The 576,716-nt window shown below is 35.2% G+C and overlaps 1 long non-coding RNA gene across 1 annotated transcript; it reads left to right on the forward strand.

Moving 5' to 3' along the window:
* The first annotated feature begins 69,311 nt into the window (after positions 1-69,311).
* Positions 69,312-404,148, forward strand: LOC123573509 (uncharacterized). The gene is made up of 4 exons (XR_006698067.2): positions 69,312-69,425; positions 393,275-393,347; positions 403,123-403,225; positions 403,751-404,148. It is a non-coding gene; the product is annotated as an uncharacterized lncRNA (long non-coding RNA).
* The last annotated feature ends 172,568 nt before the right edge of the window (positions 404,149-576,716 follow it).

Here is a 576,716-nt window from a genome sequence, read left to right on the forward strand (position 1 = left end):
GTAGCCTTTCAATTACTCATAAATTATTATCAGGGCTGATACATAGCTGGTACACCCTGGTGCAGTTATAATATTTAAATAATTCTATACTAGTTGCTAAAACTCTGCTTCTTCTCTCTTCTAGGTTCCTTCTCTATTTCAGCTGCCACCATCTTCCCTCCCCAAAACCCCAGTAGGCATCAACATAATCCAGAAACTACAGGGTCCACTGGCACAGCAGGGCCTGCAGGGTTCTTTTCCAATGTGTACAGATTGGCGGATGCCTGGACTATGCCAGTTCACTATTTTAAACATTACTCCTGATTGTTACAATTAAAAACAAAGAACATTTAGAACCAAATTTTATGTGTTGCACATTAAATGAAACATTTTATAATATGTTCTAAAAGTCAGCAAAGGTTATTTAGCTGTGTATGATTCATTCCACAATTCCATTTTTTAATACTGTAATTCTCCCTTATGCCTTCTAATTTTTTTTTGAAATAACCACAGATATCTTATGTAGGCCAAATAGCATATTACACATCTGTCAAAACATACTTTATTGTCATATAACTCTGTTTACAAAGCCTCTCTGAACCCTTTTGGATTATTCTGGCTGCTTGTTTTGTGTTCATTTCTTTCTTTAATGTGTTTATATTTTCCAGTCACTTGTATAAATAAGAATGTACTAGAATAAATAGTCTTTCCCCTTTAAGACCCAGTCTAAATTTCAAGGTTAGTTTTAAATTTTGTTCTTCATTTCAATATGACAGTAAAGTTATTTGATACTAAGAATAATTCTTTTTGATGAAAATACTATATTTAAGAAATCAATAATACTATGAACTGACTTATATTCCCCCTAAATTTATAGACCTAACTATGCAACCAATGTGATGGTATTTGGAGATGGACCTCTGGAGGGTAATTCAGGTTAGATGAGATCATGAAGGTATAGTCGTCATGATGGGATTAGTGTCTTCATAAGGAGATTGAGAGAGAAACAAGGAGAGAGAGAGAGAGAGAAAGAGAAATTATCACAAAAAAGAGGTCATCTGAGTACACAGTGAGATAGAAGCCACCTATAATCCAAGAGAAGAGGCCTCAGAATAAAGTCTACCTTGTAGACACCTTGATTTTGGACTTCTAGTTTCCAGAACTGTGAGAAATAAATTTCTGTTGTTTAAGAAGCTCACTCTGTGGTACTTTGTTATGGCAACTGAAGCAGATGAATACAAATAATAAATAGAGCGGTGTACATTAAAATGATGGATGGCCTCACCGTTAGAGAAGCCCATAGTCTCTATGTCGAATTTTATTTGTTTTTTGGAATAATTGACTCAAATTTTAAATTCTCTTCTAATGTGTATAATTTACCTTCAGATCGCCATTGGGTAAACCAAGTATTCATTGAGTAATCATAGAATACACAGAGAGATTCTCTTGGTTCTTGCAATGGCTTCTAAATTACTGCTAAAGTGATGCTCCTCGGAATGTCAGAGCTTCACAATGCCTCAGACTCCTGGCTGCAAAGGTGGCTTAAGAAGCAAAAGTCAGGCCGGGCACGGTGGCTCACCACACCTGTAATCCCAGCACTTTGGGAGGCGAGGCGGGCGGATCAAGAGTTCAGGAGATCAAGACCATCTCTACTAAAAATACAAAAACAAAAATTATCCAGGCATGGTGGTGGGGGCCTGTAGTCCCAGCTACTAGGGAGGCTGAGGTGGGAAAATAGCATGAACCCGGGAGGCGCAGCTTGCGGTGAGCCGAGATCGCGCCACTACACACTCCAGCTTGGGTGACAGAGCAAGACTTCGTCTCAAAAATAAAAAAAGAAAAGAAAGAAACAAGAGTCAAAAAAAGAACGGACCAGCCAGCCACAGTTGTTTGGTACCAAAAAGACACTACAACCATGTGACCACCCACAACCCATTGAAGCTTTGGTAGTCACCACCTGGCAGCATTATCTCTTTCCCCAACGGAAGCAGGCTGATCACTTAGATTTGCCTTATCTGAAAGGAGAGGAATTTCCCAGACTCAAGAATGGCAAGGCTGGAAGGACAAACAGAGAAGGATGCATTTATTCAAAGATTCTCTTCACCTCTCAAACTGTGTAGGTGGTTTATGGTTTTACTTATTCATGTATTATTTATAATAAAGTTATAACTTTGGGAAAAGGTTAAGGTGAGCAGATATGGTAGAATTAAAGAAGAGTTAGTAAAACAGGCAAATCATCAACCATAGCTATTTGCATCCCAAAAGAGAGGCAGTGAAATAATAATAATGATTAGGGTGATAGTCGTAATGATAAAGCAGAATTTTTTAACTTTTTATTATACTTTAAGTTCTGGGATACATGTGCAGAACATGCAGGTTTGTTACATAGGTATACATGTGCCGTGATGGTTTGCTGCACCTCTCAACCCATCATCCACATTAGATATTTCTCCTAATGCAATCCCTCCCCCAACCCCTGACAGGCCCTGGTGTGTGATGTTTCCCTCTCTGTGCCCATATATTCTCATTGTTCAGCTGCCACTTATGAGTGAGAACATGTGGTGTTCTATTTTCTGTTCCTATGTTAGTTTGATGAGAATGATGGTTTCCAGCTTCATCCATGTCCCTGCAAAGGACATGAACTCATTCTTTTTTATGGCTGCATAGTATTGCATGGTGTATATGTGCCACATATATGGTCATTTTGGTTGGCTCCAAGTCTTTGCTTGGGAATAGTGCTGCAATAAATATATGTGTGCATGTGTCTTTATAGTAGAATGATTTCTAATTTTGGGGGTATATACCCAGTAATGGGATTGCTGGGTCAAATGGGATTTCTGGTTCTGGATCCTTAAGTAATCATCACATTGTCTTCCACGATGATTGAACTAATTTACACTCCCACCAACAGTGTAAAAGCATTCTTTAGTTTAATTAGATCCCATTTGTCAATTTTGACTTTTGTTGCAATTGCTTTTGGTGTTTTAGTAATGAAGTCTTTGCCAGTGCCTATGGCCTGAATGGTATTGTCTATGTTTTCTTCTAGGGTTTTTATGGTTTTAGGTCTTATGTTTAAATCTTTAATCCATCTTGAGTTAATTTTCATATAAGCTATAAGGAAGGGATCCAATTTCAGTTTTCTGCATATGGCTAGCCAGTTTTCCCAATACCATTTATTAAATAAGGGAATCATTTCCCCATTGCTTGTTTTTGTCAGGTTTGTCAAAGATCAGATTCTCTCTAGCGACTGTTTTGTCTCTTTGTCTTTATTTTATTTTACTTTTTAATAAGTAAGAAATAAGACAGAAAGTTCATTTTGCTATAAATTATGTAAAATAATTTCTGAAAATAAATTGTTAAGGAGTAGTTAAGAAGGGATGGGCAATAACTGAGAATTAATTACAAGAAAAGTTCTCCCATGATGAGAGTTACCATATAGTAATTATGGCTCCAGAACAACGATCTAATGACCTGAAAGAGTTTAGACAACTTAAAATAATATGTAACTTACTCCCAGCAGAGAAATGTAAATCCCTGAGTGTGAATCATGAGTTTCAAACTCAAGTTCAATATAAAAAACAAGTTCAACTAGAGTAGCATTTAAATTCCGCACAAATTAATTGCTCATCCTTGTTTCAAGTCCCTTAAGGAATGAGCTATAATGTCCAATAAAGAATTAGATTCAGAAACAAAAATAGGAAAGAAAGTAATTTATGACAGGCTGACAAGACAAATTCATGAGAAACTATTTAAAACACATTTCAAACCTCTAATGTAAAAGACCAAATGCAGGGGGGAGAAGCTGAGGACACTCAATATAACCTGAGAACAATTGGAGATAGCAAGATATATTACATTTTTCCTATAATTATCAAAACCATCTGAAAGTTAAATATAAATCCAAAATATAAACCATTGGTTCAATGCTAAGCTTTTCATCAGAGAGAACATGTTGGTTGAACTGAATCAATTTTAGAAGTAGTAAATGAAACATCTGGTAGCATTTTTACTGATTTGCTCTAATGAATGTCATTAGCTGATTAACATCAAGAGCTGCACGTCTAGCCAGGTGTGGTGGCATGCACCTGTGGTCACAGCTATTCAGGGAGGCTGAGGTGGAAGGATCGCTTGAGCCCAGGAGTTCGAGGGAGGCAGCAGGAGCCATGATTGCACCACTGCACTTCAGCCTGGGTAACAAAGTGAGACCCCAAATGTAAACAAACAAATAAATAAGTAAAGGAACCGCGCATCTAGTGCCTGATTTGTTGCACATTTATTGCCTGATTTGTTCAGATAAGGAATGTTTTCCTGTATGATTTTATGTTGCTCCCCCACCATTTTGGACAAAGAAAAAGAAAGAATTGTATTTTGATAATACCGTTAACTCTTGTATTTCTAAAATAACTGTACCTAGAGGTTTTAAGAAAAACAGAAATAATCATTTTCTAGGAATAATCATTTTCTAGAAATAATACTAAAAACCAATAAATATAGCACTTACATTCTGCCTATTACTCTTCTTTTCATATACAAACTAACTTATTCTTCACACCAACCCTAAGAGTTAAGTACTACTATTATTTTATCTTCATTTTACAGATTAGAAAACTGAAGTGCAAAGCAGTGGCTTACTCTGGTTACATAGTAAGTCTCAAAACCCAGGTAGTCTGGTCTAGCAGCAGACTCTAAGAGGTCTCTAAATAATCTTACCAATATATAGTCCATGTTAGTTTTCTGTTGATGCCTTAACAAATTACCATGAGTTCAGCAGCTTAAAAAACACAAATGAATTGTCTTATAATTTTGCGAGGACAAAAGTTTGTATATCATGTGGCTCTGCTTAGAGTCTCATAGGTTTGAAATTAAGTTGTCAGCAGGGCTATGTTCTTTTTAGAGGCTCCGAGGGAGAAAGCATGCCTATACGCCTTGCAGGTGTGGACTGGATTCAGTTTCTGTGGCTGTAGGACTGAGGTGTGAGTTTCCTTGTTGGCCGTAGGTTAGGGTCACTTTGAGTTTCCAGTGGCTGTCTACATTCCCCAGTTCGTGGCTCCCTTTCTCAGTCTGAAAAGCCAGCACTAGCAGGTGAAATGTTTTTCCCCTCCTCTTCTGCCTCACCTCTTCTTTGCTTTCTTCTTTTACCTCAGATCTTTGATAACAGCCAGAGAAAATGCTTGGATTTTAAGGGTTTATGTCATTAGATTGGACCCCTCCAGATAATCCAGGTGGATAACCTTTCTATTATTAATCATGCCAACTGATTAGTGATTTTAATTCCATCTTTGAAGTCTCTTCACAGCAGTGCCTAGATTGAATAACTGGGGAATGAGAATCTTGTGGAGATCATGTTTAGAATTCTGTCCATCACAAATTCCCTTGTGTAATCTCAGTTTCTTGAGGGTGAGCTGGCCTAGCAACTAGCATCTGACCAAATTTAGCAAATGTGGTGGAATGCCACTTCCCTGATTAAATTACATAAGATTATGACTTCTGTTTTGCTAGCAGACTCTCTCTAGCTGACTTTTTGTTCCTTTATTATCTTTATTTTACTTTTTAAACATTTAAACTTTTGTTTTAGATTTAGGGGACACATATGCAGGTTTGTTACATGGATATACTGCATGATGCTGAGGTTTGGGGTAAGATTGAACCCATCACCCAGGTAGTGAGAAGAGTACCCAATAGATACCTTTTCAATACTTGCCAACCTCTTTCCTCCTGGCTCAGTTCTAGCTGACTTTGATTAAGTCAGTTACCATGTCTGGGAGGTCCAATCAGCAAAGAACTAAAGATGGACTCTGGACTGTAATCAGCAAAGAATTGAGGCCGTTAGTCCAACACCTACATGGAACTTAATTCTGCCAACATGAATTTACAAATGGGTCCTTCCTCAGTCAAGTATTCAGCCCCTTTTCCTGGCAAACATATTAACTGCATCCTTGTGAGAGTTCCTGAAAAAGAAGACAAAGTAAGCCGTGATTACACTTGTGACATAAAGTAAGTGTATAATAACAAATGTGTATTGTTTTAACCCACTAAGACTGTGGTAATTTATTGTGCAGTAATAGATAACTAATACATTTGGCTTAAGAGGTTATTCTGTTTTTCACTAAGTTGTACTTCCGTCATGAGATGCAATTTAGTCCAGAGACAAGTTTAGATGGCTTTTTTCCCTCTATTTTCTACTTCTATACTCACTCATCAGTACTTCCAACAAATATTAAGGGCTACTATAGGCAATGCCTTTGTATTTCAGGAATAAGAAGACAATAAAACAGGGCTTACAGTCCAGTGGTAGAGACAGACAAAAATGAATTCCATTTGCTACACTAGAGACTTGTACAAAGGACTGTGGGAAGAAAAATGAGAAAATGTTTAATTCTGCTGTCTTCAAGAAAAACTTGAAAGCGACAATATTTTAACTGGGTCCTGCAGAATGTTTAGACATTGTATCGACTTACAAGCCAGTAAGGATTCCTGTTGGGAAAATAGATTAACACAGAGGGTGAAGAGGAATGTTCAAGCAACTGGATATTCATCAGGTTGTGGCTTGTGGTAGGTGAAAGTCAGATTATGAAGGTGCTCTTTGGACTTTCATCTTCAAAACTTACAGAAGGATTCGAATCAGGGGAAAAGTGAGATGGGATCTGAGTTTTAGAATCATCTCTCTGAGAACAACATAGTGAATAGTGGGGCAGGGAGGGGATGGAGACGGAGAGACCGAAGGTGGAGAGAGCAGCTGATGGTCTATGCAGAAAAACCAGAGGGCCTCACAGGGCAGCGTTGAAGAGGGGAGATAACCAAAAGAAACCTTGACTTTAAAGTAAATAGCAATAAAAAATAAAATCATTTATTAATTAGATGTCAGGGTGAGAGAGAGGCAGATGTCTCAGGGATATCTGTCTTCTGGCTTGAGCAACTGTGTATATGGCATGCAAATAAGATAGGGGAAATGAGGAGTAACAGGTTTTTTAGGTTGAGGTTGTAGCTGAATAGAGAGCAATTCCAGTTATGGAACTGTTTAGAGTCCTATGGGCCAGTGGATATTTAGTAAGCATTTGGAACCATGGTTTATGTTGGGAGTTTGGAAAAATGATAAATTGGAGTTGTAGCTATAAATTTGAAAAGTGTCAATGTTGAGGCGATGGGTATACATGAAACCTTTCAGAGTTGTGTTCAGAGAAAGAAAAGAAGATGGATAAAGACAGAATTCAGTCTTCATAAGAAGCAAACACGAAAATAAGAGCAAATAATAAGATAGAGACTACATCCTGAGACATGTAGAGGGAGCATCAAGACAGAATGACCGAGTATAGAAAGAAGACACATTTCAAGAAACTTCACTGTCTCCCACCAATTTATTACTTTTGTTTTGCATAGCTCTTTATGCTAATTCTGAAAAGATGATGTTAGAGTAGACTTATGCAGAGTAGTTTAAATTGTGGCATAAATTACTCAAAGTAAACCGTATACATTTATTTTATTGTAATATAAATAATACTATATTTTATTATATTAATAATATAAATACAATAAATAAATGTAATAAAAATAAAACAATATAAATAAAATAAAAATATTTGGATTATTATTTGGTTCATTCATTTTGAATACAAAGTAGTACACGTAAATATTTACAAGCCTAAGTGCTGAAGACATACAGCCTGGGTTAGAACACAGACTAACTGACTGGTAGTCATATGTACTGGGCATGTGTACCTGGCTTAGTCTCAGTTTCTCCATCTATAAAATGGGAACCATATGTATCACAAGTTAGAAAAAAATTCAATGTAAAACACAGTACAGTGACTATAACATAGTTATCACTCATAGTTATCTTGCTGTGGATCTCCTGGTCTAAATGGACTAATGATAGTAAGTATCTCATAGAGTTTTTTTTTTTTTACTGTTTTATGAATGAAGGATGTGGAGCAAATATTTAGCAATATTTCTGACATAGAGTAAATTCTCCATTAATTCTTGTTACTAGTGATTATCTTCTTATTATACTTATTGAAACTTTCAGTTAGAAGGAGAATGTTAATTTTGAAATTTGGGCTATAATTTGAGTCTTAATTATTCCTTTGTCCAGCATATCCACATTGTCTATGATACCCACCCATTAGTCACTCAGTAGCTGTCTTGGTTGTCAGATTGACTGTGATCATTATTCTATTCTATTATTTATCATTGTTGTTAATCTTTTATTGTACCTAACTTATAAATTAAACTTTACCATAGATATGTACATATAGGAAAAAACATTGTGTATATAGGGTTCATTACTACTTGAGGTTTCAGGCATCCACAGGGGTGGGAGGGGGGGGCCTTGGAATGTATCTACCACAGATAACAGGACTACTGCACATAAATTCACAGTTTAAGTTCCGATTTGCTGTCCTTAACCTCTTTCTCCACTGTATTTCATTAAGACTTCAACATTCATGGAAACTAACTAACATGTGAGGCGACTTGACTTTTTCTGACCTCATGATGCTTCTTGCATTAGAACAGAACCCTAACTTCCTGCTTGCTATTTGTCTCACATTTACAATGATTCCACTTCTGCACTGTGGTCACGCAACTTCAGGATGCTTCAGGCAGGACGGCATCTGCTTTATTCAGATCTGTGGGGTGGCTGTTTTCATTTATTTTTTCTCTTCCCTTCCTCTTCTCTTTTTCCTCTCTTCCCTCTCCCTCTTTCTCCTTTTCTCCTTGACTCTCTCTCTCGTTTCTCTTTTTTATTTTTTAAAACTATATAATAATACATTTTTTAAATGTAGAGAATGAGGAATAATTTTAAAGCAATCACCAGTTAAATCACAAAGGCAGGAAATAGAATATTTCTAGCACCTCAGGTACCTCTGTATATACTTTCCCCAATCACAAGTTCCTCCTTTTCCCAGAAACAATTATTGTGTGATAATTACCTTCTTGCTCTTCTTTATAGTTTTACTTTCTACATGTGTATTCACTCAATAATGTGGACTTTTCATGTATTCTCAAATTTTACTTGTGTATGTGGAATTATCCTGAAATATTCTTATATATATATAATATTAGGTTTTGAGATTCATTTATGTTGTGATAGATATATTTTATTTTATTGTGGAAATACACCAACATTTATTTACCTGTTTGCCTATTATACTACTGATGTACTGCACCTTTGCAAGAGTTTCTCCGGGGGTGTATTCTTATCAATGAAATTATTCAATTTTAAGATTTGCACATCTTTGACTTTAAAAAATAATGCCAAACCTTTACAAAATGGTTATAACAATTTACATTCTCACTAGTATGGTGTGAAGTTTCCTAATGCTCCATATACTAATGCTTCGTGTTTCAATTTTTGCCAGCCTTGTGTGCCTGTGTACTTGTATAAGCTGTTTTGTTCTTCTTTGCAAAGAATAGACTAAAGGCTACATAACAAATGTACTGTACAAATGAATAATATCCTTGATATCTTTCAAAGTTTTTAAATATAATGAGAATTAAGTCATGGAATAAATGCCACTGCTTTCTAAATTAGTAAAAATGAAAATGAGACTAAAGAAAACACCTTAACAAATGTGATCAATGAACTACAAGTGATTTCATAATTGTTTGCCCAGTCTTGAAAAAATTCAGTCTTTCTATTTTACTTATAATTCCAAAGTTATGTTTGGTTTTGTGTGTTTCCTAGGATTTTCTTTTTACTCTTTCTGGCCATCTTTTGGTAATGTTCTGCCATCATTCAGACCCACTCTGGACTCTTAGTCCCTTTCCAGGTTATACATGATCACTGCTCTGGGTCAAACACTGTGAGCATTAATTTCTCCCTGATCTCAAGTACTTTGAGCCTGATCAAGCCTTTGTCTTTATCCAAACCTAACTCCAAATGTCAGCTCATCTGTCAATTCCCTTCACTATTCTCTTTGGATGTCCACTTCTATTGTGAATCATTACCTGCATCCTTGGCCTTTTACTTGGACATTTCTTCCATCATTTCAACTTCTCTTCAAGCTTTAGAGCAAAACCTTCACCGCCTACAGGAGAAATCATGCTTTCCCCTAATTGCCTCAACTCAGACATTCAAGAAGTACACTGATAAAATTACTGAATTCTACAACTATTTTATGATTATATATTCATTCACTATCATCACAAAACAACACCTTGTCTCCTGAATAAACCTTTTCCTATTTCTCAACATAATTATCTCTAACTCTAGAATAACTTCTTTCCATCATTTAACTTCTGGTCTACAGTGTTTATTCTTAGTAATGTTTAAAGAATGAGAACTGGGAAATGGAGAAGGGACAAAGAAGGTAAAGTTAATGGAGTAGAAATTTTAAAACACAGATCTGGAACAATTAAACTGCTGGGTTTGGGGCTTTTTGTTTTTGTTTTGCAAGGAAGAATGAATTGAACAAAGATAATGTGCCCTGATGGTGCCAAGTCAGAGTATATGATTCTGTTATCATATGTGCTTGTACAAAATTTTCAAGAATTGCTAATCCATGTGCACTTTCTCCTGTTTGCTATGTTCAGACAAGTCTGTTAATAAATCTTAACAAAGCTTTTATTTTAGCCTTTCATGTTATACCCCTCAATGAGTTCTGAAACCAGAAGTCAAGTATTGCTATCCCGCTTGGATTCTCTGCTGTCATCCTTAGTGATTTCTCTATTCATGTTAAAATCTCACCAGTCTGACTTCTTCCTGTGTCCTCAACATTTTGGTCCTTGTCTTTCCTCCATATCTGCCACCTACCAACCTGGCCAATTCAATCAGATCTCACTCTTAGTTGGGATCACTCCATATCTTTAAAGCTTTTATCTTTCCTTCTTAATCACAACCTCATAGTCCTTTATCTCTTCCACTACCACTTCTACTGAAAGTGCTTCTTCCATCATGATCTATATTGTGTTGCAGCTGAGTTTCCCCTTATTGATTTTTCCTGATTCTTAACCCTGATCAACCCCAGATAGTATGTACAGCAACTGGCCTCCTTGACTTTCTAATATAGCATATTTGCTCCGAAATAAAAATCCCTGTTTGCTCTATCAAGTCCAATTCTTGGTAGACGGTGATAGTTATATACCAGCACAGTATTTAATCCCCATTGTTGCTCAACAACTCATTTCACTATACCTTATTGCCACACTGTTCTGCATTTGCTTTTCTAAGAACTTTCTATAACATAATTTCTCAGCTCAATTTGGTTTCCCATAGGGATTAGAGCTCTGCTCTAGAATCAGTTCTCCTTAGATTAGGTAGGATCTGAGACCCTGCTTAGCTCTAGTGAGCTGGGTGGAACTGGATAATATATTTTAGTCCTTCTATTTCCTCAGACTTTTTTTTTGACGCTCCTTCCTTTTTTTATATACAATCTTTTTTCCTTTCATCGAAAGCACATTATTTTTATCTTCATTCCCTAATGCAAATGTCATGTAAAGTTCTATTTTTTTGTTTTGTGTCCTCTCAACATGTGGTCTTTAGAGTTTTAGCCACTCACTCTTTTCAAGTTTATTTTCTATGAGAGTGATTCCAAGTATGTCTACTTAGCCTTAACTGCCTTTCAAACATCTAGAATTATAATTCATATTGCTAATATGCGATCTCCCCCAGGATGCAACAAATATGTTAAAAAAAATCCTCACCATTTCTCAGTAAACAGTGTATTCAAACTGAATTCGTGCTGATGTCTGATGCCTGTGATTAATGGCATCATAATATACAGAAACCAAGAGCTGACCTACCAATATTACTGTTAACTTTTAAGTGTGTGTTTGACATTCCCCAACCTATAATATCTAATAAGTCCTATTGATTCATCCTTTCTAAGGAGCTGTCATAGCTGCTGCACTCCTATCACCACTCACACAAACACACACGTACCTACCATGTTAATCTTTTACTTCTGACACCACCGTGGCTCATCACTGGCTACTTTCTACTTGGATTATTTGCAACAATAATCTGATCTTCCAGCTGATCTGCTAAGTATCAGAATACATAATATGGCATAGTTCTACAAATAAGACAGTTCCAATAATTTCACTCTCTTACAAATAAGCATTTCTTATTTTTTACTAATATATTTATCTAACTGTATCTTTCACTACTCTGCCTCACTTCCTCTGTGTTTTCATGTAGGCTCATTTCTCTGCCTTCTCTTCCAATGAAAGTCTTGACTTTTATATAAGGAAAGCCAAAATAATTTTCAGTTATATATTTTTTAACAAAAAGCATTTAAAAACCAACCTTCTATACAAACCAGAATTAATCTCTACTTCATTTAAATTTTTTTTGCATGTAGCACTATTCTTTCAGAAATTATCATATTTCATATGACCATAAACATTTATGCAGATATTTTTCTCTTACTCAGTATTAGTCTAAGGTTGAAGAGATAATTTCTAATTGATTTTTTATATCTTCCAAAAGAGCATCTTCCATACTTGGAATCAATTAGTCAGGATTTTCCAGTGATACTGACAAGTTTCACATAGACACACAAATTCCATAAAACAAAATATTCAGCCAATTTAATTTAAAATGGACAATTTAGCTTAATAGCTCGACACACTAATGCTTTGGAATCATATCAAAAAAGCAACTGGTTAATTGATGAAATGGTTTCACTCTCAACATGGATTTGACATTGCATAAACGTCGAAAAAATAAGGAAAAAAAGAATATAACCTGTTAAATGTAGGATTTTTGCTGCTGTATTGCTTTATGTGTTCCATGGAGGCTTCATAAAAACAGGCCACTTTTATTGAATTACATCTAATTCTGTTTGAAAATAAACCAAACACCACATTTTTAGTATCTTGGAAGCATGATTCTAATTTTGTTGCCAACATTCTGCTATCCCATTTGTTATTAGCATCTATTCTTGTTTGTCATTTAAATAGATATGAAATATATCAGAAACAGAGCTCTAATGTCAGGACTAAAATAATCTAATTAGAAATAATTTTCATTAAGATATATTTATTTGTCTGAGTCAATGGTGACACTATGTTGTAGGAATTTGAGGAATATACTTTTCATACTGTTAAAATTTAGACAAAGCATCATTGTATTTAAATCTTTTCTCTACCAATTATTAATCGTGTGACATTGGATCAACTAGTCCTTTTTTCATGTGCCTTTCTTTATCTATAAATTGAGAGACACAATTTTAACTACTTATGAGGATTAAATTGGTTTATACACATAAAGATTTTCAAATAGCTCTTAGCACATGGTAAACATTCAATAGGTAATATTAAATTTAATTATACGTATTCATAATTCCAGGTTTTTTTTTTACTATACTATACTACACCGATACTTATACAGTTCAGTGATTATTCTCTTCAGTTCTTGCCCATAATCATAAATCTTGCCTATAATCATAAATCGTATAGCTTTTTTACAAATAAAAAACAAAATACGTTTAAAATAGTGACTTTTTAAAATCAATATGTGCTATAAGCAGATAAGGGACTTCATTCTTTTTAATTTTAGTAATTATTTAATAACATCCGAGTACCCCTTTTTATGTATTCTAAAAAATCCTAGAGTTCTTATGTTAAACTATTGGTTACATTTCTATAAATGTAGAGGTCAATTTAATGTGTTTATATTTTTGACTTTAACTCCAGAGGAAGAAGAAAAAAATAATAATGGACCAACCAAATTAAAGTGAAAATAACAATAGAATTGTTAACTAAATCTTAAGAAACATGGTTGTTTAGAACACTGGATTGGAAGTTAGGAGGCATGTGTTCTAGTGTAGTGCCTGCCTTTAAGTAACCTGTTCTTAGGAATGCAATTTTCTCTTTTTCTCTTATTTTTCTCATGTAGAAAAGAACAGTTTGAGCTATATGGGCTCCAGAAACTTTCCTAAAAGGCTCAACTATTCACATTTTAAACTCTTTCCAGAAGGATCCTTCAGGAGAAGCTTTTAAGCAAGGGTGCCTTCTGCACCCAATTCATAAGGATATTGTCTCACGTTATCTGGAACTGGCAGCTGGTTTGCTGCAAGGATGCCCTTTGGAAGGGAATGCCAAGCACTGCAAGGCTGAAATTGTTGGTTTCTCTTTTGTATCTTTCTGGGCTCACTGATGCCACATGTTGCCTATGGTGATCACGTGAGTTCGAAAGTTTAGAAAAGTGCTCAAAGACCCCAGTGGGTGATTCTCAGTAGCATATAAGTGGGGAATATTTTAAGATTGTTGCCTCAATTTGGGAAAGGCACGATGAGTTTAAAAGAGAGAGCCTGCAGGACATGATGCCTACATAAAGGGGCCACCCCACCTATGGTTTGATGGGAATGCTCTTTGTAGCTTGTGACAGGAGATAACTTTTCCTTTTGTAAGTGAATAAAGATTGATAGACACCAAAGAAAATGCCAAGAAGAAAAACTACTCAATTCTCTTAATCTCCATGAAATGAATCTAAAATTTTGTGCAGCCTCTTCAGTATATATGGATTTTTTGGCTCACATCTTATCAAATTTTGAGATTGTTCACATGGGCTTATCCATTTCATAATATTTTCAAGGACCTAGGATTTTTCTGTCTTTCCAGCATGCCATGTTTACGTACATGCTTGACACATGGGATTTTGTTCTTATACAGGCAGCATAGCACCTTCAGATACAGGTATCTTGTTCCTGTATTCAAGAAGGAAAGAATGGTAGAACCAGTAGCATGGAGCCTTTAAAAGGAAGCACATATTACCCAGGAACTCTTCGTAGACTTTTGCTTACATCTCATTGTCCAGCATGACTAACAGTTGTCGCTTCCAATTGCAACATTGGGTGGGAAAGCGGATATTTAGCTTTTCTAGATTTTATAGAAGAAGCAGACAAAGAAAAACTGTTTGAAAGGTTTGTTATTCTGTAAAACAAAATGTAGTTGCCACAATTAGGGATCTGCAGAACATATCACCTGAGAAATAACTGCAAATTTCAGGACAACTTCATAACATGTTTAGTTAGAAGGAAGATTTAGAAAAGCCAAAAAACTATTTGTACACTTTTAAATTTAGATTTTGTGAAACAAAGGTTACTCACATTTTCTGTACACATTAGTTCTCTATCAGGGAGAAATTTGTAGCAGAAACAGCTGTTCTAGATATGATGGATTCTCCAAAGTGGAAGAAAATTCTGATGTTTGAGTTTTAGGTGGAAAATTTTGAAATAATCTACTATAGATATCGCAGAGGGGATTCTTATGTTAGTTCAAGGAGAGGATCTTTTTACTTTTAAGTTTGTTTCCAATATATTTATGACCTGCTTCTAATTTCCCTTACATGTCTTCAACAAATTTAAACATCATTTGTAAACTCTGGAAAGAGTTTATAATATAGCATCAAGTTTACATTAGGTAGAGTCTTAAAACTATCATTGACAAAGCTTTTCACTTTTCAATTCTTTTTTGAATCTAATTAATTAAGCATTTAATGAGTTTTGCTTTATATAAAATCACGTTTGTGTAAAGTGATAAATAGGCAAGGTGACATATGAGAAATATCCAGTTTTAGAATACTTCCCATTATAATCTGACCATTAGATGTACTTCAAAGTAATACTGTTGCTCTCATAACTCAGGGAATATAGTTTGTAATAACAATCATCTTCTCAAGTTGGTCATTACCAAAGTTAATGACCTGCTTATTAGAACATCAACCTTGGCTTTGCCTCAGTCTCTTAATTAACACATCTGTCATTTACTACTAGTGGCTAAAATTTCTGTGTAAAGGACAGCTCCAATAATGATGGCACCATTAAAGCAACATCTCTGTATATTTGGATGGATCATCAAATTTGGATTGGCCTATCACAAACAGAATCCTGTGAGGCTTCAAGTAGTTTTGGCAGCGCAAAATGGTGAAATATAAACAGCAAATAGAACAGCATTAGCCTCCTTTGTGAAACATTTGCATTGAAAATTATTTATCATCACTGTTGAAAAGGATAATCCCACAGCACAATTTTCAGTGTGTTTCCTTGCAGACAGCCATTCCTACCCATACTGGTAAACAAACCCACTCAAATTACAAGCCCTTCCAGATACACACATTTTCCCTTACCACATCCATTCATTCAATCATTCAAGAAATATTGTCACATTACATTATGTAGATGCTGTTAGCAAGTTAATAACATATTGACGTTTCCAAATGAACATCTGTAATATGCATGAGCATTGAAACATTGACAATTTTAAAGAAGGAAATGTAGTATCATTTTCCGAAAATGAGCTGATACTCAGTTTTTAAACCTTCATATGAAAATTAGACTCACAGATTATGATACATTGATAAAACATAACAAAACAGGAAAATAACAAAATGCAATTTCCTATAGTGTTGTTTTGTTCTTTAAATGATTCTGAAAATGACAGAAATAAATGGCTATTAAAACACTGATGTCAAAGGAAAAATGTTAACTTTGATGTAATATCTATATTCTCAACCATGTAGGAAACACAAGTAGCCTGCAAGCGATGTTTTACCATCTCATTTGGAGGATAAATTCATTTTATTATTCTTCAGGATCTATTTCAAACGATCATGGAAAGACTGAGGCAATAAAGTGGTCTTACAAGGTGTAAGCGTCCTGGGTCCATATGTACATCATGAATCCTTGATTCCTGGAGCTTTGGGAAGGAGATTGGTACATACAATAGTACTATTAGCATCAAATGAGGGTTTAAAAAGATGGAAATAAGGCAACAAAGCCACGGTAACTTTTTTTGGTGAACATTTTTATCCTTTCAGCTGTGTGTTAGAAAAATATGAAACCCCAGCACTTTGGGAGGCCGAGGTGGGCAGATCATGAGGTCAAGAGATTGAGACCATCCTTGCCAACATGGTGAAACCTCATCTCTACTAAAAATAAAAAAATTTTCTTGGCGTGGCGGCATGTGCCTATAGTCCCGGCTACTCGGGAGACCAAGGCAGGAGAATCGCTTGAACCTGGGAGGTGAAGGTTGCCGTGAACTGAGATCATGCCACTGCACTCCAACTTGGACAACAGAGCAAGACTCTGTCAAAAAAAGAGAAAGGAAGAAAGGAAGAAAGGAAGAAAGGAAGAAAGGAAGAAAGGAAGAAAGGAAGAAAGGAAGAAAGAAAGAAAGAAAGAAAGAAAGAAAGAAAGAAAGAAAGAAAGAAAGAAAGAAAGAAAGAAGAAAGAAAGAGAGAGAAAGAAAAAGAAAGAAAGAAAGAAAGAAAGAAAGAAAGAAAGAAAGAAAGAAAGAAAGAAAAAGAAAGAAAGAAAGAAAGAAAGAAAGAAAGAAAGAAAGAAAGAAAGAAAGAAAGAAAGAAAGGAAGGAAGGAAGGAAGGAAGGAAGGAAGGAAGGAAAGAAAGAAAGAAAGAAAGAAAGAAAGAAAGAAAGAAAGAAAGAAAGAAAGAAAGAAAGAAAGAAAGAAAGAAAGAAAGAAAAGCAAGGAAGGAAGGGAGGAAGGAAGGAAGGAAGGAAGGAAGGGAAAAAAAGAGAGAGAGAAAGAAAAAGAAGCAAAGAAAGAAAGAGAAAGAAAAAGGTTACTATGTTTCTATTTGCATAGATTTCTTGCGGGAAAAATTTATATTTTAATATATTTAATCATGGGATACAAATTTTGTTAATCTTTATTAGTGAAAATATAATTTACTCCTGGTTTAAACTCATTTAATTCTAGACCAATGCCCAGTCACGTGTGATTTGGCCCTTGCCCATCTCTCCAAGCTCATCTTCCTCCACTCCCTTTGTCCCAATCAATCTACTTTTTGTCCCTTGAAAATACTAAGTATATTACCTTCCAAGGACACTACACTCCTATTGTTTGCAATACTCCTCTCTATTTCTCTTCATTAAACTCTTGATTAAAATGTCAACTCTTCAGGGCTTTTCTTCCTGAGATCAATAACTACATAATATTATCTTATTTACTTATTTCTGTTGTTTCTTTTCTCTTTTATTCCACTAGAATGTAAGTTTCTTGAAGCAAGGTCTTTGGCTCTCAGGTCTTCTACTGTATCCCCAGTTACTAAAATTTGACACAGAGATTAAAACACACAACAGATCCAAAAAGTATTTGTTAAGGACTAAATGATGTAAATCTTCTCAGGGCAACAAAAGTTTTTAAATAAGGTATAATTATATTTCAGCAAGGTGCAAATCTTTTTTTTTTTTTTTTTTTTTTGAGACATAGTCTCGCTCTGCCACCCAGGCTGGAGTGCAGTGGCCGGATCTCAGTTCACTGCAAGCTCCGCCTCCCGGGTTTACGCATTCTCCTGCCTCAGCCTCCGGGGTAGCTGGGACTACAGGTGCCCGCTACCATGCCCAGCTAGTTGTTTGTATTTTTTTAGTAGAGACGAGGTTTCACCGTGTTAGCTAGGATGTTCTTGGTCTCCTGACCTCGTGATCCGCCCGCCTCGGCCTCCCAAAGTGCAAGGTGCAAATCTTAATTGTACAGTTTGAAATATTTTAGCAAGGTGTATATATATAAAACATCCATGCGATCAATACCCACATCAAGGGCAAAGTCTATTAAAACTGAAATGGAAATTATTTCTTTTTAAAAGTTCCTGTGGATGAGATATTTTGCTTTTGAAATGAAATCATGAAGAGCCCTAAGTGGTAAAAGGTGATATCTTACCCAGTCGATTTACATGAAATTTTGATAAGAAAATATTTCTAGTCTTTGAGATACTGCTTGCAAATTCAAGCAAAGAAGCTAAAAACAAAAGTTAAAATGATGGTAATGACTGGGGAAAAAACTCCGTAAGATTAAGTTAATCTTTCCAAGCAATTTACTTTGATTGTTTTTGGGTGTCGTTGATTTTAGGCTTTGAAATTTTTAAAAGCAGTATGTACCAATGTGACTATGCTTCAGGAGGTCCATTACACTCAAAGTTTTAACTGAAAGGCTGATTTGAAACTTCTGAAGATTGTCAAACTGCAAAGAAGAAAATACTGTCTTCGCTGTTCCTTTCATATACGGTAACCATATAGACCAGTTTTCCCAAGAAAATTCCTGTCTACACATAGCTGTTTCAGTGTAACTCTTAGTAGTACCCCCTTTCATTCTAAAAAAGGTGTCTATAATTACATGGTCAACCAACTTTTGCACCCTTTTTAAAGAAAGATGAATACTGATTTTTTGGCACCATGAAACTCTGTCTCTTTTTATCCTAGATGATAGATTTTGATTTAAAAAGTAGTTGCATTTTCAAGATAGAAGAGACAACACAGCAGACTTTGATTGCTGCCTTGACCTCATTATGTTGATAAGGTCATTAGTGAATATTGTCTGTAAGTTAAGGTAATAAACACCCCAGGTAGAAGGTTAATGACACATTTAGCATCTGTGGGGTGCCGGACAGTTTTTCACAGAAAAAACCAGTTCAAGCTGGTAAACCTTCTGTCTTGCCCGTGTAGAACAAAAATGCATCATGTTTCTACAAATGGGATATAATTCAAGAAGTGGCAAACAGTGTGCTGGGAATTCAGAAACTGGCTGACTACATTGTTTTGCTAAACAATAACAAACTTAAAATGTTGTCAAGTCATTTTTTTAACAGCAATTTTCTATAATCTTTTGAGCCTCCTGCTATTACTCTGCTAATCTGGATCTTACTGCTGGCTGACACTAAAGACAGCATTATGACAAATTTATGAACTGATGAGTCATTTTCCACATTCATTCAGCTAATGAGAAAAACAAGTCATTATTTTTTAAGCCTGATTATCACTCCTTTAATACAAGAAGCACATACAAATGACATTAAGCTGCTTTCCCTCAAAAATAACCCTATGCTAAGACTAACAGCATCTATAGGCTAAAGATATCTGGTATAATTGAAATTGGAAAGAACTGATTCAAAAATTCTCACCGATTCTATTAAATCTATTAAACGTTGGCATTCGAATCTACTGCCATTACTACAAATTAGAATTTCAACAGTTTAAATCATATGAATTATCAGTAGCTTACACATGCCTGGGCTTTTGATTAATTAGTCATAAAAGCATTGAACACTCACTAAGGGGGATAAACAATCAGGGATTACTGCTTGGGATGTTATAAAAGAGGAGAGATGTGTCCAGTGTAATAGAAGAGGGAAGACATCAATGTAAAGGGTAGCTAAAAGTGAGGCAGTGAAGAATCAGAACTGAATAAGTGGAAGTGGCAGGACATTTGGAGGAATTCAGGAAACACAGGGTTCCCTGTGAACTTAGAAGTGCAACTTGAAGTGCAAGCCAGATGGGGCTTAACTTTCAACTATGTTCAAATTTCTGCAACCAAGAAAAGCATGACAAGTGTAATGTTGTATTTCACTTTTGACTGACTGTGAGCTCTTTATACTGGATGTGAGTTTGATGTAAGGGTTTGTGAGGAAGTCTGTGGGGCTTCAGTGTTAAAAATAATTTCTGGTTCAAGTTCTCTGTTAAATCGCTGCTTGATTCTTGAATGCACTATTGAGACAAAGAAAGGAAACTTTTGGAATTATTGTGAATAATGTAAAAGTCAATCAAAGGAAAGAGGGATACCTTGAATGACTAATTCAAATTTCAAGTCTTGGCTATTGTAAGTCTTAAAACTGCAATGAGGAATATTATTTGAAACTATCAGATTATAAAGTTAAGGAGAGTCAATCTTTGGGAGTTTATGAGCACATAAGCAATGATACTCAAAAAATGGATGCTTTAATGAAAATAATTAACTCAGTGTATTAGTCTTTTTTTGATTGTTGATAAAGACATACCAGAGACTGAGCAATTTACAAAAGAAAGAGGTTTAATGAACTTACAGTTCCATGTGGCTGGGAAGGCCCCAAAATCATGGCAGAAGGTCAAAAGCATGTCTCACACAGCAGCAAACAAGAGAAGAGAGCTTGTGCAGGGAAACTTCCATTTTTAAAACCATCAGATCTTGTGAGACTTATTCACTATCATGAGAAGAGACAGGAAAGACTGGTCCCCATGACTCAATTACCTTGCACTGGGTTCCTCCCACAACATATGGGAATTCAAGATGAGATTTGTGTGATGACACAGCCAAACCATATCACTCAGAATGTCATTAATACTATTAAAAGTCTTTCTAAATAGGAATATTTTGTATTCATAATAACAAATTGAAAATTTTTGTCATAAACATAATATAATTCAATCTCATTTATGACTCAAGACCTTGTATTAAAGCTTATCTGCACCAACATCATTTTTGGGAGCAGAGAAATGCTCCCTTCTGTCCCCCAAAGATATCTACATTCTAATTCCCAAAATTTATGAATGTTAATTTACATACAAAATGTATTTGTGATATGTTTAAAGTAAAAACCCTGAGATAAAGAGGTTATCCTGGATTAATAGGTGGTTCTAATCTAATTACATTGATCCCTAAATCAGATAACCTTTTCCAGTTACGGAACCCTTTTCTCTTATCAGAAGAAGAGGGAGATGTAACTAAAAAAGAAGAGGGAGATGTGACTAAAAAAGAATGATCAGAGAGATACAGCAGTTTTTGGCTTTGAAGATGGAGAAAAAGAGCCAGAGCCAAGGAATGTGTGTGTGTCTTTCAGGATTTGGAAAAGGCAAAAAATAGTTTCACCCCCGAGAACCTCAAGGAGGAATCACAATTCTTCTACCACCTTGATTTTAGCCTGGTGACACCGATGCCAAACTTCTAATCTACAGAACAGTAAAATAATAACCTTACACATTTTAAGACACTAACCTTGTGGTAATTTGTTATGGCAGTGATAGAAATCTAATGTATAATTTCTCATGGTAGAGAATTTGTGGTGGTGAAATTCTAAGCTTAATCCTCCCTTCCCTCCAAAAGTTTTACCTCCCTAATCCTCCAGACTCTAAATATGCTGACTCATCATACTCTTGAATATGTTAAGGTACTTAGCAAAAGAGATTCTGCAGATCCAATTAAGATCAGTTGGCCTTAAAAATTTATGAGATTATAATGGATTATCTGGGTGGGTCTAATATAATCACTGGAGTTCTTTAAAAAGAGAGAGTTTTCCTGTTCAGTAGAAGGGAAAACAAAGAGATGGAAAATACAGGGACTCAACTCCCCATTGCTGGTTTAGAAGTAGAGTAACCTATGTGAGAAAGACTATGAATGGTCTCTAGAAGCTGAGGTCAGGCTCTGGCTGACAGCAGCAAGGAAATGAGGACTTCAGTCCTAGAGCCACAAGGGACCAAATTCTGCAAGTATGTGAGTTTGGAAGCAGATTCTTTCCCAAAGCCTATGGATAACAGTTCATCCAAGCTAACACACTGGTTTTGGTCTTGTGGTACTCTGAGTATAGAACTTGGCAGAGCCTACCCAGACTTCTGTTCTACAGCACCATGAACTAATAAATGGGTGTCTTTTTATACCACTAATTTTATGATAATTTGGTACATATCAGTAGAAAGTTAATACAGAGTTCTGAGGCTTGTTGACTACTCTTTAATATCAAGCATTATATAGGGCAATCCATATATATGAAATGCAATGCACTGTGAAACATAGAGTGTGGTTTGAAGTAAAACAAACAAGTTAAATATACTTCTCTCTTTTACTAACTCTGTTATACTGGACAATTTGTTTAAATTTGGTAAGCCTTACATTTGCTTTTTAAAAATGATGCTAAGTGTGCCTGTTTGAAATGAGTCTCTGGAAAGTATTGATGATAATAACTGGTGAGTAGTAGGTGATCAACCAGTAAGAAAAATCAACTTCCAATTTAAAGCACTCCTCTTCCATCCTTTGATTCACAAGTGGAGAAATAAAAAATAAACATGGAGAATGACATATGACCATTTTGTTGATAAAGACCAGGCTAGAGCATGTGGCTTTAAGCCTATTAGGCAATTGGATTTGCTAAAACCAAAGCCCAGATTTAGGGAAAATTTACTGTCCTGTTGTAAAAAGGCCAAGGAAGTCCTTCACATGCCTAGCATGGGGAGAGAAGCAGCAGCTATACTCCTTGAAGGCACCTTGCTCTCAAGAGAAAGAAGGGTAGAGCTGAGTTTAGAGTGCACATTATGAAGAGGAAGCTCAAGTTTATTGGTCAGACGTACTTTATTATTACTTCCGAGAACAAAGACAGGAATAGTATGAAGAGAGGGCAAAGATTTACTTAGGAAAAAATAAACATGACTTTGTTAAAATCAAGGTTCAAGTGCAGTAATGGGCACTATGAGATTTAACAACTCGCCCGTGCTCACCCAGAAAAGTAGGAAACCCAGGACTTGAATTCATGCCTGTAAGACTCTAGGGCTTTTGCAATATCTTTCACAAATGCCTCAGGAATGCAAATGTAGATTTTCAACAATAAAACAGAATCTGAATAGAAGACCTATTTAAATTAAATCTTTAAATTTAACTTTTTCTAGCATTCTTATCTGTAACCTAAGAAAAAAGGCAATAAAAGTGCTGCTTAAAAGAGAATTTTCTTAAGTCTTTCATTTAAATAAATTTCTACTATATCACTGAAGACAAACTTCCCGAAAATAGATCATTCTAAAATGAACTACAACACCACAGCATTTCATAGAAGAAATAAATAAAATGATAATGATAAGCTATTTTAGAACACTTTAATGAGCACTTAGATATTAATAAGGACTTATGGAAATATATTTTATTCTTAAGTATGACTTTAAGTGGTGTGCAGGTTGTATTATGGAAGCTATTAAATGGCCTCAGAAGCAGGTTTTGTTTTCAGGAGCCCAGAATTAATGAATGAATATATTCAACTGTAATGTAGCAGTGGATTGGGCTGGGCTGTTGGGTTTTACTTGAGTTTCTTTGCAAGTTGATTAAACAACACTACAGTGTTGTGAGAAGTCAGGGACCCTGAACGGAGGGACCAGCTGAAGCCATGGCAGAAGAACATAAATTGTGAAGATTTCACGGATCTTTATTAGTTCCCCAAATTAATACTTTTATAATTTCTTACGCCTGTCTTTGCTGCAATCTGTGAACATAAATTGTGACGATTTCATGGACACTTATCACTTCCCCAACCAATACCCTTGTGATTTCCTATACCTGTGTTTACTTTAATCTCTTAGTCCCATCATCTTCATAAGCTGAGGAGGATGTATGTCGCTTCAGGACCCTGTGATGATTGCATTAACTGCACAAATTGTTTGTAGAGCATGTGTGTTTGAACACTATGAAATCTGGGGACCTTGAAAAAAGAACAGGATAACAGCAATGTTGAGGGAACAAGTGAGATAACCTTAAACTCTGACTGCCACTAAGCTGGGTGGAACAGAGCCATATTTCTCTTCTTTCAAAAGCAAATAGGAGAAATACCGTTGATTTTTTTTTTTTCTCAGCCAGGAACAACCCTGAGAAAGAGAATGGCCTCTGAGGGTAGGCCTCTGAAATGGCTGCCTTGGGGGAGGCTGTCTTTTATGGTCAAAGACGAAGGGATGAAATAAGCCCTGGTCTCCTGTAGCCACTCCCAGGCTTATTAGGATGAGGAAATTCCCGCCTAATAAATTTTGGTGAGACCGGTTGTCTGCTCTCAAGCCCTATCTCCTGTTAAGATGTTATCAATGACAATGCATGCCCAAAACTTCATTAGCAGTTTTAATTTTGCCCCACCCTGTGATCCTGTCATCTCGTCCTGCCTCCATTTGCTTTGTGATATTTTATTACCTTGTGAAGCATGTGATCTCTGTGACCCACACCCTATTAGTACACTCCCTCCCCTTTTGAAAATTGCTAATAAAAACTTGCTGGTTTTATGGCTCAGGGAGCATCACGAAACCTGCCGACATGTGATGTCTCCCCTGGACACCCAGCTTTAAAATTTCTCTCTTTTGTACTCTTTCCTTTTATTTCTCAGACCAGCCGATGCTTAGGGAAATAGAAAAGAACCTGTGTTGAATATTGGGGGTGGGGTTTCCTCTGATACCACAGGGCCCACCAATCCTTCCTTAAGTCATCTACACAAAAGAACTTAAATCAATTTACTCCAGTTGTCATGACCAATTTAAATGTTTAGCTGACTGGTTTCTCAAACTGTCAAAAGTCTTAATTTTAAACATAAAATTAGAAAACTACAAATTCCACAGTTATAAACGATTTTCTATTTGATTCCTATCAGATACATTGAAAAGCTAAATACATACAGTGACTTAAAAATATCTCATTTTCAACTAAGAAATGAATATATCTAGATAATAAAAACCTGCAGATTGTTTTTGTAACAAAAGTGTACATGACATGGCCAGTGTGGTGGCTTACGGCTATGATCCCCAGCAGTTTGGGAGGCCGTGGCAGGCAGATCACCCGAAGTCAGGAGTTCTAGACCAGCCTGGCTAACATGGCAAAACCCTATCTCTGCTAAAAATACAAAATTAGCTGGGCGTGATGGTGCATGCCTGTAATCCCAGCTACTTGGAGACTGAGAAAGGAGAATCACTTAAATCCAGAAGGCAGTGATTGCAGTGAGCCAAGATGGTGAGAGTCTGTCCCCTCACAAAAAACAACAACAAATGACATTTTAAGACATCTTAATGATTATTATTATCATATTATATAGAATGCAAGGCAAGGGAATCTAAACTTTTTGCATGCGTGCCTCCTGTCCACATGGATCAAAGCCTTAGAAAAACTGTTTTCTAAGACACATTGCCAAGAAGCCCAGAATTTCGGAAACAGTGCTTGGAGTAGGAAGATGTCAGCTGATTTTATGTAATACACTCTGGGACAGAGGCAAAGACAGACTTCAGATGCTTGCTTCTACATCCCCTATTCCCATACAAAACATCATGTAGCTTAGAGCGCCACTGTGAAATGGTTTGCCACACTCCTAGTCCTGTGCCCAGAACACCTAGTTTAGTGTCATGTGGCATATGGCTATCCAACAGACACTAATTGATCTGAATAAAACATGTGAACTGTGAACACTGTGAAAAATGCAGAAGGAAGTTTGGAATAATTACAGAATTCCAGGAAAGCCTGTATCATGTGCTTTGATATTACTGGATGACATGCTGCCAGTGTTTTAATTTGAAATTCTTCCTTATCATGACACCACATGTATCATGATGTAGGACTCACTTTAACACATCATATGGCTGCAGTATTACATTTATTTCTGTTAATTTTTGTATAGCTATTCATAGCTCCAGTTCACAAATCTTTTCAGTAATCTGACCCTATCTTAATACTTTGGCAATGATTGTTTTATGGACAGCCTGAAGAAATTTATGTTCAATACTAAGAGAAAAACTTAAAAGAGCTAACTGATATTGCCTTTTATTTACCCTATATGATTGTAAGATTGGCTTTGTTTGTGAGTAGTCCATTTGTATGTTTACATACAATGTTTAAGTTTCATTTTACTATTTGCCCTGAATGGAACATATTCCTGTTGGCAAGATTTGTTATCATCATAGACAAATCTCTGGTGAAAAGTGGACAAACAAACCCTTGCAGAATGTAGTGGCTGGGGATATTGAAAGAAATATATGTATTCCAAATAAAATGTATAATTCGTTTTTCATAGAATAACGTGCTTTTCTTTACTTGTATTAGTGAGTTCTGAGGAAGTTTGGGAAATCATTTAGAATTCAATAATAGGTTATCATTAATCTCTGCCAAATAAATAGAATAAATTATTTTTATTATTCATTATCTGATCCATTATATATTTATTGAACTTCTACTATATGTCACACATTGTTGTAGGTGCTGGGGATATAGGCAGAAACCAAACAATCTAGAGAAAGTGTGGCTCATCTTGCTTGACAATACATTTTGACTTCTCTTAATCTGTTATTTCTCAACGTGCATCTATTGTCCTTCTGTTTCACACAATAATTATTATTATATTTATTAAATTATTGAATATATTATTACATAAAAATTATTACAAAAATGCTCATTTAATTGATGAAAGAACTAGGGTCAAAGAATCCAGGCATTTAGCACCCCAACAGCAAGCCTTCTATAGACTCACTGTCTATATTTTCCTCCAACTCCTTTCCTTTAAAACTGTCTCTACCTCCCCTCACATTCAGAAAATCCTCATATTTCTTCCATCCCTTTATTTTTAATGTAATTTTTAAATTTTTTAACATAATATTATATTTTTCCAATTGCTTTCCAATCTCCTTCTCTATCCCTTTCCTTCTTTTCTTCCTCTCTTTCTTTTTTTTTTTTTTTTTTTTTTTTTTTGAGACGGAGTCTCGCTCTGTCGCCTGGGCTGGAGTGCAGTGGCCGGATCTCAGCTCACTGCAAGCTCCGCCTCCCGAGTTCACGCCATTCTCCTGCCTCAGCCTCCCAAGTAACTGGGACTACAGGCGCCCGCCATCTCGCCCGGCTAGTTTTTGTATTTTTTAGTAGAGACGGGGTTTCACCGTGTTCGCCAGGATGGTCTCGATCTTCTGACCTCGTGATCCACCCGTCTCGGCCTCCCAAAGTGCTGGGATTACAGGCTTGAGCCACCGCGCGTGGCCTCTTCCTCTCTTTCATCATTGTTTTTCTTTTACAAATATTGTGAGTAAATTTGTGAGTTAAACGTTTAAAAAGATCTGGCAAGAGCACAGTATAAAATAATTTTTAGAGAAGTTGTCTGATTTGATTCCCTACCTCTTTACATAGATGATATTAACTTCATTTTATAAAGCACCTGAGCCTCAGAAAAAAATAATCACTTCTTAAAGAATACAGAACTAATACAAAACAAAATCCAATATCAGAATTCTACAAAAATGTCCCAGAAAAACATGCCTCTTAGTTGCTTTTCTACATGAAGCCATATGGATTTTCCAAGCATTGAGGTTCTTCAAAACATTGCAACTATGAAAATGTGTTATCTTGGAAGTTTATTAAAATGTAGTTTGATTATTAAAATTAATGAATTACTTTGCTAATTGATCAATTTTCAGAAATAACCCATGCCAATATAATTTTTATTTAATCGGCAAACAATTTATTGATCATTTCAAAGATTTTCACCTGGTTTTAACCTTTAAAGTCATCTATTTTTCCTTATACTATTTGACTTATGACATAGATAATATCTAACAAGATATAAAACTCAAAAAATAATTTTTCTCTTAAGATTAAAACAGGATGTAGAATTAGAATACCATGATTTCTTTAATGGCAACTAATGTTCCTCAAGTCTTTATTTGCTTTTTATGAGACATTGGTTCATTATTTATTTCAAAATTCCATGACTGTATTCCTCATGGAAAATTTTTAAGGCTGGGTTCAGTGGCTCATGCTTGTTATTCAAGTACTTTGAAAGTGCAAGGTGGGTTGATTGCTTGAGCCCAGGAGTTCAAAACCAGCCTGGGCAACATGGTGAAATACCATCTCTACAAAAAATAGAAAAATTAGCCAGGCATCGTGGCGTGTGCCTGTAGTCCCAGCTACTTGAGAGGCTGAGGTGAGAGGATCACATGAGCCTGAGGAGGTTGAGACTGCAGTGAGCCATGATCCATGCCACCACACTCCAGTGTGGTGGACAGAGTGAGGTTCTGTCAAAAAAGAAAAAGAAGGAAGGAAGGAAGGAAGGAAGGAAGGAAGGAAGGAAGGAAGGAAGGAAGGCAGGAAGGCAGGCAGGCAGGCAGGCAAGCAAATTCTTTTATTTCTTTTAAAATAAAAGAAAATAAAAGGAAAAGGAAGAAGGAAGGAAGGAAGGAAGGAGGAAGGAAGGAAGGAAGGAAGGAAGGACGGAAGGCAGGCAGGCAGGCAAGAAGAAAATAAAGAAAAGAAAAAGAAAGGAAAGAAGGAAGGAAGGAAGGAAGGAAAGAAATAAGAAATATGTGTATACATTGCTTAAAAACTGATTTTTTAGAGTTGAAACATATAGCCATTTAGTTCACAGAGATTCACAGAAATTCATACAATTTGTAATCTTGGCTCTCATTTTCTTGCTAAGTTTCTAGATTTTCCTTTTTCTTGATTTTTCCCTTTTTGCTTTATTTTAAGCAAGACAGAAATCACTTTTTCTTTCGGATAATCTGAAGTGCTGTCAGCTCCTGAGACAGCAACTGAATGATTCCATTCTTTTTAGGTATTGAAAAATAAATTATGATTAAATTAATTGTATGAAGCTTGAATTTCTCTGTAAATTATTATCCTGCCTATAGTATATAGTATTAAATACTGATTAATAGAAGTCTGAATAAAGTTTTTATAATATACTCTGAGTAATTGAAATTTCACTTCAAAGAGTTTAGCTCTTGTGATTATGTAAGAAAGCATGTGTTTTTTGTTGTTGGTGATATATAAAATGTATTGTATAGAAGCAAGATTCCCCAACACATTATTGCAAAGATAATCACCAAATATCTCAATTCATAAGACAGCAAGGTTCAGGTTAGGAATTGGGAGATTTTTTTCAAAATACTATTTGTGGCAGACATTAAAAGATAGAAAGGATAAAGACAGATATCTGGATTAGCCATCATGAGAAGGTCACTTCTGCTCTTGCAGAGGTGCTTTCCTTAAGGTGGTGTTTCTAAAGCTTCAAGGATTTGGGACAGTGATGATGGTAATATCAGACCCATGGGTAGCATTCTTTGTAGTAATAAAGTTTTCATAATTAGTCAGCACTTTTTTCATAACTCATTGAACATCACGTATTTATAGTCAAGGAGGTATAGATTAAGGAACCTCAAGAAGAACCACAAATACATTTTCAGATAACAAGCTAAGTGGATTACTATAACTTATGTCTCTGCTGTTCTTTTTTTTTAATACCAAGAATTTCAATATCTATGTTATACCTGGAGTACCATTGAGTGACTCACTAATTTGATCAAAAGTGGAACAAAAGATTAATAGTAGAAAGAAGGCATTAAATGAAAATTATCTCTAAAATCCCATTTACATATAACATTCTTTGCTTCACATGCATTCTGCTTCTAAAATGACTTTAACCTTGGAGATATTAGACCAATGTTGTTCTGAAAAGGCAATGCTAAAAACAGTTACTCTGTTAACTGCCAAGTAAATCCATGCTATTTATTCCAGAGGTTCCCTGAGAGTCATTACAATGCACTAAGAGATTTTTTATTCATTGACTTAATCAAGAGCAGTTGAAAGTAGAAATTGTGTTTTCCAAAAGGTGCCCTTATCCATGACTGAACAATATGAGCTTGATAAATTAATGAGTAGAATTTTTGGTTGACTGTCATAAAAGTAACACAGAGGTCAGAATATAAAATACTCTGAAGGAATTTTTGTTTCTGTTGTTTTTAAGCCCACGTGGTGGATTCCAAGATTCATTCTCTAACAACTAGCTTCTTTTCCAAAGTGTGTCACACACAAACAAGTGAGGTTGGATAACTGCATTGATTGAAAGACACTGGGGTTATCCAATGGTGAGAGATAATTACTCACTGGCCTAAACAAGTGAGAGAGAGAAGTTAAAGAGGAAAAGGCAAATAATGATAAAATAATTATGTCTGTGTTTCTTTGGGGCAAAGGGGAGAGTGTTCATGACTTTTACTCTGCAATAGTTACTTTGTAGTCTATGGCCTTCTGAAGGTAAAAAGTGAAGATACTACAGTATAACTCACCAGAAGGGAACCTAATTTCCATAAAAAGGGTGATAATCATTCAACTGAGGTAACCCTGAAACATAATGTTGAGATATTTCCTGTGTTAGTTTACTAGTATTGCTGTAACAATTACCACAAACTGGATTATTTAAAACAAGAGAAATTTTTTCTCTCACAGTTCTAGAGACCAGTCCAAAATCAACATGTCAGCAAGTTGGTTCTTTCTGGAGTCTCTCAGGAAGAATCTGTGCCACAACTGCTCTCCTAGTTACTGGTGGTTACTGAAAATTCTTGGCATTTCTTGCCTTATGGTTGCATCACTCCAATCTCCTCCTCTATCATCACATGACCTTTTTCCCTCTGTGTGTTTTACATACAGCTTTCTTCTCTGTGTCTGGATTTTCCTCTTCTTATTAAGGATACTGGTCATTGGATTTAGGGCTCACCCAAATAGAGTGTGATGGTATTTTAAATTAACTAGTTACATCTGCAAAGACCCTATTTACAAATTGGATCACATTCTGGAGGGACACTATTCAACTCATAAATTTCTCATACGCAGTACAAAGAATAAAATTATTTGAAAGCACACCACATCAGTTGCTTTCCTTGTAATCTCATATTGTCCTTTTTGAAAAGGAATAAAATGTCCATAGATGTGGAAAAGGTTTCTCAGACTCAGGTTGTTCAGCAATTCAGTTTCTTTTGCAATATGATCTCTTAATATTGGTTCTATGTGCTATGTGGTATGTTTTTGATAATTAAATGTCATCATATATCTATGTGCTTATTCTACATTCTAGAGATTCCTTGGAATAGTGAAAAGAAGGGAGAGTCCATGGTTTTAATCATCTGAAGAGAGAATTCATTAAAAATTCTCAGATAAAACATTTATATCTCCAACCTTGTCAAACAATACTTTTATAACTCCCATTATGTCAGGACACTTTCTTGATAAAATAAGGAACAAAAGCAGATTTTTTATTTCACTGTGCTGAACATACAATATATAGGAATAGAGTAAAAACTTTTCACAGTTTCTTTAAAAAAAAAGAGCCATTTTTGGTCACGATTTTATTATACAGGATTTTAACTGAGAATGGAGTTACCTATACAGGGATAACAAGAATTTCCCAGTACTCTTTGTATCAATGTGGGGCCACATTACTAATTCTTTCTAATGGAATGTGATGAAGTGGTTTGAAAATGTATATCTCCATGTACTCTTTTCTTTCTATTGGCTTCATGCAGAAGATCACAGTGATTACTCAAGCAAATGTTAAACATGGTGGACGTATCAACTAGAATGAGTTCAGGTCCCCTGATTACCACTTTGAATAGCTTCTCACCAAACAGAAGGATGCATTTTGGATTTTGCTTAATTAAGAAATAAACAATAGTGTGATTGAGGTATTATACATTATCAAAATTTTATTGAATGAAGGATATAACACAACTTTCAGAGTGATTACTTTGGTTTACAATATAATTAAATATTTTACTATAAAGTCAATGGTTTTTGGAATATATAGAAGTTTTAGATTTGCACAATTCAACGTGAAAAAGAGTTTAAAAGTTCTTTAAGAATAGATTTTTTTTTTTTTTTTTGAAGTCTCGCTCTGTTGCCAGGCTGGAGTGCAGTGGCATAATCTTAGCTCATTGTAACCTCTGCCACCTGGGTTCAAGTGGTTGTTCTGCCTCAGCCTCCCACGTAGCTGGGACTACAGGTGTGCACTAACACGCCCAGCTAATTTTTGTATTTTTAGTAGAGACAGGGTTTCACCATGTTGACCAGGATGGTCTCGATCTCTTGGATTCACGATCTGCCCGCCTCAGCCTCCCAAAGTGCTGAGATTACAGGCATGAGCCACCATGCCTGGCCAAGAATAGATTTTTAAAAATACTGTACATCAATTTATTTGCAAAAATTTGAGCTATTCTGGGGCTGCCACATCACATAATTCCATGAAATTCTAATTTCAAGGCTTGTTGTTTTATTATGAGAAGTGATTATTCATGTCAAACTATAATCTTCTGGTTCTCTCACCTTCTATATGACAGATGCAATTAACTGCTTTGGTGTTCAATCCTTATGAAGAATTAAATACTTGTTTGTTAATTTTTCCTGTTATTTCAAAACAAAGAAACAATAATTTGAGCTAATGGATTTAAGAGAAGTAGATATAATCTTGCACAATGACAGTTTTGTGAGTCCATCTTTGTGATAAGTCCATATACAGTGAATGTAATTCAGTGGTATGGTATAGCATTCTTGATCAGGTGTATATACTGCAGTTGGTAAAGTGTTGTTAAGTTAATGAGATACTCAAATATAAATGTCTGTTCATAGTATGAAACTAAAAATGATATTCATGACTATTTTTCTGACTTCTGGTGCCTTGTAGAATGTAATAGTATAGGCTAGGGGTTATAAATTGATCTGGAAAAAGAAGAAGAGATGTCTACAATTCCTTCACTCAATAACATATAATATCAGTTAATGTTTTATTTTTCTATGTTTCTGTTTCTAAAATTTATAATAATTATACACTGCCACATATAAAGATTAAGGGGATGGATTCTGTTCATTGCATTGCATTTTCTATAGAACATTTTAATACAACTTTATAAAAACACCACTTTAGTGGAAGCCAGATAAATTCCAGCCAGCTGTTTTTCATCAGTTTTAGAATGTCTGCTTCAGAGCTAGAAAACTGGAAAATGGTCTCATCTAGTTAATGTTGGTTGCTAATTACAGAGATTCCTAAAATTTGCTCTCCAGATTTTTATCAGCATGTTTAACCATTATCTACATGCATGCATCTACTTGTCACTTAATGCTGTTGGTGGGACTGTAAACTAGTTCAACCATTGTGGAAGACAGTGCGGCAATTCCTCAAGGATCTAGAACTAAAAATACCATTTGACCCAGCCATCCCATTACTGGGTATATACACAAAGGATTACAAATCATGCTGCTATAAAGACACATGCACATATATGTTTATTGCAGCACCATTCACAATAGCAAAGACTTGGGACCAACCAAAATGTCCATCAGTGATAGACTGGATTAAGAAAATGTGGCACATATACACCATGGAATACTATGCAGTCATAAAAAAGGATGAGTTCATGTCCTTTGTAGGGACATGGAGGAAGCTGAGAACAATCATTCTGAGTAAACTATCACAAGAACAGAAAACCAAACACTGCAAGTTTTCACTCATAGGTGGAAATTGAACAATGAGAACACTTGGACACAAGGTGGGGAACATCACACACCAGGGCCTGTTGTGGGATGCGGGGAGCGGGGACAGATAGCGTTAGGAGGTATACCTAATGTAAATGATGAGTTAATGGGTGCAGCACACCAACATGGCACACGTATACATATGTAACAAACCTGCACGTTGTGCACATGTACCCTAAAACTTAAAGTATAATTTAAAAAAAAAGAAAACAGACATAAGATAAATACTCCCAAATGCAAAAATAAACAAGAAAGTAAATAAATAAATAAATAATATCTGGTCGGCTTTTGAATATAGATATGCATTCCACTTGTCCTGAGGGAAGCATAGAGGCAAGCTCATTTACCAATAAAGTCAAAGTCATAGAGGTTTGCTCTTGTAATTCAAGTAATGTCCTGTATTCTGTCACACCTGAATTTCTCTCTCAGATTGACAAATGAAGAGAAAAGAAGAGGTAGGAAAATAAGCAAAAACTTTCACTGTATAAAAGCTAGACATATGTACTCCTATGAGTAAGACTGAGGGTATTTACATGTGAAGGGCAGCATGATATTAAATTTCAAAGTGCCCTTGTTTTTATTGTTGTTAACCACACCTTTGCATGATAGGCGAGTAGGAAAAATTCAGATCAAGAGACAGCCCCAATTTATATATACTTGCTGCTTTTAAAAATATAAATTCATAAAATTTTAGAGCTTGAAAGGTCCTTAGATCCTCACTCTTTCATTTAAGGGAAGAAGTATAATACTTGGAGTGACCTTTCCAAAATTCTACAACTGGTCAGTGGGAAAATTCAGACCAGAACCCAAGTACTGTGCATTTATTTTTATTTTCTTTATTGTTCCTTTGATCTCATTAGTTCATTCAAAGCAGGATTTTTAGTGCAGTAGAATTTTTTAAATAAAAAATTTAGTGTAATAATCTTTATGCTTTCTCTAGTTGCCCACCCTCAGTGGCTTTCTCTAGTTGGCCATCAGAATAAAGGGAAATGTGAGGATTGAAGAAAATGGCACATAGGAGGCAGGACTAAATTGATGGACAGAGCAATGTGTGGAGACTCACATTCTGAACTTTTGCTCCAAGAACTACTGCAGGAACATACCAGGAAAGTCAAGAGAATCCACAGACCCTTTGAAGAAGGTGGATAGCTCCTGCAGGACCTAGAGACAGCTCAAATTCTGTGAGTGCCCAAAAGGTGAAACTAAGACAGGGGGATTGTCTGCCCCTGAACACTTACCCTCACTGGGGAAACTTCAAGGTCCAGATCATGGGAGAAGGACTTGACCTTACCTGGAGCTGAGATAATTTAGAGAGGTGAGTGAAATACAGGAGTAGAGGAAGCAGCAGGAAGAGCCCTGTGGGCTCACTTGGTTCCCAGGGAAACCATTCCTGACTGTCTCACAGGGGTCCTTGGGGAGGGCTTCCAGAGGAACTGGGAAAATACCATAGGGAGTAGGAAACCTTCAGCTGAACTTTGTAACAATTCCAATAAAATAAGAAGTTTCTTGGACAGAACTCAGGGGAGGGTTGAATCTAGAGTGCAGACATGGGCAGGTGGGCAGGTGCAAAACTTGAAAGTCTTGCTTACTTTCTCAGCCAGGAGGCTGGTAGCCTGGGGCAAGTTCTCAGCCCTGCTTGCCAACTGCCTGGAAACAAACTTAGTGCTGTTGGTGGGGGCACAAAGGGAGTGACACCGGCCTTTTGGGTTTCATGGGAGCTGGGTGAGGCCTGTAACTGCAGGCTTTCCTGGCAACCTGCATGATACAGCAGAGGCAGCCGTAATTCTCCTGTGAATATAACTCTATTGACCTGGGAACCATATCCTCATCCCCCACAGAGGCCACACAAAGCCCCACCCAAGGAGAATCTGAGATCAGACACACCTCACCCTGCCCCTACCTAATTTTCTTTCTCTACTCACTCTGGTAGGTGAAGACAAAGGTTATATTCTCTTGGGAGTTCTAGGGCCCCACATACCACCTGATCCTCCCTAAAATACCATAGCTGATGCTCTCTTGAAAGTGCCACCTCCTGGCAGGAGGCCAACCTGCACAAAACTAGTACAATAAATAATAATACAACTAAAGATCCTTACAGAGTCCATTTCACTCCCCTGCCACCTGCACCAGAGCAGGTGCTGGTATCCATGGCTGAGAGACCTGAAGACAGTTCACATCACAGGACTCTGTGCAGACACCCTCCTACCACTGCCCCCTGCAGCCCCCCAGTATGAGACCAGAACCCCGTAGCCCTGCTGGGTGGCTAGATCCAGAGGAGAAATAATAATCACCGCAGTTTGGCTCTCAGTAAGCCACATCCCTAGGAAAAGAAGGAGAGTACTGCATCAAGCAAGCACCATGTGGGACAATATAATCTGAACAGCAGCTATTGAGCCCCAGAACTTCCCTCTGTCATAGCCTACCCAAATGAGAAGGAACCAGAAAAACAATTCTGGTAATATGACAAAACAAGGTTATTTAACATCCTTGAAAAATCGCACTAGCTCATAAGCAGCAGATCTAAACCAAGAAGAAATCCCTGATTTGTCAGAAAAAGAATTCAGAAGGTCGATTATGAAACTAATCAAGGAGGTACCACAGAAAGGTGAGGTCCAAGTTAATGAAGTAAAAAACTGATGTAACATATGAAGGGGGAGAAATCTTCAGTGAAATAGATAGCATAAAAAAAAAAAAACAGTCACAACTTCTGGAAATCAGGGACACACGTAGAGAAATGCGAAATGCACTGGAAAATCTCAGTAATAGAATCAAACAAGCAGAATACAGAACTTCAGAGCACGAAGACAAGGTTTTCAAATTAACCCAATCCAGCAAAGATGAAGAAAAAAAGAATTTTTAAAAAATTGAACAAAGCCTCCAAGAAGTTTGTGATTATGTTAAGTGACCAAACCTAAGAATAATTGGTGTTCCTGAGTAAGAAGAGAAATATAAAAGTTTGGAAAACATATTTGGGGGAATAATCAAGGAAAATGTCCCCTGGCCTTGCTTGAGTTCTAGACACCCAAATACAAGAAACTCAAAGAAACCTGAGAAATTCATCCCCAAAAGATCATTGCCTAGGCACATAGTCATCAGGTTATCTAAAGTCAAGATGAAAGAAAGAATATTAAGAGCTATGAGGCAAAAGCACAAGGTAACCTATAAAGGAAAACCTGTCAGATAAACAGCAAATTTCTCAGCAGAAACCCTACAAGCTAGAAGGAATTGGGCCCTATCTTCAGCCTCCTTAAACAGAACAATTATCATCCAAGAATTTTGTATTCAGCAAAACTTAGCTTCATAAACGAAGAAATAATAGTCTTTCTCAGACAAACAAATGCTGAGAGAATATACCACTACCAAGTCAGCACTACAAGAACTGTTAAAACTGCTGATTTAAGGGCTCTAAATCTTGAAACAAATCCTTGAAATACATCAAAACAGAACTTCCTTAACACATAAATCTCATAGGACCTATAAAACAACAACATAATATACAAAAAACCACAAGGTATTCAGACAACACATATCACAATGAATATAGAATAATAGAATTGTACCCCAGTCTCAATACTAACACTGAATGTAAATGGCCTGAATGCTCCACCTAAAAACTACAGAATGGCAGAATGGATAAGAATTTACCAACTAAGTATCTGCTGCCTTCAATTGAATAACATATCACATAAGGACTCACATAAACTTAAAGGGGTAGAAAAATGCATTCTATGTAAATGGACACCAAATGCAAGCAGGAGTAGCTATTCTTACATCAGATAAAACAAATTTTAAGGCAACAGCAGTTAGAAAAGACAAAGAGGGACATTATATAATAATAAAAGACCTGTCCAACAGTAAAGTATTACAATTCTAAATATATATGCACCAAATTTGTGAAACAGCTACTACTAGACATAAGAAATAAAACTGATAGCTACACAATAATAATAGGGGCCATCAACACTCCACTGACAGCACTAGACAGGTCATCGAGACATAAAGTCAATGAAGAACAATGGATTTAAACCATACCCTAGATCAAATGAACTTAACAGATACTTACAGAGCATCTATCCAACAACAACAGAATATACATTCTATTCATCAGTGCATAGAACTATCTCCAACATAAACTATATGATAGGCCATAAAACAAGTCTCAATAAATTTAAGAAAATTGAAATTATATCATGTACTCTGACCACAGTGGAATAAAATTGAAAATCAACTCCAAAAGGAACCTACAAAACCATGAAAATACATGGAAATTAAATAACTTGCTTCTGAATGATCATTGGGCCAACAATGAAATCAAGATGGAAATTTAAACATTCTTTTAATTGAACAATAGTAGGGACACAACCCATCGAAACCTCTGTGCTAAGAGGAAAGTTCATAGCCTTAGATGCCTACATCAAAAAGTCTGAAAGAGCACAAACAGACAATCTAAGGTCACATCTCAAGGAACTAGAGAAATAAGAGCAAAGCAAATCTAATTCCAGCAGAAGAAAATAAATAACCAAGATTAGAGCAGAAATAAATGAAACTGAAACCAAAAAAAATACAAAAAAAAAAAAAATCAAAAAACTAGTTATTTGAAAAAGTAAACAAAATTGATAGAATATTGGTGAGATCAATGAAGAAAAGAAGAGAGAAGATCCAAATTAGCTCAATTAGAAACAAAACAGGAGATTTTACAACTGACACCACAGAAATACAAAAGATCACTCAAAGGTCCTATGAACACTTGTATGTGCATAAACTAGAAAACGTAGAGGAGATGGATACATTTCTGGAAATATACAACTCTCCTAGATTACATTAGGAAGAATTAAAAACCCTAAACAGACCAATAACAACTAGTGAGATTGAAATGAATATTTAAGAAATTGCCAAGAAAAAAAAAAAGGCCAGGACAAGATGGATTCACAGCTAAACTCCATCAGACATTCAAGGAAGAATTGGTACCAATCCTATTGACACTATTTCACAAGATAGAGAAAGAGAGAATCATTCTATAAAGCCAACATCACCCTAATACCATAACAAAAAAAGGAACTATAAACCAATATTCCTGATTAATATAGATGCAAAAATCCTAAACAAAATACTAGCTAAACAAATCCAACAGCATATCAAACAGATAATCCACAATGATCAAGTGCGTTTCGTACCAGGAATGCAGGGATGGTTTAACAGCTGTAAGTCAATAAATGTGATACACCAGATAAACAGAATTAAAAACAAAAATCATATGACCATCTCAATAGATGCAGAAAAAGCATTTGACAAAATCAAGGATCTCTTTATGATTAAAACTCTCAGCAGAATGTTCATAGAAGGGACATAGCTTAATGTAATAAAAACATCTACAACAAACCCACAGACAACATAATACTGAGTGGGGAAAAGTTAAAAGCATTTCTTCTGAGAACTGGAACAAGAAAAGGATAGCCACTGTCACCACTTTTTTTTTTTTTCTTTTTTTGAGACGGAGTCTCACTCTGTTGCCCAGTCTGGAATGCAGTGGGGCGATCTCAGCTTACTGCAATCTGCCTCCCAGATTCACGTGATTCTCCTGCCTCAGCCTCCTGAATACCTGGGATTACAGGTGCCCATCACCACGCCCAGTTAATTTTTGTAATTTTAGTAGAGATGGGGTTTCACTATGTTGGCCAGACTGGCTTCGAACTCCTGACCTCAAGTGATCCACCACCTCAGTCTCCCAAAATGCTGCAATTACAGGCATAAGTCACTGTGCCTGGCCCCTCACCACTTTTATTCAGCATAGTACTGGAAGTCCTAGCCAGAGCAATCAGACAAAAGAAAGAAAGAAAGAACATCCAGTTTGGTAAAGAGGAATTCAAACTCTCGCTGTTCGCTGATGATATGATCGTATACCTAGAAAACCCTAAAGACTCCTTCAAAAAGCTCCTAGAACTGATAAATGAATTCAGCAAAATTTCTGCACGGCAAATGAAACAATCAGCAGAGTAAATAGGCAACCCACAGAGTGGGAGAAAATCTTCACAATCTATACATCTGACAAAAGACTAATATCCAGAATCCATAAGGAACTCAAACCACATTAGCAAGAAAGAAACAAACAACCCCATCAAAAAATGGGCTAAGGACATGAATAGACAATTCTCACAAGAAGATACACAAATGACCAACAAACATATGAAAAAATACTCAACATCACTAATAATCAGGGAAATACAAATCAAAACCACAATGTGATACCACCTTACTCCTGCAAGAGTGACTGTAATTAAAAAAAAATAGAGGTTGGTGTGGATGTGGTGAAAAGGGAACACTTCTATGCTGCTGGTGGGAATGTAAATTAATACAACCACTGTGAAAAACAGTGTGGCGATTCCTTAAGGAACTAAAAGTAGAACTACCATTTCATCCAGCAATCTCACTATTGGATATCTACTCAGAGGAAAAGAGGCCATTACACGAAAAAGATACTTGCATGCGCATGTTTATAGCAGCACAATTCACACTTGCAAAAATATGGAACCAGCCCAAATGCTCATCAAACAAGGAATGGATAAAGAAATGGTGGCATATATATATACCATGAGAATACTATTTAGCATAAAAAAGGAATGAAATAATGGCAGTTGCAACAATCCCATTGGAATCGGAGACCATTATTTTAAGTGAAGTTAACTCAGGAATGGAAAACCAAACATCACATGTTCCCACTCATAAGTGGGAGCTAAGCTATGAGGAAGCAAAGGCATAAGATTGATGCAAGGGACTTTTGGTACTTGGGGCAAAGGGTGGGAAGGGGGTGAGCCATAAAAGACAACACATTGGGTTCAGTATATACTGCTGGGGTGATGGGTGCACCAAAATCTCACAAATCACCACTAAGGAACTTACTCATGTAACAAAACACCACCTTTTCCTCAAAACTCTATGGAAGAAAAACCTGGACCCACCCAAAAAAGAAAAAATAAAAAGAATAAAGAAATGTGCAACACTTTGATTTGCTGTTGTGATTTGAATTTCTAACTTTTATAACTGTGATTTAAAATATCTAAGTTGGTCTTCTTCAAAATAAAATTACTTCTTTCAGAGTTATTAAGAAATTTTCCTATTAAGAAGCTACTAGTATAAGATTCAATGAACACATATTTTACATCTCCGCAGAAATTTGGCCTACTTTAGGCCTACTCTAAAAATGTATACCAAAAAGCCAGTTTAAAAATATCTCTAATATAACCTACATTTCTTTTTAGTTCTAAATCTGCACATAACTCAAAATGTTTTATTCTTTTACTTCTCTAATTGATTCTGAGGTAAAAATGAATAGTAGCTTTAACATTGGACACCTAGGTCTTTGTCATGTTATTACAATATTGTTATTCAAATGTAATGTTTTTGTTTGAGTTTGAATAAAACATGGATTTGATTTATTACCAGGTATGCCCAGTGGCCAGCCTCTAAATTATATTGCTACTGAATTAAATTTTTGTAAATAAGCCTCTGTCAAATGTCAATTGATTTTCATAGGATAATTAATATTTTTAAAAGGGAAATTTTTAGTTGAATAAAAGCCAATGATTATTTCATGATTGTGCCTGTAAATGATTTTTACAATATATCAATATGAAAATGTGCTATCTTCAGAATAACATAGGAGTGTGAATTGAATAAAAGTTATCTTGTTCTAATTTTGGAAAAAGTCATTAGACTAAGTATCTGAAATTATATGTAACCAGGGGAGCTAAAAATTATTTTCCTTCTGATGAACTTCTGATACATTACTGGCTATGTCACCTGTCCAAAATGAATAATCAAATATAGCCAACCATTGATCATTATATTTAGCCATGTATTTGCTATTTCGATTCATAACATTTTATGAGTGGGAGGTTAAGTCCAGAACTTAAAATAGTTGGGAAAAAAAAAAAAAAAAGAAGAAGAAACAAAAAACTTGTCATTTTTCTATAGTTTGAGAAAAGTTTGGGAATTACAAAGTTAAAAATTCTAACCCTCTGAATCTCTCTATATTTGTGTTTTGCGTTTCATCAAAGATCTCAGGGCTTACAATTATTGTTGAAATGAATTGTTTCTATTTCTGATGTGATGACTATAATAATGATGTTATACACTGCATATCAAACACGCATGTAATATATGCACATATGCGATTATCATCTATCTATCTATCTATCTATCTATCTATCTATCTATCTACCTATCATCCATCTAATCTGTCTAGCTATCTTTCTATCTACATATCTCTCCATCTCCTTAGCTATCTTGCTGTATAGTGGAGATGTTAGAAATTCTTTTCTGTTCAAACATGTTATCTTTTTGAAGCACCTGAAGAGGTTTCAAATCCAGCCATAAATTCTGCTTTAAAGATGTTGTGCAACCTCTTGGTAGTATGGGAAGATATCATAACGTAGTGCCTTTCTTAGAATCTAAAAACAAAATGAGTTTATACAAAAGGTACGTTTTGTTTCTTGTTCAAAACCAGTAGAAAATCAAGACATCATACAGTTCTTATAAGTATTACATAAAAGTACCTATTTGAAGTGAGTTGAGAAATGCATGCATATGCATAGGGAAACCTCACAAATTTACTTACTTATTACTCAGTGGTTAGTATTCTTTGGTGTTTTTTACAATGTTTTCAATTCTTTAGTATGTGAACTTGTATCCAGATGGGGAAATTTATGAGTTACATACAGTATAGCACTGATTATGATAATCTGACACTTAGCTGCAATTGTCATGCTGGTTTCTAAGAATTTGCAGAATCTTGTAAAGCTTTATCCCCTTTCTTTACTGCATTTTTAACAGTAGGTTCGTAGACCCTTTTAAAACCAGTAAATACAGAAAGGAAAACTTAAGATCAGAGAAGTGAAGTGCTCCTTTTCATGGATGAACAAATATGCACAAATTCAAATGAAATACAAATAGTCATAAACCTTATCTTTCTTCTTGCCTTCTTCTAATTACAAATTGAAAAGTACCTCAAAAATGTAAATAGAAGATAATAAAATATTTATGAACATATAAATATATTTTCTGTCTTTCACACTGCTTTTCCTAGTTTCTTTTCATTTTTAGATGTAGAAAAATTCTCAAATTTATATTTTTGTCATTTCAAAAGAAATTAGTATGAATTAATATGTACACATTCGAAAATGACTAAGAAGGAAAAAATGTGGAATTGCAAATCTGGAAGGTTTCTCTTGTTCATGTGAAAATCAGTTCACCCATGTATGCAGGGAAGACCAGTCTAATACTGGGTGTGCTAAAGTGCCGGTGGAGCATTCTGATAAACTCTGTGTATTATGTATAATATAGAATATACCACGCTGTATAAAGCACACAGTAAAGAGTATATAGTACATAACATATAGTGAAGAATGAACACTGAATATTTGCTTAGCTTATACTGAATTTTATTTAAAATTTTCCTAAGATTTCAATTTGTGATAAAACTTCAAGTTGAAAATCTTGACATGCTCCTCTGTGATGTACTGACAAAATGTTTCTTTTTTGAGGAGTCATGTTCTTCCAGCCTTCTTGAGATATAATTGACAAATAAATTGCATATATTTAAGTGGTATAACATGGCATTTATATATTTATATATACACACACACACCCCTTGTGAAATAATTATCATAATCAACCTAATTAACATAGCCCTCATTTCTTATGGTTTGTGGTGAGAACATTTAAGCTCTATTTTCCTAGAAAATTTCAGGTATATAATATGTATTATTAACTAGAGTTGCCATGCTGTACATTAGATATTCAGAATTTATTCATCCTGCACAAATGATACTTTGTAACACTGACCAGCGTCTCTCCATTTATCTCACTCCCCAATCCCTGACAACTACCATCCTACTGTTTGCTTCTATGAGTTTGACTTTTTAAAATTCTACATGTAATTGAGATCAGGCAGTATTTGTCTTTCTGGGCCTGGCTTGTTTTCCTTAGCATGTCTTTCGAGTTCATTCATGATGTCCCAAAAGACAGAATTACCTTACTTTTTAAAGGATAAATAATATTTCATCATACAAATATACACACATTTTCTTAATTCATTTATCCATCAATGGACACTTAAGTTAACTCCATATCTTGGCTATTGCAAATAATGCTGCAATGGACATGGCAGTGCAGATGTCATTTTAAGATACTGATTTTGTTCCCTGTAGATATATACCCAGAAGTAGATTTTATAGATTATATAGTAGTTCTATTTTTAATTTTTTGAGTAATATTTATACTGTTTTCTATAATGGCTGCATCAGTTTACATTCCCATCGACTGTGTACAAGGGTTCCCTTACCTCCAAATCCTAGCTAACACTTGTCATATTTTGTCTCTTTGATAATAACCATCCTAACAAGTGTAAAGTAATATTTCATTGTGATTTTTATTTTTATTTGATGACTAGCGATACTGAGCATTTTTAAAGCATTAACATTTCTTAAAAGAAGGTGTACAAATCGTCAGCAGGATACCTATTTCTTACTCATCTGCTTTCACCCCCTAATAGAAATAGTATATTAATCAAAACCTCATTCTTTTCAGTAATGTTTATTCAGGTTCTCTGCCCATTTTTAAATTGAATTTTTTGTTTTCTTGCCATTGAGATGTTTGAGTTCTTTACGTACTTTGGATGGTAAGATTTTTTTTTTAATTTTCAAATTTTTATTTTCTATTTTAAGTCCTGGAGTACAGGTGCAGGATATGCAGGTTCATAAAATACATAAACATGCCATGGTGGTTTGCTGCAACCAGTCACCTGAGTATTAAGCCCAGCATGCATTACCTATTTTTCCTGATGTTCTGGCTCCTCCCACCTCCCACTCCCGACAGGCCCTAGTGTGTGCTGTTCCTCTCCCTGTGTCCATATGTTCTCATTGTTCAGCTCCCACTTATGAGTGAGAACATGCAGTGTTTGGTTTTCTGTTCTTGTGCTAGTTTGCTGAGGATAACAGCTTCCAGATCCATCCGTGTCCCTGCAAACAACATGATCTCATTTCTTTTTATGCTGTATAGTGTTCCATGGTGCATATATGCCATATTTTCTTTATTTAGTCTATCATTGATGGGCATTTGGGTTGATTCCATGTCTTTGCTATTGTGAATAGTGCTGCAATTAACATACACATGATGTATCTTTATAATAAAATGATTTATATTCCTTTGGGTATATACCCAGTAATAAGATTGCTGGGTCAAATGGTATTTCTGTTTCTAGGTCCTTGAGAAATTGCCACACTGTCATTCACAGTGGCTGAACTAATTTACATTCCCACCAACAGTGTAAAAGCGTTCCTATCTCTCTGCAGCCTCGCCAGCATCTGTTGTTTCTTGACTTTTTAATAATCACCGTTCTGACTTGGGTAAGATGGTATCTCATTGTGGTTTTTATTTGCATTTCGGGATACAAAACCAATGTGTAAAAATCACAAGCATTCCTATAAACCAACAACAGACAAGCAGAGAGCCAAATCATAAATAAACTCTCATTCACAATCGCTACAAAGAGAATAAAATACCTAGGAATACAGCAATTTTTCTGTTAATTAGCTTTTTACTACTTTTCTAGGAGCAAAAAGCTGGTATTTTAGTTTGTTTTTTAATCTCTCAGAACTGGCTCAATATCTTAAATGGAAAAGTATTTTATTTTAAATATTATAATATTAAGTATTAATGAAGATGGAATCTGTTGGAACGTTTATACACTAGTGTTAACGATGAATATTTTTACAATCACTGTGGAAAACAATATGGTATTATATGTGAAAGGTGAAAATACATACAATGTATAACCAACAATTGTACTCCTGGAAGTATCTCTTATTAAAGCACTAACTTGAATACACTTGAGAAACTATGACACATAGACACTAAAACAGAAAGATATAAAAATGTATTTAAAACAAACCAAAACTTAAAACAGTGCAAAGGCCATCAATAGAACATGGGATATATAAATTGTTTTATATTTAATCAATGAATAATACAGTACAGCAAAAATGAATGATCATAATGAATTTAACTATATGAGAGAAAAATTAAAGAAAATTCCCGAAGACTATATACTTTACAATTTCTATCATATAAAGGTCAAAAGTAGACAAAATGAAGCAAGGTTAATAAAGAACACAAATACATGCGGCAAAAACATCAAAAGAATAGCAAGTCTAGGAGGTGGGCATGGTGGCTCATGCCTATAATCCCAGCACTTTGGGAGGCTGAGCTGGGAGGATTGCTTGAGCCCATGAGTTTCAGACCTGGGGAAAATAGCCATATGTTGTCTCTACAAAAAATTGAAAAATTAGCCAGGTGCACTGCTGTGCACCTGTAGTCCCAAATACCAGGGAGGATCCCTTGAGCCCTAGAGTTCCAGGCCACAGTGAGCTACCATCACCACTGATCTCCAGCCTGGACAACAGTGAGAACCCATCATAAGAAAAAGAAAGAAAAACAAGAAAGAAGAAAGAATAGCAAGTCTACATATGATGTCCTCTGGGACAGAGTTGGGAAATAGGATGAAATTTTGGAGGAGAACATATGGAATTTCAAATGTTTTTCTAATGATCTACTTCTTAAATTGGTGTCAAGTAACTAGGTGTTTATTTTTATTTTTTAGAATGTATACACGCTTATAATTTACATATATATTACAAATATAATTTTGCCCTTAACATTCAGTACATTTTTTAAAAACTGTATAAAATTTTAAAATATTACATGAACCTTTGTTTCACTATAAGCTGGTTTCACGACCTTGGACAAGTCTGACTCCATATAGCCTGGCAAGAGCAGACTCAGGCCAAATATATAATTATCAACTTCAAACATTTGATGATTGAGGAACTCTACATAGAATAAAGCACACTCCCATCCCTGTCATTATAAGAAAAACAACACTGATATTCACAACCATGTACATATGTGTATTTATAGATACAGTTACAGAGATACATTTCTATTACATTTTCAACAAATATGTATTGAATAACTACAATGGCAGCTACTGTTTTAGATACTTGGTATTTGTCAATGAACAAAACCAAGATCCCTCTCCACTCGAGTTTACATTCTAGTAGGGAGACAAAGACAATAAAATATAAACATGATATAAAAATATGTTTATAGTAGGTTCAAAAATGTCCTGGAAGAAAGAAAATAGAGTAGGGTAAAAAAGATTGGGTGCTGGGTGTGCTGGGAGGCAACGTTGTGATGGTTACAAAAGTGATCAGTAGGCTTTTATTTGGTTTGAAAGCAGCTCTAGACCCTGAAGAATTTCAAATTAAAGTAGAAATACACGTGGGAAGGTAAGTCCTTATCAATTATCACCATCCATGGAATTCATTAGCAATCAGCTTAAACAAAAGAAGTCTTGTTAAGAGTGAAATAGAGAAAAAACGGGACATGAGGTTGAGAACATAGATAAGGGAGAAAATCAACAAAAGCCTTCAGTGATATTTAGTGTTTTACTGGCAGTTTATTCATGCTAAATAATGTCTGATATGGTTGTAAACAATTATCTAAAATACAGGGAGTCTAATAGCATAACATTGGAATACTGCTACAAGTGAAAAGACAAATTTTTTTAAAAAAATGGGTTTTTATGGCTGCATATTATTCCATGGTGTATATGTGCCACATTTTCTTAATCCAGTCTGTCACTGATGGACATTTGGGTTGATTCCAAGTCTTTGCTATTGTGAATAGTGCTGCAATAAACATACGTGTGCATGTGTCTTTATAGCAGCATGATTTATAATCCTTTGGGTATATACCCAGTAATGGGATGGCTGGGTCATATGGTACATCGTACATCTAGTTCTAGATCCTTGAGGAATTGCCATACTGTTTTCCATAATGGTTGAACTAGTTGACAATCCCACCAACAGTGTAAAAGTGTTCCTATTTCTCCACATCCTCTCCAGCACCTGTTGTTTCCTGACTTTTAATGATTGCCATTCTAACTGGTGTGAGATGGTATCTCATTGTGGTTTTGATTTGCATTTCTCTGATGGCCAGTGATGATGAGCATTTTTTCATGTGTCTGTTGGCTGTATGAATGTCTTCTTTTGAGAAATGTCTGTTCATATCCTTTGCCCACTTTTTGATGGGGTTGTTTGTTTTTTTCTTGTAAATTTGTTTGAGTTCTTTGTAGGTTCTGGATATTAGCCCTTTGTCAGATGAGTAGACTGCAAAAGGGACATGGATGCAGCTGGAAACCATCATTCTTAGCAAACTATCACAAGGACAGAAAACCAAACACCGCATGTTCTCACTCATAGGTGGGAACTGAACAATGAGATCACTTGGACTCGGGAAGGGGAACATCACACACCGGGGCCTATCATGGGGAGGGGGGAGGGGGGATGGATTGCATTGGGAGTTATACCTGATGTAAATGACGAGTTGATGGGTGCTGACGAGTTGATGGGTGCAGCACACCAACATGGCACAAGTATACATATGTAACAAACCTGCACGTTATGCATGTGTACCCTAGAACTTAAAGTATAATAATAATAATAAATAAATAAAAAAGAAAAGAAAAAGATTCAGAACAGGTGAAAGAAACAGTCATGCCATTGAGAACCGCTTGGTGTGAAAAGATCCATCTGCAAGAAGATATGCAAGATTAAAATATTTTCAGTTAGTGATCTGCCAAAAAAAAAAAAAATGGGTTTTTAGCATCCTCTTTACTCCTGATAAACTTAGTTTCTTACTTTTATAAAGACAGCATTTTTCTCTCAGAAAAAGATCTAATTTCAGGCAGCTTCTCTTTCTTCTTTCAGAAACCTACCAACAACACCTGAAGGCATACTAGAGGTTGTATACAGACTAGAAGAGAAAATGAGTTCCACACTGACATGCGATGAAGATCAACCCTTGCTTTCCCCTTTCTCCCAATCCTTTTGAATACAAAGCAAGGAAATGTCTCAATAAAGAGAGTGGAGGGCATATCTGTATATGGAAGAACAGAGGTTAGCAGTCTAGATAATGAGAGCACTGCGTAGGGACGTTGGGGACTTGTTCTCTGCCTCAGCCCTGCCGTTATTGGTTTATGAGGCTCTAAATCTTTTGGGCCTTCTTTTTCTTACCTTTCAAATAAAAGAAATAGGTGGACCTTAAAGATCTTCCCAACCATGTAGTGCTATAATTGTAATATAAAATATCTTGTTAAATACATGCATAGTTGTCAATTATAAATATTTTATTTGTGACCAGATTGTCTCCTGCAGTTGAGGGTTTAAATTCTTTCAGGGATGAAAAGCAGGACTTAAACCTGACTGTTCACTGAGAAATAGAGGATGCATTCTGGTAATGACATTATTTAAATCTGTCTTCTAGTAATCACTTGTGGAAAATTAAGATGCCTACATAATTCTTAACGAATTCAGCAGCTATTTGTGAGCATCCACCATGTGCCAGATACTGTTGGATGCAGGGGATACAGGGGTGAACAAATCAGCCTGAGAGTTTGTCTTCTCTTTATCTACTATCTTCGGGTTTGACATAGGTAAAGAAGGCATCTTTTTTTCCCCCAAGTAACCTAAGCTTATGGATTTGAAATCTTTTAGCATGATTAATTCATTTGCATGTAACATATAGAGAGGTGTAGAAGTGAAGAATTATAAAAGTCATTCTATTTGAATTAATGTGCAATATCACCTCCAGAAATGTTCTATGGGTCATCGTATTTCAATATTTGGCTGTAGTAAACATATGGAAAAGCAAGACCTATCAATTGCTAATATTTATGATAAACTATAAAAAAGGAAAATAAGCTATCATACCAATTTAAAGAAGAAGATCACATTTCCCAGCATGTGCTGCAATTATGATTTACACCTGGTATTATCTAAAGTTAAATGGCTACTAGAACCTTTGCTGATTGAGTGTTACCACTGAAGACAACATAGAAACAAATGCCCAGATCAAACCATTAAGTGCTGTCAGAGACACGAAAGGTCTTTGACAGATCTCGTATATGAGCCAAGTACACATATATTTAATGCCACGTAAAGTACCATGGATCCCATAAACAGATCATTTTGAAATGTGAACTATTTAGAGAAGATATGGACATTTAAAAATGTGTTTCAGAAAAATTCATTTGAAAAATCCTATTGAAATGACTGAAAATTTCTTATGCAGTCCATAGATTAAGGAATCAAGTTAGAATTGGTTGGCTTAACATGCACTAGAATAATTCAGGAGAATTGGGGCTTTTAAAACTGACATAAATCAATGAGCGTACTTACTCAGGATTATCTATGTCCAGGAAACAATCAATGAGTTCGGTAGAACTGCTTTCTGAAAGCACAGCACCTTTCTTAGTTTATACTATAATATTAGTTTCTTTGAAAAAGGACATTTTTAAACAAAGCATTCTGGCCTCATTATTTTGGTCCTGCTGAGAGGAGAGAAAATAGCTTTTCCCACGATAACTAGCAAATGTTTATTCCATGTCTAGGCCCAAAATGTGTAAAGTGCGAAGAGGTTCCAATAAAACCCTTGTCAAATATTTTCCTCTTTTCCTTTAAGTTTCCTTGTTGGTTGATTTTTTAACTGAAAATTGATTTTCACTGACCTAGCTGTGGGGTAGGCCACTAAATATGGGTCACTTGGGCTATAGGATTCCCACAGAGGTGAGAAGGATTTTAAAAAATGACCCTTTGAGATAAAGCACTGCAAATATCAGGGTGAGTCCTATTTGACAGCTCAGTGCTGACTACTGGAATTTTCCTCCATCCTCATATTTCGTTTACACCTGCTGTTTCTTCCTTCTTTTACCTTGCTTTGTGTGCATGTGTGTGTGATTATACTATACTGAAGTAATTTAACATTTTATCCATCATTAGATTATCAAAATGAAGTTCAATGTTTACAGGGATCTTCAACATCATTTGATATGTTATTTTAAAAAGTCAATAATCATATTGTGAGTTTTAGTATCTCTAGTTGTTTCCATTACCTAATACTGCTTAACCATTTACTCTAAAACATAGCAGCTCAAAACAACTATTTTATTTTGGTTACAATTTGAGGAAATCAAGAATTGGAGATGTTCTCTACCAAGTCATTTGTGCCTAATCTTCATGAGACTCGTTGGGGTGGCTGGGGCTGGATGTTCTACTGGCAAACATGTGTCTTCACTTGCATATCTCGGCATTGCTCCTTATGGCCTTTCTCTTTCCTCACATGACATCTATCTGATTGGCCGCGGATTGTCACAACATGGTCATCTCAGGAGAGTCAGACTTTTACTTGGTGGCTGACATCCCCAGAGTGAGCCAAGAGACCTGGACAGATGCTGCAAGGCTCATGATCTAGCCTTGTAGAGTATCACTTCTGTCACATCCCATTTGTTAAAAGGACGCACAGGCCCAACACAGGTTCCAGGAGAGGAGAAGTAGACTCCATATCTCAATGGCAAGCATAGCTAAAATTCCTGGCAATCTTAATCTACAAAACTGATGCTCAAACTCTTGCTCTTCCATAAAGTCTTCTAATTAGCTTCCTTGAAGTAACTACTTCCAAGATTGTAACTTTTGTTACAGCAGAAATAGCATGTGCTTCAGAGTAAAACTGGGATTAAATGACATCTTCTTCTTACTCTCTGTATAACTTTTGTTACTTAATATATCTGAACCTTAAATTCCTCATTAAAAAATTTGGATGACAACATTTTGGAGGAAGGCAAGAAAATCAGAAAATGTTTGAAATGTATTTCATGCAGTGCCTGGCACAAAGAAATTCAGTAAATTTCATTTCTCTAGTCTCCTCCTTGTGCTTTCCTCCCCGGTGAACAGTTTTCCCCAATAGAAATGACATCTATGGCTTAAAAACTCTTGCCCCAATCTACTCTGCATGCAACTTGTGGTTGAGGGAATTTTCCTGAAGCATTTCTTTAAACTGTCACTCATTTTTCAAAAGGTTTTATGACATTGTGATGGTTAAAATTATGTGACTGGATTAAGGGATACACAGATAGCTGGTAAAGCATTATTTCAGGTTATATTTGTGAGAGTGTTTCTGGAAGAGATTGATTGGCATTTTAATCAGTGGACTGAGTAGGGAAGATTTGCCCTCACTGTGGGCAGGCATGATCCAACTGGCTGAGGGCCTGGATAGAACAAAAAGGGAGAGGAAAGATGAATTATGCCCCCCTGCCCCCCCCCACCCCACCTCTCTCTCTCTCTCTATCTGCTCTCTCAGCCCTGGATTGAGTTAACATCATTGGCTTCCCTGGTTCTGAGGCTTTTAGAGTTGGACTGAGCTATACAATCAGCTTCCCTGGTTCTCCAGCTTACAGATGCCCTAATGTGGGACTGCTCAACGTTCATAATCATGTGAGCCAATTCACATTGATATTATATCAATTATCAATAATTGATAATTAATCAATTATTTTTCTTTTTTGAGATGGAGTTTCACTCTTGTTGCCCAGGCTGGAGTGCAATGGCACAATCTTGGCTCACTGCAACCTCTGCCTCCAGAGTTCAAGCAATTCTTGTGCCTCAGCCTCCTGAGTAGCTGGGATTACAGGGGCCCGCCACCATGCTTGGCTACTTTTTTTTTTGTATTTTTAGTAGAGATGGGGTTTCACCATATTGATCAGGCTGGTCTTGAACTCCTGACCTCATGTGATCCACCCGCCTCGCCCTCCCGAAGTGCTGGGATTACAGGTGTGAGCCACCGCACCCGGCCCTATTTATATAATCTTTCTATCAGTTCTGTCTAAGAACTTTGACTAATACAGAGGCTATATTGAAATTTAATAAAATACAATCTGTCTGGACATTCAAGGCTCCTGTAGTCTATCTCCAACTTGTTTTTATAAACTTACACCCCTTGCTATCCAGCATGAGCTGGGGACTAAACATCGTACATTTAGTCCTCAATAGATAACCATTTCTCAAGCATATGCTAAGTTCCTGGAACTATTCTAGATTCCAGAAATATAAACAAGAATAAAACTTTTCTTTTGGTCTACTACAAATTCATGTTATATTGTCACATAGTTGAAATTCTGGCTACATCTTCAACCTAACATGGTTCCCTTCCATGTATTATATTCATAAATTGATCTGATGCTGAATACCTTCCTTGCTAGAATCTCTTTCTGTCTCCAAATTCTCACCACCAACAACTCTGTGAATTATCTTATTCTTTCACCTTTCCTTTTGCCATCTTTCTTTGTTACTTTTGCTACTGTATATTTATAATTCTATTTCCTACCCAGACAACTGAAAACTGGCTTGGACAATCCCACCTCCCAATGTTAGCCTTCCATTCAATTTGTATTCAGGTACTGTTCCAAAGATAATTTTTTTACCTGGTTCATTTCATTCAAGGGAATAATTCAGCTACTCTACTCTCTTTTGGTACCTAACAAAGACTTAAATCTATGTGTCTTCTCCCTAGATGATCAAAACCAGAAGTAATATCACCTTTCTCCAGAAATAATCAAAACTTTGGATTGCTGCCTTATATTTTACCTCTTTGTGTGAACGTCTCATGTCAGTTATATTGAAAGCTAGCTTAAACAAAGTTTTTGTAGATAAAGGGCCTCACTATATTGGCCTCCCAAAACACTGGGATTATAGGTGTGAAACTGCACCCAGCTCAAAGCTAGCTTTGATGTACATGTGAATCCCTCGTAACTAAAGGGATATTAAGATGTCCAGTTACTATTTAGAAATTGAATTAATAAGCCAATTTCACCCATATTAATTTAATAACATAAATTAATACTTTTAAAATATTTTTTCTATATTATTTATACTTTTAGTATTTCAGTTAGAAACTGCTTATAGTTGACTGAAAATTATCCTCATTAACTTATATCATATAGCAACAGCTAGTAATAAATTCCAAACACTCATGAAGAGACACATTTACCTTTGCACATTGACTTGGGCCTGCAAAAGGATTATAGCAGTGATTTTTAAAGATGACATATGAAAAAATATATTATAAAATTTAAGAAAAATTCTACCATTAATATTCTTCAGTTTTCTTCTTAGTAAAGAAGTTATATTTGCTGAGTTAGTTTTTATCAACTTATTAAATCACCTATCTCTGTACCCAATATTTCTTATTATCCTAAGTCTATGTAGTACCCAAGAATTCTTTCATGTTTAAGGTTATCTTTGGGGAAGAGAAAATATGTAAGGCCATCTTATACTCAGGAAGTTTTCTATGTTGATTAAATAAAAGATTATATTTAGGTGAATTATGTCTATGTATTTTCTGTGTGTGTGTACAAATGTGTGTTTGGACAAATTCCAAAAAAATATTAAATACATATGAGGTTAAGGTTGAGTGTCTACTTCACTTAAAAAATGTAATGTTTCTCGCAAGCATAATTCAATTTAAAAATTGGCTTAGACAAGGAAGAATGATAATTTGTATCAACTACAGCTAATATATTTCAAGTATTTTTAGAGTGAGTAATAATCATTCAGATTGAAGTTCTCTATGCCTCTCTAATCATACTGTATTGGAGACTTTGTATTTGCTTCATACCTTCTATCTTTACTGGTTTGAAATAACTTGAAAAGTTGACTGACGTGGAGGAAGTAGGGAATATTATGGTAGAATCACTACAATACTCTAAAACCACTCTCACCTGTCCATTTCAAAACAGACTATAAGGACTGGAAAATATGTAATCAGAGTTATTATTTAGTTGTTCCTTTACACAATAATTTATTCTTTCATTCATTAAATAGTCATTGAAAAGCTAATTTGTAGAAGACACTATGCTGGCTCCTGTAGGTACACAAAAATGTATCCACTTCAAAGAGGTTTACGGTTTAGTAGTAAGAAATTATATACCATAGAGTCTATATTTGTTTTGAATTTTAAGATATTTTAATTAGCATATTTATATAACCATCAATTAATACATATTAACAATGTCCCTTGTTTATGCTTGATATTCTAGAATGATTATTGTAACATACTTGTATTTTCAAAGGTGTTCCCATTTGGAGGATGAATTACATCAGTAATTCTTAAAGTGTAGTCCAGGGATCTCTGGGGGTATCTGAGATGTTTTCTTGAGCCAGCAAGATCAAAATTATTTTTATAATATATTACAAAATTGTTTTTCTTTTTCTCCTCTAATTTTCTTATGAGTGGAGTTTTCCAAAGGCTACATGAAGTGTGATGTTGCAGCTAAGTGAATGCAGAGGCAGATCTGAGAATCCAACTGTCTTCTGTTCAGCAAATATTAACGAGATTGCATGAACATAAAACAAAGCCACTTCTCTTAGTAATTTTTTTGTTCATTTTAGAAAATATATTTTTCATTAAAGTATGTTGTTTATGTTATCATAAACTGGGTCTATTTTATTTGTATTATTTTAAGTAAATTTATAAATAAATATATATTTTCATGCTCAGTTTTAATGTCTAACAGGGTAAATATTCACAAATATAGCCCATATAAGCATCAACTCTTTGAGGCCCTCAATAATAGTTAAGAATATAGGCGGAGCAAGATGGCCGAATAAGAACAGCTCCAGTCTCCAACTCCCAGTGCGAGCAACACAGAAGACCAGGATTTCTGCATTTTCAACTGAGGTACTGGGTTCATCTCACTAGGGAGTGCCAGACGGTGCTGGTCAGCTGCTGCAGCCCGACCAGAGAGAGCGGAAGCAGGGCGAGTCATCGCCTCACCTGGGAAGCACAAGGGGAGAGGGAATCCCTTTTCCTAGCCAGGGGAACTGAGACATACAACACCTGGAAAATCGGGTAACTTCCACCCCAATACTGCGCTTTAAGCAAACAGGCACACCAGGAGATTATATCCCACACCTGGCCAGGAGGGTCCCACGCCCATGGAGCCTCCCTCATTGCTAGCACAGCAGTCTGCGATATCGTGGCAAGGCAGCAGCGAGGCTGGGGGAGGGGCGCCCGCCATTGCTGAGGCTTAAGTAGGTAAACAAAGCCACTGGGAAGCTCGAACTGGGTGGAGCTCACAGCAGCTCAAGGAAACCTGCCTGTCTCTGTAGACTCCACCTCTGGGGACAGGGCACAGTAAACAACAAAAGCAGCAGAAACCTCTGCAGACACAAACGACTCTGTCTGACAGCTTTGAAGAGTGCAGTGGATCTCCCAACACGGAGGTTGAGATCTGAGAAGGGACAGACTGCCTGCTCAAGTGGGTCCCTGACCCCTGAGTAGCCTAACTGGGAGACAACCCTAGGGGCAGTCTGACACCCCACCTCACAGGGTGGAGTACACCCCTGAGAAGAAGCCTCCAAAGCAAGAATCAGACAGGTACACTCGCTGTTCAGCAATATTCTATCTTCTGCAGCCTCTGCTGCTGACACCCAGGCAAACAGGGTCTGGAGTGGACCTCAAGCAATCTCCAACAGACCTACAGCTGAGGGTCCTGACTGTTAGAAGGAAAACTATCAAACAGGAAGGACACCTACACCAAAACCCCATCAGTACGTCACCATCCTCATCAAAGACCAGCGGCAGATAAAACCACAAAGATGGGGAAAAAGCAGGGCAGAAAAGCTGGAAATTCAAAAAATAAGAGCGCATCTCCCCCGGCAAAGGAGTGCAGCTCATCGCCAGCAACGGATCAAAGCTGGACGGAGAATGATTTTGACAAGATGAGAGAAGAAGGCTTCAGTCCATCAAACTTCTCAGAGCTAAAGGAGGAATTATGTACCCAGCGCAAAGAAACTAAAAATTTTGAAAAAGAAGTGGAAGAATTGATGGCTAGAGTAATTAATGCAGAGAAGGTCATAAACGAAATGAAAGAGATGAAAACCATGACACGAGAAATACATGACAAATGCACAAGCTTCAGTAACCGACTCGATCAACTGGAAGAAAGAGTATCAGCGATTGAGGATCAAATGAACGAAATGAAGCGAGAAGAGAAACCAAAAGAAAAAAGAAGAAAAAGAAATGAACAAAGCCTGCAAGAAGTATAGGATTATGTAAAAAGACCAAATCTACGTCTGATTGGGGTGCCTGAAAGTGAGGGGGAAAATGGAACCAAGTTGGAAAAAACTCTTCAGGATATCATCCAGGAGAACTTCCCCAACCTAGTAGGGCAGGCCAAAATTCAAATCCAGGAAATACAGAGAACGCCACAAAGATACTCCTCGAGAAGAGCAACTCCAAGACACATAATTGCCAGATTCACCAAAGTTGAAATGAAGGAAAAAATCTTAAGAGCAGCCAGAGAGAAAGGTCGGGTTACCCCCAAAGGGAAGCCCATCAGACTAACAGCAGATCTCTTGGCAGAAACTCTCCAAGTCAGAAGAGAGTGGGGGCCAATATTCAACATTCTTAAAGAAAAGAATTTTAAACCCAGAATTTCATATCCAGCCAAACTAAGTTTCATAAGTGAAGGAGAAATAAAATCCTTTACAGATAAGCAAATGCTTAGAGATTTTGTCACCACTAGGCCTGCCTTACAAGAGACCCTGAAGGAAGCACTAAACATGGAAAGGAACACCGGTACCAGCCATTGCAAAAACATGCCAAAATGTAAAGACCATCGAGGCTAGGAAGAAACTGCATCAACTAACGAGCAAAATAACCAGTTAATATCATAATGGCAGGATCAAGTTCACACATAACAATATTAACCTTAAATGTAAATGGACTAAATGCTCCAATTAAAAGACACAGACTGGCAAACTGGATAAAGAGTCAAGACCCATCAGTCTGCTGTATTCAGGAGACCCATCTCACACGCAGAGACATACATAGGCTCAAAATAAAGGGATGGAGGAAGATTTACCAAGCAAATGGAGAACAAAAAAAAGCGGGGGTTGCAATACTAGTCTCTGATAAAACAGACTTTAAACCATCAAAGATCAAAAAAGACAAAGAAGGACATTACATAATGGTAAAAGGATCAATTCAACAGGAAGAGCTAACTATCCTAAATATATATGCACCCAATACAGGAGCACCCAGATTCATAAAGCAAGTCCTTAGAGACTTACAAAGAGACTTAGACTCCCATACAATAATAATGGGAGACTTCAACACTCCACTGTCAACATTAGACAGATCAACGAGACAGAAAGTTAACAAGGATATCCAGGAATTGAACTCATCTCTGCAGCAAGCAGACCTAATAGACATCTATAGAACTCTCCACCCCAAATCAACAGAATATACATTCTTCTCAGCACCACATCGCACTTATTCCAAAATTGACCACATAATTGGAAGTAAAGCACTCCTCAGGAAATGTACAAGAACAGAAATTATAACAAACTGTCTCTCAGACCACAGTGCAATCAAACTAGAACTCAGGACTAAGAAACTCAATCAAAACCGCTCAACTACATGGAAACTGAACAACCCGCTCCTGAATGACTACTGGGTACATAACGAAATGAAGGAAGAAATAAAGACGTTCTTTGAAACCAATGAGAACAAAGATACAACATACCAGAATCTCTGGGACACATTTAAAGCAGTGTGTAGAGGGAAATTTATAGCACTAAATGCCCACAAGAGAAACCAGGAAAGATCTAAAATTGACACTCTAACATCACAATTAAAAGATCTAGAGAAGCAAGAGCAAACGCATTCAAAAGCTAGCAGAAGGCAAGAAATAACTAAGATCAGAGCAGAACTGAAGGAGATAGACACACAAAAAAACCCTCCAAAAAAATCAAAGAATCCAGGAGTTGGTTTTTTGAAAAGATCAACAAAATTGACAGACCACCAGCAAGACTAATAAAGAAGAAAAGAGAGAATAATCAAATAGATGCAATAAAAAATGATAAAGGGGATATCACCACCGACCCCACAGAAATACAAACTACCATCATAGAATACTATAAACATCTCTACGCAAATAAACTAGAAAATCTAGAAGAAATGGATAATTTCCTGGACACTTACACTCTTCCAAGACTAAACCAGGAAGAAGTTGAATCCCTGAACAGACCAATAGCAGGCTCTGAAATTGAGGCAATAATTAATAGCCTACCAACCAAAAAAAGTCCAGGACCAGATGGATTCACAGCTGAATTCTACCAGAGGTACAAGGAGGAACTGGTACCATTCCTTCTTAAACTATTCCAATCAATAGAAAAAGAGGGAATCCTCCCTAACTCATTTTATGAGGCCAACATCATCCTGATACCAAAGCCTGGCAGAGACACAACAAAAAAAGAGAATTTTAGACCAGTATCCCTGATGAACATCAATGCAAAAATCCTCAATAAAATACTGGCAAACCAGATTCAGCAGCACATCAAAAAGCTTATCCACCATGATCAAGTGGGCTTCATCCCTGGGATGCAAGGCTGGTTCAACATTCAGAAATCAATAAACATAATCCAGCATATAAACAGAACCAAAGACAAGAACCACATGATTATCTCAATTGATGTAGAAAAGGCTTTTGACAAAATTCAACAGCCCTTCATGCTAAAAACGCTCAATAAATTCGGTATTGATGGAACGTACCTCAAAATAACAAGAGCTATTTATGACAAACCCACAGCCAATACCATACGGAATGGGCAAACACTGGAAAAATTCCCTTTGAAAACTGGCACCAGACAGGGATGCCCTCTCTCACCACTCCTATTCAACATAGTGTTGGAAGTTCTGGCTAGGGCAATCAGGCAAGAGAAAGAAATCAAGGGTATTCAGTTAGGAAAAGAAGAAGTCAAATTGTCCCTGTTTGCAGATGACATGATTGTATATTTAGAAAATCCCATTGTCTCAGCCCAAAATCTCCTTAAGCTGATAAGCAACTTCAGCAAAGTCTCAGGATACAAAATTAATGTGCTAAAACACAAGCATTCTTATACACCAGTAACAGACAAACAGAGAGCCAAATCAGGAATGAACTTCCATTCACAATTGCTTCAAAGAGAATAAAATACCTAGGAATCCAACTGACAAGGGATGTAAAGGACCTCTTCAAGGAGAACTACAAACCACTGCTCAGTGAAATAAAAGAGGACACAAACAAATGGAAGAACATACCATGCTCATGGATAGGAAGAATCAATATCGTGAAAATGGCCATACTGTCCAAGGTTATTTATAGATTCCATGCCATCCCCATCAAGCTACCAATGAGTTTCTTCACAGAATTGGAAAAAACTGCTTTAAAGTTCATATGGAACCAAAAAAGAGCCCGCATCTCCAAGACAATCCTAAGTCAAAAGAACAAAGCTGGAGGCATCACGCTACCTGACTTCAAACTATACTACAAGGCTACAGTAACCAAAACAGCATGGTACTGGTACCAAAACAGAGATATAGACCAATGGAACAGAACAGAGTCCTCAGGAATAATACCACACATCTACAGCCATCTGATCTTTGACAAACCTGAGAGAAACAAGAAATGGGGAAAGGATTCCCTATTTAATAAATGGTGCTGGGAAAATTGGCTAGCCATAAGTAGAAAGCTGAAACTGGATCCTTTCCTTACTCCTTATACGAAAATTAATTCAAGATGGATTAGAGACTTAAATGTTAGACCTAATACCATAAAAACCCTAGAGGACAACCTAGGTAGTACCATTCAGGACATAGGCATGGGCAAAGACTTCATGTCTAAAACACCAAAAGCAACGGCAGCAAAAGCCAAAGTTGACAAATAGGATCTCATTAAACTAAAGAGCTTCTGCACAGCAAAAGAAACTACCATTAGAGTGAACAGGCCACCTACAGAACGGGAGAAACTTTTTTGCAATCTACTCATCTGACAAAGGGCTGATATCCAGAACCTACAAAGAACTCAAAGAAATTTACAAGAAAAAAACAAACAGCCCCATCAAAAAGTGGGCAAAGGATATGAACAGACATTTCTCAAAAGAAGACATTCATACAGCCAACAGACACATGAAAACATGCTCATCATCACTGGCCATCAGAGAAATGCAAATCAAAACCACAATGAGATACCATCTCACACCAGTTAGGATGGCGATCATTAAAAAGTCAGGAAACAACAGGTGCTGGAGAGGATGTGGAGAAATAGGAACACTTTTACACTGTTGGTGGGATTGTCAACTAGTTCAACCATTATGGAAAACAGTATGGCGATTCCTCAAGGATCTAGAACTAGATGTACCATATGAGCCAGCCATCCCATTACTGGGTATATACCCAAAGGATTATAAATCATGCTGCTATAAAGACACATGCACACGTATGTTTATTGCAGCACTATTCACAATAGCAAAGACTTGGAATCAACCCAAATGTCCATCAGTGACAGACTGGATTAAGAAAATGTGGCACATATACACCATGGAATACTATGCAGCCATCAAAAAGGATGAGTTTGTGTCCTTTGTAGGGACATGGATGCAGCTGGAAATCATCATTCTTAGCAAACTATCACAAGAACAGAAAACCAAACACCGCATGTTCTCACTCATAGTTGGGAACTGAACAATGAGATCACTTGGACTCGGGAAGGGTAACATCACACACCGGGGCCTATCATGGGGAGGGAGGAGGAGGGAGGGGGGAGGCATTGCATTGGAAGTTATACCTGATGTAAATGACGAGTTGATGGGTGCTGACGAGTTGATGGGTGCAGCACAGCAACATGGCACAAGTATACATATGTAACAAACCTGCACATTATAGGCACATGTACCCTAGAACTTAAAGTATAATAATAATAAAATTAAAAAAATTAAATTAAATTAAAAAAAAAAAAGAAAAGAATATAAACGCCTCCTGAGACTGAAAAGTTACGTTACTGGAAAGTTCCATTTTTCCTCGTATCATTTCAATTACCAGTTTGGGTTTACTTCAGTTTCTCTCTTTGGGGTCATAGAGTTTTTTTTCCCCATACATGAAGAGACTTTGTCTGAATTCATACGTCCAAGAAATACTATGTGTCCAGTATTGTGCTGAGAGCTAAGAATACTGGAAGTAAATTAAATGGATTTTGTTATGTTATATAAAAAATAATTTTAACCAAGTAATCACTAAAAATGTAAAATTTAACCATGGCAAGCTAGGAAGAAAAGCTAGATGGTTTATGTCTGTCTATAATATTTTGATTTGGCCTTAGGAGTAAGGACAGGAATCATTCCCCATGGGAAATTACATTTGAAAAAAAAATAAGAGGTATATACAAGTGCTCATGTGATGATGAGTGGAAAGAGCATTATAGACAGAGGACATAGATATGGACAGCCTCTGTGGAAGGAGGGAGCATGGAGGATATGAAGGGCATGATAAGTGAATCAAGCTCAAACTGGTTTTGATATTCATTGTTTTTAGATTTCTAGATTTTCTCTTTTTTGCCCATTCACTGTGGCCAATCATACCAGAGATCAGATGTGCACTTTCTCCATCAAATCAATTTTTTTTTCTTTATTCACTATTCCACAAAAATGAACATCTAGAATGTATAGTCATGCACTGCAAAATGACGTGGTCAACAACAGGCCTTATATATGACAGAGGACCCATACAATTTTACAGCATTTTTACTGTACATTTTCTGTTTATATGTTTAGATGCAAAAATACTTACCATTGTAGTACAATTGCCTACAGTATTCAGTATAGTTACATGCTGTACAGGTTTGTAATTTTAAAGCAATAGGCTGTACCATATAGCTGAGGTGTGTAGTAGTTTATACCATCTAGGTTTCTTCAAGTACATTCTGCAATGTTTGTGGTGCCCCAAGGAGTTAAAAGAAAATTGAAAAATGAGCTTAGCTGGGAAAAACAGAAACAGGTAGAGATGAATGAACGTTCTGAGAAATGGGGTGAACTATAGGCGGCTCACTAGCATTTAAGCATTCTGTTATAGGCACTCAGCTCCCAGCATCCTGCACCCAAGCATCCTGTTTGTAGCATTCAGCTCAAGCAACACAGCCTTAAAGAACTCCTCATCCAGTCCCTGTCTCTTTGCATACAACAGCCAGCCTTCCTTCTGCTGTCTTGCCAGCTGCATCCTTGCAATATATCTCCCCTTTCTTTAATAAATTTGCCTGTCTAAACTCATTTCTGTCTTGGTGAATTCTTTACAATGTGTGCCAGCCTCAAAGAGTCAATAACATAATGTTCACATGACAAAATCACCTAAGGATGCACTTCTCATAATGTATCTCTGTTGTTAAGCAAGGCATGACTATATTATCTTATTTGAGGATCCTTTGTTTTATCTTATTGTTATTTTTTATATAGATTTATGACAGCATCAGCACATCTCTGTCAGGTGTCTTTGAAGTGTTGTGTGACAGTGACCCAGGACAGGCCAACTGATTCAAGTCTCTGGGAAGAGATTTGAATTAATCCATGGGTAATTTTTGTTTACACTAAAGTTGGAGAAAACTAAGAAAGAACTTGTGGAGAAATATTTGAATCTTGGTCTTCTGGATTAGGGAGTCCTGAATAAAGTTACTACTCACATTTAAGACTTTGAGATAAAGTTGCCTTTGGAAGCTTCCAGAATTCTATTGTTTTTAGGACTTAGTGAAATTTCAAGGGTTTAGTTGTGGTGTACAGTATGTGAAGGCGACAGTTGCCCTACTAGTGATCTAAGATTGATTGAATTTATAATTGAAAAGTTGATTATCATTGACATTCTGAGGATTCTGGGATTACAACTTGCCCTGGTTTTTGTTTTTAGAGAGATTTTAGCCCCTCCTGCTTAACGTCATCATCAGAGATTCTTTTATTTTATTTTTTTTCTTTTTGGCCAAATGTGTAATAACCTGTTTTTCCACTTTTCCATCTGAGGGGATATTTAATTCTGTTACCAGCTAGAGTAATTGCTCTGATGCAACAGTTCATCTGTGGCTGGGGATACTTGAAGCACTTCATTCATTTGTGTTAGCGAATTTTAACTGCTTGCTGACAGTTGGCAGAATATAGAAATCTTGTTTACTGGGACATACTTTGTTTAACATTTACCTTATCACCAGTCTTTTATATTTAACTTTTAATATTTGAATCAAATATTTCTATATCTATTTGCCCCACTTTGAGTCTTACTATAATTCAGCAAGAATACATTAAATTAAATGACATGGGATTGGAATGTAAGGCAATTCATATATTTATTGATTTGAAAGTATGAAATGATAGGGCTTTTAAGTTGAAATACATCATGAGTGATGTAAGTCTACTGAAAATTAGACTCCTTAAAATTAACTTATGTGTTTACTTATTAGCACTGATTTATGTCTTAGTTCTTGCTGTGATCAGTACTTGAAAGATATATCACTTGGCTTTCAATATTTCATAATTAGGACTCTAGTTATTCAGGAATTTATCACTCTGCACTCTCGTTCTGAGTAGCATTTGTGATATTTTAGATGATGTTTTCCATTTGAAATGGTATAAGTTCTAATATCATAAAAGTTAAAGAGTCAAGATAATTAGTGATCTAATTAAGAAAGTTTCTGACTTCACATTTTCTTCATTTGGTCAGAGTTACTTTCCATCTTAAAATCACACAGATATTATACCAGATGTATAAAATGGCTAATGAGAACACATATAATTTAATAATATTCATCTCATAAATATCAGTTAAAGCTAGGTAAAGAGTGATGTTTCTCTTCAATCTTCTAGCCTTTTATATAGGTGTGCTGGCTTAAAAGAAACAATTACCATATTGAAGATTGTGTCTGCCAATTTTTTTCTAGCTGTAAATTGATGGAAGTAAGAGCATTTTCAGAAAAAAAAAAAGAAAAAAGAAAAACGATTGTTAGCAGCATTTTCCTTTTCAGTAAGTGAAGCAAAGCATTATTTTAAGGGAAAGATGAAAGTAGTTGCAAAGGCCATTTAGACTTGAACTCCTATGCATGAAGGCCATCCACCCCAAGCCTATCAATCACATATGACTACCAGCCAATCTTTGCAGGCTATAATTTCTCTAGCAGAAGGTAAGGCAGTGCAGCCATCCCCAGCTTTGATGAAACTTTTATGAAGGAAAATTTATACTAGTTGTACCTGATGCTCAGTTAGGAGCTGATTAAATGATTTATATTTTGCCTGATCAGAAACCCAGGCAGATTAAAAATTGTGGCAATCCCCTTTCAGAGAGCACATCTTGTCTTCAGGTCACTGCTAAGAGAAATTGTCAGTGTGGTTCAAGGACAGCTCAGCAATTCTTACTTTCTCAAGGCAAGTCATTACTTAAGTGGTTGGATGTATATTTTTAAGAGCAATGCCTTTGAAAGCTGACTTTCCTCTGTAATTACAGGCCTGCCAAATAAGATGTTAATTTAGAGTTGTTTGGGGTTTCAAAAGGCAGGACATAAATTAAATTTACTTAAATATCCTCCAGAAGTCTTATCTTTCAATTTCAAGACACATATAACTTAAAATAAGAATTTTAAACATGCCAGTAACTGGCTCAGAAACTAGAGAGGGACTGAAACATATCAGCAGAGCAAATCTGGCCAAGTGAAGGCAGAACTGGGGAAGTCTAGCCAGGCAGTAAGAATCTGCTACATGTTATGAGCTAGGAAGGCAGTGATTGAGTTTAGGCCGATAATCCTGGACAGCTCCTTCACATATTACCCCTTTCTTATGCTGATACGTTTCTTTATTTATCAACATTGTTTCAGTAAAACATTTAAATGAGTATCAACAGCAATGAATATTTTTTGAGTATTTACCTTATACAAAAGGTAGTTAGGTTTGGAGATGTAAGGAAACAAGTATTAATAGTAATAGGCCTCAGATTTGCTACTCAGCAGTGCCAGAAGAATCCCCATTAAAAGGGGCTGAACAAAAAAGTAGTCCCCATGTATTTAATTCCTCATTCATGGTGTTGCCATTGTTCTTTGCATGTATTTTTAATTTTGCCATCAGCTGTCTGCCTTATTATTATCATTTATACACCTCTACCAGACTGCTTTTTCTTACTCATTTCTGTTTCAGTGTGTACAATAGTGTCCAGAATGAAGCAGATCCTCCATAAACATTTGTTATGTGATTGGAGGAACAAATAAATAAGTCATCAAAGGTCCTGCTAATCAGAGGTCATATAATATATTTCCTGGGGAACAGAAATCCAGGCAGATAAAATATAAGGACACTGTGTACTGGTGTCCTTCTAAGAGGCACGATCAACATATTTAGGCATAAAATTGAAATGATGTAAATGTTATGCGAGAGTCCTAGAGGATGCCATCTTGAACTGACAGATGGATGTGTTCAAGAGGCTTTAAAAAGTGACTTTTTAAAAGTATGTTTAAAAACTCTTCAGAATTTTTACATTTTTCACACCAACTTTTTATTTGTAAATTCATATTCCATTAAAAAGTGTCATGAGACATATGATCTTAATAAATATGCTTTCTCTTTTTCAGAAAAATAGTATGTCATAGAGGTATAACAAAGGAATATTTGGGAAACGGGATATGTAGTTATGTTGTTCTAACATACCAACCTTTATTTTGCACTGAAAACATATATACCAAAAGCATTATAGTGTTCAGGTGCATGGTAGAAATAAATTGACTCTGAGTTCCAACATTTTACATATTAACAAATGTATTGATAATCAATTAAGTGATAAATCCTTTCCTCTTCACCCTCCTCACTCTATCCCTAATTTATTATTAGAAGCCAATAACTAAATTTAAAGCAATGTACATAGTACATACCTTTTGTCATTTAAATAATAAATATGGTCTCAGGGTCATGTTTGGACTGTGCATTAGAGAATGATTTAAATTATAATATTCATACATCAATTTTCAAAGAGCTGTTAAAGGTAGCATTTAAACACTTTCCAAATGACTTTTAAAATTTATAAGTCATTTTTTGTTTCTGTTCTTTAGAAGTTATTTAGCCAATTCCTACCACTTATAACAGTTTATAACACGGGTACTCTAGGGACAATTTTTGCACATTAAACATTTCTCCTTCAATGTTGTAAAAATCAAAGTCTGAGTAAGTTGAGAAAGAATATGGTTAAATAAATCAGCTTTGACCGAATTTATGGAGCTTGTGTTTAACAACTTCTACGCTCTTTCACGTGATAAATGTTTATAGCCAAACTTCCAGTCAGCTCTGTCAGGACTATTACTTGGCATTATGTCTGGGTTTGTCTGTTTTGTTGCTCTTGATTCCTTAGTTTAATTTTAGTTCAATTTGTTGTGCATATACACCACTGTAATGAAAACTGACATAATGAGTTGATTCAAAATTAAATGATTCGAGAACTGAATATAACCATGTAGGAAAATAAACATCCAAATGATGCAGCAGAGAAAAGATAAATTGCTTATGACTTAATTTATTTTGAAAGCTAAAAAAATTGTGCAGTGTTTTGGGGAGAAGTGATTATCTCTTCTATATTTGCAGACAGTTTAAAAAAACTATAGCTATCGCATCTTATTAATCTTATTCTTCCCACCTCTCATCCTTTTTATGTCCTCCTAGCTCTCTTTATCTTTTATTACTTCTCCCATGAAAAACATTAAGGCTGTGTAATGTGAAATGCTAAACTGAACATGAAGTAAAGTTGCAATTAAGTATGATCACCTATATAACATTTAAGTTTGCAAATTAGCCATCACATGAGTCCATGACAAATGACAATGGCAGAGACTTCTAATTAAATAAGCTTTTGTTTAGGCATTTTATGACATAAATGGTCTAGTGACTAGAATGGTAGAAGAGGGTATCTAAGGGCATGCACGGAGTATGTATAAGAGTGTGTGGGGAATCATCTGACACTGACTCCCTGAGGTATTCCCAGGGTAATGAGTCTGCTGGCATGCTTGAGGCAGGATAATGTAGGGCCCAAGGGAAAACTTCCCCTTTGCCCTCTAAAGATTTGCTGAAAATCACTAACAAGAGACAGATTAATAAAAGAAAAGGTATACATATTCATTATTAAGTGTATATGGGGGCCTTCAGAATGAAGAACCAAAGACATAGGGGACATTGTCTATTTTTATGCTTAGGTTTGACACTGACCCAATAATCTTGTAGTTTTTTTGTTTGTTTTGTTACTTTGTTTGTTTTGTTTTGTTTCTGTTTTTTGGATGACCTTAGAAATGAAACTTTATGGTCTTAAAACTTGAAGCTTACATTTATTTCATCTGAGTTCCTTCCTTAGGAAATGGCCTTCAGGCCTCTCAAAAAAATTATTGTGTGACTGGGCCGGGAGCGGTGGCTCAAGCCTGTAATCCCAGCACTTCGGGAGGCTGAGACGGGCGGATCACGAGGTCAGCAGATCGAGACCATCCTGACTAACACGGTGAAACCCCGTCTCTACTAAAAAATACAAAAAACTAGCCGAGCGAGATGGCGGGCGCCTGTAGTCCCAGCTACTCGGGAGGCTGAGGCAGGAGAATGGCGTAAACCCAGGAGGCAGAGCTTGTAGTAAGCTGAGATCCGGCCACTGCACTGCAGCAGCCTGGGCGACAGAGCGAGACTCCATCTCAAAAAAAATAAATAAATAAAATAAAAAATAAAAATAAAAAATTATTGTGTAACTGAAACTCACCAGATCACCATATCCAATGAGATGCCAGACCTCTCATTCATCATGATTGCTTCCTTGCCCCTCCCTAGTTCCTGTTTTCTTACACATTGTTACATTTCTTCCCTGCTATGTAAACCCCTGGTTTTAGTTGTTCAGGAAGATGGATTTGAAACTGAGCTCCCTATTGCCACTTGAAGCACCTGATTAAAGCCTTCTTCCCTGGCAATACTTGTAATCCTAGTCATTGGCTTTCTGTGTGGTGAGCAGGAAGGACTAGACCAAAGTTCCTGGTGTATTGGTAACAGGTTTAACAAACTACAAACAGCTGTATAGAAATATGATTGGACAGAAAGCATATGACCTAATGCTATAGACTGAGTGGGGAAACCCAGCAAGATTTGTCTGTCTAGATTCTTCTTGGCCTCTGGGAGCATGCATTCCTTCCTTCTGGGTATTGGCAGGACCTTTTCTGGAATGGGAGTCTTAGGACTTACAGTAAAACAAGATAGGTCAGATAATGTCTTTATGGCCAGCTTTTACACAGAAAATCAGAGGGTAAGTTAAGGTAATATTTTTAAGTTTTATGGCTGGCTTTGGGGAAAAAGTGGTTCTGGTTTTTATGACTCACCCTGGGGAAGATTCTAATTTCTATGGCTAGCCTCAGGGGAGAATTGGTCTGAGAGACAGGAGGGCAGGAGAAGGTAAGAGAAAAACTTTTGCTTTCTGAGGCAGTTTCTGAGGCCTCCATTTTGGGTTACCTTTTTTAGTCCCAATAATAGACACTGCTAATATCTTTTCTCTTCCTTCAGCTAGGAAAAGGGAAAAAAGAGGCAGGCAGGTAGGAGGGAAGGAAGGAAAAAACCAGGGAAGGAGAGCAAAAAGAAAGATAGATTTAGGTCCACCTCTGATATGGTTTGGCTTTGTGTCCCCCCTCCCCCAGATCTCATCTCCAATTGTCATCTTCATGTGTTGACCGAGGGACCTCGTGGGAGGTGAGTGGATCATGGAGATGGTTTCCCCCATGCTCTTCTTGTGATAGTGAGGGAGTTCTCACGAGATCTGGTTGTTTGATAAGTGTCTGGAGAGCGCATTCTCCCTATGCTCTGTCTCCTGCTGCCTTGTGAAGAAGGTGGCTGCTTCCCCTTCTCCTTCCACCATGATTGTAAGTTTCCTGAGGCTTCCCCAGCCATGTGGAACTGTAAGTCAATTAAACCTCTTTTGTTTAATTCTGTCATACTCAGTCTCAGGTATGCCTTTACAGCAGGATGAAAATGGACTAATACAATCTCTAAGGCAGAGCTTTTTCCTGCAAATCTATAAAATGCACAAAAAAGATTTATATTCATTCGTTCATACAATGAAACTTAATGAATAACTACTATATATTATGGACTGTTTAGGAACTTTAATATGTAGCATTATATAAAGTATGACATAGTCCAGGAGTCAGCAAACTTTTCTGTTAAGGATCAAATAGTAAATATTTTTGGCTTTGCAGAACATGTAGTTTCTCTCTCAATTGTGTCTTTGTAATGCAAAAGCAGCAAAAAATAATAGTAAACTAAAGAACATGGCTGTGTTCAAATAAAACTTTATTTACCAAAGCAAGCACAACAGGATTTGTCCTGCAGCCCATAGTTTGTCCATCAGGTTTATTCTAGTTGATAGTGATTTGAAATATTGTCAGAGACCTGGGTAAAAGTCACTACATTTCTTACATTCAAATTATTATCTCAACTGCAGGTTATAGGTTTTGTTTTGTTGGGGGAGATATATTAGGTTTTAATTATGTGATGTATATTGAATTTTATTAAAAAGGAGTCCTCACAAAATAACAAAATTTTGCCTTGGCTAAGTCAATCATGTGTTATGTGAATCCTGTGGATTATTTGTCCACAAGAAACAATACCAACTAGGAGGCAAGTGTGTACTTAGTACAGAGCTCTATAAAATTGGATTTGATGCATATGTCACAGCCCACAGGGATATGGGTGACTCTGCAGTCCCTTAACTTTATATCTAAGTATTGAGATCGTTAATTTTTCACTGATGAAAGTGAAAGCGCAAAGCTCACATTTAACCACAACTAAGCAAACTCAGCTCTGTGACCTCCAGTATAGGTGGGTCACTAGTACAGGTGGATCACTAGTATAGGTGGATTAGTATTCTATAATCTTACCAATCAGAAAATTGTATTCCTTCTGGAAAAGAACAAGCAAGATTAGTAAAAGAGAGGCTTGTGTTTGGTGTGGGAGTGATAGCAGGAGTTTTCTCTTTTATAAGGCCTATAATTTGATTTTCTATTATAAAAACAAAACTTAGATTCTGCAAATTGACTTCCAGATATATTTACCAGGATTCAGTGGGAGCCCATCCAAGTTAACATGAATGTAAAATGTTGATGCCTAGGATACAAAAAGAAAAGAGCTTATGAGAAACTACCTAGTGCATAGCAGTATTGTATTGTGAATTTGAATGCCTTTTTTTTTTTTTACAGAAGACAAACAGAAATTATCAAATGATTTCATATAGAAAAAGTATGACTTCAAAAGTGATAGAATAAATTTGCCTTTGCAAAACAGCAGTTGTGTTGCTCAGATTTGATTGTGAGACACAGTCCGAGATCTCTAAGTTCATATCACTGTCTAGTTATTTTAATAATAACCAAAAGAAAAGGAGCAGCATTGATTGCTGAACTAATTGGATGTTTCTTGAAACTTGGCTGTGCCAAGCCTGGCTCCTCTCAGAGACAGAGAGACCAAACACCAGCATAAGAGCTTTACTATTCCCTTTGGGTTGTTATAAGCAGAATCAATATGTACTAATGACTGCAGCAATAAATTTGGTCATACTTCACAGGGTAACATTCTGCACTTACCCAGTTGTTGGTTTGACATAGAGTAATAGAGTTTACCCTTTTAAGTTGTAAATTACGATGAAAATGCTGAGCCTAACACAAAATGCATTTGGGGATGGTTTTAAGCATAGGAAATATTGGTAATACTTCCACTAAGCATACTATTAAAATAAATAAATAGTATTTATTGCTTGGTTCCCAGCTGCAACTGGATGGAAAGCAGTGGGAAAGGAGAAATAAGACATACATATTTATCAAATGCACAAGGCTCATGTTTACTTAATCCATTTCCAAAGAGTTGCTTACACCAGAGAACAGAAAAGAGGGTTTTGCTTTTATTCTGAGGTTCATTTCAGTGAAGCTGATACAGAAAATAGTACTGTTAGTTACAATTGCAGTAATTCAAAAATTAATTGTCATAAAATGTTCCTCATGACTTTTTGCTAATCATTAATTGGCTACCACTTTGTTATGCTTTTTTGGCTTAAGTTTCATCAAGACATCTATATAATGTTTTGATCTCTAAGGTAAAGTGGAGAATTAGTGTCTCAGAATAAACCAACATGCCCATACATATGCAAACACACACACACATTAGATTTATATATATATGTGTATGTAAACACACATATTCAAATGGTATATTTCATGTAAGTGTACACATCTTCAGGGGCACCATGAAATAAAGTGTTTTTATGTTATATTTTATTATAATGAAAATTACATCTCACACACTATTTTCAGGATTAACTTTGTGATTACAATTGGTAAAAAGATGTATTGATTTGTATGGATTTGATTATGGGATCATATGTGTGTGTTGGGGGGGAATATATAAATCACTCTGTTACCTTTTCATTGTCATAAAAAGACTTTGCATTATTTTACGTGCCTTAAATGCATACATAATATGGGTAGTAAAAAGAATTTGTTTAGAAAATAGCAAAAATAATGTAGTCAATTTAGGAGTAAAATTGAACTTCAGTGTTCTCCATCTCATCTTCCTCCTAGGTAATTTTCATTGCACTTAACTGTTTCTGTCACAAATATATAACATTTCTCCCTTTGTTATATGATAGACATATGTCTTAAAACAATATTATGAACTTCTAGAGGGCTTGGAAAGAGTTGTATTCTTTTATAAATTTCTCAAATATCTGACACAATGCTAGGCATATAAAAATATTTCATAAATACTTTTGAAATTCAAAATTACAAAACATGAGGAAATTGCTTGGGTCTGGCCTTACATGTCAGTACAAGAATTGAAGAGATGACAAAGGTCAATTAAAATGAAGAAGAAATGTACATTTTTTTCACATTTTTGAGAAATACATTTATTTTAAAGAATATAGTAATATTTATTTAGTATGTTGTGCTTTATTGATAACAAAGAGAATATCAAAAATATGTATTATGTCATGCAATGAACTACATATAAGAACCCCATGGGTGGGGGGGGGAGCTGAATAGTCTGTGCCTCTGATAAGCCTATTTTAAAACTTGTTCCAGTCAACTCTTTTTAAAATGAAGTCATTTCCCTGAAATTCTAACCAGGCTATATGTATTTATTAGGCACTAGAATGTCAATTGATATGCCAAACATCTGGTTACCTACGGTCTGGCTTAACTGGGCAGAACAAGTATTTTTTCTTCTATCTAATCCACTGATTATCTACAAAAGGATGATTTCATCATTCTGGCCACCATGCATCCTAAATGACGTTTTGCATTGAAGTGTTGATACTTACTCATTAGTATGGAGTCATTTGAGACCGAAATTGCAGATGAAGGTTTGTCTGTATGTAGCATTAAATGTTGACAGTTCATCTCACTGTAATGGGAATGTGGAGTGAAGACAATGTTCTGCCAGTTGAATTGGAAATGCAGATACTGAATCATTAATGCTTTAAACTGTAAAGTGTTGGATTTGTCTAATTCAGGAAATACATGCTTTTGTAAATATCAGACTGTCATATCCACTCTTTGAAAATATTTCAGTGAACTCTGTATCTCTTCTAACATCAAAACTGTTAAAGTTTTTACTTTTTGGTCTTAATATCAGAATAATTCCAGATTAGTAAATTCAGTGCTTGATCGCATTAGTTCAATATGTTCCCACTCCTCTTAGACCCCATATGTGTAAAAGAGATCTAAAGTACTTTCACATAGATTGTGTGGCCTGACTGTAAGCAAATATGTTTAATAACATAGGGTTGAAGACAACAATCTCTATTAGTATTCAAAATTGAGTCCAGGTTTCTAATTATTCCAAGCTATTGAGAGCAGTTTGCCCATGAGTTACTTTACGGCAACACTATCCTCTTATGTTGTGACTTCATGGGTAAATGAGACACTAGAACTGCTTCAAGAATTTAGCTATACTTAATGCCTGCAGTAATTTTTCCTATTGTAGTTACTTGTATGTGTGCTTTACTCACAACTTACATAGTTGCTTTCATGTATGCTTTACTCACAACTTAGAACATAATATACTTCATTTATACTAACCCCATTCCAGAACACATAATAGCAGCATGCCATGGAAAGAATATTGGAATTAGAGACAAGATATTTGTGTTTGAATTCTAGGTTTTCACTTCTTAGTTTTATAACCTTGGACAACTTGCGTAATTTCTCCTGTGCAATTTTATTATCCCTAAATCTAAGATAATAATATTTCAGAAACTTGTAAAAAATTAAAGAAGAGAGTCTATACAAAAGAGCATCAGCATCATAATTACAATATGCAGCACAGAGTAAAGATACCAATATTATTATTTACATATAGAAGATAATAGCTATGTGGAAATGACAAATAGCTCTCAGTGCTCGGCAGAGTTCTGCAGAGTGTAAGTATCTGCTGACTTAACCATTTTCAATATTGAGGCTTAAATATGTAATGTCATTGCAACTTGATTAGAGTGTTATATGGACCCTATTTATTTGACACACTGGTAAATAGCATCTCTATTTAATCTGGGGGAGACTGTCAAAGAACAAAGCCAGTTTCATGCCTACAGCAACCCAGCAATGAATTAATGGCATATCTATAGTACTAGCACACAGTCTATTTAAATCGGATAGATGGCTGCTTTTCCTGCAGCCCATCTGCAACAGTCTATAAAGGAATGTAATTCAACTGAATAACATAAATCTCCCTCTGCTGAGATCCTTTGTTCAAGTCAGTTGGTTTTTCTTCTTGAGGCTGGCTGTTAGACAACTCAATCTATCACTCATGTTTATTCATATCTTAATGCTATCTATATGCTTACTTTAAAATCTCAAAGTGAAAATGAGTTCTTTATGTTATACATTTCTGTAATAAGAGAAATAATTTATTTGCTTAGCTTATTTCTACCATGATACGCAATTTAGAGAGGCTTCTAATAAAAAGCTTTGCAAAGATTATAAAGTTGTCATGGCAGCATCACTCAATTAACTTAAGACACTTTTTATTTGTTTGTATATTTTTAATGCAATTTTCTACTAATGCAAAACAAAACTTTCTACTTTCACCATGCAAGGAAATCCAGTGGTATACTTCTTCCAAACTGAATGTCTTATAACTCTCTTACTATGAATAGTAAGAAATTGCGTAGAAACATAGTCACTGTATATTCAAAACCTACCTATTTCTTTCTTGGTTTATGACTTTTCATATCCTGAGTATCCATCCATGAAACAGGATAGCTTAGGATATGGCAGAATACCTCCATTTTAATTGTACATAAACTGCTCATTAGATGTGTGTCTGCTTCAAGTTACCCAAAATTTCTGTTTCTCACTGTCTTCATCAATAAGCTACTAGGTAGTAAAGCTTAAATGAACTAAAGCATGTAAAATATCTAGCACTTAGTGAGTGCTCAGTTAAACTAAGAAAAATGCATCTTCACAGACTTAGCCTGTGGATGTGACTATTCAGGAAATAAGTTTAGAGTGATTTGGGGTGTCAGAGAGAGAAGGCAATTGTTTCAGAAGAGGATAATATTAGAGGGGGTTAATATAAATGAAGGCTATACTTCTCTAAAGTAGAATTTGATCTACAGATTTATTTTATGTAAGGGATGAATCTTATTGTTGGATGAATCTTACCTTAATGTGTAAACACGTACCTTAATTTGATAGTCTAAAAAATGGCTAGATTTAATATCAGATCTGCCTAAAGGTATTGTTTCTCTAACTTAATTTCACTAGATAATTCCCAGACTTTCCTTAACAAGATACCTTATGTCATTTAACCATGATGGGCTTGTCAAGTGGGGGCTTACTCAGAATACGCACGTGTAAACTGGGTGAGTCACAAATCCAGAACATTTTTCTCACATATACGATTACTTTACAATTGTTATGTAGGTCTGAAATAGTATGTTTCTGCTATCTTTTGACTTTCTAAAAGGAAAGAACAGTGACTCAAGTGAGAAGACCACTAAAAGCCAGAAAGCAATAAAAGTATAATGAATATGCTCCAATTATCCAACAAGGAACAAAAAGAAGATATAACTGTCAACTACAAAACTAGACAGCTGTAGACGTTCTGAAAATTGGTTAGAACCATAGTGAGACCATTCCTAAAAGGCACTTCGGAATCATTCAGTGATTTTTAAAGTTAATTTAAATCTTTTGCTGAGGTGGAGGTGATGCAAATCACTTCCCAGTTAAACTTTTCTATTAATTTTTCCCAACCCACCACATCCGTTAACTTCAATCATTACTAAACAATAGAAAGTAGAATTAATTTCTTTTAATCCTGCACTCTGAAGTGTCACCCAGAGACCATTGTGCTCACCATCTTGTTAACTCCTCAAGTTTTCTGGGTTGTGCACATTTTCCTGGTTTGGCGAAAATAAGTAAGTTAGAATTATTGGGGAAGATTTATCAGAATGCGCTCCAGAGAAACAGACTTTTTGACTTGGATTTAGATGCAAGCAGCAAGAAATAACAGAAATGTCCTTTAATTGTCCAAGACAACATGATGAATTATGATGACAGAGCCCACATGGAATTGTTCTTCTCCTTCTCTAATCCATCTTCTGGAACATGCTATTTTAGACGAACTTGCAGCCCTAGGCAGGTATCATATTAATGCCTTTGTATTACCAATGATTGTGTTGGCCAGACATCAGTTTCAAAGCCAATTTTGCATTCATCATTCATCTTGATAGGAAATAATAGAAGACGTCACTTCAATTTTAGTAAGTAAAAGATTCAAGAATAACAGGAATTGACTGGCATGGTTTTTTATTCTTTTTAAATGTTGAATTATATGAGGAAAGAAAGTTAGAATAGAGAAAGAAAGCAAATCAAGAGTTGTGTTAATTCAGTGACCTGTTAGTGGTTTGTATGCTGCAAAAGTAAAGCTTTATAGTTATTCAAAGAATGAAATTGCAGGTGATAATTCTGTCAATTAAAGGCAATTTGTTTTACAATATTGGCACATCTGAAATCCTGTAACATGGTGAACGAGGTACTGTGAATGGCATTGAATGTCAACAAATAAAGGCTAGACAAATTGAAATCCTTCAACTTTTCATGGACTCACAAAGGACTGAGATCCCAGAAACCTGCCACAACAAAACCTGAAGAGACAGGCACATTGAGAGAGATACAGTACTTGAAATCTGCTTCGATGGAGTGGAAGCCACTGGAAGCCATAGCAGTAGGACAACTTCATTAATAATTTGAGTGAATTGCCGGAGGTGGAGCATCTATAAACTAAGAGTAAGAAATTCCTGGGGTCTTCAATCACAGGAGCTTCCACACTACCATGGACTTTTTCTCCAAGAACCTCATCAGACTCTTACAGTGAAGATTTGATAAAAATGCCCTCAAGCCTTTGGCAGGGGGATTGGGAGAGTAGCCAAAGTATTGATATAATCCTCCCAGATTCTTCTCTATAACAAAGGGCAACTCTGAGAGAAAGGCTTCTCACAGGGCAATGCTGAAATATTTTTCTACATGTGTTCTAGCTTTTCTGTCATACCTAAGAGGTGGAGAGGAAACATCGAAATGTAGTCACCAGGATGCAAGAAAGTAAATCTGGAACATTATCCAGGGAAAAGAGTAAAAGGTAAGAAGGGAAAGAAAAAACACTATATTTGTGTAGGAGGGGCAGAAACACTTGTGAAGTGTGAAATGCCTCCCAGACACGGTTCTACTAAAAGAGGAGACTTAATTGGGAGATTATAGATGCCTTTCCTCTACCACACACTACCACTATACCAGTGAACCTGTACTGTTTTTTAGGGATTACAACTAAAAGAGCTACAAAATGTGAATGCTCTCTGAGAAGTATAACAAGAAGCCACAAAGCCAAGAGGAAATACAAAAACAAAGAAACTAGAGAAATTTGAAGTTTCTGGTACCCATAACTACAGCAAACATTAAACACAGCCCAAATTCCAGTCAGATTAATGCAAATCTTCTCACTAAAAACTTATTTATTTCAGTATATTTTATCTTATAGGACATGTGCTACTTTCTATAAAACGATAAAACAAATAACAAAGGCATGAAAGAATACAGTCTGAAGAGACAAAGAAAAACCCCAGTGACCTTAAAGATAGCTCAACAGAAACTTCCCACATATAAATGTGAAAAGAATTTAAAAAACAAAACAAAACAGAATACCCAAGAACTGTGGAGAAATATGAAAATGTATAGCATAATCATAATTGGAATACCAGAAGAGAAAAAAGAGAGAAAGAATGAGGCAGAATAAATATTTGAAGAAATAATAGCTGAGTAATTTCCAAAATTTATTAAAGACACCAAACCGCAGTCTTCATCACATTCGAAGAAAGATAAAATGTCAATATAAATACAAAGAATACTAAGAAAGAATGCAAAGAAAGAATAAAAATGGAAAAAGAGATAAAATGCCAATAACACAAAATAAAACAAATAGATAACAAAATACGTAGACTCTATGTAAACTACATAAAACCGAAGACAGAACATCTGGAGGGAAACCAGAGGAAAAAGGCATGTTACTCATGACGATCAAGGTTAAGAATTCCGACTTTGATCAGAAAACTTGCAAGCAGAAAGAAAGGAGTGAACGGGATAGGAGTGTAGCCAAAGCCAATAAAATGTATCCTTATTTGATAAAACCCTTACACATTTAATATGTTCTTTTAACTTCTATAATATTGATATAATACTGCAAGACAATACCCACATAAAACTAATTTAATTGTTTATCAAAATGGCAAGAAAACATTCATTCACATTGTTGTGACATCAAATAAAATATATTTGCCTATTATATTTATAATTTTATTTATTTATTTATTTATTTATTTATTTATTTATTTATTTATATTTTCTTGAGATGGAGTCTCTCTCTGTCACCCTGGCTGAAGGGCAGTGGCGCGATCTTGGCTCACTGCAACCTCCGCCTCCTGGGTTCAAGCAATTCTCCTGCCTCAGCCTCCCAAGTAGCTAGGATTACAGATGCGTGCCCCCATGCTCAGCTAATTTTTAAAAATATTTTTAGTAGAGACAGGGCTTCACCATGCTGGCCAGGCTGGTCTCGGACTCCTGACCTCGTGATCCAACCGCCTCAGCCTCCCAAAGTGCTGGGATTACAAGTGTGAGCCACTGCGCCCCGCCAATTTTTTTTTATGTTTTAATTTATTTATCTGGTGATCATATATTGGGAAATACAGGAATAATCATCTTTTTTAACTATGCACCCTTTTGTTTAATGCCATGCTACCTAAACCTGCAAGGGAGGGTGTTATGAATAGAAATAACATAAAAGAATGAGCACATTTTCATGCAATACCACACTGATTATCATACTCTCAAGTACATCATCTCATTGATGCTTTACAACTCTGTGAAACAGCCACTATTATTATTATTCCTATTTTCTAAATTAAGAAACAGATAATTTATGTAACTTACTCAAGTTCATACACATATTGAAGTTACAATGCAAATTCAGAATTTTCAAGCCTAAAGATTTGCTTCACAAAGCTCAAATCTCTATAAGAAATAACTATGTGAACTAAATATTAATTGGCACAATTTTTATCAGGCTTTTCACATATGCTAAGATAAAAACTATACATTCTGAGAACCACAGTGTCAGTGGGGAAGAGTCTTTTTAGCATGAGAATGGCTTGCTTAGTGTGTGAGTCTTTGTGTGTACATAGCGGCTAGCTCCTTGTCGTCTGCTCTCCATAACCACCTCTCAGGAGGTAGAAATGAGACATCCCCTGAGAAATGCTACTTTGAAGTATACGAATTCAGTTTACTATCCGCCTAGAACTTTCAAACAGAGTATAATAACACTGTAATCACCAATGAGCTACAATTAGTTAAAAAGAGATTGAAAATTCAGGAGAAAAGAACCAGATAGATATGTTTAGGTTTGATAAGTTTTCAAAGACATATTTTTTCTGTTTAAATGAATAGTAAATATATTAAGAAGTAATAATAAAATACCCCCAAAATCAAGAAAGATTAAATTGTTTCTAAAAGCGTTTTTGCACTATTCCTAGAAAATATATTTTAAAGAAAGAGAATATAAATGAAAGTAGATTAGACAAGTACTATGCGATGGAAACCACAGCCTAACTGGATCCAGAAATAACAAGTTGTGCGATTGCAATACTGTTCTGGAGGAAACAATATATTCAAGTTTACACTTGTCTGAAAAATAAGGTATAACAATATGGTGGCTATTAAGAGAAAATGACTTCTTTGAAAATATCTAAGACTTGAAATTTGTTAAAGACAATGTCAGAAAGTAACATCCAAAGACTTGCAGCCCTTCCGACAATTATAACACCAACATTTCTGGATGGTTCAGCCACAGAGAAAGCCTGCTTATGAGGAGAGAGAGAACTGCAGTATTGTCCAAGAAACATTCATCTGCCAAATTATCTAACAAGATTTTTCATGTAGACCTAATATTTTCAAAGTAGGGGTTAGGTATTATCACGACCCACTAAAAAAAAAAAAAATGAGTAGGCCATATATATACATCAACACCTTTCATGTTCAAATGTTTTTCTTCTGAGTATGAAAATCAATAGGTGGAAATATAAAAGACTGCTTTTACTTCTAAATGAGAGTGATTTAATAAACTGGGAAAGAATATCAGTGAAGTTAAAAGGTGTAGTACAGCCACAGCTAGTTAGATAATATGGAGCTGAAATTATTAGCTAGATTTATGTGGTAGAGAATAAAGCACTTTCAGAATATGCGGTTGTTTAAAGTAACAGAAAAATACAATAATATTATGGGGAAAAGGTCAACCTAATTTATGGAAAGAGCAGAAATACACAGATGCATTATTTAATTTTAGCATACATATAACTAAAGGGAAAATGAGAACATCTCAAAAATCCTGCATTAGAATGAACAGCTATTTTAGTTCAAAAAGTTATTCTTGTGGCTTTTATGAACACAAAAACTGACATTTGTATGATGTTGAGTAGTTCACAAAATGTTTTTCTATGCTCTCACTTCGTTCTCACAATAATCCTGAGAGGCACATTTGAAGGTCTTTCAAGGATAGGAGATATTAGACAATTTCCTCAATGTAACACAGCAGAAAAAGCATGGAACTTAGATTTGAATTTGATTTTTTGTTTGTTTCTGACTCTGATTCTTTCACTCCAATAGGCCTTATGCCCAGTGGCTTTGTACTATTTACAGATTAGTGAAATGTACTCAGTCTGTGATATTAAGCCATCATCAGACTGCTCCCTCATATGTTTCAACCTAATCTCCCATATTTTTTTTGTTTATGTATGTACTCCGCACCACTTTGTTTTGTTTTTTACTGTCTTATGATCATTCCCTGTTTCCACTTTTAAAATTAATTAATTAATTCCAAATTTGACAATTAATAGGCTAATGAGATAGTTCAGTTCAGTTTTTTCAGACTTTCCTCATTGTTACTTGAAGAGCAACAGCTTGTCTGTATTTTTCTATTGATCTCCATATTGCATTTCCAGGTACCCTGCACACAAAATTCTACAAGAACCGGAAATATTCATGGGGTACATGGTGAGATAGTCTAATTCTATTTAGGAAAAAAAGCCAGTAAAACTTGCTGCATATGTCAACATAAAAAATCCTCTTCATAGTTTTAAGGTGTAATTATTAAATATAAAATTATGATTCATGCAAATATAAAATTAATGTATAAAGACCTTATTCAACTTATTAATTGATATGGAAACCAGTAGATGTTAAAACTAGTTCAAATTATAATTTTGATATGTATACTTATATGTTCTACCACATTGAATTTATTTCATCGCTAAGAACAGGAATAATTTTCATTGCAGTGAACAAAATAATATAATAGAAATTTAATCAGATATGCATATCATTTAAGAATGAGGTAAGAGCCAGAAGGTCTACTAGAAAACACCAAGCATTCCAGTGAAAGAATACCCAGTATACTCTGTTAACCATTTCCAAATCTCAAACAATAGTACAAAAACCATGACTCAAGTTTTCATGTTCAAACCACTGCATTCAGGATGTTCCCCAAGAAGGATAGGTTTCTGTCTGTATTAATGTAAGACAGTATATTGTCTGTCTGTATAATTGTAAGACATGTTGTAGTGTTTTTTCCAGAAGAGAAGGGAGTCTGTTGCAAAGGCAATTTCAAGACTGATGCATCTTAGAAGGCAGATATTGGTCACAATTTTAAATAACAGATTTTTTTAAAATTGTGTTTTATTTTTAGCAGTTTAAGAAATTTTGGTTCCATTATTAGTCAAAAATACGCATTTTACATCCTTATACTATAAAAGAAACTGAGAATACTTTCTTTTCTTGTCTTTTTCTAAAGTGGCAATAGACCATAGGTGATGTTTGCTGCCAATGGAGATAGGGCGTAAAACAGAGATTGATTTATGTCATGTCTTTGTAATGTAGTTCCGTCATTCATCATATCTATTATAAATAATGTCTATTATAAACAGTGGAATAAAAGTAACTGAAAATATAAATATAGAATAAAAGACATCACCCCTCTTATTATGTGAAAATAACATTGAAAACTATAATTTTCATTACATTAGAAACTAAATTAATTAGAGATTAATCTCTTTTTGGCCTCATAAAATTTGCTTTTGAAGAGCAAATTTAAATTTGCTGTTTAAAGCCATCATTAGTAAATTGTTGCGATAGGCAATATATTTTTTCTGGTATCCTTTTCATATTTTAAAAGGCACTTAAATTTGTTGTTTGCTTTTACGTTTGTAATTTGTTTGTTTTTACAATTTTAATTCAGCAACATGTTATTAACCATGAATCTATGATTTATTTTATCATTAGTACATGATTTTTATTCACTTTAAATACTAAATAATATGAGCGTTTGTGGCTCTGCTCATACAAGAGCGTGTCATTATTGTAGAAGAAAATGCAACTTAAGACTATTTCAGGCTATATCTTTATGTATAAGTCAGAGTTAAATTCTAGAGTTTATATATATATGTATATGTGCATGTGTTTGTGCATATATATATGCATATATATACATATATATGTAAAATCAGTCAAACCTAGTTGCACATGGTACTTATATTCTATAAAGTTTCTGTTAACACTAAATTAGTAAATATTAAATCATTGCTCCTAGGGGAAATAAATGTTGCATGTGGTATATGAACATGACTGACATAGATTATGATTGAAATCTTAAAACCCTAAAACTAACTCATCCCGGTACATTCTATTTTATTTATTTTACAGAAAGGAAATGAGGTTCAGAAATGTTGAGTGTCTTACCTCAGGCTGCTCAATGGACAGGTAGGTGCCAGAATTAAGATTCAGACTCTCCAACTGGCCCTTAGAGCCTGGACTTCTTGCACTGCTCTGCACTGCCCCCTGCCGTCTCCATTCTCCGGTCATCTCTGTATGAATGCTGAAACAAGGCAGACCATGGACTTGTGGGACCTCAGTAGGGAATATGTGCATTAGACAACTCAAATTTTTCTAGCACTGAGCATATTAGGGAATAATCTGTAAGCAAAGTGCATATTGATTTGGGGTTTATGAGTGAAGTTTTAGTGTGTCAGCAAATTGACAAAAACAGAGTACACAAAAAATGAGGACAGAAACTATGTAAATTTGATTTATTTCAATTATCATCACTGTGAAATTGAACACTTTTATGCAGACGTAACCTCTGTTGGTATAATACTATGTGGCCATTAAATAATAAAGATTCACAGTTGTTTTATGAAACATGAAGAATCTGATTGCATCACTCTTGCTTCACACAGACATTATTTCAATTGTTTTCTTAATTACACTGTTTTTTTGTTTGTTTGTTTTAGACGGAGTTTCACTCTTTCACATAGGCTGAAGTGCAGTGGTGCGATCTCGGCTCACTGCAGCCTTCGCCTTCTGGTTTCAAGCGATTCTCTTGCCTCATGCTCCGGAGTAGCTGGGATTACAGGCGCCCGCCACCATGGCTGGCTAATTTTTGTATTCCCAGTAGAGACGGAGTTTCGCCATGTTGGCCAGGCTGGTCTCGAACTCCTGACCTCGTGATCTGCCCGCCTCGTCCTCCCACAGTGCTGAGATTATAGGCGTGAGCCACCCTGCCTGGCCCTTAATTACGCTTTTAAAAAGACATTCATTTGTTAAATCTAGCATCCAGGGTAATATACAAAGCACAGTTAATGAGTCAGAATTTTAGTTATTTGCCCTCTCTCATCAACTTGCAATAGAGTATTTGATACTCTTTATTAAGTTATCTCATTATTTATGTAAATTACTAGAATAAAAATAATTGCAAAACACTTAGAAACATATTAACTTTAAGTACTTGCTTCATACGATGATAATTTTATTTCGTAGCCTAAAATATAGATCTGTTGTAAATGTTATTAAAACCAGGAAAAGGATGTTTTAAGCTTTGCTTTGGATTTCCTGACACCTACCTTTTCTCAGAAATTTCAAAATAAGTAAGTTAATTCTCACATTTAGCTTATAAACTTTATAGAAATATGGGAAAATATGTACATATATACACACATATTTTAATATATCCAAGAATGCATTATTATTTCCAGATAGAATTTTAAAATGTAAATGCCTATTCCATGTTTTAAAATTGTGCCGGCGGGGAGCGATGGCTCACGCCTGCCATCCCAGCACTTTGGGAGGCTGAGGCAGGTGGATAATGAGGTCAAGAGATGGAGACCATCCTGGCCAATATGGTGAAACCTGTCTCTACTAAAAATACAAAAATTAGCTGGGCATGGTGGCACGCACCTGTAGTCCCAGCTACTTGGGAGGCTGAGGCAGGAGAATCGCTTGAACCGGGGATGAGGAGGTTGCAGTGAGCTGAGATCGAGCCATTGCACTTAAGCCTGGGCCACAGAGTGAGATTCTGTCTCAAAAACAAACAAAAAATTGTGCCATGGCTTTTCCATATTTCAGGTAGAAATAAAAGCAAAAGATGAATATGTTTAATAGCACATTTCAACCATGTTTGCAAAAATTAATTTGAAAGATTTGATTATCCAAATACTGATGGATTATTTTGTTGAAGCTCGGAAATGAGAATAAACTAATCTGTTTTAAGTGTTCTCCCTCTCTGTTGTCATATATATCATTATTCTGTTTCCAAATCTTTTAATTCAGCTTTCAAGATTGTCAGTGCTGCAGGCCAAAAGGCAGAACTGAAAAGAAAATGAACTAAGCAGTACATAAAATGCTGGTTTGTCAGTCATGTTAGATTAGCATGATATAGCAATCTAATAATCTAATTTTTTATATTTAGCATTATGGAAAAGTAACAGTATTACACTTTTAGCAGTGTGTCAGAGAACATTCCCTTACTGACTATCTCAATAAATACGGCTAAAATAATACATAAAATATGAAATGCATACTTTAAACTACATTGATGAGTTTACAGGAAGTAAAGGCTACTTAGAAGCCAAATCTAAGTAAAAACAGAAACTCTTTAGGCACCCCACATGTGGCTACATTTTGAGTTGAGAGAGAGGCATGGGTGGCCCAGAGGTGGGTGAGTTGGGGGTGAATGGGCCATTTCATAATGTAGCTTACTTGTGTTCTCTGTGTCTTCTTGATTCTGAATGTATCTTTTCCATTTTCCAGTGGGTTGTGGCCACGCTTACTCAAATTTATGATTTGGTGGTAGATCTAACAGAACTCACTACCTGGTGGATCCCTGTGGACTCATAGTCAATCGATATCCCATGGTCAGATATTTCATCTCTACCAGGGTCAGTAACATGCCAGCAGTTATTTGAATGGTGTATTCTCCACTACCAAAAGCATGACCTTCCACCAGAAACCTAGGGTTGACATTAATATTCTCTTATTATTAGGGCTTGTCATAAAGTCCAAAAGGTGTCATTTGCAACCACAGATACTTTTTTTTTTTTTTGAGATGGAGTCTCACTCTACTGCCCAGGCTGGAGTGTAGTGGCGCAATCTTGGCTCACTGTAACCTCCACACCCCTGGTTCAAGTGGTTCTCCTGCCTCAGCTTCCTGAGTAGCTGGGATACAGGCTCACGCCACCATGCCTGGCTAATTTTTGTATATTTTAGTACAGAAGGGCTTTCACCACATTGGTCAGGCTGGCCTCAAACACCTGACCTCTAGTGATCTGCCCGCCTCCTCCTCCCAAAGTGCTGGGATTACAGGTGTGAGCCACCGTGCCAATCATAGATGCCTTTAATATCACAGAACCTATTGTGTTATTTGGCCCAAGTAGAAGAGGGGCATTTGTCATAACCTTGACTTGCTGATAGTCCTTTCCTATTCTGATCCTACTCAAACCTGCTGCCTTCCACATCAGTAGGTAAAAGGATCAAAATGGTATTTGCCTCTGTAACCCAAAGAATCTCACCAGGCGTTGTGCTTTCTGCTTGTTAGGAAGGTAAATGACACGGTGACTTTTCCTTGACTTTTTCAAGCATATCTCTGCATTCTGTTATTTCTGGACTATTGCAAACCTTCACTGATGTCGTAAGATCCTGGATCTTCTTTGGGTTTATCTCTTATCCTCTGGAGAACATATGTCTTATAATGACCCACCACATGCTTTCCATTTTTTGTTCATCCTGCGTGATCATCATAAAGGATCAACATATTGAACCAATGTGATGTTATGTGAAATAATCAATGATTTAAGCCTTTTAAAAGTATATTAAACATAGAGTGAAATAGTTAATATACCTGGGATAAAACCATACTTGCATACCATTGTCTGTGCCTTGTGAATGTGAACCACTTCTGATCCAGCTTCTTCAGAGTGACAGAAAAGAATGTGTTTACGCCGGCACTGGGCAGTGGCATTCTGGTCTGCTTGAAATGAAGACATGACCCCGTACTTTGAGACCTCTTTGACCTCCATGCCCTTGCAGTTTGGGCCTGTGTTGGGAAAGACAGCCCTGACCATCTCTGACCCCTGGCTTTTGCTGACATGGCTGGCTCTTCTTATCAAGTGGGTATTTAGCCAGAACCCTAGTGTTCTCTCCCAAACAGGCTTTCTCATTCTTTTCAATATGCATAGGCTGAGAATTTCCCACATCTTTAGGTTCTGATTTATTTTTGTTAACCAATTCCTTTTTTTTTTTTTTTGATACGAAGTCTCGCTCTGTTTCCCAGGCTGGAGTGCAGTGGCGCGATCTCTGCTCACTGCAAGCTCCACCTTCCGGGTTCCCGCCATTCTCCTGCCTCAGACTCCCGAGTTGCTGGGACTTTAGGCACCCGCCACCATGCCCAGCTAATTACTAATTCCATTTTTAAGTCATATCTGTATTCTTCAATTTTACTCCATCCTTAACAGTCGTTAGAATAATTACACCTTTTTTTTTTTTTTTTTTTTTTTTTGCACAATGTTTTTTTGTTGTTTTATGTTTCCATCCTCATCCTTGATATCTAAGAACCTAGTTCTGTAATATTGTCTCCTCTCAGAGTCCTGGCCTATAGAGGGCAGCTGCCACTGAGAGTCTTGATGATGCTCATGTTCCTTTAACTAGTGAATTTCTTATTGTTTCAGTAAATGAGTGCTCTTTTATGGAAAAATTTCCGCTTTATAATATGTTTTGATGTTTAATAAAATTAATCCTACCATGTTTATCTCTTTTTTCACAATTTTTATATTTCCGTTTTAACTTTAGATTCCTTCCTTCCTTCGTTCCTTCCTTCCTTCCTTTCGATGGAGTCTCGCTCTGTCACCCAGCCTGGAGTGAAGTGGTATGACAACCTCCGTCTCCTGGATTCAAGCAATTCTTTCACCTCAGCCTCCTGAGTACATGTGCTCATGCCTGGCTAATTTTATTTATTTATTTATTTATTTATTTATTTATTTATTTATTTAAATATTTAGTAGAGATGGGGTTTCACCATGTTAGCCAGACTGGGTCTCAATCTTCTGGCCTCAAGTGGTATGCCCCACTCTGCCTCCCAAAGTGCTGAGATTACAGGCGTGAGCCACTGTGCCTGGCCCTGTGTTTTATTCAAAAACATTTAGGATTTATATGGGGTTGTATGCTGTGGTAAGAAGATTCTTTGCTCCTGGACTCTGTGATGGCTCACAAGATTACCACTTCCTAATATACATGCCCTGTATAATTTTTTTCGCCTTGAATATGTGCAGGACTCGTGAATATTATACTACAGTTGCTTCTTGATTCAGTTATGTTCTATGAGCAATGTGATAAAATAGTCCCACATGTGTTTACATTATGTTAAATAAGACTTCATTGTAGCATAGTGCAAATTACACTGGCAAGTTACTATGCTGTGAGAATAGCATACTATTAGGAACTAAGAATCATCTTGTAGGAGCCGAGAGCAACTATGGCCAACAGCCAGCAGGGATCTTGGTCCTATAACATCAAGAAACTAAAATATATCAACAACTATGTGAGCGTTTGCTCAGAATGTAGCTGACAATTTAATTTTAGTCTCAAAAGATCCTGAACAGAGAACATAGTTGAGCCTAGCCCCAACTTCTAACCTATAGGATTGTGAGATAATAAATGGGTATTGTTTCAATCTGTTGTTTGTCATAATGTGTTACTTAGCAATAGAAAACTAAAAAAACATAGAGAATTAATGTCAGTATAATATTGAGTCTGCTTATCCTTGAACTTAGTTTATTAATCTATTAAGGTCTTCTTTTAGTTATCTCCAAATGGACTTACAGTATTCTGAGAAAACCTATTGAAAATATTTTCATAGGTTTAGCATTTTTGTCAAGAAATAGTAGCAATTTTGTATTTTATTTTTAATTAATATTTTTATTAAAAATCATGATAATGTACATTTATGGGGGACACTGTGATGTTTTGATGTATGTATACAATGCAAGATGATTACATCAAGCTAATTGACATATTTATCAGCCTAAGCTCTTACCTATCATTTTTTATGGTGAGATATTTGAAATTTATTCCGTTAGTTATTTTGAAGTATACCATACATTATTATTGACTACAGTCACCTTCCTGTACAATACATCTCAAAACCTGTTTCCCTTGTCTGTCCAAAACTTTGTACTCTTTTATCAACAGCTTCCCATGCCCTCCCGTGGTGAGCAAATCAATCTGGAGAATTTATATTCTGCCATCTTGCTAATGTCATTCACAGATTTAGCTTTAAATATATTTTGAAGTTCCCATAAATATTATTGTTTAAGTTTTATACTTTTAATGTGTTTGCATATTGACTTAATATCCAGCAGCTATGTTGTACTCAATTATTCTAATAATGTGTATTCTTCTGGGTTTTTTTACATGAACAATTACATAGCTTATAAATAATGACAGATTGCTTCATAGATTATAATCCTCACAGTTTTATTTTAATTCAATATTCTTACCTCCATAGAATGTTGACTACAAAGGGTAATTGTGTTAATCCATTTCTAATTTTTAATCTCAGAAGAAATTCTGTCAACATTTCACAACTAGGTATAATATGTGTGTGTGTGTGTTTATTTTGTAAATAGTGTTTTTAGGTTAAGAGAGTTTTCTTCAATTCCTAATTTGCTGAATTTTTATTCCATTAATTTTAAATTCTATTAATGCTTTATTTGCATCAATGGAATGATTATATAATTTTCTTACATAGTGAATTACATTGATTAATTATTGAATTGACACACCAGCTTTACATCCCTGAAATAAAGCCAACCAGGTCATAAGGTTCCTTTTATATATTGCTGGATTCAATTTTTATATGCTATTTAGGATCTCTAATTTATGTTCGTAAGACTGGCATGCAGTTTTTCCCTTCTTGAAAAGTCATAGTTAAGTTTAGATGTCAGGGTTATTCTGGTCTAATACAAGGAATTTGACAGTATTTCCACTTTGTTTTTCCTGAAAGAGTATGTGCAAGATTGGAATTAATGTCTATTTAACTGTTTAGAGTAATTCAGCAATACAAGCCATTTGACATTTTCACTGAAAAATATTTTTGTTATACATTTCTTTAAGAATAAATTTTTCCAGGCCGGGCGCGGTGGCTCAAGCCTGTAATCCCAGTACTTTGGGAGGCCAAGGCAGGTGGATCACGAAGTCAGGAGATCGAGACCATCCTGGCTAACATGGTGAAACCCCGTCTCTACTAAAAATACAAAAAACTAGCCGGGCGTGGTGGCGGCGCCTGTAACAGAGGCTGAGGCAGGAGAATGGCGTAAACCCGGGAGGCGGAGCTTGCAGTGAGCCGAGATCGGGCCACTGCACTCCAGCCTGGGTGACACAGCGAGACTCCGTCTCAAAAAAAAAAAAAAAAAAAAAAAAGAATAAATTTTTCCGGTTTTCTGTTTCTTATGTCTGTTTCGGCAGGACAGTCAGCACCACTACTTATTCAGTGGTAGACATACAGTTGTACTTGCTTTGAGTTTCACTGAATGCCAAAGAATGAAGGCCCACCAGAATTCTGTGCTTATGGGGCATTGTGGACATGAGTCAGGTAGCAAGTACAGTAGATACACACATTGAGCATATCTCTTCTGGTCTACCCCATGCTCTGTTGTCTCATCAGACTTCATTTACAAAACACAAGTTTAAACATAAAATTATTAAGAATTTCAAGATGACAACAACAGAGCATTAAACCAGGCATAAGGCTCTTCAGATTGCAGGCACCCTGCAACTGCACAGGCAGGTCACATGCCCATGAGGTCAGTCCTGGTTATATTCATAACCAACAAGATACAGAAACTACTTATATATCTAACTTCTACTGAATAGATGAACAGCCTATGGTGCATCCCGTAGTGTGGAATACAACTCAGCAATAAGAATAAATTATTGATAAATTCAGCAGCATGGAAGAATCTAAAATTCATTGTGCTAAGAAGTTAGACATGAATGTCTGCATGTTGTATGATTCCATTTGTAGCTAGCTATAGATACAGAAAACAAATGAGTGATTGTCATGGGCTCTGGTAAGGGGAAGAAACTGACCATAAAGGTGTATAAGGGAACTTGGGTGTGGGTAAGGGAATAAGGTGTTTAGTTATATAACGATGTATTTGTCAGAATTTATAGAATTTGCTTCTCGAAATGGGTGGCTTTTACTGTATGCAAATTATGCCTCAACAGACTTTACACTTAAAAACTACCTTTGGCTTTGTGGGCACAGGCAGGTTTTTGTATATTTTGTTTTTAATTTTTTTAAACTTATTAATTTTCCCATTTTAAAATGTTAGGGGTTTGATTTGCCCTTATTTTTTAATCTCACTTGGAGATTAATTCTTAACATCAATTTTTAGCCTTTCTTCTTTTCTAATATATGCATTAAGGCTATAATTTCCTCTATCACTATGGCTTTAGCTGCATCTCCTAAGATTTGATATACCCTGTTTTCATTGCCATTTAGTTCTAAATAATTTGTAAGCAACGTTTGATTTCTCCTCTAACTTACAGATTATTGGAAAGTACATTTCCTAATTTCTAAACAGGATGGTTATTGTTTAATGAATTTTTAATTTAAATCTCCCATGATCAGAGGACATGCTCTGTACTTCAAGGTATTCTGTACCTTGAAATTTGTTGAGATTTCCTTTATGACTCAGCATTTCATTAATTTTTCTAAATGTATATACTTTTAAAGAATGTGTAGTATTAGGTGGTTAGGTACTTAGTTAAATAAGTCAATTTGGCTAGACTTTTAAACTATTTGTTAAGTTGTTCTACAGCAGAGAAATTTTGGGGCCTCTTTAAACTCTTTAAAATTATTGAGAACACAAAGAACTTTTGTGTACATGAGTTATGTCTATCAATACATACCTTAGAAATTAAAACTCAAAAATGTAAAAATCTGTATTAAATTTTAAAAATAATATTAAAGGATTACATATCAAACAAATAGCATATTTTAATTAAAAAGGGTCCCCTATCTTCCAAAATAAAAGAATTTAGAAAGAAGATTGGCATTGTTTTTCAATTTTGCAAATCACTTTAGTGTGTGGTTTCATGATTAAGTAGTCTCACATCTGCTTCTGAATTAAACCTGTTGTGTTCCACTGTTTTAGATGAGGTTGGGAAAAAGAAATCTAAGTTTATATGGTTATGTAGTGTAAGAAGGGAAGGGCACTTTAGTACCTTTTTGCAGATAACTGTAGAGAATCTTTTTTAATAGGATTCTACAACTTGACAAGTGGTAGTTCCATAAAAGTTAGTTACAATGTGGAATTTAAAAACATATCAATGAAACTTTTATTCAGTTATGTTAAAATTCACTGGTCTCTTTTGCACTTCAAATGTATCTTTACCCATGCATGATTTTATAATACTATACATTGGTAATTTGATAATAATTGTGATATGTAGATCTTCTAAATATTGATATATTTCATTATACAATATTCCCCATCACATCTGTTAATATCATCACCAAACTTATAATAAAAGCCTTTCAGTACTGAGAAGCATTCAAGATCATGGTGGCAGATACAAGTTTTCCATTCACAAAAAATACTGGCAGTAGTTTTCCTTGAAATAATAGACTAATATACTTTGTTTTTGAAATAAACAATGTCTATCACCTACTCAAGTCTAAATAACAATATTGTGTCAGTCAATTTTTCAAGTAAATGGTTCTCTATGTTTTGTTCAGCTCACAATCCAAATAATAGCACAAGTGTTTATTCTTTAGAAAATTACCATACTTTTGTTTGGAGCAGAAATTTTTTATGCATAATTCATGTTTTAGAGAATAGAATATTAAAAAAATGTGTGCTCAACAAGATAAGATTTAATGAAGTTAACGGGAATTTTTGCTCAGTAAGGACTTTTTTTAATGAAAATAGCTTTTTTCCCCCTCATAAATACATGGCAGTGAAAAACATAAAACTTTTAGTGTTTTGTTTTTGTTTTTTTTTTTGCCACTAAAAGGGTTTTAGAGACCCCATGGGTCATTTGACAACACTTTGAGAACCACTGGATTGGTACCTGAGTTTTTAGTTGAGTTATCAATTGTTGAAGTAATATTTTATAACAGAAGCTATTGAGACCCTTTTTGTTTTTCATGTGTGTATGTGTGTGTGATTTTTTTACATTTTAATTTTAAGTTCAGGCATACATGTGCAGGTTTGTTATATAGGTATACTTGTGTCATGGGGGTTTGTTGTACAGATTATTTTATTACCCATACATTAAGCCTGGTAGCATTAGTTATTTTTCCTGCTTCCCCATCTGATTCTCCACCCTTTGATAGGCCCAAGGGCTCCAGTGGGGGCCAATATTCAACATTATTAAAGAAAAGCAATTTCAACACAGAATTTCTTTCTTTCTTTCTTTCTTTCTTTCTTTCTTTCTTTCTTTCTTTCTTTCTTTTTTTTTTTTTTTTTGAGATGGAGTCTTGCTCTGTCACCCAGATGGAGTGCAGTGGCACATCTCGGATTACTGCAAGCTCCACCTCCCGGGTTCACTCCACTCTCCTGCCTCAGCCTCCTGAGTAGCTGGGACTACAGACGCCCGCCACCACGCCCAGCTAATTTTTGTATTCTTAGTAGAGACGGGGTTTTACCCTGTTAGCCAAGATGGTCTTGATCTCCTGACCTCATGATCCGCCCACCTCCGCCTCCCAAAGTGCTGGGATTACAGGCATGAGCCACCGTGCCCAGCCAACACAGAATTTCATATCAAACTAAGCTTCATAAGTGAAGGAGAAATAAGATTATTTTCACACAAGTAAATGCTGAGGGAATTTGTTATCACCAGGCTTGCCTTAGAAGCTCTCCTAAATGAAGCAGTAAATATGGAAAGGAAAGATCATCACTAGCCACTACAAAAACATATTGAAATACACAGACCAATGACACTATAAAGCAACGTTATGAACAACTCTGCAAAATAAGCAGTTAGCATCATGAGGACAGGATCAAATCTAAACATATCATTACTAACTTTAAATGTAAATGGTCTAAATGCTCCAATTAAAAGACACAGAGTGGCAAGTTGGATAAAGAAACAAGACCCATTGCTATGCTGTCTTCAGAAGACCCATCTCACATGTAATGGCACACATAGGTTCAAAATAAAGGGTTGAAGAAAAATCCACCAAGCAAATGGAAAACAGAAAAAAAGTAGTGGTTGCAATCCTAATTTCTGACAAAACGGGCTTTAAATCAACAAAGATTAAGAAAAGAAAAGACAAGGAAGGGAATTACATAATGTAAATGGTTCAATCCAATGAGAAGATCTAATTGTCCTAAATATATGTGCACCCAACACAGAAGCACCCAGATTCATAAAGCAAGTTCTTAGAGACCTTCAGAGAGACTTAGACTCCCACACAGTTATACTGGGAGACTTTAATATCCCAGTGACAATATTAGACAGATAATCAAGACAGAGAATTAGCAAAAATATTCAGAACCTGAACTCAGCACTAGGTCAAATTGACCTGATATCTACAGAACTCTCCACCCAAAAACCACAGCGTATATATTCTTCTCATTGCCACATGATACTCTAAAATCGATCACATCATTGGAAGTAAAACACACAATAAAAAAGAGAAAACTTCAGGCAAATATCTTTGATGAACACTGATGAAAAATCCTTAACAAAATACTGGCAAACTGAATCCAGCAGCACATCAAAAAGCTTATCCACCACAATCAAGTAGGCTTTATGCCTCAGATGCAAGGTTAGGTCAACATATGCAAATCAATAAATGTGATTCATCACATAAACATAACTAAAGACAAAAATCACATGACTATCTCAATAGATGCAGAAAAGGCTTTCAATAAAATTCAACATCCCTTAATGTTAAAAACTCTCAATAAACTAGGTACTGAAGGAGCATACCTCAAAATAATAAGAGCCATCTATGATAAAGCCACAGACAACATCATACTGAATGGGTAAATGCTGGAAGCATTACCCTTGAAAGCTGACACAAAACACAAATGCTCTCTCTCACCACTCCTATTCAACATAGTATTGGAAGTCCTGGCTAGAACAATCAGGCAAGAGAAAGAAATAAGCATCTAGAAAACCCTGTAGTTTCAGCCCCCAGGCTTTTTACCTGATAAACAAATTTGGCAAAGTCTCAAGATATAAAATCAATGTACAAAAATTACTAGCATTCCTATACACCACCAACAGGCAAATCTAAAGCCAAATCAGGAACAAACTCCATTCACAATTGCCACAAAAGGAATAAAATACCTAGGGTTACAGCTAACCAGGAAGGTGAACTATCCCTACAAGAACTACAAACCACTGCTCAAAGAAATCAGAGATGACAAAAACAAATAGAAAAACATTCCATGATCATGGATAGGAAGAATCATCATTGTAAAAATGACCATACTGCTGAGAGAAATTTATAGATTCAATGCAATTCCTCTTAAACTACCATTCACATTCTTCATAGAACTAGAAAAAAAAAAAAAGCTATTTTAAAATTCATATATAACCAAAAAAGAGTTTGAATAGCCAAGACAATCCTAAGCAAAATGAACAAAGCTATAGGCATTATGCTACCCAACTTTAAACTACACTTCAGGGCTACAGTAACCCAAACAGCATGGTACTGGTATGAAAATAGACAAATAGACCAATGGAAGACAATAGAGAACCCAGAAATAAGGCTGCACACCTATGACTATTTAATCTTTGACAAAGTTGACAAAAACAAGCAGCAGGGAAAAGATTCTCTATTCATTAACTGGTGCTGGGATAACTGGCTAGCCATGTGCAGAAGATTGAAACTGGGTCCCTTCATTACAACATACACAAAAATTAACTCAAGATGGATTAAATACTTCAGTGTAAAACCTTAAATTTATAAAAACCCTGGAAGACAACTTTAGCAATACCATTCAAGACATAGGCACGGGCAAATATTTCATGAAGAAGATGCCACAAATGATTGCAGCCAAAACAAAAATTGACAAATGGGATCTAATTAAACAAAAGAGCTTCTGCACAGCAAAATGAACTATCAACAGAGTGAACAGACAACCTACAGATTGGGAGAAAATTTTTGCAAACTATACATCTGACAAAGGTCTAATATTCAGCATCTTTAAGAAACAAACACATTTACAAAAAAAAAAAATTAACCCTTTTAAAAAGTGGACAAAAGACATGAACAAACACTTTTCAAAGGAAGACATACATGCAACAAATGATCATAAAAAAAGCTCAACATCATTGATCATTAAAGAAATGCAAACTACAATGAAATACCATCTCACACTAGTCAGAATGGCTCTTAAGAAGTCAAAAACAGATGCTGGTGTTGTTTTGGAGAAAAAGGAATGCTTATACACTTTTGGTGAGAGTGTAAATTAGTTCAACCATGTGGAAGCCAGTGTGGCGATTCCTCAAACACCTAAAAACAGAACTATCATTCAACCCAGCAATCCCATTACTGGGTATATACCCAGAGGAATATAATTCATTCTACCTTAAAGACACCTGCACATATATATTCACTGTAGCACTATTCACATAGCAAAGACATGGAAACAACCTAAAAGTCCATCAATGACAGACTGAATTAAGAAAATAGGGTACATATACACCATGGAATACTATGTAGCCATTAAAAAAAAAAAAAAAAAAACACACACACACACACACACAAAAAAAAACGAGGTTGTCTTTTTATGGAGCTGGAGGCTATTATCCTAACACAAAAACAGAAAACCAAACACAGCATGTTCTCACATATAAGTGGGAAGTAAATGGTAAGAACATATGAACACAAAGAGGGGAAGAACACACACTGGGGGCTATCAGAGGGTGGAGGGCAGGACGTGGGAGAGGAAGAGAAAAAATAACTGATGGATACTAGGCTTAATAGCTTGGTGATGAAATAATCTGTACAATAACTCCCCATGACACAAGTTTGCCTGATATTAATACAGCTACACAAACTTTCTTTTGATGAGTGTTAGCACTCTTTTTATTCTTTTACTTTTATTTCTCCTCTATTCTTACATTGTAGATATGTCTCCTATAAACTGCATATTAGTTTTCTTTTAAGTCTAGGCATATCATTTTTTGTCACTCAATTTGAGTATTTAGAATGTATAAGTTCAAATCTAGCATAGTATAGTTTTGCTGTTTTCTGTTACCTTTTCTATGTTCTCATTTTGTGTCCTTTGTCTTCTACTTTTTAATTTATTAATTAGTATTTTTTATTTATAATAATATTTTTATTTATGTTGTTTTCTCTTCTGTTTGAGTAGTTATACATTTTTTAACAATTCTCTTAGTAGTATATAGTAAATCATTTGGCTGGCTTTTGTCTTCAGTTATTGGTACTTAATCTCTAAGTTCTTGGAATTTCCTGGGTGATAGGAGTGTCGTCGTTATTTATGTTGGACCTCTCAGACCACAACTGATAGCTTATGCTTATGAGATGACTCATGGTGAGTCCTAGATGGTTTATGTTAATGAGATGACTTAGGATAAAATCTAGCCACACCAGAAAGACAAACCATGTGATTAGAAGTTTAGGTTATGTAATATCAGCCCAATCTCCAGGCAAGTTAGCAGGCTGAAACTGAGTCACATGGACAATGATTCTATTACGTCTAGGTAAGGAAACTCTAATAAAAGTTACAGACCAAAATTCACATGACCTTCCTGGTTGACAGTACTCTTTGGTTATTGTGATACTTCAATGCTGGAAGGGCAAACGTGTCCCCAAGGACTATAGTAGTTTCACTTTTGAAATGCTTCCAGAGTTCTCCTTATGTATCTTTTTTCTGACTAGTTCTAACTTGATTCCTTTTGCTATAATAAAACTGTAATTAAAAATATTCCTGAGTTCTGTGAATTGGTCTAGTGAATTACTAAAACGGAGAGTGGTGTTGGAACCCCAATTTTGTAGCTGCTGGTTGGAAGTGAGTGTGGCCATGGGAATCTTTGAGCTTGTGGCTAGTATTTAAAGTGAAGGCAGTCTTGTGGGGAATTTTGCCCTTAACTTTGAATTTGACTAACTCTGGGTAGACGGTTACCTAAAGATGTCTTGACTTATATACTGTTATATAATTTATATTTAAATAATATGTAATTCATAATATACATGTTATAATCAGAACACCTAATTCCATATAATTCCATCTTCCCAACTTGTATGTTATTGTTTTCCTATATTTTATCACATATGTATATTTTAAAACCTGAAATAAATTGTTATTTTAGTCAATATTTATTTAGATGTTCCCATGTTAACTAATTTGTGATTCTTTATTATTTTTTACATTTTGAGCTTTAGACTATACTCATGTTAACATGTATAAGTAAATTATTAAAAACTAAAAACAGATTGCATAACATTCAATCTAGTAGACAAATATAAATGGGAGAAGAAAATAATTAATTATCATGAAAGAAAAGGGAAAAAATAATACAGAAAAGATGAAAGAAATTGAAGTGCCAAAATAAGATGGTAGAAAATAGTCATAGAATATTATTTCAGATATAAAATGAGTAAATTATTTATTTGATACACAAAGACTGTCAGAATATATTACAATGCTATTTAGTCTAAATCGCAACAGCAGAAAAATTGAAAGTAGAAAAGTAGCAAAAAAGATACCCAAAGTAAATATTACTCAAAGAAAAGCTGATCTAAACATATGTGGCAAAATAGACTTTAAAGCAAAACACAGTAAGTATTAAAAAGTGTAAAGAAGCCTCTAGATCATATTCATATTCAATTCACCCCAAAATAACAATAATAAACTTAATCACCTGATAATACAGGTTCAAAAATATTTAAAGCAAATACTGGCAGAAATTACAAAGATAAGTTTAAAAGTCCAGCATTATTTTTAATTACACTTCTATTAATAACTAATAGATTAAGCATATAATAAATTTTAAAAACATAGAATACAATTAACAAATTTGGATATATATATGCATATACACACACATGGATATATACACACACACACATATGTCTATATATCCATATATATATACACACATACACATAACATGAAGCAAGAATTATAGAATTTTTATTTCAAAAACATATACAATATTTAAAAAGGCTGACCACATACTTTAAAATAACTTTTTATAAAAAATAGATTCCACCAAAATGTATTTAAGTTAGAAATTCATAACAAAGACATATTTGGAAAAATATCATATGTCAGGAAATAGATAACTTATGGTTGAAAGACAAAAATCCTAAAATGCAAATTAAGAAAAAAATATAAAACTATAAATGACAACAAAACAGCACATAGTATCAAAATTTGTGTACAAGTAAGTAAAAATTGTTATTAGCATTGGTTATATGTATTAGGAAAACTAGAAGGTGGAAAGGAATAAAGCAGGTACCAATTTAAAAAAAAAGTTGTTGTATGAGTACATTTTCACACTGCCAATAAAGACGTGCCTGAGACTGGGCAATTTACAGAAGAAAGAAGTTTAATTGGACTTATAGTTCCATGCAGCTGGGGAAGCCTCACAATCATGACAGGAGGCAAGGAAGAGCAAATCACGTCTTACATGGATGGCAGGCAAAGAGAGAGCTTGTACAGGAAAACTCCCCCTTATAATAACCATCAGATCTTGTGAGACTTACTACTACCAGAACAGCATGGGAAAGATCTGCCCCAATGATTCAATTACCTCCCTCTGGGTCCCTCCCACAACACGTGGGGGAATTCAAGATGAGATATGGGTGGGGACAGAGCCAAACCATATCATTCCACCCCCAGCCCCTTCCAAATCTTATGTCTTCACATTTCACAACAAATCATGCCTTCCCAATAGTCTCCCAAAGTCTTAACTCATTTCAGCATTAACTCAAAAGTCTACAGTCCAAAGTCTCATCAGAGAAAAGGCAAGTCCCTTCCACTTAGGTGTCTGTAAGATCAAAAACAAGTTAGTTACTTCCTAGATACACTGGAGGATACAGGCAATGGATAAACACAGTCATTCCAAATGGAAGACATTGACCCAGATAAAGGGGCTACAGGCCCCATTTAAGTCCAAAATCCAGCAGGGCAGTCAAATTCTTAAAACTCCAAAATGATCTCCTTTGACTTCATGTCTCACATCTCACACTGATGCAAGAGGTGGGTTTCCATGGTCTTGGGCAGCTCTGCCCCTGTGTCTTTGCAGGGTATAGCCCTCTTCCTGGCTGCTTTTACTGGCTGGCATTGAGTGTCTGCAGCTTTTCCAGGTGCATGGTGCAAGCTGTCAGTGGATCTACCATTCTGGGGTCTGGAGGATGGTGACCGTCTTCTCACAGCTCCACTAGGCAGTGCCCCATTAGGGACTCTGTGTGGGGGCTGTGACCCCACATTTCCATTTCTCTTCTGCACTGCCCTAGCAGTGGTTGTCCATGAGGGCCCCGCCCCTGCAGCAAACTTTGCCTAGGCATCCAGGCATTTCCATACCTCTTCTGAAATCTAGGCAGAGGTTCCCGAACCTGAATTCTTGACTCCTGTTCATCTGCAGGCTCAACAGCACATGGAATCTGCCAAGGCTTGAGGCTTCTACCCTCTGAATCAACAGTGGCTGGGACACAGGGCACCAAGTCCCTAGACTGCACACGGTGTGGAGACCTTGGGCCCAGCCCACAAAACCATTTTCTCCTACGCCTCTGGCCCTGTAATGATAGGGGCTGCTGTGAAAACCTCTGAAATGCCCTGGAGACATAGTCCTCACTGTCTTGGGGATTAACATTTGGCTCCTCATTACTTGTGCAAATTTCTGCAGCCAGATTGAATTTCTCCTCAGAAAATGGTTTTTTGTTGCCTATCACATTGTCAGGGTGCAAATTTTCTGAATTTTTATGCTCTTCTTTTCTTATAAAACTGAATGCCTTTAACAGCACCCAAGTCACCCATTGAATGCTTTGCTGCTTAGAAATTTCTTCCTCCAGATACCCTAAATTATTTCCCTCAAGATCAAAATTCCACAAATCTCTAGGGCAGGGGCAAAATGCTGCCTATCTCTTTGCTAAAACATAACAAGAGTCACCTTTGCTCCAGTTCCCAACAATTTATCATTCCTATCTGAGACCACCTCAGCCTAGACTTTATTGTCCATATTATTATCAGGTTTTTGGTAGCTATTCAACAAGTCTCTAGGAAATTCCAAACTTTCCCACATTTTCCTGCCTTCGTCTGAGCCCTGAAAATTGTTCCAACCTCTGCCTGTTACTTAGTTCCAAAGTCACTTCCACATTATATTTATACTAAATATAAATATAGTATATTTCATTATATAAAGTTCTGAGCCCTGAAAATTGTTCCAACCTCTGCCTGTTACTTAGTTCCAAAGTCACTTCCACATTTTTGGGTATCTTTCCAGCAGTGCCTAACTATACTGGTACCAATTTACTGTATTAGTCTGTTTTCATGTTGCTGATAGAGACATACTTGAGACTGGGCAATTCACAAAAGAAAGAAGTTTAATTGGACTTACAGTTTCACGTGGCTGGGGAAGCCTCACAATCATGGCAGAAGGCAAGGAGGAGCAAGTCACATTTTACATGGATGGCAGCAAGCAGAGACATAGCTTGTGCAGGGAAACTCCCATTTTTAAAACCATCAGATCTCGTGAGACTTACTATCAGGAGAACAGCACAGGAAAGGCCTGCCCCTATGATTCAATTATCCCCCATCAAGTCCCTCCTACAACATGTAGGAATTGAAGATGAGATTTGGATGGTGACATAGCCAAACCATATTGGTTGTAAATCCAAAAGTTATAGAAGGAGGAAGAAAATTAATCAAAAATATTATAAAACATAAATACAGTAAACAGTACCAAAAAATAATTGGTACCCTTTACTGTATTGGTGATTCTCTGAAAAGTTTGATCATGGGAAAAGCAAAGAAGGCACAAAAACATTAAGAATGAAATGTTAAAGTAACTAGTGATACAATAGTTTATAAAAATATATAAGCCATTAAAAAATCAATTCCAGTAATTTTAAAACTTAATGTGTTCAAGAAACATAAAGACTATAATAATCTATAATAATAAATAGTAATTGTATAATATAATTTTATGAAAATTAATCCTATTACAATTAAATATTGTACCTGAATGGTAAAACATTCCTATGACAATTAAAATATAAATAATTCGTTTAAAATTTTAAAACTGTAATATCCTTAGGTCCATGCAGTTTAATTAAAGATATCCACAAAATATTCAAGAACAAATCATGATCATCTTAAATGCTTTTTTTAGAAAAAAAGTAGGAATTACTTTTCTGATTATTTTTGTAATATTAATGTAATATTGATATCAAAATCTAACAAGAATGTTACAGATAAATAACATACAGGTTAATTTGAGATATGAACCTAGAATAAAATTTAAAAGTGTCGGCAAATAAAGTCTAGCAATGTATAAAATAAATCAAGTATTTTTTTAGGTAAAAATCTTCTAGCAATCATCAATTATCCTATGACCCAACAATTCCACCGAGATATATATGCTAGATATATATGCTAAGAACTATTTTTTCTGGGTGCCATGGAGTATGTAAAAGATGTCAAAGCAACATTGCTTGTCACAGCAAAAAAGAAAAAAAAAGTAAAGTACTCAGATCCACCAATCGAATCCATCAATAATAGGAAAGATAATAGAAAAGACATATTACGTGTTCTGTGTTCTTAAAATGGAATAGTATCTACCCAATGAAAAGAAAAATTGCATTTATTTTATCAATATATGAAAAAGCAGTCTCTCTGGGGTGTAAAATCAAGTCAAGGGAACAATTATGGAAAGATAAATATAGTATATTTCATTATATAAAGTTCAAAACTTTCATAAATAAACAATAATTTTAGAGATATGAATCAAGAAAGAAAAGTAAGTGCATAATAAAAAATTTAGGAAAGTATTTACAGCTAAGTAGAGAAGGTTCTACCGAGATTTTAAAAGTCAGTGTAATGTTTTTTAAACTGGAGATAGGTTGGCTGATTACCATGCATCACTACTTTTTATTCCCTAAATATACTGTTTAAATATTTGCATATCCTTAATATTTTGTAAGAATAAAATGAAAAAAGAGTGCGAGAGGTTCCCAGGCTAATTGTTCATGCTTTATTAACAGACTTTCAACAATGTTATTTATGCAGGACTTATTCAAAGATTTATCTTCTCAGTAATGTGCTAAATTAGAAATGTGACATCAGAGACATAGACTAATGCATTGCCATTTCTCCTCTCACTTAGAATTGGGACCATATCAAAAGATAAATTAGTTCTTTGGTCCCCCTTTAGACTTGTGCTAGGTAAATGAGTTTCTTTAACCAACAGATTGTCAGTCATCATCCTGAGTTTAGATTCATGATTATGCTGTTTCCTCTCACTGCTGTACTAACAGCAGAGAGAAGGGCAACAGGAATGTTAATGCTTAACTGTATATAATGGAAGAAAATTTACTGCTTTAACTTCTTAGTAACTTGGCTTCACTGGTGGTTAGCCACCTTTTTTATACCAGAATGGATACAGAGATGAAAATAAAACCCAGTATTCTAAAGTATCATTTTTCTATATTTTCATTTTATCTTTAAAAATATTAAAATAAAATACACTTACTTCCAGAACATTAGAAAATAAATAACGTACAAGGAATCAGAAGAAAAAGCCTGTAATATGATAGCAACATTTTTGATGCACCTCTTTTAGCTTTCTCCCTGTAAAAACATTGTCATATTGGAAATACATTTTCTATTCTGCTTTTTTTCTACTTATATTTTTCTCATGTAATTATTCTTCAAATACATGATTTTTAATCTCTGTATAATATTCTGGTGAACAATTTATAATTTACTTAATCTCTAACCTACTGACAGACATAGACATTGTCAGGCCTCTGAGCCCAAGCTAAGCCATCATGTCCCCTGTGATCTGCACGTATATATCCAGATGGCCTGAAGCAGGTGAAGAATCACAAAACAAGTGAAAATGGCTGGTTCCTGCTGTAATTGATGATATTACCTTGTGAAATTCCTTCTCCTGGCTCAAAAGCTCCCCCACTGAGCACCTTGTGACCCCCACTCCTGCTCACTAGAGAACAACACCCTTTGACTGTAATTTTCCACTACCTACCCAAATCCTATAAAACGACCCCACCCCTATCTCCCTTTGCTGACTCTCTTTTTGGACTCAGCCTGCCTGCACCCAGGTGAAATAAACAGCTTTATTGCTCACACAAAGTCTTTTTGGTGGTCTCTTCACTTGGGCACGTGTGACATTTGGTGCTGTGACTCGGATCGGGGACCTCTCTTGGGAGAGCAATCCCCTGTCCTCTTACTCTTTGCTCCATAAGAAACATCCACCTATGACCTCTGGTCCTCAGACCAACCAGCCCAAGGAACTTCTCACCAATTTAAAATCTGGTAAGTGGACTCTTTTTTTTCTCTTCTCCAACCCAAGGCTCTCTGACTCCTTCCCAGATCTTCTCAGCTCAGTGGCTGAAGACTGATGCTGCCCGATTGCCTCAGAAGCCTCCTGGACCATCACAGATGCTTTCAGTAACTCTTACAGTGGAGGATAAGTCTGTCCCCTTCTTAATCCATATGGAGGCTACCCACTCCACATTACCTTCTCTTCAAGGGCCTGTTTCCCTTGCCTCCATAACTGTTGTGGGTATTGACGGCCAGGCTTCTAAACCTCTTAAAACTCCCCAACTCTGGTGCCAACTTGGACAACATTCTTTTATGCACTCCTTTTTAGTTATCCCCACATGCCAAGATCCCTTATTAGGTCGAGCCATTTTAACTAAATTATCTGCTTCCCTGACTATTCCTAGGCTACAGCCATACTTCATTGCTGCCCCTTTTCCCAGTTCAAAGCCTCCTTTTCATCTTCTCCTTCTATCTAACCACGTTAATCCACAAGTACAGGACACCTCTGCTCCCTCCTTGGCAACTGATCACGCACCCCTTATCATCCAATTAAAACCTTATTACCCTTACCCCGCTCAGTGCCAATATTTCATCCCATAGCACATTTTAAAAGGATTAAAGCCTACTACTACTTGCCTGTTACAACATGGCCTTTCTAAAGCCTATAAACTCTCCTTACAATTCCCCATTTTACCTGTCCAAAAACTGGACAAGTCTTACAAGTTATTTCAGGATCTGTGCCTTATCAACCAAATTGTTTTGCCTATCCACCCTGTGGTACCAAACCCAAATACTCCCTTATTCTCAATAATTCCCTCCACAACCCATTATTCTGTTCTGGATCTCAAACATGCTTTCTTTACTATTCCTTTGCACCCTTCATCCCAGCCTCTCTTCGCTTTCATTTGGACTGACCGTGACACACACCCATCAGGCTCAGCAAATTACCTGGGCTGTACTGCCACAAGTCTTCACAGACAGCCCCCAACTTCAGTCAAGCCCAAATTTCTTCTTCATCCATTACCTGTTTTGGCATAATTCTTCATGAAAACACACGTGCTATCCCTGTTGATCATGTCTGGCTAATCTCCCAAACCCATCCCCTTCTACAAAACAACTCCTTTCCTTCCTAGGCATGGTTAGGTACTTCCACCTTTAGATACCTAGTTTTACCATCCTGACTAAACCATTATATAAACGCACAAAAATAATCCTAGCTAACCCCATAAATCCTAAATCCTTTCCCCACTCTTCTTTCTGTTCCTTAAAAACAGCCCCAAAAGCTGCTCCCATACTAGCTCTCCCTAACTCATCCCAACCCTTTTTCATTACACACAGCCAAAGTGCAGGGCTTTGCAGTCAGAATTCTTACACAAGAGCCAGGACCGTGTCCTGTAACCTTTCTGTTGAAACAATTTAACCTTACTGTTTTAGCCTAGCCCTCATGTCTGCATGCGGTGGCTGCTGCTGCTCTAATACTTTTAGAGGCCATCAGGATCACAAACTATGCTCAACTCACTCTCTACAGTTCTCATAACTTCCAAAATCTATTTTCTCTCTCATACCTGAGGCATATACTTTCTGGCCGCCTCCACTACCTCTCAGCAAGCCAAACTCATTGCCTTAACTTGAGCCCTCACTCTTGCAAAGGGACTAGCATCAATATTTATACTGACTCTAAATATGACTTTCATATCCTGCACCACTATATTGTTATATGGACTGAAAAAGGTTTCCTTACTATGCAAGGGTCCTCCATCATTAATGCCTCTTTAATCAAAATCTTCTCAAGGCCACTTTACTTCCAAAGGAAGCTGGAGTCATTCACTGCAATGGCTATCAAAAGGCATCAGATTCCATCGCTCAGGGCAACACTTATGCTGACAAGGTAGCTAAAAAAGCAACTAGCCTTCCAATTTATATCCTTCATGGCAGTTTTTCTACTTCTCTTCGGTCACTCCCACCTACTGTACAAATGCTCCTTCTAACAACCCCACAATATCACCCCTTACCACAAAATCTTCCTTCAACTTAATCTCTTCCACTCCAGGTTCCCATGCTGCCCCTAATCCTGCTTGAAGCAGCCCTGAGAAACATCGTCCATTATCTCTCCATATCACCCCCCTAAATTTTCACTGCCCCAACATTTCAACAACATTTGATGTTATTTTTCTTACTAATATAAGAAGCCAGGAATGTCAGGCCTCTGAGTCCAAGCTAAGTCATCATATCCCTGTGACCTGCTTGTATACATCCAGATGGCCTGAAGCAAGTGAAGAGTCACAAAAGAAGTGAAAATGGCTGGTTCCTGCCTTAACTGATGACATTACCTTGTGAAATTCCTTCTCCTGTCTCAGAAGCTTCCCCATTGTTCACCTTGTGACCCCCACCTCTGCCCGCCAGAGAACAACCCATTTGACTGTAATTTTCCACTACCTCCCCAAATCCTATAAAATGCCCCCGCCCCCATCTCCCTTTGCTGACTCTCTTTTTGGACTCAGCCTGCCTGCACCCAGGTGAAATAAACAGCTTTATTGCTCACACAAAGCCTTTTTGGTGGTCTCTTCACATGGACGCATGTGACAGCCATTAAATGCAAGGTTTTGCTATTATTTAAATGCTGCATGTGGATCCTTCTTTGTACAAGAATCTTGGAGAGTGTATTGATTGCTTCCTTTGTGTGATAGAACAAAATATTAATTTAAGAGTGTTTCTAAGTCTTTCATCTACCCAACTAAAGAAAGAAAATTCTAGTTCTATTCCTTTAATTTTTCTGACTCACTCTCCTCTCCCTAATGTCCTGATTTGCCACATCCAATATTTTTAAAATTATTTTGTTGGTGCAGAATTGGAGGGAGGCAGGAAGAAAGTGTAGAGGGAGAGGGACATACCACTGGGCTGGTATAGTGGGAGTTCTTTCACGATGTGTTGGAGAGGGCAGCTTTCCCCTTTCAGAGTAAGGATCAGATAGTGGAAAAAATAGAATTTTAAGAAATATTAATCTACCATCCTGGCTGACACGGTGAAACCCTGACTCTACTAAAATACAAAAAATTAGTCGGGCGTGGTGGTGGGCTCCTGTAGTCCCAACTACTCCAGAGGCTGAGGCAGGAGAATGGTGTGAACCCAGGAGGCAGAGCTTGCAGTAAGCTGAGATTGTGCCACTGCACTCCAGCCTGGGTGACAGAGCGAGACTCCGTCTCAAAAAAAATAATAAAATAAAAAAATAAAAAATATATTAATCTGGTCTAAGATAATTCCATAAAAAAGTTATAGAAGAAATTGTTTTGTTTTGAAATTATTTTGTGATTGCAGACTAAGCGCATATTTAGCTATGACATTATGTCATCGTTTCATAAGCTCTACACATATACAAGGAAATATCACTGTCCTCGTATTCCCTGTTAAAAGTGCTTTCTCAAAGTGTAAGGTTAATGTAGTCTCTTCATTAGCCTGATATAAGAATGCCTGTATCATTGATTTCACACAACAATTAATTATTATCATTTTGCAAAAAAGTTTATAAACTTAGTAAGTAGAAAATCGTGTCTGGTATTTTATTTGACATTTCTTCATTAGTGATGTTGGATAATTTTTAGTTTCCCTTCATCACTTACTTCCTATTTGAGAGTGATTTGATCATGGTCATTGTAGATTAAATAGGTGTGGAAAGTTATTTTTAAAATTAATTTTATATCAATATTTATTAAGGATATGTTAACTTTCATAGTTGCTACAGTTGTCTTTATCACCTTTGTCATTTGTTTTTGATTTTATTAATTTATTTGATATGTAGATGTGTTAAAATTTTATGCAGTAAAACCAGTTGACCTTCTTCCTTTACAAATAAATCTAAAGTTACTGTCCATTCTGAGAGTTCAACAAATACTTACCTACAGGTTTTAATGTCTCTATTTGTTGCATTTGTTTAGTCCACGTGAAATCTATTTTGAGATAAAGTATGAAGAAAGTATTTAATTTTTGCTAAGCGGGTAGCCAATTGTTTCAGTATATTTAAAAGTCAAACTTGTTTTTTACTCTAGTGATGCTACTTTTATTGTATATATAATTTCTAATATATCAGGCTAACTATTCTACGCTATTATTGTATACATACTGTAACCTTTTTGGATAATTCTAAATTTAGTTTTTAATATAGAAGAAATATCTCACCACTAGCCAAGCTTGTTTTGTTTGTTTGTTTTTGTTTGTTTGTTTTTTTTTTTTGAGACAGAGTCTTACTCTACAGCCCAAGCCGGAGTGCAATGGCGTGACATTGGCTCACTGCAGTCTCTGCCTCCCAGGTTCAAGTGATTCTCGTGCCTCAGCTTCCCAAGTAGCTGGGATTACGGGTGTGCACCACCAAGCCTGGCTAATTTTTTTTTTTTTTTTTTTTTTTTTTTTTTTGAGACGGAGTCTCGCTGTGTCGCCCAGGCTGGAGTGCAGTGGCCGGATCTCAGCTCACTGCAAGCTCTGCCTCCCGGGTTTTTACGCCATTCTCCTGCCTCAGCCTCCTGAGTAGCCGGGACTACAGGCGCCCGCCACCTCGCCCGGCTAGTTTTTTGTATTTTTTTAGTAGAGACGGGGTTTCACCGTGTTAGCCAGGATGGTCTCGAACTCCTGACCTCGTGATCCGCCCGTCTCGGCCTCCCAAAGTGCTGGGATTACAGGCTTGAGCCACCAGGCCCAGCCCCAATTTTTTTGTATTTTTAGTAGAGACTGGGTTCACTATGTTGGCCAGGCTGGTCTCGAACCCCTGACCTCAGGTGATCCGCCCGCCTTGGCCTCCCAAAGTGCTGGGATTGCAGGCATGAGCCACCACACCCTGCTGCTAGTCATCCTTTTTTAAAAATGTCTTGGCAATTATTATTTTCTTTTTGTATAACTTTTAGAATCACTTTGGAAAATTCTAAAAATACCTTATGGGAAAGTAGATTACAATTAGGTGGAATCTCTAAATTAATTTGGAAAGGATTATCTTTCCATTTATCAAGTATTTTAAATACTTCAATAAAAGTTTGGAATTTACTTTGTTCATTTATTAATTCAGTGTGCCTTCTTACTATCTGGCGCTATGATAGGCACCTTGGATGTAATGACAAACTGACAAATCTCTGTACTTCAGGCGCCTTGTAATAGATTCCTTATAAGCCAGGTGATAAAAACAAAAACATTATTTCTCACTAATATCAAATAGTAAATCATTCCATATGCTGACGACATAAACTGGGTGACAGTGGAGTTCAAACAGACATGTTTAAAGCTTCAGTCAGGCAAATTCTAGAAATAGTTTTGGAATAATTATAGCTAATTATTGAATGTTGAAAATATAGATTCTAATTTTTGAAAATTTTAGTCACAAGGTATCTTAAAGTTGAAGACAAGGAAACCTTTTATTTGTGATGATGTGTCTTGCACGTGGTAGTCATTCTATGCAGATATTTGGGTGGAATCGATTGTAAATGAAGACAAGAATACTACATAGCCTATCTTCTTTTCATGCATAAAAATCAGTTTTCTGCTAGTGTGCTATACTCATTCTGTTTCATATCACTGCTTCACTCTATTCAAAATATTTTTTATTCTAGAAAGAAACTAAATCATAAAAAGAAAAAAATAATCACTGAAAGAGTAGATTCCATTTTATTTTTTGGATAGAATGATATTATCACCATATCTAGTGATAATTTTAGCCTTTCTTCACAGAATGTAATTTGTTGAAATGTAGCCTCCAATTGAAATATTTCTAATTACAATGTACATGTTTCTATGTAATTTGGTATCTTTCATTATTTTTGTGTGTATATTTGAAAAACAATTTCTTTAAAGTTTTCATTTCTTTTGAGTTGCTTGATTGATTTTTGTAGATTCAGTGTCAGAAACATAAAAAGATAAAAATCCCAAACAATTGCTTGCCTTTTCTAGATTTGCTTAAATTATTTTTATTGGCAATGACATGGTATCCAGTTGTTTTTCTGTATTATTTGTTTTCAAGTAAAGTTTCCGTCAATGGAACCTTTTAAGTACCTCATTATTGTTATTAAAAACAAACATTTAAAATATATTATTTTCTGTGAGTCACATGAAACATATTTATCTTACATTACTACCAAAGAAATTGAAGAAAAGATAAGTTTGTGTCAAAGACCTGGAAAGGCGCTTCAGCTGAGGATTTCCTGTTACTAGTCTAGTTACTAATTTAAGGTCAATGGAAAAATCTATCTCTGTTAGCTCCTGTATTTATCTTTAATTTTCTTTCACATCTTCTCCCCTATAAAAATTATCACTAAATTTTAGGAGAATTGTTATTTTCCTAGAGAATAGTGATGAGACTTAATGAGCATATACTGATTTAGAATTCACAAAATTCTTTTTGCAAACAGAATCTCAGTTCTATGAGAGTGGTGGAGCAGGCTCTTACATTTATTGCCTTCATGAGGAAAAGACTTGGAAGTTAAATGACTTTAGTAATATATGATTTTCCTTTCATGCTCAGGAAAATGACAGAAGGAGCTTGTTGAGTAAGGGTTGGAGAGACATGGGTGAAAGTAAGGAGCTAGCAAGAGCTATGCCAGGAGCAAACACTAGGAGAGCAATTTAGTAAGAATTGCTAATGTAATTTAAAATAAAAGGTACTTTTTCAATTACAGAGAAAATAACACCCTGGAACATTATTTGTTTACTTCTAGTTTATGATTTTAGCTTCAATATTTTTCACTAAATGCAATATCCAAAAGTGTATGTTGGTTTAATAAACATTTTCTTCAAATCAATTTGCATCTTCTCCAAGACTTTATAAATGATTAACTAGTGAATGAGAAAAAAAATCACAATTCTTGGCTATTCAATTTACAAGAAGGATAGTAATTGATACATATAACATTTTTAAGAAATCAAAATACAGAAAAGTGCAAAGAATAATAAGAAAATATTAGTTTTTCCACTGTTGTGAATTTAAAATTGTCAAACTGCTCATACTTACCCTATCTTTTGTTAATAAAGGTTAATAAAGGTATTTCAGATAAGGTTGAAATGACCACTGACACCATTCCCAGTCATATTTTTTTTTCTTCTTCCTCAAAAACTGTCATCAAAAGTTTGCTGTGTGTGGACTAGCATAGAGTACCATTTCCTATGTATTAATATTTTACAAAAATTGTATCACTTCATGCATAATATTCTTCAATATAGTTGGTGTTTTCTTTCTCTTTTATAAAACATATTTCTACTGAGTATGTATTATGTGACAGGCACCAATGGAGGTGAATGAACAAGTACAAATTCCTGCTCTCAATGTACTTCTAGTAGGATGAGTAAAGAGAAAAAATAAACAAACATTTTACATGTCAAAAGGTGGTATAATCTGTCATGGAAAAATAAAGCAGAGTTAGAGAATGCAGTGTGTTGCGTGGAAGTGTTAGGAAAACAGCGTTACTATAAATAAAACCACCTTTCACTTATAAGTTGAAATTTTATCAAAAATCTTGAGGAAATGAGAGATGCAGACAAGAGATGTTTAGCTTCCTGGCAGAGAAAATGGAAGATGCAAGTACAAATCTTTGAGGCAAGAACATATAGGGAATGGTGCTGATGCTGAATAGTTGGGGTGAAAAGTGGTATAAGACGAGAAAAAAAGATTTAGAAGTAATTGAATTTCACAAAATAACTATACACTTATCATCTAATAGAATGTGAAAGGGGGCATTTTTAATACATGGATTAGGAAAAAAGCATAAATCAGAAATCTTGTGGGCAAACTTGGATTTATAATTACCCTATGTTCTTTGGAATTGGCTCAAATTGAGATTAAATAAACACTTTTTTTAGATTTGTTGTAATCTAATTCCTGATTTAACGAGATTAAATGTTGTTTTAAGAGTAGACTGAAGAAGAGAAAAACAGAAGCTGGTTTATGAATTAAAAGGCCACTGTTATTATTTTGTCAAAAAAATGGTAACTTGATCTAGAGAGATGATAAAGGAGCTAGCATTATAAGAAGTTTTTGAGTTATAGATGATTTATGGCATACTTTCCCAGGTTATTTTGTTAATTGACAAATAAAAATTGCACTGATTTATTGTGTACAACATGTTTTTTTGCAATATGTATACATTATGGAATGGCTAAATTGAGCTAATTAACATACATATTATTTCATATACTTATCTTTTTTTTGTGTTGAGAACACAAAATCTACTCTCTGAGCAACTGACAAGATTACAATACATTGCTATTAACTACAGTCACTATGTTGTGCAATAGATATTGTCAATTTATTCCTATTTGACTAAAATTTTATATACTTTAGCACCTCTCTAATCCCCCATCCTCCAGACTATTAACCAATATTCTACTCTCTACTTCTATGAATCCAGCTTGTTTAGATTTCTCATACAAGTGAAATCATTTCATTTATCTTTTGGGGCCTGGCTTATTTTATTCAACACAATGTTTGCAAGGGTCATTCATGTTGTCACAGATAACAAGATTCCCTTCTTTCTGAAGTCTGAATAGTATTCTATTGTGCACATATGCCAGGGTTTTTAGAAATCCATTCATCTGTTGAAGGAGTCTAAAGTTTTTTCCATATTTTGGCTATCATGAATAATGCTGCAATGAACATGGGAGCACAGATATTTCTTTGATATACTGATTTAATTTAGTTTATATGCCCGGTAAGGAATAAATGAATTTCCTATAGTTTATATACCCAGTGGGGAATAAATGAATCATTCTGTAGTTTTATTTTTAATTTTTGAGGAAACTCCATATTGTTTTTAATAATGGCTGCACTAATGTACATTTCTATCAACAGTGTACGAAGGTTCCTTTTTCCCCATATTCCAGTCAACACTTATTATCTTCTGTCTTTTTGATAATAGCCATGCTAGCAGGCATGACATAATATCTCATGGTGGTTTAATTTACATTTCTCCTAAGATTAGTTATGTTGAGTATTTTTTAAAAAATATGTTGCCCATTTGTATGTCTTATTTGAGAAATGTCTAGTCAGATACTAGCCTATTTATTTATTTATTTATTTATTTATTTAAAAAATGTGTATACAGATGAAGTCTCACTTTGTTGTCCAGGTCAGTCCCAAACTCCTGGGCTCAAGTGATCCTCCTGCTGCAGTCTCCCAAAGTGTTGGGCTTACAGACATGAGCTATCATGCCCAGCCCACCGATGTTTAATAGAATTAATTTGTCTTCTTCCATTGGCTTGAGTTCATTGTATCTTTTGGATATTAACACCTTTTCAGATTTATGGTTTATGGCAAATATGTTCTACCATTCTGTGGGTTGTGTATTCACTTTGTTGATTGTTTCCTTGGCTGTGTAGAAGCTTCGTAGTTTGATGAATTCCTATTTGTCTGTTGTTCCTTTTGTTTGTGTTTTTGGATTTATATCCAAAAAATCATTGCCTAGCCCATATCATGAATATTTTCCACTATGTTTTCTTGCAATATTTTTACAATTTCTAGTCTTACATTTTGATTTTTTAATATAGTATAATATAAGGGTCTAATTTCCTTCTTTGGCATGTGGATATTCAGTTGTCTCAACACCATTTATCAAGGAGACTGTGCTTTCCTCAGTGTGTGTTCTTGGCACTTTCATAAAAAATTAATTCATTACCTGGGCCTAGATGTTCAAGACCAGCCTGGGCAACATATAGAGACCTACTTGCACAAAAAAATAAAAGTTATTATCGGGGTATGGAGGTACACCTGTGGTCCTAGATACTCAGGAGGCTGAGGTTGGAAGATTGCGTGAGTCTAGGAGGTAGAGAGAGCTGTGATTATGCCACCATATTCTAGCCTGGGCTAAAAAGCAAAATCCTTTCTCTAAAAACAAACAAACAAACAAACAAAAAACTCAATTGACTGTAAATATGTGAACTTATTTCTGGGATCTCTATTTTGTCCCATTGTTCTACGTGTTCATTTTTTATACCAGTACCATGCTGTTTGGTTTACTATATTTTTGTAGTATATTTTGAAATAAGGTAGTGTGATGCTTCCAGCTTTGTTCTTTTAACTGAAGATTGCTTTGGCTATTCAGGGTCTTTTGTGATTCCATATGAATTTTGGCATTTTTTTTCTATTTCTGTGAAAAATATCACTTGAATTTTGACAGCAACCGTGTTGAATTTGTAGATTGCTTTGGAAAGTGTCTTAGTTCATTTTATGCTACTATAACAGAATATTACCAACAGGGTAATTTATCAATATCAGAAGTTTATTTCTTTCACAGTTCTGGAAGCTGGGAAGTTCCAGATTGAGGAGCTGGCATCTGGTGAAGGCCTTCTTACAGTGTTATCCCATGGCAGAAGGTGAAAGGGTAAAGAGAGGAGGAGAGAGCCAAAGGGGGCTGAACTCATTATTTTGTAAAAATTCTGCTTTTACAATACTAAACCAATTCCTAAGATAATGACATTAATCCGTTCACAAGAGCCCTCATGGCTAATCTCCTCTCATTGGGTTCCACTTATCTACACTATCGCATTTGACATTATTTTTTCAATGCATGCTGGGCATGCTGAATGTGTCAATCAAACCACAGCAAGTAATATGAACATTTTCACAATATCAATTCTTCCAATCAATAAACATGGAATATCTTTTTATTTGTTCGTGTCTCCCTCAATTTCTTTCATCAATGTTTTGTAGTTTTCAGTGTACAGGTCTTTATTCTCTTTAATTAAATTTATTCCTAAGTATTTGATTATCTTTTGTAGCTATTATAAGTGGAATTGCTTTCTTGATTTTATTTTCAAATACTGTGTTTTTACTGTGTAGAAATGCTACTGATTTTTGCACGTTGAATTGGCATCCTGTGATTTTACTGATTTTGTTTATTGTTTCTAACAACTTTTTGAAACTGATTTTAGGGCTTTCTATACATAAAATCATGTCATCACACAAAAGGTTGAATTATCTTCTTTCTTTCCAATTTGAATGCTTTGTTTCTTTCTCCTGCCTAATTGCTCTGGCTACGACTTCTAGTACTGTGCCAAATAGAATGGTGAGAATGTATTCCTTTGTCTTGTTCTGGATCTTAGAAGAAAAGCTGTCAACTTTTTACTGATGAGTATAATGTTAGCTGTAGTTTTGTCATATTTGGTAGTTATGATATTGAGGTACGTTCATTCTATACATCATTTGTTGAGAGTTTTTAATCATGAAAAAATATTGAATTCTGTCAAATGCTTTTTCTGCATCTATTGAGATGATCACATGGTTTTATTTTTATTTTATTTTATTTTTTTGTCCTTCATTCTGTTAATGAGATGTACCGTATTTATGGATTTGTACATGCTGAATAATTCTTTTATCCCTGGAATAAATTTCAGTTGATCATGGTGAATGATCCTTTTAAATGTACTGTTAAATTTGTTTTCTTTTTTGCTGAGGATTTTTGCATATATGTTCGTGAGTGATATTGACTTGTAATTTTCTTTTCATTTAGTGTCCTTGTCTTGCTTTGTTATCAAGGTAATGCTGGCCTTATATGATGTGTTTGTATAAGTGCTCCGTCTTTTTAAAATTTTTTGAAGAGTTTGGGAAAAAAAAGATAATAGTTCTTCTTTAAATGTTTGGTAGAATTAATCACTGATGCCATCTGGTTCTGGGCTTTTCTTTGGTGGGACACATTTTATTTCGGATTCAGCCTCCTTACCATTCATTATTAGTCTGTTCAGATTTTTAATTTATCTGGGATTCTTTCTCAGTAGGTTGTACGTGTTTGGGAATTTGTTCATTTCTTCTAGATTGTCCATTTTATTCACGCATACTGTTTTATAATCATCTGTTATGATCCTTTGCATTTCTGTGGTATCAGTTTTAATGTCTCTTTTGTTTCTGATTATATTTGAGTCTTCTGGGTTTTGTTTTGTTTTGTTTTGTTTTTTCCTTTGGTCTAGCTATAATTGTGTTGACCTTTTGGAAAAATAAACTCTTAATTTATTGATCTTTTCTACTATTTTTCTGCTTTCTATTTTACTTATTTCTGCTCTGAAATCTTTAATATTTCTTTCCTTTTGTTAACTTTGGGCTTATTTGGATCTTGTTTTCCTCGTTCTTTGAGATATAATAATAGGTTGTTCATTTTGGACCTTTCTCCTTTTTTAATGTAGGCACATATTGCTATATCATAAATTTGGGGACCTTGTGTGCTCATTTTCATTTTTACTCAGATGTTTTTACTCTTTTTATTTTTTAAAAAGTTCTTTGTTTACCCATTGTTTGTTTCTCTGTTGTTTTTAGCTATCATTTTGTTGTTGTTGTTTGTTTGTTTCTGAGTTAACCAGTCTGTTTCTTTCAGGCAATAGTGTCTATGACATTCTGTTATTTTTGTGTGTGTGTTTTTAAAAAATTTTCTGGATAACAGTTCTTTGTTGTTTTGTAGTTATTTTCTTCTACAATTCTCTTAGATTGTTTCAATGTTATTATTGTCCTTTTATTTGTTTATTATTTTTCTCTAAATGAAACAAAATTGAGTTAGTCAAATTTAATAATAATTTATCCTAAGGTAATGCTTTTTGTATTTTGTTTAAGAAATACTACCTGAACTAAATATTATACAGATATATCTTATATTTAAATAATTTTTAAGTCTTTACTCATTCATCAATTTATTTTGTCTGTTGTATATTCAGTCATTTAATATGTTGTTTTCTATGTGGTTATCCAATTGTATCAAAAGCATTTATCAAATAATTTGAACATCCTACTGTGTTTCAGATTTCCATATTATGTGATTTATTTTTTTCTGTTGATCTATTTGTCACTTTCTGTGTCAATACAGCATTCTTCTATTTTTAATACTTTTGATTAGGTAAAAGTTTATTATGAAATATGCACATACAATGTATTACAGTAAGGCTATACACATTTTAAATAATAAATTAAAATTATTTTTATTTTATTTATTTTATTTTATTTTGAGACAGAGTTTCACTCTTGTTGCCCAGGCTGGAGTGCAATGGCACTACCTCAGCTCAGTGCAACCTCTGCCTCCCAAGTTGAAGCAATCCTCCTGTCTCAGCCTCCCGAGTAGCTGGGATTATAGGCATGCACCATCACGCCCAGCTAATTTTGCATTTTTAGTAGAGATATCATTTCTCCATGTTGGTCAGGCTGGTCTCAAATTCCCGACCTCAGGTGATCCACCCTCCTAGGCCTCCCAAAACGCTGGGATTACAGGTGTGAGCCAAATTAAAATTAATTGGTGTAAACTTTACCCAATATAAATATTATCTATAATTCTTAAGCTTTCTCTACTCGCCTCCCTCACCATTATCTTAAACATTTCTGTTACTAAGTGTAGAATATTCTTGGGGTTACTTAAAGTTCACCATCACTCTTTTAATTTCATGATTTTATAATAAGGCTTGGTGATCGGTAGGGTAATATCCTCACCTTAGTTTACTTTTTAGAATTTTTTTGGTACTCCTAATGTTACTATCTAACTATATAAATTTTAGTATCAGTCTTTTGAAGTCAGTAAGAAAAATTCTTCTAGGATTTTCATTTTCATTGACATTGAATGGAATTTATAGATTCATTTTGAGAAAAAATGGCATTTTAATACTAAATTTATTATATTTTGCTTATAAACAGTGTATCTCCACTTATTCCATTTGTCTTTTATATTTTTCATTTACATTTTTGAGAAGGATTGAATATTTGTGTATTGCCAGAATTCATATGTTAAAATCCTAATTCCAGTGTGATACTATTTGAGATAAGGCCTTTGAGAGGTAATTATGTCATGAAGGTTTGGCCCTCATGAATGGGATTCACGCCATTATAAGAAGAGGTCAGAGAGCTACCTAGCTCTCTTTCCACTGTAGGAAGACACAACAAGAACATGGCTATCTTTAAACCAGGAATAAAACCAGGAACGGGGCCCTAATCAATAACATGATCCTGCTCTCACCCTAATCTCAGATTTTCAACCTCCAGAACTGTGAAAAATAAATTTTTCTTGGTTTAAGCCACCCAGCTTATGGTATTTTGTTATTGCAGTCCAAACTGACTACAATAACTTTATAGTTTTCCATGTTTTTTACATTTTTTAAAAAATTAGGTTTCTTCTTACATCTTTCAAGTTTGTTGCTATTATGACCAATATTTTTTTTCCATTACATTTTATGGTATTTATGACTATGAGTTGTATTTATTTTTGCATATTTTAGGATGTTTAGAATTGTGCTGATTGAAATGCTTTAGTTAGTTGGAATACTAACTAAAGCCTACCATACTGTTGTAATTACCAATGTAGATGCTGAAGCTAGATCACCTATATTGAGATCTTAACTCTGCCACTTACTAGGTATTTGACTTTAGACAAGTGACTAGTTAAATAACCACTTTTTAATGCTTCAGTGTCTTCCTCTAACTATAAATGGAGCTAATAATAGTATCTACCTTATTTGGAGGAGTAAGCAAATTAATTTATGCAACGCCTATAAGGCATTGCTTTACACACAAATATCATGTAAGTAATAGCTATTGTAATAGTTATCATTTTTATTGCTGTCAAAAATTATAAATGTGAATTTTTGCTTATGACCCTAGATAATATAAATTTTCATTTTAGTATAATGATAGAGGTGTTGGAGAAGTCAGAATATGTAAATCTGTCTGAAATATTCATAAATGATGAAATATATGGATTAAAAACCACACCTGAAAATATTGGATAAACCTTCTAAGACTTTTTAAAACTATTGGAGTATTTAATTGTGTTCAGTTTATGATATCTATTACTTATATTGAAAATTAATTTATTTTCTGTTCTTTTATTTTTCCCCTTTATGTAATAATCAAATCAATGCTGTGTTGATTCTTCCCTTAAAATGTCTCTTTAACCTCTTTCCTCATTTACTATCTTCCATCATCTCTAAACCCTTATTATCTCATGTATGGATGATTATAAGAGCCTATTGTCTACCTGCCTCTAGTCTCTTTAACTGTCAAACTTGCACCTATATTGAGACTTTTAACTCATAAAATCAAGTCTATACTCACTACTTATCATAAAATATCTAAACTATAGAATTGGTTATATTACTGCCCATATGAGAAAACTTTGACGAACTTTCATTTCCTCCAGGCTAAAATCCCTACATGCATAGTATCGTCTTGTATTTTATCTCCCATACACTTTACTTCTCAACTCAATTTTTTGCTTTCCAAAGAGTACTTGAAATTTCGTATCCATGTTTTTTATCAGATATATCTGGGATGACTCTTCTCTCCCTTTCCCACCACCACTCCAGTGTACTATGCTACATAAACTGCTCAACCAGGATACTTTATTTTTTATTTATTTATTTATTTATTTTTTTTGAGACGGAGTCTCGCTCTGTCGCCCAGGCTGGAGTGCAGTGGCGCCATCTCGGCTCACTGCAAGCTCCGCCTCCCGGGTTCACGCCATTCTCCTGCCTCAGCCTCCCGAGTAGCTGGGACTACAGGCGCCCACAACCGCGCCCGGCTAATTTTTTGTATTTTTAGTAGAGACGGGGTTTCACCGTGGTCTCCATCTCCTGACCTTGTGATCCGCCCGCCTCGGCCTCCCAAAGTGCTGGGATTACAGGCGTGAGCCACCGCGCCCGGCAACCAGGATACTTTAAATTATCTTTTATAATTTAGTTTATATGTAATTTCCTATCAACTTTTTTTCCTTGTGTTAAAATTGTTTGATTCTTCTGTGTTCAATAAAACTCTTCACACTATATATCAAATAACTATATATTTAATATACATTATTTTCCAACAGTGAACCAGAATCATTGATCATTTACCATGTAGGTTATTTATTTTTGAGTCACATGAACTTAATATTTTAATCATTTACTGGTGACATATGGTGTCTGTCTTATATGTGCTTTCTATTACTGCGCCATATACATAAACAGGCTTATCCAAGGCAGTGATGGATAATTCATCGGTTTCCCAGGCAGGAGGAGAGCCTTTTCTGCTAAACATTTTCTTTAGCTTGGGGCATACCAGAGAACATTTTTTCCATGTACTGGCAGATTCTCACAAAATAAAAGGAAGAGAACAGGTTGAGCTGAACATTCTCAGGGTCTGTTTCTAAACCTACCAAAGAGAAAATGTACTTTTCTCCTAGGAAGAAGTGAATGAGTGTGTGACAAGAGAGGTACACTAATTGATGTCATCTAAGCTGAAACAGAAAACCAGAGGAAAGGAAGCATTCCAGTGGTATTTACATTATTCACTTTGCGATGTGAGTGGAAGGCAGTAAAACCTGTTGAATTACAAAGTCCCAATTGCACTGTCCACCCTGATTTAGATGGACTTTGGCTCCAGGTCCCTGCCTTCAAAACATGCACATCCTTAGGGCAGGTATTCAAAACAAAACAAAAAAAAGGTTCAATACTTTATTTCATGCAATAACAGCTTCCCCTAGCAATTTCATCTGGAATTCTACCATAATTTGTAACATATATTATTTTCTTGGTAACATTGGAGAATGCTATTATTAGCTTTGTGCATTTAAATGACTCACCAAAGTATGACATCTGGAACACTGTCCTACTGAGTTCACAATAATTTCAGTGTCTAAGAAATTAGAATTTCACATGAACTTGAAAATTAATCTGAACATGAAAATTATGCAGAAGATAGCCCAATATTTGCATTCAGCTTTTATTAAGTTGATTTTACTCAAATTCCATGCTTTTCTCAGCAGCTATGATCTCCAAGCTGTCTTTCATTATTTTTTTTCTCTTTCGATATTCTTGATTTTAGACAAGTAGAATTATAGTTCACATCCTTTGGATTTTTTATTTGGAATGGCTCAAAAGCATAACAATCGTACCAGAGAGCCTATAAATCTAATCTTCTTTCTCTCTTAAGAAAGGATAGGAAAAAAATTAAAAGCTTCTCTCCTAAGTTCTAGTGAATTTTCAGATAAATGTAGATTCAGTGGGAGGAAGAATACCACTTAATCCACATTTATTTGAAAATTAATTTAAGAATGATGTAAAATTATGCAAAATTAAGAATTATGCAGAATTAAGAAGTTTAAGTCTGCATAAAGTCTTCAGTTGCTTGTTCTTTCTATGGCCACATGTGCTGTGGCATTTTCTACCTTCTAAGCGTACCTTTCTCCCTGCATTTTTTTGTTAACTCACCGGGGAGATGCCACTGTGAGTTTTTATGTTGCACTGATGCAACATAAAACCCTTAAAAATTTGTTTAGATGAGAGACATCTCAAGTAAACCAGGGTTGTGGGGGGGAAGTTAGATGAGTTTTTTGGAAGAAAGAGACATGCTATGATTGGCTGTCTTGCTGGCTGGGCTCACCATTGAGAAATATGCTGAAAACTCCCGATCTCCTGATTTTGACAAATGGTATCTGTCTTGTTTATGTATATCGTATAGATTTCAAACTTTGTTTAGCATTGGATACTTTTCTTTCCTGCTGTTGTTTCAAGATTATACACATAATTTTAAAAGCAGTGTATAATAAGCTCTCTGTGGAGGCTGAGGTCTTAAGACTGATGGAGTTTATCACAGTCCTCTCCTTTTCCTTAAACAGTCACTGTGTCATTTGCCCACAGATTATTATTCCAAGTCCAATTTCTAAGAGTGTCACCATGTACAATGTACAGTATTCTGCAGCACATTAGATAATACTTCTTTTTTTTTTTTTTTTTTTTTTTGAGACGGAGTCTTGCTCTGTCACCCAGGCTGGAGTGCAGTGGCCGGATCTCAGCTCACTGCAAGCTGCTCCTCTCGGGTTCACGCCATTCTCCTGCCTCAGCCTCCAAAGTAGCTGGGACTACAGGCACCCGCCACTTCACCCGGCTAGTTTTTTGTATTTTTTAGTAGAGACGGGGTTTCACCGTATTAGCCAGGATGGTCTCGATCTCCTGACCTCATGATCCGCCCGTCTCGGCCTCCCAAAGTGCTGGGATTACAGGCTTGAGCCACCGCGCCCGGCCAATACTTCTTAATATCACTGATAAATTGCTTAAATATCTTTGCACATTACATGGCCTCACTATGGAACCACTCACTTATAAATAGCAGTTCAAATTTATATGTAGTTGCACAGAAAGTGAATCATGCAGCATCTCAATTTATAGTTTTAACTAGAGTCTGCTTTTCTTTTTCTAAGAGTCCATTACTCAAACTCATTGCTGGTAGTATTTTTTCCCCCCTTTTATCATCTTTTTTTCCCCTGAAACAGATCATTTATAGTGATATAGAAACACTTACCACTTGCTTTTAATCTTATGAAATGTATAGCTTTGAGTTTCTTGTGAACCTTAAAGCTTTTTATCAAATGGTGTAAAATGAATTCTTTTAAAAAAATTATGTGGTCTTAACATTTAATAATTACCTTTTAAAGAGGCTTACAGTAATTGAAAAACAGATTAAGTATGGTTTAATTCAGTTTCCTATATCTACTTGTACATCTTTTCTACCTTTTTCTACCTCTTTTATATGATAAAGTAGGGATGGAAGAGAAAATTTGTATTGTCACCACAAAAAGGATCTTTAATTTTAAAATATAAACAGGAAAAATTAAAATATTTAGGGAAAAAACTTTGATCTGCTTGAGTCCGATCCAATGAACTATTGGTATCCTGTAAAGAAAGAACTTCCTCTGGGAAATAGTTGAATCTAATTTTATTTTTAAAATGATGAAGACTCACTTATTTCCTTTTAAATAACTTCTTAGCTAAGAAATTTTAGGTGAAATTTTAAAGAACTATGGTAGCATATTTTCTTTATTCCTCCTTTGTCACTCAGTTTGTCTGTTATTAGAATTTCTGAGTGATAGTATTTGTAAGAGAAGGTTTTATATATTCTACAGTTTCAAAAATAAAAGGAGACAATAGAAAACAAACTGTAATAAACTTATACTAGGGAATACAATTTTTTCCAGATTTTTTAGTGGTACTCTTTATTCCCATAAACAAACTGCTTACATTCTGTGCAACTGAAAAGCCGAATAATTTGGTTCTGGGAAGAATTCGAATGGTTTTTCTAATATTACAAAACAGGAAATACAGATTTCACAAATTGCTCAACCCTGCTTAAATCAAGTATCTGTAAAGGCCAGGTGCAGTGGCTCATGCCTATAATCTCAGCATTTTGGGAGGTCGAGGCAGGAGATCTATGTTGCCAGGAGTTTGAGACCAGTCTGGGCAACATAGCAAGACCCTCATCTTTACAAAACATTAAAAAATTAGCTGAGTGTGGTTGCGTGTTCCTGTGGTCCCAAGTCAGTAACAATGTCCTCTTACTTGGCTATTTCCAGAAAATTAATATCAATGAATACTAACTAGTGATGTGCATTTGACTAACTGCTAGGGTCTAAATTGTAAAACAAATATAAAAATGTCAATGGATATTAGATCTATCAGTTTTTATTATGCTTCTAATATAAAAACAGATACTACAAATCAGAAAAGTAAGGCCAAATGGATTTAGTTTTATAAATTATTCAGAGGTAAAATATCTAAAATTGAATTTAAATTTATGTTTTAAACTTGCTCTTTTATTAAATGGTCCCAAAAGGCCAAATAGGAACATTGTTTTGATAAAACATGTCATTCCCCTATCAAGTAGCTATTCTGATTTACTTGGCAGAGACTAAAACCTGATTTTCACATACATGATTTAGAGCCATGCAGTCATTCAATAAATGTGGTGATGTAATTTGTATAATCAATTGAGATGTAACTGATCAGCTTCCACCTAGAGCTACCTTCTGATACTCCTCTTCTTGTTTCGTCTTCCAATACATAGACAGATGTCTCTATCACCTATAATAAATATTTTTTATTAATAATATAAAGCTCTCGCTCAGATACTTTAGGAGTTATTTGACTGAACCAACCCAGAGCTACTAAATTGTCATTTAACTTTCTATTTATTTATTTATTTATTTATTTTGAGACACAGTCTGGCTCTGTCACCTAAGCTGGAGTGCAGTGGTGCAATCTCGGCTCACTACAACCTCTGCCTCCTGGGTTCAGGTGATTCTCCTGCCTCAGCCTTCCTAGTAGCTGGGACTACAGGCTCACTCCACCACACCCGGCAAATTTTGTATTTTTAGTAGAGATGGGGTTTTGCCGTGTTAGCCAGACTGGTCTCAAACTCCTGACCTTAAGTGATCTGTCTACCTGGGCCTCCCAAACTGCTTGGATTACAGGTATGAGCCACCGCCCCCAGCCAACTTTCTCTTTATTAATGCAAAATTGATCTGAAGCTATTGGAACTCTTTTTCAATGAGGCATAATATAAATATCAGGCACTATCTACAAAATGAAGGGCTATTTCAGAAATGTTCAGTCAGTAGCAATTTAGAAATTTTGATGTAATCCATTGCATTGTGAAATCTGTATGAAGAGATATCATTAAAAACCAGTCCAGATGCCTCAGAGGCTTATGAAACTTAAGAATTCAGCTTTTAATAGCTTCCAATTGGACCTTCACAGATATTTATTTTTTATTAATTAATTATTATTATTATCTTTTAGATGGAGTCTCTCTCTGTTGTCCAGGCTGGAGTGCAGTGGTGCAATCACAACTCACTGCAACCTCTGCTCCCAGGCTCAAGGGATCCTCCCACCACAGCCTCCCAGGTAACTTGGACTATAGGCATGTGCCACCATGGCCAGCTAATTTTTTTTGTATTTTTTGTAGAGATGGGATGTCGCCATGTTGCCCTGGCTGGTCTCCAACTCCTAGGCTCAAGTGATCTGCCCACTTCAGCCTCCAAAAGCTCTAGGATTACAGGCACGATTCTCTATGCCTGGCTTTATTTTTTCTATAGAGACAGAATTTTGGTATATCGCCCAGACTGGTCTTAACCTCTTGGGTTAAGTGATCCTCCTATCTCAACTTTCCTAAGTGCTGGGATTAGAGGCATGAACCACTGCAAGCACCCATGTATGAGTAATTAATTGATTATTTAGTTGCTTGTGTATTTTATTCTCCCAAATATATTGTAGAGTCCTTGACACCAACTATGCCTTCTGCTACTTGGTATAATGTTGAGTATGTAAGTATTTGCTGACTGATAGATTAACATCTACTTACTAAATCACTATTAAAACAAAGATTAAGTAGTTATTTTGGTTGTAAGTAGACACAACACCTATTTCAATTTCCTCGTATATAATTATCTGAATGCTGTGGATACTTTTTTTTTTTTTTTTACTTTTTTTTTTTAAATTTATTTATTATTATTATACTTTAAGTTGTAGGGTACATGTGCATAACGTGCAGGTTTGTTACATATGTATACTTGTGCCATGTTGCTGTGCTGCACCCATCAACTCGTCATTTACATCAGGTATAACTCCCAGTGCAATCCCTCCCCCGTCCCCCCTCCCCATGATAGGCCCCGGTGTGTGATGTTCCCCTTCCTGAGTCCGAGTGATCTCATTGTTCAGTTCCCACCTATGAGTGAGAACATGCGGTGTTTGGTTTTCTGTTCTTGTGATAGTTTGCTAAGAATGATGGATTCCAGCTGCATCCAAGTACCTACAAAGGACTCAAACTCATCCTTTTTTATGGCTACATAGTATTCCATGGTGTATATGTGCCACATTTTCTTAATCCAGTCTGTCACTGATGGACATTTGGGTTGATTCCAAGTCTTTGCTGTTGTGAATAGTGCTGCAATAAACATACATGTGCATGTGTCTTTATAGCAGCATAATTTATAATCCTTTGGGTATATACCCAGTAATGGGATGGCTGGGTCATATGGTACATCTAGTTCTAGATCCTTGAGGAATCACCATACTGTTTTCCATAATGGTTGAACTAGTTTACAATCCCACCAACAGTGTAAAAGTGTTCCTATTTCTCCACATCCTCTCCAGCACCTGTTGTTTCCTGACTTTTTAATGATTGCCATTCTAACTGGGGTGAGATGGTATCTCATTGTGGTTTTGATTTGCATTTCTCTGATGGCCAGTGATGATGAGCATTTTTTCATGTGTCTGTTGGCTGTATGAATGTCTTCTTTTGAGAAATGTCTGTTCATATCCTTTGCCCACTTTTTGATGGGGTTGTTTGTTTTTTTCTTGTAAATTTGTTTGAGTTCTTTGTAGGTTCTGGATATTAGCCCTTTGTCAGATGAGTAGATTGCAAAAATTTTCTCGCATTCTGTAGGTTGCCTGTTCACTCTGATGGTAGTTTCTTTTGCTGTGCAGAAGCTCTTTAGTTTAATGAGATCCCATTTGTCAATTTTGGCTTTTGCTGCCGTTGCTTTTGGTGTTTTAGACATGAAGTCTTTGCCCATGCCTATGTCCTGAATGGTACTACCTAGGTTTTCCTCTAGGATTTTTATGGTATTAGGTCTAACATTTAAGTCTCTAATCTATCTTGAATTGATTTTTGTATAAGGAGTAAGGAAAGGATCCAGTTTCAGCTTTCTACTTATGGCTAGCCAATTTTCCCAGCACCATTTATTAAATAGGGAATCCTTTCCCCATTTCTTGTTTCTCTCAGGTTTGTCAAAGATCAAATGGCTGTAGATGTGTGGTATTATTTCTGAGGACTCTGTTCTGTTCCATTGGTCTATATCTCTGTTTTGGTACCAGTACCATGCTGTTTTGGTTACTGTAGCCTTGTAGTATAGTTTGAAATCAGGTAGCGTGATGCCTCCAGCTTTGTTCTTTTGACTTAGGATTGTCTTGGAGATGCGGGCTCTTTTTTGGTTCCATATGAACTTCAAAGCAGTTTTTTCCAATTCTGTGAAGAAACTCGTTGGTAGCTTGATGGGGATGGCATTGAATCTATAAATAACCTTGGGCAGTATGGCCATTTTCACGATATTGATTCTTCCTATCCATGAGCATGGTATGTTCTTCCATTTGTTTGTGTCCTCTTTTATTTCACTGAGCAGTGGTTTGTAGTTCTCCTTGAAGAGGTCCTTTACATCCCTTGTAAGTTGGATTCCTAGGTATTTTATTCTCTTTGAAGCAATTGTGAATGGAAGTTCCTTCATGATTTGGCTCTCTGTTTGTCTGTTACTGGTGTATAAGAATGCTTGTGATTTTTGCACATTAATTTTGTATCCTGAGACTTTGCTGAAGTCGCTTATCAGCTTAAGGAGATTTTGGGCTGAGACAATGGGGTTTTCTAAATATACAATCATGTCATCTGCAAACAGGGACAATTTGACTTCTTCTTTTCCTAACTGAATACCCTTGATTTCTTTCTCTTGTCTAATTGCCCTAGCCAGAACTTCCAATAGTATGTTGAATAGGAGTGGTGAGAGAGGGCATCCCTGTCTGGTGCCAGTTTTCAAAGGGAATTTTTCCAGTTTTTGCCCATTCAGTATGATATTGGCTGTGGGTTTGTCATAAATAGCTCTTATTATTTTGAGGTACATTCCATCAATACCGAGTTTATTGAGCGTTTTTAGCATGAAGGGCTGTTGAATTTTGTCAAAAGCCTTTTCTGCATCAATTGAGATAATCATGTGGTTCTTATCTTTGGTTCTGTTTATATGCTGGATTATGTTTATTGATTTGTGAATGTTGAACCAGCCTTGCATCCCAGGGATGAAGCCCACTTGATCATGGTGGATAAGCTTTTTGATGTGTTGCTGAATCCGGTTTGCCAGTGTTTTATTGAGGATTTTTGCATCGATGTTCATCAGGGATATTGGTCTAAAATTCTCTTTTTTTGTTGTGTCTCTGCCAGGCTTTGGTATCAGGATGATGTTGGCCTCATAAAATGAGTTAGGGAGGATTCCCTCTTTTTCTATTGATTGGAATAGTTTTAGAAGGAATGGTACCAGCTCCTCCTTGTACCTCTTGTAGAATTCAGCTGTGAATCCATCTGGTCCTGGACTTTTTTTGGTTGGTAGGCTATTAATTGTTGCCTCAATTTCAGAGCCTGCTATTGGTCTATTCAGGGATTCAACTTCTTCCTGGTTTAGTCTTGGAAGAGTGTAAGTGTCCGGGAAATTATCCATTTCTTCTACATTTTCCAGTTTATTTGCCTAGAGGTGTTTATAGTATTCTCTGATGGTAGTTTGTATTTCTGTGGGGTCGGTGGTGATATCCCCTTTATCATTTTTTATTGCGTCAATTTGATTCTTCTCTCTTTTCTTCTTTATTAGTCTGGCTAGTGGTCTGTCAATTTTGTTGATCTTTTCAAAAAACCAACTCCTGGATTCATTGATTTTTTGGAGGGTTTTTTGTGTCTCTATCTCCTTCAGTTCTGCTCTGATCTTAGTTATTTCTTGCCTTCTGCTAGCTTTCGAATGTGTTTGCTCTTGCTTCTCTAGTTCTTTTAATTGCAATGTTAGAGTGTCAATTTTAGATCTTTCCTGCTTTCTCTTGTGGGCATTTAGTGCTATAAATTTCCCTCTACACACTGCTTTAAATGTGTCCCAGAGATTCTGGTATGTTGTATCTTTGTTCCCATTGGTTTCAAAGAACATCTTTATTTCTGCCTTCATTTCGTTATGTAGCCAGTAGTCATTCAGGAGCAGGTTGTTCAGTTTCCATGTAGTTGAGCGGTTTTGATTGAGTTTCTTAGTCCTGAGTTCTAGTTTGATTGCACTGTGGTCTGAGAGACAGTTTGTTATAATTTCTGTTCTTGTACATTTGCTGAGGAGTGCTTTACTTCCAATTACATGGTCAATTTTGGAGTAAGTATGATGTGGTGCTGAGAAGAATGTATATTCTGTTGATTTGGGGTGGAGAGTTCTATAGATGTCTATTAGGTCTGCTTGCTGCAGAGATGAGTTCAATTCCTGGATATCCTTGTTAACTTTCTGTCTCATTGATCTGTCTAATGTTGACAGTGGAGTGTTGAAGTCTCCCATTATTATTGTATGGGAGTCTAAGTCTCTTTGTAAGTCTCTAAGGACTTGCTTTATGAATCTGGGTGCTCCTGTATTGGGTGCATATATATTTAGGATAGTTAGCTCTTCCTGTTGAATTGATCCCTTTACCATTATGTAATGGCCTTCTTTGTCTCTTTTGATCTTTGATGGTTTAAAGTCTGTTTTATCAGAAACTAGTATTGCAACCCCTGCTTTTTTTTGTTCTCCATTTGCTTGGTAAATCTTCCTCCATCCCTTTATTTTGAGCCTATGTATGTCTCTGCGTGTGAGATGGGTCTCCTGAATACAGTAGACTGATGGGTCTTGACTCTTTATCCAGTTTGCCAGTCTGTGTCTTTTAATAGGAGCATTTAGTCCATTTACATTTAAGGTTAAGATTGTTATGTGTGAACTTGATCGTGCCATTATGATATTAACTGGTTATTTTGCTCGTTAGTTGATGCAGTTTCTTCCTAGCCTCGATGGTCTTTACATTTTGGCATGTTTTTGCAATGGCTGGTACCAGTTGTTCCTTTCCATGTTTAGTGCTTCCTTCAGGGTCTCTTGTAAGGCAGGCCTAGTGGTGACAAAATCTCTAAGCATTTGCTTATCTGTAAAGGATTTTATTTCTCCTTCACTTATGAAACTTAGTTTGGCTGGATATGAAATTCTGGGTTTAAAATTCTTTTCTTTAAGAATGTTGAATATTGGCCACCACTCTCTTCTGGCTGGTAGAGTTTCTGCTGAGAGATCTGCTGTTAGTCTGATGGGCTTCCCTTTGGGGGTAACCCAACCTTTCTCTCTGGCTGCCCTTAAGATTTTTTCCTTCATTTCAACTTTGGTGAATCTGGCAATTATGTGTCTTGGAGTTGCTCTTCTCGAGGAGTATCTTTGTGGCATTCTCTGTATTTCCTGGATTTGAATGTTGGCCTGCCCTACTAGGTTGGGGAAGTTCTCCTGGATGATATCCTGAAGAGTGTTTTCCAACTTGGTTCCATTTTCCCCCTCACTTTCAGGCACCCCAATCAGACGTAGATTTGGTCTTTTTACATAATCCCATATTTCTTGCAGGCTTTGTTCATTTCTTTATCTTCTTTTTTCTTTTGGTTTCTCTTCTCGCTTCATTTCATTCATTTGATCCTCAATTGCTGATACTCTTTCTTCCAGTTGATCGAGTCAGTTACTGAAGCTTGTGCATTTGTCACGTATTTCTCGTGTCATGGTTTTCATCTCTTTCATTTCGTTTAGGACCTTCTCTGCATTAATTACTCTAGCCATCAATTCTTCCACATTTTTTTCAAGATTTTTAGTTTCTTTGTGCTGGGTACGTAATTCCTCCTTTAGCTCTGAGAAATTTGATGGACTGAAGCCTTCTTCTCTCATCTCGTCAAAGTCATTCTCCGTCCAGCTTTGATCCGTTGCTGGCGATGAGCTGCGCTCCTTTCGGGGGAGATGAGCTCTTATTTTTTGAATTTCCAGCTTTACTGCCCTGCTTTTTCCCCATCTTTGTGGTTTTATCTGCCTCTGGTCTTTGATGATGGTGATGTACTGATGGGGTTTTGGTGTAGGTGTCCTTCCTGTTTGATAGTTTTCCTTCTAACAGTCAGGACCCTCAGCTGTAGGTCTGTTGGAGATTGCTTGAGGTCCACTCCAGACCCTGTTTGCCTGGGTATCAGCAGCAGAGGCTGCAGAAGATAGAATATTTCTGAACAGCGAGTGTACCTGTCTGATTCTTGCTTTGGAAGCTTCCTCTCAGGGGTGTACTCCTCTCTGTGAGGTGTGGGGTGTCAGACTGCCCCTAGTGGGGGATGTCTCCCAGTTAGGCTACTCAGGGGTCAGGGACCCACTTGAGCAGGGAGTCTGTCCCTTCTCAGATCTCAACCTCCGTGTTTGGAGATCCACTGCTCTCTTCAAAGCTGTCAGACAGAGTCGTTTGCGTCTGCAGAAGTGTCTGCTGTGTTTGTTTAGTTTACTGTGCCCTGTCCCCAGAGGTGGAGTCTACAGAGACAGGCAGGTTTCCTTGAGCTGCTGTGAGCTCCACCCAGTTCGAGCTTCCCAGCAGCTTTGTTTACCTACTTAAGCCTCAGCAATGGCAGGCGCCCCTCCCCCAGCCTCGCTGCTGCCTTGCCGGTAGATCACAGACTGCTGTGCTAGCAATGAGGGAGGCTCCGTGGGTGTGGGACCCTCCCGGCCAGGTGTGGGATATGAAATCCTGGTGTGCCTGTTTGCTTAAAGCGCAGTATTGGGGTGGGAGTTACCCGATTTTCCAGGTGTTGTGTGTCTCAGTTCCCCTGGCTGGGAAAAGGGACTCCCTTCCCCCTTGCGCTTCCCAGGTGAGGCAATGCCTCGCCCTGCTTCAGCTCTCGCTGGTCGGGCTGCAGCAGCTGACCAGCACCGATCGTCCAGCACTCCCCAGTGAGATGAACCCAGTACCTCAGTTGAAAATGCAGAAATCACCGGTCTTCTGTGTCGCTCGCGCTGGGAGTTGGAGACTGGAGCTGCTCCTATTCGGCCATCTTGCCTCATCATCTGCCTGCTGTGGATACTTTATTAAAGATACTGGTTATTTAGACTTGCTAACATGGTCACCAATTTTTACTATAGGAATATTTGATGTGACAAACTATTCCCTTCAGCTCATCTCCATTAATTCCTAGAGTTGGTAATAATGTACACCTCATCATTCCAGTTTATCTTGATGGAGTGTCCTGGATATTTTTTATTTGTCCTTCCAGATCAAGTCTCCATTCTCCAATCTGGAATCTGACAATTAGAACAGATTAAATGACTCCTTTAACTTTTAGCTTCTGATTGGTATCTACAGAATGTACTGGCAGGAGATCTTGAAGGTGGGATTATTGTGAGGAGAGGGTTTATATTTACCTAATTCTTTTTGCTAGGTAAGTTTAGGTCATCTGCATTTCTCTATTGAGAAATCTCAGGGACCATTATTTTCTATATTCTATAAGTACTTCTTATTTTTCAACTTTCAGTTGTATAGAGACGACAGTTTCCCTGATACTACTAGTCTTGAGGTACTGAACCATTTCTTGTTGCTTTATATGAACAATATTTATACTTTACTAAATTATCTTTATCAAGTTCTCTTCAGATTATCAAATTATTTGTTTCCTGTTCATAACTTGACTTCTAAGAAGGTTTATAACAATTTTGAACCCTACTACTTAATGTTTATGTTCTTATCTCATCTGCAGGATATTTCAATGCTTATTACTAGTAGATAGATGCCTGGAATTAGAGCTCTGGAAATATGTATCTCCAGCAGTCTTTCCATTTTTATTTAAGATAGAGTAATAAGGGCTGGATTAATTTGTCTGAATTAAGTAGCTAACATTCTGAAGAAGAAAAAGAAAAGCAAGGGAGAAAGGGAAAAAATAAGAAAGTAAAACAGAGAGAGTATAAAAGAAGAAAGAAAGAAAGAAGGAAAGCAAGAAAGAAAAAGAAAGAAAGAAAGAAAAAGAAAGAAAAAGAAAGAAAGAAAGAAAAAAAAGAAAGAAAGAAAGAAAGAAAGAAAGAAAGAAAGAAAGAAAGAAAGAAAGAAAGAAAGAAAGAAAGAAAGAAAGAGAGAGAGAAAGAAAGAGTCAATGGAAAGAAAAGAAAAGATTGGTTTACAGACTTTGTGCAACAAGTACCATAGGACAATAATATCTGAGAAAAGGGACACAAACAAAGTGGTCCTTAAAATTGCTCTCCCTTAATGTTTGAGGAGATTTTCCAGGTGCCAGTACAGGTATGTAAACCCTAAAGAGAGCCTTTTAATCTTCCTGAATTGAGAAGATAGAGCTAAGAATTTGGGAAGGTCAAAGTGGCTAGAATTTGGAGGGTATAATCATGGGAGGAAAGAGTTACATGGAGTATAAATTCTGGAGAAAAGCAGAGGGTTCTCCTCAAGTTTTCAAATGAGGATTAATTAGGGCATGCATCTGATGGTGTGTGTGGGGGGGGACACCTAGAAAAAGAAACAAATAGAATAATTTTCAGTTCTCACACAGGACTGGAAATATTTTATGTTCTCAACTAGCCAAAGTAAAAAAAAATAATAATAATCCCATAATACATGGAATAGAGTGGAGTATTCCTAAGGGCATTGCAGCAATAGTGGGGAAAATTAGCTCTGCCTTAAGGGTGACCCTGATCCTGCCTAACAAAACTTCAAAGCAAGCATCAAAAGTCTCCAACTATTTTCAGGAAACTTAACTGAATCTCACAATGAGGCTCTAGAATTAAAGGAATACAAAAAATCTTTATCAAAGCCAAATCAATAATGTCGGATACCAACCAAAAATTATCAGGCATGCAAAGAAGCTGAAAAACATGATTCATAATGCAGAAAAAATTAGTCAAAATAAACAGATTATAGAATTAGTAGTCACTAATATTAAAATTATTTTAACTATATTACATGTGTTCATGGAGTTAGAAGAAAGCATGAGTATGTTAAGGAAAGACAGAAAATATACAAAAAATAAACACATCAAATTTCTAGAGATGAAAAACATCTGTGTCTGAGATAAAAATTACACTGGTGGGATGAGATTCCACAGAAGAAAAGATTAGTAAACTTGAAGATATAGCAATAGAATCAATTCAGAATAAAGCCTACAGAGAAAAACAGCTGTGGGACAATCTTAAGTTACCTGATATGCATAAAATTGGAATTTCAAAGTGAGGGAGGAGGAAAAAAAATTGAAGAAATAATGGCTGAGCGTTTTCCAAATTTAAAGAAAACTATAGACCCATAGATCCAAGAAATTCAGTAGGTCTCATGCCAAACACACCAAGACACATCATAATCAAATTGGTTAAAAACAATTATATATATATATGTATATACACACACATATATACATATATACACACATATATATATACATATACATACATATAAGATACACAGTTACATATATATATATAACCTTTTTAAAAACAGTCATTGAATAAAAGATGCACCTACGGAAGAACAGAGATAAGAGAAACTGAAGGCTTTCCATTAGAAACAATTCAAACCTAATGACAGTGAAGCAGTGTTTTTAATAAAAGGAAAGAAAAAGCAAAGTGAAAAACAAAACAACAGCCCATCAACCTAGAATTTTATACCTAGAAAAAAATATATTTCGGCCGGGCGCGGTGGCTCAAGCCTGTAATCCCAGCACTCTGGGAGGCCGAGGCGGGCGGATCACGAGGTCAGAAGATCGAGACCATCCTGGCTAACACGGTGAAACCCCGTCTCTACTAAAAAAAATACAAAAAACTAGCCGGGTGAGGTGGCGGGCGCCTGTAGTCCCAGCTATTCGGGAGGCTGAGGCAGGAGAATGGCGTAAACCCGGGAGGCGGAGCTTGCAGTGAGCTGAGATCCGGCCACTGCACTCCAGCCCGGGCGACAGAGCGAGACTCCGTCTCAAAAAAAAAAAAAAAAAAAAAAAAAAAAAAAAAAAAAAAGAAAAAATATATTTCAAAACTGCAGGTGAATTATAAGATAGTTGCACATTTTCTCCATTAGACTTATCTAATTTCTACACTTTTCAATGTATTTGGGGATCTATATAATGCCCAGAACTGGAGTTTCAGGTGCAAGGGAACTGAAAAGCCCATGAGGAAAAAACTCATGCTTGAGAAGTCATGTGCTCAAGTTTCTGAACAAGGGGAGGCAAATTTGAAATCAGTGCTGTGTCAGTCACACCAATTTGACTCCCTCTAGCCTAGTACACATAGATTCTGGTTCAGGCCCACATTAAGAGTGCTATTTTTTCAGCAAAATAAACTATCCCCAGACTAAATGGAAAACTTATAGAATGGGAGATAATATTTGCAACTTTCGCATCTGACAAAGATCTAATTTCCAGAATCTATAAGAAATTAACAAGGAAAAAACAAACAACCTCATTGAAAAGTCGGCAAAGGATATGGACAGACATTTTTCTTTTCTTTTCTTTTCTTTTTTTTGTTCTTACTGAATTTTTATTTGTATCAACCTCCTTACCCCTCCTTACTTAAATCCATGAATAGATTCCTTTTATTGTTTTGTGCAGCTTCTCGGGTTAATTTTCTTTTTAAATTTTTCTTATACTTTAACTTCTAGGGTACATGTGCACAACGCGCAGGTTTCTTACATAGGTATACATGTGCCACGTTGGTTTGCTGTACCCATCAACTTGTCATTTACATTAGATATTTCTCCTCACGCTATCCCCTCCTTGGACAGATATTTTTCAAAAGATAACATACACATGGCCAAGAAACCTATGAAAAAAGTTCAACATTATGAATCATTAGAGAAATGCAAATGAAAACCACAATGTGATACCATCTCACACCAGTCAAAATGGCTATTACTAAAAAGTTAGGAAGGCCGGGCATGGTGGCTCACGCTTGTAATACCAGCACTTTTGGGAGGCCAAGGTGGGCAGATCACCTGAGGTCAGGAGTTTGAGACCACTCTGTTCAACGTGGTGAAATCTATCTCTACTAAAAATACAAAAAATTAGCCGGGCATGGTGGTGGGTACCTGTAATCTCAGCTACTAGGGAGGCTGAAGCAAGAGAATTGCTTGAACTGGAGAGGCAGAAGTTGTAGTGAGCCGAGATCACAACACTGCACTCCAACCTGGACAACAGGAGTGAAACTAACTCTCAAAAAAAAAAAAAAAAAAAAAAAAGGTCAGGAAATAACAGATGCTGGCAAGGTTACAGAGGAAAGGGAACGCTTATACACTGCTGATGAGAATGTAAATTAGTTCGGCTCTTGTGGAAAGTAATGTAGGAATTTCTGAAAGAATGTAAAACAAAACTACCATTTGACCCAGCAATTCCATTATCAGTCATATACCCAAAGGAAGATAAATCATTCTACCATAAAGACACATGCACATGGTATGGTCATTGCAGCACTATTCACAATAGTAAAGACATGGAATCAACCTAAACGCCCCTCAATGGTAGACTGGATAAATAAAATATGGTACATACATGCCATGAAATACTATGCAGTCATTAAAAACAATGAGATCATGTCCTTTGCAGTAATACGAATGGAGCTGGAGGCCATTTTCCTAAGTGAAATAACGTAGAAACAGAAAACCAGATACTGCATGTTCTCACTTACAAGTGGGAGCTAAACACAGAGTAAACGTGGACACATAAAGGGACACATAAAGAATGGAGGATAAGAGGATGTAGAGAATAAAAAAAAAAAAAAAAACTGCCTATCAGATACTATGCTTATTACCTGAATGATAAAATAATTTGTATACCAAACCCCTATGACACATAATTTACCTATATAACAAACCTGCATATATACCCCTGAACCTAAAATAAAGTGAAAAAAAAAGTGCTATTTGTATATACATTCCTATGAGATACTAAGTTATATAAAATGTACTGCTTTGGAGCCAACACAAGAATAACATAACAAACAGGAATTTTCTTCAATTAGTCACAGAATACAGCATGATTTAAGTGCTTGGCGGCAAAAACATTACTGGGATCATTTGCTCCTGTAGTAACATGTCCTAGTAGCTGGTTTAGTACCCAGTAATGAATGTAGTGGCATCCAGAGTACAGAGTGTTTAGTGGTACATAGCAGCGTCACTCATTCCACCAGTTTGTTACAGCATGACAATATGTTCAGATAGAACAGCCTCATTTAGATTTAATCATAATGATGAAAAGCATCAGCAATCGTCATCTTAAGAGCTCTTTTGAGGCTTCATAGGTATTAGAGCCCTCAGCAGCAGCAGGAGAATCAGAATAAGAGAAGGAAAATAGTGAACATTTTATGATAGAGGTGACACATTTTGGGAATAATATATGTGATGATTGCTGAAGATTTTGTCAGATTAATCAATGATAGGACAAGGCAGACAAAATTAGTTACAGTAAAGAAAGTTAATACAATTAAAACGAAATGCAGGCATGTTTCTCAAACATCTTGGGTTCAAATCTTACTACCTTTAAAACCTTGGGAAAATTTCTTAGCCTTTTTATAGCTCATTTTTCCTCATTTGTAAAATAGAGACAATAATATTACCTAAGGTAATTATAAGGAATAAATGGGTACATAGATACAGCATATCATAAAAAATGTTCCTGGTACCTAATTTTTAAACCCTTTTAAATTTTAGCTATATTTATGGTGTCAAGTAACTCAGGTTATCAAGGAAGATTTCAGGGACATTATCAGTGTGGCATCTAGAATATAATGAATATATGACATTTAGGTGAGATAATCTTGCCTAACTTATATTTTCTAGATAGCTACCTAATGTCCCTAAAGACAAAAAAAAAAAAAATCTATTGCTTCTTATTAAAAAGGCAAAAATCAGTGATAGAGGGGACAAGGTTTCTATTATTGTCTATGTAATTTATTCACTATTTTTATCAGAAGACCACAATCTGGATTGACTTGAAAATTAAGCCTTTAACAATGCAGGTTAAAGATTACTTACAGTTGTCTTTAACAAGGACTTTTTTTTCCTCCTAAGTGTCTCTAAGAAACACTTTTCAAAATACAGGAGCATTAAATCCTTTAATTGGTGACCTACAGCCTGATGCTTGAGAAGGATTGATATAAATATTAAACAGAATGCAGAGATGCATTATATCTCTAAAATGGATCTCAAACTCATAGCTCTGTCCTTTTGATGATTGTTAAATACTTAAAAATAACATTGAGATATTGAATATTGTGTTATTAAATATCTACTATATCAATAATCATTGTGTGAGATGCTGTTCTAAGTAGTACTTTTTCAAGACCTTTATACTTAACTGTTTTTTTTTTTCCTTTTGACCTTAACCTCATGATTGTTTGACCTCATCCAAGCTTTACCAATTTTTCAGGTGCAGTTCAATCTTCATCTTTTCCACAGTCATCACTAGTGATAAGGCCCTCCTATGAACTTCTAGCACTTATTGCCTCAATCTGTCATTTCCAAATAATTATATACAGTTGTCTGATGCTTTTACTATCATTTAAATTTTGATATGCATATTTGGACTTCTGCACATGAATTAAACTCTGTAAGGGCAAGTTCATTTTATTAGCATAGTACTAAATTTTCAGAGTTTTGAATTAATATTTAGTATCTTTCCTAATGATGGTCTGTCGAGCAAATTTCACTCTGATTCTGTTTCACAAGTAACACCAAAATACATGCTGTCCATTCTTATAGGATCTCTGGAACATCTTAAAAATTTTGACAAATTCTCCTTTGAGAAATTTTATTAAATATTATTAAGTGTATATATTTTTTATTTGTTCTTTCAAGTGGCTAAAATTATATTGCATTATACTTCTCTATGACCAGTTTAACTAGCATGCAATAACATGGTAATCTTTTCCCATTTTGAATACTATTTGCAATCTTGATAATTGCCTGCCCTCTGAAAAGTACTTGATCTGATGTCAGACTAAATTTCTCATAAAAGTTAAACTTTTCCACAAAAATAGAATTTGCCTCAAACTCTTTGTGGATTTTTGCATAACAGGTTCTTTGCCAGTATGTGACTCAGAGAGAATGTATGTGAGATGAATTATTGCCTTTACCAGTGACTCTCAACACTTTTAATACATAAACTATAAAATAATTATTTTTCCATAAAAAAGACACTATAATTTGTGGTATAGGACAAATGGACTCTTGTTTGTAAGCATTTCAGAACACAAGCTCTCATTCTAACCTCGCTGTTTCACTTAATGTCAATCCAGGGAGTAAAACAAGTATTTTCAAAGAATAACCTTCATGGTTTTTTTTTTTTTTTTTTTTTTTTTTAATGTATTAAAAAGGTTGGGCTGGGCACAATGGCTCATGCTTGTAATCCCAGCACTTTGGGAGGCCGAGGTTGGTGGGTCAAGAGGTCAGGAGTTCAAGACCAGCCTGGCCAAGATGGTGAAACCCCATCTCTACTAAAAATACAAAAATTAGCCAAGCGTGGTGGTGGGTGCCTGTAATTCCAGCTACTCGGGAGGCTGAGGCAGAGAATTGCTTGAACCCAGGAGGTGAAGGTTGCAGTGAGCCGAGATCGCGCCACTACACCCCAACCTGGGTGATAGAGTGAGACTCCATTTCAAAAAAAAAAAAAAAAAAGGTTGAAACTTTAAAATTTTCGGATTTCGATGTCTAAACTCTTATCAGTCATATGTTAGTGCTGCATATCTCATGACATATGATTCTATCAAGGTAATTGAGAATTCCCTTCCCAGGCTACCACTTAGGTAAATTGAAGAGAAACTGTGCACCAGAAGTGTCAAATATTGATGGGCACATGATATTTATGAATCCAGTCTATGTCTAGGACTAAGAACTGATAACAGATATTGTGAGTTTTCAAACTATATTCCCTTGGCACTCAATGCCTTGAGAAGGCAAATACTTTCAGGTTTTACTCCAAAGGCTTTTTATGGCTACAGGGTCTTGAGGCAGGGTAGACTGGAAGTGCCAGGGAGTTAACCACCAAGACGCTTAACCACCAGCAGCCCACAAATGACAAATAGGAATTGGTGCATAAATACCCCAGTTCTCTCTCCCCTTCCATTGTAAAAACATTGCACATATTTCTCACCATCTATCAGAAGTACCTAACCTAGGTTCCACAAGAGTAGCTTGCTTATTAAGCACCCAATTTTAGCTTCCTAGGCTTCTTTCCCTTCCATGTCTCACTTCTTCGTTCTTCTGGGATTATCACCCAGATTACTTGTAGATAAATCTTAATCTCACAGTGTAGCATCTGAAAGAATCCATTATAAGCCAGAAGCTAGAACTGAACATCTTTTCCTTCCATTAACCATGCTCAAAGCTATACACATTTAAGATGTTGCATGAAAAAAATGGAGAAATAGCAAGAATTGTTAGTTGCTCAGTGAATCAGGAAGTTCTAAATTAAGACTGGTCTCTTTCGCAGCAGTCAGCCTTCCTCAAGTTTTGCTATTCAAAAATATGTTTTAAAGAAGGTAGTAGAAAAAATTAGAATGGTAAATCATTGTCTTACACGCTCAAGATGTATTGTCTTGCTGTCATCAATATTTGTTTAGGACCATAATAATAGACAATGTTGCCCATATGCATTTGTGTCTGGTAACTTGATTTTCACAGGTTTATTGCTTAGACAAACTGACATTTTTCACTGAGCCTGTCAGTATAAACAAACTTCTTTTAGATTTAATATTTTATTTTATTCCTCTGAAGACAGTTATATTGATATTTTAATCTAAGATGCTATTTTAATTTTTGAATCCTAGAGTTATATTATCTAGGGTTTGAGAAAGAAACTTAGGTTGATTTACTGTTCTTTCTGAAATGTAAGTGATGCCAGTTGATTCTTTGAATAGACAATATAAATTAAAAAATTGAATTTTATTCTGGGTTTTTTCACTGATTTATAAATCTTAGTACATTCTAATTAAGTTCTACATTTCTCAGTTTCACTATATACCAAGTGGATACATTTATCCTCCATTTTCAAATATGGGATTATAAAGTAAATTGTCAGAAAATAAAGTTTAATATGATTTGTATACTTAACCACAAATTTTAAGTAATGAAAAATTTAATTTTGCTTATAAACTTCCATCTCTAAAATTATACAAAGAGATAAGAATGAGGCACATGAAAGACATCATATCACTAGGGTGTGGTGGGGTAGAGAACATTACAAAATTTGGCCTCATGCAGCTCTCCTTGCTGTCAGCCACAAGATACCTTAAAACACTCAGCCCCAGTCGGTGTTGCTTCAATTGGCCATCTCTCTCCCGGTTCTTTTTTTTCCCCAAGCTGTTATTCTTACCTTTAATAACATTTTGGCTACTGACAGTAAAGTGGCAGCTGCTTTTGTACTGCCATAATAACCAGAGACTGCTCAACTTCAAGGGCTACCTTTCACTCTGAATACATTGTATTTTCCACAGTTGGGGATCCCTGCAGTTGAGCAACCCTATAGTGCAGAACAAGCGGTCTCTTGTTTAGGTGCTGGGGCTGAGTGGCTCATTGACAAAGTTGTAGCTATTGCCAATTAAGAATTCCAAAGAATAGCAAGAATGGAATATTTTCTTTGGCCAAAAACTGCATTTACCACTTTTCCTGCTCTACCTTACATAGTCTTCAAAACAATTCTGTGATGTGTTATTTTATTCCCATTCAATAGATGAAGAAAGCGAGGCACATACCTGGAGCTTAATATGCAGCCGACCAACCCTTAAGTCTCTTTAAATTTAGAATGAGATAAAAATGATTTAAATCCTGCTTTTGCCGCTTACCAGCTAAGTGGCTAAAAGCAAGTTTCATGATTGCTGTCACCCTCAGTTGCCAATTCTGAAGCAGGGATCCAACAGTAGCTGCCCTGCGTGGCCTAAAAAAGCTTGGTGAGGCCAAATGAGCAAATTGTAACTAGATAACACATTTTGTCAACAATGAAGCAGCATGTAAAATAAATTGCACTTTTATATTTATTATTCAAACATTCTTAGTTAAAGGTCCGTAGTCTTATTTCTTTCTCACTCAGAATTTCCAGAGATAGAAAGTTTTAATGTATTATACCCAATGGCATTTTCGGTCAGTGACTTGAATTGAAATAACCAGGAAATCTACCTGTCTCTTCTTCTCTTCCCTCTACCTCTTCCATACACATTATACCAATCATAATGACTTTTAAATAACCAGAACTAAAACATTAAGCCTCAGGCTATCCAGGTCTTTGGAAGCCCCAAAGTTTATGAAATGGCAATATTTTTTGCTTTTAAGTCAATTATGTACAACTGAGAAATGGGTTGAGAAAGATATTTTTGAATATTGAGAGAAAAAACTGATGAATTTTTTGATATTTCAGAATTTTTATTTTTAAAAATAAAACAATATTTAAATAATGTCCATAGGAAACTAGGTTAATAAAGTTTCATATTCCTAAACTGATCTTCCCTGTGGATGGACATCTCACATAAAGGAATGTGAGATGGGTCTTGAGGAGCATCTTTATGGAGATTATCCTATTTTTAGTTAATTGAGGAAGGTGAGTAACGGTTAATTTTATGTGTTAACTTTATGTTATGGTACCTAGATATTTAGTCAAATACCAGTCTAGATATTGCTGTAAAGGTTTAAAATAAGATAAACATGTACATCCGTAGACATTGAGTAAAAGCATATTACCCTCCATAATTTGAGTGGATCTTATCTAGTCAGTTGAAGATCTTAAGAGAACAATTATTGAGATCCCCAAGGAAGAGAAAATTCTGTCTTCCTCCAGGTGGTCTTCAGACTCAATCTGCAACATCAATCAACTCTTCCCTGGGTCTCCAGTCTGCCAACTTACTCTAGTCTGCAGAACACATACAATTGGTTCGTTTCTCTGGAAAACCCTAATACATGGTGTGTTTGCCATCCTTTATAGTTCCCAAACAGCATACAATGGTGCTCTATAAGTAAAAATGATGGATAGCAAGTGCTTTAAAGATTACCTGTGGAAATGAAACCTTTCCCACAGAAAATGTACAGGAAGAATATGTCTTCAGAAACTCTCAACCAGGTACAGGAACAACCTTCAATCTCTCCTACCTTTTCTTTGAATAAACTTTGATTTATTTTTCATCAAGATAGCTTTTTCCCAACACCGAGTTTGATTTTATGGTTTTCTAATAAAATTAAACATAGCCATTTCCAAACTTTTCCCTTCCCCATTCTCTTTTTTTTCCACTCTCTAGCCCCAAAGGGTATCTGATCTATTCTTGCTGCACCTTCTGAAATCTATGAACTGTGAAATTACATAATTGATAGTTGAAAAGTAAGTAGTAGAATGCCAAAAAGTTCACATGATATTATCTTCTGTGCCCCCACCCCCTGCTTTCCCCTTGGACATACACAGTTATGGCAGCAGATACAAAGGCAATTAGCTTTGAAAAACCTGGCATATAGGAAGTCCCCATACAATTGCTTGGAATAAGGAATGGTATGTATTAAAAAGCTTTTTGAGTATTCACCACCATCTGCTCCTATCAGGACTGTCAGTTCTGCACTGGTCCTTCTCTCTCTCCCACCCTATTCCTACACACTGTGGGAGTGTCCTGGAACAGCCATCATCTGGCAGCTATTTTAACATATGTGCAGGCAGTATTGCTACTTTAAACAACATAAAGCCCACTAAAGAATTTAGAAGCCCACTAATTAAGAAAAAAATATTTTTACATGGGGAGTATTTGCAATAAAATGAGCCTCTCTGTACTTTGCTAAAACAAGAATAATAATTCTGAACATTTGGCCTCAAATTCTACACCTTATTTTACCTTTGTGCTTGCAATATTGGTGCTCTGGACAACAAAAACCATTTCAACTGAATTTACTTTTCACAGTAATTCCCATTTAAAACAGTTTGATTTTTTAAAAATAAAGAATTTACACATTTGCTTCATTGATAGATCACCTGGAGCTTTAACTATTTGAGATTCATATATTTAGAGCCAAAATGTGGAAAGGTGTTATGTTTAGTAGGTTTACGAAGGATGACAGATGGGTAGGAGAAGACACTGTGAGAACTTTGTGTCCCTGTTATAATTTTGTAAACTTTTTATATCTGAAGATTGTGTAAGAGCTAATTCTGTGGTTGTCCTTGGAGTAAAAACTAAAGACCTGAACACCCACATCACTCCGTCTTTTAAAACAGCAAATAACTACCTGAGGCATATGCTTGAAGAGTGATTCTGAATGTAACAACAACAAAGATACTCACTAATTTGGATGCTACTGAATGAGATGAGAAAAAAATGTGTGTGAGGGTGCTCTACATATTGTTCCAAGAACAGAAGGCTCATGGATATACTCTCCATCCACATTTTGCTGAAGCCTAATAGGAGAGGTTTGGTTGCTTTATAACGTGTCAGAGTAAACTGTTACCACATCATGTGAAAGCTTCCTAACGTATGCTATTATTGGTCAGAAATCATCTGAACAAAGAAAGGTCTTTTTACAGAGCACATATTACTTTGTTTACATTTATTTTTAAGTTTTCTAGTGTTTCTTTTAATAGGCAATATAAGCTAGAAAAATTTTCTTAATGTGCTGAGAAAAATCATTTTTGAAATGAAAAGGCTTAATTTTATTTTAATCAAACTTTAGTTAATTTGCTCTGTTAAAAAAACATGCTAATATAAAAAAATAAGTAGAACATTATATCTTATTGATTCTATGTCTGCCATTATTGATAATGAGCCAATGTTTATTTCAATAGTTTTATTTTTCAGAAATCTTTGTAAAGACTTGCAGAATTTTATGTGTTAAATATTAGTTAAATTTAAATAAGTTTATTAAATATTTTTTAAAATATCTTACTTTTCAGTTGATCCTCCTATAAATTAGGCACTAAGAAATTAAAGAACTAGCACTTACAGGCTTGTCTTGACTTCTACACTCTGGATTTCTCTGTATCTTCTTTGTCTGGGCCTTTGAAGCTTCATTTTCCTTTTAGAGCGGCTGCATATGGTTAGACATTGTGATCAACCTATTGTTTCAGAGATTTGTCCAAATTATAGTGAGTCCTATCACATCCTTCTTTGCTACTGAATGTAAATTAAGTTCAAGGAATTAAGACGTGTAGGTTAAATTTTTTTAAAAAAATTCTGTTGCAGTAATGACATATGAAAATTACATATAGACTGATAAGTGTATGTGATTCTTCTGAGAGTACTATTTGTGAGATAGGATACAAAATGAATTTGTTCCAGGTGGAGAATAAATTGTTGTCTTCAGGAAGATAACCTTATCATGCATTTAGGGCAGGAGAGTCAATCATATTTGGAAAGAAAGAAGGAAGACCAATACAAAGGAACAACTTGAAGACATGAGAATAATGGAAAGAAGAGGGTACCAGGGAGTCATGCGGTCATGGAACTTAAGAAATAAGCAGAAGGATTTGCTTTACCAACGAGGATACTGGAAGGTTCCCAAAGACGTAGAACAGAAGTAAAAGGAGCTCATGTGAAATAGATGCAATTTTCTTAGAAAGTGTATATAGCATCTTTGACATAAGTAACTTTATCCTAGAAAGAGATTCTATCTTACGTTTCCTAAGGCACTTTGCCAACAGGGACCAGATGGTTTGCTTATAAATAAAGACTGCGGGCTGGGCACAGTGGCTCATGCCTGTAATTCCAGCACTTTGGGAGGCCAAGGCGGGCGGATCACGAGGTCAGGAGATCGAGACCATCCTTGCTAACACGGTGAAACCCCTTCTCTACTAAAAATAATACAAAAGAAATTAGCCCGGCGTGATGGCGGGCGCCTGTAGTTCAGCTACTGGGGAGGCTGAGGCAGGAGAATGGAGTGAACCCGAGAGGCGGAGCTTGCAGTGAGCCGAGATCGCGCCACTGCACTGCAGCCTGGGAGACAGAGGTAGAGCGAGACTCCGTCTCAAATAAATAAATAAATAAATAAATAAATAAATAAATAAATACTGCATCCTAGCAGATAAGGTCATAAACAAGCACACTCTTCCACTAACATTTCTCACCAGGGAACCCGGGGGCCATAAAAAGAGGAACTTCAGCTCAAAATGGTCATCTTAACTGACGCTGTCTTGCTGCGATTCGTGATAAGCCTCCTAATATCTGTCACCAAAGGCTCTGCCCATATCAAAGACTGTTCCTTGCAGGACTCTCAGAATGCCTGGCCCAGACCAAGGGATCCTTTTTGTGTATGTTGCTCTCCCTGGACTGGGTTTATTAACCCTTTTTCCTATCCCCTTTCTCTTGATGTTAAATGTTACCTTGTTGTGGAATGTTTAATCTATAATATTTATATATTGATTAACTCTACTATTATGTATGGTTTGAAGTATGGATTGACTTGTAGAGTGGCTTGAGCCTGTGTGCCTGTGGCTTTGACTACCGCGTGATCTGGAAGTAATGCGGCGAATTGCCTCCTTGAGAGCTCCATGTAGTTCGTAACTTTTGTGTTTGAAATAGCATCAATAAACGTCTGACACTGTGGAAAGACACAAACATGTGTGGACTTGGTTATCTCTGACTTGGCACCACTCATGGAAGAAAGGGGGTAAACTGTGGAGAACAACGGGAAAAGGGGAGAGTAATAGGGATAGTTTCTATGAGAAGCATGAAGAAAATCAATGTAAAGAAAATGAATTAATTCCCAATAATTCTAAGGACCTGGCTGAGAGGAAAGAAAAAAAATGCACCAGCAATTATTGTGCTGGGTACTGACTGGGAGACCTCTCTTATTCACTAATTAGTCAAGGAGGTGCGAGGACTTACTCATGATTGATGATTGGCACTAAGACAAACCTCTGAAAGATTTTAGGAATGAGCAAATAATTGGTGGGGGCTCCAGTCTACAAATGGAAGCCAATGAAACTTTTATCTGAGGGGATATGGAGAAGCCAGGGATAGAGAGTTCAGAATGAAGCGAGAGGAAGGTCAAAATGGAAGTACATGAGCAAGGAACCAAGAAGCAACAGGTGGTTGTAATCAAACAGGGAGATTTCTGAATCTGAAATCTTGGGACTGAATCCTTTCTTCATGAAAGAGATATCCCAGGAAGTGGTCCTTCTTGCTGAGAGTTAGAAAAAAATAGTAGATTTGAGAAGGACAGAGAACTCTGACTTAAATCATTTTAAAATCAGAATCCTTTTTGTCAAACAAGTTAAATAAATTCTTGAAAATCAGCTGCAAACTAAAGAAACAGCTATTTTGCTCTGATTAAGAAGTTACTGTATTTTGTTTCAGAATTTCTGGTAAAGAGAGTGTTCTAATTTGATATAATGCTCAATACATAAAATGTTCCAACTCCAAACATAGATCTGAGTGTATGCACAGCTAAAATTAATCATCAACTTGTTTAACTGGCAACTGCAGACTTTCCTCTCCAGTTTCTAAAGCTTTGATCAATAGGACAGGACATAGTATGCATTTGCTTACTTAAATCTTGGTTTGAATATTCTCCAGTATGGGAGTTTCAATAATACAGACAAATACATGATATAATACACTTACATTACCAATAAGAACATCGGAGGCACAGTGGCTCATGCCTGTAATCCCAGCACTTTGGGGAGGCCAAGGCAGGAGGATCACCTGAGCTCAGGAGTTTGAGATCAGTTGGCCAACATGGTGAAACCTTGTCTCCACTAAAAATACAAAAAAAATTAGCTGGGCATGGTGGTGGGCACCTGTAATCCTGGCTACTCAGGAGGCTGAGGCAGGAGAGTTGCTGGATTCCAGGAGGCAGAGGTTGCAGTGAGCTGAGATTGCACCACTGTACTCCAGCTTGGGCAACAAGAGCAAAACTCTCTCTCAGAAAAAAAAGAAAAAAAGAAGAAGAAAGAAAAGAAATAAAAACATGGGCAACAATTCATTAATTTCCCATTTCTTGTGAATTTTGCCAGAATTTTTTTTCTTTTAATCAGTAAACTGGTTCCATAGCAACAGCTCTCATCTTTTGGATCCCATCATCAGTATCCTCCTCTTTTTCCACCTTACTCTCATAGACATTGGTTTCACTTATATTGTTTAGAGCTCAGCCTGACTTCTTTTACCCAAATAGCCCACTGAAATTTGTATTAGTAGGACTTTGTTTATAATCAACTTTTTTTCTGGGTTATTAATTTTTGTCCCCTTTTCTCTGGCAGTTCATGAGAAAACAAAGCACATAAAGGGCTGCATAAGAATTCTTTAGTACCTTAGGTTTGGGCTTTTATTTGATATTGTTAAGATTGTAAATGCATATGGTTGTTAGTGCCAATTAGTTGAAAATAGCCTTTGAGACTTCCTACTGTTTCCAATCTTTTACTCTGACCAAGGTATATGGGGGATAGAGATAATATATTTAGCACTTTTATGGCCTTGGTAACATATTTGCTTTCAGAGGACCATATTAAGAGCCCATTTTTGAATTAGCTTCCTCTCCAGTCATTTAATTGTCCAGCATGATTACCTTAATCACACTGATGTAGTCTCATCCTGGGGGTCACCTTCACCCAGGGGAGGGCAGACCTAATAAAACACTAGGGAAGAAAGTACTAGTGGAGGAGTGAATTGAGGTATTATCAGATAAAGGGAGATTTATTAAGTGAGGCCTTATAATAAGTGACTTGGGTGAGGTATAACTCCATCAGTGGAAGCTTAATAACCACAAAGCCATTGTACCCCAGGTGAGCATCAGCTCCTCAGCCCCCATGTAAAAAAGGGCAAGTTGGGATGATGGTGCCAGAATTTAGTCTATATGCAGAGGGTAAAACTGAAAGAGAAAAAGAAATCAGGGCTAAAAAGTATATACATATTAAAAACTTAAAAATAAGCCTCTAAACCGACCGAAAAGATTTTGTGATCTCTTTCTATAATAGTTCAGATCCTATTTATCCTTAATGTACACTTGTATACTTTTATTATTATTCTTACTTCTGGCATAGCTGACCGAAGTAAAGTTTTTAGAAGGCTAACCAGTGGAAATTAGTAAGAGCACCAGATAAATTGTGTATGCCCAGGTTAGGGTGTAGGTTCTGATTCAGCAAGTTTGGGGCTGGGCTCAAGGTTGAGCTTTCTAATGCCTTTCCAGGTGATGCTGAAAGTGTTAATATTGCTAAGTAGATGTTACGCCCACTCTTTTTTTTACTGCTTTTGTATATTTCGTGGCCCTGCAAGCTACCAGACAAACTGAAAATCCTAAAGATATTTCGAGATCACTTGCATTTTTAACTGAATACCTAGAGAGTTTTGTAAAAGAATGTCTGACCTGTAAATTTCTGTTGTCCTTTAGTCTGGCGGTTGCATGACTTTTGTTCTTTGGATTGTGGTATTACGAGTATATGTTTATTGTGATAGGTAAGAAAATAATAACAGACTAAATATCGAGATGCTGTCAGCACACTTGCATTATACTTTATGCTCTGCATCTAACTGGTTATGTTAGACTAATCATCTTTCAGCACCCTTTCAACTTAATGATTCAAAGCCAGTGAGCGGATAGACTATTTGGCTTAAGATGTCATTCCCCAATGTTTATTGGGCTTTGAATAATAAATGCAGATCTTCCTGCAAGTCTCTCTGCTGAGGTTGCTTTTTCTGGCAGGAAGATACCTCTTCAAGACTGCATTAAAGCCCAAAGAAATTTAATTCCTCTTAAAACTACTTTAAAAATATCTTATAACAGGAGAGACCACACCCATAGGCCCCTGATGATCCATTATTTTCTTTGCCTGGATTTTTGTTATGCAACCAGCTAGTTTGCTCTACTACAGGGAGGCTCACAAGATAAATGGTCTTCTTTGGCTGTGTTATTTTCTTCAGTTACACAAACAGCAGCCGGAAACACTAGACGAAATGAGAACTACAAGAATTCTGGGAGATGCTAATGATTAGCACTTGCATTATCAGTCTCTGGAGGTTCTTCAAGCTCAGAGTCCCCCCATGGCATTGTCAGAATAGCAAAGTGACAGGGAAGCAGTCAGCATTCAGGCATCCTTCAGCTGCCCAGGATAATGCTCTCCCTGTGCACAGGGCTCTTTGCCTCCAGAGTTCCACATTCCGCCAAGGAATCAACAGATGCTTCCTGGCCATGATGGTTTTAAATAGATCTAATCAGTCTGAGGGGCTGATAGCTGTGAAGAACCTTATTACCCTGGGAAGGAAACCTATCTTTCTCTAATAAAACAGAATGTAGTTACTGTACCACTTGTTTCCTAAAGCACTGTCCTTTGTATTACTTATTTTTTGAAAATGCAAGTTTGGAAAAGTCTTTAGAGATACTGAGCGTATCAACTCTGTTCATCTTCTGATTGAATAAATTTCTTTATCAAAATAATTCTCTTGGAACACTATTTTGTCTGTGGTTCTCCAAGGAGAGAATGTTCTCTCTGCGTAGTCTGCTCCATTAAGAGTAAATCTCATAATGATATGATTGTCAGAAAAAGAAAAATATCTTACGGTAATGAACTGAAGCATTGGGGTAGGGTAAAAATTTGCCAGCAACAATTCTCGTACTACTGTGCAGGCAAGTTTTCTGCTTTCACTATCAGAGTGCCCTGAAGCAACATTTTGGGAGGTATAGGATTCACTCCTAGAGAAGAGGGGGTGTTTATGAATAATGTGCTGGTGCTGGTTACAAGTAGAACAATCCACATACTGGAGGGGTTTTAGCAGGAAACTGTGCCAAAAAAAAAAAAAAAAAAAAAAAAAACGATGAGAAAGTGAGAGGTAGAACTTAATGTAACATCCATGATATGTAGGATATAAAGTAGAACATCTGAGAAAGGCATGGGCTTTGGAATTGGACACATCTACCTTAAAATAGGGATCTGCTTTGTGGTTCTAGACGTGATCTTTTCTATTTTCCATTTGTAAAGTAGAAATAATAGTACTTTCTGCACAGGGCCATTATAAGAATCAAATAACTTTGGAATAAGTTAATTTTCTAGTATATAATATGTGACTAATGTTAGCTTTGCTAATATTCTTTCATAGGCAGAGCTTACCACTCCTTCCTTTGTTCTATTTCCATTAGGATTCTTACGACACTTCATTAAAATTATTTGTGTTCAAGTCTGTCTGGGTTTTGATTCTCTTGGACAAGGACCATGTGTTATTCAGAGCACTAAATTTGAGGTTGAAATATTTATGTTCAACCAATATGTTTTTTCACTAGTCAAGATGGGAATGATATTTCTCAAGGTGGCTATGAAAATTCAATGAGAAACCATATTATGTATTCTACCTTGGCACAGTGCTTGGCACAGAGTAGTGACTAAGTAGATGTTAGTCTCACTCTTTTCTTCTTTATCATGGCCAGTTCCTAGCAATTTTTTAGCACATATTTCATACATAATACCATTTGTTTAATGAGTAAGAGAATCTGTGAATAAGTAAGTGAGTGTATGTGTGAGTGAAACTGAGCATTGGCAAAAATCAGAGATTTTGGTTCTAATGTTGTCTTTGACTTCAACTGTCTAGCTGTGTGACCTTGAGAATGTATTCTGCTTCTATGGGCCCTAGTGTCTGCCACTGTAAAGAAGGAATTGCAAAGGAGTTGGATAAACTATTTCACTATATATAACGATTCTTCTAGGTTTAAAAGGCATGACAAAATTCTACAGCTTTTGATCGATATGAAAATCCTACTTTTCAGTAATACAAAGAAGACATGGTACGTGTAGTTTTCTCTAACACTGTAAGCAATGGTAAGAGGGAATGCAAAAGAGTAAGAGATCCTTGAAAGATATCCACCGCAATGGCTGCACTCATTTGTTGAATGACAAGTAATTCATTTTGGATAGTGGAAAATGAGACAGTGTATCCGTCTAACATTTCAGACTTACTAAAAGTCAGTACTTTCCTCTTGGGGATCTCTTCATGGCGAAGGGTTTATGCCTTGGATACTTCTATTAAAAAATCCATAGCTACTGTACCACATGGTGACTTTAAAGCAGCGGTTCTCAAAGTGTAGTCCCTGGACCGGTAGCACCAGCAACAGCTGGAAACTTGTGAGAAGTAAATATTCTCAGGGACCACTTCAGACCTTCTGAATCAGAAACTCTGTGGCTGGGGTCCAGCAATCTGTGATCCAGGTACATCTGATGGACACTAAAGTTTGAGAATAATTTCAGGAAAACAAAATCTTAAATACTGACTCATCTTCTGAACCTTCTGAACCTTCTGAATTCAGAGTGTAATTCTGAACTGTGGCTATATTAACCGCAGAATTACACTCTGAACTGTGGTTAATATAGCCACAGTTCAGAATTACACTCAATAAAGTTATTTATCAGGGCTATCTCAAATATATATATATATATATATATATATATATATATATATATATACACACACACACACATACACACACATATATACAGTTATGCACATATATAAACATATATAGATTGTACATGCTGTCTGTTTACACTTATTTATATATATAAAATGTATAAATGCTCACATGCTCAAAGACTGTCCTATATTCTTCCACTTTATAAATGGAAACTATTCTATACCTTTATGAGAGAAGAGCAGTGAAGTGGGTTGATTTGAAGAGCTCTAAGTCCATTTATTTTTACCAGTTATTAGCTTAGGTACGTGTGTTCTTTTCTCTTTCCCAGCTTTTTAAACATACACTCTCAAATATTCAGGGTAAACAAGACTTCTGAAGAGGTTGAGATGAAATTGTTTTGCTTCACATTCAAGACCCTGGCAGCTGAGCATCCACAAAGCTTCCTTCTCATCACACTTCTCTTTGTTGATGCAGGTGGAGAAATCAGCAGCAGAAGGCACAACTGTCTCCGTTTTGCAGGGTTTCTACATGTTTCCATTTTGCTCCCTTTGCTGTCTTTTAGTTTCAGAAATAATGAGAAAAAAATTCTTTCCCATGTACTTATTATCATAGCTAGAGGAAAGAGAAAAGCTCATTAAAATAATGAAGTGATTTCAGCACAATTAATTATGTCCAAAGCCATTGATGTTCACAGGTAATGAAAGCACTCAACTGCCCTAAGCTCTGGTTGTAAGATAAAGTCAGTTGCCCACTTTTTAGCAACCGTGGATAAGAGGGAAGGAATAACCTTTTGGCATGGCCAAACTTAGATGAATGATCTATTTCATCATTTACTGCAGCTGGATCAATTTGATCAACCAGGAGTAGACAGATTTCACCTGAGCCTTTTGACAGAAATTCATTTGGCACAGAAAAATCATTGAGTTTGCAATGCCTGTTGTCAATGAAATGAATTTAAACATGGAAAAAGGAAAACTCTTTCACTAGGAAAACATGGTGGAGGGTGAAAAAATGAAGGCTCTTGAAACATTTCAAGCTATTCTGTCAAAGAAATGTATTTTATGGCTAATTGAGCTCTATCGTTGGCTGACACATGTGATTGTCTGCTGAAAATTACCTGTCTTTCAAGAGCTGAATTTAAAGGCATCAATAGACATTATTGATATAATTGTTTTAATTATAAAAGGAAATAAGTATGAAATTTATTTGTACGTGGTGTCTGTTTATCCTGATTTATGGGATTGATCCTAATCAGCTTTTGTCACCAGGGGAACAACTGCTTGTGGTATTATTGCTCATTTTAACTAAAAGTAAATGCAGTATCTGAAACCACATGAATCATCATGATAAGGTTTTATGATGCTCTAACTAAAATCAAAAGTAAAACAGCAAATGTTTAGACTGTAGTTCATAGGAATAAATGCTTATTGTGCTACAAAAGTCATCTCCACAGTCACTGGCACAGAAGATATTCTGAAGCACATAACTTCTTCCAATGTGAAACACACAAATAAATAAGTTATTAGAGAACACCTAGAAATATGGATTGACTATAAATGGAGTTTATCATTTGATATATGTGAATTGAGTTGCAATACCAATAATACAAATGTTTAGCCATAATAGGATTCCTAAGAGAGTGCATGGTTATAGTCTTCAAAAGCCATAATAGCAATGCCCTCTCTCTTTAATGGATAATCTTCCTCCAATCATATTCTGTGGGTAATGCTGTGGATGGGATTTAGTCATTTAATTATGAAGGTAGGGGTTAAAAAAAGGCTATAAACCAAATTTCATGTTACTCAAGTAGAAATAAAAACTTTCTTAAATCCATCTAATTGTGGTAAAGACAGAGGGTTGCTGGGAGACACTGAAGTATTTTCATTCCAAGATTAAAAAGCAAAAGTTTATTCTCTACATTTTGAAATTAGATCTGTTCTCTCAGTGTTCTAGTATTTCGCTGATAGTCTTCCACTCTTACTATGTAAGCTACAAATGTCATTACCTTTTAAGATATTTGTATATTTCAGCTATTTCAGTGAATATCTGTTATTTAGCACTATGTTGTAGTGTAATCCTTTCTGGCACTTATATCAAACCCTTGCTATAAAGCCAATGGAGGAGTCAGATGATTTTTCAATCTGTTCTCTAAGGAGCCAAGTCATATTCATAAGGCAAGCATTTTTGTTTTGCACTCTCTCTCACACAGTGTAGATTTTCTAAGTTTTAGGGCTATGGGCCTGAACCTTGACCATATGTTAGAAACACCTGGGAAGTGTTTTTTGTTTCTTTGTTTGTTTGTTTGTTTGTTTTCTTCAGACAGAATTTCGCTCTGTCGCCCAGGCTGGAGTGCAGTGGCCGGATCTCAGCTCACTGCAAGCTCCACCTCCCGGGTTCATGCCATTCCCCTGCCTAAGCCTCCCGAGTAGCTGGGACTACAGGCGCCCGCCACCTCGCCCGGCTAGTTTTTTTGTATTTTTTTAGTAGAGACGGGGTTTCATCGTGTTAGCAAGGATGGTCTCGATCTCCTGACCTCCTGAGCCGCCCGTCTCGGCCTCCCAAAGTGCTGGGATTACAGGCTTGAGCCACCGCGCCCGGCCATCTGGGAAGTTTTAACAATGACCAATAACTGCTTCCTATTGCGGACGGATTAAATTAAATTCGCGTGTGGTGAGTGCCATCATATGTATTTTTAAAACTCTCTGGGTGATTTTTTGTGCATCCATGATTGGGTAAAATAGAAAACTATTTTTTAATTTTTACTGGAGAAGTGTAGGTGTATCTCATTATTGTCTTTTATCTATTTTTTTCATCAAGGCTTAAAATAATCAGTAGCCAACTTTTTGCAATCTATCTTATAGATTTAAACATTCTATTTATTATTGTTCTTACCTGTGGCCAAATACAATTTTATTGATTGCCATATACCTGATATTGCAGTCTTGGAAAACATAAAATCTACATTTTTAATTGTAGATTGAATTCTGTAATTAAGCATCCCATCCCAGGTTAGCGATTTGCAAATAAGTAAATGCCAAATAAATGAAAGCTATTGATAATAACAAAATCAAGTATGATACCACTTTATTGACCTTACTTTTCATAATTTTTCAATTTTATGTGCTTTACTTATTTCTTTACCCTTTGTCATCACCGAGGAGTTTGCAATGACTGTTGTAAATGAAATGAATTTAAACATGGAAAAAGAAAAGTTTTTCCCTTAAGCAAGCATGGAGGAGGGGAAGAAGATGAAGTCTCATGAAACATTTCAAGTTATCCTGTCAAAAAAAAATGTATGTTATGGCTAATTGAAAAATAGTTCCTTTTGTAATTAAAAATAAACATATCAATAATGTGTATTAATGGCTTTAAATTCTACTCTTGAGAAATAAAGTAATGGTTCAAGTTATGCAGGAGACCACGTGCATATTATTTTATTGTTGGCAATGGAGCTTAGTTTTATCTTTCAACTCTAGATAGTCTCCTGAAGAATGGTTCATTTTTTGCCTATTAATATGTTAGCATAATTTGAAATATCTAAGAATTTGAAAATTGCATGAAAAGAATGCAATTAATGCCCATTTACCTACCACTCAACTTAAAAATTAAAACATCACCAATACAGTTAACCCCTGCTCTGTTTTCTTCTCTTCTTCATCATTGTGTTGCCAAATTTAACAAATAAGGATATGGGCCACCAGTACAATTTGAAATTTGAATGAACAACCAATGATCTTTTATTGTCCAAAATATTTCATAAGATATACTTAAACATTTTGTTTTAATGTCAATATAAAAACTTTAATTATTTTTCTGAAATTCAAATTTCACTGGGCATCCTTTACTTTATAAGGCAACACAACTCCCTCATGCATTTCATTATACTTCAACTACATGTGTGTAATAATTTCAACACACATATAAATGATATCATGTCTCTTAATACAGTTGGCCTTCCATATCCATTGGTTCCACATCCATGAATTCAACCAACATGACATTAAAAATATTCCGGAAAAAAATTCACAAATTTCCTAAAAGAAAATTTGAATATGCTGCTTAACAATTACTATATTGAACCCATCAGAATAAAGTGATGTGTAGGCATTGTATTAGGTATTAAAAGTAATATGGAGATAATTTAAAGAATATGGGAGGATATGCATAGGGTATATGCAAATACTATACCATTTTATCAAAGGAACTTGAGCATTCTTGGATTTTGTATCATCAAGAAGTCCTGGAATTAGTTTTCCATAGATACTGAGCTATGGCTGTACATATTACCTACCTATCTTTTTTTTGGTGGGGACGGAGTCTTACTCTGTCACCCAGGCTGGAGTGCAGTGGTGTGAACTTGGCTCACTGCAATCTCTGCTACCCAGGTTCAAGCGATTCTCCTGCCTCAGCCTCCCGAGTAGCTGGGATTACAGGCACCTGCCACCATGCCTGGCTAATTTTTGTAGTTTTAGTAGAGACGGAGTTTCGCCATCTTGGCCAGTCTGGTCTTGAACTCCTGACCTCGTGATCCACCCACCTCGTCCTCCTAAAGTGCTGAGATTACAGGGGTGAGGCACCATGCCCAGCCTACCTACCTATCTTTGCAACTGTTTTAACCCAATAGCATGCTTTTAAATTATTCATGTTTGTTCACGGAGTTCTAATTCATTTATTTTCAATCCCATACAATAGTCCATTGGATGACTTCTCCACAAATTAGTTACACATTATTCAGGTGGCCTTAAAAGCCATGTTTAACTTTTTGCAATCATAAATGATGCTTCTATGAACATTCTTCTGTTTCCTTATGTGGATATTCAGCAGTTTCTCTGGGATTCATATCTAGCAGTGAAATTTCTGTATTTTGGATTGTATATATGTTGTCTGCTATTTATTTGTTGGACAATATTTGGAGTGGAAGTGGGAACTTAAGGCTTTTAGCTATGTTGGCAATGATAATGATGATATTTATTGACAGTTTTACATTGTCAGGCTGTAGTCTTCAATGATTTATATATAATATTGTATTTTATGATCCCAAAATACTATGAGGTAGGTACTATACAAATAATGATAATACTGATGATGATTCTAATTTTGACAAGCAATGTTCTTTTACTCATATTCTCATTTGACCCATATTACATCCTTTGGAGGAGATATCATTATTTACATTTTTCAGATTTGGAAACCTAGGTTTAAAGAGGTTTATGCTTATTTCAAGTATCTCAGTACACGATAGATCCAGGATTAAAACCTGAATTTTTAAAATTCAAACCCCAGATTTTTTTGCTTTTATTAAACTTCTAAATTAATATAAAGGCAAGATCTTTTAAATTAAGAGGAATTAATTCAAGCAATTTTGGTATTTCGTGTTCTAAAGCATCTTCTTAATAAAAAGGTTTTTTCATGTTCAGCAAATTGTTTAGGAAACATGTATGAGCACTCTGAATACTTTGAGAAAAGGGATAAAATGTATACTGTGCTTCTTAACTAGCAATATATTATATCTTAAAATAAGTGACAATTTGCGTTTAGGTAATGGGACCAGATGCAGGTATGCTATCTCCTCACTGCATGACTCCAAGCCTGATCAGCTGATTGATTATGTTTCCTCTTTACTGACACTAGTCCACAAATAAAAAATAAGCAATAATGCAAACATTTTTATTCCTAATATTTGCAAATACCCAACAAAACAGTATGCTTATAATCAAAGTTTCTGAGATTATTTCATACTTATGGACATCAACGTTTTGAGATTAAAAACATCTTTTGTTATGTGTTAATCGTAGATATAGAAATTCTTTTGTGTGTGTGTGTATGTGTGTGAGATGGAGTCTCACTCTGTCACTCAGGCTGGAGTGAAGTGGGATGATTGGCTCACTACAACCTCTGCCTCTGGGTTCAAGCAGTTATCCTGCCTCAGCCTCCCAAGTAGCTGGGATTACAGGCACACGCCACCATACCTGGATCATTTTTGTATTTTTAGTAGAAAAGAGGCTTCACCATGTTGGCCAGGGTGGTCTCAAACTCCTGATCTCAAGTGATCTGCCCACCTCTGCCTCCCAAAGTGCTGGTATTACAGGCTTGAGCCACGGTGCCTGGCCAAAATAGAAATTTGAAGAGGTGAGGTAATTTACTCCAAATTTTTATATACTCATTAAATAAATGAAATTGAAAGAAAATCTGTACTTTCAGTAAGAAAGCAAAACTGTCAATGATTTCTAATATAATCAGAAGCTTGGGGTCTATAGTAGGTAGAAAAATGGCCCCTCAAAATGTCCACATCCTAATCCCTGAAAGTTGTGCGTATGTTATTAATACTTTATATGGTGAAAAGAATTTTGCAGATGGAAATAAGTTAAAGACCTGGAGAGTGGGGAGAGTAGTTTGCATTATATAAGTGGGCCTCATCTAATTACGTGAATTCTTAAAAGGAGAGAACTTTTGCAAACTGTGGTCAGAAGGAACTATGAATATGAAGGAGTAGTCAGAGAGATGAAAGATTTCTGGGTTTAAAGTTGGGGAATAGAGTTATGATCGAAGAAATGTAGGCAGCCTCTAGACGCTGGAAAAGGTATGGAAACAGACTCTCAAAGCATCCAGGAAGGATGATAATAAACCTGTCAACACCTTAATTTTAGCTTAGAGAAACCTGTGTTGGGCTTCTAAGCTACAAAATTCCTGAATACAATTTTACCTTTTAAGCCAACAAGTTGGTGATGATTTGTTACAGTGCATATTAATTATTATGATAGTTATAGTTAAGACAAACAGTATCAGATTTGGAGTTAGGAGACCTGGCATCTGACACTTTTATGTGCAAAAAAGTCAGTTTGTTTTTTATCATATATATATATATACACACACACACACATATATATACACATACACATACACACACACACATATATATACTTTAAGTTCTAGGGTACATGTGCAGAACGTGCGGTTTTGTTACATAGGCATTAGGTATACATGTGCCATGGTGGTTTGCTGCACCCATCAACCCACCATCCACACTAGGTATTTCTCCTAATACTATCCCTCCCATATCCCCCCGCCCCCCAACAGGCCCCAGTGTGTAATGTTCACCTCCCTGTGTCTATGTGTTCCCATTGTTTAACTTCCACTTATAAGTGAAAGCATGTAGTGTTTAGTTTTCTATTCCTGTGTTAGTTTGCTGAGAATGATGGTTTCTAGCTTCATCCATGTCCCTGCAAAGGACATGAACTCATGCTTTTTTCATGGCTGCACAGTGTTCCATAGTGTATATGTGCCACATTTTGTTTATCCAGTCTATCATTGATGGACATTTGGGTTGATTCCAAGTCTTTACTATTGTGAATAGTGCTGCAGTAAACATACGTGTGCATGTGTCTTCATAGTAACATGATTTATAATCCTTTGGGTATATACTCAGTAATGGGATTGCTGGGTCAAATGGTATTTCTGGTTCTAGATCCTTGAGGAATCGCCACACTGTCTTCCACAATGGTTGAACTAATTTACAGTCCCACCAACAGTGTAAAAGCATTCCTATTTCTCCACATCCTCCCCAGCATCTGTTGTTTTCTGACTTTTTAAGGATTGTCACTCTAACTGGCATGAGATGGTATCTCATTGTGGTTTTGATTTGCATTTTTCTAAAGACCAGTGATGATGAGCTTTTTTACATGTTTGGTGGCTGCATAAATATCTTCGTTTGAGAAGTGTCTGTTCATATCCTTCACCCACTTTTTGATGGGGGTGTTTTTTTTCCTGTAAATTTGTTTAATTTCTTTGTAGATTCTGGATGTTAGCCCTTTGTCAGATGGATAGATTGCAAAAGTTTTCTCCCATTCTGTAGGTTGCCTGTTTACTCTGATGATAGTTTCTTTTGCTTGCAGAAGCTCTTTAGTTTAATTAGATACCATTTGTCAATTTTGGCTTTTATTGCCATTGCTTTTGGTGTTTTAGTCATGAAGTCTTTGCCCACGCCTATGTCCTGAATGCTATGGCCTAGGTTTTCTTCTAGAGTTGTTATGGTTCTCGGTCTTACACTTAAGTCTTTAATCCATCTTGAGTTAATTTTTTTATAACATGTAAGGAAGGGATCCAGTTTCAGTTTTCTGCATATGCCTAGCCAGTTTTCCCAACACCATTTATTAAATAAAGAATCCTTTCCCCATTGCTTGTTTTTGTCAGGTTTGTCAAAGATCAGATGGTTGCAGATGTGTGGTGTTATTTCTGAGGCCTTTGTTCTGTTCCATTGGTCTATATATCTATTTTGGTACTAGTACCATGCTGTTTTGGTTACTGTGCCCTTGTAGTATAGTTTGAAGTCAGGTAGCGTGATGCCTCTGGCTTTGTTCTTTTTGATTCGGATTGTCTTAGCTGTGGGGGCTCTTTATTGGTTCCATGTAAATTTTAAAGTAGTTTTTTTCCAATTCTGTTAAGAAAGTCAATGGTAGCTTGATGGGGATAGCATTGAATCTATAAATTTCTTTGGGCAGTATGGTCATTTCATAATATTGATTCTTCCTATCCATAAGCATGGAATGTTTTTCTATTTATTTGCATCCTTTCTTATTTCCTTGAGCAGTGGTTTGTAGTTCTCCCAAGAAGTCCTTCACATCCCTTGTAAGTTGCATTCCCAGGTATTTTATTCTCTTTGTCGCAATTGTGAATAGGAGTTAACTCATGATTTGGCTCTCTGTTTGTCTATTATTGATGTGTAGGAATGTTTGTGTTTTTGCACATTAATTTTGTATCCTGAGACTTTGCTGAAGTTGCTTGTCAGCTTAAGGAGACTTTGGGCTGAGACAATGGGATTCTCTAAATATACAATCATGTCCTCTGCAAACAGAGACAATTTTACTTCCTCTTTTCCTATTTGAATACACTTTATTTCTTTCTCCTGCCTGATTTCCCTGGCCAGAAATTCCAACACCATGTCGAATAGGAGTAGGGGGAGAGGGCATCCTTTTTTTGTGCTGGTTTTCAAAGGGAATGCTTCCAATTTTTGCCCATTCAGTACAATATTGGCTGTGGGTTTGTCATAAATAGCTCTTACTATTTTGAGATACATTCCATCAATACCTAGTTTATTGAAGAGTTTTTAGCATGAAGGGCTGTTGACTTTTGTCAAGGACTTTTCCACATCTATTGAAGTAATTATGTGTTTTTTTGTCATTGGTTCTATTTATGCAATGGATTACGTTTGTGGACTTGTGTATGTTGAACCAGCCTTGCATCCCAGGGATGAAGCCAAGTTGATCATGGCGGACAAGATTTTTGATGTGCTGCTGGATTCAGTTTGCCAGTATTTTATTGAGAATTTTCATATCCATGTTCATCAGGGATATTGGCCTGAAATTTTCTTTTTCTTTTTGTTGTTTCTCTGCCATGTTTTGGTATCAGGATGATGTTGGCCTCATAAAATGAGTTAGAGAGGATTCTCTCTTTTTCTATTGTTTCAAATAGTTTCAGAAGGAATGGTACCAGCTCCTTTTTGTACCTCTGGTAGAATTTGACTGTAAATCATTCTTGTCCTGGACTTTTTTGTTTGGTAGGCTATTAATTACTGCCTCAATTTCAGAACTTGTTATTGGTCTATTCAGGGATTCAATTTCTTCTTGGTTTATAATTGGGAGGGTGTATGTGTCCAGGAATTTATCCACTTTTTCTAGATTTTCTAGTTTATTTGCATGGAGGTGTTTATAGTATTCTCTGATGGTAGTTTGTATATCTGTGGGAACAGTGGTTATATGCCCTTTATCATTTTTTTATTGCATCTCTATGATTCTTCCCTCTTTTCTTCTTTATTAGTTTGGCTAGTGGTCTATCTATTTTGTTGATCTTTTCAAAAAGCCAGCTTCTGGATTCATTGATTTCTTTTTGAAGGGTTTTTTGTGTCCCTATCTCCTTCAGTTCTGCTCTGATCTTGGTTATTTCTTGTCTCCTGCTAGCTTTTGAATTTGTTTGCTCTTGCTTCTCTAGTTCTTTAAATTGTGATGACAGGGTGTCAATTTTAGATCTTTCAGGCATTTCTTGTGGGCATTTAGTGCTATAAATTTGCCTCTAAACACTGCTTTACAAGTGTCCCAGAGATTCTGGTATGATGTGTCTTTGTTTTCATTAGTTTCAGAAAACATCTTCATTTCTGCCTTACTTTTGTTATCTACCCAGTATTCATTCAGGAGCAAGTTGTTCAGTTTCCATGTAGTTGTGTGGTTTTGAGTGAGTTTCTTAATCCTGAATTCTAATTTGATTGCACTGTGGTCTGAGGGGTGGTTTGTTATGATTTCCATTCTTTTGCATTTGCTGGGACTGTTTTACTTCCAATTAGAGGCTCAATTTTAGAATAAGTGTGATGAGGTGCTGAGAAGAATGTATATTCTGTTGATTTGGGGTGGAGAGTTCTGTAGATGTCTTTTAGGCTTGCTTGGTCCAAAGCTGAGTTCAAGTCCTGAATATCCTTGTTAATTTTCTGTCTTGTTGATCTGTCCAATATTGACAGTGGGGTTTTAAAGTCCCTCAGGACCAGGACTAGGAGTCTAGGTCTCTTTTTAAGTCTCTAAGAACTTGCTTTATGAATCTGGGTGCTCCTGTATTGGGTGCATATATATTTAGGATAGTTAGCTCCTCTGGTTGCATTATCCCTTTACCATTACATGTCCTTCTTTGTCTCTTTTGATCTTTGTTGGTTTTAAGTCTGCTTTATCAAAGACTGTGATTACAACCCCTGCTTTTTTTGCTTTCCATTTCTTTGGTAAATATTCCTCCATCCCTTCATTTTGAGCCCATGTGTGTCTTTGCACATGAGATGCATCTCCTAAATTCAGCACACCGATGGGTCTTCACTCTTTATCCAGTTTGTCAGTCTGTGTCTTTTAATTGGGGCATTTTGCCTGTTTACATTTAAGGTTAATATTGTTATGTGTGAATTTGATCCTGTCATTATTATGCTAGCTGGTTATTTTGCCTGTTAGTTGATGCAGTTTCTTCATAGTGTCGATGGTCTTTACAATTTGGCATGTTTTTGCAATGGCTGGTACCAGTTGTTTCTTTCCGTGTTTAGGGCTTCCTTAAGGAGCTCTTGCAAGGTAGGCCTGGTGGTGACAAACATCTCTCAGCATTTTCTTGTCTGTAAAACATTTTATTTCTCCTTCGCTTATGAAACTTAACGTGGCTAGATATGAAATTCTGGGCTGAAAATTCTTTTCTTTAAGAGTGTTGAATATTGGCCCCCGCTCTGTTCTGGCTTGTAGGGCTTCTGCAGAGAAATCCGCGGTTAGTCTGATGGGCTTCCCGTAGTGGGTTACCCAACGTTTCTCTCTGGCTGCTTTTACATTTTTTCCTTCATTTCAACCTTGGTGAATCTGACAATTATGTGTCTTAGGGTTGCTCTTCTTGAGGAGTATCTTTGCGGTGTTCTCCATATTTCCTGAATTTGAATGTTTGCCTGTCTTGCTAAGTTGGGGAAGTTCTCCTGGATTATCAAGGGAACCCGCCCCTGATAGTCAATGTGGGTTCTTTTCTATTTCCTTAAGTGTCAGCTGGTCTGGGAAATAAAGGGAAAGAGTACAAAAGAGAGAAATTTTTAAAACTAGATGTCCAGAGGAGACATCACATGTCGGCAGGTTCCATGATGCCCCCTGAGTCGTAAAACCTGCAAGTTTTTATTAGCGATTTTCAAAAGGGGAGGGAGTTTATGAATAGGGTAAAAGTCACAGAGATCACATGCTTCATAAGGTAATAAAATATCACAAAACAAATGTAGGCAGGGCAAGATCACAGGACCACAGGATGGGGCAAAATTAAAATTGCTAATGAAGTTTTGAGCACTCATTTTCATTGATAACATCTTATAGGAGACAGAGTTTGAGAGCAGACAACTGATCTGTCCAAAATTTATTAGGCGGGAGTTTCCTTATCCTAATAAGCCTGGGAGTACTATGGGAGACTGGGGCTTATTTCATCCCTTTGTGTATGACTGTAAAAGACAGCCTCTCCCAAAGCAGCCATTTCAGAGGCCTTCCCTCAGGGACACATTCTCTTTCTCAGGGATGTTCCTTGCTGAGAAAAAGAATTCAGTGCTATTTCTCCTAATTTGCTTTTGAAAGAAGAGAAATATGACTCTGATCCACCTGGCTCACCAGCAGTCAGAGTTTATTTATCTCCCTTGTTCCCTGAACATTGCTGTTATCCTGTTCTTTTTTCCAGGTGCCCAGATTTCATATTGTTCAAATTTGTATGCTCTACAAACAATTTGTGCAGTTAACGCAATCATCACAGTGTCCTGAGGTGACATACATCCTCCTCAGCTTACGAAGATGACGGGAATAAGAGATTAAAGTAAAGACAGGCATAGGAAATCACAAGGGTATTGATTGTGGAAGTGATAAGTGTCCATGAGATCTTCACAATTTATGTTCAGAGATTGCAGTAAAGACAGGCATAAGAAATTATAAAAGTATTAATTTGGGGAACTAATAAATGTCCATGAAATCTTCGCAATTTATGTTCTTCTGCCATGACTTCAGCCAGTCCCTCCATTCAGGGTCCCTGACTTCCCACAACACTGTATAATCTCCTGAAGAGTGTTTTCCAAGTTGGTTCCATTCTCCCCATCACTTTCAGGTAAGTCAGTCAAACTTAGGTTTGGTCTTTTCACATAGTCCCATATTTCTTGGAGGCTTTGTTCCTTCCCTTTCATTCTTTTTCCTCTAATCTTGTCTTCTCACTTTATTTTGTTAAGCTAATCTTCAGTCTCTGATATCCTTTCTTCTGCTTGATAGGTTCAGCTATTGATACTTGTGTATGCTTCACAAAGTTCTTGTGCCGTGTTTTTCAGCTTCATCGGGTCATTTAAGTTATTCTCAAAACTGGTTATTCTAGTTAGCAATTCATTTAACCTTTTTTCAAGGCTTTTAGCTTCCTTGCATTGGGTTAGAACATGCTCTTTTAGCTTGGAGGGGTTTTTGTTACCCACTTTCTGAAGCCTACTTCTGTCAATTTGTCAAACTCATTCTCCATCCAGTTTTGTTCCTTTGCTGGCAAGGAGTTGTGATCCTTTGGAGGAAGAAGTGGTGTTCTGGTGTTTGGAATTCTCAACCTTTTGGAGCTGGTTTCTCCCCATCTTCATGGATTTATCTACCTTTGGTCTTTGATGTGGTGACCTTTGGATGGGGTCTCTGAGTGGACGTCCTTTTTGTTGATATTGATGCCTTTCATTTCTATTTGTTAGTTTTCCTTCTAACAGTCAGGCCCCTCTGTTGCAGGTCTGCTAGAGTTTGCTGGGGCTCCACTCTAGATTCTGTTTGCCTGGGTATCACTAGCGGAGGCTGAAGAACGGCAAAGATTGCTTCCTGTTCCTTCCTCTGGAAGCTTCATCCCAGAAGGGCACCTGCCAGATGCAAGCCAGAGTTCCCTCTCTCCTGTGGGCCCCTACTGGGAGGCATCTCCCAGTCAGGATACACAGGGGTCAAGGACCAATTTAAGGCATTCTGACCCTTAGCAGAGCTTGAATGCTGTGCTGGGAGATCTGCTGCTCTCTTCAGAGCAGTCAGACAGTGACATTTAAGTCTGCTGAAGCTGCACCCACAGCCGCCCTTCCCCCAGGTGCTCTGTCCCAGGGATATGGGGGTTTTATGTATAAGCCCCTGATGGGGGCTGCTGCCTTTTTTTTTTTCAGAGATGCCCTGCCAAGAGAGGAGGAATCTAGAGAGGCATTCTGGCCACAGCGGCCTTGCTGTGCTGCGGTGGGCTCTACCCAGTTCAACCTTCCTGGCGGCTTTGTTTACACTGTGAGGATAAAACTGGCTACTCAAGCCTCAGCAACTGCAGACACCCCTCCCCTGCAGCAAGCTTGAGCATCCCAGGTCAACCTCAGACTGCTGTGCTGGCATTGAGTATTTCAACTCAATAGATCTCAGCTTGCTGGGCTCCCTGGGGGTGGGACCCACCGAGCCAGACCACTTGGCTCCTTGGCTTCAGCTTTCCCAGGGAGTGAATGATTCTGTCTTGCTGACATTCCAGGTAACCCTGGGGTACGGAAAAAAACAAAAACAAAAACAAAACAAAACAAAAAAAACAACTCCTGCAGCTAGCTCAGTGTCTGCCCAAACAGCCACTGAATTTTGTGCTTGAAAATCAGTGCCGTGTTGGCATAGGCACTGGAGGGAATCTCCTGGTCTGCGGGTTGCAAAGACCATGGAAGAAGCACAGTATCTGGGCCAGATTGCACTGTTTCTCACGGCACAGTCCCTCACAGCTTGCCTTGGGTAGGGGAGAGAATCCCTTAACCCCTTGTGCTTCCCAGGTGAGGTGACATCCCACCCTGCTTCAGCTCACCCTCTGTGGGCTGCACCCAGTGTCCAACCAGTCCCAATGAGATGAACTGGGTACCTCAGTTGGAAATGCAGAAATCACCCTCCTTCTGCATTGATCTCACAGGGAGCTGCAGACCAGAGCTGTTTCTATTCGGCCATCTTGAACTTCATTCTGGTTTTTGTTTTTAAATGCTGATTCATAATATCTACCTCAAGAATTCTGATTCTGAAGTTCTGAAACAGGATTGTGATGGGGATAGAAAATGATATGGTTGTTTTGGTAAATGGTTTAGCCTTGAAAACAACCCAAATATCCATCATCTGCTAAGTTGATGATGGTATACCCACACAATGAACACTTCTCAAAAAGAGTTACAAAGTATTGGCAAATGCAGTGGCATGTATGAATCTCAAAATCATTAATGCAAAATTAAATAAATTAGACACAAAAAGTAACATATAGTATCTTTTCATTGACAAGATATTCTAAAAAAGACAAAAGTAAAAAACAAAAATCAGTTCAAGATTGCCAGAGGCTGGGGGTAGAGGGAAAAGATTAATTGCAAAGCAAAGTGAGGACTTTTCTACCGTTACTAAAATGATCTATACCTTGGCCAGGCATGGTGGCACAGGCCTGTAATCCCAGCAGTTTGGGAGACTTAGGTGGAGGATCACTTGAAGCAGGGAGTTTGAGACCAGCCTGGGCAACAAAGCAAGATTTGTTTAGACAAAAATTAAAAAAAAAAGTTAGCAAGGTGCAGTGGCATGCATCTTAGTCCCTACTACTTCAGAGGCTGAGGCAGGATGATCCCTTGAGCCCAGGTGTTCCAGGCTGCAGTGAGCTGTGATATCTTATTTGTGTTGGTAGCTATGAGACAGTATATATTTGTCTAAACTCATTGAACTTTGTAATTGAGGAAGGTGAACTTTGTTATATATAAATGATACCTTAGTAAGCCTAGACATCTCTTTAATTGTCTTAGTCTTTGACAAACTTAAAATTGAAATAAACTTTTTAGTCAAATAACAACAACCATCTCACAGAAGTTAGGAAACATTCACTTAAAGAATTTTAGAATAAGAAACGAAAACCAAATTCTTTCACTTGACTTTTAATGGAGTACTAATTAAACGATAAAACCCCAGTGAGAATAATATAATAAGAATTCTCATGAGGCTCTGAAAGGATTCAATGCTGATCTAGTTTTCAAACTACCTCCTAAGAGAATCATGAATTTCAGGTCATTGTGTGCTTAGAGATAAAGAGTATCCTGCCCCAACTAATCTTCTTCAAAATGAGCTGAATTCCCAGAATATTGTAAAGGAACCTTAGAAGTTATATTTTTCTTCAGTGAAACTATCTGGTTTTGTAGTATGAAACAGTTCATTTCCTTTTCCAAGAGCTCTTACAATTAAAAAAGTTCTTGTTAAAAAATGGAGAAGGTTCTTGTCTCTAGTAAAACTATGCATTGACTGAGTTTTAAATAAAATTGTCACTTACGAAGTTATTAAAATTTGTCTTATATCTCATAAAGGGCTAGTGCTTCTTCTTAGTGGCTTTTGGGCTTTACAAAAGCCTGATACTTATGTATTTTTGGATTCTCATTTCACCATTTCTCTCCTCTAGTGTCTATTTCTTTATATCAAATGTTTCTGGCACACAGTAGTCTAATGAGGTGTTGCACTAAAATCTATGAGGTTCTTCTAAGCCAAAGACTGAGAATAGGGTCAGAGATTTCAGAAGGAGTCTGAATAGTTACTGATATTTACTGTCAGCTTATGGTGTGAAGTGACTATTTATATGATATTTTCTAATTTCTTGAGTAGGATGGAATGAAGTTTCCAAAGGGTTTCACAGAAACAGTCACGTTTTTTGAGTTATAAAAATATAAGAGTTTATAGGAGCACAGTATGATTACATTTTTGAAAGTAACCTTAAGAGTTGTATAGAGGATGTGTCAACACAGGACAGGAGGTATTAAAATAGTTCTGACTGGAGTAAGCTAAAATGATTAGAATACATTGCAATCAGCCAGGTGAGCAATGATGCAGAATCAGTGCAAATAGACTTGGAAGGCAGACCTGTAGGGACTTGACGATCACTTGGATATACAGAGAGATAGAATGTAAGAAGGATTCCAAAAGTTTCTAAGTATTCTTAAGTCAATTATCTTAAACTGCCAGATGCTAGAATATGATTTTTTTAAAACAATGGTTTCAGAGCTTATTGATGTACCTCAAACTTTGCACAGGTGTGCCACCAAACTTTTATCAACACATAATTTTATTTTTATTCCACCTTAGCATTCCTATTCCAGAATACACCATTATGGAGTGGGGATTATTTCCATTAAATATAATGCTCCTTCTCACTATTTCATATAATTCAATTTTTTGCAGTGATTCATTATATCCCTACCAGTAACAAATTCTTATTGAATAAAGGTAATTAATCTTAATATCACTTTTTATCTGACAGAAAACTCTTCATTGAGTTATAGTCAATTCCTGCACTCCAAATCTCCTTACATGCTAAAATGGTCCTCCTCTAAAGATATTTCAATTAAAATATGTCAGGCAAAATGAAACAAAAATACCCTAAATATACTAAAACACCATTGTTTGATTTTAAAACTTTTCCCTTCTATCAGAGTCGAGGTCTGCAGGAAGTGTTGATGACTTGGTCTGTAATTAAAAGAAAAGGTACTTACAAGAAACTATTCATACAGTTTATAATGTCCCCCAGGATCATTTAACTGACTAGTTTGGACAATCTAGACAACAAATTGAGGGACCAATCTCCTCTCCTTTTATAACTCTGTAAACATAATCCCAAATTGACTGGTGTCCAATACATGGGAACCAAATGAAAAATTAATTAGATTGGCTACAGCCTTGAAGTGAGCACTTTACTGCTTTGTTGCTTTGTCTATTTGATCCTTTTTCTTTTGATTTATCAATAAAATAGCCCATGTGGAAAAAAATAATAGGAAAAGCAAGCATCAAATGAATGCAGACAAACCGTAACACCGAGCAGCTTCTGCATAGTGTAAGATTTAGAGTAGGTCTCTAGGAGTTAACTTCACTATAAACAACATATTTAGATGGAATAAATTGTCATCATTTGTTAAACTTATGAGATTCTTTTCTTGTGTCTTTTTTTCTTTCTGTAATGGAAACAATTTTGTTAATATCTTTATCTCTTCATTTCACCTGCAGCTAGATATTCATTAAATAAATGACTTGAAAGCAATCATAGTCATAGAAATTTAAAAGTGTTTATACAAGGTAATCTGCTGATTTTCCATGAGTAAAGGTACTAAGAACCTTGGAGGCTAATGGCTGTATGGGGGACATGAAATTATTTTTCCCTGACACCCATTCCTGTGCTCAACAATTCTGCTTAGAATTTCAGTAATTACTATTATCTCAGTATCTTGACAGTGAAAGGGCAAGTTTTAGTGGAACTGAAACACCCTCCCAAGAGACTGAGAGAATTTATTTTACAACATGATTTATTTTACCATCTGGCTTGAGACAGAGCCAGACAAAGGAATAGCTTAAGTGATAAAGGAAGTACAGGGTGCTATAAGAGTCCACAATAAGAGCCCCTTTGAAAACTAGAAAATGACCTCCATGGAAGTTGGCATGCTTTGCGGGGAGAGGGGTGGGGTGTTGAGAAAAGCAGAGGGGGAGAAAGAGGTTATATTTCAGGTGAATGATATTGTTCATCATAAGGAAGGATATATGTAAAGATGAGGAGTAATAACAGGATGTGTTCAGAGAATTCCAGTACATCTACTATCACACTTGCTTATAAATAAAAACCATATTATGCTTATTTCTTATACTCAGAAACAAGGTCTATAGAATATAAAATATATATGTGTCAAATATAAAACAAATAATAAAAGTTATGTTTTATTTATATTACTTTAAAATGTATCTATGTATTAAACCAGTGGGCATCATAATTTTCATTAAATAGTCTATAACTTTCTTCCTTAGGTAGAATTCAATAATGAATGAATTACTCAACATACATTGGGTAATGTATAACATTATATTAATTAAGCAATGTAATTATGTAATTTAATTAATAATACACATAAATTAAGGTTCAAAATTTAGGTGAAATTTAGCTGAGTTAAGTTCAGGATTTACAAGTAAAAATACAAAAACATCTCTGGTTATCTTAAAAGGCAAATTCTTTAAATTAGTTATTAAAGTCATAAATTAAAATATTAATTAAACTGACTCCGATTAATTTTCAAAATCAACTGAACAATATTATTTGATATGTAATCTGTGGTAGGCAGAACAATGGTTTCCAAAGATACCCACACACTAACCTTTGTAATCTGAGATTGTATTACCTTAATGGCAAAATAAACTTTGCAGATGGAATTAAGATCAAGGATTATACAACAGGGAGATTACCCTATATTATCCAGGTGACCTAATTTAACCACATAGACTCTTAAAAGTGGAAGAGATAGGCAGGAGAGTCAATCCAATGGGAGGATAGAAGGAGAAAGGAGAAGTTCAATACATTGTTGCTAATTTTGAAGATGGAGGAAGAAGGGACCTGGGCCAAGGAATGCAAGCAACCCCTACAATCTAGGAACAGGTCTAGCTGACAGCCAGTGAGGAAAAAGAATCCCAGTCTTACCACTGCAAATAATTAAATTGTCAGCAACCTGAATGAGTAAGCAAATGGATTCTCCCTGAGAGCCTCCAGAAAAAAAATCTAGCCCTGTTGATAACTTAATTTGAGCCCAGTAAGACCCATTTAAGACTTCTGACCTGCAGGACTGTAAGATAATAAAGTTGTGTTGTTTTAAGCTGCTAAACTTGTGGTCATTTGTTGTAGCAGCAATAGGAAAGAAATAGACTAATAGTAAATAAAAGCACCAGTGGTATCAGTTACTTGTGAGCTAATGAGTGTTAATTCTTATACCTTGTTCAATTCCAAGCTACACTCCTGGGAAGGTCCACATTATTTGCTTCCCTTCTTATAAATAATCTAAACTTTTGATCTGGTCTTGTTTCCTCATTTGTTTGTTGCTGCTTTTTTAAAAAAAGTGAGAAATGGCTCTTGTGGAGCCCATCCATTCCAGAATTATCAACAGAAAATTGTTCTTCTGTTGATTCAGAAGCTCTAAAGAAAATAGCTTAAGAAAGGTGTTGCCTACCCAGAGGCAAACTTACTCTGAGAAATTTTTCTTTGTTATTATTATTATTTTTTTTTTACCTCATCAGTAGCTACCTCTTTTCCTCATTTTGAAGAATTTTCAAGCTCGTAGCATCTTCATGCTTGTTTCTGGCTTCTGAGTCTTTAACAATAGTACGAAAAGAACTACGTTTTTTAAAAAAATGACTGTTTATAATATACTAATAAACATGCTAAATAACTTAAATTTATTTAATGTAATCTTCATATTAGCAAAATATTGTAGGCACTGTTATAATCTTTCTACCTTGGGAAAGCTAAGACCTCAAGAAGTTACCTGCCTAAGGTTACATACACTTCTGGCAAGTTGGACAATTAGACTATAAAATCCAAATAGTGTGTTTCCTGATGAGCAAGCATTCACCGTGCTAAAATTTCTTCTTTCTGGTGAACAATTTCCTGATCACTTGGCACTTTCTATTTCTTTCCATTCCTTCTATTTTTTCATAATGCTTATTGTGCAGCATTATCTTGTGTATCTACATTTTAAAAATCTGTTTCCCCTACTAGAATGTAAGATCCATGAGGACGAGGGATTTGTCTTTTGTTCAGTGATTTATTTCCAATATACAGAACAATCTCTGGCATGCAATAGAAACATAACAAAATTTTTAAAATAAATGAACATGTAGGTGAATATGGCAATCGCATGCAGTTCATATTCAATTTGACTGTAGATAAGTCCTATGTTCCAACACTATTCCAGTCTAATCACGCATGATTTCTGTATTATTAAGAGGAACAAAGTGCATAATGGCTTGAATGCAACAGAATTTTCTAATTTGCTAAACAATCCTTGGTGCATTGCCACTTTTAATATGTATATTCAGGATCTCCCTGGGACTCATCTCCATTAGTCTGAGGAAGTGGCAAACAGAATGAAGACATATTTGTGGGAGGTTTCAATGGTTCAGATCCTGAAGAGGCACTTTTGGTCACACTCTGTTGGGTTGGAACTTAAGAACAAGGCCACACTTAATTGCCAGGAAGAATAGATGAGCAAGGATTAGACATGTTTCTAAAAGTCCTTACGGAAGTTATTTTCCCTAAGATACTTAGAGTCAAATTAGGGGGAGAGAAGTTCAAACTCATAGTTTGATGGGAATAGTACTGTGCTTATTCAGACGCTTGACAGAAATTAAATAACACACTCAAATTCAGCACTTCTAGAGTTAATCAATGATTATTAGGTGTAACCGTGCTTATTCAGACGCTTGGCAGAAATCAAATAACACACTCAAATTTAGTACTTCTAGAGTTAATAAATGATTATCAAGGTGTGACAGTACTGTACCCTCATGGCTAGTAACAGCAGGAAGCTTTTATTACCATAGGGATAACATGAAAAGGACAATAATGAGACAAAATGAAATATCTATCACCAGGACCACCAGAGTGGTGGTGCTGCTGAAAAAGCCAACCAGACTATAGCATTTGGCACAGAGGGAGCTCGGGCAATATTTACTTTGACTTCAGTCTAATTCATCCTCTATATTTCCTGCCATGAGTCAGTCTCACGGCTGAACTCAACCAGAAGCCAAAGTGTCCATGAAGTCCATGTGATGAGCCTCCTGGGGCACAGAACTGATAAAGAAGAGTGAACAGTGGCTCCAGATGGGGCACATGGAAGATGTTCACAACATAAGCTCAAGTAGAAACAAGAGTGTTCTATAGGGTCACAGAGAAGTATCTAAGTGATATTGTAAAGTAAGAAAAAGTCTCTTTCCTTTAGATATTTCTTCGATGTATTGTCTTTCAACTAAGGAATAATTGACATAAATATTATAATTGATTCTAAATAAGATAAAGATATTTATTTATTCCCTGAGTCTATATGTACCAGGCATTTATTTTCTGTAAAAATCCTTTTTGACAATGAGGGGATAGTAGCAATAAAACAAATGTGTGTCTCTATAGAATCTGAACTCTAGAATACTGTTGAGTTAATATGATCATATGTAGCTTAATAATATGGATGCATTCTAGGAAAGGTATTGTTAGGTGATTTCATTGTTGTGCAAATATTGCAGAGTGTGTTTACACAGACCTAGATGTGTAGCCTACTACACATTTAGACTATATGGTATTGCCTATTACTCTTGGGCTGCAAACTTCTACAGGATGTTACTATGCTGAATTCTGTAAGCAATTGTAACACAATGGTAAGTATTTGTATATCTAAACATATCTAAACACAGAAAAAGTATAGTAAAAAATTAGTCTGACACATTTTTGAAAGGTACACCTCTAAATAGCACTTACCATGCGTGGAGGCTGCAGGACTGAAAGTTGGTCTGAGTGAGTCAACGAGTGAGTGGTGAGTCAATAGTAAGGACTAGGACATTACCATATGCTACTATAGACTTTAAAGACACTGTACACCTAGGCTACAGTAAATTAATAATTATTTTTCCCTTCAATAATGAATTAATCTTAGCCTACTGTGACTTTTACTTTATAAACTTCTTAATTTTTTTCACTTTTTTGTAATAACTTACCTTAAAACCCAAATACATAGAGCTGAACATAAATACTTTTATTATCCTATAAGCTCTTTCTACTTTTAACTTTTTACTTTTTAAAATTTTTCATTAAAAATGAAGATATGAACACGCACCATTATACTAAGCCTACACAGGCTCAGGATCATCCATATCACTGTCTTCCACCTCCACATCTGTGCTTCTGAAAGGTCTTTTGGACAATAACATGCTTAGAGTTGTCATATCCTAGGATAACAGTGCATTCTTCTGGAATATCTCCTGAAGCACCTGCCTGAGGCGGTTTTACAGTTGTTTTTTTTTTTTATTTGTTTGTTTTTTTTTTTTTAATGAGTAGAAGGAATACAGACAAATGTATGAAAAGAATATTGAGGTATTCTGGGATGTATAATCAGCTTTCTTTAGCATCTCTCCTGTGATTTGTTACAACTACAAAGAAATGCTTCACCCACAGAGAGAATTTCTTATGGCCTATGACGAAGGAGCAAGAACATGGTTTATTTTACCAGCTGACTTGAGACAGAGCCAGACAAAGGGATAACTTAAGTGATAAGGTAAGTATAGGGTGCTATAAGAGACCACAGTAAGAGCCCATTTGAAATCTAGAAAATGACCTCTGTGGAAGTTGGCATGTTTTGGGGGGAGAGGGGTGGGGTGTTGAGAAAAGCAGAGGGAGAGAGAGAGGTTATATTTCGGGTAATGATATTGTTCATCATAAGGAAGAATAAATGTAAAGATGAGGAGTACTAACAGGGTGTGTTCAGAGAATTACAGTACATCAGAATGATGAGAACATAGAATATGAGTCATATGAGTGCATTTAACAGAATTTGAAAATATGACCCTTTAAACTAAACTTTATATAGGACTTTTAATTACTGAGTTATAATGATAAAGTATTTTACGGCAGGGAGACCTGGTACATGATCAGCAGAAACAACTTCTTAAACGATGAGTTACTTATATGATGAAAGATGCAGTCTATACTTCCTTCCTGCCTTTCTTTCATGAGCATTTACAAAACACTTGTTATATGTCAGTAACTCTGTTGAGTATCAAGATTACAGACTGGAAACCATAATGCATGGCTACAGTTTGATAGGTTCTATGATAGGGGTCTATGGAACTCCAGTGGAGAGATACTCGTTCTCTTTAGGCTATGAGGAAGATGTATGGTAGGCTGCTTAGAGATGGTGATTCCTAATCTGAAAAAATAAAGATAATTAGGAGCCCACCAGGAAGAGAAGGAGAGCAGGTACATATTTTAATCCAGGCACAGAGAACAGTTTGTGAAGGCCCACAGTTATAAACAAGCACGGTGTATTTAGAGAGCTGTCAACTGTTTCCATTGCTTTAGCCCAATGTGGGAATAGAGTCTGAAGAGACTATTTTGAAATAATGAAGTACCTCATGTACCGTGGTTTTAGTCTGTAAATGGAAATGGTGGAACTATTTTAAGTGGTCTTGAGAGTAATAATATGTTCCAGACTGTATAAGAAGAACTTGACATATATTGCCTCATTTAATCAGTTTTATAAAGTAGTTGCTACTGGATTTTTAAAATATTTTGCACATCTATCTATCTATCTATCTATCTATCTATCTATCTATCTATCTACCATGTATCTATCCTCTCTCTCTCTGTCTCTCTCTCTCTCTCTATATATATATATACACACACACACACACACATGTAGATATATCTATCTACCTATCTATAAAGAGAGAGACTGAAAATGTTTACACAGTCCTAGAAGCCAGATCATCTGATTCAAGAGACAGCCTGCTTAACCATGATTCTGACCTGGCACAATTTGGTTTACCTTTTTTTGAAGGATTACTCTGTGGGAATGTGAATGATGCACTAATGCAGGAAAAGTCAAAAGACACAGACATCAGTTAGAGGCTATTGGGAGAACCAATGTGAAAAAATACTCATGTTCTTACCTAAAAGAAATTGCTGTTGAGATAATAAAGAGTGGAAACATTTTTTTAATAATTTAAGGGAGCAAAATTAATGGCACTTAACAAGTGATTAAGTGTGAGGCTAAGAGAAATGCAAACGTTAAAGAGCACTTTCATTTTTCTGACTTTGGTATATAAGTGAAAGATTATTGTCTTTCCTGAAGTATGGAGTTTAGTACACAAGAAAGAGTGGGTTTTGTGGTATGAGAAAGATGAAGACACATCTAGACATGTTGATATAGAGATGTGTGTGGGGCTTTCCAGTAAGTAAGATAGTTTCTTAGGATAGTGGATATAAGGATGCAGAGTTAAAGAGAGTTTTGAGAAGGAGACGTAGGTTAAAGGAACTGTTCTCAGGGTTGTACGCATGAAACTCATCATTTTATGGCTCCTGCATAAATGGATGCTCACTTTTCTTTGTATAAAAGCATGTCTCTTAATATATTTTACAGCATCCCATATTGATCTGACCCTACTATGCCTCCTGTCTGATTTCACGCCAATATTCACTCCAAGCAGCAAATCCAACACCAGCCCCATTCTTGATCCTTAATCGTATGAACCTCTTTAGCCTTTCTGAAATGTTTATTTTCTGTTTGTTAATCCAATACACTGTGTTCTCTCTCACCTTTGAGTAGTCACACAGAATAATTGATCTCTTCTGGATATTGTTTGTTCATTTCTTTACTGAACCCTCTTTCATGCTTCAATACTCCATGTAAATGTTATTTCAGCTGATGTGTATTGCATAACATCCCATGCCCCCAAAACACACTTGCATCTGAGTTGAGAAACCCTGTGAGCTCCCATTGCAGACCATAGTATTCCAGCTGTGTCATAGGTTAATGATGTGTGCTTACCTTTCTGTACCCCAAGATGACTCTAAGCTATAAGGCTAAGCTCTTGTTTCTCCTACCAACCACACCCATTCTGATCATCTACCATAGTTTTGGTGCTGCAGTAAAGAACAAGTATGATAATTTCAGGAATGAATAAACAAATGAGTAAGTAAGAAAGAAGAGGAATAAGGAAAAAAAGAAAGAAAGAAAGAAAGACTGAAAAGACCAAGTTTTAAGGAGAAGTAAGACAATTGTCTTAAAATGGGGCTATCAAGGAAATGGGAAGGAAATAAAATCAGAGAAATATTTCATAGGATCCAAAGAGGCAGAGGTCAACATGTTAGCATAGTGTATGCCAAATTGAAGAGAAACAGAAATTATGCATTGATGTTGCAACTTGGAAGTAAATTTTCAAACCTGTCCTGATGGAAGTGCCCTTGATTTCAGTGTCAGATTATAACAGCGTTTCTTTTGAACAAGTGAAAATGATAGGCCTTCTTGAAAAAATAAATACAAGACTTTTTTCCTCCAACACAAAGGAGAAATGGGTACTTATAAATAATTGAGTAAGTGCTAGCTTAGTATTCCAAGGTTTTTAATCATATGAAAGATGCCTTCTTGTTACATATAGCATAGCCAGACAGTAAAACATGTTTTGTGGATTAGGTAAACATAAATACTATATCAATATTATACCACAATTCTATGCATGTTGGATTATATAAGCAATAAGTATTTTTCCCCAAAATTGCAAAGGAATTTCTAATGGCCCTAACATTATGGTAAATTAGTGTAATACTGAACTGACTTTATTTTTTCACTGGAATACTTACTTATGTATTCACTGGAATACTTATTTATGTATATCAGAATATACCTAAACAAACATATTCTTATAGGGCATTTTTATTTATGAAATAGGTGTTTTTAAAATTCACATAGCATATCCAGTTTTGAAGGGTAAAAGATTATTGTTATCAATAATTTTTGGTTATATATCTATTGTCAACTTCTAAGTCATGTATCTTTATCTCACTAAATTAAATTTTTGCTTAGAGGAAACACTTAGTGCATTTTCAGTTCTTCATTCAAAATTAAATAAAAGTGCAGGAACAAATACCTGTGGATATATTTGTGCCTAAAAGAAAGGAAAAATATCTAATTTTTGTATATACATTTATCACTCTTCTCCATCAAGGCATTTTTTAGTTGGTACTACTCATTCAAAATAAAGTTACTATAAGTCTCTAAAGCATGTGCTCTTCTAACACATATGTTAGCTTATGTGAAGGCAGAAACAATATAATTAATGTAAATGTCATGAAACTTGACAATAGGGAAAAGCGTAAGATTAAAAGGTCTAGAGTTAAAATGTCACAACTTCTAAAGATGTAATGAAAGTACAAAACATTTGAAAATATACTTACTGTTAATATATTCACAATCACATTTAATAATACTAGTTAATAATAACCTGTATTTTAAATACCATACTTCTTTACAAAAAATTAGTTATTAGAATTTTTACAGGAGAATTTATAACAGGTTATCTTATATCTTCCCTCAGTGTTGTAGTTTATGAAATTTGGTTTGCATTATTGTTTTTCTTTAACCGTGTTATATTAACTACTGGATAGTACGCTTAAGAATCACACTGCTTTGGTTCTTTCTATCTGCAGGTATGTATAGAATTTCAACAAAGCCTTTGAAAATGTGTGCATGGACTACTGTCATGTGTCATTTTGTTGTGTTTTGCTTTACTGTGCAGCATGGAGTGTACTTTTTCCAATAGGTTTGTGACAACCCTGTATTGAGTAAGTCTATCAGCACCGTTTTTCCAGCAGCATATGCCCAGTTTTTGTCTCTATGTCACATTTTCCCAATTATCACAATATTTAAAATGTTTTCATTATTATATCTGTTATGGTGATCTGGGATCAGTGATCTTTGTTATTGCCATCATAGTTTTTGGGACATCACAAACCACACCCATTCAAGATGGCAAAGTCAGTCAGTAAAGATTGTGTGTGTGTTATGACTTTGCCATTGAGCAACCTCTCCACCTCTCTTCCTTTTCCAGGGTTTCCTTATTCCCTGAGACACCACAATATTGAAGTTAGGCCAGTTAATAATCTTACAATGGCCAAGTGTTTAATTGAAAGGAAGAGTCACACGTAACTCAGATTACATTAAAAGTTAGAAATGATTAAACTTAATGAGAAAGGTATGTCACAACAAGAAACAGGCCAAAATCTGGGCCTCTTGCACCAACAGTTAGCTAAGTTGTAAATGCAAAGGAAAAGTTTTTTAAGGAAATTAAAAGTGCCATTTCAGTGAACACATGAATGATAAGTAAAATGATCTCATTGCTGATATGGAGAAAGTTTGAGTGGTATAGATAGAAGATCAAACCAGCCACAACATTTTCTTAAGCCAAAGCCTAATCCACAGCAAGGTCCTAACTCTCTTCAATTCCATGAACGCCAAGATAGGTGAAAAGTTGTAAGCTAGCAGAGGTTAGTTTATGAGGTTTAAGGAAAGAAGCTGTTTGGTGAAGCAGCAAGTATGATGTAGAAACTGCAGCAACTTATCCAGATGGAGCTAAGATAATTGAAAGTGATGACACTTAACAACAGGTTGTCAATGTAGACAAAATATGCTTCTATTGGAAGAAGATGCTATCTATGATTTTCATAGCTGGAGAGGAGAAGTCAATGCTTGGCTTCAAAGCTTCAAAGGACAGGCTAACTCTCTTCATAAGGACTGGTGCAGTTGGTACTTTTAAGTTGAAGCCAGTGTTCATTTACCATTCTGAAAATCTTAAAGCTTTTAATAATTATAGTAAATACATTCTGCCTATGCCTGGAACAACAAAACCTGGATGGCAGCACATCTGTTTATAGCATAGTTTACTGTGTATTTTAAGTTCACTGTTAAGACCTACTAAGCAATTCAGGAAAAAAAGATTCATTTTAAAACATCATTGTTCATTGGCAATGCACCTGATCACCCAAGAGCTTTGATGGAGATGTGCAAGGAGATTAATGTTATTTGCAAGCCTGATAACACAATATTTATTCTTTAGCCCATGGATCAAAGAGTCATTTAAACTCTCAAGTCTTATTTAGGAAATACATTTTGGAAGACTATAGGTGTCATAGATAGTGATTCCCTAATGAATCTAGGTAAGGAAAGATCTTCTGGAAAGATTCACTATTCTAGATGTCATTAACATTCATGATTCTTGAAAGAAGTTCAAATATCAACATTGATAGCAGTTTGGAAGAAGTTCTAAACCTCATGGATGACTTGGAGGGAGTCAAGACCTAAGTGGAATAACTGCAGATGTGGAAATAGCAAGAGAATGAGAACTAAAAATGTAACCTGAAGATATGACTAAGTTGCTGCAATTTCATAATAAAACGAACAGTTGAGGACTTGCTTCTCATGGATAAGCAGAGAAAGTGATGCCTTGAGATAGAATCTATTCCTGGTGAAGATGCTGTAAACATTTTTGAAATGACAATAAAGAATTCAGAATATTACATACATTTAGTTGGTAAAGCAATAGCAGAATTTGAGAGACTTGACTCTAATTTTGAAAGAAGTACTACTGTGGACACAATGCCATAAAACAGCATTGTATGCTATTGAGAAATCTTTCATGAAAGGAAGAATCAATCGATGTGGCAAACTTCAATGTTATTTTATGCTAAGAAATTGCTGCAGTCACCTCAACCTCTGGCAACTACTACCCTGATCAGTCAGCAGCCATCAATACTAAGGCAAGACACTCCACCAGCAAAAAGATTAACTCACTGAAGGCCCAGGTGATAGTTATCATTTTTTAGCAATAAACTACTTTTTAAATTAAGCCCTGCACATTTTGTACACATAATTCTATTGCATACTGAATAGGCGATAATGTAATATAAACATAACTTTGATATGTATTAGAAAACCAAAAAGTTTGTGTGATTCTATTGTAAATTTGCTTTTTTGCTGTGGTCTGGAATCAATCCACAATGTTTCTGAGGTATGACTGAATATAAAGTAAGGGAAAAAACAATCTATCTGAGATTCTCCCTGTTTTATAATGAAAATCTAGAGAGTAAGAATGGAAATAAAACTATTGTGAAAATTGTGGATCTGGAGTTTAGTCTAAGGTTTATACTCATAAAAACTCTGTATCTTCTGAATCATCGTTTGTGAAAAGTGGAGGATTTGTGACATATTTGAAGGTCCCTCCTGACTCTATGAACTTATGGTTTGTCATTGCCACTTAGCAAGACAGTTTGCTATTGAATCCTTACTTGTGGACACTCTTTAAATCCTTACTTGTGGACATTTCTTTAAATACTGTTGACTTTTCTAGATATATTTCTCTGCAGTAACATCTGAAAGAATTCTAATGAACTTCATGAAGCAAATTATGAATGGTGTAGAATATTATGAAAATAATAGTACATGAAACCAATGTCATTATGCTTCTGATAAAAGAGGTCACAAAGCCAGCCACTCTGTGAATATCATATATTGTCTGCATTTTCATTTATCTGCAAGGTTTTATGAATCCAATTTTACCCTCAAGCAAACTGAGATAGAGAGTTTGATAACTGCTTAGAATAGCACTGCTAGTATGTATGACAGCAGGGTAACCCCTACTCTCAAGTTCCAAAGCACTGGTTTATTACACTGTGCCTGGAGTAACGTTTGATGAGAATTCTAATTGAATTAGGACTTTTTGTTTGTGTTGTGGGTTTTTGTTGTTGTTGTTTTTGTTTGTTTGGTAGAAATGAGAGAACTTTTATACTCTCAGTATAGAGTTTTATTTTTCCAATAAACTATAATAAAACATTTGTCTCGAGTTTCTCTAAGCATCTGGTAAGAAAAGAAAGTTGAATTTGCCTCCTTCTGAAACACTAGTTGGCCCGTTGTTGGATTTTGATATCAACAATTTAAAGAAAAACTAATACCAAAATGAACATAAAGCTGAAGACGATCTATAAGATGCTGCAGGTTAGAACATCTCAATTATAATTCTCATTCAATATTTTTCTTAATAACAACATTAACATTTACCCGTTTACTTTATGGGTCCAACCAAAAAGGAAGAAAAGGAAGCAGATGGAAGGAAAGATAGTAAACACTTAGGTAGTATTTGTGTTCAGGGCAAACTTCTAAAGACTACATATAAAATATATTGTAATATTTACAGCAACACTGTGAATTAGTTATTCATATAACATTAGGAGAAAATTGGAGGAAGGCATGCAGGCATACAGTGGATACTTGTCAAACACTGGCTACTCTTTTTTTTTTTTATTGCCTTTGTATATGTGGTGAATTCTCAACATTATAAAATGCTCAACCATCTTGGCTGGGTGCAGTGGCTCAGGCCAGTAAACCCTACATTTTGGAAGGCTGAGGTGGGAGGATCGCTTGAGTCCGGGAGTTCCAGACCGGCCTGGGCAACATAGGGAGACCTTAATCTGTGCAAACAATTTTTAAAAAAATTAGCCAGATATGGTGGCACGTGCCTGTGGTCCCAGATCTTCACGAGGCTGAGGCGGGGGATCACTTGAACCCAGGAAGTAGAGGATGCAGTGAGCCAAGATTGCACCATTGCACTCCTGCTTGGGTGACAGATAGAGACCCTATCTCAAAACAAGCAAAAAAATAAAATCAGCGTCTCTAATATAGAATTAAAACCTCAAGTAAACACTATGTCTTTCAGTAAAGATGCAGCTGTGTCCATGTAAGTCTCAATTTAGATTGATTTCATTCTTTTGGGCTGGCAGTGAGTGCCTGGCCAAGTTCTTGATGCAAATGTGTCCCCAATTCTGTAATATTTGTAACAGAAAAGTTGAATTCCTGACATTTGATACTTGGTGATCACAGCCGCGAGGTGACAGATTTTTTTTTTTTTTTTTTAAGACAGAATCTCGCTCTGTCACCCAGGCTGGAGTGCAATGGCGCGATCTCGGCTCACTGCAAGTTCCGCCTCCCAGGTTAACGCCATTCTCCTGCCTCAGCCTCCGGAGTAGCTGGGACTAGAGGCGCCCGCCACCACACTGGGCTAATTTTTTGTATTTTCAGTAGAGACAGAATTTCACCTTAGCCAGGATGATCTCCATCTCCTGATCTCGTGATCCGCCCGCCTTGGTCTCCCAAAGTGCTGGGATTACAGGCGTGAGCCACCGAGCCCGGCCGACAGTTTCTTTACTACCCAAATTTTAGGGTGTGATTATGTCTCTGTAAGGCTTGCCTCCAGAATCTTTTTCCAGACCTCAATGATTCTATGAGTTGGCTAAATCATTTAATAAATTATTATTCTGCTTAAATTAATCATAATGATTCTGTTGCTTGCAATCAACGTCATTAACCAATACTCTATCAAAATGCAATCACGGACACATGGACATTATATATTTACATGTGTTTATGTATATGTGTATTGCATATACACTAGCCAAATTAAAAGCACTCCCTCAGCATAGTTGAAAGTTAACATTTATTGTTTACTTATGTAATTTAAGACACTCTGCCAGGTCCACTGGGTATTATAACAATACATTCTCATAGCTTTGTGGGATAAGACCGTTGGCTGCCTTTCCATTCTGCCTTCTTTAGACTTATAAATAATTGTATAGTAAAATTATTTTAGTGCCCCTCCTAATCTGGTAAGAATCCTTAGGGAGGAACTATGCTTCACATCCTTTGCAATGAAGAAAATAGCATTTCAGAACATTCCAGCCTGCAACTAAGATAGAAGTAACGTGTTTATTCAAATTAGATTTCTTAACTCGCCATTCACTTTTGTTTATTTTGTAATCTGATTTCCAAAATACATTTTACCCATTTCACTTTTTTATTTGACTTTCTGAGAAATCTTTAATATGGATTCCATAGTATTGTCTGCTTATTTTTGTTCCTATTAAAATATATTTTTAATTGCATTTTATTTTATTTTATTTTATTTTATTTTATTTTATTTTATTTTTTTGAGACGGAGTCTCGCTCTGTCGCCCAGCCCAGGCTGGAGTGCAGTGGCGCAATCTCGGCTCACTGCAAGCTCCGCCTCCCGGGTTCACGCCATTCTCCTGCCTCAGCCTCCCGAGTAGCTGGGACTACAGGCGCCCACAACCGCGCCCGGCTAATTTTTTGTATTTTTAGTAGAGACGGGGTTTCACCGTGGTCTCGATCTCCTGACCTTGTGATCCGCCAGTCTCGGCCTCCCAAAGTGCTGGGATTACAGGCGTGAGCCACCGCGCCCGGCCTTTTTAATTGCATTTTAAACTATTTGTTTCTGGGCTTGAAACATACTGTTTCAAGCTGTGTCTTTCTGCTGCAAACAACTAATATAATTTTTCTGTGGTAATTTTCTTTACCTAGTTTTTTTCTGATTTTCTCTAGCTCACATTCTATCTGATTGTTTTTTTCTTATAGTCTTCCTGAGCTGCTTTACTTCCATTTTGAGCTTTCATGAAATTGGTTGTTTCCTTAGGTTTCATGTCATCACAATGTCTTTGAACTATTTTTTTTCTGTGTTGTCTTCATCTGCGTCTTGTTTTGCCTGCTTCTTTTATTCTTTTTTCATTGTTTTGCATAGATTCTTTGCCTTTTCCTTTTTTTATCATTGCTGATTCTTTATTTCCTCTTGAGCCTGTTGTTTGTAGGAAGTGTCATTTGTGTGGGGGAAGGAGGGTTGTGGGAGTTGGTGAGAGAAGAAGGAATCAGAACTCTACTTCCAGCTTGCAGGAATAATTCTCATGGAGCAACATTGAATGTGAGAGGACATTCCTTTAGCATTTCCTTACTCCTGGCTCCCTGTTTAGCAGCACAGCTGCTGATAATGCAGAGTCTCTCTCACTCCCTCCTCCTGAATGAACAGACTGCTTTCTGTAAACATAGCTTATTTGTGGTGTTCCACACTTCTTCATACAATCTGGCTTCAGGGGAAATTCTCACCCTTAGCCCACACACATTGTTTCTGTTCTTCTAAAGAAGGAACTTTGGGGTTTTATCCCTCAGAAGTCTTGCCTTCCTATTGAGAGCTAAAAGCTTTACCAAAATGTGGAGCCTTATCTTCTATTGCTACCCTATGAGCATTCACTCATTCATGTGGCAAATATTTCTCAGTTAAGTAGGCCAAATACTTTGCTAGTTCCTGGGGAACACTTGCTAATATGAAAGTTTATGGACTGTGCCCTCAAAATGTTTTCATTCTTGTTGAAAAGAGTTAGGCACATAAAAATGACAATGCAATCAATTAATTGCAATAATGGAATTATGCACAAAAAGCTGCAAAATAAAAATCAATACCCAAATCTGTCTACATAATGCAAAAGATGCTTCAGTTAATTCATAAAACAGGATATAGATCTGCTCTATTTATCATACTGTGCTACGTGCAGAGGCAGCAGTGACTACAAGATCAGCAAGATTCCTAGTTGGCTAAAAAAATGAAATAATTTTTAATTGGACAGATTAAGGATAAATAGAAGTTTTCCACAAGCATGATGGAGAATGGTCTGAGTAGTGGGAAGAATTGGACAAGGAAGGAAAACTTGAGAAAGCATGGCAAGTTTTTGAAACTATGGAATGGCTAACGGCAAGAAATTCAAGCAATCTTTGTAATACGAGATGTTGCTAGGCAGGTAGGATAGAGCCACATAAGAAAGTGCATTGTAAACTGTTACAGCAGTTTGTGTTTTATCTCAGAGATGAAGTTGAAAGAAGTTTTATTATAATAAGGGAATGACACCATCAGATTAGTATGTAAGTGAAAACACTCATAAATATGAAGGACGGACTGGAGAAGGTCAGGACCAGAATCAGAATCTTAGGCAGTGTATGTGTATTGACAGACAAAGAATAGGAAAAATCTGAGCTTAGGTAATTGTAATAGGATTTGAGAGAAAGAGACAGAACAGTGGCAACAAAAACTGAAGGATTTTTTTTTTTTTTTCCGGCTATTCTGCTCTGGGTTATAAGTAAAGGGCCTCAATCCCTCTCAGGTTTCTGATTGAAGCAAATGGATAGATTGTGGTGCTGTTTATCAAGCAGGGGATATGTCTTATAATGCTTTATTTGATGGGAACTGTATTGTAAGGTTTCAGGGTAATTCTAGGAAACCAATTTCTAAAAAGTAAGTCTGCATACAGGGGAGCTTTAATCAGGCTTCTATCTTACACATCACTATTTCTTAGGTTAAGTGGGTTCTCATTTATGTTTTCTCCACCAATTTATTTTATTGTTCCCTTTGTAGTCTGACTTCTTCCGCAAGGTTTATATTATTGTCTCTTCTATAAAGTTAGATGTTGTTTGATTTGGGCTTGGCAAGAAATAAAATCTGGTTCCAATATTACTTACACTCTAGAGCCAAACAGTATTTGACTAACCCAGTGTCTCTGTCTTATGTTATATCCCAAATTCCTGATTGATTGAATCAGGTGACTACTCCTGGTTGAATTAATGTCAGTCCTTGGAGTACATAGGATAGCCCCTGTGAGACTGTAGATAAAGTAGATGTTTTAAAAACAACGGTATACATGAAGATGGCACCACTGATGTGTAAGGTACACAATATTCAAAACAAAACAAATGGGTAAGAATATTTTAGGGAAATGGATAATGAGCTTAGTTTTTAGTATCTTAATTTTAATAAGCCCTTATGTTATCAAAGTAGAAAGGAATCTAGTACAACTAGACATTGCAAAAGGTCAGATTCTCTCCAAAGTGGACTCTGAGGTGAAGGTGTGCATGCAGACAAATTATCAGGGAATACCCCTGAGATCAACATCTACTAGGGGATTGGAGGAAGTAGAGTTATGCAATTGAAGTTATTGAACTGAGGTACATTTTCAAAATTTACCCCATCTCAGGAAAGTTCTGGATTTGGAATGGCTCTTCGAAATTGTCCAATATTGCCAATTAATAAGATAGACCTTTGTATTTCTATATTCAGAAATTGTTTGAGGCAGGCTTCCCCAGGGAGCAAGTATGACTTGGGACAAAGCAGATTTTTTCTAATGAACGTAATTCTTGGAAAGAATTTAGATGACAACTACAACACTCCAAGCAGCTGGGTGAATTAGTTCCTCAGTCCTCAAAGAGGGATCTCAAAGGCGCAGCCCAGCATCTACTCTGGAGAGGTTTTTGAGGTTTAAAGATTTAGATTTGGTAAACAGGATCATATAGACAGTAGGTGAAACCATAAATTGAAATTATAGATGGAGATAATACACATTGAACACATAGGATCAGAGAGCTCTGGGGAGCTCCAACATCAAAGAAGCAAAAGAAGAGTAACAAATACTGAGAGGAACCAAAGTGGGTAAATCAAGACTGTACAGGTACCAGATGTCAAGTGCTATAGTCTGAATGTGTCTCCCAAAATTCATGTGTTGCAAACTTAATACCCAATGCAACAACGTTGGGAGGTGAAACCTGTTTTAGGAGGTATTTGGTTCATGAGATCTCGGCCATGTGAAGATACAGCATAACTCCCTGAAGAGGGAGCAACTGTCTTGGAAGCAAAGCAGCTCTCACCAGACACCGAACTTGTCAGCACCTTGGTCTTTGACTTCCCAGCCTTTAGAATGATGAGAAAATAAACCTCAGTTCTTTATAAATTACCCAGTCTTTTTTTTTTTTTTTTTTGTTACAGCAGTACAAACAAACAAAATCATGAGGTAAAGACAGGGAAAAAAACCCACAACACTAAGACTTAAAGGAACCAACTAGAGTACATTTTACTTTTCCTGGACCCTGCCCTCACATTCATGACTCCACAACTCTATTGATGTTTCTCAAGAACATCCTGAAAGCCTTCTCTATATTTCAACTTGTCAATATCCAGTTATTCTGTCAATTCATTCTAACATTATCTTTTTATGGAATCATCTCTAATCATTTGAACAAAATGGTGATATGCCTCTTTTCAAACTATCAAAAATATTATTTTCTCCTTCTCAGTACTCTTTATTTTTTGGTTTTCTATTATATTTAGGTCTTTTATTTTGTCACTTCTCATCTGAGGTTGAAAACTTTTTGAGGACCTGAGGCCAATATATGTATTACCTTGATATATACTGCAGAGTTATGCGGAGTTCTCCCACACTTAGCAGGTATTCAGTATGTTGTAGTTATGATGTGAGTGAAAGAGAGTAAACTGATCTTTCAGAGAACCTGAGGGTGGGTAGTAAGAAAGTTAGGTGGTGCTAACAAAACTGTCCTACTGGAGTTTATAATCAGGACTGTTTTTGCTAGTTGTGTTGATTTTTGCATGAGCAGTGTGAGAAAACAACATTTTAGTAAGATTAGCTATGGTTTATTGGTTTACAGGCTTCTAACATAAATGATTCGGTTTTCATTGAATTAATTGCTTATAAATGTCATAAATGGCTTGTTTTAGCATCAGTAGATGGAGCCTCATTTTGAGACAAAATTGTCAAGCTTATTCAGTAACAAGATGTCTTCAGTAGTTTATAGTTTCCCATGTATGGAATGGGAATTTCAAGTTAAATTTTGGACTTGATTTTAAAATGCTTCCTCTTATTGTGTTATTTTATAATAGAAGATATTTTAAGACCATCATAGGAAAACTGGCAACAATGCCATGAGAAATATGATTCATTTTTCTTTTTTTCTTTCACCTTAACAATTTCCAAATACAGTAGTTAATTCCGACTCTGATTTTAGTAAGCTCTTAGCTAAAAGTAAGGCTTTACAGGTTTCTTACAGGGTTTTATTCCTAATTTAAATGGCAAGTAAATATTTGTTAGGCTTTGATTTTTGTAAGTCAGCAACTTTATCAATCATATTTTCAAAATAATTGATCAAAAATAAAAGTAGATACTATTGAAATAATTTTAAATGAAATTTTACCCTGAAATATTTTGCATCTTTCATTTCTCTAGTGCGAACCAAGAAATAATTATAACTTTTAAATCTTTTAAAATATTATCTTCAATAGCTTGATATGGTAGAACATTTTTCCTTGTGATATACTATAAGTTAGGAAGCCCTCCTGTTTCTTTAGAAATCTAATTACTTTGAATGAAATCTCACTAATGTAGAGCCTAAATTGTTATGTAATATTAAGATAAAATTCTAAGAGACAATGTTGCCTAAGAAAAATCATGAAAGGTGATAAAATTATATGTGCAAAGTATTTTTACTTGAAGGCCATCCATGAAAAACCATGATGCCTAAAGGTAGGAAATATTAATCTAGCAAAGGGAAATGTGAGATGATATGAAAAGGCATTGGAAAGGCTCAAAGCAGGACAGTATTTGAAATAGTCAAGAATCATTTGGGAACCAAATAAAAATGTAGCTAACTTGTCATCATTCCCAGATATCCTGAGTCAGATTTGTAGACAAAGATGCTTTTAAGCAAACATGTCTGGCAATTCTGCTAGATATAGTAACTGCATATTACCAGCATGTATTATTTTAGACATTTTCATGATGTATTCAATTTCATTTGTCACTTCTTACATTCAGTAAATACTAAGTTAAGAAAAGTTGATTAACTTTTAATAGACATACATTTAGATTAATGACTTCTTTGATTAAAAGCACTCTACAAAAATATAGTTAGAAATAACAAAAATAAAGTGAAATATTTCTTTTTCTCATTTCATTTCATATATTATTACATTTTCTTAAGGTTTCTTTTTGCTTGCTTGTTTATTTTTATAGAGAACAGAGTTTGACTTGGAGTTGTGCGATAAAACAAAATTTAAACACTGAGGCTATTAAAGAATCTAAATAATGAAATAATGGAAAACAGTATACAGATTTTGCACGATGACATAAGAAGTCCATATACAGATCTGGATAGCTGAGACAGTCTACGTGACTTTTTCTATGTTCATATGAATCACTAGAGGGCAACATATGCTATACCTTTTAACAATTACATATCACAGAACTGTTTGTAGATACAGAGGAATATCTACTACCTAGTGACATCTTAAGGTTTTTCTCTTTAATTTTTGTAAAACTCAAGTAGACATGGCCATTATTCCCTGAAAGTCATGCACACAATCATGAAAAATATAAAATATAGAAAGTAATAAAAAATGGAGTCATTTTTATTTTTTTTAGTGTCTCAAACATTTGCATCAATGACTGGAGGGTAGCACAATCACTTTTTTCCTGCACTGAGTGCCCCACCAATAGAGCCTGTTTTGTTTGTTTGTTTGTTTGTTTTTTCCTTATACGTTGTATTACATGGGCTCATCTCATCACTGCTTAGGTTTACAAAACAAGAAGAGGTGAGCATGGTGGCTCACGCCTGTAATCTCAGCACTTTGAGAGGTCAAAGCAGGAGGATTGCTTGAAGTGAGGAGTTCAAGACGAGTCTGTGCAGCAAAGTGAGACCCCCCTCATCTCTACAAAAAGAAAAAAAAGGATTAAAAATTAAAACAAAAAGGAGGGCCGGGCGCGGTGGCTCAAGCCTGTAATCCCAGCACTTTGGGAGGCCGAGACGGGTGGATCACGAGGTCAGGAGATCGAGAGACGATCCCGGCTAACATGGTGAAACCCCGTCTCTACTAAAAAATACAAAAAAAAAATAGCCGGGCGAGGTGGCGGGTGCCTGTAGTCCCAGCTACTCGGGAGGCTGAGGCAGGAGAATGGCGTAAACCCGGGAGGCGGAGCTTGCAGTGAGCTGAGATCGGGCCACTGCACTCCAGCCCGGGTGACAGAGCAAGACTCCGTCTCAAACAAAACAAAACAAAACAAAACAAAAACAAAAAGGAGAAAGAAAGTTGCAAATGAGGGTCAGTAATTGACCACCTCTTCTACTGGAATTAAGGGAAAAGAAAGCAACACTTTTTAGTAATTGCAATTCTGATTTTCATACTTAACAGTAAATTTTTAAAAATACTTTTGTACCTAGACACTGCTTTTGTTGTATGTGTGTTCTAATTATAAAATGATATAAATCTATTTAGAAATAAAGTTGGTTAGAATAATGAGTGAATGAATTTTATAAATATGTGAATTTATCAATTTTCTCTCCTCTCAAAATTAAAAAATACAGCAGCCAAAAATGTCAAACTAAAATGGGGGAAAGATAAAAGATAAGGAGGCAGGGAAACTGAACATAGTAAAAACAGAATTGCATGTTTTCAACTGCAATATTTTATTCTAAAAGAAGCAAAGTTTATCTTTTATTATATATTCTAACTTTGCTGCCTCAAATACAGTAGATGGATAGTTATAATCATCAGTTAATTTTTAAGCACTTACTATGTGCTAGGTAAAATGTTTTATCTTTATTATCTCATTTAATGCTCACAATGCATTCATGGAATGGGAACGATCATCACATACATTTTATCCATGTGTGAACTGAGACTTTATAGGTTTTAGTTTGTTGAGAAGCTAAGCACAAATCCAAGCATTGAGTCTGGAGCCTGCAATCTTAACTACTGTGCTTTACTGCCTTCCATGGATAAAGGATATCTCAGTAGGAGAATAATAAAACAATTAGGCACTTCTACCCAAATATAGGCGTATAAATTTCACATTTATTTAAAGTTGTTAATTTCCCCTCTTATTTCATTGATCTAAAAGTCTTCACGGGAACATTATGCAGGTCCACATTGCTTGTAAAACTTGTGGAAGAGTTGAAACATTTATATGTGTACAACTAATTTGGCTTATTTTAACAACAGTAAACCAGGGTCCATTTCAATCTAAGAAGCATATGAGCACAATTTAGAGTTGGATAATATATGCCGAGATAAGTCTATTCTACGGTGTTTAGGTAAACACTGGGGGCCTTTAAAGAAAGTTGTTACTTTTACACAAGGTTAGTGATAGAATTATCTATTTATCCATTCATGGACTATTTTATAAACACCTCTTTTGAAGGCATTTATGAAGGCTAGAGGAAACATAAAGCATTATTCCAGTCCTAAAACAATTGAATAACTAGTCTCTTCTTTACCTTTGTTTTGGTATTCTGGAATTACATTTCCCTTGTTTTAGAGTTAACACACTAAGCAATGAAACACTATTGAGTGAAAAATACAAACATCAAAATCTCTGAGGTGCTGGTAGATCTTCTGAGGTGTGTTTAATTAATTCTGACTCCTAGGAATTTTGTATTTATTGAACTTTATCCAAATACTTATTACATTAAATCAGCTTAAGTAGATTGGCATTGTCAATAATTTTTTGCTCTTAGATAGGAAATTTCCATTTTCCATTTTCTGGTTTTCAAAGAACTTCTTGCTCCCAAATGTGATAGCTAATAGTATCCTTTCTAATAATTTAATGGTACATGTTAGTCATTAAAAATTATTTCAGAATTGTATTATTTCATTCAGCCTATTCTTTTGCCACCATACAGGCGAGCCAGTGTAGTTCTTTTTCTTATGACAACTATTCATCTTAGTAAAATGCATGGCTCTTTCTTTTTCCTATTTTTTTTTTTTTTTTTTTTTGCTTTTTAAAATCAAGTTTGAAAATATGTTGCATATACACACAAAGATTTTTAAAATAAAAATGAAGAAGATTCGCAATAAATAATCACAGTGTAAACCCTAAGTGCCCCAGGGTGTTAGTGGCAAAGGCAAGTGAAAATTTGTCATTATGATCATTTTCATTGAGAAAATTTATTCTTTTTGGTTTTCAAATATTCTCCATGTATAATATGTGTTTAGTCATGGTTCTGTATTTAAAATCTTTTCTCATACTAAATATTTTTTTAAAAAGATTATACATATGTCTGCATTTTATAGTAATAGTTGACATTTGAGAAAAATGATAAACGGATGAGGTGAAGCAGTAAGATATAAAAACAAGAAGGAATTAAATAGAAAACTTAAAAACTGACATTTTTCACAAGATAATATTAATAATGAAAGAAAACATTTGAGAAAGGTAAAGAATATAGGAAAAATTATGAGTTAAGCAAAAGAAAATATTTGTCTTTGGGAGAAATGAAAACTAAGAAAGTATAAAATCAAGAAAAATATGACAGAAGGCATGCTGATCAGTTTTGTTTGTTTGTTTGTTTGTTTATTGGCACAGAATCACACTCTGTCACCCAGACTGGAGTGCAGTGGCGCGATCTCAGCTCACTGCAAACTCTGACTCCTGGGTTCAAGCAATTGTCCTGCCTCAGCATCATGAGTAGCTGAGACTACAGGAGTGCATCACCACGCCTGGCTAATTTTTGTATTTTTGTAAAGACTGGGTTTCATCATGTTGGCCAGGCTGGTCTCGAACTCCTGACCTCAGGAGATCCACCTGCCTTGGCCTCCCAAAGTATTGGGATTATAGGTATGAGTCACCGTACACAGCCCTGATTCGTTTTTGTTGTTATTTTTTTTTAATCATTGAAAACTTTTAAACTTACACATTTTGTCAAGCTCTGCTAGGCAGAATCCACCAATTTTTCACTTTCTCGAAATGGAATAGTCCTTGAAATATTTCTATACCACTAGGGTGCCATTCAGTAAATTGCTTCTTCATAAGCACTAAATTGCACACTAATGTCTTGAGAAAGAAAGTAATCTACTCCCTCAGATTATAAATGTTATCTCATTAGTTCTAAAAACATACCTATGAGGGTGGAAAATGGAAATGGGAAATAGTTCTATGATTTTAGAGGTTGAATGATTGAGACACTGAACATAGAACATCAGAATTATCAATATTCCAAATTACAGAGCTCCCAATATAAAATCTAATGTTGATCTACTTAATAAGAAATGTAAAATTTAGCTATCTGCATGCCTATGTTTGCAAAGCATGTACTAGGTGTTACAAAATATTTATGACCTCAATAATCTTTTTTCAATGTGTAATGGCAAGGATTTTTGTTGTTGTTGTTTAGTAATGGACAAACGAAAGAAATTGCAAATGAATGAAATGAAACACTAGCATATTACAATAAAAAGTGAGTGAAGATGTGAAACAAAGGTTCACATTTTTTTTCAGCAAGGTCATATTAATCCTGAAACAAAACGTATGACAGATGAAAAGAACAAAAGGAATTTATGATTTTGAATGTTTGTTTTGCAGAATTACCTTTCATGTTTATACCTAACATTTTCTTTTATAAATTCCCACTTTCTTTTTTTTTTTTTTTTTTTTTGAGACGGAGTCTCGCTCTGTCGCCCAGGCTGGAGTGCAGTGGCCGGATCTCAGCTCACTGCAAGCTCCGCCTCCCGGGTTTACGCCATTCTCCTGCCTCAGCCTCCCGAGTAGCTGGGACTACAGGCGCCCGCCACCTCGCCCGGCTAGTTTTTTGTATTTTTTAGTAGAGACGGGGTTTCACGGTTTCACCGTGTTAGCCAGGATGGTCTCGATCTCCTGACCTCGTGATCCACCCGTCTCGGCCTCCCAAAGTGCTGGGATTACAGGCTTGAGCCACCGCGCCCGGCCATAAATTCCCACTTTCTGGCTACGTTTATTTCCTGCATCTTTATGAATAATTTCAGGGATTTTACACTTTTTTATGATTCAGTCTTTTCTATTGCTTATTTGCTATTCTCTGCCTGGCAAGACAGAACACACATAGGTAAGTCTTTGAGGATATGAGCCTTTAGGCAGTCACAGGGTTTCACTGTGGAAGCAGTGATATTACTGAAAGCCATTGAAAGCCATGCTGAAACCTGGGCTGTCTTGGCCTCCTTACTTTGTCACCCTATTCTGCTGACCCTAATGCCCTGACTCCTGCTGGTACAGCTTCACTATGTCAAGGTCAGTATTTTAAAGCAAAATTATCTAACGCTATTTCTCCGAAGTGTTTCAGTCTTGGCATTTGCATGTCCAATCAGTTATCTCTGGTTTTCTATTTTCTTACTGCTCAGAGTCTCTGGTTATTCTTCCCAGCTATCAGGACCTTGAGTGTCACCAATCCGTTTGACATTTCTTGAACTTCAGAGACCAGAATGCAGAATTCCTATCTCATTTCAACCAGGTAATAACTAAGTCCCTGCTGAAATTCTTGTATGCAAACAGATGTCTCAGTGAGTAAAACTTAGCTCTATACTTTAACATCTAACCTTAAGTACTCATTAAATCCAAACTACTATTACTTCTTTCTACAGAATTATGTGTTGGTGCTTGACAGATAGCTAAAGAGGATATATAGGGTAATTTCTAGACTGCCAGCTTGAAAGTATATTTCAGTATGCTAGCTCCATTTCATCATTTAAAATGGTACAATTCAGTTTCTATAGGGTTCCTTGCTACAGTTATACCAGTGGTCTAGAAGTCAAGTTATGTCTTTCCTCTTTCCAGTGTACTCACTTTTCATACCACTCAATTTGTTGATCTAAATAATCACAATAATAATATAGATTTTACTGTAGGGGAAACCTCTATTTGGACAAATGTTCCACATTTTTATGGAATATAGATTTCACATTTAACAAACTATCTTAAATTTACTAATAGTAGAGAGGAATTTCAACTGGTTAAATTAGGAGACTAAAATTACATTCAGGAAACTGATTGCAAAATAAATTTGCACCCTGGTTTCCTGGTATTTTTTTCCCTTGAAACCTGAAAATGAGTGGTAATGGCTATATTAGCTGATACCCTGGTTCCCCTACCTAAACAACCTATTATGATTATAGCATTGCCAGTTAAAGACGACCTTATTCTGATGACGTATTTTCAGTGATTGATGGTGCCAGAAATGTTGAAGTGTTCTGCACTGCTTTTCCTCTCTGTGACTTGATTTGGTCTCTGTAATTCTTTTTCAATCTGGCCTTTTCTCTTTTCTATAATCAATAGAAAGAAAGGTGTTGTTATTCCCTACTTTCATTTTACTTTGTTCAAGCTACTGAATGGTTTTTTAACTTAAGAGTATGTGAAAGGAGGGTAAGAAGATGGCTAACTATTCAGAACACAAACTAAATACATTAAGATAGCCAATGTCTTAGTCCATTTCCACTGCTACAACAAAATACCTTAAGCCAGGTATGGTGGCATGTGCCTGTAGTCCCAGGTGGTTGTGAACCTGAGGTGGGAGGATCATTTGAGCCCAGGAGTTTGAGGCCAGCCTGAGCAGCGTGATGAGACCCTGTCTCTGAAAAAAGAAACAACCTTAGATTGGGTAATTTTTAAAAAATAAAAATGTATTGCTTATAGTTCTGGAGGCTGGGAAATTCAAGATTAAGCAGATTCGACGTCCAGTGAAAGCTTACTCTATTTCAGAAGTGGCACTTCTTACTGGGTCTGTCTAATGGCAGAAGGGGCAAGCAGCTCCCTGAAATCTCTTTTACAAGGTCACTGATCTTATTCATGAAGGTAGAGCCCCCATGCCTAATCACTTCCTAAATTTCTTAATACCACTATAATGGGGATAAGGTTTCAAAATGAAATTTGGAGCAAGTCAAACATTCAAACCATAGCAGTGAATTTTTATGGTTGAATGATACAGTGCTAGATTTTCAACAGTCCACATCAGAACAAGATCTCTGTTCTCTACATAACATACAAGATCTATGTTCTCTACATAATGGTCAACCAATGTCTTGCTTAGCAATTATTCATTAAGTCAGAATCATATTGACATTGACCATATTAAGCTACTGTGAAATTACCATTTTTTCTCTCTTTAATAGCCACTTCTTTTCTTCAGAAATAATTAATGGGATACCATTATGACACAACCTCCCTGCAAGAAAGGTGTAATTGTATAGGGATAGAAACAAAGCCTTTGAAGTCAGGAAAATTTCAGCTCAATTTACTGCCAATTTAGGTACTTCAAGAAGGAGAGTCAAGACAGGATTATATGTGCAAACAACTTATTAGGAGGAATGGTTGTGAAGAAGATAAATAGGCAGCGTGAGCATCCAGACCACATTTCAGGCATGATACATGTGAAAGCAGGGTGGGAGGAGGGAAGAAGAAATGAGTGAGAAGTCTTAGACTGTGGCATCATTCTAAATAAAGTGTTGTAAGCCTGCTGGAAGTCCTTTAACCAACATTTCCTGTTAGGGGATTTCCATATACTGTAGTAATGGTCCTACACTAATATCCTCAACCATGCTCAATTATCAACTGGGAGAAAGCCGGAGGGAAGTGAGGCATTATTGAAAACATGGTGGTGGATCTGGTGGGGCAGTCAATCAATGCTTTTTTTCCCAGACCAGGATATCATAGTAGTGTATCTTTATAGTTCCAAATTATTATATTTTAAAATTTGTACTATCAACAAGTTGAGTCATCTAAAAATAAGTTATGCCTTAAATATCTTTGCTTCTTTTAAGACTTTAAGTTCCCTCTGGGTATGACATATGGCCTATTACTCTTTTCCCAATGCCTTATATACAGATGCTTTAGAAATACTTGGTATTAAGTCCACTTACTCAAAATAAGCCCAGATCAAGGGATAACAGTTTATCCAAACATCTTGAGAACTTAGTGGTAGAAGAAGACTACCAGACATAATATAACAGACTCAGTTAGAAGACCATAGTCCTTGACAAACTTGGTCTTTGTAAAAATATAATTTTCAAAAGAGTAAAATTATAACTCTCATGAAAATATAAAACAAAGACGGCAAAGATTTCATTCAATTTATTAATAAATGAAGAAAGAAGTAGAAATTTATAACTGGTTCAAGTATTTGAGAAACTGGCATATTTATAAAAGGAGAAAATTGCTGAGTTAGAATCAAAACTGATTAAAAGAGCCATAAGCCTTTAGGTTTATGTGTTCCATACAGAAATTAGGTATATCTTTATCATAAAAATTAGCAAATAATTTTACCAAGTTTAGAACATTTAATAATGAGTAAAACTTAAGAACTTCATATTTTCCTTACATAACTTTTGAATGGCCATTGCCCCTACATTTCTTTTAATGGACATGCTTCCAATCTTATTTTGCCTTAGTTCTAAATTTTAAACAAATTTTATGTCAAATTGGGACTGTAGGTCTAACAGTTAAAGTTGTTGCATGAAAACAATAAAGAAGTCCAGACACCCATTTAACTTTAACCATCTCAAATATTCATTTTAGCTTTATATAGTAACTTTTATAAGAGTTGTAATACATGGCAATTTTCTTATTGTATATATCCCCAAGATAATACATATGTGGAAAATATTTCTCTCTTATTTGGGACGAATTCTATTACAGAAATTAGAAGTTTTTGTTTTGTAAGCAGATATAGCTTGTCTTTATGTCCCTACCCAAATCTCAGGTCAAATTGTAATCCCCATGTGTTGGGGGAGGGACCTGGTGGAAGGTGATTGGATTCTAGGGGCAATTTCCCCATGCCAGTCTCTTCATTATGAGTGAGTTCTCATGAGATCTGATGGCTTAAAAGTGTGTGGAAGTTCCCCTCCTTGCCCTCTCTCTTTCCTGCTCCACCATGTGAAGATGGTACCTGCTTCCCCTTCCCCTTCTGCCATGATTGTAAGTTTCCTGAGGCGTCCCAGTCACACTTGCTGTTAAACCTGAAGTACTGTGAGTCAATTAAAGCTTTTTTCTTCATAAATTACCCAGTCTCAGGTAGTTTTTTATAGCAGTGTGAGAACGGACTAATACAAATTCCAGCATACAGGGAAAATGAAATCAAATTACTTAGCATGCAGCTGTGTGATATTTATTTCTAACGTATAATCATGTTGAATGTTATCTGATTGATGACTTACAAGTTTCTTATTTTTAGTTGATATTCTGTAGTTCGTGGGTGTAGGATCAGACACATCATGGAAAGTAGGATATGTGTGCAATTATACGGATCAGTATGTAATATACACATTTGGTCCTTAGGAGATATTTACCGGCAGGGAAAATGAGGCATGATGAATAACTCATTTTATCTGTATGGTAAATGACATGTTTCTAATTCCATAAAGTTGTGAACTGAACAACAATCCCCCTCTTGCTCATTCTCCCCATGTCACCTCCCAGCTCGGTTATTCTTGGTAAGGTGACTAGTACAGTTCTTGAGAGCTAACTACTTTGGCAGGTAGGCCTTTGGTGCCCTACACTGATTGTATTCTGTCTTGAATTAAATATTAATTCCCTGGCATATATTAGGTACATACAGAGGTCTGTGTCCACATGTTTGTTTGTGTATGTATATCTATGTGTACATAAATACACAAATACATATACATATATTCTATCTGGATTTATATCACATGTATAGTTTTACTACATGTTAATTCAGACTACTGGATATGAAATATTTTTAAATGGTTTTAATATGTATTACTTTGAGCACTCGTAAGTTTGGGCACCTTTTATGTTTCTTCTGTGTAATATCTCTTCATATTCTTTTACAATTTTTCTGTTGGGTTATTTTTTATTGAGTCATAGGAATTATTTATGTAAATGTGTTGGTTTTATGTGCTGAAACCACAATTTGCCTGTTTATGGGTTGTTTTGTTTTGTTTTGTTTTTGAGACAGAGTCTCAGCCACCCTGTCTCCCAGGCTGGAGTGCAGTGGTGCGATCTTGGCTCACTGCAACCTCCACCTCCTGGGTTCAAGTGATTCTCCTGCCTCAGCCTCCCAAGTAGCTGGTACTATAGGCATCCACCACCACACCCAGTTAATTTTTGCATTTTTAGTAGAGACAGGATTTCACCATATTGGCCAGGCTGGGGTCAAACTCCTGACCTTGTGATCTGCCTGCCTTGGCCTCCCAAAGTGCTGGGATTACAGGTGTGAGCCATCGCGCTTGGCCCCTGTTTATGGTTTTACCTCTGGCTATCTTTAAGGTACCTTTATTTATTTATTTTTATTTTTATTTTTTTGCTTTTTTTAAATTTATTTTATTTTTTATAAATTTAGGGGGTACAGGCCGGGCGCGGTGGCTCAAGCCTATAATCCCAGCACTTTGGGAGGCCGAGGCGGGTGGATCACGAGGTCAGGAGATCGAGACTATCCTGGCTAACATGGTGAAACCCCGTCTCTACTAAAAATACAAAAAACTAGCCGGGCGTGGTGGCGGGCGCCTGTAGTCTCAGCTACTTGGGAGGCTGAGGTGGGAGAATGGCGTGAACCCGGGAGGCGGAGCTTGCAGTGAGCCGAGATCACGCCACTGCACTTCAGCCTGGGAGACACAGCGAGACTCCGTCTCAAAAAAAAAAAAAAAAAAAAAAAAAAAAAAAAAAATTTAGGGGGTACAAGGACAGTTTTGTTACACGAATATATTGTTTAGTGGCAAAGTCTGGGATTTCAGTGTACCCATCACTCAAATAGTGTACATTGTACCCAACAGGTAATTTTTCATCACTCATCCCCCTCAACTTCCTACCTTTTGGAGTCTTCCGGGTCAATTATTCCATTTTGCATGTCCACATGTACCCATTGTTTAGTTCCCATTTGCGAGAACATGTGGTATTTGCCTTTCTGTTTCAATTATTTCACTTAGGATAATGGCCTCTAGTTCCATCCACGTTACTGCAAAATGCATTTCATTCATTCATTTTGATGAATGAGTAGTATTCCATGGTATTTGTGTGTGTGTGTGTATATTTATGTACACATGGTATGTATATGTGTGTGTGTATACATATATATAAGTAGTATTCCTTGGTGTGTGTGTGTGTATGTATATATACACACACAGAATATATGTGTGTGTATATGTATCTATATGTATAGATACACATACATAAGTATGTATGTGGTGTGTGTGTATATATATACATATGTATATATACACATACATATGTATGTATGTGATATGTATGTGTGTATATATACACACATATATACATACACACACATACCACATACATACTGTGTATATATATACACATACATATATATAGAGAGACTATATTTTCTTTTCAGATCGTCTGTTGATGAACACTTAGATTGATTACATTACTTTGGTATTGTGAATTGCGATGCAAACATATAAGGGAAGATACCTTTTTTTATAATGTAATAATTTGTTTTCCTTTGGATATATATCCAGGAGTAGAATTGCTAGATCCAATGGTAGTTTTATTTTGATCTCTTTGAGAAGTCTCCATACTCTTTCCATAGAGGTTGTACTAATTTTACATTCCCACCAACAGTGTATAGGTGTTCCCTTTTCTCTTTAACATCTGTTGTTTTTACTTTTTAATAATAGTCATTCTGACTGGTATAAGATGGTGTCTCATTTGAATTTGATTTGCATTTTCTTTGATTGGTGATGTAGAAAACTTCTTCATATTTATTGGCTGCTTCTATATCTTCTTTTGAAAAATGTCTGTTCATGTCCTTTGCACAATTTTGATGTTTTTTTTTTTTTTTAATCTTGAGTTTTTTGAGTTCCTTGTAGATTCTGGATATTAGTTCTCTGATGAATCCATAGTTTGCAAATATTTTCTCCCATTCTGTAGGTTTTCACTTTACTCTATTGATTACTTCTGTTGCTGTGCAGATGTTTGGTTTAAGTTTCTTTTGTCTATTTTTGGTTTGATTTGCATTTGCTTGTGATGTCTTAGTCAGACATTTTTTGCCTATATCAATGCCCACAGAAGTTTTTCCTAGGTTTTCTTTCAGGATTTTTATAGTTTTAGAATTTATAAGTTATCTTTCATCCATGTTGACTTAACTTTTGTGATGGTGAGAGATAGGAGTCCAGTTTTATTCTTCTGCATGTGGCTATACAGTTTTCTCAGCATTATTTATTGAATAATATGGCCTTTCCACTATATAATTTTGTCAACTTCACCAATGATCAGTTGGCATAAGTAGGTGACTTTATTTTTCGGTTCTGTATTCTGTTTATTTATGTGTCTATTTTCATAACAATACCATGTGTTTTGGTTACTATAGCCTTGTAGTATATATTGAAGTTGGGTAATGTAATATTTTCTGCTTTCTTCTTTTTGCATAGTATTGCTTTGTCTACTCAGGCTTTTTTTCTTTCATTCTGTAGGAACTTTAGAATTGTGCTTTCTAATTCTGTGAAAAAAAATGACATTGGTAATTTGACAGAGACTGCATTGAATCTGGAGCTTGCTTTGAATAGTGTGATCATTTTAACAATATTGATTCTTCCAGTCAATGAACATGGGATGTTTTTCTATTTGTTTGTGCCATCTATGATTTCTTTCATCAGTGTTTTGTGGTTGTCCTTGTAGATATCTTTTACCTCCTTAGTTAAATTGGCTCCTAGATATTTTATTTTTTGCGGCTATTGTAAATAGGATTGAGTTATTGATTTGGTTCTCAGCTTGAACTTTATTGGTGTATAGAAATGCTACTGATTTTGTACATTGAGTTTTGTATTCTGAAACTTTGTTGAAGCTATTTAACAAGCTATTTAACAAGTCTAGGAGTCTTTTGGAGGGGTCCTTTGATTTTTCCAGGTATAAGATTATATCATCAGCAAACAGAGATCATTTGCATCCTCTTTTACAATTCAGGTGTGTTTTATTTCTTTCTCTTATCTGATCTATCTAGGACTTTCAGTACTATGTTGAATAGGAGTAGTGAAAATTGACATACTTGTCATGTTCAAGTTCTTCAGTGGATGCTTTCAATTTCTCTCTGTACAATAGAATGTTGGTTGTGAGTTTGTCATTGACTTTATTATTTTGAGGTGTGTCCCTTCTATGCTTAGTTTGAGGGTTATCTTCATAAAGGGAGACTAGATTTTATTGAGTCCTTTCTCTGAATTCATTGAGATTATCATAGAATTTTGTATTTAATTCTGTTTATGTGGTGAATCACATGTACTGATTTGCATATGTTGAACCATCCTTACATTCCTTGAATAAAACCCACTTGATTGTGGTGTATTATCTTTTTGAGGTGTTGTAGGATTTGGTTTGCTAGTATTTTGTTGAGGATTTTTGGAATCTATGTTCATCAGGAATATTGGCCTATAGAGTGTGTGTGTGTGTGTGTGTGTGTGTGTGTGTGTGTGTGTGTGTGTCTTTTCTTGGCTTTTGTATCAGGACGATACTGGCTTTGCAGGGAGTTAGGGAGGTTTCTCTCCTTTTCGATGTTTCTCTTCTTTAGAGATAAAAAAAATTATTGTATAAAACAGTGGTTTCTGAACATCTAAAATTCAATCCTGCATGGCAAAATCTTGTTCTTTGTTGTTTAATTTATCTTGATAAATGGTAGTAAATTTTATCCTTAGGACAGTGATAATGAGAAACAGATTAGTAAACACTGCTTTTGATAAATAGATTTTCTTACATCTAAAATATTCAAATTTATCAAATGTTACTTTATGGTCAATACAAACCCAATGTCATAAAATATCATATATTATCTTTTATAAATATTTAAGGTCTTTCCTGCATTAAGTTTTGAATCCACATAGAATCTCTTCATTGGTATGATTTAAAAGGTATCCTTTTAAATCATCTCTACATCAGAAGGTATGTTTCTGGTCTCTCTATTTCCTTTTGTTAGTTAGTATGTCTAACTTTTTGCACTACCATATTGTTTTAATTACCATAGCTAAAATATGAAGGGTAGATACGTTTTAGCAAAAATTGTATTCCAACTTCGTCCTTCTGTTCTAAGGTATATGTCTTGTGATGACTGCTCTTATATCTACTAGACTCTTGCGATGAATTTATTAATTGACTTCCACAGAAGACAAGAAACATACTGAAATTTTTACTGGGAATACATTGACTACGTCAATTGCTTTTGGGAGAACTTTTATCTTCATGATATTGAGACTTTCTGTTTAAGACCCTAGTGTCACTATGTGTTCTTTATAGTCAGCCAGTAAAGTTTTATGAGTTGCCCTATAAAATGCTTGCACATCATTATTTTAGATGCATCCCTTGATACTTTATATTCTATTTTGCTATTGAAAGTGATTTTTCTGTGCAGATAATCATACTATCTGCAAATAATGAGAATCTTGCTTCTTGAAATTTATATAGTTGAATTTGCATGTGCATGAGTATGTGACTGTGTGTGTACTATTTTTGTCTTACTGCAAGACTGTACTGGTCCTTCAGTACAATATTGAAAAAGAGGGATGAATGGGGAATTTTTCTATTCATATAACACACATTTTTATCATGCTTACTGTAAACCAAGAAGTGTTACTGTAAACCAAGAAGTGTATAGACGTTACAGTTTTGGCTAATTTTATTGTCACAAATTCCTTGAGTTGGGCATTACTGTTATGCCGATGTTTAATAGATGAGGCAAATGAAACATAGACACTTTACCAAGTGGTCTCAAGGTTACTTCATTAGTAAATGAAAGAATTAATATTCACATTCAGATATCTGACCTGTAAGTCCACTATGTAATAATGCTTCTACTTATGCTTTATCCAAAAGGGAAATTCTTAGTATTTTATCTGCTATAATTCTGTTTTGTTTTGTTTTGAGACAGGATCTTGCTATGTCATCCAGTCTGGAATGCAGTGGTGCAATCATAGGTCACTGTAACATTGAACTCCTGGGCTTAAGCAATCCTCTCACCTTAGCCTCCTGAGTAAGCTAGGACTACATAGATGTGTCACCACATCAGACTAATTTTTAATGTTTTTTTTTAATAGAGACAGTGTCTTGCCACATTGTCCAGGCTGGCCTTGAACTTCTGACCTCAAGTCAGAAGTTCCTCCAACGTTGGCTTCCCAAAGCACTGGGATTACAGGCATGAGTCACCATGCTCCACCATGATGGAAGTTTTTATAGATATAATTTATTAGGACAGAGTTATTCCCTATAAATTTAACAAGTTTTTTTTTTTTCCCTTGCATGTTGAAACTTATCAAATGCCTTTCCTGCATAGATAGAGATAGTGACATACTTTTTAAAATATGTGAGTTACATTAATAAATTTTATAATATTAAGCCATTCAGGTATTCCTGAAATAAATGCTATATGGTCATAATAATTTTAAAACATTGTTAGATTAAGTTTGCTAATAATTTTATATAATTTTAAAAATATCTGTTCATGCATGACAGTGGTCTTTAATTTTTTTTGTTTTTATGCTCATATGAAATTATGCTAGACTAATAAAACCTAATGGAGAGCATTTTCATTTTTACTTTTCTTTAGAAAATTATCACATTAACATTTAAAATTATTTATTTTTTTAAGTATTTGATAAGATTTTTTTCTATAGATCCACTTTGACCTACTGTTTTCTCTGCAGAAAGATTTTGAAAACTGATTCAATTACTTTAATGATTTTTATGACTATTGAAGTTTTCAATTTCTTATATCCATTTGGGAAATTATATATTTCTAGATATTATGTAATTTCTTTAAATTTTTAAATAACTTAAATTTATTAATATACTTCCTTATTTTCTATTTATTTTCCTCAATATATAGAGTTACTTTTCTTATTTCCATCTTAACTTATCTGTGTTTTCCTCAGTTTTTAAATTTTCCTAGAGCTTCGACCATTCTGTTAGTTTCCTTAGAGAACCCACTGTTTTATGATATTTTAATTTTATCTTTATTCTTTAATTTTTGATTCTATAATTAGATTGATTTATAATTGAATATTTATTATTTATTTTATTTTACTTCATTTTTATTCATTGTACTTCATCCTCCAGATTTAGATGCATTTTAAACCGTTTGTTTTTATTGTATTTATGCTTAGAAATTCCCTTCTACCATTTTAGAAACATCCACACATTTCAATATGTGGATTTCATTTTTATTTATTCCTATTTTTCAATTCTTATTATAATTGCTTTTTATACTGATGTTTAGTATAGAATTATGTTTTTGAATTAAACATGTATTTCACATTATCTTGTTTGAAGATATTTGAAAGAAACATTTTCTCAGTCTACCAAAGCCAAGAATAAGATCAATATCTCTCTTTACTTTCTCCTTTTTGTGTCCCAAGTTTATGTAGAAGTCTCTCATTAGGCTCCTCACCCTGGGAAGGTCCTGTGTTCTCTCTTGCTCTCAAATCCTGTGTAACTATCACAGAAGATATTCAGTTACTTTACATTGTGGCTTAAACCTTTAGAATGAAAGCTTGCTTTTGTGCTTTCCTATTTATCTGGAATGTTTTTTGTTTCATCCTCATTTTATTCTCTCCAGATTTTTTCTGTTGTTCTAGATCAGCAGTGTATATTATTTTAAAAGGTTCTACCATTGTGCTGGTTATGTAGTTTGCCATATTGCTAAATGACAATTCTAAACAAAATTAGATTTAGTAATATGTTGTAATGGACATAAAACATACCTTAAACCTTTGTATTAGAAATATGTTTATGGTAAGAAATTGTACATCATCTCATGGCACACAAATCCAGTAAAAACTACTAATTTTCCTTAAATTTAGTGGCTTCTTTAAATACCAAATTTAGATTGTTCAGAGAAAAGTATGCCCTCAATTTGATAACTACATTTATGCAGAATCAACTTCTATTCTGGATGAACTCCTTGGTAACAATGGGATTTTATTTGTTTTTATAGAAATATAGGGTCAACCTATACAGTTCATATTAATTTTCTTTAATAATTTTGTTTTTGTTTTAGGGTCTATGCGAGTTCTTCATTCTGCCTCAAACAACACAAAAGTTCATTTCCAAACAGGACTTTTCCTTGGTTGTCCCAAATCTTTAGAAAAATTTTGTAACTGACCTAGTTCTAATGCATACTCCTATCTGAGACTGCCGCAAAAAAATGTTTATGTTGTGTAGACTTCTTTGAGTTGAAAATGTTCTCTGACATAAAAGGTATCTATTGCCTTGTTGTTTGTTTTTTAATAAAAAACATCAAACAAAGGCTAACTATAGAGACAATTTAGTTTATGAATTTTATTTCCTTTAATAGCATTTTTAATTTCTTTTTACACATGTATATCAGAATAATTACAATTTAATGGCATTTTTAAAACTATGCTTCAATGTCCTGATCTGTGGGTTGTTAAAAGGCGTAATGTAACATAGTTCTTCATAATAAAGTAATTTTAAGAACTACTGGATTAAACAAAATTGAACAAGTCACTTTACTGAAGACTTTACTAAAGGACTTCACTTACTTACACATTCTTTTTTTGTTGTTTTTTTGAGATGGAGTCTCACTCTGTCACCAGGCTGGAGTGCAGTGGCGCAACCTTGGCTCACTGCAACCTCCACCTCCCAGGTTCAAATGATTCTCCTGCCTCAGCCTCCTGAGTAGTTGGGACTACAGGTGCATGCCACCATACCCAGCTAATTTTTGTATTTTTAGTAGAGACAGAGTTTCACCGTGTTGGTCAGGATGGTCTTGATCTCTTGGCCTCATGATCCACTCGCCTCAGCCTCCCAAAGTGCTGGGATTACAGGAATGAGCCACTGTGCCCAGCCTACACTTTAACATTTTAATACTCATTCTAAAACTTTAAGAAGGAACACATTTGACCTTATTTGATCAAAGACACATTTGCCTTAGAGTAACATACTTATATCTCAAAGTAACAAAACATTATCTGGTTTCTAGTTTATTACTAAGCTTCCCAAATTGTAGGTTGAAGGGAGGGGTGGGGAGGTTGGGTAGAAATATAGAAACAATTACAAATAGCAAAACCAATAGGTATAAACAGTTTTTAAGAACATTCAACTACAAATAAAATTAATATAAATAATTGTCATAATCAAAATAATTTTTATGGTGGGTCCTATTATGGCAAACTAGTATTAAGAATTGCAATGTCTGTATTTTTAGTAGAGACGGGGTTTCACCGTGTTAGCCAGGATGGTCTCGATCTCCTGACCTCGTGATCCACCCATCTCGGCCTCCCAAAGTGCTGGGATTACAGGCTTGAGCCACCGAGGTGGCGGGCGCCTGTAGTCCCAGCTACTCGGGAGGCTGAGCCAGGAGAATGGCGTGAACCCGGGAGGCGGAGCTTGCAGTGAGCTGAGATCCGGCCACTGCACTCCAGCCTGGGTGACAGAGCGAGACTCCGTCTCAAAAAAAAAAAAAAAAAAAAAAGAATTGCAATGTCTGGACTGACCACAGAGAAACTTGAAGTGCTGGATTCCTACTCTCTTATCAGTAAGATGAGCTTGAGACATCTGGAGCAACCACATTGTAACAATTAGCCTAAGAAAGGCACTGTGAGTGTGAATATAAAAGATGTTTTGAATACAGTAGTAGATATATATATATATATATATATTTTTTTTTTTTTGAGTTGGAATCTCCCTCTGTCGCCCAGGCTGGAGTGCAGTGGCGCGATCTCGGCTCACTGCAAGCTCCGCCTCCGCGGTTCACGCCATTCTCCTGCTTCAGACTCCGGAGGAGCTGGGACTACAGGCGCCCGCCACCATTCCCGGCTAATTTTTTCTATTTATTTATTTATTATTATTTTTTAGTAGAGACAGGGTTTCACCGTGTTAGCCCAAGATGGTCTCGATCTCCTGACCTCGTGATTCCCCTGCCTCGGCCTCCCAAAGTGCTGGGATTACAGGCGTGAGCCACCACACGTGGCCAGAGTAGTACGTATTTTTTTATAGGGGGAGTTGGCTCTAAGTGCCTAAAAATAAAGTGACTATATAATTGTCTAATTGATAGTGCCATCAAGAACATTCATGAAAATGGAAGAACTGTTAATAATTATGCCAGTTTTTTTGGTAATAGCTGTTCTAACAGGTGTGAGGTGATACCTTATTATGTTTTTCTGTTTTTGTTTTTGTTTGAGATGTAGTCTTATTCTGTCACCCAGGCTGGAGTGCAGTGGTGCTATCTGGACTCACTGCAACATCCACCTCCTGCATTAAAGCAATTCTCCTGCTTCAGCCTCCCAAGTAGCAGGGACTACAAGTGCCCGCCACCACCACGTCTGGCTAATTTTTTTGTATTTTTAGTAGAGAGAGGGTTTCACCATGTTGGCCAGGCTGTTCTTGAACAACTGACCTCAAGTGATATGCCCGCCTTGGCCTCCCAAAGTGCTGGGATTACAGACGTGAGCCACCACGCCTGGCATCATTATGGTTTTTATTTACATTTCTCTGATTCGTGATTTTTGAGCTTTTTTTAAAAAAAGTTTCTGTTGACCATTTAAATGTCTTCTCTTTAAAAATATCCATATCCTTTGTTCTCCAATTGAGTAATTTCTTTACTTACTATTAATTTGCTTGAGATCCTTAAATATTTTGGATATTAACCCCTAATCAAAAAGATGAAAGGTAATAAATGTTGGAGATGATATGGAGAAAACAGAACTTTTATAAATCATTGGTGGGAATGTAAATTCGTACAGCCATATGGAAAACAGCATAGAGGTTCCCCAAATTAAAAATGGAACCTGCCATGTGATTCAGCTGGTGAGTATGTATCCACATAAATGAAATTTGTATAGTGACAAAATATCTGTACTCCCACATTCACTGCAGTAGTATTCACAGTATCCAAACAATGGAAACAACCTACGTGTTCATCACTGAATAAATAGATCAAGAAAATGTGGTACGTATAAGCAATGGAATCCTATTCAGCCTTAAGATAGAAGGACATTCTGTTATTTGTGACAACATGGATGAATCTGGAGAATATTATGTTAAATAAAATAAGTCAGACACAGACAAATACTGCATGATCCGACTCATATATGGAATCTGAAAAAAGTTAAACTCATAAAAACAGTGTAGAATGGTAGTTACCAGAAGCCTCGGAAGAGTGAGGAATTGGGGAGATGTTGGTCAAGGACACAAAATTACAGTTTAACAGAGAAATAAGGCCGGGCGCGCTGACTGATGCCTGTAATCCCAGCACTTTGGGAGGCCGAGGCAGGCAGATCACAAGATCAGGAGATCGAGACCATCCTGGCTAACACGGTGAAACCCCGTATCTACTAAAAATACAAAAAATTAGCCAGGCGTGGTGGCGGACACCTGTAGTCCCAGCTACTCGGGAGGCCGAGGCAGGAGAATGGCATGAACCCAGGAGGCGGAGCTTGAAGTGAGCCGAGATCACACCACTGCACTCCAGCCTGGGTGAGAGAGGGAGACTCCATCTCAAGAAAAAAACAAAAAACAAACAAACAAACAACAAACAGAGAAATAAGTTCAAGAGATCTATTGTATATCATGATGTCTATATTTAATAACAATATATTATATATTTAAATTGCTAAGAGAGTAGATAAAAAGCAATTATGTCAAGGTAACAGGTAAAACAAAATTCTTCTTGCAAATATTGGAATTTCCTTGGAAAAGAGGTTTCAAAAGGAAACTTTAAGAGAAAATCCGAATATAGCAATGTTGTAAATTTTCGTTGAATTTTTTTGTTGTTGTGGGGAAATTCAGAGAAAATATAGCTTCAGTAAGAGTCGTGTTTAGTATATCAAGATTTCAGAGGTAACTGTAAGGTTTGAAAGTTTTCAGAACATGCCACCCCAAAGTATGCTGCTGTGGCCTTTTAATTATTGGAAAAAGAAAAAGTGTAAGAAGAACATTCTGATTCCCCTTTTTTTCTTAAGGACAAGAGATGAAGTTCCCATATCAGTGCTTCCCTCCCCATACGAGCAGAAAAGAAGCATTCTTATCAATGACAGTGTTAAGACCAAGATAATTCTGTATAAAGAGAGCTTGTTAAAGTCATTTTTGTCATCCTTTAGCCTCCCAATATATTTTAGTTTTCCACAATTGTCTTTCTTGGTTCAACTTAGTATAAAAGCATTTCGGTTTGGCCAGATTTTGGGGTATTTATTTTCCATTGGAGGCCCCTATGTAGATCTAAAAATCTGTGTTTCTCACCTATTAGTGTATTTTATTCCAAATTAATTCTGAGGTCCATCTGGAGATCAGAAGAGAGTAGAAGTAAAGATTTTTTTTTTCTCCTAAAACTCCTCAGAATTGTCAGATTTAGGCTTTTGATTGAAGAAAAAAAAAAAGGAGACCTTGGGAATAGCAATAACTGTTTAACTACAATACCAAAGGCACAATGCATGAGAGAAAGAATTGATAAGCTGGACTTCATTAAAATTCAAACTTCACAGACTGGAAGAAAATATTTATAAAATACACGTCTAATAAGGGACTGTTTCCCAAAACACACAAACAACTATTAAAACTTCAGAATAGAAAAGGAACAACTCAACAAACTGTCCAAAAACCTTACCAGACACATCACCAAAGAAGATGTACAGAGGGCAAAAAGGCATAGATGTCCACATCATATATCATTAGGGAAATGCAAATTAAAATGATGATATGTCACCATATACCTTTTAGAATGACCAAAATCCAGAACACTGACAACACCAAATATTGGTGAGGATGTGGAACAGCAGTACATTTCATTCATTGCTGCTGGGAATGCAAAGCAGTGTAGCCACTTTGGCAGAGACTTTGGTGGTTTTTTTACAAAACCAAACATACTCTTACTATATGACACAGCAGTCAGGCTCCTATGTTTTTACCCAAAAGAGTGAAAAACTTATGTCCACACAAATACCTGCACATAGATGTTTGTATTAGCTTTATTCATAATGACCAAAACTTGGAAGTACCAAGATGTTATTCAGTAGGTGTATAAATACACTATGCTAAGTCCAGACAATAGGATATTATTCAGCACTTTCGTGGCTCGTAAGTCATTACACGAAGGAATTGTAAATGCGTACCACTAAGTAAAATAAGTCAATCTTGAAAGGCTACATCATATATTATTCCAACTACATGACATTCTGGAAAAGGCAAAACTATGGAGACAGTGAAAAGACCTGTGGTTGCCAGGGATTAAGGGGGAGGAATGAATAGGCAGATCACATAGGATTTTTAGGGTAGTAAGAATACTATATGTGTTACTGTAATTATGGCTTATGCCTGTACACATTTGTCCAAACCCACAGAATGTACATCGAGTGAATCCTAATGCAAATCGTGGACTTCGGCGATTATGATGTGTCCATGTAGGTTCATCAATTATAAAAAATGTACCAGTCTGATAGTGGATAACGATAATGGGAGATGCTATACATGTGTGGGGGTAGGGAGGATATGGGGGCTCTCTGATCTTTATTCTCAATTTTTCTGTGGACCTCAAACTGCCCTTAAACAGCCTTTAAGCATGATAACAGCAAAAACTATTTAATGTAAGTGTAAACAAAAAAGTAAAACCAAATCAAATACATATGTACATAAGCATATTCCATCAGCCTACTATATGTGTGCCCTATTGAAAAAGGGAGAGTTGTGTAATGAGGATAGAAGCTGGACGATTTACTAATTATATTCACATTATTCCATTCCAATCTACTTTAGTATCTTATAGAAATTTGCTTATGTCATTTACACAAAAAATGCGTTTGCATATACTTTAAATTCAGAGCAGTATATTTATCTATAATTATCTTATTTTGTTTTACACTTCCATTATATGGCCTGTGGATTTATGATTTGGGACTCTTTCTGATATTTATCAAGACTCTTCCATGGACTTTGTGTGAGCTACACAATTTATTCCTCTAATTCAATCTGTGAAAAATACAATGAAGTATAAGGGGAGGGGTATGACAAAGAGAGGCAGATGGCATGAATGATGTCTCATTTTTCTGACAAAGAATATAACAAGGATGGAAAATGATACACCATGAATTCATTTCAGTGACAAAGATTGTAATGGGAATTGGTTTGAACATAACCAACTGCATTCTCATTACACTCCGTGGATTGTAATCTTCTCATCTTCCTCAGAGGTTGCACCCATCCTCCACTGACTGATGAGTCTTCTACATAGCTCTACTTCAATTTGCTCTAAAAATATTTTAGATATAAATGAGCCATTAGAAAAGGCAAGTAATAAACATTTCAAAATTGATGCTTGAATTCTAATTCCAATGACTGGTCAAGAAGAGATTTTATTTGCTGTTATAAAATTATGTTAGTTGGCACGTTAATAAAAGGCAGTGTTTCAATCAAAAACTGTCTTTTTACCGTGCCAAGTAAAGTCTGATGATTGTCGTGTTTGCAGCACAAGAAGTAGATAAGAGGCTGGATAAGATAAATAAGTTTATAAAGAACAAGAGTCCCAGGGTTTTTAAAAAAATGTATACCATGATATTCTATTCTAATAACAGTATGTTAAAATTATGTGGTGATAACCCTAAATATTATAACATTTTGACAAATGATAAAGTATTGACCTATATAATAATATATGCCTTAAGCTTATTGTAGAATAAAATGGAAATATGGTCAACTTATTTTCTACAAAAAGATGTGGCAAAGAGGGTGTTGTGTCTAACAAATATTGAAATATGCTGTTGACTTAAAAAAGAAAACAATAATGATGACAATAGCTTCCTTAACTAATAACATATTAGAAAACATCACCAAACATATTTTAGAATAAAATACTACAACCATTACCAAAGTAGGAGCAAAGCTTTTATATATTATCCGGCACTGTCCTAATGGTCCAACTCATGAGATAAGTCATGAATGCAGTCACAGAAATAGCATTACTTCAAGGCAACTTATTTTTATCCCAGAAAATCAGAATAAACTGGAATAGTACTTATGTTTCAGAAATTTGTCCACTTATAGATAAATGGTGCAAAATATTTCCTAAATTTTAGTAATAACCAATTAAAATACAATAGTTATTCACAATGTCAACAAAACTATAAGACTTCTAAAAGGAATAACAGAGTATATAAAATAATTATAAGCTGTCACTGGGTAGTACAAAACAAGTCTTGAATGAAAGTAACACATTGTGTTTTCCAGCTAAAAGTTTTGATTAATAGTTCAATAGTATACTAGAAACACTTGGGAAATCATTTCTATACCTCACACGATAGAACAAATTTTGGAAAGTAGCTAATAAAATTCTACCTACTCTACTAGATATGAAGTTCTACTTGCAAACTACAATGACTGAAATGATGTGTTATTTGGTATAGAAATAAACAGACTGATAAATTTGATCTGAATAAAGATTGTACATATATGGATGTTTGATATATCATAAAACATGATTCAGAGCTGTAGAAATATAGTTCTTCAATAAATTGCTTTAATACAGTTTGGTATCCATATAGAAAATATCATAAAATAAATATATTTTTATTGATCATAATACATTTCAGATGTATATTCAGTCAAGATTTAAAATTATGAGTGAGTGAGAATAAAATATAACAGAATATATCTTATAATAGTAAGATAGGGTATTAAAGGTGAATCTTTTGCATGGCAAAAGACACTTAATAAGAGAAGAAACGCTGGAAAAACGCAAAATTATACCACATTTATCACAAAACAATTTGGGAGAAGCTTAAAAGATTAATAAGCATGTTGTAAGGTTGTGGTAAAACTGTTATTGTTTGTAGAAATGCAAACTATTTATTGGAGTGTAAACTGGCAGTATCTACCTACATTTAACATTTTCCAATTTTAACCCACCAATTTTATTTGTAAGTATTTTTTCTTACACGTGTATTATCCCAGAGTACCCAGATGTCTATGAAGAATGGAAAAGTTCGTGGTAAGGCATACCAGGATGCAATTTTCAAATATAAGAATAAATAAGAATCCAGAAGTTTTTACATAAAGGCTCTGTAATATATATTTAAGTGGACAGGAGAGGTTAAAAAGAAATGACAAATATATAAATAACTATTCCATTTTTGTGAAATATATAGTAACATGTACAATTGATGTATACAAAGAAGATAATGTATTTTATATACTTTTATTTTTAGGAGCAAGAATTTTATATTTTTTTAAAAAACCACATGGAAGAAAACTATAAGAAATATTACCCATTCTCTTGGATCTCATCATGCCACCTAACTGCTAAAAATTTGATTTCTTGCTTTACCAACAAGATCTCAAATCTCTTGCTCTCACTTGCAAAACCTTTCATCTTGGGGTCATATTATTGCCAATTACCTTATGCCCCTTCAATATGTGTCTATTCTGTTGGATAAACTCACCATGGAAGTTAAGTCTCCATGACTCTGCTGCTGTTACTCCCTCTGCCTGGATTTATCTTACTTTCTGTCTTACACTCAAACACCTTTAGCATTCAGAATCATTTCTAATATCACCAAGACTCTCAAACAGAATTAACAGACCCTCACGCAAATTATATAGCATATCATACTTGATTTCATCTGTAAAATGTAAGTATTATATGAGATAATACCCATAAAATATATTGAATAGTTTCTAACATATAGCAACCACTCAATAAATGTAACTTATCAGTAGCTGTCCTTTTTTTTATGCTTCTGTAATACTTATTATTTCATAGTTGCAATTCTATTTAATTACTCTCTATCTTCTGTTATATCATAAACAAACTTTGGGGCTTACACAAAGCCTTCTACATTATGTACCCTAATATTAAATGTTGATTGAATAAACAAGTCATCATAGGTAATGTGAGTTTTTTTTTTTTTTTTTTTTTTTTTTTTTGAGACGGAGTCTCGCTCTGTCACCCAGGCTGGAGTGCAGTGGCCAGATCTCAGCTCACTGCAAGCTCCGCCTCCCGGGTTTACGCCATTCTCCTGCCTCAGCCTCCCGAGTAGCTGGGACTACAGGCGCCTGCCACCTCGCCCGGCTAAGTTTTTGTATTTTTAGTAGAGACGGGGTTTCACTGTGTTAGCCAGGATGGTCTCGATCTCCTGACCTCGTGATCCGCCCGTCTCGGCCTCCCAAAGTGCTGGGATTACAGGCTTGAGCCACCGCGCCCAGCAATGTGAGTTTTTATATTAACAAAAAGTTAGTAGAAAATCTATTAATAGTAAAAAATAAAATTATATTACATGTATTAATATTTTTATGAGAGTAGGACAAGTTACAGAAAAGTATTCTTCCTTGGGAAGAGAAGGTTGTTGATGATTTATCATTTAACTACCTTAGAGAACTTCGTGTTTTTAACCTGGACCAGCCTCCACGTGGTGATATTCTTTCCAGGTGTGCATAGCCATCAGGCTCCTGGTCTTTCATCAAAGGATGTCAACCCTATTCCTTGTTGACAAGACAGTAGAAGAATATGGCCCGGTATTAGACAATTAATATGAAAATGTCTACTCAGGAGGTATTTTTTTCTAAGAAAAACTCTCAACTTTATTTATGTGTACTAAATTATACTTGCTATGCTTTAGATGTGTCCCCTCTAAAATACAGGTGTTGCCAATATGATAGTATTATTAAGCAGTGGGGCCTTTATGAGTTATTAGACCATGAGGGTTCCACCCTTGTGAATGGAATGAAGATCCTTATGGTAGTGGCTTCTTGCAGTGCTAGGCTATTTTGCCCTTCTATCTTCCCACATATGAGACCACAGTGTTCCTCCCCTTCAGAAGATTCAGCCCTCACCTGACAAGTGAACCTGCTGGCCCCTTGATGTTGGACTTCCCACTCCACAGAACTGTGAGAAAATAAATCTGTTATTTATAAATTACCTGCCCTTAGGTAGTCTGTTATAACAGCACAACATGGACTAAGATGCTTGCATACCACACTTATGTACAATAAAAGCTATTAAACAATGAGTTATAGCAAACTGGCAAATAGTTCTTTAATACCCTACAATATATCTATTCTTGGATTTAATTTTAAAATCATATTGCTGCAAAACAGAATCATAATATTTTGTCCTCGGGACCTTTTACTTCTGTGCCTTCCCCCAGAATTCAATTGATTTTAATAGATTGTATTTTGGCATAATGCATCATTCTGCACTGAGGTGTGAAGGAAGAAGCTGCCCGATGTTTCTCCTTAATATAGTCGCTGGGAGGATCTTCTTGAGGATATTCATTACACTCACGTTCCTTACTTGTATGTTTTCTGAGAATAAAGGAAGTTATTCTTAGGATCCAGGGCATGGGAATCATCGTGCTTCACTTGAGTAGCTAGTATAGCTATAATTTTATGTATAGTTTAAATCGATACACTATATGACTTTTATACCAATTAAGAAAAGATGAGACAAATTTTTAATTCTTGTGAAGGATTAGGAAGAATACATTTTGTCCATAATTATGTATTATTATATAAAAATCTTATTTATTTATTTACTTATTTTGAGACTGTCTCATCCAAGTAGCTGGAGCTACAGGTGTATGCCATCATGTCTGGCTAGTTTTCCTATTTTTTTTGTAGAGACAAGGTTTTGCCATGGTGCCTAGGCTGGTCTCGAATTCCTGGCCTCAAGCAGTTCTCCTACCTCAGCCTCCCAAAGTGCTGAAATTACAGGCATGAGTCTGGTTTTTATTTTAATACGTTTGCTGTAACTGTTTTACTTTAAGATATTTTCTTGTTACAGTTGTGAACCCCGAAAACTTGAGACAGGTCTAAATTAATTTAGAGAGTTTATTTTGCCAAGGTTGAGGACACAGCCTCAGGAAGTCCTGACAACAGATGCCCAAGGTGGTTGGGGCACCGTTTAGTTTTTTACATTTTAGGGAGACATGAGACATTAATCAATATCTGTAAGAAATACATTAGTTGGGTCTGGAAAGGTGGGACAACTTGAAGCAAATGCAAGAAGACTTGAAGCTGGCTTCCTGGTTATAGATAGGTGAGAGAAATGGTTGCATTCTTTTGAGTTTCTGATTAGTCTTTTTAAAGAAGGCAATCAGATATGCATCTATCTCAGTGAGCAGTGGGGTGACTTTGAATAGAATGAGACGCAGATTGGCCCTAAGCATTTCCCAGCTTGACTTTTCCCTTTAGCTTGGTGATTTGGGGGCTCCAAGAATCTTTCACACAGCTATCTGATTAATTTGAGAATTAAATTCTTTGTGCAAGTCTAACATAATATTTCCATCTAAGCATACATATCAGCAGCATTCATTAAATTTTGTTAGGAATGGATTCTCTCGGGAAAGTAACAGACTTGGAATTTTAAGGAAATTCAGTGCCTACACCAAGTCAAAAAGCAAGGTCGACAAAAAATTTAAACTAGTATATGAGATACAATCTTATATTTCTAATAAAAGTTATTTCATTATTTACTTCCCCCCAAAGAGATGATTTTAATATCATAACCACTTATTATTATAAAGTGAAATACTGACAAAATCTTGTCATAAATACTATTGTGTATTACCATTTTATATGCAATATATATATTTTTAAACCCACCCTATAATAGTAAGATTCTTATTGGATGGGTTTGCTTTTTATACTTTATATCTCCTGTAACATATTGCACAGTACCATATGGAGTATTTAATAAATATTTGGGTTGAAATTTCTAATCAACATTACTAATATCTCAAGTCTATACCATAGTCACAGCTGATTGAATGAAAGGTGACAATTGACAGGGGTGTTTCTTTACCCTTGGAAGATCCTGAGTTTTGAGTAAGACAATTAGACACTCTTTCTAGAAATTTATAAGTAGGACATGGAACTAATTCCATGTGATAACTGAACTTTTAGCAAGAAGACTTAGGTGTTGAGAATATTTTGGGGGGAATTATGGGTAAATTTCAGCTCAATTAGAAAAAGAAAATAGGACAATAGAAAGAAACTGAAAAAAAAAATTATCCTATAGCACACAAGTGACAATAATAAAAGGCAGAGTTATCCTAATTTCCAATGATGCTTTATTCCTTCTTCTTATCCTTCCTGAGCTTTCTAGTGAATTCCCTATTTGCTCAATCTATTATGACTGGATTTTTGTTTATTGTAAGGCTACTAAAACACAAGCGAAGCGAAGCAACTCAGAAATACAGGTGAGAGTTCTTCAGGCCAAATCTCTTCAGATTTACTTATATTCTTACTCAACTAGTAAAAAGACAAAATAAGAACACATGGGTAAAGAATGGAGTAAAACAGGTTGGCTCTGGTTTTGTCTTTTGTTTAAAAAGTCAATTTCACGGCCGGGCGCGGTGGCTCAAGCCTGTAATCCCAGCACTTTGGGAGGCCGAGACGGGCGGATCACGAGGTCAGGAGATCGAGGCCATCCTGGCTAACACAGTGAAACCCCGTCTCTACTAAAAAATACAAAAAACTAGCCCGGCGAGGTGGCGGGCGCCTGTAGTCCCAGCTACTCGGGAGGCTGAGGCAGGAGAATGGCGTAAACCCGGGAGGCGGAGCTTGCAGTGAGCCGAGATCCGGCCACTGCACTCCAGCCTGGGCGACAGAGCCAGACTCCGTCTCCAAAAAAAAAAAAAAAAAAGTCAATTTCACTCGTGTCCCTGTGAAGAGACCACCAAACAGGCTTTGTGTGAGCAACAAGGCTGTTTATTTCACCTGGGTGCAGGTGGACTGAGTCCAAAAAGAGAGTCAGCGAAGGGAGATAGGGGTGCGGCCGTTTTATAGGATTTGGGTAGGTAAAGGAAAATTATAGTCAAAGGGGGTTGTTCTCTGGCTGGTAGGGGTGGGGGGAGGGGAGTCACAAGGTGCTCTGTGGGGGAGCTTTTGAGCAAGGATGAGCCAGGAGAAGGAATTTCACAAGGTCATGTCATAAGTTAAGGCAGGAACAGATCATTTTCACTTATTTTGTGATTCTTCAGTTACTTCAGGCCATCTGGATGTATAAGTGCAGGTCACAGGGGATATGATGGCTTAGCGTGGGCTCAGAGGCCTGTCAATTAGATTGAAAAAATTATTATTATATATTTTGTATGGCATGATGTCTTCAAAATATAAAAAAGCAAAAATAAAATGTATTTGCCTTTATCCCAACTGGAATAAGCATTGAGTTGATATAACAAAGCAATTATTAAAGCAGTACCAAATTAAGTGATGTATATACCATGAATTTTGAAAACAAATTCTTTGGTGAAGTTTGATTCACCCTATTGGCAGGAGAAACTGGACTTTCAAAACTTTCAGAAAGACTTAAGTATCAATAATTAAATCAATGAGAAATATTGTAATTGAAGAGTTTCCTTATCAGTTCTGCTTAGGGCTAGATTCAGAATTTTTAAACTTCAGACTTTTTAAGCAGTAGCTGTGCTTTCATTTCTTGTTTTCTTTTGAACAGAAGCATTAAGCTCAGTATTCCTGTGAGATAAGCAGTTGATGGACTAAATGGATGCAGTGACTCCATCCATACCAGTGGCAGACATGGTAGAAAATTGATTTTATTTATTGGCAAAAGCAAAGTTGCTTTCACATTAATGGCAGACAAATATTTCCCAGAAATACTCTTTGCTTCTGACCTCCTCACCACTGGCTGGCATGTTGATTGCTCACTGGTCAAGGATACAAGTAGAACTTACTGAAGTGTTGGGTTTAGTCTTAAACTAATTTGACCTTGTCAATGTTTCTATTTAAAGAACAATCATAGCTAATTTTGAAGTTGCATTTAAATAAAGAGAAATGATTATTGATTTATTTCATTCAAAAACTGAAGAACCATGTCAAAAGACTGTAGGATGTTACCTCTGTGCAGTCATATCATCACCTGGGCTTTGCACAGCTAATTAGTATCTTAATTTACTTTATGGCAGAGAGTGAAATAGCCCAGAGGAGTCTTTCATAAAAAAAACCTGACAATAAATTTCCCCAAAGACCTCTCATTTATAAAATAGACATATGTAACATGAGGAAACATCCTTGTGTTGTCATTTAGGATGTGTAGTTTTTAATGATTCGCTTGTAATTTTAAATTGTGGGCAGTAGTTCAAATTATAAAACAATATTTTAAAAGTGTCTTCCAGAAAAAGAAAGTTATGTCGATACAATATATCATGCACAAAAATATATCTTATACTTATTTAATTTATAAAGGTTTTTAAAACTGGGCTTATACTTCAATGAAGTTGTGGACATTATTGCTTTGTATTTATTTCAGATATTCATAATGTGTAAAACTACACACAGAATGTTTCACAATAAAATTAGTAGTTTTTTATTCTATTCTATAATTTTAAAATTATTAGTGTAAATGATAAATATGCACAGAGTACTACACACAAAAGAAAAAAAAATAGCTGAGCACGGTGGCTCACGCCTGTAATCGAGGTTAGGAGATCAAGACCATCTTGACTAACACGGTGAAACCCTGTCTCTACTAAAAATATAAAAAATTAGCCAGGCATGGTGGTGGACGCCTGTAGTCCCAGCTACTCCGGAGGCTGAGGCAGGAGAATGGCGTGAACCTGGGAGGGAGAGCGTGCAGTGAGCCAAGATTGTGCCACTGCACTCTAGCCTCGGCGACAGAGCGAGACTTCACCTCAAAAAAAAAAAAAAAAAAAAAAAGGAAAAATGAAAAAAAAGTGAAAACTCATAATTTGATGTCCAATATATACATATTTCAGGGAAGATATTGAATATTTTGTTAGAAATATAGATCTATTCTTGCATGTGTACTGTTAATTAGCGAAGAGGTTAATTAAACAGAAAGGTAAAAATGAAAATTCAAACTTTCTGTGAAATAAAATATAATTTCTATATATCAGTGGACATTATTAAGTTTTAAGTGATCAGCAGTTCTTCTCTACAGCAAATGATCAGATTTCACAGAACTGTCAATATGATATAAGTTATGCACTTTTTATGAAAACACTTTAAACGATTTTCTTTTCATAGTAGGTTATAAATCTTTAGCCTCATTGGTCCAAAATTATTAATGAGAAAAGTGTTCTAGATACCTGGGAGTTAACCTGTTTGCTGGGGTTCAAAGGCTCAAGAATGGAAATTCTTAATTTTACCAGTGGGTTTTATACCTTGAAAGGACATACAGTGGCTGAATGGATAAACCAGACTCAACTATACACTACCTTCAAGAAACCCACTTCACCTATAAATATACACATAGACTGAAAGTGAAGGGGTGGGAAGGGATAGTCCCTCCAACTAGAAATCAAAATCCAAAAGAGGACAGGGAGTAGATATGAGATAAAATGTACTATAAATTAAAAACTGTAAGGAAAAAAAAAAAAAAAAGACAAGGAGGGCCACTACATAATGATAAATAGGTCAATTCTATAAGAGATGAAACTGGGATGGATTGATTGTTCTAAGACGTTTCAGAAGGCAATTTGTTTGGAATATGAGTTCAAAGACTACCAAATAATAGAAGTTTAGTTTTTTTATGGAAAGCTAGAGTGACACCATGCAGGGATATATATATATATATATATATATTTTTTTTTTGTATCTTGAAAGTTTGTATTTCTTCTAGGTATATGGACAAAAATTAAAGACTTTAAGCAGGTGTGCATAATGTGATTTATTTTTATAAAATCATCCTCTTTGTTAATAAGAGTAATAGCAGGGCAAGAATGAAAAGATGGCAATGAAGTTACCCAAGTATCTAGGTATCATAATGATGGCTTAGATTAGGGGTTCGGGGGAAATGGTGAAAGTAGGTAGATTAGAGATATCATTTAAACGTAGAATAGACAGGATTTGATAAATTCATTGCAGACTATGTGAGAAATGGAGAAATCAAGAATGCCTTCTAGGAGCAAAACAAATTCCCATTTGCTGTAATTTTACCTTATAATGTTAGTAGAATTAAATGTACAAAAAGCAATTTGTTTATGTTGAAAAATTGAATAGGCATTATGAATATCCTCATAAATGCCAAATTTTGCTGATATCAGTGGAACATCTACTTTGAGATGTAGGTTGTTGGTTTAGAAATTGAAAGAGAGTACTATCCTTCTATTGAAAAGATTCATAAGAAAGTCTTCTTTTTGTCCCTAAATATATCCATAAAGTTTTGCTGGAAAACGTTTAGGCTTCACTGGCTTCAGACTCTTTTTTTCAAAGATTCTATCACATTCTAATCCTCAAGACCTTGTGGAGTTTTGTATTTTTGCTGAGGAAACTATGGTGGAAAGCATACCTGTAACAGACTTGGTGGGTGCTTCAGATTAGCAATGTTGTCAGAAGCAATTAAGGCATTTAACTTATTTCAGTGGGTTTATAAACACTGTGTGCTCCTAAACACTTGAAAACTGTAAAGGTTAAAAAAAAAAATCTGGTATCATTTTATAAAAGTGCAGGCTTTTACTCACAATCCTCTTGTCACTTGAATAGCACTCAATGTACTCAAAATTATAGCTATTACAGAAGAAATTACAAGTTAAATATAGGAAAGTGTATAAACTATGTTTATCATCAGCACAATGCTAAGCAGTACCCATGCCAATATGACACAATCAGTAAGAGTCACAGAAATTCTGACACCTGTGTCTCTTTTTTTTTCTTCACTTTTTATGTCATAACTATAAATGTAATATTTCACGCAAATGTGGATTTAGTTTTACCACAGCCTTCTGGGTGCCTGCTAAGTACCCATTAGTCGCTAGGAACATAATTTTGTTGAATGAGTATAATACACTGGGTTTTTTTTTTGTTGTTGTTTTTTGTTTTTGTTTTTGTTTTTTTTTTTTTTTAGTGGGGCTGGTGATACCAGCTTGGTCAGGTTATACCAATTGACATTCTTCTGAGCACTCCTTTTTTTCCGAATAGCTTATACAGCTAGGAATTAGATCTTAATTTTCACTTGATGACCTTTTGAGTACACAGAATTGGACAGACTGTCTTTTATCTATGGATAGGGAATGCCCCTTCTCGTTATCCAACACTTTCTTAAAGGTGGCAAGAAAAACAGGGATGTTGTGGATAAGTACAATGTATAAAAAGTTAAAAATTCTCAAACTCTTTCAAGTAATATACTTCTCTTTTCCATCAGTGTGTCATAGGAACTGTCAAAAAAGAAGAAAATTGACTTTCAATTTCATTTCTGTTGTAGGTAAACATTATCATGAAAACTGCCTAAAGGCAGGTAGTTGCAGAGTGAGGAACAAATTGGCCCTCATGATATATAAATTGAAAAACTGGCCCTTCAATCACAAGAACTTCACTCAAACTTGGGCAGTTAGTGATCAATAATAGCCATGCATACAAATGCACATGGCTCCAGGAAAGTAACACATAAAACTTGCCTTTTCTACTAATCCACAGATATTTGTTTTTAAATTCTTTTTAATTACAGTTTACACTGGACTGAGGACTTCTCTATACAGCAAATTCCATAAATGCAATAATTGTCCATATTTTGCTTAGCAGCTTAACAGTGTGTTCTAAACAAGTAAGTGTGTCTGACAGAACATAAATTTCTCCTCCTCCTCCTTCTTCCTCTTTTTTAAATTAAATTAAATTAAATTAAATTTAATTTAATTTAATTTAATTTAATTTTTGAGACAGAGTCTCGCACTGTGGCCCAGGCTGGAGTGCAGTGGCGCGATCTCGGCTCACTGCAACCTCCGCCTCCCGGGTTCAGCCATTCTCCTGCCTCAGCCTCCAGAGTAGCTGGGACTACAGGCGCCCGCCACCAGGCGCGGCTAATTTTTATGTATTTTTAGTGGGAACGGGGTTTCACCGTGTTAGCCAGGATAGTCTCGATCTCCTGACCTCGTGATCCACCCGCCTCGGCTTCCCAAAGTGCTGGGATTAGAGGCTTGAGCCACCGCGTCTGGCAACCGCCCCCACTTTTTTTTTTTTTTTTTTCCCAACATGGAGTTTTACTCTGTTGCCCAGATTGGAGTGCAGTAGCATGACCTCCACTCACTGTAATCTCCACCTCTTGGGTTCAAGCAATTCTCCTGCCTCAGCCGCAGCAGTAGCTGGGATTGCAGGCGTGTGCCACCATGTCCAGCTAATTTTGTAAATTTAGGAGAGAAGAGATTTTCCCATGTTGGGTAGGCTGGTCTTGATCTCCTGAACTTGAGTGATCCGCTCGCCTCAGCCTCCCAGTTTTGGGATTACAGGCGTGAGCTACTGCGCTCAGTCTTTTCTATTTAACTAGTACATCCCAGTTTGTAGCTGTAGCTTTGTTAATTATCTATCGAAGATTACTATAACTTGTTTTACATCATAACATAGACAGTTATGTCACTTTTGTAATATATTATCATTTCCATTCCTCATGATGATCTAGATCACTGAATTCATGCTGGCTCATTACAGACTGTGCTTGCTTAGCATGAATTCTTAAGCACTGGAATATTTTGTCAATTGTGAGAACTTACACACATAGTTTAAACTCTAAGCCTAAATTTTTTTATTATTATTATTATTAAAGTGAGCCTTAACTTTTGTTATTGTGTATGTTAGGGATTAGATAAGAAAATTTGATAAAAGCAACCAAGTCCCTGGTACATTTTAAACTCTCAGTGGGTGCCAGGCATCATCATCAGCGGCAGCAATGGCACTTTAGAATAAAATTAAAGCCTTTTTTTTTTTAAGAATTTTAAGATTCTTAAGATTATGGTCCTTTAAACTGGTCTTAAAATTTGTCATTATTGTGTTGTTATTAGCTATACAGCACATTTTTAATTAATTACTTAATTTTTGGAGACAGAGTCTCGCTCTGTTGCCCAGGCTGGAGTGCAGTGGAATGATCTTGGCTCACTGCAACCTCTGCCTCCTGAGTTCAAGTGATTCTCCTGCCTCAGCCTCCAGAGTAGCTGGGATTACAATCCTGCACCACCACGCTGGGCTAATTTTTGTATTTCTACAAAGTTAAATAGAGTTAGTAGAGACGAGGTTTCGCCATGTTGGCCAGGCTCGTCTTGAACTCCTAACCTCCCGTGAACCACCATCCTCTCTCTCCTAGAGTGCTGGGATTACAAGAGTGTGTCACCCCACCATCCCAGAACACATTTTTATATGATCATATATTGTCTCATAAATGGGCTGGAGAGTCAGAGAATAAGGCATCATGTGGCATGTTGTCACAGGGGAAAAGGAGTGAAAAGGCAATAGCCAGAATGAATATTTGCATCTATTGTTTCCAATATGCTTCAAGGGATTGGATACTTCAGGCTGAAACACTCTTGCTGAGATTCTCATGCCTTTTCTCATGTTCCAAAAAGCTCTTCAGGGAAAGTCACCTTGAGTGTTCTTACTGATAAACTGCAAATTGCTGTTTGCAGAAAACTGTACTTTTGAACCAGATTTTGCTGATGAGACACTCTTTATGACCAACATGATTAAAGTAAAACTAAGTCCTATCTTCGATGTCCTCCAAAAAGAATGTTTGAGCATATTTTCTGCAGGGATATTTCGGAGGTTAAATTTTAATGTTGACTTGGAATTAATTTTCAATTTTTGGAATATATCATTCTGCTTGTTGTAAACACACAAAATATTCAATCTACATCACATGAGAAAGAAAGAAATGTCATGTTGTTATTATCACTTTCACATTTTATGAGATGAAGATTTATAGTGGTAAAAGTTCCATTTCTAAGAAATATTTGTGGAAAACATTCAGTAAATTAAGTTTAACTGGGAGAAGATATATGGAAATGTGAAATAGTACAGATAACATTCAAGTAACAGCTTTTGCAAAGAACCCTAGTTTTCTCTTTTCTGATGTGTAATATTTGGAGCACTCTCCCCTCTACCGAAAGAAAAATATTTTTTCTAGGCTTATACTTCTTGCATTTGTAATCATCCCAAATTGATCCTGTTCATAATACTAACTAAATAATATTAAATGGTTATAAAAAGTATGTTTCTTTACTAGAATATATTAATTTAGTATTTTTGATACTTGAGCTATCATTGGGTCTTAATTTGGCAATTTCAATATGATTTGCATTGAGGCTTTAAATCTTTTTTTGTTTGTTTGTTTGTTTCCCAGGCTGGAGTGCAATGGTGTGATCTTGGCTCACTGCAACCTCCGCCTCCTGGGTTCAAGCAATTCTCCTGCCTCAGCCTCCCAAGTAGCTGGGATTTCAAGCTCCCACCACCATGCCCGGCTAATGTTTTGTATTTTTTTTTTTTTTTTTTTTGAGACGGAGTCTCACTCTGTCGCCCAGGCTGGAGTGCAGTGGCGCGATCTCGGCTCACTGCAAGCTCCGCCTCCCGGGTTCACGCCATTCTCCTGCCTCAGCCTCCCGAGTAGCTGGGACTACAGGCGCCCACAACCGCGCCCGGCTAATTTTTTGTATTTTTAGTAGAGACGGGGTTTCACCGTGGTCTCGATCTCCTGACCTTGTGATCCGCCCGCCTCGGCCTCCCAAAGTGCTGGGATTACAGGCGTGAGCCACCGCGCCCGACCTTGTATTTTTATTATAGACAGGGTTTCACCATGTTGGTCAAGGTGGTCTCAAACTCCTGACCTCAGGTGATCCACCTGCCTCAGGCTCCCAAAATGTTGGGATTACAGGCATGAGTCACCATGCCTGGCCAACACTAAATATTAATGCTTAATATTTAGTTTGTATTACATTTGATTTTAAATTATATTGATATATACCATAAAGGGCATGTTAATAATTTTTCTTGTAGAAATTGAGGAAAGAAATATAAAAATCTTTTGATAATTCAGAGAAGGTAGATTCAATTAAGATAATGTAAGAAAGACCACTGAGCTCTAAGCCAGAGACACTTTTTTTTTTTAAATTTATTTATTATTATTATACTTTAAGTTGTAGGGTACATGTGCATAACGTGCAGGTTTGTTACATATGTATACTTGTGCCATGTTGCTGTGCTGCACCCATCAACTCGTCATTTACATCAGGTATAACTCCCAATGCAATCCCTCCCCCCTCCCCTCTCCCCATGATAGGCCCCGGTGTGTGATGTTCCCCTTCCTGAGTCCGAGTGTTCTCATTGTTCAGTTCCCACCTATGAGTGAGAACATGCGGTGTTTGGTTTTCTGTTCTTGTGATAGTTTGCTAAGAATGATGGATTCCAGCTGCATCCAAGTCCCTACAAAGGACTCAAACTCATCCTTTTTTATGGCTGCATAGTATTCCATGGTGTATATGTGCCACATTTTCTTAATCCAATCTGTCACTGATGGACATTTGGGTTGATTCCAAATCTTTGCTATTGTGAATAGTGCTGCAATAAACATACGTGTGCATGTGTCTTTATAGCAGCATAATTTATAATCCTTTGGGTATATACCCAGCAATGGGATGGCTGGGTCATATGGTACATCTAGTTCTAGATCCTTGAGGAATCGCCATACTGTTTTCCATAATGGTTGAACTAGTTTACAATCCCACCAACAGTGTAAAAGCGTTCCTATTTCTCCACATCCTCTCCAGCACCTGTTGTTTCCTGAGTTTTTAATGATTGCCATTCTAACTGGTGTGAGATGGTATCTCATTGTGGTTTTGATTTGCATTTCTCTGATGGCCAGTGATGATGAGCATTTTTTCATGTGTCTGTTGGCTGTATGAATGTCAGAGACACTTTTTGTAGTTTAATAATTTGCACTTAGATCTGTGTCTCATTTGTAAGATCTGGGTCTCAGTTGTAAAATTCAACGCGGTTTCTAATATTGACTTTAATGATAGGTGATTTTAATGGCCTTTCTTTATATCAACCCTCAGATTACTAACATCAGCTTTAAACTATTTTTATTAAGTTGATTTGAGAGTGGACATGGTATTTTAAAATGGCAAGTTATCATAAAACATTCACAATAGGTTTTAAACATGTTTTTGTGTTTTACATTTTGATATGCAGTTACAATTCATTTCAAAGTACTGAAACAACTCTCTAATAAAGAAAAAAATCTAATTTCCTTTTCCTGCACATGTTCAACAATTTTGTGCTCCAAATATTTGAATATATACCAAGCAAAACACTAACTTATGAAGATTTTTTGTTGTTGTTCTGAAAACTTCCCTGGAGAAGTAAAATAGCACTGACAGCTAAACGTTCAGATTTCAGAGGAATTCCTTACATAGTTGTGAGCTATGCAGGGAATTAATAGAGTGAGAAATGAGATATCATGTTATGTTTCAGTTACCTTGAATCCTCAAAATGAGTTTTCCCATTTTTTGAACACATTTCTTTGGACACTAATATGTATATTTCCTTCAATTTAAACCATTTTAAATAAAAATATTTTCAGTACAATGGGCAATGTTTAGTAATTTTTAACATCAAAGGTATCCAGAGCGATAATAAGGATTTTTTTTTTTTTTTTTTTTTTTTTTTTTTGCTATAATAAAACTTGTTCTACAAAGTTCCTACCTACAACTAAACCTACAAGACTATAAGCCATACTTTTAAAATTCTTTGGCTGTTTCCGAAATAGGTTTTCTCTTTCTTTCCTGTTTTTAGATTTATTAGATGTCATTTCACAATTTTGTCAGTTGCCTTGTCTACTAGCTCATTTCTGAATTCTAACTTGACATTCCTGTTAATTTCATATTTTCATGAATTCCACTGTATTTGAATTGTTAGTATGTGGGAGATTTTTTTTTTTTTTTTTTTAAATCTGGAATGGATTGCAAGTTTCTGTGGCTTCTTCTATGAGTATAAGCATTACTCTAGCAACATAGATTTGTGGGGATGATAAAACAAGTCTTCTCTTGGTGGAAGAAGTGCCACTATAAGTACTTTTTACATACAAGACATGTGGCAGCATACTGCACTAATGGTTACTATATTCTTCACTGCCATGCACTTGCAGAAAATAAAAAAAAAAATTAGCTCACTAAAATATGAATGAAGTACTGAAGATGATTCATTTTATTGAATCTCAACTCTTAAATATGCAATTTTTTTTTTTTTTTTAACAGAGTCTCATTCTGTTGCCCAGGCTGCAGTGCAGTGGCACGATCTTGGCTCACTGCAACCTCCGCCTCCCAGATTCAAGCAATTCTCCTGCCTCAGCCTCCCAAGTAGCTGGGATTACAGGTGCATGCCACTATGCTGGGCTAATTTTTGTGTTTTTAGTAGAGATGGGGTTTCATCATGTTGACCAGGCTGGTCTTGAACTCCTGACCTCAAGTAATCCGCCTGCCTTGGCTTCCCAAAATGCTGGCATTACAGGCGTGAGCCACCACACCCGGCCAAATATGCTTCTTTCTAATATTCTTCATAATAAAAGAGAAAGGACACAACAAAGCAATTCAACTGAGTAGCCAAGTGTAAGACTTGTCTGGAAGAAAAGTACTTGGGTATTTGTTTAATTTGCCAGCTGAACTAGCCACTAGCATCACAATTAATCTTTAAAAAAATGCTACTTGTCACATTTTAGTGTACTATCAACAATTTCACAACTATCTGAAATAATATTTTAGAAGTATTTTCCAACGAAGTAGTTGGATGAGGCTAGATTTCCTTCACATACTTCAGTTTAAAAAATCACAGCAGAATGAATGCAGAAACAAAAATAAGAATTCCACCATCTTAAGTCATATATAAAAGAGATTTGCCAAATTAAAACAATGCCACTCTTCTCACTAACTTATTTTCATCTGGAAAATATAACCCTTTTTAAAATCGAAATGTCATTTATGTTAACATACACTTGATATATTATTTACTTTTTAAATATCGAATGACTAAATATTTTTTAAAGTTCTTAGTTTTAATTTCTAATAGAGTAAGTATGTGTAGCTATAACCTATAAAAGCAAAAGTTGTTTTAGGCTCTAAATAATTGTTAAGGCTCTTGAGGTGTCTTAGTTATAGAAAGCTATTTAATTGATTGAAATAAAATGCCTAATTCTTTCTTCTATTTGAATCGAACTATTGTCAACTTGCAAATCTTTTTTTTCTTACAATTCTGCCTGAAGTCTATCAGTGATGCAAAATCATATTCCTTTTAGATAAATTTTCAAGAATCTTTCTTGGAGTGTGAATTTTCCATTTATTCACTCACTAAATATTTGCTGCCTGTGTACAAGGGGTCAGGCCAGGTGCCAGCTTCTAAAATTTCTACTCAAGCTTATCTTAGCTGCTTTCAGATTTACCCAGGTGTTCCTTATAATGCTTGTTACATTGTAGTCTACTTACCTGTTTCTATGTCTGGCTCTCCATTGAGCACTAATTTACAAGTGAGCTTAAGTTATCAGCACTTACTATAGTTTTATATACTCTTTCATAAAGGTTTATAATAACTTCCATAGACATTTATTGAAGTAGATGTCTAGCAAAAGGTTTGTTGAGACAGAAAAGTGTAACATAGAAATATGAAATGGTTTATCATTACCACTTAGGTTTAAAAAACAACATTTGTATCTCCAGCTATAAAACAATGTATCCGAATCAGCAGATCTGTGGATAGTTAAATGTAGCCACAGAAGTAGAGATTAGAGAGATGTTGCCACAAGCCAATAAATGCTGGCAGCCACCAGATGCTGATGGAGCTAAGGAATAGATTCTTCTCTAAAGTCTCTGGAGGGAATGTGACTCTAATGGCACCTTGATTATTTATTTAATTAAATTGATTTCAACTTCTGAGCTTCAGAACTTGAAGTGAATAAATTTTTGTTTTAAGCCACCAAGTTTGTGGTAATTTGTTACAGCAGCCATAAGAAACCAACACAATTATGGATAAATAAAATTCTGTACACTATACAAACTAAGAAAATATATATTTAACATGTGAAAATTATTACAGTAATTTGGTTAGGAAATGATAACTTAAAGCTGAGTCAGACACAAGCTTTTTTTTTTTTTTTTTGAGATGGAGTTTTGCTCTTGTTGCCCAGGCTAGAGTGCAATGGTATGAGCTTGGCTCACGGCAACCTCTGCTCCCAGGTTCAAGCGATTCCCCTGCCTCAGCCTCCCAAGTAGTTGGGATTACAGGCATGCACCACCAGGCCAGGCTAATTTTGTATTTTTAGTAGAGACGGGTTTCTCCATGTTGGTCGGGCTGGTCTCAAACTCCCGACCTCAGGTGATCCACCCGCCTCGGCCTCCCAAGACACAAACATTTTTTTTTTTAAATTCAATTTTTCTAATTGTAAACATGAGAGATATTTTTGGAGACATATTTGATTTAATTGCTTTTAAAACTATTGCCATTGTAAAATTATGTCTGTTAAAAAGTTCATATTTTCAAATGTATTGAAAAATGTATTTTTGCTCAGCTAGACCTATAGTTTTTCTAGAGTTTTTAAAATAAAAATAAAATGGCACCATTTCAGAGCTTTCTTTAGTTGTCTGTAGTTTAAATATGTTTTCTTGGAACTGAATATATTCTTGAGCATGCTTCAAAAGAGCAATGTATTCATGACTTGTGATTGACAAGATGTTTATTTTGTCTTCTCATTCTATATTATAGTTGCATTATTTGATGATATTACTCTTTCTCAAAAAATTCCATTTGTATTTTCAACTCTATAAAAATGGTCTGAAAGTACAATAAAAGACCACTTCACACCATTACAATGACTAAAATATAGAAAATAGACAATTACAAGTAGAGAGAACCCAGATTGAAACCTTCAGGCATTGCCAGTGGAATTGTAAAATGGCACAGCCACATTGGAAAATAACTTGGTAGTTCCTCAAGATATTAAACATAAAGTTACCACATAACGAGCCATCTCACTACCAGGCATATACTCAAGAGATCTGAAAACATACACTCACACAAACATTTATTTTTATATATATATTATATTATATATATTTATTATATATATTATATAAATTATGTATAATATATATATTAATATAATATATATTATATATTATATATATTTATTTATTTATAGCAGAATTATTCATAGGAGCCAAAAAGTAAAAAAAACTCAAATGCTCATGGATAGATAGACTCAATATAGTATATTCATACAATGGAATATTATCTGGCAGTAAAAAGGAGTGAATTATTGGTATATACTACAACATGATTGATGCCTGAAAATGCTGTGCTAAGTAACAGCCATTCACAAAGAACACATATTTTATGATTTCATTCATATAACATTTCCAGAATAGGCAAATCTATAGAGAGGTCTGTCTCTAATAGATGAGTGGTTGCCAGGGACTGGGATAGGATGAAATAACATGTGACTGCTAATGGGTATGGGGTTTCTTTTGTAGTGATGAAAATGTCCTAGAATATACTAAAATCCTTTGATTTTTACACTTCAAAGGAGTTAGTTGTTCTGACAATTACAGCTCAATAAAGTTGTTATTTAAAAAATGGTCTAGCAGTCAAAATTGTTGACTTGGTTTAATTTTTCCTATTTAGAGAAACACAAGAAAAAAAGATTTTGAGTATCTGTCCTTCTAGCGTGGGTTCATATGATCTTGATTCTGAGACTCAGCATGAAATAAACTCATGCATCTGTCCGATTTGACAAGGCTGCCATAAATTCCTGTGAAGACTGTGTCTAACAGGAAGGATGAAAGTGTCACTTTCATTGAGAAATGTGCTTGTGTTTTAAAGGGAGGTAGTGGGGAAAGCAGAGGTAGCATTACCAACATGACGCAATCATTATCACCTTCCCCATCAGCCAATAACAGATTAGGAAACGAAGGCACAGAGAATTCAAATGACTCACTCAAAGAGATACAGCTGTCAAATAATGAAACCATGATTACAACCTCACGTATGTTTAATCAATATTTAGCTTATGAGAAGTTAAAGGTAATGTTTGACAATTTTTATTTTATATTTATAATGGTGGTTATTATATTAGCTAATACATGTATAATATTATGTGACTGGAACTACTTTAACAATTTGTTTATTCAATTATTTTGTCCTCATAACAACTTTGCGGATGTAGATTCTGTTATATTCTCATCTCCGTTACTGATGAGAAAACAAGAAGGCACAGAGTGGTTAAGAAACTTGCTAATCAGCAATTGCCTCCGAATATACACAGTCTGTCTCCACAGCTTGTGTTCTTAGCACTATGTTTTGTTGCTTCTCTAACAGAGGGCCTTATTTCTAGGGACTCAAGACACTTTTTTTTCTTTATTGAATTGAATAAATGTACAAATCAATATGTCCAATATTCATTAAAGTTTCATCTTTAGTTGAATAACCTATTTCAAGTATTGGAATCAAATAAGCGGAAATGATGATGTAAAGCCTTTTAAAAAATGGTATTTCATTTACATTTAGTTTGTGAGATATTGTTTTCTAGGTATTATGTGAGGAATTCATGTTACACTTTAATGTATGTAAGACTCTAGAGTAAATCCCTGCAATAAAGAAGCTTGGTTAACTTTGTTTTAACCCATACTTACTTGACAATATAATCTTTGTAGAAGGGCAGTAAAATCTCTTAGTATCCTACAGAAGTAAAGTTTTCCAGAAAACAAAGTGTTAAAATTACCAAGGTGACAGTATTTCTCACAGTTTTCATCACAGACATTATTTACTAATGGGAAATGTTTTAAATGCTTTGAATACCATTTCCTGCCTCTATGGGTTATTTATACACTTATTTACAAACATACAAATATTGATTACACTTTCTCATATAATTATGTTTTTATACTCTAACCAGATGCCACATGGAAGTTGTCAAAATTCTAATATTCATCTGTATTAATAAGCAAGAGATCAACTCAAGAATAAAATAGTTACAATGCTGCAATCTGAGTATGCAGGCTACTCTTTGACAGAAGATGCATATAATGTTTCCCTGTAGACCAGGGAAAATTCTCATCTCTCAAAATATTTACACTAGGAAGTGATTGAGATGTTTGGGAAACGCATACCAGTCTTGCAGTTGACATTCGTATTGTGTTTTGCTAGAAAAATCTAGCTAAATGATTTAATGCCAATGTTTGATGACTGTCTACTATCACTTATTCTATTGTGAAAGTTTAAGATGTATAGTTAAAAATGTAAAATATGTAGATTCTATTCCATATCTATACATTTAAATTATATGCATTTTTCAAGACCCCATTCAAGTGTAGAAAACTTCTATAATGTGTTTTATGATTTTTAAGCCAAATGTGAGTTCTCTCTAAAACTCTGTCTTAATGTACTTATTACATCTAACAGTTTCAATACTAAAATTAATTTATGTTCATATTTATCTTTTTCTGATAGATTGTAAGCTCCCCAAGGGAAAAATTCATGTGTAAACTAAACTTGCAGCTCCCAAAATGACTTGTACATAGTGAACATTCAATGCATATTTGAGAAATGAATCAATGAATAAATAAATGAGTGAATAACATTGATAGTCACGATGAAAAAACAAATTATTTTCTATGTCACCCTTAAAATGAATGTATTTCATTATTTCCTCTGAAGAACAAAAGGAAAATTTCCAGTGTTGGTATTCTCTAGAACTAGATTTAATCACAGCAGATTTATGCACTGAGCTGAGTAGTAAATCCCTTTTAGTATTGATCCTGTTTAGAATAGTGAGCGACTTTGGACAATTTCAATCTTGTAAAGTAGAACATTTAGCAATGACATGTCAGAAGGGCCTATGCTCTACTAGAAATAGCAGCAGATTTATTCCAGCATTTATCTGGTTTATGCAGAATTGCTAGTCTCTTTTGTCCCATATATGACAATCTAATACATCTCAACATGCTTAAATTTATATCTAGATGAAGGAAACTTCTGGAGTCAATTTTTAGATTGTTAGAGAAGTTAGTGAGTGTCTTGATGAATGGTCAGTGTACCACAGTACTGTCTCAAAATGCAACCACTTTTCTTTCTAATATCAGCAGGTTTTAAAAATGAGAAATGAACCTCTTAGAAATGGGCAGGTTCAGAAGTAAACTTCATGTAGCAGATTATGACTAGATCTATTTACAGAGATCCAATTCCCTTACAAGTAAATTAGTTCATCAAAAATCAACAATCTGAATTGATTTTAAAGTCAGCTGAAGAAAACATAATTGTTACTATTTATTTGTTGATGCTTATGTTCCAGACACTATCATGGATGGTTTATTTCATTTAATTTTTGCAACATCCTGCAGTAAAGGTAACAGAAACACTTAGAAATCAGTAAAGTGAAGCCTCAGGACTGTGAACAGTTGCCAAAGAGGTAAAGTTGGAGCGGCAGAATACCAACCTGCCATAATTAACCTCATGCTAATCATGGCCTCCTCAATTTCTCATATTGCTAGGTAATAAATATTGATTCATTTATTTTGACCATAAGCATAATTTTGAAATAAGTTGCTGTTAGGAATGGCAATGCATATTTTTGTTATTTTGTAGTCCCTGTTTACATGTTTGCTGATCATTGCAGCCTATAAATATAGTCTCAGTATTCCGGATATAACAGCACTGTGATTTTCTTTTACTTTTACCTGCTTTCTCATTTCCAACACTAGGGGTTGACCCTGAGGATTAACAACAACATTGTCTATGTAGACTTGGCAATTCAAGAAGAATAAAGTCAATCTACAGACAAATTAATTTATTCAGCAAATATTTATTGAATACCTATTATGTATCAGACACTCTTCTTATGAACTGATATAAATTTCATCTCCAAGAAGCCCACAAACCAGAGGGTGGGGGGAAGCAGATTTTGACAAAATATAAATTATACATAATGTGTTAGGAGTTTTGAGGCTATGGTTTAACTATCTTAATTGATGATTCCAAATGTATTCTAGATTTTTAAAAAATTGTAAAGAACTCTCAATAGAAAGACAACAACATTTCACATCATAGTTAGCAAAGATAGCGAGGGTCTGGGGTTCGACTTAAGTTTCAATAAAGTTTTTGATCTCGGACAATTTATTTCACATTTATAATCATCTGCTTTTTATCTGTTAAATAAAAATAATAAACTAAATTGACAAGCCTGTTAGACTTAAATGTGGTAATGGTTATGCCTGAAACATGGTAAGCAGGCAATAAACATTGGTAAACAGTCATTATTTCCTTTCCCTTTCTAGACCATCAAAATGCACATTGCGATCTGAAACTGAATCCTGTGATAAGATAACTAGATTTAAATTTGTCTAACCCAGACTCATTTGACTATTTTGTAAGATTTCTTGTAAAGTGTATTAATAACATGCCTACTTACTATTTAATGGAGCACATTTTGAAAAATTACGTTCTAAATATTCAAATGTCTAAATGAAAAAAGTGACTGTCCTTATTGCTTAAATGCATGGATATATTTATAATTACAAATATTTTCATGTAATTTAACTTTCTTGATATTTTTCCACATTTAATTTGGTGTAGTGGCCAAAAAAACAAAGCTCTAGAGGTGGCAAGTTCTTTTTAAGTGCGGGTAACAATAGTTACAAGTTGTGGAATTTTGATAAATGTACTAAGTCTCACTGAGCCTTGAGTTCCTTAGTTATATAATCGAAGAAATGTCTATTTCTGTGTAGTAGTTCTGAGAATTAAGTGAGAAAATGGAAGAAATATTACATCTTTATATGTTTACATGTATTAATTGTAATTGTGATAATCTATACAAAATGCCTGATATAAAGGTCTTCAAAAAATTTAGCTACTGCTAAATTTTATATATCCTATTATTGGATAATGTGTTGATACTTTTAATTTATAGAATTGCTTCTTGCTATTGCTCATATATTCTATTACATATATAAACATATATATATACACACACACATATGATTTCTTAGGTATGTTTATATTTAAGCTAAATAATCTACTTGGAATGATCAACATCAAACTATGGAACAAAATGCAGAATATAAATTACCGAAACTCTTCTCTCTGTATAATTCTACAGATTATTTTCTGCTTTGCCTTGTTGTAGGGAAATGAATTTTTCCCAGGATGATTTTCCACAACATGGAGGTAACATCTGGTGACTCTTATAATCTGGGACAGTATTAAGGAGACTGTTCCTTTCAGTAAAAGAGCAGGTATCTAGAACTTCTTTTCTTCTACAATTACATCAAACAAATATCATCAACACTTTTGGTCTAAATTTAAAAATCTACCTCCCCTTCTCCTAAAAGCAACCCACAGGATATTTTTGGTCTATTCATGTTAATTATGGAAAATCGTAAGTGTTAACACTACTGTCCTTCATATGCAAGGATAGTGTTACAAAATACAATTGTATGATATGCGTACATTTCAGACTACTTTTTTTTTTTTTTTCAGTTTTCAGTTGTGTGGGGGTTTTGGTGCTGATCCAGCTAAGAATCTCCCTCACTTAATTTTCTTTGTCATCAAGAGCCTGTGTAATGTATATAACTTACGAAAGTTAAGGATAATGTGTGGTCAAGGAACAGGACAAAACAGGGAGACATCAAAGTCTTGCCCATTGTACCGTTGGCAGACTTCTTAACATTGGAGATAACAAAGATAATTTGAAATAAAATAACCAGCTGCTTCCAAATGGGAAGTCGGTGACACCTGCTCTCCTACCCACTGAATTAGTTTTTTCAATTTGTCGCTGATTGGAAATGTTTATGGAATCTTTTAAGGAAATTAAGATGTTGGAAGTGACAAAATTTTCTTGCATAAGGAAACAATGAATGAGGATAAATATTTTGTGACTTTACAACTGCTGATCTGAGCTGACTCCTATAGCTTCCCAAATCTGAGGAAATGTATTTAAGTGTGTGTGGCAGGAATAGACTTTTTCATCAAGTTCTAAAGTAGTCTACATTTATGTTAGTAAGAAAACAAAACAAGCGGAAAATAGTATTGTGATCATTTGGCTCTGTTTCAAATCAAGAAATTGAGGCCCAGTATGCTGTTAATAAAGAAATTTTATCATGCAAATACTTCGCCCTGCAAAAGTAACATTTAAGTAAATATTCCTACAGAACATGTTTTTCCAAGTGGTGTTTTCTCTCCTATTGACATTTAAGGGCACTTGCCTAAAAATTATGTTGGTTTGCCTTATTTTCTTTGGAAAAAATAACTGAAATTCCATAGCTTTTTTAGCATTTTGTTCTCAATTCAAAGTCTTCCTAAGTGTCATTCTAACAGAAGGCCTGTGACTCATTTGGCATTTAATATACTTACATTTAATCAGGAATGACAATAAATGGAGAAGATTTTTATTTCTCTTTCAAAGGCCTTTTGAATACCTCTTTAATAAAAGTTAACATATTTGATGGAAAAAATGGAAGAACTAGGGAAACATGAGGCTGAATGTTCAATGCTTTTACCTATGTAACATGATTTACTGAGCCCCTTTCGTTTGCCACATAATAAATGAAGCAATACAGGGATGAATAGGAACAAGATGCAAACTTTGCCCTCATAAAGTGTATACTACGTGAGATGTTAAGTTTTATAAAGCAAATATATGTAAATAAAACCTTATCAGAGCACAGAGGACAGTGGCATTCTTTTTCCGCTGTGAAAAATAAGGCATGTATTGGGAGGAGATGGCATAACAACCAAGCCTGAGAAAAATAGGTCTCACTTTTATTAGAAGTGTGAGACATGCTCCTCAAAAAACTCAACAACAGAAAAAAATCTATCAAATATATTGTCATATCATTAAGCATCATGATTTTTTTAACTATTTAAAAGGACTGGAATTACATCACTATTACAGGATAATGTAAGAGGCGATGCTTAGGACAACCTTAGAAAGTATCATATGTGTATAAAGAAATATAGTAATAGTGGAATTTGGAACAGAGACAGTGCAATGCGATGAATATTTACTGATGGGGTCTCTGGTGAATGAAAACCTGATTTGTAATGCTTGACGAATTTATTGGTAAAATATTCCTACCATGGCAGATTTCAAGCTGGTAACATGATATCATTGCACATGGAGGACGAGATGTGCATAATGAGTTCTACCTGCCATTGTCTTCATGACTCCATAGAACACAATCCTGAGATCGGACTGTGGAGGTGCTTAAATTTCATTAGAAGTTTGAACTCTGTTCTTAATGAAAATACATTGAAAGTTATAAGGTGAATAATATGACTATGGTAATAGTGTCCAAGTCTGAATTTGAGTTGTAGTTGTGGGAATGGTATAAAAGAGTATGCAGATATAAAAGGGATTTAGGATTACACCAGTAAAAAGTGGCTGAGTATAGTGCAGTGAAAAAAAAAAAAGAGGTCAAAAATGAATGTTTTTGGGGGGCAATTATTTAAGTAGTTTTGTGTTAATTAGCCTGTATATCTAGTACTTCCTTTTTCTCTGGTTCAATCTGTTCCTGGAAACTGTATCATATATATATATTTTTCTCATTAACTGCTTTCTAAGTCTGCATGGGTCCTGGAGCTCTGGACTACATGTGTCACAAGCATGACAAATTTACTCCACATTCTTAAAAACTAGTGAGGCAGCTTCAAATGCTAACAGATAAGACAATTAAGATTCATCTAGAAAGTGGAGGAAATATGTCTTCACCATGGTGTGCTTGTGAGGGTTTTGTAGAGACCTGCATGTAAACACACTTTGTGAACTGTCAAGGAAATATTTCACAAGTAAACAATAATCAATAACTGGTAAATAATGAAAAGTAGAGGTATTTTCTTGCCCCAGTGTTAGAAGAGCAAGATGGTAAAGATAGGAATTAGTTTAATAATTTTATTCGATATGTCTGAAGACCCTTTGCAGCATGTAAGTAATTTCTATGTCTTCACTGGAAAACTGAGAAACCTGACTCAGAGAACATACAATGTTTCTTCACAAGATATACAAATTAGTGGCAAAGCTTTGATTAGAGTTAGATTGGGTAATTTACAATCAAATGTCCTGTTTTGCTTTCTACAAATGTATTAAATAACAGAGTAAGAGTAGAAATAGTAAAAAGCTCAGCAGTTTTAAAAAGCACGATAAAGTAAAACTAAATAACAGAATAAGGACTCAAACAAGAATGATAGCACTATCACTATTCTATGCCAGGCCCTTTACTACTTCACACTCAAATTACAGCAATAGCTTCATGGCAACTTGCTCTGCAAGCTTCACCCTTGAAATGTAACTGTTATAGTTGATAGAATTAAGGTTAAGAGAATTACAGTCTGACTAGACTGTCTGAATTTTCTACCTCATAATTCTTAAACTCTTTCACCTATTTTTCAAAGCCCCCTTCATGCTACCCACTTAGAAGTCAAAGTGGTTGTCATATCTTCATGTCTTAATATTTCTATATTTTTATCTGATGCTGACCACATAATAGGTGCTCAACAAATATTTCTTAACGGGTTCATTCAGAAATATTATCCCCATTTTGAATTAACGAATCATTTCAGATGAAGACCAAGATCCAAAACAACATTGAAAATTATAAATGCTGATATATTCTCATTTCTTGTTTTGTTTTGCTTGGTATTTCATTCTTGCCTTAACCAAATTCTGAAAAAGAAATAATTTTCTTTTCAGTACATGGAGCTATAAGACTGACTGTTAGGTCTTTATTGGCTCATTCCATGTAAGCAATCCATTAAGTAAAACAAATTGTGTAATTACTTTTTTATTCACTATTTCCCTCACTGTTCTAATTTGAATAAAATTCTTCAGTCCACCAGACTTGTATACATTCTGTGTCACTTTAGCATGGTGGGGAAGAACACATGCTTTAGACTCAGCTAAATCTTAGGTCATTGTGAGGCTTTAGCAATTTTTCTAATTCTTTAAGTCTTGTTTCACTCATATACAAATAGAAATAATGGTATTTCTTCTTTAGGAATGTCCATTTTAATCTTTCTCTGTATCTAAATAATTGTCAAATAAATACCAGTAAGCTATTTTATTAGTATTCAATGTATAAATACAAAATATCTGATCATACACAAATTTAGAAATAAATACTATTTTAAATTCTTCTTCAGAGTTAAAATTATTATTGATGGAGAATAACTGCAGCTATATATATTTTTATATGCACATTATAACTATTTACGTATTTCATGAAAAAGCAAATAGCTTAATCCCTAAGGAACATGGTCATTACATTGCTATAAATAAATAAATAAATAAATAAATAAATAAATAAATAAAACCATGAGCTCTGTGATATGATGGTTCAGGAAATAGATATTATATATTATTTTAGCTTTTTGTTCAAGATGCTTTTCTCTTAAGGATTTTGATAATCTTTCCACATTCTTACCCCTGGGAAACTTTTCAAGAATAAGAGGGAAAAACAAGCTATTGGAACCAAACACTGTGAAGCAGTAAGGAAATAATTCGGTGCGTCAAGCCAACCAGAGAATGTTAGCATTAACTTGCTGAGTGCCTGTTAATTCAGGAGGATGCTGGATTGCAGTATAGACCTAGGATTTATCAAACTAAACATGTGCATGCTATCAAAGATGTGACTGCAAATTTTGGACTTGCACAAGTAGGCAATCAGTGGAAGTCTCCATAACTCCCATTTTGGCATTCCTGTGAGGGCCATTTGTTTTGGTCTGCAACTTGATTGTAGTTTTTATCTGGTCAGGATGAGCTCTTGCAGCAATGAACCCAACTCACAGTGGACAGATAAAAGCCACAGAACAATATCGAAGCTGATTTACATAGTACTTCTCAGTTACATTCTCCATTCCAGCTCTGATTACCAGTGCCACTAATGTCACCATTTGTGAAGGCTTTTTAGGGACTTGCAGATATGAAATGTATTCTGGAAAATTCCAGGAATATATTTTAATGAGCTAAGAAGAAAAAGTTATTAAAATAACACAATTTTTTTCACTAACAGAAATAAAAGGCATGTTTTCTAAGGTATTGGGGGTTGGTGGCTTTTTCCAATTATTTATAACTATCTTAAAAATAAAAAACACTTTTGCATTTACCTACAAAAAAATGATCATTGCATGCATAGTTGAGGGAAGTGGAATGGTGATAGAGATAAAAGTACACGTGCATACACACTTTTTTGTTCCTGATCCATTAAATATCATCTAAACCATAACATTAAAATATCGTGTTGGGGGGGGCGGAGCAAGATGGCCGAATAGGAACAGCTCCAGTCTCCAACTCCCAGCGCGAGCGACACAGAAGACCGGTGATTTCTGCATTTTCAACTGAGGTACTGGGTTCATCTAACAGGGGAGTGCAGGACGATCGGTGCTGGTCAGCTGCTGCAGCCCGACCAGTGAGAGCTGAAGCAGGGCGAGGCATTGCCTCACCTGGGAAGCACAAGGGGGAAGGGAATCCCTTTTCCCAGCCAGGGGAACTGAGACACACAACACCTGGAAAATCGGGTAACTCCCACCCCAATACTGCGCTTTAAGCAAACAGGCACACCAGGAGATCATATCCCACACCTGGCCGGGAGGGTCCCACGCCCACGGAGCCTCCCTCATTGCTAGCACAGCAGTCTGTGATCTACCGGCAAGGCAGCAGCGAGGCTGGGGGAGGGGTGCCCGCCATTGCTGAGGCTTAAGTAGGTAAACAAAGCTGCTGGGAAGCTCCAACTGGGTGGAGCTCACAGCAGCTCAAGGAAACCTGCCTGTCTCTGTAGACTCCACCTCTGGGGACAGGGCACAGTAAACAATAACAAATGCAGCAGAAGCCTCTGCAGAAGCAAACGACTCTGTCTGACAGCTTTGAAGAGAGCAGTGGATCTCCCAACACGGAGGTTGAGATCTGAGAAGGGACAGACTGCCTGCTCAAGTGGGTCCCTGACCCCTGAATAGCCTAACTGGGAGACATCCCCCACTAGGGGCAGTCTGACACCCCACACCTCACAGGGTGGAGTACACCCCTGAGAGGAAGCTTCCAAAGCAAGAATCAGACAGGTACACTCGCTGTTCAGAAATATTCTATCTTCTGCAGCCTCTGCTGCTGATACCCAGGCAAACAGGGTCTGGAGTGGACCTCAAGCAATCTCCAACAGACCTACAGCTGAGGGTCCTGACTGTTAGAAGGAAAACTATCAAACAGGAAGGACACCTACACCAAAACCCCATCAGTACATCACCATCATCAAAGACCAGAGGCAGATAAAACCACAAAGATGGGGAAAAAGCAGGGCAGAAAAGCTGGAAATTCAAAAAATCAGAGCGCATCTCCCCCGGCAAAGGAGCGCAGCTCATCGCCAGCAACGGATCAAAGCTGGACGGAGAATGACTTTGACGAGATGAGAGAAGAAGGCTTCAGTCCATCAAATTTCTCAGAGCTAAAGGAGGAATTACGTACCCAGCGCAAAGAAACTAAAAATCTTGAAAAAAAAGTGGAAGAATTGATGGCTAGAGTAATTAATGCAGAGAAGGTCATAAACGAAATGAAAGAGATGAAAACCATGACACAAGAAATACATGACAAATGCACAAGCTTCAGTAACCGACTCGATCAACTGGAAGAAAGAGTATCAGCGATTGAGGATCAAATGAATGAAATGAAGCGAGAAGAGAAACCAAAAGAAACAAGAAGAACAAGAAATGAACAAAGCCTGCAAGAAGTATGGGATTATGTAAAAAGACCAAATCTACGTCTGATTGGGGTGCCTGAAAGTGAGGGGGAAAATGGAACCAAGTTGGAAAACACTCTTCAGGATATCATCCAGGAGAACTTCCCCAACCTAGTAGGGCAGGCCAACATTCAAATCCAGGAAATACAGAGAACGCCACAAAGATACTCCTCGAGAAGAGCAACTCCAAGACACATAATTGTCAGATTCACCAAAGTTGAAATGATGGAAAAAATCTTAAGGGCAGCCAGAGAGAAAGGTCGGGTTACCCCCAAAGGGAAGCCCATCAGACTAACAGCAGATCTCTCGGCAGAAACTCTCCAAGCCAGAAGAGAGTGGGGGCCAATATTCAACATTCTTAAAGAAAAGAATTTTAAACCCAGAATTTCATATCCAGCCAAACTAAGTTTCATAAGTGAAGGAGAAATAAAATCCTTTACAGATAAGCAAATGCTTAGAGATTTTGTCACCACTAGGCCTGCCTTACAAGAGACCCTGAAGGAAGCACTAAACATGGAAAGGAACAACCGGTACCAGCCATTGCAAAAACATGCCAAAATGTAAAGACCATCGAGGCTAGGAAGAAACTGCATCAACTAACGAGCAAAATAACCAGTTAATATCATAATGGCAGGATCAAGTTCACACATAACAATCTTAACCTTAAATGTAAATGGACTAAATGCTCCTATTAAAAGACACAGACTGGCAAACTGGATAAAGAGTCAAGACCCATCAGTCTGCTGTATTCAGGAGACCCATCTCACACGCAGAGACATACATAGGCTCAAAATAAAGGGATGGAGGAAGATTTACCAAGCAAATGGAGAACAAAAAAAAGCGGGGGTTGCAATACTAGTCTCTGATAAAACAGACTTTAAACCATCAAAGATCAAAAGAGACAAAGAAGGCCATTACATAATGGTAAAGGGATCAATTCAACAGGAAGAGCTAACTATCCTAAATATATATGCACCCAATACAGGAGCACCCAGATTCATAAAGCAAGTCCTTAGAGACTTACAAAGAGACTTAGACTCCCATACAATAATAATGGGAGACTTCAACACTCCACTGTCAACATTAGACAGATCAATGAGACAGAAAGTTAACAAGGATATCCAGGAATTGAACTCATCTCTACAGCAAGCAGACCTAATAGACATCTATAGAACTCTCCACCCCAAATCAACAGAATATACATTCTTCTCAGCACCACATCGTACTTACTCCAAAATCGACCACGTAATTGGAAGTAAAGCACTCCTCAGCAAATGTACAAGAACAGAAATTATAACAAACTGTCTCTCAGACCACAGTGCAATCAAACTAGAACTCAGGACTAAGAAACTCAATCAAAACCGCTCAACTACATGGAAACTGAACAACCTGCTCCTGAATGACTACTGGGTACATAACGAAATGAAGGCAGAAATAAAGATGTTCTTTGAAACCAATGAGAACAAAGGTACAACATACCAGAATCTCTGGGACACATTTAAAGCAGTGTGTACAGGGAAATTTATAGCACTAAATGCCCACAAGAGAAAGCAGGAAAGATCTAAAATTGACACTCTAACATCGCAATTAAAAGAACTAGAGAAGCAAGAGCAAACACATTCGAAAGCTAGCAGAAGGCTAGAAATAACTAAGATCAGAGCAGAACTGAAGGAGATAGAGACACAAAAAACTCTCCAAAAAATCAATGAATCCAGGAGTTGGTTTTTTGAAAAGATCAACAAAATTGACAGACCACTAGCAAGACTAATAAAGAAGAAAAGAGAGAAGAATCAAATCGACGCAATTAAAAATGATAAAGGGGATATCACCACCGACCCCACAGAAATACAAACTACCATCAGAGAATACTATAAACACCTCTACGCAAATAAACTGGAAAATCTAGAAGAAATGGATAATTTCCTGGACACTTACACTCTTCCAAGACTAAACCAGGAAGAAGTTGAATCCCTGAATAGACCAATAGCAGGCTCTGAAATTGAGGCAATAATTAATAGCCTACCAACCAAAAAAAGTCCAGGACCAGATGGATTCACAGCTGAATTCTACCAGAGGTACAAGGAGGAGTTGGTACCATTCCTTCTGAAACTATTCCAATCAATAGAAAAAGAGGGAATCCTCCCTAACTCATTTTATGAGGCCAACATCATCCTGATACCAAAGCCTGGCAGAGACACAACAAAAAAAGAGAATTTTAGACCAATATCCCTGATGAACATCGATGCAAAAATCCTCAATAAAATACTGGCAAACCGGATTCAGCAACACATCAAAAAGCTTATCCACTATGATCAAGTGGGCTTCATCCCTGGGATGCAAGGCTGGTTCAACATTCGCAAATCAATAAACATAATCCAGCATATAAACAGAACCAAAGACAAGAACCACATGATTATCTCAATAGATGCAGAAAAGGCTTTTGACAAAATTCAACAGCCCTTCATGCTAAAAACGCTCAATAAATTCGGTATTGATGGAACGTACCTCAAAATCATAAGAGCTATTTATGACAAACCCACAGCCAATATCATACTGAATGGGCAAAAACTGGAAAAATTCCCTTTGAAAACTGGCACAAGACAGGGATGCCCTCTCTCACCACTCCTATTCAACATAGTGTTGGAAGTTCTGGCTAGGGCAATTAGGCAAGAAAAAGAAATCAAGGGTATTCAGTTAGGAAAAGAAGAAGTCAAATTGTCCCTGTTTGTAGATGACATGATTGTATATTTAGAAAACCCCATTGTCTCAGCCCAAAATCTCCTTAAGCTGATAAGCAACTTCAGCAAAGTCTCAGGATACAAAATTAATGTGCAAAAATCACAAGCATTCTTATACACCAGTAATAGACAAACAGAGAGCCAAATCAGGAATGAACTTCCATTCACAATTGCTTCAAAGAGAATAAAATAGCTAGGAATCCAACTTACAAGGGATGGAAAGGACCTCTTCAAGGAGAACACAAACCACTGCTCAGTGAAATAAAAGAGGACACAAACAAATGGAAGAACATACCATGCTCATGGATAGGAAGAATCAATATCATGAAAATGGCCATACTGCCCAAGGTAATTTATAGATTCAATGCCATCCCCATCAAGCTACCAATGAGTTTCTTCACAGAATTGGAAAAAACTGCTTTAAAGTTCATATGGAACCAAAAAAGAGCCTGCATCTCCAAGACAATCCTAAGTCAAAAGAACAAATCTGGAGGCATCATGCTACCTGACTTCAAACTATACTACAAGGCTACAGTAACCAAAACAGCATGGTACTGGTACCAAAACAGAGATATAGACCAATGGAACAGAACAGAGTCCTCAGAAATAATACCACACATCTACAGCCATCTGATCTTTGACAAACCTGAGAGAAACAAGAAATGGGGAAAGGATTCCCTATTTAATAAATGGTGCTGGGAAAATTGGCTAGCCATAAGTAGAAAGCTGAAACTGGATCCTTTCCTTACTCCTTATACGAAAATCTATTCAAGATGGATTAGAGACTTAAATGTTAGACCTAATACCATAAAAACCCTAGAGGAAAACCTAGGTAGTACCATTCAGGACATAGGCATGGGCAAAGACTTCATGTCTAAAACACCAAAAGCAACAGCAGCAAAAGCCAAAATTGACAAATAGGATCTCATTAAACTAAAGAGCTTCTGCACAGCAAAAGAAACTACCATCAGAGTGAACAGGCAACCTACAGAATGGGAGAAAATTTTTGCAATCTACTCATCTGACAAAGGGCTAATATCCAGAAACTACAAAGAACTCAAACAAATTTACAAGAAAAAAACAAACAACCCCATCAAAAAGTGGGCAAAGGATATGAACAGACATTTCTCAAAAGAAGACATTCATACAGCCAACAGACACATGAAAAAATGCTCATCATCACTGGTCATCAGAGAAATGCAAATCAAAACCACAATGAGATACCATCTCACACCAGTTAGAATGGCGATCATTAAAAAGTCAGGAAACAACAGGTGCTGGAGAGGATGTGGAGAAATAGGAACACTTTTACACTGTTGGTGGGATTGTAAACTAGTTCAACCATTATGGAAAACAGTATGGCGATTCCTCAAGGATCTAGAACTAGATGTACCATATGACCCAGCCATCCCATTACTGGGTATATACCCAAAGGATTACAAATCATGCTGTTATAAAGACACATGCACAAGTATGTTCATTGCAGCACTATTCACAATAGCAAAGACTTGGAATCAACCCAAATGTCCATCAGTGACAGATTGGATTAAGAAAATGTGGCACATATACACCATGGAATACTATGCAGCCATAAAAAAGGATGAGTTTGTGTCCTTTGTAGGGACATGGATGCAGCTGGAAACCATCATTCTTAGGAAACTATCACAAGAACAGAAAACCAAACACTGCATGTTCTCACTCACAGGTGGGAACTCCATGGGGTGGGGGGAGGGGGTAGGGATTGCATTGGGAGTTATACCTGATGTAAATGACGAGTTGATGGGTGCAGCACAGCAACATGGCACAAGTATACATATGTAACAAACCTGCACGTTATGCACATGTACCCTGCAACTTAAAGTATAATAATAATAAATAAATTTTAAAAAATATATCGTGTTAAGGAACAATATTTGATTCATACCTGTATCTGCATGTAAGTGAGTTTCATATGAAGAGGTATTTGATATGTAGCCAATTACAGGCTGGAAAAATTTTACCATTAATTTCTGTATGATTCCAGAATGTACAGAAAAATAATTTGTCTATGTATGTATGTATTTCCTGATAATCCACTAGAAATCACTAAGTAAAAGGGATGGAAATTAGCATCAGATTAGTTTAAACATATACTAAATTAGTAAGTGTGCTAATTTTTCAGGAATCCATAAAGTAGTACTGTCAATCTCTTAGAAGCTACGTGGGTAAACATATTTGATGAAAGAATTATAATGTTAACACATGCTTTTATTTGTAGTCATTGTTCTTTTTATTTGAAGGTTTCTATTTGTTCTTTATTCCTTATGGCATCATTCCAAAAGACCAATTCTCTCTTGGTATCAAAGTAATTCCCTGGCAGAAATGCAATGCTTAGTGGAGCACATTAACATTCTCTTCCCTGCTAGTCTAGTTCAGTTGTTGGTTATGAACAAGAATTGTGGAGCCAGACTGCCTGGATTTTAATTTCAGCTCCACAACTTAATGGGTAGGTGATTTAAGGCAAGTCACTTAAACTCTCTTTAAAGTTTAGTTTTCTCTTTGGAAAAATAATGGGAAAATACTTTCCTCACAGAAGAGATGTGCTGGAGATTAAATGTGAGAAAGCTCATAGCATAATACTTGTTCCATAATAAAAAATTATGTGAGCCATTATTATTATTACTATTATTAGTACCAAAACATAATGGTCTATGACAAACATACAACATGTGGACAGCAGCCAATCATGTATTAAGTGTTTTGGTTTGGTTACATCTAAAAGGTGGTGTCTTAGGACATGTTACTGCACTCAGAGTCTATAAATTTACTAAGCATATCATGGATTTCATAATTTTAATAAATATTTTAAAGGTCCTGTAGGGGAATCATATTAAAAAATTCTACTTACCTTTTATCAAAGCCCCATTTTTAAACCTTTTCTCTGGGAAAGGTTGGCAATTTTGGCAACTTTGTCCTTCCGTTTGAATTTACTCCCAGAGACCCAGGATCTCCTCCCCATCATCATTATGCTGGGTAATTAAGACCAGACCCAGATTCAACCTTTACATTTTCTCATTCCTTACCAATCATTGCACTTCAACAAAAGAAGTTTCAATGGCAAAATCCTTTAGAAATTACAGAAATCTCTCTCCCTGCCTCCCTCCCTCCCTCCCTCACTCCCTTCTTTCTTTCCTTCCTTCCTATTTCTATTCAATTACTTTAAGCAAATATTTTCTAAGAATATCATTATTTCCTCAAACTTTAATTCATAGACCACATATATCTTACAAAAACAATTAAACATGAATCAGAGTAGGAATTCGCTTCATGAATAAATTGAAAATGGAAAACTTCAACTGAGTAAAGCAATATTTGTAATTCTGAAACAAGTACTACTGTATTTCTAAAATATATTGGAGAAAAAAAAATTACTAATAGCCATGTGTATTAATCAAGATGTCATAGGGTTAAATTTCACAAACTTGAGTAAAGGAACTAGTGTTCACATCCTCAAAAGATCAAAAGATCTACTTAACACATTCATGAACAAACACCTTATAATGAAAACATAATATAGGTTGTAGTAACATCAAAAATAGCCATTTTATTAGATCAATGATACACAGATCCAGCATGTTAAGCAAAAGAAAATCGCTACAATTAATCAACTATCTTCAACTACCAGGAACACTAATACATTTAATACATTTTCAAACACAAAAAAACTTCAGTGTTTAGACCTTTATGCATTCAGTAAAGATGACTTTTTAAGAGTTTGCAGAAATTGTTGATCAGTATTTTTCTACTGTTAGGTATTGTGATATGTTAAACCATAATATTAAACTACTTAAGTTCATTAGAAGCCATTCTCTCTGTTTCTAAGAGTTAAACAAGGTAATGTGTATTTTGAATTTTATAAACACATGTATAAAGAGATTTATTGCAATAATTAAAGGCAAGTTTTGTGAATAGATCATTTACTATGGTGTGTATGGGCAGTTTGAAATACTTATGCTAGTGGAACATTGAAAGTGGAAACACTGGAATCTCAAATTAATAATAAAACAGTCTTACTGGGAAGCATAAATGGAAATAATTGGAAGATAAATTGTAACAAATTTATATCAGGCGAAGATGGCATGTAGGGCATTTAAGATAGTCACATACATATAAGGGGAAACTTTAGTACCTGAGAAAAGAAAGTCAATGTGGATTGAATCATGCAAACCCCAGAAAATGCAGGCATAATTTAAAACTCAGCTGTGTTAAAGTCGTATTAATAAAGTCTATAAAAACTCCAGTTGTACTTCCAGTACTTTGAGCTGTGACTCATAGAGCTGGCCTTTTGGTAGGAGGGTGAGGCTGCCCTGCAAGGTCCACCTGCTACATAAACTGAGTTTCATAGTTTCTCATCAATAGAGCTGAAGCAAAGAGGATTCATATGTTCTCTTTTCCTTACTTTACTACAGTGATTAACTATTTTTGCTGTGCCTTGAATCATTTTCTCTCTGAGCTTCTGTGCTTGCTAGCTTTTCACCAAACTCATTTGCCTTCCTAACTGAGTGCAGCACATAGACAATGACACTATGGTTGCATTTAGTTCAGATGGCAGGTGGATTTTAGCACTGAATTCAAAAGATAATAAATAGTATAATGGAAAAGATCAGTAGGGGCCCAAGGAGAAGGGAAGAGGAAGAAGGGGAGACACATTTATCTTGTTTCAAAGGAAGCTTTTCGATAAAAGAGACACATGAGACAATTTTCTACATTTTTCACGTGTTGAAACACCACAATCCTACTAAAAAATAGAACAGATAATTTTCTGGGACTTGGAAGAACTTGATCTAAAAAAAGCAAGCGTTTGTATGCTTGTGGAAAAAACAAACTTCATTTCTGTTCCTGTGCAGTAATCTCACCAGTGACTAGAGGAAATTAGCATGGAAATACCGGCTGTTAGCATTAGGATTTGATTTTTGCAAAGGATAAACAAGGACTTTTTATTTTATCTTTGCTTAATGAGCAAACTGGCTCCAGAAAGATGCAAAACTATTTCGGCATTGTGCCTACAACTTATGTCACAACTCCAAGAAACAAGGTGTCAGCCCTGATGGTGTTCACACCAGGAACTTCATAGCTCATTCATTTCTGCCAGGCCTCCCCCTGGCCCAGGGTTATATGGCCTCAAGGGACAATGCACCCTTTGGACCATTTGTGGTTTATGAATTGTAAATCCAAAAAGAGGGAGAGACAGCTTGACTGAGCCCAAATTATGTTACAATAGATGGTAATGAATGTCCTGCTTCAGCAGGATAATAGAACCCCTGCTTATTGGCAGTCATTCAGGCTCTATCTTTCTCATCCATTTTCTCTCTTGGCCTTGACCCTAATCCAGCAATTGCACATCCCCAGCTGCTCTTTAAGCTGCCTCATTAGCAGCGCACCATTGGGCAGCTCCCATGACAGTTATCCAATGGGATGAAAGTGACATGGGGCCAAAGACTGTAACTGATTGGCAAGCATGGATCTGAAATATGAGACAGGGTTATACGAAGAAGGCTTTTGAGAGTATTGGAAGGGGCTGAGCAGTTAAGGAATTTTAGGCACATGTTAACCTCACTATTCATTATTTTGGTTTCTTAAGCTAAAAAACAAACAAACAAACAATAACAACAAAACAAACAAACCTGAGAGACCACACAATTCTCTACTATGTGTTGTCATAAAGAATACATTTGACATTAAATAAGACTTTTAAAAAATATTTAAAACAATGTCTTTCTCTTTATAAAATGGATACTTTAGCCACAGAAACTCTTTACACTGCCTTAATATTTTCATAAGATTTTAAAAACTATAATAGTTTAAGACTCTGTTCAAAAATATGTGATTTTTAGAACCATTTAGAAATAAGCAAAAGATATATGTATCATTTGGGAGAATCTAGTGAATTTATTATCTATTCTTTTCCTGTCATAAATCTACTTTATATTTTCATAAGTTCTAGCAGAATGTAAACTTGTGGTGATAACTAAGTTCACATTCTATTCTTCAGAACATAACTCAAAATACTTTCTTCATCACATTAACTGTATATTACTGAATTTATTCTAGTTATTTGAGCAACTCATGTTATCCCCCACCTTAACTCAATACTCATGTGATGAACTTCATACAATGAATCATTTTAATAATTTTAATTTATGTTGATTTTAATTACTCTTTGCATTATGTTGGTCAAATTCCTCTAGAACAAGGTAAGTAATCTCTCCAGCTGTGTCAAAAAATGTTTGTCATGTTTTGTAACTTCCTAGCTTTCAAATATTTAAATGCTTAAAGGCATTGCCATTTTTATTCACCCAATAATTTTTAAGTGTCTACAACGAGCCAGATACTATTCTATCAGCCCTAGGGATATAAACATGATTCTAATAGCGTGCTTGTTCTCAAAAAACTTACTTTCTACAGGAAAAAACATTTACTAGCTCATAAAATAGACGATGATAAATGTGATGGAAAGAAATGACCTAGGGTGAAATAGGAGTATGGAAGAGGGTATATTAAGCATCTTTGGAGTGGTTACAAAGGCTTCACCAGGAATGTGTATGTGAATTAAGTCCCAAATGATAAATAAGTACATATTACTAAGTTTAAGGTAAAATAAGAAAGCAGAAGGTATTTCAGGAAGAAGAAAAACCACATAGAAAGGCCGTCAAGGCCCTCTGATACATGCTTTAATAAACCATTTGACTGTAACAAAGAGATGTTATGAAGCCAGCATATGTACACACATGGAAGTAAGTGGACTATAAATTCATGGAAATCCAAGTATAAGAATCATCATAGGCAGACTTCATTGGTTGTGAAACATGCATGATTGTAGTTATGAAGAAGTGTCATCCATGACACAAGTTAGGTCCAGAGAGCAAGTGACAGAAATATACAAGGATTCAATCAGATGCTCTGCAATTTCAACTTATACAACTATGTTTTCTAGTCTTCTCTGTTTAATTCACTTCTTTATATGTACTAGTCCATTCTCTTCACAAACCTTTTAAGAGAAGAAACAATGTTGTTTCAGTAATAACCAAAACCCCAGTTGCAGCTTTTCACAGCAATGCAAGTCATAAATTTGTATTAGCTGCCCCTGGATCAGATGCCCTTCTATGCTCATGTAAATTGTAATTAGGGAGAAGGTAGGAGAAATGAAGACCATAAAGTGGATATCATTCAGAGCCTAGGGGCTTGTAGCTGCAGCAAGGACTGTGGGGAAATTTTTCTTTAGGAGGGCTGTTGGCATGACAGGCAAGGTGATGGTGCTAGAATTCTGATAATAAAGGCCATGAATGAGTGCTGTGATATGGACCATGTGAGATTTTTTTAAACTACAAAGTTAAACAAATTTTACATTGTCAAAAGTTAAAATTCTACCAGTTACTTGTATTATAAACTATCCAACCTCTCTAGAAATTATTTTTCCTTTAAATATAATCTATATATTGGATCATTAAGATATTATTTTCTGATTATATGCAAAATATACCTCACCCTTCTTGTCTTTCTACTAAAGTTATTCTTATCTTCCTAGCTCAATTTTTACATAGTTATCAAAGTCTTTCTTTCTTTACTATTCTACTTCATATTGAATATCTCTTTATACCTGTAACTTTCCTATTTAAGTGCTTAATCACTTATTTAATTTCACTTTAATTATTTTATGCATTTACATATTTTTCCCACGATTGAGAGTTCTCAAAGGTAAATATTTTCTTTTGTATTTCATCTTATTGCCTCTAGATTTCAATGGAATTATTGTTTTTATTTAAAAGGAATGTAATAAATACTACTTGTTTAAGAAATTGAGTTTGAAATAAATACTTTGAGAACTACAGAATTGTTTTAGAAGCTATCTGAGGGAGAATATTAAACTAATGTTTTATAGTCCTTCAGAAAGACACGATTTTATAAATCATGAACAGAAATTGATTATGTTTTCTAGATTCGTTTTGACTTCTAAAAGTCTTTAGGAAACATTAACATCTGAGTTGAACTTTTTAAAACAGAATGTCTCCTTCCACATAATGACGATTTCAGTAAGACATGCTCACTAATGGCCACAGTCTTTCTTTAGTAAACTAGAATTATTTGCAATCAAGAGTCTCCTACAGCTTCTCTCTTCCGCAATAAGAACGAGTGCATTTGGGAATATTTGTCTGCGGACTCAAGCTCTCTAGAGGGTAGTGAACTGCCAATATTGATACTCTGCTTTAGTCATTGTCAATCTACTTTAGGAAAAGAACTTGCCTTTCTAGGATAGAAACAACAAAAAGCAGTAGATAATTTCTTTTTCTAATAAACTTCAATGACTCATTAGAGTGAGCATGATGAACAGTCAGCATGCAATTATCTGTTTAAATAAAAAGAATAAAAATATTAGTAAAATTCAAAAGAAACTTCTATTCAAATATAACTAACTAAATTCCATTCAAGTTTTTTTGAATGTCTACTTTACACTATATTCAACTATAATTACATTTTTGAGTGATACACAGTAGCAAGCACATAATCTTGTTATACACCGTTTCAAGGAATGAAAGGATTTCAACATTCAAATTTCTCAATAAACATTTCTGACATGTTAGACAATGTGATGGGGTATGGTTTGGATATTTGTCCCCCACAAATCTCATGTTGAAATGTAACCCTCAATGTTGGAGGTCGGGCCTGGTAGGAGGTGATTGGGTTATGGGGGCAGATCCCTCATGGCTTGGTGCTGTTCTCATGATAGTGAGTGAGTTCTTGCTAGATGTGAGTGTTTAAAAGTATGTGGCAACTCCCCTTCCCCTTGTTACCACTCCCGCCATGTGAGATGCTTACTCCCCTTTTGCTTTCTGCCCTGATTGTAAACTTCCTGAGGCCTCCCCAGAAGCAGATGCTGGTGCTATGCTTCCTGTACAGCCTGCAGAACCGTGGGCCAATTATACTTTTCATCTTATAAACTACCCAGCCTCAGGTATTTATTTATAGCAATAGCAATACAAAAATGCCCTAGTACAGAAGGATAATGGGAACGCAGATATTTTACATGACCTGCATTCTAAAGAATCTAGTGATCTATAAGAGAGAAAGATTACATTAAATAAATTACTATAAAAGTAAAATAATTGTGATAAAATAAATATGTATAAAGTATTATTGAATTATGTTTTAGGAGGAATGTTTCTATTCTTGAAAATTTTCTTTTAAAAATATTATATATATACATATAGGCATATATGTATAAAACTACTATCTCAGTCAGTTTTCAATGATAGTAGAAGATACATAGGAGATAGAAGACATACATGTTTGTGACAAAACCCTGGATAGGTTAATAAGATGATACAAGGGAATTGTTTCATTGGTATTGTATTCTGAGTCTTAAAACTGGAAAAATCAACCACATTTCAAAGTAAGGTGCCAAGCCACCCTTTTAAGGATGGGACTCAGTTACTTACTCATAGTAAAAGCATACAGTGGTAAGGTTGAAAAGGTCAGTTGAGTATCAGAGAAATATATTTTTGAGAATGTTTTTGGTGTGCCAAGTGTGCCACCTCTGGATTCCTCAACCTTACCTTTGTAGGGATGAAAACTCTTTCCTGAAAAATATGTCAACTAGACAGAATGGCTGCTTTTGACTATTGATACATTTCTACAGGTGGCAAGTCAAAGACTTCATTTTCTCTGCATCATATATGAAACACAAGCATTGGAAACAGAAGTTATTTTAAAGTTGTGTCCTCGAGGACTCTGTCAGGACTTAGCATCACTCAGTGGAAAGGGATCCAGGAGTAGTCCCAAATACCCAGGTGCTAAGTGAGGAACTCAAAGTACCCAGAAGTGATACATTCTTCTTAATCAAGAGAACTATGTGTGGTAGTTATTAAAGTGAGTCTCAAAAAAAGCATATAAAAGTTAGCATGAGAACAAGAGTCAGCTTTCACAGCTCTCCAGCCCAGGGATCTCTGAAGCCAGTTCATAAAAAGTGCCTGTTAGGAAGCATACTTCACATACACATAACACTTCTGCTTCTCTCCCTTTTGCAATTCTGGAGGTGTTAGTGGTACAACTAGTGAGATGTGAGGAAAGTGCCAGGAGATTAAAGAATAAAGAAGCCAACAACTATAACATCCTTTCCTTTCTGTAGACATCCAAAGTCAAAGGAAGGAAGAAGTTAAACTTCAAATAAAATATTTTTAAAATTATTGTTTTATGGAACTGAACATTTTGATATTTACCTAGTTGAGATTTAATGTGACTCAAGGTCCTTTAATATCTGAAAATGACCCAAAGTCAGAGTCTACACTAGATTCCTCCAAGGGGAGGATGAAGCAGCAGGACAAAAAGTACCTATGAAGTTATAGTCATAAGAAAATAACAAAAATATGTATTTCATCCTGTAAGTCTTACAGATTCAAAGTAATGGTTACATTTGTTAATAAGCATTTGCTCTAGATAAACAGTAAAAAAGGCAACGTTCAATAGTAAGTTCAAGATTTAGAGTCTTGGTTAGCAGCATATCCAAGTAATGACCAACATTCACAGTCTGTGCAGGGTGCAGAAATATCTTAAATGAAATGAGGACCAAATTGCTTCAATACCACTATTTTATTTGGTAATTTGGAACAATTTCCGTAGTGGAACACAGAATATTTGTGTTGAAAAGTGAAGAAGTAATAAGAAATTTAAGACAATTAGTCAACAAACTCTCTTCTGTGCTCTTCTCTTATAAACCAGAAGTGGGTTACGGCATTAAGATATGGTGCAGGGTTTTGCTTAGCAATGGATCAAGTTGCCTAAGGCCTATCCTAAATGAAGGCATAGGTGGCAACAGTAATAATAATAGTGATAACAATTATGATAATGCTAGATTATGTTTATTATTTGCTTACTACATTCCTGACTTTGGACCAAGTAATTTATAATATTGTATCTTATAATATCCAAAATACATTATCTCTATTTTGATGATAGTGAGTTAGGCTTAGAGAGGGTAAGTAGCTCACCCACATTGACCCAACTAATAAGTAGTAAATCCAGGAATTTATCACAGCCAATCTCCTTTCACAATATTCATTCCTTAAAAAGAAGAAATATGCCTCTTATTCTGAGAAAGAATGGAAGGAGATAAGCAGATGGTGCAATTAGGCAGTTTGAGTATAGGGAGAAGAAAACTAGAGAGATTTAATTTCTAATATACAAACTCTATGAAGGCCCAGAGCATTACTAATCTTCATGTCCCATCAATGTCTAACTCATTGAGAGTTTTTAGCATGAAGGGCTGTTGAATTTTGTCAAAGGCCTTTTCTGCATCTATTGAGATAATCATGTGGTTTTTGTCTTTTGTTCTGTTTATATGCTGGATTACATTTATTGATTTGCATATGTTGAACTAGCCTTGCATCCCAGGGATGGAGCCCACTTGATCATGGTGGATAAGCTTTTTGATGTGCTGCTGGATTTTGTTTGCCAGTATTTTATTGAGGATTTTTGCATGGATATTCATCAGGGATATTGGTCTAAAATCCTCTTTTTTTGTTTTGTCTCTGCCAGGCTTTGGTATCAGGATGATGCTGGCCTCATAAAATGAATTAGGGAGGATTCTCTCATTTTTTATTGATTTGAATAGCTTCAGAAGGAATGGTACCAGCTCCTCCTTGTACCTCTGGTGGAATTCGACTGTGAATCCATCTGGTCCTGGACTTTTTTTGGTTGGTAGGCTATTAATTATTGCCTCAATTTCAGAGCCTGTTATTGGTCTGTTCAGGGATTCAACTTCTTCCTGGTTTAGTCTTGGGAAGGTGTATGTGTCCAGGAATGTATCCATTTCTTCTAGATTTTCTAGTTTCTTTGTGTAGAGGTGTTTACAGTATTCTCTGATGGTAGTTTGTGTTTCTGTGGGATCGGTGGTGATATCCCCTTCATCATTTTTTATTGCGTTTATTTGATCCTTCTCTTTTCTTCTTTATTATTCTTGCTAGCAGTCTATCAATTTTGTTGATCTTTAAAAAAAAAACAGCTCCTGGATTCACTGATTTTTTGAAAGGTTTTCTTGTGTATCTATCTCCTTCAGTTCTGCTCTGATCTTAGTTATTTCTTGCCTTCTGCTAGCTTTTGAATTTGTTTGTTCTTGCTTCTCTAGTTCTTTTAATTGTGATGTTAGGGTGTCAATTTTAGATCTTTCCAGCTTTCTCTTGTGGGCATTTAGTGCTATAAATTTCCCTCTACACACTGCTTTAAATGTGTCCCAGAGATACTGGTATGTTGTATCTTTGTTCTCATTGGTTTCAAAGAATATCTTTATTTCTGCCTTCATTTTGTTATGTACCCAGTAGTCATTCAGGAGCAGGTTGTTCAGTTTCCATATAGTTGAGTGGTTTTGATTGAGTTTCTTAGTCCTGAGTTCTAGTTTGATTGCACTGTGGTCTGAGAGACAGTTTGTTATAATTTCTGTTCTTGTACATTTGCTGAGGAGTGCTTTGCTTCCAAGTATGTGGACGGTTTTGAAATAAGTGTGATGTGGTGCTGAGAGGAACGTATATTCTGTTGATTTGGGGTGGAGAGTTCTGTAGATGTCTATTAGGTCCACTTGGTGCAGAGTTGAGTCCAATTCCTGGATATCCTTGTTAACTTTCTGTCTCGTTGATCTGTCTAATACTGACCATGTAGTGTTAAAGTCTCCATTATTATTGTGTGGGAGTCTAAGTTTCCTTGTAGGACTCTAAGGACTTGCTTTATGCATCTGGGTGCTCCTGTACTAGGTGCATATATATTTAGGATAGTTAGCTCTTCTTATTGCATTCATCCCTTTACCATTATGTAATGGCCTTCTTTGTCTCTTTGATCTTTGTTGGTTTAAAGTCTGTTTTATCAGAGACTAGGATTGCAACCCCTGCCTTTTTTCGTTTTCCATTTGCTTGGTAGACCTTCCTCCATCGGTTTATTTTGAGCCTATGTGTGTCTCTGCACATGAGATGGATCTCCTGAATACAGCAGAATGATGGGTCTTGACTCTTTATCCGATTTGCCAGTCTGTGTCCTTTAATTGGGGCATTTAGCCCATTTATATTTAAGGTTAGTATTGTGATGTGTGAATTTGATCCTGTCATTATGATGTTAGCTGGTTATTTTGCTCGTTAGTTGATGCAGTTTCTTCCTAACATTGATGGTCTTTACAATTTGGCATGTTTTTGCGGTGGCTGGTACCGGTTGTTCCTTTCCATGTTTAGTGCTTCCTTCAGGAGCTCTTGTAGGGCAGGCCTGGTGGTGACAAAATCTCTCAGCATTTGCTTGTCTGTAAAGGATTTTATTTCTCCTCCGCTTATGAAGTTTAGTTTGGCTGGATATGAAATTCTGGGTTGAAAATTATTTTCTTTAAGAATGTTGAATATTGGCCCCCACTCTCTTCTGGCTTGTAGAGTTTCTGCCGAGAGATCCGCTGTTAGTCTGATGGGCTTCCCTTTGTGGGTAACCCAACCTTTCTCTCTGGCTGCCCTTAACATTTTTTCCTTCATTTCAACTTTGGTGAATCTGACAATTATGTGTCTTGGAGTTGCTCTTCTTAAGGAGTATCTTTGTGGCATTCTCTATATTTCCTGAATTTGAATGTTGGCCTGCCTTGCTAGGTTGGGGAAGTTCTCCTGGATAATATCCTGCAGAGTGTTTTCCAACTCGGTTCCATCTCCCCGTCACTTTCAGGTACACCAATCAGACATAGATTTGGTCTTTTCACATAGTCGAGTATTTCTTGGAGGCTTTGTTCATTTCTTTTTACACTTTTTTTCTCTAAACCTCCCTTCTTCCTTCATTTCATTAATTTGATTGTCAATCACTGATACCCTTTCTTCCAGTTGATCGAATCAGCTACTGAAGCTTGTGCATTCATCACGTAGTTCTCAGGCCATGGTTTTCAACTCCTTCAGGTCATTTAAGGACTTCTGTACACTGATTATTCCAGTTAGCCATTTTTCTCATCTTTTTTCAAGATTTTTAGCTTCTCTGCAATGGGTTCCAGCTTCCTCCTTTAGATCAGAGAAATGTGATAGTCTGAAGCCTTCTTCTCTCAACTAGTCAAAGTCATTCTCCATCCATCTTTGTTCCTTTGCTGGCGAGGAGCTGCTTTCCTTTGGAGGGGGAAAGGTCCTCTGATTTTTAGAATTGTCAGTTTTTCTACTCTGTTTTTTCCCCGTCTTTGTGGTTTTATCTACCTTTGATCTTTGATGATTGTGACGTACAGAAGGGGTTTTGGTGTGGATGTCCTTTCTGTTTGTTAGTTTTCCTTCTAACAGTCAGGACCCTCAGCTGCAGGTCTGTTGGCGTTTGCTGGAGGTCCACGTATCTCAAAATAATAAGAGCTATTTATGACAAACCCACTGCCAATATCATAGTGAATGGACAAAAACTGGAAGCATTCCCTTTGAAAACTGGCACAAGACAGGGATGCCCTCTCTCACCACTCTTATTGAACATGGTGTTGGAAGTTCTGGCCAGGGCAATCAGGCAGGAGAAAGAAATAAAGGGAAAAGAGGAAGTAAAATTGTCCGTCTTTGCAGATGACATGATTGTGTATTTAGAAAATACCATCATCTCAGCCCTAAATCTCCTTAAGCTGATAAGCAAATTCAGCAAAGCCTCAGGATACAAAATCAATGTGCAAAAATCACAATCATTCCTATACACCAGTAACAGCAGAGAGCCAAATCACGAGTGAACTCCCATTCATGATTGCTTCAAAGAGAATAAAATACCTAGGAATACAACTTACAAGGGTTGTGAAGAACCTCTTCAAGGAGAACTACAAACCGCTGCTCAACGAAATAAAGGACATGAACAAGTGGAAGAACATTCCATGCTCATGGATAGGAGGAATCAATATATTGCCCAAAGTAATTTATAGATTCAATGCCATCCCCATCAAGCTACCAATGACTTTCTTCACAGAACTGGAAAAAAACTACTTTAAAGTTTGTATGGAACCAAAAAAGAGTCCGCATTGCCAAGACAATCCTAAGCCAAAAGAACAAAGCTGTAGGCATCATGCTACCTGACTTAAAACTATATTACAAGGCTACAGTAACCAGAACAGCATGATACTGGTACCAAAACACAGATATAGACAAATGGAACAGAACAGAGTCCTCAGAATTAATACCAGACATCTACAATCATCTAATCTTTGACAAACCTGACAAAAGCAAGGAATGGGGAAAGAATTCCCTATTTAATAAATGGTGCTGGGAAAACTGGCTAGCCATATGTAGAAAGCTGAAACTGGATCCCTTCCTTACACCTTATACAAAAATTAATTCAAGACAGATCAAAGACTTAAATGCTAAATGTAAAACCATAAAAATTCTAGAAGAAAACTGAGGCAATACCATTGAGGATGTAGGCATGGGTAAGGACTTCATGTTTAAAACACCAAAAGCAATGGCAACAAAAGCCAAAACTGACCAATGGGATCTAATTAAACTAAAGAGCTTCTGCACAGCAAAAGAAACTACCATGAGAGTGAACAGGCAACCTACAGAATGGGAGAACATTTTTGCAATCTACTCATCTGACAAAGGGCTAATATCCAGAATCTACAAAAAACTCAAATATATTTACAAGAAAAAAACAAACAACCCCATCAAAAAGTGGGTAAAGGATATGAGGAGATACTTCTCAAAAGAAGACATTTATGCAGCCAGCAGACACATGAAAAATGCTCGTCATCACTGGCCATCAGAAAAATGCAAATTAAAACCACAGTGAGATACCATCTCACACCAGTTAGAATGGCAATCATTAAAAAGTCAGGAAACAACAGGTGCTGGAGAGGATGTGGAGAAATAGGAACACTTTTACACTGTTGGTGGGATTGTAAACTAGTTCAACCATTATGGAAAACAGTATGGCTATTCCTCAAGGATCTAGAACTAGAAGTACCATATGACCCAGCCATCCCATTACTGGGTATATACCCAAAGGATTACAAATCATGCTGCTATAAAGACACATGCACACGTATGTTCATTGCAGCACTATTCACAATAGCAAAGACTTGGAACCAACCCAAATGTGCAAAAATGATAGACTGGATTAAGCAAATGTGGCACATATACACCATGGAATACTATGTAGCCATAAAAAAGATGAGTTCATGTCCTTTGTAGGGACACGGATGAAGCTGGAAACCACCATTCTCACCAAACTATCGCAAGGAAAAAAAACTAAGCACCACATGTTCTCACTCAGGTGGGAATTGAATAATGAGAACACTTGGACACAGGAAGGGGAACATCACACCCTGGGGCCTGTCGTGTGGTGGGGGTAGGGGGGAGGGAAACCTTTAGGAGATATACCTAGTGTAAATGATGAGTTAATGGGTGCAGCACACCAACATGGCACATGTATACATATGTAACAAACCTGCACATTCTGCACATGTACCCTAGAACTTAAAGTACAATAATAAAATAAAAATCTTCATGTCCAACACAGAATTTCTATAATAATAGGGAAGGGACACCAATAATCCTATTTTTCAGAAGGATCTGATGAACTTCATTGACAGATGGGGAGTGCATGTGAGATAAGACTGTGGAAGTACCCAGACTCTAACGTGGACACTGACTGCCTCTTATTGGAAAAAGCAAGCCAGTATCAGAGTTCTGTACGTATGACACAAAAGTGGTACTATTCAAATATAATCCAGCCCACTGCTGTCTTACGAGAAGAGACTGATCCAAAAATTGGAAGAATAAATTTACCCTTTAAGAAATGTAATCCAATCATTTTAATACTTGGTAGATTTGTGTTCATCTTGTACTCTTTTGTATACAGCATTAGTGACTGGATGAAATGAAAAGTTAGTATATATCCCTGCATCAACGCATACATCTTCAGATTGAAAATGGTAGCAGTGACAGAGACAAAGCTTATTCATTATCGATGTTAAGAGAATAGTTATTTTCTCAGTAGTGCCAAGAAAATATTTAAGGTAGGCAAAACTCTTAGTGAAAGTGAAGCATCATAATTCTTGTTAACTGACAGCTCTAATGGACAAGGAAAGACAGTTGGGTCCAGCTGTAAGACTAGCACTAGAAAGAAGGTTTGGTCATTTACTTCACAATATCCAAGGGGAAATCCAACTTCTATATCAGTCTAGAACAGTCCTGATGTTCAAAGTGTCTGATAAAAGTAGGAGATCATAGTTACCATTTCCCTCATTTTTTATTTGCTTTTGAAATATTCTCACTATTTAGTAATATTTTCTGATCAAATCATTGCAAAATTTCTATGAGGTAGCACCAATTATTATCTCTTTTAATTTAGGAATATTGTCTGATCAAATTATTGCAAAATTTATATGAGGTAGCACCTATTATCATCTCTTAATAGATAAAAAAAACTGAGAGTCAGAGAAAAATATTTGCCTATAATTAACAAAAGATAGGTTTAAAAGATTTGAAACAAGATCTATTTCTCTTCAGGTCCAGAGGTTTTAGTCAGCATACTAAAATAGAAATCTCAAGGTAGCAGTAATAGTCATTATAAAGTAGGTACAACCGCATGGATCTAGGGACAAAGGAAGGTTATTCAACTACTTGCAGATGACCTGAAGCTCAGGCTGAAGAGATTAGGTAGGACCAGGCTTATCAAAACAAGGGCTACAACAGGCTTAGTCCTGAGCATGAGGGTTCAACGCAAGATCCTAGTCATGAAAAAAAAAAAAATTGGAGGATGAATGAGAAACTAAGAATATTCACGACAGAATTAATGAGAGACAGTGTTCCTTAGAGATTTTTGGGGTCTGATGGGTGCTATAAATTGGGCTTGAAGTTACATGATTTTCTAGAAATCACCCACTGGTGAATGTAGGCTACTAACATACTGCCCATGTGGTCAGGATTGCTTTGACATCAGATTATATACAATCCCTTTGAGTGATAGGCCTAGATGATTGTCAAATGTCTACCTTTATTTAAACCTCAGTGTTGGTGTGGCCCATGGATTATATCTTCTACAATATTATTTATGACCTGCCTTTCAAATACACATGTAGATAAGTAGGACAGAACTTCACTTCAATATAGTATTTGTTACAGAGAAACATTCAATGTTTTGGACTGCTTTGAACTCCAAGCAAAACAATTATTATTTGTTGAAACAAAAAAACAATTAAAAGTTATAAAAATTTTCACTAAAAATTCAAGATAAAAATTTCTACTCCATAGCTAAAAAGAATTGATAGAAAACATCTATCTACTGGATGAAAATGCTCACATATTTATATTTTAATGCCTAAGCAGTTTATATATACATTTGGGTTCATTATTCATACATCGGGTGGGCCATCTGATATTTATCCATAAATATCAATTGCATCAATAAATAATAAATAGAGCAAAGAATTTTCTTCCTCCTAGAGGTAGGAATAAAGACAGTTATGTTTTCTTCCTGGTAAATAGTCACTGAATCTCCTAAACTCTTAAATATTTTTATCTTTACATATAAAATCACTCTGATTTTGATCTCAAGTGGATATCTAACTTAAGAATTTTGATAGATTAAAACACCAAATATCCTGAAATTGCTATGTGTTTAGTAATTTTGTATAGAGTTGAGGAACAGTTCCAGGACCAACCTTTTCTTTATTATCATTTTCTTTTTTGAATAGAATTTTCACTGAATTGAAAATAAACCCCATCCAGCAAACGATACAGGGCACAAAAAGGAGGCTTGTGCCTAACGATCTATACAGACATATAATCAAGTAGTAATTGTAAACCTAGCTGATATGTGACTGGAGTACACTGTTAATGAAATTTCACAGTGGTTCTGGTAAGATGGTGATGGTTATTAAAGCTGACCCCCTTCAGCAAAGTAAATTGCCTTAGGTTTTAATTTTATTTTGACAGGATCCTTTATTACTTTTTCTGAAATCAATATTGACACACACAGCACACTGTAGAAAAAGCTAAACAATGCAGTACTCTCAGCAGTGAAAATCTGAACAGGTGGTTTATATTTTTAGTCACTACATATATCATCCACTACACAAAAATTGTATGTGACATATTGAAAAAATGCTACGCATGCATTAATGACATTAAGTGCATTTAATATAGGCTCTGACTTTATATCCAATAAATATAAAAGGCAGTATGAACTGTCATCACTTTTGAAGGCTTCTTTCAAATGGATGATTAAAAAAGCTTGCTTTGTGGTTTAAAAAAATTCATATACATTGATTCTGTTTCTAAATACAAGGGCAATTTTAAACACATGCCATAATTTTTTGAGAATTTTTAAAACAAAAACTCTGATAATGTAATACAATTAATATATAAACTATACTTTAAAGACTATCTTATTAATTCAGTCTTAGAAAGTAGTAAATCTAGGATTTCTTTGGTTAAGTGAATTAATCAGGTTATAAAGTTAAGTTGCACCGGAACTAAATCTAATGTCTCAGGCAAATATGCTTTCTTCAAATGATCACCCCTGCAATTTAACATTAAACATTTCAACCAGTAAAATAACCAACTACTTTTAACCATGATTAAAATGAGAACGTACGTGAAGGTACACATGTGTGTATGTACATACACATAAACATGCATATATATGAAAAAGTAATTAATTTAGCCACACATATCCTATTATTTTTATTTATAGTTCAAATATGATTTATTGCTTTACTTGAGGACTGTAAGATTTATTTTTATGCTCTCAAAATAGTGCTTATAAATTGATATGATTTTACATTTGTAACATGCTTATTTAATAAATGTAATCTCTACCATTGAGTGTCTGTATCAGACTGCGTTCTCTAGAAAAAGAGAATCAGCAGAAGATGTGTGTGTGTGCATGTGCATGTGTGTGTGTCTAGATACATACATATACATACAGACAGATATCTATATCTACCTATGTATATGCATATGTATGTGTTTAGACACACACACACACGCACACACACAGATACATAGGAGGGGTGGGGAGGAGGAGAGAAGTTTATTATAAGAAATTGACTCATGTGGTTATGGAGGCTAAGAAGCTCGAGGATCTGCTGTCAGACCTAGGAAAGCTAATGACAGACTTCTAGTCCAGGTCTGAAGGCAGCAAAAAAATAGATGGGTCACCTTGAAGACAATCAGGCAGAGAAAACACATTCTCTTTTACTCTGCCTTTTAAATTCCATTCAGTCATTCAGTGGATTGGATAAGGCCCACCCACGTAGGGGAGGGCAATATGCCTTACTCAATCTATAGATTCAAATGTTAATCTCATCTAGAACACCTTCAGAGACATGCTAGAATAATGCTTCACCAAATATATGGGCACTCTGTGACCTGTCATGTGGACACGTAACATTAAACATTACATGTCCACTTGTCACCCATACACATCTTTTTAAACCATACTTAATCTGCAAATAAAGACGCAAGAGGATCATAACTTTGCCTAACATGATACATCTGTCCTGCATACAACTGGACATGCTCTAATCTCTTCTCCAGAAGAGGAGTGATGTTTATTCTTATCCTTGGTATCTCGTAACTTGAGTACTCCTGTGTTAAAATAACAGTACTCAAATACTGAGATATAAAATTAACACATGTTACATGATAAAAGAATGAAAGACAGGAGAAAACAAAGATATTTTCTACATATATACATGTATTCGTCAGTTTTCACACTGCTATAAGAATACCCCAAACTGGGTAATTTATAAAAGAAATAGGTTTAATTGACTCACAGTTCCACATGGCTGAAGAAGCCTCAGGAAACTTACAATCATGGAGGAAGAGCAGGACACATTTTACATGGTCGCGAGAGAGAGAGAGAGAGCGAAGGGGGAAGTGCCACTTTTAAACCATCAGATCTCATGAGAACTCACTATCACGAGAACAGAATGGGGGAAATTGCTCTCGTGATCCAGTCACCTCCCATCAGTTCCCTCACTCCACACATGGGAATTACAATTTGAGATGAGATTTGTTTGGGGACACAGAGCCCAACCATATCAATACATATGTATGTATATATATGTTCTAAGCTAGTATTCATAATTACCTTCTTTTTAAATTCATTCTGCATTCCCTTTGCCTTCAGCAAGCAACTCAGTGGCTTATGGATTTTTACTTGGTGGGATGACCCAAACCATTTTGGAGTGATTTTGGCCACTAGTAATCCTGCCCGGATTGGATCGTTGTAGTTTTCTATTGACCTTAGTGGTAATACTAAGAAACACCCTAAAGAATCTCCTGTTTTCCAGACGTTCTCTTCTTTACCCACATTGTAGAAGAGGATTCCAGTTTTCCCTTGGTAGCCAGGCTTAGCCAACTCAGCAAACACCATAACTCCCTGTTTTTGCCTGTTGACTCAGAAGTATGAGGAGTGCAAAGTGGCCAGGTGGCAGTCTTAATTTCCAATTCAGTGGAATCCTTGCTGTGTCTCCTAGTGAAAACATTACTCCCTCTGGAATTAAGGCCTCTAGCTCAGTAAAGCATAAGGTCATGGGAACCAAAAGCAAAAATTTTGCCAGTGAGTCACTAGGAGTAAGAGTAATTGGTTTTATTTCTAACTTCACCCCTTGATTTCTGGGTCTGTAGATTTTGACTATGGGAAAGATAGTACCACATATTGGAAACTGATTTAGAGCATATACAGGAGAACCTTGCCACAGCACTGGGAGGCATTGCCACCTAGCTAGTTGTGTAACTGGATCTTCAAAAGCCCATTTTATTATTTCTATTAAACTGGCTGCTTCAGGATTGTTTGGAACACAGTAAGACCAGTAACTTCTGTAGGCATTGGCTTATTGCTGCACTATTTTGGCTGTAAAGTAAGTTCTTTGGTCAGAAGCAATGCTGTGTGGAATATCATGATGGTGGATAAGGAACTCTGTAAGTCTATAGATGGCACTTTTGGAACAGTTTTGTGTGCAGAGAAGGCAAATCCATATCCAAAGTAAATATCTATTACAGTAATAAAAAAACACAGTTCCTTCCATGATGGAACTGGTCTAATATAATTTACCAACATAATTAACCTGCCACAAAGTAGCTGACTAATCACCTCAGGGAGTGGTGCCATATACGGATTCAATGTCGGTTCTTGCTGCTGGCAGATTGGTCACTCAGCAATGACCAAAATCTTGGCGAGCGAAAAATCCACGTTGCTGAGCCCATGGAAAATCACCATGGCCACAATACCCACTTTGTCCATGAACTCACTTGGCTGATGACAGCAGTGACTAGAGAGGCTGACTGCTATCCACAGACTGGGTCATCTTATCTGCTTGATCATTAAAATCTTCCTCTGCTGATGTCCCTCTTTGGTGAGAATTCACATAGGACACAAATATCTTCATTTTTTTTGCCCATTCATAGATTTTTATCCATATACCTCTTCTCCAAATTTCCTCATCACTAATTTTCCAATTATGTTCCTTCCACATCCCTGACCATCCAGCCAAGCCATAGGCCACAGCTCATGGATCAGTATATAATGGAAAGTCTGGCCATTTCTTCTGCCAAGCAAAGTAAATAATCAGGTGCACTGTTTAAAGGTCCTCCCATTGAGAATATTTCCTTTCACCACTGTCCTCCAGGGGTCCATCTGAAAGGGGCTGTAGTGAGGTAGCTGTCCACTTTTGGGTGGTGCCTGCATATTGTGCAGAACCGAGGCTGGGAGAGATAAGGTAGTATAGCAGAGGTGGAAGCCAATGGACATTTGGGCCACTTCCTCACGTAACTTACATGTGTGGTTCAGGGTCTCGTTTGTTACTATTACATATATACAACTTCCATTTGATAATAGAATACTGATGTGCATGCTCAACTTTCAGCTTGGAGGATCAAATAACACCAAGTTCATGATAGGAAGCTCAGGTTTTATGGTAACCTGGTGATTTATGGTTAAGCATTCAGACTCTACTGAGGCCCAGTAGCAGGATAAGGGCTGTTTTACAAAAGGAGAGTAAGCAGTTATCTGCAGAAGATGGTAGGGCTTTGCTCCAACATTTTATTAGGGCCTGTGCTGTGATTAGCCTATGGGAGTCTATTAAAAGGTCCAAATGACATCCCTACCTGCCATTGACACTTCAAGCACCATTAGATCTTCTGTGTCATATGACCAAGAAGCATGGCAGATTGCACAGAAGACTGGACCTATTACCGAGACTTCTTTTGTTCTGCGTCTCCAAACTAATAGCTTTTTGGGTCACTACATAAATGGGCAGGAGTAAAAAACCCAGATAAGAAGTAAGCTGCCTCCGAGATCCAAAGAAGGTCACTAGGTGTTGTGCCTCTTTTTTTGTTTGTTTGTAGGTGAGGACAGATGCAACTTATCCTTTACCTTAGAAAGGATACTTGGATCCCTCTCACCACTGGACTCCTCAATATTTCACCAAGTTAAACGGCCCCTGAATTATTTTGGATTTGTTTTTCACCCTCTGACACACACGTGCCTTACCAATAACTCTAGAGTACTAGAGTAGTTGCTATGTCTCTCTCATTAGGTTCTAACCAGTATAATATCGTTTGAAATAGAAAGATTCCTCCAATCTAAATTATTACATAGTTCTGGATGGTTGATATATCCCTGAGGTTCTCAGGGAGTGAAAGTGTGCTACTGGCCTTGCTAGATGAAATAAAATAGCTTCTGGTATTTATTAACAGATATCAAGAAAAAGCATTTGCTAGATTAATAGCTGCAAACCGGATACTAGGGGATGTGTTAAGTTGTTCAAGAAATAAAACTACACCTGGTATACTAGCAGCAATTTAAGCCATCACTTGGTTAAATTTGCAATAATCCACCATCATTCTCCAAGATTCATCTTATTTCTGCACAGGCCAAATAGGGGAACTGAATGGGGATATAGGGGGAAGCTACATCCTTACCTCTTTCAGGTCTTTGATGATGGCACTAACCTTGGTAATCTCTCAAGGAATGCAGATTTGCTTTTTACTATTTTACTAGGTGAAGGCAGCTTTAATGGCTTCCACTTGACTTTTCTTACCATAATATCATTTATTCAACAGATAAGGAATCCAGTACAGGTATTCTGCCAGATACTAAGTAGGTCCATTCTAATTATTCATTTTGAAACTAAGGAAATAACTGTAGGATAGGTTTGTGGACCCACTGGGTGAGATGAACCTGAGCTATCTAACCTCTATTAGTTTCTACACTGACTGGTGGACCACAGTGATATTTTGGGTATCCTGGAGTTACTGTCAGGTCACAACCAGGCTCCAATAGCCCCTAAAAGTTCTGATTGTTTCCTTTTCCACACTGCACAGGTATGCTGGTAAAAGGCCATAGGTCCCATGGGGAAGGCTGGGAGAAACATTAGCAATATAACTTTTTGGCAGTGTAGCAGTGTCCTTTCTCAAAAGAGGACAGCCTCCCCTTCAATCAAAGGGTTCTGGGTTGGTAAACTGGCTAAAATTTGGGAAATAATTGATGGTCTATGTCTCTCTGTTTTTATGACTTAGGTTAGACTTTTGTTCATATGACCTAAAATTTTTCTGCTTACAGATTATATAAGAATTTAGTAGCTGACCTATCTATTTTACATCTATGAAAGACATGATCAACTAGTCAACACCATACATCTCCATAAGTCAGGCTCTTCTGATTGTTGCTTTGATTCTGCTCTTCATTACAGACATCATCCACATCTTAGTAGTTGAGTGCTGCTACTTGTCCCCATGCCACTCTTGAATCCAATTATTCCCATTGCATTTAGGTTTCTCAACTTGGTGACCGTGTTCCACACTGTGAGGTCCGGTCTAGAGAGAGGAGCAATTATAGAGCTGTTCAAGGATGACAGAATCTCACCACATAGTTGTGAAAGGTTTATCTTCTGCACCATCACTCCCCGACCCTCGGTGGTTGTGAGTATGTCTTAAATAACAAGTCTGCTCTAACATCTCAATCTCCTTAAGCCTTAGAAGCTTTACATTAAACCAATTCAGGTCAAGCATTTATAATTTGCTCTGTGGGCCACCCTTGGGCCCATGTCTTAACCAACCAAGCAACCACACCTTTAGAGGCCTTTCTGCCTCCCCCAAATGCAACATTAAATGCAGAATCTCTGCATAGTGAATCCATATCAACAAATTCAGCCTGCTTCAACTTTGTGTTCCTTCCATCATTATGCCACATACTTAAGGATATTAATATCCATTCCCACACATATTTCCTGTATTTCTGTCTCTATAAATTAAAAAATAATACCTCCTGTTGTTCTTTGGAAGTGTAGCACACTTCCTTATGGTGAACTCTTTGTACCTCAGCTTTAGGGGCCTGCCTTGACTTCAGTCAAGTTATATAGGTCTAAAAGCACAAAGGGGTAATAGAGGCGGGTCCTAGAAAGAGTCGGAATTATCTTGCATGGCACCTGCCTCAATGGAGTTCATTACAGTTTCCTTGAAAAAATGTAGGGTTAATACTCTCCAATGCGAGTGAAAAGGCCACTTTCATCAAGAGTGAAAAGGCTGCTTCCACTGGGGGTGTGGATGCCTCTTCACTGCTATAGATGACTCATCAGAATTTATGGGCTCAGTGTCCCTAGTTCATCAGGGTTTTTCCACATGTCCCCATTCCAACTTACAGGATCCCATTGCTTTTTTTATTTTCTAATGAATGTCCTCAGTAGACAGGGCAGTAGATATCCTGTAAAGCTGGGAGTTCAACTTGTATTGTTGATCTTAGACAGTAGTTACCCTGTAAGACTGGGAGTTCAACTTGTATTATAATTCAGGCAGTTGTAGGATGGGATCCTGAATTTGACTTTCAGCAGTCTTAGCCCCACAGCTGAAAAAGATAAAGGTCTCCTTTTAAGCAGACGTGGAAACATTCAGTTCATTTATGCAGTACTGGAGATGGCAATTAAAATCCCTGAGCTCATCCTTTTCTTTCACCACTTTGTCCAGCAACATTAAGAATAATCATCCAACCTCATTATATTCATTAGTTTGCCAAAAATGTTTGAAAATATTATATAAAGAGTCATCAAGCTTTTGGCTTTTTAAATATGTGTTTGAGTGTATCCAATATAGATATTTTTCTTATCTCTATTGCCAGATCACACCATGGACTATTATCGCTTTCTTTACTACTAGAAATGGAGTCATTAGCATTTTAAAATCTAATCAGATTAGAGATCCAATTCCGGGAACCCCAGAACCAATTCACACAACTCATCTTTAAAATTATCTTCCTCTAGAGTCATTCTTAATACCAAAATCTGTATTAGTTTTGGTTCCCCAGAGAAATACATACACATACATATATGTATATAACAATTTACTGTAAGGAATTGAAAGAACTGACTCATGTGGCTATAGAGGCTAAGAAGTCCCATGATCTGCAGTTGGCAAGCTGGAGACCTAAGATAGCTGCTGGTATACTTCCAATCTGATTTCAAAGTCAGGAGAAGACAGATGTTACAGCTTGAAGTCAAGCAGAAAGAGCAAGTTTTCTCTTATGCTGCCATTTTATTCTATTCATATCTTCGGTGGATTACATGAGGCCCACCACATTGGGGATGACAATCAGCTTTACTTAATATACTGATACAAACATTAATATTATCTAGAAACATTCTCACAGACATGCCCAGAATAATGTTTAACCAAATGTATGAGCACCTCTTGGCTCAGTTAAATTCACATATGTTGTTTTTTGCTTTTTCAAGATGGAAAATTAGTGGCTTTTAGTGTACCTCAGTCACTTGAAAGTAACAAGATAGTGCATAAGGATGAACTCTATGAGCTTTAATTCAAGAAGGAAAATGAGAATCCATCAGATTAGTGAAAGATGAAAATGCAGACAAATAGCCCCGGTGATGGCATCTGGCTGATAAAAGTGAGTGAAGCTCCAATACACAAGAGATGGTCCACTGGGGATCTGAGCAACCCAGGCTGAGGGAGAGCACTTTGTTTCTCTAAAGCCCTGGATCTAACTTGGGGAGATGATTGGAGATGTTGTGCAGAAAAGACACCAGGAAAAGCTGCAGTAATTTTCCAAAGAACTGAGGCCAAGAGTAGGTAATAATTTTTAATCAAGGTGCATACAAAGCTAGCCATTCTTTGCTGATATGGCAGTGTGGCCATGTATCCATCTTAGTCTCTGGCTAGAGATTGGACCATATGATCTGAAGCAGGGTAGGGGCCTCCACAGTCAGAAATGTATAGAGTGCCTCACTGGTGGGCACTGAAATTTTGCTTTTCCTTATCACAAGCCTGGGTGGTGAGGAGAGCTGTATTTTCTACTAGATGACAAGACTTGTGATCAGGGCCAGCTTGGTGATCTGGGATTGGTCTGCAAGTGTCATTGCTGAGTGTTCTAACCTGCTCTACTGAAATTGTGATGCAATAGGGCCTTCTGAACACCACCTCCAGGCAGAAATTCAAGCATTTTGAGCAGTTGCTTGCCTGGTAGGGAAACCTGAGTTGCCCCACCCTTTATGGATATAGATTATGGTGCAGTGGGGAAGTCTCTGCTCAATTCCCAAGCAGATCTTCAGGCATCAGAAACACTTACTCTCCTGGTTCAGCAGCTTATGGTGCCCCACCCTTCCTGGGTATACATAATGGTGTAGCAGGGCCCTTTCTCCATACCCAGGCAAATATCCAGAAATTAGCAACACCCATTCACCTGAATCAGCAACCTGACCTGCCCCACCCTTCCTGTGCAGAGATCTTGGTGCAAAGAGGCCATCTCCACTTCACATCCAGGCAAATCTCCAGGCATTTGAATCACCCATTATTTTGGTTCAGCAGTCTGAGACATCCCCACCCATCCGGGACATAAATTGTGTTACAGTGAGGCCCTTTTTGCTCCATGCTCAGGCAGATTTTCAGGCATTCAAATACCTGCATGCCAAAATTGGCCATCTGTGTCACCCTACCCCTCTTGTGCAGAGATCTTGGTGCAGTGTCCCCTGCCCCCAATTTTTTTTTTTTTTTTCTTTTTGAGATGGAGTCTTGCTCTGTTGCACAGGCTGGAGTGCAGTGGTGCAATCTCAGCTCACTGCAACCTCTGCTTCCCGGGTTCAAGGGATTCTCCTGCCTACTAGCTGGAATTACAGGCATGCACCACCACGCCTGGCTAATGTTTGTATTTTCTGTAGAGACAGAGTTTCACCATGTTGACTAGGCTGGTCTTGAATTCCTGATCTCATGTGATCCACCCGCCTTGGCCTCCCAAAGTACTGGAATTATAGGCATGAGCCATCATGCCTGTCCATGCTGTGGGCCCTTTTTGGTCCACATCTAGGCAAATCGCTAGGCATTCAGAATACCCACTTTTTTGAACACCGGCCTAAACTACCTTATTCTTTCTATGTAGGGATGCTAGTATGGGGGGAGCTGTTTTATGCTTAGGAAGATCTTTGGACATCTGGAACACCCACTCTTATGGCATAGGAGCCTAGGCCACCCCCCATCCTCATGCAGAGAACTTGGGGCTAAGGAGGTTTCCCAGCTCCATGCCTAGGCACAACCCTGGGTGCTTGGTGGCCCCCCACTGGATTCTCCCTCAGCCCTGGTGCTTTTGCCCGGCATCAGAGGATCGGCAGTTGGAACTTCCCAGTCTGGATCTGCCCATTTTGCTGCCTGCCCCCACTACCTGGGGGCTGAAGAGGGACCTCAGATCACAGTGCATTCCATGAATCAGGCCATTGGCTGAGACAACAGAGAGTTTCTTTTAGTAAACAGGAATCAAGCATACACCTAGCTTCCTTGGCCACAGCTGGCTCTTATCCCTAAGTGCCATATACTGGATTATAGTTCTAACTGCACAGTCCAATACAAAACCTTCTAAGGGAAGTGCATAGTTCCATAGACGCAAAGTCAAAAGACCCTACCAGCATTATCTACAATCACACCCCCTAGGGAGTGGAGGAAAGAGAAAGAAAAAGGAGAAAAATAGTAGTATTATAGGGAAAGGAATAAATAAAAGTTATACTTATCTGCATGAAAATAATTACAATAATTAGAAGTTCAAGAAGGAATCAGTACAAGAATTCTGGAAACATGAAAAATCTAAATGTAGTGACACCACCAAAGGATCACACTAGCTCTTCAGCAATGATCCCTAACCAAAATAGAAACTCAGAAATGACAGATGAATTCAAAGCATAGATTTCAAGGAAGTTCAACAAGATCCAAGACAAAGTTGAAAATCAACACAAAGAAACTTCTAATACAATCTTGGAAATAAAGGAAGAGCTAAACATCTTAAAAAGGAGTCAATAAATCAACCAGATCTAGAAATTAAAAACTCACCTGAGGAATTTCAAAATACAATTGAAAGCTTTAAAATAGACTAGACCAAGCAGAATAAACAATTTTAGAGCTTGAAGATGAGTTTTTGAACTAATTCAGTCAGACAAAAATAAGAAAAAAGAACTTTATAAAATGAGGAAAATCTTTGATGAATATGGGATTATGCAAAGTGACAAAACCTGTGAATTACTGGCATTCCTGGGAGAGAAGGAGAAAAATAAAACACCTGTAAAAATATTTGAAAGAATTATTCATGACAGTTTCACTAATCTTGCTAGAGAACTTGTCATCCAAATACAAGACACCCAGAGAACATCTGTGAGATATTATACAAAACAAACATCACTCAGGCATTTAGTCACTAGACTTTTCAAGGTCAACCTCAATTAAAAAAATATTAAAATCACCTACAGAAAAAGGTTAGATCATGGACGAAAACAACTCCACTAGTCTAACAGTGAACTTATCAGCAGAAACCTAAAATGTAAGGAGAGATTGGGTCCCTAATTTTAGTCTTCTTAAATCAAAGAATTTCCAAAACGAATTTCATATCCTGCCAAAATAAGCTTGATAGGTGAAGGAAAAATAAAATATTTTCCAGACAGGCAAGCACTGTGGAAATTTGTTACCACTATACCAGCCTTACAAGAGATCCTTGAGGGAATTCTAAACATGGAAATGAAAGAACAATGCCTGCTAATACAAAAACACACTTAGATACATAGCTCACAGACCCTATAAAGCAATCGCGTAATAGAAATGACAAAGCAACTAGCTACACCTTCATGATAGAATTAAAACCTTACACATTAATATTAACTGTAAATGTAAATGGTTTAAATGTCATACTTAAAAGGCACAGGCTGGCACACTGGATAAAAACCAAGACCCATCTGTCTGCTCTCTTTAAGAGACCCATTTCATACATAAAGATACCCATAGGCTCAGTGGAAAGGGTTGGAGACAAATCTACAACACAAGCAGAAAAAAAAGCAGGGATCACTCTTGTTATATTAAACAAAGCATACTTTATACGAATAACAGTGAAACAGGACAAAGAAGGATATTATATAATCTTAAAAGTTTCAATTCAGCAAGAAGACTTAAGTATCCTAAATATATATGCACCTAGCATTAGGGCACCCAGCATCATAAAACAAGTACTTCTAGACCTACAAAAAGATTTATTCAATCATAGTGTAGGATTTCACCTTCCCACTGACAGTTTGATCACTGAGGCAGAAAACCTAATATATTTTGGACTTAACTTTGACAGCTGACCAGTTGGAACTAATAGAAACCTACAGAACCCCCATTAACACAGAATATATATTATTTTCATTTGCACAAGGAACATATCCTAAGACTGACCTCAGACTAGAAAGCAAGTCTCAGTACATTTTTAAAAATCAAAATTATACCATCCATACTCTTGGACTACAATAGAATAAAAATAGAAATCAATACCAAAAAGATCTCTCAAAATTGCACAATTAAATGGAAATTAAACAGCATGCTCCTGAATGACTCTTGGGTAAAAAAAATTAAGGCAGAAATCAGAAAATTCATTGAAATAAATAAAAACAGAGACACGGTCACTAACATCTCTAGGATGCCACAAAAAACAGTGTTACGAGGAGAGCTTATAGCACCGAACACCTACCTCAAAAAGTTGGAAAGATCTCAAATTAATGACTTAACATCCTACCTAGAACAAGTTAAAAAATAATAAACTGACCCCAAAGCTAAGAAAAGAAATAACTAAAATGAGAGCAGAACTGGACAAAATTGATACCCAACTCTTTATACAGAGTCAACAAAACCAAAGTTATTTTTTAAAGTAAGATAAACAAGATCAACGGATTGTCAGCTGGACTGACATAGAAAAAAGAGAAAATATCCAAATAAGCACTAACAGAAATGACAAAGGTGACATTACAACCAATCCCACAAAAATACAAAAGATCCACAGGTACCATTATGAGCACCTCTACACACAGAAACTAGAACATCTACAGGAAATGGATACATTCTTGCAAGGAAACAACCTCCCAATTGTATCAGGAAGACATTGGAACCCTGAACAGACAGATATTGAGTTACAAAATTTAATCAGTAATGAAAGGAGCTTACCAATGGTAAAAAAAAAAAAAAAAAAAAAAGGTCTCTGGATCAGATGGATTAACAGACAAATTCCATCAGACATACAAAGAAAAGCTGGTATGAATTCTACTGAAACTATTCCAAAAATTGTGGAAGAGGACCTCCTCCCTAGCTCATTCTAGGAAGAAGTCAGCATCACCCTGTCACAAAAATCTGGCAAAGATACAATGAAAAAACAAAACTATAAAGCAATAACCCTGGTAAACATAGACACAAAAATCCTCAAGGTAATACTAGCAAACTGAATTTGGCAATACATCACAAAGTTAATTCATCATAATCAAGTAGGCCTCATTCCTGAGATGCAATGTTGGTATAACATACCAAAATCAATTAATATGATTCACCACATAAACAGAATTAAAGGCAAAAACCAAATGATCATCTCAATAGATAAAGAGAAAGATTTTTATAAAAATCTAACATTCTTTCATGATAAAAAATACCCTCAAGAAACTAGGTGTCAAAGCAACATACCTCAAAATAATATGAGCCATCTAGGAAAAGCCTACAGCCAACATCACAGTGAATAGACAAAAACTGAAAACATTCCCTTTGAGAACTGCAAGACAAGGATGTCGAGTATCATCACCTATTTAACATGATATTAAAATCCCTTGCCAGAGCAATCAGGTAAGAGAAAGAAATAAAAGGTATCCAAATAGGAAAAGAAGAAGTCAAACTATTTCTCTTCACTGATGATATGATTCTATTGTGAGAACACCCAAAGGATTCTGCTAAAAGACTACTAGAACTGATAAATGACTTCAGTAAAGTTTCAGAATACAAAATCAATGTACAAAAATTGTGTAGCATTTCTATACACCATAATGCTTAAGCTACCAGACAAATCTCAAATGCAATACCTTTTACAATAATCTCAAAAAAACCCTATACAAATACATCTAAAGGAGAAGGAATAGTATCTGTACAAACATTTCAAAACACAAATGAAATGAATCATAGATGACAAAGACAAATGAAAATACATACCCTGCTCGTGAATTAGAAGAATCAAAATCATCAAAATAGCCACACTGTCTAAAGCAATCTACAGATTCAATGCTATTCCTATGAAGGTACCAACATCATTATCCACAGACCTAGAAAAAAATTATTAAAAATTTATATGGAACCAAGAAAGAGCACAAATAGCCAAAGCAATCCTAAGTAAAAAAAAAAAAAAAAAAAAAAGCTGGCAGCATCACATAACCAAGCTTGAAACTATACTATAAAGCTATAGTAATCAAAACAGCATTGTACTAGTACAAAAACAGATTAATAGATCAGTGGAGCAGAATACAGAACACAAAAATAAAGCCACACAATTACAGCCATCTGATTTTTGACGAAGTCACCAAAAATAGGCAATGGGTAAAGAAAGGACTTTCTACTTAACAGACAGTGCTGTGTAAGCTGGCTGGCCATATGCAGAAGAAGGAAAATGAACTTCTGTATTTCACCATATACAAAAAAATAGCTCAAGATGGATTGAAGATTTAAATGGATTACCTCAAACTATAAGAGTCCTAGAAGAAAACTTAAAGAATGCCATTCTGGGTATTGGCCTTGGGAAATAATTTATGACTAAGTCTTCAAAAGCAATTGCAAGAAAAAAAAAATGCAAAAATATGCAAATGTGACCAAATTAAATTAAAGTGTTTCTGCAAAGTAGAAGAAACTATCAACAGAGTAAACAGGCAACATTCGGAATGGGGAAAAAAAAAAAATATATATATATATATATATCTACCAACAGTGCACCCAACAAAGGTCAAATATGCAGAATCTATAAGGAACTTACACAAATCAACAAGCAAAAAACAAATAACCCAATTAAAAAATGATAAACATAGACAAAGGAAATAACATAGGCAAAGGAAATGAACAGGCACTTCTCATGAGAAGATATGCAAGCTTCCAACAACACATGAAAAAATGCCCCACATTACTAAGCATCAGATAAATGCAAATCAAAACTATAATGAGATATCATCTCACACCAGTCATAATGGCTAATATAATACTAAAAAGTAAAAAAAAAAAAAAAAAAAAAAAAAAAAAAAAAAAAAAAATTGGTGCTGGTGAGACTGCAGAGAAAAAGGAATGATTATACACTGCTGGTGAGAATGTAAGTTAGTTCAGCCACTGTGTAAAGCAGTTTGGAGATTTTTCAAAGAACTTAACATTGAACTACATTTCAACCTAGCAATCCCATTACTGGGTGTATATCCAAAGGAATGTGAATTGTTCTGCCTTAAAGACAGATGCATATTTACGTTCATTGCAGCACTTATTCACAATGGCAAAATCATGGAATCAATTTAGGTGCCCATCAACAGTGGATTGGATAAAGAAAAATGGTACATACACATCATGGAAGACTAAGCAGCCACAAAAAGGATGAAATTCTCTCCTTTGCAGCAACATGGATGTAGCTGGAGGCCATTATCCCAAGTGAATTAACCAGCAACAAACAGAAAGTAAAATACTTCATGTTCTCGCTTATAAGTGGGAGCTAAACAACGGGTCCTCATGGATATAAAGATGGCAACAATGGAAACTGGGGACTACTGGCTGGGGGAGGGAGGAAATAAGGCAACAGTTGAAAATGAACTTTTGGATACTATACTCAGTACTAGGTGATGGGATCATTTGTACTCCAAACTTCAGCATCATGCAGTATATCCAGGTAACAAACCTGCACGTGTACCCCACAAATCTAAAACTGAATCTAAAATAAAACTTAGCATGATAGAATTATTTTAAATTCACAAATAAATGTAACCATCACATGGTGTCAAAGGAGAAAAGCTCTATGATGAGCAGATAAACATTTCCAGTTCTTATTCATCTGGGTAAATAGTGTTTTTCAATATCTCTCTACAGTTGTCACCACCCACCATCTTCAACTTTTCTTCCAAGCCTTCATTTTCTATTATCATCTCTAGGACTCTTCCAGCAGGAAGTTAAAATATATATAGTTTTAAGCTCACTGGCCTATAGTATAATTGTCATTTACCAAAAGCACCCTCACAAAGTTCACCAACAACAGACTCAAAAACAATTCTGCATATTCTGCTCCATTCTAAATCTCTCCAAACCCCATACATAGTGACCAACTTCATTCTCTGAAGCCTTACCCCATAGAGTGATATTACTTTTAGTTTATCTGTATGTGTCTGTCTTCACTCACTTTCTTCTAGCTTACTTTCCATCCTTATCACCCATAGGCATAGATCTTTTCTAGGTATTTTTCTTTTCTGCTTCCACATTTTTACCTCATACCTTTTCATAATTTTATGTCTTTCTCCTCCTGGTTCTTAACTTTTTTTATAGATATAATTCTCAAAGATCTCCATTTTTTCTTATATTTAGATACTAGTGAATTATTTTTTTCAATAATTCCATTAAAAAGCATTTGAAATGAAAATACGCATGATGGTTAGAAATAACCATCCAATAATAAACTTCTCGTTTGGCTAGAGAATGTCAACAAAGCTAGCAAGTGTCCAGGGATCTCTTGTGATGAATCACCTTGATTTCAATTAATGTAACTCATATAGTAAAATGCATTTCAGAAGAAAAGGGAATATGCTAGAATATGGAAAACAGATTACCTTGTTAGAAGCTAAATTGATTAGCTTGATTTTATGGCAGTAGGCAACTATATAAATTAAATAGTGAATCATAATCCCAAACTTTACATAAAAGTCTCCATCATTTTGTGTAAAAGCATAGTAAAAAATCTTTAAAAGCTGTGAAGCACTACCATTATGTTTATGCTTACTAAGCTGTGTACCATAATTATTTAACTACAGTTTCAATGTTTTCATGTATGCAGCAATACTGAGACATTAGAAACTCAGTATTATTGTGTTCTTTTTCAATTACGTGAGCATCCCCTGAGTCCAGGAGGATAAATAAGTTTTCAAAGATTGCTGACTCTCTTACCCTATTCGGAAAGATTGGGTTTACTCTTTCTACTACAGAAACCTGTTTTTATTTGTGTTTGTTCAGTGACTTCAGATTTTTATGAAGTCAGTAATTAAAAACGTGTTTTAAAAAATTTAAATATAAGGAGCAGATGTATATTATCTTCCTACGAATACATTATGTAACTCTTTGTACAAAATTAAGGTCTTTAGAATATAAATATTTCTTGTGTTATCCAAATGATGCTTTTGTTTTTACTCTCTGGGCACTTGTTTATTTGTTCCAAGGAGTAGATACAACAGGAAATAAGTTCCACACATGTGGAATTTAAATAAGAAATAAATATAAATTGTTCTCATGGCAGACACTTTTAAAAATAGGCCTTACTTGTGATTATTTCATTATCTGATGAGTTATATAATTCATACATTTTAGTCTCAGTCACAGGTATTTAATTAGTTTCCATCTGGACAAAGGAATATGAACAACAAGACCCTGAATGTTAGTCTTTATTCTATTGTAAAAACATGACTTTATGGAGCAAGGGAATATCAAGAATAAAAAATGCATTTTTCATTCACGATTTTTAATAATAGTAATAGCCAAATATTTCATTTTTGGTAAAAAATTTTTAGTCAAAAAATCAAAAATAGAGAAAGATAAATGTCTTTTTCTCTCTCTTACGGTCGCAATGCTTAAAATAAAAGTGACTGTTTACTTAGCATAGTAATGTGTCAGGCATATTCTTCAGAACTTTACAGATGCTGTCACTTTAAATAATTCCAGTAACCCTTTTAGGGAGATCTTACCACTCAGATTTGTTTTTAGCGAGAAAAACAAACCTCAGAGAGATTTTTAAGCTTGTCTGTATTGTTCAGCTAATAATAAATATAAAAAGTGTTAAAACCCAGATTTAAAAGGGGTTTTTCTGACACCATCTCTGACTGTATGGGAGCAAATTTGTAACACGGAGTAAAGAAAGATCTGATAATTGGTTATAGCATCCGCAAATGTAGCTGGTTATAGCATCTTCAAATGTAGATGCCTCTGATACTATTAATTTAATAAATAAAATTATCACGTATTTTCGGTGTATTCCACTTGTCAGTTGCTGATGATGCACAAATGATTAATACACACTATTTCTTCCAAAGTGACTTTTTTTTTTTTGCATATTTTCATGCATATTAGAAAGTGCCATTTGACACAGAATGTTAAATGACCTCTCCAGAATTCACCCTCCCCTCCTTCATACTGACAAAAATCAATTTTATTTTAATGGAACAAATGCCCAGTTAAAATATAACCTTTCTTTTTCTCTTATGCGGATAACTGTGGCCACATGATAAAGATTAGGCCACTGAAGTTTAAAATATAGGAAAGGAGAACGGATACATTGGTTTGCCTCTTTGCCTTTTTTCCCTTTGTAGTCCTCTTTTTTATGCCTGAGATATGATATCTTGAACACCAACTGCTATATTGCAAGCATGCAAATAAAAACCACTGTTAGGAATGAAAGAACAGAGCTGTACAAGGAATGTGTGCCCTGAAAATAATGTTAAGCTCCTTTGGCATCATGTACTCATCTGTACCACTGCAGTATCCCTTAAAGGTTGAATTGTCACATGTAACAGAAAACCAAAACATCAGTAGCTTAAGTAAGATACAGGTTTAGTTTTTCAAACAAATGAACCCAGAAATCCCCAGACACTTTAAAGAAAGTGGATTGTTCCTGCAGGACTCCTGGGACAGCCCGAATATTGGGAGTGTTCAAACTGTGAAAGTAGGAAAGGGGGATTGTCCTCCCTGAATACACACCCTCACTGGGGAACCTGAAGGTACAGGTAATGGGAGGATTTGATCTTACCTGGATCTGACACAACTTAGAGAGCTGAGCAAAATACAGGGTTAGAGGAAGCAGCAGGAAAAGTCCTGTGAGCTCGCTGGGTCCCCAGGGAAGCTATTTCTGATTTGTCTCAGTGGTCCCTGGGGAGGGCTGCCCGAGGAACTGGAAAAAGACCACAGAGAGAAGCAAACTTCTAGCAGAACTTTGTAACAATTCCAACCAAACTTGAATTTTCCTGGCCAGAACCCAGGGAAGGGCATGAATCTGATATGCAGACTTGGCAGGCTGGGAGGAGCAAAAGCCCTGTTTGCTTTCTCAGCCAGGAGGCTGAGAGCCTGGGCCAAGATCTCAGCCCTGCTTACCCACTGCCAGGAAACAGACTCAGTCAGTGCTATTGGGTGGGGGGCACAGTGGGAGTGAAAGCACCCTTTGGGTTGTGTTGAACCTGGGTGAGGTCTGTAGCTGCCAGCTTCCCCCCCGCACCCCTTCTCTGACAACCTGCATGGTACAGCAGAGGTAGCTAAAATCCTTTGGGAACATAACTCCATTGACCTGGGAACCACACCCCCAAATCCCACAGTGGCAGCAGCAAGCCTCGCCCAAGGAGAGTCTGAACTAGACATGCGTAACCCTACCCTCACTTGATGGTCCTTCCCTACCCGCTCTGGTAGCTGAAGAATTCTTACGAATTCTAGGGCCTCACCCACAGCCTGGTCCTCCCTATACTACCACCGCTGATGCTCTTGAAAGTGTCACCTCCTGGCACAAAACTGGTACAATAAAAACTAGTACAATAAAAATAAAACCAGCACAAAACTAGTACAATAAAAAACAGAAACACATCTAAGGGCTTTCACAGAGTCCATTTACCTCCCCTGCCACCTCCATCAGAGCAAGTTTTGGTACCCATGGCTGAGAGACCTGAAGAGGGTTCACATCACAAGACCCTACGCAGAAACCCCCCAGTACCAGCACAGATCCTGCTAGCCCTACTGGGTGAATAGATCCAGAAGAGAAATAACAGTTGAACTAGAGTTCAGCTATCAGGAAGCCACATCCTTTGAAAAAGTAGGAGAGTACTATATCAAGAGAGAACCCTGTGGGATAAAAGAATGTGAACAGCAGCTTGAGCTCCAGATCTTCCCTCTGACATAGACAACACAGTGAGAAGGAAGCAGAAAAACCATGCTGGTCATATGACAACACAAGGTTCTTCAACACTCTCATACAATCATACTAGCTCACCAGCAATGGATCAAAACCAGAAAGAAATCTCTGAATTGCCAGAAAAAGAATTCAGAGGGTTGATTATTGAGTTAATGAAGAAGGCATCAGAGAAAGGTGAAGTCCAGCTTATGGGAATCCAAAAAATGATGCAAGATATGAGGAGAGAAATCTTCAGTGAAATAGATAGCGTAAATAAAAAACAATCACAACTTCAGGAAATAAGGACACACTTAGAGAAATGGAAAATGTACTGGTCTTCTTCATAAAAACCTACGAAGGAAGTCCATCCAGAGGTAAAAACATGTTTAATCTGAATAGTAAAAGTGAAGTGCCATAATACTTGTATTTAATACAAGAACAATAAAAATTTTTAGATACAAGCCGTTTTAAAGTTCTATGAATGCACAAAACTTTATTTCGAGCAATAACATGATTAAGCAAAGTTTTGTTTTGTTTTTAAGGATAAAGAGGTTCCATAAATTTACCCTCACCAAAAATGACTAAGATGTGTTTTCTACTTAACGTTGTATTATATTTATCATTTATGTTTCTCAGAACTACCTTCTCCTGACTAGGTGACAGAAAGGAAGCTCACAAAATTATTCTAGGTCTTCATTAAAAATGGATGTTTCACTAACACATCTATTGCTGCTTTAACAACAACAAAATGATGACAGCAATTTCTCACTTACAAGTATTTGACAATTGGCGTGAGCATTAAAAGACCTTAAAATTTATATTTGCTTTTACTGGAAAATAATGAAAAAGTTAACCTTATATCAGGCTATCTAACTGATCACATTAGATTGGATTTACGCAAACTCCCCTGTAGATTTTTGAAAACTATTTTCCCATCTCCAACTGCCCCAGTATATTGTAAACTTTTAATTGTTTTAATATAGGGAATAACTTTAATTATAATGTTAATCTATTAAATTTCTTTCAAACAATAATTTACTTCTTGGGATGGTGATGGTGATATAGGAAATCCACATATATGACAGATAATTGCCAGGGTTTTACTAGCAGGGGCTTAAAGAATTTAAAAAAGGAAAATATATATATATTAATAAAGTGTTTATTCCATGTACATTTCCTACTTGGAGTCCTCATGTAAACCCTTCTAGGTTCTCAGCTTTGCCTCTTTTATTTTCTACTGGGAAACTTAAGAATTTGGAATTGAGGAAAGTCCCCATAAATCACTAAACATAGAAGTGGATTCCAAGCTATTTAGAAGCTAAATAGCCTTTCTTTTTTCCCCTCAGTAAAGTCTTCTCTATCTGAAAATTCACTTCACATCTTAAAATTAAACATTTTTGCCTTATTGATTTTTATATATTCATTTTCAAATAAGTTAAAGATCATTTTCCAGACACTCATATTGGGCTGTAGTTTTTCTTTTTCAGCTGGCAAACATAGTATATTGTGTTTATCCTTTTATTTCCCCACATATGTGAACTGAATATTATCCTAACTCAGACTATTGTTGGTTGAAGCACATTTATATTTGCACTGTAAAACCAAAGTTACAGCACTTAATCTAAAAGGTCAGCCCATGAAGGATTATCTAAGGCAAAGTTTAGCATATAGAAGTCAAAGATCATGCAACTTCCCTGCTGGACCCTCTGTCAAGCCATTCTTACTGTCACCATACGATTGTACACAAAAAGAAACCATTAAGAGGCTGGGGCAGAATCAGTGGAATTGCCAGCATAGGTAAGGATCTGACACTCCTGCTGTGTGTTCACAATAAACCAACTTGCCTATTCAGTTCCACAATTTAACTGTAACACTAGGTCATACTGTGCATGGAGTTTCAAGTCTCTTTGTTTTTAGCAAAATGCCTTTTCACTAAATAGCTATGCATGCTGCCTGGATATTATTCCATTTATCCTTGTGATAGTCTCTTGAGGAAGGCAAACGACAAGGCTCATAATTTTTACCTTATGAAAGGAAGAGGTGTCAAAGGTGAAAGGAGACCTATTATTTTATTACATGCGAAATAAAAAGAGTTCATAATATAAATATATGATAAATGCTCTTTTATTACAGTTATATTTCCAGTTGTAGATATGTAAAGGTTAAAACTGATATATGATTTTTAATCTTTAATTCTATTTGTATGTATATGTTTTTTGTTTGTCTTCAAAAAAGTCTATATCTAGTGATACTATTGGTATAACTAACTAAACACTAATTTTATTTGTTTACGTAAAAGCTGTTAAAGATTGACTTGTAAAATTCTTTTTCAAAAATTTTAAGAAAAATATCTATGGAATATTTTAAATTATTTATAGAGATTGGAATACTCAAATTCTTGTTTTGTAAATCATACATTATAAAATCTAAAACCACTGGTTTTCTGGAGCCAGCTTGTGTGAACTCTGAGAGCAGATTGTTAAATTTCAGTTTTGCAAGCTGGTTGTCAATACAGCCATTATAACATAGACACATACATATGCACACTCATATGCGTATATATAACATATAATCATATTAAAGATACAAGTAATAACTACTAAATCTTATTTTCTAATTATGTCATTGCATGTTGCTATTCTCTATGTTCTTGAAGATAATAATAGCTATCGTATCTGTATGTTTAAAATACTATATGACATTCTACTATTGAGCATCTCTTCCCACCATCACTTTCAGTGAAATCACCTTGGTAGTTTGAAGTCGACCATGGTAGAAGTATTTATGCCACTACAGTCAGCAAATTCTACACATCAGAACCTGATTTATACATTTTTTAATTCGTTTTCTAAATCAGGAGTCAGTAAACTACCACCTGTGGGTCAACTGCCTATTTTAATAAAGTGTGATTGGAACTTTTCACACTCTAACGGCACAGTTGAATACTTGCAATAAAGACCATATGGCTGACAAGCCTAAAGTATATACCATATGGTCCTTTAAGAAGTTTGCAAAATCCTTGTCTGGGCTGAAGAAAATAGATACATGTTGGTAATGCAGCTGAAATTTAAAAGTATGTGGTGTCATTAGCCATTACTTTATGAATAACGTGAAGGAATTAGAAACTATTCTTTCATTATCTGATAATTCAGCAAAGAAATCTCTAACATCATTGATGAAAGAATGAAGTTCCAATATATGTCTTCTTTGTTTTACTTGCATCTTGCTCATGAAAGTAAACAAAAATATCCACCACATTTATGTCAGATCTACATTTATTTATCACCTACAACTAGAGTTGTTAATGGATATAAGAGTTCAGCAAAAATCAACAAAAGCATATTGTTGGAATCAATTGTCTATATGAAATTAATAATAAACAGGCCGGGCGCGGTGGCTCAAGCCTGTAATCCCAGCACTTTGGGAGGCCGAGACAGGCGGATCACGAGGTCAGGAGATCGAGACCATCCTGGCTAACACGGTGAAACCCCGTCTCTACTAAAAAATACAAAAAAAAAACTAGCCGGGCGAGGTGGCGGGCGCCTGTAGTCCCGGCTACTCGGGAGGCTGAGGCAGGAGAATGGCGGGAACCCGGGAGGCGGAGCTTGCAGTGAGCTGAGATCCGGCCACAGCACTCCAGCCTGGGTGACAGAGCGAGACTCCGTCTCAAAAAAAAAAAAAAAAAAAAAAAAAAAAAAGAAATTAATAATAAACAATAGTAGATATTTTAATATTTGTATAGTGTGTCACACATTTTTATCTGTAAAATTTTAGTAAACATATATGTATGTACATATATATGTAGTTCTCTTGAGAGCCATTGTTATCCATTTACCAGCACACCACTTTCTAAAGCTATGTTCCTTACTTCCCTTAAAAGTATTTCAAAGGTATCTAGCTGTATTAAATATTATACAATTGTACAATAATAGGTACTAGATGAATACGTAATGTAACGTGCAGTTTTATCATGCAGTTTTTATGTTAGTTACCGAATGATTTACGAAATTGGTTACATGAGTTTATTCTCTATATCAAATTAAAATTATTGAAATCTGGAATTAAAATATTGAAAAAATTTATGCAAAGAAAGAGCTTGATTGTTATTCTAAGAAGATATTACACCACTGCAATTTTCTAGAAAAATTGTAATACTAATTTTAACACAGCTTAATAAGTTGCTTTAGTCATGTATTGAAAGACTGCCATTTTAGTTATAATGGATATTTTTAAAAGAATTATCGAATGCCTGCTACACTTTTTATTTGATCATTAATGGGTAATATCCAACATATAAAGAGTCTGAAAGTCACTCTTTAGTGTATGGTCTTATGGATAAAAATATACATACTCTATCTTTCTGTACAATCAAGAAGCAAAGATTTATTACTTTCATTTTTCACAAAATAGCAAAAATCACCTTATTAATAGATTGCCACTGTAAAGACTGAATTACTTCCTCATCTAGTTAGGACTCCAGGTGGAGTCAATAATTTTACATTCATTGAAAGAAATGAAAAGAGACTCTATAATCCAGAGCTGTGTAATTCAGTATTTCAAAGAATTTCATATTCAGCATGAACCTACAAAGCTTACATAATGAGTATTTCATTGTTGAATGACCCCCTTGCAGTTTGATTGTGAATATGCTATTCTATAGTGCATTTCAGAAATTAGATTTTGAAGCTTTAATGAAAGTAAATTTCAGTACCCTCAACTGTAACTACACAATGTAGCCAAACAAAAAGTTGAAAACAATAGAAACTAAAAAGAACTTAGTAATATATTGCTTAAATAAACTAAACTGAAACAAAACCAGGTTGTTTCAGCTAATTGGTTAAATCTATAATCTATATCTGCATAAAGGAAACAGAATGTCATGTGTGGATACTAGGGTAAATAGAAAGATTAAAAAGTAATTTTTCTCTACAGGACAGAGGAAGCTACAGAACTGAGAGATGAGGAATTTTGTCTACAGAAGGCATGCATATATTTATCTAGTTTTGACTAACAATTAAGGAAAGACTTTTCATTTAGGAGTTTATGTCAGCTCAGGGAGTCTTGGGGAGGCGAGTTATATAAAGCTGTTATCAATATATATTGATATATATATATAGATAGATAACATATATATTGATAGCATTATATATAAAAACATATACAGTTATATGTACATACACATATGTGTATATACTTGTATATATAGCATATGTATATGTATATACACATATGTGTATATATGTGTGTATATATAACATATATACACGCATGTATATATATGGTGTTATCAAGCCTAAATTATGTCTTTGTCCTAAGCCTGCCATATTGAGGTTTTCTTACTTGTCGTGGTTTAGGAACAATCTCGGTCAATTTTTTCCCATTATATTTAGAGGGAACCTTAAGAATCTGATTGTAGTGCTTACTACCTGTGCAGCCATATGGGAGGTAAGTGTCACGTGAAAGGGGGACCCAGACTAGGTCAAAAAAACAGATTATTTATCAAAGATTTCAAAGGGAGAATGTCGATGACACCTGAGAAGTGATAAAATAAAGTTGTGAAGATAAGACAGAGAGTACAAAGTGATGCCAAGAAGAGATTGAACAGCAAGGTCTGTAGGTAGTAGCAACAGTAGGTTACAACAATTGGCATATATCTTGACCATGAACATCAAGATCATGCTAGAATTTGCTGTTGACTGATGCAGGCAACCATTTCAGCCCATGGAGTTATCTGGGGGAGCCATAAAAACCCTTATGCTCAGGCCACAGCCCAGAGCAATTAAATTGGACTATCTGGAGGTGGGACCCAGCCAACTGTATTTTTTTAAAGCTTCCCAGATAATTCCAAAGTTCATTAAGATTTAGAAGTCTGTCTTAAAGAAAATCAGAGTTTTTTTTTTTTTTTTTTTTCTCTCTCTCTCTCTCCTGGTTGCACATTATAGTCATCTGGGAGTGTTGATGATGTACCAATGCCTGATTGTGTCCCCAAGCTAATCTATTCAGAATCTCTGGGGATGAGCCCGTGGGATGGGAATTAGTTGAAATACAGAATTTTGTAATGTAGACAGCAAATTACCATGCCTCTATCTTTTCACTGAAGTGGTTCTGAGACAATAAGAAAATTAGCTTCACTAGATTCAGAACTACTACTTTTCTGAGAAGAAATGACGGTAATAATTTACATCTTAAAAGCTATCAAGTTTTTCTTCACATATAAACTTTACACTTGACTTACTGTTTAAATCTGATTACTCTGTGTGTAAAAATCTATTAAATACAAATTGACATTTTATATATTGTCATTTTATATTATCATTCTAATATTTTTATACAAAAACCTTCATTTGATTAGAAATTTCTAATGCTGAAAACATAACTTTTTTCAGTGTCATCTAGTTAAAAGAACTGAAATAGAAACTCCCTAAAACCAATTCAACCGCCAAGGTTCCATTCCTTCAGTCCCTGTTTTGTAATTATTCACTGTCACAAAAGTCAAAGCATGTGAGTAATACTGTACTTGAATACTCTGAAAGGAAATTGTTACATAAATAATTAATGCTGTGAAAGGTTAAACTTAATTTGAAATTAGGTGATTTTTCTCTTGCCAGGGTTACAGACATTGAAGGTGAATAGTTTGGTAGACTTATTTACTGAGGGGAAAATGAATGCTAATGGGTAGCTTTTTGTGTTATGCAGATTCACCATTATAATTTCTCACTAATAATCAGCTGTGAAGAGAAAAATCGAATGCTGTGGTTAAAATTTTTGTATTGTACATATTTATGGGATACAGAGTGATATTTTGATACATGTATACAATGAGTAATGACCAAACCTACATAATTAGCATATCCATCACCACGAACATTTATCATCTTTGTGTGGTGAACATTTGAACCCTATCTTCTAGTTTTTTGAAAATATACAATAAATTAGACTTAATCATATTTACCCCACAATGCTACAGAACACCAGAACTCATTTCTCCTATCAGTTACAATTTTACGTAAGTTAGCCAATCTCTCCTCATCCTCCCTTTCCCCCTACACTTTCTAGCCTTTGGTATCCACAATACTACTCTCTATTTCCATGACTTATATTTTGTTTTTCTTTCTGCTTTGTTTGTTTGTTTTTGCTTCTATATATGATTGAGAACCCAGGGTATTTATCTTTCTGTGCCTGGATTATTTTATTAGGTTAGTGCAAAATTAATTGTCGTTTTTGTCATTAAAAACAAAAGCAAAACACACAATTCCTTTCGCAAAAAAACCTAATACTTAATAAAATGTCCTCCAGGCTTATTCATAGTGCCATGAATGACAGGATTTTTTTAAATGACTGAATCGTATTCTTTTGTGCATATACACTACATTTTCTGTATCCATTCATCTATTGATAGACATTTAGGTTGGTTCCACATCATATCTATTGTGAGTAATGCTTTAATAAACTGGATTGAGGGTATCTCTTTGATATAGTTATTTTCTTTCCTTTAGATAAATACAAGTATTGGGATTATGAATCTTATGATAGTTCCGTTTTTTCGTTTTTATAGAAATCTCCACATAGTTTTCCACAGTACCTGTACTAATTTACATTCTCACCAACAGCGTTAGAGTTCGTATTTCTCCACATCCTCACCAGCAGTTTTTATTTTTATCTTTTTGATAATAGTCATTCTGAGTTGAGATAACATATCATTGCAGTTTTAATTTTCATTTTCCTGATTATTAGTGATGTGGAGTCTTTTTCATATATTTTTGGACAATTCGTATGTCTTCTTCTGAGAAATGCTTATTCAAATTATTTGCCTACTTTTAAATTGGATTATTTGTGATTTTACTGTTGAGTTGTTTGAGTTCCTTGTATATTCTGGGTATTAGTCTTTTGTTGATGAATAGTTTCTAAATATTTTTTCCTGGTTTACAGGTGGCCTCTTCACTCTCTTGTTTTCTTTGCTATGCAGAAGCTTAGCATTTTTCTATTCCAATTCCATTTGACTGTTTTTGTTGCCTGTGCTTTTGAAGTTTTAACTATAAATTCTTTGTCTCGGACGGGTGTGGTGACTCATGCCTGTAATCCCAGCACTTTGGGAGGCCAAAGTGGGGGGATCACGAGGTCAAGAGATCCAGATCATCCTGGCCAACATGGTGAAACCCCGTCCCTACTAAAAATACAAAAAATAAGCTGGGGGAGATAGAGTGAGACTCCGTCTCAAAAAAACAAGCAAATAAACAAAAACAAAACTAAACTAAACACTTTGCCTCAATCAATATTCTGAAGTGTTTCCCCTATGTTTTCATATAATAGTGTTATAGCTTTGGGTCTTACATTTTAAGTCTTCAATACACTTTGAGTTGATGTTTGTATATGGCAATAGGGGTCCAGTTTCATTTTTCTACATATGGATATCCTGCTTTCCCAACACAATTTATTGAAGAGGGTATCCTTTCTCCAGTGTATTTTCTTGGTGTCTTTTTGTTGAAACTCAGTTGATTGTAAATATCTAAATTTATTTCTGGGTTCTCTATTGTATTTCATTGTTTTTTTAATACCAGTTTTATACAAGTGTTTCTGTTTTTAAACCAGCATCATGCTGTTTTGGTTACTATAACTTCATAGTATATTTTGAAGTCAAATGGTATAATGCCTCCAGCTTTGTGTCTTTTGCCCTGTATTCCTTTGGCCATTTTGGGAGTTTTTTGCTTCCATACAAACTTTAGCATTATTATTTTACTATTTCTGTGAAAAATATCACTGGTATTTTGATAGAGATTGTATTGAATCTGTAAATTGCTTTGGGTATAGTACGGTCATTTTAACAATATTAATTTTTCTAATCCATGAGTATGAGATGTCATTCCCTTTGTTTTTATCCTTTCTAATTTCTTTCATCAGTGTTTTGTAGTTTTCCTTATAGAAGTCTTGCAACTCCTTGATTAAATTTATTCCTTTTTTTTTGTATTGTTTTATAGACATTGTAAGTGGGGTTACTTTTTTGATTTCTTTTTCAGCTAGTTCAGTATCGATGTATACATATGATAATTATTTTTATGTTGATTTCGTATCCTGCAACTTTATTGAATTAGTTTATCAGTTCTAAAAGTTTTTTTTTTGGTAGAGTCTCGAGGAATTTTTTATATATAAGATTATGTCATCAGCAAAGATGGACACTTTAGCCTCCTCTTCTCTGATTTAGATATCTTTTATTTATTTATTTTTGCCTAATTGTTCTGGCTGGGACTTCCAATACTATGTTAAATAATAGTGGTAAAAGTGTACTCCTTGTCTTGTTTTAGTTTCTAAAGAAAAGCTTTAAGGTTTTCCCCGTTCAGTATGTTGCAGGATGTGGGTTTTGGCATAAATGGCCTTTATTATGCTGAGTTATATTTCTTTTATTTTTAATTTGTGAAGAGTTTTTATTAGGAATTGATACTTAATTTTATCAAATGCTTTTTTCATCTATTGAAATGATCACATGTTTTTTGCCCTTTATTTTGTTATTGTAAAGTATCATATGTATTGATTTATGTATGTTGAAACATCCTTGCATCCCTTGGATAATTTCATTCAACGATGATGTATTATGTTTTGATATGTTGTTGGAAATGTTGTGTTAGTATGATATTGAGGAATTTTGTAACTGTGTTTATAAAGGATACTGTCTTGTAGTTTTCTTTTTGTTGTGTTTTTGTCTAGTTTTGATAGGAAGATAATGCTGACCTCATAAAATGAATTATAATAGAAACAATTCCCTCCTCTTCAATTTTTTGGGATGGCTCAGAAGAATTGATATCATTCTTTTTAAAAGTTTGGTAAAATTTTTCAATATAGTCATCTAGTCCTGGGCTTTTCTTTATTGGGAGACTTTTTATTACTGATTCGATCTTGTTACTCGTTGGTCTGTTCTGTTATTTTTCTAAATTAGTTTGTTTTAATCTTTATCATTTTAAAAATTTTAAACAATTTTTTAAAAATTTACTTTGTTTTACTCTTTACCTGTCCTGAATTTATCCATTTTCTGTAGGTTTTTAAATTTGTTGGTGTATAGTTTTTCATAGAAGTCTCAAATAATTCTTTGTATTTCTGAGGTATCACTTTTAATGTCTCCTTTTTTATTTCTAATTTTATTTATTTAAATCTCTCTTTTTGTCTTGGTTAGCTAGCAGTTTATCAATTGTATCTTTTCAAATAAACAACTTATTGTTTCATTGACAATTGTTTCATTATTTATTTTTTGTGCTCTATTCCATTTCATCATGCTCTGGACTTTCCTTCTACTAATTTTGGGTTTGGTTTATTCTTGCTTTTGTCGTTCCTTGAGATGCATTAGTTTGGTGGTTTTCTCTGTTTCTTGATAGTAGATATTGTCCTTTCACTTACAGATGTAGGACTCTGTTAAGTATAGTTTGTAGGTCTCATTCAGGGGTAATTAATTTCTTCAGTTTTTGCTTCTTTGGGAAGGATTTTATTTCTCCTTAATTTCTGGAGAGTAGGTCTTCCTGGTATAGTATTATTGGCTAACAGGATTTTTTTTCCCAGTTCTTTAATATATCATCCCATTCTCTCTTGGCTTATAAGGTTTATTCTGAGAAGTCTGATGTTAACACAATGGGGATTTCCTTTTATGTGACTTAATTCTTTTCTTTTGCGGTTTTTAGAATTTTCTCTTGTCTTCATCTTTGGTTGACTATTATATGTTTTGAATTGTATCCCTTTGGGAATCTTTGGGTTTACTAAGTGTGTAGATATCTATATCTCTATCAAGAGTTTGGAAATTTAGGGCTATTATTAAATAATAGGTTTTCTATACCTTTTTGTATCTCTTATTTTTCTGGAACTCCCAAAATTTGAATATTTGGTTGCTTTATAGTGTGCCACATGTCACATAGGCTTTCATCATTCATTTTAGGTCTTTTCTCTTTCTTCCTTTTTTCTAAGTTATTTCAAAAGATTTCAAGTTATGAAATCCCCTTTTTTGCTGTATCTAATTTATTGGTAAAGTTCTTGATTGCATTTTAAATATTTAATTCACTGAATTTTTCAGCTCCAGGATATATGTTTGGTTCTTTCTTGATAACATCTTCATCTTTGTTGAAGTTGTTACTGAGATCATACATTATTTTTCTGATTTTATTGGACCATCTATGTGTCTTTTCTTGTATCTCATTGTTTTTTAGATCATTATTTTTCATTTCTTTTCAGTTATTTCATAGATTTTCTTTTCTTTAGGATCTGTACTATAGAATTATTGTGCCTTTGGAGGTAGCTTTGGAGATGTCATGCTTCCTCACTTTTTCATATTTCTCATGTCCTTGTAATAATATCTATTCATTTGGTGTAACAATTACTTCTTTTAATTTTATGGATTGACTTTCATAAGAAAATATTTTCCTGTAGATGTATCTACAGTGTTGGTTGTGTAAAGTGCTTTGGCTTTGATTCTTGGTGTGCTCAATAGGGTAGTCTCTGTGTGACTTTGTCTGCTGTAATCAATGTCAATGGTGACAGTGGGCTGGGCATGCCTGTCCTCAGGACTACAGGCAGTGCATGTGTGCATCAGTACTTGCAGTATCGATGGGGGCCCAGTTGGACCTGTTCTTGGGCCCCCAAGTGGCACGTGTGAGTACTGGCAGTGACATCAGCAGACCAGTTCTTGAGACTCTGTGTTGAGCTCATGGCATTTAATATGACAGTAGTGGTAGTAGGCTGGCCTTTGGGCCCCTAAGTAACACACGCGCGTGCCGTGATGACAGTGGTAGGCTTGGCAGGCTGGTCCTTGTGCCCTCAGTTGGTGTATGCTTGGGTAGGTGCTGGCAATTAAGGCAGTAACAGCAGGCCTGTTCTTAGGCCCCTAGGTAGTGCACATATATACCAGTGGTGGTAGGTATGGCAGGCCTCTTCTTATATCCCTGTATGATGCATGTGGCATTTCCAGTAGCCCACAAGCTGGGCCAGTCCTCAGACTTCCTTTGTCCTGCATGTACCCTTTCTGGGGCATTGGACTGCTTACTTCCTGGGGCTCAGGAAACTGTGTGGGTTAGAATTTTGGAGAATTGACTCTACTGCTGGGTCCAGTTGGCATCACAAGGCTAAAGTCCTGTGGGTATACGTGGTGGGATGTCAGCTAGGTTCCAGGGATGTAGAGATGCAAGGGCTGTTGAGCCCCAGGGCAGGATGTAGTGTAGTGTGTTTTGGGCTCTCAAAATAGTGCCAGAATGGACCCAAATGATTCAGCACCTTAGGTGTCAGGATTGTGTGGAAATCAGCATGAATTCTTTCTTTGAAACAATGCAATCATATTGATTCCTGGAAGCTTCCATTACTAGGCCAAGGGCCTGTGAGGAGCAAGGGGCTTTCTTATGGCTATAATTGCAGGCATCCATGGTGAGAATGTGGATCACTATAGATTTCTCTCTTACCTTTCCCCTTAATAGAGAGTCCCTTCTGGATCTGAGCTGATCTTGGTCAGGCCAGCTGCTTTGCGTCCACCTCCTTTTGTGCCTCAGAGGGCCTCTGTCACTTCCATGCTTAATTCTTGTGTTTTCTCATAGACACTCTATTTGGCGTGTGGTTATCTATTTGCTGTTTTAGTTCTCATCTGTGCAGAAGCCAACTGTTGAGTGCCTCAAGTCAACCATCTTGATGATGTCTTTTCTGTTAAATGTAAATTGAAACAAAAAAATTAAAATAAATTTAAAATGGCTTCTTTGACTTGGCATATAAAAAAACAGAAGTATGATAAAAATGCTTACATCTTAAAACTTTTGATTAAAATTTTAAGAACAAATATAATAGAAATGAATATAATAAGATTTTCCTTTCTGAAATAAATGCAATTCTAATATTCACTACAAGAAATTTTATATAATTTTCTTGTTTTAATTCACCAGGTTTATTTAAACATAAATGAATTACATTGCTAGAGTCAAAGAAAAATGTCATAAAGCTGTAAATATAAACCTTTATATAAAAGAATTACTTGGAAGAAAAATAATTCAAATGAATAGGTCTATAACAATATCTGATGTACTGGTCCAATTAACAAGTAACACTTGCATGGAGGTGTACCAAAACTGCTTAGTGAAAAGCATTTGATATAAATGTTAAAAATGCATGCTGTTCCTACAAGTGCTATAACGCTGCACTTATACTATATCTTATCATATTAATATAAGTTGAATAGGGAATAGTCAATGAAGTTAGATTTTTCAGATATTAATAAATTAATATATATAACCTTAAAAATGATATGCCTTCACCTTTCTCAAATAAAAATGACTGTTCCCTTACTGTGGGTAATTTATTTTTAAGTAAAACAATGGTACAAGTTGAACACCCTAATCTGAAACATGAAATGTTCCCAAATTTAAAACTTCTTGAGGACCAACATGATGCCACAAGTAGAAAATTCCACACCTAAGTACTGAAATCAAACTTTGTTTCATGTACAAAATTATTTAAAATAGTATATAAAATTACCTTCAGCCTATGTATATAAGGTGCATATGAAACATAAATAAATTTTTGAATTTAGACTTTGGTCCCATCCCCAAGATACCTGATTATGCATATGCAAATATTATAAAACCTAAAACAATCTGAAATCCAAAACATTTCTTGTTGCAAGAATTTCAGATAAAGGATATTCAATAAGAACATACACCCAAAACTATTACCTTGAGCTCATAGCCAGGGCCTAGTTATTAATATTTTGCAATTAGTATTATAGTGTGAATGAAGAAAATGTTCCATTGCTCTTGTATTTTTTTCAAACACAAATTTATTTTCAAACAAAAATTGGCCTAAACATTATTTTTCTATTAACTTTCTTATGTCATTTTTAAACTCAGAGTCATTACTAAGTAAATAATTTACTTATCAATGAAAGACCTTTCTGATCTTGAGAAGTGACCAGTGAATATCTCTCATTTTAGTTACATATTATTGTAAAAAGAAAGTCCACAGATATAGTAGAGTGCACAGAAAGAAGCTTTTATAATTTGTTTTCCATAAACAAATGTCACATTTAAAATCTATGACATTTTACATTTATGAAGATGTATCAGAAATTATGGCTAGTAAGTTGGTATAGAAAAGTTAAAGGAACCATGTGAATGTATCACAATAATCACTTGCAGAGATGATAAAAAGAATATTTTTGGACCTTCCTATCATCATTTGTTTGCTAAACTTTATTTTTTGACACACTTCTTAGTTAAATAAACCCCTGTGTTTATATTACTCTGGGCTAGGAGAATACCATTGGGTTGTGCACGTTATTGTTTACTCAAATAAATAGTAAACAATCCTTATCATTAAGACCGTTATTTTATTTCCATATGAAAATTATGCTAAAGAAATTCCCGTTTCATTTCACTTACCTATGAACCATAGAAACCACAGAAGTTTCCATAGCTTCTAATTTTCTGAAGCTTCTCTAAGGTAATTTAGAAATGGATGAGTTAGGAAACATCCATAATAGATAGCATTAGGGGACATAACCTATGTATTTACTAGTAACAGCTTGAGAGCTATGAAAATTGAGCAATTACCAGAGGAAATGCTTTGTGAAGCCACGACCTTTGTCTCTTTTTGTCTCCATGGAGAATAGCAGAAAATGTGTAGTAGCTAAATAAATGTTGATAAATACTATGGTCAGAAAAGGACAACCATGATAAAATATATCACAAATTTATTCTAGCTTTTACCTATAGATCTGTGGTTTGTATTTATCTACTTTATAGTTGGAAAAATTGAGGCCCACATCAAGCCCTTTTGATGTGCATGGAATCAAATGGCAAACTAAAAAAAAAAAAAAAAAGGAGCTATTTTGAATGTACTGTAGTGATTTCTGCAGTTATTCATTACTTCTAACCTGATAAATAAGAATGGATGCATGAATAATTATGTTCGTAAAATATGTTCTAGCAAAATCCTTTTCCACAATATCTCTTTTTTAGCATTCTAATCTTCTTCATCCTTTATATACGTCAATATTCAGCATCTTCCTTTTTCTTCTATCTCAAAAGTTTATCCACATTGACATACGGAACCCACAATGTAGAAGGGATGCATTTCAAAAAAGAAGGAAGCCCACTTATTCAACACAGCAGGTGAATCCACCAGTCGCAATCAATAAGATGTCAGGTAGCCAGTCAGATTTCTCTCCAATTTCTATTTCTTTTTAGTATTACTAACAGACAAAGTAGGAGCACCTGCTTTCAGAAAAATGCTGAAATTCTGCTAGAAGGAAAGGGGAGGAAAGGGGGCTTATTAAATTTCTTATTAAGTCCACTATCTCATTTGATCAGTTAACTTCCAAAAGCTGGGAACCAGATTTTTAGCATGTTCTTAAAGTGTTTATCACTTTACGAATTGAGGTGGCTTAGGCAAATCATGCATTTTATGCATATGCATCGACATCAGAGATTTCTGTAGTTTTATGACCTTCTGGGCTACTTTGTTTTCTTAGACCCTGCAAAAAAACATAAGATTACCCCTGTAATTATGCAAAATATGGTATAAGTTTGTTCCCATTTTTTAAAAAAGTGGTTACGAAAGGAAGTATCAAAATTGACTGCTTATTATTTTTTGCATATCAGTCAACTCTCATCTTTCATCCTTCACTGAGTAAAACAATACAACTCTATTTTCTCCTTTTCTACCTGGACTTGTGGCTACATAAATTAAGGAAATCACTCTTGCATTATATTGACTTGTGTGGCAATCAAAATTCAGATATTCAATTCAGGTAAAAAAAAAAAAATCTTAGGAGAGAAACTGATCATAAATGTTTTCTTTAAAAATTTGCTTAGTGTAACATCATATAAATGCTAAAATTTTTAAATGCCATTATCCTAATTCTGTTCTAAATAAATTCAAGTAAAAATAACTATCTGAAATATAAATTATTAGGTAAAATTTGTGTATAGTCATGCACCACCCTCTCATTAAATAATTCACTTTGAAAAAAGTGGTTTGTTCTGAATGGGGGAAAAAGTAACACTCAAAAGATTTTTAAATTGTAAACATTTGGCGATCTAACATCAATGTTATTATTAGTGCATCAAGACACTTTAAAATGCATTTTTAGCACAGAGATTATTTACAAGAAAATCATTTATTTTCAACCATCTATGCAAGGATGCTGTACTGAAGATTTTCGAGTGTTTAAAAACCAGTAAAAAAAGGAGTAAAGTCGGGAGCCCGCTTTTCAATAATTTACTTGAAACATTTAAATTAAAAATTATACCATTAAATAATAATTATTACCTTGAACCGTTTTCAAAATGTTGGTGAAACATATTGCACATTTTTGGGGATACACTTTAAATAATATACATATGATATAGAGATTGTTGTGCTTTCAGGCTTCTCATTGTTCACTGGTAGAGTATTTTTTTAGAAGAATAGAAAATTTTCTATTTTATCATTCTTACCTATGATTGAACATCTAAATCACAGTTCCATTGTGTGGTGATACATAAAATTTTTGATTTTGGGAGAAATGCTGGTAACACACCTTTTATAATTTTTAGCGTGAATAGTACCTGGATTATGAGAGTAGATGAGATGATATCAATATAAGAAAGTCAGAGGAGAAGTGATCCATAATTGCACCCTTTAACACATCATAATTACAGGGCTTTTCTAAAAATATTGGAGATAGCAGATGGTCTTGAGTAGAAATGAAAGGAGGATTCAGGGATTCAGATAAGAATCAGAGGGGAATGCTGTCGTTGGAGATTAAAAAATGAGTGTTTTCAAGAAAGAAGAAATGGTCACAGTGTCAGCTAAAGTAGAGGTGCCAAATACATGAAGCATTGACCATTGGACTGCACAACAAAGATGATACTGTTTATTTTATCAGATGATCAGAGAAGAGGTGAGGACAAGATTGCTAGTTTGAAGGAAAGGGTATGATTAAGTGGATATTACTCTTGATGATCTTGATGTTGACTACTACTGAAAAAGAAAGTGAGAGATATTAGATATAAGGAGGGGTATTTTCAGGTATGAAAAATGAGGCAAGGTCTCACAAAAGAAAAGGGAGGAAATGGAATCAAGAGATCAAGTGATGGGGTTGTACATTGATGAACTAAGGTCACTCTCTTCCTTTGAACCTGAAAAAGTAGATGGGGGTGAAAGGAGAATCACATTTAAAGTGTCTATTGGAGACTGGAAGATTATACAATTGCCTCTGCTAAGGCAGATATAAACTTCACTTGTTGAAAGAGAGACAGTGGTTTGGTAGTTGCTTTCAGAAGACTGTTGAAAGTCTAGAATGTGTCCAATGGAGAATGGATTTTAAGATTCTAGCGGTAGAAACATTCTGGGAAATCAGGTTACTACTGTAGAGTGCTTTGCTAGAATGGAATGCATATATAACAGTGTTGGTATCAAGGAAGAAAAATAGTTTTTTAAGTTAGTGGGTTTCTTTGTTTGGGCTGCTATAACAAAATGCAATAGGCTATGTGGATTATAAGGAACAGAGATTTATTTCTCACTACTGTGGAGGCTGAGAACAACAAGGCATTGGTAGGTTTGGTGTCTGTTGAGGGCCTACTACTTATTCATATACAGTGTTCTTGCTGTGTTCTCACATGGCAGAAAGGGCAAGAGAGCTCCCCAAGGTCCCTTTTGTAAGAATGCAAATATCATTCATGAAGGCTCTATTCTCTTGAGTAAAGGCTCTGCCTAGAATTAGATTTCACTGTATGAGTCTGGGGGAGATATATAACAGTCTATAACAATGGGATTAAACTGCCTAAGGTAGTTATTGATGATGCCATATTAATAATAGGAATAGTTTATAAAGATCCCTGATGATATAATTTGTAGAAACAGTTCCTACAAGCACTAAATGTTTTGTTTTATTTTGTTTTTACTACATAATCTGATTAAAAACAAAGGTGTAAATAATTTTACTTTCAACCTGGAAAATAATTATTAGCTAACAAAATATAGTAGGGTATGTTTTCACATTTGCTTATAGCAAAATGTTTTTGTTTCTGAAACAAAATAACCTTTTAATATTGTAATAGGTACAACTGCCATTTATTTAGTAGTCACTAAGTATCAGACACTGTATTAAACACCTTCCAAACAATCCTCATAAAGAAAAATCAATCCTCACACAAAACTTAACACGTTAATAATTATTATTTCCTTGAAAAAATGAAGAATTGGAGTTTGGAAAGATTAAGAAATTTACCCAGATCATATAACTGCTGAGTGTTTGGGCCAAAACCCAAATTCTGACCGATCACTTCAGAACAGGAGAATTGCCCCATTAGATATGTTGGTTTGAAAGATGAATCACTAGAAAAGAGTTTCATGGGAAAAACAGTATGTGTTTTCATTTCAGGATATTGCCAAGATTAATTACCTTAGAAAATGTTCAGAAATTACCTACAAACTCAGTGAGCTCTTCAAAAGTATTTCAACAGATAACTTCTATTTAAAATAAGTACTTTGAAGGAATGCATGATAGAAAACTTCTGCCTGGAAAAGTTATGATAATATAAAGTAAAATTTACAATCAAAAGAAAAGGATATAGTCAGTAATGTCACATGATATTCACAGTAAAACATTGCTGTCAATCAAGTTTTTCTACTATGGATGGCACTCCAGTTTACTCATTCCTGGAGGAAAACAGTGTATCTCGAAAGCTGAAAGGGAAAGGAGGAAAGGGGAATGCGTGAGGGTGCTCTGTTGTTAGAGATAATGTAAATTAAACCAATATAATTTGGTGGCTGCCAAAAATATGAGAACAGGTTGCAGTTTTTTTAAATTATTTTCTATTAATTTTCTTTTGTCATTTGTGACAACATGGATGAACTTGGAGAACATTATGTTAAGCAAAATAAACCAGGCACAGAAAGATAAATGCAACATGTTCTCACCCATATGTGGAAGCTAAAAAAGTTTGTCTTACAAAAGTAGAGAATAAAATGTTACTAGACATGAGGACAAGGCGGGGACAGAGAAGCATAGCTTCAAACATACAGCTACGTAGGAGGAAAAAGTTGTACTGCACCATAAGGTGACTATAATTAACAGCTTATTGAATATTTTCAAATAGCTAGAATGGTGGATTTTGAATGTTGTCAACACACATGATGAATGTTTGAGGTGGTATATATGCTAATTACAGATTCTATCACTGCATCTTGTATACACAACACACTCTATGGCATAAATATGTAAAATTAGTATAAGCCAATTAAAAACAACAAACCCAAATAATAATAAGAATGTTACATTTTGATGATATTCTTGTTGCCTTAAAAGCATTATTATTTTACGGTTATTTCTGAAATTTTATAATCTTGAAATAGGCCAAATATTTTGAATTAAAATATGAGAAATTTATGGCAACTTAACTTTAAATTGTATTATTCTATTAAAATAAGAAGTACCCCAAAAGTTGATTAAACATATTTTAAATTATTTTCTCCATTTCTCCCTTCTACAAACCAGTGTGGAAAATATAGCTGAGTAATATGTATGAGACCCTACTCCATCTATTTCTAATGTTTAGCGTGACAGAATCTGCCATTCTCCAAATATACATTACAGAATCTAGAAATACTCTTGAATTCCCTTTACAAGGAATGAAATTTGTATTAAGTGAAAGTAGATTCTCTCTACAGCTAAGCTAAGCCTTTATTTTACCTCTGAGAAATAAACTGGCTAAAGTAGAAACATTAATGCTAACAAAACTGGGTTACAGTGTCAGCCCATTGACATTCAGGCTCCCCTGTAGTCATGTTGTTGCCACATAGTGGTGACCTGCTAATGAATTTTCTTGTTAGATCACAAGGGAGCACTTAGGGAAGTGCCGTAGTATTTTGCTCCTTTCTACCCAGGACAAATAAATCAGCGCTCATGGATTATTTTTAAGGCTTTTAACAAAGTCATTTGAGAAGTAATTCCGTACTGAAGCAGACTTTTCTTTTAGATTTCTTTACACTGTTAGAATTTTTTATTGACAATAAGACAAAACTCTAAATTACATTTAACCCACTCAAAACAAAAACCTGCCATACGTATGTTTTGCCTTGGTCTTATCTTTGGCCTAAAAAGAATTGTAAAAAAATGGAATTATCTTCTTGCCCAGATGAAGGCAGATGGTACTGAGTACATTTAGAACTTCCAGCAACAGTGTTCTATAGCATTAGCAGTAATGTACCATTTGCAATCTATTGTCTATTTAAATCTATTTAATTTACATTTAACAAGACATCTCTTATTCTTGTGAGTTAATTAAAGAGTTACTGACTATTACAAGGATACTAATTGAAATGCAATAAATAAGATAACTGAGTTGGTGTATAATTAACTGAATTTACATAAGTAATAAACACCGTATTGCAGTCTTCTCGAATGGAGTTGAACTAATGCTGATAGTCATCTTATACAAGAAGAAGTGTCTAGGCATTTAATTAACATAGAATAAATGGCTCTGACAGATTAATTGTATATATATACAATTTTAAATATATATATTTAAAAGTAACTGCTAAAGGAATAATTATGCCTTATGTGGTCTAACATTATGGGGATCCCTATTACATTTTTAGTACGTTTTTTCAGGAAGAGAAATAGTCCAGATTACAGGCAAAACCTAGCTCCTTATGCTTTGTAGAATTAGCTAATTTTTGTGTCCTCAGTTTACCCTGCATAAGCCCCTTAACAGTCTAACTCATAGATGTTATGGTACTCAATTTCAGAAACGTCTCCATAGGACTTTCACTGAATAATTTCAACTTTCTCAGAAAACCCAGGTTCCTCCCAATTTCCTTCCTCATAATAGGCCTATAAATTTATAATATCATTTAGAATATAATAGTTTATAATTGTTACAGAGTTTCAAAAATAATTCCTCTTTTTTAGTGTATATGAATCAGTCGGTAGAACACATTAATGTTTCATAAAATGAGTCTTAAAAGCTACGTTCTGTATGTTATTTTGGTGAAGTAGTATTCCTGGTTTAAGTAAATAGTTATCATATATTCTAAAATGAATACAGGTGGAAAAGCAATACAAAAGCTATAGTAAATTGAAGTATTTTAGTGTTTAGTGTGGTAATAAAAAATAGTTACTGCTCTGATATTTGTTATATATATGTATGTTTTTTCTCTTTGCCAAGTTGTGTATTTTCAATATGCTACATAAACAGAAGAATATTTCTGAAGACGTTGCTTTTGTTATTTTTTAGTAGCTTCTGATTCATATGTAAATTTTCTCCATTTAAGTTCTTCATGAATATTTTCTTTTGCTTTACTTAAAAGAAAAATAAGAGCTTTTCACCAAAAATAAAATAAAATGTAACATTAAGACTGAATAACATTAAATTCACAACCTCTAAGATAAATTTAGTAAAAATTTAAAAATATGTATTTTCATGTAAAAGTACCTATTGAACAGTATAGTTACTGAATATACTCATGGTTTCAACAGCAAAAGCAATTCACTAGAAGGAGATGAACCAAGATACTTATTTTTAAAGAAATTACAGTATTTTATAGGCAATATTTAAAGAATGCCAGTATTACATACAGAAAAGGCATTTTTTTTAAGTCAAGCTTAAGACTACTAAAAGTTTCTGTTATTACCATTAAAATTATAAATGGGCTGTGTGTGATGACTCGTGCCTGTAATCCTAGCACTTTAGGAGGCTGAGGAGGGAGGATCACTTGAGGTCAGGAGTTTGAGACCAGCCTGGGCAACATGGTGAAACCCCATCTCTACTCAAAATACAAAAATTAGCCAGGCATGGTGGCAGGTGCCTGTAATCCCAGCTACTTGAGAGGCTGAGGGAGGAGAATTGCTTGAGCCCAGGAGGCGGAGGTTGCAGTGAGCTGAGATGGAGCCACTGCACTATAGCCTGGGCGACAGAGTGAGACTCCATCTCAATAAATAAATAAATAAATAAATAAATCGTTACTGTGTTCACCTGACATATCAGAATGCAATTAATAGAGCATTGTCCTTATACTATGTACAGTATATTTAATTATTAATAAAATAGTGAAAGACAAAACATGTATTTAAACAAAAACACATTAATGTGATCTCTTTCTTACTAATTTTTTCTTTTTTTTTTTTTAAATCAGCATTTTCTCTGAGGACATTTCCTGCTATGGCTAATTATTTCATTAGAAAAGAAAGCCCTTGTTTGTTTATAGATTATTTATAAAGATTGATTATATAACTCTCCTATTATACAATACACAGATATGTAAATGTCTGAAAAAAATTAGTATGATTAAAAACAATCAGAGAGATTTGAAAATGCACATATATATTACATCTACGCTATCAGTAATTGGGATGGACTCCAAAAAATTGAAGATACTTCCCTCACAATACATACTTTATGCACTGTATACTTATATACATATGTATGTTTTATATATATATATATATGCATTTTACATCCAAGCTATCCTCTTATTGATTTTTCTTACTTGAAAGCTTGCACATACTAAGCCATGGGCTCTCATACTATGCTTCTACTCTCCATATATGTTCTGCTGTTAAATTTATACTCAGGAATATTTTTCTAAGTTCAATAGAGGAAAATAAAAGAAAATATAACATTTCCTAAATTTTAAGTTCTATTCTTTTCTTAACCTTTTGCCATCTGCTATGAAAGCTTGCAACTGCATAATGAATGATAGAGTAACAAACACTAACAGGAAGACTGAAAGCATGTTCAAAATTATAGAGCATTCTGTTAAACCAATTGTGATTCCCATTTGCCTTTATGCAATATTGGCACTTTCTGCTGGTAAAAAATGATTTCTACTCTGAATGATAAAATTCAATATGCCAGTATTTCCTGGTGTTCAGCAAAGAACACTTTGCTTCCAGGTGTTCAGCCACATGAACATGGAGAATTTCTGCACCAAGCTTTTAATTTGATACGTTAAAGTCTCCTCATTTACCTCACATTTTGTTCCTTTCGGAACACTGATTTACATTCTTCTTCTTATGGATTGAAACGAAGTAATTCTACCTATTGTTTCTATGGCTGTCTCTAACTTCATCGTTCTGCCTAAGGAAAAAATGCAGCATTTCTCCTCACACTCATTTCCCCAGTAAGAAATGCTCTCTCTGAGAATCAGATATCAGCCTCTACATTACTTCTATTTTTCTATGCCAACACAGAAGACAGATGTTTTAGGTTGGGCTCCCTGGGGACATACTCCGAGGCAGAGATTTGCATGCAGAAAGACTGTGAAGGCTACTCTCAAAAATAATCTCTGTGGGGAGTGAGGGAAGGAAATAGGATTATGGAGAGGAAAGAGTGCTGCAATGCAGTTCCAACAAAGACCTCAGCCTATCCCACAGCGAATTCTGGAGTTGGACCATTAGAATTGTCTGAGATTAAAGCATGAGGCTGGGCCTTTTCTTCTCACTTCTGAAGGGTCGTTGGACTTGTGCTCCCTTTCACCTTCCACTGAAGGCAATTCCCCAGAAGGGAATAAATTGTGAGGTGCCAAGAGCCAATAATCTTGGCACTGCAGTCATAAGTGCCTTGATACCAAAGTCAAGTATCTTGGTGTTCTGCCAAAGCATTCAATCTCTATTGACTAGAAGTAAGTTAGGGTGGCTTACTCATATTTCAAATAACAATTTGCATTGAGATGGCACTGTACAGACAGTGCTATTTTTAAATCATTAAACTATTTTAAGCCAAAAATATTTTTTTCGAAAGTAGTTTCAACCCATGTGTCTGCATGCATATAGATAAAGACAGATACAGATATGGATATTTCCTTCTGAATATTATGCTTGGCATTTTGAAATGAATTTCCAAATTCAGATTATCACCAGTCATCAAATAACATTATACTGGATCATGTTCAAAATAGTTGATTTTTTTCTAAATTATAGGTATTTTTGTTCTCAGATACTATCTTGATCAACCAAGGGTTATATTAAACATGTATTTTATTATGCCTTCATGGCTTGACACATAAGAAACGTAAAATCTAAGATAAAATCTCAAATACTATTTATACCTCAATAATATATTGAATTAAAAAGGGCTACATTTAAAACACAAAAAAATAATTGTTTTCTGAAAAATGTTTAATTGGAACCAAAATTGGGGAAGGCTAGGTCAATATTACAGGAGGAATCATAAACAATAGATTTAGTCTAGGGAATCTTATATACTCCTTTATTTTTCTTTTTCTTTTTCTTTTTTTTTTTTTTTTTTCTTTTCTTGAGACAGGATCTCACTCTGTGGCCCAGGTTTGAGTACAGTGGCAGAACATATCTCACCGTAGCCTTGATCTCCTGAGGTCAAGCAATGCTCCCACTTCATCTTTCCAAGCAATTTGGACCACAGACACTCACCACACCCAACTAATTTACTCTTATTTTTATTTTTGTAGAGACAGGGTATCCACATGCTGCCCAGGTAGCTCTCAAACTCCTGAGCTCAAGCAATCCTCCTGCTTCAGCCTCCTGAACTACTGAACTACGGGTAGGAGCCACCACACCCAACCCATAAACTCTATTATTTGTGTTAAAATTTTATTGTAATTTCCAGTCAAAATTGCTGTGTTGATTGCACTCTGGTTAGCCATAATTTCCTGGCATGCGTGTCTACTTTTGAGATCTATTGTTTTAAAGTGAGGAAACTTTATAATATGGCTACACATGTTTTGAGCATAGCTCTTGGATTTGCTCCATGTTATTTTCTTATTCCTGCATGCTTATAAAAAAGTGAGATCTCTACCTCTAATATTAGCAAAGTCCATCATTTATGTGAAATAAATCTAGTATGAATTAGTTGGTTCCTGGAGTAAGTGTAAATCCTGAATATGCATTCGTTGTTAGTTCTTGCATTTATTTACTTTCAAATATTTATTATTCACCCACTTGGCCTCAGCCTGTAGGACCTTGAACATCTGCTGAGAATTTATACATTTCAGAAAAGGCAGTGAAACAGATGATTCATAGACTTGCTTTATTGAGGACTCAAATTAGAGTTGTTCATTATTATCTAGAAAATACAGAAATGTTATAAAGTATATATACTTAAGTAATATTTTTTAGAACCAAGTAATTTGTATTGTAAATTCACTTACTATGTCATTCATTTTGTTTGCAAAAACACTCTGAAACACTGAAACATTATACTAATCTGTGGTGGCACCTCACTCATGCCACTGCCCTGTATAAAATATACTAAAAACAAAGGCAAAAAATTCCAGACCAATGGTGGTAAATTTACAGTTTAAAATTCTGTCAAAGAGCAAAGCTATTGTTTGTTATAGTGGTAGGTTAAAGTTAGAATGTTTCCATAATTTTCTAGTCATTTTGGAGCAGTTATCTAGCAATTTACTGCTTGAATACTAAATTATATCTTCTGAGAGCACCAGTTCTACTGAGCCGCATCTTATAAATAGAAAAGCCACGTTCCTTCTAAATCAGAAATGTATTTATGTTTTATGATTACATTATGTTTTCACCAGCATTTATGAAACTTAGGAAATTTTATGTTCTTGTGAAATGTATACAGGTAACAGATTCATCCATCCTTTTCTACCTTTTGCTTTTTATATGTAACATCAACTTAGGTGACACCGTACCTTTAAATATATTTTTACTTATATAGCAGTTATTATCCTAGCTTTAAGGAAAGGAAAAGCAAACAATATATGATTTAAAAAATCAGATTATAATGTTACCTTTTGCATTTTGAAAGACGTCATGTATGAGCTTTTTACCTGCCACAACGTCATCTACAATTGCTCTATTTAACACAAGGTATATCTGCAGTGGGAAAATTTGCACATTCATGAGTTATGCACAATCCTGTATGAAATGTTGAGACTGCCTGTCTCATCTTCCAGAAAAAGCTGCAATAAGTTGACTCTCCTTGTCACCACCAGGTCTGGAATAGCAAATGAAAACTAATTCTTTTCAAGGGACAATTATGATGAAACAATGGATGAAATTTCAACAAATAAAATGTGCCATTAGTGGGGTCAGGTGTGGTGGTTCATGCCTGTAATGCCAGCACTTTGGGAGGCTGAGGCAGGAGGACCACTTGAAGCCAGGAGTTTGAGGCCAAGCCTGGGCAACATAGTGAGACCCAGGTTTACAAGAAATACTAACATTAGCTGGGTATGGTGGCAAGTGCCTGTAGTCCCAGCTACTTGGTAGGCTGAGGTGGGAGGATTTCTTGAGCCTGGGAGGTGAAGCTGCACTGAGCAGTGAGCACCATGCCACAGCACTCCAGCCGGGGCAACCGAGTGCGATCCTGTCTCTAAAACAACAACAGAAAATACATCAGCTAAGAAAATATGCTGGCCAAGAAAATACTAACTATATCATTTTTTCTAAATATTATTCCTCATTTTTTTTTTAACATTCAGAAATAAATAGGCAAATTTAGAGATGTTAATAAAAGTTACATATAATCCCAGCACTTTGGGAGGCCGCAGCAGGTGGATCTCCTGAAGTCAGGATGGTGGGTGCCTGTAATCCCAGCTACTTGGGAAGCTGAGGCAGGAGAATCGCTTGAACTGGGAAAGTGGAGGTTGCAGTGAACCGAGATCGCACCATTACACTACAGCCTGGGTGACAAGCACGAGACTCTGTCTCAAAATAAATAAATGAATAAATAAATAAATGTTACATATACATATGCTTTGTGAATTTAATGTAGTTGAAAGTGTCACATGTGGGGTAAGCATCATGTTACTTAGAGTGGAGAATAAGTTTACTGTAGGGTCCTATACTCATAAACAACTTCTAAAATAAACTATTTATTATAACTACTAATTATACAATATACATACACATATAAATAAAGATAAAGATTTTAGTGAAAGAGAATCTTTGTACAAAACTTCAAATTATATAAACACAGTATGCTGTGTCTTCATACTGAACACAGTTGCATTTTAATTCTGGCTCTTTTAATTAAAACATTGGACGAAGTACTTAAACTTCTTCTAAGTTTTGGGCCCAATTAAAAGGAACAATTACACATGCAATGCACAGGTAAGCTAGAATCATGTCCTTTGGAGTTTTGCTTGGTTTAATCTATTCGGAATTATCGTAAGTTGGACTCATGAAAACTTTTACCATAAAAAGAACAAAGCAGATCTCAAAGCTGAAAAACGGTGTAAATTACAAAGTTATAAGGTGCCCATATTTGACTAACTTTAAATTAATCATAGGTTTGGCTTGAAAATATTTTTAGCATGTTAAACTTGAACAAGACTTAGATGCTTTACAGAGACATAATAAAAGATGACAGGTTAATTAAATATTGGAGATGTGCCAAAACACAGATACCTCCTCATCACAGGGTTCAGCAGGTGCTTCCCTCCCAAGTGTTACATCTCAGTTGTAGGTAAGTTCACAAACTAATTAGGATCATGGATCGTAACTTAGTCAAATAATTTGATATTCACTGCTTATGAAACTGAAGCATAACACCGGAATGCAATGCAAATATTTATTAATAAAGTTAGCATTCACCCACACAACCACTGTGTTTATGCCTTTCTTTAAAAATTTCACTTAAAATCAGCAAAAGTAACACAAAGGGAAAGAAAAGACACAAAAATCCATTTCGCAGAGAAGCAACCGAAAAGTAAATTAGGAGGCTATGACTTCCTAAATTTCTAATAATTTGATGAAAGAGTTAATAAGGCAATTTCGTTAACTTTGAATATTATTCATTTCTTGGTAATTTCGTTTCATAAATTGATTAATCTAAATTATAATTATGCCCATAATAGTCTCAAGAGTCTAGGAAATTCCTAGTAATTCTCTAGTAATGCATTGCTGCATTGACTGGGTCAGATTATAATTTCTATATTTTCTTTTTCATCTTCTTCTACATCCCCATCTTTCCACCAGAATAAAATTTTCTCAAGAACAGTGACCTTTTATGCTTTCATATGTCAATCAACTCTAGAATCAGAATGATTATAGAGGAAACTCATTAAATATTTTTAAAAATTAATAACAAATTATACAAATTTATTGCCAATTATATCAGTGTATAATTTTATTTATATTATTTTCATTTATAATAAATAACAAATTACATCAACTGAATTTGGAGTATGTTCATTTTTTATTGTACCTAGCTTAATTGCTGAAGGGATTTCGAACACAGAATCTCTTGAACATCTTATATTTTTGTGGATTTTTGGTGAATTACATACACAAACACACATTCTAAATACCAAGTATATTTTCCATAGAAGTTTTCTTTTTGTTCTGAAGCAAAGTTAAGTCTCACTTCTGTGGGCCCATACTATACTAATGTTTCTGTATTAATAGGATTACTTTAAAATAATCATTAAAAAGAGTAAATCACACACACAAAAAAATTATATTTGGTGTTCAGAATTTCTCCACTCAAAGGCATGCATATTTTATAAGGAAATTCTAGCAACACTAGTATTAGAGAGAGAATGATGACTCTGCTTGACCGTGTGTTACTAGACAAATGTACCAGTTCCGATTCCAAAAATGGGGAAATGCCTTCAAGCCAATCTGAGGGAAATAATAATTTGGAATAATTTGTGATTAATTTCTATTTGTCCACCTCTGAGTATACTATCAATTTTATGGTAAAAGGGCTATTACAGAAAAGAGGAGAATGAAGTAACATTCAGCAGGTGCTAGGCAATATGTGCACACAATAAGCATCAGAGAACCACCTGGGTTTGTCTAACTCCAGCCAAATCAATCTCTTATCCAACAATACAAAATGTGTCAGACACAGAGAGAGAGAGAACAGAGGATTCTGAATTAATCACTCCTAAGGCAGTGATATAAATAAACTATCTGGAATATCCATATCTATATATTGAAACCTATCTATATCTTTTCATATATGTGTAAATATATAAAAATCTATAGACATATATGTATATCTATCTATAGGAATAACTGTTTTTATATCTAGATCTATATTTCTCTGTCTGTATATTTCCAAAAGTTAGGATATTCTAAAAAGGATTAGCTAATCTGGGCATACTGGATACAACCTTTCTTTTTTCCTTTCTTTCAGTGTTTTATTAAGAAGGAAAAACATATTTGCCCCAAAGAACAACAATTAATAAGCTTTTATATCATATATGATCTTGTAACTGTTGTTGAACATTGTAAATGGTGGCTAAATCAGTGTCAAAAATTATTAATTTATCTGTTCAACAAATACACAGAGTTTAGCTGTGTCCAAGACAGTTACTACTGTGTGGTAAGTGAGCTTAGATAACTGTGTCTCAATTTTCTTTCATCAGTAAAGTGGAAACAATAATAGTCTTCCTCAAGAAGTTTATTAGGAAAATGTAATGAGCTAATACATGAACAATTCTTATACAGATGTCTACCACTTGGAAAGTACTCACTACATCTTATAGATAATTCAGCAAAACTTTTTTGAGATCAAAAACAGATCATGTCACGTTAAATCCTCTTATATTAAACACTGGGTTTCTAGCCAAGCTATCTTAGTTTATTAGACACTATTTGGGAGGGCAGGTATTCACCAGAGGTTAGAATATTTTATATGAAATAATCTTACTCTGCTAGACACTAGTTTTTTTCATCTTTGTCAAGGCATTCTCTAAAGTAGGAAAAATAAGTATGAAAATTTTGAAGACTATGGCTTTGCCATTTAAACACCTTTTATTTTTGTCTCTTCAATCAGTAAGTTTTTTTTTTTTTTCCCAGGTCCTAGAGAGATAGGTGTCACACATCTTTGATATCACTTACAGGTTACAATGCTGTTTATAAATTGGAGGATCCCTGACAAATGATTGATTTGTCTAATGTATAGAAGGCATGAGAGGAGAAAACATATTATTAAGAACATAGATGCTATTTCTAGTTTCTAAATGGGTGTTAAAGTCAAGCAGTTAAATGTTTTCATCCTTGGTAAATAATAAGAGGTAAGAAACTTGAGATATAATAAAGTTTGATGATTTTGAATAAAAGTATGAAGTTAACTGGCCATTGTATTACTCGGTTGAAAATTAAGATGCTGGTTCAGTAACGTAGCATTTAGCTCTAAGCTGTTGGTATCTGGTTTGTTGTACTTTCTCTAAGTCTGCTTTCACAATTGACTCCAAAATAATGTGGAATGACATCCATTACTATCATTTGTCAATCATTGTTTAAATAATCTTTGTAGAAAATTTAAAAAAAAACATAAAATATTCCAAATATTTTACATTTATTTAAATATTGCAAACCTTCTAATGCATTCTTGCAAATCATCTAATGGAAGTCACAGATACAAAAACTTACAGCTGAACAGTAAGTTCAACTGTAAGAAAGAAATGTTTAATTATTTGGAATATCATTCTAAATTTCTATGTTCATTACAAACAAAATAAATACTTTATCTTTCTAAAAAGGGGTCAATAAAAACCCCAAGTGTAAAATAGTTACATTATTAAAGAGTGTGAATCAGATATCAATTTTTTTCCAAATTCATTATTAGAACTATATCTCCTAAAGAAATTGCAAAATTATTATTTATAGATGTTTTCTGAATATGTGCAACTCCATTCCTCATTGTACAAATAAAATTGAAGAACAATAATTGGAAGAATTTTATTGAAAAATTAAGGAAATTTTATTAGAGGAAGAAGAAAACATTTTCCTCTGTCTAAAAACTTTATTTAGAAAATACATATCAATTTAGTGTTCAAACCGATTTTATTACAGAGTATAGAAAGCAATCACCGTGTTTTAAACCATACTCATCCTTTCTTGGGAGCAAAATACAAAAAGAGTTCCATTTATAATTTATTTCTAATCGATTTGAATTGACAAGTAAAATTGAGAATGCAAATGTAGATAGAAAACCTAAAGAGAAGAGGAAAAGTCTCTTTGGAGACAGACTGTTTTTCTTGCCACTCAGTTAATATGTAAAGAAAAGGGTCTGAGTGACTTTAGGGTTAGAATGATTTATGGTGACTCATTTATTTTAATTACCCTCTAAAGTTTTGGATAAACACTACTCAAACTCCTGTTCCTCTTGGTTAATGTACCTGTTACAAGAACACTGAATTGTAATTAAGTGATCAAATTCAGGGTGCTACAGTAGATAAAGCTGTAAACTGCTTTTGGATTTCAGGAGATACAAAACCACCCCATTTCCTTTGATGTCATAACTTTTTTATTTAATTTTTAAATTGAAAAATAATAAATGTACATATTTGGGGGTATATGTGATAATTTGATATACTTTCCTATAATTTGTAAAGATCAAAGCAGTGTAATTGAGATACCCATCACCTTAAGTATTTATCTTTTTAATGTTAGAAACACTGAAATTATTCTCTTCTAGATATTCGGAAATACACAACAGATGACTGTAAACTGTAGTCACCCTGCTTGTCTATTTGATTCATGTCCCTACCACCTATAGTTTTTACAGTAGACCTTATCTGATGCTGAAGAAATAATGTGTGGAAAGTTAAAGACAAAATAAAATTATTCTCAATTTAAGATAATGAGAATCAACTGAGATTTCAGAAGGATACTCGGCCATGGGGAATAAAACAATAAAAAGTAAACAAGAAAAAGAGAAAAAAAAAACTCATTTGTTTCAACAATGTAGAAGTTTTAAAATTTAATTTTATTGCTTAGAGTGAGCATCTGAACCACAAATAATGGTCATTTATTTTTAGAACTTGTCAAGGATTAGACATAATCACGCCTTTATGTGCTTCAAAATAGTCTTATTCCCCCAAGCAATCATGCTGAATGCAAAAGCACACCATCGTATGACATATTTACCTGTCTACTGAGCTTCCCAAGTGTGTACTCATATTCCCTAATGTAAGATTAAAAACAATTTTATAAAAACATTTCAACGTCCTACACTTTTCTAGTTTCTCTTAGGTGTATAAACATTAAATTTCCCTAGTGCCTCTCACATTTCCAGATCTTATTCCGAAAGAGTGCACAAACTAATTAAGAAAAGTGAATTTATTAATAAAGGGTATTTTTTATTAATGCACATAAGCATAACTTTGTAAAAAATAGTTTGCTTAGCCCATATAAAAAGCTCTGCTAATAGTAACAACTTATACATTGTTGGTAACAACTGCTTAAATTTGGACAGATACATTTTACTTATTTACTTTAAAAATTTGTGTCACCAGGACTTTAAATAAATAATTTTAAGTTGTCATTTAAGAATAGTGCTTTTTTATTGCTTCTCATAAGGCACTTATTACATTTCTTTAAGAATTTGAACTGTTTCTGTAGCATATGCAAGCCCAGTGATACAAGTCCTTACATTTTAATAATTACAGCTTTAGAATTTGCAATCTAGTAGAATACAACTACCCAATTTCTTTAAAAGAGTATTTATTATTCCCTATTTCTCCAGATGAATTTTACTCTGTACTTGTCAGGATCTAGGAAATAGTTCAATAGGCTTTAATAGATACTGGATTAATTTATAAGTCAAAGTCATATATATTTTCATCTCTACCACATGAACCAGCTCTACACCTTCAACTGTCCCTTCTGAACCCATGGGCTCGTCCCCATGCCCCTTGTAATTCCTAGTTCCCTTGTCTCCTCCTCTTTCTCTCAGAGGATGCTGGAAATTTATTTTTGAAGTAGGGAACATCACTCCATTTATTCAAGTAGTTATTTATTTTTAATTTCTCTTAACAGAGTTTTATAATTTTCTTTAAGTCTTTTGTGTCTCAATCAAAAATATGCAAGTATTTAATGCTTTGTATTACTATTTCAAATAGCGTTTTTTTCTGAATTTTATGATTTATTTATTTATTTATTTGCTGTCCAGCACTAGAATGAGCAGAGTTTGTTTTGAGGATTTGTTTTAGAATCTCATTTTTGAGCACGTAATTCTCTGGCTAATTTTCTTGAATATTTTAGTCATATAAACATTTCATCTGAAAATACTTATCATTCTATTTTTTCTTTACTATCTTTGCTAAACATATATATTTTAAAATCTAATTCCTACACAGTCTGGGAGTCTACAGAAAGGAAGAAGCTCCTTGTAAGACTTGAAACTTTATTTTTTGTAATTGTAAGGGTTGAATTAAAGACCCTTTAAAATGATGGACTCAGGGTCCAGGAAAGTAACATTAATTCAAATATCACCTATCCAAAAAGTGGAAGATCAGAGAAGGCCTTCAAAACACAGACCAAAATCCCTTACTGAAAAATAAACCAGTGATATTTTAACAAATCAGAAAATCTGCATAAAATAAAAACTGAACATGCTAATATCTAGTGGATGTTTCAAAACAGAAAATATTTCTTAGTTTTCTCAATAGAAAGTGGTATTGGATCAATTAAACAGAATCTAATTAGCAGAAGCAGATTAGTGGCCAAGTCATTTGCATTTCCTTACTGACGTGTGTGTGTGCGCGCGTGTGTGTGTGTGTGTAAGATTTTGGAAGATTAAAAATTAAAATGCCATTCAAACATTGATTTTATTTTCAGATATTGTTCATTGACATGTGCCACTGCAAACCTCCGGGGATGTTTATGGGTTACGTGATGACAAAGAGCTCTTATACAACTTAGTATGAATAGCAAAAAGGCAGGTGACTAAAAAGAAAAAAAAAAAAGACTGAGCATTACAAATATTGAAACAGTCTTTCATTGTCTGAGATGAAGCCCGAGTTCTTGTCCTACTTCCAAGACGATTAAGGAGCAGGGACACAAAGGTAAGGTTAGAGTGAATGTTTAATAAACAAAAGAAGAAAGCTCTCTGCCCGCAGAGAGTGGGTCCCCAATGCGAATACCCATTATGAGGCTGGGGTCCAGGGTTTTTATGGACTGGTAAGGGGAAGGAATGTGCTTAGTCTACGAGCTGTCTTGGCAAACACGTGACTCAACTTGGCAGTGGACCTTGGCCCTGGACCAATCAGGAGCTGAAATGATGCTTCATAGATTCTGCTTAGCTTGGCTCACATTGTATGAGAAGCTGAAGAGAAAGCTTGGCTCGGGACCAATCAGGGGCGGAAGTGACGATTCATAGATGCTGGGCTTATAATCCTAATAAAGGAGAGTCCCCACCGGAATCCACCAGAGCCCACCATGCCCATGCCCAGAAAAAAAGAAAGTTTTCCTGGGAGCACACTGACTATACAAAGAACAAAGGCACCCGGCGTGGTGGCTCACACCTGTAATCCCAGCACTTTGGGAGGCCGAGGTAGGCAGATCAGGAGGTCAGGAGATGGAGACCATCCTGGCTAACACGATGAAAACGGTCTTTACTAAAAATACAAAAAAATTAGCCGGTCGTGGTGGTGGGCACCTGTAGTCCCAGCTACTCGGGAGGCTGAAGCAAGAGAATGGCGTGAACCCGGGACGCAGAACTTGCAGTGAGCTGAGATCGCGGCACTGCACTCCAGCCTGGGCGACAGAGCCAGCCTCTATCTCAAACAAACAAACAAAAAACAACACAAAACAAAAACAAAAAACAAAACTAAAAATAAAAGACAAAGGCATTTCTATGCCCGACCTTGTTCCCTTATCTGAGTGAGCTGGAGGTTTGTGCAAGGTTTTTTCCAAAAGGCCCAGAGGATTTCCTGTCTATTCAGCCATGGGCATGTCTCCAGGCACAACACCCTGTGCTAGTTCCCTTATGGGTCCCTGCAGCTTGAATTTTTTCCCAGGTTGCTTTTCATGTTATGGTAGGATGAGGCACTGACCTTTGGGCGAGGTGGGGGTGGGTGGGGGGAGGGAGCAGGGGGACTCTCTGAGACCCTTCCCTTGTTATCTAAGGCAAGCTAACTAACTCCTTTCAGTATGATTAAAGACAAACTCACATGTGATTAGTTTACACACCTTCCTTTACATGAAGCTGCTTCTCCACGTTAGCTCTACCAAACTGTGCAAACTTTATGAGCTTCCCTTCAAAAGCAGATCTGTTTCCAGTATCTACTGGTGTTTGTACTTGACAGTTTAAACACCTGAACTCACCCAGAAGTTTTGACAAAGAAAGCCATCATGTCTCTTACCCTTAGCTTTCATTCACCTTTACTCTTTTACATTGTCTATTAAGTGTTCTCTTGTCAGCTGAGAGCAGCATAACCAGGCCCATGATATTCACTCTTTGAACCCAGTCATAGACCACAATATTTATCGATGTCTATTACTTAACACCATACAAATTGCTGGAAATAGAAACACAAACCAAGTCACCCTGTCCTCTCCCATCTGCAGAACAGATGTTGTCAGGATGATTCCATATGGAGGTAAGCAAAGCAGATGTGTCCTTGTTTCCTTAATATTTTTGTTGTTGTTGTTCAAAGCACAATAGCATATCTCAAATTTGCCTTCAGCATTAATGTCTTGAAACTTTTTTACTTCTTTATCTAATGGTGGAGTGGGGATAGAAAGACATTTAATGCTACTTTGTTTAAAAGGTGAAATAATTAAAAAATTTTTTTGAATTCAGGTAAACAAAAAATAATTTTTTAAAATTCCAGACAATTATCTGATGATATACATTTTGGATCTAAAGAGATAGGAGAGAGCATTTAGTGCTCTACACAAATATTTCAGATGAGTGAATATTTCAAATGAATGGGTCTTCAGACCGAGACTTGGAAACACTTTGTCATCAAAGACTCACAATGAAAGATCTCATGGATAGCTTACATTTCTCATATTTAATATACCTTTCATGTCATGTAACCTATTTGTCCTTCCACATTGCTTCAGTTGAATAGTGAGCTTGAATTTCAGTCCTGAAAAAGAAAATAAATGCATATAAAGTGTGTATGTTGTGCAGTATCTAGAGTTAGGGTCTTCAGGAATAACTTCAAATATCAATTTCATTGTGTTTATCTTTCTATTACAACTCACACATATAGCAGCAATGTTATTAGGTGCAGTACAATTTAATAAGAACTCTAGTTTAATTACTAGACTCAGATACAAGCAGCTATTTACTTAAAAAGTAAGAGTCCACCAAATGAAGAGCCTCTCATCCCCCAAATGAAAGGATAATCAATATAAAAGAGGGTAGAGGAGCTACCTTCAAATACATTCAACAGAATATGAATCTCATATACTCCCTACTTCCATTTGCATTTCTCATAAGTACTTTTTCTTGTTTAAATCTTAACAAGCACTTCAAAAACAAAGACTTATTTCTCAAGCACTTTAAATGTTCTACTCAACATGGTTTAGACTCTGACTTACGTACTCTTTATCCAGAATCCAAGCTCAAGAAGTAGTCCTAATTTAGAATATATTAGAATCATGGTAGTTGTAAAAGAACTGTGACAGAAAAAAAGAGCTCTTAAAATTAATGTTTAGATGTGTACCAAGATCTTTCCAGTTAATTACATTGGTGAGTAACATGGTCAAGTATGTCATTGGGGCTTGGAAATACTCTTTTCTTAGAGGCAAGGACAACAAACAATTGCTAATACAATCTCCCATAGTAGCAGAGGGAATATTTGTTGACATCTTGAACTTCTATATGAAGGCAACCTCAAAGATGCAAGAAATCAAACAGCACTGTTTTTTTAAGTCTTTCTAGAAGGAATCTACTGAGCAATGAAATCCAAACACCAAGAACTTGGTCAAATAAAGCACTCAGAAATGAAGAATCCTGTTAAAGAAGGAATGAAAACATTACATTTAAGTGTGGAATCAAAATGAGATAGCTGTATACATTGAGTTTATAATCCATAATTTAAAGGCTACAGCCACAACAAACTAAATTAATAATATAATATTAGCAAAAATACAGAAGGTGGAGGAAAGGATAGTAGGTAGATATGTAATTATACTAATATCATTTTCTATGGGTGAGTCAATCAATGTAGTTTTAAATTAAAACAATGTTAAAAATGACTCCAACCTCTTAATGTTTTCCATAATCTTTTTTTTTTTTTTTTTTTTTTTTTTTTTCTTTTGAGACAGAGTCTCATTCTGTCGCCCAGGCTGGAGTGCAGTGGCCTGATCTCAGCTCACTGCAACCTCTGCTTCCCAGGTTCAAGTGATTCTCCTGCCTCAGCCTCTCAGGTAGCTGGGATTATAGGAACATGCAACCACACTCGGCTAATTTTTTGTATTTTTAGTAGAGAAGGGGTTTCACCATGTTGACCAGTCTGGTCTCAAACTCCTGACCTCAGGCCATCTGCCCACCTCGGCCTCCCAAAGTGCTGGGATTACAGGCATAAGCCACCAAGCCCGGCCTTCCATAATCATTTATGAATAGCTTTAAAGATTTACTTTCAATGTAATATTTATTGTAGATTAAAAATATTTACCTTGAATTCAGCGTATCATTTAGTTTCACTTTACTTTTACTTCTTTTACTTTGAAGCAAATATATTTTCATTAAAAATATTATATATAATATATGCTTTACATTTTTAAAAATCATTTATCTATTTCCCTGTTTACTTACAAATCCATATAGTTGAGGTGGCTAATTCAGTACCAAAATGTATGTTACCCTTTCCAAGGTATACACATGTCACTGGAAGTAGCTGCCTGTCTAAGGTCTAATTGTCTCACCCCATCTCCTTTCATGTAAGTATGACCATTTGAATATTTCTCACTGAATGAAATGTGAGCTGAAGGGATGTATGACACTTTCAGGCCAATGCTCTTAATTATTTTCAAGCTTCTTTTTCTCATTTTAAACTCACTTATTTTGACATTGGGAATCCCAAGTGGATCTCTAACATTAAAATGAAAAAGGTTGCTTATGCAGTCTATGAATATTATGCCACTGGGAAAATTATTTCTTAAGTTATCTAAACAAAGTAGCTACTGATAGTAATATGATTTCCATGTAGTAGAACTATAGTATGAAGATCTGCTGCTTGATCTGACATAAGTTCTGAATTTCAGGTCTTGTGACAACTTTATTCTCACTGTAATTAATAAAATTGCAATCTGTTTTTTTCCTTCAGTCTCCACTGTTTAGTTAACATAAGATAGTCCCTGAGGGACTGATTATCCTTGAAAATGGAAAGAAGGGCATCCCTGAGCTTCCAAAGCAGAGAGCCAGATGCAGCCAGCCTTCCCTTTGATCATTTTATTTCAATTTACATCTTCATTCATTCTAATGAGTCCTAAAATGAGGATATGAATGTATGGGTTTCCAAATAATCCATTTTTATAACATCGGTTGAGCAATCTCTGCCTTTATTGTAAAATATTAGCATTTTATTAAGTTATACTGAGTGTGTATTGATCAGAATAAAATTTGTCATACTAAAATATAGAAATTTATGATATTATTAATAAATACACAGGTTGAATTAGACCAAAGTATGTTATGTATATGTGGAATTCTGCATCTGTATTTTACATTGCTTGAGATCTCACATAGTAAATTTCTATATTTGGGAGAAGATATGGTAAATGTGGAGGCCAGAATAATAAACCCCTAAAGACGTTCAAGCACAAATCTCTGGAAACTATGTATATATTACCTCACAGGGCAAAAGAGTCAAAGGGTCTTTGCAAATGTGAATAGAAATATGGATTTTGAAATGGAGATTATTAGAATGGGCACAACCAATCTATTCATATAAATGAATCTGTAAAAGTAAGAACCTGGCTGAGGTTACAGTTAGATGTGACGAAGGAAGAAGGGTCCAGGAAATGCAATGTTGCTGGCTTTGAAGACAGGAGAAGGAGATCACAAACTCAGGAATGTGGACAGCCCCTAGTACCTAGAAAAGGCAAGGAAATAGATTCTCCCATAGAACAACCAGAAAAGAATACAACCCTGTAGACACCTAAAAGTCCATGTGGTATTTCTCGCCTACTAACTGCAAGATAACTTTGTGATGCTTAAGCTGCTAAAAATTTGTGATAGTTTGTTAAGGCAGCAACAGAAAACTAATACAGTGAGTTATTTACATGAGACATCAAAATTATAGGAAAGAGATACCTGTGAAGGGATCTGATGATCACTAAGGTGAAGAAAATGAATAAGGCAGAGGAATTCTCAGGGACCAAGTGCATAAATAGAATATGTCCTTTATCTGGTCATAGGGCTTCTGCTGCCTGATATTGACTTTCAAATGAGCATTATCACTTATATACAAAAGATGCACTAACAAGACACATGAACTTACAAGCTCTATGTTGGAGAAAGGATTGAGGTGAAAGATCGTATATGGTTAAAGAAACAAAATTCACAGAACTTGAAAAAAAATTAAGTAGGGTTCTAATCTGTAGCTTCTCTCAGTAATATTCTTACAAATAGTGACAATAAACCTAATGTCCATGAATCAAGCTAAAAGGAAAGTGAATAAGGAGACCTTGGAAGCTCTTGCTGATTTTGATTCTTTCAGTTTGTATTGGGCTTTTAGCACCTGTCAGAGACTTGCTTATTTTTTTCTCACTCCTTCTTGCTGCCAACAATGAGTTCATGGCACAGTCAAGGGAAAGGCTAGAGAAATCCACAAACATTTTCTAAGGTCTGTTTCCCTGGTTATGTTTTTTTCTTTCATTAAATTTTTGCCCATTCGTATGCCAGTTCCAGTGTTTCATATAGAGTATCTTTATAATAATATGTTTAATGTTTATTAAAATAGGTTATCACAACCATTATTCAGCTATTCTGAATTTTCTAGTTTTTTTTACGTGTCAGTCTTCACAATAAGGTTTAGAATTATTTTGACATCTTTAGATGTTAATAAGAAATGAAAAATTTAATTTTTGTTGAGATTTTAGATACTCTTCAAAATACAATTATGCATCCCAGGAACCTCAGAGGCAGACCTAAATTCAGAGGCTTCTTTTAAGACTCTGCTTTAATTCTTTCACATTCCGTTGGCTGAATCAAATGTTGTGGTTCAGGGTTGTATAAATCTTCCTTAATGTAGAAAGAGGAGAAGAGTAAATACTTGCTTGACATGAATGTAATGCACTAAAATATATTGGAAGGTCAAAAATGGTATGGAAAATATGTAGAGCATAGGAAAGGGTATAGAGAATTTGGGGGGATTGTGTTGTGATATAGACAGTGTGTTCTGAGTAGTACAGAGATGACATTTAAGCACAGACCTGAAGGAGTTGAGAGAGTGCTCCACGTGGACGATTGAGAGAATAGTAATCCAGACAGAGGCAGCAGCCCATGCATAGTACCAAGGTGTGAGCATATCCACTGTTTTGAGGAATGATGAGTAGAAAGTAATTGAAGTGGATTCAGAGTAGCTTATACAAGGGAAGCAGCCATGGAAAGGAAATTATATTTTAAAAAGATGAGTATGTTTAATTTGGAAGGTAAACTCAAAAAGATTTTTTCATTGAAATGTGTAAGAAAAATGTTTTGGAAGCCACTAAAAGGTGTTTATGAAACTACTTAGAGCATAAAAGACTCTCTATGAAATACATTTGGCTTTTTGGCTTTCTCTCCAATTCGTCTCTATTAATATTTTACCCATTTCAACTACCAAGCTTCTATATTTTAGTATAAAATGATTACAACTCACGGAAAATTCTTTATGCAACGCATTTCTTAGTGCCAGTACCTGTGAAAGGTAATAGAGATGCCTGTATGAATGCAATGGAAATGCCTTCCACCGTTCTGACATTTATTCTCTAATTTGAGAAAGAAAGCACATAAGCAAAGATGAAGTTAGATAAATTCTCAGAGAAATTAAGGAGTGAAGTGCAAAATCAATAGGGAAGGAGGTAATATCTAAGTTGGAGCCTAAAACATACTAAAGGGTCAACTGTGAAAAGAAGGACGAGATCTACACAGAGTGGGTAGCATGTGCACTGTAGCCATTATGAGATGTGCTAAGATATGCCCACTTTTTAAATAAACTATGCATAAATGTATATTATGCATAATTAACAAAATCAGTAAAATTAACTATTAGCAAAATTAGCATAGTTAGCAAAATTAACTATTAAAACTCCGAATTAGTTCACATGTAATTGCCATAAACACACTCAGTATTATAAATTATGCCTTAATAAATACACAAGCCTAGAAGCTAGCAATACTGGGTGAAAATCAGGCTCTGCTACTTACTAGCACGGTGATCTTGAACAAGTTAAATAATGTTTAGCTATTTCACTTTACTCGTGAGTACAGTGAAGGTTGTTGTGAACATTTGAATTATACATGTAAAATCTTTTTACGGTATCTAGCATATTGAAGTAACTTCATCAGCGACTTTTATAGTGCAGATTATTATTATACAGTTTTATGTATAATTAATTTTGTCTTTAGCAAAATAAACTTTACAAACGTGTAAGAGGAACCAATAAAAATAATTTTAGGACATTTATCACTGTAGCCCTGTGCAGATAGCTCTCTAAGGAATACTTTTTATGATGTCATATGTAATGTTTTAGCCACACTTTTCTTTATCTATTAAAGCTACTCTTTGAATTTTAGGAAATTTTAGCTATTTAAGATGTTAGTTAATGAAGTTTGTTACTGGAACATCAGTCTTACATATAATCGATTACATATTAAATGACTTTTCTAAATAACTCTGGGTTAATTAACAAATAAGCCTCCAATTCAAATGTAAATAGAAGTAAAATTACTTATAAAAAATACAATAATTATTAAATGTTTGTCTCATCTAGGGTGAAAAGAGCCTAGAGAATGCCATTCTACTCTGATTCCACTTGCAAATTATGACATATTTGGCAAATAAAAAGCAGAGTCTTGATCAAAAGGCATAGTGGCCAAACTAGAGTAAAGGAGGTTTATGCATAACACTTTTATTTATTGTGTTTATAGAAGGAAGAGATGTGGTTATTAAGTCCAATAGTAGGCAAACCAGTTCTTCCGGATTTTATAATATTTTCGGTAATAATCTTTTAACGCACCTTTTCTTTTAAATGAAAGTAGTGTTTGTTAACCAATTTGATTTTCACACATTCGATTATTCTGAAAAAAAATGTTGAAGCTTATCTAATAGCATTATGCCTAATGTGTTTGGGATGACAAAACTGAAGGATATATGAGACTTGCCCTGATAGATTTTTGAGTCTATTAAGAGGGAAAGGCATGTACATTGTTCAATACAAAATAGACAGTTCGGTCTCCTGAGAACTGCTTTAGGAATTTACAAGAGAGAGGTTAACATTCCAACAAGGAAAAAAAAAACAAAAAACAAAAAAACAAAAACGCTGCAAGGGTTAAAATGTAAAAATGTAAATGCACACAAGGGACAGACAGGTAAGGTGAGTGAAGAGTGTCCAGGTAGAAGACATAGGCATACATTATATGTTAAACACAGGCACACTCTTCATCACCACACAAAAATACAGTCTTCGATTTTTTTAAACTATAAAGCTTGCTTATTTTATCCACATTTTCGGTTGGAAAGACACTTTCTAATGAAAAATATAATTTGAATTAGGGCAAGTGAGATGATAAATGGCAAATTTTTGTCTCAGCGAGATGGCGGTGGGCTGGAGGAGGTTGGCTACAGGACCCCATATTGGCATGACTCCAGCTGATTGGTGGCCACTGATATTAGGGGCTTGGTATTGCCAAACCTTCTAACTTTCAAGAGAAGCTAGAATGCAGGTTTTGAATGTAAAATCTCTTCATATTAAAAAATTAGACCAAGTTATTAAAAATTGAAAAAATAAAAGTGTGTCTGGGCCACATGAAATGCATATGCTGGCTGAATTCAGCCGGAAGAGGAAGAAATTTGCAACTCCTCCCCGAGGTAATGTTTTATTAGGATATGAAAGAACAGGAGACATCTTTATCTCATGACAATCATTTCTAAAAGTCTATGTTTGGCTTAGGTTCATGTTTAATACCAAGAGTTGTCAGGGTGACATACATTTATATAATTTACTTTATTCCTACCTTAAAACCTTTTTTTGCTATGAAATCTAAGAAAGAAAAGAGAATGACATGTATGATCTCACAAATATGAGACTATACGATTCTAAAATTGTGATCTAATACCTTTACCAAAAATATCAGTGTCCTATGTAATAACTTTATAAACCCGTTCATTGGTGTCATCCCCTCCAAAAAGAATTCCTATGAGTTATTAGATATAACATTTTACAGTTGTACAAAAGGTGATAAAACACTTACCTCCTAAACCATGGTGTTAGTATACTCAGGATAAACTGAAGCATATTGCAACTGAGAAGTATTAACTATTTCATAAATTGCATTTTTTCGTTTATAAACTTTTTTCCATAAGCCTTTGGTTAAAATCTCACAAATAACTGAGGTCCAGATCAACAGCAAATTCCAGGGGTCTTCAATAATCAATAGTTTTATATGCCTTTTCTTCATATTCTCATTTATACTGTCTGATTAAGAATATGAATTATTACTATTAATTAAAGAAATCAAATTTTCAGAATGTAAAAATAAATGGAAACATAATTTTAAAATCTGTGCCTAAAAATATATAATCGACAGAAGAAAAAATTCTCTTTCACAAAATGTCTTTTCTTTGGCAGCATTCCCTTATGAATTCTTATTTTTCAAAATGAGTTTCCAAGGAATGTTTTTCATCTGAATCACCATAATTCTGTTTCAATGCCTCAGCATCATTTTCAATACTGTATGACTGATAAAAAATTTAAAAATGGTTTTACTCAATGTGCTGGGTCTTGCTTTTTTCCACTTCCAAGGAAATAATTTCTTTTTTCTTATTTTTTATTCCCTCTGATTTCACCTTTCTCATGTATGTTTCTTCTGTCTCCCCCTATCCTTATGTTCCCCTAATTCCAGCAAAACCTTGAACTTAATAGATCCCCTGGAAACCTCCCCCCCCCTCCTTTTTAATTCTAGATCTCCTGGGACTGTATTTCATGGCAAAACCCTATTAGCTTATTTTGATGTTTTTATCTTTCTGTGATTGGGAACCAGTTCATGCAGCCCAAACAGACAATTTTCTGAGGGCACTAAGTGGATTTTCAGATCTCCTTTGAGGAGAAATGAGCTTCAATAAAACATTAGACCACTACCAAAGTTTACTGGCTTGAGTGATGTAACTTCGTATGTGGTTCCTGCCTTTTACTGTAAGTTTACACTCCCGTGAACATTAACTCTGCCCCACGGTAGTGCTTTAAGTGAAGGTTTGCACGCAAATATGGCTTCCATGAAAGTTACCTCGGGCTAAAGTACTTCCATCATCGACAAAACGAAGCGTCACACTAGGTCTCTGGTGGTTTAGTTGGCCTCAGATTCAGTTGTGGCTCATGTTTTATTAATGCGGTGAGATTGTCTTTTATTTTCAGCCTCCCACAGCAGGTGAGCTTGTCATATTCACTAAGAGAGAACGAGAGAAGATTGCCCACCACTTGCGTGAATTGTTTCCACAGTTCTTAATTTCTGTTGAGAGGCACGCAATATAAACAAAGTTTTACTTAACTGCCGGAACATTTGTCAAGGATTTGATACACGCAAACCTCCATTTTTATGCTACGCTATGAAAATGCTGCAGTGTTTCTCCTCTGAGTAACCATGTGCATGCCAAGCAGAGTCTCAGAATTAAGGTATTTGAACAATTTCTCTGGCTTTAGTCTAAGGAAAAGAAATCTCACCATCCAGAAAACTAGGCGGGTAACCTGGAAATGAGTTAAAAATCATAGAAAAGAGAGGTTCTTGTTTTAGTATGGTAAGCTTAACTTTGTCCCAGCCCATTTTCCTATAGTGAAATTTCTTTTTCTTTTTTTTCTTTCTTTTTAGTATAGAAAATGCCATATTCTTAAAGTTTTAACCACTGTTAAAAGCTAAGTTCTTCAGGATACTACAATGTGCTAGAAAAACTTTCACATTTTATCCTATTCTCTGTATCCAATATACCAGTAAACACAAGAATATTTTCTTATGAATTAAATTTGTCAACAATTAAGAAGAGAATTATTCTTTTTTTTTTTTTTTTTTTTTTTTTTGAGACCAAATCTCGCTCTACTGCCCAAGCTAGAGTGCGGTGGCATGATCTCAGCTCACTGCAACCTCTGCCTTCTGGGTTCAAGCGATTCTCCTGCCTTAGCCTCCCCAGTAGCTGGGATTACAGGCATGCACCATGCCTGGCTAATTTTCGTATTTTTAGTAGAGACGGGGTTTCATTATATTGGCCAGGCTGGTCTTGAACTCTTGACCTCAAGTGATTTGCCTGCCTCAGGCTCCCAAAGTGCTGGGATTACAGGCGTGAGCCACCACACCTGGCCCGAGAATTCTTATTGTGTAGTCTCTGAATTTCTCTCTTTTTTTTTTTTGTAAATTGTCCTATTTACAGATTACTTTTTAATTTGACAGGACCTACCATTCAAAATAGCATAGATACAAATTCTATGCTGCAAATAATGATGAGTAATAACATACTGATCAATGGGTTCTGTATAGTAATTTAATTAAGCGGGCTTCATGAATCTTGGGAAACAAGATTGCATTGTTTATTTCTTTTTATTTTTTGAAATTACAATATAATAAAAATTGGGTAAAAAATATGTGTATGCACACACATACTTTATAGATACACACACATATTTATTCAACTCTGAATTTTAAAAGTTAAACATTATGTTTAGTTCTTGTTTATTTTATTTACTATGAAAATTATTGTATTTTCTATTTTAAACAACTCTAAAGGTCATACATCTATAATACAAGTCAAGTAATGCTTTCTCCAATATCTAATATATTAATTGAATCATAGAAAAAGAAAATGTGGGTACTACTAATGCATTAAGGACTTTCTAATGTTGAATTTTCAAGTTTGGCTACATACCCAAATATGTTTGCAAATTTTATAGTTAGACTCTATTGTTAATTTAATGTGTATTGTCAAATTCTCCCCCTTTTTATTTGTGCTTTGGGAATTCTTCTCTATAAGATCCCTTATTCTGTGTTTTGAATTACTTACAGCTAATTAAAACCTATAGAATAAACAAATAAATGGTCTGTAGAAGCCGAAGCTCATAGTTGACACTATTATAAATATAAACTTGCCTAAAAAGCTAATTGGTCAATTTTACCTTAGGGATCTGGAATTAACATGACAAATCTTGTCACTATTTCAGTTAGCATTATCTTTTGAATACTCTATTTGAATGCTAGATTTGAATACTTGAAAGTGATTATCTTTTGAATAGTCAATCATTGAAAGAAGTTATGCCTTTTAAAAATCTTGATATTGTAATTCTAGTACAATATTGAATGTGATTTAAGTAATTTACCCAATATTCTTTACCCAGTGAGACATGGAAAAGAACCTAAACCAACATCTATATAATTCCAGAGCACATCTTCCTCCTGAAATAATCACATAAATTGCATGTAGGATGATGTTACCTCTAGATGAGCAGGAGTCAAGAGAATAGTTTTAAATTAAGCTGGATTAAGCAACTATTTTTGAGTTCAGATTATAGAGGTACTTGAACTACTCTCCTTTAGAACAGTGAAAAAAGCCTTTCCCATTTCAAACATAAAGATGATAATAGCTTTAATTTATAATAGAAAATTATGAAGATTAAATAGTTGCTCTTAAGATAGTGCAAACTGACAAAATGTGCTAGCACTTTGTGGTAGGCAGAATTCTTGAGATATTCCCTCAAAATTCCTGTCCCTTGGTTATTAAAGCAAATACTAATCTAGGAGCTGCTTTGAAAGGACTTTTGAGATGGAATCAAAGTTACCTGTCCTTAAAATAGGGAGATTATTCTGTTATCTGGGTGGGCCCAGTCAAAACACTTGAGTCCTTAGAAATGCATCTGAAAGGGAGGCACGAGGGAGATGAGGGTGAGGGGAGGTCAGAAATATTTGGAGTGTGTGGACCAGACCTGCTGCTGCTGGGGACAGGGGGTGTGTGTAAAACATAGGAAACATAGACAGCCTCTGAGAGTAAAGCCCCGCTCTGGCTTATACTTAACAACTGCAATAGGGGCTACTGTAGCTGCAAAGAACTGAATTAGGCCAACAGTCTGAATGAACTTGGAAGCAGATTCACCCCAAGAGCCTCTGGAAAAGAATGTGGCCCTGCTGACACGTTGGTTTTGGCTTTGTGAGACTTTAACCAGAGAACCAGCTAAGTCTTGCCTTGCCTGGACTTCTGACTCTAAAACAATGTGAGACAATGAATTGATGTTGTTTTATGCCACTAAGTTTGCAGAAATTTGTTGAAACAGCAATAGAAACTAATATATACTTATTTTCTAAGCAGGAGTAATGAACGGTAATGTGACCTCACTGGAATGCAAGGATGTCTTTTCCAACTGATATGAATTTTACACCAATATTGAAGATATGAATGCGTTATAGGATAATAGAAAATATTGAAGAAACTGATGCATTATTAAATGGAAAAAAGTTAACTTTTAGAGTGAGTGGGTGAATTCCTTATTTCTCTTGAATCTGCAATAGTCATATAAACAAAAACTGAGAGGGATAAGGATGTAGTTGTGCAAGCTATTTTATGTTAAACTACCAGTAGTTAAACAGAGCTATGGTTTGAATGTTTGGGTCCCCTCCAAAATTTATGTTAAAGCTTAATCCCCAATGAAATAGTATTAAGAGTTGGTACCTTTAGGAAATGATTCAGTCAGGACATTTCCTCCCTTGTGAATGGGATTAAGGACATCATAAAAGTGGCATTATACGATGGTAGGTCCCTTTTTGCATTTCTGTCCCTTCACCAGGAAAGGACACTTGAAGAAAGCACTCCAATGAGGAATGGGCCATGACCAGTGAATGCCAGCACCTTGATTTTGGACTTCTCAGCCTCCAGAACTGTGAGAAATAAAGTTTTAAAATAAATTACCTTGTCTCAGGTATCCTGTTAAAGTGGCATGAACAGCCTAAAACAGCAGGCTGCATCTAGTGTTATGAAAGCCAGGGCAAGAGATGAAACCAGCTCAGAAAAGAAATGAAGGAAATGGGAAATGAGGATAAAGAATGCTAATCTCGTGCTGTATTGTAAAACGCTTTCAAGGAATTAATGACTCAAGAAACAATGTTATTGTATGTTGCTGTTAATGTTGCTTTAGCTAATTGTGACTTGATTTAAATCTAGACTTAAAGAGTTGATCATTTTTCTCCCTGGTGAGCCATATGGTTCACTCAGATACTTCTCCCTAGTTTCTGTTCAAATATCACATTGTCACTGAGACCTTACTGACACGCTATAAAAGTGTAAAATATCGCCACATACCTCACTTCCACCCTCTTTTTGCAAGTTTTATATTTCTCAGCAAAATGTATAAAGAAGACATTTAGTTTTTTATTTGCTTATACATCTCTTTGCTTCACCCGAATGTATGCTCTGTGGACACAGGAAGAATGTTTGTTCACTGCTCTGCTTCCAACATCTAGAAAATTATATAAGATGCTTAATTGTCTCCTGTTTGAAACCTTCTCCTCCATGTTATCACAGTGTTTCCCTCCATCATTCCTCTTTAAGCTTTCCAAACCATACAAGGCAAGGGAGTCTGATTCAAACTTAATTAAAATACAAATCAATTCAAATATTCTTATTTAGAAAAAATTTGCCCAGTGACCGAAGCAGTGAGAATATTTGCATTGCTCTACTTGATATTACTACTTTTGGCCGTCTGTGTAAATTAGAGAACGTTTTTCTTCATTTTGTGCACCGTAAATTCAATTCTTTTTTTTTTTTTTTTTTTTTTTTTTTTTTTTTTTTTTTTGAGACAGAGTCTCGCTCTGTCGCCCAGGCTGGAGTGCTGTGGCGGGATCTCAGCTCACTGCAAGCTCCGCCTCCCGGGTTCCCGCCATTCTCCTGCCTCAGCGTCCCGAGTAGCTGGGACTACAGGCGCCCGCCACTTCGCCCGGCTAGTTTTTTGTACTTTTTAGTAGAGACGGGGTTTCACCGTGTTAGCCAGGATGGTCTCGATCTCCTGACCTCCTGATCCGCCCGTCTCGGCCTCCCAAAGTGCTGGGATTACAGGCTTGAGCCACCGCGCCCGGCCGAATTCTAAATAAAGATAAATTATTCTATTATAATATACTGAAGTTTCTCATACCTCACTTTATTATCAACAACATTTCCAAAGAGTGCATGTATCTTTTTCCTCAAATTCTAATCCAAATGTGCTAAATAGTAAGAGTGGACTAACACTTTCATTTAAGAAAAGAGCTTATTTAGAAACAATGGAGTTTAAATAGTAGCTCAGTGTCATGCAGTAATACCAGCACTTAGTACACCACACTAAAGAAAAAAGCAAGACACTCACATTTACTGGGAAATGAGAAAACCTGGAGTTCTTATCAACTTCCCACTAAAAGAGATGGTTCAAAGCTTTCAGTTTTGTTAAGTACCATTGTTGAACAGCACCATCTGACTTTTCTTATTGTTATGTGGCCAGTTTTAGCACACTAACCCAGAGAGAATGCAGATGCTGATGTATGTGGGTTCTTTGATGTATTTTTCTACCGTGTTTTGAACCTTAACATTTCGTCGTTCTTATTTACAGTTTTGTATTTTTGTTGAAATATAAGTCTAAATGGCAATGAGGGTTATTTGTGTAAAACGAGTTCCCACTGTGTAGTACATCCCATAAACAATGCATATGGTTTAATGTTCAAGCTGAAAAATCAGAATCACATTTTAAAATGACTGCAGAGTAACATAGGCTGAAGCCAGTTTCTACAATTTAATTAGATTTATTTTTATGAGAAGATGTTCAAGATTATTTTACTCGAGATATTATTTTAGGCTTTCTCCTACAGGGCAATGATTATTGACACTATTTTCCGCTAACCACAGCATTTTGACTGAGAAGTAATTCTACCTTCACATTTTTGTCACATGGTATAACTAATAGGCTAAATTTTTCCAGCAAAGCACATTATATGTGTAAAAACAATTCAAACTCAGTAAATGCAGTTACTTGGAAACATTATAAGGAAATGTCACACCATAACATTTACCTGCTCTGTTTTATTCTTTAACCCTCAAGCACTTTTGTTGTTTCCCGAGCCGAGATTAGTAACTTAAAAAGCTTTTATTAAACATGCACAATCTAAATGAAACACACAACCAACTGTAAATTCTCTCAATTAGACTTCCCGCAAATGACAAATGAGTGTGAATGTGCAATAAAACTTTGAATACCAGTGATTTAGTGCTAAGCAGAACTAGGGGATTTTTAGCAACAGATTGAACGCAATTGATTGTGCGGTAAAAGGTAAGAAAAGTGTGTGGTGATTTTTTGTTTGCCCTTTCATTTCCTCAAATCAAGAGAGGATACTTGCAATGCAGAATTTATATTAATGTGCTTTGAGAAACAAGTTAGGACAAAGAAAAGACACAACAATTCACAGATTAACAGTTGCATTATTTCAAGGCACCAGACCTCAACTCCTTTGGAAAACATAAGAATTACTTATAGATAAGAAAAATTTATCCAGTGTGTCATTTATTTGCTTTTGTTTGTATGAAGGAACAATTTATGGTATTTCTTTACAGACCATAATTGACTTGCTTTAGACTTTTTGATAGAAGCTTAGTGTATATAAAGAAATTGGTTTGGTCTATATTAGCAATTTTAAGGCTTGATTGTAAGAGCCAACTAAGTCTGCTGGAACTACATTTGACACTTATATTTATTTTCTGAAATATTGTATTTAACTTCATGTAGAGAAAATTTTAGGCCCTGTGAAATTTGTAAATTAATGATGCGGTTGTGAAAAGTAAACAATATTTTCCTTTTAGATAGGATGACTGCAATATTGACTTGGAAGTTACTTTATTTTGTAATATATATTCAACTTCAAAAGGTATCTTTGAAACTAAATACAGTATTGGAAACATATCTTGAGAATTTATATATACAAGATTTATATGTGGTTACATGGTGACAACAAGCAACCCCAAATTCGTGTGACACAACAAGGTAATTGTCATTTATGCTACATGTCCATTAGTAGACAGCAACAGGGGACCACAATCAAAGCCCTTTTATGATCCAAGCTGACTGAGCATCGACCATCTTAAGAGTTGGTTGTTATATCAGAGGGAATGTTAGTTCTGGAAATCCTCAATCTAATGATAATACATGTTATGTCACTTACTGTATGTTCGTAAGGTTTTTTGTATCAGTTCAAACCCCAAGAGCCTGCCAACAGACAACAGGAGGCGGTGTGGAGCAACATGCTGTTTTAATGAGCACCTGGGTGCAAGAGGGCTGAGGCCTAAAATGGCTTCAGCCCCAAGAGAGGACGGGGCAAAAGTTTTGTAGTCTCCTGTAAACAGGAAGTGTCCTAGTCTGATGTAACTGCTACGTAGTACCCAGACAGCATCCTTCTGGATTTTCAGGGGTATGTGTCTTCCGGCCAGAGTAGGTGTCTTCCCACGGCTCTCTTCCTGCTTCTGCTGTCTTGCTGGCGCATGCTGCTGGCGCACACTGCTGATGCAAGTGGCCTTGAACCTTGGGACTGGTCCTTAGAAGGCAGGAGTTATTAATCTCCTTAAGCTTTCAGCCTGGGGAGACTCTTACAATGTTACCTTATTGGCGAGAGCTGGTGTAAATCAATGAAAATGACTGAGGCAAGTCTCAATCGTTTTAGGAGGTTTATTTGCTAAAGTTAAGGACATTCGCCTGGGAGACAGGTCTATACGTTTCTTCAAAGATGATTTTGAGGGGCTTTAATATTTAAAGAGGAACAGTGGATATTGGGGAAAGAGGAAAACATGTTAAAAGATATGGGTAGGTAAGAAGACACAAAGGGCTACATTCTTTTGAGTCTTTGATCAGGCTTTTCCTGAATATATAATTTACATATGAGAGGGGAGAAAAGGAATATTTTACGTAACATAATGTAAACAACAGAGCAGAGGAAGCAATCAGATATACGTTTGTCTCAGGTGAGCAGAGGAATGACTTTGAGTTCTGTCCTTTGTCCTGAGCCTGTAAAGATTAACTATCAATTTGCATTGCCATGGTGAAATTCACGGCCTGTTTTATGGGTAAAGATTTGTGGGCCCACAAGGAATTTCCTTGTGGGCAAATTGTGAGGGAGGTATGTAACTTTTTATCTTAGTAGCTATCTTATTTAGGAACCAAATGGGAGACAGGTTTGCAAAACCCAGTTCCCAGCTTAAGTTTTCCCTTTGGCTTATTGAGTTTGGGGTCCTGAGATTTATTTTCCTTTCATACTAGTCACATGACTCCATACAATACTCATGAGACCTGGACAAAAAATGTTATTCTACCATCTGCCTAAAAAGCAGAGGACCAAATATACTTGTTTAATAGATTAATGGTTACCATATACACATAAGACCACATTAATTGTGATTCTTAGATACACACACGCCTGCAAACACAAATATATAAGTTTTATATATAGTTTTAGTATGATTGATTACTGTAAACCTGCCAGTTATTGTTTCATTTTTAATTTGCAGAGGATAGGTAAAAATTTTTAGAATGCTATTGTTATGCCCAGACCGTTTATTCCCCGAAGAAGACCACCAGAGTCCAGAGTCAAAGCTAAGCAGCAAGGATCTTTATTACAGGTTCGAACCTGGAGCTCTCACTTGCTCGTGAAACGAGACGGGCAGGAGAGCTCCCCTACTGAGCTCCGAACAATGTTATATAGTCTAAGGAAAGTAGGCATAGAATCATTATACAAATTAGAGGTATGATTGGCTGGAGTTTGAACAAAGCGATTTGGCAAACTATGATTGGTTCCCGCCATTTCTGATATTTCAGTACAACCCTTGAGGCGGAAGAGCAGTTTTACACAAAGGCAGTTAATTATATTGCATCAGGTTGCACGACCAGTTTATGGCTATCTTGCTTAAACACACCTTGTGACCTGGCTATCTTACTTAAACATTCCTTGTGACCTGGCCTCAGAAAGAAAAACATGTACTTACAGAACTTACGAAACCTCTGGTACGTGCAAAGATTAGCGAGCAGAACAAGGGTGTAGCGGGTGGGGGGCGGGTACACATCTATCTTTGTGTCCTTTCATTTCTCCCTTCTCATAAGTAACTGGATGTCCAATCTTGGATTTCCAGAGTCTTATAATATAGCCTCACTTTCTGGGTGCAGGAGAGGCTGGTGATGGCTACGGAGGACCATTAGTTGGATGGTATCAAACCTTTCTCTGACAAATTGTAAAATTTTATTTACCACACAGGGGCCTATAGTGAATAGAAGTAGTAAAGACATTAGGGGGCCTAAAAGGGGTGCCAGAAGGGAAAACATTGAAGAGCTCCACCAATTGTTAGCGGCTGTAGTGAATTGTTGCTTTTTCATTTCTAAGCTTAGTTCGTGTAGGCGTTGGACTCTTTCCTCAACTAACCCTGACTCATTTATATAGAAACAGCATTCTTCTTTGAGAAACATACAGGTACCTCCTTTCTCAGCCGTGAGTAAGTCTAAGGCTCTGCGGTTTTGAAGGGTGACCTGTGCTAGGGAGGTGAGCTGCCGCTGAAGGGAGGCTAGGGAATAGGCGGAGTCTTCCATAGCAACAGAGAATTGTTGTAACAGCTTGTCGTTTTCTATCATGGAGTGTTGTAGGGCCCCTCCTGCTAACCCCGCTGCGACGACAGAGGTGGTTAAGGATATTCCGGCAATTAGTGGTAGAAAAACTGCTCGTCTATGTCGCGCAGTTTTAGTTGGGGCGGTCCCTGCCCAGCCTATGAACTCTGCCGGGGTTAGCAGTGTCAGTCGGGGAACTAGGGTAACAGGGATACACAACTGTCCGTCAGAGATGCTTTTGGACAGAGTTTTTAACAGAGTCATATTACACCAGAAGAACACACCAGGGGGAGCATATATGGGACTATTAGGGTATGTAGCCGATTGGTTGCAGAGGCTGTTGCTAAATGCCGAATAACAATAGGGGTATTTCTCTTGGTATGGGTCACGGTACAGGGCTACATCGGGTATCGTGACTATCGATGAGTTAAAACCTGTATAGTTTGTGGGAGGGGAGGATAGAGGAACAGCCGTTAATGGTGGTCTTCCTAGGGTTGCACACATAAAGCAAGAGGACAGGTCGCCTAAACCAGTGAGGTTGGCGAATGCTAGCCCTTCCCGTAATAGAGTTAGCCAGGAGAAGGGCTGCAAGTCTTGTGATAGCTTGGTTTCTTGCCTGTGGATTTGTGTGTGGATTAAGGGTTGAATCTGGACTAGACTTCTCCACAGATATAAATGGCTACTGGGCCAGGTACTAGTTGATGAGTAATATACTCCCCCATGTTGTGGGGTTGTCCACCGAGAGTCCCATGGGTCTCTAATTATCCAAGTGTGAGTGACGGGAGACTCAGTTTTGTAAAAATACCACCCTTGTCGTTCTCTCCAGTATCGGACAGAGTGCGTCTTACAGTAGCTATATGGGCAACCTGCACTCTGGTGCCACCAATAATTTTTACAATTATATTCAGTTTGATCATATTCAAAACAGATCATGGGTATTGCTGGTTGGGCAATCTGGAACCTAGTGAAATTGAGGTAAACTATAGTATTACACTCTGAGGGGGGGCAGTCTGCACTAGCTAGCAGTTTACCCACTTGGGGGGTTTCCCCGGGGTGAGTTTTGTTCTCATAGAGCCAGAACCTCCAGACATAGGGATTAGACGGCGCAGCAGTGAGGAGAGTCAGATGCATAAGGCATAAAAGCATAGGTAAGCTAGACATGGTTACGGCTATGGGGATGACGGCGCAGGGTTAGCTTTAAGGGATTGTTCTTAGCTTTGTCTACAGTCCATGTAACCGGTGCTCCAGACGGCTCGAGAAGGTCGGATGTTGGGTCCACTGGTTTGACGTGTGTGTAGTGGATCCACGAAGCGATGCCTTCTACTTTGAGAGCGGTGGGAGTAGTCAGGAGTACTTGCAGTGGCCCTTTCCACCTGGGTTGAAGAGTTTCTTGCCGGTGGCGCTTGACTAGGGCCCAGTCTCCCGGCTGGAACGGATGAGGCGTCGGCGGAGGTCCTGCCTCGTACAGTTCTCATAGTCTGGGCCAAATTTCCTGGTGAATTTTCTGTAACGCTTGTAAGGAGAACAGGAGCTCAGAGACATTTTCAGTTTCAGGTTTGAGTAAGTCATCTTTTAGACTGGGGACCAGGGGTGGGGGTCTGCCATACATGATTTCATATGATGTGAGGCCCAGTCTGTAAGGGGTATTTCGGGCCCGGAACAGAGCGTAGCGGAGAAGTACTACCCAATTAGCGCCAGTCTCCATGGTCAATTTAGTTAAGGTCTCCTTCAGAGTCCGATTCATCCTTTCTACCTGTCCTGAGCTTTGGGGCCTATAAGCACAATGTAATTTCCAATTTGCCACCAGAATGGAAGCCAAATCCTGACTTACCTTAGCAACGAAGGCTGGTCCATTGTCTGACCCTATTTGGACGGGAAAGCCATACCTGGGGAGGATTTCTTCCAAAATTTTCTTTGCTACAACCTGAGCAGTTTCTCTCTTAGTTGGGAACGCTTCTGTCCATCCTGAAAAAGTATCTACAAAGACAAGTAAGTACTGATACCCATATTTTCCAGGCTTTATCTCAGTAAAGTCTATTTCCCAATAGATACCAGGCCTAGTTCCTCTACACCTAATTCCTGCGGTGGTCTGGGTTTGGGGGCAAGCGTTGTTTTGTTGGCAGGCTTTGCAATTTGTTGTGACATCGCTGGCCAGTTCAGCTATGCGCCTGATTCTAAACTTGGCGTGCCTGATTAAGTCCATCATTCGCCGGGCACCCAGGTGGGTTGTCTGGTGGATGTGTTCCAACACCTGCCATCCTAATTTTTCTGGTAGGATGGTTTGGTCATTTATATCAGTCCACCACCCATTTTTAACCTGTTTTAGGGGAAGCGTGTTCATCCATTCGCGATCCTGTTCGGTATAGTCGGGAAAACATGGCAAATTTCGCGGGCCAGGATCGGGGAGCTGGAGCGCGAGGAGCTGACTGGGAGCTTTTGCTATGCTCCTTGCAGTTTGGTCGGCTAAGAAGTTGCCTCGAGCAATTGGCGTAGTTGGTTTCTGATGCCCAGGGCAATGTACAATAGCCAATTTCTTTGGTTTCCACAAAGCAGTTAATAGAGCTAGGATCTCTTGCTTGTTTTTTATTTCTTTGCCTTCGGCTGTTAATAGTCCCCTTTCTCTGTAGATGGCCCCATGTATGTGCGCAGTAGCGAAAACATAGCGGCTATCCGTGTATACTGTTAGTTTTTTCTCTGCCCCTAGGGTGAGGGCCTGTGTAAGGGCTATCAGTTCGGCTCTTTGGGCCGATGTCCCTGGAGGCAAGGGTTCCGCCCAGATTACCTCAGTCTCTGACGTTACAGCCGCTCCTGCATACCGCTGGCCTTGGTGGACATAGCTGCTGCCATCAGTGAACCAGGTGAGTTCTGTGTCGGGGAGCGGACGATCTTGCAGGTCCTCCCTCACCCCATGCACCTGAGCCAGTATCTCAGTGCACTCATGGGACGGGGCGTCCAAGTCTGGATTTGGCAGCAGTGAAGCAGGGTTTAAAGAGGTTGGGGGCAGAAAAGTTATTCTGAGGGGGTTTAACAGCAGTCCTTGATAGTGGGTGAGCCGGGCGTTACTCATCCATCGGTCCGGCGGCTGCCGGAGGACGCCTTCAATGGCATGCGGGGTTATAACGCGCAACTCTTGCCCCATGATAAGTTTATCAGCGTCTCGGACCATTAGGGCGGTCACCGCGATTATCCGGAGGCAGGGTGGCCAGCCAGCAGCCACTGAATCTAATTTTTTTGACAAATAGGCAACTGGCCTCTGCCAGGGGCCTAGGTACTGTGTTAACACGGCTTTTGCAACACCCTTACTTTCATCCACGTATAAGTGGAAGGGCTTGGAGACATCAGGGAGCCCCAGCGCGGGGGCTGATAACAAGGCAGTTTTGATTTGCTGAAAGGCCAGCTCAGCCTCTTCCGTCCAATTGAAGGGCTGCCGTTCCTTTGTTGCCTGGTATAGGGGCTTGGCTAACTCAGCAAATCCGGGTATCCATAACCTACAGAACCCTGCCGACCCCAGGAATTCTCTCACTTGCCGTGTTGACTGGGGTCTAGGGATGCGTAGGACTGTTTCCTTTCGGGCTTTGGTTAGCCAGCGTTGCCCCCATTTTTAATAGGTACCCCAGATAAGTTACCTCCGACTTGCAGATCTGAGCCTTTGTTGCTGAGGCTCGGTAGCCTAGCTCCCCCAGAGTCTTCAGGAGGTCCTCAGTCCCTCGAACACAAGTTTCCGGGGACCTGGCCGCTATTAACAGATCATCAACATATTGCAAAAGAGTTATTTCAGGGTGTTGCCGCCAGTACTCACCCAGATCTTCATGAAGGGCTTCATCGAACAGGGTTGGCGAGTTCTTGAACCCTTGTGGCAGTCTGGTCCATGTTAGCTGACCGTTGATGCCCCTCTCAGGATCCGTCCATTGAAATGCAAAGAGTTCTTGACTTTTGGGAGCCAGAGGAAGGCTGAAGAAAGCGTCTTTTAGATCAAGAACGGTATACCACTGTTTTTTGGGATGTAAGGCACTCAGAAGGGTGTATGGATTGGGCACAGTGGGATGTATGTCTATGACCCTTTTATTAACTTCTCTTAAATCCTGTACTGGCCTGTAGTCCGTACTGTTGGGTTTACGAACAGGTAACAGTGGAGTATTCCAGGATGAGTGGCAAGCCCGTAGGACTCCCTGGTCTAGGAGTCGGCGGATATGGGGCGTAATTCCTTCTCTTGCCTCCAGGGGCATAGGATATTGCCGAACCCGAACCGGGTCCGTCCCTGGCTTAACTTCCACAAATATGGCAGGTCGATGTTTAGCTAGCCCTAAGCCCCCAGTTTCTGCCCACGCTTCAGGGAAACGCTGGAGCCAAGAGTCAATTCCCTGATCGGGGGGCTTTTGCTCTTGATGGAGTCGGTACTCATCTTCTAAGGTGACAGTCAGGATAGATATTGGCCTGTTTTGGGAATCAGTTATCTTGGGCCCTTCTGGCTCAAAGTGGATTTGGGCCCCCATTTTTGTCAGCAAGTCCCTCCCTAGTAGAGGGCAGGGGCTCTCTGGGATGACTAGGAAGGAATGGGAGACTTTTCCCGTTCCTAAGTCTACAGTCCTCTGGGTTGTCCAGGGGTATTTTTTGATGCCTGTGGCCCCGTGCACCCAGGATGTTTTCTTAGACATTTTTCCAATTGGTTTGGTTAGGACTGAGCGTTCCGCCCCAGTATCGACCAAGAAGTGAACTGGGGACCCCTCCACTTGCAAAGTTACCCTGGGTTCGGGGAGGGGGTCCGAACCCCGTCCTCCCTAGTCAGAGTCCTAGGTAACGAGTACGGAGGTAGGGTTAGCTGGTCTCCGTTTCTTTGGGTAGTCTTTAATCCAGTGGCCACGTTCCTTGCAATAAGCACACTGATCTTTTTCTAATCCTTGCCTAGGGCCTTGCTTTTTCTGCTTTCTGTTTTGGCCATTTCCTGCCTGGGGGAAAGCTGCTACTAAGACTTTGGTCATTTCTTTGGTTGCCTTGAACTGTTTTTCTTCTGGAGTATCCCTATTATTATAAACTCGCTGGGCCATCTGAAGGAGGTCCTGAATCTGCTTTCCCTCTAAACCTTCTAATTTCTGGAGTTTTCTTTTAATATCTGGTGTTGCCTGGTTTACAAAGGACATTACTACCGCTGCCTGATTTTCCGGTGCTTCCGGGTCCATAGGGGTAAACTGTCTGAAGGCTTCCATTAATCTCTCTAAATACACAGTGGGGCTTTCTGTCTTACCTTGTAACACAGAATATACTTTAGCCAAATTGGTGGGCTTGCGAGCTGCAGCCCGGAGACCCGCCATTAGAGTCTGGCGATAAATGAGCAGTCGTCCCCTACCTTCTGCCGTGTTGTAGTCCCATCTGGGCCGGGTCAAAGGGAAAGCCGCATTAATGAGGTCAGGATTTGCAGTTGGCTGGCCGTCATCTCCTGGAACCAGTTTTCTGGCCTCAACTTGGATTCTTTCCCGCTCCTCCATTGTGAACAGGATTCGGAGGAGCTGTTGACAGTCATCCCAGGTCGGCTGGTGAGTAAACATGACACTGTCTAACAACGAGGTTAGATCTTTGGGATTATCTGAGAACCAAGCATTTTGGGACTTCCAATTGTATAAATCACTGGTGGAAAAAGGCCAATACATGAGACGGGAGAGCCCGGTATCATCGAGCGATCCTATTTCTCTGAGAGGCAGGGCTACAGTGGAGTCAGGGAGTCGGGAAGCTTGGTCCCGCTGTACGCGGCCTCGTGTTCGGCCGGCCTGCCCCCCCAGGTTACTTTCACTCTTGGCTGCTTCCGCTTCTCGGTTTCCCTCTACGGAAGCACCACCCTGGGGGACTGGGTCCTGCGGGATAAGGCGCGGATATGGTGGGGGAAATGTGGGTTCTAACGTTAGGGGGTCCTGGCTGTCCGGCAGCACAGGGGCCGAGGGAGCAGAGGGAGTCTTTTGTCTTGTAGGTCGCGTTACTAGGACTTTGCAGGGCTCAGGGATGAATGGAGTTATCCAGGGTGGTGGGTTTTCCACAAGATCCTGCCACACTAGAATATAAGGAATTTGATCAGGATGTCCTGACTGCCCTGGCAGGAAAATCTTAGTTTTTACCTTAGTAATAATAGAGAGACAGAAAGTTCCTTCGGAGGGCCACCCTACGCCGAAAGAGGGCCACTCCGAACGGCAGAAAGTAACTAGCTTTCCCTTCTTTAGTTCTACGCTTAAGTTACGCCCCCGAGCCTTCACATCCTTAAAATTGGTAACAAGGAGTGAGAGCGGCGTGCTCTGGTTGTTGCCCATCTTTGGACTGCTCCTACAAAGAGAAGGGGGGACGAAAATGAGTGTGAAGCAGAGGGGAGTATCCGACAGGTCCAGTCCTGGAAGGGGAAGAAAAGGTTTTATGTTTCGTTTTGGGCTTACACTTAACACTTAACAATAACGGACAGACAGTAATAACGATGAGCATTCGCGAGCGCGTGTCGGACTTCCGACCTGAGTCAGACGGGGCAACCAAGGATGGAGGCCCCCAGATGGGCACTGGGGAACGTCTCCCACCAGTCCCGAGTGGCTGTCTTCTAGCGCGTCCGCCAAGACCGTGCCACTTACAGAACAGACCAATACAGATTACAGATTACGGATTTCGTGAAATTTCAGGGAGACAGACAGAGACAAAGACAGAGACAGTGACAAAGCCGGCTTACCTACAGATTAAGATCCGTTGACTTGGGGGTCTGGTGGGCTTGGGGGAAATCCCGGACGAGCCCCCATTTGTTATGCCCAGACCGTTTATTCCCCGAAGAAGACCACCAGAGTCCAGAGTCAAAGCTAAGCAGCAAGGATCTTTATTACAGGTTCGAACCTGGAGCTCTCACTTGCTCATGAAACGAGACGGGCAGGAGAGCTCCCCTACTGAGCTCCGAACAATGTTATATAGTCTAAGGAAAGTAGGCATAGAATCATTATACAAATTAGAGGTATGATTGGCTGGAGTTTGAACAAAGCGATTTGGCAAACTATGATTGGTTCCCGCCATTTCTGATATTTCAGTACAACCCTTGAGGCGGAAGAGCAGTTTTACACAAAGGCAGTTAATTATGTTGCATCAGGTTGCACGACCAGTTTATGGCTATCTTGCTTAAACACACCTTGTGACCTGGCTATCTTACTTAAACATTCCTTGTGACCTGGCCTCAGAAAGAAAAACATGTACTTACAGAACTTACGAAACCTCTAGTACGTGCAAAGATTAGAGAGCAGAACAAGGGTGTAGCGGGTGGGGGGCGGGTACACATCTATCTTTGTGTCCTTTCACTATCTAATTTTATAGTTCTTGCTTAGCATAAATTGCAAACTAATTATAACAGGTGCTATACCACTAAATGCAAATATAATAGGTTGTATGGCCCCAGAGCTGAAAGTATTTACTGTCTTTCCTTTTATGGAAAAAAAAAAAAAATCCTCTGACACTTAGCTTAAAAATTTGGCTAGTTTTGACTTAGCTTACCTGAGATTGTTCTTCTCATGTCTCTCATCCTTCCCCTGGAACATGTTCTTCTCTGACAACAATAACATGCAAGAGAGAAAGATGTAAATAATTGTATAGTGTGAAGATATTCTGGAATGCACAAATAGAGAACATTTTGGCATGGAAAAATTGAAATAGCTGATACCTAACTAAATTTAGATTAAAAATACTTCCCTGCCCTGGCAAAGAAAAATATCCTAGGATAGCTACCAAGTTTTGAATGCTTAATATTTGACATATACCTTGCATGTATTTTCTGGTTTAAATTTCGACATTGCAATTTATTCTTTATGAATAATAAAACTGAGATGCCAGTGTGTTGAACAATTTCCACCAATTGTTACAACTAATAAAGTGATAAAATTAGGATTTAAACTTCAGCTGTGTTTATGATAAGGATGACCCCATGTCCTGATATGCACAATAGAGTTCTAGTTTTTGTATATTGTCCTAGTCTAATGATTAATTAATATTTTTTATCAAATTGTCCTGTTATGAATGATATATTAGATCATCACTCTAGTCTGAAGTCAGCTCTCAACCACATCATCTTGAATCAAAGGAGAACAGGAAACTCAGTGGAAAAGCTGTGCTTAACCTACGCATCTTCCTTTTGTCTGAAGCGAAAATGTATTTACAAAAGACTGATTTCTAGAAATAAAAATTCATTTTGTTCAGAAGTTAGGTCTCTTATTTCCATTTTGAGACATAAGGAAAAATTAACAATATTGATCTCGATAGTATTGAGAACATTATGGTAATCTCATTTCTGAGTTACCTAACACATACAAAAAAATATGCTGTGTTATTTGTGTATGTTTTAATATCTTGAAAGGTTATTGCAGGGGTTTACACAATATAAACCACAATAAGAGGAAAGAAACTCTTTCAGTCTAAAACTGATTTTGAATTGTCCATATTGATATAATTTATTCTTTCATTTCTCTACATGAATCAAAGGATATATATATATATATATATATATATATATATATATATATATATATAAAATTAGACAAATTTACAGTCATAACAAAATGTTAAATGGCAGGCTGTGGAGAAAAATGGGGTTTATTAACTTGATTTTAGTAATAGAAGTTAGAGTCTGAGTTTATTTAATAATTTAAAATATTTGATCTATTAGTCCTTAACAGTTTGCAAGGAGTATTGAAATTTCACTAATTTATTTTCATCTCGCATATACTGTTAGTTTGTTAGCTTTCCTGGCTCCAAATCTAGTCATGTACAGAATCTGGTACTCAATAAACACTGATTAGCTGACTGATTGATCGATTGACTTAATACACATATTCAGTGCACTTAGAAGGGAAATTTGAGCTATTTTATTTTATTAGAACAGATTTTATTAGAATAGATTTAGTGATAAATCTATTCATATGTAACATTTTGTTGCAAATCTTTGAGAATTTGTTTTACTAATAAAGACATATATTCACTAAACACTTTGATATCTGAGAAATATATGAGAAGTGTTATCTCAGAAATATATCTCAGAATTATATCTCAGAAATATCTGAGAAATATATGAGAATATATTCAGTAATATATGATGGACAGAAAGATTTCTTTTTTAAAAAGTAATGGAATTTAAGCAAGGAAACAGTTCTTAAGAGGATACCACACAGAAGAATATCAGAATGTAATATATTTAATAAAATGCTTTGATAAAGAATAGACTCAGTATTGGACTTAGCACTCATTGCTAATAATGAATTCAAGTGTGGAAACACAGTCAAATGTGACCAAAAAAATATAAGTTTTTTTCTTTTGTATTATATATTAAAATAGCCACTCTACAATTTTGAGACATATGATCCTGAAAACTCTCATGGTTTGAAAGTCTTCAGTTAATGACAGAGCTTATGCTAAAAATAGCAGTAGGAGGAAGAGAGAAAACCTGTGTAGGTATATGCACTTTTCTTAAAACATTTATTAGAAAAGATGAGAGAAAAGGCTATTTCTGTGTATTTTCTAGATGTTGTTTCATGTGCTTTTGTTTATTTTTGAAGACAGGACAACGTGTTTTCTTTAAAAATTTTTTTATTCTTATTTTTTGTGGGTACATAGTAGATGAATATATTTATGGGGTGCATGAGATATTTTGATACAAGCCTGCAATGTCAAATAATCATATCACGGAGAATGAGGGATCCAACGCCTCAAATGTTTATCTTTTGTTGTTCAAACAATCCAATTACACATTTTTAGTTATTTTAATATGTGTAACTCATTTATTGTTGATTAAAGTCACCCTGTTGTGCTATCAAATAGCACATCTTTTTCTTTCCATCTATTTATCCATCTATTTACTCATGAGCCATCCTCACCTCCCCCTTTCAGTCCCCGACTACACTTCCCAGCCTCTGCCCTCTAGGTCCATGAGTTCAATTGTTTTGATTTTTAGATCCCAAAAGTAAATGAGAATATGTGATGTTTGTCTTTCAGTGCCTGTCTTGATTCACTTAACTTCATGATCTGCAGCTCCATCCATGTTGTTGCAAATGACAGGATCACATTCTCTTTACAGCTGAATAATATTCCATTGTGTATATGTACCACATTTTCTTTACCCATTCATCTGTTGATGGATGCTAAGGCTGCTTCAGATCTTAGCTGTTGGGCTGCAACAGACATGAGACTATAGATATCTCTTCGATATTTCTGATTTTCATTCTTTTGGGTATATACCCAGCAGTGGAATTGCTGGATCATAAGGTAGCTCAATATTTAGTTTTCTGAAGAACCTCCAAACTGTTTTCCATAGTAGTTTTATTAATTTACATTCCCAAAAACAGTGTATGAGGGTTCCCTTTTCTCCACATCCTCAACAAAATTTGATATTGCCTGACTTTTGAATATAAGCCATTTTAACTAGGGTAACATGATATTTCATTTTTGTTTTGAGTTGCATTTCTCTGAAGATCAATTATGTTGAGCACATTTGCATATGCCTATTTGCCATTTGTATATCTTCTTCTGAGAAATGCCTGTTGCCTGTTGCTCATTTTTTGATCAAGTTACTAGATTTTTCTCTATAGAGTTGTTTGAGCTCACAGCAGCTGGATATTAATACCTTGTCAGATGGGCAGATTGCAAATATTTTTTCATATTCTGTGGGTTGTTTCTTCACCTTATTGATTGTTTCCTTTGCTGTGCAGAAACTTTTTAACTTGATATAATCCCATTTGTCTATTTTTCTTTGGTTCCATGTGCTTGTGTGATATTGCTCGAGGAATTTTTGCCATGACCAATGTCATGAAGATTTTCTCCAATATTTTCTTGTAGTAGTTTCAAAGTTTGTGGTCTTAGGTTTTAATCCATTTTGATTGGATTTTCATATATGGTAAGAGAGGGGGTCTAGTTTTATCCCTCTGCATATGCATATCTGGTTTTCCCAGCACCATTTATTGAAAAGACTGTCTTTTTCCAAGTGTATGTTCTTGGTAGCTTTGTCCAAAATGAGCTCACTGTAGGAGTGTGGATTTCTTCCTAGATGCTCTATTCTGTTCCCTTGATCTATGTGCCTGTTTTTATGCCAGTACCATCCTGTTTTGGTTACTATAGTTATGTAGTACATTTTTAAATCAGGTAATGTGATTTCTCCAATTTTGTTCTTTTTTTCTTAGAATAGCTTGGGCTATTCTGGGTCTTGGATGGCTTCATAAGAATTTTAGAATAGTTTATTATTATTATTATTCTTTATGTGAAGAACATCATTGGTAATATCTTCTTTTTCATGTCTGATTTTCTTGATTTGGAACTTCTGTCTTTATTTCTTAGTCTAGCTAAAGGTTTGTCAATTTTTTTAACTTTTCAAAAATATTAATTTTTTTCACTTTTTTTGTATTTATTCATTTCAAGTTTATTTATGCTCTGATGTTTATTATTTATTTTATCTACTAATTTTGAGTTTAGTTTGCTCTTGCTTTTATAATTCCTTGATAAGCTTTGTTAGATTGTTTATTTGAAACTTTTCTTCTTTTTTGATGTAGGCACTTATAGCTATAAAATTCCCTGTTAGTACTGCTTTTACCGTATCCCATAGTTTTTGGTATGTTGTGTTTTCATTATCATTTGTTTCCAAAAATATTTTAAATTTCCTTCTTAATTTCTTCATTGACCTACTGGTAATTCAAGAGCATATTGTTTAATTTCCATGCATTTCTATAGTTTCCAAAATTCCTCTTGTTATTAATTTCAAGTTGCATTCATTCCTTTATGATCCGAGAAGATGCTTACTATTATTTAATTTTTTTTGAATTTATTTTTCATTTTACTTTTATTTTAATTTCAGCTGTTCATGTTTAGATTTGTTATGTTGGTAAACTTGTGTCATGGGAATTTTTTGTACAGATTATTTCATCACCCATATATTAGACATAGTATCCAGTAATTTTCCAGATTCTCTCCCTACTCCTGCCCTCCACCCTCCAGTAGGCCCCAGTGTGCGTTTCTCCCCTCTATATGTCCATCTATCCTCATCGTTTAGCTCCCACTTATAAGTGAGAACATACGGTATTTGGTTTTCTGTTCCTGTGTTAGTTTGCTAAAGATAATGACCTCTAGCTCCATCCATGTTCCTGCAAAGGACATGATCTCTTTTTTTTTTTTTTTTGGCTACATAATGTTTCATGGTATATATAAACCACATATTCTTCATCCAGTCTACCGTTAATGGACATTTAGGTTGATTCTATGTCTTTGTTATCATGAATAGTGCTGCAAGTAACATATGCATGCATGTGTCTTTATGATAGAATGATTTATATTCCTTTGAGTATATACTCATTAATGGGATTTCTGAGTCAAATGACATTTCTGTTTTTAGGTTTTTGAGAAATCACCACACTAGCTTCCATAATGGTTGAACGCCGCCACTAACACGGTCTAAGTGTTTCTTTTTCTCCACAATCCTGTGGCAGCCACCACTATGCTGAGTTAGACTTGAAGCTAGCACAGTGCTGAGTCTCTTCCAAGGCCTGCTGTAGCTACCTCCTTGCTACTGCCTATGTTCGCTCAATGTCCAGGGGCTGTACAATCAGCAGGTGGCAAAGCCAGGCAGTCCTGTGTCTTCCATTCAGAGTGATGATGTCCCCAAAGTCCCAGGTGTGTACAGAGGTGCTGTTCAGGAGTCAGCGACTCCTGAAAAACCTTAGAAGTCTACCTGGCACTCTATTGTACTGCAGCTAAGCTTGTGCTCAAACCATAAGACATAGTTCTTCCCACTTTTTCCTCTTCTTTTCAAAGGCAGAGGAACCTCACCCAGTGACCATATGTCACTGTCACTAGGAGTACTCCCAGACTACCACCAATGTTCCTGTAAGGCCCAAGGGCTCTTAAGTCAACTTATGGTGAATGTTTCCTGGCCTAGAACTAACCCTTTAGGATGGTGGCCTCCCCTATGGCCGAGGGCAGGTCCAGAGATGCTAAGAGTGACATCTTGGAATCAGGGACCCCAAGTGCCCACTTGGTGCTCTGCACCCCTGTGGCTGTGCTGGCATCTGAAGCCAGCAACTTTTGGAGGCTCACCTGAGCTCCTTGATGTAGTACCTGAGTATCAAGACTTGTTATTTAGGGCATAAGGGCTCTACAGTTAGCAGGTGATAAATGCTGCCAGGAACTGGCCCTTCCTTTCAAGGCAGCGGGTTCCTTTCTGGCCCAGGGTGTGTCTAGAAATGTTGTCTGGGATCTAAGGTCTGTAATGGGCACCTCATAACTCTGACCGGTTCCCTATCCTGCTAAGGCTAAGCTGGTATCCAAAATGCAAGACAAAGTTTTTCCCACTATTTTCTCTCCTCTCAAGTGGAGAAGCTGTGAAGCTATGAGCTCTGCCGCCTTGCGTTAGGGGAAGGTTGATGCCAGCACTCCCTTAGCCACCACCGATGGTATCTCAGCAGTCATATGCTTCCCCAGTCCACTGTTTCCAGGCCCAGTTCAGCACCAGGACTTGCAAGAGTTGCAGTCCTTATGACCTAGACTTCCCTTCAAGTTTACTTAGAGACCCAGAACACTCCAGCCCTTGGTTTTGAAGTTTGCCAGGAACTCAAGTTTGGACCCATGGGGTTGGCAATTTCCCTCTGGCTAGAGCTGGTTTTAATGCTCCCTCTGTGGGTAGCCGCCAGCTGAGTTTCCTCCAGTTTTCCTTTCTGCTCTAACAGGACAGCACTGGGTCCAATGCCTCACAGTTGTGTTCTTCCTCCCCCAGTGCTCCGGGACACACTCTGCACCATGTTGACGCTGCTGGGGCATGGGAGAAATGTGGCGTTTGTGCGACTCAAGGCTGGTTTTTCTATTTCTTCAGTGTGTCTTTCAGCTATACAAAGTTATCATCAGGTTTTGTGAGAGTTCATCTGATTTTTGTTTTTGTGAAGGTGTTTTTTTTCTGCGTAGGTAGTTGCTCAATTGGTGACCTTGTTGGGGGAATTAATGGAGCCTTCTGTTCCATCATCTTGCTCTGCCTCCTGACACCACAATCTGTATTTTCTAATGTTTTATATTCTACTTTTAACCATAATGTAATGATGAGGATTAATATATTAGGTTCTTTTTGATAAATGGAATCTAAGGTGAGAATAGATTCTCATTGGATAAAACCTGCACACAAGACAGGACTTGTGTAAACACACATAACATCTCTTAGATACCCACATTTTGCTTTCAGTGATTCAGTAGTTATTTCTATCAAATTTGAAACATTCAAGATCATGTGGATAATTCCAAAATGTTTGTAATGGGTCATTTAAAAAAAAGTTGAAATCATGCCCATACATACTATATTGAATAAGGCAAGCATAAAAGTAACGTGTTTCAGATACGGTTCCTTTAAATTGTCCTCAGATTATTTTGTCATACTTTTGAAAGCTGTTCCGGATAGCTCCCAAGTTAGACAGTAATTGTCAAAAAGACTACATATGTGAATACCGGTGTCCCTCCCAGATTAATTTTATCAGATTTTCTGTGTGACGGGAGGGATTGGGGGATGATATTTGCTTAACGTTCCCCAGGTGGTTATAAGTGAAACCAAAGTTGAAAACCACTGATCTAGAGCTCTGTGGAAGAACATTATTTTCCTCAGTCTCTAACTATCCTTCCCAAAGGGGATGATAGAACTAAATTTTAAATACATCCCTTGAGACATGGATGCAATAAATAAAGAGGCGAGTGATGGAAGAAGTGCCTGCACCTCTTCTCTTCCCCTTTGATTCCAGAGTCTGCTTCTTCTCCCTTAGGCCTGGTGAAGTGATGTGATTGTTGGACACCGCCTTGTTAGCCTCTGCAAGCCTTGAACTTTGGCAGATTCAGCGCTGAAGCCCAGTAGAAAAGAGTCTGAACTGGAACTAGAAAGGAGAGCAGTGTATTGAGGGAGGATATGTTTTGTTTCATTTTATTTTGTTTTCCCGGTTCGAAAACAATTGAATTTAAAACAAAGAAAGTTTCAAGATATAGAAAGAAGCTTCCTTCTTTCCTCCCTTCCTTCTATTCTTCCTTCCTGCCTTTCTTTTAACTTACCCTGCAAGAGAAACAAGGAATTCCAAATTAATTACATTATTGTTTAAGTGTACATTTAGTGCTTGCCATGAGTGCTATGGTATCTGAAGACACAAATTAGACATGTTTACTCTTTCTGAGAAGAGAAAAAAAGAATGTTCAAAAATAGTTGTAATGCTATAAAAAAGTTATGAAAGTATTACATATATTCTATATTTCTTTAAATGCTATTAATATTATAATATTTTCCTAATGATCAGTCCTTAAAAACATACAGACATTTCCCAGCCACATTCTCAAACATAATTTTTAAACAAGTAGATAAAATAGATAGTAATACTTAGTTTTCTAAAAGGAAGTAACGATATTATAAAAAATAACACTTTTTGATACCAGAATAAAAACCAGAAGCATTTTGTTTTGAGCTCTTGGTAGAGTAACCATGACAGAAGCCTGATGAGTAGGCAAATAAGTTGTGCAAATATTGTAATATTTAAATTAATGTCTAATTTTGTAATATTCACTTAGTATGGTATAGGTAGGTAATATTAACAAAATAATTGTTAAAAATTTAAAACTCTTGAGGACTTAGCAATCTTCTATTCAAACTCTAATTTTTTATCTGTGAAAATGGAGAACTTGGAAAATTGTGACTTTTGTGATATTAAAATTAATTTCTGGTAGAATACTAAAAAGTTGATGTCTTACCACTCAATTTTGTGTTTTCTTAGGTAACTCATAAAAGTTTTTTTTAACTGTAACAAAAATATCAATTTTTTTTTTTTTTTTTTTTTGAGATAGACTCTTGCTTTGTTGCTCAGGCTGGAGTGCAGTGGCAGGAACCAACCTTGACCTCTTTGGCTCAAGTGACCCTCCAGCCTGAGCCTCCCAAGTAGCTGGGACCACAGGTGCACACCAGCACACCCGACTAATTTTTTGACATTTTTAGAGAGACAGGGGTCGTCATGTTGTCCAGGCTGGTCTTGCACTCCTGGGATCAAGCGACACTCCCACCTCAGCTTCCTAAATTGCTGGGAATACAGGCATGGGCCACCACACCTAGCCCTGGATTGTGATTTATTTTCTTATATTTTATGTGACAAATATCAGACAGAATCATGTTTTTTTCAAAATATTAACATAAAAATTGATAGGTATTCTAAAAATGAACAGACTTAAGGGGAAATTTTTTATATGGAATTAGTATTTTCATAACGACATCAATTTAAAGAAAGGCAGAGATTAATTAATAATTTACTAAAGATATTAGTAATAGAAGAACACAAATTACTTAAAGAATTTTAACCATAAAGTACACTTACTACTTTAACAGATTGAAAATATAACACTATGCATTATGAAAGCCTCAAAATAATACATGTAGTAATAAAGGGATAAACATTTTTTCAAATAGTTTATTTTAAGATATCTTAAATTTTCATTAACTTTTACTAAACACTTTTTGTAAAATAAGAAAAAAGTCGGTATTATTGAAACATACTACATTGATGGAAGATGATACCGGGAAGACAAAATAGTAACCTTTAAAAATGATACACAGATCACAGAATCTGAAAAAATTTTGATAGGAGATTTCTGAAGAGAGAGAGCGTAAATGGAATCAAAATGATCATTGCTTTGCTGTTCATGTCTAGCAAATAATATGTTAAAAATAACATCTAGGCCGGGCGCAGTGGTTCACACCTGTAATCCTAGCACTTTGGGAGGCCGAGGCAGGCGGATCATGAGGTCAGGAGATCGAGACCATCCTGGTGAACACGGTGAAACCCTGTCTCTACTAAAAATACAAAAAAGTTAGCCGGGCATGGTGGCGGGCACCTGTAGTAGTCCCAGCTACTCAGGAGGCTGAGGCCAAGGAACGGCGGGAACCTGGGAGGCAGAGTTTGCAGTGAGCTGAGATCGCACCACTGCACTCCCCCCTGGGCTACAGAGCTAGACTCCTTCTCAAAAAAAAAAAAAAAAAAAAAAAAAAAAATTATGTCTACATTAACGTTTACAGATTTGTAGTAACTATAATATGCAGATTTATGTGTTTATCTGGGTAAAAGTCTAGAGGAGGGTGAGATTAACACTGACTCTAATATGCATTCTTTTTGACAGTTTGGAAAGATATATGGAGAGCGGAAACTATTTCGTAAAATAAGAAGGACCATTCTTTTTATATTTGTAAGTGTAATAAAGTAAATTTACATTGTGTCAAGTCATTTTAGACAAAGAGAATTGGGGAAAAAAGTGAAAGCAAAATGATTGCTTAGCAGATGCCTGCAGTTCTCATGAAGTACTAACACTGTGTGAGAGACATACTGAAAATCACCCTGAGTTCTGTTAAATGTTTTTGCTACTCTATTAAAAATAAATAAAAATCTGTCAGGAATCCTTAAATCGGCATGGAACTCTGATGTTCACAAGCTTCCAGTTGAGCTTAAATATTACTCTGTAGTTCTGAGGTTTTCAATTGTTACGTAAGCAGTACATTAATAAATACATCAATTCTTTAAACATTAGATTTTTGTGCCTGCAATCTAACATTTTTTATCTTAAAAATAAAACAAAATTAATAGTGCAGACCTCAGATTTCTTCTAAACAATGATAAATAAATCTATCAGTATGTCCATGGTATTATAATAACATCAACATAATACCATATAAGTAGACCTTTTTAAAAGACTGACTTCCTTATTTCTAAGAAAAGAAAAATTAACACATTTATTCTTTCAGAAAAGAACGACAAAAACAAACTCAGTATAGGGAGAATGTGCTCCCGATGTTTAACGTGGGTTCTTTTCTATTTCCTAAGTGTCTGGGCTGCGTTGAGAAATAAAGGGAAAGAGCACAAGAGAGAGAAATTTAAAGCTAGGTGTCCGGGGGAGACATCACATGGCGGCAGGATCCCTATGTTCCCCCAGCGGTGAAACCAGCAAGTTTTTATTAGCGATTTACAAAAGAGGAGGGAGTGCAGGAATAGGGTGTGGGTCACAGAAATCACATACTTCACAAGGTAATACAATATCACAAAGTAAATGGAGGCAGGGCGAGATCACAGGACCACAGATGAGGCGAAATTAAAATTAAAATTGCTAATGAAGTTTCGGGCACGCATTGTCTTTGATAACATCTTATCAGGAAACAGGGTTTGAGAACAAACAACCTGTCTGACCAAAATTTATTAGGCGGGAATTTTCTTCTGCTAAGAAGCCTGGGAGTGCCAGAGGAGACCGGGGCTTATTTCATGCCTTGGGCTTCGATCATAAAAGAGGGCACACTTCTAAAGGGGCCCTTTATAGGCGTACCCTCAGGGCGCATTCTCTTTCTTAGGGATGTACCTTGCTCAGAGTAAGAATTCAGCCATATTTCTCCTATTTGCTTATGAAAGAGGAGAAATATAGCTCTGTTCTATCCGGTTCACCGGCAGCCAGTTCAAAGTTACCTCTCTTGTTCCCTGAACATCGCTGTTATCGTGTTCCTTTTTTAAGATGCCCAGATTTCATATTGTTCAAACACACATGATCTACAATTTGTACAGTTGACACAATCACAGGGTCCTGAGGAGACATTCATCCTCATCAGTTGACGAAGAAGATGACAGGATTAAGAGATTAAAGTAATGACAGGCATAGGGAAACACAAGGGTATTGATTGGGGAAGTGATAACTGTCCATGAAATCGTCACAATTTACGTTCAGAGATTACAGTAAAGACAGGTGTAAGAAATTATAAACGTATTAATTTGGAGAACTAATAAATGTCCATGAAATCTTCACAATTTATGTTCTTCTGCCGCGGCTTCAGCCGGTTCCTCCGTTCAGGGTCCCTGACTTCCCGCAACAACCCAGAAACCCTAAAAATCCATTAAAAACAAATCTTAGATACTTAACTCCATTTTTATTTCCTTTTTATGAATTTGCTCTTGCTCACCCACATCGCCCACCTCTGCAAACATTATTCAATAAAACTTACTAGGGAATTTTAAAAGACCTGCTTTTAAGATAGGTACAGACTGCTTTATGCTTACCAAAATTTAATTTGACTTAAAAATGTATTTTCAATTAATAACTTAAGCAATATTTTGCTGATTCAATTTGTGAAAAAGATCTACTTTTTTGGTAATTGAAATTTTTAACAACTTTCTTTAACATTTAAAGTAAACTTGCCTAAGCATTTCTAAATATTGGATTTAAAATAAATACTCTAGAATTTAATGGGTACTTTGGTTACATCTTTGAATTCTCACCTTATCTGCATCAGTCCCTTACTCTTTTATGCTTTTCATGACATGAATATTTTATAAAGTTTTTTTTATATACAAATATGTAGTTTTGTAAAGAAGACTTATGAACCCATAATAGTATTTTTATTTTATTTTACTTTTTTTTTTTTTTCCGGACAGAGTCTCTCTCTGTCGCCCAGGCTGGAGTGCAGTGGCGTGATCTCGGCTCACTGCAAGCTCCGCCTCCTGGGTTCACGCCATTCTCCTGCCTCAGCCTCCCAAGTAGCTGGACTATGGGAGCCCGCCACCACGCCTGGCTTATTTTTCGTATTTTTAGAAGAGACGGGTTTTCACCGTGTTAGCTGGGATGGTCTCGATCTCCTGACCTCGTGATCCGCCGGCCTCGGCCTCCCAAAGTGCTGGGATTACAGGCATGAGCCACTGTGTCCAGCCCATAATAGTATTTTTAAATCAATTGAATGTTATGAGATTTAAAGTACACTTATTTGATCTTGGTCTTATTTCTTTGAAATGAAAATGTTGGTTCATAAGAGCATTAACATGTATACTTATTTGCATTATTCTAAATAATCAGTTAATTTAAAAGAGTAATACCAATTTTACTCCAACACTTAGACTCCCAAATAATATTTACATTTCTTTATGCTTCTATGTTATCGTAAACTCACTTAAAGTAATTTATTCCTCTTTGTGACTATGTCACTTCCTTATATATAGTTAGGTTTATTTGTTATATTTCTTTTCAATTTCGGGAGGAGTTTGCTTCTGTAAATTTAAATTTTCTTTGTGAATATGTGAAAGATTTGTATATTTTCTAAACCAAGACTATGTCACAAAATGTATTCCGACAGGATTCCATTCTACCCTTACTTATTCACCCTTGGTCTCTCCCTCTTTCTAGAAATAATTATTTTTATTAATGTATGGATTAGGTGAACAAGTTTTGTTTTCTTTCTTAGTTAACATTTACTTATGTTATATTGATTTTAGGATTTTATATGGAATGTTAACTTGGTATTAGACTGAACTGCTTTGGAAATTCTCAGGACTAGGCCACTGTGGATTGAAAAGAAAAAAGTTTTCAAAGGAAATGAACTACCAAAATGCCAGTCTTTTTCTTCTTTCTACTCTCACTGCTGCTTCATCCAGACTTTCTAAATTTGATGAGTGGCTCTTTTATTTCTCCTGTTCTTCCTGGGTTCTGGTCTTTTGTATTGGAAGGTGCTTGCTTCATTTCCATCAGAGAGAGGTCAATTAGAAGGGGCATATTTGGGTTTATTTGGGGAACCTTTTTTTTTTATGATGATGTCAGTAGCTTCCTGATCTTATATATTTTTTCTATCTGGAAAAACTGAGGATTGAATTTCAGACTATCTGTTTGTAACTTTGCATTCTCTGAATTGTAATTTTCCCAAATAAAATGTAATTGTTAATACATAGCAAGGAATGTTGTAAAGAGAGCACAACTGAACAAAATAGTTATATGATCCCACTTACCATGCAAGGGCCTCACCTTCCAGTTCTTCCCACCATAGGTTATGATTGTACTTTGACAGAAATTTCTCTTAGTCTGTTTCCCTCTAAGACTCTCAGCTTCATGAATGCAAGGACCATATCTAATTTGTTTCTAGTTCTATCCCTAGTGTTGAACACACTGCCTGAGCTATTCATTTTTAATGTAATGAGCTCTTTCCACTGACATCAAAATACTCTCTTGGGAGGGAGCAGCTGTTCCATATACAAACTTCTTCTGAAGAGGTATACAGATATGTGAGATGGCCAATATAACACAAATACAAGAGAAACTTATGTTTATTACAAATGCAGTATGTTATTTTAAGGATATATACCCGAGACACACATTTTCCTCTAAACTCTTATCAAAATCTTGTTACTATAAAACTTCACCTCATTTCTCTTCCACAAACCTGTTGCTTCCCCAGTTTCTAAATTTGTGATTCTCACTACTAGATTGCCATATCTTATGTACATCTACTTTCACTGATTTAACTTAAACATTTTCTCTTGCCTAATCACCTGCAATGGCCTTTTGTTTAATTTCTCAGTAGCTGGTCTCACTATTTTCTCTTTTTCCTGATGTAAAGAATCTTGAATTTCTTTGAATACGATATCTTTTATGTCAATCATTTTTTAACCCGCTTTTAAAATTGTATAAAATTTTGTGTAATATCTCTAATTGTTAATCAATGGTTTTTAGAAATTTTTTCTATCAGCCTATTCGATTATTTCTTATTTTGTGACTTATGTTCCAAACTTAGTAAATCTCTATTTATTTCCATTATATATGGTGTTCTTATATGGCTTCCTGACTTTAAGTACAATCTTTCTTCAATTTGGAAGTCCTATCCTGCTCTCTTCTTGAAAGATATCTACTTATCTTTCAAAGCACAGATAAGCTATCACTTTCCACTTTGAAAATGTCGGATACTACAGAGAATTAGCTACCTCATTTTCTGTAGCAATGGTATTAAAAAAAATAATCACAGAGGTTTTTTTTTGTCATCTACTTTATATATGATTTATCAAATTCACACTCTTTTTTATGTGCTAAAACTGAGGTTCAAAAATATTGTGTAATTCAGGCAAGACAATGTAACCTGAGGCTGTACTACTTAAGGCTTTGAAAAGATCTTTCAGACTGGCACAGTGGTTCATGTCTGTATTTCCAGCAATTTGGGTGACTGAAGTGGGAGGATCACATAAGCCTAGGACTTCAAGGCAAGCCTAGGCAGTGTAGTGAGATCCCTGTCTCTATAAAAAAAAAAAAAAAAAAAAAAAAAGCCAGGCGTGGTGGTGTGCAACTGTAATCCCAACTACCTAGGAGGCTGAGGTGGGAAGATCACTTGAACTTGGGAGGAGGAGTTTACAGTGAGTTGTGTTTGTGCTACTGCACTCCAGCCTGGGCAAGACAGTGAGACCCTATCTCTAAAAACAAACAAACAAACAAACCAAAATTCAAAAAAAGAAAAACTCCAAAACTTTTTTGAATAAATAAGTTTCTGAATAAATAAATTTGTGAAAAATTCCTTGTGTTTACATAGACATCAATTATTTCCACTGGACTTGGCTGATATTTAGCCAGGCTGATTCTCATCCATTTGCTTATCTTTCTGTCTATCTAAGAGAAAAGAAATTTTCTCAATTGTTATTTTCCTTATCTTCACCCTAATTTCTCTGAGCTAACTGAAAAGGAGTAGATCTCCTATGGTTCTCTAATTCCTCTTCATATCTGTAACCAAAGGTGGGCTGCTTGTGTTTACAAGCAACATGTGTCTCTGGTCTTCAGTTCTCATAGATATCTTCAGTTCATTTCCTTCCCAAATTCTTTATCTACCTTCTATTTGCCACCTACTTCTCTTGATTTACATGATTTGAATTCTGATCTCTTGCTTGAGTTAAAGTTATACCCTTCTTTCTCTCCTGGTTTCTTGCTTACTACATTAGTTAGCATATGTATCGAAATGCATGTAGTAATAATGAGCATGGGGCATTCAGTGGCTGAAATAAGATAAATGCTTACTTGTCTTTCTCATGTCTCCAAGTTATGTTGGTTGAGATCTAGAATGTTCTTCCAGAACTAAAACACTTTCCCTCCTCTTATGCATTTACCATCCCCAAGGTGTTGTCCTGGTCCTCATGGTCCAAAATAAGGCACTATTAAATCTGTATTCTAACCTTTTGTCTAATGAAAGAGTTGAACACAATGAGATAAACCAAAAGTTGCACATATTGCTTCTGTTCTTATGTCATTAGTGTAGACACAATCATATGACCATATCAAATTGCAAGAGAAATTATGAAATGTTGTAACTAAGTAAAACATCTGAAAGGTAAAGTTAGAATAAAAATTAAAACTCAGTAGTATTCATTGGACTCATTGATTATTATTCTGAAGCCATGCTAATTTAACATATATATATATATATATACATATTTCCAATTATTTAGTAGGAAATTGCACACATGCACTAGAAAGTCCTGGGATTCAATCCCAGCACAGCCATTTAAAAATGTTGGATTTTTGACATGAACGTTTCTAAGCCTCAGTTTTTACAGCTGAAACTAGAATTTGTGGAAATTCTATCAATATACTATGAATTAATTGTAAAGTATTCTCTGTTGCATATTTCAGGAGTAGCATGCATGGTGACAAGAACAATGATCTTCACCCTATACTCATTCATTTTACCAACACTTCCCCTATCACTAAAGATATCACTCTTTATCACTAAAGAAAAAAATAATTTGAAATATTAATGCATGGTATTCTATTACTAAAAGGAAGAGAGAATGGGTATTGTAATCATTAACACTTAAAGAAAAAAATAAAGTACCCATACTCACCATATAATCTTTACTCTATACCTGCTCTATAACCTGTCTACCCTATGGTTTTTAATACACTGCTATATTGCATTAATAGTTACCTTTGCACCAGGGTCTTACGGCAATGTATAATGATAACACACCCTAAATTTAGGCTGATTGTATTTACTCATCCATTCTACTTTATTCCACCTTTACCTACGCTTATTTGTAAAACAAATTATGTACCTTCTCATAGAATAGTATAAAAGAAAAAATATGAATCTAATCTTCTGCATCTTCTTACTCTGCAAGACATTCTGTAAGAGTGCAGTGACAATCCAGAGATATGCTACATTTAAACGTATCAGTAATTTCTTATTAATAAGTCTTGATACTGAATAACACTACAAATAAAATATTCTCTATTGAGTATGAATACTGTCTATAAAAATACTTTTCCTATAAAACTTTGCCTCATAGCATCATTACAGTATCTTAATTAAATGTGCCAGTAAAAGTGTCACAGCACAATAAATTTTAAATACACATGTTAAGTGAAGTTTGACATGGCTCAATATTTTAAAATATGCACTTATTATAGCTTTGTTCCAAGGCACTCTCAAACTTTAAATTACTGGCTAACTTGATAAGTGAAAATTTATTAACTACCACCTAGTCTTTTTACTACATTAACTTTTTAACCTTGAATCCCACTGAGAGTAGCCTTCATATACATTTCCAAGTTTGTTATTTAGTCTTAGTATCCATCTATATATTAGCATTCTCATAATAAAAACTAATTTTTATGGAGGTCAAACTGTGTCAGTTACCATAATAAATTCTTTGTAATCCTCATCCAACTCAATGAATTAGATTGGATTACTATGCTCTTTTTACATATGATGTAAATAAATGAAGCTTGCCCAGAAGACTCTTGACTAAGTAATTTTATCAAGACAGAAACTCAGGTACTCTATCTCTAGAACCTGAATTTTACCATGATAAATTTCTTCCTGTTAGTCAATTCTATGATACTCTCCTATATATTAATAGATGAGGCAACTGTTTATTTCAAGTTGACATTCTATCAATGTTATTTACAATTCATACTGAAATAAACATATAAAATACATTTTTTATAGAGAGCTAAACTAGCCCTAGAGTAAAGTTCTATTTCTTTTTGAAAAAAGAACTTATGAGAAACATCCTGAAAAAGTTTTAGGTGGGACTAGTTCAGTTTTGGCCTCAATAAAATATAATTCTGGGACTCTAGCAAGAAAAATAGGTTAATCTTACTGCATTTGGTTCCACATTAGATTGTACATTTCTCCAATCTCGAGCAGAATCAGAGATTAGAAAGATAATAAAGATGCTTCTATAGTATTACACAAATATAAATTCAGTATGATCTGTGGATTTCATGAGAATAAGTGTCATTTAATATTTATTTATAACAGTTTATATGTAATCATTGAAAGAATTATATTTTAAATACATTTCCTTGTATTAAATATCTACACTTTTGCTTTTTAGCTCTACTCCTAAGTATAGCAGACCACTAAAGGCCTAGACTTTTAAATGAGCCAAAGTATTGTAATATAGTAAAAGGATGAACAATGTGTTTGCTCAATCAATGTGTAAATTTTTTGAGCGCTGCTATATGGCAGGCACTGTTCTAAATGCATTTGTATTTGGCCTTGTACATTGAAGCTACTTCATACTGTGGATAATATTACTTTTAAGCCATGGATTAAAGTGATGTTTTGTTTTGTTCCATATCAATCTAATGTTAACATTTTAATAATTGAATTTGAAATAAGTGAATTTGAATTAATATGTTGAACTTGTTGTTTTTGTTTACTGAAGCAATAGTGGTTCTATCACAAGACTGTAAATCACTTAGGCAATAATAAAGATAATAAAATTACTAAAAAAAGCTTAAAACAGCTGTTATAGATATATTCACAAATTTAAAAGAAAATAATGAGCAGAATATAATTAAGAAGCAATGGAATTTCTATAATTGAGTAATAAACTATCTAAAATAAAAACTTCACTAAACAGATTATATACTGCCAAAAAAATATATAAATCCTAAATAAGCAAAAACTTGATTTTGAAAAAAAAGGGACAATATACACATTGATGCATAAAATGAAAAAGAACTGAGAATACATATAAAGAGTCTCAGTGATGTGTGGAAAGTGTCAAGTTGTCCTACTGTATGTGATACTGGAGTTTCAGAAGGGGGAACAGAAAAATATACTTGTAAAAATAATAAAAATTTTTCTGAAATTGATGAAAAATGTCAACCAAGAAATCCAAACCAGTCAAATAACCTCAAGTGGTAACAACGAAGAAAGATGTGACAATGTTCTTTATAATTAAATTGTTGAAGAACAGTCATAAATGAAAAATCATAAAGATACTCAGAGTACAAATAATTATAATGCATACAAGGAAACAAATATAATAGGGACTGCAGACTTCTTATTGTAAACAATGCAAGTCAGAAGAAAATGGAATTACATTTTAAGGAACTGAAAGAAAATAATAAAGTTGTCACTCTAAAATTCTAATCTTTAAAGAAAATCCATGAAAATTGAAGATGAAATAAAGATCTCTTCAGTGAAAGGAAAACTGAAGTTATTTACCTCCAGTGTACCTATGAAATCAAATAGAAAGACTTGAAATAAAATTGCATACTAGGAAGTAAAAATAAATTTTGCAGACTGAAGGAAAAGAGTCACAGAACCATAGATCTACATAAGAGTGCTCCAAAGGGTAAGTACATAAACAAATATGAGTAGCTTCTTGCATTTTTAGAAAGATAATGAACTGTTTAACAATAATAACATATTGTGAGGATTATTTTACATGTATAAAATACATACAAATATATTTAATGTTAACATATATTTGGGTGTGTGTTAATATATATCAATAATAGTATAAGGCACATGATGAGGTAAGTGTTGAACTGGTATATTGTTTGAAAATAGATGATGATAAGAAGATATAGGTGTCATGGGAAATCATAAAGCACATGCCATTATAAATAATACCATAATAAGAAAACTATAAATCAATATATTCACAACCACAGATGCAAAGATCCTCAAAACAGTGGTATTACGATACAGTGGTATAGGCCTTCATCACCTATCCACTGAGCTATTATAATAGCTTTTAAATTATTCTTCCTGCTTCATCATTTGCCTCTTTCTTTGATTCTATTTCTAACATAATTGCCAAAGTAATTTTTAAAAGGTAAGACTTGTTCTATGTCATTTCTTTCCTCAATAGCTTCCAAATAGCTCCACATTTTATTCTAGTAAAAATTCACTCTTTATTGTGTCAAATTTCCTGTTCCAAGGCCCTGCATCATCTGGCCTGAACTGTCTGTCTTACGTGACTTCTTAGAGATCTTCCCCCAATTATCTCTACCCTTGTGCTGCTACTGAGTATTTCTCAGATATACCAGTTTCCCTTTCCAATTCACAGCTATTGCAGATGGTTGTTCTCATTGCTAAGAAGCACGTCTCCCACATATCTATCAACTCACTCCCTGACTCTCTTCCTTCAGGTCTTGTTCGAATTCTACCTTCTCACTAACGTGGAACTTGAATAGTTTCCTTCCAAAATTCCCCTGTCTTAAATATTAAATTATCTTCTTTCTTTATTTTCTCCCCTCTTATCTGCTTTATTTTTTTTCTTAACACTTATCACTATATAACACACTATTTGCTTTTTTGTCTTATATACTGCCTGCTCCCTCACCGTTGATTATGCTCTATATTTTATTTACTGTTTATGCTCAGCACCCAGTACAATGTCTTGTACATTACCGAAGTTCATTAAGTATTAGTTGAAGAAAGAAGAAAAGAAAGGGAAGGAAGGAGGAGGAACTAACCTGGAATTCCACGTGTTAATGTTGCAACCATGTGAATGTGCAGTGCAGTTCAAATGTCCAGTTCAAAGCAGTGTTAAATTCATTTGGATTAAGCATAAAAGGCTATATACTCTATACAAATTTTGTTCTCAATTAAAATAAATCATTTGTATTGGTTTCAATAAAAAAGAAATGAAGAGTTAATGAAAATGATTTTGCAAAGATAATTGAGAACCAGTAGGTAAAGTGTCAGGAACAATATACGGTATTATGAACATTGTACATATAACTTTGTACAAAGTATTTGGAACATTGTACATAATTATACCTTAAATAGCATCTATCATAAGTGGAACTATGGATGATATATTTATAACATTTTCAAACAGCAAGATGTTTAACCATTAGCATTAGTGTATTTGTTGTCTCTTGCTGTGTAACAAATCACCCCAAAACTTATTTGTTGAAGATATCAAACATTTATCTTACACATTTACTGAGGATCAGAAACCTGGGAGTTGACCTGGTTGGTTCTGGTTCAGGATCTTTAATGAGGTTGCCATTAAACTAGCTGGGGCAACAGTCATCCAAGACTTTGCTAACCTGTCACTTGGCTTTTGCCAAAATACTTCTATATATTGATATAGGAGCCTTTCCATAGGACTGGTTCCCAAGTTGTAGATGGTTTCCTTCTATGTGAGTTATCTGAGAGAACAACCAAGACTGAAGCCACAATGCCTTTTATAGCCTAATCTTGGAAAAGACATACCATCCTTTCTGCTATCTATTATTGGTCAAACAACCAGCACTGATACAATATGGTATTGGACTATACTAGGGTGTGTATACCAAGAAGCAGGACCACTGATGTCTTGGAGGCTGGATAGCTCAGCTACTAAAAATATGTTTACATCAATTAAGTCTATCTGAATCATAAACCATTGCAATAAGCTTTTCCAAATTCCTTGTTTTAACAATCATTTTTCTTAACGCATCCATATTATTTGGATCTAATTAGAATATGCAAAAACAGGTATATGAAACATCTATTTCCTGATAAGGTCCAGAAAGTGTATATTAATTAGTTTGTCTCTCTGTAAAATATAGTTTCCTGACCATTACTTAAAAATGATAACATAATTTATTTCAAATGCTTGGCATATAGCACTCTGATATTGACTGTGACACTTGCATTAATTGCTTAAAATTTTCTTTATATAGAAAAAAATTTAATCTACATTTTTTCAGTGAAAAAATTGCTCTTTATTTTGGACAAAGTAAGTATCTAAAGGTTAATGAAGTGAGGATAATTTGAACACAGTGACTACATAAAGTTTATGAAAACAGAAAATACCTGAATGCTATAAAAGTTAGAATGAGTAGCTTTTTGTAGGCTTTCTAACTCATAATTCTTTATTCAAATATCTATGACTCAAATATTTTCCAGATCTTAAGCTCACAGGTATTTCATTTGTTGGCAAAGTACGCTGTTTCTCAAAATGATCTGTGATGTTAGTGTCTTCTGAATTATTTTCATATCTTTAAAATAACGCTATTAATAGGTTTTAGTTTTAAAACTTACAGGTACATTTTGACAAGATGTTCTTAAGACAGAGCTGGAACATGGCTATAAACTGCTAATTCATGCCACCAGTAATATCTGCACTATTTAAAATACCCTAAGTGGTATTTTTACCCTAATTGGTATTAGAATAGATACTTACGGTATAGTGTAATCTTAACAGAAGAACTGTACAAAAATCATGATCAACTGTACTTCCTCTGCATTTTTTGGGCCAAAGTAGAGTCAACTATCTATATGTGGAATTGGAATCAGCTGCCACCTTTGCCATTCCTTTCCTGTAGTCTTGTCTCATAATTGTGTTCTCATATGCACTTGTAATTATCACTGTAAAATATAATTTTGGTTTATGTTTGTATGCACCAGAGGATTATGAATCATTAGTAGGTAACTGCCATCATATAGCTTTCTTCTCTGTTCTTGGGGCCTGACATATAATACAAGCTCATAAAAAGTTCACCAAACAAAAACATACATTGTATGATTTCTGAAGTATTTTGTCTCTGTGATGGTTAATATTGAGTGTCAACTTGATTGGATTGAAGGATGCAAAGTGTTGCTTCTTGGTATGTCTGTGAGGATGCTGCCAAAGGAGACTAACATTTGAGTCAGTAGACTGGGACAGCCAGACCCACCCTTAGTCTGGGTGGGCACCATCTAATCAGCTGCTAGCATGACTAGTAGAAAAATCAGGCAGAGGAACACGGAAAGACTAGATTTTCTTAGTCTTCCTGCCTACATCTTTCTCCAGTGCTGGATGCTTCTTGCCCTCAAACAGAGAACTCCAAGTTCTTTAGCTTTGGGACTCTTCAACCTTCAAACACAGACTGAAGGCTGCCCTGGTGGCTTACCTAATTTTGAGATTTTGGGATGTGGACTGGCTTCCTTGCTCCTCGGCTTGTAGATGGCCTATTGTGGGACCTCACCTTGTGATCCTGTGAGTCAAAACTCCTTAATAAACTTCCCTTTATATATACATCTATCCTATTAGTTCTGTCCCTCTAGAGAACGCTGACTAATACGGTCTCCACATAAAAATTGCCCTCTGTGACCTACTGATTGATGATATAAGTTCCATGAGTTTATTCCCAGGTTTTCATGTTGTTATTCCCAAGTTTAGATATCTGTTGAAATACAAGCACACAGGTAAATATATTAATCTGCGTATAGCATACAACTTGAAACAAGATATTTTAATCAGTTTTTTAATCTGGAGATATTTATAGATTTACATAGAATCTAAAAAATAATATAGAGAGATCTTGAGTACCTTTCACCTAATTTCCCCAAATGGCAGCATCTTGTAAAGCTGTATGATTTTTCTGCTGGTATTTTGCTCAACCAGGGCAGGTGTTGGAGAAATACGTGTTCTTTCATCAGGCCACCCTCTTCCAGTCTTTCTGCTGGTGAGAATGTGCTTTTTTGTGGAACTTTATTTTTGGTCTGTGAGTGTTGGCAGTTCCACGTTGGAGGCTTCTGCAGTGCCCTTCCTGGGCTGTATGTGAGAAATAAAGAAACTTATGGGACTCACCACTGTGTCTCTCTCAAGCCCTGAGATTTCCAGGTATGAGCCTTCTTTCTCTTTCCACCTTTCAGAATTGTCTTCTTCTTGTTTTGTTAAGTCCAGATGTTTTTAGTGATAAGAATGAAGAACTGGGATAACCGTGGTTACTGCGTATTGGTGAACCAGACTATGTTTTTAATTTGTGTCTGTAGAATGGGTTTGTAACTTACAAAAACAAAAACAAAAAATACTGATGGATTTTACCTGGGTTGAGGAAAAAGAACATGTAGGTTGTATGCCTAAAGTGGTAGAAGAGGGATTACAGTGGGGACAGAAGAGATATGATGAATAAGTGACTATGAAAGAGCAACTTTAGTTGCCATGCCCATTTTTTTTTTCTCATGAATTACCCCAAATGCCAGTGTTTCTAAATGCTCAGGTTTTGAACCCTGGCCCATTAAGTATTTTCTGGTCATTTTGACAATACTGCATTGCTATGTATTAGAAACTTTTCTTAATCTTTTTCCTCTTTGGAAGAAGTTATAGACAAGTACCTTTAATTTCAGTTTCTGCAGGTAACCCATCTTACAGTCTTGCATACCAAAATATACCTTCCCTTAATTGAAAAATGATAAACATCTTAACTCATTTTTATTAAGAAACTTGAAAGGTGAAGTTCTTTCTGTAATAATGAGCAATACTTTTAAAATCTTTTATTATCCAATTTTCTTTTCCAAGTCCAACTAATACATAATATCATGATACTGTCTCCTATCTCTCTTCTCAACTTCTCCAGTACTCAGTCTCTGCCAGCTCTCTGTTCCTTCCTTTTTTCCCTTCATATTTTTTCTCTCTTTTTCCAGACTGACCCTTTGATCTTTCTAGTTTAAGTCAATCAAGCCAGTTTTGAGGTCCTTGCAAGTCCCACACTTTCCAATCCTAATCCATTATGCATCATTATATAACAAGACCTTCAATTTAGCTAACAAAGGAGATTTATTTCTAGTTGTCAAACCGAGGGCTAACAATGTGAAATACACTCTGTGTTATTTCTTTTCCCTTATCAAATTGGAAAAGTACGTTTTTGTTTTGTTTTAAGAATTGGAGACTATTAGCCATGGTGAGGCATGAACATGTAAATCAAATAGAAGAAGGCATATTTGTTACCTGAGGCAATTAAACTAGCATGACTGTGGAAATAATCAGATTGCCAAATTCATGTTACAAAAGATCATCCATTTAATCAATATCAGGGACTTAACCACTGTTTTCAAAAAGTGATAGAGCATCTGATGTTTTGATACTATTTGATGAAACAATGATCCCAACAAATTTTTCAAGTTTTTAGAAAAAGTTTTATGTAAGATTTAAAAAAAAAAAATCTTTCTAGTCTCATCAACTTGGAGATATATTACCTGAATTTTCTAGTGAAGACTGGAATGATTTAATGTTTATGGTAGTTTGTGTGGCTTTATATAGCAGTAGTAGAAAATTTGGCTGAATTGTAAATTGTGGCTGTCTAATATCACACTCCACATTTCAAAATGTTGTAATTGATAGAATGTTAAAATTTTGTTCATAAGGCAAGGTATCAATCTTTAATTCACAAAATCTCTTTATGCTGTTCTTTTTGAAGGAAGGACCTATAAAAATAAAAGCAGAGTCAAACTGTAGTATTCTCATTTAAAGGCATAGTGCTTTAAGGAAGGCATCATTTTTTAAAAGGGGAGAAATTTAGCAAATTGTTTTCTATAAGTCGTAGGAGTAACTACTTTCTGAGATAACTATAGATAGAAAAATCGTAGTTTATTATGGTTATCTTAGAAAAACTATCTCCTTAGAATTGTTTAAAATGTAGAAATCTTAAATGTGAAACAGCAAATGCTTATTGTGACTTTTCTGGGTAGTAAATAAATCTTGAAATTTGACATCAGTTTATTTTTATGTTATTTGTACTTATTACTTCTTTCACATTCCACTCTTCATAAGTAAAATAGAGATAATATTTAACTCATATGTGCTTGTGGAACATAAAAATGATTAAAATGCATAAAATGTAATAATTTTAATAACCTTTTATAAAAATACTTATACGTTAAGCTATTTGTCTTCATTATACCCTTCAAAGTATAACAAGAAACTGAGATTGAGAGTTGTTAAATAATATTCCTAAAATTACAAGTGACTGTCAGAGGCAAGATTTAAATATATGTCCTATAAGTTCTTGCCAAAGAGTGACTCCGTTACTCAGTCTTCTTATAGCAAATTTAATACATCTCATCACTTTAATGATGCATCTGTTAAATATGGTTGCAACATACCTTAGCAGTTGGACCTGAACTTATAGTTCTTTCTGCATCTTACATTCTCTGTGCAACTTCTTATGCCATTTGTTGTTGGTTTCAAGGGTAGTTGCCTTCTCTAGCTTAGTACTAAAGCCTCACCATGCTATGTAGCAATTGTTTTGCACAATAAAAACCTATGTTGACTATTTACTGAATTGGGTTGGATTTGATTTTCAAAGGAGTATTATACATTTTCTAAGAACCCAATCTTTGCAGTCATGTTTCCAGGGTTTATACCCCACCTAGCTTAAGGTCTTGATGCGTTAGTTTCCTATAGGACAATAACTACACAATATATATATATACCTACCTCCTAGGTTTGATGGGAAAGTTAAATGAGAGAATAGATACAAAGGGCTGAGAACAAACAATATCTGGGACATAGAAATTGCTCCTTAAGCTTTCTATTATTACAGCTGTTATTGTTGTTTGTCAACAGAAGCCAAGTGTTATTAGACATGTATGCTAGACCTATGAAGAGTAGGCATAATACTGTGTGTTTGCTTCTTTAGATGGGAATTGTAAAAGAAAAAGGATGACTTACACTTAGGAATTAATTGTACTTCTGACGAATCAATTGAAAGCAAGTGCACACTGCTTCTAGAAGGTGGAAAAGACAATCTATTCTTCTTGAGAAATTCAGCTCCAGCTCTGATACCGTCTCTGCTCTTGTATCTACTCAAGGGTTGGGTAGAAACAAAAACATTTTTATATAGCACATTTATCTTAACTAATGTAACAGAATGTGCACATATTTCGATAAGTGAGAAAGAAATCACTTGGAAAATCATAGCTAAAACTCTGGAAGATTTAGAAAAAAACAAATTGTAGCTTTAAAAATTCATAATGCCTGAAAACAGCTTTTGTTGTAGGCAAAAATGTAACACATCCTCCTCAGGAATTTGTCACCTATGTTTTTAAATTCATGAATCTTTCTTTCTTTGTAAAAAGAAAAAAAAAGCTTAATGATATTTTCCTATCTCTAAAACTTTTTAATATTATAGTTCTTAAGAAATAACTTAATGACGGGGTAAAAATCCAATTTTAAGGCCAAGTGTAGTGGCTCACACCTGTAATCTCAGTACTTTGGCAGGGAGAGATGGATAAATTGCTTGAGCTTAAGAGTTCACGACAAGCCTGGGATATGTAGCAAAACCTTGTCTCTACAAAAAATACAAGAATTAACCAGATGTGGTGGTATGCATCTGTAGTCATAGCTACTTGGGAGGCTGAGGTGGGAGGATCACTGGAGCCCAGGAGGTCAAGGCCATAGTGAGCTGAAATGGCACCACTGCATTCCAGCCTGGGTGACAGAACAAGACCCTGTATCAAAAATAAATTTAAAAACTCAGATTTATTAGAAACATCTACACTTGTTCTTAAGATTATATCATATGAGAAAAGCTAAATCTTATTTGTTGAGCCATGTAGCAAACAATGACATCACTGAAGAACACAGCAAATAAGGTTCAAAAATATAGTATAAGCTTGGTAGTTTTTGTTCTCTTACAAAAATCAACTTCAGTAGTATATATTTAGGGTTTTATTATTCTGTCTTCTGGTAATTGAGTATGTGCCATAGACCCATAATACGTTTTCAAATATATCATGACTATTTCCTTTTGGTCTGTTGACTGAGATCAAGTGTTATGTGCTGTCTCTAGGGACTTTAGCCTACAAAGCCAAGAAATAGGCTGTTATCTAATAAGCTTTTAGCATCTTTTAACTAAAATGATGGTAACCAATATTATGCTAAGTGTTGTATTATTTATGAGGAATCTATTGCTCAGAAAAGATGCTCAAAGCATCAGCTACAATGCGTCTTCATCATTTTCAGCTATGTCGGACAGTAATGACACTCCATATTTTTTTTCGTCCTTTTATCTCTTTCTCATTTTGCTCCCCAATTACTTGATTTGGTAACAGAACTCAGCTAAGTATATCTTAAAGCCATAAATTCTATTGATTAGAAAGTATTTCCCTTTTGTTTTCTTTCTAACATCAGAATATTAACGGAATACCTAATGTATTCACAGTAGCACTTTTTACAGATTCTTTATGAGAAAGGTAACTGCATGCCATATACTATTTTCAAAGCTTACTTTAAAACAGTTTCTTGGTAAATAGTCCAATGAACAATACATCAGGCATGTGTCCAGATATATATATATTAAAATAATTAGTAATATAAAATAACATTATGCTTTAAACATTGACAGTTAATCATTCTCAGATTAGTTAAATCCTCTCTCTATATATATATCTATATATATATAGAGAGAGAGAGAAAGAGAGAGAGAGAGTCTCAAAGAAGACAGTGGAGAGTTTTATTTATTATGGGTTCCCATATCTCAGCAAATTGTTTCCATAGCAAGCTGACTTTCTGGTCTCTACTCTGTCCATTTAGGTTTTGCTCTCATCCAACTATCTGTACTCAGGCATAACAAATTAAGATATATTCCTCTATGCTATTCAGAGACTATTAATTCTTTACTCACTATTCATTGTTTATGCTTTGTAAGAAAAATAGATTTTATTGGAGAGAAGAGGAGAAAATATGCCCAATTAAAAAAATAAAACGTATCTGCTATCATCCTTTGCAAGGAACATTGCCATTTTACATCATAGTAGTCTATGAATTGTAATGAGAACTTATTTTATTGGGAATTCCAAAACGTACTTAAAACACACACATACACACACAAACACACACAGAGCCAACATTGACTATTGGTCACTCACATTTCTCCTTTCTTCTACTATTAAAGTTGCCTTACTTACAGGTATCTTCACATGATTAATGTGATTTTTCCCAAAGGATGCAGAACAGAAAGACACAGAGATTGTGGTGTTATTGGAATCTTGGAGACTTTCCCAACCATAGACTGTCTCTCTCCAGATTTATCATTACATGCACAGAATTCTCATTAATTTTGTTTAATTCTCATTAATTCTCATTAATTTTGTTTTAGTTACTCTTTTTTAGGAATATGAACTCATAGTGAAATAGGATCCTTTACTTTCATCTCCCTAAGAGATTTATATTTTAAAAGGGTATTTTGGAAGAACAATGAGTTAAATATCTAAAAAAACAGATTAGTAACCTTAATCAATTACTGTAGATTCTGCAATTGGAATTTTAAGGTTTGTGATACATGAAACAAGCTACTTTGTAGTTTCAATTATTAGCCCTTATTAAAATAATTAGTAATATAAAATAACATTATGCTTTAAACATTGACAGTTAATCATTCTCAGATTAGTTAAATCCTAGATTATTAACTCTGATAGCCTGTACAATTCTATGAAAGCAGGAGTGATTTCTTTCTTGGCCAAAATATCCCCAGTCCCAGCAGGTAATTTAAAACACAGAATGCTTTAAATAAAAATTTTTAAATAGATGAGTAAAATATTGAAAAGATAAACAAACCCAGGTTGTCCCCAACCATCAACAAAACTAATTAAATGTGGGTAATTATTTTTTGATGTTAAAGGCCTTTGTGCATGAATTCTGCCCTTGGACAAAGTGGTAACCAGCAGTAGTTATTCTTAAGACAAAGGGTTTAATTTTCTGAGGTGTCTTTCTACTTACCTCCCTTCCTCCTTCTACCCTCTTCCTTCTTCCCTCCCCCTCTCTCTTCCCTTTTTTCTCTCTTCTTTTTAATTTTCTTGATACTTTTTACCAGCCCATTTGCTTAATGCACCCAGTCTCTATCTTTTCTACATCTCTTTGCAGTAAAAAATGTGACATTTTGAATAATGGAGACATTGAAAATAAACATATATATGTATTGCTTCCTCATGAGAAAAATAAATCTGCTGAATTGTTTTCCAATAATAAGTGCCTTTTTCATTGTCTATCTTAACTTTCTTTCCTATGAAAGAAGAAATAAATTTTTACTAATTATTTTTACTGATTAGTTCACATGGTCTAGCCTTCATATGAGCTTGGAGGTAGAATACAGGTATTTTTGTACTAGAATACTACCATTAAAACCCAGTTAAAAGAAACATAACAACATGCAGAGGTATACAGTGATTTAACCACAACTCCAAAGTAATAGTATTGCACATCTCACCAAAGGTATTGATTTTCAATACCTTTCTAAGTGCAGGAAAAGTGGATTAAAAATATTGTGGTCTGTTTAAAAAAAAGGCAGAAAAAATGACAAAGTTCACTGATCCTAGGTAGATTAATTTCAACTACTCCTCTTCTTATCTTTAGCTTGATCTTGAGCTTAATATCATATTGACCCCTTACTATGTCTCTGGTCAACTAGATAAAGTTCTGAACTAGAATTTCTGTAAAATTTTCTGCTGTATTTATTAGTTTCTCTTAGGTGGAATACTGCACAGACTGGGAAATAAAAGAGTTTGGATTCACTGGAAATCTTTGCTCTTATAAACATTTCTGTGATGCAGGTTAGAACCTGACCTTAGTTTATCCTTGAAATGTACTAACAACCTAACTGAAAAGTGTTTAGGGGGCTCTCCTGAATTATATATATATACATTTAAAGCATCTCCCTTTGACTTAACAGTGTCCTAGAGTCCAGCAATCCAGTCTCTTGTTATAATTTCATTTCTGTATTAATATTAAAAGCTTATATAGCATATGTGTTTAAAAGAGGTTATTTAAAATTATATCTGTCACATAATCTGAGTTACTCACAAGAAGGATATTATACTAGGTTGGATGGCATCAGCTGTGACATTATAGACTCTAATATCAAGATAACCTTCTCTGAGAGGCTGAGTCCCAGAAAAACTGCCTGATGTCAGGCTTGAGGAAGTGAATACAAACTACATTAATTCTAGAGGCAGCAATGCTATTTCCTAACTTCTGTAGGTGCTCAACATAAAATTACTACCACTCTTTTATTTTAATGTTTAAAACTCTCTTTCAGTTTTGTAAATGCCTAATTTTCTTTCCAGAACATAAAATTAAATTTAATGATAACCATATATAACATAACAAATTTACATGTTGGTAGGTTTATGCACAAAATATGTAAAATGTTTGGAGGGGTAAACAATATTACAGAAGGTAAACATCAGGAGGATAGAGGTTGAGTAGTAGTCAACGAAGTTTGAGTGTTATCTGCATTTTTGCAATTTTTATTATGTTGAGATCTATACATATATATATTCTTTTCTTTTTTTCTTTTTTATTATACTTTAAATTCAAGGGACTGTAAACTATTTCAACCATTGTGGAAGACAGTGTGGCAATTCCTCAAGGATCTAGAACTAGAAATACCATTTGACCCAGCCATCCCATTACTGGGCATATACCCAAAAGATTGTAAATCATGATGCTATAAAGACACATGCACATGTATGTTTACATATATATATATATTTTCTCTTAATTTAAACGGATTTTATAATTAGCATATATAAACATTAATATGGATTATACATATTATATAGCTTATATATTAACATATTAAAATAATAATATCTGAGAACTGGAAAGAAACTTAGAGATCATTTTTAGCATATTTGTGACAGAAAACCGCCTGTTCTGATAGGTAGTAGGAGAGTTCCCTAGAATTGACACCATTTTTACTAATATTTCTCTACTTTAAATATAAAACAAATATACATTAAGTCAACTGATTTACATTAAACTATAGTTTACCACTATGAATTTTAAAAATTGTTGAAAATGATTCTTTGGAAAAGAAAGTACAGCTTGCTAATACTGCAGTTGCTTAAATATTTTAATTTTGAGGTATGTCAATGATAAAATGGAAACAAAATATTTATATTCTAATACTGCCAAATTTGTTGTTTTTCTTCTTATGATCCCTTTATTTGGCATTAAAATATAGATTTTCACATGTATAAATGTAGCATTTTATACATTTCTTTTGCTACTAACATATGACTTTACAAATGTTTTCCATGCTGTTACATAAATCCGATTTTATAAAAATATTGATATATGACAATTATAAGTACTTAAGATCATAGTTCACATAGGTAGAAAACATGTACAACAGATTATGTCCACATATGTATAGGTATATTGTTTTATTTTTATACTTCTTTCAGCAGTCTGAAATAAACAGAAACAGAATCCAGGAAAATTTAACTGACAGGGAGAAACACTTGGGCTTAAAATTCATACGTCTTCTATCGATAATTTGATTCAACTATCCGTGGAACAACACAGGTAACTTTCAGTTTGCTGATAATTACATTTCTAGTACTAGTACCATTCAGAATAGTAAAGATTTTGGAAATAAATTAGATTAAAGAGAGGCAGAGAGTGACACATGGCTCAGCCAGTAAGTCAAATAACAGCAGGAAATAAACAGAAAAGAAAATGTCTTCATAGAAGCCTAAAAAATGCATGTGCATTTTCTGATAAAGGAGGTTTCTGGTCCCATGTATCAATGACTATACTGATTACACATTATACTTGTGTATATATATAATATGTGTATATTATATATGTATATATATTATTTACTAATTATGGTATAAAATATGAAACCCAGTAACAGAAGTAAAATTACTCAGAAGAGGATTGACTCTCCAAAGACAAGCACGTAAGTTTAAAAAATCATTTCTTCTTTTATTTATTTATTTATTTTTATTATTATTTTTTTTTTTTTTGAGACAGAGTCTTGCTCTGTCGCCCAGGCTGGGGTGCAGTGGCCGGATCTCAGCTCACTGCAAGCTCCACCTCCCGGGTTTACGCCATTCTCCTGCCTCAGCCTCCTGAGTAGCTGGGACTACAGGCGCCCGCCACCTCGCCCGGCTAGTTTTTTTTTTTTTGTATTTTTTAGTAGAGATGGGGTTTCACCGTGTTAGCCAGGATGGTCTCGATCTCCTGACCTCGTGATCCACCCGTCTCGGCCTCCCAAAGTGCTGGGATTACAGACTTGAGCCACCGAGCCCGGCCAAAAAATCATTTCTTCTTTTAAAAAAATGTTTGTGGTGGCAAATAAAAGCAAAGCCAAACAAACAAACCTGAGTTTTCTAGATTCAGTCACCTCAGAACCATATCAAGCACTTCAGAAAAAACAAAACAAAAGAAAATACAGTTCTTATTTGGAGAAAAAACCACAGCTATCTGCAGAAATGTAGCCTAGCTAGAAAGTAATAACATTTCTTTGTTTTCAGTTACCTATAGAAAATCATCTCTGTTGCAGAATAATTGTAATGCCACTAATTTCTGTACTAAGTTAAGGGAAGGCTGAAGACAGTCTGTTCTCTGGTTTTACCTGATGATCGACTCCTTCCTAGAATTTTAGAGCAATAAAACTGCCTAGCAATAATTTCCACAGTACACTAATTATTTCTTTGGTAGTGCAATAGTCAGTCGAAAGGGCTCTGTTCAAAAGCTTAGAACCAGTGAGGTGTGCAGGGACCTGAGATTTTCTATGGGATTGTGTGTATGAGTGTGGCATTCTGTGTTGGTGAGCTGAGACTGTGGTTTTTTTACCTATAAGAGTGATAGGAGTCCCCATTGTCTTTTGTTTTACTTATTTACTTTTATTTTCTTAGCATATTGCATATGCAAAGGCTTCATACAATTCTCTGGATTTTTTTTTTTTTTTTAATGTCATGGCAGCACTAGTGACAAGTAAATATTTCCTTAAATTTTCATCTAGCAACTGATGAAACACCTTGGTAATACAGATTAATTACTGACCTGGGACTAGAGGTACAAGTTTCTTACTTATTTTTCATGTTGAGTTGCTTTCAATCTGCAAATATACACAGTTTCAAAAACCTCATACATATCTGGATATTGCAATTAATTATTGGGTTATGTCTAAAATTCATTCTTGTCATAACATTAAGAAAACTCACAGTTCTTAATGGAAACACCAAAATCTGTAAAAGATTTTAAAGGGCTTGTCATGAACCAAAATGAGTGACTGCAGTCCAGAGAATACATAAACCCAAGAAGCCTTAAGAAAGTCATCCTGAGGAGATGGGGTACGGTTTTGTTTTATGCAGTTTAGGGAGACAGAAATTGTTGGTAAAATCATAAATCACTACATGGAAAGTTTCTAGTTCAGTCAGAAAATGTAGGACATTTCAAAGTGAGGAGATTATAAATTAGAGATGGGTGTAGGGGCTCTTATTAGTTAACAGTTGGTAGAAAGAGTGAAGCTTTTTCTAAAGACTTGAAGTCAGTACAAAGGAATGCTTGAGTTAAGGTAAGGGAATTTGTTATCTGTTATGTGATGATATACCAGAGCCAGGTTGGAAAGTAAGCTGCATTACACTGAGTTAATTAAAAAACCTATTTAACGCAATTTTATGGTTTGTAGGGTATGACTTAACCTTTTCCTTGCATGGCCTTAGGCCCTATTTATAATTTGGTATTACCACAAAGAGTCCTTTCTGTCAGTCTTATGATCTCTATTTTAATATTAATCCTGATCAGTTGTGCCTGTACTCCAAAAGGGAGGGGGTATGATGAGGGATGTCTGACCTCCCTTCCTGTCATGACTAGAAATTTAGTTTTTAAGGTTTTTCTTGGATTCCCCTGGCTAAGAAGTAGTCTGTTCAGTCAACTGAGGGGCTTAGGATTTTAATTTTAGTTTACATAGTCAAAATTTAATTACCTATGAAATTTTTTCCTGCCACTAATTGCATTCTCCAGAAATAATTAACAGTATGTATGATGGTTAAAACTGAGTGTCAACTTGATTGGATTGAAGGATGCAGAGTATTGATTCTGGGTGTATCTGTGAGGGTGTTGCCAAAGGAGATTAACATTTGAGTCAGTGGACTAGGAAAGGCGGACCCACCCTTAATCTGGGTGGGTACCATCTAATCAGCTACTGGTGCAGCTAGAGTATAAAGCAGTCAGAAAAATGTGAAAGCTAGACTGGTCTAGCCTCCCAGCCTATATCTTTCTCTTATGTTGGGAGAAAGATGCTTTCTGCCCTCAAGCATCAGACTCCACGTTCTTCAGTTTTGGGACTCAGACTGGCTTTCCTTGTTCCTCAGCTTGCAGACAGCCTAATGTGGGATGTTGTGATCATGTGAGTTAATACTCAGTAAACTCCCATTTTTATATATATATATATATATATATCTTATTAGTTCTGCACTGTAGGGAACCCTAATACAGTATGCATATTCTGTCATAGATTCTCCCAGAATGGATGCATGTGGAATACTATATTTATGGTATCTTAGAAATAATATGCTATATTTAAATTATATATTGTACTTATATTAATAATTTTATATAATGTTATTTTGTATTTGTTCCTATATGTATATTATTGCCTTATACTATGTGGGTAGTTTATATAATACATTTTAAGGTAAATAATGAATATTTATGAAACTATATTTACCTAACTTTTGCAAAAGAAAATTAAAAAATATCAGGACCTCTAGAACTTCTTATATAAGGAGAAAGTCATTGCAACACTATCTTTTAAATGGATAGCTGTTACTAACATTTTGCCTCAACCAGATCCCCATGGAAAGGTAAAAGGTCTCAGGCATCTATGGAGGACTGCCTCTACAGATCATTCATCAATAAATTCTTTGCTGGGCTCCTATAAAGAAGGGCATGCCAATTGTAATTTTAAGTCTACAATCTAAGTCTAATTCCTAAAACTAAAGTGTGTTCCATTCCACATGGATAATGTCATTATAAGCTTATCTTCCCAGGACAAGTCATTGGACAAAGTCAAGACTCTTTCTTCTACCTACTCAGAGATAGCTGCATAATTGACTATTCTTTTACTCCCTTTGTCTCTTCAGATACTCGCCTTATCTCATGTAAAATATAGATTTACTGGTAGCTAATTAAAGTCTCATAGGAATGTAACTATTCAACCAACCAACTACCTGCTCCTCTACTTATCTGTGTCCCTCAACCACCCCATTTTTAAGGAACCTTATAAATACTAAACCTGAAAACCTCATTGGAATAACAGTCACTCATTTGAGTTGTCACTTTATAGAAATAATTTAAAAATAAGCACATTTTAATGTTATAAACAGTTATGTTATGTTTATATGTCTTATACTTATTTTAAATTATAATTTTCTTTGGTTGATTTACTCTGAGAATTTGTTACTGTAGCTAAATAATAAAATTTTTCCTTATTGGTTATTTGCTTTTAAGAGAAATAAAATTTTTTTGTGGAATTTTTTTCCTTAAAACAGTATATTTAAGAGCATAGCTGGGAGAATAAAATCATATTTCTTGTAATTTCTAGAAAATTAACAAGGCTTAAAAATCTATGTGTAGATTTAGATCACAATTAATATATAAAAATAAGATAATATATATTGACTGTTTGTGTAAATCACATTTAAATGATTTCATATTTTTTTCTTTCACCTAAGACCTAATTCTCTATTGTATATTTGTAATAAAAGAAGTTATTATCTTTGAATTTAAATTTTTATACATGGTATAGGTATTCAAGTAAACTGTATTTTGTATAAAACATATTATCCTCTGTGTATACCAAGTAGAGGCTGCTTAATCAAAAGCCTCTATGAGGTAGAATTCATTGGCCGTAGGTAGGCAGGAGCCCTCAGCCTCAGCAAAGCCTCCAGAGGTAACACTAACCAACACCAGAGAAGTCTCACCATTGATGAGAAAGCCTTGTAATAGCTCCACATGACACACTAACTGCTGCTTTTCTACTAGGTGGAATCTTTCAAATGCTTATCATTGCTTACTTTTATTTCTAACCTTTGATGATTCTGATTTATTTCCTTTTTCACTTTTATAATACTGATCTGGGGAGCTTTGATACGTTGAATAATATATAAAATTTAGTAAATATTTCTCATTTCAAAGATGCTACTTTTGCACTATATAGTATTTGTTACACAGTAGTTTAAATGGTATTCAGTCAGTTTGTCTGCTCTCTTGGAATAACTTTGGGGGAACTTTATGATCTGGCTCCAATATACCTTTCTATAAAATCTTCACTAATAGCCTTAAAGAAACATCTTAACAAATAAGGACAATAGTCATTCTGCAGTCACCATTAGTAACTATGTTCTATCCTTTTTCCTGTTATTCCTACATACCATGACTTTAACTTGGAAGCTCAAATATCCATTCTTCATGATTCTCTACCCGATCTTCCAGTCAGAATTGATATTACTCCAATTGGTTTTCCCATAAAATTATGTTATATTATAACCTAATGTGTTTATATATATATGTGTGTGTACATATACACACACACACACACACACACACACACATATATATATCTCACCTTGAATTACATCCACTTCTGAATCTTCCATTCTAGATAAGCTACTTGGACATTTCATACTCTGCCCCACTCTCAACCCCTCAGTCTCCTACCTAAGTTTAGAAACAGTAGATCCTTCCTAAAATGATGCTGATTGAATCACTGGAATAATTCTATCACTGGAATCATTTCATAAGACGAAGGTTGATCAGGTTGCATGGTACCTTTTATTTCTGATTCAATTTGTTATTTTTAAAAAAGCACAAGTTAAATGTTATTAAAAATATATAAAGAAATCATTTCATAAATACCTTTAGTTTCATAAAGCCATCCAGGCTACTCTGAAACAAAGCTCCTAAGGCACATCAGGCTTGAGCCAAAGCAGGACAGGGTTTCAGCATAAACTATCAAGGTGGTGAAATGAGAGAACAAGCCTGGGGTTTTGAAGCTGTAGGTTGTAATTATGGACCTGACATGAGTGATCCTTGTGGACTTCACATCACTTATCCTGCTTGTGTTTTTGTAACATTTTTGGTAAAATTATGGCAATGGATGAGATCACCTGCCAAAGTCTTGCCTAGTTCCAATTTGGCAATTTTCGTAACAAAGTAAAAGTAATAAAAACACGTGAATTGTAAACCCTTAATATGTGTAAACCCTTAATAGGAGCTATAACACGAACCCTGGCAACTGAGAATTCTGGGGAGATTTATTGAATAAACTGGCCATACACTCTCGGTTTCTGCAGACAGTCGTCATTTATGATATTTACCTATATCCTGGTGTCCCACCTAGTTTAGCATTTTGCCTGAGTTTTTGCCTGAGACACATTATTAGGAGTAGTTCAATATAAGTCAGAGAGGGATTTGTAGATGTGTGTTATAGTTTCTGCCATGGTCTTATGGGGTAGAGTGTAGGATGCTTATGCTCTCAACAGAGTTTTTAACTTTTATTACATGAATAAATATAAAAGAGAAGTAGTGATAGTCTCTCTCTCCTTTCCTGAAAATCTCAAGAGGCAAAGTAATTGGACAACCCCCATCCAGATCAGTAGTGTTAAGTGCTCACTGTCAAAATAAGTGCTTTCTGATTCAAGCATCTAGTCTTGGCTTAGTGTCTGTTTCACTCACATCATTTATTGGTTTCTATTTATAAACGTTTGTGTTTCAACTGACTCTATCAAGAAGTGACCTGGTGGCATTTATATCTTGTAGACCCTAGCACATAACTCAACTGGCTTGTACTTCAAGTGGCTGACCGGAATGGCTGAACTATGTGCTAGAGTCTATAGGATACAAATACTACCAGGTCATTTCTTGATAATGTGAGTGAAATAGAGACTAAATCATCTTATTCTAGAATATATGACCGGAATGTTTTTGATATAGTTCTTTTTATCAATTTCTGCATGGTGAAAATCTCAACTCTGTTAATTTTTTTGTTTGCTGACGATATACTGTTTCTGAAATTTACTTTTTGAAATAAACGTTTATTTTAGAGTATATTTAGTTTTTGCAGAAAAGTTGCAAAAATATTGATATGTTATTTTTAACCAAAATCGATGATTCCAGATTTTCTTAATTTTTGAATAATGTCCTTCTTCTGATCCAAGATCTTATTTGGGATGTCATAAGAAATTTGGCCATCATGTCTCCTTAGTCTTCTCTTGGCTGCCACTGTTTCTTAGAATCCTTTTTTGTTGGTGACCTTGACAGTTTTGAGGAATACTGGTATTCTGTTGAATGACCCTTAGTCAGGATTTGTCTGATGCTTTTTTCTGATGATTAGATTGGGGTTATGAGTTCATGTGAGAAAGACTACAGAGTAAATTGGCATTTTTATAACATCGTATCAAGATTACATACTGTCAACATGACATTTCTGTTCATGTTAACTGTGATCATGATGTAGCTCATGTCAGCTCTTTCCACTGTATAGTTTCTCTTCTTTTACCCTTTTCATATCATCCTCTTTGAAAGGAAGCAACTGTGCAAAGCCCACACTTAAGGTGTGAAAAGTTATGTTCCATTACCTTGTGGACAGGGTATCTACATCATATTTGGGAATTCTCCTATATTAGAGATTTGTCTATCCCCCCCATTTAGTTATTTATTCAATCATTTAATTATATACTTATGGCCTCATGCATATTCTGTTTATACTTGGGTTATAATTCAACATTACATTGTTTAATTAGTTGCTCAGATTGTTGTATCTTTGCCAGTGGAAGCTCTTTTTATTCCTGTGACGTATCTCCACCATTGCATTTAATTTAGAATGTTTTTTCACCTTCTGATACCATAGGATGCTTCAGACCTATTCTATATATTTCCTAGCCCAGTAATGTAATCAGACATTCTCAAAGAAGCTCTGATTCCTTATACTGGAAAATGGTAGGAGAAACCAAAATACAGATGCCAGGCATGTTCATTGCTTTGCAAGTTCATTTTTTCTAAGTCTTCTCAGAGGACAAAACAAGGAAACACAAGCAACAACACTCATGCTAGTTGATATGGGCTGGCTCTGTGTCCCCACCCAAATCTCATCCCAAATTATAATTCCCACATGTCCAGGGAGGGACCTGTAATCCCCATGTGTTGAGGGAAGGAAGTGACTGGATTATGAGGGTGTTTTCCCCTATGTTGTTCTCATGATAGTGAGTGAATTCTGAGGATATTTGATGGTTTTATAAATGGCAGTTTTTCTTGTGCTCCCCTACACACTCTCTCTCACCTGCCACCATGTAAGATGTGCCTGCTTCGTCTTCTACCATTATTGTAAGTTTCCTGAAGCTTCCTCAGCCATGCAGAACTGTGAGTCAATTAAAACTCTTTCCTTTATAAATTACCCAGTCTCAGGTATTTTTTATAGCAGTGTGAGAACAGACCAGTACACTAGTTTATTAGCATTATTCTCCAGCAACTTATTAAAATAGTCAACCATTTAAGTGTTTCTACCAGTTTATGGCTTCAGTGGCTTCTGCTCCACATAAACAGGTTTTACTTGTGTCTCTAAGGATTAACCAGACTCCTGGATTTGGTGTGGTGATTTGTCCTGCAACTATAGTTTTCTGATGAGCACTGATTTACAGGTTGTCCTAATTTTTCTTCTAAAGATCAAAGTGATGACTTCCAAGTTCCTTACATGCTGGAGCTGAAACCAGAGGTAATCTCTTTGTAACCATTAATCATTTGCTTATGAACCTTTTCATAAGCAAAGGACTAAAAGGTGAAAGTGCTGAGTCTCTATTTCTTAAGATGGCTGATGAATGTAAAAATTACATTTTTTAAACATTGGTCTATATCATGAAGTTTGGCTATATCACTGAATATATGAAAATTAGAAGGCATAAATTCAATGAAATAATCAGTATTTTTTCTAAAGTGATATTTATTAAAACTATATCTGGGACAGCTATTTAATTGGGCCACTGCAAAACTGTATTTTTATATCATTTGGTAAATAAATACTTTTTGTTTATATCATAAGATGGTTCTTCTAAATTAATTTCATTGTAGTTTTTATTCCAAATTAAATAGTAATAGTTAATTCACTGACTCCATTAGCAAATAAAAAAAACTTCACAATGTTTTAAATGATACCAGTTTTACATTAGTTCTTCAAAGCCTTGAAATGGAAATCTACTGAATATCAATAATGGTTTGATCATTTACCTTTATCCAATTTATAAACTCAAAGTATAGCTCTAGAGGTTCAATCCATGAAAGGTAAAATATTACATGTTATTGTGATGCTTTTGCAAATTCAGTTAAACTTTCAACATTGGATACATCTGATTTTGCAGTGGTAGCAAGAATAAAAATATTGATGGAGCACAGTATTATTTTAAAGTGCTTTTACTAAATTAAAAAACTAATGGATTAGAAATATACTTGTAACTTATCATTGTGCAGACAATTGATAACTACATCAAAATAAGCTGTAACTAGCAACAAAATAAACTGTAAAACTTTGCATACTTTTTATTACATAATGTGCTTAAATTATAATATTTTTGTGAACAGCTGATTTCTAAAACTAAATAGACTTCAGCATGGCATCCTATGCTTTCTCTGTCTTCTGCTTATCACAAATTCAATTTTAGAAATGTTTACTCTCCAAAAAAATTAACTTTGATAAATTAAACTTCAGTGAGGCACTGAAACTTCTTGTAACTTTTTAATCTAAATTGTAGGTGTATTTGTTTCAAAATAAGTTTAAAATATTTAATCAAAATATTTTAGCTAATGAATATCAAATTTGTAGTTGTTAAAACTCTTAGAAAATAACAGAGACAAAATTTAAAAATAAAAAATTTCAACATATCCCTATAAAATTAAAAGAGAACTCAACAAATAAAACTAGGAATGCTCAAATTTAAACTATTAAATCATGCAGTTCTAGAAATGCTTTCTTTTTTTTTTCTTAATTTAAGAGAGATGGAGTCTTGCTATGCTGCCCAGACCGATCTGGATCTCTGTCCTCAAGTGATTCTCCTCCCTTAGCCTCTCAAAGTGTTGAGATTATAGGCATGAGCCATTGCACCTGGCCTATAAATGCTTTATGAAAAATTTCAAATTGAGATTAGAATCTTTTGATAGAGCACATATATTCAGTTATATTTATATTCTCTACCCAAAGCTAATAAATTAAAAAGGCCTGATTTGGCCTAAATCACAAAAAGTTGTCTTTATGATACATTTAATGTTATACCAAATTTAGGTATCTAATTTAACAGTATCTAATTTAGGCATAAATTTGATATAACATTAAATGTGTCATAAATACAACATTTTGGAGACTTTTATTCATAAAAATATTTGTCAAAGAAAAGTACGCTAAATTGTGATAGTATACATAGAGATTTACTTAAATATTTTAGATAAAATGTTTAAATATTTTTATTTGAAATAAGTTAGACTTTAGAAAATCCTTGATTTTACATAGTTTGATCTGAACTTCTCAGTCATGTCAGCTCCTAGATAAACAATATTGTTTCAATTAAAAATGTTATGATCTACCAAGATGTGTTAATTTAAAATGTACCTTTCCCACCCCAACTCTGATAACCACCATTTTACTTCCTACTTATTTCAGTTCAATATTTTTAGATTCCTCATATAACTGAGATCATACAGTATTTATCTTTCTGTGCCTTGCTTATTTCACTTAGCATAGTATCCTCCAGGCTTACATATGTAGTCACAAATGACAGAATGAAATTTGATTTTTAAATAGAGCGATTTCATAGCTTAGTAATTTAATAAATCAATCAAGCAATAAATATTTCAAAAATATATATAAATTTTATTGTTTTTGGTACCTTTCCAATATCTAAAGTGTTCTGGATTGTACAATAATTTATGTACTTACCCTGTGATTGAGGGTATACATAAGGAAGCCTAAGGGGCATCTGCAAAACATGTTTAAATTCATATTTAAACTTACTTTGTCATATGAAGTTATAAGAAAGTAAAGATAATATGATAACCTTTGGCAATTAAAATTGAACATTTTATTGAGCTTAATATGCTATTATTTGTAAGCATTCCAGCTTACCACATTAAAAAATCTGCTTCATTTTTCTGTCTGAATTTGCCTATGTCAAAGGGAACTGTAATAGTGAATATATATCCAGCTCTTTATAGCAAAAATAAATTAGAACACAAAGTAGTATTTTTAAAATAATTAATGCTTATTTTGCAATCTGAACTGTATTCTAGATGCAAAATATTCTCGTTGTGAGAATAACTTGGGATTCAGCTATTTGAAATTACTGTTCTACATAAATAAACACAGTAATTAATTAGACTCCAGAGTTCCTTTCACCTGAAAGATTTAAAACTTTGCACATTTGTCAAAAAGCAATATTTTCCACACTAAGAAGATTAGCATCAGTACAATGTTGGTGATTCCCTACTAAAGGACAAAGAACTTAAAGGCCATCACTGCACTCATATACCAAAAGGAGAAGAAGACAGGCAGTGAGAGGTAATTTTTCCCTACTGCACCCTGTTTACTTGTGAACCCGAATATTCAAACATTCAATGTTTTGGGTGCCTCTAAAATATTAAAGTAGAAGACGTATTAGCAGAGAGGCCAAAGGCATTGGGGATGTGAAACTGAAGTGTTCCATCCATTGAAATGCAATGAATTGTGTGCAGCCTGCTGATGGTGATGGACGATGATAGTTGATTACTCGGCACTAGCCACTTGGCTGAAAAACAAATTGGGAGTGCAAGGCAAACGCAGAGCTGGGCAGGCCATCAAAATAAATAAGTAAAAAGACAAGACATTAAAAGACAATGGATTGTTAGGATGAACACTTGTAATAAATGATGATGTCAGTAATAAACTGACTGCTTATGCCACGGATAAAATTCCAGAAAGGAAAATAGATTTAAAAACTCAGCAGTATCAATGACTAGAAACCAGTTTTCAAAGTGCTGAAGGTTAAAATGAAAGTTTCTATAAGAAATGCATAGTCAAAACTTAGGTGATACCAGAAGACATAGATTGACATCTGTTTCAGTAATTCTTCAGATGCCTGTGGAAGTTGATTGCCACAAGAAATATATATGTTGGAGAGAATTAGGGTAAAATGTCGTCAAAGTTCAATAGTTAGAGTTGAATTTCACGTCTTCTGTGAAGAAATTTACCTTTTATTTTTATTTTTCATTTTTGCTCCACTGATTTATTTATTTATAATGACTGATTTGCATAAATGTATGGCATTTGGAAATGAAAAAGATTTTTTTAATTCCACAAATATTTATCTAAATGCATATCAGTATCACTATTTTTATGAATCTGCTGGCTGGAGATATTACAGAAAGTGAAGTCATTGTGTTTGAAAAGTTAAAAACAATTTGTGACTTAACTACAATCCATTACTAAAAGAATGAAAGAAAAAACAAGAACTAATACAAGATTATATAGTATATCATCAGTTAATTGATCTGTACAAGCATTTCTCAAATTGTGTGAAGGATTAAGGGGTATATATAATAGGTTTTTAAATTTTAATTTTAAAACTATATGTATGAAACAGTGCACATTGTTATAAACTCAACTGTATCCCCCAAAACTCAGATATTTAAGCCCTAATCCCTAATGAGACTGTATTATAAAAGTTAACATGTTAGAAAAAATAAATTCTTATTAAAAGAAAAATATTTCAAAGAGCACAATGAAACAACTTGTCACTAGGACAACTTCCAGATATCCTTAGAAGAACATAGAATTTTTTTTTTTTTTTGAGATGGAGTTTCACTCTTGTTGCCCAGGCTAGAGTGCAGTGATGTGATCTCAGCTCACAGCAACCTCAGCCACCCAGGTTCAAGTGATTCTCCTGCCTCAGCCTCCCGAGTAGCTAGGATTACAGGCATGCACCAGCATGTCTGACTAATTTTGTATTTTTAGTAGAGATGGGGTTTCTCCATGTTGGTCAGGCTGATCTCAAATTCCTGACCTCAGGTGATCCACCTGCCTTGGCCTCCCAAAGTGCTGGGATTACAGGCGTGAGCCACTGTCCAGCCAGCATTTTGTTAAACACAGATTATCATGTAACAAAAATACTTTATAACTATGTGTCTTAGTTTGCTGAAGGCACCATAACAACAACATACTACGGACCAGGTGGCATAAAAAATACGTTTATTTTCTAACAGTCCTGGACACTAGACATTTAAGATCAAAGTGTCAGTGCGTTTGTTCTCTCCTGAGGTCTCTCTCTTTGGCTTGGAGATGACCTTCTTACTGTTTCCTTTACTTATCCTTTTCTCTGTGCACACATTCATGGTGTCCTTCCCTTTTCTTCTAAAGACACCAGTCATATTGCATTAGGGCCTCCCTGCTATTACTTCACTTAACCTTAACTACCTCTTTAAACGTTCTATCTCTAAACATAGTCATATTGAGAAGTTTACCTTTAATGAGGTATATATCGTTGTCTTTAAACTGTCATGCTTATCACCCACTCTGACCTCAATATTTCACACATATTGTCTAAGATACCTCAGAAGGTATTTGGTTTCATTGGTTCATAATGTCAGTCAGTAAGTCAGGAGATACCCAGTAAACTCTGCCTTATGTGTACCTATGTGCTGGGCTTTGTATCAGAGGCTGATGGACAAGCGAAATTCTTGTCTTTAGAAAGCTTTCCGCCTAGTGTAGTAACTTAGACAAATTTTGGCTTTAATTCCATTAATTGATTTTAGAGTCTTCGAAAAAAATAAAATCAACGTATATCCTCAATCATTTTAGTCTAAGTCTTCCTAAGTAGGGTGAGTTTTAGGTCTAAACTTCCCTCCTAGATAAATGAAGGCATGGATGCAAATGATCCTAGATGAGGATGGGGGATTGAAGATCCTAAGTCTGGCAATGGGGCAAGATTTCAGAAGTTCTCAGTTTGTAGATCATCAAAGCCCAAAGACACAATCAGACAAATTAAGAGTCAAGTAAATAATTCAAGTGAAGTTGCATCTAAGGAGAAAAAAATGAAAACCAAGCAGCGGGGGAAAAAAAAATGAAGATAGCAGAACAGAACAAATTGGATTCAGAGGATAGAGAAGAAGGTAGAGCCTAGAAAACAAGCAAACAACAAAACAAAAAGCAAAAACCACAAAAAACTTTTTCAGGGAGCTAGAATGTAGCATTGAGGCTTATTACTGCCTGCAAACTCACGAGTAGACGTGGAGAGATCCTGGAAGGCACTAAGTAGGCTCAGATAGCATTCTTATATGATAGTTAAGTCCTTGAGACAAGATGTAAATGTTTATTCATAACGTTCTTAAGTAAAGAAGCAAAAGCTGAATACATGTCAAACAGCATTTTAACGTTGAGAATATATTTCCTTCCTCCAGTAAAACAGAAGTAACATATAATAAATGTATCGTTTTCTGCATGTAATTTTTGCATTATAATCTTTATTTTATTTGGTGCTTTTGTTTTAATTTTTCAGATGACCCAAAATCCCACATGATGTTGATAGTAGCATTTAGTTTTTACCCAATATATTTTTTTCTACAGACTTACTCATCCTCTCATGTATGTGCTCATGTGGGCCAATATAGAAACAATCCCATTTGCATATTACAAGCCTCCACCCTCTGAATGGTTGCAACCTAGAGTGTGTGTTCACTGAAGGATCCAGTGTAGATTCAGGCAAGCCCTGGTAGTGTGTATAGGTTATGCTTTAGGCTTTGTTTTTTCCCAACTATGTTTACTATGTTTTTTGTCTAATTCAAACTATAATTCCCTGTTGAAACTGAAACTGTAATCTTAAACTTAGCCTGCTTTACTGCGGTCACAGAGATGATTCTAAGGTACAGGGAGAGAGAGCAATTTTATTTTCCACCAAAAAAAAAAAAAAAAAAAAAACTTCATAAACCTTGGCTCTCACAGAATCTTTTCAGTCTTCAAAATACAGGATATCTTGGCTAAAAAATTCCTGAACTTCACCTTCCTACCAGATGCCTACACCTTTTCTATTTTTTTCCAGCTTCCCAGTAGAAAAGGAATAATATTTCATAATCTGAAAAGATGGTAACTGTGCATTTAACTTTGAATATTACTCAGTAGCTGAATGTATGCTGCTGCTCTGCCATATAATGTCTCTGAGCCCATTTAATATTAAGATTAATTTGATTAAGTTCAAGTTGCTATTTCCCCTTGAAAACTTAGAGTGCACCGATGATTGTAACTCTGAGAGGGGACAATCTACAGGTTACTCAAAGTTAACACCCTCCCCAAATCCTTTTTTTTTTTTCATCCCCATTGGCCCACTGAAGTTCCCAGTGGGTCTCAAAATTGACCTTACCTGATTCTACCAACACAACAGAAGGTGAAGGCCTTAAAAATGTGAGAAATAATCTAAATAAAGTGATTTTTATTAGCTATCTTTTAGTTTCATGTAATGCATTCATAATTATGTCCATGCTTTTACCTTTTGAACTATGCTAATTAACACCATTATTTCTGAATTGAGGATCCTCCAAACAAAATTAATGCTTCTGTCAGATCCAAGTTAAGTACTTTGCTCTTTTGAATATTATTTTTATTATAAAGGACTTTATAAATAAAATATTTTATAGAGATGCAAAAAACAAGAACAATCAGAGCAATAAAAATACGAGAACAGAAAGCATCTTCCATCAAGGAGTTTTTTCTTGACCTAGGAATCATGTAATAAGTGTGCCCATAACAAAAGACTATGCAACAGGATCTTTCTTAGTGCAACACTGAAGCTGTGTATCTCAGGACTAATTCTTTAAAATTCAGAAAAGCTTGTAATAAGATGCTGTATGTGTGTGTGTGCGCGCGCGCACGCGGGTGGGTGTGCTCACATCTGCTGACTAATTTATTAACTCTCTAGTACTGCCTTTGCTCCGTTGTATTTCAGATTGCAGAGCTACTGAAGAAGCAATATTTACAAATCACAGAAGACTTTCTCATTTTTTGCCAATAATTATGCATCCTGATTCATTCACACTGAAGAATACCTAGAAAGGCATGGACTCTAGCTCTATTCATATGACCATTTAGCTGAAAGTTTTTGGCTAAATTCAGATTTAACAAAAGGATACTGGGATTTCATTCCAATTACAGATCCCCCTGTTTTATGGCTCTATTTCTCTCAGTTATATCATTTCACACTTAAGCTGAATATTTCAAATGTAGGTATGATTTGAGCTTGGAAAAAGAAACAAAAAAAGAAAAGAAGAGTTTAGGGAAATGAAAAAAAATTAAGCAAGTGGTATATATATGGTATATATATAATGGTATATATATAAATATATATATGTACAAAATATGCTTGTCAGTTTGTAATAAATCACACCTAATCCTCAAAATAACCCTACTAATAGTGTATTAGTATTAGGGTAAATAATGTATTATTATGGTAAATAATGTATTATTTAGTCCACAGAGAAGAAAATATAGTCACTGAAATGTTAAGTAATGTCCCTTTAATTATACATATGGGCAAGGGGCAAGACTTGAATCTAATACAGGCTTTTCTGAAAATAGCCTTTCCTTACACACTTATGCCTGAAAATGTCATGCTCAATCATGCCCTTGTTATGCACTTCATTATCTCTCATTCACTACACATGATTAATTCAATAAGTTATTTAAATACAATCCAAAATACGATTTTCAACAGACTTTACCAATTCTACTGTATTTTAGGCCACCCATGTCACCAACAACACTGTCTTCTTTCCTCTTACAGACTCCTCCAGGATTCATCATGTGCATAGTACTTGCACAATCATATAACGTCCTACATTGTTACAACTTTTTAGGTGGGTTTTTTTCCTCTTCAGTATGATTGTAAATTCCATGAGCTTTAGCTGTGTATCAATCAATCAACAGATAATCACTGCAACCTTTCTGTGATTGAGACATTGTGTAAGGCGAAATAGTGGATAAAACAATTTGAGCAGTAAATAACTGAAAGTCTCAAAAGAGAGTACGTGTCTCAGTATACTATTGCCGCAATAATTCTAAATAACGCACAGCCACAACACTCATGGCCTGTAACAGTAAGCTTTTATTCCTACATTCACTGGTGTGTGAATTAACTGTCCTTCAGGTTCAAGCTGTGGTTTGGCTCAGATTGGCTCCAGCTACAGTTGGGTCAATACTTCTGCCTTATTTTGTACTCCTGATTGAAGGAGCTCTATGCAAAGACATCTTTTCCTCACAAACTTAATTGCTGTGTTTGACATCCCCAACAGATTCTTTATTAATGCCTTCTTTCCCTTAAATTATAAAATAATTTTTAGAAATAATTACGAGATAATCCCATATTAATCAGTAATATCATTATTCTATTTATTTGCCGTTGGTTTTAAACAATATTTTTAAAACAATAATGTGCCTACAATTTAAAGATATTATTAAAATTCAATAAAATATTTCATAGTAGATCTAAAATGTTCATTTTCAAAGCAAAAATTTACTGCTCCCGAATTTGCATTTTAATTATTAAAAAATTTCTTCTTAAATACAAGCTCTGAGACATCATTTAAAATGACAGAAGTAAAGTTACTCAAGTTCTATTTCCGCATCTTTATAATCAATCACTGTGAAACTATGATTACTTATTTTAAATCTACTCATTAGTAGCAGGATATGCAGTGCCACAAAGGGTTAGAGACTCAAACTACTTCTGAAGTGATTCTAAAAATTATGAATTTACTTTAGAAATAAATGCGTATAGCTTAGTCTGCTGTGCTGATGGCTGACTGTATCCTCAGTAATTAGTTGGCCTTAAATCAAAAAAGACTTGGGAGTGTACTCCATATTTGGTAAACTCTTTTCTGCTTTGTGGGTATGTATGCTAGATTCCTGGAGTTCAGGAAGCCAAGTTACACCATCTAGTCTCTATTCAAATATCTGTTCACTTCATGTCCATTAACATCCAATTATCAAAACAGGTCATGTAGCCAAGCCCAAAGTCAAAGGGTGGGAAAATACACTTTTCCCATGATGAAGAGATGGTACAGGTATGAGGGGTGAAGAATTGAGATCAATATTCAATCTACTCCAGTAAATAATAAAGTACATAATGTATTTTATGAGGGAAGAATATTTAAAATTTAGAGGAAAAAAGAAATTGTGGTTATAGAAGTATTTCTTAGTTCAGGTCAATCTTCATAGTATTATATAAATGATATATTTGAACAACTTTTAAGCATTCATTCATTAGAAATAGCTTTGATATGCTGTATATAATGTGTATGAAATAATACATAACGTATATAAAATAAATTATATTTTTTTCTGTGGATCTCTTTTACTCAGTCATATCCCCTGGAAGAGACCTTGGTATTTAAAGGTATAAAATAATAATTATCCATAATAATTTATATAAATTTAAATAATATATAGTATTTAAATAAATAATGTATATTATTAAAGATTTACTATTCATAAAATATAAATAATATATAAAATATGTAAATAAAATAAATTATATAAAGGTATAAAAGAATAATTATCCAAGAAATTATTGACTATCTAAAGTACATAGGTAGACCTATGTATATAAGACCTTGGTATATAAAGGTATAAAGACTTTGGTGTATAAATCTATAAAAGATAATTATCCATAATAATTATTTATATACGTATAACTAACATATAAATATTATATATTATTTAAATACATTAAATAATATATTATTCAACATTTATTATTTATAAAATATAAATATATAACAATATATAAATAAAATAATGTATATAAAGTTAAAAAAGAAAAATTATCCAGGAAGCTATTGACTATCTAAAGTACATGTAGCAGTACCAATTAATTTTATTAATAAAATCATTAAAACCTTTTGATAAGGCTCTCTTTTCTAATTATTTTATAATAACTAACTTTTATGTATGTTTTGGATAGCAATGAAAGACATTGGATACAAAATGCGGGTTTTAGCTTTCTTCAACAAATAGAAAACAAAATGAAAATAAGTATTTTATTTGGAATAAAATGTCAGATCTTCTTTAGTTGTTGGAAGTCTTTTCAGGTATTATGTATAGATCATATACAAAAAATGTATTGTTAAGCGATATGTTTGTGACCTTTATGAAAATACATGTATTTATAACTGAATTATTTATTGCAATGGTTGTTATAGCAAAAGCAATCAAATTATACAAGCATTCCTTAATTTGAATCTTTCCTTAATCATGGTTCTAGCCATTTCTGTTTTTCTTCAATTTCCCCTGCCCCACTCACCCCACAAAGGCTGCATCAGAAGAGCCACCTACTTGTGTCTGGGCTTTTATACCAAGTTTTAGGAATGTTCAGACAGTTTCCAACTAATTAAAATTTACATGTTAAGTTCTCTTCATCTATAGTATTTCTAAAGAGAAGTGATATTTGTTTTTGTTTTGCTTTTTTATCTTCAGGTTAGCCTCTACAAATGTCTGCAGTCTTTACAGAACATTGACTTCTTTTTCTGTTGTTCGTTTTTTGACACTTCTTTATCTCTGTCTCTCAATTCTGCTATGGTTGCTGAATATCTTTCCACCTATGATGTTTTAGATGGGGAAAGAGTTTGGCCATCAGTGTCTGCAAAGCAGATTCCCTGTGCACCAGTTACCACTTCAGCCCACTACATCTTGGGCTGCAATTTCTACTACTTGCATGAATTCTGTGAGACAAGACACTCACACACACACACAAGTTAAATGAGGGGGATTTATTACTTACATACAAACATCAAAGGACAACAGAAGTCTAGGATTCATGATGAGCTGGTCCAATCCTCAGGAAAGCTGCCTGGGGCAGATGGGGTCTCATTTGCTCATACCCCACTTATGCCACAGCTAAGGGAACCAGGAAGGCAGCTTGCTCTTGGGTTTGCCCCCCAGTGTGGCAAGACTCTCTTGTCTAGAGCACTGAAGGACATCCTTTCCTAGGAGAGACTGAAACAGAGCCCAGGATGTCCTCGTCCGTCCTTCCTTATCTCAGGATATTGCCTTAGCAGCACATACTCTGTCCTTGAGAACTACAAGTTAGGAAAGAGGGAGAACTAGATAGGTCCAAGGCCATCCCGAGATGTTTTCTAGTTTCCATTCTGAGTCAAATCTGAAGAATATCACATCCTTTACAGAGTCATGAAGTCTAAAAAATAGCTAGCTCAGCCCCCAGATGGCTGAGTAAACTCTGAATTCTTGCATCACTTACATAGATGTCACGTGGTCGCTAACTTCAACTCCTACACCAGTAGCCCTAATTGCACTTAGCTTCATTGATTTTTTACATTCACAATTTATTTTACTTGATGTTTTTTCAAATATAAAAAAAAATTCTTTAAAATGACAGTAGGATTTTCTAAGAAAGGATATGACAGGTGCATTATAAGATTTCCGTGTAATCCTAATTACACAAGAATAAATAGTGTGGTGCTACTAAAGTATGTTCTTTAATATTTTCTTATAATACTGCAAATGTAGTAGATATTTTTGCAATAAAGATAAATTCTATGTGTGCATCACACAATGACCACTTCAGATGAGTGGTTATATTGTCCCCCACAGGCCCACTTCTAAGTTCTTTATCTCTACCAGAATGGTAAAGGGAAAAAAAAACGAACAGTTTGTTCTTCAGCATATGGGCAGTACCAAAGGAGTGTCCTGTGTACTCTGGGGCCCATAATTGCAATGAGAAAAATTGGTTTAGTTAGATTCATTGTAACACTGTGAATTAAGTTAATTACTGTTTTCAATATAGGCTTCACAATGCTAATGAGACAAGTGAAATAACCATTTATTCATTCAACACATGTATGCTGACCAGTGACAATTCTGGAATCAAAAAAAAGATCAGAGGAAAATAGTATTTTTAGTAGAGTACATCCTTGTTAAAGTGAATAATGAGAATTTCATCAAAATCTGTTTTAAATGATCATATTTAATAATTTTTTTGCATAAAATACTTAGGCAATAATGACTTTTGAAATTTGTTCTAAAAAGAGTGAAATTGAAAAAAGAAGATTCCAGACATTTGACTTCTAACTAAACTTTCACTTCTGCATCTACCTTTTAATCTATGTTATTCAAATTTCTGTCTCCAACAACTTGCAAATTACTAGCCATCGTTCTTGCTTGATGATAAGATCTGTGAGGGCAAACACTGTCTTATAAATTAGACAAAAGAGAAACTTAAAAAAAACCTTCTGAGTTAATTAATGTATTAATGTTAATGATACCTTAGCAGGATGATAAAGTTTGTCTTAGCAAAATGTGCTAAAACCCCAAATAGCAAAAAGTCCCTTGTATAAACTAAGAGAAATACAGTACATGAATATATAAAAAACGTAAGGTAAAATCAGCAAGAAAAATCATAATGATAATAATACTTTCAATTCGGTTTATTTATGTCAGGCATTTTTCTGAGCATCTGATACGTTTTCAACTCAATCCTCACAACAACCTTCTGAAGTAAATAATATCATTACTTCTTTATTTTTTAAGATGAAAAAACTGAAGAGTAAAGAGATTAAGAAAATTACCGAAGGTTACCCAGCTACCTAATGGTCAATATGGGATTTGAACCCAGTTTGGTTCATGGGTATGATGGTTAATATTAGTTGTTAATTTGACCGGATTGAGGGATGCCTAGATGGCTGATAAAGTATTGTTTCTGGCTGTGTCAGTGAGGTTGTTGCCAGAGGAGAATGACATTTGAGTCAATAAATCTAACTAAACTAATTTTTTCCCTTCTTTCTAGATTTTATGAAATTGTCTTCATATTCTATTGAGCTTAATTTCTAGGCTGGTGGCTCCTGCTTTTCAGGAAGGAGATAGTATTAGGTCGGTGCAAAAGTTATTTTGGTTTTTGCCATTACCGCAATTACTTTTGCACCAACCTAAAGTAGTACTATTTCCTTCTTTTAAAGACTCCTAATATATCAGCTCCTGCTCTTTTGGATCTTTTCTTGAGAAAATTGGTGGAGTGCTTGCCTTTTGCTGAAGAAGACTCTGAAATGCAGCTGAAAACAAAAACAAAAACAAAAACAGAACAGTAGTTAACTTCAGGACCACAGTTCACCCTAGGCCCCAAATTTCCTTTTTATATCAGATATAACTTACCAAACTTTTATAATAGGCCACACATAGGATTATAATAACAGAGGTTAAGAGTGTCCACTCTCTGCAGGCTTCCTGTGGTAAAGGCTAAGTGGTAAACCAGAATTACGGTCTCACGATCACTGCATGCATTAAGACTCCATCATGCCATGCCCCTTCTTAGTTGTGTAAATCACCACAAGATACAGGAGTCTCCCAGGTCGTTTCTCATCACACAGACTCTAATCCTCTGACACTCTTTATGTCAGAAACCGTAATGTTAAAAATCACCTCCTTCCCATTTTCTGAAACTCTTTGAATTTGCCCTCTGGAATGCAGGATTAGTCATCAGTAAATACCTGTCTATTTTCAGCCTCTTCTTTGATGTTCTTCTTTTAACTGAAATCTTTTTTTTTTTTTTTCCTACTTCTTTGTGGGTCTTTCAATAGGGTTTTGTTTTTTGTTTTTTTTCCCCCCCTCATTCTTCAGAAACCCTGGGTCTGGAGTTAGAGTACAATGCCCCCTTGCTTTCCACCGCTGTATCTGGATTAATCTCTCTTCTCCAACTATAAAAACATTGGTTCTGAATATTAGGTTGCTGCAGCCCTCTCTCAACTTTTGGGGCACTCTCCCTCATTCCATGAATATTTCAGCATGAGAATCGCTGTCACTTACCCTAACACTACTCTTGACCCAGACTGTTGATCAGCTCTATTGATTTCAATATTTATATGAAAGATCTGTCCTCTCAATTCCCTGACTAGGTCCTCATCTGCAAAAGTCTTGTCCTCTATTTTTCCTCATCTTCTCACACACATAAAGGAAGCATTTGTTTATTTCACACATTTGAATGTATGCTTTATAAAGCTTGAAATGTTTTAATCCCTAGTGCCTAGAGTTGACAAATAGCAGCCACTCAATACTCATTCATTGAGTGAATGAATAAATAAATGGTTATTAAAACTTCAGCAAATTCTGATTGAAAGAGTCAATAATTTCAAAGTCACCAGGATGCTAGTCTGTCTAAACCAGTTTTTCAGAATCCACAACCTACACATTTAAACTCAGTTGGGAGAAATCTCTGAGTAAGTTTAGGGTGACACCATTTGTGTCATATTGAAGTGGAGGTGATGGAGTGGTGATCCCGTGATCGCACTGCCTTCTCAGAAACAGTCAAGACAAATTTTCCCAAAAAAGCAAATTTAATAAATACATGACTAGATAATTGTACTGGCACTCCACCATAGTGTTTTCTGGAAGCTTTCTTCTTTTAGTATCAAACCCACTTTTAATTTACTTTTGCTCTCGAGTATTTTCTTTGTAAATGGTAATACAATTCTGATCGAATGTCAATTGTCAACCTTCAATTAAAATAGTCACTTTTCAAATGTTTTGAAGCCTCATTGAGATGTGATCAACAAATAAGCATCGTATATGTTTAAATGAAAAATGTGATGTTTGGTATACACATAGTGAAATGATTCCCCCAATGAAACTAATGAATATATCAATCACATTACACAGTTATGCTTTTTTTGGTGATGAGAACACTTAATATCTATTCTCTTGGCACATTTCAAATACACAATACAGTATTATTAACTAGAGTCACCATGGTATACATTAAGTTTCCAGAATGTTTAATCATACAACTGAAAGTTTGTACTCTCAGTTTGTACAACCAAAATCTCCCTATTTCTCCCACTTCCCAGCCTCTGACAAGCATCATTCTATACTGTTTCTATGCATTCAACTTTTTTAGATTCCACATATAAGTAAGATCATGCAGTATCTGTCTTTCTGTGTCTGGCTTATTTCAAATAGCATAATATTCTCTAGGTTTATCCATGTTTTTCAAATGGCAGGATTTCATCCTTTTTAAGGTGGAATAATTTTCTTGTGTGTGTTTGTGTGTGGGTGTGTGTGTGTGTGTTTGCCTGTGTGTGTATATGCCTCACATTTTCTTTATCCACGGACACTTGATACTATTTCTTGACTATGATGATCAATGCTGCAATGAACATGGGAGTGAAGATATCTTTTTAAGATACTAATTTAACTTGCATTAGATATATATGTATCCAGTAGTGGGACTGCCGGATCATATGGTAGTTCTATTTTTAGTTTTTGAGGAATTTCCCAAATATTTTTATGTCTATACCAATTTACAAGTCCACAAACAGTGTATAAATTAGATGTTTTCATTCACAGCCCCATCTTTTTTTCCTAGTCTCTATGAATTTTCTGGTTTTCAGCCAAATCCTTGAGTTTTTTATAGTGCTGATCACTGTAAATTTTTGTCCCAGGACTCTCATATCCAGTAGAAAGATTTATTCTAGCCCTAATTCACCTCAGGTGAAGATTCATTCCTTAAAGATTTCTGACCTAATCTGAAGCTGCTTTGAGCTTTGATGCCTACACAACCTGGTGTCTGAGGCAGAGAAATATCTCTGAAGTGTAGCTACTCCCAACTCTTACCTTTCCAGAGACTTCAATGTTTCAACCTTGAGGGATTTGTGTTACTTCAATGACAGCAGGAATTCTTTTTTTTTATTATTATTATTATATGTTTTTCTTCAGCAGGGTTTTCCATTTTTCTATGTTGTTTCCTTTCTTCTTTAAGACTGGCTGGGGCAAATTAAAAATAATAATTAGCTAATTTAGATGTTAGCCCATTTCCTGTTCCATTGTGTGCCAGACTACCAGTTTCAGAGGGTCAGATTCCTTTTCCTTTCTCTTTGCTTTTAGAACTAGACATTTTAACTTTTAATATCTACTTTTGATTCCATTTCGTATTATTTCTTTATAGGGAACCATCAAGCCAATACTTTGCCGGTCTGCAGAGAAGTATTTATCATCCCAGCTTACCTCCTGTGTTGTACAATCACCTAGAATGTAACTTTTGATTGGTCTAATACCTATATCTGCTTGAAATTCATCTGTATATGTTTTCTTGCCTAGCATCACTTAACAGGCCTCACTTATTTGTATATTCTTTTATTTAAGTAATTTCATAATATTACATGACATGTCCCTTGTCTTGTAGATAATAACTTCTAGCACCACCAATTTCACTGTCATATTGAAACCCTTTTACTATTGTTTGAATTAAACTATGCTGGTCTATTTAATCTCTTTATGGTATTATTTTCAAACCTAACGATGTACTATGAAATATACTAGGTTGGTGCAAAAGTATTTGCGGTTTTCGCCATTACTTTCAGCAAAAACTGCAATTTCTTTTGCACCAAGCTTTCCTAGTCTTTAAGGGGTGAATCCAAATTATTTCTTAATATTGATTGTTTACCTAGAATTCTAAGAGGTTTGCTTTCACTTGTTTTTCTTTTCTGGAATTTCTTTTCGTTTTGGTTTTGAGACCTGTTTATTTATTTTATTTTTTTTCTTGTTAGATTTAATTTAGCTCATTCCCCCTAACCCAGAAACAAATAATATATTTTTCATTATTTGGTCCCATTTAAAGGAGCAGTTGACCAGCTTATATCTTAATTAATTAATTTATTTACTTTTACATCTATCATCATGCCAGGCCTCAAAGTTCTCAGCCTTGGGAAATACTTCTCATTCTCTAGTACCTACAACACATAGTCATTTGTTATGTTTTTTTTCTTTCCCCTTCTTGCTTCGGACCATAATATTATTTTTATTTGTGAACTGATCTTTGATTATTTACATGAACCTAATTCCTAGAATAGAATGTTATAGGAATAATCCTCATTATTTTTTTCTTAGACTTTAGGTTCACAATAATTTTACTAAGTATCCAATCTAAACTAACGAAATATATTATCTTTCACATAATAAGGTCCTAATTCTCTTTATCACTTTATAGATAAAATCCATGACCCTTTTGGGATTAAACCTCACTTGGGGCCATTGAAATTGATAACCTTTATTAAAAGTTATGAATTCAATATATACTGAAATAGAAATCTGTTTCTTTAAATTCTAGGATTATTAAACACATGGTTTACTCAACCAAATATTCATTAATTGCAGACATTGGGTTTAATTAATCTGGTTTAGTATTTTGTTGAGATTGCTAATTTTATTCACTTCCTCTGTAGAAGAAAAAATGCTGAAAACTGCAGAATACTTTTTCTTCATATTAACATCAATGTTTCTATTTCCAAGAAGTTTAGGTTGTGAAAGGCATTTTATAAAAAGCTGTGAGGAGTTAATAAATTTTAGAATTTTGCTAAAATACTATTGCTATTTTGGCCTTTGACTGTGGATAAATATATTCTATTTTTATATGGAAATACACGGAAATAATGCTGAGTGTGTAAACTATATCATAAGGTGTCATCATTTTTTAATATATGAGCCTAATCTGATGGGCAGAAAGAATATGTTGAAATCTGTGAAGCACTATAAAGTCACAACACATAAATACCACCTACTTTTGTATAAATGGTATGCTTTGAAAAAAAATCTGTAAAGGGTATTACTCTCTAAATATTTTTCTCTTTGCAGGTAAGACAATTGAATGTCTGAGAGCTGAAATTTCACTTTTAGTGAGAAACAGGACTTAATTTGAACCCAGCTGTAACTGGTCACATGACACTTGCTTTGTGAGGTAATTTTGGATACACTGGAGAAAATAATAATAGAATCAGTGTCCTGAAGTCAACCTTATTGAACATAAAGGCAATACTTCCTTATTAATCATTACTTTCCTTTCAGAAATTTGCCTACATTTTACCTTTTATCTATATCTATATCTTAAACTTTCAAGAGATGGAACTATGTTACCCATCATTTGGAGATCCCTGAAGAAGTATACTCTTCTTCCAGGGGCACACCATCTAGAAATCTGTTTCAACTTCAATACGTATTAAAGTCATTACATCTGTTTTTAAAAATTTAAAATTTCAGCACACTGTCTTTGTAAATTCTGGTTCTAGTATTGGCTGTTTTCATACTTAACATTTTTTCTTTATGCCAATACATTTTATTTTATTATATTCTTTCACACAATATTGTTTGTATTCTTTATTATAAGATTTCTTAATTTCATAAAAAAGCTACATTAAATATTTAGATTGTATCCACACTCAATATCTTTAAGCAAAAAGTTAACTTTATTTTTATATTTTTACAGATAGAAGAAGGATATTGTACCAGTAGAGTGAGTGAAACCTAACCTTGCTTAGAGTGAATGGTTTCTCTAAGAAAGAGAACCAGTAAAAGGGAGAAAGGATTCATAGAAGAAGACAACTGTGGCCTACTTAAGAATGTTTATGTTTTTCAAATTTTAAAACAAACACTCAAATTACTAACTTTGACATTTCTAAATAACGAAGAATCATCATCAAATAGTAGTTGGATCTCCAGGTAAAAGTGATGTCATTATGGACGTGTGGTATTTCAGATACTATTAATTTTTGTTTCAGTGAAAAATTGTATTTATCCAGTAAATCATTTTCCCATTTAAGTTCTGTTCACTATAATATAAACATTGTGTAAGACCTGTTATGGGAGTGCTTAATAAACATTAAAAATTGGTTTCATTTTGATGTTCTGAGACTGCATAAGAGAAACTCTTTATTAATTTATTAACCAGCTTTCACTGGACCAGTGGCCTTAGGACAGACTTGCGGGAAACTTGGCCACATCACTCAAGTAGCATACAGTAGCTGAGACACAGTTTCACTATAAAGATAAGAGCAGAATATCATTATGGAAGCCCACAATAACATCACTGAAGACACAAATTGTCTGGTTTGTCTTCTTAGGAGCGCTGCTATGTGCTAAATTCCAGGCTCTCAAATGTCTTATTTTTAAGTAGATGCTCTCCTGAAACAAGTTTGTGCCAAGCTTTGAGTAATGTCTTATATTCTTTATTAGTACAATATGAAATATTTAACAGGAGGTTATTACTGTGGCCAATATGAAAGATTAAATGGGTGTGTCTGTCTTTTTTTTTAAAGCAAACATGATATTCAGAAAGAATAAAAAGACCAGTATCAGACATCCAGATAAGCATTCAGATCCAAATATTATATTATTGTATATCAAGAGGTTCTTTCCTGTTACTCTTAAGTAGAATAAAACTATAAGAAACTCAAGGGGCTTTTATGATAAACAATATTTTTATTCTTTTTTAAAGTTGAAAAATACATCAAGATATGCTGAACTAGAAATCTATGTCATGACAACTTTTAACAAAGGTTATTAATTTCAATGACCCAAACTGTGGTTTAACACCAAAAGTGTGGTTGATTTTATCTATGAAGTGGTAAAGAGAACTAGGGCCTTATTATGTGAAGGACAAATTATTTTGTTAGCTTAGCTTGCAAAAAACTTACCAAAAGGTAAAGCATGTTGAAAATAGGAAAAACATATTAATCATTACAACTTCATAATAAAATAATACATTTTGCAATCTTAGAATTTAAAACACCATATTTAAATGTTAAAGTACAAAGGTATGGAATTCAACGCAATAAAAGTAAATAATTTGAAATTTTGCTGAAACTATAGGTCTATAAAAATCACATTAAAAGATGTTAAACATTTCAACAGAGAAGAACAGAGATGATAAACTTCAGCCTCATTTTTTTTTTTTCCTTTAGTATAGTGTATTAGTTCTTTCTCATACTGCTATAAAGAAAACCTAAGACTGGATAAATTTTAAAGAAAACAGTTTTAGTTGGCTCACAATTCTGCAGACTGTACAGCAAGCATGGCAGCATAAGCTCAGCTTCTGGGGAGGCCTCAGGAAACTTACAATCAAATCATGGCAGAAAGTGAAGAGGGAAGCTGGCACTTCACATGGCCAGAGCAAGAGTAAGAGAGAAAGTTTGGAGACGTGCTGCATATGTTACCAGATCTCATGTAAACTCACTCACTGTGACAACCCAGTACCAAGGAGAAAACCTGTCCCATGATCCAATCACCTCCCAACAGGACCCGCTTGGAATATTGGGGATTACATTTCAACATGAGATTTGGGTGGGGACACAGATCCAAACCACATCAGCATACCATGTCTGTGCAGGGCAATGACAAACTGCATCAGAAAGCAATTGCTCATTTGGACAATGCTTCATTTTTCAAGACCTTTGGCATTCTTCGTTTTTCATGGCAGGTTAGAGAGAAGCAACCTCTTACACCATCTAGGCAAAATGTTTAATTCTTTGAGACTGTTCCTGGTCTCATTGTGAAGGTAGGTTATCCTATCCTCCTGCACTGTAGTTTAATATATAAGCCAAGATGCAGGAAATATCCTGAATTACATTAACTGAATTACTTTTTTAGTTAACTCAACTGTGTCTTACCCAACTATACTCTAGTCTCTGCCCTTTTCTTCATGTAGCACCTCAAGTCACAACTACTGCCATCACAACGTAGTCAAATTTTGGTCATTGCATCTTGTTAGTTCAGGTACTTTTCTTTCAGGCTTAACTTCACTCTATCCACCCAACTTTGCCAAGGCAAAAGGATTATTTGGCTTTAAGTTATTTTAAAACTTTTCAGTGGCTCTCATTCCCTCCTGTGAGAACTGAATAAAACTTGTGTGGGTGTCACCAAGTTTTTTTTTTTTTGTGCATGTAAATAATCATCATCCAGAACATATATCTTGGGGAAGGGAAGAAACAAGACCTTGTTGACTAATAAATCTTTCATTTTGACTCAATAAAAGTTAAGAAGCTAGAGAGATAATTGTTTGAAAATGGACAGAATGTGTATTGGATAGGTCAAGCAGTGGCTTAAAGGCTTAAAGAGAGTTAAATGAAAATAAAGCTATATGATTGTATGAAGAAATTAGAGAGCTAAACTTAGAGAACAGGTGAATGGCACATTTTTAAGGGGGTGATCATGACATTTTTGAAGAGATGTGCTATGAAGTTGCACAATGAGGAAAATGGTATAAATGATTTGTAATTGGGACTCCACAAAAGAGGAAGTGGTTGCCTCCTAGATAGAGATGATAGATAGATAGATAGATAGATAGATAGATAGATAATAGATAGAATTGAATTTATTCAAGCAAAACTTAGATGATAACATGTTGTAAAAGGAACAACTGCCTTGGGTGGGATGTTAGACCAGGTAGTCTCTAATTCTGCACTTCATTCAGCTTCTGATTCAGAAGTGCCTATTCTGTAAATGCCTTTGAGACAAGGTCACATCTGTTTTATGTTCAGAACTATTTCTGGCCTTAGATGATCAATAACTCTGTAGAGAAGTAGATAGATTATAAACTATTACTTTTTGTTTGCCCACACTGACTACGACAGTGTTCTGAATATATTAGAGACTCAATAAATATTTTATGGACTAATTGGCACCTGAATTTTTGAAACAAATGCTGTTAAAAAACGTAGCCAATAGGAATTTATAGCCCACTCTACATTGTTTCAGCAGATGTTTGGTCTTAAAGTGATGTTATCTGTCTAATCTGGCACCTTGGCACAGAAAGGTGTTTTCTACTCCAGGTGGCAATGCCTTGAAATAATCACAAATGACTGTTTCCCAGCAACGACAAAAAGAATCTCCTGCTGCACAGTCATTTCCTAAGTTTAAACAATAAATAAAAAAAATAAATAATGGAGATTATTCTACTTGTTGAGTTTATTATTTCTACTCCCTGGCCTTCCTGATAATGTATTATCAATTAAGAAACTATGGAAGGAAATTTATTTCAGTAAGAACAAGGTCAAACAAATATATGCTACACAAATAGACATGAATATATTAGAATCATTTTGATTAATAGCAGAGTCTCATCTCAAAATAGATTAAAGAAAAAGAGATTATACAATATTAGATTCAAGTAATCTAATATATGGCTTAATATGCACCTGTCTATATATCATAATATTTTGCCATATTATTCCTGGCAAATTATTTGATTTTCTATATAAAGCTATCTCGTAATAATTCATTCTATAAACGTTTAGCCTATAATTGACTATATGCATTTAAAAATCTAGTTGATTCCAATTCTAGGACTTCTTTGTTTCATAGAGCCAGGTTATAGAATTCTGATCTGCCAGTAAGTGAAACTGATCAGTTTATGGTAATTCAATACAGAGGCATTGCTAAAAATAACAGAAAAGCGTTATCTTAACCATATAGCTAAATGGCACAATAATAGGCAAATATACCTACTCAGTAGAGTGCAGTACTTAAGAGCACATGCTCTAGAGCCAGACTAACTAGGTTTGTGTCTCAAGTGCTATCACTGACATCTGCATAAATTTTAGGCAAATTATTTTAAAATTCTGTACATTCTTTATGTAAAGGATAATGGCATTGATGACAGCACCTACATTCTATGATTTCTATCAATGACTTAATATGTATAAATTGCTTAGAATTGGTCTTAGCAAGAAATGTTTAGAGTTATCCTTTATAATCCAAGTTATGCACAAATTTACTTTTACAAACTTATTGATAAACAAATAGTTACTTCAGCCAAAAGTTACAGTCAGAAAACTTTGAAGATTTGCCGTTGGAAATGTAGACCCAGCCACCACTCCTTTCCCTATGTCCCACTTAATAGTTAATAAATAATGATATCGAAAAATGTATGCCTATTATTCATGTAATGTACTATTACGCATTGTGATTGATAAATACAAAAAAATCTTAGAATATATCAAGTGCACCAGAGAAAATATAATATGATTGCACTAACTGTGGTTCCATTCTAATATGGGATATTAAGTTAAATTTTGTTCACATCCTTTAAGGGAAAGAGCTCTTTAGAGAATAACTTTGTTTAAAGGGCATAATGGAAGTAGAGGATGTATAGCTTCAAAAACATAGAGGCAGGCAGATATCCTGCTTTTGATTTGAGCAACTACTGATGAATCAATGAAAGCGAAAATACAAAGAGTTTATAACCTGAGGGAATAATTGTCCTCCGCATTTGTGTGAAAAGATACATAGTGCTAAAGTCCATTCAGCCTACTCTACCACCCTCTGTTTCTTCACATCACAGAGCTCTGAGATTAGACCCTGCCTATAGAAAAAGAAAGGACTTCTTTTCTTTTAGTTACTGTGGTAAATATGAAAACCTTCTGAAATTAACACCCCCTACTAGACAACGCACAGTCTTTTCCACCTGCTGAGAAAGAGCATACTGTGCAAAGAGCAAAACACTGTGATGGCTGTGCCGGGTTCAATAAAGCTTTTCTTCCTAGAGGAAATTTGAATATAAGAAGAAATTTTACAAAGAATGTAACTAAAACTTCTGCATTGTTGAACAATCTTTACCACTTATTCTATGAGGTTTTGTATGCCCTCGTAGAAAGCAATGTAGCTGCAACCGGCAAAGAGTTTCAAAAGGTGTGTGAGCGTGGGTCATTGATATGCCAATTAGAAATTCACCTGGTTGAACTTTACTCCTTTCAGTTTTACTATTCTTGGGAGTTTTGCATGTCAGAGACAGTAATTAATCCTATATAATTGGCCATACATTTCTATAAACTAGTCATCAAGTTATATATACTTAGGGTGGAGAATGTTGCTCAGTCTCCTCATGATGTTAAACCAAACATTTTGTGATTGGTCAAAAAATAAAGGATGAATATGCTGTTTCTTAATTATTTTGTAACGGAGAAAAAAGGAGGAAGAGCAAACTAAAAATATTTATATATACATATTCTAATATTTGGGAAGAATTATGCTTTATGGAAAACATTGATTTCTAAATACTGAGAGCACATACTTAGTATGTATTCACTACCATATTTCTAATGCTTTGGACAGTACTTGACACATATACATATTTATGGAAGACATAAATAAAGGTTACATAGAAATTAAAATTTTGTAGCACTTACAAGACAAAATTATAGCTGGAAAATAACTTATTCTCATCTCCTGTTTCAATCTATATATACATACTTCATATGTACACCATTTTTCGTAAAGTAAAAGATTTTTAAATTATACACTTAATTTAAAACTATTAATTGATCCTGTCTTACACACTTGGACTTCCGCTAGATGCCATATGTCATGGAAAAATATGAATCACATATTCTCTGATCTTGAAACACATCAAAGTCTTAAACGTAAACAAAAGTAATGAAATAAGGTAAGAAGTTATCTATGCTATTGAACAGGTTTTTAAAAATATATAGTTCTGGCTGTGTGAAAGAAAGAAGAATTTCACCTTGCGTATGGAGGAACTGCAGAGAATTTCAGTGAGGAGGTGGACTTTGAGATAGATATTGCAAGATGGGTAGGATTTATTTAGTAGATGGCTATGGTGAAGAATAGTATTGTATAGCGAGACATGTATGACTTAAAATATAAAGACAAGAAAATGTGGCCAGTGCTTGCAGATTTTTGTGAAGTCTGCAAATAAAATATTTATTTAAAAAACAGTGGTGGTGGGTAGGAGAGAAAACAAAATTTTTAAAAGAAGTTTAATTAAAAATTATAAAAGATCCTTGATTCTGATGAGAAATGGGGGTTTCCTTTATCTATTTCTGAAAACTGAATCAGAGTGCTATGAAAAGAAATATGATTTGGGAGGTTGTATCTTTGGTTACTGCGATGCTTATAACAACAGATGAAAACTGCTTCAACGGGACATGGAAGTGAACCGGACAAGGAAGAAACATTTCAGATAAACACGGAGGAAATAAAATCTGCCGTTTGCTAGGTTTTTGTTTGTTGTTTGCTTGTTTTGTAATGCTCCCTTTGATACAGTACTGAATCTCTTCTGCTCTCTGCTCTACATTGTGTGTGTGTGTGTATGTGTGTGTGTGTCTTCTTTGAAGGTTATTTCATATCTTTCTACCATAAGAGAAGGATGATGGAGGACATAGAATATTGCTTATTTGTTATTTTTCTCATGTTTTAAATGAGTATTGCAGAGGTTTTCCAAACCTCTGGATGGGGCAAGTCTGCATACAGGTCCCCTGATAGCAGGCAAAAGCACCAGCTCCAAGGGATAAACCAGTGGGCAACCACTAAGTGCCCAGGGTGTGCCTGGGCATGGAGCTGAGAAGCCTTTTTTGGCTCCAAATTCTCTGCACAGGTGTGCGAGCAGTGTAACTCCTAATCTAGGAGAGTAGGTGCTCCAGATGCCTGGAGATCTGCCTGGGAGTGAAGCAGAGAGGGCCTTCCTGCACCAGGATCTCTGCATAGGAAGGGTGGAGTGGGTCAGCCTGCTGATCCAGGTGAGGGGGTGATTTGAATGCTTGGAGATCTGCCTGAGTGTGGAGCACATGGGACCCCATTTCACGTTAATCTATGTTCATGAAAAGTGGGGCGGCTTAGGGTGCTGATTCAGGCAAGTGGGTGCTTGAAATAAGTGAATTTCTGCCTGGAGTTTGAATGGAGGGGGCCCTACTGCACCATGATCTCAGGGGAGTGGGCAGGAAGACCCAGCAATGGCACACGGAGACACGTTCCAGGTTGCCAAGCTGGCCCTGGCTTCATGTCTCACTGCTCAAGAGAAACTGCAGCTGTACAGCCCTTCTCCCACCTCAGGCTTGTGATGGGGAGAGCACAATTCCAGTGTCTACAGCTGAGGCACTTTCTGCAGTTCCGGCAGTGGAGGACCCATTCTTTTCCAGAGTAGATGCTTTAATCTCTGGCCTGAGACTAAAATGCTGTGCTTCTCTCACATGCTGTGGCTTCACTAACTTGTATCAGCCTGATGTTGTCAAAATTATTTCTGTGAACACTTTATCATAAAAGTATTTAAATATTTAAAATTCCTGTAATTTACATGCTTTTCCAGTATTCTACAAGTCTAATATGGAATGTTTTATTGTCTTTCAATTCTACAAATATCCTTCTATTCAAAGTATTACCTTTTTAATCCATAAAAGTGTATTTGGAATTATTTTACTCATTAAAATAGAAGCAGACAAATTACATTTATCAGAGTTTATTTGAACGAATAATGTTTCATGAATTAGCACTCAGATTCAGGAGAGGTTCACAGAGCTCCATTCAGCAATATGGGCAGGCTGTACTTAGAAATAGGAAGTGAGGTACAGAAACAGCTTGACTGGTTACAGCTATGTGGTTGCCGGATTTGGGAATGAGGCATTGCTTTATGTGGATATGGTCTGATCAACTGGCAGTGTGTGACTAGCAATAACTTGGTTGCTGTGATTGGCTGAAGTCAGCTAGTTATTACAAGAGTATATTTCAAGTTGGGTTGCATTCATTTATATGCCAAGTTAGATTTTAGCTCACTACCTACGGTTTAAAGTGCAGAGGCAGCTTTGGACTTCTGCCCCTCTGTGCCCTGCTCCTCCCCATTCTGTGTGCTCTCTCTCTTTCTCTCTCTTCATTTGTGAATAACTTGTTTTTAACACATTGACGTTGTTTTGGGGAAGCTCTGACCACATGGAGATTACATGTATAGGTGCTGTCATTTACAGCTGCAGCCAGTCTCCTACATAGTATCAACTGTAAGATTTATGAGTGAATGAGCATTCAGACCATTTTAGTCCCTAAACTTTAGAGTTTCCATGTGAGGCCCTAGATAGTTTGGAGCAGAAAAAAGCCATTTGCATTGTACCCATCTGAAATCTTTGCCCAGAGCAATCAATAGCCAGTAGCGTGCTCTTTATGTCTAAGAGGTCAGGTTGATTCATTGGCTTGTTCAAATCTTCTATATCCTTATTGAAATGTTTACCTGCTTACTCTATCCTATTTTGAGAGGAATATATTTTAAAATCTCCTAATATTATGTGGAGTTTACTGTTTCTCCTCATACTTGGGGTGTATGTACGTGTGTCGAAAATTCATTACTAAGGGTATGCATAACCAGGGTTATTGCATGTTCTGAAAAAGTGAGCTATTATCATTAGAGAACAGCCCTCTTTATCTCTGATGATGTTTTCTAACATCGTATTTTGTCTGGAATTTATGTAACTGTACAAACATTCTTTCTTTCATAATTTACTTGGTATTTTCATCATTCTTTTATTCCTATTCATTTAATATTTTCAGTCTATCTTCTAAATGATATCAAGGTGAATTTCATATTTCATCCACCATGACACTTTCTTTGAAAGAAGTATAAACATCATTCTTATTTTTCATTACTGCTGATATGAGTTAATTTCTAAGACTTTATCTGGTTATTGATGTTAACTATGCTCTTTGCCTTCCTCTTTGTCTTCATTTAAGAAGATAATATTTTTTCATTTTATTTTTCCCTCAACTAAATTGTTTCTCATGTATATTTCTTTCACTATTTCATACTGTACCATAAAACCTCTATCTGGTATAGCTATCTTTTCACATAGCTTAAGAATTTACCTAGAGAGGACATAGTGGTTAAAAAAAAAAAAAAAAAGAAAAAGAAAAACTCTGTTTTGTTCATCTGGAATTTTCTCTATATTACTCTAATTCATCAAATAATTTCTCAGTGTGTATAAATTATAAGATGCTTATTTTTTCTCATTATTTTGAGGGCATTTGTCCCATTGTATTTAGGTTTTCTTTGTGGTTATTGAGAAGCTCTTAACAAGTCAGGAGTTGGATAACGTTGGTCTTTTGAAAATGATCTTCCTACTTTTTCTCTCTAACTCAAAATCATCTAGCTACCTTTCATATATTTAATTCCAAAGTCTTAAAATGGATAATTTTAAAATTTATTTTCATGCAGCAAAATTGTGTATACTGATTTTTTTTTCATTTCTTCTAGGAAAGAGCTTGAAGACAGAAATAATGTCATTCACTGGTTTTATCTCATGAAATAATTCACAAGAAAGCTAAAATGTTATATATTATCAGATAATTAGTTAGCTTCTAATTACAAAAATTCTACTTAAGTGTTTTAAGTTGTGCAGGTTTATTCATTTCATTGAAAGTTATAACTGAGTGTTGTCCAAGGTTGGTATGATGGCTTTTTGTTTGTTCTATGAGAGGTCTTCATCCTTATGCTTGTAAACATATGAAAACCTATGGCTCTCGCAGCTCTAGGCATAAAGAAAGGAGCAAGATAAAATTAAGGAAAAAAATCTTTGGTAATTAAAAAAAATATTTGGAATATATTAAATGAATGAATAGTTTGAGAATTGAATATTCAGAGTCTAACCATTTTACTTTACAAATAACATTTTGCTACTCTTTGGTGATGAATGGTGAATTTTAAAATTAAAAAAGTGTGCTTCACAACTAGAGTCCAGCTTCCAGAAATATAAAATGGCCACAATGTAATTTCTAAAATATGCATCAACTTCAAAAATCTTCACAAAGAACTCTTTGATAAAACGTTATTAACTGCTATTTGTTTAGTGTTAATGACACATTTTGTACATCATTTTATTTGATTCTATCAGCATTTTTTGTGCATCATTTTATTTGATTATTTTAGCAAATTTGTAAGGCGTCCATTCCTTTGCCATCTTTTCTTCATAAGTGCAAAATGAGATTAGTAAAATTAAGTAGTTTCTTAAAGTTTTAATAACTAGTACAACATGGATATAAGCCTTATAACTTCACTGGTTTCTCCCTTGGCACTGGTGTTTGTGTCTGCAATCAGACAAGCTGTAGGCAGACCTGCCCAGTCCAGCTACACCCATCTCTGACCCTGCCCCCTTAGAGCTGAGCAGGGAACTCAGGCCACTGTGCACTCCATGAATCAGACCATTGCCTGAGGCAACAGAGAGCTTCTCCCAGTAAAGAAGGATGAACTATATACCCATCCACAGCCAGTTCTGATCCATAAATACCATTTACTGGCCCTGTGGGTCAAACTGAACAGCCCAATATAAAACCTGACAAAAGAAGTGCATAAGGCTATGGAAGCAAAGCTGAATGACCCTACCCAGCAAACTCTTCAGTCACACCTCCTACAGATGGGGGAAAGAGAAAAAATAATATAGGGAAAGAAAGAAAAAGAAAGCATCTTATTCATAATACAATAATTTAAAAAGTAGAAATGACAAATCTTTATGTAGTGACACAACCAAAGTACACAGTAGCTCTCCAGCAATCATCCCTAACCAAAAGGGAAACTCAGAATGATGGTACAAATTTCAAAGCATACTTTGCAAGGAAGCTCAATGAGATCCAAAACAATTTTGAAAATCAACCTAAAGAAACTTCTAAAGCAATATAAGAAATGAAAGAAGAGATAAGCATCCTAAAAGGAAATCAATCAGATATTCTGTAATTTAAAAACTCACTTAAAGAATTTCAAAGTACAATTGAAAGCTTTAGCAATAGATTGGACCAAGCAGAAGAAATAATTTCAGGGCTTGAAGAATTACCCTTCAAACTAACCCAGGCAGATAAAAATAAAGATAAAAGAATTTTAAAAGTTAACAAGGTCTTAAGAAATACGGGATTATGTAAACTGAACAGACCTACAAAATACTGAGAAAGATTTTCTGAGAGAGCATTTCTGAGAGAGCATTTTCTGAGACAACATTTCTGAGAGAGAAGGAAAAAAAATAAACAACCTGGAAAACATATTTGAGTGAATAATTTGGGAAAACTTCCCTAATGTTGTTAGAGAGGTTGACATCTGGATACTAGAAATCCAGAGATACCTGAGAGATACTATAGAAAATGAACATCACCAACATATAATCAACAGACTGTCCAAGGTCAACACTAAAGAAAAATTCCCTAACACTCCTACAGAAAAATACCCAATCACATGTAAAGGAAACCCCATGAGGCGAACAGTGGACTTCTCAACCGGAACCTTACAAGCCAGGAAAGATTGGGGGCAGATTTTTAGTATTCATGAAGAAAAGAAACTCCAATCAATAGTTCATATCTTCCCAAATGAGCTTTATAAGTGAAGAAGAAATAAAATCTTTTCCAGGCAAGCAAGCACTAAAAGAATTAGTTACCCGTAGACCAGACTTACAAGAGATTCTTAAGGGAATTCAAAGCATGGAAACAAAAGAATGATACCAGCTACCACAAAATCCTTCTGTTACTGATTTATTTCTTTTAGCATAATGTCCTGAATGTCCATCCACACTGTTGTATATTGCAAAATGTCTTTCATTTTTAAGTCTAAATAGTAATCTATTTTATGTATATACCAGATTTTCTTTGTCAACTCATTGTTAATGAACATGTAGTTGTTTCAATAGCTTGGCTCTTGTAAATAGTCCTTCAGTGAACATAGGAAGGCTTATATATCTTCAAGTTCCTGATTTCAGTTTCTTTTTAAATAAATACCCATAAGTGATATTGATGAATCGTGTGGTAGTTTTATTTTTAATTTTTTGAGATATTTCAATATTGGTTTTCATAGTGGCTGCACCATTCTGCATTCCCATCAACAGTGTGTGCAAGGGTTTGAATTTCTCTATATCCTCAAAAAATAGTTCTTTTTCTATACACTGAAAATAAACAACCTGAAAGAAAAAAGAAATAATGCCATTTACAATAGCACCAAAAAAATAAAATACTTAGGAATAAACTTAATATGGTGAAATACTTGTATACTGAAAACTACAAAACATTAGTAAAAGAAATTGAAGAAGACCCAAACAAATGGAAAGACATCTGTGTTCATGGACTTGCAGACTTACTTAACATTGTTAAAATGTCCATACTCTCCAAAGTGATCTACAGATTCAATGTAATGCCTATCAAAATGCCAATGACATTTTTTTTTAACTTAAATAGAAAAAAAGCATTTCTACAAGTCACATAGAAAGACAGAGGATCACAAATAACCCAATCAACCTCAAGAGGGAGAAAAATACTAGAAGCATCACAATTCCTAATTTCAAAAATATATTACAAAACTACAGTAATCGAAATAGCATGACATTGGCATAAAGGCAGGCACATAGACCAGTAGAATGGAAGAGAGATTCCGGAAGTAAATTAACACATGCAATCAATTGATCTTGACAAGAGTACCAAAGATACACAAGGAAAAAAACATACCCTCTTCAACAAATGGTGTTGATCAAACTGGATATCCACATTTAAATGAGTGAAAACAGAACTCTATCTTATGCCACACACAGACAATAAATTCAAAATCGGTTAAAGACTTAAATGTAAGATCTGAAAAATAAGGGAAAACACTCATGAGACTGGTCCTGTTGATGATTCCATGCTATGATACTAAAAGCACAGGCTACAACAACAAAATAAACAAGTAAGACTACATGAAACTGAAAAACTTCTCTGCTGCAAGGAAAACAATAGAGACAAAAGGCAGCTTATGAAACGCAAAAAAATAGTTGCAAAACATATATCTGATAAGAGGTCAATCCCCAAAATATATAATAAATGCCTATAACTCAAATAATCAGAAAAATGCAAATCAAAACCACAAGGAAAGATCATCTCATAATTATCAGAATGGCTATTTTATATATATATATATATATATATATATATATATATATATTTATTTATATATATATACACACACACTCATATAAGTATTTACAAATACATGTATATTGTATATGTGTTTATATTATAAAATATGTATATATAATACATATATATGTATACAGAAAACAAGCGTTGTGGGTCAAGTTTTTGAATCTTTGGACTTATTTTTTCCTTAGAAAATTTGTATTAGAAGGAGGTTTGTGTTCAAATTGTAGGACATTTTATATTGCATTTTATTATTAAATCATCTTTATGATTTTATTTAAAATTATTGCTGAACCCTGATATACTCCACTGGAGAACCTGACTAGACATAATGTAGAATGCGATATAAAATAGAGATTTCTATGAACAATTACTGGACTCCCTTCTAGAAGACCCAAGAGATTTTAAAAAGTGAAAAGAGCAGTTTGATATGGTGTTGAGAAAGAATTCTTATGAGGATAACAAAAACCTTCAATATTATACTGCTGATATTTTCCCTTATCCAGATTGATTGTGCATATTAAGTTCATTGTGTTACGTGGCAAATTACAGAGGTATTCTTCCTCTGCATATCTCTTGCTTGCATTTAATCTTAAAAATCACAAAACAAAATTAATACAAGCAAGCAACACACAAAAATCTTTGCCTCTTGTCCTTCTCCTTATTAATTCTCACACAAGTCGAATGAGTTACCTCATAATGATTCTGAGATGGGAATACACTTCCTTTCTCTCTGTTCTTTTCGCTTTGAGAGCCATTGTTCTCAAACCACACGTATTGAACAGCAGTCCTCTATTCGAGAAGTTTTATAGGGGTATGTGAAGGTCTGTAGTGGTCCTAGACTACCAAATTATAGGTTGGTAATCTCTATGCAGCACAGTATTTGGACACACATTTGCAAGTGTACATTAACCAAGATCTCTCATTCTTAATTTTTGCAATTTTTATGTTGAATCAACTTAGTTGGTTATAAATTCAAGTGAAGAGCAGTATTATTTTTGGACCTCCTCTAACCCCAACAAATAAAATAGAACAGAAAAGCAAAACAAGGAAAGATATGACTTATTTATGAACATAAGAGTTATTTTAGATGGGATGGTAAGAGAGTGCCCTTTGTTTTGACTCTATAGATTGGTTGGTTTGCTTGGTTTTCAATGTACCTATATATCTTTAATTCTCCTTCAAACTCTCCAAAATATCTGTATCTTTTTCTGTGTAATCAAACATTACCTTGTTAACAAACATTATCGCATTAATACCTGTTGCACAATCATCATCCTAGGACTTCACCAAAAACCTATGTTTGCTCCCCTTCGTAGAATTCGTGGATTTTGAGATCGTATGTCTCCTATTTTCTCAGTTTACTCCTCTATTGCTGCAACATATTCTACAGTAGCTTTCTGAAAAAATATGGAGTATGGTAGATGAATATTTTGAGGCCTTGTGAATCTGAAATTGACTTCATAATCCTCACACTGTAGTGATACATTGGCTAATTGTAGCATCTTGTAAAGTTTTCTTTCATTCTCCTGCAGGTTCTTGATTTCCTTTATTTCTGTATGATTGCATATTTATTTTGCTCCTTGTGATTTATGCTGTGAACTTATCTCAAACATATGAGACAATTTTGGGTTCCTGAGGCTGTAGAAAATCTGTTTGTAAGCTCGATTTAGGGCTATTTTTGGTGACTCAGCCATTTACCTGAGGAATAATAAAGTCTACATTTGATATATTTTTTTTTCTCTTGCAAATGTCTTATTTCTTTTTCTTTCTTTTTTTTTTTTTTTTTTTTTTTTTTTTTTTTTTTTGAGTTGGGGTCTTGCTCTGTCGCCCAGGCTGGAGTGTGCAGTGGCGGGATCTTGGCTCACTGCAAGCTCCGCCTCCTGGGTTCATGCCATTTTCCAGCCTGAGCCTCCCAAGTAGGTGGGACTACAGGCGCCCGCCACCATACCCGGCTAAGTTATTATTATTATTATTATTTGTATTTTTAGTAGAGACTAGGTTTCACCGTGTTAGCCAGGATGGTCTCGATCTCCTAACCTCGTGATCCGCCCGTCTCTGTCTCCCAGAGTGCTGGGATTACAGGCTTGAGCCACCGCGCCTGCCAAATGTCTTATTTCTTTAGAAAGGATTAGTTTGGTCTCTTGCTTTATGAGTCAAAACCTAGCTAACAGTTCTTGGAACTGAGTGGAGGAGGAGGGCAGTTGCCACTCCTTTGAATATGCTGACTTTCACTTACTCCACAATTTTATCTCCTTTACATACCCCTCCCCAAACTGTTCCTGGGGTTTTTCTGGTCTAATTCTCTACAGAAAAAAATATGGTGGAACAGATATAATCAGCTTGCTGTTCAGGCTAAGGTATGTAAATTTTCTTTATATTCGCTTGTCATACTACATTTTTTTAACCCTCCCATTCACTCACTTCTTACCATCATATATAATTCATGCCTCCAGTTCCTCAGTTTTCTGATATAATTAAACTTGCTTTATGCCCTCCCCTGATAAAATCATATTTTATTTTGGTTTGTTGATGTTGTTCTTTTTTACTTTTGGTCTACTAAGTTAGTTATTCACTTTTCTGCTTGCCACTCAAAAATATTTTGATGTACCTCATTTTATCTAATCTCCCCATCTTTGTCCTTATATGCCCGTTTATTTATTTATTTGTCAGGTTATTAGGGCATTTTAAAGGAACCAAAAAAGCGATCTTTAACCTAAAATGTTTTCTTCTAAGTATGCCTTTTTCATGTTAAGATCACATCAAATATACGTATTTGTATCCTGATTGTTTATTCAACATTATGGCATGATGAATAAATATTTTTAACAATATTGCTGAAAATTATTCTTATGTATGAAGGCTGTATATAATTCCATTCCATCATAAGTAAATTAATTTACCTCTTTTCTTACTGAGATAGTATTGTTTGAATCTTAATAGAAAAGTAAACACACAGTTCGCAACTTAAACAAGAATCAGTTTGGTGGGAAAAAGTAGAAATTAGTGGCCATAGTGGGCCAACGGAGAACTTGAGTACATCTGTTTTCAGATCAAGATGCCTACATTCAAATTTCATGTCTGCTACTGAAAAGTTAAGGCTTTTGGGAAAACTACAAAACATTTATGCATCATTTTTTAACCCTAAAATAAAATATTATTGATATAGACTTCATTCATAGAGTCATCTCAATGATCATTATTTATTAAGTATGTTTCTATAAAAGTGTGGGATACATCAGTGAACAACATTCCTACCCTTGTGGAGTTTTTGAAAGTGGAGATAGACAATAAACACAAATCATAATAAACAAATACATGATGTAGTTTGTTAGAAGTTGACAGGTAAATTTTAAAACAGACAAATTTTAAGCAGGATGATCGGAGTAGGCTTCATTAAGAAGGAGATACATAAGTAAAGGCTTAAAGGAAATAGGAAGTAGTCATGTTGATTTCTGGAGGAAGAATCATTTAGGCAAATAGAACAACTATGATATTGGCCCTAAGAAAGGAGAGAATCTGGAGAGTTTGAGAAATAGCAAGAAAGTTGGTATGGTGAGACTGGAGGCAGAGTGAATTTGGGAAGAGAAAGTGGCTATGGCCAGTCATAGCGTAAGAATAGGCACAAGTGAAGGGGAAGTGGATTCTGCAGAATTTTTCTGGCCATTTAAAAGCTTAGTTTTGAATAGAACACTGTTGGTCAGTCTGTGCAGTGGGATGAGACATTTGCCATCTGTTTTAACAGTATCCCTCTTTTGTGTTGAGACCATAGGGAGAGCAAGAGTAAAATCAGAGAGACCTTTAAGAGAGTTAAAACAATAATCCAGATGGGAGATGATGATAGTTCATTTCAGAGTGATGACAATAACAGCCAGTGAGATGCAGTTGAATTGTAAACCTATTTGCAAGTTGTACTCAAGTTTAAATGTGATACCACATGATCTGGTTTAACACAGAGCCTGTCATTTAAAGTTCAATAAATGGTGTTTTCTTTTTTACATTTTAAAGAATATATTTCCTAAATTATTTGGACCTTCGGACACAACTTCTTTACCAGAGTTTTGTGAACATTTTTTTGTAATGTAAAAATGCTGTCTTATCAGTTAGAGCTATTTGGGTTATTATGAATGTTTATGTTGGTTTGGTCAAGGGCTCCGTATGGAAAGCTTTATTTCAGATGCCGGAAAATGAAAACCAAATACATGGCCTCTGGCAGACAGTGTGACACCTAGTGAGGGCTCAAAACTGCCAGTCAAATAGACAATTCAAATTTACACCACTGAGACAAATTATCCCAATCCAAAAATAAATAGCACATGGCATTCGCTCTTAAAATAATGATGATAACCAAATTTCCTAGCATATATTTCTTTTGTAAAAACACACAATGCTTTTAATTAAAAATTAAAAAGCTTTCACTACGTTTTCCTAACTTTTATCAGTAGCAACAACATTTTTGTTCATTATACCAATTATTTTCATTTTTAAATGCTTGCAGAACAGTTTTCTCTGAGTATGAAAATAGAAAGATTGAGTCAGTTAGGACATTAAAAATAAAGCTTTTGGTGCTCCTTGAAATGTTTTCCTCAAATAGTGAAAATTTTCTCCATAGCACCTTTGTGAGGTGATAGTCTTCATTGATATGGTTTAATAATGTGAATTGTAACATTTAATGGCAAACTTTATGAAGAAAAGTATGTGGCATGAAATCGGGTGACATCAATTTGAAGGCAAAATATAAATATAAAGCCAAAAATTATATGTAGATGTTTGTTTCCTGTTGCGAATTTGGTCTATGATTATACTGCATTTTTGAGAAGATTGGAGCAACTACATCATATTTATAGTTTCATGTAAAACTTCAAAAAATACATAATTGTGACTTTCAAAGAGAATATATTTTGTATTAGGCCCCATTAGATAAGTGAAATTTTAATGATAAAATTTCAGTAACCTCTGATCAAACTGGATTAATTTCCATCACATAATTCCATTAGGTTAAATTCTACTAAAATTCTATTTTGTATATACTAGTTTTGTTTTTTTTTTTTTTTTTCCCCCCACAAAGCCCAGATCTTTCTTCTACTAGTTATATCTCCAGTCAGCCTATGATAGGGAGTCTTTTTAGTGTTGGTAATTTTCCTTGTGGACACATCCGTTAACTGTCTCTGATAAATCTACTTAGAGGCAGTGAGACACTTTAAATCTCAAACTTCTTAAAGAGTTTGAGATATGCCCATTAATCACTATCAGCTAACAGATGTATTAAAATTTATCACTCTTCTAGAGCTCTTCTGTCAATTTGGACTCAGTCCAGGGCGGGCCCTTTTCACATAAAATGGAATGAAACAGACATGCACATAGACCCATTTCAATTCTGCCTGTCTCACCACGATGACTTGAAAAATGTATTCAATAACTTGTATTCACAGATTTATGACTACCGGACCTTTCCATTCTTGTCCAGAACTAAAACTAGATATTTTGCCAAGCCAGTCTTTTCTGATGCTTTCAGTGCTATATCTAAAGCACTATTTGAATGATGCATTCATGGGAAAAATAAATAAATAATACCAAGTGAGCTTAATGTACTCCTTCATTTTTTTTTCATCTTAAAATGTCATGACTGCAAACTACATTATAGATGGCTTCAGGAATGTGACTAAATGATGAACTGGATAAAGAACTGAGCTTAAAAGAGACAAAAATAATTCATCTCAGAAGTCGTATTTTTGATGCTTCTTTGTTATTTTTATATTTAGATAATTGATAGTGTTTTATTTCCTGTGGTCTGCAGATCCAGCTTTTCCTACACTCACTTTCTCTGAGAAAGAAAGTATTGTCATATTTTTATGAGCAAGGAGTTTTATAGCTTATATCAATACATTTCTGCTTCCCTCTTCCCAAAGCAAACCACAGCTGAAATTTCCCTTGCACCCTTTTGCACTTTCTCAGATACAGTGAGAGCTGCTGTCTCATATTATTGAAAAAATTTACCTCTAATAGGATAGATACCAATTTTATTTAATACTTTAAATAAAAGAGTTTTATTATTAACAAATAATTGAAAGTGTTACTATTTGGTACTATTTGTTACTTTTACACCAGAAGTGAGCTAATTGGAAAGTAATGTAATATAGGATTATATATTTTTAAAAATTCAACTTTGCATAAAGACAAGGAGACATAATGTATACTGGTGATAAAGCTCTATATGAGGGTTTTGCCAGAGAAAATTATGTAAAACAAAAAACAAAAACTTGACAATAATCAATACGCTTGGATGACAAATAGGATTTTGTTCAATCTAAATAAATGTTTTAAAATTAACTTCTGGCTCATGCTTGTAATCCCAGCACTTTGGGAGGCTGAGGAGGGTGGATCATGAGGTCAAGAGATCGAGACCATCCTGGCCAACATGGTGAAACCGTATCTCTACTAAAAACACAAAACTTAGCTGGACATAGTGGTGCGTGCCTGTAGTCCCAGCTACTCGGGAGGCTGAGGAAGGAGAATCACTTGAACCCGAGAGGCGGAGGCTGCAGTGAGCTGAGATCGCACCACTGCACTTTAGCCTGGAGACAGAGAGGGACTCCATCTTAAAAAGAAAAAAAATATTATTTATTTGTAATTAAATCACTAGCTTGAGGATCTTGCAATGATCAGATAAATTATGACATCTTTTGTCCTAAATATTGTCAAGTATGCTAACAATTAAAACTTAGTTTAACTGGAGTTTTATATCAGTTGGATTATTCTTCTATTTAAATGAAATTGGCCCTCAAATAATTTTTTTACAAATATCTTGAACACTTAATACCTAATTTTTTATAAAGATGTTGAATACTTAACCATTAATATTTCAGTTATTTTCTTTCATAAGACAATTCTGTAATTAAAGACTAGTGTCTGTTTCCTGGTAATGGTAAGCATTTACTTGCTTTCTTTTCTTTTTTGGCTATAACTTGCAATAAACTATCACTATTGCTATTGTGCTACAGAAATATTCAATGAGAAAGAAAATTCAAATATCTAGGGCACATTTTTACTTTAATTTAAAATTTTTTTTTTTCACTTTCTGTGTGTCCCCTATCAAATGTCTAAATTTGATCTAGCCCTCTGGATGCTAATCTGCTCTATATGGACTGGGCCAACCATAGAGTTTAGGCTGATTATTCTACTACAAGTTGTATTTACTTTATTATTTTGAAAGAGATTTAAATTACCACTAGTCCCAACTTCACAAGTGGATGGAAATTTAATAAGTTCCAGCACTTAATGGGTGGCTTCTTTTTAATCCAAGTCTGCAGAGTTCCCCCAAAAGGCAGGGATCAGAATTTCTCCATTGCCCCTGTACTCCTATGTCAAGGTGGCAACCCCGTGTTTTCCAATGCAAGACTTTTCCTGCCTTTATGAACCTTGCAATCAGTCACCTGAGTCTCTGTCTCTCTGGGTTTTCACCACAATAAAGAATCATTTCCCACTATTCCAGGAACCAACAGACATCATCCCTTAACTCAGTGCTAGAGAAATTTCCCATGTCAGATTTTATTAAACTCTCTAACTCTAAAGACTCAGAGCTCCAAACCTTTTTCTTGGACTTAAATTGTTCTTTTTAAGAAGCATAAGCCTGCCATTTCTTGGTACAATAAGATCCCCAAGTCTCAAAGACCCAAAGCTCTGGTGGAGAATTCCACTATCACAGGGGCGAAAGGTAGAACAATGGAATAAATTGTGTCATTCTTTCTAATGTTTCTTTCTAAGGATTTTTTTTTTAAAACCACAAATAAAAAACATAGTAAACGAATGTGTCTTATCATCAGGTTAATATTTTGGAAGTTGGTAGGATTCTTCCAGGGTTGTCCATTTTTGTCTTTTGAATAATCTTATTCACATTATCTGTTCTTGCCATATTTTCTCCTGCTCACAAATATTTCTTCCGGAGTTTGTAAGCTGTTGTCGGTAATCTCAGATAATGACATATAACAGGATTAACTTGAAATATTGTATGCTTGTTTGTTTGGCCCTTCCAAGAATGAAACTTTCATCTAGTTTGCCCCTTCTGCCTGAGGGATCACTTTGGCTGCTGTGTTGAAACAGTCTGAAGTGGTAGAAAATAGAAGCCTGGAAAGTGTCACGATGCTAAAATATTAATCACATAAGAATAATAGTAACCCAGACTAGGTTTGTGGCTATAGATTTGGTAGAAAATGTTTAGATTCTGTTTTGAAAATAGGTTCAACAGGATGGACTGATAATTTAGATGTAGCCTATGAAACAATAAACTAAATCAAGCATGGCTTCCAGGTTAGACTTAGCAACTATATTCTTAGAAGAATACAACTGTCCTCAATTGAGATGGGGAGACTCTAGGAGGGCCAGGTTTGAGGGTAAGACTAACTTTTTTTTTTTTTTTTGAGACAGTTTCACCCTTGTTGCCTAGGCTGGAGTGCAATAGTGTGATCTTGGCTCACTGCAACCTCTGCTTCACAGATTCAAGTGGTTCTCCTGTCTCAGCTACCTGAGTAGCTGGGATTACAGGCAGGTGCCATTACGCCAAGCTAATTTTGTATTTTTGGTAGAGACGAGGTTTCTCCATGTTGGTCAGGCTGCTCTCGAACTTCTGACCTCAGGTGATCTGCCTGCTTCGGCCTCCCAAAATGTGGGGATTGTAGGCGTGAGCCACCGCACCCAGCTAAGAATAATGTTTTAACTTTGGACATATGGAAATTGTAATGCTCATTAGGTTCAATTGAACATCTGAAAGTAAGAATTTTGGAAAAGTGTGTGCAGGAGAAATAAAGCTGGGAGCGTCACCATATCAATGGTATGTGGAGACGTGAGACTGGATAAGATCACCAGAGAGTGTGTGTAGAAAGAAAAAGGAATCCCACAAGGAGAGTGAGTCATGAGGCACTTCAACATTTAAAGGTCCAGAAGAAAAGGAAGAAACAGCAGAGGAGATTTATTAGAAGCAGTCAAGAATATATAAACGGGAAAAAGAAACAAGAGAAGGTTGTGTTGTAGAAGCCAATTGTAGAAAGTGTATCTGGGAGGAAGGAACAATCAACAGTGTCAAATGATGCTGAAAGGCCAATTAAGATGAAAACTGAGAACTAAATTAAATGGGTTATTAATATTCCAGTAGATCATGCAAGACATGTTTAACATATACTTTCCTGTTGCTATTTTAATGTTATGCTTACTTTCCTTAAAATACACATTTAAGTAAATCTTCCTACGTATGATTTAAAAAGCTGCTCAAATATCTGTAACTTTTGTCAGCCGATCAGTCAAAACTAAAATATAAATCAATAAATCCTAAACAAAGACTATTTTTATACTAGCTTTTTATAGTATAAAAAAGGACACAGTTGGTGTGTCCTTTTACAAGGATAGTAGGGCCAGACACAGTGACTCACACTTGTAATACCAGCACTTTGAGAGGTCAAGGCAGGAAGATTGCTTGAACCTAGGAGTTTGAGACCAGCCTAGGCAACTTGGTGAGACCCTGTCTCTGCAAAAAATTTTAAAAAAATAATAATAATTAGCAGAATATGGTGGCACACGCCTGCCATCCCAGCTATTCAGGAGGCTGAGGCAGGAGAATTGCTTGAGCCAAGATAGAGGCTGCAGTGAGCCATGATTGCAACACTGAACCCTAACCTGAGTGACTGAGGGAGACTTCAAATCAAAAATAATAAGAATAAAAGGAGGTCTTCTCTTCTCCTTAAATTGTCTGTGCATATATACATGGTACACATGTAAAATGTAAAGATATAGACATTTTGACAAGCATTCTTTATCTATCAATAAACAACAGGCTTTTTGTTTCTCCCCTCAACTTCAGAATAATTGTCATGGGAGATGTATTTTCTTTGGGCTACCAGCATCACATTCCTTTGAAGGTGGTAGATACTTGTTTCATGAGGAATGAATTGATTTTAGAGAACTGTTAAAATGCACTTAAATATTTTCTGCTTAATACACTGGTTAAATCAATTTAGTAACATTTTGAATTAAATAAGGCCAAGACTGAAGAGTTAAAGTATTTATTCTCCAAAAGTGATAATTTTATAGTATAAAAAACAATGTTCATTAATAAATGACCAATTTTCCTGTAGGACTTGTTACTGTTTGACTTTAGTAAGCATGCACTAAAGACATACTTTAAGCAAGATTATTTGCTTGCTGTGTGTAAACTTTAAAGGTAGAATTTCTGCAGAATTTTGACTGAATAAAATGACTAAATATTCTTAAAAAATCATATTCTTTTAGATATATAAATATTGGCATAATTGATTTGAAAACATGTATTTGGAAACTACTTACAATTTGTATTTTACAATGTTACTAATCACAGAAATACTGTTAACTAGTCACACAAATACTGTTGTATAATTCTTTTATCCTTTTTGCAGGTTAACTAGTCTCACAAATACTGTTGTATAATTCTTTTATCCTTTTTACACAAAATTACTTTTTTATTGTAATCTTTCTTATTTTAGATTTTTTAAAAATTGACATACAGAGCGTTCCAAAATGGCTGAATAGGAACTGCTCCAGTCTACAGCTCCCAGCGTGAGTGACTCAGAAGATGGGTGATTTCTGCATTTCCAACTGAGGTACGGGATTCATCTCACTGGGGCTTGACAAACAGTGGGTGCAGCCCAGGGAATGTGAGCCAAAGCAGGGTGGGGCATTGCCTCACTAGGAAGCACAAGGGGTCGGGGAATTCCCTTTCCTAGCCAAGGGAAACCATGACAGATGGTACATGGAAAATCGGGACACTCTCACCCTAATACTGTGCTTTTCCAATGGTCTTAGCAAACGGCACACCAGGACATTATATCTCACACCTGGCTCAGAGGGTCCCACACTCACGGAGCCTTGCTCACTGCTGGCACAGAAGTCTAAGATCGAACTGCAAGGCAGCAGCAAGGTTGGGGGAGGGGTGTCTGCCATTGCTGAGGCTTGAGTAAGTAAACAAAATAGCCGGGAAGCTCAAACTGGGTGGAGCCCACAGCAGCTCAAGGAGGCCTGTGTGCCTCTGTAGACTCCACTTCAAAGGGCAGGGCATAGGTGAACAAAAGACAGCAGAAACTTCTGCAGACTTAAACATCCCTGTCTGACAGCTTTGAAGAGAGTAGTGGTTCTCCCAGCACAGAGTTTGAGATCTGAGAACGGACAGACTGCCTCCTCAAGTGGTTCCCTGACCCCCGAGTAGCCTAACTGGGAGACACATCCCAGTAGGGGCCGACTGACACCTCATACAGCCAGGTGCCCCTCTGAGACAAAGCTTCCAGAGGAAGTATCAGGCAGCAACATTTGCTGTTATGCAATATTTGCTGTTCTGCAGCCTCTGGTGGTGATACCCAGGCAAACAGGGTCTGGAGTGGACCTCCAGCAAACTCCAACAGACCTGCAGCTGAGAGTCCTGACTGTTAGAAGGAAAACTAACAAACACAAAGGGCATCCACACCAAAACCCCATCTCTAGGTCACCATCATCAAAGACCAAAGGTAGATAAAACCACAAAGATGGGGATAAAACAGAGCAGAAAAGCTGAAAATTCCAAAAATCAGAGCACCTCTTCTCCTCCAAAGGAATGCAGCTCCTTGGCAGCAATGGAACAAAGCTGGACAGAGAATGACTTTGATGAGTTGACAGAAGTAGGCCCCAGAAGATCAGTAATAACAAACTTCTCTGAGTTAAAGGAGGATGTTTGAACCCAATGTAAAGAAGCTAAAAACTTTGAAAAAAGATTAAATGAATGACCAACTAGAAAAAACAGCATAGAGAAGACCTTAAATGACCTGACGGAGCTGAAAACCATGGCACAAGAACTGTGTGACACATGCATAAGCTTTTGTAGCTGATTCAGTCAAGTGGAACAAAGGGTATCAGTGATAGAAGACTAAATGAATGAAATGAAGTGAGAAGAGAAGTTCAGAGAAAAAAGAGTAAAAAGAAACAAAGCCTCCAAGAAATATGTGACTATGTGAAAAAAAACCGAATCTATGTCTGATTGGTGTGCCTGAAAGTGAGGGGGAGAATGGAACCCAGTTGGAAAACACTCTGCAGGATATTATCCAGGAGAACTTCCTCAACCTAGCAAGGCAGGCCAACGTTCAAATTCAGGAAATACAGAGAATGCCACAAAGATGCTCGTTGAGAAGAGCAACTCCAAGACACCTAATTGTCAGATTCTTCAAAGTTGAAATGAAGGAAAAAATGTTAAGGGCAGCCAGCCAGAGAGAAAGGTTGGGTTACCCACAAAGGGAAGCCCATCAGACTAACAGCGGGTCTCTCAGCAGGAACTCTACAAGCCAGAAGAGAGTGGGGGCCAATATTCAACATTCTTAAAGAAAAGAATTTTGGCCAGGCGCGGTGGCTCAAGCCTGTAATCCCAGCACTTTGGGAGGCCGAGATGGGCGGATCACGAGGTCAGGAGATCGAGACCATCCTGGCTAACACGGTGAAACCCCGTCTCTACTTAAAAATACAAAAAACTAGCCGGGCGAGGTGGCGGGCGCCTGTAGTCCCAGCTACTCGGGAGGCTGAGGCAAGAGAATGGCGTAAACCCAGGAGGCGGAGCTTGCAGTGAGCCGAGATCGCGCCACTGCACTCCAGCCTGGGCGGCAGAGCGAGACTCTGTCTCAAAAAAACAAAAAAAAGAAAAAAAAAAAAAGAAAAGAATTTTCAACCCAGAATTTCATATCCAGCCAAACTAAGCTTCATTAGTGAAGGATAAATAAAATCCTTTACAGAAAAGGAAATGCTGAGAGATTTTGTCACCATCAGGCCTGCCTTACAATAGCTCCTGAAGGAAGCACTAAACATAGAAAGGAAAAACTGGTACCAGCCACTGCAAAAACATGCCAAAGTGTAAAGACCATCAATGCTAGGAAGAAACTGTACCAACTAATGAACAAAATGAGCAACTAACATAATAATGACAGGATCAAATTCACACATAACAATATTAACCTTAAATGTAAATGGGCTAAATTCTCCATTTAAAAGACACAGACTGGCAAATTGGATAAAGAGTCAAGACCCAGCAGTGTGCTGTATTCAGGAGACCCATCTCTTGAGCAGAGACACACATAGGCTCAAAATAAAGGGATAGAGGAAGATCTATCAGCAAATGGAAAACAAAAAAATGCAAGGGATGCCATCCGAATCTCTAATAAAATAGATTTTAAACCGACAAAGATCAAAAGAGACGAAGAAGGCCATTACATAATGGTAAAGGGATCAATTCAACAAGAAGAGCTAACTATCCTAAATATATGTGCACCCAGTGTAGGAGCACCCAGATTCATAAAGCAAGTCCTTAGAGTCCTACAAAGAGACTTAGACTCCCACACAATAATAATGGGAGACTTCAACACCCCATTGTCTACATTAGACAGATCAATGAGACAGAAAGTTAATGTGGATATCCAGGACTTGAACTCAGCTCTGCACCAAGCAGACCTCGTAGACATCTACAGAACTCTGCACCCGAAATCAATAGAATATACATTCTTTTCAGCACCACAGTGCACTTATTCCAAAACTGACCACATAGTTGGAAGTAAAGCACTCCTCAGCAAATGTAAAAGAACAGAAACTATAACAAACTGTCTTTCAGACCACAGTACAATCAAATTAGAACTCAGGATTAAGAAACTCACTCAAAACTGCACAACTACATGGAAACTGAACAACCTGCTCCTGAATGACTACTGGGTACATAACAAAATGAAGGTAGAAATAAAGATGTTCTTTGAAACCAGCGGGAACAAAGACATAATGTGCCAGAATCTCTGGGAGACATTTAAAGCAGCGTGTAGAAGGAAATTTATAGCACTAAATGCCCACAAGAGAAAGCAGGGAAGATCTAAAATCGACACCCTAACATCACATTGAAAAGAACTAGAGAAGCAAGAAGAAACACATTCAAAAGCTAGCAGAAGGCAAGAAATGACTAAGATCAGAGCAGAACTGAAGGAGATAAAGGCACAAAAAACCCTTCAAAAATCAGTGAATCCAGGAGCAGTTTTTCTGAAAAGATCAACAAAATTCATAGACTGCTAGCAAGAATAATAGGAAGAAAAGAGAGAAGAATCAAATAGACGCAATAAAAAATGATAAAGGGGATATCACCACCGACCCCACAGAAACACAAACTACCAGCAGAGAATACTATAAACACCTGTATGCAAATAAACTAGAAAATCTAGAAGAAATGGATACATTCCTGGACACACACACCATCCCAAGACTAAACCAGGAAGAAGTTGAATCTCTGAATAGACCAGTAACAGGCTCTGAAATTGAGGCAATAATTAATAGCCTATCAACCAAAAAACGTCCATGACCAGACAGATTAACAGCCAAATTCTACCAGAGGTACAAGGAGGAGGTGGTACCATTCCTTCTGAAACTATTCCAGTCAATAGAAAAAGAGGGAATCCTCCCTAACTCATTTTATGAGACCAACATCATCCTCATACCAAAGCCTGGCAGAGACATGATAACAACAAAAAAAGAATTTAGACCAATATCCCTGATGAACATCAATGCAAAAATCCTCAATAAAATACTGGCAAACCAAATCCAGCAGCACATCAAAAAGCTTATTCACCATGATCAAGTTGGTTTCATCCCTGGTATGCAAGACTGGTTCAACATATCCATATCAATAAACATAATCCATCATATGAACAGAACCAAAGACAAAAACCACATGATTATCTCAATAGACACAGAAAAGGCCTTCAACAAAATCCAACAACCTTCATGCTAAAAACTCTCAATAAACTAGGTATTGATGGGATGTATCTCAAAATAATAAGAGCTATTTATGACAAACCCACAGCCAATATCATACTGAATGGGCAAAAGCTGCAAGCATTTCCACTGAAAAGTGGCACAAGACAGGGATGCCCTCTCTCACCCCTCCTATTCAACATAGTGTTGGAAGTTCTGGCCAGGACAATCAGGCAGGAGAAAGAAATAAAGGGCATTCAATTAGGAAAAGAGGAAATAAAATTGTCCCTGTTTGCAGATGACACGATTGTATATTTAGAAAACCCCATCATCTCAGCCCCAAATCTCCTTAAGCTGATAAGCAACTTCAGCAAAGTCTCAGGATACAAAATCAATGTGTAAAAATCACAAGCATTCCTATACACCAATAACAGACAGAGAGCCAAATCATGAGTGAACTCCCATTCACAATTGCTTCAAAGAGAATAAAATACTTAGGAATCCAACTTACAAGGGATATGAAAGACCTCTTCAAGGAGAGCTACAAACCGCTGCTCAATAAAATAAAAGAGGACACAAACAAATGGAAGAGCATTCCTTGCTCATGGATAGGAAGAATCAACATGGTGAAAAACGGCCATACTGCCCAAGGTTATTTATAGATTCAATGCCATCCCCATCAAACTACCAATGACTTTCTTCACAGAATTGGGAAAAACAAAAAACAAAAAACAAAAACTACTTTATGTGGAACCAAAAAAGAGTGTGCATTGACAAGACAATCCTAAGTCAAAAGAACAAAGCTGGAAGCATCACGCTACCTGACTTCAAACTATACTACAAGGCTACAATAACTAAAGCAGCATGGTACTGGTACCAAAACAGAAATATAAACCAATGGAACAGAACAGAGCCCTTGAATTAATACCACACATCTACAATCATCTGATCTTTGACAAACCTGAGAAAAACAAGCAATGGGGAAATGATTCCCTATTTAATAATGATGCTGGGAAAACTGGCTAGCCATATGTAAAAAGCTGAAACTGGATCTTTTTCTTACACCATATACAAAAATTAGTTCAAGATGGATTAAAGACTTAAACGTTAGACCTAAAACCATAAAAATCCTAGAAGAAAACCTAGGCAGTTCCATTCAGGACATAGGCATGGGCAAAGACTTTATGACTAAAACACCAAAAGTGATGGCAACAAAAACCAAAATAGGCAAATAGGATCTAATTAAACTAAAGAGCTTCTGCAGAGCAAAAGAAACTACCATCAGAGTGAACAGGGAACCTACAGAATGGGAGAAAATTTTTGCAATCTACTCATCTGACAAAGGGCTAATATCCAGAATCCGCAAAGAACTTAAACAAATTTAGAAGAAAAAAATCAAACAACCCCATCAAAAAGTGGGCAAAGTATATGAACAGACACTTTTCAAAAGAAGACATATATGCAGCCAACAGACACATGAAAAAATGCTCATCATCACTGGCCATCAGATAAATGCAAATCAAAACCACAATGAGATACCGTCTCACACCAGTCAGAATGGCGATCATTAAAAAGTCAGGAAACAACAGGTGCTGGAGAGGATGTAGAGAAATAGGAATGCTTTTCCACAGTTGGTGGGACTGTAAACTAGTTCAACCATTGTGGAAAACAGTGTGGCGATTCCTCAAGCATCTAGAACTAGAAATACCATTTGACCCAGCCATTCCATTACTGGGTATATACCCAAAGGATTACAAATCATGCTGCTATAAAGACACATGCACACGTATGTTTATTGTGGCACTATTCACAATAGCAAAGACTTGGAACCAACCCAAATGTCCATCAATGATGGACTGGATTAAGAAAATGTGGCACATATACACCATGGAATACTATGTAGCCATAAAAAAAGATGAGTTCATGTCCTTTGTGGGGACATGGATGAAGCTTGGAACCATCATTCTGAGCAAACTATCGCAAGGACAGAAAACCAAACACAGCATATTTCCACTCATAGGTGGGAATTGAGCAATGAGAACACTTGGACACAAGGTGGGGAACATCACACACTGGGACACACTGGGGTCTGTCGTGAGGTTGGGGGATGGGGAGGGATGACATTAGGAGAAATACCTCATGTAAATGACGAGTTAAAGGGTGCAGTACACCAACATGGCACTTGTATATACATGGAACAAACCTGCACATTGTGTACATGTACCCTAGAACATAAAATATAATAAAAAAATTTAAAAATGACATAAAATAATAGTGTATATTTTTGAAGTGCTTGCAATGATTTAATAAATGTATACATCACGTAAAAACCAAATCAGGATATTTAACATATCCATCACCTAATGCATTTATGATTTCTTCATGCTGAAAATATTAAAATCCTCTCTTCTGATTAATTTGAAATATATGATACCATGTTGTTAACTATAATCACCCTACTTTTCAATAGAACAGTAGAATTAATTCCTTCTATCTGACTGTAACTTTTTTCCCCATTGGCCAATCTCTCCCTTTACCGCCTTCCTCTTGTTCTCCTCAAGCACTGATATTCCCTATTCTACTTTCTACTTCTGTGCGATCAGCTTTTTTAGATTAGACATATGAGTGAGATCATGTGTTATTTGTCTTTCTGTGCCTGACTTATTTCACTTAACATATGTCTTCATGGTTTATTCATGTTGCTTCAAATGACAGAATTTCTTTTCTTTTTATGGCTGAATAGTATTCCATGGTGTGTGTGTGTGTGTGTGTGTGTGTGTGTGTGTGTGTGTGTACAACAATTGTATTATTCATTCATCCACTAATTGACACTTAGCTTGATTGTAGATCTTGGCTATTAATTGTACTGCAATAAACATGGGAGTGTAGATAGCTCTTTGACATACTGATTTCATTTTGTTTGGACATATAACTAGTAGTGTGATTGCAGGATCATGTGCAAATTCTACTTTTAATTTTTGAAGAACATTTTTACTATTTTTCATAATAGCTATGTTAATTTATATGCCCATCCACAGTTTATAAGAGCTCCTCTATCTCCACATCTGCACCAGCATTTCTTAATTTTTGTCTTTTAAAAGTAGTAATTATTGGGGTGAGTTGATACCTCATGGTGATTTTGATTTGCATTTCCTTCCTGAGTGATTTTTTCATACACTTGTTGGCCATTTATTTGTCTTCTTTTGAAAAGTGTTGATTCAGGTCTTTTGCCTGTTTATTAATTGGATTATTTCAGTTTTTTGCTATTCAGTTGGAGTTTTTTTATATATTCTGGAAATAGGCCCCTTGTCATATGCACAGTTTGCAAATATTTTCTTCCATTCTGTGGTTGTCATTTCACTCTTGATTGCTTCCTTTGCTGTGCAGAAGATTGTAGTTTGTATATAATTTGTTTATTTTTGCTATTGTCTGTGCTTTTGGGTTCTTATCCAAAAAAAATCTTGTCCAGATCAATGTCATATAATGTTTTCCCTATGTTTTTTTCTAGTGGTTGTAATATTTGATATCTTACATTTAAGTCTTTAATCCATTTTAAGTTCAATTTTGTCTAGCTTTATTATTTTGCATATAAATGTAGAGATTACTGGCACCATTTATTGAAGAAATTTTCCTTTCTCCATGAGTTCTTGTCATCTTTGTGAGCAATCAGTTATCTCTGAGTACACAGATTTATTTGTGTTCTTTAACTCTTGCATTGGAGTATGTGTTTATTTTTACACCAGTACCATCCTGATTTAGTTATCATAGATCTGTAACTTATTTTATGGTCAGGTAGTGTTATTCTTCCAGCTTTGTTCTTTTCACTCAAGATTGCTTTGGCTATTTGGGGTCTTTTAGGTTTCCATATGAATTTTAGAATTGTTTTTCCTATTTCTATGAAAATGTCATTGCTATTTTAATAGAAATTGCTTGAATATCTAGATAACTTTGGGTAGTATGGACATTTTAATAATTTTAATTATTCACAGCCATGGCCATGATATATATTTTCATTTAGTGTCTCTTCAATTTATTTCATCAATGTTTTATAGTTTTCAGTGCAGAGATTTTTTACTTCCTTTGTTAAATTTATTTCTAAATATATTTTATTAGCTGTAGGATTTTTTCCCTAATTTATTTTTCAGATAGTTTGCTACTAGTGTATAGAAGTGCTACTGATTTTTTGGTGTTAATTTTGAATCTTGCCACTTTACTGAATTCACTTGTTAGTTCTAAATGTTTTTACTAATGTCTTTAGGGTTTTCCCTATATAAGTCCATGTCATCTGCAAACAGGGACAATTTAACTTCTTCCTTTCCAATTTTGGGTGTCTTTTATTCTTTTCTTTTGCCTAATTGCTTTGGCTAAGATTTCCAGTACTATGATGAATATTAAGTGTCAGAAGTGAACATGTTTGTCTCATTCCAAATATTAAAGAAACTGCTTTCAACATTTCTTTGTTCAGTATAATGTTAGCTGTGCATTTGTATGTATGGCCTTTATTGTGTTGAGGTACATTCCTCCTACATCCAACTTGAAAGTTTTTATCATGAAAATATAAAACTTGAATTTTACTAGTGCCTTTTCTGTATCTATTGAGATTACCATACAGTTTTTGCACTTCATTATTTTAATGTGATGTATCAAGTTTATGGATTTTTTTTATGCTGAACCATTCTTGCATCCCTAGTATGAATCCCCCTTGACCATGGTGAATCTTTTTAATGTTCTGTGAAATTCAGTTTGTCAGTATTTTGCTGAGGATTTTGCATTTATATTCATCAGGGGAATTGACCTGTTGTTTTCTTTCTATGTTCTGTTATTGTTTTCTGGTTTTGATATCAGAGTAATGCTGACCTTATAGATAGAATTTGGAAGCATTTTGTTCTCCTCAATTTTTCAGAATAGTTTCAGTAGAATTGGTATTAGTGCTTCATTAAATATTTGATATAATTCAGCAGTAAAGACATCAGGTCCTGGGTTTTTTTGTTTTTGTTTTTTTTTTTTTTTGGTTTGTTTGTTTTTTTGATGGGAAGATTTTTGTGACTGATTTAATCTTGTTACTCATTATTGATCTGTTCAGATTTTCTATTTCTTCCTCATTCAGTTTTGTTAGGTTGCATGTATCTAGGAATGTATCTGTTTTCTCTAGGTCACCCAGTTTGTTGGCATGCAATTGTTCATAATAGTATCTTATGTTCATTTGTATTTCTGTGGTATCAGTTGTAATGTCCCCTCTTTATCTCCAATTTTATGTATTCGAATCTTCCTTTTTTAGCTAGTTTTGCTAAAACTGTGTCAACATTGTTTATTTTTTCAAAAAACTCCATTTTTATGTTGATCTTTTGTATTTGTTTAGTTTCTAATTTAATTTGTTCTAATTTTTATTATTTTCTTTCTTCTATTCGTTTTGGTTTAGGTACCTTAAGGTGCTAAGTTAGGTTGTTTATTTGAGATCTTTATTCGTGGATGATATAGGCCTTTATTGCTAAAAATTATCCTCTTGGAACTTCTTTTGCTGTATCCCATTGGTTTTGATATAATGTGTTCCCATTTTCATTTGTCTCAAGAAAATTTTAATCTTGCCTTTTATGTCTTCATTGACCCACTGGGTCTTAAACTGAGCCATCAAATAGCTCTCTCAGTGCTACCCAAAACATGATGTCTCAGTTTTCACTGTCACCCTTTGCCTGCCTAGATGTGGGTTCTGAGTTGGAGAACCCGAAGAGGAGAGTGCAGAACACAAAGTGTCAATCAATGTAGGCTTTCAATGTTGCCACTTCTACTATATTCATCATTGTTACTTTTAAATACATAAACTACTACATTTTTAGGGTGAAATTGATTGTGTGTATCACAAAAGGCAGTTCAGAAAATCTGAATCATTTATATTTGTATATAGGGGCTGCATTGTAGTGTAACTTATTAGCACTACAAGTTCAAATAAAAAATAAATATTGCATGGAATCTTTCAAATGTTTGCCCTGAACATGAAAATTTGGCATAAGTGACTGAATACTTAACTTTGCATCCAGATGTTTTGTTTTAAGCTGACAATAGCTAGTGTCATAAGTACTTACAACCTCCCAAGGTATCCATAGAATTATCTACTTCTAGATTTTTACTGCTTCACCATATTATTAGCATTATCAATCACTTTTTAAATTACTTCTACAAGATCTAAATTTATTAAACTCTTCAATTAAGCCCATTAAGATGCACGGTAAGCATGTATATTTCAAATGAGTGCTTTGGTAGTCCCAAGTGATAGAGTACTTTTCATATCATAAACAAATCTTCTTAAGGGATAAGTTTCTTCCAATTTACACTGCTGTACTCTGAAAATTTCACCGTACACTGAACTTCACATATACAGGAACTAGTATGTGCTTTCCAAACAATATCTCATTTACTTCATCTTCCTCAGAACCTCATTACCATTACCCATTTGTGTATGAATACAGTCTTCAAATACAGGGTTATGTACTCTTTAAAAATGATTGAATTGTATTAGATGCTTATGCTCTGAAGCCAATATGTCTTAAACAACATTGCTCACTCCAAAGTAGAGCCTAATAATATTAAAATTGGCTTCTTGTATTAGACTTATTAAATGTTCTCATACCAACGTTTCTCTTCTGTATTGTAAAAATTCATTTTTTACGTGTACATAGTGGGTATATATATATTTATGGGGTACATGAAATATTTTGATATAAGCATACAATGGGTAACAATCACCAAGGTTAAATGAGGTATCTGTCACTTCAAGCATTTTCATTTCTTTGTGTTATGAACATTCCAATTATACCATTTTAGTTATTTTAAAGTGCTATAAATTATTGCTGACTGTAGTCACCCTAGATTTTACTCATTCTAGCTATATTTTTGTACCCATTAACCGTCTCCATTTCTCCCCTCCACACATATACTACCCAATTATTTGAACTTTTTCTTCTTAAAAGAGGGCTCAGCAAACTACAGGCTAAATCCTGCCTACTGTCTGTTTTTGTACACTCTGTAAGCTAAGACTTCTTTTAACATTTTTAATTGTTTGAAAAAATCAGAGGAGGAATAACACTTTATGATTTGAAACTTACATGAAATTCAAACTTTGGTAATCAGAGATAGTCTTACTTGAACATAATTATGGTCATTTGTTTAGGTATTTTCTAGGGATGCTTTCACTGCTACAATTGTAACATCAGGTAGTTAAGATAAAAACCATATAACACAAAGCTTGCAGTACTTACCATCTGATCCTTTAAAGAAGTTTGTTGACTATTCTTCTAATGGGTGATTGCTTGAAACTTTGATGTATGACCTCAGTTCCATTTCTAGGCTGATATTCACCTTAAGCACAAATGTTTCAAATACAATAACCCAACTGTGCAACTTAATACCAAGTCATCTTTATGTTGACTCTGACTTTTGACCATGTGCTTAATTTATAAGCTACAGAAAGATTCCTCCAAACAGTTAGGTCTTCCTGCTACTTTTTCACGTACTCCAATCACAGTGGATATTGTAGCTTCAGATTCTTGTAATTTTCTATCTACTTCATGATATTCCATTTAACTGAGTCATGTTTTATATTATTTCTTAATACATGTTAGGATTTTTCTATGACAGCATTTCCCAGAGTGTGTTCCAAAAACACTAGGTTTCCTATTATGTTCAAATGTATTACAAAATGGATCCATTTGCAAATAAGTTTGAAAAGCTCTTGGCTGAACAAATTTAGACGAGAAACAGTTTCTCTTCTGAATGACTTCTTTGTCAACAGCTTTTATATGCAGAATTTCTCAGATATATTTGGCTGTCAAATACCTTTTATGTAGAGTACATCATGAGACTTCACTGTTCTCCAAGGTTTCATAAATGTTTTAGAATAAGATTGAAAATTGAGTTAATTGGATTCTGATATCAAAAACCAAGCTGCTTTTGTACATTCGGAACATCTATAAAGTAGTTTGCATGTCTCATTTCCTCATACAAGCCAATTATTTATTTATTTTTACTTAGTAACTAACAGCAAGTATTTTGTGCCAGGAATTACTCTACATATTTTTCAAATATTAACTATTTAACTTATATAAAAACTCTGTGACTTATTTGAATTCTAATCCATATGTTACAGATGAGAAAACTGATACACCAGGAACTAAGGTGATTTTCCAAAGCAATTTAGCTAAAAGGTGCTAGAACTAGAATTCAAATATAGACAGATTGATTTCAGAGTCCATGCTTTTAACTAATAAACTGTGCTGGCTTTCCTGACCCAAAGTCAGAGCTACATGTAGCAAAATTCCTCTAAATACAAAGTGTACTTATCTATGATAGATTTTCTTTGGACAGAGAAAATTTCTAATCAAAGAATATAGTCTGCTTTATATCTGATTTCTAATATAGAGGACACTGTAAACTAAAACAATAATAACAACAACAATAATCACAAAACAAAATAAGGAGACAGACAACTTACCAAGTATTTATTTCTTTCCCTGTCTTTGTCTGTTCAGGCTGCCATACATAAACATCACAAATTGGGTTGTTTAAACAACAGAAATTTATTTCTCACAGTTTAGTACTGTGGGAAGTCTGGGAGCAAGATGGTAGCAAGCTAGGTCTCATTTTGGGGCCTCTTCTCTTTGCTTCTCTTTGCTTGAAAGCAATTGCCATTTGACTCTGGACTCTGGACTCATTTGTCTTCTTTGTGCACTTGGGTGAGAGTGAGCTCTCTGGTGTCTCTTATAATGATACAGGGTCCTTCCCTTATAACCACATTTAACCATAATTAACTAGCTTGTTTTTTAAGGTTCTGTCTCTAAATACAGTCACACAGAGAGTTAGGGCTTCAACATACGAATTTGGGAAAGAGCACAGTTCTGCCCATAGCAGCATCCTTACCATACTTAATAGGCACTTGTATAGTTAGATTGCAGTAATTTGACTAGTTCTTGTCAATATCCTGAGAGCAAAAATGATGTGTGGCCCAAGGTAAGGGCCATTGTTTCTCTGTCCTATGTATTTTTTCCTGATGTGTTAATCTTGGAGACCACATGATTCAAATGTTGGAGGAGGGCTGCCTTATCTCCAACCCATAGTGGTTTCATAAGAAATATATTGTCGATGAATTAAGCCACTAAAATTTCTGGGTTTCTCCATTTTGTCTGCTAGAATTACTGCTATTTTACAGTTGATCATTTTACAATGAAAACCCATCCCTTGGAGTAAGGGAGTGGATAAATGGCATGCTATAATACAAAAGATTGTAACATAAAAATGTTACCAGCATTGATATTCCCAAATCATAAATATGGTTGTTGTTTATTAAAGTTTCCTAGAAGCCATCATTTTTGTGCATTTTTCAATACTACATAAAACTTAACTCAGTTTCTTATTTCTTGCATGAAATACATTGTATAAGAAGGAAAGTATTTAAGAAGCATCAGAAAAGAATACTAATTGATTATATTAGACTGGTTATAATCTCATATTTGGTAGAACATAACCCTGCCCTTTAACAAATCACTTACCTTCTCTAGACTTTCTCTGATGATTTCAAATTTATTACTATAAAACAATAATATAAAGTTAGAGAAAACATGCTTTTACCTGGACATGGTAGAATATTAAAAATATTATAAGAATATTGTTTTAATATATACTGTACTTATTTGCAAGATATAGTTCATAATTATTATGAGCATAAAAGTCATTAATGAGTTAACAATTTGAATTATTTTACTAAAATTTGAAACTGTAAATTTATTTTCATTGAGTCTTTAAAAACCTTTAATAAAAATGTCAAAAGATGTGAAATATTGCAAAGTTGGTTTATTGTCTGTATTAGTCTACTCAGGCTGCTATAACAGAATATCACATACTGGAAGGCTTAAACAATAGAAATTTTTTTTCTATCAGTTCTGGAGACTAGAAGTCCAAAGTAAGATGCCATGGCTTGTTTTCTGGCGAGGCATCACTTCCTGGCTTTTGGACTCCTACTTTCTCACTGTGTGTCCTCTCATGGTCTTTTCTCTTTGTGCTCATACTCCTGTGTCTCTTTCTCCTATGTGGACTGCAGTCCTATCGGATTAGGGCCCCACTCTTATGACCTCAGTTAACCTTAAATACCTCCTTTATCTCTATCTCCTGATAAACACATTAGAATTTAGAGATTCAACATGAGAATTTAGGGAGGAAACAATTCAGTCCATAACATTGTCATATATTACATTCATCTTTCCAACTAAATTCAGCATTTCCAATTTGATGAAATATGCTAAATTCTTAATCATACATATTGACATCTGGTATTTGATATAGGAGTGTGAGACTTTTTAATTTCAGCATCATACAGTTTATCCCCAAATCATTTTCAGATAAATTATTATCAGATACATTAAAGTTATTTCATTTCAATGGCATTGATTTTCTTCTTTAAGCATCTCTAAGTCTCATTTTATTAATAAAAATAAAATGCCTATCTCATAGATTAAGACTTAAATTAGAAGTTCTTGAAAAGTAATGAGCCTACTAAACACTTAATAACAATTATTATTGTATTTATTCTACAGATTAAACATGAGTTTAAATGCAAACAATCCTTGTCTATACTAGACCAAGATTCTTCTCCCAAGCAACAAAATATTGGGATAAGAACTTAATCCTCTAAACCATACAAAACACATCTAAACATTTCAGTAGGAACATGATTGGAAGATGCATTATTGTATTTTTGTACCTAAAAATTACAAACAATAAGTTTAACATGTCATCGTTCACATTTATACATAGTCTTTGGAAGACTTGCATTTGTGACCATCATCAGTGAGGCCCAGTAACAGCTTCTGAAAGAGTTAGTGAAACCCAGTATTCATAGGAGGCAGGAAGAATAAAATCGGGTCAGGATTAGTGATGTAACCAGCATGAAATATGTTCAAGTAGAACACTTCAGAGGCAAGAAGATCTATATTGCTTCATTACAAACAGGTTCCAAAAAGCCATACTGCTGACGATAACATAGTATTGCTACCTTTTTCATATTAATGTAAAATTGTCCAGAAACAAGGTGTTTGACAATAAAAAATATGAGGCCTACAAACAAACTTTTGCTGAGAATCTTAGGTATCCTAAAGGTGACCCTAGTGTTGGACTTCCCACAAGACTTGAGAAGGAAATTGGAGTAATGTGGGGCTTAGGTCTAAGGAGGAAGAAAAGTTTCAATAATTTAGAAGACTTGGCTCTATTTGGTTTATTCAAATAACCAACCTTCACTCTTTTTACCTGAGTTTACCCTCAAGATTTCTATGTCTTCCAACCAATTAATACCTGACAAATGTACATACCACAATTACAAAGCTAGTAAGAAGACATTTTTAAAAACTCAGGTATTTTTATTCCTACTTCTTTGCTCTTTACACTAAAATAAGTGATGTCTTGTTGGAAAGTTTAGCTTTGTCAACAGCAATAAATAGTCTGACAAGTTCTACTTATTTTTCTCTATCCCAAGCATAGATCATGTGGTCACAGTGTTATCTAACTTGTGCAATTCAATAAAATAGAGAGATACTTTAAAAAGGGTAATAAAGATAAACTTTTCACCCTGGGCTCACATGCACTGTGCTATCTAGGCTGTCTTTAGGATTATTAGCTCTTCGATTTTGACAGACCACAGTGAGATTCATACATCCTTTACCTAATACACTGCTTTAAAATTTAATAGCAGCACTTCCTGCATCAGCCTTGCATTAAATAAGGACACAAAAAGATTGAATAGCAGCTTTACTGGCTTGACAACAATCACTGAAATATCAGGCCCAGAAACATATGTCTAAATGTCTGAAGTTTTTGAGTGCTAATTCCAGATTCTCTACATTTACAGGGATATCCTTACCTTTCTCATTTGAAGCAAATATTAATAGATTAATTAATAAATGCAGAGAAAATGTGTAATGAATATATTGTATACTATGTCAGGTCCCAATAGCTATACTCTCAGAAAACTATAAAAAGTCTGGATATACTCTATAGAAATACTATATATATACTATATATATATATACTATAGATATACTCTATAGAAATATAGAAGGCTGAAAGAGTTATTGGAGAAAAAGTCACTTTCTCTTGGTAATCATTGATAATAGCTAAATCTGCAGATAAAAGATATGATGTAACTTATTTCTCCTGAAGACCAGCAATAGCATATCTAAGTAAAAATAATTAAAAGAAACACCATAATACTGAGTCTACAGTTTCTGAATTTTTGTACATCTCCATTTTGAAACACCTTTTTGTTGGTATACATACAGAATATTTTTGAAAAAGAATACAATTTTAAAATGTAATTCTTTATTAATTTGGGCATAGGTTTTTAAAAAGTCTTATAGAAATGATTCCACAATACAGGAAATGTACAAAGAATTAGAGTTACATAAGGAGAAAGCTAAACGAGAGTGTAGAATTATAAAGAAAAATCAGCGGGTTAAGGAATGCTTAGCAGGTCAGCACAGTGGCTATCACAGAAGTAAATGCTGATTAAAAGTTGGAAAAAAGAAAGAATAGATAGGTGATTCAGGTGAATAAGTGCAGATATAGATAGGACATAAGTGAACAAAATGGAAAACTAGAGTAATTGAGTTTCTCTGTGAAAAGTGGAAAAGTAAATGATTGCTCCATTATGCATAAAATAATTCAACCTACATGCAATTCAGAATTGCTTAAATACTTTTAGCTGCCTTGAGCTTTTACTCTAAAATTTAAAACATACTAAATATGTCACCAAATTGATCACTGTAGACCTGTTATATCTCTAATAACATATAATACCGTCTGAAGTTTGCTATAAAACATTTTGAACCAGGTGCAGTGGTGTGTGCCTATGATACCGGCTACTTGAGAGACTAAAGCAGGAGGACTGCTTAAGCCAAGGTGTTCAAGTCCAGGCTGGCAACACAGCAATACTCTCTCTGTAAAAAAGTAAAATGAAATTTAAGTAATAAAACCTTTTGAAAATATCTGAAATTTTGTTTGCATATAAAATATCTCTATGTTTGTATATAAAATACCATGACCTCTGGGGTCTTGGTTGTAGACCTCACAAAATTCCTGTCATCCCAGATGGTTATTTGTAGTCCATGAAATAAATCTCTTTTTTCTTGCCAGTGGCTGATGTAGGAATGGACTTGTAATCTAGTTATGTCCAAAGAGGAATAAATTAAAATATATTAGCACTTGGAGGCATTTTTTCATTCCTAATAGAAGATACAGAAAAGTATATTTTCTTGATCATTAGTGTATCTGTTGTTTGTGTCTGTCTGTTACCCACCAAAAAATGGCAGACACAAGCAACCATGAGGGAAATTACAAGTTTCAGCCATCTAATTCCTTACTTACAAAGCCTTAGGAAGAATGGGCTGATAATAAGAATGGTAGAATAGGAAGATGGAAAGAATCGTGGGCTTTGATAATGTTATTGAATTGCTTATCAAATTATGTCTGAGATCTTTAGGTGAGAAAATAAATTTTCTCAATGTTTTAGTCATTTTAAAGTGGATTTTCTGATTATTCCAGTTTTGTATTAGTTAGGGCTTTCTAGAGAAACAGAACTTTGTAAATGTAGAATGTGTAAATGTAGAGTGAGAGTTGTTACAAGGAATTGGCTCATGCGATTATGGAAGCTAAGAAGTCTCAATCGCTGCAACCAGGAGACCCAGGAGAGCTAGTGGTATAAATTCCATTCCAGTCTAAACCTGAAAATCAGAAGTGCTGATGGTATAGATCACAGTCCACAGGAGAACAACTATGTCTCAGCATTCAGGCAACAAGAATTAAACCTTTTTCTGTATTTTTGTTCTATTTGGGTCTTCGATGGGTTGGATGAGGCCTACCCATATTGGACGTCTGCTTTACTCAGTCCACTAATTCAAATGCTAAACTTTTCTAGAAACACCCTCAAAGACATATCCAGAAGTAATATTAAAAAAAGTATCTTGTCATCCTGTGGCCCACTCAAGTTTATACATAAAATTAACCATCACAAGTTTTAAAACATTGTGTAATACATCAAGATCCATTTTAAATGTAAATTTCAGTCAACTAATTCCTTACTTATAGAAACAATTGGGAAATTAATGACTTAAATGCATTGTTTTAATCTAATCTATTTATTATATTTTTATTTTTCTTTGTTCAAAGATGTTTCTCACAGTCAAACCTTAGCAAAGGTGATCCTACCTAAAACTGTATACAATTGGATATCCTCTGCTATCTGTTCTGTCAGATTGTATTTTGGGGGGAGGGATTGTTTGATTGACTATTTTTTAATCCTTTTATTGACAATGTCTATCTCCACACTGGAGACTATGTCTCATTCATTTCAATAGATCTCTCCTTCTACCCTCATGCTGTCCTTGCAGATCAATCAGCTTTGTTAAGAGGACAAAAGGTTTCCTCAAATCCAGATAGATTATCATTACTATGTTGTCCATTTTACTACTTCATTACTGTGGGAAAATAAATAATAAATACATTCAATTGAGTTTTTCTTGATGATATTGTAGTAGTCAAATATAAAAGCATTGTTCATCATTATGAGAGAACATGTTTCTTTAATCTAGCCAATTTTAGGAAATCGAAGACCTGTCTGAATATGGGAGGGAGTTTGTCTATTACAAGGGCACATTTTCCCAGGAGATCTCAGGATGATTCTGTGAAGCTAAGCACATTATTCCATTATTTAACTTTTCAATTGCCTCATGATACATAATAAATATGCTATTGTTTGGGGAAATGTAATACATGAAACAGTACTTTAAAAGGTTTTGTTGTTTTAGGATATTGAATCTATGATTTTAGATAGGCCTGTGTTCTTATTGAACCAATTAAGAAATGGGAACTATTAGAGTCTTTGTTAACATTATGTTAAATTTCCATACAGATTGTATTTGAATATATTTCCTTTAATCCTCTGTAGTTGATAAAATAAATTAGGCTTTTTTTCATCTAAAATGAGCTTCATTTGTATGTATATTTGTATAATACACACCAACTAATATATACACACATATAAATAGAATAGTTTGGATATATTGGAGTAATCCACCTTGATCAATAATGAAGAATGAAGAATTGACATTTAAAACATAATCTCTTCAGAATAAAAGTAATTAAAACCAAAGTAAAAAACTTTGAAGAAAAATGAAGAAAACAACAAAAAGATTGGTTAGTTGTACTTTTATCTATTATCATGTTTAACTTAATGATTTCATTTCAACGTTTATGTCTTCTTTCCACTGACAAATTTATTTTAAAAGGATAGTATAATATCTATTTCCTCTGAGAGTCTTTATATTGCAGTAAAATTTGCATAACATAACACTTATCATTTGAACCATTTTAAAGTGTAAATCCAGTGACATTAACCACCTTCACACCTTCACATTATTGTTTATTTATCACCTTCATTCATCTCCATAAATTTTCCTCTTCCCAAACTAAAACTCCGTACCCATTAAAAAATAACTCCCCGTTTCCCTCTTCCCCCATCCACTAGAAACCACCATTCTATTTTTTGTCTCTATGAGTTTGACTACTCTAGGTACTTTATATAAGTAGAATCACATGAAATTTGTTCTTTTCTGTCCACTTTATTTCAATTAGCATATTTTCTTCAAGGTTCATCGACCTAGTATGCATAAAAACTTCTTTTTAAGGCTGAAAAATATTTTATTGTAAAAAATATATCTTTTATGTAAATAACATTTTCCTAGATTTTTCCTTAGTGCTATGACAGTGCAAGAGACTTCTGTGGTGCCAAGTTATTAATGAATGTGATTGTGCTCTCAAAGTAACACAAATCAAAAACAAAAATGTATTAGTCACCAAGCGAGATGTCGTATCTGTCCTAGTCTAAACCAACAACAAAACATCAAATAAGAGAATTAATTTCTCCAAAACATAATTCAAATTACTGAGAGTCAAGGGAATAAAATATGCATTTATATTATTATTTTTATTATTTATTATATTTATATTTTGTAATATGTAAATGCGTTATATATGTACACACACAGTATTTATGGGCTAGGACAAAATAGTTGATTGGGAAGTCACAATTCAAGCTATTAAGTAAACTATTATGAAGAAGATGTTGACTTTTTTTTTTTAACAAGTTGTTATGAACTGAATTTTACCCCCTGAAAACTCACATGTTGAAGCCCTAATCCTCATTGTAACTTAGTTGGAGATAGGGCCTCTAAGGGGCTAGTTCAGATGAAATGAGGCCATACTGGTGTCCTTATGAGAAGAGGAAGTGACACCAGGACTGTGTGCATACAGAGAAAAGGCCATGTAAGGATATAGTGAGAAGACAGTCATCTGTAAGCCAAAGGAAGAGTCCATACTAAAAACCAACTCTGCCAGCACCTTCATTTTGGACTTCCCATGTTCAAGAATTATGAGAAATAAATTTCTATTGTTTAAGCTACTTAGTATATGGTACTTTGTTATGGCGGCCCTAGCAGACTCATAGAGGAGATTATTAAAAACTTCCAGGTGATTTTATTATCAGCTGTAAAAATTCTGATATTTCACTTTAATAATCACATATTTGTTCATGCACACACACCAGCACACACACCAGCACACACACACTCAGTTGACACCCAAGATAAAATTTGCTTACTATATTAAATTTATGTCTTCATATTAATTTAATGAATTTCACTCATTAGTAGTTTTCAGCTGAATAAATAGTGGATTTCATATTTCTCAGAGTTATTTTTTATTTCAAGCTTGAGTGTTGTATGAATACAGAGGCAAAGAAATACCAATATCAAGCTAATTAAATTGACATCTTTTGATCAAATTTTATTTTTTTGTAGGACTTGCATTTTCAAATCTCCCTGTGTCTGCTACATAGTTTTGTTCAATAGATCATTAATGATATTTTATAGATGTTTTATTTACATACTTACACCAACATTAAAAACACTTTGGAGTATCAAATTAAAATTCCACATTTAGCACAAACCGGAAGGGTTAAAAACTGGTGTGAGCTCAGATTTGAAGTAATTAATTTAGTAATTGTCAGAGACAAACAAGTAGAGCATGAGAAGGAATATTCATTATGTGCACAAAGGAAGACTCTGGATTCCTAATTAACATTAAAGCAGCATCACCATAAAATGAGCATTAATATTCCACAGAATAATTGGCAACCTTTGTGGTACAATTTCTTGTTTTTTAAATTTTTTTTTCTCTAACTTTAGCTAGTTTCAAGAAGATGTGATTATTCCTGGTTAACAGAACAATTATGGTTTATGTTATGCTATGTCCTACTCCTCTTCCTACTGATAGTCACAGACAGTGTGCAGTTAGTACAAACCACACTAAAAAACTTTAATATGGATTCTCTCATTTCATCCTCAGCACATTCTCTCGTTTCATCCTCAGCACAGCACTATGAAATAGATAGTAATTTAATATTCATTTTGTAGATTGGATGTTATATGGCTTTTGAAAGCTACTTGACAAATATCTGCCTACATGCTTACATGCCTACATGCTTAATTTCCATGTTATAAACTCTCTTGCAACACATATTTTGTATTTATATTACACATTATCATTTTCCAAACACCTTTATTAATATTGTCTCAATATAAATACACTAACCCTATGTAATAGCTATCCAGATTTCAGGCAAAGAAACTGAGATGCATAAAAATTAATCCAGTGGCCCAAGATGACAAAATAAGGAAGTAACTCACTTCCCAATTAAACCCACTTTTCCTTTTAGTACTTAATGCCTCAAGTATTATTTTACTAAAAGAAGATAAAAAATAAAGCAAACTTTGTGTAGCCTAGCAGTTGTTTATAGCCTCACTTATTTTTCTAACTTTGAATTAGTTATATATGGATGAAATTAAAAATTAAAATGTAAATCTGTATTCTAGTTTATTTTGGAAAATTAAAAATTTTGACAACATGACAGCAAGTATGTGAGCCTGAAAAAGGCTATCTTCTCAGAAATGGCATGAGCCGTGTAGTTTACATTCCCTATTATGCCATTCAGTTTACACTGGGCTACTTCATGCATTACCTTGCCTGCATTTGACTTTATGACCCTTATGTGGTTCAGTCGTTATGTTAGAAGAAACTTTCGGAACTAGATTATTCACTATTTCTTTTATCAGGGGTATGAATCTCTGTAATTCTCCATTTATACAGTATCTTACTAATCTTTGAACACAAATCAATCTTTTTTCTCCATGAAGATGTCTTCCCAGATAAGTTTAGCACATTGTTCATGCCTGCTTCCTCCAAATCCCTAGACAAAGGAAAAATTGCATGGGATGACGTTAAACAGGTAAACAAGACTTTTATGTAATGTTATTTCAATAGGAAAGAGAAGTCAGAGCTCAGCTCTGCTGAACAAAAGACAGGTAGGTTTTTTTAAGCACTAGGGTAAGCTACTGGGAAAGTACTGGAGGACATTAGTCAGGGGAAGTTAATCAATGTGATGCGTAGAACACATTGAGTTATTTCTGAGTGTGCGTATGTTTTCTCTGTCATTAGGCCATATGTGTTTGCTAATTGGTACCCATCAAAATAAGGCTCCTATTCTCTCACAGAGATTTCATTTCAAAACCACAGCTCCCAGGTCTTAGAAACATTCCTGGTTGTAAAACTGGTAAGAGGCTTTTTAAAAAGATATTCATCTCAAATAGGCAGAGAGGCCCTGTACAAGTTTTCTAAATAAATGCTTTAAGGAAAGGGAGGTCAGGGCCCAAGAGTTAGGATGAAGACTCTTTAAAGATTCATCAGGCTGAGGGGGAGGTTAAGAGTCTTTTATTTACCCCATATAACTACTTGTAAAGACTGCCAATTATTCACCAGTGTCTGTTGTTCCTTTTTTTTTTTTTTTTGGTAATAGAATTCAAAGTTCAATGCTGGTCAGGTGGCTTGCTGAATAAAGATAACTTATTTCAGTTTCGTCTGCCAAAATATGCTGTTTGACTTACTTCTGGCTAGTGAGAAGAGACTGGGCATGAAATCTGTGACCAAAAAGCAAAGGGGGTTGGCCTTTTCTCAGCTTTTTTCCCTTGATCCTTCTGAATGAAATGTGGATAGAATAGTAGGAGCAGGAACAGACATCTTAGGTTAAGACATGGAAGATATCTGTTGTGCATGGTAGAGTAAAATAATAAAAGAAACATGAGCCTCATTAAGATATTTATTAAAAAGTTAAAATTTTGACTCTCTTACAGATATAAAAATGAGGACGTATTAAAGATTTTAACTCATGAATGAGGAAATTGGCAAGTGTTACAAGTTAGCAGGAAATCCTGATGAATAGGACATTTGTAGATCAGATGTATTGAAATAAATGTAGGGAGTCAAGGTTGTCTCTCAACACAGAATTAATTTTATGTTTATAGACAAGAACAATTTTATAATGTTATCGGTTATCTACAATTAGCAGGATTGAAAAATAGCTCCCACGGTTTCAGAATCAGGTAATTCTAAAGGTCTGCTATATACAATGCATAGTTTTCCATTCAATACATTTTTACCCTAATTTTCCTTACTGTCTTCAACTCTATGCAACTGCCACATCATTTTTAGGATGCTTGTATGCAGGATGGCATGTAAGAAAAAAGAATATATATATGGCATATATGGTATATCTTTATCTGCAAGCAGCTGTTTGCTTGTTTTTGTTTGTTTGTTTGTTTTTTGTTTTTTTAAATTTGTGTCCTTTGCTGTGGTAGATACATGTGAAGCTAACAACTATTCACTTGTTATTGAATATATTTTGTCTTGAAATGTCTCATTGAAGTCTTATTTACCTCTTTAAAAAAAGTATGTGAGAGAAGTAAAATGTCTTATACCTTTTTAACTTTTTCTCATTCCAATTACTTTTACTCCTACTTCCATTCTGAAAATATTTATAAATTGATTGTTTAGAGTTAGCCTAATTTGACATTATTCTAGGAAAAAAAGCTGAGCAGAGAAATAGAGATATTTAAACCCACCTCTTATCTCTTGATAACAAAGCCATTTGGGAACACAGTTGAAAAACATGCTGGTCAATAAGCTACCACTGCTTACTCCAAGTCTTGAGAGACAAATTGAAGTGCAGATTTTTTTCAGAAATAAATATACATAAATTATAAAAATTACTTATAATAGTTGGGTACAATATACATATAGTTAATTGAAATCCTTGCGCTTAACTCCAAGCTATTATCTTTACTATAACATTTAATCTGCTATTTTACCTACAATTTTATCAGACAAGCTGATGAGAAGTCAACTCAATTCGTTTGAATTTTCTCTCATTTGATCCACTTCAACTAATCCTATAATTAGAGTAAATACACAAGAAGAAATTTTGTCAAAATACTATCAATTTTCCAGTAGTAAATCCAAAATGTGTAAATTCTCTAATATGTAATAATGATAACAGTGATAATAGTAATAACATGCTTTATTAACAGATAACTTACTAGGCGACAGGTATTTTGCTAAGAAATCATGAGGTATATAACTCTCATGTATTTATTCATTTATTCAAAAATGTTTATTCATTTTCTGCATGCTCAGGCATTGTTCTCACCATCAGGAGTGCAGAAATAAATCAGTCTGAGAGTTCCTGAGCTAATGGAGAGTTTGACTTCATGGCCATGTGACTACGCCTCATTTTCAGAAGAACCCTCCTCTTGGTTTAATGCTCTATTTGTGCTATATTAACATTTTTATCTTTGAATTAGTGTTTTGTATGTCAAAGCTGAGGTGACAATGGAGCATAAGCAGAAGAGGAACATACAACACGCCTGTCTACCACTGTTCCTTCCTTTGCCATTTACATATGGTATATAGGATGCCCCATGATTGCAGAATTCTGGTGGACCCTTGATGCATGGAAATTTAACAGGACTCAACGCAAGTACAAAATAAGTAATGTATGGAAGCTTCCAATCACTAATGCAGAAAATCATGACATAGAAGGTAAGGGAAAGATATCATAACCCAGAGTTCCTTTTCCTTTCAGTCCTTCCTTACTCATCAGTAAGTCAAAGGTAGAGCGTATAGGTGGAATGTGAACACATCGAGAAGTAGAATCAAAAGAGTGGAGTTACGTTTGTGTGGTGTGTCCCGTTTTGGTTAGATCAATATGTATGAAGTATGTAATTTCTGTGATGTTTTGCATGAGTTAAATGCACCCACATTTTCATGTAAAGTGTCATTGCATAAATACATGTGTAAGTAATCAAATTAAAATACTTCTTTACTTAAAATTACATTAGACAGCAAATAACAACTCCATGACAAATTGAGCGAGCGAGAAAGATGGAGCACAGAAGGAGAAAGCTTTATATGTTAATACCATTTTTATTAAGCAAGGAGACTCACATTTTCATTTTTCAATGGGCTACATGAATTATGTAGCTTGCCCCATTTCGAACTTGCATTCTCATGAGGATACAGACAGTAAAAAAATCATTAGAATGGCAGATGTGGACAAGTTAGAATACAGGAAGGGAATAGATATGGATGAGGAGTATTTGGACACGGATATCAGGTAAGGACTTTTGAAAAGTCGACATTATAATAGAAACCTGAGTGATGAGAAAAAGCCAGCTATAACAATACCTGGGGAATAGCTAGGAAGGAAATAGCATAAAGAAAAGTCTCAATGTGAGAAACAGCTTCATGAGTTCCAGAAATGAAGGGGAAAAAAAAAAAAAGCCACAGTGACCTGAGCAGAATGAGAAGGGAGAAGAGAGGAGAAAGGGCAGGTCACAAGGGGTCCTAAGAATGTGTTTCAATTTTCCAGCAAGTGGAATGGGCGCTCCATAGTTTTTGCACAGGGAAGTGAGTGTTTGGATAAAAATACTTTACCGTTACTTCTTTAGTTATGTTGAAATGGAGGTTTTGAGGTGTTGATGAAAAAGCTAAACTCTGAAATATTGGAAGGGGTTTATTCTGAGTCAAATATGAGGACCATGACACAGCCTCAGGGGGTCCTGAGAACATGTGCCCAAGATGCTTGGGTTAAAGCTTGGTTTTACAGATTTTGGGGAGACAGAAGTTACAGGCGAAAACATAAATTGATACACATGAAGTATACATGGTTTGACCTGGAAACGAAGGGCAGGACATTTCAAATACAGGAAGGTGGGGGAAGAAGGAGTGGCTTGCAGGTCATAGGTGGATTAAAAGATGTCCTGATTGGCAATTGGTTGAAAGGGTCAAGCTTTGCCTGAAAAGTTGAAGTTAGCGTAAAGAAATACTTGATAATGGGAGATGTGGAAGTCAAGGTTCTTGTTTATGTAGATGAAACTTATAAGTAACATGCATCAGAGAGAATAGATGGTAAATATCTCTTATCAGACTTTAAAAGGTTTCAGGCTGTCTGCAAAAGATCTAGTAAGGAAAGAAGATTCTTTACAGAATCCAAATCTCCCCTACAAGAGACAACTTTGCAGGGCCATTCCAAAATATGTAAAAGAAATATATTTGGAGGTAAAATACTTTTATTTCCTTTAGAATTTGTTATCTGTCATGTGATGATACATAGAATGAGGTTGGAATTTGGTTCCTTATTGCTACAAAGAGTCTGTTTTGTCAGTCTTTTGATCTCTACTTTAATATTAATGCTGGTCAGTTGTGTTTAAACTCTAAAGCAAACAGGATATAATGAGGCATGTCTGATATCTCTACCTGTCCTGGCCTCAACTAGCTTTTCAGATTTCTTTGGGATCTTCTTGGCCCAACAGGGGAGTCCATTCAGTAAGTTGGGGGGCTTAAAATTTCGTTTTTGGTTTACAGAAGTTTATGTAGTTTTAATCTCTTGTCCTAGCTAACATAAGCTAATGATCAGAAAAGACAGGTCTAAAAACTAATTAATCTGGCTTTGGGGCCCACACATTTAATGACTATGATGTACTCTGAAAATAGATATTGCCTGCTGTGAATGGCACTATGAAGTGAGCAATTAAGAAGATGATTTTATTCTGACTACTGTAATAGGGGAGAATATTCATTAATGAGGAAAACCTCTAAGTAAAGGAATATGGCCTGCAGTTCTACAGCACCAAGTAAACAAGGGAATGCTAAAGAAAACAGCAGACAGAGTTTTTTTTTTTTTTTTAATTTTTAAAAACTTTTAAATTTTACTTTAAGTTCTGGGATACATGTGCAGAATGTGCAGGTTTGTTACATAGGTATACATGTGCCATGGTGGTCTGGTGCACCTATCAACCTGTCATCTAGGTTTTAAGACCCTCATGCATTAGATATTTGTCCTAATGCTCTCGCTCCCCTTGCTCCCTACCCACTGACAGGCCGTGATGTGTGATGTTCCCCTCCTGGTGTCCATGTGTTCTTATTGTTCTGCTCCCACTTATGAGTGAGAACATGCAGTGTTTGGTTTTCTGTTCCTGTGTTAGTTTGTTGAGAATGATGGTTTCCACCTTCATCCATGTCCTTGCAAAGAACATGAACTCATTCTTTTTTTATGGCTGCATAGTATTCCATGGTGTATATGTGCCACATTTTCTTTATGCAGTCTATCATTGATGGGTATTTGGGTTGGTTCTAAGCCTTTGCTATTGTGAATAGTGCTGCATTAAACATACATGTTCATGTATCTTTATAGTAGAATGACTTATAAATCTTTGGGTGTATACCCAGTAATGGGACTGCTGGGTCAAATTGTATTTCTGGTTCTAGATACTTGAGGAATTGCCACACTGTCTTCCACAATGGTTGAACTAATTTACACTCCCACCAACAGTGTAAAAGCATTCCTATTTCTCCACTTCCTTGCCAGCATCTGTTGTTTCCTGGTGTTTTAATGATCACCCTTCTAACTGGTGTGAGATGGTATTTCATTGTGGTTTTGATTTGCTTTTCTCTAATGACCAGTGATGATGAGCTTTTCTTTCATATGTTTGTTGGCCACATAAATGTCTTCTTTTGAGAAGTGTCTGTTCATATCCTTTGCCCACTTTTTGATGGAGTTTTGTTTTTTTTCTTGTAAATTTGTTCAAGTTCCTTGTAGATTCTTAATATTAGCCATTTGTCAGATGGATAGCTTGCAAAAATTGTCTGCCATTCTGTAGGTAGCCTGTTCACTCTGAGGATAGTGTTTTTTTTTTTTTTTTTTTTTTTTTTTTTTTTTTTTTTTTTCTGTGCTGAAGCTCTTGGAGACAGGTTTTATACCAGGATATGTGAGGGCAGGGGGTCCTTTGTCATTAGCCTGTTTCCTAGAACACAAAATGATGCAGTTTTTTAACTATAACTGCTTTCAATGAGTGCAGGGTTCAGATGCAGTTCAACATTGCTATCCCATGAACATCTTTGGTCATATATTTTCAAACTTATCTTACTTCAGTTGAACCTGATACATTACTTGTACTATATGTGCCTAAAGTGACTTCATAAACAATAACCTCTGATTTAATATTGCAACAGAAGGTTATACATTGTAACTTTATACCCTGAAGGGCACAGAAACGGACCAATTTGTTTTAAGTGAAGCAAGTATTTGCCATTTGAAGTACGATATAATCCCATTTTTCCTTGGAAGCCTCAACTGAGTGTTTTGTTCCTTTTCTTCTCTGAGTTTGGTCCCAGCCAGCTGGGAACTTGTTAGAAATGCAGAACTTTAGGCTTCATTCCAAACCTTTTTAATTACATTTTATTTTGTAATAAGATCCCAGGTGATTTGTATGTTTAAACTGTGAGAATCACTGCTTTGAAGCTATATAGTACTTTATTCCTGAAACAAAGGCAAAAGGATTTCTTTTCATGGCCTTTTCATGGACAAAGCAATGCTACCATTAGCTGAAGAAATTAGCAAATGCTTTGAATATTTGAAAAAAAATTCAAAGCAAAAAAAGGCTGATGGGAGTGATTAACATGTTACTGAATGCCATTGCTGATATGTGGTAGAATAATTGAATTTGTCTTTTTGTTCTTTCTCTGTGGCATATAATGATGCATTTTTAAATAATAGTATATTCAACACATTGAAACACAGTATTGTCTCCAATATAGACAAAGATATTGACACAGAATAAGCTATTAGATGAATGCATTTTATCTATAATACAAGTTATGTAGGCATAGGATAATTAACAAGAGAGAAAGGATATGTTACTCTCCTGATATAGTTTGGCTGTGTCCCCACACAAATCTCATCTTGAATTCCCATGTGTTGTGGGAGGGACCTGGTGGGAGGTAATAGAGTCATGGGGGCAGGTATTTCCTGTGCTGTTCTCATGATAGTGAATAAGTCTCATGAGATCTGATGGTTGTAAAAAGGGGAGTTTCCCTGCCTAAGCTCTCTTCTCTTGCCTGATGCTATGTGAGATGTGCCTTTAACCATCTGCTATGATTGTTAGGCCTCCCCAACCACATGGAACTGTAAGTCCAATAAACCTCTTTATTTTACAAATTGCTCAGTCTTGGGTATGTCTTTATCAGCAGTGTGAAAATGGACTAATACAGTAAATTGATACCAATAGAGTGGGGCGTTGCTGAAAAGATACCCAAAAATGTGGAAGTGACTTTGGAATGGGGTAACAGGCAGAGTTTGGAAAAGTTTGGAGGGTTCAGGAGAAGACAGGAAAATGTGGGAAAGTGTGGAACTCCTTAGAGACTTGTTGAATGGCTTTGACAAAAATGTTGATAATAATATGGAATGAAATCCAGGCTGAGGTGGTCTCAGATGGAGATGAGGAACTTGTTTGGAACTGGAGCAAAAGTGACTCTTGTTACGTTTTAGCAAAGAGATTGATGACATTTTGCCCCTGCCCTAGAGATTTGTGGAACTTTGAACCTGAGAGAGAGAATTTAGGGTATTTGGTGGAAAAAAATTGCTAAGCAGCAAAGCATTCAAGAGGTGACTTGGGTGCTGTTAAAGGAATTCAGTTTTAAAAGGGAAACAGAGGATAAAAGTTTGGAAAATTTGCAGCATGACAATGCGATCAAAATGAAAATCCCATTTTCTGAGGAGAAGTTCAAGCAGGCTGCAGAAATTTGCATAAGTAATGAGGAGTTGAATATTAATCTCCAAGACAACGAGGAAATTGTCTCCAGAGCATGTCAGAGGTCTTCATGGCACTCACTCCCATCAGAGGCCTGGAGGCTCAGGAGGAAAAAGTGGTTTAATGGGCTTGGTCAGGGTCCCCATGCTTTGTGCAGTCTAGAGACTTGGGGCCCTACTTCCCATCTGCTCCAGCTATGGCTAAAAAGGCCACAGTACAGCTTGGGCTATTGCTTCAGAGGGTGGAAGCCCCAAGCCTTGGCAGCTTCCATGTGGCTCTGAGCCTACAGTTGCACAGAAGTCAAGAATTGAGGTTTGGGAACCTCTGCCTAGATTTCACAGGATGTGTGGAAATACCTAGATGCCTAGGCAGAAGTTTGCTGTGGGGGTGGGAACCTCATGGAGAACCTCTGCTAGGGAATTGCAGAAGGAAAATGTGGGTTGGAGCTCCCATACAGAGTCCCTACTGGGATACCGCCTAGTGGAGCGTTGAGAAGAGGACCACTCTCCTCCAGACCCCAGAACGGTAGATTCATCTACAGCTTGCATCATGCACCTGGAAAAGCCACAGATACTCAACACCAGCCATTGAAAGCAGCCATGATGGGGACTATAACCTGCCAAGCCATGAGGGCAGAGTTGCCCAAGGCCATGGCAGCCCACCTCTTGTATCACTGTGACCTGAATGTGAGACTTGGAGTCAAAGGAGATCATTTTGGAGCCTTAAGATTTGACTGCACCACTGGATTTCAGACTGACTTTGGGCCTGTAGTCCCTTTGTTTTCATCAATTTCTCCTATTTGGAATGGCTGTGTTTACCCAATCCCTGTACCCCCATTGTATGTAGGAAGTCACTAATTCACTTTTGATTTTACAAACTAATGGGCGGAAGGGACTTCACTTGTCTCAGATGAGACTTTGGACTGTGGACTTTTGAGTTAATGCTGAAAGGAGTTAAGACATTGGGAGACTATTGGGAAGGCATGATTGGTTTGAAATGTGAGGACATGAGATTTGGGATGGCTCGGGAGTGAAATGATACGGTTGTCTGTGTCCCAACCCAAATCTCATCTTGAATTCCCATGTGTTACAGGAGGGACTCAGTGGGAGGTAATCGAATCATGGGAGCAGGTCTTTCTCATGTTGTTCTTGTGATAGTGAGTAAGTCTCATGTGATCTGATGGTTTTAAAAAAGGGAGATTCTTTGCACAAGCTCTCTTGTCTGCTGCCATGTGAGACATACCTTTCACCATCTGCTGTGATTGTGAAGCTTCTCCAGTCATGTGGAACTGTAAGTTTAAAAAATCTTTTTATTTTCTGCATTGCTCAGTCTTGGGTGTGTCTTTATCAGCAGCATGGAAACGGACTAATACAACTCCTAAAAATGTTTAATAATTTTATAGAAGAGGCAAAAATCTCCCACTTCTGCTCAGTAGGATAAGAGAAATTCATTCCTAGATGGGTTATTTTGTGGGACGTTTCACCTTCTGTCAAGTAAAGGTACAATAGCATTTTCTTATAGAAACATGTATAATACTACATAGGACAGAGAGCTACAGGACATAAAATACAAAAGAGCTGTAATAGGACACAACTCAGGAAGAAATATTTTTTGACTTCAGGAGAGAAGCAAACTCTCAATGTGTACAAATGATAATTCCTCTGCACATTAAATAAACTTTAAACATGGTCATATTCTAATACCAGATGGATCTGAAAAAAAGGTGAGCTTATAAGAGGGCAAATATCTTAGCAGGCCCTGGAGTGGCAAACAGATCCAAGGAATCTGTAACATAAGGTTTCTATCTGATTTCCCATATTTAACAAACAAACAAAAAGAGAGAGAGGTCTCAGTTAAGACTTTGCAAAGTCCTTAGTAGTAGTCATGAGAATTAATGAAACTATATATCAAAATTCCATACAGTTTTCTATACATAATTGTATAGAGGGAACTTCAGAAAATATACAGAGATCCTTACATAGTTTCTACTTCCTTGTTACTCAGACACTGCTAATAATTCTTAACCAGTAAAACCAAGGGAGTCTTTCTAGGTTCATCTTCCTCCAGTTTCTGAAGACATCAGAAGTGGAGACCTTTTATGTCATATGTTACCCCAACTTTACAAATGTTGCCTATTTTGTCTGCTTCTTGCATCAGGATTCTTATACCTGAAATTCTGCAATTTGATTTTTTTGAATTATATGAAGATCAACTGTTAAGAATTGGCTTAAAATGAATTTCTCTGGGAAGAATTGCTTTCCTCAAATTTGCTTTACCAAATTATGATTCTCTGCTTAATTATTCATCAAAAGTTTTTCATTGTATTTAATGTTTTAAGTAGACAAGACTAAAATTACTAATAAGTTCATAAATTCAGGTTTTCTTTTATTCAAAATCCACTATACACATTATAACAAAAGGTCTAAAATATATTCGTATAACCAAAATCATACTAGACAAGTTTAGTTGAAAATCAGAACATAAACACATGTGAAATCTCTGAATGCACACATGATAAACAGTCAATATTCAGAGCTACGATGAGTCAATAAAGTAATAATTTACTTGTTTCTCAAAAAAATTCAAGAAATTATTTTATTATGTTTGGTTGAATTTTTAAAATTTATAACATTTTGTTGAAGAGGAAAGAGAAAAATGTTCAATATGCAATGTACATCTATAGAGGCTTCATTCTTCTTTCTTTTTTGGTATATGAAAATTTATTACTACCATATTTCACCATCAAATTCATAATCTTGGTCTTTCTTTCTTGCCTTTGTTTAGGACCAAAACAGAGACATTGGCTACTTTGACAACCTTAAAGTGGATTCCAGGAATATCAATAATAGCATGATCTTTTTAGCCAAAGTCCCGAACCAAAACTTAATTGTTTTCCTCAATAATGTTCAGGCAACCATCCATCACTGGGTTACAACAGATGTAGTTTTCTTGCTGTTCTTGGTCAGCTGGACCCTGAAACACTTCCTGAAGGCAGAGTTTGGTTGTTTGGCTTCAACTTCTACTTTTTCCAGCATAATCCCCTTTGCATTGGAAGCAACTTCAAAACTGTTGGCCTTCAAGGCTGTGCCCAAATGAACTTCCCTATACTGTTTATGTCTTTACTTGTCTCATCAGTGACTGCAGAGATTCCTGACAGTAAGAAGTCCAGGACCCTTACAATCCTGCCAGTGCCATGGGCCTGAACAAAAGAGCTCATTCCTCTCATTGACGTCCAGGAAATGTAGAAATAACTGGGTCCAGGTTTGCTTATCTGAGCCCACTGATAACAAGAAGTAACTTTCCAAATGCAAGTAGTTCACATAGTTCATAAATAACAACTTTGAAAACAACACCAATAGGTTCCAAGTTGATTGTGCTTCCACATAGAGAGACTGAGTTATCATCTAAAATATACTGATACATATTAGTCATTGGTATGTTGCAAACATTATCTTCTTCACACACACACACACACACATATATATGGAAATCAATATGCATATATATGGAAATCAAGAAGTTATCTTATTCATATATATATATGAAGATAATATGTGTATATATATGTGTGTGTATGTGTGAGAACTTTTAGAGATTACAGTTTATTATTGTCCTGAAACTATTTTAGGTTTTTAGAGTTTATCAGCTGTAAGAACATTTTTTAAAGCTTGCAGAAGACAAATTCTTGGACATCAGGTATGTCTTAAAAATCATGTAATTAAAGTAGTAATGAAAAACATGTTTTTCCCCAAATTGCATGTATTCTAAGATACAGCTGAGTAAAATGTATTCATACAAACCTGGCCACAATACTTTGAGAATTCTCAATTATCAAAATATGCAATGTTTAAAAAATTATTTTGAACTTACTTTGGACAAAAAGAGACATGTAATGAGTGTTGAACTTGCAGTACACACTTTACCTGCATTATCTCACATAACCCAAACAATATCCTTCAACATATGTATCTGGTGAAACAGAAGACCAGAAAATGACTCCATTCCTTGACCTCACATGGATGGTTAATAATGAAATGGATTTTGAAATAATTGCTACTAGGTGCCAGATTTGAACAATTTTCTACAGATGGATAATCTAATATAAAAATGTTGATTACAGAAGGTAAATGATGATTGTATTTGATGTCAATAGAATGTACATGAGTTTCCTTTTTTAAGTAATGATGTACCATGTACCTTGTAAGTAGGAGATTAGTAGTTATCTAAATTTGTACAACAATAGCTATTCCTAGGTAAGAAATGTATAAGAAAAGTGAGGTCAAGGGAGGGAAAGAAAATCTATATAAGGATTTCAAAAGGAACAGTATTTATAAATTGGTTCTGCCTTCTAGCCTCTGTTATTAATATTTTTTCATTTCTCTTTTATACTGCTATTCCTTGATTCCTTAAACTCTTGTTTGTACTCAAACAATCTGTGGGCCAAGTGATCTGTGAAACAGTGGTATCAGTGTCACCTGGGAGCTGGCTAGAAATGTAGATTCTTAAACCCCACCCCAGAAGCAACCTAAATTAGAATCTGTATTTCTACCAGATCTGAGGTAACTCATATTAACCTCAATGTTTGAGAAATGCACTCTACAGCATATTGATTTTCAGTGCATGATTATGCAAATAATAGGTCATAGTTTAGATAGGAGATCGCTTCTTTCTTTCTCCCTTCCACCAAAGGGTCCTTGAAACAATGTATGAATGGGGCAATAACTCAATTTTTTCCACAGTAAGAGTCAGTCCATACTTGATCTTTAGTGTCATATCCAGTTTATGTGGTTCACTGGTTAGTCTTTAAAAGCAAAGCCTCCATCATTCTCCAGATGAATGGTTCTTTCCAGGCTCATTTCCTGAGGACCTTTGGAAGATGCTGCCAAAATTCCATTTACAGCACATTTGTGCAGTTGCAGTTCAATCATTATTGATTCCAGCTGTTAGTGATGTGACTGAAATCAATGACTTAAATCTTCCAAAACCAGAGTGTATAATTTACCCCTCAAATTATTAATATGCCTTCTAAACAATAGTAGTTTTGACACAATGCTCACATTTTTCATTTTAACATTTTATCTCTCACATGAAAGAGTTATGTTTATCTCTGATGTTTTGATTTAAGGGTAATCATTTTTTATAAACTAAAATTATGTTAAATTTAAAAAATGACATATCTTAAACTGTAGATCAAATATATGCTTTACTTTACATTCTTGACATGAATACAATATTCAGCCAGGACAATTCTAACCATTTAAAGTGACTCTGTTTATTCTTTACATATATTATGAAATTTACATAGCCTTCTATTATAAAGCCAATAGGAAAACCTTAACATATATCTCCTAAACATATCTCAGTCATTAACATTATTTTGCATTTTCACTTCCAGTAGTAAATGAAATAAACCCTTCAAAGTTAAATATAAAACACAAAAGATGCTATTTTGAAGAAAGTGCCTGAGAATAGTACCAACAAAATGATGCTCATTGGGAAAAACTGATCATTCCATTATTTTAGACATGAAAACAAAAAAAAAAACTTAGTTTCACAAATGAGTCAATTAAATTGGAAAAATATATACACAGAGATCAATAACAGAAAAATAAAGTTGATTTGGAGAAAGCAGCCCCTGAAATGCTCTGTTAACATACTATTGAATTAAAAAAAAAAAACAAAAAAACAAAAACAAAAAAACATACTATTGAAGTTCGTGCAACATACAGAGTTATTTATAAAGAGTAGTAATAGGAAATAATTTGATTCGACAAATGGACATATAAGCAAATAATGTAATTATAAATATTACACATACTTTAAAAATTTAACATTTACCTTAACGAGTTGAAATCTGGAATTAAAATGACTACAGTACCATAAAAATAAAATATTAATATAATATTAATTGCATATACAAAAAGTTATCTAATTGGCATTTTAAATGAAATCAGAATAACTCACATCTGTTGTTAAATTAAAATCTCTTCAAATTTGCTTTTGAAAAAATGAGGAAAGGAAATTAACAAATGAGCCACTATAGTAGATTATTTAAATGCAGCCTCAAATAATTTTCTCACTTGTTCTTTGCACTGGATATTATTACAGTACTTAATAGAAAATAAAAGAGAAACTCAAGCAGTAGATCATGTGGATAAACTGAGTTGTACAGAAGTTTCAAGTTTTGAAGAGATATGTGATTTAGAAATGTATCTTCTGTGTCCTATGAAATGTGGCAATTCAAAAATACATAAACAAATGTTTTCCTTCAGAAGTTTTATTCTTTTTGCTCTGGATGGCTTTGGCTATCCTTGGTCTTTCGTGGTTCTATATACATTTTAGAATTTTTTTCTATTTCTATGAAGAATGTCATTGATATTTTGATAATTGCACTGAATCTGTAGTTTTTTTTTTAATTGTATGGATATTATAACAATACTAATTCTTCCAATCCATGAACATGGGATATCTTTCCATTTTTGGGTATCCTCTTCAATTTCTTGTATCAATGTTTTATAGTTTTTCTTGTAGAGATCTTTAACATCCTTGGTTAATTCCTAAGCATCTGATTTTATTTGTACTTATCATAAATGGGATTACTTTATTGATCTCTTTTTCAGATTGTTCACTGTTGGCATATAGAAATGCTACTAATTTTTGTATGTTGATTTTGTATCCTGTGACTTTACTGAATTTGTTCTTAAGTTTTAATAGATTTCTTTGGTGAAGTCTTTAGGTTTTTCCAAACATAAGATTAATTTATCTGTGAACAAGGAAAATTTGACTTCTTCCTTTCCAATTTTGGAAGTCATTTTTTTTTTTTTTCTTTCTCTTGTTCAATTGCTCTGGCTAGGACTTCCAGTACTATGTTCAGTAACAGTAGTAAAATTGGGCATCCTTGTTGTGTTCCAGATCAAAGAGGAAAGAATGTCAATTTTTTTTTTTAGTATGATACTAGCTATGTATCTGTCATTATATAGCTTCTCTTGTGTTGACATATTTCATTCCATACCTAGTTTTTTGAGGATTTTTAATCATGAAAAGATGTTGAATTATATAAAATACTTTTCAACCTCAGGTGAAATGATCATATGATCTTTGTCCTTCATTTTATTGATATAACATATTACATTGATTGAGTTGCATATGTTGAATCATAATTGCATTCCTAGAATAAATCCCACTTGATAAGTATGGATGATCTTTTTAATGTGTTGTTAAATTTGGTTTGTTAGTATTTTATTGAGAACTTTTGTGTCAGTGTTCATCTGGGATATTGGCCTGTAGTTTTCCTTTTTTGATATGTCATGTCTAGTTTTGGTATCAGGGCAAGACTGACCTCAAAATAAATTTAGGAGCATTCCCATCTCCTCTATACTTCAGAATAATTTGGGTAGGATTACTATTAATTCTTTCTTCAAATGTTTCTTAAAATTTAATAATTAAGCCATCAGGTCCTTGGCTTTTTTTTTTTTTTTTTTTCTTGGAGAGGTGTTATTACTGCTTTGATCTCATTACTTGTTATTGGTCTATTCAGTTTTTGGATTTCTCATGGTTTAATTTTTGTAGGTTGTATGTGTCCAGAATTTTATTCATTTCTTCTAGGTTTTCCAATTTATTGGCATATAGGTGCACATAGTAGTTTCTAATGATCCTTTGGAAATGATCTGCAGCATCAGTTGTAAAGTATCCTTGTTCATCTCTGATTTTATTTTTGAGGATTTCTCTATTTTTTTCTTAGTCTGGATAAAAGTCTGTCCATTTTGTTTATCTTTTCAAAGCACCAATTTTTGTTTCATTAATCTTTTGTATTTTTTTCAGTTCAATGTCATTTACTTTTGCTCTGATTACTATTATTTCTTTTCTTCTACTAATTTGAGTTTTGATTTCTTCTTGCTTTTCTAGTTCTTTAAGGTTCACGGTTAAGTTGTTTATTTGAAAATTTTCTACTTTTTTGATGTAGGTGCTTATGGCTATAAATTTTGCCTTTAGAATTGCTTTCGCTGTATCCCATACGTTTTGTTTCCTTTTGCATTTATTTCAATTATTTTTTCAATTTATTTCTTAATTTCTTCATTGTTTCACTGGCTTTTTAGGAGCTTATTTTCTAATCTCCATGTGTTTGGATGGTTTCCAAATGTCCTCTTGTTACTGATTTTAGTTTTACTTCATTGTAGTCTGGGAGTAATGATGTGATTTATTTATTTCTTCAGTTTGAATTTTTTAAGACTTGTTTTGTGGTCTAACATATGATCTATCCTTGTTAGTGATCCATGTGCTGAGGAGAAGAATGAATGCAATGCTGTGAGATGGTGAAGTCTCCAGCTATTATTATATTAGTGTCTAACTCTCTCTTTAGTTCTGATAATTGTTTTAAATACCTGGACGCTCCATTTTTGAGTGCATATTTATTCTATTCACAATTGTTATATTCTCTTGATGAATCAATTCCTTTATTATTATATTATTATGTAACAATTTCTTTTTTTTTTCACAGTTTTTGTCTTAAAATCTCTTTTATCTGATATAAGCTATCAGTATTGCTATAAGGTTGAAGTAAATCTACTCCTGCTCCTTTTTTTTTTTTTTTTTTCTTTTCATTTTCATGGAATATTTTTTTTTCCCATTTCTTTAGTTTCATTCTCTGTATTTCTTTATAGGTGAAGTGTATTTGTTGTAGGCAACATATTATTCCATCTGTTTTTTAAATGCATTCAGTCACTCTATGTATTTTGATTAAAGAGCTTAGTTCATTTACATTCAATGTTATTATTGATTAGTAAGGAATTACTACTTCCATTTTGCTATTTGTTTTCTCGTTGTTCTGTGGTCTACTCTCCCTGCCTTCTTTCCTACTTGTTTTCCTTTTAGTGAAGGTGATGTTCTCTGGTGGTATGTTTTTCTTTCTTACTTTTGTTTTTACTGTTATCTGTTGTTATGTTTTCAGATGTGAGGCTACACAAAGCCTTGCAACTAACATCTTATATCCCATTATTTTAAACTGACGATAACTTAACTCTGATTGCTGAAAAAAAGAGAAAAATTAATAAAAGTTCTGAACTGTAATTTCATACCCCCTGCTTTTTAACTTTTTTATTTCAATTTACAACTTATACCGTTTATGACTTAAAATTGTGGTAGTTATTAATTTTGTAGGTTTTTCATTTAGTCTTCCTTCTCAAGATATGAGTAGTTTACACACTACATTACAGTGGTATAATATTCTGTATTTGTCTGTATGCTTACTGTTACTAGTGAGTTTTGTACCTTCAGATGATATCTTATTGCTCCTTAACATTTTTTTCTCCCAGATTAAATAACTCTCTTGAACATATCCTGTAGGATAGTTTTGGTGTTGACAAAATCCCTCAGCTTTTGTTTGACAAAGTCTTTATTTCTTTTTCATGTTTAAAGGATATTTTTGCTGGATATAATTTCATAGGATAAAAGCCTTTTTCCTTCAGTAATTTAAATGTATAACATCAGTCTTTCCTGGCTGTAAGGTTTACAATGAGAAATCTGCTGCCAGACAAATCGGAGCTCTCTTATATGTCATTTTTCTCTTTTCTTTTACTACTTTTAGGATTCCTTTTTAATCTTAGACCTTTGGGAATTTGATTATTAAATGTCTTGAGGTAGTCTTACTTGAGTTAAATCTGTTTGGTGTTTTATAACCTTCTTGTACTTGAATATTGATATCTTTTTAAAGTTTGAATAGTTCTCAGATATCTTTTTGAATAAACTTTCTACCCAATCTCTCTCTCTCTATTACCTCTTTTAGAACAATAATTCACATATTTACCTTTTTGAAGCTATTTTCTATTTTCTAGATTGTGTAGGCATGCTTCATTATTTTTTACTCTTTTTTTCTTTTGACTCTTCTGTGTATTTTCAACTAGCCTCACTTCAAGCACACTAATTCTTTTTTCTGTTTGGTAAGTTCTGCTGTTCATAGACTGATGCATTCTTCATTTTGTCAATTCATTTTTTCAGCTCCAAAATTTCTGCTTGATTCTTTTTAATCGTTTTATCTTCTTTGTTAAATTTATGTGATAGAATTCCAAGTTCCTTTTTTTGTGTTGGTTTTATTTCGCTTCCTCAAAACAGCTATTTTGAATTCTTTATCTGAAAGGTCACATATCTCTATCACTCCAGAATTGGGCAGTGGTGCCTTGTTTACTGTTTGATGAGATGATTTTTTTCTGGGATGTTCTTGATGCCTGTGGATATTCACCAGTGTTTGGGCATTGAAGATTTATATATTTATTCTAATTTTTCACAGTCTGGGCTGGTGTGTACCCATCTTTCTTGAGAAAGCTTTCCAAGTATTCAAAGGGAATTGAGTGTTATGAAATAAGTTTTTGGTCGCTGCAGCCACATGTGCATTAGGGAACAGTCCAAGCTCAGTAACACTGTTACTTTGCAGATTTGTAGAAGTATCAGCCTTGGCAATCTTGGGTAATATCTGGGAGAATTGTCTGGATTGCCAGAGAGGAGTGTCTTGATTTTTTCCCCTACTTTCTCACAAACGAATGAAGTCTCACTCTCCATGCTAAGCTCCCTGGAGGTTGTGGAGGGGTGACAGAAGCAATCCTGTGGCCACCAGCTCTAGGACTGTGCTGGGTCACACCCGAGGGTAGCACAATACTAGGTCTTGCCCAAACCTGTGGTGGCTGCTGCCTGGCTACTGCCGATGTTTACTCAAGGACCAAGGGCTCTTTAGTCAGCATGTGGCAAATTCTGAAAGGACATGGACCTTCTCATCAGGGCAGCGGGTTCCCTTCTTGCCCAGGGCAGGTCTAGAAATGTCATCTGGGAGCTATAATACAACATAGGGGCTTCAGGACTCTGCTTCATGCTTTATTTTACTGTGGATGAGCTGGTATCCATGTTATAGGACCGTGCTCTTTGCTCTTCCCTTTCCTTCCAGAGCTTCAAGCCTCGCTGCCTAGCACTGGGGAAGGTAATAAAAGCACTCCCTTGGCCCCAGTGCTGTCTCACTTGGTCATGTGCACAAATCCACTGGATCTGAGCCCAACACATCACCAGGACTTGCTCAGGAATTGAAATCCTTGTGGTCTAGACTTTATTTTCTGTTTATTTAGGACCCAGGGCACTTTAGTTCACAGCAGTGGTGCTAGCTAGAACTTGGGTTCAGACCTCTGGGACAGAGGATAAACCTTTGACTAAGGATGGTCTAAATGATCCGTACGTAGGCACTGGCCAAATTCTGCCCTATCTTGCTTTCTGCTGTTACAAGACAGCAGTGAGTTCCAATGGAAAGACCCACAATCACTTTGCTCTCCCTTTTCCAAGTGCACAGAATTTCTGTCTCTGTAATTGTGCCATTGCCCAGGGATAATGGAGGTGTGGTGTCAGCAATTCAAGACTGCCTTTGCTACCCTCTTCAGTTTCTCTTTCCTTGATAAGATGTTAAAAGCAGGTACTGTGATTACTTATCTGAGTGTTGATTCTTATGAAGGTGCTTTTTGTGAGGAAAGTTGTTCAGTTTGGTGTTCAGTTTTGTGATCACTGGAAGGTTCTATTCAGCCATCTTGTTCTGTCTCCTTCCTAGTTTCTTCTTTAAAAACACTCTTTATTTGACTTCAAGGATACAATAATTTCCTTCCCCTCTGCCTGTTGCTCTTTCTCAGTCTCCTTGGCTGATTCCTTCACATCTTGCCAACTGCTGAACACGGAAACAACTAGAAATCTTCTCTATCTACATTCACTCCCTTAATAATTTATTCTGTTTCTTTCTTTTAAATAACATGTATAGTTGATGAATTACTTATGTATAACTTCGGCTTTGAAATTGTGAATAATATACCCAAGTACATATTTGTTATCTCTACTTAGAAACTGAATGGATGTTCTAAATTTAAAAGGTCTATAATAAAACCTGTTAGAATATTTCCCTCTGGAAACCTGCTCCTTCTGTAATCTTCTCTATTACAGGAAATGGAAACCCTACTATTCCCGGTGGCTTAAACTAAAAACCTTGAAGTCATCCTTAACTCTTTCCCTTCTTTCTCACCTCCACGTTCAATTTTTTTCAGCAAATTCTTTTTTTTTTTTTTTTTTTTTTGCCTTCAAAGCCGTACACAGCATTACTTGTCATTACTTCCGGTTCTATGAAGTCCAATTCTAGACAAAATGATCACCAATTGTCTATTAACTGTTCTTCATTCTTTGGCATTTCTTTCCATCCTACAGCTTGTTTTCAAAACAAAAGCTAAACAATTTTTTTAATCAAATATTATTATGTTACTTCTTTGTTTGATTCTCTTCATTGTGTTTTTATCTCATTCAACCTTCAGAGTCTTCACAAGTGCCCTGAGGATGTATACAGTCAGCCTTAGTTGTTCTTTGAGCATACCAGGAATTTCCTTTCAACAGGACCATTTCCTAGCTTTTCCTTCTGCATTAAAAGGCCCTATACATATCCTTCATAAGTATGTTTAAATAGAATAAAGATGGGAGAGGGAAAATTTAAAGCAGCTGGACTAGGATTCATTCACTAATTTCATAAAGTGGGGACAGCACTAACTGAAATAAAAAATCAACTGTAGATACATTAATAATATTTGGTCATGAGCAGAATTTATTTATAAAATTTCTTAGGAAGATAACCCTGGCTAAAGGGTTATATATACTTAATAAACTGCAATACATGTATAGATGAGGCATGCCTTTCTGAAGCATGTCATATGTTATAGCATTCGTTCATGTATAAAATGGAGATGGTTGAGGTTGATAACTTAAATGTTCTCTCCTGGGTGAAATGACCCACAAATCTCATTACAGACCTTATAATTTATCTATGTGATGAGTTCATGTCTTATCTGGGAAGGTAGGAGCTGCAGTCATCCTCAATGTACTCAATCTCTCTACTCCATATGAACTTCCTAATTACCTATATCCTTAAAATTATTAAAAAGCTTAATAGCTGATTTGTGTATGAGTTGACAAGCCAATCCCTTGTATTATAATAACTAAATAATATAATTTGTAGGGTGTTTTCTGAACACTTTATTTAAAATTTCATCCTGTCTTCATGCTTTCCTTATTATCAGCCTTATGCCTTATTGCACTTGTGACTCTTTCTTCTTTTGTACTTAACATCACTTTATTGATTTTTGTAGTTATTATTTTTGATGTCCTTATTATCCCAATGAAGTGTAAATTGAGAGGGCCGATTTTCTGTTTTGTTCAAAATTCTACCTCTGCTGCCTAGAATGGTGTTTTGCACATAATATGTGCTTAGATATTTTTTGCTTTCTTAAATGACTGAATGCAAATGTCACATGCCTCCTCAAGTTGCCTTGTGGTCTAAATTAACTATTGGTAATCTAATCATCATATCAATGTTCTAGGCCTGAAAAAGAACAACAAAAAAATGATAGAATAGGCTTTGTGCAATTCCTGTTTTCACTTGAAGGAACGTTCCCAAAAATTTTACAAAAAAAAAAAAAAAAGAAGAAAAAGAAAAAGCACCCTCTTTCATAATATTGGTCACTCCTATCAATAAATGGCATCGATATTTTATGCAGACCAGACTTGTTTGTAGCAAAAGAAGTCCCAAGTAAATTCCACATCTGCTCACAACAGGCAACACAATGTCTTTCTAGCTCCTTTGGTACCTCCGCTCTTGTAGTCCAGTTACCATATTGTGAGGAAGCCCAAGCTGCATAGAGGTCATGTGTAGATTTCTGACAACAGCTTTTGCTGATATCTAAGTTGAAAGCTAGGGTAAAACACAAGATATGTCAGTGAAACTTCTACAGATAATAAAAACCTCAGCATTGGATCTTCCTACATATGGCACCAGAACCGTACAGAACAAAGGCAAGACACCCTCACTGTACCTTGTTTGAGTTAATGGCCCTCAGCATTCACAAACCTAATAAAATTGATGTTTCATGCAAGTAAGTTTTGGAGGGGTTTGCTACGGAGCAATAGGCATCTGAAACATGCATATTAAATTAGTATTTTGGCTTTCAAAAATAATCTAGGTTTTGTTATTAGTTGCTTAACTAACATTGTGCCACAATTCCCTTTTCTTATTGCACTTTTAAGAATATGGTTATAGTTTCAGCTTTATAATAATAGGTATAGAAATAATAAAAGTATTAAGACCTTTCATATTAGAATTGTAATTATCTTATCTTTATGTATTTTGACTGGGCATAGAATTGTTTCTTAAAAATAATCTTTTTTCAGTATTCCATTCTCTGCTCTATCCTTAGCCATTAGTATTACATGCAGCCCAGGAGTCTAATGTCCTTAATTCTCAATATTTTTATGAAACATGTTTTTTTTCTCCTCTGCAAATTTTCTAAAATATTTTCTTTACATCCTCAGTGCTACTAAATTTCATTACATTTTGTCTCAGCATGAGAATTTTTTTAATTTATTTAACTGAGCACTCAGCAGACACTGTTAATCTTGAAAACACGTTTTATTTCTGCACTTTGGAATAATGTACTTCTTTGGTAATTTCTCGCCTATGATTTTATTTGTTTTCTCTTTAAGGAGCTCTCATTATTAAAATGTTAGGCTGCTTAGGTTAATCTTCTAGTTTTTCTCTTTTATATCAACTTTCTGAAATGTGTTCTCAATTTTATTTTGAAATGTTCTTTTTCCTCTGTGTTTTTTTTACTTCCTTTTTTCAAAATAAGTATGTGTGCATTTTCTGTAGTTTTTTCCTTTCATGATACATTTCTTTTTCTTTGAATGCCTCATAGTTTTGGCTGTGTCCTTATATAAAAGTTAGATAATTAAAGTAAAAGCACCTACTATACCGTGTAAATGGATTTTCTAGGGCAGCATTTTAGTTTCCTGGAGTTCCAAATAGTCTTTTTAATAGTCTTTCTTTTACTTTTAGTGAACAGACAATTATTGTATCTATATATGGGATACAATGTGATGTTTTGATATGTGTATACATTGTGGGATTATTAGATCAAGGTAATTAACATCTTCACCTTTTGTTATATTCTTAATAAGGCAGGATGCTTATGCTTTCTTTGTAATATCTCATAATTCTCTTACCTCCTTAATTATGAATTGTTTTTACTTATCCTCTGATTGATATAAAGTTTATAATGAAAAAATAACAGTTACTAGTCTTTTGCATGTATGGGACAGGAAGGAGAACACTTAGGAGCTTAAAATAGAAAAGTTCTATTCTTAGCTTCCCCTCTCAGTTTTTCATGTGGATTTTGCTCTTCCAGTTCCTTCTTCAACACTAGGATTCTGCAGATTCTAATTAGTATTAGTATTAGTATTAGTATTCCCTCCAAAATTCCTCTTAGAGATATGACTCCCACTTTTACTACTGCCTTCTCTGTGTATTCCCTTTTTTTTTTCAGATCCTTCATCAAGGATATCTGATCCATTTTCTCCTTTCCCCATATTTCGAAATATATTATCTACTAACATCCTAATTTTTTGACATCCTTAATATTCTTATGTATCAGTGAGGTTTACCAAAAATATATATATATATATCTCTGAGAAATGTTTGTGATCAGACATTTAGGACCTAGTGATAGGACCTCCCACCCTAGTAGGTCCAGTGGTCCTTTTATTTGCTCCTTTATTCTAGTCTTAGAATGGAGCAGCTTTCAGTAACAAGACCAAAGGCTGATGAGGGAAGAGTAGGTACTTATCCTATAGCTTTTTTATACAATTTGACATGGGACATAATTTTTATTAACTTTTGTATTGTTGTTTTTTCCTTTGTTTGGTTCGGTTTTGTTTTTGCTGTTTGGCAAGGGCGTAAAGTACTGATTGAGATGGACCAGATTTTTCTGCATTTAAACGTAGTTGAGAAATGACCATGTCCTACTAAAAACTCACCGAAAGATGAACCATACCTAGATAACTGGTAAAAGAAGTTTACAAAACTATCAAACAAGGCAACAACTCACACAAAAAAATTTATGAACAAAATGTGTTGAGATATTAGCATTTAAATGGATTAAGTACATCTGAGTACAATATAAAAAGGCATTAATGTGAAGAGGCAACATTTGTGTGGAAGATCAAGACTTGGTATGTGCAAGAGGGAAAGAAAGTGCAGTTAGTTTAGAAAACAAAAAGGACAAACATAAACAAGTCAGAGAAATTAGGAAATAGAATTGATATTAATTAATATGTATGTATGTATGTATTTATTTTGAGACAGAGTCTCGTTCTGTCACCCAGGCCGGAGTGCTGTGGCCGGATCTCCGTTCACTGCAAGCTCGGCCTCCCGGGTTCAAGTGATTCTCCTGCCTCAGCCTCCCCTGTAGCTGAGATTACAAATGCGTGTCACCATGCCTGGCTAATTTTTTGTATTTTTAGTAGAGATGGGGTTTTACCATGTTAGCCAGGATGGTCTCGATTTCCCGACCTCGTGATCTGCCCGCCTTGGGCTCCCAAACTGCTGGAATTACAGACGTCAGCCACCGCACCTAGCCGATATCAACTGATATTGATTCAGGAGGTTCAGTGGATGGTGGAGTTTAGTTAGAGCAAAACGTTATGAAAGGAAGTAAAATGTCATAGACGGTGGTGAAAGAATAGAGTGTGTGCTTTATCGGGCATCCTATTGTCAGATTCGGGTTTCAGGAAGATGATTTTCGGAACTCTCAGCAAAACTGACTGGAGGGAGAGGTTTTTAACACAGCTTAAGAGAGAGAAACCATTGTCAGAGTGGAAGGAAGGTAGAATTTCAACAGATATTGAATAAATCAAATTGACAGAATGTATCAAATCATTGAATTAACAAGTGAAGAGAGAAACAAATCAAGGTTTCAGTCAGCACGATAAGGAATGTGGTAAAGTCATTTGTGGATTATGTATGAGAAGAAAATAATAAATCTTATTTTAGACATATTACATTACAAATGTCAGAAATGTTACTGGTATTGACACGGGCAGCAAGATGTAGGTAAAATGTAAGTATAGAACTAAGAAAAGATGACTGGGCTGCATATTTTGCTACGTATTATGAAACAACTACAAAGCATAGATAGTCAAGTCTTTCACAAACAAAAATACCTCCAGGAAAGTATAGAGGTAGAAACTGTAAATTAAATATAATAGAAGAGAAAGAGACCTTTAAAACTTGCCTTTATTGGGGGAGCTAAAGAAGATAGAAGCAACAGAGAAGACATGCAGCTTTTCTTAAGGGGCAGGCAAAAGTCTAGGAGGTAATAGTGTCTTGGGAGTCATGGGAAGAGAAGGTTTCAAGAATCAAGGCCAAAGGGGATCAATACTGCAGAAGAAACAAACAAACAAAAGAATAAATCTAAAAAGAGGATCATTAGATTTGATTACTCTGAGTCGATTAACCTCTGGCATTACGTGATAAGAACAGGAAAGGTTGGACAGAATTGTTTTATTTGACTGTGAAACATCAATCCTGTAAAATAGGGATTGCATTAGACATTGCTTGTCTCTAGGAAACAATCAGAAAACAACAAAAAAGTGCTAGAAGTTATTGAGAAACAGTTTTTTTTTTTTTTAACTCTTTCATGTATTTACAAATCAAGTAATACTCAAACATAATGCCTTGGAGGACGTTGAGTCTTAGGAAAGGGCAGAATGACTGTATAGTTTGTGGAGTGATTCCAGCACGAGCTGATACCGTAGTCAGATAAATTACTTGACTCTTATAATTGAGTACTAAAGTAGTGTGGCAGTTGACTATTACCTTCCTCAGTGCAGTGATAATGAAGGTCACTGGAGGGTCTGGACCAGAACTCTGCTTTCTGTCTCCTGTCCCCATCATTAGATAATCCATCCTCATGTCAGAAGGTTTTCACTTGCAGCATCATTCTCTCCATTTGCATTGTGTTTTTATGCAGCTGCTGACCTTATTTCCATTAAAATCATTGTTGTCCTAATCACAATCTATTCTGTTCAGCACTTTCATAATGTCTGTCACTTAGAAAATTAACATGGCCATAAAATTAGCATAGTCTGATGGTTTGAAATATATCACATAACTTTCTAAACTGTTAGGCTTGCAGACATATCCTGAGTTCTTGCCGTTGTACTAGTGAGTTTCTAAGAAAATGGAAGAAAAATCATAGTGTGATAATTTGAGAAGAAATATATTAATTTGCAAGAATCTTATTAATATCTGCAACTTAGACCTTTGATTGCCAAGTAATATGTATCTATTATTCAGGATGGCTTAAGTATAAGAAGAGAACGTGCAAGTTTGCCTAGAAAATCAGATTTAAACCCATCTGACAGGTTGCCCCTAAACGTCACACCTTCACAAGGGCCCCAGGCTATCACTGAAATATCATTAGTTCAGGTAAACTACAGTACTACCATAGCATAAAGTCTCTTCCATTCCTTTATGAGTCTCTCCTGTATCATTTGTGAAATGAAGATAATGATATTGCCTGCCATTTATTTCACAAAGTTGTAGGAATCAAATGAGATCATTCTTGTGAAAGTATTTTGTAAACCTTAAAGCATTATATAAATGTAACTTAAGATATAAAATTTGTGAATGTATATAGCCCTTGGAGACACATTTGTCTGTAATGAATTATCAATATCATATTATGAATCTAGTTCATGATTGTGAAATTTGTAAGAAAATCTGACTTGAGGAGACCAGAGTTGATAAAAAAAAAAAAAAAGAAAACTATTGCTTTGGACCCAGGTTGCTTGCCTAGGAAGAATAACTAGGATTTCCAGAGAAAATCTGGGCAGTCGAGGCTCTGAGTCGATGGTTCACTGTAGGAGTGGGAGAGGAAGAGTAGTTCCTGACAGGAGCATAAAACTCAAAGGGCATTGATTAAAAAGGACTTTAGAGTAGTTTTTCAGAAAGCATGCTTGGTACGATCAAGTTTTTACTGGTTCTTATAACATATTAAAATTATTTTAAAAGGCTGATGCAGTGGGTGTTTATTAAAGACAAATTTATTTAAAGTAAAGGAAATATTTTATTTAGAGACTATGTATTGTCTACTTTTTCTCAAGGAGTGAGGAGTGGTATTATATTCTAACGCTGTTATTTTTTTCCTGTTCCGTTGTGGTATAATTTAAGTACAGTAGAATTTATACATTTAATTGTAACAGGTGATGAGTTTTTACAATTTTATACAGTAGTGAACCCACCACCACAGTAACGACAGGAAATATCCATCACTCAATAAATGTCCTTCGTACATTTTCAGTCAATCTCCTTCTACTACCACCTGCCTCTGGAAACCATTGATCTGCTTTCTGCCACAATCGTTTTGCCTTTTTGAGAATTTCATGTAAATACAATAATAAATAAAATACATAGTCATTTGTGTCAGACCTCTTTCATTTAGACTAATGTTCTTCAAATTCATTCTTTGCATATATTTTCATTCACTTTTTACATATATTGCAAACTTGTTTCTTTTCATTGCTAAGTGACATTTCATTTTATAAAGAAACAATGTTTTCTTCATCCATTCTGTAGGTGAGGAACATTTGGGTTGTTTTCATGTTTGAGGTACAATAAATATGGTTGTAATTAAATTTCAAATACTAATTTTTCAATGGACATGCATTTTTATTTCTCTTTGGTAAATAAGAGTGAAGTTGTTGAGTCATATTGTAAATATTTGCTTATAGTAAACAGCCAAGCTCTTTTTATTTTTTGTAATTAGACTTTAAGTTCTGGGATACCTGTGCAGAACGTTCAGGTTTGTTACATAGGTATACATGTGCCATGGTGGTTTGCTGAACCCATCAACTCGTCATCTACACTAGGTATTTCTCCTAATGCTGTCCCTCCCCAGCCCCCAACCCCTGGACAAGCCCCAGCATATGATGTTCCCCTCCTAGTGACCATGTGTTCTCATTGCTCAACTCCCACTTACGAGTGACAACATGCAGTGTTTGGTTTTCTGGTGTTAGTTATTTGAGAATGATGGTATCTAGCTTCATCCATGTCCTTACAAAAGACATGAACTCATCTTTTTTATGGCTGCATAGTATTCCATGGCATGTACATGCCACGTTTTCTTTAGCCAGTCTATCATTGATGGGCATTTGGGTTGGTTCCAAGCCTTTGCTATTGTGAATAGTGCTGCAGTAAACATATGTGTGCCTGTGTCTTTATACTAGAACGATTTATAATCCTTTGGATATATACCCAGTAATGGGATTGCTGGGTCAAATGTTTTTTCTGGTTCTAGATCCTTGAGGAATAGCTACAGTGTCTTCCACAAAGGTTGAACTGATTTACACTCCCACCAGCAGTATAAAACTGTTCTTATTTCTTCATGTCCCCTCCAGCATCTGTGTTTCCTGACTTTTTAATGATCGCCCTTCTAACTGGCATGAGATGGTATCTCATTGTGGTTTTGAATTGCATTTCTTTAATGACCAGTGATGATGAACTTTTTTTTTTTTCCATGTTTGTTGGCAGCATAAATGTCTTCATTTGAGAAGTGTCTGTTCATATCCTTTGCCCACTTTTTGATGAGGTTGTTTTTTTGTTGTTGTAAATTTGCTTAAGTTTCTTGTAGATTCTGGATATTAGCCATTTGCCAGATGGATAGATTGCAATAATTTTCTTCCATGCTATAGGGTGCCTATTGACTCTGATGATAGTTTATTTTGCTGTGCAGAATCTCTTTAGTTTAATTAGATCCAATTTGTTAATTTTGGTTTTTGTTGCCATTGTTTTTGGTGTATCAGTCATGAAGTCCTTGCCCATGACTATATCCGGAATGGTATTTCCTAGGTTTTCTTCTAGGGTTTTTATGGTTTTAGGTTTTACATTTAAGTCTTTAATCCTTCTTGAGATAATTTTTGTATAACGTGTAAGGAAGGGGTCCAGTTTCAGTATTCTGAATATGGCTAGCCAATTTTCCCAACACCATTTATTAAATAGGGAATCCTTTCCCCATTGCTTGTTTTTGTCAGGTTTGTCAAATATCAGGTGATTGTAGATGTGTGGCATTTTTTTCTGAGGACTCTATTCTGTTCCACTGGTCTATATATCTGTTTTGGTACCAGTTCCATGTGGTTTTGGTTACTATAGGCTTGTAGTATATTTTAAATTGTGGTAGCGTGATGCCTCCAGCTTTGTTCTTTTTGCTTAGGTTTGTCTTGACTAAATAATAAGAGCTATTTATGACAAATCCACAGTCAATATCATACTGAATGGGCAAAAGCTGAAAGCATTCCCTTTCATAACTGGTACAAGACAAGGATGCTTTCTCTTGACATTCCTGTTCAACATAACATTGGAATTTTTGGCCAGGGCAATCAGGCAAGAAAAAGAAATAAAGAGTATTCAAATAGGAAGAGAGGAAGTCAAATTGTCTCTGTTTGCAGATTTTGCAGATTACATGATTGTATATTTTGAAAACTTCATTGTCTCGGGCCAAAATCTCCCTAAGCTGATAAGCAACTTCAGCAAAGTCTCAGGATACAAAATTAATGTGCAAAAACTCGCAAGCATTCCTATAAACCGGTAATAGACAAACAGAGAACCAAAACATGAGTGAACTCCAATTCACAATTGCTACTAAAAGAATAAAATACCTAGGAACACAACTTACAAGGATGTAAAGGACCTCTTCAAGGAGAACTACAAACCAGTGCTCAAGGAAATAAGAGAGGACACAAACAAATGGAAAAACATTCCATGCTTATGGATAGGAAGAATCACTATCGTCAAAATGGCCATACTGCCCAAAGTAATTTACAGAATCAATGCTATCCCCATCAAGCTACCATTGACTTTCCTCACAGAATTAGAAAAACTACTTTAAATTTCATATGGAGCCAAACTTTTTTAATGTAGCTACGCTAATTCGTATTTCACTTCTATCATCAATCTTTGAGAGTTCTATTTACTCTATAACCTTGCCAACAATTTATGTCAGTCTTATTATTTTTTTTTCAGATTCTTTTTTTTTTAAATTATTTTTTATTATTATACTTTAAGTTCTAGGGTACATGTGCATAACGTGCAGGTTTGTTACATATGTATACTTGTGCCATGTTGCTGTGCTGCACCCATCAACTCGTCAGCACCCATCAACTCGTAGTCTTATTAATTTTAGTCATTCCAGTGGGTATGCTCTGGTATCTCTTTGAGGTTTTAATTTGCATTTCTCTAATGACTAAGGATATATAGTATCTTTTAATGTATTTCTTTAATGAAGGTTACGTTTAAGACGTTTTCTATGTTTAAATTGGTTTGCTCATTTTCTTATTTTGAGTTACAAAGTTTTAAACTTCATAAAGTTCTTAACATATAAAGCTTTTTACATATTCTAGATATAAATTCTTTGTACAAGAAAGCAAAATCAGTGAAATAACCCAAGAAAAATACATAAAGAATCACAGGCTGAAAGCAAGAATTAATATTGACTTTATTTGTAAACCACATAATCATCTATGTAGAAAATCTTAAGGAATCCACAAGAATAATTACTGGTTCTACAATGTGAGTAAGCTTGTAAAATAGATGGTATCCATTTAAGAAAAAAACACTTATTTCAGAAAATAAAATCATAATTCCTGAGTCTAATCTACCAGAACTCAAGTATAATAGAAAAGCTTATCTGGAATACTAAGTTCCAAAATTTTAAATGTTATATGTAAATAAATTAAGAAAAAATATGATGATAAAGAAAATGTAAAATAGATGGTATTTTGTAAAATAGATGGTATCCAAATATTTCCTAAAAGTTTGTTTATTGCATTTTCATTTTCTTGAGTGTATTTTTAAAGAGGAATGTTTATTTTTTGGATGAAATCTAATTTTTTAAAATCTTTTTGGTTCATATATTTTGTGTTTTATCTAAGAATCATTTGCCTATCTCATGGTCATGCAGGATTTAAATCCTTTTTTGGTAAGATTTGTAGTTTAAACACTTACTTTAGGGTCTATATTTCATTTCATGTTAAATTTTGCATATAGTTTAATATAAAATTTGGATCCTTTTGAAAATATGAATGTTAAATTTCTTAGCTCTATTTGTTGAAAAGATTATTAATCCCCCATTTAACTACCTTGATTCATTTTTCAAAAATTAATTGACAAACCCTACACTCTGTTCTGTTCTATTGGTCTACATATGTATTTTAACATCAATATTTACTTGGTTGCTATAGTTGTATCCTAGGTCTTGGAATTGGTTAGTGTAATTCCTCCAATTTTTTAAAAAATTTCATTACTTATTTCGTATAATGTTTCATCTCCACAAACATTTTAGAAACACTTTGTCAATTTTTGCTATATCCTAACTGGATTTCGATTGGGATTGCATTGTATCTAAAGATTGGTTAGATGAGAATTGGCACCTTATTTATACAGTGTCTTCTGATCACAAATATAAAATCCCTTCCTTTATTTAGATCTTTTTAAACTTTTCCCAGGATATTTTGTTTCATACAAGTTTTGTACATTCTTTGTTCAATTTATCACTATTTTATTTTTTGAGATTATTGCAGAAGATATTTACAAATTGTAATTTCTAATTGTTCGCTGTTAACCTATAGAAATACAGTAAACTCATATAATGATCTTGTATTCTGTGAGCTTACTCACATTGTAGAACCAGTAATTATTCTTGTGGATTCCTCAAGATTTTCTACATAGATGATTATGTGGTTTACAAATAAAGTCAATATTAATTCTTGCTTTCAGCCTGTGATTCTTTATGTATTTTTCTTGGGTTATTTCACTGATTTTGCTTTCTTGTACAATACTGAATATCAATATTTAAGGCAGACATATACACTTTATTTTAAATCTGAAGAAGAAAACATATAGTTTTTCACCACAGAGTAGAATATTAGTTGTTGGCATTTCTTATATTTCCTTTTGCAGACTAAAGAAATTCAGTTCTATACTTATTTTGTACCTTATTTAATAATGTATGGATGCCCATTATATTTTTTGTGAGATGTTTTATAAAAAAAAAAGGGTATCGAATTTTATTTTTTTTCTGTTTGTGGAAATAATTATATTACTATTTTCTTTTTCTAAGACAGTGATTCACCTTGGTTAATTATTGAATAGTAAACCAAACCTGTGTCAATGAAACAAACCTCTCTTTTATGAATATTATTGTTTTTACATATTTGTGGATTTGATTTGTTGTACTGACGTATTGCCGGATTAATTTTACTAAATTTGATTTAGTCATAGTTAAGTGTTCTTATAACTGGGACTTGGCATATGATTTAAAAAGTAAGGAGGAGGCAATGTTTCATAAGACTATCTAAAACAAATGTCCACGTTTTCAATTTTGGATTATTTTCTGTATTTTCATCTGTGCATTTTCTTTATCATCATATTTTTTCTTAATTTATTTACATATAACATTTAAAATTTTGGAACTTAGTATTCCAGATAAGCTTTTCTATTATACTTGAGTTCTGGTAGATTAGACTCAGGAATTATGATTTTATTTTCTGAAATAAGTGTTTTTTTCTTAATACTGTGTGCATATAACTCAAGGCATTTTTGTAATATCTTACACTCACTTTTTACACTTTCCACTAATAATTTTACAAGAATTTCAGGCAAAAATATCTCTATCTACCTATGTATTTATTCATCTGTCTATCCATCCTCTGTCTTCTGAACATAATTTGTCATGAAATTAACAGAATGGAAATTTGCATGATTTGCATTTCTATATAATTCTCTTATTCTTGAAACATTAAAAAATACAAAGGGCATCCACACATTGAATAACGGACTATAAAATGGAAAATACACTGCATGCCATTTGTCCTTAAGATATTGAATCAAATAAATAGCTATTTTTTAAGTGTCTAAGCTCAGAAGTGAGGGTTAATGTATTGAAGAGAAATCTGTTGATTAAAAGCCAATGTTAGTCTTGTGAAAAAGTGTGACGTGTACTGAAAAAAAAATACAAGCCTATAACATCTCCTTTATTAAGCTGCTTTTATTTTCTCCTATATTTGTATGAAATGTGGTTGTGAGAAATATTTGTATTTTTATCAGTGGATGCTCAAAATTTATTTCATGAATAAATGATGTTAGGTTTGAAATTTGTTCTCTAATCCTCTGGACAACATATTCTTCAACCTTAAATTTTACATCAGGAAAATACTTTGGCACCAGTTGCAGTGGCTCGTGCCTTAATCCCACTACTTTTGGAGGTTGAGATGGGAAGATCACTTGAGCCCAGGAGTTTGAGACCAACCTGAGCAACATAGCAAGACTCATCTCTTTAAAAAAAAAAAAAAGAAAATATTTTGGTTGCTACTAATTAGTAACTTAGTTTAATATAAACGACCACAACTTAGTTAAATACATAGAAAATTCAAGAGGTTGAGAGCCCCGTTCAAATATATCATTTAAGTTTTAATGAGCTCCTGATACTGGAAAATTTTAGCGTAGCAACAACATTCAAATGTCCTGGGAATTTCCAATTACATTAATGGGCCTCCTTAGAGAAGTCTCAATATAGAATTATTCCCCTGGGATCTAAGGTCATGTTTTATTTTACAAAGAGTTTTAGATTAACATATCTGATCCCAGAAACCCCAGGCTACCTAACCTTTAATGGAATTGAACGTGAGAGCCTACTCAATTGTCTTTGAGCTTAGCATCTCCAATGTATTTGTTATGAAAGTAAACCTGTACCAAAATTATTCCTGAAAGAAAATGAAAATATCACATTTGAGATGCAGTTTATTAAAACTTAGAGTTCAAGACTTAAATCATACAGCTCTTTATTGTTGGAAAGCTAGATATTTCCCTTCTGTATTGCTGTGTCAGAATTGTATGTGTGCATATTTAGCTGCAATCCAGATAAGACTACTTTAGGAATATTCAATCAGGTAATTTCCGTTCACTTGATTAACTTTTCTTGATATTTCTATAGGTCACACTCTTCAAGAACAATGTTAAAAGGCATACTGAAATGTCATAAAGAAAAACAATATAGTCTGAATGAATCTTCTGAAACAGTTACAAAAATTTAAAAAAAAAAGATATGATACTTAAGAGTTTTTGTAATAATGCCCAAAACTCTGCCTTTATTAAACCATACAGGAACATATGTAAAGACTTCTCATTTTAATTCAATGTCATCAGACATAGTATGGCCTGATAGCACATAATAGAATGAAGTTTTCCTTAAATGCTTGAAATTCACTCCTTGTCAATTGTCTGCATTCTAGCTCATTTTTATCTCTTCATTGCTCCAGTCCAACACTTTTAGTGATCATAAGCATGTCTAAGCCTGGGAAAAGTATACATGAACCACTGGGCAGGCAGAATTGGAGAAAAAGCATTGATGATTTAGTTGTATAGTAACTATACTTCCTTCAATTATGGAAAATTCATTTCAAAGCTCCCTTCTGTTCAAGAACCATGAGGGTAGAAAATATGTTAATGTATTTGGATTACATTAAAGTTTTAAGATTAACTAAAAGAAAGGGAGGGAAAAGGTGCTAATGGCAAGAGCACACAGAAAAGACATTATATTACTGCTAATGCACATAAAACATTGCCTATTAAAATAAGATGGCAGTTATACATGCTATTAAATATATCAAAGCTGTGCTTCAATTACAAATCCTTTTATATGCATGTTTTAACAAATATGTCTTTAATAATGGAATGTAGCTGCAACTTCTTAAAAGCTAGACACAAGCTCTGCTATATAACTCTATATTACCACTAGGAGGTAATCATATTTTGAGATTTTCATTTTTCCTCTTTATATCCTATGAATTTTCAAGTAACTAGCTGGACAGCCACTCAATTTAAGAGCATGAGCCTCTAGGCTTGTGATGGTTAACAGTGATGTGTTGTGCTATTATTTTCACATGGTTATTTGTGGAAACAAATTATGTCCTTGAGATGGTATATGAACAGAAAGCACTTAATCATGTTTGTCTATGATTTTCTTTGTGAAATAACTGCAACAACTCTATTAGAAATCTAGATGGTGCATATATTTCCTTAGAAATTAATACATTTCTCATCTTGAATGGCATGGGCATTAGTTTCATGGAAACTTCAAAGACATTAGCTTTCAAATCTAGTCTATAATATCTAGCTGTATAGTTATTATTTTCTTGCCTGATTAAAAATTGCTGGACCCAAATACAAGCAGCAATACTGTTATTAATTAGACATTACTAGGGAATAAATTGGCATAAGAATGTAATACATGTTGAGAGAATGATGGTTTTTAAATCATTATTTGTCATGGATATAAATACTAATATATCGATCTCTAAAAAGACCTGCTTTCCAGCAAAATACACACTTTATTTTATTCATGATGTAACTCATGGACACAATTTTATAAAGGTCATCTATGCATAGAAACGTACTTTTTTTCACTAGAAATTGAAAACAATCTATTAAATCTAATTGTTTCCATTTAGTTTTAGAGTAATAAAATTCAGCCAAATCAAATACTCAATTAGTCCATCTTTTGTGAACTCTTTGGGTTATTTTCCATATGCTTGTCTCTTACTACTATGTGCCCTCAGTTTCTGACCTTTCCATGGTTGGAGTTGAAATGAGAGAGAGGCAATTATAGACATATCAATGTACTTTTTTGAATTATGTTTCAGAAGCTAGTGTTGTACTTTCTGTTCTTAGAAGTTGTTGAAATCTGACTCTTTCTCTCGAGGGAGTTTTATAACTTCTTCTGAGAAAAGCCCCTCATTGCTACTTCTTGATATACGTGATGTGCTTTCCTTCCTGCATAAGACTTTTATCTTGGTCATCTCTAGTTCTTGAAGTCCAATTTCTAAAGCTCTCTTTCCTTCATTTTTAGGGTCCCATCAGTCAGCCATCCTGTATATAAGGTCTATATTTTGTCTATTGGACACTGATTCTTCATTCTTTGCCCTTAAAACCCCAAGTGTTCTGGGTAATTTGGTACAGTAGTAAACACTCCTTCACCTTCCTTTTTGAGTTAACTTTCCTTTAGAGTTTTCATAAAGGAGTCACATGCTAGTCCACTGAGCCCTCATAACTTCAAGAAATAGTAGTTAATCCTTCTGTACCTGTAGTGTTAAATTTCTTCTTGTTTTATTTGAGCTGAAAAAAGAATACATACCTACTTCTCCTCCTGATAGTAGACATCAATGGAAAATTCTTTAAGTTGTAACTATGAATCACATCTAGAAACTCAAGTTTCAAAAGTTATTATAACATAGAAGTTAGAATTTTTTTTTCTCCCAAATGAAAATATGACTGTTGATATTGGCAGGGTAATAAAATAATGACATTTTATTCTCACCCAGAGATATTATCTCCTATTTCCTATGAAAAAAAAGGTCTTCATAGCTAGGACCAAGTTGAAAAGTGTGAGATGGAGAAATTATTTTGGATTATACATATGGGCCCTAAATGTGATCACAGGTATCCTTATAAGAGAGAGACAAAGGGAAACTTGAAATGCACAGAGGAGAAGGCAATATGAAGATAGAAAAGAGCGGTATTTGAAGACCCTGACCTCTAAGTTTGAAATAATGTGGTCACAGGCTGACACGCTGAAGTCATCAGAAACTGGAAGAAACAAGGTGTGGATTCTCCCCTAGAGTCTCTAGAGGAAGTGTGGCTCTGTCAACACTTTGCTTTTGGCCCAGTGATTCTGATTTCAGACTTCTCACCTGCAGAACTGTGGAAGAATAAATTTATATTGGTTTAATACACCAAATCCATTGTAATTTGTTACAGGAACCATAGAAAACTAGTACAATCAGAAAAAATAAAAATGTTTCATGCTGTTTCCTTTGCATATATGGTCTTGATGTTTGATGCTTTGTATAATAATATATCATAATTCAATGCTTTTTACTCTATCATAGCCCTTGAAAAAAATAGTAACACTATAAGTCATCAACATTATCAGAAACAAGTCCGTGAATTACCATATTTTGAAAACAATTTTCAAGATACAGTAATAGAATGTGACATCTTCTATACCACACATAAAACTGTTGACTTTAGAAAGTCTGGAAGCATTTACTTAAACTAAAGGAAATCCAAATCTTACCTTTTATCTGAAAGAAAAAGAAAAACTCGGGCTGGGTGTTGGGGGCTCATGCCTATAGTCCCAGCATTTTGGGAGGCTGAGGCGGGTAGATCACCTGAGATCAGGAGTTTGAGAGCAGCCTGGCCAACATGGTGAAACCCTGTCTCAACTTAAAAAAATATGAAAAGTTAGCTGGGGATGGTGGCAGACGCCTATAATTCCAGCTACATGGGAGGCTGAGGCAGGAGATTTGCTTGAACCCAGGAGGTGGAGGTTGCAGTGAGCCGAGACTGTGTCATTGCACTCCAGACTGAGTGACAGAGTGAGACTCTATCCCCCCCACCCAAAAAAAAAAAAAAAAAGAAAAGAAAAGAAAACTCACTCTGGACATTTGAAAGAACAGGATTTCATTCATGGGTTAGCATATCTGAATATTTTTAAAATCATAAATATAAGATAAATGTTTATAATCAATGTCTTGGGGTCACCATCATGGAAGCTACTGAGCACTTGTAAATTGTATTAGTCAAAATACTCAAGAAATAGAATCAGTAGGAGATATATACACACACACACACACACATATACACACACACATACACAGAGAGAAAAATACAAAGGGGTTCATTGTAAGGGATTGGTTTATGTGATTATGGAGTTTGAGAGGTCCCACTGTCTTAGTTTTCTTGTTGCTGTTTTTACTGTAACAAAGTACCTGTGACTGGGTAATTTGAGAAGAAGAAAAATTTGTTTTCTCACCGTTCTGGAGAATGGCAAATCCACGACCAATGCACCAGCATCTGATTAGGGCCTTCTTGCTGCATTCTCTCATGCTGGAAGGAAGAAGACAAAAGGGACAAATGCTGTGTCCTCACACAGTAGAAGAGCTGAAGCAAAGCTAGCCAAATGTTGCTTAAAGCCTCTTTTATAAAGGTTTTAATTCCATTCATGAGGGAGGGTCCCTCATGGTTTAATTACCTCTTGAAAGCTATACCTATTAGTACTATCACATTGGCAACACCAGCGGGACACATTCAAATCATGGCTCCAATGACCCGTCAGTTGCAAGCTGGAGGCCCACAAGAGCAAAAGTGTGGTTCCAGTTCAAATCTGAAAGTTTGAGAACCAGAGAACCAATGATGTCAGTCCCAGTCAAAGTCTAAAAGCCTATTAACCAGCAATGTGGATGCCAGAGGGCAGGAGGAGATGGATTTCCTATCTTAAGTTTTGAGAGCAAATTTACCCTTTCCCACTTCTTTTGTCTATTCGGACCTCAAGGGATTGGATGGGGCCCACCAGCGTTGGTGAGAGTGAATCTTCTTTATTCAGTCAAAAGATTCAAATGTTAACCTTTTCCACCGACACCCTCACAGATAAACACAGAAATTATATTTTACCAGCTCTCTGGACATCTCTTACCCCAGTGAAATTGGCACATAAACAAAGGCATCACATAATATTTCTTGGATAAATTGCTAATGTTGAAAAAAACAGTACAATCAGGTAGCCTTGTCAACTTTCCAAAGCTAAAACAAGTGTTTTACTAAGGAGTAAGACCCAAAATTCTTCAATATTTTAGAAAATAAAAATGTGAAAACACATCATAGTCATCTCAACATGGTATTCATCTTTTTGACAAGAGAATATACGTATTATATGAGTCACCTAAATTACTTGGTTTTTCTGATGGATAGCTATGTGTTAAAAAAGTCTGACTTTGCAAAGATGTGTTTCTGAAAATGGAGTTTACATTTCTTTAGTTCACTTTTTTCACATTTAATCAGTCTTCTCTCAATAAACACCTGTATTTACAAAGGTTTCTGAGTTTATCTCCAATTATAGTTTATTGTTTTTGGTTCCAAGTTTGATGAGTTTATTTTTTTGTGAGGTCATATTTCTGATGTAGTTCTTAAAATAAAAAATAAAACAGCAGTAGACCTAAAGTTTCAAGTGTGACCCACACATTCACAGCTGTGATGGCTATGAGGAGAGACTCCTTCTGCTTGAGAAAAGTAGAGGGAAGGGGAAAGGAGACTTTGTCTTACAGCTTATGTACCAGCTCAGCCACAGTGAAATGGAGCACCAACCAGTCCGTAGGGGTCCCCAAATTCAGGCCTTGGCTCCTAGAAGACATTTCTGGGCCTGCTTTGGGACAGAGGGAAGCCCACTGCCTTCTGTCTTGAAGTGTGAGTCTAAGGCCTGGAAGCATTCACCATAAGCTGACGGAAGAGACCCTGGACTTTAAGTGAATATCTGCAGTTTCCTGGCAACACTCCACCTGGGCTGGTGATGGTAGTGGACATGGGGAGAAACTTCTCTGCTTGGGAAAAGGGGAGAGAAGCATGGGAAGGACTTTGTCTCTGGGTTTGGGTGGCAGCTCAGCCACAGTAGAATAGCGCGTCAAGTAGTTTTCTAAGGTTTCCAGACCCTGGTTCCCAGATGGCACCTCTGAACTCACTAGGGACTGGGGGAAATCGCTGTCCTTAAGGGAAGGACACAAGCCTGGCTGGGTTCATCAACTGTAATTGTAGAGAACTCGGGTCTTGAGAAAACATAGATGGTAGCCAGACAGTGGTTACAGAGAGCCTTGGGCAAGACCCAGTGCTGTGCTAACTTCAGATCTCACCCAGTACAGTTCCAGTAGTGGTATCCACAGAGGTGCTTATGTCACTTCTCCTCTAGCTTCAGGCAGCTCAGCCCAAAGAAAGAGGCTGTGTTTGTTTGCAAGAAATTAAGGCAAGAGAAAAAAGAGTGTGCCGAGTAATCCAGAGTATTCTTCTGGATCTTGTCTAACACCACCAAGGTGGTACCTCTGCAAATCTGCAAGAACAATAGTGTTACTGAGCTTAGAGTATCCCCTAATGCAGATTGGACTTCAGTGACCACAAACTTAGACCACAGCACCCAAGTTCTTTTAAACACCTGGAAAGCCTTCCCTAGAAGGATGGGTACAAAGAAGCCCAGACTGCAAGGATTCCAATAGATACCTAATTCTTCAATGCTCAGACATCAACAAACATCTGCAAGCCTTAAGACCACCCGTAGAAACATGACCTCACCAAGCTAAATAATGCACTGTAGAATAATCCTGGAGAGACAGAGATATGTGACCTGTTAGGCAGAGAATTCAAAACAGCTGTTTTGAGGAAATTCAAAGAAAGTGCTAAAGGAAAAAACCCTTCTTTTATCCTAGAGTAATATATACAGCAAAAATATCTTTCAGATATGAGGGTGAAATAAAGACTTTCTCATACAAACAAAAGCTGAGAAATTTTGTCAATGCCAGACCTTTCCTACAAAAAATGCTGAAAGGAATTCCTCAATCTGAAAGAAAAGCATGTTAATAAACAAGAATAAATCATCTGAATATACAGAACTCACTGGGAACAGTAAGTACCCTGAAAAGCACTGTAATTGTGGTGTGTAAAATACTCATATCTTTTGTAGAAAGATAAAGAGATGAACTGACCAAAAAAAAAATTACAACAACTATTCAAGACATACATAGTACAAAAATAAATATAAATAGAAAAAAAAAAGTGAGGGGATGAAGTTAAAATATAGAGTGTTCATTAGTTTTATTTTTGGCTGTTCATTATTTTGTTTAAGTAATTAGTGTTAATTTGTCATTGGTTTAAAATAATGGGTTGTAAGATGTTATTTGCAAGCCTCATGATTAAAAATATATAATATATACACCAAAAACAAAATGCAGGAAATTAAAGCACACTACCAGAGTAAATCTCCTCCACTAAAAGGAAGACAACAAGAAAGAAGAGAAAGAAGACAAGACCACAAAACAACCAGAAAACAGATAACAAAATGGCAGAAGTAAGCCTTTACTTATTAATAATAACATTGAATGTAAATGGACTAAACTCACCAATCAAAGACATAGAATAGTTGAATGAGTTAAAACACACACAGAGTGAAAATTAAGGAATGGAAAAGTATATTCCATGCAAATGAAAACCAAAAAAAAAGGCTAGCTGTACTTGTATCACACAAAATAACATTTAAGACAAAAACTACAAAAAGAGGAAAAAATATAATTATATAATGATAAAGCGGTGAATTCAGCAAGAAGTTGTAACAACTGGTAAATATATATGCATCTAACACTGGAACACCCAGATATACAATGCACATATTATTAGAGCTAAAAAGAGAGATAGAACTCAACACAACACTAGCTGAAGGTGTATCACCTCATTATCAGCATGAAAAGATCATTCAGAGAGAAAATCAACAAAGAAACATTGGACTTAATCTGCACTATAGACCAAATGGACATGATAGACATTTAAAGAACATTTCATCCCATGGCTGAATAATAAACATTCTTCTCCTCAGCACATGTATAATTTTCAAGGAGAGACCATATGTTAGACTACAAGCTAAGTCTTAAAACATTCAAAAAATTGACATAATATCAAGCATATTTTCTGACCACAATGGAATAAAATAAGAAATCAATACCAAGAGGAATTTTGGAAACTATACAAACACATGGAAATTAAACAATACGCTTCTGAATAACAAGTGTGTCAATGAAGAAATTAAGCAGAAATCTAAAAAAATTATTGAAAAAATATAATGGAAGCACAACGCAACAAAACCTGTGGGATTAAAAAAAAAAAGCAACATTAACATACCTACACTATAAATACCTACATAAAAAAGTAGAAAACCATCCAATATACAACCTAAAGATGCATCTTAAAGAACTAGAAAACCAAAAGCAAATCAAACCCATAGTAGAAAAGGCATCTTAAAGCTAACAGCAGAAATAAATGAAGTTGAAACAAAGAGAACAATATAAAAAGTCAAATAAATTAAAAGTTGACTTTTAGAAAAGATAAACAAAATTGGCAAACCTTTAGTCAGACTAACTATGAAAATAAATAAATAAATAAAACAGATGAAAAAGGAGGCATTACAACAAATACCACAGAAGTTCAAATAATCATTGGAGACTACTATGAGAAACTGCATGCCCATAAATTAGAAAAACAAAAAGAAATGAATAAAATCCTAGACACATACAATCTACTAAGACTGAACAATGAAGAAATCTAAAATCTGAATAAACCAATAACAAGCCAAAACTATTCTAAGCAAGATGAATAAAACTGGAGGAATCACATTACCTAACTTCAAATTATGCTATAGGTATATTAGCCAAAACAGCATGACATAATGACAGACACATAGACCAAGATAACAGAATAGAGAACATAGAAACAAATCCACACACATACAGTAAACTCATTTTAGACAAAGGTGCCAAGAACATATATGGGGCCTAGGCAGTCTCTTCAATAAATGGATCTGGGAAAACCGAATATCCATAAGCAGAAGAATGTAACTAGACCCCTATCTCTTGTCATATACAAAACTCAAATTAAAAGGAATTAAAGACTTAAATCTAAGACTTAAAAACTATGAAACTACCACATGAAAACACTGGAGAAACTCTCCAGCACATGGGTCTTGATAAAAACTTCTTGAGCAATACTCCACAAGCACAGGCAACTAAAGCAAAACTGGTAAAATGGGATGACATCAAGTTTAAAAGCTTTTGCACAGCAAAGAAAACAATCAACCAAGTAAAGAGAAAACCCACGGAATGGGAGAAAATATTTGCAAACTACCCATCTGACAAGTGATTAACAATCAGAATATATAAGGCACTCAAATAACTTCACAAGAAAAACATCTAAAACTCCGGTTAAATATGGGCAAATGATCTGAATAGACATTTCTCAAAGAAAAGCCCTACAAAAGGCAAACAGGTTTATGAAAAGATGCTCAACATCCCTGTTCATCAGATAAATGAAAATCAAAATTACTCAATATCACTTATCATCAGATAAATGCAAATTAAAACTACAATTAGATATCATCTCACCCCAGTTAAAATGGCTTTTATTTAAAAGGCAGACAATAACAAATACTGACAAGAATGTGGAGAAAAGGGAACTTTCTACACTGTTGGTGGGAATATAAATTAATGCAACTACTACGGAGAACAGAGTGGAGGTTCCTCAAGAAACTAAAAATATAGCTATCATATGATTCAGTAATCTCACTGCTAGGCATGTACCCAAAAGAAAGGAAATCTGTGTATCAAAGAGATATCTGCACTCCCATGTTTATTGCAGTGGTATTCACAATGGCAAGATTTGGAAGCAACCTGTGTTCATTAACAGATTAATGGATAAAGAAAATGTGGTACACATACACAATGGATTACTCTTCAGCTGTAAAAGAGAATGAGATTCCACCATTTGTAACAACATGAATGGAATGGCATGTGATTGTTAAGTGAAAGAAGCCAGGCACAGAAAGAAAAAACTTCACACGTTCTCATTTATTTGTGGGAGCTAAAAATTATAACAATTATACTCGTGAAAATAGTAGAGTGATGGTTACCAGGCACCAGGAAGGGTAGTAGGGGGTTTGGGTAGGGTAGTGTGGATGATTAATGGATATAAAAAATAGAAAGAATGAATAGGGTCTCATATTTGATAGCACAATAGAGTGACTGTAGTCAATAATAATTTAGTTGTAGATTTAAAAATAACTAGATATAATTGAATTGTTTGTGACATAAAGGATAAAATCTTCAGTTGATGGATATTCCATTCATCCTGTTGTGATTATTACACATTGTATGCCTGTATCAAAATATCTCATACACTCCATAAATATATATGCCTAATGTGTATGCACAAACTTTTTAAAATAATTCAATGAAAAATGGTATTGTTTGGTCTATAAATATAGCAGTAGAAATGTTGAGAAATTGAGAAGTGTTTCTATTATGAATATATTTTGGAGATAAAGGAAAGCAAATTTTCTGACTTACCTTTTTTTTTTTTTTTTAATTTAAAGATGGAGTCTCACTCTGTTGCCCAGACTGGAGTTCTTGGCTCACTGCAACCTCTGCCTCCTAGGTTCCAGATATTCTCCTGCCTCAGCCTCCCTAGTAGCTGGGGCTACAGGCCGGCACCACCACACCCAGCTAATTTTTGTATTTTTAGTAGAGACAGAGTTTCACCATGTTGGCAAGGATGATCTCAATCTCTTGACCTTGTGATGCGCCTGCCTTGGCCTCCCACAGTGTGGGGATTACAGGTGTGAGGCACCGTGCCTGGCCTGACTTATCTTTTTATCTGTTATTGGTTTATCTGGATTTTTTTTTTTTTTCTGTGTATTGCCTATTTACAACGACAGTCCCACTTTTCCACTGAGATTTCACTTTTCTTTCTTGATTTGTACAATTTTTTTTTTTTTTTTTTTAAAGACGAAGTCTCGCTTGTTGCCCAGGCTGGAGTGCAGTGGCGCGATCTCGGCTCACTGCAAGCTCCGCCTCCTGGATTCAAGCCATTCTCCTTCCTCAGCCTCCCGAGTAGCTGGGACTACAGGCACCCACCACCGCGCCCCCAGCTAATTTTTTTGTATTTTTGGTCGAGACGGGGTTTCACTGTGTTAGCCAGGATGGTCTTGATCTCCTGACCTCATGATCCGCCCGCCTTGGCCTCCCAAAGTGCTGGGATTACAGGCGTGAGCCACCACGCCTGGCCATATATATATATATATATATTTTAAATTCTGGATACAAATCCTTTGTTCTACATATGTAGAAAATATCTACTTCCAGTTTTTTTGATTTTTTTAACTGAATCTATATTGTCTTTAACTGTAGAAAATGATTTTTAATTTTGTGAAATCTCAATTTCTCAATATTTCAATCTAATTCTTATTTTTTTATATCTTGTTGAAGATATTTCCCATTTCATTGCTGCATCATAAGGATTAATATCCTATACTTTTTTCTAATTGTTTCATTATGTTTTGTACATCATCAAAAAGTGATTATTGTCTTTGGCATGATGTTGTCATTTTATATTTAACATGGAAAATTAATTACCTCAAAATAGAAATTTGATTTGTAGTGCCATACTAAATGTTGTTTCCATAATAGCATGAAATTATTTCTGAGCTGTGTTTCCATTGATCAATGTGTTACTTTGTGTGTGATAATTTTATAGATTTATAATAAAACCTGGTATCTATTAGGACAATTTCTTTCATCTGGTATAGTTTTTCAAAATTGAATTCTCTATTCTGTGCTTTTATTCAGCCAAGTAAAGTTTAGAATCAGCAGTCTATCAAACTGTGCAGAAAATTTTGTTATGGTTGTCATTTATATGCACAAAATTGGTCAATTTACTTTAGAAGAATTGATATATTTACGATATTTATTTTCTCATTTATTAACATAGTATATGTCTTTTTTTAGTTTGTTTTTGAATAATACTTTATACTCTGTTTGGAAATCATTTTATGTAAAACGACAGAATAGTAGATTGTAAAGATGGACCATTATTATTCATGAAGAACTTATGGTTGGAAATACGAGTTGTTTTTAATCTTTAGTTATAATAAGTATCATCAAAAGTAATATTGCTGATATATCATTTCACAATTGTTCAAGTGTATGTATGATATAGATTCCTAAAAATTGGGTTATAATATAAAACAGTAAATATATAATTTTGCTAAATTTTGAAAATTTTTTCTCTATATTAATTATGCAACTTTTGCATTCCACTACAATGTGTTAGCACTCTTAGATTTCCACTACCTCACTAACAAATGTGTTATGAAAATGTTAGATGTTTGCAAATGTAGTGAATGATGTTATTTCAGTGTTTTAAGTTTATAGTTCTCATTTGATGATATAGAATAAGCAGCTAATTATATATTTATGCTAATACAAATTATCATATATTTTGTCCATATTCGTACCATTTTTTGTAATCTTCATCTCAATTTTTCACAGACTTTTGTATTGTTAATCCTACCTCACCTTAAGTATTATAATTGGCAAATAACTTTTCCAAAATTGTAATGACATTCTTTGACTTAGTTTGTGGTATTTACATTTTGCTTTATTTACCTTTGTCTTATTGTTACTCTGACATCCACATTAAATGTTGCTACACCATCCATATTTTCACCAGTTATTTAAAATGCTACCTTTATTAAATACTACATTTCTATAAATCTTGGTATTTTTTTGGATCTCTATTCTGTTTCATGAGTTTTTCCAACATTTGTAAATAATTTCCATATATTCTTAACTATAGAGACTGTATAAAATGTTTCAATTTCTGGTATGTCTAATCTCCCTGATATTGTTTGGATGTTTTGTCCTCCTCCCAATCTCATGTTGAAATGTGACCTCCAGTGTTAGAGGTGGGGCCTAGTGGGTGATAATTGGGTCATGGAGCCAGATCCTTCAAGAATGGCTTAGTGTCTCCCTCATGTTAATGAGTGAATTCTCGCTCTGGGTTTGAGTTCTGGTTTCTTAAAAGAGTATGGCACCTCCCTACTCTCTCTCTCGATCATTCTCGCCATGGGATATGTCAGCTTCCCTTTGCCTTCCACCGTGATTGTAAGCTTCCTTAAAGCCCTCACCAGAAGCAGATGCCAGCACTAGGCTCCTTGTAGACCCTGCAGAACTGTAAGCCCGAGTAAGCCCCTTTTCTTAGTAAATTACTCAGCCTCAGGTATTCCTTTATAGCTATGCAAATGGACTAACACACCTTCCTTTTTTGTTTTTTCCTCATTTTTCTGATTAATGATCTTTATTTAATTTTCTATCAGAATTTTATTCATCTCATTTTGTTCCAGGTGAAGAAACAAATGTGACTATGTTTCATGTACTCATGACACATATGTAAATTAACTGTGGAGAAAATAAAATCTTTAGAATATTGAAGCTTCTTGTCTAAGAATATGATATCTCCTTCGTTGGTTTCTCTCTTCTTTTGTGTGTTCTAAAAGTGGTTAAATGTTTAACATCATAGTCATAAAGGCATTGCTGATTTCTTATTAACTTTATGCCTTGATATTTTAGCAAATTTGTTGCCATTACAAATTAGATCTTCATTTCCATTTAATAATCTAAATGGTTATGCTTTTTATATATGACATCCATTTATTTCATACACTAATTTTCCTATATTGCAATATGCAATTCTTTTTAGTAGAAATATTACTTGTAATAGGTTTTTTAATAGATTGTTTTTGATCTTCTAGATATACAATATCTAAATATATAACCTACATGTTTACAAATGGCATCTTTCTCTATCAACTGAGATACACAAACATATATGTTCGAATTCCATTTTATCAAGGGTTTTTATGTTGAATTGGTGTTTTGGTTTTGGTGCACATTTTGATATGAGTTTTTTTTCTCTTTATAATGTTTAATACTTTCATGGAAATTTAACATAGTAGTCTAACTCAAGTTCAATTTTGTGAATTGTACCTGACAAATATGTAACTTGATTTAATTTCCAAATAAGCAACGAATATTAAAATCCCTACAGTAATAGAATGTTTTTCTCACAAGTCATCTGTGCATACACCAGAACCCACATCCCCACAATCTTTTTCAAAATTTTAGATTTCACTTCACTGAACTATTTGTTTATTATTTGCAAATATCTCTTGTTTTTAAGTATGTAGCTTTGTAGTGGTTTTGATTAGGTTGAGCAAATTTCTTCTTTTTTAATTATTGTTCTTCTCATGGTTTTGAACATTGTCTTAGCCATTTTGCACGTATATAATTTCTTACCAATTTTAAGATCATTTGGCAAGTCCCCTAAACACTTTTTGAAATTTTTACAATTGAAATTTTATTGAATTTATTGATTAATGCAGGCAGAATTGAAACTTCAAATTATGTATATTTTCTCATCCATGAACATATCTTTCCATTTATTCAGAATTTCTTGTGTAAACTACAGTAAATTTCCAAAATTTTTCCAAAAAAATGATGGACTTTTGAGTCCATGTCTTTGCTGCTGTAAATTTGCCAAGACTTTTACCATCATAGAGAATTTTCATTCTATCCTACCTTCCTGGAAACTCACCTGATATTTGAATCCTAGCGCCGCCTTCTTACTGTGGTCTCAGATGATGTGTTACCCTTTTAGAGAGGCTTCCCTTATACCACATTCCAATGTAGCTTTGCAGTCTGTATATTTCAACTTACATTATTTACTGAAAAGTTCTTATATGATAGAAATCTGAAATTTTTCTGATTGTGACAACAAATCTGTTTATTATATCAATCTATGTATTCTAAAGAAAGCTCTCAGAAGGCAAAAAATGTCATTTTTTTTTTTACTGCTAATATTTTCTCAGCTAAAAATATTGCTTGGCACAGAAATCACTAAAATTTTGTTAGTGAAGGAAGGTTCATCAATGAGGAAACTGTATTTTAATTTTTGATATAATAGGTTAAAATACATTCCTTGTTGTCAAAAGACATGGAAAATTTTACACGTGAGTTTCACAGTAGAATACATTTTAAATTATCCCTTCATCTCCTTCTATATACATTCCTATTCTCAATACTTCCAGCATTTTCATCTTTAAGTTTCTTCCAGTAGAATGTCTATATGCCCCCTTTATGTTTAAATAGGCTTTATATTATCTAACATTTAAAGGATAGAGGAACAGAAGAAGTAAGTAGTAGAGGAATCACATTATTATATACCTTTTGAATTTTCCCCACAAAAATAAAATAATGTCATTACAAATAAGTGTAGATATTAGGCCATAAATGATATATACTGGTAAGTATTAGGATGATATCTAAAAAGTAAAACATCATAGTATGTGACAGTGGTAGAGTGTAAAGCCTTATGAGGAATTTTAATACTTTTATATTGGTATTTTCATTTTAATTAATTCCCTAGAAAGCAAATTATTATAATGGTCATAATCATTTGTGTTGATTATCTTCCTTTCCAGCTGGCTCTTTGGCATAGTGACAATTACTTTTTTAAAAACAGCATGTTGCTTATCTTTAAATATTGTTTCATAAAAGGAGAACTTACCACAGACAACATAAAAATGTTTTTGCTGCTAGTCAAAATATGTTCTTAATATTTCTCAGATATTAGTGACAATTGGAGCAGTGACTATTAATGATAATACCTACATTCAGATAGTAAAGATCTAAAAGATTTAAGAGAAAACTAAAGTTACTTAATTTTGACTAAAGATGACCTGAATTAAGAGATATCAAATTTGATGTGTGAATGTCAGAAAAATTGGGAAAATAAGAAATCTGAGTTCTGTTAAAAATCAGCACTGAGTCATCATGCTTACATAAACACTTATTTTTAGTTTACTTTAATGGTATTTCTTATTAATTAAATGATAGAATATTTTCTCAATAATTACTTAAAAATTCCCTTATTTGGCCAGGTGCGGTGACTCATGCGTGTTATCCCAGCACTTTGGGAGGCTGAGGCGGGTGGATCAAAAGATCAGGAATTTGAGATCATCCTTGCCAACATGTTGAAACCCTGTCTCTACTAAAAATACAACAATTAGCCTGGCATGGTGGTGCGTGCTTATAATCCCAGCTATTCAAGAGGCTGAGGCTGGAGAATCGCTTGAACCCAGGAGGCAAAGGTTGCAGTGAGCTGAGATCGCGCCATTGCACGCCAGCCTGGGAAACGAAGTGAGACTCCATCTGGAAAACAAAACAAAACAAAATTCTGTTATCTACATATGTTTACCAGACATGTTGGTGGCTGGGGCAAAAACTGGTCGAAGAACGTATTTTTGCAATGGTCCAGTATAGTTACAGTCCTGTAACGCTCACCAATCACCTCTATATTCTATAGTTGTAAGAAAGCAAAAACATAAAAAGAACTCTAAAATTAGGAAAAAAAAATCAAGATTGAACTTTAATAGCTTCACTTGCAGATAACATTTTGGCAGAGCATATTTTTCTGATCAATGAGAGTTACCTATGTGTTCAATTCCAGATGTGTTGCTAAATTAGGTTATTATAGAGTATTTAAGCTCCTCATAAATTTATACAGCTTGTTTCTATAATTTTTCAAGATGCACTATATTCAAGATTACCCCTATTCACACTATGTGCATAATATGATACACATAATAAAATTTAAGAAACACTCCAACAAATTCCTGTAATAGATGGCTTATTTTCTTCTTTAGTGCTTTCCAAACAACCTTAATCCACTTCCAAGGGTCTGTTCCCCACCAATTAGACTCTAGAATAACATGGCAAATGTTTACAAAGAGAGTCCCTTGTGATACAACTTTGTCCTACAAACACATTACCAGGGATCTCCTGTAAGCTGTACAATAAGAGGACACAGATGGGATGGGAAGGGTAATGTAAGTTATCCCATTTCCCGGTTTCCCTTTTTCTCATATACTCATAGGCACATGTTTACTTTCACAAAGAGGATAAAGTTCTTTGAATGAAAAGACAGGTTACATTTGATTTTTAGAAACTATTTCTAAGACAGTCCTCTTTGGCTGCTGATGTAGGTGAGCACTTTTGTCTGTTAATAATAGAGAAAGTAACACACAGAGCTCAAAGGAGAGAGCTAGGGCCTGGAAATGTGATACAAAATGTCCAGTGCCACTCTATGAAAACAGCAAATTTTATTATTTAAAAAATGTGGGCCAGGCATGGTGGTTCATGCCTGTAATCCCAGCACTGTGGAAGGCCCAGGTGGGTGGATAACTTGAGGCCAAGAGTTCAAAATCAGCCTGGGCAACATAGCACAACCCCATCTTAGCCTGGCATGGTGGCACACAGCTGTAATCCCAGCTACTCAGGAGGCTGAAGCATGAAAATCACTTGAATCCTGGGGGATGGAGGGGGAGGGTGCGAGGTGGAGGTTGCGGAGCCAAGATGGCACCTCTTACTCCAGCCTGGGCACTAGAGTGAGACATTGTCTCAAAACAAAAAAAAAAGTGGAATAAGTTAAAATAATTTATGAAAGTAAAATAATAACTGTTGTAAATTGAATACATTCGCTATTTCTATACTTGTCCTAGACACTTGGGATAATGAATTGACTTTTTGCTTTTACTAATTAAAGCTTTGTCTAATCATGCTCAGTTTATATTACTATGTTGATTTACCCTGGTATTGTTACATAACAGTATCCATTTAATTCAAATAACTTCCCCTTTACATTAGCTGCATGAATGTATACCATGAATTAGTATATGCCTAGATGTGGACAAAATGTCTGAACTTGACCTGTTCACTATTTAAAAATTCCAAACACAAGGAGTATTTTTCTTCATTCTGTATAATAACCTCAATTAAGATATTTTAATTGAATTTCTATATATAAACTGAATTCAACATCCTTAAAAGATTGTGTCAATAATTCTTATTTCACTCTCCTAAGCTTGAGAGCTAAAGAGGGAAAATGTAGCATGGAAGCCTTTTAAATAGGCAAGTTTTTATTAATATTTATAGATTTGTGTAAAAAATGTAACCCGTATTTCTTCATCTGTTGCTCTCAGGAAAATAAGTGTTTTTATTTGAGATATCTAAAATTTGCTCTAAGACCTAAAGACTAGAGTATCTAGAATTTTGACCTAATCACACTAGGTGTTCTTTCCTTTTTTTTTTGCAGGTAAAGGGAATTTTTTTTTCTAAAAAAAAAAACAAAAAACTTACATGTGCAGTAAAGCAGGTTTCTTACATACATATATGTGTGCCATGATGGTTTGCTGCACCTGTTGACCAGTTCTCTAACATCCGTCCCCTCACCCTCCACCCCCAACAGGCCCTGGTGTGTGCTGTTCCCCTCTTTGTGCCCATGTGTTCTCAATGTTCAGCTCCCACTTATGAGTGAGAACATGTGGTGTTCAGCTTTCTGTCCCTGTGCTAGTTTGCTGATGATGATGGCTTCCAGTTTCATCCGTGTCCTTTCAAAGAACATGATGTCTTTCCTTTTTATGATTGCATAGTATTCCATGGTGTATCTGTACCATATTTTCTTTATTCAGTCTCTCAATGATGGACATTTGAATCCATGTCTTTGCTATTGTAAATAGTGCTGCAATTAACATATGTGTGCATGTGTTTTTATAGTAGAATGATTTATATATTTCCTTGAGTATATGCCCAATAATGGGATTGCTGAGTCAAATGGTATTTTTGGTTCTAGATCCTTGAGGAAGCACCTACTGTCTTCCACAATGGTTGAACTAATTTACACTCCCACCAACAGTGTAAAAGCTTCCCTATTTCTCCACATCCTCTCCAGTATCCGTTGTTTCCTGACTTTTCAATAATTGCCATTCTGACTGGCATGAGATGGTATCTTGTGAGGTTTGGATGTCCTTTTCTTGGATGATCAGTGATGTTGAGCTTTTTTTCACATATTTGTTGGCCATGTAAATTTCTTCTTTTGAGAAGTGTCTGCTTCTCAAAAGAAGACATTTATGCAGCCAACAGATACATGAAAAAATGCTCATCATCATGGGCCATCAGAGAAATGCAAATCAAAATCACAATGAGATACCATCTCACACGAGTTAGAATGGCAATCATTAAAAAGTCAGGAAATAACAGGTACTGGAGAGGATATAGAGAAATAGGAACACTTTTACACATTTGGTGGGAGTGTAAATTAGTTCAACCATTGTGGAAGACAGTGTGGCGATTCCTCAGGGATCTAGAACTAGAAATACCATTTGACCCAGCCATGCCACTACTGGCAACATACCCAAAGGATTATAAATCATGCTGCTATAAAGACACATGCACACATATGTTTATTGTGGCACTATTCACAATAGTAAAGACTTGGAACCAACCCAAATGTCCAACAATGATAGACTGGATTAAGAAAATGTGGCACATATATACCATGCAATACTATGCAGCCCTAAAAAATGATAAGTTCATGTCCTTTGAAGGGAAATGGATGAAGCTGGAAACCATCATTCTCAGCAAACTATCACAAGGGCAAAAAACCAAACACTGCACGTTCTCACTCATATGTCAGAATTGAACAATGAGAACACTTGGACACAGAAAGGGGAACATCACACAGTGGAACCTGTCATGGGATGGGTATGGGGGGAGGGATAGCATTAGGAGATATACTTAATGTAAATGACTAGTTAATGGGTGCAGCACACCAACATGGTACATTTATACATATGTAACAAACCTGCATGCTGTGCACATGTACCCTAGAACTTAAAGTATAATAATAATGAAAAAAGGGAAGTGTCTGTTCACCGATCCTTTGCTCACTTTTTGATGGGGCTGTTTGTTTTATTCTTGTAAATATGTTTAAGTTCCTTGAAAATTTAGGATACTAGACCTTTGTCAGAAGGGTATATTGCAAACATTTTCTCCCATTCTGTAGGTTGCCTCTTCACTCTGATGATAATTTCTTTTGCTGTACAGAAGCTTGTTAGTTTCATTAAATACCATTTGTCAATTTTGGCCTTTGTTACCATTGCTTTTGGTGTTTTTATCATGAAGTCTTTGCCCATACCTATGTCCTGAATGCCATTGCCTGAGTTTTCTTGCAGGGTTTTTATGGTTTTGGGTTTTACATGTAAATCTTTAATCTGTATTGAGTTAATTTTTGTATAAGGTGTAAGAAAGGGGTCCAGTTTCAGTTTTCTGCATATGGCTAGCTAGTTTTCCCAACACCATTTACTGATTAGAAGATCCTTTTCCCATTGCTTGTTTTCATCAGATTTGTCAAAGAGCAGATGGTTGTAGAGGTGTGGTGTTGTTTCTGAGGTCTCTGTTCTGCTCCATTGGTCTGTATGTCTGTTTTGGTACCAGTACCATGCTGTTTTGGTTACTGCAGCCTTGTAGTATAGTTTGAAGTCAGGTAGTATGATGCCTCCAACTTTGTTTGTTTTGCTTAGGATTGTCTTGGCTATATGGGGTCTTCTTTGATTCCATATGAAATTTAAAGCAGGTTTTTCTAATTCTGCGAAGCATGTCAATGGCAGTTTGATGGGAATAGCATTGAATCTATAAATTACTTTAGACAGTATGGCCATTTTCATGATATTAATTCTTCCTATCCGTGAGAATGGAATATTTTTTCCATTTGTGTGTGCCCTCTTTTATTTCCTTGAGTAGTGGTTTGTAGTTTTCTTTGAAGAGGTCCTTCACATCCCTTGTCAGCTGTATTCTTAGGTATTTTATTCTTTTTGTAGCAATTCTGAATGGGAGTTCATTCATGATTTGGCTCTCTGCTTGCCCATTGTTGGTGTAAAGTCGTGCTTGTGATTTTTGCACACTCATTTTGCATCCTGAGACTTTGCTTATCAGTTCCAGAAGTTTTGGGGCCGAGATGATGGGGTTGTCTAAATATAAAATCACGTCATCTGCAAACAGAGGCAACTTGGCTTCCTCTCTTTCTATTTGAATACCCTTTATTTCTTTCTCTCATCTGATTGCCTGGACAAGAACTTCCAGTACTATGTTAAAAAGGAGTGGTGAGAGAGGACATCTTCGTCTTGTACCGGTTTTCAAAGGGAATGCTTCAAGCTTTTGCCCTTTCAGTATGATATTGGCTGTGGGTTTGTCATAAATAGCTCTTAGAATTTTGAGATATGTTCTATCGATACCTGGTTTATTGAGAGTTTTTAACATGAAAGGATGTTGAAACTTATAAAAAGCCTTTTCTGTGTCTATTTAGATAATCATGTGTTTTCTGTCTTTGTTTTGGTTTATGTGATGGATTATATTTATTGGTTTGCCTATGTTGAACCAGCCTTGCATCTCAGGGATAAAGCTGACTTGATCATGGTGGATAAATTTTTTGATATGTTGCTGGATTTGGCTTGCCAGTATTTTATTGAGGATTTTCAAATCAATATTCATCAGGGAGATTGAACTGTTGAACTGAAGTTTTCTTTTTTTATTGTGTATGGTCCCAGTTTGGTATTAGGATGATGCTGACTTTATAAAATGACATAAGGAGGAATCCCTCCTTTTCGATTGTTTGGAATAGTTTCAGAAGGAATGGCAGCAGTTCCCCTTTGTGTTTCTGGTAGTATTCATCTGTGAATCTGTCTGGTTTTGGGCTTTTTGTTGTTGTTGGTAGGCTATTAATTATTGCCTCAAATTCAGCACTTATTATTGGATTATTCAGGGATTCAATTTATTCCTGGTTTAGTCTCGGTAGGGAGTTTGCATCCAGGAATTTATCCATTTCTTCTAAATTTTCTAGTCTATTTGCATAGAGATGTTTATAGTATTCTCTGATGGAAGTTTGTATTTCTGTGGAGTCAGAGGTGATATCCTCTTTGTCATTTTTTATTGTGTATTTGATTCTTCTCTCTTTTCTTCTCTATTAGTGTAGCTAGCAGCCTATTTTTTTTTTTTCAAAAAAAAAAAAAAAAAAAACAGCTCCTGGATTTGTTGATTTTTTGGAAGATATTTTGTGTCTGTCTCCTTCAATTCTTCTCTTCTCTTAACTATTTTTTGTCTTCCTCTGGGTTTTGAATTTGTTGGCTCTTGTATCTCTAGTTCTTTTAATTGCAATGTTATGGTGTCAATTTGAGATCTTTCTAGTTTTCTGATATGGGTATTCAGTGGTAAAAATTTCCCTCTTAATACTGCTTTATCTGTGTCCAAAAGATTCTGGTACATTGTCTCTTTGTTCTTATTTGTTTCAAAGAACTTCTAGATTTCTGCCTTAATTTCATTATTTGCCCAGGATTCATTCAGAAGCAGTTTGTCAATTTCCATAAAATTGTGTGGGTTTGAGTGAGTTTCTCAATCTTAAGTTCCAAGTTGATTGCACTGTGGTCTGTGAGACTGTTTGTTATGATTTCAGTTATTTTGCATTTGCTGAGGAGTATTTCACTTCCAATTATGTGGTCTATTTTATTATAAGTGCCATGTGGCACTGAGAAGAATATATATTCTGTTGATTTGGGGTAGAGACTTCTGTAGACGTCTACTAGGTCCACTTGATCCATAGCTGAGTTCAAGTCCTGAATATCCTTGTTAAATTTCTGTCTCATTGATCTGCCTCATATCAAGAGTGGGGTGTTAAAGTCTGCCATCATTATAGTATGGGAGTCTTCAGTCTCTCTATGGGTCTCTAAGAACTTCTTTAATGAATCTGGGTTCTCTTGTATTGGTGCCTATATATTTAGAATAGTTAGCTTTTCTTGTTGAATTCTTCTCTTTACCATTATGTAATGCCCATCTTTGTCTTTTTTTGATGTGTGTTGGTTTAAAGTCTCTTTTGTCAGAAACTAGGACTGCAACCCCTGTTTTTATTGCTTTCTAATTTTTTGGTAAATTTTTCTCCGTCCCTTCATTTTGAGCCTGTGTGTGTCTGCACGCAGGATAGGTCTCCTGAATACAGCACACCAAAGGGTCTTGACTCCTTATCCAATTTGTCAGTTCTTGTCTTTTAATTGGGGGCATTTAGTCCATTTACATTTAAGGTTAGTATTGTAATGTGTGAATTTGATCCTGTTATCATGATGCTATTTGGTTATTTTCCATATGTGTTGATGAAGTTTCTTTGTGGTGTTTTTATACTGGTCTTATTGGTCTTTATACTTTGGTGTGTTTTTTGCAGTTGTTGGTACCAGTTTTTCCTTCCCACATTTAGTGCTTCTTTCAGGAGCTCTTGCAGGGAAATCCTGGTGGTAACAAATTCCTCAGCATTTACTTGCCTGGAAAGGATTTTGTTTCTCCTTTGCTTCTGAAGCTTAGTTTGGCTGGATATGAAATTCTGGGTTGAAAATCCTATTCTTTTAGAATGTGGAATATTGGCCCCCCATCTCTTCTGGCTTGCAGAGCTTCTGCTGAGAGGTCTGCTGTTAGTCTGATGGGCTTCTCTTTGTAGGTGACTTGGCCTTTCTCTCTGGCCGAGCCTAACAGTTTTTCCATCAGTTCAACCTTGGAGAATCTGATGATTATGTGTCTTGGGGTTGGTCTTCTCATGTATCTTAATAGTGTTCTCAGTACTTACTGAATTTTCATGTTGGCCTGTCTTGCTAGATTGGGGAAGTTCTCCTGGATAACATCCCAAAGTGTGTTTTCCAGCTTGTTTCCTTTCTCCCAGTCTCCTTCGGGTACTCCAATCAATCATAGGTTCAGTCTTTTTTTGAAGTTCCATATTTCTTGGAGACTTTATAAATCCCTTTTAATTATTTTTTCTCTATTATGGTCTGCATGTCTTATTTCAGTAAAGTGGCCTTCAAACTTTGATATCCTTTCCACCTCTCGGTCAATTTGGCTGTTGATACTTGTATATTCTTCACAAAGTTCTCATGATATTTTTCAGCTCCATCAGGTCGTTTATGTTCCTCTCTAAACTGGTTATTCTAGTTAGCAATTCCTCTAACCTTTTGTCAAAGTTCTTAGCTTCTTTGCATTGGATAAGAACATGCTCCTTTAGCTCATTGTAGTGTTTTACTACCCATTCTCTGAAGTTCACTTCTGTCAATTCATCCATCTGATCTTCCGTCCAGTTTTGTGCCCTCAATGGAGAGCTGTTGCAATCTTTTGGAGAAGACACACTCTGGCCTTTTGGGTTTTCAGCATTTTTTCATTGATTCTTTCTTATCTTTGTGCGTTTGTCTAGTTTCAGTCTTTGAGGTTGCTGACACTTGGATGGGGTTTTTGTGGGGGCCTTTTTGTTGTTGTTGTTGATGGTGCTCTTGTTCCTTTCTACTTGTTCATTTTTCTTTCAATAGGTCCCTCTTCTGTAGAGCTGCAGCAGTTTTCTGGGGGTTCACTTCAGGCCCTATTCATCTGATTCACTCCCGTGCCTGGAGGTGTCCCTCAAGGAGACTGGAGAGGAGCAAAGGTGTGTGTCTGTTCCTTATTCTGGGACCTCTGATTTCAAGGGACACCAACCTGATGCAGGTAGGACTGTTCGTGTACAGGGTGTCTAACTAACCTCTGTTGGATGGCCTCATCTAGGTATTCTTTCTGATGCCAATTTATTTAATCCTGCTCTGTAGTACCTCACTGGATGTTTAGATTCCTAAATCATCTCTGTTATATGAAATAGAATCAATAACAAATAAATTCACATTTGAAAAAGATTGGGGGTAAAGAATATTCCATTTTTTTCAATTTATTAATGAAAAATTTGAGTTACATAAAATTTAACTAAATTTTAATATAACCATCCTAGAACGTAGATCTTCTAATCATATGGAACTCATTTTTAACCACTTTGCACTTTCTCTTAAATATTAGAATTATTTGAGTTATTGTAATTCTAAACTTGAGAATATCATAAACAGCAAGAAAGCAACTGAATTGTCCTCCTGAAAGTAGGCATAAATTAAATATTAAGTTCCTTTACATTGGCTATTTTTACTTCTCAAGTTTAAAATTATTTTACTTAACCTCTATTTCCAAATGCTAAAAATATGTTAATGAGAAGAGAAATCTGAAAAAACACAAAAATGATAACTAATAACCAGAGTGAAGATGAACAAAAATAATAAATCTAATTTAAAATATTCTAAGAAACTTAATGTATATTTACCCCTGAATCTGTCAAATAATATCTACAAATTAAAAAAACAAGAGATGTTCATTATATTCCTTATTAAAGTAATGCAAATTTTCTACCATCAAAATTTTGTGTTTGATTCCATCTCAGAGTTGAATCATTTATGCTTTATGACTGCATGTAGAGTATATATTTATAAAAGCAATGACAGAATCTTCTCATTCAGTTTTTCTTTTTTTTTTTTTGTCTTCATCCATTTTAGAAGTATGAGTGTATGAAAGGATAATTTATAAAGTTTTATTCTAAGCAGTGTGAAACCAGAAAATAAAAATTGACCTTACCATATCTAATTCACAACAAAAGTGAAAAATTAATTCAGAAGAAACCACATTAAGTACATGGAATTATGGAATATTCTCTCTCTCTCTCTCTCTCTCTCTTTCTCTGTGTTTCTTCAAAATTTTTAGTTTAAAAAACTTTCAAAAGAATTTCTTCAAAACCAAATAACATCTGATCAACCAATGATAATGAGGGTAATAATGAGAATATTATTTTCTTTTCACATGGTATACTTTGCTCTTCATGCAAAAACAGTGATGGTGAATGTTAGATGCTACATACCTACTGACATAGTTCTCAATATCCAAAAATGAATTTTCCCACTGTCAGTGCCTGGATTTTGCACGAGCTACACAACATATCTTAGAAGAAGTTGTTGCTTTTTAAAAAATATTTTACAATTATTTCCATGCTCACTAATGTGCTTATTATCTACCCAGGGGATTTTTGTATTCATTCTGAATCAAAAGGAAGGTCAGCATTTCAAAGAGATAGTATCAAAAGTCATCAGGATGCAAAATTTTTAGAAAACTTTTAAATTCCTAAGAGTGTTTATAATCAGATTTAGATAATACATTTATTTTATTTTTTTTTTTATACTTTAAGTTCTAGGGTACAGGTGCACAACGTGCAGGTTTGTTACATATGTATACATGTGCCATGTTGGTGTGCTGCACCCATTAACTCGTCATTTACATTAGGTATTTCTCCTATTGCTATTCTTCCTCCAGTCCCCCACCTCCTGATAGGCCCCAGTATGTGCTGTTCATCACCCTGTGTCCATGTGTTCTCACTGTTCAGCACCCACCTATGAGTGAGAATATGTGGTGTTTGGTTTTCTGTCCTTGTAATAGTTTGCTGAGAATGATGGTTTTCAGCTTCATCCATGGCCCTGCAAAGGACAAGAACTCATACATTTTTAAGGCTGCATAGTATTCCGTGGTGTATATGTACCACATTTTCTTAATCCAGTCTATCATTGATGGACAATTGAGTTGGTTCAAAGTCTTTGCTCTTGTGAACAGCGCTGTGATAAACATATATGTGCATGACTCTTCATAGTAGCATGATTTATAATGCTTTGGGTATATACCCAGTAATGGGATGACTGGATCAAATGGCACTTCTAGTTCTAGATCCTTGAGGAATCGCCACACTGTCTTCCACAATTGTTGAACTAATTTACACTCCCACCAACAGTGTAAAAGTGTTCCTATTGGCTGGGCGTGGTGGCTCATGCCTGCAATCCCAGCACTGTGGGAGGCCGAGGTGGGCAGATCACGAAGTCAGGAGTTAGAGACCAGCCTGACCAACATGGTGAAACCCCTTCTCTACTAAAAATACAAAAATTAGCTAGGTATGGTGGTGTGCATCTGCAATCCCAGCTACTCAGGAGGCTGCTGCAGGAGAATCGCTTGAACCCGGGAGGCAGAGGTTGCAGTGAGCTGAGATTGCACCACTGCACTCCAGCTTGGGTGACAGAGTGAGAAAAAGAAAAAAAAAAACTTCCTATTTCTCCATATCTTCTCCAGCATCCATTGTTTCCTGACTTTTTAATGATCACCATTCTAACTAGCGTGAGATGGTATCTCATTGTGGTTTTGATTTGCCTTTCTGTGATAAGCAGTGGTAATGAACATTTTTTCATGTGTCTGTTGGCTGCATAAATGTCTTCTTTTGAGAAGTGTCTGTTCATACCCTTTGCCCACTTTATGATGTTTGTTTTTTTTTTTTTTTTCTTGTAACTTTGTTTAAGTTCTTTGTAGATTCTGGATATTAGCCCTTTGTCAGATAGTTAGACTGCAAAAAATTTCTCCCATTCTGTAGGTTACCTGTTCACTCTGATGGTAGTTCCTTTTGCTGTGCAGAAGCTCTTTAGTTTAATTAGATCCTATTTGTCTGCTTTGGCTTTTGTTGTCATTGCTTTTGGTGTTTTGGTCATGAAGTCTTTGCCTATGCCTATGTCCTGAATGGAATTGCCTAGGTTTTCTTCTAGGGTTTTAATGGTTTTAGGTCTAACATTTAAGTCTTTAATCCATCATGAATTAATTTTTGTATACGGTTTAAGGAAGGGATCCAGTTTCAGCTTTCTACATATGGCTAGCCAGTTTTCCCATGCACCATTTATTAAATAGGGAATCCTTTCCCCATTGCTTGTTTTTGTCAAAGATCAGATGATTGTAGATGTGTGGTATTAATTCTGAGGGCTCTGTTCTGTTTCTTTGGTCTATATCTCTGTTTTGGTACCAGTACCATGCTGTTTTGGTTACTGTAGCCTTGTAGTATAGTTTGAAGTCAGATAGTGTGATGTCTCCAGCTTTGGTATTTTGGCTTAGGATTGTCTTGGCTATGTGGGCTCTTTTTTGGATCCATATGAACTTTAAAGTAGTTTTTTCCAATTCTGTGAAGAAAGTCAGTGGTAGCTTGATGGGATAGCATTGAATCTATAAATTATTTTGGGCAGTATGGCCATTTTCATGATATTGATTCTTCCTATTCATGAGCATGGAATGTTCTTCCATTTCTTTGTGTCCTCTTTTATTTTGTTTAGCAGTAGTTTGTAGTTCTCCTTGAAGAGGTCCTTCACATCCCTTGTAAGTTGAATTCCTAGGTATTTTATTCTCTTCGTAGTAACTGTGAAAGGAGGTTCACTCATGATTTGGCTCTCTGTTTGTCTTTTCTTGATGTATAGTAATGCTTGTGATTTTTGCATATTGATTTTGTATCCTGAGATTTTGCTGAAGTTGCTTATCAGCTTAAGGAGATTCTGGGCTGAGACGATGGAGTTTTCTAAATATACAATCATGTCATCTGCAAGCAGATACAATTTGACATCCTCTTTTCCTAATTGAATACCCTTTATTTCTTTATCTTGCCTGATTGCCCTGGCCAGAATTGAATAGGAGTGGTGAGAGAGGGCATCCTTTTTTTGTGCCGGTTTTCAAAGGGAATGCTTCCACATTTTGCCCATTCAGTATAATATTGGTTGTGGGTTTGTCATAAATAGCCCTTATTATTTTGAGATATGTTCCATCAGTACCTAGTTTATTGAGAGTTTTTAGCATGAAGGGCTGTTGAATTTTGTTGAAGTCCTTTTCTTCATCTATTGAGATAAATCATGTGGTTTTTGTTGTTAGTTCTGTTTATGTGATGGATTACATTTATTGATTTGTGTATGTTGAACCAGCCTTGCATCCCAGAGATGAAGTTGACTTGATTGTGGTGAATAAGATTTTGATGTGCTGCTGGATTCAGTTTGCCAGCATTTTACTGAGGAATTTCACATCGATGTTCATCAGGGACATTGGCCTAAAATTCTCTTTTTTGTTGTTGTTATTGTTGCTGTTGTGTCTCTGCCAGGTTTTTGTATCAGGATGATGCTAGTCTCATAAAATGAGTCAGGGAAGAGTCCCTTTTTTTCTATTGATTGAAATAGTTTAAGAAGGAATAGTACCACCTCCTCTTTGTACCTCTGGTAGAATTTTGCTGTGTATCTGTCTGGTCCTGGACTCTTTTTATTTGGTAGGCTATTAATTATTAACTCAATTTCAGAACCTGTTACTGGTCTACTCAGAGATTCAGCTTCTTTCTGGTTTAGTCTTGGGAGGGTGTACGGGTCCAGGAATTTATCCATTTCTTCTAGATTTTCTAGTTTATTTGCATAGAGGTGTTCATAGTATTCTCTGATGGTAACTTGTATTTTTTATTTTAAAGGGACAGAGAAAACCTAAACAAATGGTTATGGCTTTTTATTTGAAGCTATAAACATAACCTCTATTCCTAAGGGATTTAATGCTATAAATCATCCTGTTCCTGTTGCTTTCCATCAAATTATGCCAGTGGACCAAGGGATACTGATAGGGGACTCAGAAATTTCCTTGCGTTGCAGACATAATAAGTATGTATTTGTGGCCTTGTTTTCTCATGATAATTGGGATTAATTGATTCAAATTTTATGATACAGCTATATGCAGCCTTCTCTAAATAATTCCCTAATTGATTCTTCCTTAATCAGTTCTTTATAGATTTTTTTCTTCAATAAATTTTATTTTTGGGTTAAATGAGAAATGGCTAATATAGATGGAACACAGTCTCATGAGACTGAGCCAGTTTTTCATGCTACTTGTGCCTACAAGACCTTCTCACATGTGGTTCTCTATTTATATTAAATTTTAGTCAGTGGGACACTGCACCACATGCCCAAATTTATAGCTTGATGTTTCATATTATACTCTCTTCATAGAAAGCAGTTCATATTACAATAAAATTTAATGAATCATGTTAAAATGTTCAGTGTCTATTACGGCCCATTAGCAAGACAGAAACTATTTTTCAGTGGAGATACCTATCTGCAATACACAGTAGATGGCTGACTTTGCTCCAAAATCCTAAGGGTCTTGTATGTTATTCTTCTTAAGAAGCCTGCCAGAGTTTCCATACAGCATCCTTATCTGTTAAAATACTTCAAAAAATACTGGGCTTGACAGGCTGTAGGGCCAAAATGTCAGACTAATTTGTACAACAGCCTGAATCTATTGCAAAGCTTATAAATATAGATTCAAAATCCTTTATAAAGATGTTGGCAAATAAAATCCAGCAATATATAAAAGATGATGTAGGATAACCAAGAAGCACTTATTTCAGAAATGCAAGGTTGGTTTAAGTTTTAATAGTAGATTAATATAACACATCAATAGAATAAATAAGTAAAACTAAATGATCATCATAATGTATGGAAAATTACTGATAGATTTAAACATAATTTATAGTATAAAACATTTTCAGAATCATTGGAATAAGAATTTTCTTAATCTGAAAATTACCTATAACAAACCTACAGTTTAATATATTTACTGATATATTGAACATTATCTTCCTAAGATCAGGAAGAAGGCAATAAGTCAATAATGTCCTATTTTACTATTTGAATTCAACATTTTACTGGAGGTCACAGCCACTATAATAAGAAAAAAAAAAAAAAAAAAGAAAAGAAAAGGTAAAAAGTTTGGAAAACAAGAGTTAAAATTTTCATTATTAGCAAGTCATCTGATTTGCATGTAGAAAATTTAAACAAATTAAAAAAACTAAAATTAATAAGTGAGGACATATAGTAAATATACATATACACATATACTTAATTTTTTGTTTTAGAAATAAAAATCAGAAAATTAAATTTATAAATGCAATGTGCAACAAAAGGAAGTAATATAAAATAGAAATAAATTTTTCAAAATAGCTGCAAGATCTTCCTACTAAAACTTCAAAATGCTGCAGGAATTTTAAAAATTTAAATAAATCGAACGATATATCATGTTTATGAATTGAAGAAAGCAGTATTATTAAAATTTCAACTTTCTAATCATTGATTTGCAGATTCAATGTAATCTCAATCCAAATTTTGTAAGTCATTTTGTAGCTTTTCCAAGCTTATTCTATTTTTATATAGAATTTCAAATGATCTTTAATAGTCAAGGCAAATGTAAATGATGACAAATTTGAAATTATTATGTCAGAATTATGCTGGCATTATAGAGTTTGCTTTTATTTAGGTTGCTTACTGTACTAGCTTAAAGTTGCTTGTAATATTTTCTTATTATTTTTGGTGTCCTATAATTTCCTATATTTTCACCTGCTGAACCCATATTTATAAAATACATTTCATTTTTGGTCTGTCTTGCAAAGTATAATAGGTATGCTTCCATTGTTCTACTTGTTCTTTGAGTGTGTATTAGATTTTTCTTTTTTTCATGACTGCTAATATTATTTCACTTCATATATATATAATATACACACATAAACACACTGATATATATATATACACACACACAAACACGTATATACTGAAATAAATATATAATATCAAGGAAAAGTATACTATATTTTGCTTTTTTTGTCTTTTTTTGTTCCAAAGAGTGCAGAGAGTGCACATGCTTCCTTTTGTGCAGAAATTCTGGGTGAGAGGCTTATGTATTTCATGATATTGAGTTCACTTTTAGACAGATCAGCTCCCAATTTTTGTACCACTTTTGTCAGAGTATTCCTAGAAACAGAATTGATAGGATACACACACACACACACACACACACACAGATATATAGTTGTATATGTTATATATGTATGTTTATATGTAGGAGATATATATGTACATATATGCATACATATACATATATATACACACACATAAATATTACCATTACATATATATATGCACACATATACATATATATATATCTTTTGCAGAATCAAAGTCCAGTCATTCCAAACATGTTCAAGATGTTATATATTCTCTAATTTTACAGCCCATGACTGCTTACTATGTAAAATTCTGATGTGAGGAACGAGTGTAAATTATTCAATTAAATATGTTTGTTTGTTTGTTTGTTTTTTAATTTTGGGCTATTGAAATCTCTAGTATGCCCTGCCCACTTACAGTCATAAAAGGATTTTCCAATTTCTGTTTTACTCTATAAAGTCTAGGAGAGGCTTACCCCTCTTCTATATCAGCCAGACAAGGGATTCATCAGTATATGGTTGCTACTCTGGCTCCAGACTCAATCCTAAAGTTCTTCTCTGTCTGGGATTTGGTTTCTTTGTTTTCTTTTTATCTATTGCTCTTGAAATGTTGGATTTTCTGCCTATTTAACAATCTACATCTAAGCTATTAGTAGGTACCCTATTTTCTGTACCTTCTAATTATATCACAAGTCTACCATTATATAATCTCCATTATTCTAGACAAGCAACTATCATTTTTCTATGTACATCTACAACAGACTATTAATAACTGTCCCTATATCCAATAATTCCATCCCTTCATTTTGTATTTTGTCACAAGTAAGTATAGAATTGCATCATTCTCTTTTTAAAAATTTATTTTACTTTCAGTTCTGGGATGCATGAACAGAATGTGCAGGTTTGTTACATAGGTATATATGTGCCATGGTGCATTGCTGCACCTATCAACCCATAATCTAGGTTTCAGTCCCACATGCATTAGCTATTTGTCCTGATGCTCTCCCTCCCCTTGCATCCCAACCCCAAGCAGGCCCTGATGTGTGATGTTCCCCTCCCTGTGTCCATGTGTTCTCATTGTCCAACTTCCAATTATGAGTGAGAACAAACGGTGTTTTTCCTGTGCCGGCCTGTGTTAGTTTGCTGAGAAAGATGGCTTCCAGCTTCATCCATGTCCCTGCAAAGGACATGAACTCATCCTTTTTTATGACTAGGATTGCATCCTTCTCTTATCAAAATGTTTCAGTAGCTTCCAGCTTCCATCACATTTAGAAAAACAAAGCAAAACAAAACAAAACACCAAACTTGAAGCGATTATCATGGTGTCTCTGAATGATCTGGCCCCAGCCCGTACGTACTTTTTCAAATTCACTACTGTCTGCATTATCTTTGTTATTTCTCAAAACTAAATAAATATATAAAACATTGGAAAGGAATGCCATTTTATATTATCAGGACATTAACATTTACATTTGCCTGGTCTTGAAAAGTCCTTCCCTCAAATAATCACATAATTCATCTCTCACTTGATTTATGTAATTTTGTCAGAATTAGCCCTCTATATAAAACAGCATTACATCATTAACTAAAAATTGATCCACTTTTAAAATTTTCCTTCACTGAACTTTTTATTATCTAGCTGACATTTTATTTTCAATCTCTTTACTAATTTGTACTCCAACCATGACATTTTCATACTGTCTTGTAATACTTCATGTTTTCCTTTGTGTTGAATAAACTGCTTTTATGCTTGGGCAATGTCTCATTTCTTTTGCAACTCCCATGGCATAACAATCTCATATTGCCAAAACTGTTTACTTATGATTTGCTTAAATTGTTCATTTGTTTTTTGCTTAAATTCTAACAACAAAATTACCTTTCACTTAATAGATACTCAATAAATATTTTCTTAATAATTATTTATAACTCATTGGAACTCAATAAATACTTGCTGAATCAAGATGCACAGAATTTTAAGACTGACTTAGGAATATTTATTTTTGGATATGTAGTTTTCTCTCCAAGTAAAATCATCCCAGGTGGCCAAGTCCATGCCACAATGTTCAAAATAATAGAAACAATAATTACACAAATAGTAGATATCCGTCTTATGTAGTATAGGGTGTTTGAAATGCTGTGGAAACAAATAAATATAATCTGAGACTCCAGCAAAATAAAATCCAAGTCCATGAAATGTTAGACTAACATTGCTTATCAAAGGAATAGCCATGATTCCTGGTGAAGCTCACAGTAGAAAAATACAATAAAAGAAATGGGAATAGACACTGTCCATCTAAAACATAATTAAATCTGGACTGTCCAGTGCTGAAACTAAAACATTAGTTAATGGCATCGATAATAACTGAAAAACTTGGGCTTTCATTTTAGTCAGAATATTATAATTGTGTGAAGGAAAATTTATAGGAATAAATAATTATACACGAGATGCAAAATTTCGTGGTGATTAGGTGAGTAGATAGATGATAAATAAATTATTATGAAAATGTGCACCATGTGAAGACCTAGCAAGTTGAGGGGCCACCTGAAACAAATTTTAAAGTGCTGCAGCTTTTTTGGTAAGATCCTTTCAAAAAGGAAGAAATGCTGTAGTTACAGCATCCAAAGAAAGGCTTAGAAAGCAGGGTTCTATTATGTGGCCATGTTGTAACATAAGTACTACTAACACATGGTCTCCTTTTCTGTGTGCATAGAGGCTAAAAAAGTTATGATTGTCACTGATACTAAACAATGTATGAGACATAAAAGTCTCCTTCATGGTAATATATAAGAATAATCAATTTGGCATAATCCTAAAGAGGTTAAAAAGAGCCGAAAGTTCTGGTACCCACAGTCCACCCCCAGTCTAGAATATCTAGTAAGTTCTGGGAATCCTCTTAGTTGATGACTCTAGAAAGATTTTGGTTGGCTTTAGTTCTTTCATCATAGAATGTTTCAACTCTGTTCTAATAAATCTTGTCCTAGGTAGTATATTGACCTTTGGCACAATTGAAGCTTTCTCATAAAAGCTTGAAAAGAAGGGATGAAACTAACTGGTCTGAGATCCATTCACCCCTTTTGCTTGCAGGTCACCTCTACCCCAGGAAAATAAAAAGAAAATGACAATCTAGTTTAATTTTCTTGTCTCAAAAAAAAAAAAAAAAAAAAAAAAAAAAAGAGAATTTTTTTTGGCACATTTAGTTTAGCAGTGCCTTTTACCCAGTAAGTTTTTTCAGTTAAATTTTCAAGTGGTATTACATACAAGAAGGATGTTTTCAGTAAGGAACACAAATAAAAATATACTGATTGAGATAGAATGATTGATATTTGTGCATACTTACAACTGTATTGGTGATTTTGCATACTTCAATAAATACATGCTATAAAGTGTGGGACTTAGGCTGTATAGTGTCACCTAAGCAAATTAGTATTTATATTTATGTCCTTTTTTGACTATTGTTAACTCCTTATGCTGGTCCCAAGTTAAAATGGGGAGCTGTAGGCATTCCTATAACCCTTCAAAGCATGATCATTGTATTTTATCTACAACATCTTTAACTGGAAATAATTATTAGGGCTGGGCTTAATTTGTATCCAATATCCTTTCCTTTTACATTATCAGAAGACATTAGTTTAATCTATTGGCTTTAGAACAACTAAAATGTTCAGCTTCAGTAAATTCTTCCTTTCGAACATGGCCCACTTGCCTGGTTTTTAAGGTGAGAAAATTATTTTGGGTTGTGGTTTGTCTATTCATTATAGCTCTGTAGATATAAAGGTCTTCTAAGTCAAATCACGGTTTTCTCATTAAAGCAATGACAAATAGAATAGGGAGTGCTCCCTTATTTCTGCATCTGGGCTGACATCCAATTATTACCTAAAGGCTTAATATAGTCTGGTTATAAAGTTGTCTCATAATTTGATTCATAATCTGTTGTGTTGTTTATAGTTCTGAATTTTTGTCCAATATCTTGTTAAGGAAAGGTAGGCCTGAACAGGAGACTCTCTTATCTTTTGGCCATTACAAGACTTTTTTTTTTTTTTTTTGTATTAGGCATATAAGGCTATGTATGATTTTTACTGGATTCCATTGACAGATTTTGCTTATTTTTCTCCTTCTGATTGACCCAGCAAGTGGATCAATTAACAGAGGTCCGAGTGACACAAGATACTGGCATCTAATTTTTAAACTTTTGTCTAAATTTCTATTTTGATTTTCAAAAGTTCTTAAATATAGCTCTGCAATAAATGGGATGGTATATTTTACTGTAAATTAACCAGCTCTACCTCCAGGTATTTCAGCAGTGTTTAATTAAGAACTCTACAATATTAAAGAAAAAGTAATTCACAGAGTAAATTTTCAGTATAATCCATGGGTGAATTATATAATATGGATATAGGATAGACAGGATCAAAAGGGGTAGTGGATAAGAGAAGCATTCAGAGAGATCATTAAAATGTATTTTCTCTTTCACTTTAGTCAAGAAATCTTTTATGAAGCCCAATTGTGTAGAGAGTTTTTTTCAGTTTTATTTGGAGACTTCAGCATACAAATCAAGAGAGACTGACCATTGGACGTTTAAAATTCTTCCTTCATTTCTCTTAAACTCCCTTTAAATAATATTATCTTGGTCAAATTGAAATGTTCACAAAACAAATTGCAATACAAAGTTGTTTTGTGAAGTTATTTCACTTAGAAAAATAAGCATAAGAACTAGAATTATAGAATTATAAGAACTAGAGCATAAGATAAAATAAGCATAAGAACTAGAATTATAGAATTATAATGAAAAAACCTGTATAAGGCAAACGTGCTTCTAGGAAGAATTTGAGGCTTAGAAGTAGATACATACAATATAGAAGCAAAAGTTGCTTATATATTTTGTGGAGAAAATATTGGCTCTCTTCTTATCAGGCAGGTGGAAATGTACTGCCAGCAACTTAACAATCACTGATCCTAATGTGGCTTGAATATACACAGATCTTATAGTAAAAAATAAAAGGAGTTTCTTGGGTTGAACAAGCAGAAATTGATATCCAGTACTTGTTTGCTAGACACCTACTATATATAGTCTGTATTTTGACTACAACAATTACAAAGAGCTTTCCCGGTCTTTAGAAGGGTGCCTCTACAGTTTTGAGATATATTAAAAGACAATATGCAAAAGTACTTTTAATAATTATTCGCCTTTCTGACTGTAAAGAAAATCCAGAAAATTCTTTTAAGTGTGTTTCTAAAAAGCTCTTTTAAGTTTGGGAGCCTACTTCAAATGGAGTCATATTCACTTCGATCCATTGGACAACAAGCAATAATTTACATAGATTTCAAATGGCTGTCAGGAGTCTCTTAAGAAATTTTTGGAATAACTAAATGAGGGTTGTTGATATATCTTTGGAGTCTATCTGATATACCCAATTACATCTCCATTTGAAGTCAGAATCCCAGATAGAGTGCTGCAGCTGCATTGGCAATTATGCAAAATGCATATTTCTGTTTAGCAGCATCATTGCCAGTCATGATAAAGGGAAACATTCATCTCTTATAAAGCCTTCTACAGAGGCTCATTTCCCTGGGATTTCTGAGGCTGTTTCTAACTCTGATGCCACAGACAGAGCTCATTGTTGCTTGCTACATTGTTTTCAGCATGGGAAATCAATCTTCCATGCAAACTGTCGGAATGTTTATTCTAACACATATGTAAGATACAAATAAAATGATTCTGGTCCGGGGGTGGGTGGGGGATGGGGGAATGGAACAAACCCTTCTTTACTAACAAGCTCATAATGAAAGTGATATCGAACTGAAATATGCAAGGTAGATTTCCGTTTTCTGAGGAAGTAGAGGAAAAGATTTCAGTGAGTATTGAGTTAAATTTGTTGCTGATACTTAACACACTGCCTTGATCTTTTCTCTCCGTTTTCTTTCTTGTATCAAGGAAAAACATTTTCAAAGATTTCTGTAAAAATATACAGAAATGTACGACACTGCGATGTTAAGACCAAAATGGCGATGAAAACAAAACCTTTGCTCATCCTCTAAGTAAAGACACAAATGCCCTGGTATTTGGTTCCACGTCTTACATGAGGTTAGAATGTATGAAAATGCACAAAGTCCAGAAACCACCTTGAGTATTACTGATAAGAATTGAGTGATCATCATATAAGGGAGTATATATTGTTGATCTACAGACTTTTCATCTAGTAACTTTAAATTTAAATAGATATGAGAAAGACAGAGTTACAGGTATTTTCTGCTGCCTCAGTGAACAGAGATTACTGTAATCTCTCATTACTTTCCGCCAGAGTATCCCAGAGGATAGAAATGATGCTTCTTAAAAGGCAATATGATGATGGCACAAATAAAAATGAGACAATAGCACCATCATTTCCCCATATCCGTTCCATGGGGAACTAAAAATGATGTTTACAAAAAAGGATAAGCTGCTATCCATGGAGTTAGAATAGAACCCATAATATTAGTGCTGTCCAATTCAATATCATTTATTTCTTTGCATACTCAAACAGGAATTCAATTTATGCCAGAAACAACTTTATTTTCTGGACTATTCTTGGCATTCTTCTCCCCCTTTCCCATTAGCACTATCATACATAATTTGTTGTGTCGCACTTGCCTATTTGTGTCCAATCACACACAATAAGTTACTTTACTTTCATTTTATTCCAAATGTATCTCCAATCAAATGTCTACTAATCTGTTTTGAGGCTATCCATGTTCCCTTTCCCTGAAACGCTGCTCTTAGCAAAGGAAAAATAGTGATAAAGAAAATAAACTCAACGAAACAAAATAGCCCAAGCATAAAATCCACAGCTGCTGTAGGTATGATTCTGTGTCTCATAAGAATGTAAATATGTGAAAAAACTGGTCTTTGTTAGCATGATCCTTATCACACTATCCCCACACTGTGTCTGAATACAAAACTTTCTGTGCATTAAAAAAATATGAAATGGCAACAGGCTTGTAGATTTTAAATTCTTGTTTAGTTCCAGTGTAAAGTTCTTGTCACTCTGGGTTTCATCCCAGGTTTTAATCTAGTGAGCAGAGAAATGCAAGCAGACCACCAGGAATCGCTGCTTGCACGGGAGACCCCAATAACTGTAAACGAAGAGGGGCAAGGAAGGTAACCGACCTTTCTTTGAGCTTTTCAGACCATGAAATACACGTGGAATCATTGGCTTAGCTTTACAGTTTCCACTAATGACTTCAGTAAACCCAAGGCAACCTTGAGGTGAGAAGAAAAAGTGGCTACATTTTCCAGAGTTCCCTGAAAGCATTTATTATAGAATTATAACAGATAGCCTACTTGGAGAGTATATTTAGCCTCTGCCGGTCTATGACAGAAAGATGTTCTCAAGTCAGAGTTGCTCTTTTCTTACAAAAAAAATTATCTTTTTCAGACAAACGCTCCCTACTTCCTTTCAAGATCAAGAGAGCATAATGGATCTACTTTATTTTAACCAGCTCTCTGCAACTTTGCCTAAAAAGTAGAACTATCTCTCTCCAACCTGGGCCATTTCAGTGTATTTTCTCAAACTCAGAACCTGGCAGTAATATATGTTGTAGCTTGTTATTTTTTTTCCTTTGATCAACTCAAAGTTGCTTCTTTTTATTTGCTCCAGATCTCTTTATGTGTTGCATGTCTGTGAACACTATTTCTTTTTCTTTTCTTTTTTAACTACTTAGTTTTATTAATTTTGCTTAGAAATTGTCGCAAGATAAAAAGCAAAATAATAAATGGGGGGGGGGGATTAAAAAAAAAAAAAAAGAGAGAAACAACTTGTCCAGACAAGTTATCCAGACGCAAGTACTAAATCTAAATCTAATACAAGATCTATTAAGAGTGAATGGCCTACCACTGAAGACTTTCCTATTTTCTTCTGTTGGGAAGAAGGGCAACTTTGAAATTGGAACTAAAAAATGGGAAGTTTTTGGAATACTCAGTGTCTAGGTTTGCAGTTTTCAAACTTCTCTTTATTAGTAGTTATTGAGGGAGCTCTTAAGGTATAAGAGACTTGAAATGCTGACGAATATTTCAGAGGAGAGCGGCACAAGTTCACTGGGCACAAGAAAACACTGTGAAGTGCAATCTGAACAGACAGGATATAGATTAGGAAGCCCTTAATTTTCTTTTTTTTTTTTGATTTCTTTTCTTTAATTTATTATTATTATAATACTTTAAGTTCTAGGGTACATGTGCATAATGTGCAGGTTTGTTACATATGTATACTTGTGCCATGTTGGTGTGCTGCACCCATCAACTCGTCAGCACCCATCAACTTGTCATTTACATCAGGTAAAACTCCCAGTGCAATCCCTCCCCCCTCCCCCCTCCCCATGATAGGCCCTGGTGTGTGATGTTCCCCTTCCCGAGTCCAAGTGATCTCATTGTTCAGTTCCCACCTATGAGTGAAAACATGCGGTGTTTGGTTTTCTGTTCTTGTGATAGTTTGCTAAGAATGATGGTTTCCAGCTGCATCCATGTCCCTACAAAGGACACAAACTCATCCTTTTTGATGGCTGCATAGTATTCCATGGTGTATATGTGCCACATTTTCTTAATCCAGTCCGTCACTGATGGGCATTTGGGTTGATTCCAAGTCTTTGCTATTGTGAATAGTGCCGCAATAAACATACGTGTGCATGTGTCTTTATAGCAGCATGATTTATAATCCTTTGGGTATATACCCAGTAATGGGATGGCTGGGTCATATGGTACATCTAGTTCTAGATCCTTGAGGAATCACCATACTGTTTTCCATAATGGTTGAACTAGTTTACAATCCCACCAACAGTGTAAAAGTGTTCCTATTTCTCCACATCCTCTCCAGCACCTGTTGTTTCCTGACTTTTTAATGATCGCCATTCTAACTGGTGTGAGATGGTATCTCATTGTGGTTTTGATTTGCATTTCTCTGATGGCCAGTGATGATGAGCATTTGTTCATGTGTCTGTTGGCTGTATGAATGTCTTCTTTTGAGAAATGTCTGTTCATATCCTTTGCCCACTTTTTGATGGGGTTGTTTGTTTTTTTCTTGTAAATTTGTACAAACCTGAGAGAAACAAGAAATGGGGAAAGGATTCTCTATTTAATAAATGGTGCTGGGAAAATTGGCTAGCCATAAGTAGAAAGCTGAAACTGGATCATTTCCTTACTCCTTACACGAAAATTAATTCAAGATGGATTAGAGACTTAAATGTTAGACCTAATACCATAAAAATCCTAGAAGAAAACCTAGGTAGTACCATTCAGGACATAGGCATGGGCAAAGACTTCATGTCTAAAACACCAAAAGCAACGGCAGCAAAAGCCAAAATTGACAAATGGGATCTAATTAAACTAAAGAGCTTCTGCACAGTAAAAGAAACTACCATCAGAGTGAACAGGCAACCTACAGAATGGGAGAAAATTTTTGCAATCTACTCATCTGACAAAGGGCTAATATCCAGAACCTAGGAAGCCCTTAATTTTCATTCGCATTCTGTAAAATCTCCAACACTCAACTTCCTCCTTATCCAACCTGATGCCCACCTTCTTGTAAAGTTTAAAAGAGAAAACACGGTCTGATGCAGTGGCTCACGTCTGTAGTACCAGCACTTTGAGAGCCTGGGCAACAGGGTGAAACCCTGTCTCCAAAGAAAATACAAAAAGTAGCTGAGCGTGGTGGTATGTGCCTGTAATCCCAGCTTGTGGGGAGACTGAGTTTGGATGCTCACTTGAGCCCAGGAGGCAGAGTTTGCCATGAGTTCAGATCTGGCCACTGCACTCTAGCATGGGCTACCAAGTGAGACCGTGTCTCAAAGAAAAAAAAGAGAGACAGAGAGAGAGGAAGAGAAAGAGAGAGAGAGATAATAAATACACATGTAAATAGTATGAAGACTGGAATTCCAGCTAGACTCCAAAATAAAGCAGAAAAAGTGAAGTGGCTGATATTATCTTCCATTCTCAGAAATAAGGAACCTTTAGTAATATATCTACCATATTTGATTTCATATTCTGTGTCAATCACAGCATGACACAGCTTGCATTTATTATCATATGCATTTACAGATTAATCTAAAAGGCAATCTAGAAGGCATATACATTTACAGATTAATCTAGAAGGCATTTTACATGTGAAGAAACTGAAAGGCCAGGAAAGAGAAGTGACTGATAAAAATCTCATGTAGCTAGTTTGTGGCATAGACATGATTCCCTCTCAGGTATTTAGAATTATAAAATCAGTCCTCTCATCACTCTTATACCACATTAATCTAAGACCATCTCTAAAACTGAATAGATGAGACAAGCAAGCAAGTCAGATGCCAAACATCTATTACAAGGAAGGTTCTCTGATACGTAGTATTTGGTCTTTGATTTTTGAATCATAGAGCAGTCCCAGATTAGTAATTCAATTTGCACAATACTGGGGAGAAGTCTATGTGTAAGTCAATTAGCAGCTACTAGTACTCAGAGCATATGTACTGTTAGTCGCAATTAAGATCCTGGGTTTTGGAGATAGGAGTCCACTCTCTTCTGTCTGTTTATCTTATCGTGGATAATTTACTTATGAAGGGCAATGAAGCTATAAAACGAGGACAATGTTATTATCTACCTCATTATAAAATTTGAATAATAAAATATATAGAAGTTAATTTTCATGGTGTTTGATACAGTATGGTGAGATGAGTATTAATTATTGTTACATTATTTTAATTATGATCACTTTTCACACACCTCAAATAACTTTTACCGTGTGGGCATAGGAAAAGAATTAAATATGATTTTCACTTTTGCCCTAGATTGGTTGGGAGATGATGTATTTATTCTGTCTAGTCCCTCTTTGGCAATTTTAGGGGTTGGGATATTTTTCTCTTCCATGCCACTAAGATCTGCTTGAGTATCCTAGACTATCTTTTATTTGGGGATTTTGAATGACTTGAGCCTTTGAAATTGGAGTCCACAGGAGTTGAATAGTGTCTCAGACAGAGTGAGCATTGTTTTTTTTTCTGATGACCTTATTTTTTATTCTGGGATCCTACTGCTTTCTTGCTTCTTTATTCACAAGATATGGAATCATGTTTGAATCTATAAATTGGGGTGGAAAGAAGTGTGAAGAATTGGATCATTATTCCTCCAAATATAACCTGTCTTGTTCCAGGTCTGAGCCTTTTAAATCTTTAAAACTGGCTTAGAAATAAGATTGAGAAAGAGCAACTCAGTCAATCACTCTTACTTAGGTCATGTTTTGAAAGTTGCTTAGAAATCAATAAAAAACACTGGTTGTGATTCCATATTGAGGGAGGCAAAAAAAGGGAAAGAGAGAGAGAGAGAGATTATAAGGAAATACTATTTTATTTAATTCTTCAAGTGGTGATAGGCAGTAAAATTATTTGGGAAGAGAGAGGTTAAAATAGAGCAAATATTTTTGTAAATTACAAAATCAATATTCAAAATTATATTATGCTATTTATTTTATGTTTTCATTAACACTTGAATCTTTAGCACATTCTATAGGCTTAAAAGAATCCAACCAGGTTATACTTACTGAATGGGCATTATCTAAAAACTTATACTGATTTTTTGCCTTGCTTCTATGTAGTTTATTTTGAAAGTAGTGATAACATTAAAATTATTGATATGATATAATTTTTATTTTAATATTTGTGCTTAACAAAATTAGTCTCATATGAAAAGAAAACTTTAAATTATAAATTCTAATTAATATTTTTACTGCTTAATACGAATATAATATATTTCACAATCACATCTGAATTTTTAAAATAATCAGCTAAATTGAGAGTTGTAAGATTCTCTGCATATTCCTCATTTCTCCTAAAACATGGAGATATAGGGAACACTACTTGTGTCAGAAAGCTTTTGTGCCACATTATTTTTCTTTGAAGATCAGTAAGAATGTGTGCCATTCACACATGCTCATGCATACACATTCGCAGATAATAAACCCATAAAACGTCACCAAATCAAAAGAAGCAAAATGAAATGACATTTAGGCTGCGAAGTCTTAATTTAGGCACCACAATGATTAGAGCATTTTAATATCATAATAACTGATAAATAGACTACATGTCAGACATTTCATTCCTTTTTAATCAAAACTCTTAGTCTGCTAAATTAATCACCCCCTTGGGGTACAGTAGCAGATTTCCAATTTAGTCATAGAACATTAATAATGAAAAGTTCTGGGGGGCGCGTTCCTTTATTTATGTTCTTTTTTTAAATTTAATTATCAAGAAGGTTTAAAGAGACAAAGCAGTAAGGAAATATTACCTCGACAGTCCCAAGCAACACGAAATCATACACAGTGATTTGAATCATACACTTTAAACATTACAAGAACACTGAGGAATCATCCACTTAAATCCTATCCCAAGTGAGAAACCGTTTCAGTAACATCTGTGCTGTACGCTCAGCCAGGGCTACCTTGACACATCCAGTTCAATTTCATGAACATTTACTATGCTTCTGCTATGCATTAGACACTGGAGAAACAAGGAACAGGCACAAGTCAATGGGAGAAGATTAGGGGCAGAACCTGTGACAAATAAAAGAGGGTGAAATGAGGAGGTAACTTGGGGTAACCAGATAGACTGCCCCGCACAACACTGTCACATATTAAAGAATATTAAGTAGCAGAAACATTCACTCAAATGCTGAAGCAGTGACTGACAAGGCATGGCTGAGATGAATGGCAGGCATTGTAGGCACCAAGGGAAACATTTCCACCACATACCTTGCCGAGAGCCTCTCCCGCTTCCCTTTTACCTTTTGACATGAAAACAGGTGTCCTCAATCAAGAATATAAGAAATGAATATACAGTGTAAAACACCAAACCACAAATTTTTAAGTATTTAGGAAAAGTAATAATAACGAATAGGTAATTGAAATGAATAAACAGTACCAATTTTTTTTTTAATTTCTTTTTTTTGTTTTTTGTTTTTTTGAGACACAAGCTGGAGTGCAGTAGTGTGATCAATACTCACTGCAGCCTTAACCTCCCAGGTTCAAGTGATCCTTCCTCCTCAGCCTCCCGATTAGCTGGGACCGCGGCACAAGTGAATTAATTGGGCATAGCCCAAATAATAACTGTATTTTTGTAGAGATGGAGTTCCGCCATGTGGCCCAGGGTGGTCTTGTGGGCTCAAGTGACCTGTCTACCTCGGCCTTCCAAAGTCCTGGGATTATAGTCATGAGTCAACACACCTAGCTGCACCAAATTCTTCACAAGAATCCAACGTAGTCGGAAAGGATCAAATAGTATTAGAAGAAAGATAATTTAAAACAGGCATAATTAATGGACAAGGGAGGATAACAAAGAATGCTGCACCTGTGAATGAAAACTGGCTTCCATTTTTTTAAAGCTATTTGAGTTACTGGAAAATAAATAAGTTTTCTTAATAGCAGAGCAGAAAGAGTCAAAGAGTATTATTTTTTCTTAAAGCTAGAATTATAACTTTTTTCTGAATATAATAAAAAAGTTTTAGGACATAATAATAGAACATAACATATAAGAGAAACAGTTATTGAAGAATTACATAAAATTGATATATATCCAAATACAGTAATTATAATATTAGTGTGATATCCAAGGTAAATCTAATTACATGTATATATATATATATATGTATGTATATATATATGCGCATATATATTGCCCTTATACAATTTGGATACTGGTTATCCCAGTAAAGCTTTCTATGTAAATTTGATTTATCTGCCTGTAATGCTAGCATTTATAGGAAGAAGAGGAGGCAGTCAGGAAGGAAAGATAATGGCTAATTATGAGAAGACAGATATTAATTGAAACGTGATATAATAAGCTGGAACCTTTGAGGTTGGACTGGAACCCCATGTAGATCTCTCATGATCTTTGACTATCCAACTTCTGAGACGTAAGTGACTTGCAAGTGGCAAGGACATCCTTCACCAGGGAGTCAAACAAACTCCCTGCCCAGGAATTGGAGAAGCTGACCGAGTAGACCTGACCGTACCTTAAGAAATTGTCAGCATGGCTGCTGCACAGACAAGTGGCAATGTGCACGGTCTGTATCAACATTTGATGGACTGAAATGATCCAAGCGTATAAAGAATACAGCTCCTGCTTCTTGTCTACTTCTCAGGCACAACATATCATCTGGTCCACACATAAAACCAGGGACTATACAGGAAAATCAAAGGCCTGTTGGTGCACTTTAATACTATATTTATTTGAAATCTCTTTCCCTCTTTCACACAAATTGTATTATATCAGCATTACCACTCCTATCTTTTTCATATGACTTAAATTTTATCTAAACTATAAAAGATTATTGTTGCTGTCTTTGTTGTTGTTGTTTCATGCTACAATTCCAGACTAGCTATTTTTCTAACTCTTAAATCTTTAAATCAACACAATTTTTTTTTTTTTTTTTTTTTTTGAGACGGAGTCTCGCGCTGTGTCACCCAGGCTGGAGTGCAGTGGCGCGATCTCGACTCACTGCAAGCTCCGCCTCCCAGGTTCACGCCATTCTCCTGCCTCAGCCTCTGAGTAGCTGGGACTACAGGCGCCCGCCACCACGCCCGGCTAGTTTTTTTTTTTTTTTTTTTTTTTTTTTTTTTGTATTTTTAGTAGAGACGGGGTTTCACCATGTTAGCCAGGATGGTCTCGATCTCCTGACCTCGTGATCCACCCGCCTCGGCCTCCCAAAGTGCTGGGATTACAGGCTTGAGCCACCGCGCCCGGCCTTAAATCAACACAAATTTTTATTAGACAATTTAACCTGTTTGGCCCAAGTAATTCAACAGATTGGGATCTCTGTTCTTAGAATTTAATGATTGATTTATATTTTGAAATCATATCTTAAGCCAGATGATGTCATTTTCTAGAGATAATTCATGAATTATTTTATCTGAACTTCATATGTATTGAATCCACTCTAGTTTCTTGTATTATATATAGTAAGATAAATTTGCAAAATGTTTTTATAAAATCATGAAGTATTATACATACACATTCTTCTAATCTAACAGTATAGAACTAACACATTTATTGAACCTATGCTGCCCTAAAAGTTTAGCTGTTTCTTTTCTTATATATACATAATCTCAATAATTTGTTTAAAAAACATTTATTAACATATCATCTTTTGATTTCTATTTCCTGAAACTCGTCTTTGCCTCCTTTCTTAATTGCTTGTTTTCAGCTAAAGACAACCTCCTATCTTCTGATCTGTCCCTTTGCTTCTTTCTGTACTATGTTTGTAATTATTTTAGACTTGGAGACAAACATTATTTAGCAATGTAAGTATCAACTGTCTGTTTTTTTTTTTTTTTTCCCAAAGAATAACAACAAACTGCAGCCCTAATAAACTGGTTTGATGATTGAATTATGGACAGTAAGTCGAAAAGTAACTGAGAATTAGCAGAGTTCTGAAGACTTTAAGCAGGCTTATTTAATAAAGCAGCTCAAAGATACTGTTAAAGAAGACATTCTTCAATTTGACAGTTTTGCAGCACAGAGTCAAGGAAAATATTTTGTTTCAACTTCCCAGGGGTCAGAAAAAAAGATAATGTAATGAAAGCTTCTTGTAGCATGACAGTTAAAAGTGCTGAGTTTGATGATGTGGAGAACAGATTCCTGACCCTGATTCCAGTGCTTATTAGTTGTGTGATCCAGGACAAATTACATGACCTCTCTAACCCTTGATCTTCCCTCCTTAAAACATGCTAGTAATGCCTATAGTAGAAGTGGTTTAGGTATTAAATGAGATAATTACTTAAAAACATAACATAATCTCTTGCAACAATAGTGTTAAAGTTAATAAAACACCTGTGTTCTCCTATATTTTGCTTATGTTTGCTCTTCCCCTTCCTCATAACAGTATTATGTACAAATAACTGTGACTGGGTTAATTTCCTGTAACATTTCATAGCCTGGCTAGAGCAATTAAGAGAGTGTGTTATTTATCTTCTTGTATTAATTGACTTGCACTTTCCAGTCCTAGCATTTAAGTATTTAAAATCAAAGTGATATATATTCATCGAGCATAGAAATAACAGAAACAAAGCCAACTTTTACAATTGACATCTGAAAAGTATCAATTTCTTTATATTCCACTTCCCCATGTTCTTTTTTTTCTTTTCTTTTCTTTTTTTTTTTTTTTTTTTTTTTTTTTACCAGTGCCAGCTTAAGGGATTCTTATGATCTCACGTTATCCCACTTGGGATGGTTGTGGCTGGAGGTAGCCACCATGTTAATGACCGTATTTGGCCATTACTTCACTGCTTTGGATCTCTGCCATGTTTACCATTACAGATAAGTTTTGCTCAGCTTCTAACAGGACAGTATCTGGCTAATAATGGGTTAGTTATATTACTTCAGAATTTGGAAGTGGCTATAGATTACTTCAAAGGCATTAGTGTGCTAAGTTCCCATTTCCATGATCTCTTGTCTTTTATTTAGGGACCCAAGATGGCTGCAGCAGCTTTTAACAAGACATTCTTAAATGATGAGAGTTCTAAGCCATAAGGCTTTAGGGGTTTTGAAGAACTTTGTTTTCACATTTTTTTTTTTTTAATCACAAAGAAATTATTTTCAAGAAATCTCAAGCATGTTTGTTACAGGACAGTTTGGACTTCAGGGTTATCATGTAAAAAGGCAGATGTGCCAATCCCAGTAGTCTTATTCCTGGACCAAGTCTCATTGACTTTTATTTTGCTTCTTTTCCGTGCTCCTTTCTGTCAGAACAAAAGCTGTTGCTTTCTGGTCCATGGCTATTTCAAAAGAAACGATAACATAACCAATGACTTATTTAGTCCTAAGACCTATTCAAAGAAGCAAAGGACTTAGTAAATATTAGCTCACCTGCTTTATGTTGCATAAAATAAAAAGTATTTATGTTTAAGAATTTAGAAGTTTATATGGCCAAGTAATGTTAAAACTTAAGAAAGGTGGCTGGGCACAGTGGCTCATGCCTATAATCCCAGCACTTTGGAAGGCAGAGGCGGGTGGATCATCTGAGGTCAGGAGTTGGAGACTAGCCTGGCCAACATGGTGAAACCTTGTCTCTACTAAAAACACAAAAATTAGCTGGGCATGGTGGTGGGTGCCTGTAATCTCAGCTAATCAGGAGGCTGAGGCAGGAGAACCACTTGAACCCAGATGGTGGAGTTTGTGGTGAGCAGAGATCTCGCCACTACCCTCCAGTATGAGCAACAGAGTGAGACTCTGACTCAATAAATAAATAAATAAATAAATAAATAAATAAACTTAAAAAAGATAAAGTTCATGTACATTCTATACAAATATTTGCTAAATATCAAAATCACTACCTAGCACAACATTATTTCTTCTTCTTCCATGAAGAAGCTTACAAATAAGTCTGTAAGCATGGATGAAATTTAAATTCTTGGTTACACATACCTCTCATTTCTTAAACAATATAAATATTTGTAAATATGTAGTCATAATAAATATTAGAATTTTTATAATTAGTATCATCAGTATAAAGAGTTTTTTCCTATCCCTCCTGTGGTAGATCGTTATGAATGTTTTGCTAACATATTTTAAAAAGAAGAAAAATAAAACATATTTTTGTTTCTTTCAGATAATATAATTATATACCCACAAAATAAAAAAAATTAAATGACAAACTATTAGACTTAATAAGACATAATTATTTGTATAGCTATATATAAGGAAAATATATAAACATCAAAATTTAACTTTTGATTTAAAAATTCCATTTACACCCAGGCGCAGTGGTTCACGCCTGTAATCCCAGCACTTCGGGAGGCCGAGGTGGGCAGATCACGAGGTCAGGAGATGGAGGCCATCCTGGCTAACACGGTGAAACCCGGTCTCTACAAAAAAACACAAAAAATTAGCCAAGCGTGGTGGCGGGAGTCTGTAGTCCCAGCTACTCGGGAGGGGAATGGCGTGAACCCGGGAGGCGGAGCTTGCTGAGATCCCGCCACTGCACTCCAGCCTGGGCGACAGAGCAAGATTCCGTCTCAAAAAAAAAAAAAAAAAAAAAAATTCCATTTACAATGGAAGCCACAACTAAAAATGCTTGAAAATAACTTCATAAAGTATGAACAAGACATCTTTCTAGGAAACTATAAAACTATACTGAGTGAAATAGAAATATTTCTCAATGAATATACTATATTACTGTTTAAAAACTTTGATGAAATAATAATGGATTGGTCTCCTTTTGTCACCTCGTCCTTGTTTAATTTAAGGGTCTTTATATGCAAACGTTTACATGTATATATATATTTTTCTTGTGTAAAAACTGATCTAATGCGTGTATAAGAAACACTATATGTATTATCTGTATATAGTGTGACAAAATGATTTTTATTTCTTTCTTTCAGAAGTATTAATAAATCTTGCTGTGAAATAACAAAAAAAGAGAGAAATATTAAAAAAAAAAAAAAAAAAAAGAATAGAGTTTGCAGTAAGTAGACTCTTCCCACATTGGAAGATTCAATATTGCAAAGATGTTATTTCTTCCTAAAAGAATAAAGAAGTCCAATAAAGTTTTTTTATTAAGCTTTTATCTTTATTTAACTTCAAACTTCAAAAAAAAAGATGCAAGAATTGTACATAGAACTTTTATAAACCTTTTTAAAACAGATCCAAGCATTTATTTAAATTTGGCCTACTTGCTTTAATCTTTCTCTGTATTTATTAACCTTTAACCATCTGAGAGTAAGTTACGGACATTATGGCTTTTATTCTATATATTTCAGTATGTATTTCCTAACAATTACATGTCTTGACATAACCACAGTATAATTCTTAAAATCAGGAAATACATACTGCATTTCCTTGCTAGGTTACTTTAGTCACCTATAATGCAGGATACTTCGTAAGTCCTATTTTTGTCTGTCACTGTCTTGACCTTCAGAGTAAGAGGTGGTCATTTGCTAGAATTTGTCTTAACATTTTTTCATTGTGATTCAGGTTATCAATTTTTGGCACAAGTGCCATACAGTGATGTTGTGAATTTGCCAATGCATAATGTAAGAAAATACATAATGTAAGTTTGTCTCATTATTGGTGATGTTAATTTTGATCACTGGTTTCAAATGGTGCCTGTCAGGTTTATCCTCTGTACAGATAGTGTTTTATTCCTTGCAATTAGTGAGTAATTGGTGGGGAGATACTGTGATACTATATCAACATCCTGTTCCTCATCAAACTTTTGCTTACTGCATTTAGCTTCCATTGATGATTCCTGATTGAATCAATTGTAACTGATGACTGCCAAATTGTGATTAATTAACTACATCCTGTTGTCTACATTTATTGGTTAATTAGTTGGAAGTCTATTGTAAATAAATGTTTTCTTTCCTTATTAATTAAATTTATGTTTATATTATTATGGACTTAACAGATTTTTACATTAGTCTATGGGTTACAATGCGTTACTATCATTTTTTGATCTGATGTTCAAATTGATTTGGTCAATGAAGCCCACTTCAAGCTAGCCTCTATGTCCTTTGACATGTTCCTGTCAATCCCTCAACACTTTATTACATATCCCTGGAATCATTTTCCCTTGTTTCAGTGGCAAGTAGTATTTAAATAAGAACACCTGGGCACCAGGGATATTCATTGTTATCAAGGTATTGTTGTTTGTATGCTTTCTCAGAGAAAAAACAAAAACAGGAAATATGTGTGTGCTTATATATGTATATATTTCTATATCCATTACAGCCATACATCCCTTAACATCTAAAACACACATTGTTGGGTGATATTGTCATTGTCCAAATATGATTGAGTGTACTTATACAAAACAAATGGAATAGCCTACTACCCACCTAGGCTCCAGAGTATAGCTTATTATGCTTGTAGAGGCTAGAAACCTGTATAACATTATATTGTACTGAATACTTAGGCAATTGTAACACAATAATAAGTATTTGTGTATCTAAACATATCTAAACATAGAAAAGGTATAGTAAAAATACAATATTAGAATCTTATGGAACCACCATCACATATTTGGTCACTGGTGACCTGAACATTGTTATGTGCCACATGACTATATTTGAATTTATACTGATACATTAAATTCCAATCTAATACCCTAAGATTTATTTTAGGCTTTCCTCCCCCTTTTGTGTATGTAACATCCTTCTCCAAAAATTAGAAACTTGGCTCATATTATATTATCTTCAATATGTCTATTTATTACAGCCTTTCTAGAAGACACAGAATATTAATTCAGATTCCCTAATTCAAACCACTGCAAAAAAAAAAAAATGCCTGTGAAACCTAGTAACTAAAATTTTATAATCGTTTGAAAAATTTTTTGTCAGTAGTTTCAGGATATGTTATAAAAATTCTGTTTAAAAGTTAACTGGATTAGTCCCTGTTTTCCTTTTTCTCATTCAGTGTAGTTAGTGTTACCCATTTAAAACAGTTTTAGCTATAAAAACCCTAGAAGAAAACCTAGTAAATAGCCTTTTTGATATCAGCCTTCGCAAAGAATTTTAGCCTAAGTCCCTGAAAGCAATTGCAACAAAAACAAAAATGGACAAGTGGGACCCAATTAAATTAAACAGCTTCTGCACAGCAAAATAAAGTATCACAGAGTAAGCAGATAACCTGCAAAATGGGAGAAAATATTTGCAAACTATATATCCAACTAAGATCTAATATCCAGAATCTATAAGGAACTCAAACAAATCAATAAGCAAAAAACAAATAACCTCACTAAAAATAGGCAAAGAACCTGAATAGACGTTTCTCAAAAGAAGACACACAAGCAGTCAACAAACATATGAAAATATTTATCATCACCAATCATCAGAAAAATGCAAATCAAAACCACAATGAGATACCATCTCAACCAGTCAGAATGGCTATTATTAAAATGTCAAAAAACAACAGATGCTGATGAGGCTGCAGAGAAAACGGAACACATATATACTGTCGATGGGGATGTGAATGAGTTCAGCCACTGAGAAAAGCAGTTTGGCAATTTCTCAAAGAGGTTAAAATATGACTATGATTCTACCCAGCAATCCCATTACTAGGTATATACCCCAAGGAGAATAAACCCATTGTATAAAAAGATGCATCCACTCATACATTCGTCACCACTCTATTCACAATAAAGTGAACATTTATTCACAAAGATATGAATCAATACAGGTGCCTATCAATGCTGAATTGAATAAAGAAAATGTGGTACACACACACTATGGAATACTACTACGCAGCCACAGAAAAAAAAAAAAAAAAGAAAAGAAATCATTTCCTTTGCCAGCAACATGGATAAAGCTAGAGGCCATATTCCTAAGTGAATTAACACAGGAACAAAAGAACAAATAGTGTATGTTCCTGCTTGTAATTAGGAGCTAAACATTGAGCACACATGAACATAAACATGGGAACAAGACATGCTGTGGACTACTACAGTGGTGAGAAAGGGAGCCAGGTGTGGTTAAAAACTACTGGGAACTGTGTTCACTACCTGGGTGCAATATACCGTGTAAGAAACCTACACATGTACCCTCTGTATCTAAAAGTTGAAATTTAAAAATAAATAAAATAAAACATCACTGCAGTGGAGAAAAAATAGTTTTAGATTCATTTTTCTCTTTCTTCTGTTTTATGTTTCTAACATCACTTCTACTGCTTTCATCCTAGTATAAGCTATCATTTCATCTCTCCTGAATTAATGCAATATTTACTGACTTATTTTCATTCTTCCATAAAGCAACCTGAGTGTTTCTGTTTAAACACTCCTGACCATGCCACTGCATAGCTACAAACTTTGCAATGTGTTCCTACTTCAGAATAAAACAAAGAGCGTACAATAACCTACAACTTTTTACATGAGTGCCTCCTCCCATTAACTCTCTCATCTATTTTTCCAATTTCTCTCTAACTCAATTTGCATATTCATGCTTATTTCACTAGTTGTCCCAAATATTTCAGGCTCTCCCTTGCCTATTTACCTTGCTTTCCTCTGTGCTTGAAATGTACTTTTTCCCAAATAGTGAAATGGCTTGCTCCCTTGCCTTCTTCAAGACTTTTCTCAGAAAAGTCTCAGTGAACATTTCTTTGGGTAACTTACTTATAATAAAAACTTTCATGACACTCTTTCAATTCTCCTCTACATTTTATTATTCTCCATAACACTTACTGCAAACATATTATACACTTCATTCTCCTTATTGCCAGAATTAGAATGTAGATTTCAGTAAAGAAGAGATATTTGATGTTTTACTCAGTTGTGTCACAGTGATGCGTACTTTGTATGACACATAATAGTTTTAACAAATAGTTGCTTAATGAATGATTTAATTAATTAAGAACTCCTCTTATCTTCTCCAAAGCATTATAAAGAAAAAAAATCATAAAGGTTGCTTAAAATAGTTTATAGAATTGAGTTTTCCACATACATGGTTTCAAAGTGTTTTTTTCAGGATAGGTAGTTTTCTATGGTGTGTGTGTGTGTGCATGTATGCATGCACTGTGTACGCACATGTGTGTTTTATTGGGTTATTATTGGAGCTTATTTAAGTGGGGGTATATTCATGGTGAAAAATAAACATTTGCTTACAGTGAAATACCTACTTTTTCATTTTCCCAAATCCCCCAAAGAATCTTACCTCTCACTTTCCCTGAAAAACTCCAAGTTTTGGTTTTGCCGTGGACTTTTCATTTTTCTGTAGTTGAATGATAATTTAGAGAAAATAGCATAGCAGTGATTGCAAAGGAGAGTTTGTATTCTCTTTGCACTGGGTGGGCAGGGATTTTTCATTTCATACATCATTACAACTTTCTCCAATGATTGGGCACCAATTTTATCTCACTCTATCACAACAAGCTACCTGCTCACAAACTCAGCATCAAGGCCAAGCTGAAACAATCTTCACAACATACTATCCATGAAACCTTGTAATTTTAGTTGCTCATGCTAAAAATGTTATGTTATGCATCTCAGTGCAATCTCATCATACCAGCATGTAACAATAGGCTAATGGACTGGAACAAAATTCAGTTTCAAAAATGACAAGCATAATGAAAAAGAAAAAATAATAACAGAAATATATAAGTCCTCAAATGGATTTATATATTCTTTGTCTGTGGACTTACATAAGTTTCAAAACTTCATTTACTTGTTTATTTCATATGGTCTTACTATTGGAGTATTATTCAGCCAGCCTACCTGAACCAGCATTAGAGGGTAGTGACTCCACCAGATTTTCATTCTTAATTTTGCCAGTGTTAATCCAGCCACATTTTCCTGTTCTTGTCAGTCACTCTATTTGCAAAGAATTCAAACTACTCTTGTTCATCTTTGTTTGTTTGCTTGGTTGATTGGTTTTATTTTTTAACATCTATTCTGTAAAAAGTGCCAAGGACAAAATGGTGAACGTACCAGAAATAATCTCCATTCTCATCAAGCACACAATGCACATAGGAGACAGAAATTAATAAAACAATCTCTCAAATCTATGTTTGTAAGATGAGATGAGGGCTATAAATGAAAAACTTAGGGATGTGAGTAATATTATAGACCAAAGTTCTAGGGGATAGAGAAACCTTCCCCGAGAAAATGAATTGCCATAAAAGGGGGGGAAGCTGAGGGGAAGTGACCATGAGCAGATATTCTAGGAGTAGGTTTGTTATATGAAAAACACCAGAGAAAGGGGGAAAAGAAAAAAAAAAATTGTGATTTTAGTCAACTGAAAAGTGGCAGTAAGATCTTGATATCAAGAAAGAGTGGAAATGGTAGAACATGAGTCTGGAGAGGCTGGCATGGCTATATTATTCTGGGTTTGGGACTTTATTTTAAGAACCCCAGGACTCAATTAAGATTTTTAAAAAATGGAAATGAGTTAATCATATATGCATTTTAACATGGTCCTTTTGGCTAAAATGAAGAGAAGGGACTTGAAAGGGCAAAGGTGGAGGCCAAGAATAGCAGTAGGAAGTTGTAGCAGTCAAGATGAGAAAGCACGGTCTCTTGATGTCAAAAAAAATTCAGATATGTGTGCAAATTAAAGAGATATTTAGGAGGAAAAAAAAAAGATGTAAGAGTTTACTGTATATAAGAAGTGAAGGAAATGACTGTGTCAAAGATGATAGTTTGGTTATTCAGATATATATTCAATAAATATTTCAGCACCTTGTAAATGCTATTTAAGGGGGATAACTATAGCATCAGGGAGAAAAAGAAATTTCTGCTTTCGTGGAATTTATGTTCTGTTTGGGAAAGATAGAAAATACACTGACTAGGAAGCAAAATATATAGTTCAAGAGATGGTGATAAATGCACAAAATAAGCTCAAGGGAAAATATGGAGAGAGTGGAGTTAAATGTAAGAGTGGAGAATTAAAATTTTAAGTATGGAAGTCATTGAAAAGGTGAAATTTGAACAAACCTTAAAAGAAAGGAAGAAATCTGAAAAGAATACAAAGAATGTGATTTTGTGGCAACATCTGAAGTTTACAAAGTGATTTTGTGACAATATGAAGGGGATGAAGAAGGCAGCCTTAAGGAGGGGTATAACAAGAATATTTATGTCAGATTCCTTTTGTAGAATTTTAAAAGGTCTTTTGAAAGTCTTTCTCAAATATCATTGGCAACATTTCACTCTCCTACACATGCCTTAGCTTCAACCTGTGTTCCTGTTCCCTTCGTCTGTTTCCTTTTCTTCTTAAACACTTATCTCCTTTTAATAAACAATGTGTGTGATCTGTTACTCTTAATTAGGAGGTAAGCTCTACAGTCATGGAGAGTTTTGTCTGATTTGCCTTTTGATTTATTGCTTCGCATAAATTTTGTCTGTTTCACCTTTTGATTATTGCCTGGCATAGAGCATACCTTTTATACATATTTGTTAAATAAATAAATAAATGCTCATTTTCAAAAGTACTTCTTTTATATGCATAAAACAGAATATGTTCAATTTTCTTGTTACAGTTCAGTGTCCAAGACTTCAGCATACTAAATCAATTTACTACTCCTTGTTTCTGCCTCCACACAATTGAAAACTGCACAAATCTTAGATCTTGGATTGCCTACTGAATAATCTTGCTGCTCTACTCTACAAATATATGCATCACTTATGTGTAATATACTTGTGGACTTTTTATCTTTTTTTTTTTCCTATGCAATTCAGGTTTCAAGTAAATTTTCTACTACATATGCTATGAAAATATGAGTAGATAGCTTTACAATAATTATTGCGTTTTATGTCTCAATATTATAGAAAAGTAAAAAAGAAAGTGGATATTGCTTTTTAGCTGAAATGCACTAGATAAATAAATTAACTAAAACTGCCAAAAGAATGAAATATTTTGAAAAATAGTCTGCCCTGCTGAAGGGAAAAATAATAAATATGTCTTTTACTTCTATAATTTTGCAGTACTTCCTGTAAAACAAATAATGCATTACTGATCTAGCCATTGCCAAAATGGTATTAGAGTACTACCATTTTGCCAATTTTTCTTCCTAATAAATAAAATCCTATTTTCTACAAGAACTCATTTGTAAAACACATCAAGTGGTTTAAAGATATTTCTTGCTGAATAAAACATTTCCCTTTGGACTTGAATATATATCCTGGCTACATCATTTGTACTTAGACATAAAAAAAAATCCCTGAATTAAGACTAGCAATAAGAGAAAAAATATTCACATCAGTAATAGTGTGAAGGTAGCACAAGTTTGCCCTTCTCGCAAATTGATTGTACTATATACCTCATGTGGACTAAACTGTTTTGTTATGCTTTATCATAGCTAAAAGCAATGTGAATTCATACTAAAATATATGTGTTTGGTGCCTTTAGCTTTGTTAATTGATAGGCATCACAAGGAAACAGAAAATTTCTAAGAAAACAAGGTAGCTGGAGGATGTCAGATAATGTATTGCATGTTGAAAATTAAAGCATGTTGGTGTCATTTGCTGAGTGTAGAAACTTGACAGGTATTATTGTTTAACGTGGAAACTTCTCTGTATTCATGTATGCCCCTTCATACCTACTACCTACCTTGTTGACTAAGTCAATTAGTTAATATTCTTCAGAAACATAACATGAACAAAGAAAAATGCCATGACCCACCTTTTCTTTAAAAACTGTAATTTAATTAAGTTCAAATTCAATCTACTAAATACATAATTTAGAATATAATTTACTACATAGCTCCACAAATACAAAACAAAACTTTAAGACTCTTTTTGTGTGATTTAATACATTTTGATCAGTATGATTTTATTTCAAAGAAAAATCTAAATCAATGTATGTTCTTGATATCTAAAATATTTCAGTCCATCATTCTAACCACATTTTATGAAACTTTCTACAGATATTTCAATATAATTTTTAATGTATTGGGTTCATGAATTTGGTGAATATTTCAAAAATAGAGAATGCTATAAAAAGTAAAAACCAGCAGTTGCTGCAAAGTATTTTTCTCTTTTTAAAAATTATAAATTGACCATGTATGTTTTTATAAATTTGTGAGGTACAAAGGAATGCGATGATTTATGAATACAATGTGGAATCATTAAATCAAGCTAGTTAATGTATTAGTCACCTCAAATACCTAACATTTTATGTGATGAGACCATTTGAAATTTAGTCTCTCAGCAATTTTGGAAGGTACAATATTCTATTACTAACTCTATTCGCTATACTCTGCAATAGAACTAAAAAACAACATCTTTCTACTGGTTGAGATTTTTTACTCTTAGGCAGTAATCTCCCCATTTTCCCCACATTGCAGGTGCTTGCCACCACACCCGGCTAATTTTTGTATTATTAGTGGAGATGGGATGTCACCATTTTTGTCAGACTGGTCTTGAACTCCTGACCTCAAGTGATCCACCCACTTCAGCCTCCCAAAGTGCTAGAATTACAGGGGTGTGATCCACATTTTATTTATTCAGTTATCCACTGATGGACACTGAGGTTGATTCTATAAGTCAGCTATCATAAAGAATGTTTAAATAAACATGGAAGTGCAGACAGTTTTTCAATGAGCAGATTTTAAATCTTTTCGGTAAATACCCAGAAATGGGATTGTTGGATCATATGGTAATTCAATTTCCAGTTTTTGGAGAAACCTCTCTACAATTTTCCATAATGCCTGTACTAATTTAAATCCCCACCAACGCTGTTTGAGTGTTCCCTTTTCTACACATCATTGCAGCATTTATCTTTCATCTTTTTATAATAGCCATTCTAACAGGTGTGTGGTGATATCTCATCGTGGTTTCAGTTTTCATTTCCCTAATGATTAGGAGGCACGTTAAGCTTTCTTTCATATGCCTGTTGGGCATTTATATGTCTTCCTTTGCGAAATGTCTATTCAATTCCTTTGCCCACTTTTAATCAAATTATTTGGGGTTCTTTTGCTGTTGAGTGGATTCAGTTCCTTGTGTATTCTGAATACTTGTCTCTTGTCAGATGCAGTTTGCAAATATGTTCTCCCATTCAACAGGTTGTCTCTTCACTCTGTTTCCTATGTGCAGGAGCTTTTTAATTTAATACAGTCAGATATGGTTTGGCTCTCTGTTTCCATCCAAATTTCACGTAAATTGTGATTCCACGTGTTGGAAATGGGGCCTGGTGGGAGGTGGTTGGATCATGGGAGTGGTTTCTAATGGTTTAGTACCATCCCTCTAGTGCTGTCTTATGATAGAGTTCTCACGAGATCTGGTTGTTGAAAAGTGTGTAGCACTTTTGTCTTTTCTCTCTCGTGCTCAACCATGTGAAGACAGGCTCATTTCACCTTCACCTTCTGCCATGATTGTAACTTTTGTGAGGCCTTCCAGCCATGCTTCCTGTACAGCCTGCAGAACTCCGGGCCAATTACATCTCTTTTCTTCACCAATTACCCACTCTCAGGTAGTTCTTTACAGCAGTATGAACTATTATATAGTCCTATTTGTCTATTTTTTGTTTGTTTTTATTTTTGTTGCCTGTGCTTTTGAGGTCTTAGTCATAGTCTAGGCTAGTCCAATGTCCTGAAGTGTTTCCTCTATGTTTTCTTCTAGTAGTTTTATAGTTTCAGGTCTTATGTTGAAGCCTTCAATCCATTTTAAGTTGATTTTTGTATAAAGTGAGACACAGGAGTCTGGTTTCATTCTTTTCCATATAGATATCCAATTCTCCCAGCACCATTTATTAAAGGGACTGTTATTTCCCAAATATATGGTTTTTGCATCTATGTTGAACATGAACTGGCTGTAAATATCTGGATTTACTTCTAGGTTCTCTACTCTGTTCCATTTGTTTATGTATCTGGCTTTGTACAAATACTGTGCTGTTTTGGTTAGTATAATTTTGAACTCAAGAGGTATGATGCTCCAGTCTTGTTCTTTTTGCTTTGGATTGCTTTGGCTATTTGAGGTCTTTTGTGGTTCCATGAATTTAGGAGTTTTTTTCTATTTCTATAAAATATGCTATTAACATTTTTAGGGATTGCATTGAATCTAGATTGCTTGGATGATATGGTCATTCTAACAATATTAGTTATTATAATTCATGAGTATGGAATGCCTTTTCATTTGAGTTTCTCCTTTTACATTTCTGCATTTTTCATCTAGTGATGAATTCTTTCGGTTTCTGTTTGTCTGGAAGATATTTAATTTCTCCTTCATTGTTTAGGATAGCTTTGCTGTTTATAGTATTTTTGAATGGCAGGGTTTGTTGTTGTTGTTATTGATCACTTTGAATATATAATTACCTTCTTTCCTGGCCTGTGAAGCCAGGCTCCCAGCTATTTGCAGGCAGGTGCCAGTGGCAATGACAGCACCAGGCTGGGATGGACAAACTCTGATGCCCTGGGAGGCATTTGTGGGCAGCAATGGTGAGAGGGTTGGGCCCATACTCAGGCCCCAAGAAGGCAAGTGTAGGCCCAGGTGGCAGTATTGGGCATGGCGGGCCTCCTCTCAGGCCCTGGGGAAGCAATTGGATAGGTCAGTTCCCAGCCCCACTGAAGGCATTCATAAGTGTAAGGTGGCCCTGCTTCTGGTTTGGCTGTCAGCAGAAGCAACCCCTGCAGGCTGTTATCAGGCTCTGGGGAGTTAATGCTTCAGCACCCTTTGTCCCAGGCAAAGCCTCCCTCGTGTGCTGCACTGCCCATTTCCTGGGATGTAGGACATTATGTGGGCTAGAGTGCTGAGGACCCAGTCATATCTCTGGACCCTGCAACTCTGGCCCCAGCTGGTGTCATGACATGCAACCCCCTAGGTAGACATTGGAGCATATTAATGGGGCCCTATGGATGTGGAGATGCAGAGGCTGTTGTGCCCCAAGACAAAATGTAGTCTGGTGGGAGGTGGGCTCTCAAAATGGTGCTATGATGCAGCTGCTTGGGTCTCAGAGTATGTGTGACACCCAGTATGAACTACTTGTCTGGAAAAATATTATCATATGGACTCCAGGTAGTTCCCTGTAGTAGTTCATGACCTGGAAGAGCTGAGGGACTCTCCTGTGGCTAAGATTGCAGGAATCCACAGTGGGAAATTGACGGCTGGGGACTCTCTCACTTACGTTTTGCATAATTTCTAACTGATCCTAGCTGGGCCAGCTGCTTTACCTTCTTCTCCTTTCATGTATCAGTGGTTTCCTTGCACTTACCTGCTGGATTCCAGTGTTATCTCTGATGCTCTATTTAATGTGTGATTGTGTACTTGCTGTTCTGGTCCTACTTTGTGGAGGAAGTGAATGCCAGATCACTCTAGTCAGCCATTAGAAGTCACCCTCACCTCTTCTAGTTCCTATTTCTTAATGTGCTTTACTCTTCATTTTATTCCAGTCTTTTCGCAATGCAAACAAATGCTTGAGTTTCCATAGCTAACTGCTCCTGTCTTAAGGAATTATTTTCACTTATGTCATAAAAATAATTAACCAATTTTTTTCATCATAGACAATGCAGCTCAGTATGAGTGCAGGCAATTTAGTGGAACTACGTAAATTCCCTATCATAACTCTATCACGTCTAACTTTGTTACTTTAGACAACTTTGTTAGCCACTTTGTGCATGTCACGTCAATAATAAAATAGACATAAAATTGTGCTTTCCTCATTAGATAATTGAGAAATTTGAATGAATAAATACAAGTAAGCCACTCAGAGTAGTTTTGGGTACCAAGCACTCAAGAATGTTAAGCTACCATTATTAATATTTATCTTTCAAATTACACTTTCCTTTTTTCTTTTAAATCAAAATTTTTATAATTATGAAGTAGCTTTTACCTCATACATCTTTTTTCTCATGTAATTCTATTAAGCAACAGAATTATATTTAGTCTTGGCTAGTACCGACATGAAAATAACTGGAAAACCAGGTTAAAAAATAAATGGCAGACTTCAGTATAATTTATTTTTTTTAATATTTTGCCCTCTATATCTTCATAAAAGTGAATCTTTTAGACTTTTAATTTCAGCAGTATGGGTGCATGTTTGTTATATAGATAAATTGTATGCCATGGGAGTTTGATGTACAGTTTATTTCATCACTCAGATAATACACATGGTACCTGACTGGTAGTTTTTCAAACCCTCCTCCTACCCTCCACTCTCAAGTAGGTCAAGCAGAGCTTGTTTTCCGTTCCTAGAGGATAATGACCTTCAGTTCTATCCATGTTGGTGCAAGAGGCATCAGGCTCATTCTTTTTATGGCTGCATAATATTCCATGATGTATATGTATGACATTTTCTTCATAAAAGTTATTTTACATAGAAGAACTAAATGATGTTCTTTTATAAGTCTAGCAAGTTCCCACTCATTCCAAACTCATTAGAGAGAGTTATGAAAATGAAATGTCATTTTCGGATAGTTCAAACAGTTTTCAAAAAAGTTGAGAAATTTCTGTCAAATATTTACAGAGAACTCCTTGCAATTATATAATACTTATGGGAGAGATAAAACTCTTTCATTAAAATGATTTTTTTAATAGAATAATTTGACTGCAGCTTATATATGAATAATGAAGGACAGTGAAATGAAAACAATCGCTAATGGTTTACTTGGCATCAACTTTGATTTGGATTCGACAAACTTTACTTGAGCTTTTGAAAGAGTAATTAACTGATACTTTTTTTTTAGTCTTAGGTAAAACAAAGATATGTGTTTCACAAAGAGAACATATGTGTTAAAAGGAAACTCGTTTTAAAAAACCCATTGACAGGAGCAGAAGGCAGCCTGCAGCCATAATATGGACATTAATATTGACCATGTAATTTGGGATAATGTATAATATTTGAGATAATATTATATGTTATCTTCATAGAGAGAGAGAGAGAGAGAGAGTGAGAGGAGAATTTTTTTCAGTCATTTAAGAGACTGTCCAGGAGTTAAATTAGAAAATAAGTTTTAGCCATAGTCTTTACAAAACTGATATTTGTCATAAGGGAAAATGCATTCCAGAAAGTGAAAGAAACCTTTGGTCATTTATCAGTGTCAAATTTCTGTCAAAAAATAATGTGACTCTCAGAATTCTAAATTCAGTAGCCATAAAATATTTAAAAATTTCTACTGATTTGATAGTACTATAAAGTAGAATGGACTGAAAATAGAGAATTACACATATTTCTTGGGAAATAAAATACTGGGGTGAGTAAATAACTCTTAAATAATTACAGTGTATGAGAGACTAAGAGTCAAAGGAAGACGAGAGTGTTATATTTTTTAAACATTTGTTTTCAGAATTGACAGATTTAATCAGCATAAGACAAATTCTGAAAAGTAAGCATTTTGAAAAATGACTTTCAAATGTAAAAAGGACAATATATAATCCTCTTATGCATTTACAGAAGTATAATAAAAGCAATTCTTTAGAAGCTCTGAATTACTTTACCCAGTTATATGAACAGTGAGGATAATTACATATCATAGAATAGACAATAGCAGAATATGATACAACTTATGATAATATACACATGGTTTACCCTAAATTGTTTTATTATATCACTTTTTAAAAATGGTATTATTGGATTAATCAAACGTAATCCATTAAAAAAGCATGTGACCACTATAAAATTATATATCTTAAATTAACTTTTACCATCTCTTTTAAATATTCAAAAAAGTTATTACAGTGACTACTTGGGTATACTTTATCAACTGGCAGTATAACATACCTAAATGGAAAAAAATGTAAACTTGATATATTTGAAAAATGACTAAGCATTCCCAAGAAAACATAATAATGAGTTATGTGATACTGTGGTGGTTAATATTGAGTGGCAACTTGATTGGATTGAAGGATGCAAAGTTTTGTTCTTGGGTGTGTCTGTGAGGGTATTGACAAAGGAGATTAACATGGGAGTCAGTGAGCTGGGAGAGGCAGACCCATCCTAAGTTTGTGTGGACACCATCTAATCAACTGCCATTGCAGCTAGAATAAAGCAGGCAGAAGAAGAAGTTGGAAGGAGTTGCTGAGCCTCCTGGCCTTCATTTTTCTCCCACGCTGGATGTTTCCTGCCTTCGTACATTGGACTCTAAGTTCTTCAGCTTTTGGACTCTTGGACTTATAACAGTGATTTGCCAGAGGCTCTTGGGCCTTCAATCATAGATTGAAGGGTACACTGTTGGCTTCCCTAGTTTTGAGGTTTTGGGACTCAAACTAGCTTTCTTGCTCCTCAGCATGCAGATGGCCTATTGTAGGACTTCATTGTGTGATCATGTGAGTCACCATTCCTTAATAAACTTCCTTTTATATATGCATCTATCCTATTAGTCCTGTCCCTCTAGAGAACCCTATTACAAGTTTCAACATTCAAAGTGTTAGAAAATGAGTGAAAATAATTTTTTACACAATCTAACATATCCAGGCAACAAATGCTTCTTAAATAGGTAATTTGGAAAATAATATTGTTTTGCACTAGAAGAGAGCATATATCTGGAAATTAGAGTATATTCAAACTAATTGCCCTGAAGTCAAGTTTTGAAGATTATCAGTGGAATAATTACTCAAAATAATGGCCCTCTTACCCACAAACAAGGTCCTACCCTTTGGGAAATTATAGATGCTAATTAATTCCAAGAAGTTATATAAATAATGTTTTTATTGTGATTATGTATAGAATTGAAAAAGCAATGTAAAACACGTCATTCATGTCAGCCATTCTAACAAACTGTTGTTTTGTCGGGATTCGTCTGAGTAGATAGTTACCGAGGATAAGAAAAAGCTGTAGTTGTGCTGATTTCTAGTCTTCCTTTGAGTCCGGTCCTCTTCACAGAAGCATTTTTAAAAAATTGTATTTGGATTACGTAACAGGGAAATAGTACCACAAAGTAAAGCCAAATCTCAATAGTCTCTTTTAAATGATCACTGTAACCCTTACATTGTTTGCATTCCAACAAATTCACATGTACCTTTACTCATTTACACACTATGATGGTTCACTTGTGTTCTAAAACATATTATTTTGTGTCTTATCCCTTTTACAGTTAGGGCAGCAGATTAAATAAACAAAAACATCAACAAACTGAATATGGCAGAGCCTTTTTTTGATTAATTTGCCAACTGGGTCTGGAAATAGTCTGTTATTTTTATTTGAAATAGACAAAAAGTCTAGAAACTGTAAGAACAACAAAGTCCATTTTACATAAAGTGTTTTTTTTTTGTTTTGTTTTGTTTTGTTTTTTGCGTCTAAGCAGAGAAAAAGATTCCTTGTTAGTTCTAGAATATATATTTCTATTACAAGTAACAGGTCCAATAATGGTTCAATTTTTTGACAATATAAACTGTTGACTTACTTATTTTATGATTTTATCAGTAGAGGATCTAAACAACCAGCTAATTATGTTAGAAATAGTAATCTCATATTTTATCCTTATGTTTTACTTACACTGTGATTTTCTTTCCTAATTTTATGTGATAGTTTAACATTTCAGGTCATTAAGCACGTTTCAAATCCTCAACTACAAATAATTTGGAAAGAAAAATCTCTTATAAATAGAATAATGTGCATTATGATATTTTATTATATATTGATATGGTTTAATAAAAGAATTTGGGGTTTAATGTTTACCCCTGTTAAGAATTGTTCTTACTACTTTTACTGATTTATGTAACAATAAGTTTCTTTTGAACACTCATTGAAGCCGACAAATTAAAACATAAGGAATTTAATAAAATCTCCCCACTCCAGAGGCAAAAACCTATGTCAACCTACTTCTTGAAACTTACTTTCAGTATACTATAATCATTCCAGTATACATTACATTCTAGGTTTTCATATTCATCCTTACTTTTATTGTGGCAGAAAACCCATGTTTTCTTTATTTAATTTCCCTCAGGGAAGCACTTCTGTCAGGAGCAACATACTAGTTCTAACTCTAAAGTGGGATTTTTAAGTGATTTCTTTTGGAAATGTCCATTTGTCTGTAATTTCAAAGGTCTTATTACCACTCTTACAATTTCAAACAGTGGGAGGAAACTTCTGACTTTGACAATACATTTTTCCTTCATTAATTACCTCTTCCTCTTCTCTTAAAGCCTGATGATTTTTTTTCCATTGTTGCCCATTCTTCAGTTTGTTATATACGTTGTTTCTTACTTTGTAGATTGCAAATTTCTCAAAGGCAGGACTTGAATATTACATTGAGAACAGTCATTAAACTCTTCTCTATAGAGTGAAGCAAACTTTATTGTAGTTATTTTTACATTATAGTAATAGTCAATTTTCTTTTATTAAATTATATAAACCCGGGTGTTAATTTCCAACTTTGTTAAAATAAAGTAGAATTATTCTGGTAGGTTTATTTTTATGGTTCCATTCTTAGCAGTGGCATAGGTAATCATTGTTTTTATTTGTCTTTTTCTACATATGTGAGTTTGTGTGTATTTATGCTTGTGTGTTTTAGTCCACAATAAAGCAAATAGATAAACTATTTTTAGCTTTGAAGTTTAATTACATAATTATACCTGTTATTAATATATGCTATACCTTTTTGAAAAATGCATGTATGATACTAAAATTTTGATATATTGAACAATTGGCTGGTTTCTGAAAAATCAAGTCATTTAAGAAAAAAATCCAACAGTATTTCAATGCATTTCAAAACCTTTTTAAATTCTGATTAGTCAGGTGATGTTTCTGGTTAATGTGGAATTTCCAAGGGGAATATATCATAGTTATTTGTCATTCTCATTACTATTAGGGTTTATTTGTTGGATGAGTATCATTATATAATACTCTTTTAATCTATTCTTATTGATGATAAAACAAAGCTGTGAAAAAGTGGTAAAACGTATATTAAAATCCACTTACTTTCAAAAACTTAGATATTAAGATTCTTATGCTGCTCTCGTTGAAATAAAATGGTAAGATTTTCTGTAGAAATCTAATTTGTATAAACATGAAATTTTCACCAAACTTCATAAGATTACTGTAAGGCAATTTGGAGTTAGGTTGTATATAGTCTTAATAGTGTCCAAATTAAGAATATGACAAAAATACCTGAGCTGTCATGATATCTTGATGACATATTTATGGTGAGGTTATTAGAAAAGTATACATTTAGAAACCAATCTATCATACTTAGTAAATAATTATTCTTCTATCTATAAACTCTGGTCATTTTCTAGTGCTCATGAGCGAGGCCTCATAACTAATACATAATAAAATGAATAATATTAGAGTAAATCAATTTATAGTCACGTTTCTAGGAAAATAACTCTCAGTAACTTCAAGGATAGAAAATTTAGTTGTATACAACTGTCACAGGAAGAAGTTATCTAGACAAGTAGCATTTAAGAAGTGGCTATCATTCTGAATTTCAAAAAGCAAATTTTATCCTTGAATGGATATATGCCACCTATATTGATTTATGCTATCAATGACTTATTTTTCAGAGGCTCTAATATTTCTGTCACTAACAGCCAAAAAAATAGGATATTTGGATGAAATAACACATTGAGGCTGATTGCCAATGAGAATAAAATAAACATCTGTTAATTTTATTTTCTCTACATCTTTAAAATTCACACATATTTCAGTGTCTTTTTAATTAACAACAAAGATCCCTATGCTCCTATTCATGTTTGAAAATCACTTCTTGCCATATATATGTCAAGTATTATTTTATCTCCTTCAGGGCATTTTCAAACATTATTCAAAATATTATTAGGTAACAGATAATTATTTTAGAGTAAAATTTATGATAATTTATCTATAATGTATTAGTTTGTTTTCACACTGCTGATAAAGACATACCTGAAACTGGGAACAAGAAGAGGTTTAATTGGACTTACAGTCCCGCATAGCAGGGAGGCCTCAGAATTATGGTGGGAGGTGAAAGTGCGGCACTTCTTTCATGGAGGCAGCAAGAGAAAAATGAGGACGAAGCAAAAGTAGAATTCCCTGATAAACCCAACAGATCTCGTGAGACTTATTCACTATCAGGCTGGCCCCCATGATTCAATTACATTCCCCTGGGTCCCTCCCACAACACGTGGGAATTCTGGGAGATACAATTCAAGCTGAGATTTGGGTGGGGACACAGCCAAACCATATCAGATATAACAAGTGTTGGGGAGGAGGTGAAGAAAAGGGAATCTTTTACACTGTTGGTGGGAATATAATCTGTACAGTCATTATGGAAGACAGTACAGAAGTTGCTCAAAAATTAAAACCTGAACTACCATGTAATCCAGCAATCCCACTATAGGGGCATATTTTCAAAGGAAAGGAAATCATTATCTTATTTTGTTTGTTTGTTTATTTGTTTTGAGATGGAGTTTCACTCTCTCTTTTTTTTTTTTTTTAGATGGAGTCTTGCTCTGTTGCCCAGGCTGTAGTGCAGTGGTGTGATCTCGGCTCACTGCAAGCTCCGCCTTCCGGGTTTACGCCATTCTCCTGTCTCAGCTTCCCGAGTAGCTAGGACTACAGGCGCCCGCCACCATGCCTGGCTAATTTTTGTTTTTGTAGTAGAGACAAGGTTTCACCATGTTGGCCAGGACGGTCTCGATCTCCTGACTTCGTGATTTGCCCACCTCGGCCTCCCAAAGTGCTGGGATTAGAGGCGTGAGCCACCGCGCCTGGCCGAGATGGAGTTTCACCCTTGTTGGCCAGGCTGGAGTGCAATGGTGTGATCTTGGCTCACTGCAACATCCGCCTCCGGGGGCCAAGCGATTCTCCTGCCTCAGCAAAGGTATCTGCATTCTCATGTTCGTCGCAGGATTATTTACAATTGCCCAGATGTGGAATCAACTCAGATGACTCTTTACCAAATAATAATTGAAGATACAGAATTTCTGACTTTTGTTAACAATGATGGTTCCTAAATCTTAATTTTTTTTCTCATTTGAATTGAGTAAAGTTAAGTGTCTTTAAAATTTTGAATCCCAGAGAGAGACAAGTGGTATTTTTAAAACTTTCATCTAAACTTTTGGGCCAAACATATAATCTTCTTTTCCTCCTATGTTCATGACAGTAACTATGTTACAATGGATAAAATAATGTCTGATAAATACGATATCATCAAAAACATCGCCACACATTCTGAAAAATCTCTAACAAGAGGATGAGAATATAATAAATAAAGTACTGCTAAGGACATAACTTCTAATACTTAAGCTGTAGACAGGATTGTAGTCTTAACTTCTCTCTCGTTCTTCCATAATGATAGTTATAGGCCTAAACAGTGGCTTTAAGAAAGATATAAACATCATGTAAAAATTGACGACCTTGGCCGGGCGCGGTGGCTCAAGCCTGTAATCCCAGCACTTTGGGAGGCCGAGGAGGGTGGATCACAAGGTCAGGAGATCGAGACCACAGTGAAACCCCGTCTCTACTAAAAATACAAAAAATTAGCCGGGCGCGGTGGCGGGCGCCTGTAGTCCCAGCTACTCAGGAGGCTGAGGCAGGAGAATGGCGGGAACCCGGGAGGCGGAGCTTGCAGTGAGCCGAGATCGCGCCACTGCACTCCAGCCTGGGCAACAGCGTTAGACTCCGTCTCAAAAAAAAAAAAAAAAAAAAAAAAAAAAAAAAAAAATTGACGACCTTAAAGTTTTTTCTCTTGGGCCAGCATAGTGACACATGCCTGCAATCACAGTACTTTGGGAGGCTGAGGATGGAGGAATACTTAAGGCCAGAAGTTTGAGGCTATCCTGAGCAACATAGCAAGACACCATCTCTATAAAAAAAGAAAAAACTCGCTGGGAGCAGTGGGATAAACTATAGTCCCAGCTACTCAGGAGGCTGAGGCAGAAGGATCACTTGAGCCCAGAAGCTGAAGGTTACAATAAGCCATGATCATACCACTATACTGCAGCGTGGGTGACAGAGTAAGACTAACCTCAGAAAAAAAAAAGTTTTTCTGATATGCGTTTAATAGTAAAATTCCCTTTTCCAATTTTGATATTATCATTTAATTGCATCAGCAAATACTTTGTCAAACTCTTTTTCTTTTGTATTTCTTGATTTGCTGTGTTTTCCTGGTAATTTCAACTACAGAAATAGTGTGAAGTCTATCACTGAGCCTTGGAATTTCACCATTATAGACAGTGGGAAATGGAGAAGTCGCTGACAAAATACTAAACCTCCTTTGTATTAAATATAAGAATCCATTGTATTGAATAGATTCATTGATTACTACACGCTACAAGTGGTAAAATAACTTCCAAGTATCACAAAATTTAAATGACTTTGTATTTGATTTAATTGCCTTACGATATAGAAAGATTTATATTTCCCTTTAATAATGAAATGAGAACACATGCAAAATACACAGATATACAAGAACAGGTTCATATATACATCTGTCTCAGATGTGTAGTTCTTTTCTTAGGTAAATGTTTAGCACTTCTCATAAGTCCATGCCCTGGACAGCTAAATAGCAGGAAAGTAAGGAAGAGCAGAAAGCTTGACACTTGCCATCTCTGAACACAATGACTCTTCACTCACAAATTAATTTTAGTATCTATGGATAGTTTGTCATGAATTGAAAAGTTTTGCATGAATACACACAATTAGATTTATATGCAAATCTTGAGTCTCTTTGGGAATACTAAGAGGTGTACTTCACAATGAAGGAAAAGAAGTGAATAACAAATGAAATTCTCAAAATTTGAATTATCATTTAACTAGGAAGTGAACTGTATTTTTTTTGCTTCTTCTGTTTTTATCATGTATGTATATATTACCATTCATTAAAAAACTTAATATGATAGTCATTAAGTGGAAATTTCCCACAAAACTGTTTAGTTTAAGTTTAAACTAAGAGTCCTAAACAGTGAAGATCAGGTTGCTTTCTGGGTGAGGGTGTGCACACACACACACACACACACACACAGGGCGTACACACACACACACACGCACACAGATTATTTTTCATTATTTGCTTAACTAAGTTGTTTCTATATATTTCCAAATGCTGTCTTCGCTGTAAAAAACAAACAAACAAACAAAACAAAAACAAAACAAAAAATACTTAAAAAGATTTGCGCAAACTCGTGGCTTCCCCATCTTAAGGCTGTTCATCATTTTCTGAAGGGATTACACTTGAAAAGAAAAATCATAATAAATTGCTTGAGCCACATCTCTATTACCATTCTGGTAGCCCTAATTTTCTTGGTCATGAAATATTCTTAGACTGCAATAGATTTTAGAAAGGTAACTTTACAATCTTAAACCTCTGTAGTACCTTTGTGTGTGTTGAGAAAACAAGAAAAGGCAGGGAAGCTGCATTTCTTTGAAGCCTTTGTGCTCTGTGTTATGAGGGGCAACTATGACCATCTAAGAAGAGAACTTCAAGGGCACTACAGCTTTTACTTATTGAATAAGGATCCCACTTCTGTATTCTGGTAAATGCCTCTATGTAATAACAAGAATGAAAATCTTCACATACTTATCAATGCTGGACTTCATAAATAAATCCAGTAACATCAGAAGGAGGGTAACAAAGCAAGTCTAGTACAGGATAATTCGCTGCAAGAAAAGAGAAAGGAAAACAATGCTCTACATTATCTCCAGTCATAACAAAGCAAAGATAAATTAGTCACAAAATACAAATCAATGGAATGTCCATGAACAGTATTGTTAAATCTTCTATAAATGACTTACTGGAGGATCTGAAATGCAATTAATTGTTTATTGTAGATATTTCCTCATAGGAGTAACGGATGCCTGATCATCTGAGATTACATCTGCTTCATGCATACAAACTACATAAGGCAATGATGTTGCGGAGGCTCCACATCATCACTCATGTTCAGAACAGACAGGAGCAGCAGCAGGAAAGGAGGCTGGAAATTAAATCGTGAACTTTTGGATTGTGATTTTAAAAATGTATCTGAAATTATCATCTACATGAACTTACAATAGAAATAGAAAAGATAAATTCCTAAGATAATGTAAAAAGCTAAATATTTTAAATATTCATCTTTTTATGGTTGATTGAAATGTTTGATATCTCATGTTATCTTGATTATCTCTGACCTCTAATACCTTATTCTCCATTCCTTCTATCTTCTTATCTCCTTTCCCAAATGTAAAGTCTGTCTTTACCTTACGAGAATTAGCCTAAAAGCTTGATGATAGGGACATTATTTTTCCAGTTTTAGTTTGAATATTTATCATCAAACTGAACTTCTGCTTCTGAATTGAGAACTTCAGAAAATTTTGTCTTTTCAATGTATACAGTGCCAGAAATTGAAATAACTGTTCATTTTATTTCTTTTATTCAATAAACATTTTAAAAGAATGTTTTAAAATGCTTTAAAGAATGTTTTAAGGCAGTTTGCTTTTGTGCTATGAAAATAGAAAGACAAATTAGTCAATGACTATGCCCTTAGGGTAATTCCAGTTTGGTATGAATGATAGAACAATTCATAAAACATATTGTAAAACTTTTATTCTAATATATAAGCTTCAAGATTCAGAAATATATCATTATTAATGACAAATTTTCCAAATTCTTGATAAAAATGGCAGAGGTCAAAAGTGGTGGATGAAGACTAATTAAGAGGTCTAATCCAAAATGCCCTAACTTGTAAAATGAATTTTTATAAAATCAGGAAATATCATATTTTTAAAAAGAGACACATGTCCTTCTAGTAGAAGTCTGAGAATAATATAAGAAACAATCAAATTCAATTTTCTTATTTCAAAGAGAGAACAATTGATAACCATGGTAGGTAACTGACTTATTAAAAAATTAAAGGCTAACCAGGGCTATGAATTAAGATTGCAGGATCTAGTCCAGTGTTCTGTACATTAGGGAAATATAAGTCTTACTAGCCCCAAACTGTACTTTCTACTTGAAGAAAAGAAACAAATATGTGAAAAACGTGGAAGACTAAAGAACAATTCCTCGATATACAGCAAGTCCATGTATAACATCTTTGTGTTGTAACCTTGATAAGAAAAAAAGAAATGATTTCCCACCAGGGCACTGGGATTGTAGAGTTTGTATGTCCTGTCTGTGTGAAATTTCTCTTGGTTCTCCACTTTCTTCCGACATCCCAAAGATATGTGTGTTAGGTGAATTGGAGAGTCTAAATGGTTCCAGTCTGAGTGAGTGTGACTGTGAGTTCAACAGCATACTGGCTAGGTTGGGTCCCGACTTTAAATTCTGAACTTCCAGGATAGGCTCTGGCGAAGTGCAACCCTGAACCGAAATAAACGGGTTGGAAAATAAAGGAATCATGAATACAAATTATTGGGTTTTTTTTTTTTTTTTTGAGACGGAGTCTCACTCTGTCCCCCTTGCTGGAGTGCAGTGGCCGGATCTCAGCTCACTGCAAGCTCCGCCTCCCGGGTTCAGGCCATTCTTCTGCCTCAGCCTCCCGAGTAGCTGGGACTACAGGCGCCCGCCACCTCGCCCGGCTAGTTTTTTTTTTGTATTTTTTAGTAGAGACGGGGTTTCACTGTGTTAGCCAGGATGGTCTCGATCTCCTGACCTCGTGATCCGTCCGTCTCGGCCTCCCAAAGTGCTGGGATTACAGGCTTGAGCCACCGCTCCCGGCCACAAATTATTGTTAAATAAAAATTCGTAAAGTATACAATAATCATACAAATGCTCTGCTATAAACAAAGGGTACGAAAGCACTCAGAGAGCATGCTGTATTTGTTACTATTTGTTTTTGAGCTCCATGTTGGGAGGAGGTGCTCCTTACAATTTTCATTTTGCAACATTTATTGATTGATTTAACACACAACAGCTACACCATAGTCATTCAGTGAGTAACCAAAATTTGGGTAATTAACTTACTTGATCTTATTAATCTTTCTTAAGTGTATGTATAGCTCACGTTTATTTCAAGACGGAGTCTCGCTCTGTCGCCCAGCCTGGAGTGCATTGGCGCGATCTCGTTTCACTGCAAGCTCCACTTCCCGGGTTCGCGCCATTCTCCTGCCTCAGCCTCCTGAGTAGCTGGGACTACAGGCACCCGCCACAATGCCCGGCTAATTGTTTGTGTTTTTAGTAGAGATGGGGTTTCATCGCGTTAGCCAGGATGGTCTTGATCTTCTGACGTTGTGATCTGCCCTCCTCGGCCTCCCAAAGTGTTAGGATTATAGGCGTGAGCCACCGCGCCGGACCTTTGATGATGTTTTTGTGATCAGACATATGCATTCGAAATGTATTTGTTTGTATCAATTTAGCCTATGGTAAACTTCATTTCATTATATGTAGTTTTGCTTGAAGTTCCAAGAACCTTCAATAACATTAATTGAGAACTTACTGTATTTTTAAAAGCTTATTTAAAAACTATTATATTTTAAAACAGTGCTTCCTGCAAGCTGAAGTGTCTTGTCAGGAAAAGTGAAAGAACAATTATATATTCATTTTATATTTATTTGTATGATGATAAAGAAGAAGAGATGATGGGAATTGTGATAAAAGTTGAGTACAAAGGGTGAGTAAAATAATTATGTGTCCTAATAAACAGTGAATTAGATTAATTGGGATAGAGAAATGTTTACTAGTAAGATGGATTTTCTAAATTAAAAAAAGTCATTATTTGCCCTAAGTTATATGGTAACATTTCCTAATTTCTAGTTATTCACATAACACTTTCTATATTTTTGACATATCCTTATATCACCTTTATTATATTTATTTCATTGATATATTTTTATCAATGATGGTGTAAGTTAAATTTATTTTAATTACTATGACCTAAATGAAAAATCTTTAACATTTGCCATCTAATTAACTTTCTACAAAAATAAACTAGTTAAAAATAAAAATAAACATTAAAATAAGTAGAATATAAATACTATGTCTCCATTATTCCAGCAATGATACTTCATTTGAATGTATATGCTGCTAGAAAGTACAAAACATTTCAATCTACTTTAAATAGGCTTGGGTACTAATCTTTAAATCTATACACAATTTTACAACTCTTTTAAAAAATAATTTAAGAATGTGAAGAAAGTTCCAACATATGTATTTTCCAAATATATACTTTGTTTAAATAGTTTCTAAAGTACAGAAACGGTTCTGTTTTATAAACTACTACTACCTGCTTTGTGAAAATACTTACAAAAATCGTCTCTAGTAACTTTTAAATGCTTTTTTGAATTACTTTTAATATTTTCAAAGTACTAAAAAGGATTCCATAGTCAGATGTTCATACAAGAAATGTTTTTAATTATTTCTTAGTAAGGGAGAATGGATAAATGAGTTTTTCCTAGACCTTAGTTATATTTTGGCACAAACTAAAATATATTTTGATCATTTGACCAAATACGTTTCCATTATTTGTTGAGAGTTTACTACATGCCAGAAACATTTAAATCTTGCAGCAATGCTACAGGGTGAGACTATTCCCATCCTCCTTAAAGCTGAGGACAATGAAGTTCCAAAGGTGAAGTAAAAAAGGTACATTTTGTGACACTAGATATTTTCTCTTGAACCCTGAGCTCAGTGGCTTCTGGTCTGGAACTGGTACTCACAACTCTGCTTTCATGATCACAGAGCACTAGGCATGGGCTTCTCCTAAGGGGAGGAGCCTCTGCAAAGGTATCTTCTGCCAAGAGGTCCAGGACTGTTCCTTGCTCCCTCCCTGAGGATCCTGGCTTCTGCTGGCTTGGTCTTGCTCTGGAAAATTTGTTTTGGTAACCTTGGTAGTAGCATGGTCTTGGGAAAGAAGTATGAGTGTGTGGAAGTGGGAATGAAGAAGGTGGGGACACCATTTAAAGCTCAGAGACAGAAACAAACTAAAGAGATCTCTAGCCTAGCCTCTTTCCCCATGTCTTCTGTTTCCCTTCCTTCATTTCTTTCTTTCTTTTCTTTTTCCTTACCTAATTCCTCCTTTCCTTCCTTCCTTCCTTCCTTCCTTCCTTCCTTCCTTCCTTCCTTCCTTCCTTCCTTCCTTCCTTCCTTCCCTCCTTCCCTCCTTCCCTCCTTCTTTCCTATTTTATTCCATCCTTCCTCACCTCCTTCCTCTCTTCTTTCCTTATTTTATGCTTCCTACCTTTTCTTCTTTTCCTTCCAATTTTTTTTATATTATGCCTCAAACTCACACAGTACAGGTCTTACAGACACTCATCTCTACCTTAGTCTCCATCCCACTAGTCATACATACAAAACTCTATCTACTTTTATTGAGATGTATATCTTTAGGGAGACACAAAGCGGCTTATTGATTTCAAACAAAGTCTTGGAATTTTAATGAATATTGCTTTATTTCCTAGTTGTATCAACATTGGAATGCTGCATTAAGTGTTTGTGCCTCTATTTCTTCATACCAAAAACAACTTACATGCTTGTTGTGAGGATTAAGTGAGAAAATGTTCATTAGGTGCTTAGTGAAAGAACCTGTAAATTTAAGCCATTGTTATAGTTTATTCATGTATGTGTATATATAATATATGTACATATTTATCTATATAGCTATGTGGATGGATAGGTAGCAATCTCTAGAACAGATTTAACTTCTTAAATAATCATTTTATTTCCATCCCTGTTACTTTTATTTTAGATTCAGGGGCATATAAGCACGTTCGTTACATAGGTATATTGCATTATGCTGGGGTTTGGGCTTCTATTGAACCTTTTATCCAAATATTGAACATACTATCCTGTAGATAGTTTTTCATTCTTGTAATTCAATTAACAAATATTTTGTTGCACCTCTGGGTATAATGAGCTATCAGAATACATTTTAAAATGTTATGAAAAAAACATTTTTTTTTTTTCTGGTGGCATCTATGTCCTTCTATTATGATACTCATTTACTCATTTATTAACAAAAGTATTCAGGTTTTTTGTTTTTGTTTTTGTTTTTGAGACAGATCTTCACTTTTGTAGCCCAGGCTGGAGTGCAATGGTGTGATCTTGGCGATCTTGGCTAACTGCAACCTCCGCCTTAGAGTTCAAATGATTCTCCTGCCTCAGCCTCCCAAGTAGCTGGAACTACAGGTGCACACCACCGCGCCCAGCTAATGTTTGTATTTTTAATAGAGATGAGGTTTCTCCATGTTGGCCAGGCTGGTCTCGACCTCATGACCTCAGTTGATCTACTTGCCTCAGCCTGCCAAAGTTCTAGGATTACAAGTGTGAGCCACCGTGCCTGGCCTCAGTTTAATATCTATTTCATTTACTCACCAAAATTGTGTTAATATGCTCTTCCTCTATTCATCCTGATATACAATCATGTCATCTGCAGACAGAGCAAATAAAGATAATTGACTCTTTTCTCATAAGAATGAATATTCTTATTTTTAACTATCAGGAGAAATGAGCCACCGTTATTAAATTAACTAAGTACTCCAAAAACAGATAAAATCCATTCCAAGATCAAATTAATAAGCAATAGAAAAATTAGACAACTCCTCTTTGGAGTCATTGCCAAAGCAAGTCAATGACTTTATGTTGGTAGAGCAGAAATACCAATCCTTCCCTTCAAAGGGAATTAGTAAAAAGGGGCCAGTCAAAAGTTAATTTGGGAAGGGGCAGGTAAATATTATTAATAAGAAATACAGATATGTATCCCTGGCTCCAAGAAACAAACAGCAAAGCTTTAAAAATATAGTAAAAGATATATAGTCAAAGTATTTTATTTTCATTTAACAAGTTAACCTTTATTATATGAATATTGATTTTTTTTAAATACAGAGACATTTACTCACACAAATAAAAGCACCATAGCTAGAAGTATTATTTAGTAAATAATCCATTTTTAATGTGACAATATTTGGAAATCCCTGTGGATAATATAATTTAATGTTTCAATTTCCAATTCATTCTGAAAATAAATTATTTGAAGTAGAAATTGTTCAGAAGTAGATCTTGCTGCAGCAGGATTACATAACAATACAAAATTTGAAGATACTTTTAGCTTTTGTCTGAAAACTTTAACCACAATATATTTTAAGAATAATTCTAGTTCATAAATTAGCATCTGAGTGAATGCATTAATCTTATTCCTGCAGTAAATTCATATTTTAAAAACATAACATTTTACATTTGTTAAATCACTGAACAGAGAGTATGAATTGATTTTCTTAAATGAAGAACATTTTCTAATTTTTCTATTGCTTATTAATTTGATCTTGGAATGGATTTTATCTGTTTTTGGAGTACTTATTTCATTAAATAAGGTTGGCTCATTTCTCCTGATAGTTAAAAATAAGAATATTCATTATTGTGTAAAGAGAAAAGAGTAAATTATCTTTATTTGCTCTGTCTGCAGATGACATGATTGTATATTTAGAAAACCCCATTGTCTCAGTCCAAAATCTCCTTAAGCTGATAAGCAACTTCTGCAAAGTCTCAGGATTCAAAATCAATGTGCAAAAATCACCAGCATTCTTATACACCAATAACTGACAGAGAGCCAAATCATGAGTGAACTCCCATTCATAATTGCTTCAAATAGAATAAAATACCTAGGAATCCAACTTAAAAGGGATGTGAAGGACCTCTTCAAGAAGAACTACAAACCACTGCTCAATGAAATAAAAGAGGACACAAACAAATGGAAGAAAATTCCATGCTCATGGATAGGAAGAATCAATATCATGAAAATGTCCATACTGCCCAAGGTAATTTATAGATTCAATGCCATTCCCATTAAGCTACCAATGACTTTCTTCACAGAATTAGGGGAAAAAAACTATTTTAAAGTTCATATGGAACCAAAAAAGGGCCCACATTATGAGGACAATTGTAAGCCAAAACAACAAAGCTGGAGGCATCACGCTACCTGACTTCAAACTATACTACAAGGCTACAGTAACCAAAATAACATGGTACTGGTACCAAAACAGAGATATAGACCAATGGAACAGAGCAGAGCCCTCAGAAATAATACCACACATCTACAGCCATCTGATCTTTGACAAACCTGACAAAAACAAGCAATGGAGAAAGGATTCCCTATTTAATAAATGGTGCTAGCCATATGTAGAAAACTGAAACTAGATCCCTTCCTTACATCTTATACAAAAATTAATTCAAGATGAATTAGAGACTTAAATGTTAGATCTAAAACCATAAAAGTCCTAGAAGAAAACTTAGGCAATACCATTCAGGACATAGGCATGGGCAAGGACTTTATGTCTAAAACATCAAAAGCAATGGCAACAAAAGCCAAAATTGACAAATGGGATCTAATTAAACTAAAGAGCTTCTGCACAGCAAAAGAAACTATCATCAGAGTGAACAGAAAAACTACAGAATGGGAGAAAATTTTTGCAATCTACTCATCTGTCAAACGGCTAATATCCAGAATCTACAAAGAATTCAAACAAATTTACCAGAAAAAAAACAAATAACCCCATCCGAAAATGGACAAAGGAAATGAACAGACACTTCTCAAAAGAAGACATGTATGCAGCCAACAGACACATAAAAATGCTCATCATCACTCACCATCAGAAAAATGCAAATCAAAATCACAGTGAGATACCATCTCACACCAGTTAGAATGGCGATCATTAAAAAGTCAGGAAACAACAGGTGCTGGAGAGGATGCGGAGAAATAGGAACACTTTTACACTGTTGGTGGGACTGTAAACTAGTTCAACCATTGTGGAAGACAGTGTGGTGATTCCTCAAGGATCTAGACCTAGAAATACAATTTGACCCAGCCATCCTATTACTGGCTATATACCCAAAGGATTATAAATCATGCTGCTATAAAGACACATGCACACGTATGTTTATTGTGGCACTATTCACAATACCAAAGACTTGGAACCAATCCAAATGTCCATCAATGACAGACTGGATTAAGAAAATGTGGCACATATATACCATGGAATACTATGCAACCATAAAAAAGGATGAGTTCATGTCCTTTGTAGGGACACATATGCAGCTGGAAACCATCATTCTCAGCAAACTATTGCAAGAACAGAAAGCCAAACACTGCATGTTCTCACTCATAGGTGGGAACTGAACAATGAGAACACTTGGACACAGGAAGGGGAACATCACACACCAGGACCTGTCATGGGGTGGGAGGAGGGAGGAAGGATAACATTAGGAGATGTACCTAATGTAAATGACAAGTTAATGGGTGCAGCACACTAACATGGCACATGTATACATATGTAACAAACCTGCACATTGTGCACATGTACCCTAGAACTTAAAGTATAGTAAAAAAATAAAAAAAAACATAAAGGAAAAAATCTTCAGATATTAATAATACATGCATATACTTTAATTAGTATCTATATATATAGCATATCCTTCCACTTGTTTTTAGGTACTTTTTCCTTCTCTATTGTCAATGGCTAGTCTAATGCAGAGTGAAAATAAAACCATTCTCTCAGCTAATTTCACAAAGACATTCAACATTCCATCTCTGTGGGTGAATTCAGGGAATTAATACATTTCAGGATTTCTAGACAAACATCTTGTCTAGGTGTTCCTGCCAACAATAGAACTTATTTTAAAATACAATAAATGAGATGATAAACATTGATGCGGGAGCTTAACCAAATGAAATGAAACAGAGGAGGAAGGACTGTCAGATGTATAAGAAGATAAGATTCTAGATTCAGAAAGAAGCTGTTAGATGTCATTTGGATAGAAAACGAGGTTTCCAGCAGAGGAAACTGCATGAGCAACAGTGTGGTGACAATGTGGTACACATGTGGGAATGCAGAAGGTCAACAGAGGCTCGGGGGACCAGAGCCCATCCATGAGAGAGCTTTGTCTCAGGCTAATGATGTGGGATTTGTATTTTGAAGGTGAGGAAAAACCACTGAAGAGTTTGAAGTATGGAGTTACTGTTTGAAAATATTGTGATAGCACCATTCAAAGCCTACAATGATGGATATTGACACTGGTTAGGACATTCTGGCAGTAATCTGGGCCCAAGATCTTAATAGCCAGACCTAAGGCATTAATTGTGGTGATGGGATGAGACAGAGCCACAAAAGTTAATGAAAATCTCCATGGGTAGCTAAAATAGCCACTTAGGAGATCACACTTATATACAAGAGAACCTCTGTGGCGTATAATGAAGACCATGCAATATCCCCATAATGACAAGAACTCATGAAATATTTGAAACATAAAACAAACAGCCTTGCTAGTAATTGTTTTTGTGTGTGTGTGATAGAGTCTTTCTCTGTCACCCAGGCTGGAGAAGAGTGCAGTGGCCTAATCTCTCACATCTTTATTCACTTGAAACTCCGCCTCCTGGGTTCAAGTGATTCTCCTGCCTCAGCCACCCGAGTAGCTGGGATTACAGGTGCCCACCACCATGCCTGGCTAATTTTTGTGTTTTCAGTAGAGACAGGTTTCACCATGTTGATCAGGCTGGTCTTGAACTCCTAACCTCAGGTCATTCTCACACCTCCCAAAGTGCTGGGATTACTGGCTTGAGCCACTGCGTCCAGCCATAAAAGCCATTTTTTAGCGACTTTCAGGAGAAAATGGTTTCCAAATGACCACTTAGGATATGTAAAGGAAATTCGTCAATATAACAGCAAACTAATATTTTAAACTATTCTATCACAGAGTATTAAATAAATACTAGTGATTTGTGGAAAGTCTTACATGTTTTTTTCCAGTGATGTGTCAGGTTTATGGATTATGCACTGCATTCGTGAAAAGATTTTAAATTTTAAATCTTGATATATGTTTACTTACTGAATGTATGTTAACTTATTGAAGTTGTATATATATATATATATCACCAAACCAATATAATAGGTCTATACAGAAATATATTAAACATAAAAAATTAAAGGGGTTAAAAATATGATATAAAATCATTAATTATGTTTTAATGTTACAAAACATTTGGTTTCACTAAAGTGAATATTAATATTTCTGTTGAGAGAAGGTGATTGATTACCTCATAATTTTTGAAAATTTGAGTTTACCTATTTGTAATACATCAATTTAGAAATATTGTGGATAGTTGCTTATTTTTGTGTAATATTTGTATTTAATGATTATGATAGATTAACAAAAATCCATATATAAAAATGAAAAAATGCATCACTGATAGCAGTTATTAAACTATTATAAATTTTGAACTCATATTCCAATTACACAGATTTTTGTTGAACTACAGATAGTAAATTTTCATTTCCCTGATACTGGACAGTTCTTTCAAACTATGATGTTGCATATTTATATTTTTACCAAAAGTTAATAATTAAAAATATTTTAATTAGAAGCTGTGTAGCTTCTCGATATTGCTTCAGAGTTTTAAAGCTGTAATATAGGAGACATTGTGGCAACAAAGTCACATAAATATGAGTAAATTTTCAACCATCTTCTTTTAAACTTCTCTCTATACAAAAACTTCCCTTAGAAAAGCAATATTTTACCCCTTGGTATTCAAATGCAACCTTTGTTGAAATGACAGAATAAGTAGCTTTATTATTTTTGAATATATCTGCTTGGTAGCAAACTACTGACATCACAGAAAACGTTATCAAATTTGAGTCATGTACTTATCTCTTTGCAAAGAAAAATGACTCCTTTTTAAACTCAATCCCATTACATCACCAATTATTGTAGAATTTACTATTTAATTATTTCCAAATAATATTTAGCTGTACTAGATAAATCTTATACAAAATACAGTATGTTGAAATGTTCTGCTAGTGAAAACAAAAATGTATCCACCATTATTAACCTTTAAAAATTACTCAAACTTCCTTTGGAAATACTTCCACATTGCAAGTGACAAGTGACTGTCAGAGAGATGTGGATCTAGTGAAAGCACCAGCTTTTCTCCATTCATTAGAGGTTAGTAAAGCTTAATTTATTTCTTGATTTTGGTAAAAATAAATATAAGTAGACATTACACTGTTGCTTCTTTTGTTTAGTCGTGTTTACACATGAGAAAATTTCAAACCCAAGGTCGAAAAGCATCTATTCATTAATTAAAACCAACTTCCCAGAGTGTGTGGTGGAGCAGTCATAATCTTGCTCTGCTAGTGATGTGGGTGATATAGAAATATTTCCAACTTTGTCAGAAACTTTAGCCACATGTGGTGCTCATAACATCTGTGTGTGTCAGGTTGTCCTCTGGCTGTCTGGTAAAGATTATGTAGTCCTTCTTCAAGTAATGTTTTTAAATGAAAAAATAAATTTCATGCAATTACAAAGGAAATCAGTTATACTGAAATTTAGTTATCAAGACATTTAAACCCAAAATTCAGGGAGACAGAATAATATATGTGCTTCTTTACCAATGTAATAAAAAACCGTATCTAGTCATGGTTCTGAAACTTACTGAAATTTTATAATAATAAGTGCAAACATATTTTAAGGCTTTTACATCAATGTAATCTCATATGAATATAACTGTAATTTATGTAGGTTACAAATTCATATCTATTACTATCACTGTAGTCTGTTATTGGTATTCATAGTGTGAGAGAATATTGATTTCAGTTAAATGTTGGTAAAAATATAGATATAACCAATACTTTCCTCTCTAATTCATTAATTATCTAGTTTTTGTTCACAAATTCCAAGTTAAATCACTCTAACAGAAAGTCAGGCAAGAATATCAAATAAATAATATTTGAGTTCAGTGACAACTACTAATGCTACAAACTTAGAAAACAATATGCAAAGTGTTTCCTTTTTTTTCAAAATAAGCAGACATTGTACTGACTTCCCATTCCCCCAATGATTAGTTTTTTCATCATTCAGTGACTGTGTAACTATTGTTTGAATTATAGCTGGTCATATAATAGGCAGAGCATCGCCAGGTGTTTTTTTAAACATCAACTATTTTTCTTCTCTCTTTGTTATTCCCCCTTTTTTCTCTCCCATAACATCACATCTTTAATTCAAGAAATAAGAGTTTCCATATAAATTGTCTTCAGAAAAAGAATGTAAGATATTTACATATACCTAAGCATTTAGAGAGTCAATGAAGATTGAGGATATAAATAAAATGCACGGAGGAAATGGCATTTTATGAGTAAGACAATTCTGTTCCAGCCTAACAAATAATTCCTTGGGCTTGCAACAAGTGATGAGGTGGAGAAATGTATGAAATCAGAGGCTGATTTGAGAAAGAGGCTCTGTGTGTCACTTAGGCAGATGGTCAGGTCCCAGAAAAGGAACATCTGTCCCAGCAATTCAGGGCAGGCTGAGCTTTAAAAAGCCTTGGAGAATCTTAAGCCCCAATATGTAATGAAAGTAACTCTTATGTATAGAAAAGAAATACCTAAGAGACTTACTAGACAAGAAAATCTGCCCAGGAGATACCAATGGTAATGTGGTGGAAGACAAGAAAATCTGCCCAGGAGATACCAATGGTAATGTGGTGGAAGAATAAGAGTATGAAACCTCAATGGATAGCTAAGGACCAAAGGTTCCCTCATCGTCTTCAAAACGCCTTGTTGTCTTATATAGTATTAGAATTTGTACATCCACTATGAATGCTAGAAAATATTTATGTTGGTAGGAATTAAATTTTCTCAACTCAGTAGTAAGCGTAATTCTAAATTTTAAAAACCAAGTTGGGTTTGTGATAATATTATTTTTCATACCTTAGTTTATAGACTTAATTTTATCAATGTTTTAAAAATCAGTCTGCCAGAGAAGAAGCTAATCCAAGATGTCAGGGATGGTCCTTTATATCTGGCTAGTAGATGCAGACATACCTGAATTCTGACTCATATCACTACCACCGCTCCATACAGAATTATTCACTTAAAATACAATATAAAAAAATTAAAAAAAATAAGCAAAGCCAAAATCTCCAATGTAGGAAACTCTGATTCGGTAGGTGGAAACACGTGCACTTTTTCTCCCACCCAAGACAGATCCCGAATCTCATAACCATCCATCCAAATCTGTGGACGGTCAGGAGTCTATAGAGAATGTAAATTGGCTGGGCCACAATGTCTGTACCTACTCAGAAGCTGGGCCTGTCAATGTCTAGGAAGCTGAACAATCAATTAATTATTATTTCTCCTCATCTCATTAGTGCAAACATAGAAGAATGATTCAGAAGAAAGTTGAGGAGAGGTAGAACTTTTGAATACCTTTCTCACCCTTATACATACAGTGAATAAAGTCTAGAATTCATATTTCTACTTATATTTTAAATAATCTATTAATTGATACATTGACTTTATCTGTGTGTAGCATTGGAGAAGACAGTCAGTTTGGATTTCAAAGCCTTTGACAATTTTTTCTTAGATAATACCATATGTAAAAAATATATATATCTCTTTAGATTAATAAGCACTTGGAAAGAACTAAATTCAAGCAAAAATGAATAATGAATCTTTATTTGAAGCCTTCTATTGAGTATGGATGGATTTAGCAAAAATAGTTATTGGAATGAAGAGGGAGAAAGCAGTTAAAATATAATTTGTTGAAATAACAAGAAAGGAAAAATAGGAATATAAGCTATTTAGCAGAGGCCTTAAAACAAGTTTCAGATCCATTCTAATCTGTGCTGCTTGCTGTTGTTGTTGTTGTTGTTGTTTTTTCTTTTTAAGGGACTTTTCCTTGTTGAAAATATGTTGCACTATTCTTTGGATTCCTAACCCATTGCTGAAGTCAGATGACAACACATTTGCAGCTCCTGGCACCCCAATCCTCTGCTGTCAGGATTGTAAATGAGGCCACTTTTCAACAAGCAGCGATCCAGTAAGGGGGTTAGAGGCATGAATTTTAACTGACAGAAAAAAAAAATGAATTTGAAGGTAACATGATGCTTTTTCTGTCACTATGTTCTGAGAATACTGGTGCTAGTGAGATCTGAGGTACAGCTGCTTATTTTATTTGCCGTTGTTAAGTGGAAATTACCAAAGACCTCATCAACTGTGTCTAAAGACCTAATGGAATAGTAAAGTGTGAATAAGTTTGTTCCTTCTATATCGGCTTCCACTGTATCACAGCTTGCTCCTACTCTCTGAAGAATAATTGAATAAATGTCCAGGCAGAGGTAGGAAGGAATACTGCTATGACTAATTAGTAAAGAGGCTTTATATCATCTAAATTGGATCCGCTGTGACATTCCATTACTCACTACACTGTAGTATACGTTGAGTTTAAGCATAAAGTTAAGGTATGTTTGTAAGCAGTAAGCTCTCTCCCTCTTGTATTTTAAATCTCAGAGATGCCAGATATTTCAAGATTTTGATGATATTAGATAAATGAATACATACACACAGATTTCTTAACAAATCATTTTATAGGTTTTTGGTTGATATTTAATTTAATTCCTCTGTTCCAAGAAGAGGAGCCTGCTGATTCCAAAGGTCATATTGGTCTCCTCACTCTAGAAACTGTGCAAGCCAAGATGACAAGTGAGAGAGATGATGTGAGCTTTATAGTAGTATGAGAAATGGTACCAACTGGGTCTTGCCTGTAGCTTACAGGTGATAAAGGAAGAATCCAGTGTGCATTACAATTGGAAGGCTGTTCAGGGTTTTGAATTTCTTTAGTTCCATTTATTTTTGTTAAATTCATTATATTTACTTATTTTAAGAATATGCTATATATATTTTATTAATGCATGCATTTATTTCGTGTTTATTGACTATTTGTTGTCAATGCTGTGATTCTCTTTGTAACTGAATAGGAGTAATATGAGTGCCCAATAGAAAAGGTAGTATTGATTAGTTTATATAGATCACAGACCACAGACTGATAATTAGATGGTTAATTTGGGAATTATTTAATTATATGATTTTTATTACATCTTTAGTGTTGTAAATAAGAGCAAAGTAATCACATAGGATACTGTGTGGTTTTCCACTTACAACAGAAAATTTAAGAAATACTAATTTGGCAGCCATGAGTACCTTTTATGATTACCTATTATGAATGCCCAATTAAATCCTAGAAGTTCTTAAGATCTCACTTCATATATCATTTTAGAGTTATATTTCCTACCCTCCAGGACTGAATACAGATATTTCCATTATAATTTCTTGTCTTTTTAGTGGGTTTAGGTTGCTATAACGCAATACCATAGATGGATGGCTTATAAACAACAGAAACTTATTTGTCACAGTTCTAAATGCTGAAAACTCCAAAATGAGGGTATCAACGAATCCAGTGTCTGTTGAGGGTTTGTTTCCTTGTTCATAGGTGGTACCTTTTCCCTGAGTCCTTACATTATAAAAAGAGACCAGACAGCTCTCTCAAATATTTTTTACAAAGGCACTAATCTCATTCCCAAGGGCTCTAACCTAGTGATCTAGTCATCTTCTTCCCAAAGGACACACCTCCTAATATCGTATTGATAGATTCAACTTACACATTTGAGGAAACACAAACATTCAGACCATAGCACTTTCAACATTACATACTTTATTTCCTTTTCAATCTGCCTAGAACTTTATATTTATTCGTGTAAGCAATTGACTAATTTCACTCTTTTTTTTAAATGATAAATGGAGACTTATTGAATGAGGTCATTTATTTTGTTTCCTACCATCAAATCTCCACCTTTCAATAGAGTGCATAATACATGGTAAGGGTAGAATAAATATGTGAATTTACATAAATAAAATAATGAAGAATCTATTAGCATAGGATTACCTTTTAGAGAAATTTTAAAATACTGAATGAGAAACGTAACACAATATTATAATATAAAAATAAGCACTCATATGATTAACAAAATGGCATAGGGTAGGTACTATGGGAGAATGGTAGTGAAGTTTCTAATTCTAGTTTGGTGGCTACCAGGAAAGACTTTCCATAGAACCATCTCTTGATTGTATTTCATCTTCTACAGCTACCTCTTGTATCCTTGCTCTATCAATCATATTTTCTAAGTGTGGTGCGTAAACATACTTAGTTTTAATTTTTCATCTTAATACAACTATCTGAATCCTTATTTCAGAAACTTATCAACATTGAATTTTTAAAAATGAGATTTCTTCCACTGTGCTTGGGAAAAGGTGAGAAGGATGATCTTAGATAAAAACAAATTATGTAAAAAGGAAATCAGTTGAAGCAGTTTCCACATAATTATATTTTCTTTTCTGATAGAATATAGTGATTTTATTTATTGAAGGCGATGACGAGGGAGTTTAAAGAGCACACAAAAAAGATTAGCAGTATCTCCTCAGCAGAATGTGACAAAAGATTACTGGGTTATGTGAAAACATTTCCAAGACGAATTGAAGACCAAGCTGAATGTAAGTATAACAGATCTTTTACTACCATAATCCAAATTTGTACGTATTTTTTTTTCTACACATACTATTCAGCACTTTCTCTTTTCTTGCCTTATTGCAGTGGATAAAATCTGAAAATAAATTTAAATATTTAGAAAAACTGTTTTGTTTTTAATTTCACTGAGAATTGTTTGCAATTTCTTAATATGGTGTTTACTGTGAGGAAGTGAAGTATACCTTTAATTTTAATATGGGTAATATGCTTAAGGCATAATTTAAGAATTTTGTCTTTTGTTCAGAGCACCAAAGAGTATTTATATAACTATTTAATGTATTATAGTACTTACTGATATTATTATACATTTTAAAATAATGCATTAATGCACTGATCTATGTGAATAAAACTCGTAATGTTGAATAATCCTTCTATTCTTAGGTTGAAATTTAATTGGCCATTGTCTATTTTCATTACTCCATGTGATCTGTGTAACTATTACCTCTGAGATTTCTTGACTAATATTTACAATAGGCATCTATAATATTTTTCCTCTAGGTTTAGAATCTTTATCAATTTGATTGTAAATAATAGATCAAGCCTATCCCTAACTTTGTGAATTATATGTTTATCTCATAAATTTAATTTATAACTATTATGTATTTTTATATTCTATAAAATACATCTTACAGTTTGCTAAAATTTATTTGTGAAACCACTACAGTTTTTTAAATGTATACCTTTGATAATTATTTTAATTTATTCAGGGAAATTAGTCTGTGTTCCCCCATATTGCTAAGCAACTTTAGCAATTTCCACTTAAGGTTTATTATTATTATCAAAAACATTTATATAAGATTATAATAACCTCTTTTACATGATGCAGTCTCTTCGAATCTGTGGTTTCATTATCTTTATTATTTGTAATGCCATAATTTATGTTTTCTGTCTTTGTTTTTCATCTGTGTAACCAAGATTCTGGGTGTTTTACCCTAAATTCTTAAAAAAAAATACAAATCCAATATATAGTATTTTTACTGGTATTTTCCTAAGGTGGTCATTTTCCTTGCTAAAATAATCAATTATTCCTCCTTCTGTTTTTTCTATTTTTTCCCCAAACTTCTTGAGTTGAAGGTTTAATTCATTTGTATTCAAATAACTTAAAGTTATGAAGGCTTCTCAGAGTAATGGTTAACCCACATTCTTTAGATTTTTGTTATAAGAACAATCTGTAAATAATCAGCATTTTATACTTTCATTTATTTATTCATTTAGAAATATCAGTAAACCTAATTTTCATTTTGCTTTAATAATATGGTTTTATCACATTGACTTTGGATTAATCCAATCAATTAGATTTCTACTTAAGAGTAAATAAAGGCATGTGTGTGTGTGCGGGTGTGTTTGTGGGTGTGGGTGGCCAGCTGTTAATCAATTATTGATCATATTTTATACCTTTGAGAGAAATGTTCATCTTCATGGAGTGAATATACGTTCACATTTTTCTCATTTTCTTTTTGTCTATTGAGTTGAATGTTTTATTTACTTATTTTATTCCACTAGTGGTTATAGCAACAAATATTTTTATATCAATATCAAACTATGAAGACATAGCTATACATATGCTTATAGCTACTTCTATACAAAAAGAAGACACATTTAGCATTTTATAACATATCTGCCAAATCTCCACCTTTCAATAGAGTGCATAATACATGGTAAATACTAATATTTATTTCTATTATTATTGCTAATATTGTGCCATTCCTATTTTGCTTTCTTTGAAAATTTATTTGAACATTACAAATTACATTATAGAGATATAAAATTATTTACATACATTACATGTAAAAATTAGATACATTAGATACATTATAGAGATGTAAAGCATATTATATAATATAAAGAAATGTAACAATTATATAGATATCAAATAGAGATATAAAAACAATGCCAAACTTTAATATTTGCTATCTAAATGCTATTTAGAATACTGTTTAAGCCCTTGCCTAAACAGAATACAATACCTCAGTTAATGCTTGCAATAACTCTATAGGCTAGAAACTATTATTAAACAATTTCTTTAAATATGAGGAAATAAGGAGAAGATAGCTAGAGTAGATTTCCGAGATAACTCAGGTGGTATGAGGTAGACCCGGAATTTGAATAGATAAAATACTTCTTTATCATCTGCGCTGCTAACCAGCTTGTTACAACATGTCACATATCTTTCGATTCAGTATTTTAATATTGAATCGAAAGGCCTTATTGGTTACTCATTTCTCCTGTCTATTTAATATTTGTATCAATAAATTGCTATGGGCTAATTGTGGCCCATAGCTCCTAAGGAGGCATAAGATGAAAATTTTTATCCTGAAACACAAATGTGGTTAAGGGGAGATTCCTAAGTACTTACAGATTCAGGTTCAAAATCTGAATGTTGGGCCTGTATGACAGTGCCTGAAAAATGGCAGACTTCTTGCTTGAGTGATAATATCAGTTTTCTCTGCATGCTAGTTGAGAGATTAAAAATAACAAGCCTTAGCTTAGTGGTTTGCCTCTAACTTGGTAGATATTTCCCTCCAAAATGTGGCTAAAATACCATTAAACTTGAGTTTGCCTCAATAAGAAATGAGGCAGTGTAGAGCTATATTTACCTACTTGCATTCTTATCAAGTTGTAGAGTCTTTACTATTACTCTTAAAGCATAGCAAAGTTAAAGAAACATGTTTCCAAACATAAACTTATGTCCCAGTCATCCTCAAGCCTTAGTCAGTGTTTGTGAACTCCTATCTCAACTTTATTCTGGTTCAGTTTTCTGTAGGCTGGGATATTTCCTCAATTTTTCCTTTTTAGAGAAGGTGTATGGGCAGCATACATTTTAAGTTTTTGAAGGATTATAAATGGCTTTTCATCTTTACTCATGAAACATCTATTGACAGGGTTTATCATGCTGAAGTTTTGGTTCTTTCCTCAGTAATATAAACCTTCCAGATGTAAGGATTGCAGGAAGGAAATGCCAGACTTCTCTTTCTTCTTAACTATTTTTTTCTGTTTGCAAGTTTCTCAAATGTTCACTTCATTCTTAAATCCAGAAATTTCAGAAATATTAACAGAAATGATTCAAGTGTGGATCTTTCAGAAAAAGTCCTAAGTGAGCTTCTCAGGTGGCTAATGGGCTTCTATAAACTCTGTGGTGTAGTGAGAAGGAATTGTCTCAGTGAGCTGGAGAACTCAAGAGAGACGATTAATAAATCCTCTGGAGCCTGTGAGTAAAAGCGGATAGTAATCAGGTCAATGCTGAATTCTTAAAGCTCGTATCTCTTCGTTTCAGGTAAGAATTTGATGATTCTGACCTGGAGGTGGGGCCCTTTTCTGATGTTCAAGAATGTAATTATTTTGTTTCTAATGTGAAAAGATACATCTTAATTGGTTACCATGTATTCCATGTTTCTTTTAAATTTGAAATTAAATGTTTATTTAAATTAAAACAGTGTAAATCTTTAGTTAAAAATTAGATAACTTTTTTTGCTTTAGTGCACTTTGGACTAATCTGAGTCAGGTAAAATGTTAATCAAGATCTCATGCTGAGTAAAACATGACATAAAAACATGTCCTTGTCAGGCCAAATTTAATTTTAAAGACAGTGGAAATATTAGGTATTTATAAAAGAAAATAAGTTAACCTAGAAAACTGTTTAAACAGATAGTACAAAGCCAAAAACATAAAGGTGACGCTGAGGTTATGCAAAGATTAATAATGGCAAGAAGAGGCCACCACCCCAGGGCTGGGGACGTCAAAAAGAAGAGTCAGTTGTACAGAACCTAGGAGCTTGGAGAATGCATCCTGTAGGAACAGTGCTTGAACCTAGAGAGGGAGAGGGTTTGTGGTGAAAGTATCACAAGTTTGACATAAAGAACTCTGAGGAGGGGGTGTAAATAGCTGTAATTCTAACTGCCAAAAAGCGAAGAAATTCCAAAGAGTCTGGAGGGTGGTGCTGGAGTTGGCTGCTCTCTTTTGATGAGGGACACTGTCAGAAACTAAATGCTGAAAGAGAAACTTTTGTTCCCTTCCCCTCACCTCCAGTTTCCCTCTCTGGATTCCATTGGCAGAAATTAACAGTAAGCTAACTAAAACAGATGTCTAGGAAATACAGTTTACAGAATTCTAGAGCAAGCAAATCTATGAAATGTGTAGACAAGTAGACTCAGCTAAAATCTGATGGTCACAGGGTGCTTAGTCAAGTCAATGAGAGGAAAGTGGAGAAAATGGGAGGTTCCTTAGCGCAAAGTTGGAGAAGATCAGAGGATATTTGCATGTTACAACCTCATAACCAACAAATACAACAAAAGACTATCACTTGAAGCCACTGAAATTTACTGCCCCTCCAAACCAAACCAGCTTCCTTGTTTTATTAATAATATTAATAATTAATTATTATGAACCAGTCTTATTAGGACTGCTTACTCTTAGTCAGGAGGCACGTTTAGCCAGCCTTTATAAATAACAGGTGAGGCTAGAATAAATTGCAAGAAACAAGCCTTACAGGTCATGTGAATTTTTTGAAGGTAACTTTAACTCTTGAAATCCAGTTTCTATCATTGATGTTGGCATGTTTCACAGTTAAAATATAATGAATATAATTATACAATTCCTCCTATTAAATGAAAATAGTAACTAATCTTGTGGAAATATCTATAATAAATTCAGACAAAGCTAGGGCGCTTCAATAACGGGTTCAAAAATCAGTATCTTAAAAGCCCAGGTCCAAGAATAGCAATTAGTATTCTGGACTTCCAAATAAGCATTTATTCAAAAATATAACCGCCATCTCTCAAGGTGTGAGCAACACTTACACAGAAAAAAAATAGGTTTTTTTTTTTTTTTTTGCCTTTTCTCAGAACTGAAAAAAAGTAATATTTTCAGTATAACTGCTGGAAAAAAATAAAACCCAATGGACATCAGAAAGAGAACTATATTCAGTGGCTGAAGAAATTTGAAGATAAAATTTTTCATGGAGCAGCAAGCCATGGTCTTCTGTGCATTCAGCAAAGAAGCACCTGTTTCACTTAACTTGTGATGTGAGCCCTTAAATGCAGTAGGACAGTCTGCTCCATGGTGTTCCCTCTCTGAGCCCTATTTATTTTCTCACTAGCACACATTACAATGAGTTATGATTTTGTTGGGTTTTGTTTCTAACCTTCCTTACTAAAACCTAAGCTATGTGAAGACTAAGGTCTCATCTGACTTGTTTATAATAGTCTCCCCTCTGCACCAAGCAGAATTCTTGAGTTATAGTAGACATCAAATATGCATTTATTGAATTAAATAGACCACTTGTGCCATATTTAATATTTCTAAAATAGAGACATTATTCTTATTTATTATATACTCAGATATATCAATACAGTTACAAAAAATCTTTTATACAAAACTGAAATTTATACAGTTATAAACACTTACAAAATAATAAAAATACAGACATTTAAAATATCAGTGATGAAAGTAACCTTCAAGGATATTTAGTTATAGAATTTAGAGAATGTGGCAGTGACTTGATACATAATAAATAAAAATCTATGGATAATTTAACAAAATAGGAAGATTTCTGTCAACATAGTACAGTTTCTTATTAAAGTGGAAGAAGGACACCACAAAATGAGCATCTAAAGATTAAAATTTAGTAAAGTACTTGTTGAGCATGACTTCA

The sequence above is a fragment of the Macaca fascicularis genome, chromosome 5 (assembly GCF_037993035.2).
Source record: "Macaca fascicularis isolate 582-1 chromosome 5, T2T-MFA8v1.1".
NCBI lineage: Eukaryota > Metazoa > Chordata > Mammalia > Primates > Cercopithecidae > Macaca > Macaca fascicularis.